Raw genomic sequence first — 576,716 nt, forward strand, 5'->3', positions numbered from 1 at the left:
TTCTCCCAATAAAATTATTACTCCATATACTATGAATCAAATTGATGAGTTAGCTAATGAGTTAAATACTTGGGCAATAATCATGTGTAAATCTAATGTTTCATTTGATAACCACTTACCATCTAATCCTTTATTGTCTTTTTGGTCATTGCATCCTGTAATTTTTCCAAAAATGACAAGAAAAACACCTATCATAAATGCTCCAAATATATTCACTGATGGGTCAAATAATGGTACAGCAGCAGTCGTTACCCCTGATCAAACTTTTACATTTTTAGTACCCAAACAATCAGCTCAAAAGGTAGAGCTTAATGCAGTTTTACAAGCTTTTGTGATGTTTAAAGATTCTGTATTTAATTTATTTTCTGATAGTCAGTATGTAGTTAATGCTATAGTATCTCTTGAAGATGCTGGTAGGATTTCCCCTTCTTCTACTGTTTTCTCTTTGCTTTCCACTATACAAAGTCTAATCTGGGACAGAAAAGATCCATTCTTTATAGGACATATCAGGGCACATACAGGATTGCCTGGAGCCCTTAGTTTGGGCAATGATTTAGCAGATAAAACTACACATGACATACATATTTTCTCTACACTAGAAGAAGCTATAAATTTTCATAAAAAGTTCCATGTCAATGCTAATACTTTACAAAAGCGTTTTAAAATAACTAAGGAACAAGCTAGACAAATAATAAAACAATGTCAAAATTGTGTGACCTTTTTACCACAAGTTAATCTTGGAGTCAATCCTAGAGGATTGATACCTAACCATATTTGGCAGATGGACGTCACACACTTGCCAGAATTTGGAAAATTAAAATATTTGCATGTTACAGTTGATACTTCTTCTGGATTTTTGATGGGCTCCCTTCATGCCGGAGAAAAAACTAAAGATGTTATAGCTCATTGCTTACAAAATTTTGCCACTGTGGGTGTTCCAAAACAGTTAAAAACAGATAATGCCCCTGGTTATACTTCTACCTCTTTTAAACAATTTAGCTCAACATTTGGCATTACTCATATAACAGGAATCCCATACAATCCACAGGGACAAGGCATAGTTGAAAGAGCTCATCAAACTATTAAAATGTACTTATTAAAGCAAAAAGAAGGAATTGGGAAGGGGTATATATTCCCCAAAGATAAACTTAAAATAACCCTTTTTACTCTAAACTTTTTAAATTTGGATTCATCAGGACTTAGTGCTGCGGAAAGGCATATGTGTCCAAAAAATGTACATAAGCCCAAGGTACTTTGGAAGGATATTCTAACAGGACAATGGAAAGGTCCTGACCCAGTAATTGTCTGGAGTCGGGGGTCTGTTTGTGTGTTTCCACAGGGAGAACAGCAGCCGATTTGGATTCCAGAGAGATTAACCAAGGTCCTGACCCAGTGATTGTCTGGAGTCGGGGGTCTGTTTGTGTGTTTCCACAGGGAGAACAGCAGCCGATTTGGATTCCAGAGAGATTAACCAAGGTCCTGACCCAGTGATTGTCTGGAGTCGGGGGTCTGTTTATGTCTTTCCACAGGGAGAACAGCAGCCGATTCGGATTCCAGAAAGATTAACTAAAGCGATTTCTACAGACCAAAAAGAAGATGATTTGGCTCAAATCCATAACAACTGATATCCAAAACTCCAGTTTGGCTATTCTTACATCTGCAACAGAACCAGGATGCTTTTTTCAATATCTATTTTATTATTGCCCTTTGCCATATCATGAAGTTCTATTTTGTTTTTTGAGCTCATACAGACCTAGGTTAATGTTTTGCTGATCAGTTCTATTTTTTGACTATAGAGTTTTTAAACATTGCAATGGAGATTTCACCTGTAAAAAGTTATAAGGCCTTTACTATAATGTTATGTGTTGTATGTATTATATTATGTGTGCACACTTGTGTTTTGTGTTATATGTTTGAATGTACGTATGTCCATATATCATATATGATGAGCGCTCATGATAAAATGGATCCAAATATTTTTTTTTTCACGTGATTTATATGGTTTAATTTAAATTGGGTAAACAACTGTTGAGGATTGTTTTAATATGTAAACAAAAAAGAAGGTTAACAGATCTGTTTGTTTACTTTTACCTTTCCTTTTCATTATATTTAATAATTCTCTTAAAGACAATGTAAATTGTTAAGAAAATTGTTTTCTTTTAGTCTCTTCTGGAATGTTACATAATTTTTTCTTTAGCCATTATTGCCAGAATTCCTATCTTCATCCCAGTGCTGGTGAAGTCAAAGATAAAACCAATCTACAGCTTCTACAATAGCCATCACTGAACTGCTTGCAGAACTTGCCTGGACACATTGTGAGCTCACCTGTATGCATTGTGAACTATCTGTTGGTGCAGCGACTTATGGTTGTGTTGGGGTATTTTTGCTGATGATGTCACCGGTGGTACAATTTTTCAAAGGAGCCCTCAATTGGCTTAATGTCATGGCATTTTGCATCCTCCTCTACTAGTGATGGTCTAAAATTTGGGGGCCAACAGAGGTGAGGCAAAGAACCTCACCCCCCCACAGGTGCAAAGGCCTATCCACAAGTATGGCTGTATGCTGGACCGGTAGTCAGTGACGGGTATGATCCAATTGCAGTGGTACCAACCTAAGACAGGAGGCTGACGCCTAGAGGTCAGTTCATCCGATGACGGGTAAGGACCATATGTTGAATTGGACTGCCTAACAGGCACGGTCCCTAAGCCACATGCTTGTTGTTTAAACAGAGAGGGGGAGATGTTGAGAGCCACAGCCTGAGGGGCCCCAGCAAACTTCCAGCTGCCAGCAAACTTCCAGCTGCCGGCTGATGATTGGCTCACAGCGGCCCCAGCAACATCTAGCTGATTGGCTCCTCGGCCCCAGCAACATCTAGCTGATTGGCTCCTCTGCGGTGATGCTCATTGGACTGTTTCCCTGCCCTTTCAGACCACGGAGCTGCTCATTGGGGGACTTTTTTGGCTCCGCCCACGTGACCCAGCCAATCGGCCTCAAGAGCAGGAGGATTGTGGGAGGTGGAGAGAAGCTTGTGTGGGAGAGAGAGGCTTGGGGAAAGCCGGTGGTGGCAGTTGAGGCTCTGAGGGTTTTTCCTGAGAGACTATTTTGTTTGTCGTGTGTGGTTCTAAAAATAAAGTTAGTTTCTTTTGACAAGTGGCTCCTGATTGTGCCCAGCCAGACTGCGGCAGGTAATTTTCGGAAAAAAAGGAACACTATATTTGGTGCCCTATCACCTCTCATTTTTCTTTTCCACTCTTAGCATTAGTGCCTTTAGAGTTGTTTATATCCCCCTCTGAAATCCTGCTTTGAAGAACTGTGTTACATATCACTCCCAGTAAGGCATAAGTAATTAATAAAAGTTAAAATGTTCATTCCTCCCAGGACTACATTTCACACTTCTTTCCAACTCCCATGCCCCCTCCCTTCTTCTCCCTCCCCTTTTCCCCTTTGCCCTATCTAGAGTTCATCTAATCCTCCCATCTCCCTCCCTTGCAGCATATTATAAATCAGCATCCTTAAATTAGTGAAAACATTCAGCATTTGGTTTTCTGGAATTAGCTAACTTTAGTTAGCATTATCTTCTCCAACTCCATCCATTTACCTGCAAATGCCATGATTTTATTCTCTTTTAATGCTGAGTAATATTCCATTGTGTATATACACCGCTTTATCCATTCATCTATTGAAGGGCATCTAGTTTGGTTCCACAGTTTAGCTATTGTGAACTGTGCTGCTATAAACATTTATGTGGCTGTGTCCCTGTAAAGTATGCTGTTTTTAAGTCCTTTGGGTATAGACTGAGAAGTGGGATAGCTAGGTCAAATGGTGGTTTTATTCCCAATTTTCCAAGGATTCTCCATACTGCTTTCCATATGGGCTGCACCAATTTGCAGTCCCTCCCTCACAGGACCCTATGTTCTGGGGAGAGATCTCAGCCTCCAGCCTCTGATCAGAGGCCTTCAGAGGTTAGCACTGCTGTCCTTCATAGCCCAACATGTAGGAGGTTTAATGAAGGATAGGTGATATGGGTATGGCTCTCAGGATCCAGTGTCTGGAGAGACACTTCTTCTGAGAACCCACCATAAGTAAGGATGTCAATCAGGCCCGATTACTTTTGGTCATTTTCTCCTGGAACCCTTCACTGAGACCCTAAAATAGTCTGTGAGCTTCAGTTGGAAATCTTAGTCCTCCCTGAGCCCTGGGCCCTGCCTGATCTCTTCCAATAAAGACTGAAGTTTTATCCTCTATTCCCACTTCCCACCTTACATGTCTCTCTGATCCAACCCAACTCATTTACTAATGTGAGAATGGAAATGGGAAGCCACAAGAAGAACCCCTGTTGGGGGTCCCTACCTTTGGAATGTTGGGTTTTTTCCAGAGTATCGATAAAAACACTTTGAACACCAGGTAGCACAGGTACAGAAGGAGCAACACTACCCCAGGAATAAAGATGCTGCTGAGGACAGTATCCAGATAATTTAAGGTAGGGTTCAGCCATGGCTGAGTATTGCTTTCCAGAAAAGAGAGAATATTCTCCATCATCTGAATCGCTCGGTTGCCTGAGGCATCTGAGCCCTGAGGGTGCCTGGGCTTGACTATAACCTCAGGCCTGCATCACAGAGCCTGTAGAGTCACAAAGGGTTCTGAGCATCTGAGGAAGGTGTGCCCACAGTCCCTTCCTTCCCCACCCACCAACCAGCAGAGGCTGTGTCCAGGCCTGTGGTTCCAATTCCCATGCTACCCTTTCTTCATAGTATATATTACTCCAGGGGGAATGCTCCTGTTTTTTTCTGTGATCCAGGCTTTACCTGAGTCCCCGTTTACTCTTGGAGCCCCTGACTTGGACCCTGCCTATTCCACTGCCTTGAAATTGGTGCATACTATTTGTAATTCTTGCTTATACCCAGACATTTATATCTCAGGGTTACCTATGTCCTTAAATTCATCTTATCTAGAGAGTGCTTTTGCCTTACATTAACTCACATGTAAAAATTGAAGTTGTTTTATACTCATTTAACTTTTTAATGATTAACGGTAAATTTCCTTTTGTTCCAGTCTTCCTGTACTGTGTGCCCTCAGAATGTTTGACTCAAATATTAAAATGAATAATTCATTATTTAGTATTTATGAAACTAAAATAAGTATAAAATATTGTATATAATTTATACTTTGATCTTGGGGATAAGATCACAGCACCTATATTCCTGAAATAAATGAAGCTTAAACTGTGCAAAGTCTTTTGTGACATGCTTATAAACCACATAGACACACATCCTTTGACAAATCTAGTATTTTTAAATCTAAGAATCATTTTCTTCTTTTACTTCAATCTTTCACTCATTATTTTGACACTGCTTCTTCTTACTCTATCTAAATTATAAACAGTTCCAGGCCACTTCATGAATTTTGTGACAGATATTTGACTTCCCAATTCAGGAATATGTTTAGTGAGCTTTCATTTGCAACTGAAATGATCACCAAAGCCCACTTGTTAAAGGCTTGTTCCTAAAAGTGGTGCTATCAGGCTGAGGTGGGGCCTAGTGGGAAGTCTCCCATTCTTTGGGGGCTTAACCCTGAAGGGGACAGTGAGATCACATTCCTCCTCCTTTATCACTTCACTTCTCACCACCATAAGGTGAGAAGTTTCCTCAACAATGCTCTCACAACTGCCTCCAGCCCAAAAGATAAAGGGCCAACAACCATGAATTAAGCCTTCAAAACTGTGAACCTTTGCTATTTATAAGCTGATTTTCTGGAGTGTTTTGTGATAGTAACAGAAATCTAACTTACACAAAACATGCTAAAAAATTGATCCCCTCAGTCCTTGGTGGCCAGGTTCCACCTAGGTGTTAGACCCTTAGGGTAGAATCTGGTCTTGAGCAGCCTCACCTGATTGCCCTTGTGGGACATAATTGTGATTTTTACCTAAGAGTGGTCTTGCCATTTAAAAAAGAATAAGAATACCTGTGCTACATAATCATCCTGCTAATGTGTATAACTCTTTATCCTCATGCCAGCTGTTTCATGATCTTCTTAAGCCCCAAAGCCATTTATTTGACAACCGTGGACAGCATTCTTCCTTGATCTCCTTTGACTCGGTAAGAAGAGTTCAAGCCATGCAAGGTCTCCTAAGAAGACTTCAAGCCATGCAAGGTCTCCTTTCAGTTAGGTAGGAGCAGGTACCACCTTCAAGACAAAAATCTGCCTGGTGTCACTTCCTCTTGTCTTTGATATGCAGTCTCAGCCAAATTTTGGTTTAACTAATATTCACTGCTGGAAACCACAACACACAAATCTCTAAGCCACAGGCTCTGCTCTGAAGGAACTCATGGGCTGCAGAGGTAAGTCCTACACAGTTTAAAAGCTACAGGAATGTAGAGTAGAGGTCCAACACCTCTCAGTATTTGTTGATTGCCAAAAAAAAATCTGTGGAACAAATCAGATATTGTGGGTTCTATGATGATTTGTATGCATCTTAGTCCCTCCCTGCTTGTCTCCCCAATTTACTGATATGAATTAACAATCCTTTGAGAAGGTGGCCAAAGAACATCTGTTATTTTTCAAAATAGCATCATTGACTGTGTATATATGCCTAGAGTTGAAACCTACACTTATTTCAGCTAAAATGCCAATAACATTCATTTTCAAAACCTAATAGAAGTTCCTTTAAAACTTAAAGGAACATGAGACTCAAGGCACAACATGGTTTTGTACCATCAACAATGAACTCCACTGATAATGAGTGGCAGAGCTTCATAACATCTTTCCTACACTAACATCAATTATACATAATTCATTTGTCCAGTTTATAAAACATTACTCACAAGGATCTCAATGGGCAGCCACCCTGTGAGGAAAGCCAGAGAGGTATTGTTGTACCCATTTTCTCAGTGAAAAATCCATAGTTCAGAGAAGTTAAGTGACTTCTTCTAGATTAGGCAGAAAGGAGCAGGGCCTTGACTAATAAAACCCTTACAGTTTCAATGCTCCTATTTTAAACAAAACTAGTACATTATTTAAATTAAAAATGATGCCTTAGTCCTTAAATTAAAGCAGTTGTGTAACTAAGAGTTGTAAGGGTAAAAGAAATTGAAGTTAAAGTGTAAAAGTTAAAGGGTAAAAGACCGGGCATTGTAAAGTTTCTAAGCTGCAAAGCCTGAGTTAAAATGTAAAGGACCAGGCATTGTAAACCTGCTTCTAAACTGCAAAGCCTGGGCTAAATTCCTGAGGCAGTTAAGACAATGCCCTACTGGCTATTTAGTTGATTTATAGCATTCAAGACCCTGTGCAGCTTGTCACGTAGGCATTGCAGGGCCTGGACCAATCAGTTTGAATGTAACCCCCTCCTTAGGAATGACATATCACTCCAACCTGACCTGTTCCCGCCAATGTATGTACTAATCAAGTCTAAGAATTGTTGTTTGACTTTCCCGCGGTGTATGATGATTTGTTAAAGGAGACTGTGATGTATGTAAAATCCCCGCCCTCCCCAAAAAAAGTGTACTTAAGCAGTGCTCAGCCCCTGCTCGGGGCTCTGGGCTGTTCTCCCTTCTTGAGCGGGCACGGAGCCCTAGCATGCTAGATCAATAAATCCCCTTCTGCCAATTGCATGAGTGGTCACTTGGTCTCTTTCTCCAACGCTTCGCCAGACCCTTACATTTGGTGCGTTGGCCGGGAACTGCGCATGGCCAGACAAAGAGACTCCAACAGACTCCTTTAGGGGGTAAATAAGGCTCTTCTTCTTCTTCTTCTTCTTCTTCTTCTTCTTCTTCTTCTTCTTCCTCCTCCTCCTCCTCCTCCTCCTCCTCCTCCTCCTCCTCCTTCTTCTTGCAACTGCTTAGAGCTTTTTGGTTTTTGGCTGGGTGGAGAGCGTAAGCTCTCAGAGCTTTTTGGTCAGGTTTGGTTTTTGGCTCAGTGGAGAGCGTGAGCTCTCAGAGCTTTTTTGTTCGGGTTTGGTTTTTCGGTTTGGGTTGGCAGAGTGGTTGCCAGCGGAGAGTGTGAGCTCCCCCTGGCGGTGGTGGACAGACGTGTCCTAAAGCCATAGGCCACTCCTCTTAAGGGATGCCTTGGAGGATTCGGGGAGGGGCGAAAGTGCCCCCAGTTGGTAGAGGGACAAAAGTGCCCTCGTTTGTACTATGCTGCCAACCCGTTTGGTTTCGCCGGCAATTCTTTCTCTCAGATTGGATTCACTGTCTGTCTTTAATCTTTGCTTCTAAACTTGTGTTAAACATTTACTGTGTGTCCATGTCACGTTTGTATCATCTCTGTTTGAGTAACTCCCTCTAATCCGCAAAGTCAGAGATATTGTCTTTCAGCCGGGCCGCGTGGCCATCTAGATCAACAGCCATGTGTTTTAACCTGGCAGGACCTCTGCGAATCCCTTCCTGCATGGGCAGGGTCCAAGCAGTCTGCCTGGAGGATTTAACTCTGCGGTAAGGTGGATCTTTCCCGCCCCCGTTCCTCCCAGCCCCTCCACTCATCTGTCCTCTCCGCCCCTTCGCCATCTCCCCTCTCCGGAGGGGGGGGTGTGCTTCGTGGGTGTAGGGGACGGGCAAGCAGGGTGGGGGTAAGGTGGGGGACCACCCCTCCCCCTCCTCTCGGCCTGTGACTGCTGCCACTGGGTGCATTTCCACCACAGCGGGGCGGGCGGGGTCGGAGGTGGAGTCGGCGGGAGACTGCCCCCCCCTTCCCGCCGCAGCTATCACCAAATCCCGGGGCCAAAGAAGCGATCGGGTCTCCCCGGAGCCAAGTTGCTTGGAAATGCAGCCCAAAGTGGGTGATAAACTTTACCCCCCTTTGTTAAGCAAGATTAGGGAAGCAGTGTTTTCTTTTCTTCCCGTAGTTGGCTTCAGCACGCCCACTGCAGAGGGAAATGCCTGGGGTCTAAAAACTTTGATATCTCGCTTAAACTTTTCTCAAACTTGAAACAACTGCAAGCAGAAGATGAACTTTTGGGGAAGCTGATTACTGAAAAGTTAGGAGATGTGAGAAATGTCTGGTGCCTGGGGTCAGACCAAACGAGGAACTAATCCTGGGAGTAAAAGGTGGGGCTGAGAAATTCCCAGCAGCTGCCAAAGCCATTTTGCTTTGGGGAGTTTCCTCATTCCTTACCTGCACTTTAAGGATTACTCCACCTCTGTTTACTTAACTAAAGGGACAATGAATGCAGTAATGTGTTGATATTATAGATTGTTTCTTGGGGATGATCTTGGCTGAATGTGTAGCTAAAAGATGATTTTTTTATTGTAACAATCTGGTATCTGAATGGGTTTCTAAAGCATTGCACTATCTTGCAGTTAAAAGTTGGGTTTAAGCAATTATTTGGCTTGATTTCAGATAGTTCATGCTAGAAAACTTAAATACTCAGGATAAAAAAATTAAAAAGTTTCAATTCTGAACTAGGTAGCCTGAGAAAATTTCACTAGGCATTCCAGTACATTAACTTGGGCAAAGATAATAAATTATGATATGATATATGTTCCCCTCAGTGTGTAAGATTCAAAAAAAAAAAAGGGTGCTAAATTAAAACGTTGGTCTGGCTTATTGAAATGACATTAATTAGCAACAGTATTGAAAATTTTTCAAGCTTAATTTCAGATACACATGGTAGTGTGTGGTTTTTTTTTAAATTTTCAGGTAATTTAATGTAACTTAATACTACTTTAGGAACTTCAGAACAGAGAAAGTGGCTTAATGATCCTAAAGAAATTTCTTTTGTGGTAGCTTTTTTATTATTACGATCCTATTTTCAGTTTTGTGTGAGCAAGTGTTTCTAATGTAAAGAGACTTAAAGATATAAAATTTTGAGAATTGCATCTTAAACCTGGAAATTATGACTTATAGCTAAAATGCCTTAGGCATGAGGTTTCTGCTCAGAATTCCAGTTTTCCCAGTTCCTTCCAGACCTCAGCCAGGACTTAAGTTGATATGCAAATAGAAGAAGGCTGGGGCTCAATAGAGGACAGATCTGAGATCCAAGGGGAAAAAAAAAGAGTTAAAGTGTCTTTTTACCTGAACTCAAACTAGACCCCAACCAAAAAGTAAATTATATGGTATTTATTAATTACTGGCCAGTCATCTTTTTTAGGACTCTTGCTTTTTCTTAGATTCTGTATTTTTTTTTTTTTTTTTTTGAGCTCATGATTTTGGTTCTACAGACCTAGGTTAATGTTTTTCTGATCAGTGGAGTTTTTGAAACGTTGCAATGGAGATTTCACCTGAAAAAGCTACAAGGGTGTTACATTTGTGTTACGTGTTGTATGTTGGTATGTCTGTATGTGTGTATGTCCATATATCCTGCAGTGATATGACAATTGACAGATGAGGAGCGTGATTCAAATGGTTCAATTTAAATTGGGTAAACAGATAAAAATAAAGATGTCTTTAAAATTAAGCTCATAAGTTTTTCTAGGTGTTCAAAAAGACCCTAATAAAATGTTGATGTCTATGAAATAATCTGCCTAAATTCAGAAATTTACAGATGTTGTTTCAAAATGTGAACAGAAGGAGGTTAACAGATGAAAAAAAAAAACTAGAAAGTTCTAGGTATAGATTTAATAGAGGGAAAATGTGTTTCTGGGTAATAGAGTCTATGTGATTAAGTAATTAAAAGGGTTTAAGTAAGTGATAAAGAAGGTCTGTGTAAGTTGGTTATGTGTGTAAGTTTTTGAGCAAGTAATCTTAAAAAATTAAAAATTATACAACTATGGTTAAACAACAGCTGTTATTTTTCAATATTGTAATGTTGTTTCTTTAAAAGCTAACCTCAGTTAATATAAAAACATCAATGTAATTATGGTGCTATTAATATATTTTCATATCTTCCAGGTATACAAGTCTGTAAGGTAAAAGCTTCAAAAGAACATTATATGAAGCTGGTGTTCTAAAGTTGTATGGTAATTTTAGGCTTAAAGAAAAACATGTTGGAAATTTATTTATGTCATTTGTGTTCTATAACTGGACTTGTTATCAATAAGATATGTACAGTTCCATGTTACTTTTTACACTGAGATACAATTTAAATGTATTGTTAAGTTAATGAAAGTCTAATCTATGTAAGGTTTTATTGTAAAACGCAAAAATACCTTGCTACTTTTCTACAAAAGGTTAGAAGTTTTCAACCTTTAATTCATGTTTTAGATGTGATATTATGTTGTGTTAGCTAATGTTCATGTAAACTTGAACAACAATTTATGTAAACTTTGTAAAATGATCAGCTTCAGAACTATAGTACTTGAGATTTATAAAGAGCCCTGCCTTACTTGAGATGAAGCTCTGTCCCATCTCACTACATGTGAAAGTGACTATGGAAGAAGTAAGCCAGATTTCAGTACAGTTAAAGTTGTGTCCAAAAGTAGGTTTTTGCCAAGATTACTAGGATCTCAAACAGGAAATTATGATGTATAACCCTGCCAGATGTTGAGAGCCACAGCCGAAGGGGCCCCAGCAAACTTCCAGCTGCCAGCAAACTTCCAGCTGCCGGCTGATGATTGGCTCACAGCGGCCCCAGCAACATCTAGCTGATTGGCTCCTCGGCCCCAGCAACATCTAGCTGATTGGCTCCTCTGTGGTGATGCTCATTGGACTGTTTCCCTGCCCTTTCAGACCACGGAGCTGCTCATTGGGGGACTTTTTTGGCTCCGTCCACGTGACCCAGCCAATCGGCCTCAAGAGCAGGAGGATTGTGGGAGGTGGAAAGAAGCTTGTGGGGGGAGAGAGAGGCTTGTGGAAAGCCGGTGGTGACAGTTGAGGCTCTGAGGGTTTTTCCTGAGAGGCTGTTTTGTTTGGCGTGTGTGGTTCTAAAAATAAAGTTAGTTTCTTTTGACAAGTGGCTCCTGATTGTGCCCAGCCAGACTGCGGCATTGTCTTTAAGAGAATTATTAAATATAATGAAAAGGAAAGGTGAAAGTAAACAAACAGATCTGTTAACCTTCTTTTTTGTTTACATATTAAAACAATCCTCAACAGTTGTTTACCCAATTTAAATTAAACCATATAAATCACGTGAAAAAAAATATTTGGATCCATTTTATCATGAGCGCTCATCATATATGATATATGGACATACATACATTCAAACATATAACACAAAACACAAGTGTGCACACATAATATAATACATACAACACATAACATTATAGTAAAGGCCTTATAACTTTTTACAGGTGAAATCTCCATTGCAATGTTTAAAAACTCTATAGTCAAAAAATAGAACTGATCAGCAAAACATTAACCTAGGTCTGTATGAGCTCAAAAAACAAAATAGAACTTCATGATATGGCAAAGGGCAATAATAAAATAGATATTGAAAAAAGCATCCTGGTTCTGTTGCAGATGTAAGAATAGCCAAACTGGAGTTTTGGATATCAGTTGTTATGGATTTGAGCCAAATCATCTTCTTTTTGGTCTGTAGAAATCGCTTTAGTTAATCTTTCTGGAATCCAAATCGGCTGCTGTTCTCCCTGTGGAAACACATAAACAGACCCCCGACTCCAGACAATCACTGGGTCAGGACCTTGGTTAATCTCTCTGGAATCCAAATCGGCTGCTGTTCTCCCTGTGGAAACACACAAACAGACCCCCGACTCCAGACAATTACAATTACTCCAGACAATTACTTCCACATATGAGAGAAAACAATCAACCCTTGACTGTCTTGAGTCAGACTTTTTTCATTTAGCATGATGTTCCATCCATTTCCCAGCAAATCCCATAATTTTATTCTTCTTTACAAATAAGTAAAACTCCACTGTGTATATATACCACTTGTCCTCTGAGGGATTGAAATGTTAATTCCTTCAGAGCCCTTCCTCCACCCTTATCAAGAACCCACCCCTACTCCTACTTGTTGTCAAGGTAACCTGTCCCAGGAATTGCCTCTCCCTACAGAGAGCTATAGGTTGTTATTGTGTCCTTGGCTGCTCCATCCTGCCCTTCCCCCTTCAGCCCACCAGTTTCCCACATTTGGGCCATCTCACCAAGCATTCCTGGGCCTAGTCATGTAAGCAGGAAGGAGAAAGATAAAGAGGAAAAGGCAGGAGAACAAAGGAAGCCTAGCACATACAAAAAGGGCAGAAGACCTAGCCTCTTGGGATACCATGATACCAGCTGTGGCCCCCTTCTTCCTTGCTGTATATGCTTGCCTCGGCCTCGGCATGCTTCTCTAATGTTCAAACTTCAATGTGTGGGGAAGCAGGACTCGTCACCAATAACTGGTGGTATCACCATCACCACCTGACACTGTAAAAGTTCCGCCCTCTGCACCCCACTATCCCTCCCCAGCATCACTCCGAGTATGCGGGTGGCACGGTGGGGTCAGGCCAGTGGAGCATGCATGTTGAAGCTGGACATGCAGCACCCATTCAGTTCCTGGAAATCAGGTGGAAGGTACCTGGAGGCCTTGCTGCTCTTTGCGAGTGTCCCACTGGGGGGCAGCAGTCACCCATGGTGGGGAATCTAGTTAATTTCTCCTGCAGCCAGGTTACTGTAAGCAGGTCTAGAAAGCAGAGTTTGCATGCAGAGAGATGGCTCCCTAGGGCAAATGGGGCAGTAGCTGAGCCGGGAAATTTATATGGAAGACGCTCTTCACCACAATTCCTGGTTCACACTTAGGGTTCAAAACAAAAAAATCCAGAAAAATCCAGGCTTATAAACCAAGGAATTTATGTATGTGACCACATGCATTCACCAAGCCTTATTTTGATAACCTGTTTATTGGTCTGACTTCTGTATTAACTGCATGCATGGCATATCAAAAGTCAGAGCAGTGTGTTCTATATCAGCCTATGATGTATTTCCTCTGACTCAAAAACTTCTAAATCATGACCTATTGCTAAAAAAGGGGTGAGGAGGCTGACTTAGTTAAGGCTAAGTGAGCTATCCACAACATGTCTCATGAGCCAATCAAAGTTGTTTGATATAAGAAAGGGACTGGAGTATGTAAAATACTGGATTAAATGTCCTTGTCTATTGTGAGGTTTGTCGTTTGTGTTTCAGAAACTCTAGCAAGTGTTTCTTTTTAATTGATTTTATTTTTTAAAATACCTGACAGCAGAATGCATTACAATTCTTATTACACATACACAGCACAATTTTTCATATCTTTGTATATAAAGTATATTCATGCCACTGCATGTCTTTATACATGTACTTTTTTGCATTGCAATTATTATTACACATATATACCACAATTTTCATATCTATGTTTCTACATAAAGTTTGTTGACACCCAATTCATGTCTTCATACATGAACTTTGGATAATGATGTCTATCACATTCCACCATTCTTGCTAATACTCTTCCCCCTCCCTTTCCCGCTCACTCCTCTGCCCTATCTAGAATTCATCTATTCCTCCCATGCTCCCTTTCCCTTGCCCACTATGAGTCAGCCTCCTTATATCAGAGAAAATATTTGGCATTTATTTTGGGGGGTTTGGCTAACTTCACTTAGCATTATCTTTTCCAGTGCCATCCATTTACCTTCAAATACCATGATTCTATTCTCTTTTAATTCTGAGTAAAATTCCATTGTGTATATATGCCACATTTTTTTTAATCTATTCATCCACTGAAGGGCATCTAGGTTGGCTCCACAGTTTAGCTATTGTGAATTGTGCTGCTATAATATTGATGTGGCGGTGTCCCTATAGTATGCTGGTTTTAAGTCCTGTGGTTATAGTCCAAGGAGAGGGATAGCTGGGTAAAATGGTGGTTCCATTCCCAGATTTCCAAGGAATCTCCATACTGCTTTCCATATCGGCTGCACCAATTTGCAGTCCCACCAGCAGTGTATGAGTGTACCTTTTTCCCCTCATCCAACACTTAATGTTATTTGTCTTCATAATAACTTTCCTTCTGACTGGAGTGAGATGATATCTTAGAGTAGTTTTGATTTGCATTTCTCTAATTGCTAGAGATGATGAGCATTTTTTCATATATTTGTTGGTTGATTATATATCCTCTTCTGAGAAGTGTCTGTTTAGGTCCTTGGCCCATTTGTTGGTTGGGTTATTTGCATTTCTCTAATTGCTAGAGATGATGAGCATTTTTTCATATATTTGTTGATTGATTATATATCCTCTTCTGAGAAGTGTCTGTTTAGGTCCTTGGCCCATTTGTTGGTTGGGTTATTTGGGTTTTTTGTTTGTTTGTTTGTTTTTGTTTTTGGGGTTTTTTGTTGTTGTTGTTTGTTTATTTTGTTTTTTTGTGCTTAGCTTTTTGAGTTCTTTATATACCCTAGAGATTATTGCTCCATCTGATGTGTGAGGGGTAAAAATTTGCTCCAGGATGTAGGCTCTCTGTTCACCTCACAGATTGTTTCTTTTGCTGAGAAGAAACTTTTTAGTGTGACTTCATTCCATTTATTGATTCCTGGTTTTAATTTTTGCACTATAGGAGTCTTATTAAGGAAGTTGGGCCTAATCCCACAGGATGAATTGTGACTCCCGCTGCTAGGGCTGATACACAGCATTTCTCACTTTTATTTCCCATGGAAACTTTTTCTCACATCAACTCGCAGACCAGCTGTTCTGCAGAACATGCTCTGGTGCTGAGAGCCATAGCCAAGTAGAAATGACACATGGTATTTTGGTTTGAAAGGTGACCCTGCTCAGGGATTAGGGCAGCTCCAGGTTTAGGGTGGATCCTGCTGGATTAGGGTGGCTCTGGGTTTAGGGTGGCTCCAGGTTTAGGGTGGATCCTGCTGGGAATAGGGCATATCCTGCTGCCTCAGGCGCCCACTCCATGGAGTTCTCCCGGGTTCTGATAGTATTGGTAAGCAGATCCCTGGGGGAGGGAGAGTATTTTTCCCAGAACGTGCGAGTTCGGGAATAAAGAGTTGCTGTTTAAATCTACAAGGCTTTGGTGGTGGCTCGGTTATTTTGTGCCCAGCCAGACTGCGGCACTCTGGAAAACCCTAACCTGGAGTGACAGGGACTTCCCCAAGCAGTTTCTGTGCGGTAGGATGGTACAGACTGTAGACACTTCTGGTTTTGTCAATGTTGCAAACCAGATTTGAGCTGCCTTCTTTAGGAGAGGGTTGGAAGTGTTCTTTTGAAACAGAGATTGAAGAATTAGCCTGGCAGGGAGGACATATGAAGGTTTTTGTGTCAGGTTTTCGGCATTCTTTTGTTTATTCAATTCTCACCACTACTCTCTGAGATAGATCTTGGTTATCTCCATTTTATAGACAGACTGACACTCACAAATTACTCAAAGTACCACATCCAAGCTCCTTAGCCAGGAAGCTATAGAACTGATATATGGAGCCAGAGGCTTTCTTTTTTCTCCTCCTCCTCCTCCTCCTCCTCCTCCTCCTCCTCCTCCTCCTCCTCCTCCTATTTCCAGGCATAGCACCTTGCAGCCAGCACGGACTGGGAGAATTGATTTCATTTTCTTCATCACCTGAGTAATTGATATTAATGATTAAGATGATAGCACAATCAGGTTTTAAATAGTGAGTGGAAGAAAGCCCCATGTTGGTTTTTTGTTTGGCAGGATGCAATCCTTATTCAAAAGTTAAATGGTCATGAAAAATTTGGAAATTAGTTTTCCTGGAAACTCACTTGCAAATAAAGGGAAACCTCAGTCAAGGAAAGATACTAAAATTAAAGAAAAGCATCCTGGTTGCATAGAAAAAAAATGTTGGAGAGGAGAATAGTGCACCTGACTTCCTCTTGTTCTTTAAGCAGATAATATCATTACTTATGGAATTCTCCTCTGGAAGTAAGCAGACCGTTTTCTTTAAACTAGAAGTAGCATGTCTACCAAAGGACTCAGCCAAGGTTAGTATGACTAAATTGGAGAGTGGCAGGGAAATCCATGTGTAATCCAATGAAGAGAGAAGTTTGCACCCAATTTAAATTTGATCTGTATATTACAGGCCACATATTTGGAAACTTAATACTCTGGAAGGGATCCTCCATGTAGGCTGGAGGCCAGAGATCTGATCATCATGCTGTTTAGAGAAGCCAAAAATCAACAGTTGAAAAGTGGAGCTGACTTTGAATGTGGTTGGACTATGCCCAGAAGCCTCTGGGATAACCAGCAGCTGTTCAGGGGCAAGATTCCAAGACTGTGTGTCAGAATTGGATACTTGCAGCCAACTCAGACTTAAAAGTTGGGAAGGGAGGAATGCCAATGCAGTCAGGTAAAGTAGGTTCATCCCCAAAATGAGAACCCTATACTACATGGGGAAAGTTGGAAGTGGGCAGATGTCAGTCACAAAACCTAGTATAATAACAGATGGGTTATTTTTGTTCTGAGAAATCACATAGCAAAGCACTCTGAGAGACCCTCTGCTCAGTCCCTTTGCTGTATATTAAAGGACTTTGCATTATTTCAATTCTGAAAAAAATTTAAATCCAAAGTTAGCATTATGTATTTCTAGGTAGTATAATCATGAATAATTTTCTTTAGCTCTTTAAAACTTTATTTTTCAAGTTGATCCCCACCGATTTGGATTCTTTTCATAATCAAATGTTTTCATTAGAAAGCAGTATCTCTCTTATAATTAAAGAGCCAAAAGAAGTGAATTTTAGAGAGTAAGTAGGAGAAAAGCTTGACTTTTTTGTTTATAATGACAGAAAACAGGAAGGCAAAAATATCTAGATCTAGGAAGACTTAGGACAACCCAAAGAAATTATCCCAGGAAGATAAAGGAGACATCTGGGTGGATTGGACTCTGCTGTAAGTGCCAATGTGAAAAAAATATTTGAAGATGGTGTTGATTACACCCCCAGTGTCATTTAATAGTACTTCTACAACACATTGGAACCAAGATACAGAATTTTAAATCTTAAATATAAAATATAAAATTTTATCAGCAGTACATCTCTAATGGCATGAAGTGTGTTATTTATTCTTTATCTGTGGACAAATATTGTTTATTGCTAAAACTAAACTGTTTCCAATAACATTAAATAGTCTCAAAACTTTCTGACAAATAGATGGGAAGGGAAAATATTTGGGTATAACAAAGCCACTCAACTGCATGTATTCCTTATAAAATATGTTACAAAAATAACCTAATGAAATATAAGCCAATTATATTTTGTAGTAACTATATTGAGATATAGCTCACATACTATAAAATACATAGCATACAACTTATATTATTCTTTAGCATATTCACAAAGTCATGCAACTATCACCACTATATACTTCTAGGAAATTTTCATCACCTACTAAAGAAATTTTGTATCCATTACCATTATCAGTTATTCTCCATTCCCTTCATCCATGGCCCTGGGAAATCTTAACTTATTTTCTGACTATAGATCTTTTTATTCTAGACATTTTGTATAAATAGATCTGTCTTTTTTAATTACAGCCATTCTGGTGAGTGTGAAGTGGTACCTCATTGTGGATTTGATTGGCATTTCTTTTTTTTTTTTAAGAGATAGACTCTCTCTTTTTAAAAAATATTTATTTTTTAGTTGTAGTTGGACACAATACCTTTATTTTATTTATTTATCTTTATGTGGTGCTGAGAATCAAACCCAGGGCCTCTTACATGCTAGGTGAGTGCTCTACCACTGAGCCACAACCCCAGCCCTGATTGGCATTTCTTCAATGACTTATGAAACTAAGCATCTATGAGTTTACTGCCATTTATATAGTTTCTTTGGAGAAAAGTCTCTGTAATACTTTGCACATTTCAGAATATTAGGTTATTTATGTGTTTTTAAATTTTATTTTAGTCATTAATAGACCTTTATTTTATTTATTTATATGCAGTGCTTAGAATCAAACCTAGTAGTGCCTCACACATGCCAGGCAAATGCACTACTGCTGAGCCCAGCTCCAGGTCCTATTTATGTTTTTATTAGTGAGCTGCAAGCATTCTTCACATATTATGATACAGATCCCCTCGAAGATATATGATTTGCAAATATTATCTCCCCTTCAGTGAGTTGTCTTTTCAGTTTTTAGTGGTGCTCTTTGAAGTGCAAAGTTTTAAAATTTGTCCATTTTTGTCCAATTCGTCTATTTTTTCTTTCATCACTAATACTTTTCTGTTATATCTAAGAACCACTCCCTAACCAAAGGTGACAAGATATTCTCTCATGTATCTCCTATGCATTGTCTAGTTTTAGTACTTACAAGAAGGTCTGTGATTTATTTTGAGTTATTTTTTGTTTGTATGAGGAATGGGTACAACTCCATTATTCTGCATGTGGGCATTCAGTTGTTATAAAGCCTTCCATTTTGAGTTGTCTTGGAACCTGGGTTGAAAATCAATTGTCTGTGTATATGTTCTCATTTACTCTAAGAATTTTTAAATCTCCTCCTTGATGGCCCATTGCTAATTCAGTAGCATATTGTTTAGTATCCAGGTGATGGAGAAATTTTTATTTTTTATTTTCTCATTGATTTCCAATTTCATTCCATTATGATCTGATAAAATGCAAGGTAGTAACTCTACTTTTTTGTATTTGCTAAGAGTTGCTTTGTGGCATATTATGTGGTCTATTTTAGAGAAGGATCCATTTGCTGCTAAGAAGAAAGTGTATCCACTTGACGCAGGTTGAAATATTTTATATATGTCAGTTAAGTCTAAGGTATTGATTGTATTATTGAATTCTATACTTTCTTTATTAAACTTTTGTTTTGAAGATGTATTCAGTGGTGAGAGAGGTGTGTTAAAGTCACCCAAGATTATTGTGTTGTGGTCAATTTGACTCTTGAACTTAAGAAGAATTTATTTGATGAACATAGCTGCACTATTATTTGGGGCATATATATTTATGATTGTTATGTCTTGTTGGTGTATGGTTCCCTTGAGCAGTATGTAATGTCCATCTTTATCCCTTTTCATTAACTTTGGCTTGAAGTCTACTTTATTTGATATAAGGATGGAAACCCCTGCTTGCTTCTGTAGTCCATGTGAGTGCTATGATTTTTCCCAACCTTTCACCTTCAGACTGTGTATGTCTTTTCCTATCAGATGAGTCTCCTGTAGGAAGCATATAGTTGGATCTTTTTTTTAAATCCAGTCTGCTAGCCTGTGTCTTTTGATTGGTGAGTTTAAGCCATTAACATTCAGGGTTATTATTGAGACATGGTTTGTATTTCCAGCCATATTTGTTTATTTTTGTATTTAACTTGACTTGATTTCCTTCTCTGATTAGTTTTTCCTTTAGGCTACTACCTCACTCTGTTGATTTTCATTGTTGTTTTTCATTTCCTTTTCATGGAGTATTTTGCCAAGGATGTTTTGTAGTGCCAGTTTTCTAGCTATAAATCCTTTTAACTTTTGTTTATCCTGGAAGATTTTTATTTCATCTTCAAATCTGAAGCTTAATTTTGCTGGATACAAGATTCTTATTTGGCACCCATTTTCTTTCAGTGCTTGATATATATTGTTCCAAGATCTTCTATCTTTCAGGGTCTGTGTATAAAAATCTGCTGTTATCCTAATTGGTTTTCCCCTATACGTAATCTGATTCCTTTCTCTCATGGCTTTCAAAATTCTCTCCTTATTCCATATGTTGGGCAATTTTATTATAATGTGCCTTGGTATGGATCTGTTGTGATTTTGTACATTTGTGTCCTGTAGGCTTCTTGAATTTGGATTTCCAATTCATTCTTCATGTTTGGGATTTTTTATGATATTATTTCATTGAATAGATTATTCATTCCTTTGGTTTGGACCTCTATGCCTTCCTCTATCCCAATAACTCTTAAATTTGGACTTATTATGCTATCCCATAATTCTTGAATGTTCTGCTCATAGTTTCTTACTATTATTTCTGTGTGGTCTTTATTCTTTTCAAGATTTTATATTTTATCTTCATTGTCTGATGTCCTGTTTTCTAAGTGGTCTACTCTGTTGGTGATGCTTTCATTTGAGCCTTTAATTTGGTTTATTGTTTTTTTTTTTTCCTTTCAAGGATTTCTGTTTGTTTGTTTTTAAGAACCTCTAACTCCCTTTTGAGGTGATCTTTTGCTTCTTGGATCTGTTTATGTAGCTCCTTGTCGAAGTGATCTTTCACTGCTTTTATTTGCTCTCCTATGTTTTCCTTGAGTTCACAGAACATTTTAACCATGTATGTCCTAAACTCTTTTTCTGTCATTTTTTCTTCTGTGACTGCCAATGATTCTAATGATGCGGTGTCTTGATTTGTTGTGGTAATTTCTTTCCTTGTCCTTTCATGTTGCTTGTGTGTCTTCCTTTCTAGCTCTGTGGGTCTGGGATGTTATTGTTTTTACCCTATAGGTTTGTAGTACTCTTGTAGGGTTCCAAGATCCCTCCTGTGTGGAGAAGGACAAAATTAACTGACCCCAATATCCACAATATATCACCTATGAATAATTTGTTGTTATTAAGACATTTACAGTTTAGTCTCAATGTTCAGAAATGTTGGATTTTAGATAATATTGAATCCAATATTATCTAAAATATAATCAGTTTCATTAAAAAGTTTTTAGTTTCTGACAGTGGACAATGAAACTGGGGGTGGGAAGTAGGACAATATGCTGAGGGGGAAAGATTTGAGGGTATAGAGTTAGTATGTCTTAGGAAATGTGAAAGAGAAATCTAATGAAGAGAATAGACAGGAAGTAATTTAGGGTAGACAAGTATGTGGGATGACAGTAGCGTACATAAAACAAACACATATATGTATTTAGAGAAATACAGGATGTTAAAATAGTAAAATTTGGAGGGGGGAAGAAAAATGAAAGAAGAAAAAGAAAAAAGGCATATACAATATCTCTGTATTATATCATTTAGATGACTCAGTCCTCAAAATCCTATTTCATGCAAAGTTCTTGGTTTCACATATGTTGGGTATGTGAGGTCTGGAGGATAGAGGGGTAGAAGAGAGAGAGAGAAAAAAACTCGAAAGAAGGAACCAGGGTTGTTGCTAGTTTTAGAGATCTGTTTCTTTTCTGTTTCTCTTCTCATCCAATAGGTGGGGTTCTGTTTTAAGCTGGCGTCTTTGCCTTCAGGATGTTGTAGGTAACCAGGGTAGGTAGGTAACCAGGGTGGGAAGACCCATCCCCGTGTAGGGCATCTGGAAGCAGGGAGTGCCACCCGCCATTCTCTGCAGGGAGGCTGCACCTCACGGGTCTCTTTTTGGGACTGCTCGTCTAACTTGAGCACCCAATATTGTCTCCCTCTCTTGCCTGGAGATTTCTCAGCTCCTGGTCTCTCTGTTAGGCTCCAAACTTTAGTTCCATCCCTTCCCTCCCACTCAGCTGGTCCCACCTGTAGTCCTCTCACACCCAGGCTCACACCAAGTGAGCAGCGCTGTGGTCGCACTGCACACCTGCCCAACTGGAAGCTGTTTTTGTGTTAAGTGGTCACTTTGCCAAGGTCACCGTTGGGGTGGGGGGGAGTTTGATACCTGGTACCTGGCCAGATAGAGATCTGATCCGAGAGCTGAGAGCTGCCCCCATCCAAATATGGTGAGAAAGGTTATCCAAGATGGAGTCAGTCGGCTTTCAGTGCCGGGGAGTCTAGTGGGGTGGGGGAGCCAAGCATTGTGCAGTGGGTAGGTAGTCACCGAATAACCTGTGAGAGTGGATTGCAGTCAATTGCTAATATATTTATGAGTTTATTTTGGACTCAAAATTCTATTCCATGGGATCTATGTATTTTTACATACTGATTCTATTATTGTAACTTTGCATGAAGTTTTAAAATTGGTAAGTGTGAGTCTTTCAATTATTCTTTTAAAGATTGTTTTGGCTCTTCTGAGACTCTTGCATTTCCATATGAGTTTTGAGGACCAGCTTATTAATTTCTACATCATAGGAAGCTTAAATTTTGAAAGGATTGCATGAATCTATAAATCACTTTGAGGAATATTGACATCCTAAAAAGTATTAATTCTTCTAATTCACAAACATGGGATGTCTTTCCAATCATTTAGATCTCCTTTTCTTAAATAGAGTGTTTACAATGTGTTTTTATACTTTTGCAAAATTTATTGCTGATTATTTTTTGTTTCTGACTGAAAATGTTTTCTTCTTAAACTCATTGTTTCATTTTTCACTGATAGTGTGTAGAAATATAATTGATTTTTGTATAATGATCTTGTACCCTGTGAAGTTATTGAACTCATTTATTATCTTCAATTTGGAAAATTTCAGCCATTATTTCTTAAATATTCTTTCTTCCCCTTTCTCTTTCTTCTGTCCTTCTGGGATTCTCGTTATGTGGATGTTGGTATGCTTGATTGTGTTCCATAGGTCCCTGAAGCTCTGATCATTTTTCTTCAGTTTTCATTTTTTTCTCATGCTGGTTAATCTCAATTGGTTTTTCATCAACTTTGCTGATTATTTTTTACTTCATATATGCTATTGAACTCCACTAGTGAATTTTTCATTCTGATTATTACTTCTTTTCAACTCCAAAATTTGTTTGGTTCTTTTTGTTATAATTTCTGTATCTTTACTGATCTTTTTAATGAGGTATTATTATTCTCATGCTTTTTTTTTTTTTGGCTCTATAGATATAGTTTCCTTTTATTTATTGAAAAAATTTAGCATAGCTGATTGAAAGTCTTTGTCCAATATGTCAAAAGTCTGTGTCAAATCCTAGGTGTTAAATTTTTATTTTCACACATTTGTTTTCATGAATAGACATCTTGTTTAATCCAATTTATTTAGCGATGCTTGAAAAAGATTAGCCATGAATTTAGATAGTTCTCTCACTCCTAATCTTCAAAAAGAAAGAGACAATCTTTCCTGTAAGATAAGATTGTCACTATATATATGGTTTTAAATTCCTCAAAGAAAGAAAAATTTGCTGTAGACATTTGGCTTTCACATTTTAATCTTTTCTGATTCCAGGTGTTTGTTCTGTGCCTTCTACCTTATTTTCCTCTAACCCAACCAAGGACAACTTTGGGAATTTGTGGGACTCAGTGAAAGATGAAAATGTAGAACCCATGTTCAAAAACACAGGGGAAACGTGAAGTTAAAGATATCAAAATATAAAAAATTTTATTTAAAACAAAATTTTATTATTTATAAAATATGGAAAAGTGGTAATACATAGTAACAACAATTATGTTGTATAGTATTACAAATTACACAAATAAGATTTTGAAGTCATAATTTTATACTACAATAAATAATGATACTTTATTACATATACATATATATGTATATAAATATCTTGATTAATCATAAATTTTTTCTTCTTTTTCACTTTTCTGAAGATTCTTTTATTAGGCCATTAAAACTTATTCTTTTAGTAACTTCATTTTCAATTACTATAATTTAAGAGGAACATCAGTGACTCCTGAAAATAATCACAAATAAGATGAAAAATAATTTTTGGTAATTTTTTAATTCTGAGAAGGATCTTTCTTATGATATGATTGTTACTGGAGCTGGTTAGAGACTCTAACAACATTAGGATAAATCTCTGATAATTACTTTGAAATATAAAGTTTCATACACTGAAACCTGATGGTTTTTGAAGAACAATTTCTCTTAAAAGATTTAACTCTTCTTACAAATTTTTATAAGTCAAAGTTTAGTTTGAAATATTCATTTACATAATGTCTGTTATTGTCTGAATATTATGTGTTCCCCAAAAGGAATGGTCAGAGGAAAAATGATTAGATTATGAGATCTGTGACCTAATCAGTGCATCCTAGTTTGAATGGACTGCCTGAGTAGTAACTATAGGCAGATAGGGTGTGGCTTCAGGAGATGGGTCACTGGGGGCATGACCCACCTCCTGCATCTTCCCTAGGGCCCCTCCCCCCACTCCCACCCCTCCCCTCTCTCTGCTTCCAGATCTGGCCATGAGGGGAGCAGCTTCCCTCCATCATCCCCTTACCCCATACTATGTTCTGCCCCACCCTGGGCCCAGAGTAATGGAGTTGGCCATCTCTAGACTGAGACCTCTAAAATTGTGGCCCCAAATAAACTTTTCCCCCTCTGAGTTGTTCTTTTGGGGTATTTTGGTCACAGCAATGAAAAAGCTGACTAAAACAACCACATTTCAGTGTTTTCTTTGACATTTCTTATAACTCATGAATATTTTATGAGAAACTAAAAGTAATTTCATGATTTGTATGTAATTTTAAAAGCCTGTTTATGAATTCTAGTACTGTCTTCAATTAAAAGAAAAATTAATTTTCAATTTATCTGTTTGTTATAATTGGTCCATGAAAGTGTTTATGTAAAAAAAAAAGTATTCTTTTCTATAAAATGTGAGGATCTTTTTATTTTATTTATATTTCCAAGACTGGATATTTGCTTTATGATGTGGTAATGGTTTTCAATTCCAGAGATTCTATACTCTTCAGAGAATTTTAGTAACTCCCTGACAGCACTTATAGCATTGTCCATGTGTGCATCTTTATAACATTGTAATTTACTGACAAAATTTACTGCCTGACCGGTGGCAGTACCTTGTCCAGTGCTCAGGCTAGAGAGTTAATATTTGTGCACATATTTCATGGTTGAGCTCCATAGACTGATGGGCAAACTGGCCTCCTACCATGGGTCTTTCTTCTGTCATGTCCCTATGTGGAATTATTCGTTCTCTCCCAGGGCTAGCTTCTGCTGCAGCTTACATCATTGTCATTAACTTGGGCTTATGTGCTGGTGCAGGCAGCCCTCCAAATCCCTTGTTGCCTCAGACTTCCCATACATGTGTGTGTGTGTGTCTGGCATTTGGACCAACTGCTCAGCATGCCTGATGCTCACAACTGCCCAGCTCATATCCTGCATATAGTTCATCTCATCAACTTTACTTAGAAATCACAAGTTCAAAGCTGAAATTATTAAAAATATCATAATGGTAATATCAGGACAATAAACCAAGCATTTGTGAGCAGGGTGCAAAGGTAACATGCTCTTGAAATCAGTCTTGAACCCCAGTGTTTCTCAACTAAGGGTGATTTGCCCTTCAAGGGTGGACAACCCTGGGTTATCCTGCATTGGATTCCAATTAGGCCTCTCAAAGAAAGAATAACAGGATGGTTTAGCACCAAAAATAAACACTGATCCAGGTTTTGCACAGTCAAGCACAGTAGGCCATCCCCTGCTCTCTGTGTAGAATTGTCCTTTAGAATCTTCTGGAGCACTCCAGCACAGAACAGCTCCTATACCTGCTTTCTGTACTCCCCTTTCTTAGGAGAGGTATTCTTAGGAGAATACTGGAATAAGGAAAGTTGACAGCTGCTAAGAGCCACAGCCAAGTAATATGATGCATGGCATTTTTGGTTGAAAGGTGATGCCAGCAAGCCATTGAGATGATATGATTATGTTAAGATCTGCATTTATATGGATATTGGACTCCTGCTGTCCACCTGGGCCTGCTACGGGAGAGTTCCCATTGGTTGGGGAAGTGCGGTAGGAGGGAATTCCGGAGGAGGAACTTCCTCTTGGGATCCGGGAGAACGGTGGCCTGGGTCGATCGAAAATCTTCCCAGGCGTGAACGGAGCATTGGCGGCAGTTTGTTCCTGCTTGAGTGGCTCGTGATTTTGTGCCCAGCCAGACTGCGGCAGACAGCAACAGAAGTGAAAATTGCCCAGGTAAGTCATTGTTGCTTGAGTAACAGTCCAAAAAGGGTCCATTTTAGATTGGAATTTATGGTGTTCTTCTGCATGAAGTCATTCAAGGATCCAAGTCGCTGGCAGCCCTAACTTCCTCAATTGGTGGCTTAAAGGTCACTGTAGGTGTTGACATCCAATGACAGATGAAGGCTCATACTTCACCCAAGGTTTGGAAGTAATACAGATCATTTCTCCATTAAATTCCATTGGCCAGAACTCAGGGATATGGCCACATCTAACTATTTGGGGGCTGGAAAATGTAGTCTAAGTCTATGCCAAAATTGAGAGGAAATGACACTGGTAATCAGCTGACAGCCTCAAGAAATTTTCAAAACTGGGAAATTTGGAATAAAATGTGTACCCGCTGTCTCCAGCCATTCCAAGAGAGGTATGAAAAGTTATGCCTATGACGAGTTTTGGTCTGTTGGGGCAGACTTCCCTAGACCTAGTTTTCTAACTGTGAGTCTTTGTACTCACTAACAGTGTTTGGTTCACATTACAGCTTATGTTCTGGGAAAAGCATCAAATCAATGCCCACAAAACCAACATTTCTCATTATTATCAAGTTAGCTTTCAGTGAAACAGAATCTCAAATGTATTTGGTGTGAATCTGTTACAATTAAGCTAATCATTAATGTTCTATATGTGTACATCAGAAATGTCAACTTTAAGAGTATGGAGATAAAAGCATCATTTAGATTATTTTAATTCTCTCTCCCCCTACCTCACATTAAGCAAGAAATTAAGTCTTATTTATGGTAAACAAATTGAGTATGTAGCATTAAATATTCAATGCTGGGATGTTTGTTTAAAATTGTCTCCTCAGTAATTTATAATCTCAGGCCAAAACATGATGTAGTTCATTCTGGTGAATTTTAATCTGATTCTTGCTGACAAGTAGGAGAGCTATGACTCTAGAGTAATAATTCTTCCCTGTGTGAATATTATAGAGAAACACACTAGAGGAATTGTTGAAAGGAAGCATCTAACTGATCATTCAGCCTCAGAGGCAGAGTATCTAGAACATTCCTATCTAATGCTTGTTGCTGTGACATAATCATGAAAAAACACCCACTTCACTCTCTTGAGCCTCGGTTTGGATGAACTCTCTTGTAACCTATGGCCAGGGAGTAGCACAGCTGCATGGCCACCACTGTTCACAGTGGTCTGGTTTGCAACTTTGCAGAATCAAAAGCTCAAGAGTGTCAGCAAACGCAGGTTGATTGAGGAGGAGAGGGAACGCAGGTTGATTGAGGAGGAGAGGGAACTGATTTACACCAAGAAATTACAGGAGTCTGATGCTTAAGTCAGAACACTGGGTTTTTAACTTCTGAGGAATATGGTTGCCACACAAAGAAGAAACTAATACTGGCTGGTTAATATATTCTTTCTCTTGAAGAACAGTCTCTGGAAAACCAGTGATCACAATCATGATTCTATAGGCACAAAGAATCAAGATAAGGGTTTTAGCTGAAGAAGTTGCTGGAATTTGAAAGCCCTGTTTCAATCCTTATTTCTACAGAGAGGATGTTGTTATTAATTTTCCTTTGCAACCAGGAAAATGGCTTTGGATATTTCTTTAAAGAGATATGTAGGGAGGGTAAGCATCAACTAAAGGTAAAGAATAGGGATGTACCACTCCAACCAACGTCTATTCTTTACTAATTTTCCTTTTTTGGAGGCTCTGGGATTCAATCCAGGAACAATTTACCATTGAACTACATCCACAGTCCTTTTATTTTTTTAATTTTTTTTTTTGGGGGGGGGGGCGATAGGGTCTTGCTAAATTGCTGAGACTTCCTCAAACTGGGAATTCTCCTGCCTCAGCCTCCTGGGTTACCAAGATTATAGGCATATGCCACTGTGCCCTGTTCTTTACTAATATTCATTTCCAGGTTCTTATTCTATTGGCAAGGCCCATGTTTGTAACAGACATTCCCTGATGTTTGTAGCAGACATTCCCTCAGCAAGGAGCAAACTTCTCCACTCCTTCCTTGTCTGTAATATTGTAGGTTGGAGATTCTAAATATTAACCACCATCCTACCCACCGCTATCTAGTTCCACTAGATAAAAGATACAATGGCCAGAAGAAGGTTAAAGTCAGCTTTATTAATGGATTGGAAATGGATTGGAGATCACAGCTGGGATCTGAGGTTCCTTTCTTCCTCTCCAGAGTGATGACAGCTGAGCCCACTGGGTAGGCCCACCAAACTTACCCACCCAGTCACAGACCGAGGCTGGAACATGGAGAGCCGATCCTGGCTGGGCCCACCACGAACAGGTCCTGCTGGGTCTGTTTATGGCACGGAGACTGGAAGCCCAAAATCAGGTCCAAGATAGAGAGAAAGAGAGAGAAGAAGCAGGAGGACAAGTAAGCAGGGACCTTTAGCACATTATCTCCACCCAGTAGAGAAAGAAGGCCAAAAGAGACCCAAATCCCATCAGTCACAATCATCCCAGAAATCACCCCAAAGATGGAAGCCTCTCCCCAGTACTTTTCTCCATGTTGGGCTTGTTGGTGGGTGATCCTTCCTCTGTTTGACTCAGCAGAAAATGAGGGGATTTAGGAGATTTCACTCAGAGGTGAGGTTGAATAAGTGGCCAAAGGTCATTTTTTTGTTAGTCTTTTGGGTCATCAGAGAATAACCCAAACAAAAGCACTGGCTGGAGCCAGGACCGCAGGTGCATAGGTCACCTCACCCCTGGGCACTAACCACCAAATTCCTTTTCTCCCCTCTACTCCCATCCTTCTGAAGGTTGCTGAGTAAGAACTTGACAGGCTTAAAAGGCCACCATAGCTAGGGGCCAATTCTCCTTGACATCCGAGGGTTTTCTTCCTGTAAGCTCCTCTTTTCATTCAAAGTAACACCTCCTGATTTAATGTTCAAGTATGGAGTTGTAATCATTGGGCCAATCCTCAGTAGAAGACCTGGCAAGGTTAGTTTGTATGGAGGGGAGGATGGACATGGAATAGCTGATTCCTCTATGGCTTTGACAAAAAAAGAGATCTAAAGGCAAGTGTCACAGAGTTGAGAGTCTAAAGCAACTCTCGCTGGCTGCCTTTCCTGGCAAGTAAGGAGGACTTAATTTCTTAATTTTTCCTCCTAATTTTGTTTATTCTTTTCTATTTCTCTAGTGTTTTGAGCTTTTTTAAATTTTCAGTACTTGGTTTGAACCCAGGGCCTGGGGCATGCTAGGCAAGTGCTCTCCTTCTAAACTACATCTTCAACTCTTTTTATTTCTTATTTTGAGATAGGGTCTTACTAGGTTGCTAAGGCTGGTCTTGAACTTGCCATCATTTTGTTTCAGCCTCCAGAGTAGGTAGGATCACAGGTATGCACCACCATGCTGAGCTCTCTAATTAATACTATTACTAATATATTTTGGAGGCACTGGGGATTGAATCCAGGGAGACTTTACCACTGAACTACATTACACCATATTTTTCTTTAATATTTGAGCATATATCCAGGGCTAATATTCCTGTTTTGGGCCTGGGTGACTTCTGCAGAGGGTTAATCTCATCTATTACCTGTGATTCTTTTCATATTATCACCATTGAAAGGTGACTCAATTTATGTTCCTAAAGGGAAACCTTCTATAGTTTCCATTAAGATGACTACACAACTGTACTTTAAATAAAATTGAATGATTGCAAAAAAATTATTTTACCCCAGAGTATTTTTATTAGGGATTCCTGCCACCATATTAACATATAAAACAATCTGGATGTTGACAGAGAAATGCAGATTTCACTATACAAAGGTAAGGCTCCATCACAGTATCATGACCCCCATCTCTCTAGTATTTCAATAAAATCAATTGTGTTTTGAATTTTCCCCAGAGTTATATTTAAAAATATTAGACAAACCACAAGTAATACTCCAAATACATAACATTTTACAATATGGTCCAAGCACAGATAGAAATACATGATACTTTACCTACATTATTTTCATAATCCCACTTGCATTAGCACTAAAGACAAGGTTGTGTGTGTATATGTATTTGCCATATGCATGCATGTGTGTACAAATCCACAAAGGTACACACAGCAGTCTTTATGAAAAATTCAAATCTTTGAAGCTGTGGTTTTTACCCACCATGATATCTGAGAGGGAAAGGAACAACAACATGTCACAAATTCTTCAACTGGGTCAAAATAAGCATAACTATGTGTGAAAGGCATATTGGTTGTGTCTATACAAATACATATATACAGATTTATATATAAACACATATACCGATAATATGGAATATACATATACCCACACACGTGCTTTGAACTCTGTGTCTTACTACTACTTATACCATCTCCCTTTTGAAGCAGTCTCCACATTTGATGCAGGCAAGTGGTGACTAACACAACTTAAGTGGGTATTTTTAAAAGGCTCTGATTCTAAACCAGAATCCAATTTTGCTTTGGATGGCTATCATTTAAATCAAGTAGATCCTATTCTGTCAACTCTGTAACCTGAAAACATCTTCAATAAACAAAGAAGTATCTGCCTAAGAGAAAAGAGATGCTAGCTGGAAATGGCATATGTATCTCATGGTTGGATGACATGTGATAATTATCCTGCGTATTTTTCAAATATTTTATGATGAAAAATATAGCACTTCCATAATTTAAATATATTATTTAATATTATTTTTTAAAATTGAGGGCTAGATAATTTGTCTTGGTTAGAATTTCAAAGAAAATGATAGAAAGGGGACTAGATTTGTATAGACTACACTGGAGTACCCTTATGTCAAAAAAGAATAGAACATATTAAAACTTCAATTTCCAAGCTGACTACATGCAAATGTCCAAAATAAATTATTGCAGGTTCCAACCATAGAAAATATACTTCTATATTAGTATAAATCACTGAAAGTCCACCAGAAGAAAACCCTGCAAATATAATAGCAAGTATATATATTATAATGTGTTCAACAGAGGCCTCATGAACTGACTTTCAACATTTACTTTCAAAATTAAATATCTAATAAAGAACTAACAGCTCCATTGACTGAGTTGCCCATTGACTGGAATGCCCAATTTGGAAATTATGCTAATGGTGGCATTGGAGGGTCATTAGGGAGATATTATAGGTGGGCCCCATCTCTATATAAGAAATCCTGCACTCTGTGCTGTAAACCTCAGACCCTTTCTCACTCATACCAAATGTTGGTAAGTACTCTGCATGGGAAAGCATCAGACCCTTTCTCTCATGGATTTAATGGTGCAGAGGAAGGTACTACAGGATTTGTCTGTTATCTTATTCTCTACCCAGGCTGAACTGATTTGTCATCTGATGAGCACTCTCATTTTCCCAATGGAAGTCCAATGATGAATAAGTTAAGATTTTAAGGAAACCATGCAAGGAAAGGAGAATATTACCCACCATAAAGAATAAATCTTGGTATTTATCAAAAAGCCACTCATCCCCCCCCCCCTCACTCACACACACACACACACATTTTTGAAGTTTCTTCCACAGAATCACAATGAATGGCATGAGGGACCAAAAAATTTACCTTAAAGTTTCTCCACTTTTATTTAGATCCACTTAAACATGTTTATGTCAACTGGACAGCGAGTGCACTTTACATCATTGAATGCCTCTTGTCACCATCCTTTTCATTAAAGACACCCTTTGCCTTCCACCACCTGCCTACAGCCTCACCAGAACTCTTCTTCACTACTTTCCTTTAGTTCAATTTCTATCTGAATCCACTCACTCTTGTTTTAATATACAATAAACAATCAACTGGTATATCTTTTACCATTTTTCCTTTAAAATTTTACTATCTTTTAAAAACATTCTGCTTCCCTAGCCCAAATATATGGACAGAGTGCAGACAAAAGTACCAAGTCATCTTGTCCAAAACTTGGAAAAAGGGACTCCCCTGTGTCAACTCAATGCTCTCAGTTTCTACATCCTCCATTCCCATCATCTGTTTGGGGAGCTTACTTACTAAAGTATCTTTCTACCCATTTTCTATCCCATATGCAAGTAATAACAAATTATAGACTTGTTCAGCCAAAAATATTTTAAAAAACAAACTGGTGCCAAAACATTAAAAAATTCCCGATATACCTTTGTGCATTGTTAGTCTTACAGTCCATATACTTAAATAACTCCAGGAGGCTTTTTTTTTTTTTTTTTGCAAAAAATTTACCAAAATAGTTTGAACACATAAAAATAGTTTTAAAAAAACAAAACAGAAAGCCCAGCATAAATTTAGTTGTATAGGCATTGGTTAGAGGACATCATTTTTCACTAAGGATTATATTCAAAAACTTTCCCTTAGGTTTTTACTAAAATTCTGATTCTGAACCTTATAGCTTGTGATGGTACCAACTATTAAAAACAGGGAAATCTATTCAGTCCAATGTATTATGCATTATAATAGTTGTCTACACTTAAAATAAACATATTTTGGTTATGTAAAGGTCATCTTCCTGACCCGTAAGTAAAATATCTATCTTTGATTTAAGTGCATTTAATTATGAAAAGCTAATGGAGGGTTTGAATGATCAATTATGAGAAAGGAACATCTGTTGGCAACCCCATGTCCATTCAGAACCAGTCATCTACTGAAAAAAAATCACTAGTATTGAATATAGCCCTTAGTTTTATAAGATATTAACCTCATGAGCAACCCAGCATGTAGAGAATGAGGTTGACCTTCCCAGCCACCCACTGTTTGAGGGGACAGTAGTACTCATAGTGAAACTGCTCAAACTCTGGTGTCTGGCGGATTTCACATAAGAAGGAGAGATCAATACCTGACTCCAAAAGGAGGAGGAGCAGGGGAAATACAAAGAGCAGCAGTCCCAGGCCCACCACAAGAAGCCTGGAAAAACTCTTGACCAGTGGGTTCACCCGAATATGGCCGGTCAGAATGTCATAACTCCATGACAAAGCTCGACGAGCCTCCTTCAGCTCCTCTTCTTCAGCAACCAAAAAGGCATTTTCATCTGCTTCCAGTTCCTCAAATGAATCTGTATCTTCTCTTTCCAACTCAAGCCTAGATGGACAGTCAAAAAGCATGTCAATCTCATCATCAACAGGGGTGGGGAGCAGGCTGGCACTTGGGTTGTATGCTAGTTCAGAGATGGTCAAGGGCTCTTCTTTTATTTTATCTTCTTCTTCACTTGGGGGATCTTCATACTCTCGAGCTTCCTTTACTGGCGAGCTGGAGATCAGGGGAGCAGAAATGTCCTCTTTAGGCAATGGAACACCTGCAAAGAGACATTTTTTATTTTAAAGTTCAGATTTTCTTTTCCCACAAAAACCTGTGGGTACATACAAAACAATGGATGGAATTTAAGGGATCCATGAAATTATCCTATGGCATCCTGACTTTAAACAAAGTCCTGTTAGTGACATTCTCTACAGAGTAAATTCTAAGATCAACACACTAAACCAAAATAACCAACACTTTTCAAATGGTTGGAAACATGTACAACATTTAGGTGTATGATTCTGGTCTGCAAACCTCCAACTGTGGTCATGTTTATAAAAATAAAAATAACAATAATTCATTATTATGTTATGAATGATGTCTTTTGGAAGTCAAAACTGTCAACCAATAAGCTATATAAAACTATGGTGTACCACAGCATACTATAGCATAGCATAGCATAGCATACCATACCATACCATACCATAGCAAAACTATAATTTCTTTATCATTCTAATGTATTGTTTTCTAGTCTTCCTTCTAGGTACAATTTTGTGGGTCTAGCTGAGCACCTGTAATCTAAACATCTAAAATCTGATTGAGTGTGTCAATGCTCAAAAAAATTTTGGATTTCAAATTTTTCAAGTTAGAGATACTGAATCAGTAAAGTCTATGAAAATATTCCAAATTCTGGAAAATTCTGAAATATTTCTGCTCCCAAGAATTTTAGGTAAGGAATACTGTAATTGCAATCATACTATGTCCACAAACGAATATCTTGTTTCTTCATTTAACATTTTAACTTAAACATTTTGTATGTTCTCATTGGTATAACTTATAAAGAAGGCCAAATTTCCTGTTTAGTTAATATAATAAGTTAGCCATCCATTGGTGAACTCTTAGATCAATTTACAGTTGTAAAAACAATGTTCTAAGAGACATCTTCACATATAAAGCTTCTTCTCCCTTTTGTTTCAGTTAATTTTCAATAGACAGATGTTTAGAAGGCAGATTACTTGGTCAAAGGGCATGGATTTCTCTGAAAGTTTACTGGGGATATGTATTTTCAATGCCTTCTTTTACAGATGGAAAATTCAACTACCTACTCTTGGGTGTAAAGGCTAGCCTCCCAATTTTGAGTCTTGGCTTCTCAATGGAAAATGAGGACAGCATCAAAGCAGTTTTTCCCAGGATGGATCTACAATACGACACCAAATTGGCAGCCAGCTGCATTAGGTAACTGTAAGCCAGCATATGTTTCACAATTTTTCTCTTCAAAATGTACAAGAGTGCATTACTGCTTTTATGTTTCAAAAGTCAATCCTGAAATGAAAAGTATAAACCATCTACCAGTGACAAAAAGCACACAAAAAGATGTTAACATCACAAATCATTAGGGAATCATTCAGAGAATGCAAATCAAAACCAAAATGAGATACCACTTGATGCTTGTTTTTATGGCAATAATGTTGGTGAGGATGTTGAGAATTTAGAACTCTGTACATTGCTAGGAGAAATATAAAACGATTCAGTCACTGTGGAAAGTTTGGTGGTTCCTCAAAAGGTCAAATATAGAATTATCATACAACTCAACAATTCCACTTTTAAGTATATACATCATCCATAGAATTGAAAACAGGAATTCAAATGCTTGTATGTAATGTTCACAGCAATGCTGTTTCAATAGTCAAAAGATGATAACAATCCAAATGTCCATCAGCAGATAAATACACAAACAACATGTGGCATATCCATATAATAAAATATAATTATTCAGCCATAAAAAACAACAAAGTAGGGCTGGAGTTGTGGCTCAGAGGTAGAGCGCTTGCCTAGCAGGCATGAGGCACTGGGTTCTATCCTTAGAACCACATAAATATAAAATAAAGATATTGTATCCACCTATATCTAAAAAATAAATATTTAAAAAAGTGAAAGAGGCCAGACACAAAAATGTCACCTTATGTATGATTCCATTCCTATGAGATATCCACTACAGGTAAATCCACAGGCATAAAGTGCTTTGTAGGGGTAGTCACCAGGGACTGGGAAAGAGAGAAATGAGCAGTAACTGATAGACACAGGATTTTCCTTAGAGGTGATGAAGATGTTTTGAAGCTAGATGGAGGTGTTAGTTGCCAATACTATGAATGTCTTAAATGCCACCAAATTGTTCACTTCAAAATGGTTATTTTGTGTTGTGTGAACTTCATCTCAATAAAAACAAAAAATAAGTAGGGTGTGGTGGCACACACCTGTAATCCTAGCAACTCAGGAGCCTGAGACAGAGGTTCACAAGTTCAATGGCAGTTTGAGCAATTTATCAACCTTGGGTAATCTCATCTCAGAACAAAATTAAAAAAAAAAATTTAAAGACCTAAGGGTGTAGCTCAGTGATAGAGTGCCTCTGAGTTAATCAGAGTGCCACAAAAAGAAAAAATAAATGTAAGCCTGTAGTGGTATAGATGTGGTATCCCCCAGAATTCACACGTAAGATAATGCAAGAAGATTTGGAGGAGAAATGATTGGGTTATAGCCTTAACCTAATCAGTGAATTCATCCCTAATGGGATTAACTGAGTGGTAACTGGAGGAAGGTGGGGAGTTGCTGGAAGAATTGGTTCATTGAGGGCATGGCTATGGGGTACATATTTTGTATCTGGAGAGTGAAGTATCTCTCTGCTTTCCTCTGCAACAGTCTTCTGCCATGAGCCCTGAGGAATGGAGTTGGCTGTCTATGTAAGACGTTTGATTCTGCAAGCCCTCAAATAAATTTTTCCTCCTAAAATTGTTCTGGTCAGATCTTTTAATCACAGCAGTGAAAAATCTGCCTAAAACAAAGCCGTAAGTTGTCTACCACCATAAAATGTCTAAAAGGAGAAAATACAGGGTAGGGAAGGATGAAAAGAGTATGGCTTTTGGAGTGCTTAATACTTAAAAATGCAGGTGCACCCTATCCCTAACAGGGGGCTCATGTTACTCACCCCCTTAGGAAAGCTGTGAAAGTCATGAATCCTATGTGAAGGTCTCACTGCTCTGCTACCACTTCTAGCTCCATTTGCTACTTTTCTTTGCTTCTTTGGTTACACAGATTGCCCATGCTCCTTTGTTCTTATCTAAAAGCATTATATGTGTAATATATACAAAAAAATAGAATACAAATATATAATACTATAATATATATATATATATCAATGTATAATATAATCATATATATTGTTATATATTACTGTATCTTATATATTATGTATAAATTATATATATTTGTATTTTATATATGTATGTATGTGTGTGTATGTATATATATATATATATATATATATATATATATATATATATATATATATATAATTATTCTCCTCAAGTGCCCTAATTTGCAACCCTTTATCTTCTGCTTCCTATATCCCTCTCCTATAGCCAGAAGACAAGAGAAATCTCACGTTTCCAGGCTGAAATATTTTGCAGATTGCATCTCTATTTTCCCAAGTGCTCAGACCAAAACCCTTGACTGTTCTCTATTCATACCCACATTGAACCTGTCAGTAACTTTTGCTTTTACCTTCAAATTGTGTCCAGAATCTGACTACTTCTTACCACCTCCATGGCTATCACCCTGATCCGAGCTGCTATTCTTTCTCATCTAGATTATTGAAACAGTCTCTTATATCACCTCCCTTATTCAGTCTTCACGCAGGCAAGGGCCACTACCAACGCAGCATCTAGAGTGATTCTTTGAAAACATGAATGAACCATGCCACCCATGTTCTCAATACTCTCTAATGGTTTTCCATCTTCCTCAGAGGGAAAACCAAGTTGTTTAGGGATGTCTAGGACCCTACTCAATGTCCTCTTCCCATTCCTAACCTTTCTAACCCTGTTCCCCTATGACTGTCTCTCTCATTCCACTCCAGCCGCCTAAGCAGCTCTGCTGTCCCTCAAGCATGCCAATCATGTTCTAACCGCAGGGCCTTTGTACTTGTTGCTCCCTCTGCTTGGAGCACTCTTCCCTCAATATGTTCATGCTTTCTTCCTTTGAATGTCTTGAATCAAATGTCACCTTCTTTGTGAGGACTTTTTTTAGCCACACTATAGAGAATTTCAGTCTTTATTCTTAGCATTCTCCATTCCCCTTCTTTCATTTATTTTTCTTGGGAGAAATCTAAAATGTAAGGGGAAAATAGAATAATAGTAAAGAGTGAAACCAGTATTTTCAGGGAAAAACAATCACAGTAACTAATTCAGGTATTATAATGGCCAGGACCTCCACAGGTCAAGCAGGTGCCTAAATGTGAACAGGTATATAGGGAGCGATGGAGGCTGGAAAGAATTGACCATTTTGAGTACCATCTAAAAGCTTTAAAATTCACACTTACATCTGTATGGTCCACACAAAATACACCTGTGGGTCTTTTCAGGCATTCAGGATGCCATTCAGAAAATGCTATAATTTTTTTTAAATCAGCCAAATTTCTAAGATTTTAAGTCACTCACATCTGCTAGGTTATTGATCTCAATAATAGATATTCACTTATTTTCCTGGAAAGGAGGTAGGCAGGGATATAAAAGCTTTCTTCCCTTTCCTAATTTTTCTAAACATGAGTGTAATGTACTAAAGATTCGTATTACTCTCCCTTCATCTCTGTGCTCAAATTGTAAGGCAGCTGGAGTACAATGGAAGAGGACCAATCAAAACCTGGACAGCCTGGGTTTAAATATCAGCTTTGTCTTTACTCATATTATGAGCTTCAGTGGCTAAAGATTACTTGATATTCTTGGATCTCAGTTTGTTTAACTATAAAATAGGAGAAACACCTATTTTACCAGGCTGGGGAGAGGGTAAGTGAAATTGTGGATGTGTAAGTGATGCTGACAATTTAAAAAACCTACAAAAATCAGACATTATGATCTCAACAAAGAACAATAAACAGCACTTGCTCTATTATCAAACATTTTTTAATCAACAAATACATTCATTTTCTAACAAGTCCACTATGGAATACAAGGTGAATTTAATTATAATTGGTTATGCAAATCTTCTTAACTGTCCTTATATGAGATATGCTAAAAGTTTCATACATACCTTTTCTGGTGAGTTCCATAAAGACCAGAACACTAACTTAGTATTATTCAATAATAAATAAATTATAAATTTATTAATAAATAAATTTATTTTGCTTTATCTATATCTGAGAAGCTTTCTGAATATATCCACAAAGCTCAATTAGGCAGATTGAGAACTTTGTTTTAGAAGAAATGGTAATGATCATGGAAAAGTAAAAAGCTTTCCAATTTACATAACTGTGCAGACCTATTAAAATTAGCGAATAGCTATAAAGTTTCTGACAAATAAGAAATATTCGTTGAATGTTATAGCTGGTTATACATACTTTCGTAATTTTCTTTATATGATAGATACTAAAAGTTTCCTACATACCTTTTCTGGTGAATTATGTATTACATTTTAGTATAGTAATAAAATTATATGTTTTATACCATTGTTTTCATTATTTATTTGAAGAAATAACTTAAGAAGTAATAATAACTTATGTAGCAAGAATCAGAAGACAAATACTAATGGAGTAGACTGGCCATGGACAATAGGTAGGATGCCTGCCATGTATAATGAAGCAGACTGACACTGCCCATTTCCATTAGCACCATTTGCACCGATCCTGATATAATGATATGCCCTAAAGATACATCATGCATCATAGCAGCACAACCTACTCAGTAGAATGTTGATGGATGCTACTAGGAAGCTGTTCTTCATCTTATTGCTGAAGGAAAAATATAGGGTATTTATTGACACACAGCAAAATTAGTGGCAGATAAAAACAGAATGAGCATTGCTCACATTTACACAGAAACGAGCTATCAACTGAGCATGCGTGTGACAAAATCCCAATACCATAGCCAGAGTTTCCAGAAACTTGTGATGTACTATATAGCTAAAGAGTCTGGCTAATGACCCTTGTCTAGTTTCCTGTGCATGATGACTTTATCAATTAAACAATGTGGTATTATCAAGCATCACTAAAATGCCTTAAAATGAAAACACTCACACCCCCACCTCTTAAGGTTACAGAAAGGATCAAAAGTGTAAAGAAGAGAACAATGTAAGAAAGTCCTTTGGGGACAATATGGGGATATCAGAACATAATTGATCATCTGCAGTTTGCATTTAACTACACTGACCTCCTTAAGTTGACTTTGGAGCTTGGGTTTGTTGAGATAATGCTAAGCCCACGTGGCAATGTCTTTACCATTTAAAATCTGCCATGTTTATTGCCATCATTTGGATAAAACCATACTGCCTCACTTTGCAGACACTTTTCAGCCTCATTTACTGCTTCCTTTGTTATGGCCACTGATGCTCGCCCTGTGAGGCCTTCATCCATACTGGGAGGCTTTGGCAAATGACATCATTGGCAACCATTATTCTGGTTCCCTTTGAGGAGCTCTGTGCTAGCACCCAATTATAGAATGCCCACTAAACTCCAGAGCAGTAAAGCGGTACCACCATTCATCCAAGAGGAGGATCCTTTAGAAGATCATAGAGGCATTTCAGACATCACAGTGATTGAAGGGGCTGATGTCCATTTAGTGGGTGAGGGTCAAGGATACTAGATATCTTAAAATATTTAGGAGAGTTCCACAAAATGAAGAATTATTTTGCATTCCAAAAAACTTTCAAATGTTAAATATTAGATATTATCCATAATGAACATATTTATAATGATCTGAATCTAGAACCTACCTCTGTTTTACATTTAAACCTAAAGCATTTGAAGTAGCACTTTAACATAGTTTGAATTTTTCAGGATTGCAAGCATTGAGTATGTTGAACTCTTTTGCTAAGAGTTGTTTAGCAGTTCAGAATATTACACCATCAACATCAGAGATGCCAAAGGTATTGGAGTTGCTTGCAAAGTAACACATTTTCACCGTACATCTATTCCATCCACCCACCCCTCCCCATTCCAAGCATCTCACTCCTTTGTTCTGCCTCCTAGTGAGTCCTATTTGAGAAAAGCCTTTGGAGATTCTTATTTAATTAAGAATGACTTTCTAATTTCTCTTTCTATTACAGTTAGAACATTTTGACTTTACATGTAGTTTTTTATTTTAAAGTTACATGTGTTGCATCTCTGTTTGAGCAAGAACATTACAAGATTTTTGTTGTTAAAGGGAGATGCTGGATCTGAGAGGGTGGACAACCACAGAACAAATGGGTGTACAGTTGGTGGGTCTCTGCAGAGGGCATATATTTGTTGCGAACACAAGAACCAACCTTCTCAAGATGGGCTAAACTCTATCAGCTTAGCAAGTGACACTCCAGGAGGTGTGCTATATTCTGAACTGAGGATAAAGAGAAAGTGAGGGAGGAGTAGGAGAAGGAGGCAGAATGGGTCATCACTCTATCTTTGGAAAATATATGGAATGGAAAGAGCAATGGCCTGGAAGGCAGGTCACCTGTCCATTCCCCAGGTGAGCCATAACAATTAGAGCAATCTCAGATAGATCATTCCAGCTGTATAGTCTGAGACTTCTTACCTATAAAATGGACCAGATCCCTCTAGTTCCAGCATTCTGTGACTCCATCTTAGACTATGCCTGTCAATAAGCTCTCTGACTTAAAGTTGGAGACTTTAAGTGGTGGAACAAGAAGGGAGTTAAGATTTTTTAATGAATAGGGCTGGATACTTTGAAGTAAATAATCATGCAGAGGAAACCTAAGGATTAAAGAGAATAAGTAACTTGCACAAGATCACAAAGCTCGGAAACAATGGAGCCTGGCTTTATACCCAATCCTGTCTGGCTCCAAAGCCCATGACATTTTTTTCCCGCAAACCATCATGTTGCTTGAAGAGAAGGGAATCTGAGAAGCCTGAAGGGACCCTCACCTCTTAATTATAGAGGAAGAACCTTCTCTGTTACTGGCCCAATTTTATTTGCTGAAACAATTTCATTATGTATAGGGTTACAATTTGTCCTCATTTACCTTAGACAGTTCCACTGTGTGGGTGTGGTCCTGATAGTATTACTAAAATGCTCCTTTTATTCTCAAAATGTTTGCCTAATCACTCTTAATGACAATTGTATGTCAGCTCTCCTATGATTGTATCATAGCCAACATAGAAGCCATAAAACAAAAGTCATTTGCTGCCATGGGGACTAACAGTTTGTTAGAAATAAAATAAACTTTAAAACTTATTATATTCTACATTTGCTATCAGTCATACGTTAAATGACTTAAAATGTTTTCTAACCATTATAAGCAGCATGTAGACTTCCAAAATTTCTCAAGACAGTATACCATTAACCTCTTACAAATTTCTCTCTCCTTTTTTGAGAATAAAATTTAATCCTTTAACTGTAACTCATGTACCTGATGAACATCTTTGGAAGGCTGCTGGTTCATTCTATTTAAAAACCTATGAAAAGTCATCCCAGTGACTCAGGAAAGTATACACAAATGGAAACTTAGATAAAGACACGTGTGCATGGCAAATCCTAATGTCCTCCCCATCCCTGAACCCCAGCTGGAATCTGGAACACTGCCTTTCATGTAGGTAGGTAGTCCTCTCCCACAGCAGAGTTGGCGGTGTGGCTTATTCTTTTCACTCCCTCCCCATCCTTACAGACTCTGTCCTTGAAGACTGAACTCTCTTTCCCTTATGACCATCGCCTGATGACCTCCTGGTTTTGCATCTACTCTTACTAACTCTTTTGATACCCATATTATAATCATCTTGCATGACTTTGATATCTAGAGCTCATGTGGATGATTCATGCAATCATTGTCTTTGCATTTCCATTTAGCTGCTTTGGCAGCCCACTGAAATGGCTCTCATCAAGGTCTCCAATCACCACCATATTTCTAAGCCTGTGTGTGTGTGTGTGTGTGTGTGTGTGTGTCCTCCTACTCTGAGACTTTATACTATCTTGGTTTTCATTCAATGACTCTATTTCTTCTGTCCTCACAGTCTCCTCTCCTGTCTTTGCAGTGGTCTCAATTCTCTGGTCTTCTCACTCTATACCTTCTTCCTTGAAGTCTCAACCATATGTATGGCTCTGATATGCTACTGCAGAATTGCTCTACCTGATAACTACAGGTTATCAGTGTTCCTTAAAATTCTTGAAAAGAATGTTCTACAGAGAAGTTTGCAAAACTGTGCACATTCTATTATCCTTTGGGACATTACTATCAACTTTAAGAGTGTAAGTTCAGAAATCACTTTTCTGGACTTGAATCCTGACCTTGAACAAATTGTCATGGATCAGGTATTAAATTACTTTATATCATTCCTTTCATCAATAAAATGGGCAAAATTCCAGGACATATTACATGCAATACTGTATGCAGAGGAATTCATGAGCCAATGCATGTAAAGTTCCTGACACAGGTTAAGCATTCAATAATAATTTGGCATATTAAAATGTATGCGAGGTCCCGGAGAGAAGAAATCTGTTTCACTTTATTTAACCCAACATTTCCCAAATTTATTTGCCACAAGAACGTAGAACACAACTTAGCTTGAGAAATACATGTTACTGAATATCTCAACTCAAAACCCTTCAATGAGCTTCAGATGTTCCACACAACTATACATAGGAACATCAGTTTCAATATATCCAAAACCAAACTATATCATCTCCCACTCAACTCTTTCTCTCCTCAATCACTCACTATATAGTAAGTGGCACAACTTTCTACTCAGTCTCCCAAACCAGCAATCTCAGCGTTGACCAATATTTCTTCTACCAATTGCTCACATCTGTCTCCAACTTCTCCAAACTCTGCTCTTATCCGCTTTCAAAGCCACACCTGTCTCTTTACTCACACCACTTCTCAACTGAATAATAGCAATAGCGTCCTAACTGGTTTTCTTGACTTCAGTGTGACTTCTTGGGAATTATTTCCAGAATAATTATTTTTAAATGTCAATTAGTTATATCAGTCCTCTTCTTAGAAGGTTTCTCACACCTTTCAGGCTAAATATTAAACTAAACTCTTTAGCTTAACACAAAAACACTCTGCTACCCCATGTTTCTACCCTATCAGTTTATTTAGAGGTGCCAAATGTGTCATGTCATTGCATGTCTCTGTGCCTTTGTACAGACTATTGCCTCTTCTGAAAATGTTCTGCACTCAAATGGATCTTATTCTTTAAGACCCCAGGGGTCACCTCCTCTAGGAAAGCTCTCCTACTTCCCACTCCCAGTCTGATATAGATGCTTTTTATCCCAGAATACCATGGTTGACTCCTCATTGTACATTTTCCCACAATAATTAGTCTAACCCATCATAGTAATTTAGACTCTTGGTCACCTTTGGTTTAGAAATGGGCATAGAAGCTGACTCTGAAAATAAAAATTGAAGGACAGAGAGAAAATAAGGCATGAGGGGGGGACTGAACTTCTGAGAAACTTTTTTTTTTTTGCTTCTAAGAAGAACATTCTGGAAAGGTTTGACTCTATTTATCTCTTGTCATTGCTGTAACTAAAGGAGACCAGCAGAAACTCTGGCAGCCAACCTATAATGCCAATGGCCACAGCTCTGAGGGAAATCCTGGCCAACAGGGAAGAGAAGTGGAGGGAGATGAAATGAAATTGGTTCTCAACCCTGGAATCCTATCTGCCTCTGGACTTGTTATTTTGGGTAACAAATCACCTTATTATCAAAACAAGTGTTAATTAGAATTCCCCATTTCTGACTGCTGGATGGCATTAAACTGGGGCAGCTGTCATCCCATCTTGTGGATCTGTTTATCATCACAATCAATCATCGCACCGTGCTACAGTTTTATTGTGGATTTTTCATTAAATTTTTATCTCCTAAAAAGTAAGGACTAGAATTACAGATTCTATAATTGGCCTCAATATTTTTAAAATTGAGTTCTCCTTTCATTAATCTAAAATTCAATGCAATGAAGTTTATGTATGATGGCAAACACATGTAATAGCCAAACATTAAAAGAATTTCCACCAAAATCAGGAGCATGACAAAAATCTCTCACTACACAGCAATATAATTCTAGGGGCCCTAGATAATACAATATGATAAAGACAAAAATAAGAAGTATAAATATTAGAAAAGATATTAAGCTCTATTTTTAGATGATAGGATTATCTATATGAAATAAAGATTAAAATAAACTGAGGGAGGACTGGGGTTGTGACTCAGTGGTAGAGCGCTTGCCTTTCATTTGTGAAGCACAGAGTTCCATACTCAGCACCACATATAAATAAATAAAGATCTATTGACAACTAAAAAAATATTTAAAAAATAAATAAATAAACCGGGGGAAATAATTAATGGAAATTCAGTAAACTGTTCAAAAGCAAGATCCACATATAAAAGCAGTAAAGACAATATAAAAATATGATAATGAGAAACTTCATTCAGAACAGCTAAGTGTACAAAGTAAGATAGTCATATAATACTCAGGAATATCCATAATAAGAAATATGCAAAATTTCCACAAAGATAATGTTAAAACATAACAAGATGACATAAAAGAAAATCTCAATAAATGAAGAAGCATAACAATATTCCTGAATAGAAGGCCTCAATGTTTTGAAAATTTTATTCTCTCATTAATCTAAGTTTCAATGCTACTGAATTACAAATACCAACTCATTTTCAAAAAGATAAATGGAGAAAGTGCTCACAAATGACAAAATAATTTTGGGTAAAAAAAGCAGTGAGTGCCTCCAGACAATGGAATATTTTTCAGTGCTAAAAAGTATTGTCATGAAAAGACATGGAGGAATCTTAAATGCTTATCACTAAATGAAAGAAGCACATCTGAAAAGGCAACATACTGTATGATTCTAACTATACGCCATTCTGGAAAAGGCAAAACTACAGAGACAGTAAAAAAGATCAGTGTCAGGGATTAGGGGAAAGGAGATATGGACAGGAATAGTAGAGGATTTTTAGGTCAGTGAGATTATTCTGTATAATACTATGATGATGAATACATGTCATTATACATTTGTCTGACCCACAGGACATCTGATGCAAAAAGTGAAAACTTAATGTAAGCTGTGGACGCTGGGTAATCACAGTGTGTCAATGCAGGTTCATCAACTGTTAACAAATGTGCCACTCTGATAGGGGACGCTATGTGGGCGTAGGAGGCACATGGGAAATCTTTGTATTTTCCTCCTACTTTAACTAGAAACTTAAAAGCCACTCTAAAATAGAAATTCTTTTAAAAAAAATGTGGGAGTAATTTTACCTATCTAATGTCAAGATTATACTATAAACATAATAACAAAAAAGGAATATTAAAATGTGCGATTCAGAAACATTCCCTTAAGCATAACGAAAATTTGTTTAAAATAAATAATTTGGGGAAAAATTGCTAAATAATTGGAGAAAAATTTTTATCCTTATATCATGTCATATACACAAGAAAAGTCCAAAGATGTCAAAAAAATTAAACCAAAATAAATATTAGATACCACAGGAAATTGCCATTTTTATAGAACAAAAGTAGATGGTTATCAGCATTTGTACAGTTCAAGTGAATGCATTAATTATGAAAAAGAAAGCATAATTTTTGCACGAGGAAAACTGACATAAAATCTAAACTTGAAATATACAAAAACTAAGTAGTTTGTACATGTAGAAGTTGTCTGTACATACAAAAAATGCCTGATTCAAAAAGTTAACACTTTCTTTAAAAAGTTGAAAATCAAGAACCAATTAATTAGAAGAAAGTTGACATTTTTATCAGGCAAAGGATTAAAGTTCAGATTATAAAAGATTTCCTACAATCTATAAGGAAAAGACAAAACCACAGTAGAAATCTGCAAACATGAATTCTCCAAAGAAAAAATGCAAATGGTCAATTATCATTTGAGCAGATGTTCATCCTATTAAAAAGGTTTGTACAAATGAAAATAATGGAATCTTATTTTTCTTTCAACATTTAGCAAAATGTTAAGAAACTGGTCACATGAGGATTAGTAATCACATGGGTGAGTAGAGATTCTCATGCATACCTTGTTCTTAAGCATTTGTCTTATAGGATAATTTGATCACTTGCATCAAAAGTAAAAATTTGTATGTTCTTTACCCCAATTTATATTTTTTAAGAATTGATCATAGAAATGCCAATTTCTACATTTATTGTAGCATTGTAATAGACAAATAATAAAAAAAATAAATTTCCCACATAAATTAGTAATTAAATAAGTGGATTGTAGTATCTCTACATTACATAACATTATTGGCCATTTTTGAAAAGATAATTATATTAATTGTTTTGATATGAAAAGTCCTTCAAGCATATAATTAAGGAAAAATGGATTATAAAATAATATACCTATAACAATATCACGAAAAATATATATACCATATCCCATATCTTATCTGCAAATATTCATAGACTCACTTTTGAGAATATTAGAATAAAGGAAAACATTCTATATATTTGTGTTTTTCAAAATTTCATATAAGAACCCATCATGCATTACTTTTGTCCTTGTACAAGTACTATTGGTTTCATTTCAATTCACTTAGAAGTCAGTCCCACACATATGTATGAAATATGGCCAATTTCAGACATTTCCCAGGAGATAGATAGATAGATAGATAGATAGATTTTTTTTTATCAACTCCTGATTGATACCACATATACTTATATAAGCACAGCTTCTTTACTGCTGTAGGGCCTGACTTGAAATTTTTATTTCAATTACAGTTTCTTCCAAGGACCATAACATAAGATATTTACAAGGAAAAGGAAACTGGAAGAATGTCAGTTTGATCCAAGTGCTCTAACTGATATTTTATTTTAGTAGAGCTCTGCTTTGAAGATAAAGGGGAGCTCTGCCTCACCCGCACAAGCAGATCTGAGATCTGAAACCTTTAAACAGTGAGAGGAGGGGGAGTGTGTTTTGATCATCCAGTCTGCCTTCTCCTCGACATCTCTCATTATTGAACAATCTAGAGGAGCACACCACCACTGCCTCCCTCCTAACTCACTGCTGAATAGAAAGCATAATTTGCCTTTTGACAACTTTATGCCATTTCATGGAAAAGGGAACACACCCTCCCATTTACCTTCTGCACTTGCTCATTCACCCTCCTCCCTGCTTGTCTCTGCCTTTCTCCCTCCCTCTCTCTCTTCCATAACTCATTAAACTTCTGACACTACATTCACCCTTGGCTTCTCACTGAGTCGCTATAGTGAGCAGGAAGCTGAAAGCTTGTATGATTCTTCAGGCACAGGATGACAGCCCAGGGCATGGCACGTACCGGCATTTCGAGCTGTGACCTTGGAGCCATGTCTCAGCAGTCGGACAAACACATTACTGCTGCAGTGGTTCACCATGTGCAAGTGGAGGCTTCGTCGAGTCTGGATCTTGACCAAGCATTTTGCCATATTGGATATTCCGATCTCCCCAGGTCTCCTCTGCCTATCACGGCCCAGGACAGCCACCACCAGCCATAGCAGCTTTGACCTTTTGCTAACTGTCCATTCTGTTTTAAAGGACTGAGGCAGGGCACGCTGAGAATGAATCAAATGTCAGGTTCCTAATGCAGCCAACAGAAATAACTCATGAGGGACAGGCATGGGGCAGGGAGGAGGGAGGAGAATACTATTTTTAAACTCTCTATTCACTTCACTAACAAACAATGAAATTTTATGCATACTCCTCATCCAGACCAGAAGATTCCACCAAATGTCTTATGGCATCCTAAAAATCAAATGTCCCCAGATGGTAAGATGACAACTGTGTAACTCCACAATGGAGAAACAACCCACTTTGATTTCTTCTAAAAATTATTTATTGAGTCTTCAATACGTTCTACTGCAGAGCAGCCCAGTAAAAATATAATGCAAGCCACATTTTGAAAAAAGGAAAAACTGTTTGAAAAACAAACATAGTACAATGAACTTTAAATTTAACAATGTGTTTATTTGAAGCCACCATATCCAAAATAGTTTCATTTCAACATGTAACTGTGTAAAAATGATTTATAAAGCAGCTTACATTCCTTTATGAGACTGTCTTTGAGAGTGTGTGGGTTGCACATGTGTAGTACATCTCAGTTCTGACCAGCCAAGTTCCAGGACTTCAGCCCCATGTGGGGCTGCCATATTGGACAGCACAGTCCCAACAAGGTGGTAAGTTCCTCACATGCTTCGCCTTCACCCCCACAACAATGCTACCATTTTCTTCACTTTACAGATAAGGCTTAGGTAGAATGATTGACCTGGTAAATTCATAAAATTAGTAAGTAGCCAAACTATGATTTTAACCACCTTAGCATGGACTTAAAAAAAAAAAGCCTCCCAAACAACAGCTGTTAGTGCTCCTATCTCTAACCAGGTATGTTTTAAATGCAGGAACCAAACATCACATTCAATCTCTTAGCACTTTGAAAACTCTCGACTTGTACATCTGAGACAGAAATGTGCCTGATATGAGCACTAAGAGATCAAACTTTTTTCAGAATTTTTTTCAGGGCATGCTATAGTTGAAAAAAATTCAACTGATTAATAACCATACCTCATAAACTATCTTTCAGTTATATTTCTTTGCTGTTATATTTTTCTCACTCTGATTTTCAGAAGAAAAAATTTTCCTCTCTCAATTTCATCACATATGCATTTTTCTACTTTAAATAGCTGTTGCTGACAAAAGATGATTTTCTAATAATTTTTTTTTTCCTTTTCTGGATTACATTCAGAGCATCCAACTGAAATTCTGTATTGTACTTCACTATGGGAATATAAAATTGATTTAACACTTTTGGAGAGAAGTTTAGTAAAATATATAAAGTTGCCGTGTTCTTTAGCTCAGAAATTCTACTTTAGGAATTTATTCTAAGATAATAATTGGACATGTGAACAAAGATGTTCATCAGAGCATCATTTATTATAACAAAAAAAATGTCCAATGGGAAAGTGATTAAATACATGTGATAATGAAATACTATACCAAAAATTTATATTTAGAATAATTTAATAATGTCAGGAAACGCTTACAATGTATTAGTAAATGAAAAGAGTTTGCTGATAAAAACAGTGTGAGTTGAACTATGTCAAAATGCCACAGAAAGGAATAAAAATAAGGTCAGATGGTAAATTCTGAAGTGGAAAATGGTGTGGCCGACTGTGTACTATGACCTGAGGTGGGGGAGGTCACATGTGGAAACCTCACAATTGGCTTATTCCTCTCACAGGTTAACAGTCTCTGATATGCTACAGAAGTTTCTACCCTCAAGGGGTGAGTCAATTTTAAAACTTGAAACTAAAACTTCAAATTTTCAAACCGGAAACCACTGACCTAACAATCCAGCAATACTTCAACACTTTGTCATCCCCCTTACGATGGAACTCTGAGCAGAATCCCCTGTCATAAAGCAGATCTACTGATACAGTGGTGGGGCCCTGGAATGGTACCTACCTATAAGGCCTCCTCCCTAGTCACCAATAGCAGTTCTTGAAAAACTAACTGAAATTCTTTAGGACATTAAAGAACAAATCTAAAAGTCACTATTCTACCTGAATTGTTGCTTTGTAATAATGCAGAGGAAGAATTTCAAAGATTAATAAAGGGCTCATTTGCATGGCAATAGGCTAGGGCTCAATAATGAGCAGCTCTCCCTTTGGCCTATTTGGAGGGAATATAAATCTGATAAACTGAAAGAAGTTTGGTGTACAGCTGCCTCCATTCATACTTTAAGTTGGGTCTACCAGTTTCTTGGTACTGAAAGCTAACCTGATGTAGAAACAGACTCCAACCTTACTCTTGTAACAAGTAGCCAAGTCTCAGCCAATCACAAATGGCCAGCTGTTCATACCTTGTTCAAATAAGATAGCCATGAACCAATCAAACTGTTTCAACCTCACGCCTTCTCTCTGGCTATAAATATACCGCGTAAGTGGTGGGATGGAACATTCTGAACCATTTTTGGTCTAGACTGCTACCCAATTCTAGAATCCCAAACAAAGCCAGATAAGATCTCTAAACCTAGATTTGTTTTGTAATTTATTCTAATTTATTACACATGATGGCAGAATGCAAATCATTTCATACTACACATATACAGCACAATTTTTCAAGTCACTGATTGTACACAAAGTATTTTCACACCATTCGTGCCTTCATACATGTACTTAGGATAATGTCTAACTCATTCCACCATCATTCCTATCCCCTTCCCTGCTTCTTTCCTCTCCCTCCCCTTTGCCTTATCTAAAGTTCCTCCATTGCTCCCATGTTCCCTTCCCCCCATTGCCATTATGAGTCAGCATCCTCATATCAAAGAAAACATTTGGCCTTTGGGTTTTTTTGGGGGGATTGGCTTGCTTCACTTAGCATTATATTTTCCAACTTCATCCATTTACCTGCAAATGCCATGATTTTATTCTCTTTTAATGCTGAGTAATGTTCCATTGTGTATATATACCAAAGTTTCCCTATCCATTCATCTACTGAAAGGCATGCAGATGATATGATTCTATACCTAGAAGATCCAAAACATTCCATCAGAAATCTCCTAGAACTAATAAATGAATTCAGCAAAGTAGCTGGATATAAAAATTAACACCCATAAATCAAAGGCATTTCTGTACATCAGTGACAAATCTGCTGAAAGTGAAACTAGGAAAACCACCCCATTTACAATAGCCTCAAAAAAATAAAATACTTGGGAATAAATTTAACAAAAGAGGTGAAAGACCTCTACAATGAAAACTACAACACGCTAAAGAAAGAAAGAAGACCTTAGAAGATGGAAAGATCTACCTTGTTCTTGGATAGGCAGAATTAATATTGTCAAAATGACCATACTACCAAAAGCACTATACAGATACAATGCAATCCCAATCAAAATCCCAGTGGCAATCTTATAGAAATAGAAAAGGCAATCATGAAACTCATAAACCTAGATTTGTTATAATTTCATTTTTTAACAAATCTTTGTGCTTAGCATGATGTTAAAACAACATGTGACCCGATAGCTCACTTAAAACCAATGACCTTCTAAAAACAAAACAGAAAGCAAGTAGAAAACCTGAAACAAACCCACCACAATTCTTTATTTCTATTGTTTGCCACCAGGATAGTTACCCTCATCAATTCTCAAGCATTAAATCTCACCATAGTTTCAAATGCCTCCTTTCCTCTTTTTACTATTCTAACATTATTGTTATTATATATAATTGTTTTATTATTATTATTTTAACTATAGCTATATAATTAGTGCTCCTTTTTCTTTCTCCCCCAGTACTGAAGATGGAGCCCAGGGCACTTTGCCACTGAGTTCCATCCCCAATGCTCTTTTTCATTTATTATTTTGAGACAGGGTCTTGCTAAGTTGCTGAGGCTGGCCTTGAACTTGTGATCCTCCTGCATCAGCCTCTGTAGTTGCCGGGATTACAGGTGTGCCTCATGTAACATGCCCAGCTAGCACTTATGTTTTTCACTTTTCTCTTGAAATTGTTCTTAACTCTGTATGCTACTTTTCAGAGATATTAAGTTAATTCCTTTATTCTCTTTCTTTTGTGGATCTTCTGTTTTTATTCAGAGAAAATAAACCTAGCAGGATCTGCACTCTATATTGTCCTAGACACTTCTCTCTACCTTGTCCAACCATACCCAAACATGTGGCTACTTTTCAAGAGAAAGAAGAAAAGGAAGGCAGAAATGTGAAACAAGTTCTAAGATTTACACAATACTGCACTGGGAGTGTTGTCCTCATTTGGGGCCCCATGCTCCGGAGGACAATATCAGTAGCACAACATTCAGATGCCCTTGAATACCTTTTCTTTTTCAATTCATTTGTGTGCTTGAAGAATTGGGAAGTCCTGTCAGTGTTAAAGAAAGCAGAGGATGTGTGAAGAGGAGAATTGATTCTCCATGATGAGATGCTAGAAACACTGATAAATCAGGCAGAAGCCAAAGAAGAGGGACAGAGTTCAATGGTAACAGCTGTACATGGACCTGAATTCCATGTCTACTACTGCAGTGAACTTCCTGACGTAGATTTGAGACAAGGCAATAAACTTGCCTTTACTTAGCAGGGAACTGAAAATTATCAGGCAACTTGGAGTGCTGGTGCCTTAATTAAAAGATGGAGAAAGAACTCTTCTCACACTTGTTGTGACAAGGAAATGGGATGTTATGTATCAACTACCTAGTAATGGTGCTGGTTCCTAGTAGATGGACCAGAGCTCACTAAGTGGTTGTAGAAAGCAAAGTTTACAGCACAAGCTCTGGAGGTACCCTTGGGTTCTACTCTGTACCATTTTTTATCCTGGCCTCAGTTTCCATGGTTGTAAAATGAGCCTTATAAAGACAGAATGTACCTCTGAGGATTGTTGTGAGGACTAATCAAGTTAATACACATGGCATGTTCAGATTAGTGCCTTGCAGCAAATTAATCAGTAAGGGTTGGTGAATTTTTTCCCCAACACATGCTCTTTCCTTTGTCTCTTTTAGCTACGCAAGAGGAAGACAAGTCTCAAATTCTCTTCCTTCTGTCAACCATCTGTCCCTTTAACATGTCATTACTAGTCACTTCTCCCAAATAGTAGGGAAGCAGTTTTACTGATTGTTAAAAGTTTGCTTGGCCAGTATTACCTTGGCATGTTCCTGAAGAATGCATCTTTAGATTTTATTAAAAATTTTTTAAATTATGAAAAGTATATAGGTGAATGATATATCCCACAGCATGAGCATCAAGGATTACATGTAGTTTAAAATTCTGTTTGTGTTTTTCTGTATTTTCCAATTTGTCTAAGATGATTAAGGTATTACTCTTGATTTCCCATTAAAAAACAAAATAAAAAAGAAAAGAAAATGGTTGATTCTGGTAATCCGTAATCCCAGGAGAATATATTCTATTTGTATGCCTTCTTCTTCCATTCAAATAAAAGATGACCTAGCCACATTCAGAATGTATACATTTGTTTGTTTGTTTGTTTATTCACTAATTCAGCAAGTGTTAATTAGCTTCCACTGTATACCAGAATGTCAGAGTGTCTGACAGTACACAGAATGGCATAGGCAGAGTACTTGTCTTCAGGGAGCTGACATTTCGGTTGGAGGAGACAGTCAACAAACAGGAAAACAAGTAAGCAGAGGAGAAAGCATTCAACAAGGCCAAGTGCTCTGGGGAAAATAAAAAAAAGAAGGCACTGGTGTGAGAGAAAACAAATGAGTAGGAATTGGGCATTCAGGGAAGACCTTCCAAGGATCTGCAATTTGAATTAAAAGAAAAGAAATAGCCATACAAAGTCCCAGCCATTTCTTCTGGGTAATGAAACAGCTTGTACAATGACCATGGCATATTCCAGAGAGAATGGGAGAGCCAGGGTGGAGAGAACATAGACTGAAGAGGAGAGAAATAGAAAAGAGTTTAACAGGCACAGAGCAAAGTATACAGGCTGGAGGACAGTGTTCAGATGTTATCATAACTAGATCTGAGTTCCTCTCATAAAAACTCACTCAGGCTGCTGTGTGGAAAATATGGGTGTCAGGAGGGGATAGTAGCTCCCTCGGGAGTTACTATAACATCAGTGGACAGAGTTGAGCAACTACAAGTGAGGTGGTGCCATGGAGGTAAACCTGGGGTAAATTTGAAAAGTTCAAGTGAATAGGATTTTTGCAAATAGATTTGACAGTTCAATATCTTAAAACCACTGGGAAACAGGAGATGTTTGACAAGGAAGGACTGGCATTTAAAAATCTGGCTGCCCTATTCGGGATGAGGCAAATGCTGGGAAAGAGCCTAATCTGAGAAGGAACAGAACATGGCCCCAGGGACAGAGGCCAGGAAAAGAGATCATGTAGACTGTCAGTCAGTAGAGCAAGGATAAGGAACCGGGTCAGGATCACAGCCTGGCCCATGGAGAAATGCTGGCACATTCCTATGGGAGTAGAGTCCTGGGCACCACCAAGGCAGGGACTCAGGAAAAGGAGCCAGGCTGGCATAAGGGTCAGAGGACAAGACAGAGCAATGGATAGAGCAGGACTAAAATCCCAATCCAAAGTGCTGGGCTTGGACTTCTTAGATCCCTTCTAGGTAAGATTGGTCCTAGAGTTGGAATGGGACCCTGGTTGGATTTAGGGACTAAAAGGTCAGCTGTGGCTAAGGGTGCCAGGTAGGGCCTGACAAGACCACAAGGGATATTCTATTTTTTGAAAGCAGATACTCCTTTCTTTAATAGCAACATGTCCAATCTACATTCAGATAATCAAGTGCATCACTCTTAAAATTCTATTTCCCTTTTGACCAAAACATCTGCCCACTGTCACATTTATAATGTTAAAGTGGAAACCCAGGGGTTAAAAGACTTTCCAACTGGAAATGATGGTGTGTTAAAGGGTGCAAGGGCTCTTTCCACAGATAAAATATTAATTTTATATTCCCTTTTAAGCTAGTTGCTACTAATTTTCAATTTTATGCTGGAAAATAAGATTGTGCCACTGACAGTAAGAAAGAATAAGTGATTTGAGAGATCATGGGGCCAAGTGCTTACTGTTTCATTTACCATATTTAAAAATAAGACAGCTATACCTTTGCTTTCAGACACACTGACAAATGGTCCAAAGGACATATTGAAAAATAGCAGTGATTTGAGAGAATAATTATAAAAAGCCACACAGAGTAGGAAGGAAACTTAGAAGTCATCTCACTTTGTTTCATAGAAAAGGAAGTAAAGTCTAGGTGGTGTCAGTGACTCTCATGTGCCAAATCATTGTAAATGTTCATCAAATGAAAGAATGAATCCCAGCCCTCCTACCCTCTATCCCATGCTCTTCCCACCCACCAGAGAATGCCCTCTGATGCGTCCTATGTCCACTCAGGTGAACACATGCTTACCATGAGAGTCTACCTGCCATGTAAACTGGGAACTCAGAGACCTCCACAGAACACTTAAATGACAGTGACACAGCACTACCAAACAGCCTGGCAGAGGCCAAGACTGAGCTTGGGTGACTCATGCTGGTTTACCAAGTGGCATACCAAAAGCATGTAAAATGGCATGTCACCACCGTAACTAGAGCAGAGAGGTCTCACGTCTATTTTAGGAATCCGGAGCCTTGGCACAAACAGGAATCTCAGAGTTTAAGAAATACACTCCACCTTTTCTTCATTTAGATTTATCTCTAAGAGCTAGGGTGATTGTAACCAAGTCTGCTTTGGGAGACAAAAAGTGTGCATACTTAGTAACAGCTGCATATTTATTTTTAAATTAGATACATGTAGAGCTATCTTGGTTTATTACATACATTATAAAACCTACACAATGGAAATTTTATAAGGAGTTAATAAAAACAAAATATCAGTAGAAGTCTGAGTGGTTTCTTCCTCCACCCCAGTGGATCACTGTATGAGCTCAATGCATGTGCACCCTGCTCTGGATTCAGCTGTATGGCCTAATTTGCCATCAACCTCCATCTTTCTACATGTGTATGTGGCATTGGGCATACACGCCAGGAGTGAATCCTAGCAAACAGACCTGTGCCAACTGAAACAGACTCTTTTCTAAGCTCTGCTTAAACTGCCACAGCCCTATCATCATGAGCCAGCCTAAAAAGCATCACTAGCACACATTGCACAAGGCTTTCTTCCAGAAGGGTGACACTGAGCCCTAAGAGAAGAGAGACGGAGAAAGGTAATGAGATCTTGCCTCAACCTCAGCCTCGGTGTCTCAAAGAACATCTACTGAACACTCACTACCAACCCATGAACAAAAATGCAAGAAAACAGAGCCTCATGCTGATGGTGGAATGCATCCAAAACTCAGGAAATCCTACTTCTGCTCTCTAATGACAGTGGCTTTGGCAATCCTTTCCCTTTTCCTCTGCTCCTGTTTCTTAGGGCATGGCGGGAGTGTTTGCTTATTTAGCTGCCAAGCAGGAAGTCTTTCACCATGTTCTTGTGGTCATAGCTGGTCACACTTATGATGCTCTCTTGGCTGGGATCCCAGCCCTCAAGGACTATGACTGGATTACCTCCTAGGACATGTGACTGACATTTTTGCCCCTAGGCAAATTCTTTAAAGCAATCAACTGTTAATACTTAAGTGCAGCAGTAAAATGCCAACCTGAGGGGGAGCAACGATTTGGGAAGCTCCACTACTGAATTGCTTCCACTAACAAGAAAACAAGTCTTAACACAGATGGTGAGCAAATGAGGGATTAGAACTAGCCTCAAAGTGAGCCATTCCTTTATTTAATAAATTCAACTTTAAAATTAGAGCATGAGTCCCAGAAGGGAGCGAGCATCCTGTGGGAAATCTGTTTCCTCCACAGCTTGGCTCTAATAAGAATACTGCTGGCCAAAGAGCTCAGTCACCCCCCCATCCCAACATGATAGCCATCCTGGGGAGGTACAGGTCCTGGCATTCTGAGATAGAAGACCAAAGACTTGAACACCACCCTGGATACACAGGATCTTTTCTCACTGAATCACAGAGCTCCCCCATATTTGTATATATATATATATATAAACTGGCTCTTTTGGTGATTGCTTTAATAGAAAAATAGATGTAGTTCCTGTTTCAGTGAGACAGAGTTGAGACCTTTTGGAAGCATTCTATATCATCGAAGATACCTGGGTCAAGAGTTTGAGGACCAGCTTCAATAATCCCCAAATAATCCCAGCCTCAATATTTACCCAGTATGACTTTGGGCAAACTGCCTCACCTCTCCAAACTTAATTTCTACAAGAATTCTGAGAGGATGTGTTAGATCAGGAGTTCACAAACTTTTTAGCTGAAGACCCAGATTGTGCATATGAAGTTTTGAAGGCTGAGAGATAAAATTAAGGCTATAATGCAGGTGCTTATATAATAATTTAAAGCGTAATTGCTGGCTCCAAGACAAAAAAATGAATGGATGCTGGGTGGCCATGGGTTCTACTTTGCTGAACCCTGTACAGGACCATCTTCAATGTTCCTCTCTAGCCTTCAAAAGCAATGAAAAATATTACTGTTCCCAAGTTCCCATTTTTTCCCCTCAAATGATGGTCCTTTTATTGGATTTTTTTTAAAAAAATTTTTTATTCTAATTTATTATATATGACAGCAGAATGCATTATAATTCATATTTTATATATATATATATATATATATATATATATATAAAATCGAGCACAATTTTTCATCTCTCTATATACAAAGTATATTCAAACCATTTGTGTCTTTTCATACATGTACTTAGGGTAGTGATGTCCATCTCTTTCCACCATCTTTTTTTACTCCCTTGCCTCCTCCTTCCCCTTCCTTCCCCTTTGCTCTATCTACCGTTTGTCTAATCTTCCCCTGCTCCCCCTCCCAACCCCACTACAAATCAGCCTCCCTATAACAGAAAAAACTTTCAGCATTTGTTTTTTGGGGATTGGCTTACTTCCCAAGTTCCTATTTTTATTACAAAAGACCTCACGCGATAGTCTTGGATGTTTGGGGGTTTTTTTGTTTTTGTTTTTGTTTTACCATTTTTACCTTCAGCAAAAGATTCAGAGTCAGAGTTTAGAGCCAGAAAGCATTTTAGTGTTGCTTGTTTTATAGATTAAGCAAATGAATACTGGAAGGCTGGAGGGTCTTGTCTATGGTCACCCTACTTGGTGGAGTAGCCAAGACTAGAGTTTATATTTCCTCTCTTTTCCAAGACATTAATGCGGAAATGGAGCAACTACCTGAATGGTTGCTATGTTTACACAGAGAAGTACTATAATCCATAAAATGAACTATTTGTGGAAAATTGGTCAAGCCTATAGAACCACATTGAACTATAGAACTACACTGTTGGCATCTCAAGATGTTTCCACTGAGGAATTCTATATCCCACAAAAGGAATTATTTGTGGAGAATTAGCCAACTACAGAACCAACATGAAACACATTGTTGTTATTTTAAGATATAAGCTACATAATCACTGCAAGATAAGATGGATCCAACTTATGTGGGAAACAAGGCATCTACCTCCCTCACAATGCTGGAAATATTTAAAATTTCAAAGATCTCTTTCAAGTGATACAACCTTCTTATGAGTACTTAAGTTGTCAGTAAATACCAGAAACCAGAGTTCCAAGGATGGAAACAGCTCCAAAGAAAAGCTCACAAAGGGGAGATGAAAAGCTTTTGAAGTGACTACAAATGTGAGTCTGCAGAGCTGGCTCAGGCCTTTATCTTTTCCTCTGAGATGCACTTGGCATCTCTTACCCTAGAGGAGCTACCGACCGAACCACGGGTGTTTTCTTCTGGGATTCAATAGGTGCGATGATGACTTTGAAGTTTTGATTCTGATACTGCAATTATAAATAAAAGCAGAGGCTGTCCTCAGCTTTGTGGAGGCCTCCTAGCTCCTGCAGAGGTGAGTTCAACTGCCACGAGCCTGTCAGCAGTGGAACACTGCAGCTGCCTTTAAATGGGAAACTTAAGGACAGCCCAAGCACCTGCAGTGTTAAACTGATCTTTAAAACAGTGCTTTATGTGAGTTTCTCCTAATTTGGGATATTAATCCATTTGTCTGTATTTGTATTTAACATGTTCCTAAATTCCTTATTGGACCTGTAGTTCAATTTATGAAACACGCATATGCACTAGTATCTTTAACATTAAGCAAACAGTGGGATATACACAGGATGATCACAGCCACATTAAATACATGGGGAAGGAAATTGCTAAAGTGTTATTGGTTGCCTCTAGGAGAGTGATAATCTAGGAGGTGACTTTCTTCTGCTCATCAATGCTTTTTAGTAATTTTTGGAGTTTTTGGAAGGTGACATATTGGTTACATAATGAGAAAATAAAACAAATAACAATCCCAAAACTCTGCAGCAGGGACAAGTACAATTGAAGCTGGTGCTGATGGTTCTGCCATCCCCAGGTAACAGTAACTATGAGGAGAAAGGAGGTTCCACAGGGTTTATAAGCAATTACTATTGTTCCATGGGACACACAGAAGAGACATTTTTAAAAGACTAGTGCATCACTATTAACATGTGTGTCCTGACAAAGAGAAGAACTGGCTTAACAGGTGAAAATGGTGGAGAGACGGGGACACTGGAAAGGTAAGAACAGGGTAAATCTGTTTGACCACAGCCATGGAACACCAGGAAGAGAAAGCAGAGGGAAGAGAAAGGTCATATTGGATAGGCAGGGAGGACACCAGGGTGGACAAAGAGGAAAGGAACTCACCATGGCAGAACCACAGCAAGGGGCTGTCAGAGACTTCAGTGATGGGATGGGAGCAACTGTGCAGGGTACGAAAGGCTCTGCCTGTTAGGAGGTTGCGAGGCCTGCAGTGGACCCATTGCTGTGTGCTGTGTGTTTCATGTTCCTGCTGTGTGCTAGGGAGGGAGGCAGGTGGGATCAAGAGTACAGCATACTTGAGGGATCAAGGTAGCACCTCACAAGCTCAAATGCCTTCACATGTTCACATTCAGTCTTTCTAGAGTTTTAATGATGCCATATTAAGCCACCTTTGGTTAGGGCTGTACACTGTAAGCAACCTTTAAAGACCTCTGCTCCTCCCTTTCACATGTGCATGCCCTGTTACATCCAGGACACAAGCATACATGCATACTCAATATGCACAAACACAATGTGCACAAACACACACACACAATATATATATATATATATATATATTTACAGAGACAGTGCTAAAGTGTAGCTTGGGGAGTTAGTTTTACTTTAATTCCATCTATGCTTTGACATGAACACTTTCTCAGGCACATGGAAATGCAGCATCAAACCTCCACTTAACCCAACAGCATTGCACTCTCAAGATCCTCCCATCATGGAAATTCTGGGGTCTCTACTGTGCTTTCACTTGCCCAGAAGTAGGGTTTCAAATATTTTCAACTCATTTTGTTTTACCCACCCAGGGGGAAAAGCATGGCTTTTCCACCATATTTAATTATACCAGCCTGCACCACTGCTATGGCAGACAAGATGGATCTTCATTGTGTGTCAGTAATTGCCAGTTACCAAGTCTCATGTGATTAATTTCATCCCTCTTCTCTACTAAAATCCAAATTTCTTCCATAATGAGAGAAACACTCCACCAATAAAACGTGAGCATGTTGCTATATATACTGCTGGAAAACCTGCTCCACTTTGCATGTGAATTTATTCAAATTAATGACTCCTTAAAGTGACATTTTCTACCAGAACAATTCCCATTCTCAATATTTTCTTCATTTGAAACACTGAAAAGCTCTAAAGTGGCACTTTCACTTTTCAAATGTCTTGCCATTCTCATCTAAAATTTTCCACTACAGAAATTCCCTTGGATCCCGTAGCCAAGCAACTTTTGGGTGAGCATGAAAACATTCCTGTTGCAGAGTGGTGCCTAGGAACTGATTTTATTTTTCCTCTACACAGACACAGCCCACTTCAGAGCTAATCCTCCAGCTGTCCTTTGGGTGGATGGGGTCACGTGTGCTTCCAGAACACTGCTGGGTTAATCTGGGCATTAATACTCTGCCCAGCTGTCTTTGAGAAACTTGAAGTTCTGGGATGAATGAAAAGAACTTGTCTGACAAATCGGTGGCCATGACCTCAGAGAGCCATGGCAGCAGCAAGAATTCTGCCACCAAGGGCACCTTCTGAAACAAGGCACCAGAACCTTCCCATGACCTAAGAGAGATGTGGCTTCCAAGGGTCAGGGTTAAGACCATTCTACTTCTACAATTTTGATTTTTTTAAAAATTCCTAATTAGACAACTCTTTTAATAGCACCTGGGCTGCCAATCTTGACCTGTTTATGAATAAAGTTCTAAAATGCATGTGATTTGAAATTCCTCCAAACAAGAATCTGAGCCATCACACAGAGATGGGGAAGGCGACATCAAAAGTAAGCAGGCATATCCAAGGCTCCGACACTCTGTATTTAATGCTCAGAAAAACAATAGCCACTCTCTTGGTCATTCCAACACCTAACCATTTTTTTTGCCATTGATTTCTTGGGTGATGTTGACATGCCATTTAAACCTTCCCATATTTCATTTGTTTCATATTTGAAATAAATAAGTCACAGTTTTTTCAGTCAATATCTTCGAGTCAAAGACAGGATTGGACGGTAGAAGCCCATGGGCCATACTCCTGCTATGTTGTTAGTGGTCTGTCTTGATGATGGTCCTGCCAACAAGTCTTGAATCCATTTCCTCCTCCTAGGCTCACTCTTTCAGCCCTTCAGACTTTGTCTATTTATTTTTTACATTGTTTCAGTTGACCCTGGGTGGTCTCTATGCCCCCAACTCAATGGTTGTTAGCAAGAAAGCCATTTTGCTCCCCAGGGAACATCTGGCTAAATATACGGAGATATTTCAGATTGTTAAGACTTGTGGGGTGCTATAGGCATCTACTAGGTAGAAGCCAGGGATGCTGCTAAATACCCTACAACACACAGTGTGCCAACAAAGAAATGTCAGTTCAAGGGGTCAATAATACTGAAGTTAAAAATTGAGCTCCAGTCATATTCGCCTGAATCTGTTCTCCACATACCACCAAATTCGCCTGAATCCGTTTTTCACATACCACCAGAGAGATACAAAAAACAATTCCAGTGACATCATCTCCATACTTGAAACCCTTCAGTGCTTTCCAGTTGCTGTCAGGTTAAATAAGTCACAGAAGACCCATTCTGATCTGGCCCTTTCCTAGCTTTCTACCTCACCTTCAGTATTTCCCTATGTACCCTTTCCTCCAACCACACATGCATTGCTGTGGCTGGAGCAGACCACTCACATCATTGTCTTTCTATCAGTCTTGTCATTTCATTCCACTGCTCACTGATTTTATGGCAGATGCTTCATAGTGACTAAGGGACAAGACACTCTCCCAACAGCTTGAGGCACTGAGATCCTAGAAGCAGGATCTCAAAAGTGAGCATACAGTTCAGTCAGCAGAGGCCGACTTACTCAGCACCTCTGTGATCCACTGTCTTCTCCCCAACCTGCTGTGAGCCTCCAGGGAAGAAGGAACATCTTCATCTGCATAGTTCATAGCAATGTGCCCAGGTAAATATGGTTGACCAGTTATGTGAGTGGCATTTGTTATAGCTGTATTAAGGAATGAATGAATTTCTACCCTTTTTAAACTTTCTTCTTGCTCACACATAAAAACATCTTGAAATAGCAGAATGGAAGGATGAAACAGAATTCATCACACTGTTCGTGCACAAACAGCCAGAAACAGGACTCATCCACAAAGATGGGAAGCACCATCTCAGTTTAGAGCTGTATTCTCTGCTTCTCTTCTCTTTGCATATCAGGAAGACATAAACCTGTAAAACCAGTATTCATCTTGATGATTGTCTGAATACCATTGCCTGATAAAGACAACAGACATGTATGGAATAGAAATTTGACTGGTAGTCACAACAGAATGGTATTGAGAACACAAATCTTCATGTACTCTAGGAATCATGCTTTGAAATTTGTGGTGACTAGGATGACTCTGCTCTTACTCTAGACTGGGAGGATCATTTCACTGTTTGAATAATTAACAATATTTTTGTTTCTACTTGTCTTCCTTTTAAATTTATTCTACCATTCTAGAAGGTTTTTACCTGAGCTTCAAAAATCCATGAAGATGTACTTTAAGGGGACAGACTTCCTAGAGAAAAAATTTTACTAGATATTGACAGAGCTCTTATGAACTTCTAAGAGAGAGACATCGATTTGGCTTCACAGCTGGTGAAAAAAATTAAGATGAATCTTTCAAACAGGGAAAATTGAAAAGACAGTTAATGGATTCCTACTCCATATGATGAAATTTTTGCATTTGTATTGCACTTACATATAATTGTTTGTCTACCATGCATCCTTTTGTTATGTGAAAGAAAAGGCTAGTATTTGGCATTAAAATATCTCTATAGAAAATGGAGCCAATCAATACCAGCGGCGACAGAAACAGTTGGTCTCCTGGTAGGGGGGGTGAGGCACAGACACCCGAGTCTCCTCAATTTGTCGTCGAGCCAGAGGGGAGGAGCCGGGCCACCGCCAGCACCTGGAGCAGGCCCAGCGGCTCGCCAGCGTGGTGACCACGTGACCCCAATTGGAGAGGGGGTGGAGCGGAGCCGCCACACGCACCCGCAAGGTGGGCAGACCCGCGACCCAGTGGTACATGGGCGTGCTAGGAGGGGCAGGGCAGAGCCGCCGCCCGCGCTTGCAAGGTAAACAGACCTGTCACAGACTGGTGGGTCAGGCCAAGTGGCCTGCCAGTGTGGTACACGCGTCACCCCAACTGGAGTAGGGGCAGAGCAGATCCTTCTCCCACGCCTGGATCAGGCCCTGCCGGTGTGGTGGCCACGTGACCCCAATTGGAGTGGGGGTGGAGCGGAACCGCCACCCGTGCCCGCAGGGTGAGCAGACCTGTGACCAACCTGCAGATCAGGCCCAGGGGTCCGCAGGCGTGGTAGGAGGGGCAGGGCAGATCCACCGCCCGCGCCTCCAAGGTAGGCAGACCTGCGACAGACCAGCGGTTCAGGCCCAGGAGCCTGCCGGCGTGGTACACACACCACCCTAATTGGAGTAGGGGCAGAGTAGAGTCGCCGCCCATGCCAGGAACAGGCCCAGCGACCTGCAGACGGGGTAGTCACGACACCCCAATTGGAGTAGGGGCAGAGCAGAGCCGCCACCCGTGCCCGAAAGGTGGGCAGATCTGCGATCGACCAGCGGGACAGGCCCAGTGGCCTGCCGGTACGACAGACACGTCACCCCATTTGGAGTAGGGGCAGTGTAGAGCCACCACCCACGCCTGCAGGGTAGGCAAACCTGCAACTGACCGGCGGATCAGGCCCGGTGGCCTGCGGGCGTGGTACACTCGTCACCCCAATTGGAGTAGGGGCAGAACAGAGCCGCCGCCAGCGCCCAGAACAGGCCCAGTGACCTGCCGGCGTGGTAGCCACGACACCCCAATTGGAATAAGGAGAGAGCAGAGCTGCCGCCCGCGCCTGCAGGAAAGATACGCAAGCAGTATGAAAAGACAAGGAAAGAAAGGACCACAAGCAATGCAGGTCAACGCAACTTTAGAAGAGGTAACAGCTGCAGCAGATGGAATGTCAGATAAAGAATTCAGGATATACATGCTTCAGATGATCTGGAGTATCAAGGAAGACATTAGACAGCAAAATCAGACAATGAAAGATCACTTCGACAATGAATTACGCAAACAAATCCAGGAAGCAAAGGATCAACTATACAGGGAGATAGAGGTTATAAAAAACAAACAAACAGAAATCCTAGAAATGCAGGAAGCAATAAACCAACTTAAAAACTCAATGGAGAATACTACCAGCAGAGTAGAACACTTAGAAGATAGAACATCAGACAATGAAGACAAAGTATTTCAACTGGAAAAGAACATAGACAGCTCAGCAAGACTGTTAAGAAACCATGAGCAGAACATCCAAGAAATATGGGATAACATCAAGAGACCAAACTTAAGAGTCATTGGGATACAGGAAGGTACAGAGCTCCAAACCAAAGGAATGAGCAGTCTATTCAATGAAATAATACGAGAAAACTTCCCAGACTTGAAGAATGAGACAGAATCCCAAATCCTAGAAGCCTACAGGACGCCGAATGTGCAAAATCATAAGAGATCCACACCTAGACACATTATAATGAAGATGCCCAACATACAGAATAAGGAGAGAATTTTAAAAGCTACAAGAGAAAGGAAGCAGATTACATTTAGGGGTAAGCCAATCAGGATAACAGCTGATCTTTCAACACAGACTCTGAAAGCTAGAAGATCCTGGAATAACATATTTCAAACACTGAAAGAAAATGGGTTCCAACCAAGAATTGTGTATCCAGCGAAATTAAGCTTCAGGATGGAAGATGAAATTAAAACCTTCCACGATAAACAAAAGTTTAAAGAATTCGCAGCTAGAAAACCATCTCTTCAAAACATCCTCGGCAAAACATTACAGGAAGAGGAAATGGAAAATAACAATGAAAACCAACAGTGGGAGGTAGGACAGTAAAGGGGGGGGAAAATAATCAAAGAGGAAAACAAACCATGTTTAGTAACAGAAATAAACAAATATGACTGGAAGAACAACCCATATCTCAATAATAACCCTAAATGTTAATGGCTTAAACTCACCAATTAAAAGACACAGGCTAGTAGAATGGATCACAAAACAAGACCCAACAATATGCTGCCTACAGGAGTCGCATTTGATAGGAAAAGACATACATAGGCTGAAGGTGAAAGGTTGGGAAAAATCATATCACTCATATGGACTTCGGAAACAAGCAGGAGTGTCCATACTCATATCAAATAAAATAGATTTCAAGCCAAAGTTAATCAAAAGGGATAAAGAGGGACACTACATACTGCTTAAGGGAACCATACACCAACAAGACATAACAATCATAAATATTTATGCCCCAAACAATGGTGCAGCTATGTTCGTCAAACAAACTCTTCTCAAGTTCAAGAGTCTAATAGACCACCATACCATAATCATGGGAGACTTCAACACACCTCTATCACCACTGGACAGATCTTCCAAACAAAAGTTGAATAAGGAAACTATAGAACTCAATAACACAATTAATAACCTAGACTTAATTGACATATATAGAGTATACCACCCAACATCAAGCAGTTATACTTTTTTCTCAGCAGCACATGGATCCTTCTCAAAAATAGATCATATATTATGTCACAGGGCAACTCTTAGACAATATAAAGGAGTAGAGATAATACCATGCATCTTATCTGATCATAATGGAATGAAACTGAAAATCAACGATAAAAGGAAGGAAGGAAAAAGCATACATCACTTGGAGAATGAACAATAGGTTACTGAATGATCAATGGGTTATAGAAGACATCAAGGAGGAAATTAAAAAATTCTTAGAGATAAATGAAAACACAGACACAACATATCGGAATCTATGGGACACATTGAAAGCAGTTCTAAGAGGAAAATTCATTGCTTGGAGTTCATTCCTTAAAAAAAGAAAAAACCAACAAATAAATGATCTCATACTTCATCTCAAAATCCTTGAAAAAGAAGAGCAAAACAACAGCAAAAGAAGTAGAAGGCAAGAAATAATTAAAATCAGAGCTGAAATTAATGAAATCGAAACAAAAGAAACAATTGAAAAAATTGACAATACTAAAAGTTGGTTCTTTGAAAAAATAAACAAAATCAACAGACCCTTAGCCATGCTAGCGAAGAGAAGAAGAGAGAGAACTCAAATTACTAGCATACGGGATGAAAAAGGCAATATCACAACAGCCACTTCAGAAATACAGAAGACAATCAAAAACTATTTTGAATCCTTATACTCCAATAAATTAGAAGATAGTGAAGGCATAGATAAATTTCTGAAGTCATATGATCTGCCCAGATTGAGTCACGAGGATATAGACAACCTAAACAGACCAATATCAATTGAGTAAATAGAAGAAACCATAAAAAGACTACCAACTAAGAAAAGCCCAGGACCAGATGGGTATACAGCAGAATTTTACAAAACCTTTAAAGAAGAACTAATACCAATACTTTTCAAGCTACTTCAGGAAATAGAAAAAGAGGGAGAACTTCCAAATTCATTCTATGAGGCCAACATCACCCTGATACCTAAACCAGACAAAGACACTTCAAAGAAAGAAAACTACAGACCAATATCTCTAATGAACCTAGATGCAAAAATCCTCAATAAAATTCTGGCCACTCGGATACAAAAACATATCAAAAAAATTGTGCACCATGATCAAGTAGGATTCATCCCTGGGATGCAAGGCTGGTTCAATATACGGAAATCAATAAATGTTATTCACCACATCAATAGACTTAAAAATAAGAACCATATGATCATCTCGATAGATGCGGAAAAAGCATTCGACAAAGTACAGCATCCCTTTATGTTCAAAACTCAGAAAAACTAGGGATAACAGGAACATACCTCAATATTGTAAAAGCAATCTATGCTAAGCCTCAGGCTAGCATCATTCTGAATGGAGAAAAACTGAAGGCATTCCCTCTAAAATCTGGAACAAGACAGGGATGCCCTCTCTCTCCACTTCTCTTCAACATAGTTCTCGAAACACTGGCCAGAGGAATTAGACAGACGAAAGAAATTAAAGGCATAAAAATAGGAAAAGAAGAACTTAAATTATCACTATTTGCAGATGATATGATTCTATACCTAGCAGACCCAAAAGGCTCTACAAAGAAACTATTAGAGCTAATAAATGAATTCAGCAAAGTGGCAGCATATAAAATCAACACGCATAAATCAAAGGCATTCCTGTATATCAGCGACAAATCCTCTGAAATGGAAATGAGGACAACCACTCCATTCACAATATCTTCAAAAAAAAATAAAATACTTGGGAATCAACCTAACAAAAGAGGTGAAAGACTTATACAATGAAAACTACAGAACCCTAAAGAGAGAAATAGAAGAAGATCTTAGAAGATGGAAAAATATACCCTGTTCATGGATAGGCAGAACTAACATCATCAAAATGGCGATATTACCAAAAGTTCTCTATAGGTTTAATGCAATGCCAATCAAAATCCCAACGGCATTTCTTGTAGAAATAGAGAAAGCAATCATGAAATTCATATGGAAAAACAAAAGACCCAGAATAGCAAAAACAATGCTAAGCAGGAAGTGTGAATCAGGCAGTATAGCGATACCAGACTTCAAACTATACTACAGAGCAATAGTAACAAAAACAGCATGGTACTGGTACCAAAACAGGCGGGTGGACCAATGGTACAGAATAGAGGACACAGAAACCAATCCACAAAACCACAACTATCTTATATTTGATAAAGGGGCTAAAAGCATGCAATGGAGGAAGGATAGCATCTTCAACAAATGGTGCTGGGAAAACTGGAAATCCATATGCAACAAAATGAAACTGAATCCCTTTCTCTCGCCATGCACAAAAGTGAATTCAAAATGGATCAAGGAGCTTGATATCAAATCAGAGACACGCCGTCTGATAGAAGAAAAAGTTGGCTACGATCTACATTCGGTGGGGTCGGGCTCCAAATTCCTCAATAGGACACCCATAGCACAAAAGTTAATAACTAGAATCAACAAATGGGACTTACTCAAACTAAAAAGTTTTTTCTCAGCAAAAGAAACAATAAGAGAGGTAAATAGGGAGCCTACACCCTGGGAACAAATCTTTACTCCTCACACTTCAGATAGAGCCCTAATATCCAGAGTATACAAAGAACTCAAAAAATTAGACAATAAGAGAACAAACAACCCAATCAACAAATGGGCCAAGGACCTGAACAGACACTTCTCAGAGGAGGACATACGGTCAATCAACAAGTACATGAAAAAATGCTCACCATCTCTAGCTGTCAGAGAAATGCAAATCAAAACCACCCTAAGATACCATCTCACTCCAGTAAGATTGGCAGCTATTATGAAGTCAAACAACAAGTGCTGGCGAGGATGTGGGGAAAAGGGTACACTTGTACATTGCTGGTGGGACTGCAAATTGGTGCAGCCAATTTGGAAAGCAGTATGGAGATTTCTTGGAAAGCTGGGAATGGAGCCACCATTTGACCCAGCTATTCCCCTTCTTGGTCTATTCCCTAAAGACCTAAAAAGAGCATGCTACAGGGACACTGCTACATCGATGTTCATAGCAGCACAATTCACAATAGCAAGACTGTGGAACCAACCTAGATGCCCTTCAATAGACGAATGGATAAAAAAAATGTGGCATTTATACACAATGGAGTATTACTCTGCATTAAAAAATGACAAAATCATAGAATTTGCAGGGAAATGGATGGCATTAGAGCAGATTATGCTAAGTGAAGCTAGCCAATCCCTAAAAAACAAATGCCAAATGTCTTCTTTGATATAAGGAGAGTAACTAAGATCAGAGTAGGGACGAAGAGCAGGAGAAGAAGATTAACATTTAACAGGGATGAGAGGTGGGAGGGAAAGGGAGAGAGAAGGGAAATTGCTTGGAAATGGAAGGAGACCCTCAGGGTTATACAGTGGAGGGGGTAGAGAGAGAGGAGGGGAGGGGAGGGGAGAGGTGGGGAGGGGGGAGGGGGGAGGATGGGAAAGGCAGCGGAGCACAACAGACACTAGTATGGCAATATGTAAATCAATGGATGTGTAACTGATGTGATTCTGCAATCTGTGTATGGGGTGAAGGTGGGAGTTCATAACCCACTTGAATCAAAGTGTGGAATATGATATGTCAAGAAATTTGTAATGTTTTGAACAACCAACAATAAAAAAGAAAAAAAAAAGAAAATGGAGCCAAATGGAAGCTTCTAATGGAATGGGGTGACAGGTTCAGAGTAAAGCTTACCCAGCCTCCTCTTCACGTCCTAGGGGAACTTCAGAAATGGCCTAGAGTTTTGTATTCCCCTTGCCAACCATTCAACCTCTTTGGTGTAACAACTTTTATTTCTATTTACTCTCTCTCTCTCTCTCTCTCTCTCTCTCTCTCTCTCTTTGTTACTGGGGATTCAACTCAGGGGTGCTCAACCACTGAGCCACATCCCCAGCCCATTTTTAGATTTTATTTAGAGACAGGGTCTCACTGAGTTGCTCAGGGCCTCACTAAATTGCTAAGGCTGGCTTTGAACTCACAATCCTCCTGCCTCAGCCTCCCCACTTCTGGGATTAGAGGTGTGTGCCACCACACCTGGCTATTCTCCATTTTTGCAGATAACATGGAGTCACAATTTCATGCATATGCTATTCTTTCTCCCATTATTTACTGCATTAGTCATCATGTCCTCTCTCATTCTACCTTGAAATAATCATAAACTGTAAGAAAAAAGTGATTTTTCTCTTAAAGCAATATTTCAGGAATATGGGATGAAGCCCATAAAATCATTAGTAACCAGAAGTGAAAAACACAAAACATTTTCTTTCATTTGCAAAACACACATACACAAAGAGAAAGAGAGAGAGAAAAGAAACATGGATCCAGAGACTCATGGTTAAGAAAATTATTTTACTGTGGAACTTACAGCATTAGTTGGAAGGACAGATTAAAAAGGCCATTATAGCCAACCTGTTCTCATAATCACCATATCTTTGTGGCCCAGCTGGATACAGAAGGCATCTTCTGAGATCCCATTCTCCATATGTTTCATGCTTTCTCTCTACCATGGTATTTTTGGTATCTAGTTCCTCAGTTCCCCTTTCTAACCATCAAAGCATTCTCTCAGGAAAATATTTAGTAAAATTCTTCACATTTCAGTGTGAGTTGAATTGGTTACTTCTGCCTCTCTCAAGTGTATTTGTTTTCCAAGATAAACTCTTACTAAGAACTCAAAAAGCTTTTGTGGAAGGAATTCTTGATTTGAGACTGGGGTAAAGGTGATCTTTCAGGGACAAGGAGTCCTGCCCTCTTACATTTCCAAGTATCTACATTTTTAATGATAAAACAAAAAAAATATTGCATTAAAGCTAAGGAAAAGCGTACTATATTTGTATTCAGAAAATCTTACTTTGTGTGCATTTGTTTTTGGTTTACTTTGAAGTTAGTAAGAGTCTGAGATTTGCCTTACCATGTGTCTGAGATTTGCCTTACCATGTATGGTGAGATTTTTCCCTTTCTCTCATGAAGGAGAAGGAAGAAAAAGAGGGGCAATAGAAGGGACAGGAGGAAAGGGAAGAGAATGAGCCAGCACACATATTATCATCTTAAAAAATATAATGGTTTGGGGGTTAAAGTAGGCACCATGTATTTAGTCTGTATCAAAACTATTAGACAAGGTGCTTGTGGAAAAGAGACTAGGAAAATACTGAGGCAAAAAGAGGATGAGCAGCACAGAGATATTTGTGGAGAATTCTTTATAACCACCAACTTAACTGTGATGGAGTAGAAAACATCCCCTTTCAAGAGGACTTTCTGCAATAATGGAAATGTTTTCAGTTTCAGATTCCAGTATGGCAGCCGTCAACCACATGTGGCCACTAGGAACTCGAAATCTGGCTGTGTAATTGAGGAATTGGAATTTTAACTTTAATGGATTTAAACTTGATTTTAAATAGCCTCCATGGCTAGTGGGTACCACATTGTACAGTTTAGGTCCAACACCATTACTGCTTTCCCATGCAATCTTAGAAATATTTGTACCAGTAAAACTTCCAAGAAAAATGGATCGAACTCCCAATATCACACAGACTTCTGACTGAAAAAGAATGTATTTACTAAAACATAGTGTATGGCTCACTGATGCCCCTTACTCAACCCATTTCCCAGCATACATAAAATTGGTGCTTATTTATTCTTCCAAAGCAGATTTCTAGAATGAAGTGGCTGACTTACCTTCACCCAGGGGAAGTTCCTCTTCTTGCTCAATGGGAGAAGGAAGAAGGGGCTGCAGGGGCTCCATGTTAATGATGAGCTGTTTGTTCAAGGAGTGGGAACTGCGACTCTGAGTAATGCTGACTCTGAGAACAGACAAAAGCCAAATAAAGTTGATGTCCTTTGTGAGTGCTGGCCCCTCTCTCTCAGGGGCTACCCAAGCTAAGAAGTGCCTCTAGACACACACAGCAGATTAAGCTAGAAATAAGGGTGACATAAAACTCAAGACCCACCACCCTTCTTGCCCTTAAGATCCTGACAAACATCTGTGTTCCAATGCGACCCAGTAAAAGAAAATGTAGTTCCCCAGATGCCATCAGACCTGGGCATGTCAGATGAAGATGTGAACATTTTAAGAAGATACAGGAAACATAGGTGTCAGCTATCACTGAACTAGATATGCAGAAAGGTGAATGAAGGGTGTGGCTCAGAGGAATAGAACAAGCACCAAAAGACCCTGCCAGATGGATGGCACAGATGTGCTACAGCTCCAAGTTATCTTTCTGTAGCTGGATGTCCAGTGATTAATATTCCCATTCACCCTTCTCACCAGCCAGCTATGAAATACAGGTCTGTTCCTCCTTTGGGAAGGAACATTCACACCAGTAGCTATGGCAACAGCAGATGGCAAGGAAACTGTTTAGGTGTCCATCAAAACTATTGCCTGACAGCTGGGGAGCCTGTTTGCACTGCCTGCTGCAAGGAGACCAGCTGTCTGTCCTGCCAGACAAGGAGGTGGGGACCTGCAGGTGGATGACTGGCACCCTTCTCCTCCCCTGTTTCCTGTCAAAACCAAAACCAACAATTCCTTCTAAGATGTTGTCAAATGTCTCCTGCCCTTTGAAGCCTTCCTGGATGGCTCCTGACAACAGAGACAAAGACTCACTCTCTCCCTCCCTCCCTCTATCACTTTCCCATGCTGCTCTCTGTTCTTTCACAGCTATCTGCATGTCACCTCTGTCTCTGTGCAGTTATTGGTGTACTGAGCATGCTCTGCCTCCATAAGCACCATAAGGGCAGAGAGTGCTGACCTGGCCATCTCTGTCTGCCCTAAGGTGTCTTGTTTGGCATTGTGTTAAGGATGCTCAGGTTTAAAGCCAAAGTAAACTAAGTGTAATCCTGGTTTGGCATATTGTCATTTCACACTGGCATAGGTGCTCCCAGGCCTGGTGGAGGGACTGCCTTCTAGCCTGAGCTCTTCTGTTAGACCTGGGATGAAAAGGGGAGGAACAGGATGTCTTTTAGCATCTTGAATTAACAGATGGAACTAACTAGAAGAAATTTCTAGGAACTTGCTTAATCACGGAGTCCTTTGCTTCCTTACCTCATTCCTCAGCCACTTACAATATAGCTAACATGTATGAAGGTCTGCCTTGGCCTGGCAGGGGTATAGCTCCCCTGCTGCCTTAAGCAACTCACTGTCCAGAACCAGGATTTTCAAACTTTTTTCTCTGAGAACTGCATTATGAAATGCAGGAAGGCCCACAATGAAAATAAGTGTTTGATGAGTGTTTACCCACAGCTATGTGTGATTTGCTTTTTTTTTTTTTTTAAATCTATTTTATTTTGTTTGAAGTGCTGGCCTTGAGTTTTCATGGGATTTCTTCTGTCCCTGTGGTCATTAATGACTGTGATTCTGTCTATCCTAGTGCAACACATTGCTATGCTTTGCATAGATTTTCTAGCTTTCTGACTTCTGAGATGTCCATTGTTTTAATCAGCTTTTTGGCTACTATGACAAAAAGACCTGACAAGAATAATTTTAAAAAGGAAAACTTATTCTGGGGCTCATGGTTTCAGAGATCTCAGTTCATAGATGGCCAACTCCATACTTCCTGAGATGAGGCAGAACATCATGGGGAAGGGTATAGAGGAGGAAAGTAGCTGGAAACATAGCCTCAGGAAGCAGAGAGAGAAAGAAAACACCCCCCCCCCCCATGGACAAAATAAATCCCCTAAAGGAAAAATCCTCAGAGACATATCTCCTTTAACCACATCCAACCTGCTTTCTGTTTCCATTCAATTAATCCCTATTGGGGATTAATTCATTAATTATGTTAAACCTCTTACAACCCAATCATTTCATCTCTAAACTTTCTTGCATTGTTTCACAAATGAGCTTTTGGGGGACACCTCACATCTAAACCCTAACACCCATAGATTAATTTCTTGCACAAAACAACCCTGATTTTTTTTGCCCCATGACTGACCATGCCAACCACTTAAGCTGGCAACTCTTCTTATCTCCGAAAAATCACTGTTTATGCTACAATGATGGGTCCTTAGCAAGTCTTTGTGAAGAGTCTTTGATTGCCCATCAGTCCTCCTCCCAACATTCTCTGGCTGAAGATTGCAAGCATTCTCCTGCCTCAACCAATATTGCAATGTCCAGCAAATGGCTGGTTTGGGGACAGATTTACCTTCGAGACGTGGGTCATCCTTAACACTGATGGTCAGGAAGATGCTGGCTCAGCCCCTACACTCACAGTCCCCAGGCGCTCCACTATAGTAAGGCCCATAGCTACTACAGGGGCTTAGAGATCTGCCCAGGGTTGACCAGATGGTACCTGTAGGGAATTACAACCCTGAGACTCTCCAGTAACAGAATACAGAGAGGAACATTATTTAGACTCAGACAGACACAAAGGTGGCTATGACTAGGGATTTCCCTGGAGCACAAATAATCCAGGGCTTCAAACCATGATATTATGATAGGTTGGGGGACAAAGCAAGCAAAATGAGGAAACAAATCCAAGTTTCCTACCTTTCCCCACTGCTATGGTCTGAATGCTTATGTCCCCTTAAAATTCATTTGTTGAAATAACCTCCAATGTGATGGTACCAAGAGGTAGGCCTTAAAAGAAGTCTGAGGATGCTTATTTTTGCCTTCTACCATGCAAGGACACAGCAAGAAGATACCATCTGTGAGAAAACAGACCCTCACCAGACATCAAATCTGCCAGTGCCTTGATCATGGGCTTCCCAGCCGATGGTATTTTGTTATAGAGAAATATAGAGAGAAATAAATTATAAAAAATAGAGAAATATTTTTTCTTCTTTATAAACCACCCAGCCTATTATATTTTGTTATAACAGCTCAAATGCACTAGTATACCTACCCACCTCCTTTAGTCTAAAATTTCCTTTTTTTCCGCCTCATTTTCCCTTTGCAGATTTGTGTGTGTGTGTGTGTGTGTGTGTGTGTGTGTGTCTTAAAACATTAGGTTTATTTGCTCAAAATTCTGGAGTTTGGAAATAGAAAATCCAAGAATTTCCAGGACCCTATTCCCTCTAAAGCCTACAAGAGAGGATCATTCCTTGCCTCTTCCAACTTCTGGGAGCCTTAGATATTCCTTGGCTTGTGGCAGCATAACTCTAATCTTCTTTGCAGACTTTTAAAGGTGCCAAGGCTTCTTTTATTGTGAGAGCTCAAGAGCACAGTTGTTCTATGATAATATAATACCAGAATCTGAATGGCCCTTTTTTTAAGCTAAGAAAGTGATTTGTATACACTTGATCTCATCATTTTTTTTCTCTGTATACTTGTAAAATAGGTAAGGTAAATACCATATTTACAGATGACGATGAGGTTATATAACTTAACTAAAGACACAGGGCCTCCATGATCCAAACAAGGCCCCACTGCTTAAAGTCCCACCTCTCAACACCAGTGCACCAGAACCATGGCTCTATAACATGAATCCTTGGAGACACACCCAGTGTTACATTTAGAGAAGAGATATCCCCCAAAATCTCATGTGTGGGACAATGAAAGAATGTTCAGAGGTGAGATGATGAGATTATGAGAGCTGTAACCTGATCAGTGGATTAATCTACTTGAATGGATTGACTGGGTGGTAACTGTAGGCAGATGGAGTGGACTGGAGGAAGTGGGTCACTGGGAGCATGCCTTTGGGGTTTATATTTTGTCCCTGGTGAACAGAGCTGTCCCTCTTCCTGCTTTCCTCCATGGCACCCTTCGCCTCACCTCCGGCCCAGAGCTGTGGAGTCATTAGACCAGGGTCAGAACCTAAGAAACCATGAGCCAAAGTGAACTTTTCCTCCTCTAAGCTGTTCTTGCCGGGTCACTTGGTCATAGTGGTGGAAAGCTGACTAAAACACCAAGCCTTGTCATGAGGTAAACTTGTTCTATGACTGGGTCTCCCCAGGCCAGGCCAAGACACAGGTCAGGGAACTCCATTCTCAGAATCCACCCGTCTGTCAGCTGACTATGAAAAAGGCCTGACCCACTTTGTAGCCCACTCAAGTGTAAAAAAGTCTCCTAGAAGACTGCCACAAAGAACGCTATTAAAGTTGAAAGGTTTCCTTTGGGAACTGCAAAAGTTGATTCTAATGCTGGAAAACATGGTTTGTATTAAACTATTTCCTGGTTTTTCTCAAATATGCTTTTAAGATAGGCATGAAAAATACCATGTTTACAGATAAGGAAACCAGGGTTATATAATACTTACATGGACCCAAAAATGGTGGCATAAAATAGAGAGGTAGAATGAAGCTGCAGAAGTTCTTTCACCACTTCTTGGAATGCTGGCCTTGCTAGCAAGCCTCCAAAAACTTCATCCACAGGAATACTAATGCAAATGTATCTTTCAGATCCTACCTTCCCATTTTTGGATAAGAGATGATAACACTATCAAAACATACAATTGTGTGGCATTTTATAACTTCAAAATACTTGATTTTTAATCCTCCCAACAAAATCTAGGAAAAGCAATATATAAATCTCATTTTATACCTGGGCAAACTGATGATTTGGGAAGCTGAGTGACTTACCCAAGGCTGTAAGCTGGGAAGCAATACAGCCAAGACTAATGTGCTTGATTCAGATATAAATGCTGCCTGTGAGAAGCCTGGTGGTGGCTGTCATGTCCAGGTGACTGGCACAGTCAGCCCTGTGCTCAGTGAGCTTTGGCCTGTGTCAGATCGGGAGAGTGATTCTACCCAGTAACCAACCCAGGAGAGTTTTGCTTGTGGATCTTCTCATCAATAAATGATCAATGACCTAACATCAGAGTTAACTTCGCTCCTTTTTTTTGAAGAAACAAGAAAAATTCCAAGACATTATTCTCAGTCTGTTTCTGTCTTTCTGTACACACACCTCAGAAGTAGGAGTCCATGAACCTGTCATTGTTTGATGAGTAGAATCTCAGGTGTGAGGAAAGATGCTTAATTAAAGCCTTATCATCACCATTCTATACTAACAGTCATCTCTGGATGCCCACCATCAGAGGAGAGCTCATTATTTGACAGCCATAACAAAGAAGCTGAAATAATTTGAAAATAAAATAATTGTCTAAGACAAACAATTTTCTACCATGCAGCTGGCTACTTGCTGGGAAAGAGGATTTGCCAGCAGGAAAGTATCACATATCATTACTGCTCCAACCACAATGCTGCCTCTGGGGAGGTGAAGTTTGACAGTGCAGCATCTTGGACAGACTTCAGATCTAAAAAAATAATGGGGCTGAGAACACAGTTCATCCACAAAAGAAAATAACAGAGGTGCTACTGTTACCTTCACAGTTCATGAATTCATTCAACAAACAAGTATTGCATTCTACTATACACCAAGCACTGGGTTAAGAAATGGAGAATATGAAGAGGACAAAGAGGGACAGAGCTTTGGCCTACCAGAGCTTGCTTTGTTTAAAACCATTACATTAAGCAAATTCTTCCCAGTACTATCAGAGATTTAAGGGATGCTGACAAAGAACCAAGGACAAGAGAGGCTTCCTGAGGATGTGAACTTAGTAGTCTTTCACATACAGATGAAAGGGGGTGGTAGAAGACAAAGAAAGAGCATGAAAATCAGGCCTCAAAAGCCTGTGAGTCCTTGTTTGTAGTAATATCTTGGGGGATTTTAAAAGTTTCCAGAAAAGAGAAATGGAATTGATTGATGCCTCAGGCTGTATTCATTTCCAGCACCTTTTTGGTGGTTCAGTGCCCTCCAAGAAAAGCTTTCACTCGGGCCAAGCTGCTCCCTTCACCCTAATACCATCGGAGAGCACAGCTACTCAAAGTGTGGTCCATGGACCAGCCAAAGGGCCATCACCTGGGAGCTTGTTAGTAATGCAGACTATTGAACATCATTTGGCCTTTTGAATCAGAATCTGATTTTAAAAGGATCCCCAGGTGATCCTGTGCAAGTTAAGGCTTCAGAAGCCCTGAGCTAGGAAGTCTTGATTTCCTTAAATTATTAAAACCTCAATTTATAAGAGAAGTATTTCAAAAAATTATTTTTTGATCTCATTAACCACCCATAGAGCAAGACACTGGAACTCTAGACCTGCATCTGCTATACCAAATATGAGTTGGATAAATAATTTCACTTGTCCAAGTCTCGAGTTTCTGTCAATAGAGTGGAAGCAATAAAACTAGGTGAGGTCTGAAGTTATTTCCAAAGCAAAGATTCTGGATAAGAAATGATGTGTTTTATCATTGCTGCTGCTTCTTTTCTACACTGTGCTGAATGATCACAGTTTAGGGCAGGGGAGGAACTCATTGATGGGTGGGCCATCAGATGTTCAGGTATTACAATGAGGTGCCCCCAGCCAAGTTGTTCCACCTTCCCCAGCCCCTCAGTTTTCTCTTGCCTCTTAAAGCCAAGGGACTGGTTTTGCAGATGCATGTGACAGCTCCCCACTGCAAGCAGGGTTCAATTATAATTTGTATACATCTGCATAGGATCTCCTGTAGACTGTGGTTCTGCGCCCCTCTTTGGGAGAGGAGAGAAGTGCCATTTAGATACCCATGCCAGACTGGCCTACCCTCATTTCTGTGGGACTACAGCCTCTTCCTGCCCACAATCCTGAGGGACAAGAAGTGGCACCCAGCTTACATTGCCACCCTGGAAATGGAAGAGACTCAGCAAACCTGGGCATAAAGGAAACACCTCTGGGTTCCAAAGATGGAGAAAGAAGGACAGGTGCCAACCAGCATGTGGGGAATTCACTAAGGAATTTGGCTCACGATGGTCTTGCCTTAAAAGAGGGGAAGCACCATGATATGAAAGTTCAGCTTTAAGATATTTAGCATGTTTGAGGTTGAGCATATTCAATAGGTTGTGTAAATTGTGGTGGTGTGAAGTTCAGTTTGGTCAAAACAATATTTAATTCCTAAAAATTATCCTAGATAGTCACCTTAATGAAGATGTTGCACCCTCAAACTGATAACAACTAGACCCTCCTTCCTGTAGGTGTACCTTGGGAGTAAAGGGCTCAGTGACATGTGAGCCTCTTCCCTCATGTGAAATAGTCTAAAGGAGTCCAGCCAATGGGAACTGACCACATCTGATGAAGGAGACAGAAAATTAGGCAGTTCTAAGAGGACAGAACACCAGAGCTTGGCCAAGAGATATCAGGCATCCTGCTTGCTCACATGACACTCCATATCTAATCAATATCTCTTCCCAGACTAAGTGACTCAAAAGGGAGCCCAGGTGCACCCATGCCACAGTCCAGCCAAATCTGTCTACGGGAGATTTCTAGGGATGTGAAAGAGTTTTTAATTAATTAAGTTAATTTCTTAAATTACACACAGGGGTATTATCAAGAATTTGAAAGAATCAGATTTGCTTTTCCTTTTTTTTTTCCTTTCAGTGTTTGGCAGGTGCTCTACCACTGAGATACCTCTGCAGTTCATGGAAAAACCAGCTTTTCAATCCCTCTGTCCATCTTTGAAACCATCTGAACCAGAAGGGACCAACCCACTCACCTGTGTACCTCTGGAGGCTCCCTCTGGATTTTGGAGCTCGCCTCTACCACCTCTTTGGCAACTTTACCACTGTGAAAGACAAAAATACAGGTATGTGCAGATGCTCAGAGGAAGAGAGAACACATTTTTTTTTAAAATTTCACAGTGGTCTGAGACAGCTCAAAGTATTAACTCTTTCTCTTATTCCACAAAGGGAACTTAGTATGGAGGTCAAGGGTCTTTTGAGAGCATAAGAGCTCAATGAAGTGGAAATGAATGGAAGCACATAAACCTAAGTGGATTTATTTTTGAGCAAAACATGCAAATGTAAATAGCCATCCCCACTCCAACCCCACCAACTGCAATGGGATCAATGGTACCCACCTATATCGAAATCTACTTCCTTTAAAAAATATCTTGCTGCTTGACACTGTCTTGATCTGACTGGATTTCGCATACCTTTAAGAAAAAGCAAGGCAGAATGGGTAATGACATTGAAAAATCCAAGTAGGACATTACTGTAGAACTGTGGTAATCAGATATTTTGACAGCAAGAAACACATTTTATATTGTGACTCAGCATGCACAAATAGAAACTGAAAGAAAAGTTTTACAAAAAAAAAAAAATACTTTTTCTTGTATTAAATCTGATGCCATCACTGGTATCCTCCAATGTCATTTCCCTTCATTCTTTCTGAAGTCTGGTCATGGCCCATATGTTTGATTTTACAATCCCTTAGTAGCTAATGGACTACAAAACGAACTAGGCAATATTGATGATCAATAGGGATTCTGTGTCAATACTGCAACAGAAAACAGCTTTCTGGCAACAAAGACCATTCTGTGCTACAAAGAACTCTCTGCACACTGCCCAAGCAAGAACAAGGGGCCATGTCACCACAAGCATGGTCACTGGCTTCTGTTTCACCATGACCCAGTGCCCTTTCAAAGAATCCACTCCAGCAGATGACTAAGATACACAAGGGACAAGAAGCCCAGACAAGCACTGACTCAGCACCTCTGAGCCACACTCATAAAAAAGAACAGAACAACACTCAAAAACAGCCAAGAACATGGACTGCCCTGAGGCTGAACATAGGGCCCTAAATTACCCTGACAGCTGGGGATACCTCTGCAGAGGTCCTTTAAGCCTTATGTAATTAAGTCCAAAAGGTCTCCCAGAGTTTGAGATGATTTAAAATATCAATAGTCACAAAAAAATCTCTAAAACACACACAAAACAAATATGTTCTATAGGATTCTGAGTAAACACACACACAAAGCCAGGGCTATGGCTAGAAGTTTCTAGGCAGGCAGTAGTCACCACTTGTGAGCCTCCTGAAGCTTCACTCATTGGCTCGTGAGTACTGACCCTGCTTGATCTGTGTACCAAGCTAAGCCCAGGGAAGACACATGCTCTCTGCATTCATGGGGTGCAAGATCTAGAGGAGAAATGAATATAAATCTAGTAGCCATGTAAATAAATGTAAATGACAAGCTGTATGGCTTGCTATGAAGGAAAAGTTACAATGACAACATGCAGGAGAAGGACTGATCTGCTCTGGGGTACCAGAGAAGGTGTCCAAAGGAAAGGACACTAGAGCAGAGATTCAGGGGCTAGAAGGTATTAACTGGGGACTGTGGTGGTTGGTTGTGGGTGCCTGGCAGAAGGGCAGAAAGCTCAAAAGCCCTCAGCCTAAGCATTTGCAGAACTAAAAAAACCTAGTGTATTTCCCCAAGTTATTACTACACACTTTCTTTCTTTCTCCTCTCTCTCTCTTCTCTCCTCCCTCCCCACCCCTCTCTCTTTCTCCCCCCCCCACAATTTTCTAATGAAGAAAGAAAAGTGAATGTACAAGACGAATGAATGGAAAAAGAGGGAGAGAGTCCAATTTTGCAGGACCAGACCTTAAGTCATCCTTGTTAAGGAATTGGGACATTATTCAAAGAACAATAGAAAAGCCATGGTAATAATCTTTTGCAAAAACAAACAACAACAACAAAATCCTTGCCCTTTCCTCTCTCCCCCTCTATCCTGAGATCCATACTTTGGCAGGTCCTGATAGGACACGAGACCACACCCAACTGAGAGGATAAAAAGGCCCAGTAAAACACACTTAGATGGTCCAGGCTGGGTCCTCTGGCTTCTGTGAGGACATACCTGCTCCAAGTCCATCTGCACCATCTCCATCTCCACTCCCACCTTCTCTATTGAAGTCCAAGGGAAGGACAGTTGCTGTCCCCATTTCCTTTGGCATGGCTGTTATTCCCATACCCACAGAGGTGGCAGAAGGAGAAAGCCTTTAAGAAACCACTTTATTATTTTTAAAATTTTAAAATTCTATGTCCCTAAGGATCTTGAGGCAAAGTGGTCTGCTAAAAAGTAAATGAATCAGAGCCTTAAATGGGTTTTGGAAATTTAAACTCAACACTGCCCATTTTACAGAAGTGACCCCTAAAGTTAGCACACTAGTCAATCTCCCAGCTATAGGGGCCTGGTGGGAGAGGTGGCAGCTACCTTGACACCCATTCAGCCTTCGCTCTGTCTTTTCCAGGCCCTGTGAGGAGGCCACAACCTTCCTCTTAGGCCTAGGATGGCCTCTTGTAGGGAGGCTGTGGCTATACACTGCCTCTCCAGAAAACCCTCAGAGCAACCCAGGAAAAGCAAGTTAAAAGATGCATTTCACAGAGAAAGCTAACGGCTATCTGCTCAGGATGAGAGGAGAGGAAAAAGCATTGGCTTCTTCCCAGCAGGTGATTCTCCTGGATGACTATTTGTGTCATTCAATTTGCTGGAGAGAGTCACCATCAATTATCTACCCTCTCAAATGTCTGGGTAGGCTCCTGGGATGCCTCAGTTGATATCTTCAATGGAATATAATGGGAGTTTAATCTAAGAGCTCAAACAACATAAACCCACCGTGAATTGGGAAACAAAGACCACAGGAAGGAAGGGAATGAATAGGGGAACAAGAAAGGTGAAATGGTGAGTGGAAAAGCTAAACAAACCCAATATGCCAACTCCTGAACATGACAGGGCAAAAGCCCCACTTGGAGCAGGTCTTAGAAACAGAGGTCTTCCAGCTTGATCGTTCGTGATTGTGATTCAGTAGGTCTGGAGAGGAATTTGTGTTTTAATCAAATATCCCAAGGTGATTCCAAGGCAGCCCACTTGCATTTGAGAACCTCTACCTCCCCAGATTCCCCTCAGTTAACCCAAGAGATGAATTTCACCTGAAAGAACAATAGCCTAGAACCTTGGTCACATCAGGTCGCTTTCCTGAGTCTCGGTTTCTCCAGGTATTTCTAAAGGAAGAGGGTATCGTAATACCTACTTCATAATGCTCTGAGGAGGGGTACATGAGATTCAGTTATTTGAAAGTGCCTAGCAGGTGCCACGTCGTTATGTGATAGTTTTCCTCCCTTCCTCCCCACCTGCCTTCACTCTTTTCCTCCATAATACTACTCTCTAAACCTCTGCAGGGTAAGAAGCTACCAAAGCCAATCCCCCAAATCCCCAGAGGGAACCACCTTGTAAACACTGAAAATAAAGAGCCCTAACTCCAGCCTACATGTTCCAGGCCCTCTGTTTATCAGGCTTTACCATCACCAGCAAGCCCAGGGGAAGAGCCTCTTCCCACCCAGTGCAGTGGAATGAATCTGCAACCTACTTAGAACAGCAGCTCACTTTCCTCCAGTTTTCTGCCTTCTTCTCTGCCCTTTCTCACTTCCACCCCCAACTCCCCATCAAAATCTCAAGCCAGAAGCATAACTAAGCTCAAGCATCTGACCTTACAGGGAAACCCAGGTAGTCTCTGCAGGACTGACCTCCCTGGGCCCTGGTCTCCAATTTCTCCCCTGGTACCTGCTATTCCAGGGGCTGGGGATGGAAGTCAGTGTTGGGTGCTAGGACACTGGGTAGTATTCCAAGAGGCCACCTCTAAAATTAATAATACATTTCCCATTTTTCAATGTTTCCCCATGGGTAATAATAACATTTGTTACTATTGAGCCCTTACTGTGGGCCATGCTCCATCCAAAGCACCTTAAACATATTAATTTGTTTTATCCTCACAGCTCTCCCCCAGGAGGAAGCAGACCACATTAAGGAGACTGAGGCACAGAAGGGTTACCTATTGTCACATGATAAAAGCTGAGGAACCAGGCTGCAAATTCAAATCTGTCTGATTTTAGTATTTTAAAAATCAGGCTGAGCCAGACAGGCTCTGAAATTCTAATGAGCATCAGAATCACTCTTTTCCAAGCACAAGTTTCTGATTGAATAAGTCTGAGGCAGAGCCCGGAAGTCTGCATTTCAAACAAGTTCCTGGAAGTGATAGTGCTGATCCAGGGATCCTATTTGGAAAACCACCAGATTACCGCAGAGTTTTCAACCTACAGATACACATTAGCACCACCTGGGATGCCATTATCACCACCAAAGCCAGAGCCCTCATGCAGATTCACACTGTTCAAAATAACACCTGTATTGAGGTACAATCCATACACCAAAAAGCTCACCCTTTTAGATTGTACACTTTGGTGGGTTTTAGTATAATTCACACACCTGAAAATAGGATCAAAAATTAATCATCACCATTGAATACTAAAACATTTTGATCAAAATGAACCCCTCTGTGACCACTGGCAGTCATTCTTGTTTCCTCTCCTTACATCTTCCACCTTTAGCCCTAGGCAACCAGTCTTCTACTTTCTGTTTCCATGTATCTGCCTATTCTTGGCATTTCATACCAATAGAATCATATAATATTTGTAAAATGGCTTCCTTCACTTTGAATAAGGTTTCCAAGGTTCATTCATGTTATACCATGTATCTGTATTTCATTTCTTTTATGGCCGAATAATATTCTATTGTGTGGATATGCCACATTTTGTTCTTGCTTTCTCCACTCCTCTGACCCCTTCCTTAGTAAATATCCTGACCCTGCCTCCAGCTCTGACCACCTGGCACTATGTGTTTTAATGGTTTCATCTGGCACAGCAAAGCCCTGTTCTTATTTCCTGGGGAGGGGGGTTTGTTCCTTTTGTTTGGTCATTTGAACATTTGGGTTGTTTCCACTTTGTTCACCTATTATGAATAATGTTACTATGAACATTGATATACAAGTTTTGGTGAAAACTTAGACTATGATTCTAGTAGGGTCGGATCCAAGGATCCAGCCATTGGTGTCTTTTAAAAGTTCCCCCTGGTAGTTCTAATGAGTAGTCATGGGTGAGAACCGCCAGTTAGAACTTTATTACTTAAAGTGTAGTCTGTGGACCTGCATTTATAGTATTATAGCATCACCTGGAAACTGTATTCTCCATTTTAACAAGATCTCCTGGTGATTCAGGTGCTTGATAAAGTGAGCGAGGTACCAATGGAGGAAGCTATTCTGGGATCAATTTATCCTTTCTTATATTATTGTTCCTCTAGCACCCCAAATTCCCAATGAGAAATTAAGGACTGCCTTTATCCCCTGCACGTAATTCCATATTAAATGGGGACAGGGAGTATCATTTGTGCTTCCACTGGGCCTCGGTGCCTAGCACTGAAGACACCAGAGAGCTACTGACTCCTTTAAAGCATCAGATGTCCTTTCAATGAACCAGTAACCGGTAACACTGAGCTCCAGCCCCCTGGAGCTGGTGGCACCTAGACAACACATGGTATAAAAGAAGCTCTTAAATGGTGATTAAGTCTGTGCTAGGGATCCCTGGGATCTGGAGTAAACAGGAAAGTCAGAGTTTCTGCTTCTGGGCGCTGTTCCCAGGCAGCAGATCTCAGAGCCAGAATTTTCAAACTGGATCGGTGGCCCTGAGCCAGCTGACAACCAGCAGCACATTCATGTCTTTAAAGTACCCTGGGGAATTCCTAGGCAGCAGCCATCAGGACTCCCTGTTCCCATGGCAAGTGGAGTAAAAATGGAAGGAGAAAACCAGCCCCAACCCAGGAAACAAGATTAGGGCCTTGCTCTGCCAGCTGTGCCAGTCACACAGACTTGGAGGCGCGGCCAGGACCTCTGTCTTCCTGGACAAGGGCTGGAGTTGCATTGGAAGCAGGCACCACCCCTGAGGTGGTTCACAGAACCAGAGCCCTGTGGAGTCAAGGGGACTGGGCTGTGTATCCAACTGGTGCTCAGATACTTTCATCATTTCAGAGGGGAAATAATAATGGTCATATCAGCACCTGCCATTTATCCACGGTTTTTGTGCCTAGCAGCACCAAACAGTGCAAGGCAGGTTATTACCACTGAATTTGATAGATGAAAAGTAAAGACAAGGCTCAACAGTTTTAGGGATTTGTTCCAGGTCACACTGCTGGTAAGTGACAAGATCAAGCTTCAAACCCAAGCCTGTTTACTTTCAAAGCATACACTTATTATGCTTTGCCACAGGAAAGCATGCAAATGCACACCTGAGTTCCAGTCCCCTACAGATTAAGACTGAAGGCAGCAAGCACTTCAGAGCCTTGCCCAAGGTCACACAGCTGGAGAACAAGCAATATCTTCCCTTCTTCCTAAGAACAAGGAAGATTATGTGATTATGGAGGAAAAGCAAAAAGTTATAGAAAATCTCAGATCAGCACAAATGCTCAGGTTTTAGAAGTCCTAATGAGAAAGGCGGGGTAGCATGGCCTAAAAAAGACACAAGGACTCGGTCAGTGGCACACAGTCTGTCATGTGTGCTGACAGGTAAACTCTCTGGGTCTTCTGAAGCATCAACAAATGTCTGGAAGGGATTTCTTGGACTGTCTGGTTGGTCCTGTTAGTGACAGAATGGTCAGACTGGCCTCTGTGCTGCCTGGCCGCTACTTCACCTACCCCAAAGTGTGCAAAACAGATTCCCTGGACTGTACTTTTTTCCTCCCTCTATCCTCTCTTTTCAGCACCACTTTGCCTTTACTTCATTCCATCTGTCAGCTGGTTTTTCCACACATGATGAAACAACATGTGTGAAAAATAATGAATTAATGTCTCTAAATTATTCTTTGATAGGGAGTTCTTTGATAGGACCCTATGATTTCACTATGATTCCAAGATGGTGCCAAAGTCCCTCCCAGTAAGACTCACTGAGAAGGCTCTGAAAGAAAGCTTCTACTCCTTCCTCACACAGAATGCCTGTGAATCATCAAGAGTGACATCATACCTACACCACATCCCTTTTTCAAGATGGTGGAGCCTCCATATCTGGCCCAAGTTCTCCTTGCTCTTCATTTCCCTACATGCTATGTCATCTACCCTCTGCTCAGTCTTGTATAGCCACTCATCTTGCTAAAATGTGTCTTCTACTTTCCTGCCTTGGTCCCTTACCCGGGCCAGGATGTCCTTCCTCCACCTGAGGGGATCTTCAACCCCTTAGAAGCCCCAGCAGCAAAACTCATGCTCTCCTCGGAAGTCCCCCTGTCATTTTATTTTCAGTCCCCTTTTGGTCTCTACCATGAAATTAAAATCTCCTAAAGATAGGAACCATGCCTTATCAATTTGACCCAGTAAATACATTTTCTTTCTTTTTTTTTAAATGGTTAATTCTTTTTTTTTAATATTTATTTTTTAGTTATCGGTGGACACAACATCTTTGTATGTGGTGCTGAGGATCGAACCCGGGCCGCACGCATTCCAGGCAAGCGCGCTACCGCTTGAGCCACATCCCAGCCCCTACATTTTCAATGCCTATAATCTTCAGGAAATACTCAGAAAAGAAGACTCAGAGAGATTAGAGCTATAAATGCATATATAAATATAATAAAAGAGTGCTATATCTATCTTGTCTTTGCCTTATTTCTTGACTCCATTTATCAACTCCTTCATTTACAAGAAAACATTAACTCAAATAGCTAACTCAATGTTTTTAAACAGGAAGCAGCCATTCCATCAAAGGAAGAACCGAGGAGTTCCAAAATCTTAAGGCTCCAAAAACTGTCAGTTCCTCAAATGGGTAAATATGGGATTACCCTCTGGCCCAGCAATTCCACTCCAGGTATAAAACCACATAAAAATGTATGTGTGGATATTCATTGTAGCATTCTTCATAACAGCTCAAAAGAGAGAGCAACCCAAATGCCCATCAACTGATGAATGGTTAAATAAAATGTGGTATACTCATGTAGTACAATATTACTCAGCTATAAAAAGAAATAAAGTACTAACAAATGCTACAACATAAATGAAGCTTGAACATATGCCAAGTGAAAGAAGCCCAGCACAAAAGGTCACATTGTTTATAATTCCATTTTACAAGAATGTCCAGAATAGGTAAATCCATGAAAACAGAAAGTAGATCAGTGGTTGTCAAGGGCTGTGGAGTGAATGCTATTGGATACAAGGGTTTTGGAGGGGTTGATAAAATTGTTCAGGAATTAGATAATGGTGATGATTGATTAACAGTGTGTCTTATACTAAAAAACACTTAATTGTATCCTTTAAAAGGGTGAATTTTATGGCATGCAAATTATATTCTAACTTTCAAGATATTTTTTTAAAAACAAAACCAAAAAAGACACAACCTCCAATTAAAGACTAAGAGCATCAAACCCTCTGCATTTCCCTTTGTAAACTCTCACAAAGGCAGAAATTTCAAGACATATTGATCTTTTTCTTTAATATTTATTTAGTTGTAAATGAACACACAATATCTTTATTTATTTTTATGTGGTGCTGAGGATTGAACCCAATGCCTCACATATGCGAGGCAAGCACTTTACCAATGAGCTACAGGCCCAGCCCTGACACATTGATCTTTCAGAGGCCAAAAGAACCCCATTTCTACCAGTCTCCAAAGACTGCAGGGGGCACAGGAATACCTTGAGGTATTGATGGTGTGGGAAGATCTACTGATTCTCATCACCTTTTCCTGTCATTCCTAGAAGCCCAGCATTTTGTGGATTGTCTCATCTAGGGGTTTTTTTTTTTTTTAATTTTTTATTGTTGGCTTCATCTAGGGGTTTTCAAATTATTCTTCTTTTAGGGTTTGCCCAGTGTGAGGGATGTGAAACGTGGGACTCTCAGTGCTAACTGTGGGGAGATTCCAAGATATCATCCAACTGGCCATCCAAGTTCAAGGAACCATGAACAACAGGTGAAGGATCTTCAATCTCCTATCCAACTCTGGCCCCATCTACAATCCCAGCTTCTCTACTTTTATCCCTCTACACACTGGGCTTTGGCTACATTTCACTTAAGGAAAAGTAGTCTAGGGCTGAAAACAGGTTTACAAATCATTATCCAAGCCATCATTCTCCTGATGGTCCTGTCAGCCACAGCCCAGGAGGTTCAGAGACAGCATTTAAATATAATAAAAAGAGCTGTATTAAAAGAAATGAATATGCAACCATTTGCAAAACTTCAAGGGCATTTTCAGTGAGATGAGTCTAATGAGGAAGGCAGAATCTAAGTGTGGGGAAAACTGAGCAAAATTCACCTGGATGAGCAGCAGGGTGGGATGACCTGGTCAGGGAAGATTAGGTCCTTGACTGTGTCCATTACCACTGCTATTCCAGTCAGCAAGTGGGTCTCCTCCATGTGAACCTTTCGAAGTCTGAGTCTTATGGGTGGTTTTTGAAGTCCTCCTGTCCAGCCCAACTTTCCATATTCTGAGATTATGAAGGAATTCTACCAGTCAACCTTTGCCTCTCATTTCTATATACTGAGACAAGACTCTCTTCCCAAAGTATCCTGTGAGGGCACATTCATCCCACACTCAGAATAAGCCAGAAGTTCCAGAAAGAATTAATTCTGCCCTCCAGAGAAGCCCTTAACCAAAATGAATGGGGAATTGGTAGATAAACAGCACTGCATATTTGCCCGTTTGCAGAAGCACATTGGGGCCTGTTATATAGTCTCCAATAGTTCCCTAGCAGAGCTGAGCCTGGCTACCCACAGTAGGCATATGCTCAGTAATTCACCCTATATTATTTACTTCTCTGTCTCAATTCCATGCTGCACCTGTTGGCTTCATCTCAAATAAACTTCTTGCACTGAACTCTATCTCAAGGGCTGTGCTTCTAGGGGAACAGCAAACCAGAAATAGATTCTGTGCACAGTTTTCTATGGGAAACATAGGGTTCAGAACTCAGTCAGGCCAACAATGGCTAGGAGTCACCCTGAACAATGCAAGAAATTTATAATTCACCTAAATATAACAAAAAGAGCTTCATTAAAAGAAATGAATACACAACCACTTGCAAAACATCAAGGGCTCCATGAGTGCTTTTAGAACATATGATTAAGTGACTAAAAGCTACTTACTTATAAAAGGCCTGGTTCTCCACCCCGCACTTCCAAAGATGTTTGCAGGCAGCTGGTGTTGAAGTATGGAATGCCAACATGGCTTTTTTCTAATAAAATATAACAAAACAAGAAAGGGCAAGTTAAACACAGTTTATGTTTTTTACTTCAGGTATTTACCTACTTGTGTCCTGCCTCCTACCACACATATTTGAAATAACTAAATACATTACTATATTCTATAAAGTGTGGTTGGAGTGACATTCCCCCTCCCTAACCCACCATGGACCTCAATCATCTATCTAAGGCCTGATTCAGATACAAAGCAGCTTCACAAACCTTCTCGACACTCCAGACATCACCTACCTCCCTATCAGATTGGGATTATTTTAAAATTTATTTGCCATCCTTGAATAACTAATACTTAAATTGATAAATAGGGTCAAGAAAATATGCAAACTTCGGAACTAGCCCTAAGGTTCAATGTTTGGTGATGGCCTTCTCCCAAATCCATTCTCAAGCAAGCTCACAACCTATATTTGGTAGCTCCTTTATTTTAACAATATTGGGACTTACAGACTGCTTACAACACCCAGCCCTGTTGATATTTAGCTCTATAAGTATCTTCATGTGTTTCACACCGCTGCATCTTGGCATGAAGAGGGAGGGAGAGGGTCCATCTTTTATTCCTATCTTTATCCTCATCTGTTTTTCACACAGGGCTACATAGTCAGCATTGCTCACTGATGTTATTCTTAAACATGCAAACCCAATGTTTATTTGTTCACCTCTAAAATGTTTTCAGCTATAGCTGCCATCATCATTACACTTCAAAGTCACGGTCTTTGGGGGCTACAATGCTCTAGCCATGTTTTATTCTCAAAGCTCTCTCATACACATACATGTGCACACATACAGCAACAGGAAGTTAGAAAAACAATATCTGACCTCCTTCTGGGTGCCAATTACATAAAATGTCTTCCCTTCAAACTTCAATTTGCAGACATCTGGCCTAAGAGAAGAAAGACTCTGAGTGAGAAGGAAAAAAAAATGGCAGCTAACCAAAGTACCTGGCCTTCCCATAGGAATCTGGCTGACTCATAAATGCCAAGCAGACTGCAATAAAACAAGATATTATCTTATCATTGGTGAAGGTCTAATGAGCAGTGCAAAGCCCCAAGTGAATTATACAGCAATTTTTTTCTCCAAGAGAGGACCCGTGGGCAGCTCAGGATTGTTTTTTCCATTTTTTACAGTGAGGCTACATCTTCCTTCCAAGGAGCTCTAGAGTATTAGTGAACATTAATGACCAAAACAACATTAATTGGCCTGCTCACTTTGCAAGGTAGGAAGAATGTGGTTATTTCAGAATCTGTTAGTGAGATAATATGGATTCAAGATATCTGACTTTCTAATCCTTCCACATCAATCTTTAAGGAGCACCTAGACCACACTGCAAATTTTCACTCCTACTCTCCCTGATTATAAAAGAGTTGCTTTATTACACATTGAAATGATCAAAATTGTGAGAACAACTTGATGAATGACAACATGTGGCCAGGGTGACTTTAGATTTTATCTTAAGGAGCTTTTCGATTAACACCTGCCTAGAATGTCGGACCCAAGTCAGCTCCTCAATGAGAAGATAGGTGTAAAGACAGGATTCTAATTTAACTCCTTTGATTTAATTCCTAGGTTAGTGATACATGTGTCTTGTGCTTTTTCTGGGGAAAAAAAGAACAGGTAATACTCTCTCTCTCACTTACCTGAACCTCTGTGGCATGATTCTATTAGCCTCAGGACTTATTCCCAAACTGCTGTCAAATTCTTCCCTCTTGTAGCATCTTCCCTTTTTAGCACCTGGTTTTCTTTCTAACACTCTGTACTAGATTAGCATCAGTTACCCAATGTATACTGCATTCCCTACACTGTCTGCTCTTTTCTAAGACCCCAATTTCTCTAAATAGCTTCCTTGTCCTCTCATTGGCTTCTACTCAATTGACACTTTCAGCCCCCCTCTGTGCCCACTTATTCTCTTCTTCCACAATTAGCACTCTCAAAACTCAAAACTCTTATTTGCACTTAATATATCACTTAAATGAATTAATCTGTTTTAACTTAGGTGGAGGATTTTTGAGAGTGACACAGTTTACTGGATTATTTAAAAAAACACAACTAGGATTAACATAAGAAAATTTTCTTTAGTAACATGTGTGTACAAAGTAGGTACAAATACATATGCCTAAGAATAAGCCAGGAAGAATGAGATCCACATCAGTACCATAACCAGGAACACCAGAAAGATGCAGACAAGATAGAGAAGTCAGAAATGAACCATCTGGAGATTATTTATCTCCAGCCCTCAATATGCTCAGAAATAAAACAAGATCAAAAGAAATTACTCTACATTTGAGATGCACCATGTTTTAACCTAACTACTCCAGGGCTCAAGCAATTCAGAAAGCTGAGGATCTGACCCTTCTTCCTTCAGTCCTCCTAATCTGCATGCCATTCTGAGTGGACATGCCTACTATTTCCAATAGCAACTTCACTGATAATGCTGGATGACAAATAGTGAGTTCGCACAAAGGATTGGACAGGAGTGTGAGGAAGAGTGGGAGAAAGTGGGCCCCGAGTTGCTCCAAGGAACTGATATGGTATGAGTATGGCTTGTCTCTTAAAGTTCCATCTTCTGGAAGTTTGGTCCCCAATGTAGTTGTATTAAAAGGTGGTGAGATCTTTCGGGGATGGAATCTAGTGGGAGGTAACTATGTCATCACCACCCTTGTGAAAGAAGGGATTAATGCTGAACTCACAGAATAGTTTAGGTCTTACAGGAGTGTATTATTTCCCAAGAAAGCTGGTTGTTATAAAAGAGTACCTCCCCAGTCTCTTGCTTTCACTCGTGCACACAGGCTCTTTGCACTTGCCTACTTATCCTTCTCCTCTACTTCTTTGCCATGTTGTGGCTCATCCAAGAGGTCCTCCACAGATGCTGACACCATGATACCTGGACTTTCGAGTCACCAGAATCATGAGCTAAACAAACCTCTTTTCTTTATGCACTGTCCAGCTTCTGATATTTTGTTATAGCAATACAAATAGACTTAGGAGTTCATACCTTTATTTCACTCTGATCCAGCCTGAGTTCCCTCATATAGTCAGATCATTAGGAGTTTCTGGTGAATATAATGTCTCTTTGAAGGCAAAGCCCCCAAGTCTAGGTACCCTAAGGTGACTATTTAGTTTTACAAATCTAGTTTCCCACTTAGGGCAATCTAGATTGGGATTCGTTTATGATGAAGTTCCAAGGCAAAGAAATGAATTCTAGACATTCTACCTGAGATGGAAATAAAAATCCAAAGGGAGGAAGTGGGAAAGAAGAAGAAGAAAAGTGGTAGGCCAGTTTTCCAAAGAAATACTCACCATTTTATCAAGTGGATTCTCTTATTTCCCTGGAATACCACAAAGCCTGCAGCAGTGAATCCTAAAAACGTCGTTGTGCCTGTTGAATCCTAAAAACAGAAATAAAAACCTGCTGGATTGAGGAAGACAGAGAAAATGACAAATGGCATGCTTACTCATTTTCACCCTGAATTAATTTTCAGTCAAGTCCAATGATTGTAGCAATAAACTAAGTTTCTGAGATGAAATTTCTAAGAACAGGACTTTCAAAACCTGGGCAAGGTCCAGGAAGCTGTAGCTTTTTCCTTTTTTGTAACGGATGTTCTGCCTCACCAGGAACCTTCTGGAAGTATACATATTACTCCCAAACATCACATCTTTTTCCAAGTACCTTCTGGGGCTGCCTGAGTTCTAAATCAGCTCTATAATGTAAGTAAACTGTTCTTGGTACCATTAGCCCTCTAATACAATGAAACAAAATGCCTGAGTATCTTCTCTGATTCAAACCAACTAGGACTTCTGATCTTTGCAATATAAAAATGTCCAGAAAAGCCTAATTGGCCTACAGCCTAGACAAGGAACACTCAGTCAACTAAGACCAAGGATTAACAATAACAAAATCAACTCAGTCTCCAAGTAATCCATAAGAAAAAAAGAGGCTCAATTTCTGGTTAAAATATAAATTACTAAGTGGAATAGACTGATTTAAAACATTACTAAAAGGGGCAGCTGGAATATATCCTAAAACAATTGTGTAGGATGCAAATGCCAAATGTGGACAAGTACACTGCCTTGGCTACAAATGGAATCATCTGGGAGCCTGGTTCTCCTCCCCAGCAGACTCTGATATAATGGAGGCAGGGTGTGCTCTGGGCAGCAGATGTTTATGAAGCTCCCAAGGTGCTTCTAATGAGCAGCCTGAGCTGAACACTCAAAACTGGTACTTAGCTAAATAAGTTGGTCCAATTTGGCACATAAATATTCTAGGATTTATGTGGAAGGGGCACTAGTGGGTTGTGGTCACTACTTCCAATATAGCCCAACAAATTATATTTAAGAACCTGACTGATATATTTAGTTTAGTTTTAGTGCTAGTGTCTGGTTGATATACAGTTAAAATGTGGAAAGGCAATGTATATTGCCTGTGTATGTCATTTTTAGAAAATATGTACACAGCATCCCTAGGAGCTTGATGAAAAGGGAGATTTCCCAGCTGCACCCCCAGAATTCTGACTCAGTAGATCTGGGGTGGAGCACAAGTGATTCTGCTAAAGATGGTCTGTGTTTCACCCTTATGAGAAATACTGCCAAATACTATGAGTAAAGGAAAAAATAAAAAGAAGTACTACTAATGTCATGGTGTAATTTGAAATATTTCTTTATTTCCTTCCACTTTCCCATTTTTAATGACTATATTCTTGCTGGGTAATTGCTTTGAAAGCAAATCTCTTGGGATCCTCTATCTTTTAAAAAAAAGAAAGACAGAAAAGAAACATCTACTTGATGAATAAACCCATGTATGGTAACTTAGAAAAAGTGGCTCCTACATTACAATTAGCAAGTTACTGGAAGACTCTTAGAGGCTTAGAGAAAATCAACTGCCAAAACTCCTTGATGAAGAGGGAGATTTCCCAGCTGCACCCCTGGAATTCTGACTCAGTAGTGACCACAACCCACTAGTGCCCCTTCCAATTAGGAGTTGTGGGTCAGGCTGTGGAAATCTCCTAAGAGGGTTCTACCAGACCCGAACACCAACTAACTTTATTTTGGGCAAATCAATCATTATGTGGTGATCTGCTGTAGGGGGTAGTTACCTTGCATGGATGTGGATCCACCCCATAGGTTTCCAAAGTGTGAGCTTTCAGGAGTAAGTTAAATTCAGACACTGGTGGGCTCTGGCCTCTAAAATCACACAAGAAAAGTTTAGGGAGTTAAAACAGGAAATATAAGAAACATGGAGTCCCTTCAATCCATCAAATATACTACTCTAAACTAAAGAGAAAAATCCCTAAATGAATAGTAATCGGTAAAGCTGGTAATTATTTCTCACCATGAGGAGCCCTTTGTTAAGAAATCTGAGCTCACATTCTCTAGCGAATTGTTCCAAAATATGCTCACATGTCTTCTGAGAACTCCAGTGACCCATACAGTTAATCAAGGTTATCAAGTTACCAATAAACAGGTCCTTGTAAATTCAATCTTAATACAAAATAAAACTCAGCATCTGTTTCTTTCCTTCTCATTTTAAAAAGATTATCCAGGGTAAATGGCATTTCTTTTTGCTTGGGGTAGAAACTGGTCAATCCTGTTACTCCATCAACAGGCCTAAACAGAGCCATCTAGCCAACAAAGAATTGTCAGCCGTTCCACAGAAAGCCCTGGATTTGGAAAGGAAATCTCCACCACTAGACCCAGACTGTCCTCTAGGGTGGTAAACAAGGTCTTGGACTCAAAGGGGAGGAAAAGGAGACTACAAATATAGATGACCTCGAAGTTCTCTCAGGGCCAACTTAAACACCAAGAATTGAACAGCATTTCAAAGACCCCACTTTGGCTAACATTAAAATGTCACATTTATAATTAATATATTATAATACCATATAAAATCAGAATCATTCCCCAAAGATAATTACATAACTAACAACCAAGAAGAATTTGCTTTGGAAAACAACAGAAATTCACTTTTATTTTTGAAAATGAATTTTGTTCCTATTTGTCCAAGGAGCATCTTAATCCAACAAACAACACTTTGGTTATTTCTTTTATCTTTTTCTTCCCTTCCCCACTCCCCCTTTGACCTCTAGACACTCTCTCTCTCTCTCTCTCTCTCTCTCTCTCTCTCTCTCTGTGTGTGTGTGTGTGTAACTCCTTTGAAAGGCCCTAGTAAATGTATTTTGAAGCTTCTAGGTCTCCATGCCTTTTAAACCTTCGTTTCATTCTCTTTATCTCTGTCTTCTGACACGACATCTTGAATTATTTCATAATTCAAACTTCCAGCTTACCAATTCATTCTTCCGCTCTGTGCATTCTGATTTTCATCTTATTTATGTCTTTTAAAATATCAATTAAGCATTGCTTTTCCAATGTAATGTCTTTTTGTGTTGTGAAGTAGCAGCCTGTTTTTATTTCATGAACATGAATGCCTCTTCGCCTTCTCAGGATTTCTGTCCATTTCTTGGAAGGTCCAATCCTATTTGCTCCATGAAGGCTACTTTCTTGGTGAGGATCCTTTTGGGGCTGAGTCGGTCTCTCAGGGAGTTGTTTTCTTAAGTGCTTGGCAATCCTTGTTTGGATGCTCACCTTGTATACATCCCTTTGGCAAAGTGGCCTCCAGATGTTGTAGGCAAGGGTGAGATGTGCCGTGTGGGAAGAATATATCTCTTGATCTGGGGTAAAGTTTTTTGTTCCTTCTGGAAATTTCTTTGCTCATGCACAGGACACCTCAGCTCAAGCCCACTGCTGCCCCTGACTCAGCACAGGCCAACCAGAGGAAGGGGTCAAAGTTGCCCAACTTCTCCCAGTGCAGTTGCCTGCCCTCTGTGATGGCTGCTTGGCCCATCCATAGTCCAAATCACCCAGAACCATTGCTATCTTGTGAATGTTTGGCCTGGATCCTTAAAGATGGAATCCTTTCTTGTATATCCTTTGACTAATGTTTTTCCTATTATCCACAGGAACTTGGGGAAGAAAAGGAAGGTTGCCAAATAGGATACCTGTTTCTTTTAAATAAAGTGTTGATTTTGAAATCCATCTATTTCAGAATGTTCCTAAGGAATTACCTCAAAGTCTTCTTTAGGAAAATAAAGTCTTCCTGAAGCTCTTCAAGATTTCTTCTTCAGTTTTAGTGTCTGAAACTTCACTGTGATACAGTATACTTGGGGAGAATGCTTATTTATTCATACGGATGGGGCCCTTTCAATCCAGGAAATCCTAACTTTAACTCCTTCTATGAATTGTTTTCTTCTCAAAACACAGTCAGTTTAACTGTTTTCTCCTCTTGATAAAATAACAACACACTCAAGAAAGTCACCAACTATATTGACAGGAATGGGAAAAGGAGAGTTTGAAAGATTCTTCGCAAAACCCTAGGTATTCCTCCAAGCCTATTTTATAAGTTCTTGCAGTATTTTAACTTTTATTAGAAAACAAATGATTACTGAATCCAAATATTGGATTTGCTCTCTCTCTTTCTCTCTCTCTCTCTCTCTCTCACACACACACACACACACACACACACACACACACAAACTCGTCTCACCCACATACACACTAGAATAAAACAGCTGAAGCTGTGCAACCCACTCTGATGGCCTTCAGTACAAACCTTCAGCCTAATCACCCAGACAGAGCCAAAGTGAGCCAGGACCAGGTCAGGGCATCCCTGTCCTCCCTCAGTCCCAGGCCATTGCCCTGCTCCAGGATGAACCACCACTCCACTTGAAAGGTCCTCACTAGTCAGAATTCCTCTGCTCTGGACAGTTAGCCATTCTTGTGATTGGTTAGGCTGCCATTGCCTTTTTTGTAAATCATACATCTATTGTTGTTATTATTTTGGTATCAGGGATTGAACTCAGGGGCACTCAACCACTGAGCCACATCCCCAGCCCTACTTAGTATTTTATTTAGAGACAGGGTCTCACTGAGTTGCTTAGCGCCTAGCTTTTGCTAAGGCTGGCTTTGAACTTGTGATCCTCCTGACTCAGCCTCCCCAGCCTCTGGAATTGCATGCATGCACCATTGCTCCTGGCACATTATTTATTCTTAAAATTCAAGTTTCACTTTAAAGTCCACTTTTAAAAAAAATTGTTCTGGGAACAAGTTGATTGTGAAAGATTATTATTCAGAAGTTCATGTTAGAAAGTGGTATGGTTTAGATATGGTTTGAGTATGTCCCCCAGAGACTTCTGTGTTGGAAGCTTGGCCCCCACTGTGATGAGAGAGGTGGTAGGACCTTTAAGAGGTGGGGCCTAGTGGAAGGTGGTTAGGTCACTGGGAGTGCTGCCTTCCAAGGGATTCATGTAGTCCTCATTCTATTTCAGTTAGTTCACATGAGAGTAGATTGTTACTAAAAAACCAAGGATAGCTCATGAAGCCTCCTGCCATGTGATCTGTCCCTCTCACATATTCTCCCACCATGTGTGCTTTCTGTCGTGTTGTGATGTAGCAAGAAAGATCTTACCAGAGGTGAGGGGTTTCAGGTGCCATGCTCTTGAATCCCAAAACTCTGAGCTGAATACGCCCATTTTCTTTATAAGGTACTCAGTCTCTAGTATATTGTTATAGCAACAGAAAACCTACTAAGATAGACAGTGAATAATTTTTCTTTGGTAAGTGGTCTTTTTTCTGAGCACTACTCTAGACGTCCTAAGTCCAATATGGTATCTAATTTCTAACTGAAAACACATAACCACTGCATGCCCAGCTCCAGAGGATGTACCCTTAAACTCAAGCTTCTATAAATTAATAAACAAATTTTTAAAAAGCCAGATAACCAGAAAGTCAGAAAGAAATGGGCAAAATACTTAATAGGCATTTAACAAATAGGAAGGATACAACAACTGCATGAAAATCTTCTCAACTTCTTTATGATCAAGAAATTGTAAATTAAAGCCATTAGAAAGTATTAACATATTCATACAATAGCTAAATTAAAAAGACTAACAAAAACAAGCACTACTAGGAATGTGTAACAAAACAACCCCCATATACTACTATGGAAAGGCAATTTAGTAGAACAAATCTGGAAAGCACTCTGGCATTATCTACATTCAATAAAAATGTTTGGCCTAAAATATAGCAATTTCACTCACAGATAGGCAACAGTAACTAATGTATGCTGTACCAACACATATGTAAAAGTTTCATAGTAGTGCTATATTTGTAACAACAACAAAAAACTCAAATATCTATAAAGAGATAAAAATAGAATAATACAGCCATGAAATAAATGAACTGAAGCTACATACAACAAGATAGATAAATATCACACAAAAAAATACAGTTGAACAAAAGAAGTCAGACAAATTAATAAGCATTGTATGGTTCTAGTTCTATGGTTTTCAAACATTGAGAAACTTTAAACCGAAATTTTAGAGGTCAGAAATGTTTGGGTCTTAAATTTAAGTCTAATTCATCTTGAGTTGGCTTTTGTATATGGTGAAAGACAAGGGTCTGATTTCACTCTTATGCATGTAGATATCATTTTCCCAGCACCACTTATTGAAGAGACTGTCCTTTCTCCATTGTGTTACTAGCATCTTTGTTGAAAACAAAATGACTGTAAATGTGTAGATTTACTTCTGGGCTCTTATTCTATTCCACCAGTCTATGGGTCTGTTTTATGTCAATGACATGCTGTTTTGATTACCATAGCTTTATAGTACAGTTTGAAGTCGGGTAGTGTGATGTCTCCAGTTTTGTTCCTTTTGCTCAAGACTGCTTTGATTATTTGAGGTCTTTTGCAGTTCCATATGAATTTTAGGGTTGTTTTATCTAGTTCCTCATCCTCAAAAATCTCATTTTTTTCCTTTACTAGGCCCACATATGACTGAAGTCAGAAATCCTTCACTGAGGGGAAATGTCAGGTAGGAGGCTGAGATAGAGCAAAGCAAAAGCTCATCTTTAAATAAAGAGAAGAGTCAGTACCACTGCTTTGAATTTAACTACAAGTCTCCACTGGCTAAGCATTTAAGAGATCTAAATTTAAAAATCATACACAGAGAAGGGCTTACTACAAATGTTCAGAGAAGGCAAAGAGATCAAAACCAAAGGAGAAAAGGCAGGGACCCCAGTAGCGTGAGGCCCCCAGCTTACTGAGGAAGAAACATTTAAAAATTGGTTTTCCAAGAAGATACAAAAGCAATTAAATGGATTTTTTTTCCATTTCCTCAAATCTCCCATTAGATATTTGTTTCTGCCAAAAACTCTGTTCAGTAATGGAAAATAAAGATTTTCCATCCTTTAAATGTTGCACCAGAATATGTTCTGCTAAGATTAATAGTGTCTCTAATGAGACATTTAGAGGGAAAGACCAGTGATTAGTAGAATTCTCTTTTTAAGAGCTAGCAATTCTCCAAAGAGATGTTTTTCTAATAAATTAGGTGAGGTCAAGTAATTACGTATATATCTCTCTCCTGCCTGTTCTGAATTCTTTTAGCCAAAGAGGAACAACCTTTCTCCTATTGATCCTCCTTTAGCACACTATCACATAGAGTGCAAAAACACAGCCCCAAAGAATGAATGAAAGTTATTAATTGCCACTAATAATGGGATGAGGTAGGGGCTTTTCCAGGAATGACTTGGGCTACTCAGAGTGCAGCTGGCAGGCAAGGGAATGGATTTGGGTCCACCTGACCTATTTGGTACCTTCAAGGTCCAGAATTAACTTCAGAGGGAGAAAAACAATATACTGTTCTCTTTTTGAAAAGCAAAATTCTCAATTTGAGTTAAATTAATTTTTATTACAACTTGGTTGCAACTTAAGATTTAGCTTTGTTGTAACTTTAAATTTTCTGCAACACTGGATTCAAATGTTTATGAGCACCCTCAGGACTTGCCCTTCAACAGGTTAGGATTTTACCACCCATGAGACTCCACAGAGCACTCTGAATTACAGCTTGGCCGCAGAATTGGGGGGCTGCAAGGAAACCCGTTTCTTCAATCCCATCCCTGACTCTCTGTATGAAAGAAGATCTTTCTTCTTCTTGATGTCCTGTCCCCTGCCATTGGCATAGGCTACCCTGCCATGGTTGGTATCTGGAGTGCCTCAGAGGGACATCTTCACTAAGTTCTCTAGTAGGTTAAAGATTTGGCTAGTGGGCCTCACTGTCCCCTAACCCCTGACCTTGGTAATTTCCTTCTCTCTCCATCATTCCACCAAAAGCCAAAATAATTGTGAGTCTCTTATTGGAAGGCCATTTGGGATTTTAGTATATTTGAGTTTCTTTGCAACTTCAGTTCTCAAATGAGCTCAAAAATGTTAATTTATAGTTTACCTTTTGCATTGGTGTTAGTTTGAAGTTAGGGGAGATCAATATTGCATGCTTTTCTATATCTTAACTGGAAGTGAAATGCTCCACTTCCAAGTTTTTACTTAGAGAAGGATATTATCTCTCATAAACCCCTAAGGGGCTATTAAGGACCATCTCTATGCAGAGCATTCAATAAAACATTGCAAATTTGGATAACTGCCATGCTCCAAGGGAGACAGTACAGTGGTGATACCCCGAGGTCATGCAGGACTACAACTTATAGGAAAGCAGCAACTGAGAAAGATTAGAGAGCACACTACACAGAAACTCAGGTTTCTATTGCTTCATAATTGTGTAGCCTTGGAGAATTTAATTTCTCAGAACCTGATATGGGGAGGCAGAAGGTGAACTGACAGTTGGTGGGCACAAACTCAATATGTGGAGGCAGAAGGTGAACTGACAGAGCAGGTAGGATGGCAACTCAGAGTGCAAATGATTCTTCCAAAGGGTACTATTGCTGAATGCTGCCCTATGAGTGTCAGGAATCCCGGTCACTAAATCCCCCAGTTGTAAGCCAAGCTAAACCTTTATGGCAACAACTTTAAAAACTACTATTTGGCCCAAGGTACATACATTTAGGTCAGAATGTGGCCCAAGGACGTTCATTTTATATCCCCTGATTTGGACTCTAAGGGTCCTTCAAGTGTAGTAACTAGGTATCAATCTGCTTTTTTGGGAGCTGGTAAAATTTCATGAGAACCAAAGGCTCTGAATGGTAGTTGTAGCTCCCTTCCATTAATAAAAAGTAGGAGGCAAATTAATTATTGCTCTATAGATATTCCTTTTTAGATAAAATCTTTGAATGCTTGAGATCACGGGGGAGTGTGGGTGACCATGAGGACCCCAGCTTGATGGTGAGGCAGTTGAAGATTTGCAGTAAGCAATTCAACACTACAGCAGTTCTCCATGCAGAGCTGCCCTAGGTGTGTTGTATGAATGGACAGGTGCAAAGATGAATGGAGGCATGGAGGAATCATGGATGGCAGGGTGCCTTAGTGAATGATAGGCACTGCTATTAGTCCCATCAAAAGTTCAGTCTTTAGCTCTAACCTGTAAGTTAGAATTACATATCAGGAATAACCACAGGATATATTAACCCATTATGTTCCATCATCCCATTTATGAAGCACCTAAAAAATTGAGCAACAAATATACCATTTACGGTAACTTTGAAATAAATATTTATGTTTTTAGAGCTTTATTATTTTGATAAAATGTAATAGGTAAATGATTTGTGGTAATATTCATTATTATTATTAATGAAGTAATAATATTAGTGAATGATATTTGTGAATGATTATTAATAACATTAAAAAGAAGTTTAAGGTTATGATTTTCAGCCTATTTTAATTCACCTGTGTCAATTTCATTGAAATATTCACAGAATGGGTTAAGTAATGGCTGACTCCTACTTTTAACACAATCTCACTACTTCCTTCATAGCCACGTTGCACCGTGATGTCAAGGCTCATTCTCTTTTCAAGTCACTTTGGCCAGATTTCACCTGTATATAAAACATTTACAACTTCAATGCATACAGCATTTGCCCCTGGTCCATTTCTCTCTAAAGATGTCCCTAACTCTAGGCCACAAAATGCAAGGATCTAGTTCTCATAGGAGGAGCATGTGATGCCAAATCATTCTGTCTTCCTATTTGTAACAAAGGTTTTATGTTAAATAGGAACAGAGAATGAAAATGGATTTGATAACCTATCAGGAAGAGAGATTTGAGGGTTTGGGAAGGAACTGGAGAAGGGAAAGAGGGAGGAGAAAGGACAGAAAGAAAGTGCATCTGAAGAAATGGGCTATAAAATAATTGAAATTCCCCCACTTCCTTTTACTCAATGAACACTCTTCTCAAAGCTGACAAAAACATTTCCTAAGGGGCTCTTGTGATCCACTCATCAGAAGAACAGCTAAAGATTATTTTTCATAACAGGGCACTTATTTCTAGAAAGCTAAATATTACTATCACTCCTTGCTAGGAAGCCAGGGCACATGATTTACAGAGAATGTGAGACTTGAGAAATAGAGATAACTGCTCTCTATAAAACACACTCAGTGTCACGACTGCTTACAGCACAAACCTCATGCACTAGACCACTGCAGTGGTAGCTAACTGGATGACTTTGCTGCACTTCAGGAGCAAGGAATGTGCTTCATCAAACCAGCTTCACTGCAAGTTGAGCTTTTGAATATTTAAAATCTTATGGCCTTGGACTTAAGTTAATGTAATGTTTTTTTTCCTAATGACAACCTGATAAACTGGTGATGAGAAGATGAAAGACAGAGTAGAAACTCTAGAATAAATGCCTCCAGAGAAGTTTATCCAAGCTCCTTACAGTGAAATGTATCTTATTTTTTATATTGAACCTCCTCTAAGAACCCTCAGAACTAATGGAGTGAGTATTTCCTCTGAACCCAGATGGTTATGATTAAAGCTGTGGAAAACAAAAATCAAGAGGGCCAAAAATGGAAATTAGTAATCATGTCCCCAGAGACTGTGGTGATGACTCCTTCCAGCCACTAGAGGGCTCTAGAAGGAGGAATAACTTGTTCTTAAATCAGTCCCAGTTCTAGGACCTCATCTCTACACCCGAAACTCAATGAAGTCTGAAGTTAAAGGAGATTCTTTTTCATGCACATTTTGTTTAAATACAGCTCTTGTTGTCTTAAAATCATCAGGAGGCAGGAGAGTGAAGCAGAAATTGAATCTAGACCTACTCTGCCATGTTCAGACCAGGAGACAGAAAACTAGGAACAGTGGGGTAAATCTGGCCCACTGCCTGTTTTACCAATAAAGTTTTATTCAATCATGGCCCATTTGTTTAAAATCATCTATGTCTGCTTTTTCTCTACAAAAGCTGAGGTAAGTAGCGGTAACAGAGACCACGTGGCTCATGAAGTAAAAAATATTTAACTACAACTTATCTCGAAGAATTATTCAGAGTCAATCCATTTTAGCATTGACATCTGCTCAATAATGTGAATGGCACATCTCCATATCCTCTCATTCACAAGAGGCCCAAAGATGCCTCTGGGAAGTCTTTTTAAATAAGGCTCTATTAGCTATTTAGTGATTCCAATGGCCAAAATCAGAACAAAAACAGCACCAAAAACTGGCAGGGATATAGAGCAACAGGAACTCACATTCATAAATAGTGAGAATACAAAATGGTACAGAGACCTTGGAAAATAGTTTGATAGTTCTTGAAAAGCTAAACCTATAGAATTTAGCAATCAGGCTCTTTGGCATTTACCCAAATAAGTTGAAAATTTATGTCCACATGAAAATCCACACACAGTAACATTGCTCAAACTTGGAAGCAACCAAGTTTTCCTTCAGTAGGTGAATGGATAAATGAACTGTGGTACATCAGACAATTGATTACTACTTAATGCCAAAAAGAAATGAGCTATTGAGTCAGGAAAATACATGGAAGAAGTATAAATACATATTACTAAGTGAAAGAAGCTAATCTGAAAAAACTACATGCTGTATAATTCCAACTATGATATTCTGGAAAGATCAAAACTACAAAAACACAAAATGATCCATGGTTTCTAAGGATTAGGTGATAGTGATAAATGATTTTTATGACAGTTAAACAATTCTGTATGATACTTTAATAGTGAATACATGTTACTATACATTTGCCCCAACTCACAGAATATACACCAAGAGTGAGCTCCAATGTAAACTATAGACCGTGGATAATTAAAATGTATCCATGTGCACATCATTTATAATAAATATAGCACTCCAAAGAGAAATGTTAATAACTGCGAGGCCATACATGTCAGAGGGAAGAAGGCAGATGGGAAATCCTTGTACATCCCCCTCAATTTTGCTGTGAACCTAAACTTCTCCAAAAAGTAAAGCCTATTTAAAAAAAAAAAAAAGAAAGAAAGAAAACAAAGGGGGGTGGGGACAAAAAACAAAAAACCAACTCTATCAGTCAGTGACATTGTGAAGGTCATTAAGGGTTGTTTAGCAGCTGTTCTAGCTCATTTCACCTTCTAGACACTGGGTAGAATTGCATTTCCTTGCTATTAGGCAGGACCTTGGGACAGCTTCTGACCAGTGAATTTTAAGCAGAAGTGACATGCATCACTTCCAAGTTAAGCAAGACTTTCCAAGGCTCTCTTTCCCTTGGCTCAACAGCTGGCAAAATAAAGCTGATGGCTGCCCTGAGTGACAATGACAAGCAGAGTCCCCCAGCTGACCTCAGGTGGACAAAACAGAGCAAGGAAGTCTTTCTTACAGTAAGCCACTGAGCTTTGGAGGTTGTCCTCAGCAAAATCTAGCTGACCTTGACAGATTCAGAGGTGACCAACAACTACAAAGTACTATCACATTTTCAAAACCATGGATTCTCTCTATCCTGCCTTCCGATGCAATCATAGATAAAGCATAAGCCATATGGCATTTAAGGAAGGATAGTGGATCCAGGCATGAATCTTAATCTTCACACACCAATCTCTTAAATATCCAAGCAGTCTAAGCACTTCATCCAAGGAAACCATTACCCAAATCTCAGTTTTCCATTCTGTTTTGCAGTACCTCAAAACTGCAGAATCTCTCACTTTCTTCCCCCAAAGAACTCTCTTATTCCTGCCTGTCTGCCAGGCCATTTAGGGTTCACCTTCAAGTAGTGTGTAGCCTCCCTGGGGGAGAAAAGTCCTTTTCCCTCCATGAGAAATGTACCCCCCCCCAGTAGAGACGCTTTTGTCCCTTCCTCAGTGAGCATAGAATCTGAATGATTCCACTCAATTAAATATCTGGGAAAGGATTTTGAAACTGCCTCCCTAAGGTGAAAATTTTTCTCTCTCTGTAAATCATCATCATCATTTCTGCTAATATTTAAGCAACTCTATACTATCTATCTTGTTTTCTTTCTCAACTGGTTCAGAAGCCAAGTTATGTATTGGGGCCCTGCTACCCCAACAAAGGCCAGCTGGTGTCTTCTCAGGAAGTCTTTGTAACAACAGGTCAATGGCTGTGCATCATCCCTTTGCTGTGAGGAGGGTCACGTGTACAGTGGTCAACTTGGAGAGTAGGATACATGCCCGGGTGCAGCCTAGCACGGGTCTCCTTCTTCTGTGACCCCCTCCTCACAGTGGAAGTGTGCGGAGTAACCCAACTGAAGACCCTGTTCCTCACACAACATCAACACATTCTCCACCTATGTCCACCAACGCTCCAGAGCAGCCTCGACCTCCACAGCAGGCTTTCCATCCAACTGCAGAAAATTCCTCTTCCTCTGCACTACCACCTTCTTCTACTCTTCTTGTCCTCCTCTCACAACCTAAAATCTCTCTCTGCAGTACTGAGGCAGAACCAAGTGTGTGTCTACTTGGGAAAGATAAAATATATATATACAGGAAAATATGCCCTGGAATTGCCCTTACAATGTCACATGATGCCTGGCAGTTGCATCCCTTGGACTTGTGATTCTGACCCCTTTCCGGGGCTTCCTGGTTGATACACAGAGCTGCAGTTCTGATCAAGCCATGGAAATTACTTCTGAGATTTATAAGCAGTGGCTGACTGATCCCTAGATCCCAATGACCACTTTCAGAGATCTCAACAAATCTGGGAGCTGGTACAGGTCCAATGCACAGCTTTCTGATTGTTAAAAATAATCTGGAATCTTTCAGTTTACCTACTTCCTCATAAAATCAGTTTGGTCACCAAATCTTACTGCCATGTCTCTCAAGATTTTTTTTTTTCAATTTTCGTTCCTTCTATTCTTTTTCAGGTCCTTGGCTCTCTGAATGGTAGACATTACTTACCCCTCCTCCTCTCCCACCTGGTGTCCATCCTTACAGGCCATTGCTATGGTGACACCGTGAAACATCTGCCCAGCTACCTGCCTCTCAGGACTGATCAGCAAAGGGGTAAAAGTGTGGATGTTGGCGTCAAGATGCAAGTCCTGAGTCTGCTAATAACTATCAAGGGAAGTCCTTCGACCACTCCAGGCTGTACTTTCCTCATCCCTCACTGAGAACACTAATGGTGCCCACCTCATGGTGTTTGGGAGTACTAATGGAATAAGGCATATAAAGCTCTTTGCATGGTGTTCTGGCATTCAGTAAGCACTCAAGTAATGTTTATTATAATGTGTTCTAAACATTTAAGACCCTGAAAATTCTGGTTATAGAAGACCTTTCCTACCAATCCACACAATGGATGCAATTTCTTCATCCAAGAGCCCTTACTCTATGGTCTCTAGGAAGGATGCTCCTATGACATAGACCCCTCACCCAAAATATTGGAACTTTATTGTTATCTCTAGCACCCTAGTCTCTAAAATGTAAAAAGAAGAGTAAGGATTTCATATATTTTCTCACAAAACTTTTCATTAGGAAGCAATACTCTAACCCATGGAAATGGTAGGCTACTTTCTAAAACAAGTATGTTTTGAGGTCTAATTATTTTTACTTCTAGGAATGAAGGATACCCTTTCCAAGATAAAATATGCAGCCACTTTGAATGCCCACACTTCACCAGAAGGGGGGAGTGTCTGCATAAAATAGGAAGCTCTAGCACTCATTCATAATGGGACAGTTTTGTTCCAGAATTCATCAACCAGTGACACTATTTTCTTCATAATTACCAGAAACCCAGAAGATGAAAGCACCTCAGATCTTGCAATTCTTCATCAATATTTGTCATATCATTGCCTGTGCTTACTATTATTATCAAAAGGATTTCTTCTGTGATTTGCACAGGATCTAAACCCTAATGCAGACTAGAATATCTGAATTATCTGAATTCCAAGTGGGTGATGATTCCTAAGCATGCTTCATTTTATTCCACATAGCCTTAAGAGCACAGACTCTGCACCCAGGATGCTTGAATTTAAATCCCAGCTCTGACACTAGTCATGTGTAAGATGCTCAGTCACTCAATCTCTGTGCCTCAGCTCCCTCATCTATAATATGGGAACAACCATAGAACCTATCTCCTAGGTTACTGTGAAAAGTAAATGAAGTCAATATATACATGATGCCTAGAACACTGCTTGGTACATAGTGAGTACTATGCAATTTGGTTCTCCTACCACGATGACTCTGTACTTACCATCCTGAAACATCTCAGACAAGGAAAAGAGGAGCAGGCACTAAATGCTATCATCTTGGAAGCAGCGTGAAAAACAGAACTTTGCCAATGGATTCTGCTCTACTTGAAGTCAATGCTTCCATCCACAGGAGGAAAAGAAGCAACACCAAATTCAAAATTGGCAAGGATGATTTATTTAAGAGTGGTTAAAAACCCTTAAGTAGGAGAAAACGTGTAGCTCTGTAACTGTTGACCATTCCTAGACCATTCCCCACACTATTGAGATTGTTATTGACAGAGGATATCTGGGTGTCCTTGACAGTGCTCAGATAAATTGCTCTGCTACCTGAAACAGTCTACCTATGTGTTACAAATATTCTTGCTTCACGTGAGTTCCTCAGTTCCTGCAGTAAGAATACCTTCTCATCTCTCTTTCATAAATGTCTACCCACATTACCTGAGTTCGTTTTTATGAATTTCCATGATTTTTCTTTCGAGCTTCTGTGCCTGCTTGGGGAAGATCTCAAACTCACTGATGTAATTCTCAGGATGCTCATCAGGATCATAATCACCAAGCTCAGCTGTAACCAGTAAAGGTGAAGAAAAAGAGAAAGATTAGAAACAACAGCATGGGGGCTGGGGTTGTCGCTCAGTGGTTATAGCTCAGAGCACTTGCCTAGCACGTGTGAGGCACTGGGTTCGATTTCAGAACCTCATATAAATAAATAAAATAAAGGTCCATTGACACCAAAACAAACAAACAAACAAACAAACAAAACCCAGCATGGTTGGGGTGCATGTGGAATGTCTCATTCATCCAAAAGAAGATCCTGGAATAAACTCATGCAATCCTTATTTGTACCCATGGAAAGCCCACAGCCTGGGTATCTAGAGACTTGTGTTCAGGTTTCAGTCTAGCTCTATGAGCTTTGGCACTTATCACACTACTCTGGGTCTTGTTTTCTTCATCTGTAAACTGAAGCAATTTAAAGGATTATTTCTTAATGGGGGCACTGCTGGCATTTGGAGGACTGAACAGTTTTATTGTTTCAGATTTCCCAAGGAATTGTAGGACATTTGACAACTCAACTCTTCAGACACTGAATGTTGGTAACACACTCACTGTGACCATCAAGAACACCACTCCCCAGAAGGTAGCCAGAGGGTACAAGACTGCAGTTAGGAGGAATACGTTCAAGAAGTCTACTCTACAACAAGGTGACAGCAGTTAATAACAATGTCCAGTACACTTGAAAACTTCTAAAGGAGCAGACTTTAAGTGTTCTTATCCTCACCACAAAAATTATAAATATGTGAGATAATGCATATAGTAGCTCAATTTAACCATTCTATAATATATGCATATTTCAAAACAGAATTTTGTACACTGTAAATATGCAAAATTTTGTCCATTAAAAATTTAATTTTTTTAAACTAAATGCCTCTCTGATATATCTAGGAAGTAGCTATCCTTGGAAACTTCCTCAAGATTCTCTTCACAGTTAATAGTCTCCAAGACCAAGAATCCCCTGGCTGGGGCTGCCAGCTCTGAGGTTTGTGAAGTGTGTGACTCATTCAATGACAAAAAAACACACACACAACATGAAGAAATCGAAGGAGAGTGCATTTAAACACAAACGGATTGCTCTTCAAACAACAGCATCCACCTGAGTAGTGAAAGAGCATTTGGGATTAAGGCTGTTGCAGCATTCTAATGCAGGCATCTCTGGAGAATCTTTAAGGGGAAAAAGAAATGCCTGCCCATCTCCAAGTGTCCTGAGGATCTAATAGAAGTGGGTGTATAGCCTATGGCCCAGAGAAATCGAGGCTATGTCTGGCTATAGAAATACTTTCTACTGATTCCACAAGCTTGCTAAGGAAAATAAATAAGTATCTCAGACAGAAATAAAGAATATAGTCCAGGAAAGTAAACTAAAGATAGTATGTTTGTCAACGTGATCACAGCAGGACTTTGAAGTGGAAAAAAAATCTGTATGCTTTCAGCACATTTGAAAAATCACACCAACTCCATAATATCTATCTACTGTTCTATCAATGTCAAATCAGCTAATGACAGTAAAAGGACAAAACCAGAGGAAAACAAAGCTCTTTAAAAGCTTCTTAATATAATTCAACTTGTACACTTCTTAAAACAATCTAGGATGCATATATACAACCTGAGGAAGAATTTTAAAAATAAGATCCAAAATACTATTGATCATGGGGGGGTGGTGGAATTGATCAATTTGATCAAATCAAAATTGATTTATTTCTGGTCACTAAAAGACATCATACTGATGAATCAAGAGGTGTCGATTTGAAAAAATATGTTTGCAAAATCTGAAGTCGACAAGGGCTAGTCTCTAGAAGAAAGAACAAATCTGGGCAAATCAATGAGAAAATAGACTGGAAGACCAACAGAGAAACAGTCAAAGGATATGAACAGGCAATTCACAGACAGGGACATGCAAAGGGCTAGTGTATGGAGAAATGCCCAAATTCATTAGTAATAAGAGCTATGCAAACCAAAACAAGATGTCACACAAATACCACTGCCAAGAAATTAGGAAGTTGGCAGAAACATGAGAAAACAGAAACATTCATGCACTTCTGGGGCTTCTCATCAATACATGCAATTCTTCTAGAGAGCAAGGTGGGAGTATTTAGCCAAATATTATGACTCAGAAATCCCTCTTCTGGGCATATATCCTAGAACAGCTCTGGGTGCAAGAAAGGATATGTTCAAGGGTTTTTATCACAACATCAATCATGATCATCATAAGTGGGAAGCAACTTGGGTGTTCATTGTTTGTGGGACTGATAAGTAAAACACCGGAGATGCACCCTACAGGACACACTGGTGATTAGAAGCCACAAGACATGTTCCTAGCAACACAGAGAGATCTCCAAAATAGTATTCTAATCATAAAGGAAAGAAATCAAATGAGTTCTAGAGCCCCATTTAACTAATGAAATTTAAAAGTATAGACACACAGAGCAATATTAATCATTTTACAAAGTTATATGCAAAGACATATGTGAACCCAGTTGTCACCTTTAGAAAAGGAAATGGAGAATAGTGGAAAAAGGTTAAGTGGATCAATCAATAAATAACCCAAAGGGACCAATGATGAGAGTGGACCAAGAACTCATGATTAACTCAACATAAGTTCCAAAAGAAGTACACCTAAGCTGTGGAGTTGGCTGTGGACCTAAAAATTTAGGAAATGGTACACCAAATGCTCCCATTTCCCATAGGTAATGAGGTAATGGACCCAATGTGAAACTAAGTTGTTTTCAATGCTTGCAGAGTGCTTGGTGAGAAGGGGCCTTGTTGATGGGGTGCATTTCTATTTCCAGGAAAATTTTTGAGATACAATAGACTTGTAGAACTACATTCTGCAAATAAGTAGCCTGGAAAATGCCATAAAACTTAGAGAATAAATGCCATGGAGAGCATAGGGTTGCCTCCCTATCACAGATGCTGTTCCCTCTTCCCCTAAAGCTTGTCTTTAAGTTTGACTTCAGCACAGTCTTTTAGTGAATAAGGACTTGTCACTACTCATATCAAGAAGAGGGAGCCACTTGTAGTTCTCTCTTCTCCACATGACATTAAGGGTGAAGTTGTATCAGAAGACACAGCACACTGGATGGCCAGAGGTTTAAAACAGGCCCTAGCACTTTGCAAATTTAACTGCCAGAAGAACCCAAAGAATCTGAAGGAAAAGGATGAGTAAGAGGCCTGGGGTTGTGGTTCAGCAGTACAGCGCTCGTCTAGCACATGCGAGGCGCTGAGTTCGGTCCTCAACACCACATAAAAAATTAAAAAAAAAAAGGGGGGGTGAGTCAGATCTGGTGATGGTAAGGATAATGTGGGATGGCATTTTCCCCAGTTGGGAAAAGACTCATTCCAAAAGAACTCCAGATACAGGACAATAAAGTTTCAGAGTCAGCTCCTTCTGGAATCTTCCCTGACCCCCTTGCTGAGCCAGAACCCTCCTGAGGGCACTATAGCAGGAACCAACCCACGTGTCCCTCCATGTAGTCATCAGAACATCGGCACAATGGTCTGCTTACTTGCCTGCCTGCCTATAAGTACTCTGTACTGCAGTGCCTGACACCCAGCAGCTATTCAATAATTGTTTGGAGGACACATGAATGAGGTAGTAAATACCTTCCCAACAGGCAGTTGCTCAATCTTTCCCAAGTGTAGAGGGAAAGCACATGTCAGAGCAATTGAGCGTAGTATCCTGGCTCATTCGACAGATTTCATGGAGAATCTCCAGTGTGCAAGACACAGGAAAGCTGCAATAAAGAGGCATCCCAAGTCTTGCTCCTATGGAATTAGATTCTACATAGAGAATCTAGAATGCCCCCTGCCCCAATAGGCCCACAGGTTCAGTACATGATCATCTGCTTGGTGGTACTGGGAGGTAATGGAGATGTTAAGAGATAGGACCTAGTAGGAGTTCTTTAGATCATTGGGGTGTATTCTCAAAGGGGACTGTAGGACATCAGTTTCTATCACTTTCTTTTGCTCCTGGGTTTCCTCAGCCGCATGCTTCCACCATGATGTGCTGTGACAAGCCCAAAGCAATGAGGCCAAATGACCTTGAATTGTAGCCTCTAAAACTATGAGCCAAGGTAAACCTCTTCTCTTTATAAGCTGATTACCTCAAGCATTCTTTAATAGTATCAGAAAACTGACTAACATAGGAAGAAACACAATAAGCCCCAAAACAACTCAGCAAGAAAACTTCAGGTATGTGTGCTTACCAAACAGGGGTATGGGACAACCAAATAGAGGTATGGGAAAGAACCATGGACAGAAGGGAGGCTGCTTTATGTTAAGTGGACCAAAAAAGACTTAGAGGAAGGAGTAGCTGCACTGAGTCCTGAGTAACTAGCAGGAGCCGAAACATCCACTGGGACTCACACAGCAAGAAGAAGAGATAAGATCAATATTTACTTGGTGCTCTTTTGTAGAATGAATAGGAAAACAAAAAATGTTCCCAAGAAAGAATAAAAATAGATTCCAAGGATTATGTATGTTTGTTTTGCAAATTGTATTATGAAAAGACATCCATTTTGCATGCATTGGCTATGTTCCTTGGATTCAGGTAACAAAACTACAGGTAACAAAACTCTAGAAGACTGACTGTTTTCTATACACTCAGAATACCCTGAAGCTTAACACACACTCCTTAAACAGGCATTAGAATATCACATAACCTCCCACTTTCTAGTCAGTGACTCTACCTTCCTTATTACTCTGCATGAATAAGTGGTTCTGACAAAGCCCATCTTTATCTGCATTTGTTAGTGACCTCCGGAGCTACTTAAATATTCAGTCTAAGCACCAGAGAACTCAGCTTTTACTGAACTTGCTACAAATGACCCAGGGGCTGTACTGCATTTTAGAGACAAAAGGTTCTTTCAAGGTCTGTCAGTCCATTTCCAACTCTACTTTCCTAGCCACGTTTGTGTGTGTGGTCAATGATAATAGCAATAGAAGATGAAATAGGGCCGTGCTCATCTGGATGGAACTTTTGTGGCTTCATTTGAAATATAAAACAGGATGGAGAGCTTCCCATTATAGATCTACATTGAGCATGCCCTTGGAGAATTGACAGTAATTCACTAATGCCTAAATACATTCTGAAATCCTCCGATGCTAGTCTATTGCTTGGATTAGTATCGATTCCCTTTTCCTTCCCCGAGACAGTGCACCTGAACCAGAAGTGCACCATCTTCACAACGAAGGAATACAAATGTGAGGTTTTAACAGACCTTCACTCTGGGGTAAAAGAAGTGGCTTTCTCAAGCACATTCTCCACCTCACAGCCCATGGGACTACTTCCCACCACAGAATCACTCTAGTTATGAGCACTTTAAACTGGAAAATATCCAAGGGATCTAACACTTCTTCCAATGTTTGCTACACAGCACTAGGATGCTCCAAGGGAAGGGAAAAAGCAACACACAGCACACTCCCCAAAGTATATGTTTGGAAAGCATAACCCCCAATACAGCGAGGTTCAGAGATGGAGCTTTTAAGCAGTGACTAGATCATGGAGGCTGTAACCTTATTAGTGGATTAATAAAGAATGTACTACTGAATGGTAGCTATAAGCAGGCATGGCATGGCTGAAAGAAGTAGGTTGCTGGAGGCATGTGCTTGGGGACTACACCTTGTATCTTGTCCCTGACTTCTCTCTGCCCCTGTCACCGCTCTGGCTGCCATGAGCTGACAGCCTTCCTCTGCCACACCCTTCCAGCATGATGTTCTCCCTCACCTCAGGCCCAGAGCAATGGAGTCTGCTGACCATGGACTGAGACCTCTGAAACAAAAAAGAACTTGGAGGAGCCCAAAATAAACTTCTCCTCCTCTAAATTGTTCTTTCAGGTTTTGCAGACTAACACCCAACACTCATTTCAGAATACTTAGAGAACAGATACACCTGGGAATAGGGTCAAAGGAAGAATTTCACAGCACAGGACATCCCATGAGCACAGAGGTGGGCCACAATGAGATCCCCAGGAGAAGGACAGAGTCTCTCTTAAGCACTGAATGAAATCTGGCCTTGTGACAGGTAGATGATTGTCACCTATGTTATTCTTTCTAGATCCATCATAAACTGACACACTCAGGCACTAATCTCTCTCTCTCTCTCTCTCTCTCTCTCCCTCCCTCCCCCCTCTCTCTCCCCCCCTTCTATGTTTCCCTCCCTTCCTTCCCCCCTCATAGTCATGCCAAAAGCATTCTGCTACAAATGGCTGGATCATCAGGGTCTCTCCAAATAGCCCCTGTGGCCAGCTGCCTTCCAACAAACCCCAGGGAACAGCACACCCAACCCATACTTCATTCAAGTGTGGGCACATCCCTAGCAATGTGCTGCCTCAGGAACTAGAGGGCCTTCTCTCAAACACTGTCCTTACAAGGTAGAAGCATCTAGAAGCCAACCCAGGTCTCTGCATTCACTGTTTCCCACTGATCTCTCTCCCTGCAGCTGGTTTAACCCTAAAAAGAACAGCAGCCACCACTGAGGTTCCTGCACTTCCCTCCACCTGGTGCAGAATGGTCTCATGAAATCACACAGCCAGGGAGAAGGTTGACCATTCATTTAATAGATGAAGACACTGGAGCATGAAGCACTTAAGCAATTTGTCTATGGTGAAATAACCAGGAAATGGGAAAAAAGGTTCAAACTGAGGTATAAGAGATAGTGATACTAGTTTTCTCTTCATTTTGTTACATGGCTAGAAAAACTGAGGAATTAGACACAATATACATGCACATGCATATACATTGGAAAATATACATGTACATGACACATCACATGAAATACACATGCACATACATATACATACATGAAATATACATGAACACATATACACATGTTAAAATGTACATATACACAATATGCACAAGAAAATATACATGTATACAATACATACATGCACGCATAGGAATATTTATGTACACACAGTCAGGTACACATGAAAATATATGTGTACATATACACACATGAACATATACTTACACACATATATACAAACACACACAGGGAAATATATATATACATATATGATGAGAATATATATATTTGTATTTATAAATCCTTTGGGGATGACTTCCTTATTTGAAAATTACCTTCCTAGACACAGTTTCTCCCTCTCAAAATGCCCTTAGACCTCATGTTTGGTAGTTGGAACTCAAAACACAGAATATCCATACCTCTAGAGAATTTCTTAAATAACTACACAGTTCAGCAACTTTGAAAAAGACACTCTGAACCCTATTTAGGGACTTTGTAGGACACTTTGTCTTTGCAGAGGTTACTGTGAACATCTCAGACCAGCCTTCCACCAAGATTCCACTGGCTTCGGACAGAAGTTGAGCAAGGGACTGTGCTACATTTGCAGTCCCACCACACCTCCAAACACAGACATAAGAGGATGGGCACAATTTGGGGAGAGGGGAGGCATGGGACAAAGCTCTGCAGCTTTATGCAATGATGGGAGAGAGCACAGTGGGGCCAGACTCACCTTGAACAATACAGGCACCCAGGTAGGCAGCATCAGAAAAGGAGCACAGCAGTCGACCATGAAAAATATCTCTTTTAATTTGCAGATACAAAAGGTACCTGCAACACAAAAGCAGAAATAGTCGCTCTAAGTTTTGGCTGAAGCCTGGAAGAAGTAGGAGGATTATTCATGCTCTGCCTACCCAGGTCACCAGAGCCCCACCCAGCCCCAGGCCGCAGTCCAGACATTCCAAGCAGAGAAAAACCTTTAGAAAATCCAGAGTATCTGTAGCTAAACAGATCTTATCAGATTTCAAAGCTGTATGGGCTCAGCCTTTTCCAAAAGGCATGAGAAGAACTAACGGAAGTCACAGGGCCCAGCAGCCACTGCCCCCATACAGTGACAACCATCATCATCACCACACCTCAGATATTGGGCACCCAAGTTCCGTTTGAAATGAAGAATCAGGAAACGGATTCAGTTAGTAAAAAGACTAGCACGTCATTTCTCATTGGTAGACAGAAACATTAATGAATTAAAAAAAAAAACAAAAAGGCTTAGTCACAAGGCCAGAAAGCCAGCAGATCACGATTAGAGTTGTCATCTGTATCCTGTCCTCCTCTTCAGGGATGTAGATGCCTGCAGAGGCCAGGCAAACCTGTGGCCAGGGAAATGGGCTGGTGCAAGGAGGCCAAGAAAAGAAAAGCAGAAGGTGGGGCTCCCTACAATGAGGGCAGCCACCTCTTTGCTCCAGCCCTATGGAAAGTATGTGCCCAGTTTCTCAGAAAATTGAGCTTGGGACAAGGATGTGAGGCTCCCCAGAGCTTTGGTCTCTCCTCATTATGAAAAAGCAGTTGGCCGACCATTGTGTTTTGAGACAAAGCCCATGAACTTGGGTCCTTGCATTGTGCAGGTTTTTGGCTTGGTTGGAAAATAGATATGAATGATAAAGTGTTGGATTTCACAAAGAAACTTGGAAGATCTACTTCAGCAAAATAAGGAAATAGCAGAGATGATGGAACATTGGGAAAAAATTAACAATGGGTAGATGAAAAACCAAACAAATGATTACATGAGGCTACTACTAACTTCGGAGAAAATTTGGAGAAAAATGAAAGTATGTAGAGGAAAAGAGTTTACAATGTATTATTTGGCTCAGTGAGTAATATTGATATATAGTTAAAGTAACATTGACCCCTGGTTTAACAAAAACTTATATATAACCAGGTCATGGGGGAAGAAAAGAGAAGTTGGGATAGGAAAGAAAGAATGAGTAGTTTTTCGCCATGGCAGGAAGTCAAGAGACAAGGATTAAAGTTGGCAAATCAAGAAATAATGGTATAAGGGGCTGGGATGTAGCTCAGTGGTAGAGCACTGGTCTAGCATATCCACTATCTAGAAAAGTTGAGGGTGCTAACCTTTAGGGAAAGGCTGGGTGTTGGGAAGGTGGGGACAGGGGGATTGTTTTAATTATAAACCTTCTAGTACTATTTAACTTCTAAAATGATACACATAGAAGTGCTTATTTGTGTGTGTGTGTGTGTTCCTTTGATTAAAAAATAGTTTATTTTTAAACTTAAAAGTACATCGAAATTAGATTCACAAGTGAAACCTTTGAATTTTAAGTGTTACAACAAATTATTTTCAAAACCCAGAGGACTTAAAAGCAGCATACTACAGGGATACGGCCACATCAATGTTTATAGAAGCACAATTCACAATAGCCAAACTGTGGAACCAGCTTAGATGCCCTTCAATAGATGAATGGATAAAAAAAAATGTGGTATATATGCACAATGGAATATTACTCAGCAATAAAAGAGAATAAAATCATGGTTTGCAGGTAAATGTATGGAGTTAGAGAAGATAATGTTAAGTGAAGTTAGCCAATCCCCAAAAAACAAATGCAGAATGTTTTCTTTGATATAAGGAGGCTGATTCATAATGGGATGGGGAGCGGGAGCCTGGGAGGAATAGACAAACTCTAGATAGGGCAAAAGGGTGGGAGGGGAGGGAAGGGGCATGGGGTAATTAATGATGGTTGAATGTGATGATCATTACTATTCAAAGTACACGTATGAAGACACGAATTGCAGTGAATATACTTTGTATACAACCAGAGATATGAAAAATTGTGTGCTATGTATGTGATAAGAATACATTCTGCTGTCATATATAAATTAAAAAAATATATATAAGAAAAAATAAAAATTAGACTATAAGATAAATTTTTTTTAAAAAAAAGCACTATAGTGCCAAACAAAACCCAGCCAGGATGCACCAGTTTGCAACCTCTTAACCATGACTACACATTAGAATCATCAGGGAGAGTTCTGAAAAACGCCAATACCGTGAGTCCTTGAATTCTACCTCAGACCCAATTAAATCAGAATCTGGCCCTCACCAAAACTCATATGTGAATATTCATGGGAGCATTATTCATTATAGCTAAAAAGTGAAAACAACTTAAATATCCACCAACTGATGAGTAGATAAAATAAATGTGGTCTATTTATACAACGGCATATTATTCAACCATAAAAATGAATAAAGTACTGTTAGACGCTACAACAAGGATAAATCTTGAAAATGTTATGTCAAGTGAAAGAATCCAGACATAAAGGGTCACATAATGTATAATTCCATTTATACAAAATGTCCAACATAGACAGATCTATACAGATAGAAAACAAGATTAGTGGTTTCCAAGGACTGAGAGGAGGGATACCAAGCTTCCTACTAGGGAGATAAAAATATTCTGGAATTACATCATGATGGTGGTAGCACAACCTTGTGACCATACTAAACCCCACTGTATTATACAGTTTAATGTCTGCCAAAAGAAACCAGTGCTTTTGAAAATACAAATTATCTTAGAGTAATGGTTCTTAAATTTTAACATGATCAGAATTACCTGGAGGCCATATGAAAATATAGATTGCTGTCCCCTCCTAGAGTTTCAGATTCAGTATGTCAGGGGCAGGGACCAATAATCTGTATTTATAATAAGTTCCCAGATAATATTAATGGATGGATCTTTATCTCACCCTGCTTTATGTTATGCACTGTGCTCAGCATTGAGTTAGTCCAGGGACCTCACTTCTAAGACCATGGCCCTGATTTGTCCAGAATACCAAAGTCAGGATCTAAGTACTTGAAATGATCAAATCTTTCCTTCTCTAAAGACTGTAAACTTCCAGGCCAAATGTCATGAGGTTTCTTTTCTAATTGTTGAATGTGTGTTTTGAATACAAACGCATTAGTTTCTACTTTTTGATGAGTTCAGTAGTGGAAAAAATTTAAACAACTATTTACTAATGAATGAGAGGTTTGGGTTCTAATCCTATAACTCAGAAATCAGGTTTGATGAAAGCTTCCTAAGAAAAGAAAATCAGCTTTCACAGCATCACATCTTGGGTCTTTGCTTATATCAGTGATCTCTGGAGATAATCAAGGATTTATTGCAGACTCAACATAATCCATGGGGGCTTTTGATGGCTTCAGGTTCAGAATGCTCATTTTTTAATACAACCACCATCAAAAAATAATCCATCTTCCTTAGTATCATTCCTGCATGAAAGGATTAAGCAACCAAAACACAAGAGGATTGGGGGCATGAATTATTGTGCTGCCATAAATGATATTGCTTCCATGAATTTAAAGATGGTTCTCACTAAAAATATGTTTTAAACCAACATACTTTTGGCTACATTTGATTGCATATGGCATTTATAAAAGCTCAGAAATCTAAATGATTGTAAGATGACTGCTCAAATGGTGGAGAGATGAGGAGAGGATGAAAACTGATTTCAAATGTGCTTTTTCATGGGTATTTTTGTTGCTTTGCCCTTTTAAACCTGTTCCTTAACATTTCTTTATTCATAAGCATGGTCATGAATGGGACTTCAACTGCTCATATATTAAATCCTCTTCAAATTTTAGGTCAAATCTTACAACAAAATAATAACTTACCATACTAGAAAAAGCTAAATGCTTTCAAGACAAGGGTTTAAACTATAAGTACTTGGGCACAATTTGTAAATTAGTCTGGAATGCTAAGGACCATGCTAAGAAAAAATGTATTTTTTTCTATTTTGTCAGATTTATTTAAAAGTAGGCCACATTTAATTTTTTTCCTTTTCAATTAAGTCTTAATTGGTACATTTTAATTATACATAATAGTGTGACACATTTGACATATAGGAAAAAAATCTATCTATGCAGAGGCAGAGGACTTCTTAACTTCCTTTGGAAATGTTGAAATATTCACAATATTCCCTGCTTGTGCCTGAGTTATTTAGTCAAAGTCAGGAAAATATTAGCAAATTCAACTGACAGGGGCTTAAGTAGGGTTATTAACGAAAACTTTGTATTCTTTTGCTCTCAAATAGTACCTTTCTCATCAACAACAAAAGATCCATCCTTAATTTATACTGTGACACATTCGATTTTTATCCTCCAGACAAGATTGTGGAGAAAACAAATGACAAAAGTAAAGCAGTTTTTTTTTTTTAAATCTCATCTTCCTAACTACAACATTAACACCCTCAGTGCAGAACAAATATCTTCTTTTGTCTGTTATTATTGTTGGTTTTGTTTGTTTGTTTTTGATAACTCACCCAGCTTCTCGCCCTGGCTAGATAGCCAGAACTGAGGAAGAAATTATCAAATAAATTTTCAAACCAAAATCAGGTTAAAGACACATATTCTATGAATTCACTGATATAAAACATTCAGAATAGACAAACTCATTAAGACAGAAAATAGACATGGGGCTGGGAAAGGGGACTATAAGAAGTGACTGGTTTGGGGTATATGGTTTCTTTTGGGGGGATGATAAAAAATGTTCTAGAACTGGATAGTGTTGATGGTTGTTGTGAGTGTACTCAAGGCCACTGAGCTGTACGCTATTTGATCATGGAATTAATTTGTTATATGAATTTTACCTACCTAAATAAAAAGAAAAAAGAGACAGATTGTAAAATAATGACCTATTAATTCCTCCTTTCCACACACATACATAGCCTCTCTCCCTACTCCTCTACCCCCAGCACAAACCTCTCTAAATGGCTGTTAGCAAATTAATCATAGAGAACAGAACCATCTGCTCTCTTCCAAAGTCACCTCAGTGCCACTGGGGTCAAGCTTTAACAGAGACTCTGGGTAACAAGAAAGCAAAATACCTAAAAACCCTATCTTTCCCCCTGCCAATGATCAGAGCAATTTGCATTTGCTTTTCTATTGCATCTGCACATAAGCCGATTATTTTGAGAGATGATTATACACAGTGATTTGGGGGGTCACCAAATCAGAGCCCCATCAAGAATGAAGTGCACAATTTCTCTCTCTCTCTTCCATCCACCATGAAGTTGGCCTCCCTGGGGAGAGGCCTGCTTAGCAACATTTGCCAAAAAGCAAAACCTCCAGAAGGTGAACTGAATGTAACCCCAGCAGAGGGAGATGTGAAGGGAGGAGATCTGAGAACTGGAAACTTCAAACTTAGAAAAGTCTATAAGGGAAGGGAAACCTGCCCCAGTGGGGTCATCATTTAGCAAGCTGAATGACCAACTGTCCACTCTGTTGGACTGTGATCTTTCTCCTCCCAGAACAGCTAAGATCCCCAAAGTAGGCTGCACTAGCTATGAATTTGCCCACATCCTAAAGACAGTCCTCTTCTACTTATTTTTAGCATCCCACTGTCAGATGTTTTCAGAGTACCTCCCCCTCAAAACCACTGCTTTTTTGTGCAGCTAATTACACTCCCAGTGACAATTGTTTGGGGGGAAAAAAATCCCAAGACAATTAAATGTACGAGAAGCATTTCTGGCCAAATGGCTGAGTTTAGCGCCTGCTTGGTTGAGAGGTTATGATCTAGACCAGAGGCGCCTCCAAGCCTGTAAGATGGCAGAGGCCACGGCTGGTTAAAGGTGTAAGTTAAACATACAAACAAACGGAAAATACCTTGTGAGCTCTTCTTTAATCTTCAAGGGTTCATGTGGGTAGAATTTCACTCTAAAGCACATGGTGTATGGTGGATGAGCTGAAACATCATAAAGAAAAGGCATGAGATAAGCAGCAGAAGACCACGGACTCCAATACACAGGAACGTCAGCCATGAAGCCTCACGGACTAGCCAGGAGGGGCAGGGGAAAGGGTGCCTCTCCAGGAGAAGCAGATAGAATGCCCAAGAAAACAAAGCAACAGTGACAACAAAACTCAAAGAAAATGCTTGACAGGACGCCGAGAGCAAATGCAGAATACAAGCAACCTAGTCAGTGAGGACATCTTTCCACATCACAGCTGACCTTCATTCCTTTATTCTCTTCAGGTCACAGCTCCACAGACATTTTCTCTTCTGATTCTTCCCACCCACTTGTGACAGATAAATTGCCCATTAGCACCATTCAGGTTTGGGGGATCATGAAAGATATTTCAGCCTGTGAAGTGGAAAAATGTCACTATACATGACTAGTTTTCCCAAAATGATGGTGCCTTTGAATTAAAACTGAGACTTTAAAAAATGTAAATAGCCATGCAGAGCCTACTTTATAGTTTTTTTAAGTATTGTTTACATATAAGGCCATTGACTGTATGAAAATAAACACTGTTATAATTTTCTAGCTTGTCTGAATCAAGATAGTACTATATAGGCAGCAATTCTAGTTGAGGTTCATGATTCTGGAATGTTCTAATTGCATCAAAAATCAGCTAATGAGATTCCTCAGGATTTCTAACATGTCAAATTTTTTTGTTCTTATTAGTTAACATCTTCATTTATAAGCCCATTGCTTATTTGCATAATTACCCTAATAAATGCATATATGTGAAGTAAGATACATTAAGATTTGAGTTAGTATATTAATTGAACACCTTAAAATCAAGGAACTATGCCCCTATCACTGTTCCTATAGATCTGACATACTTGCTCACTTGCCTCTTTATAAATCAGTATAGCTGCCTGGTATCAGCTCTGGGTCCACATCAGATGGAATATGAAACAGCATCCTATTCTCCCCAAATTCCAATTTCAAGATAAGCAAGGGCTAAATAACCAGCCAATTCTACAATGTATAGCTATTCTTTATGTAGAAAGAAACGTCTGCTTCAAATATGAAGGTATAATGGATATAATTTAATGTGGAAAATAATTATTAAAATAATCTAATAGAAAGCATCCAAATCCCAAGAAAACAGTGGTATTTTTATGTCTATCTTAGCAAAGAAAAACTGATCTCTCCCTCTCCCTCTCCCTCTCTTTCACACACACACCTTAGTACTCTTCTCTATAGTAAATTAGGAGCTTTGGGTCAGTGCTCTTAGCTTGATCCTGTGTTCTCTAGTTTTAGGAAAGTATACATATTTCTGAAGTACTAGGAGAAAACGGACACATTCTACATAGCAAAAAACAACTTAGAAACATACAACTAAGTCTCCGTCATTCATTGTTCATGATATCAAGATATTCAGTCTTAACTTAAAATATTTTACCTTTGAAAATTCTTTAGATTTCCTTTTGTTTAAAACACCATCTCTAAATTATTAAAACTTGAAAGATGATTTTTCATTATAAAACCTCCAGATTGTCTTTAACAGAAAGTTTGAGAGCATTTTTATAAAAGAGGAGTAAAACCAAAGATGGGATTAACATGTGAGAGGAAAGGAATTGTCCCTCTTTCTTTATTTCTTCCTTTCTTTCCTTTGTCTTTTTTCCTGTCCTCTAAATTAATATACTTAAACACAAGCAATAAAGATAGACACAAACACACATATGTATGAACATGCAGCCATTCCCCTCCCCTTTGATTTCCTTCATCTCTATTCCTGCATCTTCTGTCTCTCAGATTCCTACCAGACCTCATCCACCCCCAAGCTCTCCAACCATTGTTAACTTCATCTACATTCTTACACTCCTTTTGCCATCCTCACAAAAACATATACTAAGCCCAATTTTACATAGAGGAATTTTTTAAAATTTATTTTCTCAAAATGAAATCATACTATATGTTTTTCTTATTTATCTCACTTAACTCTATATCCTGCCTAGTCTTCCTAGATAGCAGGTATAGATCCAACCCACTGTAATAATTCTTTGTCATTCAGGTTGTTTCCACATGTTTGCAATTCAAACAATTCTATAATAGGTATATTATATATTATATATATTATATACACCCACATGCGCTTGTGCATACATCATGAACTACTCTAATTTTTATTTATAAAGTACAGTCTCCAAAAGTTGAATTGTCAAGTCAATAGGTATTGTAAAGTGTTTCAAAAGAAGCAGAAAAAAAAAATAAAGTCAGCTGACTAGAAAAGAAGAAGATCACAGAAGATGTTGTCCTTTCTCTACCTCCTGGGTAGCATACCTACTTGCCATGACTTAGCATTGGCTTCAGTAGGTATTTGAGTTGATTACATGTAAGTCAGGAATAGTACTTTTCCTAAAGGACCAGGCAGTGGGGCCTAGGGGCACCTCTCTGGTACATTTCTGAGCCCAGGAAATCCTTACATCCAGTCAACCTCACTTCAAACTTGAAGAACCAAAAACATCTAATGCTTCTCCCACATGGAGAGCCCACCTCCTTTGAAGACAGCACTCATGGTCCTACATTCCCAGTTCTCTTTTCTCCTCCTCATGTCAGAGTTCAGAACGTCCTTGCCCTGAGTACTTTCTCATCTGCTCTGTGCTTCCTCAACCATGGCGCTCCAGGGGCTGCTGGGCATAATTATTGCTTCCTCGCAACAGCAGCTTCAATGTTGACTCACTTGGAGTTTATAACACTCTTAATCTATTCTCTTAATTCTTTTCACATATGCTGTTGCTAAGTTACACCTAAAAACCCACTATGCTCTAATATCCCCCTCCATTTTCTGGAATGTGATCTAGGAAGAGATTTATACATCGTACTAATGATATGTTCATCAGTAGACCATTATCAGACAAGGAGTGGTAGCTGGCAGCAGAACAAAAACAGAAGGAGACACTTTTCAAGACCAAAATGTTCTGTTCTCTTCTACCTTCATATACCCACTACTGTGTCATTCGTATCCATTTAGCCTCATGTATTGTGGACAACCAACGAAAGAGTTTTCTGTATTAAATGGAGCACTTGGTTCCAGCACAGTGAACCAGTAAGTCCAGGGTTCCATACTGAACTTCAAGAACTTCAACCTCTTCACCTAGGCTTGGAAAAACTCACTTAAGGATCTGGATGCAAAATCATATCATTTAAAAAGTAGTAAAGTCAAAGAATGCTTCTTTACAAAGCTGGAAAAGCTCAAAAGGATAATTACCCCCAAAATACTATTCTAGTTATGGATGACAAAATTTATGATGGTATGACCTATATGTCTGTTCAACATGTTATCCCCAGAGCAATTATCAGTAAGATTGACCCTAAACAGAAAAAAAATAATTGACCTTCCATCTGTCTAAGTTAATGAAGTAACAAACAATGAATCTGAAGCATCAAGCAGATGTCAAAAGTAACAGCTAGACTCTGCCATCACATCAGTTCCTTGATTCCTGTGATAGAATTAAAATACTAATCCAGAAGGTCCAGAGTCTGAATCGCTACAGCAATTCTTGGTATTCACATTTTGAAAACCTCAAATTCTTTTATCTCAACTTCTTGATCCCACCAGGCAGCCCCCTCAACATCTGGAACAAATTCAGATACTCTGGTTTTGGTTACAGTAGCTACTTCTAGATTGAAGATTAACTAAATTCAATCAGCAGTTATTTATTGAACACCTAATAGTTGCCAGGCACAGTTTTAGGTGTTATACAAATAACAGCAAATTTGAACAGGCAAAAAATCCTATCTTCACAGTGAACACATTCTAGTGGGGTAAACAGGTATAAAAATCAAAATAAATGATATATGCATGATATTAGAAGGTCATATTATTACAGAAAAGAAAAAGAGAGGATTTAAGGAGTCAGAGTAGACTCCCACTTCTGTGGCTCTTCACACCACCCTCCAACCAAATCCATGAAGGTAATTGCAATTTTCTTCACACTTTCTAGAACACCAAACAGGAAAAGAGACATGAGCATTTAAAATTTTTAGTCAATAACAAACACCAGCTGTGTAACTGCTGAAGGGGACACTTCAGGGTTCCACTGGAAGCCAGCATTTTTACTCCTTGGGACATGTCCAAGGTCCTGAAAATCCCTGTAGAGAGCTGCCTTTTGCCTTCTGCGGCTGCTAAGCAACTCCATCAAACCCAGCTTCCATATCTTCTTATTCTTCAGTCATAGGGAAGGGGGTGAAGTAAAGGATGAGTCTCATCTGAGCCAAACATTTGGTGCAGAATCAGTAAATAGACACATCTGATAAAGGAGCTACTGTGAACCAATAAAACCCATACCCTGCACAGGGGCCGTATCTCATCAGTGTCACTATGAGCAGCCACTGTGTTTTGTTACTAGTTTGGCCAGAAAGGTCACTGGCATGGTGGTCTTTCTCTGCTCTGATACTCAGACTCCAACATCTATGAGGGGTCACACAGGAAGGTGGGGATGAGACTCCAAGTTTTGAAGTGTTCTTCCAGCAGTGATCTTAACAAAGCCACCTAATCCCTGTTTCCTGTATGGAAGTGGGGACAGTACCAGCCTCCACTCCCAGACATATTCGATGAGCTTTTGGCACAGAAACACAGGCCATTATGTAAATGTAAGACTTTGTTTTGTTGGGATAAACACTCCTACCAGCAGAAAAGCAGGAAACAGGAGGTGGAAATGGGAGGGAGGAGATGGGGAAGACTGAATTGAGCTCAGCTCAAGAGCTGAAAAACATTTACTCAGCCATGTTAAGTGCTAAAAACGGAGAATACCACTGAGTAGCAGAGAAAAGGAAAAATGCAAACCCCACTCTTAAATGCCAGGAGCATGTAATTGCTCTGAAAACAGCAGGGCTTCTCTCTCCCAGCCAACCCATGCCTGCCAGACAGGAGGCCAAGCATATCCTCAGGGCAGCTCAGTGGCCCCTTTTTGTATCAGCATATCCCAGGGATCATTATTTTGGTGGCTGGTTAACACTGAGAACATGGGGAGAGGTCTAGCCATTTATAAAGCAGAGACAGACTTTCTCATCTCTGTTGAGATCTTGCCCAGAAATGAAGTTGGGGAGAGGAAATGATTAGTTGAGCAGGCTCCTTGGTGGAAATGAAAAAAAAAAAGAAGTTTTTATTTTTAACCAACAACCCTACTCAAATCTTTTTAGAAACAAATAGGGTTTCTGAGAGAGAAACATCACTTAGCAGCTTTCCTTAACATACAAAAATCTTTCTCGAATCATCATAAAGAATCATAGGGAAATAAAAAGCATAACTTCAGGAAATATATACACACTCATGATCTTTCTCATATAATTCTGGCTCACAGCCAGGAAAAATCTCCCCAAGTCTCCTGTAAACAGAGTTCAAGGATAGCGTCCACAGCTCTGGCAGGTCCTAGGGAAATTCCTGTACCTGGAACATATTTTGTGCCTTCCTCTTCTGAGACTCTTGGGAAGAACAACAAGTGGGATCAATTTTTCTGACTTTCAGAACCTGCAAAGGGTTTGATGTTGCAGATAGAAATTCTCATACCCCACAAATTTGAGGCTTTCTTTATGGGAGAACCAAGGAGGCATTGGGGGCTCCTGGCCTCTTCATACAACTGATATCTTTTTATTCCTGAGCAAATGAATCCTCCATCCCATGTTTTTCTGGGGAGGCTTTAGAGTAAGGACAAAAGATGGCACCCCCATATCCCTGTTGTCCACATGGCATGCACAATAACACTAATGAAGGCATCTGTGCTGCATTCAATAACTAAACAGTTTGAAAGCACTGTGAACACACAGGCAAAACGACACTTGAGCACTGATAGCAAGAGCACTGCTCACTCACTCAATGAAGGAGGACTCTTGGGATATGTTTAAGGTGGGGGGAAAGCCACAGAGAATGTAGACTGCATGAATGCCTATTCTCTTCACTTGGAAAGGATTATTATCATTTAACAATATCTGCTGCCATCAGCATCAACAATAGTGATGCTCCCCCATCACTTCTACTGCAATGATAGCTATTGTGTCACCTCTGCTTTCAATGCAGAGATAGTGTTTTTAATTGTGTTTAAGTCATCCTCCTCCTCTTATGGCTCCCACTTGTGCTTTCTTCACACACACAGGCATGCCCACACACATATACATATACTCTAAGAACTCTCAGGGGATGCTGGGATGCTCAGCAGTTATCTTACGAATCCTTGGTCCCTGAGTTCTCTGACTGCCTATGCCTGTTCAGAAGATGCTCTGAAAGAGACATTGGATCCATCACTTCTAGTCCCAAGTTCATCATCTGAACAAATTGATAAAGCCAATCTTAAAATTCTTGGCCTCTATTTCCTCATCTGTAAAATGGGGAAATGATGGAAGCAACCACAGACAGTACGAGTCAGTAAACTTTCTCTGTAGAGACCAGAAAGTAAATATCGTTGCTTTTTTTACCCCCAACCATTTCAAATGTGAAACTTATGTTTTGGCCTGCAGGCCACTCAGCTAACAGTCAGGTTTGTCCACAGAGACCATGGTAAAGATGATGTGATTTAATGGCTACTCAACACTCAGCACAGCCAAGTTGTGATTACTCTCATGTGCAAGGAGGGAGCAACGTGGTTGAGGTGATGCCCTTCAACTTCATTTGGCACTTTACCTTATTAAAAGAATACAGGGGGACTATCATCTGTCAGGGAGGAGTGACAATGAAATGGTTATAAGATAAGTGACAGATGAAGAGATTTTTGGCAGTCCTTACAACTACAGGAAGATTTTGATGCCCTCACTAGAATGCACTGACTTGGGAACTTTAGCCAAAAAGTTATCAAGAGCACCTTTCTGAAGGCAAGAGACCCAAGCACCTGCTTGTTGTTGATGTTGTGTAACCAACTGGACCCATGTTGGTAGGTGTAAATCAACCTATAATGCTAACAATAACATCCATAACCAACTTACATAACTTGGTACTGAGATTTTATTTTTTAAAATTGCAACCCAAATCACTCATTATAAAGGATCTCCAACCAAAGGAAAACGCAAAGTTTTCCTACCCACCTGGCCCATGTTTGAATTACCTCAAGTACTCCTACAGCAAGCATGGAATCTCTTGGCCCATCACGGCTCTCATTCAGACATCAGTGTTACCAACACAAATGGAATTTTGATTCATGTGGACCATTAGGAAAAAGCATGGGAAACCCTGAAGGAAGAAGGAAGCTTCTGGAATTATCATCCTAGTGAACTAAGGCTTCCGCCAGGAAAAGTTCCTGTCCCTCTGCTTTCTCTCCATGAGGAGGAGCACTGGGTCTTCCCTAGAGCCCAAGGACTCTTCATGGCACTCAACCAAATTGTTATCAATGTCACCACCACTATTCCATAAGAATTATGATAAAATTATAAATCTGTGTCTTTTCAAATGTGCATTTAGAATTGCACATTATGAAAACAAAGGGATTTGTCATCATGATTGTTCCCATTGACCTCTTTCCACACTGGAAAATAAAGAGCACAACATGGAAACCATTTATAGGCCCAAATTGCATTAACATTCTAAGAGATAGATCAAACGGAAAAATTTGATGAAACAGTTCAATCTGACAGAAAGAGGTACCTGGCCTTACCTACTGAACTATCACCAGAATGAGAGAAACTGACTTTCAGAACTGGAAGTTCTGGGACTCCCCGTACCCCCTCCCCATGGCCTGAACAAAAATCACAGTTGCTTTTCCTGAAAAGAAGCTTTGGGAAGAAGAAAAAAACTGGGAAGACGCAAAACCACCAAAACTAAACCATAGCAGCTAGGGACTTGGATTTTGGCAATGGGTTTCATTCTATTGAACTTCTTCCACTTGCTCCCCATAGAGAGCATGACAATCTAGCCCACAAGCATTTATTATGAACTAATCACATGAACAGTCCATTAGGCCATGGACCAGGTGAGGAAATCTCCCAAACTCAATACTGGGGTATGATTAGATATGTCTGTGAGTATGAATGAGGGCAGTAGGATAGGCTGGCCCAGAAGGTCTGGAGACAGAGTCACTGTCAGTCACTACAGGCATTTGGAGAAACAAAATATACAAAGCTTTACTTTCAGAAATATATGATCAACTTCAGGGGAAAAAAAACATGCACAAAGTGGAAGAAAAAAATGAGCCACAAAACAAAGGCATAAAGGCCAACCAAAAAGTAGACAAATCCTGAGGGTCTGGGAAGTCGGACAGTGGTTGTTCAGTGTAGTGAGCTGGGCAGTCTCACCCCCACCCCCCAAAAAACTCATGTCCACCTTGAACCTCAGATTGTGACCCTATTTGAAAATATGGTCTTTGCAGATGTAAATGATTAAATTAAGGTGTGTCCTACTAAGGTACAGGGGTCCTAAATCCAATGGCTGATTCTTTAAAGGAGAAAGACCACAAAGGCACAGTGAAATGCAGGGAGAGGCCATGTGAAGATGAAGGTAGAGACTGGAGGGATGCATTACAAGCCAAGGAATGCCAGAGACTGCAGGCAACCACCAGAAGCTAGAATAGGCAAGGGAGCATTCCTCCCTAGAGCCTTCCTCCCTAGAGTCTTCAGAGGGAGCCTGGCCCTGCAGACATCTTGATTTCAGAGTTCTGGCCTCCAGAACCGTGAGAGAATACATTTCTATTGTTTTAAATCACCCAGTATGTGATAACTTGTTATGGCAGCCCTAGAAAACTAATACATTCATCATGGGGAGCAACTGGAAGAACAAATCCAGGTGAGAGTCAAGCATCCAAGCTAGGTCTGAATGTGGCAGGATCTACAGCTTTTCTCCTTCTGTTGCTTACACTGAAGCAAAATCAATGTCAACTCTCTCCCTCCCTCTCCCTTCTCCCTCTCCTCTCCTTCTCTCTCTCTGTCAAAATCATTCACCAGTGAGGGAGCTTCATAGAATAGCCCCAAGGGGGATGCCAGAAAGTTAAGGAGGGTATAAGGAATAAGATAACATCTCAGATTTCCAGGGAATGGCATGGGAATTCAAGGAAGGAGCACCATAGACATAGACATCATCCCGCAGCTTGGCTCAGGATTGCTACTATAACTGAGTCTGGACCCATGTATCATGCAGAGGTGGGGTCCTCCCACCCTGATTGGCATGTAGAGGCCATTTCCAAGCACACCTAACCCTCCAGGGTGCTTGGGAGCAATACAATGTCTGGTAAATCAGGCAAGAATATGATCTTAACTACCCTGCTGAGCTAATCAGGTCTCAGACAGGCACCAGCCAGGATTAAGCAGAGAGCCTGTTTATTAGAAGAGTAAGTGGGCTTGCTTTCATCTAAGTCCCTATTTTTATATGCTTAATACATAATGCACCTTGATTCTTAATACATAATACGCCTTGAGTCTTCCTTTCTCTTTCTATCTTGATTTTTGCATAAAGCTGTCTCTTCTTTTATCTATTTTACCTTTTTTATAACCAAGAGATATATGCATATATTCTCATCATAAGAGACCTGAGTAAAATATAACTATAATGCATAATAAAATGTAAAAGCCTCATGTCCCTCTATACCATTTACTTACCCAGAGGTAACGACAGTATCCACCTTTCCAGTCCTGTTTCTATGTACTTACATCCTTATGTACAAATAGTATTTTACTTTAATGTAAATGAGTTATTCTATACGTGGCATTTTTATCTGCTTTTTTGGCTTGAAAATATATCTAATAAATCTTTCTATGTTAACATATATGTCTGCCTCATTCTTCTAATAACTATGCATATTCTACATCATTTATTTAGCCTTGACAAAATTGCTAGGCCTTCCATTGCTTCAATTCTCAATGTTACAAGCAATATAGCAATGAGCATCTATCTATCTATCTGTCTATCTATACACACACACACACACACGTGTGTGTGTGTGTGTGTGTGTGAATGATTTTTTTTGAGAGATTTTTTTTCTTTTGAGAGATTCACAGAAATTGACTTGCTGGATCAAGAGACACAGGAGCATTGATTCATGAAAGATACATCCAAATTTCCCTCCAAAATGACTTTACCAGTGCAAAGTAACATCAAAAGTGTTACTCTCATCCTCATTTACTGGATATCATCAATATTTGTAATTTTTCAAACATAATGAACAAAACGATCTCATTTTGATTTTCATTTCCTTTGTTACTAATGATACTGGGGATCTGTTTGTGAGCTATTGGCCATTTATTTGTGCTTCTTCTATGAGCCTTTTGCACAATTTTTCTGTTTTTATGTTTTGGTTTGTAGTGTCCTACTTTATACATTCTGCATACTATTGCATGTTGTATGTTTAGAAAATGTTCTTTTCACTATTTTTTCTTGGGTTTTAATGTGCAGTGAACAAACCAGATGTTCTAGTTCAAAAGTTTAATTTTTGCACAAATTTCATTGTGTTACTTCTGAGTTTCACCCTTTTGGTTGAAAGCCCTGATCTGCCCCATGAGATTTTTACCAGAAGCTTCTATAGATTATAAAATATATTGAATTTTTTATTATTTTATAGTTATATTTTTAGTGTCTTGTGGGTACACATGATGGTGAGATTCACTGTATTTTATATATGTACATAGGAAAGTTAGGTCAGATTCATTCTACTGCCTTCCCTTGTCCTGTCCCTCCTCCCTCCCCCTCAATCCTCTTCATCTAGTCCACCAATCTTCTATTTTGATTGGATTTTTAATATATCTGGAATTAATTATATGGCATGTATGGTATGAGGTATGTCTTCAATTTTTTTTCCCAAATGTAAAATTACCCCCCAATCATGCCTTGAATAATCTTTCTGTGTTTGACATGAAATACTATCTTTATCATAACCCATATTGCCATAAATATTCGATCAATGTGAAGATTGTCTTTTTCTTTTCCACTGCTTATTTTGCCATTCCAGGGTATATCTTAATTGCTATGTATACGGCTGGTAGAGTGTTTGCCTGGCATGCATGAGACCCTGAGTTCAAACCCTAGCAACACACACACACACACACACACATACATACACACACATACACATGAAAGAGAAAATGAAAAATAGGCAAAAAAGGAAAAAAAATATTTTCAAAATATTTCTACATGTGTCCATTTCTAGGTGACTTTAAATTACTATTGCTCCTATTGTTTATAGGCTCTTATTTGCAATCTAACAGAACAATGCCTCCATCATTGTTCTTTTTATATATTGTTAAACATTTCCTTTTGCAAATAAGGCTTAGAATCACTATTAAGTGCCATCACAAATTTCACTAAAATTTTTATTTGCAAATTAATTTGTGAGGAACTGATTTTATAAGCAGTATTAATCAAAAACATGAGAAGACTCCATTTATTGAGCTTTTTTTAAAAAATATACTCTATAGTAACTCCACAGTAGCACTCCACATGGTTTTGTTTATCTAGATCTTAAACATTTCTTATTACATTTATTTGTGGGCTGGTGGTATAACTCAATGGTAGGGCATTTGCCTAGCATGCATAAGGACTTGAGTTCAACCACCAGTACTATAAAAGAAAAAGAAAAGAAAAAATGTACATTTATTTGTAAGAAATTTATGTTTTTACTTGTTATGGTTATTGTAAGTAATAGCACTTTTATTACATTTGAGAAACAGTTATAGATGTTGTTGGATAAGAAAGCTATGGTTTTAGAATCTTAATCTTGTATGTGAGGTGAAGATCCATTACTAGTTGGAGGTAAGGAGTGGGGAGGGAAGACATGTAGAGAGCTTAGGATAAGCCAAGTTTGAGATGCTATCTAGATCTTTAAAAAGGAATCCATCACCCCTCAACATTCTGCACATGACTGAATAGGGTGAAGTATAGGGACCAGATAAAAGAAATCCCAGAGCAACTGAGGGGAAATGTTTCTTTGTGGAACCCCCGGAGAGCACTGGAGAACTAGCAGCATGGTGTGTTTACACACAAAGGAGGCCATAGCCAGTATCCACAGGTTTCCTGAGGCTCAGTAGTGGTAAATTCAGATAGATGTGCTAAAAGCCAACAAGCAAGAGACCTGGAGTAGGAATAAGAAGGGCAACATCTAGAGACTTGCTTACTAAGGTCACAGCCAGAACCACAGCCTCAGCGGCCCCAGACAGACACAGAAAAAGACCAGGTGGGGCTAGTGACATCCAGAGATGATTGAGTGGAGAAAGAAGCTAACATCCAAGGAACATGCCAGATAAGGACACAGAGGACTGAACACATGACAGAGGTCCCTTGCTATCAAAAGGGTACCTAAATCCCTCCTGCCTCATGATGCCATTGCAGGGAGGAGAGAAGGAGAAAGCTCTTGAAATGGGAAATATACCCCAATATGAAATATGCACTGCTAAGTGACTATTTTTAAATTGTGAATTGACTGAAAGAGATCAATTTTAAACAAGCATATCCTGAGCTACCCTGAAGTGACAAAATTAAACTTTTGGCCCTCAATGGATGCTCACAAGCAAGTTGAATTTGATCCTATGGAAACAACATACATATGTTAACATCCAAATTGTAGCATGTAATTTTTAAGACTTTTCATGCTATGATAATTTGTGCAGCAACATAGATCCTATAGAGAGTACATTGTCTTCCTAGTGAGTGCCACCACATGTTTGCATACAGGCTACATTTACACTGTTACAGAATCAAGGCTGAAAGCCACATGTAAAAATGAAAATAATCACTGTTAATGTTGCATAGCAATATTCCTTCATGAAAAGCAAGAACTCTGAAAACAAGACATTCAAAATGTGCTGCTGCTGTTGATACTTTATTTGCAAAGTACCTGTTATCTGAATACTCATGAAAAACAAGAAAAGAATCAACCTGGTTCGTATTTGTACCTATAGACATGCTGTGGCATAGAAAAATGAAGACGATATTTTTCTCAACACTGCCCAGACAAATTATGCAGGCTATCTGCATGTTGACCTGATAGACAAGGGATAATAAAAAGTTTGACTTTAAGGTTCCAACTCCAGGTAGGATGAACGAATCTACTCTGGATATAATGGAATACTACTCTAAAATCTGGGCAGAATACATGCAGCAACTACTTAAGAACTGAAAAACAAACAATAGCAGGCAGACATGAGAATTCAGAAGGCCACTGAACCGCAATGAGTCCATATTTTTTCCCCTGGCATCCTCTGGTCAGGACCTGAGAAGTTAGCATCAGCTCTAACAGAGAAAATTCCAGGAAAAATTTCTGGTTACAACTTAAGGAGCAGGACAGGGAATTCTGGCAGCAACACTAGCAACAGTGAGGGAATTCAAAGTTTTTAAACCTAACTTCCTTAATAGCTATGAAACTATTCAAGTTACATATTTCATATTGGATGAGTTTTAGTAATTCTTGCTTTTTGAAGAATTAATGTATTTCATCTAAGCTCTCAGGTTTACATGCCTAGAATTATTCTGTGGGGTCTGTAGTGATATCTCCTTTTCATTCCTGACATTGGAAATTTGTACCTTCTCTTTTCTTCTTTCCCTCAGTCTTCCTAGAGGCTGAATAATTTTTCCTGATCTCTTCAAGGACTAACTTTTATTTTCATTAATTTTCTGTATTGCATATTAAGAGACACAACAACTTGAGTGAATATTATTATGCCCAGTTTAAAAAATCATTCTCAAAACTTACAAGCTGTATGATTCTCAGAAGACAAGCCTACTGTCATGGAACAGATCAGTGATTATCAGTCTCTCGGGGATTAACTACAGAGAAGTTTTGGGGTGACGAAACTATTCTTTTCCAGCTATAGTACTGGTCATAAAATTGTACTGATGTGTTAAAGTTCATAGGACTCTGCACCAAAATAAAGTCAATTTTACCAAATGTTAATTTAAAAAATAAAATTTAGTGTCTCTCCTAAATTCAAAGGAGAAATAAGACTTTGATTTAACAAGTATCCCAATTTAAAAATTTATACCCATTACGCAGCACTAAAAAATGACAAAATCATGGAATTTGCAGGGAAATGGATGGCACTAGAGCAGATTATGCTTAGTGAAGCTAGCCAATCCCTAAAAAACAAATACCAAATGTCTTCTTTGATATAATGAGAGCAACTAAGAACAGAGCAGGGAGGAAGAGCAGGAAGAAAAGATTAACATTAAACAGATACATGAGGTGGGAGGGAAAGGGAGAGAAAAGGGAAATTGCATGGTAATGGAGGGAGACCCTCATTGTTATACAAAATTACATATAAGAGGTTGTGAGGGGAATGGGAAATAAACAAGGAGAGAAATGAATTACAGTGGATGGGGTAGAGAGAGAAGATGGGAGGGGAGGGAGGGGGGATAGTAGAGGATAGGAAAGGTAGCAGAATACAACAGTTACTAATAGGGCATTATGTAAAAATGTGGATGTGTAACCGATGTGATTCTGCAATCTGTATTTGGGGTAAAATTGGGAGTTCATAACCAACTCGAATCTAATGTATGAAATATGATATGTCAAGAGCTTTATAATGTTTTGAACAACCAATAAAAAAAATTTATACCTGATTAACTAACCATCTAATTAATTAGATTTTAATTAAATAAATATTTCTCTTCCTTTATAAATTTTATATCATCATAAAAGTAAACTTAATTATATCCATTTCAATAAGATTTAGAGGAAACAAGCATTCTCATACAACATTAGTGAAAATAAACTGCTACAAGTTCCTTGAATGGAATTTTAACACTAAAAATGTAAAGTGTGTATGTCTCTTGAACTTCTAGGAATCTGTAGTACAGATGTACTTTTACAAGAAGCAAGAATGTATACAAGCATGTTTACTGCAGTATGATTTGTAATAGCAAGATCCTAGAAACAATCTCTATTTCCAAAATAAGTAAATTATATACATGCATACAATTAATCAGAAAATCAGTTTTAAAGTAATATCAGTCCTCAACCACAGATATTGCAAAATCTCCAAAACTAATTATTAAAAAATAAAAAAGGGAAAAACAATATAAAGAGGTCAATCGCATTGCTATCTACAACAGGCCTTATATATGATGGGAGAATGTATACATACCAAGACATTCCTGGAAGGACATGCAAAATATTGTTAATTACCCTGATCTGATCATATTGCAATTGTATCACACTGTAGCCCATAAATATGTACAATTAGTATATGCTCATTTAAAATTTTTAAATATAGTGTTAATAGTTATCTTTCTGGGTGGGCTTGGGTATATAAGGAAGAGAAGAAAGGAAATAGATTTGGTCTTCTTTTTAAACCTTTCTGAACTGTTTGAAAAACCACCAACATGATATTGTTTTTAAAACTACTAAGAAACAATAAAGCCTTTGTAAAAGGGTTTGTTAATCAGGACAGCTGACCTTCAGCCAACCCTGGGAAACATCATTTCTAGGAAAACCCATAATGGGAAGCTCTTAAAAGGATCAGAGCAGAGATGGGGATATCATTTAGTGGTAGAATGTGTGCTTTGCATGTGTAATGAGCTGGGTTTGATGCCCCCACCTCAAAAAAAAAAAAAAAAAAAAGAAAGGATCAGAACAAAGAACCTGAATGTCCACTTCCCTGTGTGAGTCAGATGGGAATGTGAAAAAAATTTCTTCAAGGAATAACATAAGCATAGCCTAATAAAAAGCAACAGGAACATAACAGGCATGTCCCTACCTTAGTAAGACACTTCCTGGGGCTCTGCAACTCATGGATGAGTTGGACTCAGCTTTTCTAGGTTCACAATGTATAAGCTCCAGTTTTAAATTTTTCCCAATTTACATTAAAGTTAATAGCTCCAGAACACAGATTCTTAATGCTAAAAGATATCATCATCAACCACAACAAAACTAGGTTTGTGATCTTGAAAAAAATCATATTTTTTTTTTGGTTCATTAGTGTACTTTGCAACACAACAGGGCACTGGGTGATGGGTAAGACCCTTGTTAGTTCCTGGAATCTGTGAGTCACCTGATCTGGTTTGGAAATTGACTTTTACACTATTCTTATTTCCAGACTCAGATCCCATTTGTCATCAGATTGAAATTGGCCAGTGGTCAAATGCCAAACTTTAAACCTTTTCTATAAAACATCACATACTTTCAGTCAGCTGTTGCTTAACTGTGGAGACAAAGCTCTTAAAGCAGCAAAATCCTCACAAGTTTAAATATTTTACAATTTTTAATTTTTCCTTCTATTACATGTTGAACTACATTAAAAAATAAATTATATTTCAAAAATTTCTATGGTCCATGGGAAAAAAGAATCCATGACATTTAAGAACCAAAGTCAAAGAAACATTTAATATTAATTAAGACTACTTAATTAATAAAGTAATCTTAACTAATAATCTGGAAACTTAGCTGAAATGTTTTTAAATATATAAATAAAAATATAAACTTTTGGAAGCTAAGGAACAAAAGCTAGGTATCAACTACTTTTTTCTCAAGCATCAGTTCTCATTTTCCTGCATAGCATACTGTATGAGGTCTCCTGGGCTCTTTCTATCTTTATGGGGATGCATGCCCCAACTCTGTTTCAGCCTTGTCCCAACACTGTTCCAGCCTCACCCAACAGCCTAGCCTCCCTGGACTTCCTACACCTGCATCTGCATCTGTTCTCATCTCAATAAACCCTTCTTTGCACTGGCCAGACAGAATTTGTTCTCAAAGAATCGGGGGAGGCAGGTGAGGGACAAGAAGGAAGGATAAAAGAAGAAGGTTAAGGAATACATATGTTGGTTGCTAGTTTTAAGCCCTTGCATGTTCAGTCTCTTCCTTCTCCCACCTGAAAACCCTTCCCAGAATAATATCATATTTGAGAAAGAAAAGAACCCCTTGAATGATGATGGACGATATGATATATACTAATCTGATCTCCGGTGAAAAACTGATTTATCACCTACATTGCAGAGTCCTGGGAAAATTGACATAGAGAGGGATAAATGGATTTGGGGGAAGGCAATGAATTTCTGAGGTGCATTTCAGAACTTTTCCTCCAAACCATAAATAAAAGCAGGTTGGCTATAGTCTGGTGCATATGACTACAACAACAAAAAAAAACCCACATCTCCCAGGACTACCTGTCAATGCCTTCTTCACAACATTCCTGGTGGATGACCAAGGACTCTAGAGAGAGGGTGTGTTCAGAACACCAGAACTTTAAGACAATTACCAAGAAAAACATATTTTACTTCATTTGGGGAGCTGGAGGAGTAAAATCTAATAATAAAATTTAGTAAAGTTATTGGTAAGATTTTAGTTTCCTAACACACCCACTTCTTCCATCCCCCTCCAGACTGCACCCCCACACCCTGAACCATTTACTAGCCACACCCACAATGAAAAGGAACCAGGGTTCCTGGTGATTATGTTTAAGGGATAGTTATCCATCCAGTTCCAAAGCTCCTGTGTGAATATGAAATGTGAGGGCAAGATGGCAGGGAGAAGAGGCACAGAGGACAACAGGGCTAGAGACTGCAGGGGGTGCCAAGGTCCAGAAAATGGGGAAGAGGATACCCAGCCTTCACTGGGAGAGAGAAGCCCCTGCTCACCCAATATCTTCAATTCTACCCATTTTTCTCCTGGCAGGAGAAACTTTGTCAAGAAACAGAATCTATCTTTGGATATTTCATAGCAAAAGTAAAACCCCAGATTGACACTTACATTTCATTTGCTTGGAGATAGACTTGTTAGGTTCAAGCCAGTGCTAGGGAGAGAAAAAATAAAACAGATTGTGGGTCAATTTGTTTACTTAACAACTAAAAAGAATTCCAAGGTACCACCTTGATTCCATAGATATTCTTCAATGTTCCACCCTCTAAAGACCAACACAAACAACTCAACAATAATAATAACACAGACAATGGTATAAATTAGAAGGTCAACAGTTTCTGAGTAATATCTGAATCATACAGTTGCTAGAAGGATAAAGGAGAGATATGCACTTAAGTGGGATGTTCTAGCAACTCTAGTTGACTCCTGAGCAATTCTGGGAAAACCACAGATGGCTAAAGATTTGGAGCATTTGACATCCATGACCTCAGAGTCACAGTTTGGATAGCATCAGCACCCAGCTCCTCTTCCAGAACAGCCTCGTCTAAGATGGATATTGAGCCAAGTCAGGATGAGCCCCATCTCACACGGAGACGATATTTTTCTTTACAGTAGCGGAGAACAAATGACTTTTAAAATCTTATTTTCAGAGGCCTGAGGTCATATTAAGGAAAAAATCAGTTTTACCACAAAACAAAGAAGCCAAGACCTGAATAGTTCAGAATCATGTCACGGCTGGGCATTTTATTTGAAGAAGACACCAAACGGTCCCAGTGGCCAGCTCACCCCATGCCATATACAAAGGTCATTTCAACATGCTGAGAGCCAGGCAGCTTTTGAGATCACTAAACATGATGTTCCTGAACCTGTTCAGGGAATGTCAGGAAGAGTCATCTATGCATACAGTTTATAAAGATGATAAAAAGGATACCCTGGGGAATCCATCATGAGGTCAGGGAGTCCTCCCTCATGGGGCACCCTGCCTGCTTGATGTTAGAGAGGAAAGAAGAGAAAAAAAAAACTTACCATCTGTTACACCTCACTCTATCTCCTTTGTGTCACCTAGTAACTGCAGGGTTCCATATTATCCTTACTGTGGGATGTCAATGCATACCCATAAAGTTCAATAAAAAGCTTGCCTTTGTTGAGCGCATACTAAGTGCCTGGTGCTCATCAAGACTTCCCATGTGCTGTCCTATTTAGTCCTCACAGCCACTTCATTTGTCAATGAGAAATCTGGGGCTCATGATGTTAAACAACTTGCCTGAGGTCACCTGATAATAAGTGGTGGAGCAGCCAGCTGTGCAGTGGGATTGCAGAGAGTAGCTCCTAACCTCTCAGTCTGTGCCCTCCCACCTGATCAGTTTGCACCACAACGCATTTATTCTCTTTGATGAACTTTCCCTGTTTTCTCTGAAACTGAAAAATTAATTAACCAAATCAGTAGTTTCTAATTTACGGTGTCAGATCTCTTTAGTCTTCAAAACAATAATGAGATTCCTCACTGTTTCAACGTACTGGAAAGTCTAACAACAACAATAACAAAAAAGTACATTTACCCCAACCATGTCGCACAGACAAACTTACACAGCAAGTTTCCTTACTTCTGGTCAAAATTATATTGACTCATTTTGAGAATCCTCATTATCTCCTTCTAAGCAGAAATCACATAGTTATAATTGAACAGTAGACAACTAATTCATTACATCACTTACCAGCTCTGTAACCTTGTGCAAAATGTTTAAACTCTCTGTGTCTCAAATACCACAACTACTATAAAATGGAAAAAGTGATAGTACCAAACTCATGGGGCTACTGTGAGGATTTAAAAAGCTAATAAGTGTAAGATACAATGCTTGGGATGTAAAAATAATAAGTGCTTGTTTGGTGCTGACACTGTTTTTACTGAATAAGTACAATTTAATGGGTAGACCATATCTTTCAATATATAAACTTCATGGAAGAGAATAATAAAAGAGTTCCCTTGATTAAATTACTTTGCTAGAAATAAATAGGATATTTTATACTAAGGCAAGAAACAATTAACAGCAACCAGAAAGCAATACACTGCTGTTTTCTCACAGAGACCAATCATCAGTCACTTAACCAATAATATCTGAAATATAAATGTTTTCTGAATGCTCCTAGTTTGACATCTTTTGAACTCTGTAGGCCTTCTCTGCCTGACTTCAGCCTGTCTCTCCAACTCCTCTCTGGCTCAAGGAATGACAAGTCAGTTCCATTTTGTGTGCCCACACCAGGACTGTTAAGATGGTTCCAATACAGTAGAAGGCTCAGAGATGAGAGCCATGATGGATTGGCTGTGTCTGCCAAGCCACCATAGACTTACTATATCCATCATACGTATTTCAAAGGACTATAGGAAAGTCATTCTTTCAAAGAGGACCAAGCTTAATTTAAAACAAACAAAAACAAAAACGTGTCTGGCATATGGCCCAGCAATCATTTATTCTCCAAGTCACCCAGGTGAACAAAGAGGCATATAGCAAGGTTTTTCACTAAAAAATTACAAAAGACTAAAAGTAACATTAATGGCCAACAGGAACATGTATAAACAAACTGATCTACTCGTATTCTGGATGATTCTGCAGTGTTTTAGGTGAGGTAAATCTTCAAGTGTAACAAAGATCTCTAAGGCACACTGTGGGGGAAAAAAAAGTGAACTGCAAAATTTATAACCATGGCCGCAGTTGGCACCCCAGGGGAACATAGTCATACCAGGCGTCTGTTAGCACCCTGGGAACTATGAACTCGAAGAAGTTCACAGTTCCAACATTCGATTGTGCTAGATTCCTTTTGGTATCTTTTTTTTCCCATGCTGTGATAAAAATCAAGCACCAAGCTAAAATAGGAATGGAACAGGCAATGAACATGGCAACATCCAATAGGGATCCCAGGGCTGCCCAACAGGGACACACACACCACACCTCCCATTATTAATTGATTGTGGTTATTTTAGAATGAACTGAAAAATAATATTTTCTTGCAATTTATATATATTTAATGGATATTAAGTTGTTAACACATAAATACTTATTAAGCTATTTGGACCTAAATATTATTATAGAACTTTTATGTATTTTCTTAACCTATGAATACTGCAAAATAATTACTGAGATCCTAAGAGAGTCATAAATCAGGCGAGTTTAGGAAAATAAGAACTACTGTATCAATAATTAATGTGTTTTCTTTTTTAAATAAAAGGCACAAAACACTACCAACATATTCAAAGAGCACATACACAAACATCTAAATATATTTTTAAAGATTGGGAGAAATACACTGAAGTGATACCAGTGAAAGTGGATAATAGGGAACACAGATGTAGTAGTGTTTGTAAAAGAAAATCATGATGTCAATATTCATCTTTTTACATGTTTTGGTGCCTTACATGAAAACTAAAAGTCAATTTTTGAATTAAATTATTTATTTATTCTACTTTGTTATATATGAGAACAGAATGCAATTCAATTCATATTACACCTATAGAGCACTATTTTTCAAGTCTCTGATTGTACACAAAGTAGATTCACACCATTCATGTCTACATATATATGTCCATTTTATCCCACCATCCTCTCCTACCCCCTTGCCCCTTCTCTTCCCCTCCCTCCCCTTTGCCCTATCTAAAGTTCCTCCATTTCTCCCATGCTCCCCGCCCCCATCCCCTCTAGAGTCAGCATCCTCATAGCAAAGAAAACATTCCACCTTTGGTTTTGGGGAATTGGCTTACCTCACTTAGCATAATATCCTCCAACTCTGTCCGTTTACCTGTAAATGCCATGATTTTGTTCTCTTTTAATGCTGAATAATATTCCATTGTGTGTGTGTGTGTATGTGTGTGTGTATGTGTGTGTATGTATGTATATACAAACACCACAGTTTCCCTACCCATTCATCTACTGAAGGGTATCTGGGTTGGTTCCAAAATTTAGCTATTGTAAATTGTGCTGCTATAAACATTGATGTGCCTATATCCATGTAGTGTGCTGTTTTTAAGTTCTTTAGATATACACCGAGGAGTGGGATAGCTGGGTCAAATGATGGTTCCTTTCCAAGTTTTCCTAGGAATCTCCATACTGCTTTCCAGTTTGGCTGCACCAATTTGCAGTCCCACCAGCAATGTATGAGTATGCCTTTTTCCCCACATCCTCGCCAACACTTATTGTTGTTTGAATTCTTTTTTTTAATATTTATTTTTTAGTTCTAGTTGGACACAATTCATTTATTTATTTATATGTGGTGCTGAGGATCAAACCCAGGGCCTTGCATGTGATAGGTGAACATTCTACCGCTGAGCCACAACCCCAGCCTTTGTTTGTATTCTTAATAGCTGCCATTCTGACTGGAATGAGATGAAATCTTAGAGGAGTTTTGATTTGCATTTCTCTAATTGCTAGAGATGTTGAATTTTTTTCATATATTTGTTGATTGGTTGTATATCCTCTTCTGAGAAGTGTCTGTTCAGTTCCTTGGCTAATTTATTGATTGGGTTATTTGTATATTTGGTGTTAAGATTTTTGAATGCTTTATATTCTAGAGATTAGTGCTCTATCTGATGTGCATGTGGTAAAAATTTGCTCCGATTCTGTAGGCTCTCTATTCACGTGTTTCTTTTGCTGAGAAGAAGCTTTTCAGTTTGAATCCATCCCATTTATTAATTCTTGGTTTTAATTCTTGCACTATAGGAGTCTTATTAAGAAAGTCAAGGCCTAATCTGACATGATGGAGATTTGGGCCTAATTTTTCTTCTATTAGGCGCAGGGTCTCTGGTTTAATTCCTAGGTCTTGATCCATTTTGAGTTGAACTTCGAGCACAATGAGAGAAAGAGGTTCAATTTCATCTAAAAGTCAATTTTTTTTTAATTTTTTATTGTTGGTTGTTCAAAACATTACAAATTTCTTGACATATCATATTCCACACTTTGATTCAAGTGTGTTATGAACTCCCACCTTCACCCCATACACGATTGCAGAATCACATCAGTTACACATCCATTGATTTACATATTGCCATACTAGTGTCTGTTGTGCTCCGCTGCCTTTCCCATCCTCCACCATCCCCCCTAAAAGTCAATTTAAAAAAAATTTTTTTAGTTGTAAATGGAGATAATACCTTTATTTTATTTATTTATTTATTTATTTATTTTTATGTGGTGCTGAGGATTGAACCCAGTGCCTCATACATGCTAGGATAGTGCTCTACTACTGAGTTACAGCCCCAGCCCTAAAAGCCAATTTTTTTAAAAAATAGACAATTAAGCTCTGAATTAAGAATAAAATAAATTATTCTTAAAATTAAGAATAAAGGTGGATTTCCTGTAATTCAGATTCCTTAGGAAGAATATCACACATTATAGGCAGATAACAAACCCAGCTAAGCACCTAGAGTTGACATTTTGGCCAGGCCCAGGAGCTAACAGGCCTGGATTTAAATCCCAACCTTGACACTAGGTAATTGTGTGACTGTGAGGAAATCCCTGGGCTTCCTCACTCACAGCATCCTTAATAAGGATAAAATGGGTTAATTTGAGAAGAAGCCCTTAGAACACAGCACCGTGTGTAGAGGAGTTTCTGTAATTCCCAGCTCCATCTTCACACTGGCTGATAGAGACACTCTAGCTTGTGCAGTGGCAGCCCTCACTGAGGCCCTTTCTGTCATCTTCTTCCCATCTCCCCCACCTCACTTTCCCTTCTGTTCCTCATTAGGAGGTTATTCTTCTATCTAAACACAATACCAACTTATTAGGCCTTTTTCTCTCTCTTCATCCCCTTCTTCTTTCTTCTCTCTTTTCTCAACTCTTCCAATTAGAGTTGTGAATTGGCCATTGAAGTTGAGTCTGGGCTACATCAACAAATCCTGCCATTACTGGAGGTAGAGATGGATTACATCTGTGTGAATAAACAACCATGATATGGTAGTATGCTTGGTGATTAGATATAAGGCTTAGAATACTTACTGCATTTCTGTTTTCTTTTCAATTGCTACTTTTAATACATGCTATTTTAGTCTTAAAAAGAAAAAAAAAGGCCTGTCTCTTTATTGGAGATTGATTTTCCCTAAGAGGGGCAGAAAGAAAATCTGACAAGCAAATATCTGAATTTATGGCTGTTTTATTATAGCTGAAAACTTCATTTCCTCAACTCTCATTTACAATAAAAATTCTAAAGTCTAAGGCCACTAAGACAACATCATTGATTCTATAAAATCAACTTAGGAAGGAAGATGAACCACAGGACGCATCCCTTAGTATTATTTGAAGATTCTGGGAAGGCATCTGCAGCAGATATTGTTAGGACTCAGCAGTCTTCTCCTTTTAGAAAGGCTGCCCCTTAGGTTACTGGAATCCATCATAGGGCGGAAAATTCAGCCACCTTGCCTTCTGCAAATCAGAGTAGCTCTTAGCTAATGATTGACAGGTAGGAGTATAAATGCCTCTGCCACCTCACCACTTAACAGGACCAACTCTAAGTCCAGAGCTCTTCTGGGAGTTGGAGGTAGTTCCCCTCTGCAGGACTTTGCCCAAGCTCACATACTTGCTTGGCCTCCTTTCCTTCTCTGTCCTAATCTCCCACTCCCTTATAAGTCTTTTCCTGGAAACAGTTCCTAATAATTCACTATACTAGGATTTTTATCCCAAGATCTTCTTCTGGGAAGCTGACCTAATGCAGCATTCCTAACTCTCCACCAGTAACTGCACTTTCTGTATTTAAAATCCTTTCCTTAGCAGTTTATCCCTAGTGCCTTAAGCTTAAACCTTGGAAACCTGCAAAGCCCCTGTGAGAGGTCCCAATTTAAGAGGACTTTTAATATTGATAATCTACCTTGACCACATTTCAGGGCCTTTCTTGGTAAATTTTGATTGGGAGCAAATGAAATTTTTTTAAAAAGATGTCTAGGAGGAAGTTTACAAAGGAAGTTGAAAGCAAGGGGATTCTGAAACCTTCTATATCCTGATTTGCTTATCTGCAATTTTGGTGGGGGAAGGTAGAGGGCAGATTTGAGAAATGCTGGGATTTCTTCAGCTTTAACAGTACACGTTCTATGAACCTGAAGGATAAGGACATTGCCAAGTGTTCCCTCTTTTTAATTTATCCAGGCCCAGCTGCACTGAGCCCTAAGAGATCATTTTTCTCTAACCCATCAAATAAATGGTGCATATCTTTTGCACATTCTAATTTTGGCTTCTTTGGGAGAAGAAGAAGGTGTGTGTGAAGTGGTGATTTGTGACTAAGTAAATTGATTTTTAATTTGGTAGCTGCTAAGACCAAAAAAAAAAAAAAACTTCTAAAAGTAAACAATTTATTATAAAATTTAGTTATCTTCAAATGTTCAGTTTCTGTTAAAATTGATTCAGCCTGTGATTACAGAATAGATTACTCGCTTCTCTGTTATCTTTCTAAAACCTTTGGTGCCCAAAACAGAGTAATTTACAGCCTAGAAAAATGTGTTAACTAATCTATGGAGCTTTTAAAAAGAGTGAATGCACCTTCTCGAGCAGGAGATTGTTTTTCTTTTCTATAGTAATCAGATCCGAAATCTGACCATTCCCATCATGGCCCTAAAATGATGGCCTGGTTCTCACACACTCCCAGACAAAGTCCAGAGTAACCCAGTCCCTGCCTTATGTAGACAATTTATGTCATTTACAGGTCCTTTGGCCTCTGCTGAGGAAGAAAGAATGTTCTGGATGGTAGGTTAGAGCTTGACCCTTATTATTTAGGTACCAATAACAATAAATTCCACTCCAGCTTCAATAAAATCTGACACAAGAGCAACAACAAACAATAATAAATCTGTAAAACAAGAATGCTCAGGTTGTTGTTCATTTGGAAGTCTATCTATATAAAAAAATTTTATTGCCTTGGCGATATCTTGTCTATCTCCCAGGTTTCCCAAATGACACAAAAGTGTTTTTTACTCCTTTATTCATAACTTCTTTTGTATTCTAGAGTCTTAGGATAGGCAAAATATATGTGACAGTCAGGAGAAGAAACGTAAAAAAAGAGAGAGAGAGAGAGAGAGAGAGAGAGAGAGAGAGAGAGAGAGAGAAATAGATAGACAGTCCAAGAAAACTTAAGCATCCTTGCAAACATTAGGCAGCCTCCACCCCCCTCACTAATTTCAATGCTCTCTATCAGAAAAGGGAAAGGGGGAGGGAGGGAGAAAAAGAGGGAGAGGGACTGGGGGGTATATGGAGAGAGAGAAGAGGAGAGAGGAAAGAGAGAACCAAAGAGTAAATACTTTAGGCTTTGTGGTCCAAATAGTCTCTTCACTACTCAGCTCTGCTTCTGGAGCATGAAACCAGTCCCAGAAAATACATACATAAATAGGAGTCACTGTGTTCCAATAAAACTTTATTCATAAAAGTAGATGAAAGGGGACTGGGACTGTGGCTCAGTGGTAGAATGCTTGCCTAGCACTTGTGAGGCACTGGGTTCGATCCTTAGCACCAATACATATATACATACATACATACATACATAAAATAAAGGTGCTGTGTTCATCTACAATAAAAAAAAGAAGAAGAAGAAGAAAAGCAGATTAAGGGCCTGACCCCTTACATGCCAGCCCCTAATCCACATCCAAGAAATTTTAGAAAAAAGAAAAAAAGTTATAGTTTGAAAATGGAACACATTTTCAAATAATTTGTAAAAATAATTACTCCTGATTATCTTAAAGCACATTGGGATGAGAGAAATTATGGGATTCCTTCAAGCTTATTATTATGAAATTCATTACTGTGTAATATTTGCTGTCATGCCACATAAATTTATTAACATTATCACTAAAATGTTCTAAGGTCAAATGTCACCAAGTTGCCAGACCATTCAAACTTTTTAAAGCAAGGAATACAGGATCAGATACATAGCTAATAATATGGATTAATACAATTAAACAGAAACCTTATGGGATAGGCCCTATTTGTATTCCCATTTTACATATGAAGACATTGAGGCATTGAAAGGTAAGGAATCTGCTAACATCATATAATCAGCAAGGGGCAGGGATAGAATTTCTACTTTATCTCCCAGGTTTCCCAAATGACAAGTTCAAAATTTATCACCTCTCCCTCAAAACCTGCTCTTTCCTATAGAGTTTGTTTGGTGGTTGGCTTCATATATAATCTAAATCCTGAAGAGTTCAGACACCTTGTTGGTGTGGCCATCTGGAGAGGCCTTGAAACTACATGCTGTAAGAGGAGGTCCCCAAGCCCCATCTTCCAACCACCTGTACCAACCAGGCATGAGTGAAGACATCTCAAACCCTCCAGACCAGAGTAGCCAACAACTGAACACCACTGGGTGACGCCCGCATATGGCATGAAGAACAGAAGAACCACAGCTAAATCCTGCCCAAATCCCTGACCCACAAAATTATTTGCTATAATAAATGTGGGTTTTTCTAAGCCACTGAAGTATGGGAGGCTTGTTACACAGTAAAATAACTAGAACACAAGCTACTCATCATTACCCTCCATGCATGAAACACACAATTACAACCGAACTTTGAAAGAAATATGGTGAAGCTCAAAAGAAACAAAAGTCTACGTCAAACCATCATTTCTTAACCTGTACTGTTTTTATTTATCCAAGCTATACCCCACACTTTCACTCTGATATTTTTCCCAGCATGTCTTGAAAGCTATCTTGAAACTCCCAAATCCACTGGCTTCCAGTCACCTCTGATGATCTTTGGCTATGGGACCCTCCATCGATTTTTTTTTTTTTTCCTAAGAGAAAAACCTTATCTCCCTAATTGATTTCCTGCCCAGGTTCTTCCCACCACCAAGAGAGCAAAGCCTCTCTACCTTGGATATTCCTATTTATTCCTGACACAAGGATAAAATGGTATTTTCCTGGTCCACTTATCGTTATAATTGCCTTCTGGTCCAAACAAGATAGCCAGTTTATGCATTTCCCCTCCATAAAAATTATGACTTCCTGGTGTGCTAAGTGGCTTCAAGATCATGACCTTTTATCAGGTATCCCTCTCCCCTCCCAGAAGGACATCAGATATAAACAGCACCAATTATGAGCAATTATTTTAGCTAAACACTAAGTCCTGCTATCTGCTGAAGGATTCTGACAATTTCCTCAAGTTTGTCAACGTTAATATTTTGGGCCACAACTGAACCACTAAATGATATATCCAGTTTTAAAGATGTTATGACTACTTGTGACTTGAATGTTCAAAGTCCTCACCCACAAGGCCAGTTACCTGTGCTTTTCCATATGGGCACTCAGAAAGTCTTGATTTTTAATGCCTCTTGATCCTTAAAAGCAAAAGGAAACTCATTACACGGGGAAACCCATGTCGGGGACCGGGGGGACTTGAGGCAGCAGAACAACCCTACTCTTCAGCTCATGGCTGCCCTAAATCTTAGGTACCACTCCTGTTCCTAGTTATAAGCATCTGTGAAGCAATTATCCGAGGAGCAGGAAGCAGCCTTTCAATGGCAGGAGCAGCTGGTGGGACATAATGCTGTCTGGCTTCTTGGCACCATCCCCAGAGTAAAACCTCCAATCATTGCGATGATTTTTATTCCACTCCATGTCCTCCCCAAGGTGTCTCTAGAAAAAGCAAATTGCTCTAACAGACAATGTCTTTTTCCATTATTAATAAAACTCACTAATAGGCTCACTAGGTCTTTCTGGCTTCCAACATAAAAACCTCAGGGCTGTAATTATATTAGGGGGGCATCAAGGACCAATATGCCCTTGCATCCATGATTTTGCAGCTCACTCTCCCATTAGAAAGCATGTAAACCCTGTGGTGTCTGGAGGACATCTGAAACACAATGCCCTGTCACAGGGCATTTGAGGAGCATGCCCCCAATGGTGTGGACTTCCCTTGTCTTTGGTATGAGGCATAACCACCCTGTCAGGGAAGACAGTGACACTAATGTTAATGGGTTTGGCAGATGCTTAGAACTAAGGGAAGTTTAAAAATCCAAAGTACTGAGTACAGTCTCCTTCTAGGCTATAAACCAGACACAACCAAGTCCTAGAATAACACCTCCTCTGGCGGGCATGGAAGAGGATACTCCCTCAGCTCTAAGGCACTGGGAATGGCTTCCTTAGTTACATTTGGAAAAGTGAAGGTGTGAAAGAAAAAGAAGGGAAATCCAGCAAATGAATATCTCAAACCATAACCATAGAAACTAAAATTATGATATCCAGCTAATTATTTCAAAATTTCATCTTTCCAGCAAGAAGTTACCCAAATACCTGAGCAAAAACGGTGAAAAGAATATGCTAGATTTAAGAAATACCTGGACTTAGACCAAATACTACCTTTTCCTTTTTGAAATTATTTCTACTAATACTTCTAGAAATATTACCCAGATTTCTCTTTTAGTAAAGCCAGGATAATTCTATTTACCTGTTTTGTAATCTTAGGCAACTATAATTATAGGAATTCCTCAGAAGATGAATGTGGTGCAAATTGAAGGAGGTTCTTATGAGCTGGTATTTAACCTATCCCTCCATCAGACAAAATAATAATAATGGAAACTCTGGGCCCTTGCCATTAAAATAGCAAAAAAAAAAAAAAAAAAAAAAAAAAAAGTCATTATTTACTGATTCAGTCCTCATCACTTTCAGAGCATGTGGGGCAGGAGACATCTCGTCAAACATATGGTGTTCCAAACGTAATAATGCTAAATATTTAATATTCCACAATAGTTTTCTGTCAATTGAGAAAGAGTCACAGGCAAACCACCAGCCCCACAACAGAGGTAAGTTCCACTTCAGTTTCTCTAACTTGGTTTTCTTTCTTGGTTAGCTTCTATCCAAATAATTTATCAGTTTTATTTGTAATTATTTAAAAAGTACAAGAGCTGATTAAAAATAAAACAAAAAACAACAAAAACAATGTTGGTAAACTAGTCTTTGCTTAAGACTCCCATACAGGCATGTCTTCATGCCTTTGAGTCCATTGCTTTCCTAATTTTTCAATGCTCACTTTCTGTTTTCTCTCTCTCCAAAGATCATGATAGTGCTCCCTGCCTTTAAAAGAAATTGTTACAAACACTGATAGGTCTAGGATGCTAATCATGGCTATAATTCCTCACCTAGACCTAATGTATCATAACTGTAAGAATAATAATAGCAATAATTAATAATAAAATTAAAATATATAATGTAGTTAATATATACCATGTGTTAAGTATTTATATATTTCATATCTAATTCTCATATCAGCTCCAAACAAAAATATTTTATCTTTATTTATTTGGACAGAGACTCAGAGAAGTTTAAATACTTGGCCAAGATCACATTACTTCTTTACCAGCAGAGATAGGATTTCTAAATCATATCTCTCTGAATCCAAAGTCTAGACAGGTTTGAACAGCAACTACCCTGCAATCCATGCAGAAGCTATAATAAAAGTTCTCAGGTATGGGTTTGGCAGATGCTTAGAACTCCAAGAAATTTAGTACCTACAATAGATAAGACAGTTTTGTTTTGGGGTGTTCCCCATATTTTTCCTCTAATTTTCTACCCTTAAAAATTAAGCTAAGCTAAGTCAAAACACAAAGAACAATGAAGCACATATGCCTAAAGACATTTTTTATTCTAACCCTAAAAAATAATTTTAGGCATATAAAAATTCACAAAAACAGTAGAGTGTAACTTTCACTCATTCTTCCTGAATATTAGCATCTTGTATAACTACAGTACAATTAAAAAAATAAGAAACCAGTAATTAGCACAATAGTATTAACTGAACAACAGACTTATTTTGGAGTTTGCACAGTTTCCCACTGCAATACTTTTCTCTGTTCCAGAATCTACTCCATGATCCCATGTTGCTTTTATTTGAAGTGTCTCTCCAGTCTAAAACAGTTCCCCATATTTCCTTGTCTTTTACCACCTTAGTGCTTTTAAATGAAAAGCTTTAAGTTATTTTGGAGAATGTGCCTCACTTTGGACTTATCTGATGTTTTCTCCAGACTTGATGGAGATTGTGCCTTATTGGGAAGAATACCAGAAACAGTGTGCCCTTCCCAGTGCCTCAGGCTGGGAGTCCATGGTGTTCTACCTTTTTACTGGTGATGTTTACTTTAATCTCAGTTCAAGTGGTGCCTGACAGCCTTCTCCATTGCAAAGTTATTATTTTCCCCTTTGTACTGAAAAAATATTTGGGAAAGATAAAAAAAAGATTTGGGACGTACTCTGAGATTCGAAATATCCTATTTCTCCTCAAAATTTGCCCACTGATTTTAGGATTCTTTGATGACTCTTAGCTGCTACAGTTATCATTGGATTGTTCTAATGGCGGTTTTCTCTGTCCCTAGTTCTAATGGCGGTTTTCTCTGTCCCTAATTCCTTCTACATTTATCAATCAGAATTCTTCTGTAAGAAAAAAAAGTCCCATCTTACTCTTCAATGTATTTGTTCAATTATTCACATTAGTATGGCCTCATGATATTTATTTCATTTTATGGGTTCTAATAACAATGCTATTGTTATTTAGTTTTGCTACTCCAATTGTTCCAGTTTGAGCCATTGGCACTTGTTTGGGGTAAGCTCAGTGCTTTATCTAGCACCCTGCCCTTTATGCGTGTGCATGTGAGTGCACATATGTGTGCACGTGTGCAGCTACAGTACTTCCTCACTTTCTGGTACCACAAGATACTCCAGGTTCATCTTGTTATTCTCCTACTTCAGTCCTGGAATCAACACTTTCTGCAAAGAGACCTTGTTGCTATGGTTGGAGAATGGTATTTAGACCCCAAAATCTGTATGTACTCATTGCTCCTCTGGTATCATTGCTTCTAGGCCTTTTTAGTGCACAAAACTTCTTAGAACAGAAATCTATGTGTGCATGTACTAGCCCAGCCTATACACACATCTATATTTGTTTACATATCTATGGTATATATCTTAAAAATAATGATTTCATATTGATATCTCTGATTCCAATTCCTTAATTCTGAAGACCTTTCTTAATTATATCCAATATCTCCCCAATGCAAAGGTTAAGAGCTATGAATAAAAAAGGCTCGTGCATTTCAGTGGCTTCTAGCTATTGCCTAGGCCAAAGGTCAGCAAACTATGGCTAACTGCCTGCTTCTAGTGCACAGTAAAGAAAAATGAAGTTTTATTGGCATAGAGCCACATCCACTAATTCAGGTATTGTCTACAGCCACTTTCCATGAAAACAGCAGGGTGAGTGATTGCAACAGAGACTATTTGAGCAACAAAGCTGAAAATATTTTCTATGTGGGCCTTTACAAAAAAAGGCTAGGGCTGTGTTTCAAATTTTATGTGGGAAATAGAAAGGAAAGGATGTGAGTTCAAACCCCATCCTGTTTCTCTCTTCGTTGCAGGGTTTTTGGAAGACTAGACACTGTATGTGTAAACTTCCTAGAGCATGATGATTGCTTAACTAATGGTATCTAGAATTTCTCCTATAAATTGGATGTCTATAATTTAGAATGGAATTTTACACAAAAATAATCTATTTTCAGTTTCAGGGTTTTTTGTGTGTTTTGGGGGGGGGGGATTGTTTGTTTGGTACCAGGGATTGAACCCAGGGGGCGCTTAACCACTGAGCCACATCTCCAGCCCTTTCTAATATTTTATTTAGAGACAGAGTCTCACTAAGTTACTTAGAGCCTCCCTAAGTTGCTAAGGCTGGCTTTGAACTTGTGATTCTCCTGCCTCAGCCTCCTGAGCCACTGGGATTACAGGTGTGTGCCACCAACCCAGCTTATTTTCAGTTTTAATTAGATGATGAATACAGTCCAGAGTCTGTTAGGCTTACAGGGATTTGAATCATGATCCTAAATTCAAATATTCATTCTATTGCTTACTAACTGTGGGACCTTTCAGCCTGTTTTACTCTCCATATAATATCCTCTCAAACCACAAGAAGCTATGTCTATGAGTGCCTTTATGCCATGGTTCCCAACACTGGCCAGAAGACAAAAGTGAACCCAGCTGCATCAAAATTAGAATAGGAATGTGTTAAAATACATGTTCCTGAGACTGGCCCAGGAATTCTGATTGAGGAGGTCTGGAATAAGATCCACAATGAGTATTTTTAGCAAACACTCAAGGTGATTCTGTTGCAGGACCAAGTCTGGGGACCACTGTTACTTAGTAGTAAATGTCACACCACAGACCCCCTCCCTGACACCATGTGAGCCCTGCATCCTCACCACTGTCCTTCACCTTCCTCACTCTATAAATACTTGGCTCATTCAAGGGTGACCGCAGGTTCCATAGGAAACCAAAACCTCTTCCTCTGAGCCACTTCATTGTATCCCCCACAGGGTCCTGTAGGACTCCAGGAGCTAAGTAACTTCCTCTGTGTTCCAGGACAAAACCTCCTTAAACACCTTTCTCCTTTACAAAAGTACACTCTGCAAACCTTCCCTCTTCATCCTGAGTCAGTAAATACTAAACTAACAGCCTGGTGGGATTGTAGAGAGGGAAGAGGAAACAGGGAGAAAACCAGAAACCCTGGAGAAGAAGGGGAAAATTAAAAAGGAGTCCTATCCCCCAGCTCTGCCCCCACAAACCTTGGCACCCCAGGAAGCCAATTCACACTAAGTACAGAGCCTCTAGCCCACAGCTCAAATGCACAGCAGGGTTGCAAGAAGAGGAAGCCCTAGTGGCTGGGACAGAGATTCCAGGAGTCTTTTGGATGTGAGGGGCACATGCCCCAGGAAGTCTAGCACATGCCATGCCTGCAGACACCAAAGCACACACCTGCTTGAAAAGTGAGACTCCTTGCTCACTCTTGTGAGCTAGAAAGGGTAAATATGTCCAGGAGCAAGAAGACAAGGAGCAACTAACTTCCAAAGTAATTTAATCTTTCATCTGTCAAAAGCTTTTTTTTTTAATTGAGGTAAAATCTACAACATAAAATTGACCATTTTAAAATGCACATTCCAGTGGCATTTAGTACATTCACCATGTGTTGCAACCACCACCTGTATCAGGTTCCAAACATTTTCATGATCCCCAAAGAAAACCCTAAACCCATTAAGCATTCACCCTCTCATCTACCAGTAGTGTTTTATTGTCAGAGATTGGGGGATTTTTCTCTAATCAGATTTTATGTGGCCACTGTTGATGCCATTGTGCAAATCAAATGTCACAGGAATATTCTCTCTTCTGTCCAGGTGGGTCCAGCTTTCTGGAAAGACCTATAACGTAACTTTCTCCTGTTCTACCCAGTCCAGTGGGACAGGGCCTAAGCCTTTGACTCACATACCCACTGAATGAGTAGTTTCCTGTGGCCAATAGTCCATGAGAACAAGGACCCCACAGGGGCTCTGGGAGGAATACCCACAGAGCCCCACAGCCTGGGCTCCTCCCTCAGAATGGGTTGAGATAGGGGTTGGCTCTTACCCGCTGCTTCTCTGGATCCACATAGCGAATGCCAAAGTAGTCCTTCTCCAGCAAGCTGTAGTAGTTGCAGATGTGGTCGATAAGAAACTGCCCTTTGGTTTCCCTCTGCAAGGGAAGCACATGTAAGTTTCAGTCACAGCTCACCTACACATTTGTGTCCATAGAAGGAAGGCCTCACTCACCCCAATGGGTCTGTGTTTAGAAAAATGGATTCACTTGTTTCTGGAAGAGGGGCTTCCATACTCTGTTAATCACAACTTCATTGAAAACATGCACATGCGCACACACAATCAAAAGAACACCAAAAAGAGGAGCCAAGGGGATATTCAACAATACCTTGCATAGATGCAAGGCACTCTAAAATGCTCTATTTCATTCTAATATTTGCAAAATATGTTTTATTTATTTTTCAAATGCTGTTTGCAACTCAGAACACTGACTTCACTTCTCAATACTTGTAGAGAACCACAGTCTGCAAACCCTCAGATAGCACATACGAGGCCCTGGATGATTATTCTAATCACTTGTTCCATCCTCACCAGGAACCTGAGGAAGGTCCTCATCTTACATCTGAAGAAACTGAACCACAAAGGGATTCTATGACTTGCCCAAGTCACACAACTTTACAAAACAAGGCAGGATCTCAGCTAGACCAACTGGCTGCAGATTCGAAGCTCCTACCCAGACACTGTCTCCTCAGATTATGCTGAGTCCACTGCCAGTCTAGGCAGTAGTGCAGTGAGAAGTACTGGATACTTCAACCCCACCAGGAATGTTAGGAAACCGGCTTCCTCAAGCCCTAAATCCACCATTTCCATCCATACATCAACACAGAAAGGTACTGTGGAGATCAAGCATCCCAGGACTAGGATCTAAAGACAGGCCCTTGTCATTGGGGTAAACCCTGGTTATTTCTATTTTGGTTTAGATGTTTGTGCTATATGATTTCTAAATTGGTTAGATTATCTTTCCTTCCAAAATTCCTAAAGACATACCAGCAAAATCTGATTAAGATTACATTACAACAAAACCCTCTGAATAGCAAAGACCCATCTAAGCCTCCATCAGGATTCTGATAAGATTAATTCATGCTTCAATCAAAGTTGCTGACAGACCTACAGAATGTTTTAGGGATGGAATGTGGCCTATTGAAAGGAAATTACGAAACTAGAAAGATTAAGTGAGCCATTCTTCTAATCCATTAAAAATAATTTAGAAGATTAGTTTGGCATATGCTACATGGTGATGTCGTCATTAAAAAGTACAATCACCAGCTCAGGGATGGGGTGGAAAAGCCACTCCCTGGCCAAGGATGCACAGCGCTGGGTGAAGCACAAGTTGTGATATGAATGAAGCCTCTGTTTTCCTGCATCACTTTCTTTCTTTTTTTGACAGGGGGTGGGTACTGGGGATTGAACCCAGGGGCACTTAATCACTGAGCCACCTCTCCTCAGCCCTTTTTCTTTGTATTTTATTTAGAGACAGGGTCTCTCAGAGTTGCTTAGGCCCCCACTAAGTTGCTGAGGCTGGGTTTGAATTTGCAATCCTCCTGCCTCAGCCTCCCAAATTGGTGGGATTCCAGGCATGTGCCACTGTGCCCAGCCTGACATCAGTTTCAATTTTAATTTTGCCTGAGTTGAAAGGCCTTTATAAGAAAAACCATCTGATGTGAGTCAAAAGAGACAAATCATCAAAATTGAATTTGGTTTTAAATTTCTGTGATTATTTTGTTACACCAGGAGACTCAAATGACAACCTTTATCCAACAATAGCTGATCACAATGCCCAGAATATAATCAATAGATTTAGTTTCTCTTACACATATACTCTGTAGTCCACTCATCTTAAAGAGACTGAGTATTATCAACTCACTGAACATAACACATTGAGTTCCTCATTTTATGATTGGATTGCAAAGCTCACTGCATTCAGGTGTACCATGAGGAACTCTCCCTACCATATGCAGGATACACAAGATCCATGAGTCAAAGCAATGTGTTGTAATAAAATGAATGGAACAAATCTTAACTGGGCATACAGATACTGCTGTCATTTTGTCCTAAGAAATATGTGGTCCAAAGCATAATAAAGATTTTTTGCTAATGATTAAGCACAATGATCAATATATATACCCCTCAGCAATATGTTCTTAGACTACTCAAGAGCCTTGAGATAAGAAAGATACCACTGCAATGTAGTAACTGGAGTATTTAAGTGTAGCTGAAATAGGGGTCAGTACCTTCCACAAAAGCAGGTCAGGCCAATTCTCATGTGCTATGGTTTGGATATTGTTTGTCCAATACTGTGGTTCATATACTGGGAATCTGGTTCCCAATACAGCTGTATTGAAGTGGTAGGGACTTCAAGAGATGATTAGATCACAGGGTACCTCACCCTGGAATGGATTAGTGTAGTTCTTACAGAACCTGGCTAATTCTTATAGGAGTAGATGGTTGTAAGTGACCTTGGCTCCTCCCCAATCTCTTGCTCCTTTGTTCACATGCGTAGCCCTTTTGCCTGGGGCCAGTACCCTTTCCATTTCTCAGCTCATGTTGTAGCAACCAGATGTGTAACACCTTGCTGTTTATACTTTCCAGCCACCAGAATCATAAGCCATATAAACCTCTTTACTTTATCCATAACCCAATGTTGGGTATTCTGTTATAACAACACAAAATGGATTGACAACCCACAACATGGGATGTAGTCTCTGCTACTCAAAATATGACTGAAATACCAACAAAATTGAAGAGCAGCAGCCTCAGCATTGCCTAGGAGGGAGGTTGTTGGAAACAGACTCTCAGGCACAGCCCAGACCTACTAAACCTGATCTGACTCTTAACAATATCCCTAGGCTATTTATATCCACATTAAAGTTTGAGAAGCATTGGTCAGGAATTTCCTAACATGGGAAAAGTACAAAATTTTACCTGTCCATAGAGATGACTTAGAAAAATAAAAACCCATTTATTTTCCAAAATGATCTGTATCATACAGTTTCATGCCAAGGAAGATGGCAAATAGCCCCCACATTCTACTCTGTTCCACTCATGCCTGGCAAATCTGGATAAGGTTTGTGAGCTACTAAAGTTTCTGTTATTATCATTTCCATGCACTAAGTGCAATTCTTGCACTCAACAAGAGACCACACAAGCGCAATCTCAAGTGTTAGAAAGGCTTGTTCACTGGTCAGGTGTGAAGAGGCACAGCCCAACTATCTGTCCATACATCTCACATCAGGAGAAGAACTGAAGGACAAACTGGAATTCTGACCCAAGAATTTTTCCTGAGCCTCCTAAGGGTAGAGGCATCTTCCCTGCTGTCTAAGCCAGTAGTTAGCACCCTAGATGTTACTGAATTAATAAATGAGGCATTGCTTTTCAGACCTGGATTACCTGGGGTCTGGGAAGAAAAGTGTTTCACAGAAACCCTTCAGTCTGCACAGCACTAATAGTCTCAGGCAAGACAGCAGAGTTCTCTGATTGACTATTCTTTCTATGTAACAGAATTAGCTAACTTTCATGCATTCCTTCGAGGTCTGTGTGGAGAAGTAGTTATCAAAGATTTCAAGTAAAAAGACTTTTTTTAATATCAAAATTTTGTCAGTTTTCCCACAGGATAGCAGCTGCACTTTCAAAACTGAATAAGAGGGGGAAAAATCAAACAGCTTATATAAATTCTTTAGAGCTGTTTCATAAATTGTGTTTTATTCATCTCAACAGCATTTCATACATGTGAAAAATTATAGGATACAAATGTCTAAGTAATAGGGGCTCCTCATACAGGGGTCACTATAATTTGATCATCTGTGACTAAAATCCTTAAGTGCTTAAGTATACATTTTTAATGTTGTCTATAACAGTGACTATACGGTCTCAGAAATGCATGCGCTGGGTTGACTGGGTATGGTGGCACACATCTGTAATCCCAGTGGCTTGGGAGGCTAAGGCAGCAGAATCCAGGTTCAAAGGCAGCTTCAGCAATTTAGGGAAGCCCTAAGCAACTTAGCAAGACCCTGTCTCTAAGCAAAATATAAAAAGGGGCTGGGGAGGTTGCTCAGTGGTTAAGTGCCCCTGGGTTCGATCCCTGGTATCAACAAAAAAGAAAGAAAAGAAATGTGTGAACTGGGTTGAAAGAATTTGTTTACCTAGACATTAAAATGTGCCAATGTCCTTACTGTGTATTGTATACAATGAATTAATATTTTATAAACACTCTACTAAAATAATGTAAACACAATCATAATATTTTAATGTTTTAAAAACCTATCAAGCAAGGTGTGGTCAATGTGTGGTCCATAGACTGTGCTGGAACATGAAGAGTTGTTACTAGTCCTCCATAAGATAAAGTGCAGAAACTAAGAGTAATTTAGTTTTACTATGTTTTCTACAAGTATTGGCCTAAAACAAATGGGAAAACAAAATCTAGAACTGGTTTCTTACACAGAAAGTTTGAGACTGTCTTATCTAAACTCTGACACCATTTTTGGTTTCTTTGGGAGATTTTTATACTCCAGGAACATGAAGGTATGAACAGGGTTGGGAGATTTCTCTACCTTCTCTGCCCATTTTTTTTTTTTTTGCACAATTTTTAGTGTGCATGAATATTCCTGAACTGCCTGTAATAATCCCCCATTCTATCAAGACCCTCTCTCCTAGGCTGGAAAGTGCTAGTCTACTGGATATGGCAGGAAACTTGGCATATTCTATCAGTGTACTACAGGCTCATGGCAAACTAGGCTCCATTTAAAATAAAACAAGCACATGTCTGCACAGAGAAGAACAGGAAGGTTGGTTAATGAAAGGATTCAGCTTTTCTGGCATCACGACACCCAGCAGGGCCTTTCAGCCAGTCTGAGGGTTGGATCCAAGGGGCCAGCATGTCGGTTCAGAGAAAGGCCTCTCTGTAGTCAAAGGTACATGGGGACATCTTCACTCACCTTAGAATTCTGCCAGTTAATCAATTAGCCTTTCCAAATTATTCTGGTAATGGGGCAATTCTTAAGACAAATTCACTTTCAGAGAGTGAAAAGAGCATTTAGTTGTTCTGAATTTCTATCTCCTGGTCCATAAATTAAATCATACCTTACTTAATGGTCTTCTTTGACAAATAGTAGCTGCTCAGTCATTGAAACCATTTTGCTGTTGCCTGTAACATGGTGATGTTTTCTTCAAATGCTGTGGCCCCTGTTCCCTGAAGGCTGAGGGAGCCCAAGTCCCACCAAACACAGATGATGCTCAGCTGTTCTCTCAGAGGGTAGGTTTTTTACTCACGTATAGCCCAAGAAACCTAATTTTTGTAATCACAAACTAGCTGTCTTGTCAGAACATTCCACCTGTCCTCCCCACCAGAGAATGAACTAGAAAAACAAAACAAGCCACTGTGTTTAAGTCTTGTTTCCACCACTCACTAGCTGGGTGGACTTAAGCAAGTCATGAGATGTCTCCGAGACTTAGTTTCCTCTTCTGTAAGTGGGTAGTAATGATAAAAGCCCCCAAATCTCTCTCCAGAGGGTTATTTTAAGGTATTTTGTGCATATTTATTAAATGCCTCTTGTATACCAGGCATTGTGATAGCAATTAGAGACAAATAGTGAGTGAAATGGCAATTTATAAATTCACAGACCTGAAAATCTTGTGATTTGTAAAAAGTGAAAACATGTTGTAAATGGCAAAGTACAATACCACTGTAAGGTGTCTTTATTACTATTAAGAATAATCCTAATTCCAGTGACATTCCTCATAGAAATAGATAAAGCAATCATAAAATTCATCTAGAAAAATAAGAAAAAAATTCCTGCTAAGAATTCCGCTGTCATAAATAAAAAATTAAGAATTTAAAAGTTTTAAAAAAGAATAATCCTAATTTTCCCCCTCACATTCTCACCAACATTTATTGTTACTTGTATTCTTTTCTTTTTTATTGATTTTTAAAAAACAATAAATGATAGCGGAATGCATTACAATTCTTATTACACATATACAGCACAATTTTTCATATCTTTGTTTGTATATAAAGTATGTTGACACCAATTTGTGTCTTCATACATGTACCTAGGATAATTATGTCTATCACATTCCACCATCCTTGCTAATCCCTGCCCCCTCCCTTTCCCTCCCACCCCTCTGCCCTATCTCGAATTCACCTATTCCTCCCATGCTCCCCCTCCCTACCCCACTATGAGTCAACCTTCTTATATCAGAGAAGACATTCGGCATTTGGTTTTTTGAGATTGGCTAACTTCACTTAGCATTATCTTCTCTAACTCCATCCATTTACCTGCAAATGCCATGATTTTATTCTCTTTTATTGCTGAGTAAAATTCCATTGTGTATATTTGCCACATTTTTTTTTATCCATTCATCCACTGATGGGCATCTAGGTTGGTTCCACAGTTTAGCTATTGTAAATTGTTCTGCTGTAAACAGTATGTTGTATGTTGTAGTATGTTGTTTTTAAGTCTTTTGGGTATAGACCGAGGAGAGGGATAGCTGGGTCAAATGGTGGTTCCATTCCCAGATTTCCAAGGAATCTCCATACTGCTTTCCATATGGGCTGCACCAATTTGCAATCCTAATTTTAAATGTTTGTCTCCCATTTTATAAATCCTTTTTGATATAAAGAAGTTGAACAGAGTGGAATTCAGCTTCCAGAATTGGCCTCTATGTGGGATAAAGTGAGCAAGGAACTCAGTTCTTTGCTTGACTCCTCTTGCAACCAATTTCTGATGATGCATTTACTTCACTCCCTGGTTCAAATTTAAAACAACAATAAATTTGTGCTTAAAGAAAAAGTGCAAAGAAATCAATTGCCTACATCATAAATGGCCTGTCTTCAATGAAAAGTATGGGAGATTTCTGTGCCTTATTCCAAAAACTAGAAGCCAAGACATTTTGCTGCCTTTTATCTACAAGGTTAATTGGGGGAGGAGGGAGTTTACCAACTTAAAAATACCTGAAGTATTGCTATAAACCAAAGTTTGGAAGTTGAATAGCTATCTTCAGAATTGATGACATAAACATAATAATAATAATAATTACTTAACACTTGCTGTATACCAGAACTGTGCTACATTCTTTTTATTTAATCCTCTGACTACCCACTGAGGTAATTAATATTCTTCCTATGTCATAGACAAATAAAATGGGCTCAGAAATATCAGGTTTGTTTATAGGATGTCAAACCCACATCCAATACTTATGCCAAAGCTGTTCTAGGAACTCAGCTTGCCTATATGTCTCCATTCTCTATGTGAAGAGAGAAGAAGGAAACAATATGAAGTTTAAGAGCAATGCCAAATTCTCCAGTTACTAGAATTTGAACACTGGCAGGAAGGAACACTGGGTTATCTACCACAAGATGGGACCTTGGAAAGGCGGTTTCATAAAATACAAAGCACAGTATAAAGATATCACTGGTTGACTGCCCAGTATCCACATGCCCCTTTGTCTTTCCTAATGGAACCCCAATTTTGTTCAAGTATGTACATGCACATATGTGTGTGCACATGTATACCCAAGAGTCTCAAGAAACTATGACCCACCCCTGTCTCCATGACTCAAGCTTTATTGGTATAAGGATAATCCTACTACACTTATCTGATTGGTTCATGAACGGACACATGACCCAGTTGAGGCCAGTGAGACTTGAAAAACAATTTACTGAGGTTTCTGGAAAGATTCCTACTTATCTTCAGAAAGAGCTTCAAGAAGAGACTTTCTCTTCCCTCTGCATAACAGACAGAAGCATGAGACCCAGAAGTGCTTCAATCTTCTTGGAACCACATTGAGGATGGGATCTAAATATCCACAAAGAAATGGAACTTGTGTCTTCTGAATTGTCAAGCAAACCTGGGAAGTTTCTAGAATTTCTAGAGATAAATTTCTAGAGATGTTCATGAAATTTCATATCATTCCAACTAGTACAAATTGACTTTTCTACTTGCTGCACCCAAAGTTTTCATTCAGAAGAGAAGGCAATGCCTCAGACCAAGTAGGAGAATTTGGAGAGCAATAGAGCTGGTGTGAATTAGTTACTGAGGTCACCAATTGATGAGTGAGCCAAATTGCTGAGTCCGTCTACATGGTCTATTCAATCAGCACAGTGTTTTGGTGACTGAATGTAAAATCTGGATGTTGGCTGCTGTTGAAAAGTTGGAGGGTCTAGAAGCTGAACCATAATGGTCTGCAGGAGCTGAGCTTTAGCATCTCCTTTCCTGGGAACTGAACATTACTATCTGCTGTTTCCATCCCTCCTGTTGTCTTCCATTTGTTCCATTTCCCTAATTTCCCTGGTCCCTGGAGTATTCAAGTTTACAGCCCCTAAGCTGAGGCAACATAGAAGTCTCAGAAAGGTTTCCATTGAAAGGATTTTCCTTGCAAGCACTCACATCATCCCTGAAGCCAGGCAAAGTCCTCATTAGACAGTTTTGAGACTTCTGAGGCTTCTCACAACATGTTAGAATAAGAGAGGCCTGACATAGATCAGGTACTTGGGAGAGGCTTCCTGGGATGAAGGGAGCAAGCAATGTCTAAAGGAGTCACAAGGACAGAGACAGGATACTGGGTCATTCTAAGATTGATGCTGTACTCCCAGGAGCTCTCTGTGACAAACAGAAGTGGGAGCTGAGAGACCTGGTCCTGGTAATAAAAGTTATGAGGTTCTTGTCCAAAGGGCTCCATTGCTTGGCACCTCATGCCTACAGGAGTTGCTCTGGAGAGGGAGCAGCTTCTATGGGTGCACATCTAGGAAGGACAGATTTGTCTCTGCTAATTTTTCTACCTAGCAAGGAAGAATCCATCGTCATCCAATGCCTAGAAACTCCATGAGGATCCTCTAGCTAATTTCAGGCCCTAAAATGTAACTTCAGTGCTGGTAGGATTATGTCTTCTAGAAACAAATAACTATATTTCTTTGATGAATTAAGTGCATTGATCCATTTGCCTTTATAGACAGATGAACAAAAAATAGTAGTGAGAAACTGATAAAATTAATAGTTTTGCTTCTATTGTGAAGGACAAGCATTTGTTAATTGAAAAAAGATTATGGCTTGATTGAACTACATAAAAATACTCTGTTGATATACTGCTAAAATACTTCAAGTTTGTTTTGCAGATTCACACATTTTATTAAGGTAAGGATCATAGCTTTAACTAAAAATAATCTCTTTAGAAAAAATAGACTTTATATTTAGATTCTAAGCAGTAAGTAGTATAGTGCTTTGTTAATTGTTCTTATAGATAGTGATTGGCATTTGATATTTGGCTGTGCCATATATTTAGAAAATTGCACCATTCCAAGATAGTGAAGAAGTAATGCTTAAGCTGTTTAAATGAGCATAAATATAAATAAAGACAAAAATAGACTTTTCTTGGTTGAATCTATGGTTCTCACACAGAAATTAAGTGGCTTTGATTTGTATTATTCAAATATCATCAGATATATAGAAAGTAAAACAAAGATCTGGGGAAACTAAAGTATGTAATTCTAAATGTACATCTGTTTTAGACTAGTAAACAATAGGTTATGACTAATGTAATTGAAAATAAAGGTAAATTTGATTAAAATCATTTTTGTGCACAATAAATATTCATCCATTATGGAAAAGGTAAGTTAGGGTTATTACTGAAGGACTGACCTGAAAAACAGAAATTAATAACAGAAACAACTATCAAAGTCAACCAATTATGAGAAAAAAATGAACAGGTGCCTGAAACTAAGCACCTAGCCACAGAAATAAAGGCAAAACACAAGCAGCTACCTGTCTGGTAGAGTGGGAACCAAAATGCTTGAAATGAAATCCTTGATAGTCCCTACACACTCTAAGACAGAACGGTATTATGATCTTCACTGCAAGCCTTTTAATAGCATCAAGGCTATGGAAGGTAAAAGGGCCTAAAGGGGTTTGGGGTTAAAGCTCAGTGGTAGAGAGTTTGCCTAGCACATGTGAGGCACTGGGTTCGATCCTCAGCATGGCAAATAAATAAATAAAATAAAGGTATTAAAAACAGAAAAGGGCCCTAAAGGAAAAAAATAAATAAATGGAGCCAGAAGTGAAGCTCTGTGGTAGAGTACTTACCTTACCTAGTGTGCATGAGGCCCTGTGTTTGATTCCGATCAAACATTCCCATGTGTTTGATTAATTAACTTAGTTAATTAAAGAATAAATAAATGATGAAGAAATAAAGCATCTCTGAGAAGGTGGAGCAGCCAGAATAAGTGGGTTACTCATTCTTTGGAGCTTAGATGGTGTCATCTAAAGGAATATAATGGTTGAATAAGACCTGAGGCTTATCGGGGTGGCTTGAGGTGACTTGAGGCCATTAATGTTTGCCTTTTGCTTTGTTTTGTTCTGGATGTTTTCCAGCTCCATTTTCTTTCCTGAGTTCTATCATTTTCTTTTTCTTTCTTTCTTTCTTTCTTTTTTTTTGGTCACCACCTCAAATATTTCCCTTTTTTTGTGGGAAGAACATTTAATACTTACTCTCTTAACAATTTTGATATGTATAATATGCTATTATTAGCTTTATTTACCATGCTGAACAATAGCACTTAAAAGGAAAAACCTTTTCCTCCTGAGAGGTCCTCTTCTCCCCACTCTTCCTAGGTTTTTTTTATTTTGCATTACAATTCTTAATACACCATTATAAAATAATTTATCATATCTCTGATTAGTTCTATCATTTTCACTTTAAAAGATACATTCTGTATCTGCACCAAATCATCGGGTTATTTTTGTTCCAATGGGCAAATTCATATCAATGCTTACAGAATCATATTTGATTTTTCAGCTCTTCCTGGAAATTTTTGCCACAGCTTAGTGCTCAGAGAGTTCTTACTTCTCCATCTTTTCTTCTTACTGTTTCTGGGTTTCATGCCACATCCAATTCTTGAAATCATTCACCTCTGAACAATTTAAAAGTTTTCTAATGTTAATCCTTTCTACAATTTCAACATATTTTTTAAATCTCATACTGAGGAAACTAAGGCTAATAATAAAATAAGCTAGTTAATTTACCCAAGGTCACTGTAGCTAGAAAGTGACAAAGTCAATATCTAAGCCCAGGTCTGCTTGATTTGGTTGTTGCAGCCACATTTTTAAATGGTTAAAAAGAAATTCATCAACTTGAGAAAGAACAGCTATAAAAAAAGAATAAAAAACAAATAAAAACCTACAGCTAACCTTATATTTAATAGTGAAACAAGATGCTTTCCCCTTAAAATTGGGAACAAGGCAAGGATGCACCCCTTACAACTTCTTTTCAATATCATACCAAAAGTTCTAGCTAATGCAATAAGACAAAAAAAAAGACATAAAATATGGACAGATGGAAAGAAAGAAAGAAAATTATCTTTTCTTGCAGATGACATGATTGTCTATACAGAAAATCCCAATCTACCAAAAACAAAAACAAAACAAAACACTCCTTGAACTAATAAGTGATGGTAGCAAGGTTGCAAGAAATAAGTCTAATACACAAATAGGAATTGATTTCCTAAATACCAGCAGTGAACAACTTCAAATTAAAATAAAAAACTCTGATGAGACAAATAAAAGTAATTCTAAATAAATGAAGAAACATTCCTTTATTCATGAATAGGATAGGAAGACTCAATATTGTTAAAATATCAGTTCTTCCCAATAATCTATAAATTCCATGAAAACTCAATCAAATTCCAATTGATAACTCAATGTTTTTGTGGAAAAGCAAAAGATTCAAGAGTACCAATACAATATTGATGAAAAACAAAGCAAGGGGACTGACATTACTTGATTTCAACAATTACTATAATGTTACAGCAACCAAGATAGTAAGGAAAGAATTCATAACAAGATCAGTGGTACAGAACAGAGAGTCTAGAATAGACCTACTTAAATATAGTCAACTGATTTTTGACAAAGAAGTAAAGACAATTTAATGGAAAAAGGATAATATTTTTTTCAATGTTGCTGGAAAAATTGGACAACCACATGCAAAAAAGAATCAAGTCTAGACACAGTCCTTACACCTTTAACAAAAATCAACTCAAGCCTGGATCACAGACATATGTAAAATATAAAATTATAAAATTTCAAGAAGATAACAGGACAAAAACGTGCATAACCTGGAGTTTTGTTTGTTTATTTTAGTACTGGGGATTGAACTCAGGGGCACTCAAACACTGAACCATATCCCAGCCATATTTTGTATTTTATTTAAAGACAGGGTGTCACAGAGTTGCTTAGCACCTCGCTTTTCCTGAGGCTGGTTTTGAACTCTCAATCCTTGTGCCTCAGCCTACTGAGCCACTAGGATTACAGGCGTGCACCACCACACCCAGCTTGTGGTTACTTTTTTGATATAATACAAAAACCACTACTCATAAGTTGAACTTCTTAAATATTTCAATCATTTTCATAGCCAGGTGCAATGGTACATGCCTGTAATTTGAGCTACTCAGGAGACTGAAGTAGGAGGATTACAAGTTTGAGATCAGCCTTGGCAACTATATGAGATCCTGTCTCAAAATTTAAAATTCCATTAAAGGCTGGCAATGTAGTTTACAGGTAAAGCACCAGTGGGTTCAATCCCCAGTATCTAAATAAATAAATAAAACTTTTGCTACATAAAATAAACTGCTAAGAGAATGAAAATGATCAGCCACAGACTATTATATATTATGTGTTAGATGTTTGTAAATTACATATCAGACAAAGGACTTATGTTCAAAATATACAAAGAATTCTTGCTGGGTGTCATGGTACACAACTGTAATAGCACCAAGCTAAGGCAGGAGGATCACAAATTTGAAGCCAGCCTCAGCAACTTAGCAAGGCTATGTGTCAAAATAAAAAATAAAAAGGACTGGGTTAAGCACACCTGGGTTCAATCCCTAGTACCAAAAAAAAAATGTGTATGTGTGTGTATAAATAAAATACATACATACATACATTCACATACGTACAAATACATATCTTAAAAGAACTCTTAAAATTCACCAATCAGAAAGCAAACACCCTAATTTCAAAAAGTGGGCAAAAGATTTGATCAGGCATCTAACCAACAAAGATATACAAATGGCAAATAAGCATATGAAACAATGCTCAACGTCATATGGTATTACAGAATTACAAATCAGACAATAAGATCATATACACATCTATTAGATGACTAATTTCTAAAACAGTATCAATACCAAATGCTGGCGAGGTTGTGAAGCAATTAGAATTCTCGTTCTTTGCTGACAGAAATGTAAACTGGAACAGTCACTTTGGAAGAAGTTCAAAAGTTTCTTACAAAACAGTAAGCATTTGCTAACTATTCTATTCAGCAACTGTACTCCTAAAACAGTAAGCATTTGCTAACTATTCTATTTAGCAATTGTACTCCTTGATATTTACCCAAATGAGTTTTAAAACCTATGTCCCCACCAAAACCTGCAAAAAATGTTTATAGCAGTTTTATTCATAATTGCCGAAACATGGAAGCAGTTAAGATGTCCTTCAATAGGTAAATGGATTAACAACTGATGTATCCATACAAAGGGATAAAAAAGTAAATAGCAATAAAAAGAAATTAGGTGTGACACTAAAAAGAAATGGATTAATCTTAAATGCATATTACTAAGTGAAAGAAGTTAGCCTGAAAAAGTCACATACTGTATAAATATCATTAGCACTTTGGAAAAGGCAAAATTATAGAGGCAATAAAAAGATCAGTTGTTTGTAGGGGAGGGGAATGACTGGATGGAGAACCAGAGATTTTTAGGGCAGTGAAACTATTTTGCATGAAACTCTAACTGTGGAAACATGGCATTTTGTATTTGTCCAAACCTATGGATCTCTACAACACCAAGGGGCACCCTAATATTATGGACTTTAGCTAATCATAATGTATTAATATTGATTCATCAACTGTAATAAATGTACCCCACCAGTGCCAGATCTTAATAATAGGGGAAACAAGATAAAGGGTGTTATGTAGGAACTTTGTGCTTTCTGCTCAATTTTCCTATACACCAACAATTACTCTGAAACATAAAAGCTAACTACTAATAATTAAGTAAGGGATGGAGGGAGAGGAAAATTGAAGAGGGAGGGAAGCAGGGAATGAAGGAAGGATGGATGGACAAAAGGAAGGAAGAAGGGAAGGGAAAGAGTGAAAAAATAATACCAGCAGAGCCTCTTAGAGGACATAAAAATAAACTTTCAACTTAAGAGACTAACCAAAAAAAGTTTTATGAAAATAACATCATTATTCAAAATGAGTGTGCACACAAAGGTGTTTGATTTCATTATCTAAAATTCCAAGGAAGAGTTGGGCAATGTGACACATGCCTGTAATGCCATCGATTCAAGAGGCTAAGATAAGAGGATCACAAGGTCAAGGCCATCTTCAGGAACTTAGTGAGGTCCTAAGTAAGTTAGGGAGACCCTGTCTCAAAATAAAAAAATAAAAAGGGCTCAGATGGAGCTCAGTGGTAAAATGCCCCTGAGTTCAATCCCCAGTACCAAAACTAACCAACTAAATAAATAAAATTCCAAGGGAGGCAAAACATTTTTTAAGTAATTCCTTGGCCATAACTGAGACAATATTTTAGACAAAGCGCTTTCAGAAGCAAGCTGTCTTTATTAATCACGCTTCCCAAATTTAAACACACTTTTTTTTCTTTTGTGGTGCTGGGGATTGCACCCAAGGCCTTGTGCAAGCAAGGCAAGCAGTCTACCAATTGAGCTATATCCAAACACATCTTTATTCAATAATTGCCCCTGAGTGTTAGTCAAGCCTACAATCTACAACAATTGTTTCTCTAACAAGTCCTGTGAAACAGGCCCAACCCCCTGAGCCCGATGACCTCCCTGAGCCACATCAAAGTCACCACCATCAACACCTCTTGTGCTCAGATTCTCAATTGGGAGGCGATGCTCAGGACCTCTTTAATGCCTGGCCATGTGTGTCTTGCCCTGTATTCACATTGCCTCAACTATTCATCTGATTTAATCCACATGAGCTCTGTGAGCTAGCTACTCCCCAATTTTCTAGAACAGGAAGACAAAACCTGAGGTAGCTGAGTAACTTGCCCAAGGCCACATGACAAAAATAGGCAAAACTCAGGTTTGAACTCAGCCCTCTCAGAGTCCAAAGAGAAAAGACAAGGATTAACAGGCATTCTACCCAGAAGTGATGCACGCCACTGTAGCTCACTGCCAAAGGAAGTTATATATCTTGCCTAGTTCAAAGACAGTAAAGGAGCAAAAATCCACTACATGTCCATGAGAATGAGAATGAAATGCTTGTGAACTATCCCAATACCTATCATACAAAGGCTGAGTCTGATACTTGGTTTAATTAGCATAACTAACTTGCTGGATTTGCCTTCTGAAATAATAATTTTCAAATACCCATATAAAATAACAGCATTTTATAATCCTCCTAATTTATCTCTAGAATTTCCATATAACTCTTAGATATTATTTGTATTTTAAGGAATAATTCAGTGAGCTTACAGACCATGATCTAGTTGGAATCACTTGTTGATCATATTTTTAAATGAATTATGAACACAGGGCTCTAAGAAAAATATAGCAACCATCAATTAGAAGCCACCACTCACACACAGAGAGCGAAGAGATGGTTTCTGCTTATGGAATTCTTAACACACCCAGAAGCTTAATAAGGAAGACAGAATTTCTCCTGAAATTGCATACAGGATGGCTTCATTGAGCAAATCAGTGAAAAAAAGAAGTAAACTCTTTGGTCCAGTTAAACATTGAATACCTTCATACGCCTATCTATGTGTGGAGAACCCTCAGTTGTGGAGGGATCACCCAGTTTCTAAGAATAATCTCACAAGGCAGCATTTGGCTCCTCTATGATAGTGAGGCAAAGTACACAGAACAAAAGTGTTTTGTAGAGAAATTCAGAAATTCATTATCACTTACACAGTTAGCTAAGCTCAGGTGAGGTCAGGGGAGTCCCCTCAAGGTAAGCCCATAAGAAAGGAAAACTGAGCAAGGCCAGAGAGATGAATTGAAGAGTTCGTATACACGGAGCCCTAATATAGCCAAAGTCCACATGGTTGAGTCTCTATAAGGCTCAGACACATTTAAAGAGGATCAGGTCAATGGCAAAAAGTATTTGAAAATTACTTCCTTTGCTTCATCATTCGTTATTCAAGATAGCCACATGAATATCCCCTCCTCAGCTCCTCCCAGAAACAATAATAACAACAACAACAACAACAACAAAAACACCTTCAGGCTGTACAAATTTTCGCCAAGCCCACAAGGCCACTGTACCCCAACCTCTATCCTAATATGATGTAGGTTGGTAGCTTCTTTTGCAATAAGAAATCATTTTTCTTCTCCAGAGAAGATGAGGAACAGACTGAGAGTACATGACAAGGGATAACTGGGATACTCACATGAACTTAAAACTACAGGGTAATGCCAAATCAAAGGGAGCTCTGCAAGGGCCCAAAGCATATCATTGCCATATTTGGTGGAACTTGTCTAGGAAGCATGATGAGAAGGTTGAGAAGGGAAGGAGCATAGTGGGCCAATCAGGAAAAGAAGTGATGCCACTAGACGGCTAGGTTAGCCCGGGAATGTCTTCCACTACTTCAGTATATACGTGGTTAAACATGGTCACCAACAGAAATTTGCAATCCAGTATAATTCAGGTTAGTACAACAGGTCATAACCACAATAGAAATAGCAGCCGCAAATTACTGAGTGCTCACCATCAATGAGGGCCTGTGCTTAGGACTGCACAGAGAGTATGTCATTTGCTCTTCCTACGCTCTAGCACCAGCCTGATTTGAATGGATGACCTTCTAGAAATGCACAATTTCCACCCACCTCCATTCCTAATTCTTCCAAGCTATTTGTTTTTCCTCTATCTCAAACTGTACTCCTTTTCCTGGCACACCCCCCCCAAAAAAAAAACATGGCCCACAATTCCACTCTTGAAGCCCTGATATCTCAGTTCAATAGTGTCATTTCAGAAAGTTCCTGCATCTATGGGCAGGCAGTAAGCAGGTCTATAGCCCACATGGTCCTGGAATTCTGAAATAACTCCTCTGTGTGCTGGGGAATTCCCATACACACACCCACACACATAAACACACACACACACACACGTGTATGCACACACACACAGGCACACGTGCACACCAAAATGATTCATCACAAATATTTAAAGACTGGAAGATGTAGGCTGGACTCTCTAACTATCACACCTCCCTCTTTCCTCAAGCGATTAGTCACAAAGGAGGAGAGACATCTTGGTTATATTTACATCTCTTCTGACTACACAGCACCCTAAGCCTAGGGTGTTTTGTTTGTAAGAAACTAAAAATATAGAGAACAATTTATGGGAATTTTAATTGTCATTATCAGCTATTACAAACTCACTTTCTTCTTTGAGCTTCCTCTCCCCTCTTTCACTCTTTGTGGCAAACAGCAGGTTCCTAAAGGAAGGAAAATATCACATCCACTCTACCAGCTCTTCATTCCTGAAGAACATTCTTGACCATCAGTTAGCAATGCATCAACATAGCACCTGATTACACTTTTATAAACACATACAAATGCACAGAGACGCATGCTAAAAACTGTTATAAAAGTAAGGACCCCCTTTATAGATTTACTCCTAAGTATGTGTATTCAAGACACATGTAAAGTGGGGGAGGAGGGTAGAATGAATTATTTTTTACAAAATTTATATTGTTCATATCTGTATATATTTATACACACATATAAACACACACACACATATATATAGACATAGAGAATAAATATTTGAAGGCTAAATGTTGATGGTATGTCTATGGGGAATGAATATTAGGTTACTTTTAGTTTTTTCTTTGCACCCATTTGCATTTTTTAGCTTTTCTATAGACAACAAACATTAGGTTGATTATTAGTATAACATATTTCTTTTTAACTTCACAGGACAATGGCTTACTCTCTGAAGGTAGCATGCAGGCTACATTCTCACAGGCCAATAAAGAAGTCTCTTGAAGACTCACAAACCAGAGTATCAATTGATAGATATGATATGATAATTATCATATTCAGAAGCATCACCTCCTTTGCAACCAGGAGGAAGAGAAGCTGAGTGAAGTGAGAATATCTTTGCTCTTAAAGTCCCATTACTGGTTAAGAGTTCCCAGTTGCTGACAACCTATGGCACCAGGCAAGTTATCAACCATTCTAGGCATCCAAGGGCCCAAGTGTGCAGCAGTGGGCTGGTCTACATGCTGATGAAGGTGCATCCCAGACCCAAGTTCAGGCAATTCTGGGTTTTCACACTGCCTCATTAGCAGAGCCTAATTACCTAATTACTGCCTCATTAGCAGAGCACTGTCCCAGCACTGTTTACTTGCATCTGAGCCCAGATATCTGGGTCCCCTGTAAATTCATAAAGGAACTTTGAAGGGGTAATTTGAGGGTAAAGAGAAATAGTGTTGAAAGTGTCCACCATCCCTCCTCCACATTCATGAATTTGATGAGGGTAGGCCCAGAGCTGGCAGAGGTCTTCAGCTTGACAAGTTTGTTGGCAGCAGGGCAGGGTTGCAGCTTCATTCTTACTTTCTGTCCTGATGAAAATCCTGCAAGATTACTCCATGACAGATTAAATCAAACAGCCACTTGGGTTTCATTTCACAAAGTCAATTTCTTATCTTTTCCAGCAATTTTGTCACATTCCATCACTCTCTCCCCCATCACAAAACACTCAGGAAATGGCTGCAAGAAGCTAATGAAAGACATTGGGGTTAAGAATCATAAAGTGGGTGAAGAGCATTGCTGAAGAACTGCATGCATCATTAGATTTCCTAGAATGTGGAAAATGGTCCTCTGCTTCCTCTGGCTCCAGTTACAGAGCAACTCTCCCTGCTTTTCTCTCTTCCCCACACCTTGTAGTTCTTGTCCTTTAGGTGAAGGGCCTCATGATCTTTCCTCTCCATCTGCATGGCCAACAGTTGGAAGATGAGAAGACGAGAGGGCAGAAGACCTCTCCACGTCGTGGAAGACCAGTCTAGAAGCATGGGTCCAGTGCTCTGGGTGCAGTGCTCTCTCTGCAGCAGTTTACATACACAGGATTTGTACAAACAAGAAGAAATAGCACCTAAAGATTCCCCATGGGCCTCCTGAAAGGAGGAAGGAAAGCTCCCATAGGTAACAAGCTCTGGTGGATTTTAAAGAGCTCAAGAAGAAAGGGAGATGGCTTTTTCTCCTGTGTATGGAGAAGAGATCCTGGTGATAACCCTCCAGATCAGAACCCAACTTTCAACCCATGGTGCTGCTCCCAAATTATATTCTGCCAGCCCCTCAGAAAGTTGGTTCCTCGGACATTGGACAATGAATAGGATGTCAAAGGGGCTCCATTTCATGGTCAGGAAATGTTAACCAGTATTAATGAGGACACACCCCACTGAAGAGTGCAACCAAATTCAGAAATGTTAATTGTATGTATCTGTTGTTCAGGTTGCTGAGTTGTATTTTTTGTTGTTGTTGTTGTTCATTGGTACGTGGTTTGGGTTTTGCTTTATTACCACATTTTCCTCCATTTCATTTTGTCACAGAATACTCCATAAAATGCCCCCTACCACCACAGTTTCACACACACAGTTCCCCTATATAAACAAAGCTTTCCTCTTCACCCATCAAAATTCTGCTATTGATGTGTTAACCTGAGAATAGAGAACTTGCTGCAGGGCCTGCTCCTATATTAAACTAATCATATCCTCAATGACCTCACCCTCTGACTTCACACTGGAAATTGATGAGATACTGTCTTGGTCATCTTCCATATTGGTGTCTTGTTGTCTCTCATATCATTACACACCTCTAGTTTTATCCCTTCTCTCAAGCTTTCCTTTCTCAAGAAAAAACATTGTATCACCAAATTCTTCATTGTGCTTCACAGAATAATAAATTATTCAAAATATTTGTTATGATTTGTATCTGGAATGTCCCCCAAAGTCTCATGTGTTCAGAGGTAAGGCTTTTGGGAAGTGACTGGATTATGAGGACTCTGACCTCATCATTGGATTAATCCATAGGTGGTTAAATGGACTACTGAGAAGTGAGCCTAGTTAGAGGAAGTCGGTCACTCATGAGGAACATGCCCTGGAAGATTTTTATCTGACACACCTCTTCCCCTTTCTCTCTCCCCCTATCTACCATGACCTGAGCAGCTTTCCTTCTCCATGCCCTTCTCCACCATGATGTTCTTCTGCCTCACCTCGTGCCCAAGGAAATAGAGATAGTCAACTATGGCTTCAAATCTCTGAAACCATGAGCCAAAATAAATCTTTCCTCCTCTAAGCTGTTCTGGTCAAGTATTTTGATCACAATGACAAAAAGCTGACTAACACAATCTATTAAGTCATAATGAAGTGTTATTTTTAACCTATCAATTTCCCAAAGCCCAAAACATTCGAAAAATGGCCAACCCAACACAGGTGCAATCATGGAATCACATACTAAGAGAAGTTAAAATTGGATATGGGTGAAAATCTTTTAGATATAATTTATGGAGGAAAGACACAGTAGATCTAGAGAAACAAAACCTCAAGCTCTAAGTTTTCTGGCCTCACTAGTTTTCCAAGTCACAGGAATCCCCACTGGGCCCAAGGACTGGCTAGTGTGACCATATAGTAAATGATGATGAACATGACTCCCTCCAATATCTTGGCACCCAACATACCCCAGAACTTCAGCACAACCCTGCAGGGAAGAAAGTTCAGGAGAAACGGATGACAAATTTTCCAACTATTTTAGTAGGAGACATCAAAATTAGATTGAACTACAGAAGACAGTTGCAAACTCTCTTTCAGCCTGAATTAGTAAACTGATCTACCTTTTTTGTCATGACATTTGGTGTCAGACCCTAAATTTTATTTCTTCCAATCTAACCCCTCAGTGAAAATAGTCCTTTTGCCTCTCAAAGCTAAAACCTCTGTTTTACTTCCTTTCATCACCAGTTACTACAGCAGAATTAAACTATTATCACAGGCAGTCTGAGTCATGGTCCACACAGCAGTACATCAAAGACCTGCCATTAAGGTGCAAGGAAGGTGGTGGGGAGACTAACAGGGAGTCGGCTTGGAAATGGATTTCCCTTGCTAAGCTGGGAAAGAAGAGAGAAGGAAGAGGGTAGGCAGCAGCTCACCCAATCCCTGGTCCTAGAAGTCCACCCAGGAAGCTCACAGAATACTCACAGAGAATTATACACACCTCTATGCTGTCCCTCACATCATTGGTTCTGTGCAGGTCAGAGCACCCTTGGGAGTGCAAAGACTGTCAATCTGCAGACATGGTTCCTCTCCCCCAGACTCCCAGACAGTAGCCCAACTGAGGTGGGCTGCTGAATGAAAAAGTCACAAAGATACTAAAAGCACACAATAAAAACCCCACACAAGAAGGAATCAAATGCTTGCTCCTGATATTACAAGTTATTGGTTACAGAATGGGATTAGCTGCCTTGCACTAGTTCTCTTGTCCTGCATTCTCCTTTCTAGCATTTATTAAACTGGCCTCCCTCCCCATTTAATTAAGCTCTGAATTGCTCTCTGATGATGGTTTTCTACCTTATAATCCAACTTCTACCCTCCCTCAAGGGGAAAAATAAAGAACTCCACTCCATCAACTTTGCCCCATGTTCCTTCAGAAGATGGACCAAACTTTTGTTAAAAAAAAAAATGTGATGCTCTTCATTGCAAACTGTGCACAACACACTATTGTAAACAATCACAACTATCATGTTTTTAAATAAAAGCAGACAGTCGGGGCATATGTTATGATTCAGGCACTGTGATAAGCTATTTACATGTGTTATTTCATTAATACTCACAGTCACTTTGGTAGACAGTGATATTAATATTCCTACCTTACAGGTAGGGAAGCAGAATCTCATACAACATGTAGGAGGGAGACCCGGGATTTGAACTCACTTCTGTGACTCCCCAACACTTCTCTTTTCCACAAAATCACTGGTACTCAAATATTGGTGTACATCTCTGAGAACATTTCTTTTTCAATAAGCTCTTCTCTTTCCCAGCCAACCAGCCTCTCACAGTGTTCCTGAGCACTTGCTGGGCTAAGTGTGAAGCTGGTGAACAGACACTTGCATGCCCACCTCTCAACAGCATCTTCTACTGACAGCTTTCCTACCAGTTGGTAATTACTCCTAATTCTGTTCTCAAGGGACAAAAATCTCCCTAATTTTTAACTAGCTTTTCAGACAGAAACTTACTTTCATGCATGAAAGGACCAAGAAAACCCCAAATGATCTTGCTAAAAGCCACATATGTTCACAGTACACACACCCCCACTGCCAAACACACACACCTCAAAACAGGGCAGAGTAATGAGGCCAGGTCAGGCCAGAGGGATGAATTGCTTAGCAACTGGAAAGGAATATCCCTATACCACAGAGATAATGGTACCTTTTGTTGCCCCTCGGGGTGTTTTGGAATTGACTCTTAGTGACACAGTTCCTCTCTGGAAACCCTCTGAATATTTGGCGCAAGAGCAGAGATCCTCATTATCTCACCTTCCTCTAGGGATAGAATATCACCTGCCCCTTAGAGACTGGGCTTATGAAACCATCAGTTCTTGCCTGTACTTGAGGCTTCAAGCCACTTCCTCTCTTGGGGTTTTAAAAAAGTCATTTTGGGGTATATAAGATGAAGGCTAAATATTGTTATGGATTCAACTTCTTTGTTCTCCCTGTGAAAATATACTCATTTCCATCTTGAACATCCTAATGTGCATCCTAATGTGCAAGTCATCTTCCCTATGTAGGGAGATATTAGCTAGAGAGAAAGGGAGATGAGATCCCATTTATTGAGGCTTGCTGAGTCTATCCATTGCCAGGTGCCTTACCTATAGTATCCTTCCTAGCTATGACAATAGTCCTGTGAGGTAAGATCATTTTACATTTGAGGACACTGAGGCCCAGAGAAAGATTAAGGAATTCCACCAAGATGCAACAGCTGAATTTCAAACTCTGGGGTGATTTCATTACAAAGCCCACCCATGTTTATTCCATCACAGTATGCTATTCCCTACGTGTACCCAGAAATTTCTCAACAGGACAGTAAAATGGTGGGGAAGGCAGTTTGTAATTGTAAATGGGATGATCAGAGCAGCCCTTGTTGGGAGGATGACAGGCAAGCAAAGACTTGAAGGACAGGAAGACTCTGGGCATGGTGATAAAACAGGGAAGAGCATCCAGGGAGAAGAGAAGGTGCTGATGCTGGAGCCAAGTGAGATCGGGGGCAGGTAGATGAGGTCAGAGAGGTGATGGTGGTCAGTCCTGTAGGACCAATGAGAAAGGAGGCCCTGACCTTGCACAAGTCACTTCCTCTGGAGAAGTTCTCTCCCAACTCCTCATCTGTCCTATGATTTAAAGTATTATCTACCAGTTCCTGAGGGAGACCAGAAGTAAAAAAGGGTCCCTAAAATTACCAACTAAATACTCTGCTGGATATCGTCTCATAAACTAGGTTGTCTACTTTTCTAGGGGAGCAGAAAGGTGTTAGCAGGGCCAGGACTACAGACCTCTCTTCATTTAAGATCTTATATGGAAGTAAAAAGTTTGAGACACATTATTTCATGACAGCTGACTATTATATATTATTTTGTCTCATCAAAGAGGGGTAAACATTTTTAAAGTATTTAGGTTTTCACCTCAGTCATTAATCTGTGTCAATTTTTGAGTCTATGCCCAGAAACCCCCAGTGAGCTAAGCTATCCATTCACATTTTATCTCATGTAATTCATTATTCTTCAAAACCTGCACCATTTCTGGAATCAGTATGCACAGAAATGGACTTTTATCAGATAATTCTCAGTATCTAAGGCAGGACTACTCTAGACACTCTTTTTGTTTTTATGTAAAGATTCATATTGATACAACATACATAAGTATAAAAACCATAAACACAGCTCAATGAACTTTTACAAGATGAACAAATCATATATCTACCATTCAGATCAAGCAATAAAACATTACTAACTACTCAAAAACCCATTCCAAACCTTTCAGTTATTACCTACCCAAAAAAGTACACACTACTCTGACTCCTATCATAGGTTTTTGCTTATTTCTATAATTTAAGTGAAAGAAATCCTACAGTGTTCTCTTTATGTCTTCCTTATTCAGTTCAAAATAATTTCTGATATCTGTGTGTGTTTCTGTGTGAGCATTCATTCACTTTATTGCTCTACTGTGTGACCATTGTGTGAGTGCACAGTTTATTTATCCATTCTAGCATTGCATGATTTATAGTTCTTGGCAATTTCAAAGAAAGTTGCTATGAACACAGCCAGAGAACAAACACAAGTATCTCTACAAGGGGTACACCTAGGAGTAGAACTGCTAAGACACCCAGTATGTGTTTGTCTACCTGTGGTAGATACTTCCAGAAAGCTCTTCAAAGTGGTTATACCCATTTACACTCCCACTGACAATGCATAAGAGTCTTCTTGAGTCATTTATTTATTCAATCATTCAACTTTTATTTATTGAACCATGGGGACTAGAGATATTATGATGTTACATACTGTTTTCCTGGGAACTCACGGTCTAAAGGGGGAAGATGGGTATATAAATAACAATAACAAAAAAAAAACTGCAATACAATGTTAGAGTTCTGCTTGAAGCAGGTACAAGGCAATTTGAGATGATGATCACGGAATGATTGCAGCTTACATTTTTAAGCTAAGCAATGCTTCAGGGGAGTCTGAGGCATTGACATCTTAACTAGACCCCAGGTTTTTTTGCTGGATGAAAAAAAATGGGTAGCCACTCTGAGTAAAACTGTGGAGGCGCAAAATGTCTAATGGGTTGAATATTGTGACAAGTATCTTTCTCTTTGACATATTTAATCAAAACAGCTATTGGATAAAGTGAATACCTATCCCACTGCTGTTAAAATAAACAGGCAATCTTCCCTGTGCCAATGTAATGAGGCTACATCAATAAGTTGAGCAATCTTTGTGAGAGACTGAATATGCTAGCTAAGTGATGCTTTCAAAATATTCAGTATCAAAATATGGTAAAAATAAATGGTTGCATTTAGTAGATAGTCTTTAATATTTAGTAGGCTACAAGTAACTAAACCCAATAAGTTGGCATCCCCCTTATATTTCAAAATTAACAGAACATGTTGAATACATCAAAATATAAGTCTATCTTCTGAGGTGTCCAGATAGTAATAACTCTTCCTAAATTATGTAGGCCCCAAATTATTTTCTCTCGTTCTTTATGGCATGGAACTCTAGGGAACCAGCTATCTATTTCTCTTGGTGCCCAAGAAAAATGGAAGATCCTATCAGTGGGGCATGTTGGTGTCCTTACACTCTCCCATCACCTGGTATCCATACACAAAGGAGAAATGTGCAGAAATATAGGACACACCAGGCCTTTAAATGTTCACAATAATATGTTAGCTCTGTCACCTTCGTATCTGGTAGCATATGGATCCACTCGAATACAACAAAAACATCTCCACACTTCAGGCACTTGCCCATCAGAGAATTCAACTGAAAATTACTGTGATCTGCCCTCACTAAAAGCCTACTGAGGCTTGTGGAATTTAACAGGACCATACTGCCTGCCCATTCCTTCCTTCCTTAAATTCTTCCAGTGTGTTGATTTAGATCATCAGAAATACATGAACATAAGTCTCAATATTGTGGCTTCTCACAAAAATGCCTTCACTAATTCCATCTGGGTGACAGGTAATCTCTTAACTCTCAGCAAGGAGCAACCAAAGAAATAACTATTGGAGACTTCTATCTCTCTTGCCAGAATGTGGCCAGACATTGTCCATTATGTTACCCAATGCCTGTATAAAGACTTAGTACTGTAATTTTTCCCAGAAATGATAGCATTATGGTCCTAGCAAGAATAAGCCAGGCACTTCATGCAAAGAACTAGACTCCTTTTTTTCTGGGAGAAAAGATTGCGCTCAAACAAAATAACTACATTCCACACACACACAGAGAAAAAATTGAAAGATAAATCTGTAGAGACAGAAAAGTAGATTCGTGGCTGCCTGGGGCTGGGCGTGGGAAGGGGGAATGACTGCAAATGGTACGAGGTTTCTTTTCTGGGTTATGGAAATGTTCTAAAATTAGATTATAGAGATGGCTGCACAACTCTGCAAATTTACTAAAAAATCATTGAATCATACTCTTAAAATGAATAAATTTAATCATATGTAAATTAGACCTCATAAAGCTGTTTTAAAAGAGTCATTCTGAGATGGATCATAGACATAAATGTGAAAGGCAAAACAATAAGACTTCTGGAAGAAAATATAGGAGAATATTGTCATGCTCTTGGCACAGACAGAATTCTTAAACCAAACACAAAAAGCATTAACCAAATAAATGAAACAATGATAAAGAGGACTTCATTGAAATTAGAATGTCTGTTAGACAAAGGATATAATTAAGATAGTAAAAAGGCAAACTACTGGCTAAGGAGAGAGAGATTTACAATACTTATATCTGACAAAAGACTCATATCCAAAATATATTTTTAAAAATAGTCCTGTAATGCTGGTCACAGTGGTGAGTGCCTGTAATTTTAACCACTAGGGAGGCTGAAGCAGGAAGATTGCAAGATCAAGTTCAACATGGCCAATTTACCAAGATCCTGTTTCAAAATAAGAAGGGCTGGGGATGTAGCTCAACAGTAGAGTGCCCCTGGGTTAAATCCCTAGTACTGTAAGAAAAATTAATTAAATAAAATTTTCCTATGAATAAACAAAAAGACAAAACAATTTAAGAACAGGCAAGAGACCCGAACAGGTGGTTCACGGAAGATAGGTATCCAATTAGCCAATAAATACGTTGGCCAATAGCCAGTATCTCAATTTCTAGTTCTGTCTCTAAGATGTCATTTTGTTTAAAGGTTTTTATTCCATTGTTATATGTACTGATATGTGTATCTACTTGAGTCTCAACAGGAGACAGATGGTCAATTTAGAGTAATTCAAGAAGAGTTTCTTTCAAAGGGACTGTTTATAAGGTATGAGTTAGATGGAGAAGAGCCATCAGAGGAGGTACAGGAACAAAATGAGAAGCATCAGAAGTGTCACCCCACTCACCCAATAGGTGCAAAGGGATGAGGTGAGGTCCTGGAACTTGCTGGAGAGAGCATCTGGAGAAGATGTTTCAGGAAGAATAGTGATCACAGTCCAGGAAGGAAATTGGCCTGAGGCAACCTCACAGGGAGGGAGCCAGAGAGAAAATATTCAGATCTTACACTCTTGTGGCATCCTGCCAGGGCCCAAGTTGTCAAACCTAGCTGGAAACCAAAGGCCCAGGTTATCCTTATATTGATGTCAAATATCTGACATTGGAGCAGAGAAGGCAGAGTGCAGCTCTGGAGGGGTAATCAGAAGAGATCTGGCACGCCACTATAAGCTGCCCGGAATCCTTTTTAAAATACACCAGGAATAAGAAATGAATAATAAATATCATGACCAATAAAACTATGCTCCTGAGACAAAGAAAGGAGATTCTTTGGAGACATTCTATTAGCTTTTCATAAGCAATTTGTGAAGTAGAAAGAAGTGGGGGGAGGTGGTGATTCATTATTATATACCCAACCAAGATAATGTCCTGCATAAGTTGTTTCTATTGATCGGAAATAGAGCTGACTCCTGTCCAAAAGTGAATTAGACATCCTCAGGAAAAAAAATGATATGACTTCTGAGACAGGCTTGTTCCTGCTCAAACTTACTTCAGAGCCAGCATCTGGGCTCTTGGGGAAGGTTATTCTCACAGAAATACAAAGTGAACCTTCCCTTTGAACAGCCTGTAAGGACCTCCCAGCCTCTCATCATGACATCCTTCCTCAGCCGCCCCTCCTACCCCCATGAGCCCACTCTTGTTCTCCCTCACTCACCCTTACTCTGCACTCACAGTTTCCATTAGTGCAGGATCCAAGATGTTGTCTAAATTGATTTTCTTAAAAGGCTTTCAAAGTGTCGATGCCGATGCATTCGTCCCTTTCACAAGCCTCAGTTCCTTTATGGCACAAAGCAAGACCAAGCTGTTCTATGCAAGGGGCTTCTCTGAACCAGAAATAATCTGGTATATTTATGATGTGTTTTTTCTCCTCCTCTAGAATTGAAGGCCCATGTGCTTAAGAACCACAAGGAGGTAAAAATGTAAAGCACTGGGTCTCAAACTTAACAAACATCGGAGTTGTCAGGACTTACTAAAACACAGATTACTGGGCCCCACCCCTGGACTTTTTAATACAGTAGGTCTGGGGTGGAGGAGGGGGTCCTAGAATTTTCATACCTAAAAGTTCCCAGGTAATTAGTTTCCTATTGCTGCTGTAAGAAAAAAATTGCAATTTAGTGGCTTAAAACAACACAAAGTTATTGTCTTATAGTTTTGGAATTCAGAATAAGTCCAAAATGGATCGCACTTGGCTAAAATCAAGGTGCCAACAGGACGGTGTTCCTTCCCCCAGCCTCTAGGGAAGATCTATTTTCTTGATTTTAAGAGCCTGCCTTCCTTGCTTGGCTTGTGACCCACTTCCACCTTCAAAGTCAGCAGAGGTGGCCAACTCTGTCTCCTATCTCATCTCTCAGAAACTGGCTCTTCTGCCTCCTTCCTGCACACTAAAGATCCTGTGATTAACTGGACACAGCCATATAATCCAGGATGATCTCCTGTCTTGCAGTCCATTTATAAGCAACCTTAATTACATGTACTATCTTAGATCCCCAATGCCATGGGTTGACATAATAAAATATAAATAATTTGTATGGGACACAGTCACTAAACATATCTGGGTGTACCATGAGGTTTATAATAGCAGCCAAGACACATAAATCAATGCTAATTCTGAATTTTGTGTTTTTCATTCCTAAAGAATATGACTTTCTTTTTTTTTTTTGGAACCAGGGATTGAACCCAGAGGCACTGAGCCACTGAGCCACAGTCCCAGCCCTTTTTTTTATTTTTTATGTTAAGACAGAATCTCACTAAGTTGCTTAGGGCCTTGCTAAATTGCTAAGACTGGCCTCAAACTTGCAATCCTACTGCCTTGGCCTCGTAGATCATTGGGATTACAGGTCTACTAGAGAATATATGACTTTTTAAATGTGTTGCTTTTAAATAAAGTCTAAAGCTGTGTTTGATTTTGGCTCTTATTTTTTTTTAATTTGGTAAGGAAAGAACATTAAAAGAAAATATTTGTCAGGGGCAATTTTATCAGGCATTAAGATGGGTTCCCAGACTCACAAGTGGGTTATGTGGGAGAGAAGTCCTCCTAGGTTTCATGATCATGAAGGACTGTGAGGTACAGTGGGGATGGCAGAGAAGAAAGATTTAGGAGGCACGCTTCATATTCTTTGTTCACCTTATTTTAACAAGCATCTGTGTCAGCCACCTTAACTCTTTGAGTTTATTGCATTACTGTTGTTATTATTTTTTAAAAACAAATTTTCACCTCTACCAGCTCTTGGAGGCAGTTTTCTTTCCAGGATGAGGAAAAGTAAGATGAACTATGCCACAAAACCCAAGGTAGAGCATGGATTAGAAACCTTGCCTGTTGCCTTCAAGTAAAGATTCATCTGCAGCCTAAGATAGAAATCTATATCCATCCCCTACTTCTCTTTACACAACAGATCGATGTTTGCCAAAAGCAGTTTTCTTGTGGCTCTGTTCCCAAAATCATATGTCCAGCTGGCACTTAGCTTCCTGCAAGATCATGTGCTCTTGTTATCCTATAAACTCTATTGCAGGAAACAGAATTCTAGCAAGCAGATGGGAAAGCCTCATGGAGGATGACAGAAAGAAACTGGGAAAGCTAGTGAAGACGAAAATAAATCTCTACATCATCCTCGACTCCCTCAAAAGGCTGAACAGCCCAAAGCAGACCAGTGGGCTTCATGGATGTGGGCATTTCAAGAAATCAGACACTATAAACAAACACAATTATACTTTTGCCTCCTACTACATTATTCAAATTAATAATATACATATTCCACGGTCATTCCCAAATCCACTCGATGGCAGGCTTTCCCAGTAAATATGGTTCCTCGGCAGCTCACCCTGCTGCATCTGCTGACAGCAAAACTCAAAGGCACCTTTTGGTCTGCAAAGATATGGGTCCTCAGCAGTGCTGAAATGGTCAGCAGAGAATAGTCAAAACAGTTGTCATTTATGGAGGGTGCGCCATGTGCCCTACACTTGACATGTTCTTACTTCGAATCTTCATTATGGTGTTGCAAACCGTCATTACCATCCTTATGTTTCTCAGATGAGGAAACTAAGGTACAGAAAAAAATAAATCATTTGCTCAAGGTGGCACAGCCAGGAGGTAGAAGACAGACTCCTAGTACAGGTTGTCAATCTCCAAAACCTGTACAAACCATGTAACGGGCTAGATTTCAAGAAAGAAAATGGCCCTGCCATTCCCTGATCAGTAAGGTGGCAGCTAGAGTTATTTTTCCTTATCACTGTGAGCTGAGCATTCTTGTCCTCTTCTTTCTAGAGCCAGTGGTTGCCAATGGCAGAATGATTCTTTTTTTCTCCTCTAGTAAAACTAATGTTTCTAAGTATTACAATCCCCTAGAAAATGTTTGATAAGCCTTATCCTAAATCTGAGCAGCTGAAGGATCAACCAACACTAAAATCAGGGGAATTCAAAAGAACAGATTGCATGATGCAAGTCACAAATGCCATACTCTCTGCCCCAACACTGAACATACCTGTAAAACTGTCACAGTTGTACAGGTCCCAGGACCCTCTGAACTCACTTGTACAGTTATAAGTCCCTAATCTGCCTCTTCTGTGACCGCCCCCCAGGAGGCCCAACAGAAGCTTCTCACTCCTCTGTACACTGAGATGATCACTCCAGCCCCTTCCCACTCTTAGGGCCTAAGTGTGCCTCCTGATTGCAATCAGGCAATATTTTCAGACAAAAATAAATACAAGGAGATGACAAGTTCCCCTATATCTGATTATATAACATTTCTTAAGTGTAATCAAAGGTATAACTTTGGTCAATAAATATTTCAAGTTTAGAGTAAAAATTCATTCCTATTACATCAAGCTTCATTTCCCTTCTCCAAATGGCTCTTCAGTTTCCCTCACCCCAATAGGACCCTGGGGTCACGTGGAGGGAAAGAGGGACAGATGGTCACAGAACTCCACTTGGAAAAATTAGGGAGCAACTACAGCCAGAACAGATGTTTGTATCATCACTTAGGCGAGTATCACCAGTGAACAGCTGGGAAGTGTTTTGTGTTGCCAAATCTGATAAAAAGAATTTAAGTTTGGAACAGTGATTAGAGATGATCAGCATGGAGACATAGAAAAACAGCCCTCTTAAAGTTACAGAATCTGCTAAAATCATCACAGTAACAAAGGTGATATTTATGTAATAAATACTCCCAGGTAAGGGAGGCCCCGAGAGGCCAGGGGACTAGTGCTTCAGCAAAGATATAAACAAAAGTTTCCCAAAGCCTCTTCAGGGGACTGTAATTTAAATTATCTGAACTAAAGCATCTATGGGTGAAGAATAAAATCAAAGAAGAAATAAAGCCAATGAAAAAGCATTAATTTATATATTTTGTAAGCCAGATACACTGTAGGTAGAAATAGAGAAATATATCTTCTAACCTCCGAGATTTGTAAAATAACAGAAATCCAACAGTCCCCCTCTTATCAGCAGGGAATGTGTTCCAAGTCCCCCAGTGAAGGCCTGAAACCACAGATAGTACTGAATCTACATATAGATACAGATATAGATCTTGTTTTTTCTATACATTCCTATTTATGCTAAAATTTAAAGTTGAATCTATAAATTAGACACAGTATGAGATTAACAACAATAACAATAAAATAGAACAATTTTGACAATGTACTATAAGATTATGTAAATGTGTTCTCTCCCTGTCCCCCCACTCTCTGTTTCTCTTTCATGTCTTATTGTACTACAAATCTTAGCAATCTAGCAACTTCTCTTTATCTAAATTTCCAGCATCACTTTTCTTGCACCTCAGGGCCCTGATTAAGTAAAATAAAGTCCACTTGAACACAACTACTGCAATACCACAACATATAACCAAGACAACTAATGAGTGGGTAGCACATACAGAGTGGATACATGGGACTGATGATTCATATTTAAGGCATGATGGAACAGGATGGTACAAGATTGCTATTGAACAGTGTTGGGCAAGAGCAATTTCTTGAACCTTAATGGGCATTCAAATCTCTTGAAGAGTTTGTTAAACTGTAGCTTCTGATTGAATAGTCTAAGGAGGGACCAGAGAATGCATTTCTAACAAGTTTTTGGTGATGCTGATGTCCCACACACCAAAAAATTTGAGAAGACTCACAGAAACCCTATTAACTGCTGGCCTAGAGCAGTGAACCTCATACAATATAGAACTTATTAAATCCTCTTCTCTTTCCTACATTTCTACTTCTATGCCATGTGGTTTTCAAAAATTCCAGGTCTCACAGCAAAATGTTCAGCTGAATCTCTTTGCTATGTTACACTATCTCCAATGGAGTTTTCCTTAACAGAAAGCCTGGCCCCACATAGTTCAAGCAGCTGTGTTTCCAGAAAAGAAGAGTAGTTCTTTTATATCCCTCACACAGTAGTATCTCAAAAAGAAGTAGGCCAATTCAGGAATTCAACATGGCTGCATTAATAAAATATATTTAGAGTAATGAAAGGAGGAAGAAAGAAGCCCTCCCACCCTAAAAACAGAACGTTGCATCATGACAGAAAAACAATACCAAAAGTAAATACCAAACAACGTATTTGTTGTACTGCTGCTGTTTCCAAGTAAATAAATAAATGTCTCAATTGGTTTAGTTTTAAAACAAGGAGAGTTATGTACCTGTGGGGTATACAACTCAACAGTTCTACAATATTAATTGTCATAACTATCCACACAAAGAAGTTCTTGTTATTTTCCCTTTTATAGATGTGAATACTAACTCTCAGAAAAATGAAGAAACTGTGTGCAGTTCGCCCAAGTCTATTTTTCTTTGCAACTAATATTCTTTTATTGTCCTCGGCTATTGCTCCAACCAGCACTGATAAACAAGTTTACAGTAGATGAAAGGATGAAGACTACACTCTGTCAGCAGAATAAGTTCTGAAGACTGGAAACCTCTTTTCCCATCTAGCTACTGCTTACTCACCTACGAGAATGTCTCAAACCCATTTGTCTGTGAAAAGATTAACCCAATCATTAAGAGATTTCTGAGGGAAAACATAAACCAATGTGTTCATTATTTAATCTTGCTGGTTTTCACAGGATGTACATGCAGCAATGCCAGGTTAAAACAGAATAATCATCCAGATCAAATCCAAGAGTGATCTGCTAACAAGCTACCTCTCGTCAGAATGAGTGGCCAGAGCTGGAAGCCTACAGCAGATCAGATAACCAAGACAACTAATGAGTGGGTAGCACATACAGAGTGGATACATGGGACTGATGATTCATATTTAAGGCATGATGGAGCAGTATGGTACAAGATTGCTATTGAACAGTGTTGGGCAAGAGCAGTTTCTTGAACCTTAATGGGCATTCAAATCTCTTGAAGAGTTTGTTAAACTGTAGCTTGAAAACTGAAAACTGGTGTCAACATGTTTTCACAACTAAGCAACTTGGCTGAAAAGTAAGGTGTGAGGCTGTGGGGAGAGATCAGGACCAGCAGCTTAAGAGTCTCAGGAGCAAGGTCATCTGTTGAAAGTGAAAGGAGAACTAACTCACAGACAACAGGAAGAATAAGGGAACAGTCAAACCTGTCTGTCAGGTACCCTATTCATAAGCTTTGGGAGAGAGTTGGATTTTCCTTGAAAAGAGAAGGAAACACCAATGAGTGGCATAATCAAAATTTGCATTTTAGAAAGACTATTCTGGAACCTGTGTGCAGGATTGGGTAAGAAGAGGAAGAGTTTGATTCAGCAGTTTACACCATAAAAGATGCATGCATGTGTATTTGAAAGTGTGAGCAAATGATCCAAAGAAAATTCAGAATTTGGAGCTAATTTTAAACCATCTAATCTTGACCTAAATTAGACACAAAGAAGTTAAATTCTTCCAAAGCCAAAGCTAACCACCCACTCATATGCTCCTCCTCTGGCAAGGTCTGCTGCATTGTAGAAAGTGGAGCCAAGTCTTCAGGCCAGAGGGCACCATCTGGAAATGCAACGAGTCATTGGCCTCAATAGGGAAACAGTCACAAACAGCTAAGAATCACCAGACAAATATCTGCCTGAATTGCTTGAAACATTTGCCTGTTCAACAAATATTTGTTGAGTATCCTATATACTGTCACTGAAAATGTAAATAAAGATATTGCAGGCAACATTCCTGCCCTCAAGAAACTCAAAGATAGGCAAAGAACTCATCACACAGTGTGAGAAGGGTGGCAGTAATTGGCCCAGGTACTAAGAGCACAGAAGAGGAGCAGATGATGCACAGGCTGCATCTTATAATCTTCTGACTCAGAATGTGGTCTTTTAACTGAATAACATCCTGTATTATCTGGGAGCTTGCTAAGAAATGCAGAATCTCAGGCTCACCCCAGACCACCCCAATTCTGATTCAGAACCCCTGTTTTAGCAAAGTCTGCAGGTTATTTGTGTGCACATGAAAGCTTGAGGAAACCGGAGTAGAAGATAAGACATAAGAAACAGCAGAAACAAAATGATCATTGTGGGAGAAATGATTGCACAGTCCCAGACTGCAAAGACCTACAGGCTTGAAGCACAGGACAGGCAAGAGATGGTAAAAGGAAAAGTTCTGGAAGTGGGTGAAAGAAGACCAGGTAGAGCCTTTTGAGCCACAATACTGAAACACATCATTGTGGCTGGTGGTGGGAACACCAAGACAACCAGGTGGCTCAGGCCAGCTGCAGGTTGAGGAAGACAAGAGTTATCTGGCATGGACTTGAACACTTGAAAGGAGCTTAGCTGGTTTTATGTAACCAAGAAAACTTCTTTCTAGAGCCACTTTTTTCCCCTGAATGATACTGCTTCCCAACTAAATCTATACCAAAGAGTAAAAAGGAAAGCACTCAGTCCTTTCCCACTGGATCTCAGTCACTGGCATAGACAGGCACACACAGGGTTTCCTAAAGTCACGTCACAACAGGAATTACCAGAAGCATTTGCTCTAAATTCAGATTCGCACTGCAACTTGTGGAGTCAGAATCCCATGGGACTGGTCTGAGGATCAGAGGCTTGGAAAGCAGCCAGAGTGATTCCACACATCAGAATACTTGATGGGGACATGCGGCTCCTATCACTATAAGTGGTTGGCATGTCAGAGTTCCCTTACCTCCCATCACAATAATCCAAGAAGTCACAAGGCAGTGACTTCATTGAATGAAGTCTTTAGAGAGATTGTCCAGGTTGCATATCCCTTAGGGGCAGAAGATAAAAATAGACTTGCTTTGTACCTGATCTAGAAGTGTAGTACATGATATGCTAATTTGATACTCATTATTCGACACCTATTATGTTCAAGTAACTAGTAGATACAGTCCATAAATTTGTACTGTGTGTATGTGTGTATATTGATGACCTTTATACTTTTTATAAAAATGAGTCCAGGAAAAAAAGGTCAAAAAGCATGCTAGACACATCATAGAAGATAAAACTCAAAAGGCCAGTAAGAGTGAAAAGATGATCAACTGATCAATAATCAAGAAACTACTTATTTTAAAACAAGAAAACATTCCCTACCAGCAAGATTGGCAAACATTCTAAAGTTTAAAGTTTGACATTTCCAAGGGTGATGGGAACCAGAGAAACTAGAAACTCTCATAGACTGCTGGTAGAGTGTAAGGAGAACTGCCCCTTTATAAAAATGTGTTACTTTTTGTCACTGTGACAAAATACCTAAGAAAATCAACTTAAAGGAGAAAATATTTATTTTTGGTTCATGGTTTCAGAGGTTTCAGTCCATGATAGACTGATGCCATTAATTGTTTCTGGGCCTATAGTGAGATAGTACCTCATGGTGAAAGGGCCCAGTGGAGAAAAGCTGCTCACCTCACAGTGGCTGGGAAGCAGAGAGAGAGTGAGGAAGGTGTCAGAGACAAGACAGACCCTTCAAGGGCATGCTCCCAGTGACATCCTTCCTCCAACTAGACCTCACCTCCTATAGTTCTATTATCCCCAACAGTACATTCAATTATTAACTCATCAATGGATCCTCATGACCCAATTACTGCCCCCAAAGTCCCACCTCCAGACATTTCTGCTTTGGGGAACAAACATTCAATACATGAGTTCTGGGAGAACATCCCAGATCTAAACCATAACAAAAGTGATGAGGCATTCATTGAGACTAGCAGAGGTAAAGATGGGTTTAATGAGTACTTCCATTCTCAATAGGAAGTCAGAGGAAAAACCAACACACGGGGAGATAGTATAAAAATGTTTATAGTAATATGTCTTAATTATGGAATAAAACCAAACAATGCAAACATCCATCAACAAGAGAATGAAAAAATACATTCATACGTGCATATCACACTCTCACATATTATACATATACTATACTCATGCTGACCTAATTTCTTTTATAAATAAAATACTTAGTCTTTGGTTCATTTAATGATTAACAATAACTTTTATTATTATTTCCACCACTTTACTAAGACATAGAATTGTTGTTTTTACATATCTCTGATTACTATGAAAACCTTGTAAGGTATCATTATTGTCTTACAGTTGGAGAATATAAAGCTAAGCAATGCTCTTAACCTAGACCATACCACTTGAAAATACTGGAGCTCACATTTCTACCCATTAATCAACTCTAAAGCCCAAGTTCTTCCTACCATATTGCAGGGAGTTTCCCCCCAGAAAAATTTCCATCATAAAAGTATGTGTTAAATCCATTACTTCAATACTAATGTAAGTGAAATGACAAATTAATCCCTCTTAACGTGTTGTCCTTGGTGTGAAGCTCTGCTCTTTGCGGAAGCTAAACACACCCACATACATACAACTCCTGTGATAGCAACTAATAATGGCATGACCTCTTTGGGGAAAAAAAAAAGACAGACAATCAAAGCCATTTCTACTTCATCTAGGTGAATTTATTTGTGTTAATCTATAATTGATGAGAATTAACATGAATGAACCATAGCAAATGTTCAGATGAAAAGGAAATCAATGGCTAATACTTCCCTTCATAGTCATGCCACAGAAACAGGCCATCACTACCAGAGCAGGTGGCTCCTTTCAGATCTGTAGCTTCCCACTGAGATGCTTCACCATTGTGTGGGGCTCAGGTATTCTGTGCATTAAAGCTTCCTTTCAGGCTCCTGTCACCAGGAGCTCCTTCTTGATCCCATCTCTTGCTCCTGCTTGGCAACTCAGCCTCATTAATTATTTACTCCATCTTGAGCTTTGATCTTTAATGTCTCCCTCATCCTTTGATCCTTCCTCTCTGCTAACAAACATGTTCCCCATGACATACTTAAAAATGCCCTTTGCTTTCATTCTGAGGTACCTGCAAGCACTGAACTCTTTTTCTTTGCTGTTGCCTTCACCACCCACCTTCTGGGAAAAGCCCCACCACCTGCCTCACTGTCCTACATCCTTGCCAGCCAGCCCCTCATGGTTAAGCCCTGTTTTCTCATTCATAAATTTGGAACAAGCATGCATCTTCCTGGGCCTCCATGAGGCTTCTGCCAAGAAGATGCCAGGTATACAGTGAGAGAGAGCCCATGCTCCTCCACTTCTTAAAATGCTTTTCTTTATCAGACTCCATTCAGCCAAGTATTTTTTTCCTGGTCCAGGACTTTTGTCTCCCATCTGTCATTTATTCAAGACTCTGACTCAGTCCCCTGTTCCAATCCTGACTTCATGCATCTTTCTACCCCGGGGCATCTTCCTTATATCTCTATGATATCCAAATCCCTCTCCTTCTTTCCCTTATTTTACTCTAACTTCCACATGTGAGAGAAAACAGATATGGCCAAGCCATATCCAGGCTTTACCTCTCATCTGCAAGCCCACAAACCCCATCCAAATTCAACTCCCTTCACCATGTCCAACCCTTCTCACCACAGTTTTCCAGGTTCTTAGATGTGAGACTTTGTAACCATCATGAACTTCTCTTCCTCATCACTAAGCCCTGACCAAATCCTGTTTATTATACAACACCAAAGACATCAATCAAGCCCCTTCATCTGATATTAAAACTACCTTTTCCCTAGTCTTGGCCTCAACACCTCTCACTGAGACAACTTCAAAAGATTCCGGCCTACTCTTTTCTTTATTAGAACATTTATAGTTGTACATAGTAGTTGGATTCATTTTGACAAAATCATACATGCCGAGAATTTTATTTCATACCCCTTTCCCCAATTTTCCATCCCCTATTCTCTTTCCTCTACTCTCCTGAGCTTCCTTTCACTCATTCTTTATTTTTTATTGGTTATTTCTATTTTTACATAAAGGTGAAATTCCCTGTGGCATATTTATATATGCACATAATCTGCTTTTGTTAAATTCATTCCACATTTCCACCCCTCTCTCATGCCTCCTCTCTGCCTTATGATCTCTTTCTACTCCAGGCATCTTCCTTATATCTCTATGTTATCCAAACCCCTCTCCTTCTTTCCCTTATTTTACTCTAACTTCCACATGTGAGAGAAAATATTTGACCTCTGATTTTCTGAGACTCTACCTACTCTCTTTCTGCTTCTCTATCTTATTGCTCGTATTTTCCTACAAGCCAATTCAGAGATCTCCCTAAAGTACAGCCCTATTCCAGCCATTGTCCTCTCCTTCCACAGCCCTGGTGTCTGCCAGATTAAACACCAGGATCAATTCCATTTGTTGGAAATTAAGTATTCAGTACCAGCAGCCATAATGAAGGATTTTTATCTGTACATGTAAGTACATAAATATATGTCATATTGTTTAGCTACACAGAGATTACAAAAACAACTCTGCCTAATATTCAGGGTAGCAAATTTTAAGTTCTCATCTGAAATGCTTAGGGCCAGGAATGTTTCAGATTTTTTTAATATTTGCATATATATAAACTTGGGGATGAAACCCAAGTCTAAATAAGGATTCATTTATGTTTCATATACACCTGATACAGAGTCTGAAGGTGATTTTATGCGATTTTCTGTGTGCCTATATTTTGGATTTCAAATTTTCAGATTAGAGATGCTCAATCTATAATACACTGACAGACTGTCTTTACACATACCTTTTTCCCTAAGTTGCTAAAATTATAGCCATGGTAAAAGAAAAAGACTTTTATTTCCACAAACTTGGTTGATTTTTCTTAAAACTTCTTTTATTTCACACAAAGAGCCATTAAACATTCACAAATAATCTCCTTTACCCCAAAGTTTAAAGCTAGAGTTAGCCCACTGGTGGCCCCCATATCCATACCTTTGATGCTTAAAGCCAGTGTTTAAAATGAGATTTTACCTAAAGTCTAAAAAGCTGCCTGTCTTGAAAACTCACCTGGCTAGGTAACACTGGCTCAGGGTACCTATGGCAGGCAGCTGGCTGGGGGAGAATGGCAAATGGCTGCTGCTGTAGCCAGTTACCCTCCCTACTCTGTGGCCACATTCAATCTGTAGCACCTGGTCCTTTTAGATCCCCTATCTGACCCCAATAAGAATTGATGTTTTGACCCCTAGTGCAAACAATGAGGTCTTACGATAATTATATAAAATGACAATGGAACACTTTAACAAGCAAAGCATGTCCTGTAAGCTTACTCTGAGCAACTTCTCAACTGGCGGAGGTGGGGGGATTCCATTGTCCCTTTATGAACTCACAGAAGGAGCATATTTGTTTCAGATTGTGCATTTGTGTAGCCTCTTGAGAGCATCCAACAGCAGGGATGCTTGAGAACATCAGCCACTTTAGACACATGATTTCCTTCACCCAACAAGACTCCCAGCCATAAATGAATATGACAGTGGTGTAATATATTTTCTGTTTTGCAAAATACAAGCAACACCACATGTGCTTCCAAATGTTTGTTATTCCCTTGTGAATAATTTATTTGAGTACATTTCCAGGAATATGAGTTAGGATGACTTGTTCTGTCCTCTAAAATCATCTTTGTTTTCTTAAAAATCTCTAGGACAAAATTTGAATTAATCTCCATTTGTGTTCAATAATTTTCTTCCCTATTTCATTCTGATTTTTTTCCGATATTCTATTTTAAGTTTTTACTTTGTATTTCACATGTGATCATCTCAAACAGCTCTGTGGTTTAACTTTTGTTTTTGTTTTCTTTTTCCTTTATCACTGAGATAAAACATTTGCTGCTTCACTTCCCGGGAGTATCATTTTTTGCTGAACCTATTAAGGTGTCAAAGGTGTCACTTGCCTTGGCCTTCCCTTTTCGCTGATTTGTTGACTCTAATGCCCTTTTGAACTTCCATGATCTTGCAGCTCCCTTATAATTTTGGCTTTCCCAGTTTGGTGCCTGCATCTCATGTTAATTTTTCCATACTCTCATCTCCTGCCCCCATCTGACTTCTAGTCAGAAATTTCCATTTACCTTTCAGGAATGAGCTCTTATCAGAAAAATCACCAACTCATAAAAACGCTTGCCTGCTAGAAGCTAGCATAGCATTCTGTGGAGAAAGAATTCCTAGTTTTCCTAGTTCAATGTGGGGCTTCGCCTTATTCTGGGAGATGTGGGATCTTTCAGAAGGAACTTGTAGCAGCTCCAGGCACAGATGATCTTCAGTAGGCACCTGGCATCCTACTTATTAACTGAACTCTTCACCCGATTCCTTTCCCTAGCTGCATTCCCAAATCTGGTGGTTGAAGAAGACTGGCAGGGTTGGAATTAAAATTCTTCATTTGAGTTCTTTCTATGCTCCTCCCCTCTTGATGTTGAGCCTCTTCCCAGGAGGCTGGTTACCTTATCCAGTGGCTGTAGAGGAGGAGCTGGAGTTGCATTTCAAAGCAGTCTCCTCCTGCATCAACTGCTGCTGCAGCTCTGGTTGTGCCACTAGGCCAAGACCAGCATCTGCCCAGGTCACTGAGTCACCCCTGCACCAAGGAATCCAGGAATCCCTCCAGGGAAGAAATCAAAGAGTGCTGCCAGATGGCAAGCGGCCACCAGGCTAGCCTGATGACCTGGGAGGAATGTGACTGTGTGCCCTTTGTGTGGTTGCCTCCCCACAGTCTGGTTGCCCATGCTTCCAAACTGCCCACTCACATTCCAAGATGTTATGTGTGAACCACAGTTAAGACCGCCACCACACCACAGAAAATGCCACCCACTGCCCCAAGCCCTCTGTAATTTTCAGAACCCAGCAGGTTAAACTCTCAAAACAAAGGTCAGAGATTACTCATCCAAAGCCTGAAGAAATATGTTTGCAAGTTCAGTATAAAATAAATATAAGTTCAATATGAAAGGATTCCTTTTCATTCTTAAAACATTTATTTTAAAATTCACAAAAGCAGAAGAATAAGAAAGCCAACGAGTGCTATCTTAGTGCACTATGTTAATAAAGGACGTAAGTGGAAGTGACCCTTAACTACAACATCAAGATCTGTGTGCTCAGCAATAATAGGGGAAGCAAGAGGTTAGAAGACCTTAAGATCAGAGAAGGAGGAATTGGTCCTTTCCCCAGAACTGTGCTTTGTCCCTCTCATGTCTTCCTCCTGGGAAAAACTTATTAAGGACATATATTAGAAGCCACCCCCTTACTGTTCTGCAAATTCTCCCTGTATCACCTCCTCTCTAAGATAGCAGGGAGTGCCCCATCTGGGACTTCCAGGCTGAAAGATATCCACAGGGAGGCAGAAGACTTCTTCATAAACTTCTTTCCTCAAAGCATGAGGCTTAGCAATTTGCTTTAGCAAATATCGAATTCTTCCAAAACTAGACAGTGAACATTCATTGCTTCTGGCTGGGATTTCCCCATGCCCTGACCACTGGAGTCTCCACCACTGGAGCCTCAGGTGGAGTTTGAGGTCACTTCCAGGATGTTGTGCCATTGGTCTTCATGGGTCTGGCCTGTTCTTGCAGTCAGTGGTGTTAGACTGATCATTTTGTATCCTGGCTCTGTGCCTTCTTGACTGTATAACCTCTGAGCCTTGGTTTCCTCAACTGTGACTGGGGGTAAATGTCCAACATAAAACAAAAGGGTGCATGTGAAGCACTCAGCATCCACCTGGCCCATGGTATGCATGAGCTCAATAGACCTCCACTTAACTGTCCCTTCCTGCTTATCCGGCGTTAGGGCGGTGGGGTTTCTGGATCATGAAGTCATTTAATAAACTTTTAAAAGTAAACTTGTTCATACCTAAGAAGACACCAGCTATGCTAATCAACAGTTCATTCCCAATGTCTACTCTTAAAGACTAGGGATTCTTGTGGTTTCCAGTGGAGAGCATGGGTGGGGATATGTTGTAACAAGATTAGGAATCCAGAGCTTCTCCTTATCCAGAGGGAACTGTTAAGTAACACAGGATGCTAATATCTGAATCCTTATTTAATGCTTCTCATAAAGTGCTTCCTAGTTCTGCAGCCACCTGTGTGGATGTACCCCACAGGGACATTGTTCTATTTCCTCCTAGTCAATATGCAGCATTCATTGTACTTCTGAGTGCAAATTCCCAAGGCCACCCAGGAAAGCCTCTTGTCTTACCTGGTTTGGAAAATGGAGATTCTCATGCAGTCAAGTAACCTGCTTACAAGTTGGTGCTTTTTCAAACTGAGGTCTAAAGCCACTGCAAACAAGGAAGCCAATGGTGCAGAGAGGCTCAGGGGTCCAGACCAAAAAGCTCCCTCTGTCTCACTGGGGAGATCACACCATCCTCCCACATATCTCCAACCCCCAGGAACACTGTCTTTAAGTCATATAATCCTTGGTATAGATTATTTTAGTCTACATAGCTTAACAAGAAGCCATGATGATTTCAATGAAAGAATGTGTTGTGTTGTATTGTTTAGGGACATCAAGCAGTGCAGAATTTTCATAAACATCCATTTCGGTTATTGACAAATTTTTTAAAATGACCTGAATGACCTGAAAGGCTTTAAAATTGAGATTCCTTCATCCATTCTCAGATTCTGATTCAGCAAATCTGGGGAGGAAACTATCTATCTACATTTTTTTAACAACCCTCTGCCCCAGTGACTCTGACGTGGTCCTCAGACCATAATATAAAGAAACTGAATCAGACTATAACACCCGAAAATCTCCAGAACCTTAGAACTTGGCTTCAGACAAAAGTTAAATCCCTTGAAACTAATTATCAGGAAAAGAGAGCCTGCAATACAGACACGTTCAGGAGTCAGATGCAAGGAATTCCTAGTACATCAGTGCCTCTCTGGCAGACAGGCACACACTGACTCCCCTCCCCAAGGTCCTCATCTCACTGATTCCAGCTCATTCTGTCCCACTCCTGCAATCCCTCTCCTAAAATTCTGATCTCAGACACTGAATCTGCACCATCTCTTTGAGATTAAGTAGTTCCAAAAGTAAGAAATGACCATGGAAATCCATGAAAACTGTTTGTCATTCTGTCATACTAGGGGTCAGATCAGAGCTCCTGAAACATAATCAAATAAAGTAATTGACATGCGAAACTATCTGCACAGCAGGAGTTACAAAGGACTCCAGGGGCTTCCCTATATTTAGCTTTTTGTTAAATAAGAACCAAGTGTGTCTGAATTAATCACATAGTTTCCTTTAGTAAAATCTAAGTTAATAAGATTTATTGGGGGAGGGGGTACCTGTGCACTTACAAGGGGTCAGTCTATTAGCAGAGAGGATCTTGCTTCAAGAGGCAATGGAAAGATAAAGTGAATTTTTAAATTCAAAAATAAAAAAATGTTACTGCTCATAAACTTAAACATAAAATGTTCATTTCCTATATGGAAACCAGTTACTTCACAAGATTCATTTAAAGCTCTATTCTGAACCAGACAAAAACACAGTTTTGTTTTTCAATTATGCCCTTCCCAAAATAGCCATGCCATTTAAAGAGATACATTTTTATTCTGTGGCTGAAGTTTTCCAACCTGAACCAAGAGGGAGAAAAATAAAACTAGAGAGCCAGACAGAAAAAGAATAACAATACAGATGGTTTACCTAGGCGCCAGCATCCCTGAAAATAGTCACAACATACCACACTTGAAAAAAAGAAGGATGAGGCAAACAGACAACCCAGAATCTATAGGTGCCCAGGAAATCGCTAACCATTCAGAATACATAGCAACCAAGAAATTGGAAACCTATTTGGATGTTGACCACAGGATACCCTTCTGCAATGGTTCTGTCATGAATTATCAAGAACAAATATCAAAAACTTGGAAATAAGGCAAAAAATATGACTAGATGCCCTTTCGAGGTCACATACAACATTGTCTAACAAAGCTACATAAGGTACACCTGATGTTTTAAGGATGATAACTTCACTAAAGTGAATATTTATTACTCTTTAGGGTCCATACTATAACATTAGATATTAACTTATATAAGAGTGATAAGGTGCAAATAATTTCTGTTCCCCAGAAGAAGTAACCCAAAGTTTACAGTGTTATCATCTCACCATTTTCTCTCCCTGTTGGATCACAGTAAATCTTGTGCTGGCATTACTTTATTTCACTGAATATTATATACTTACCATACTCACCTTTGAACCAGCTTTATCATCTTGTTAGTTCCCTCATTAATGAGCTAGATAAATCTTGGACACATGCACACTATATATTTCTATGACAGTCATACTTTTAGCTTATTGAAAATTTTACATTGAGACTTTCTTTAGCTTCTGACCCATCTAACTCCCTGTCCTATAAACAAGTGCCTATTCAGTTTTCTGCCACTGAAATCTAAACTTGACAATTATTTCCAAAATACTGTGGTTGTCATTACCTCTGACCACAATCACAGTGGTTCCTCTTCCACCCAACACCAAATAGCTCCTCCTATGGGCCCAGCCATCCTCTGACCAGTCTAAGACTCATGGTGTAAAGAGACACACAGACCTGGGTCTGCCAACAGAGGTAGAATACAATGCATAGAAAAGAGACAGGCCTCACTTGCATCTTCCTAGGTCGGGTATACTATTTCATTTTTGCCATGGGGCAAGAAGTTTGTATCAGATTTGCCGTTCTAAAAGAATGATGCCTGGGTAAAGCTAAGTGAATGAAGCAGTGGGTATCCTCAAGAGCACAAAAGGCAGTGTGGGCTAAAACAAAGAGCTGAGGGCATGCGAGGGCATGTGTGGGAAACACACTTAGTTTTGCAGAATTAGCCTCCACACTCAGCCTCACCTCCCACACACTGGCTGTTCTGGTGCTATAAGCAGACTCCCAGTGAGGCTGGAAGTGCCAGTAAAAGGCTAAAATTTTCTGCTAAATTACTATTAAACAGACCAAGAAAAGATATGACTCAAAGAATGCCTTTTGGAGTTTTCCAAAAAAAGAAAGAAGAAAGGGGAGGGGAAAGGGAAGGGGAAGGGGAAAGAAGGGGAGAGAAAGGAAGAGAAGGGAAGATGCATTTTCTAAAGCAAGCCTCCAAGTATGGGGTAGCTTAGTGCATATAGCATTACTTCAAAGAAACTAAATCTGTGAATTCCATATTTTAAATTGTTGAAACACTCACCAACTATTTGGGAAAAATCATTCTTGCCACTCAGAGATGACATCCTGAATGAATCTTGAACATAGCTACTTACGGAGAGACATGGGTTGTTTCCATCTGCCCTTGTGTGTGTCTTAGAAAATAGTGAGTGCTTTCGACACACACGTGGACTTATATGCTCAGGGATGACCAAGGGCACAGCTCCTGAGGTAGGGTGAACAACCTCACCAGGGGCAACCCTTTCTTGTTCTCAGTGTCCTGTGTCCCACAGTGGAAAAGGCCATCAGAAGTTGTTCCTGCCTGAGCTGAGCTGAGCCTCAGTTTAGCCTTCTCCCACCCAATGAATAGCTGCAACAGGTCTCTCTCTGGAGAAAGAAACTCATTGGAGATAGACTTATGCAAATTCTAACCTTTTGTGTAAGTGCTGTACCTCCAGACATATATAAATTATACATAATAATTTATCTTGACTTAAAACTTGAAGAGCATGGAGAAATATGGCTTAGGCCATGAATATCATAAAACATTTAATGTCCATAAACTGACCATATCCATAAGGCTCCAAAGAGGCTTATGATATTAGTTTTCAATTCCTCTTCTTAAGGACATGGTATTAACCCACAACCAGAAGCAAGGGAAGGGCCCTATCATAACTAGATCTAGAACCTCTCCTCTTGGTAAACACATGGAACATTTCTTTCTCAGGTCTGCCCTGTCCTGAGAAGCCAACTTTCGGCTTATGATGGACCAGAGCAGGCATTTCAATATTTGTTGGTTACAGCAACCAGATTATTACAAAACACCAAAGCACCTTCTTCACTAAGGTGACCATTCCACATCCACTGTCTCTTATAGTTAGCTTCTTTCTGAGGAACCAGCACATTGTTAATTTGGAAAGACAGACAAAACCCCTCTTGGAAGAAATTCTTACTTTTTGTTTAATGGGCAGTTGAAAATGGCTCCTCTGTTATGCAGAAACTTCCTTAATATATCTTGACATATATATTATGTTTGACATATATATTATGTTTATTTTATTAGTAGATACAGACAACACATGAAGAGTTATATATGTCTCCATAAGGGCTTCAATTTCCCCTGTGAGCATGAGAAACCATCATAAGGTGATCAGCCAGCAAGTGACAATAGATGTCGGCAAGTAAACAGTACATACAAAACTAGCAGCAGTACATATAAAATATGGAGAAATCAGTAGGAAGACCAGATAGGAGACACTAATCTACAATTTCTGATTTATTTCATTATAATTCAGAACATTGTATTTTTTTTCTCAAACAGGGAATTGCTTTTCAAGATCCATCTCAAGGTCCCAAAACATATACCTCCACCTTAGTGGCAGTATCTCCCTGACACCTGCCATTACAAAAATCAGATAAGGTGGTCTTGGGCATCAGGAAGTTTGTTGTCATAGACTGGCTGCCCAAAAGAGTGCTCTTATCTCTACGAGCAGAAGAGACCAAACCCAACTTCCTTATAGCCACTGGCCACAAACCTGGGTCATTTCTATGGTGAGGCTAGCACTTCACCTGTACTTAATCATTATTCCACCAAACTATCATTTAAATTAATAAAATGCAAAGCTCCTTCTGGAAATGTAAACATAATCCGTCTGTCAGCACTGCATATAACAAGCATGTGGCAGTCCCTAGAGTCAATGACCAAGGAGGGTATTTGCCAGTTCTGGACTTCCCCCAAAGGACCCACAGTTGCTCTTTAGTCTCCTCTGACCTCTGCACTCTCCATATCTGCAGACTTGATTCAATGCATGAACTCTCCACTGGACCATCCCCACGGGGCCATCAACAACTGTCACCTCCCACGCAGTTTTCAACTAACATAGGGCACAGGAAGAATATTAACTAGCAACATCACTATCCAAGAGAAGTGTCCAGTTGAGGAAGAAGATAAAATCCTAGGCTGTCAAAGGCAGCAGAACAGAAAGGAAAATTTGTACACTTTAATATTGACCAGATTTCAATTACAAACTCATTTGTCCATAGGCAATTCATCTTAACTCTCCGAGTCTGTTTTTTGTTTGTTTGTTTGTTTGTTTGTTTGTTTGTTTCTCATATGTAATATGGGACTAGGAACCTGTGCATAACAGAGGAAGGATGAAGATTCCAGATGATATGTGAGGTACCTAATACAGAGTCTGGTACCCAGGGGCCATGATGGTCATTAGGGCTGCTCCCATGTATTCTGATCCTCCTTTCCTTTCTCGTACATGACTTAACTGTGCTTTTTGGCTCCATTTAATGTACATCTTGACCATGTGACTTTTTTAGCCAATCAAGCTTAAAGATTTAGTGAGGGATTTACCGCATTCCATTTCTACTACTATGATGGTTGAAGGATCATGAAAGATGAAACCTCCATCATCTTGGGTCATTATGTAACCATGATGAGAACCTTGCCCCCACAGCCCTTCATGGAATATGAACAAGAAAAGAAATGTATCAAGCCACTGACATTTGGGTGGGTAAAAGTTACTGCAGCATGACTTCTTCCATCATGACTGAAAAAATAAATCCATTGAGTTCTAGACAATGTCAACTCTGCTTTTTTTGTTTCAAAATGCCATCTTTGAAAAGAAGGTGGGAATGCCTGAGAATTCAGAGATTCCAACTGAACCAATCCCAAGATTTATGCCAGGCTAGTTCACCAGGCAAAGATGCTGATACCTTAGTTATTTAGAACAAAAGGAGAAAAAAAATAATAATCCCAGTTCTGGATCTAAACTACACCTCCATAAATTAAGGATTTAGAAGGTCACATTGAGTCTAGTAAGATAAATACACAAAAGAGTTTCTACAGATTAAAAGCTCTAGAGCTCTGGATCCCAGCCAGAGTGATCATAATCCAAGAATTGAGGTCAACAGCCCTAGAAAATAACTCTTAAGTATTCCCAGCCTTTAAAACTCCTCAATGAACCAGAAAACATCTGTTTCCTAATCTAGTGGAAAAAAGCCTCATTACTAAATAGTAGTCAGCACCCCTAAGCATGAAATTCATTGCCATTTTCCTGGGCAAAAACAAACACACACATTAACCCTTCCTCAGTTGTTAAGAGCAAATGCCACCAGTTGTAGATACTACCACAGAAAGAGAGGCATGTTTTATATACAAACAGAGCAGAATGTCTTTCTGTTCTTGACAGTCCCCCCAAATAGCTAGTATGAATTCCAAAGCATTAGCATCTACTTCTTTATAGACATCTGACATAAAAGAAATGAAATATATTGAACTACTGGAAACATAATCCTTTTTCTTAGCCATGAACCTAACGCAATATTGAGGCACAAGTTCCAAAGCCCAACACATGGACATTGAAATCCTGACTTTACCACATGCTAGCTGTGAGATCTTCGGTGCATTGCCCTTTCTGAAACTCAGTTTACTTATATTCAGAATAAGAGTTCCCAGATGCCAGGTATAAGAGCAGCCCACACATTAAACCTTTAAGTCCTTATAATAACCATATGAAAGAAGATTTATATGGCACTTATAGGGAGAAAAGAGGCCCTATACTAGTAAAAAGTAAGGCCAAGCTGGGTATAGTGGCACACACGTGTTAACCCCGGGGCTAGGGAGGCTGAGGCAGGAGGATTTCGAGTTCAAAGCCAGTCTCAGCAACTTAGCAAGGCCCTTAGCAACTCAGTAAAACTCTGTCTCTAAATGAAATATTTTAACAAATGGTCTGGGAATGTGGCTCAGTGGTCAAGCACCTCTTAGTTCAATCCCCAGTATTAAAAAAAAAACAAAAACAATAAAGCCAAGATATAAATTCAGGCTTGTCTGACTCTTCAACCTGAACTCCTATTTGTCAGAGTGTTGAACTCCACTGCCTACCTTTCAGGGTTCTAGAAGTCACAGTATTTAGGGTAAAACTCCCTGTGCTGTCCCTGTCCCAAAGTTGACAAATAACCAGTATTAGCTTCTTCTCCCTCACTTTCCCCTCTTCCGCCCATCTCATTTTATTACCTTTCTCTCTCACCTTTTTCCCAATGGTGTATCTGGTATATTTCTTCTAAATCCAAATTATTCAAGTCTTTTTAAGACTTCAGGGATAAATCTTAATGTTCATATTAATCTTACCACTTAATCTACACCAGGAAAATATGTATAACTTTAGAAGTATATACACAAATACATAAAAATGGGGAAAAAAGTCAATAGTGATTATTATTGGATGGTGGAATCACAGATAATTGTAATTCTTTTTTTTTTTTTTCAGTGTTGGGGACTGAACCCAGGGCCTCAGGCACACTAAGCAAGCTCTCTACCACTGAGCTACATCTTCAACCTAATTGTTGTAATCTTTAAGATTTCTTTTGTACTGTGTCTAATTAAGACTGTATTTCCTTGACAAATAGAAAAAATAAATAAATATTTTTAAAGCCAAGGAAGAATACTACTGGAGTTTTCATTTTTCAACACTTACATTTGTTGGTTCCAAAATAAACAAGGGTAGTTTGGTCACTAAGAATATATATTCCTTTTATTTTTGCTTACTTATAAAATGTTTAAATGCTGCAATTAATGTTCAAAAATCTAGTCTGTACTTAGAGCTGTTGCTCAAAGTTCTTCAACACTGTGCACAGGCAACTGAAACAAGGTGCACCTGAGATGACATGCATTCACTCCACAGCAGGTTGGGACAACCACATACATGGCCACTGGACCTGCTTGCCCAGGAGAGGGGAGTGATCCTCCATCAGAAAGTCAAGTTTTTCTAAGCTCTTTCCATCACCAACAACCTCCTCCCTCAACCTTTCAAAGTGACCAAGTTTGCACAGAAAATCAAACTTAGGTCTGGCCAAGCTTCCATATCACTAGTGGCTGATGATTATCCCAGTTAGTCTCAGAAAATTCAAACCATTCAAACGAGTCTCCTTCTCAAATCTTCCCAAGCACAATAGAAAGCACTGTGCACTCTTTGGAATTTCCTTCAAAACTCATGTCCTTTGGCTCTGCGTTAAGCGAAGTTAGTTCTCATTGTCCCCAAGCAAAGTCAACTCAGTCCAAAAGCTGTGTATACACTACTTTGACCCAAAGTGACCACTTACCAGGTTGCCACTAAATATCAGGTTCTAGAAGCCCTCAGTTTTAACCAAGAAACAGGCTAAAATCCGGCTTTTGCTGTGAGATATTGTTGGGACTAGGATGGCTATACTGCTTATTTTCTAGTGAAGATCCAAGTTGGAGTGAAGAACTGAGAGATCTCCATCTTTCGTAGAAACTGATATGTGTATGTTTGTTTGTTTGTTTGTTTGTTTCTCTCTCATGACTAGATTGCATTTCCTTTTTTGAGTTGCCTTCCAGGAAGCTCACAACCTGAACACATGGTCCACCTGTAGCAATTATGCCACATCCTATAGCCTCCTACTTGCATTCAGCTTTTCCCTGGTCTTGACATTTCATTTAGTTTATATTTACCCTTATTCTTAATTTGCATTATTTCTTAATATTTTAGTATTTTATTCTAGTAGCTACTTGCTACTAAACTCAAGTTCCATATAAAATGTGTTGGATATAAATACATCTAGGAATATAGCTCAGAGATAGAGCACTTGCTTAGCATGTACAGGACCCTGGGTTAAATCTCAGGCACCAAAAAATTTATTAACAAGGCACAGGTGACCTCAGCTGTATCACTGAAGTGTCATCCAGATGATATGGTCCATAAGGGCACCAGAAGAGGCCTCTCCTTTCCCCACCACAGTCTCAGTTGCATAATACTTCACCATTTGAAATACATTCATTTGTCAAAACTAGTTCTCTTTTATGTTCATAAAATAAAGCAAATATACTTAAGAAGGATGCCCAATATTCACCAATGCAAAGATATGTCTACTCATCCATGGCTAAGAATGAGTATGGATTTAGGAAAAGAGACAATAAGAGAAAGGACAATTGAGTTTGATGAAAGATTTAAGGAATATTTGAGGATTAGGAATATTTGCACATTGGAATTGCTTTTCAAAGGCAAGCAAGGTCATAAGATGAAAAGGTTACTTGGCAAAAGGAGTGGGAATGGGCTAAGACTCATTCTACATACGTCACAATCAGATGCAAGCAGCCAGACCAAGCCTACAAGTTTGTGGTGAGGGGCTTGACATGTGTACTAACCTGCATTTCATAGCATTCAAGCCTTCACAAGGAACTCTTTACATATATTGTCTCAATCTTCAAACTAACTCAGCATGCTTCCACTATAATCCTTAATCTATACATATGAAAACTGTTATTCAGAGAGGTCAATAACTTGTCCAAGGATACCCAGTCATTCAGAGCAGAGGGGAGATGAAAAATACAAGTCCTTTCCACCAGGAAATGGCCTAGAAAGTCTAACCATGTGGGGCATGTGGAACAGCCCAGCAAGGACACATGGCCTCAGGCTCAGCTGACAATCGAGTGTGTGACTTTTGATCCCACCATCAGGAGCCAGCAGCTTTCACAGAACACAATCTGCCTCTTGGTACCCCTACCAGATCTATGAGTAAAACTATAACCCACACTTGAAAATAAAATTCTGTCTACTGCAGCAACATCCAGACCCAAGAAAACACCTGCCTACTAGAAAAATCCTTTTCTTGTACTTTACACCAATTGTTCTTCCTTTTCACTGCATATGTGAAAGCATTCCTGGAGCACTTGAGTATGGGGTGCTAAATTTACTGGATTCCAAATGTTCTAATTTATTTATAATCGAGTATATGTGAAATGGGAAGAAAACACAACCAACCCTGAACAGGGATTTATACCTGCCTCCCCCAACACACACTGTCAGCTCCCAAATCCTGCTCACAACAGAAGGGCTTGTTTCTAATTCACCGTGTCCAAGGAGCCCCAGAAGAGAAAGCAGAGCAGCCTCCCTCCCTCCACTGGGGGGCCCTGGGGGTGGACTATGGGCAAAAGCCAGGCTGGATGAATGTCAGCTCAGGGTGAGACCCACTGAGGGAGCAACAAGGGGCCCACAGTCAGCACTGCAGGGATCCAGGCTGTTAAAAAGGCCAGGATTTCAGCAAGTCAGAGGGTGGCCCCAGAATAGGCAGAGAGTTCTAGGGAGGACACGTGTTAACACTGGCACTGGAGACCAGTGGGTAGGTAAGGGCCATAAAATACAGTGTTACCATGGGCCAGGTCAAGACCAAAAGATAGAGTCTCACCATGTCCTGACTGAGTAACCCCAAGCAAATTATTTGTCCTCTCTGTGCCAATCCAAAATAGGGGAGTGAGAGACCTACTTCACAGAATTGCTGATACCAAATTAAGCTATGTCCATGTACAAATATACTTCAGTGAATCCCACTTTTACATATAATTATAATGCACTAATAACAGTAATAGAAGGGGGAGAAGCTGCTCTTCTCTCAGAGAAGAAAGGAGGGGAGAGAAAGGAAAGGCACTGGGGACTGAGAGTGATTAAATTATGTCATGTGCATGTATGAATGTGGCACAATGCATCACACTATTATATATAATTATAATGCACCAAAAAATTAAATTAAGTCTAAAAATAAGTAAATAACATGTATTTAAAAATTATTGCATTATCTGGTATAAATGTGTACTGTTCATTTACAATTCTACCAGAAGTGGCAAATTCTTAGCAATTCAAAGTAAGCACAACCTGGAGATGTGAGGTTTTTCTCTTTTAATTTGAAAACCTAAAAGGCAGTTCTTGAATATGTAGAGGAGTCCAGTTTTAACATTATTTCCCCTGTGACCTTCATACCTTTCTAGTCTTCCCATGGGCATTCCTAAACACACCGTATGAGAGACATTATATCACATAGCTGAAAAACCTCTCTGATGAGGGGCATGCCCACCTCTGCTTCAGTCCCCATTGCTCCCTCTTGTCTTGCCCCTGACCTTCTATTCACCTTTATGCTACCCACCCATCCCTGCCTTTGCAAGTGGGAAGCGAGAAGGATGTGCATCAGCAGACTTCTGGGGTGGCCAGAGCAGCTTTCCAAAGCTTCTCTATCTCTCAGAATAGGAACAATTGCCCAAGGAAATTAAGGAAGGCCTGTGAGACAATCTTCATTCCCCTCACAGAGGGAAACACTGGTTGAAAACAGATTTGATATTCAAGTTTTCACTTTTCTTTGGCTAAAATGCCATTCAAACCTCGAAAGCATCTAGTCTCTGTGAGTTCTCAATTATCTTGGCAGCAGTGGGTGGGCAGTGTGACCAAGAGTTGCTTCTTTGAATTTCTTTCAGCTTTACTGGTCCAGTTGGAAGAACTGAAGGCAGCGCAGAGCCCAGACAGCAACCTTCCTTGCCAATTCCCAGATCTCCTGTAATTTGGGGTCTTGCTCAGCTCACTGCAATGTGGCAGAATAGGTCTTGGGTCTTAATCATATGCAGTATGCTGTTTGAGAGTAGGAGGCTTGCTAAGCCATCATAGGCAGCAAGGAGTTCAGGCAGGGAAACAGCAACCATGAGGGGTTGCACCAGGGGTCTCACTAGATGCTCTCTGTAGCTTGGGGTGATATTCAAAATATTTAACAGGGGAAGGTGGTAAGGCAGTCCTGCCAAATCAGATTGATTGCCCTCCATGAGGACCCTGGTATGCCACACCAACAGCCCCATGGAGAATGTAGTGCTATTATTCACATTTGCAGTTTTGAAAACCTAACACAGAACAAGTGAATGGCCTTCTAAGGTCCCATCCAGCCTTCTGGAAGTTCTGGCCACTGCCTCCAGGAAGACAGAATGAGGCCAGTGAACAGCTGGAAAGTATCTTTTAGAAGAAGGACATCTGGTCTTGTTCCTGGATCACAGAAGTTTCCTGGATGAACTCTGAGGTCATGGAGTTTATTTACAGAAAGGGCCATCTTTCCACTGGGATGATAAGGCTATCACACGAGAGGACAGAACTCCAGAAGTCACAGTAAGGTTCCCTACAGGCTAATGACAGAGCTGGGTCCAGAACCCAGGCCTCTGGTTCACACTCTGGGAATCAACAGCCCACAAATCTGCCCTGCACAGGCCTCTGACTTCTGTGGCATCAGGCACCATTTACTCTCAGCTCAGCTTTGTCTGAAATCAGGAGTTGATATCTCAGTTCCAGGCTCATCTTCATTGATTGAAATTGATAACCAAGTCTAAACTTGATCCAGAAGCTTTCTAGAAAGATCTAAGAATCAGAAGCTGGGCTGGCAGATAAGGCAGGCAGTGGTGATAGGCTAACTCTGGAAACCCGACATATTCCCTAAATGACCAAACCAAGGCCCTCTGCCCCTGGAGAGTATGGAAATATTCTCATTTGAATCTGGGTTGTTCACTTCAGAGAATGCACTAGAGGCACTTTACTGTGTGCATTTCACATCTCAATTTTTTTTTTAAAAAAAGAATAAACTCATAATATGTTTATTCTTCACCTTGAATGTCCCAAAAAGCCTAAGCTGAAATTTAAAGATATTTCCAGAAACACATATAAAGAAAAATAACCAAGCTGGTTACAATCCAACTGACAATTTTTTTAAAGCTTAAGCAAGTAAATTATATGGCAAAGTCTGAAATGTCTGCCCCACCTCCAGGAACACAGGCATGCGCACATGCATGCACCACAGAGAGAGCAGCTTCTCAGACAGCCAGCCACATGCCCACAGCCTCTTTCCTAGATATATTGTGACAGCCACTAAGCTAATGAGATCCCAGCTGTCACCCTCAGTTTTAACATTCGTGTTTCATGTTTTCATTCCAAGACCATTGTCCAAAAGGCAGTTAAGGGCAAAATGCATGCGATCAGCCTTCCTCCTCCTTCTTGGAAAAGCAGAGTCCCACGTGGCAGCCTGAAACAAAGACCCTCGGCTCCCCTGGAAGGGAGGGCTCTAATTCCTAGGAGATGGCAGAGCTGGAGTCTGGATGGCCACCCGAACTGGATATTGATCAGCTGCTGTAGGGGCTGCCTGGCTGCCTGGCTGCCTGCCTGTCCTGGTCAGGAGAAAGAAAATTGTTAAGAAACTCCCTCCCTAGAAAAACACCATGCTGCAATGCCAAAGCAGCAACAGGGACCTCTGAATGCTGGCAATGGTGACATCATTCAAAGCCTGAGCAGTGAGAAAAAGATAGGAGTTTGAATTGGAGGAGGAGATGATCTTTCCAAATGGATAAAATAAAGATGAGGCTTTAATGAACATATTTAATAAGTGCCCCAACATGGAAAATATTATGTATAGTAGCTTTGAACTTAAGCAATCTATGCAAAATTATCTTTAACCCAAGAGTGCTGAGGATGAATCCCCTAAACTATGAGCAATTGTTTACTGCTCATAGCGCTTTATTCTTTTAATATACTTTATCCTTTTAAACAAAGTCAATGGGATTTTTCATAAAGGGGTTTTAAACACTAGAAGAAAATATACTACTTCAGTGATATGTTCAGTTGGGGGACAAGGAGAGAGTAGACGGTATTTTCCATAATACAAGTATTAATTAGAAAACAGTTTTTGAGGCCAAGTGTGGTGGTGTAAGCCTGCAATCCCAGCCACTTAGGAGGCTGAGGCAGGAGGAATGCAAGTTCAAGGCCAGCCTTAGAGATTAATGAGACATTGTCTCAAAATAAAAAAATAAAAGAACTGGGGATATAGCTCAGTGGTAAAATGCCCCTGGGTTCGATCCCCAGTGCGCAAAGAAAGAAAGAAAACAGTTTTTGAACTTTTGAAAGACCAACAAGGAAATGTTAAGCTGCCCCTCTATAACATACACAAGCATACAAATATACATGTCTCTCTCTTTCTTTCTCTCTCTCTTTCTCTCACACACAAACACACACAACACACTCTTACCACTCCTGTTCTTCCTGTTCTTGTACTATTTGAATGAGGAATAATGAAGACCTAAGTTATTGTCTGCAAAACAGTGCAGGGTGACAGCCATAGGATAGTTTAGGCTGTTGCCAAATAGCCCGAGCCAGGGCCTAACTGGAATGCAGGCAAGAACTTTTCAGGAAATGCCCATTGCCAGTTTCTTACAGGGACATCAGGTGGAAGGTATAACCAGGCAAGAAAGTGAAGTCTGAGCTGCCATGGACAGGAGCAGGGAGTCATGTCCACAAACAATTCCACCAAATAGCACTCTAATCAGATTAGGTGCCTTCCTTGCCCCTAATTATGATAAGACTACTTATAAATTATTAATAAATATTAATAATCTAATGATGTAATAATAACTACTAAAGTAATAAGTATCATGAATAATTGATTGTTTAATAATTAATAACTATTATAACTAATGTTTGATAGTTATTAATTATGAGCATTTCTAAATTAGTAATAGCTATCAAGGATCCTCAATGAATTCTTGGTGGTTGGTAATTCCATTTCCTATAAAAACCCCAAGTCCAGGACTCAAATCCCCTTAACAAGCTATCAGTAGGCACTATTGACACTTGCCCCTTTTTCCAGGCCTCTGTGACTTTCCAGAAGCCATGCTCAAGGGGGCAAAATTAACTGTGGCTAATCCTTCAACACTTCTCATCTAGCTATCTTGAACTTTGATGTGATAGACTCTGCATATCAACACACACCATCAATCTCCTCCTTGTTAATATCCAGTAACTAAATTACCTCTCTCCTTGTTAGCTAATTCTTGAGTCATTGAAACCATAAGTTTCTATTTTCCATCTTTTTTGAAGTTCAATTTGATTATTTGTGGGTGGACTCAATTTTTCCAAATTTATTATATTTTTCTCTAAAAAGAAACAGAAAAGTTCTATATCACTTCTTAGAGTAAGAGCTACTTGGATCTTTTGACCTGAGCTTAAGAACACTTGTGAAAAAATTATCATTCCAATTTTACTCACTCTAAATCTTGGATCTTAAGTCTGAATTATCAAAATCTCCAAAACAGCTGCAATATATATTCAAGAAACTAATTTAACACAGAGCAATATAGACATCTGTTTTATTAGTTTATAAGCTACTATGCATAAGAATATTTCTAATCTTTTTTCTAATGGTCCCTCAAAAACATACTGACAAATTCCTGGAATCGTGGGGGAAAGTCTAATGCAGAAATTTACAATACCCAACAGAGGAGCCATTACCCATATATGGCTACTGATCATGTGAAATGTGGCTAGTGGAACTGGGGAGTTAAATATCTTATTTTTATTTACACTTAAAAACAAATGCCTGGCTCAGTTATTAGAAGAAAATGTAAGTATGTATAGAATAACTTAAATATGTGGATCTACTTTATAAAATCTGAATATAGATCAAGTATTCCTGTAAAAACCTAGTGAACTACTGAAGATATAAAATACACATAGGATTTCAAATATATAACATGAAGAAAAAGAATACAAAATCTCCTTAATAATGTTTTAAATTTGATTATGTATTGAAATAATTTTTTATATTTGGTTGAATCAAATATTTTATTAAAATTAATTTCCATCTTTTTATTTTTTAATGGAACTAAAGAAAGTTTTATGTTATATATGTGGCTTATGTTATATTTTTGTTGGGTAGGTCTGCTCTAGCTAGCAATGCAGAGTACACAATTCATAGTAGCAAGCAACAATACATATTATTCATTTATTTTTCCCTTTTTCTTCTTTCCACATTTTTTATTAATACATCATTGTAGTATATAATGATGGGATTATTTGTTACATATTCATACATGCACATAATAATGATTCATTTATTGTCACTATACATTAACACAATCTTCTGTGGCTAAAGTAGTATGATCATGTTTATTATTTTCCCACACTCCTTTAATGCTATCTCTACATATTAAACAAACATATGAACCAAATTGCTGATAGCCATTAACTTAACAAAAGTTAATTTGCCCCCACCAGTAGGCTGAGGTAAATGCCAGTCATTCCCAGCACACCCATACACCCTGGCACCCAAGCTGGAGACAGACATGAGGGACAGCAACAGTACTGCTAAGGGGAACTCAAGAGTACACCCACATTAGTCACCTCCACCAAATACACTGAATTCACAAAGGGAACCATTGAGTGTGATGTATAAAGAAAACACCCCAGTCCCACTGAGGACCTGAAAAGGTCTTTCTCAAGCCTTAATCTTTAATAAGTTAAAGTACAGATAGCAACTAAACTCTATCATAGACCTGATCACCTCTTTATATTTCATCTTGATTTCTACTTACTGAGAAAATTCCCCAGGCTCTTTTTTTCTACCCATCTTATGGGTTGTGGACATCAACTGTATGTTCACTTCTTTCTCTGTAATCCCATTACACAAGATGATGCACCAGAACATCAGACAACCCACCAGCCATCGTTTCAATAGTTTAATGGACTTTTATGCCTGTTTACTCACTTTTACAAACATTTTTAGGGTCCAGATTCTGTTCTAGATTCTAGTTTAATACAATAGAGAACAAGGGAAACAAAGGTCATCAGTACCCATATTGTTTCTGCATCATTTTATGATTTCACAGAACTCTATTATTTTCTGACAGTAACACTGATTAACTTTTTAATTATTCAATGTCTGAAATTTGCAAAAAAATATAAAGGAAAATCCAATGAACAACCATGTACCTCCACATTCCTCCTGAATTCCACATCCTATATATCCCCATCCTTACCCCACTGAACTTGTGTTTATTATTATGTCTGTACATTTCTTTACATTTTACTATATATTCTCATATTCCTAAGCAATATGTAGTTTGGTGTGTTTTAAAAATTGTATATACACAATGTTTTAAATAGGTGTTTTTAAAAATCTAAAAAAGTCAAGATAAGAAAATATCCTTGAATATACTAGACACTTCAACAATTTACCAAGTTTATAGATGGAAAAAATATGCTTTTCTTTTTATTCACTATCCAGGAAACATAAAAAGACCATAAATTTAAATATGACTATACATATGACTATATATGTATAGATACAAAGCATATAGAATTCACAGCAATAATAATAGAGTTCAGTGTATTCCATAATCATTAAAAACTTTGGGTATACTGGAAATCACTTGCATATTTGTTTAAAAAAAACTTTAAATTAGAATTGTAAATGCTATGAAATATATTAAAAAGTTTACAGTGGAAAGTTAGCCTCCTCTGCCATTGCCCCCAAGCCACCCAGTGACCCTCCCCATAGGTGATCAATGTAACTTCTCACATATATATCCAGAAATACTCGACACATAAACAAGCAATCATGTATATACACTTCCCCCTTTTTCTAATACAAATGGCAGCATCTTGCTGTTTTCATTTGATAATACATCACAGATCTGTTCATATTGATGCATATGGAGCTGCCTCATTCTTTCCAATGGCTACATTTGTTGTATAGATGTGCCATGCTTGATTTAGCCTATTGCCATCAATTGAGAGGTAACATCAAATCTCTTAGGAAAAAGACAGTGTTGCTGGTAATAATCCCTGTATACATTTCACAATGTTCAAGAATATTCACAACACATTGCTTGACATGAAACTGAGTCAAAGAGTGAGATAGATGATAGGTAGGTAAGTAAATGAATAAGAAGATAGAGCGAAACAGATAAATACAAAATATTTTGGTGGATGTTACAGAAGTATCCACTACAGAGGTCATACAATTTAACTCCCACCAGCCATGTATGAAAGCATATTTTCCCTACCCTCTTGTCAACATAATGGTGTTCTAAGTGTTCTATTTAGCAAGCTAAGTGATAAATGATATCTTATTGAGGTTTTAATTTATGGTACGTTTTAAATGCTTAACTTCAATTTTAAAAGAACTAAACACAGCTTAAAACAATAAAAACTAGGGATATAAGAAGCCTAATGAAAAAACACCCTGGGTTTGTTAAGAGGAAGGTGCATGGGACTGGGGCAGTAGCTCAGAGGTAGAGTGGTTACCTAACATGTACTAAATCCTGAGTCCAGTCCCCATCACTGCAAAAAAGGAGGGGCGAGGTGCTATAAAATTCAAGGCATAGCACTATCCTATAAAACGGTTTATTAGATTCACATGAGCAGCAAAGACAAACATCTAATTACAATATTGCCCAACATCTTATAATAAACTAATTCAGAATATTGACATAAGGACAAGCACATAATAACTTAGGGTGGGTTCTCCTATAGAGAGAGAACACCTAGCAGCTGTCTGAAATACTACTCAAAATATCAGTACTATAAATGAGAGTCTAATTTATGACATATGGCTTTCCTGTATTTAACTGGCTAAAAAAAAAGTAATAAAGAAAGACAAAGGACAAATTGAGAATAAAAGAAAGTAGTTACTCCCAGCGTATAAGTGTCATGCACCCTTATTGACCCCAAGATTGCCTGTGTACCAGCTCAACAGTGAACTTAGAGCTGAGTCACCTGGATTCTGAACCAGGATGTGGCCACTCACTTGCTGAGTGAACAAAGCCATTTCACTTGATCCCTGTGGCCTCTGGATTCTCTTCTATTAAAATGGAAAGGTTGAAGTGGGTTTTTATTTAAAGTCCCTCCCGGATTAGGGAAGTAGGTCAGTGGAAGAGTACTCACTAGCACATGTGAGACCCTGGGTTCCATCCCGAGCACCGAAAAAAAAAAAAAAAAGTCCTTCCCAATGGACAAATACTACTGATGCTTCTAATAGAAAGGTGGCTTTTCCAAGACTGAATATTTACAGAGGCCTCTACTCACCTTCTTCTAACATGTATTTATGGGATATATGACTATAGTTTGGGGGTGACCAGTAATCACGGAAGCCAAAAACAAACCAGAAATTTTTGTATTTTAAGAAAAAGTGGGCTGAGGTCATAGCTCAGTAGTAGAGCACTTGCCCTGAATGTCTGAGACAATGGTTCAATCCTCAGCACCAGATAAAAATAAATTAAATAAATAAATAAATAAAGGTATTGTGTCCTTCAACAACTATCTATCTCTATCTATAGATAGATATAGATATAGATATATATTTGAAAGAGTATTATAACCTCAGGATCTGTCCAAGGAGTCAACTGATAGGATAGTGTGTTCTATCACATGCTGTGACTCAGAGATGAGGAAATACATTCTGAAATTTGGAATTGATGATTAACTCAATGGGACAAAAAAATTTGCCCAGCTTAAGACCCCCGCAGTAGTATTGGTTATTCACACCTGTTCCCACACTTGTTACAAAGCTGAAGAGGTGGACTCATTAAATGATCTTCTAAGTGTCATCTACAAAGCCTGAGATGGGGTGACTGGTCTGAGGATTTCCAGCAAGAGTGCTATCCATGGGAATGAAAGCAAAGGGATTAAGAAAACAAAATGACACATCTAATGAACTTAAAATCCAGCAAAAGGGAAAAGCTAACAGAAAATATCCAAAGTCAAGATACACTCGTAATGGTAATCTTTACCAAATAGAGAAATCCACAGGCCAAAAGTAAATGAAACATGGGACTTGGAGGGGGGAAAAAACCCAAAGAAACAAAACTGAATACTGAAAACAGGAAGAAAGATGGTCAGTTGGCCAAGCACCACTTTCAATTTATGAATTAACTATCCATTCTTTTAACAAATATTGATTATTCTGAACATTTTGTTATACTCATCTACCTTTCTGCTTCAGGCCATCCTTTCTTCCAGGCCTGTTTATTAGCTGATCCTCACTGAACAGAGAGAAAAGTTAAAACACCTGCCAGGTGATCTTACTCGGTAAGAAACAAAAGATTGTGTGGCATAATGCAAGGGATAGAGAAAATGTTGGAACTGAGTCTTGGGAAGAATCATCATATTCCATTTATTCATTATTTAAGAGCCTGCATGGCTGTGAACCCCATCCAATACTCCTCAGAGCTCTGGCCTTGGACATGGGTTCAGCCTGCCTGCTTGCTTGATCCTGATTTCTCCACCCCATATCCTGAACCCTGCTCCCCCATAACCACCACCACCAACATTCATATGCCTGAAACAGAGTCCATAAGCAGACACCTCTGCTGCTCCAATTCATATGCTCTTGACCTCACCCCTAATTTTGGCCATGTCTGAGTGGACCACAGCATGCAAGCTTCGTGCACTGACTACACCCTCACTTCACCTGGGGCTTCCCCAAGACCACAGAGGCTCTGAGAGATGCCTGGACCTATGTACAAGCACAGCCTATAAGTGCAGGAAAGTTAACATCCCAGGGCCCACCGTCCAACAGGGGAGAGAAGCTGGTGGCAAATGCTGCCCCTGCCTCCTGTCCTTTGGGCTGACAGTTCTGACCTCTCCTCAGATCTCAGCAGAACTGGTTGCTATAGCCCACAGCATGGACCTCAACAAAGTCTCTGTATTGGTCTGCTCAGGCTGCCTTCACAAAATACCATAGACTAGGTGGCTTAAACATCAGAAATTTATTTTCTCATAGTTCTAAATAATGGAATTCCAAGATCAAAGTACTGGCACATTTGGCATCTGGTGAAGGCTCTGCACTGGGCTTGTAAAAGGCCACCTTCTCTCTGTGTCCTCACATACCCTTTCTTCTGTGCATGCACACAGGAGGAAGAGGACAGAGCAAGCTCTCAGTGTCTCTTCTTATAAGGACACCGATGCCATCAGAGCAGGCCCTACTCTTATGGCCTCACTTAATCATACTTACTTAGAGTCTCTATCTCCACATATAGCTGCATTGAAGGCTTCATCATATGAATGGGAGGGGGACATTCAGTTCATGACAACATTCTTATCTTAGTTCTGCTTCCCTCCCTTGGTCTCCTCACTCTTTTATTCCAGCACCTTGGGATCATCTCCCAAATAAATCACCTGTGTATAAGTCTTCTTCTCAAGCTCTGCTTCCAAGACCCCAGCTAAGATGGCATGTTACACACACACATCGCACTTTGATCCCATCTGGCCACAGACTTCTGAGCTCTGCCAGTCCTAGTGCCAATCCCCCTCCCCAGGCTGGTCTTCTGTTCTCAGCCCCCTCCCAATTTAATCTACCCCACTGTCTAGGTTTTAAGTCAGCCATCAAGTTAGTCAACAAATAGACTTTCTAGGTTCCTATTACAGGCCAGGATTCTAAAGCAAAATGCCCACAGCTCTCAGTTCATGGATGTGGGTGACAGGGGCCAAATAGTAGCAAGGTCCCTTGGGTCACGTGACCAATGCCATAAAGATTCATGTTTTCCATTAAAAATTGGGAATCCTTTATTTTCTAAAAATGGGATTTATCTCCTTTTGATTTAATTTTATTTTGTAATTATGTAAAATACTTATATGGTTCTAAAGTCAAGTATATAAAACAAGATACATCAGAAAAGACAAATTTCTATCCCTTCTACCTGGTTTTCCTTTCCCCCATGAGTAACTATTTATTGAGTTGATATATTTCACTTTAAAAATTATATAAACAAAGTGTGTGAAGGCCCAATTCTTAAAGATTAGTGGCTAATTTAAATCTATTCATGGTTTAGTACATGGTTTAGGGCTTCTGTTTGAAATGCCCATACAAATTGCTGGGGATGCAGCAGGAAACAAACACAGACCCTGAGCTCTGGGAGTCAAAGAAGGAGATGACCAGTGACAGAAAACTACCAACCTATGTGGTGGGAACAATAATGGCTCTCCAAAGACATCAACATCTTTATCCCTAGGTCTGAAGAATGGCAAAGGGAAATGAAGGTCACAGATAAAATTAAGGTCTCTTATTAGCTGACCTAGAAATAAGATTATCACTGATCATCCAGGTGGGCCCACAGATCCTTAGATGTGGAATGAGGAGACAGAGGAGTTCAGGGTCAACAAGATATTTGAAGATCTGACTTTGATGATGGAGGAGTAGCACAAACCAAGGAAGGCAACCTTTAGAAGCTGAAAAGGACAAGGAATCTCCCCTACAGCCTTTGAAAGGAGCATAACCCTACTGATACCGAGACTTCCAACCCCCTGAGACCCATTTCAGACTTCTGAGCTCTGAAACTATAAAAGAAATGTGTTACAAGCCACTAAATTTGTAGTAATTTGTTATGTCATTAATAGAGAACTAATACATGGGGTGAAGCCAGGATGCCAGTCTTTGGGGACAAAGAGTATCAGGGAAGGATTCCCAGAGAAAATGACATTTGGCTGAGTCCTAAGAATGAACAAGATTTGTGGTATGGGAGTTCCAAGGCCATGATGTAGTACATGCAAGGAATTTCACCCAAGATGGCTATAGTTAGGCTCCCTCACCAAGACTTCTGGCCAGCTCAAGGTCATAAATACCCTGATTCACTATGTGTACTCAAGGTCATAAATATCTGCTTGTGAGCATGCACCCACTTATGTAACTTGTTGGTACTGTGTCTTCTTTGTTTGGCCTGCACATAATAAAGGCCTATGGAAGTTCAGCAGGGAGTTCCCACCTTTGAATAAAGCATGTCTAGTATCCTAACTGCACCTTGCATCTCCTTTTACCTGCTGGTATCCCAAATCTGTTTCCCAGGGTCTGAGCCCCTACAGGACACAAGGTGTTTACAATGTTAAGATCATCAATTTGTTAGGAAAACTCCCTTTTTCCCCAGCAATTTATCAAGCAATTCTCTTAGGAATTCTATTAGTCAATTACATTTGTTTTACAGATTATAAGTAAGAGAACTGTAAAGATGGAGCAACCTCAAAAATCACGAAGTTCTAAGTTTCATATGAGAACAAGAAATTTATATTGTTTAAACATAAATCTATCTCTGTCTACTTAGCAAATGAGTTCAGGTATGCAAGATATATGTTATATAATATAACATTTCTCAATTTTTGTCTTATAAATCTGGATTTTTGCCTCCCATTCCATTGGGTTGTAAGGAAATTCAAGCACAGTGAATTTTTTATTCAGCTATTCTCGATACATATTGTCCCCTACTTTAGCCATCATTGTACCAAGGTCTTGAGGTCTCTGAAACACCTAAGCATTAGGAAGCCCCTGGGTTCTCAGTCAGGTCACTGGTATTCACTAGCTATAGCTAAGATGCCCATTGTCCCAGGTGGCATCTCAGGTCCAGTGGTTCCAATGTTTCTAAGGCCCCAGTGCTCTGTGACAAGACAGAGGGTCCATGTTCCTAAGTCCATCCTCGATGGGATCACCATGATGCTACTTCAACTTCATGGTCCCACCTCCCTAAAGTATTATTCTCACTGCAACGGCTTCCCAGATTCAGAGAACCTCCCTCCTCTCTCTCCTTTCGGGGTTTCAAAGGCCCTCACCTCTACCCACCTAGAGACATCCCTATCTAGAGTTTCACATTTTACAGAATAGAAGAAATGCAGTCTTGTTGTGGTCTCAGCTGCTTCCCTAGTCAGATCAGAGAAGACAGTAGGTAATATAAGGAAACCATGTGTGTATTAATTAATATGTCAACTGTGTTTCAAAACAAGAGGTAATGATGTTTATTAGTACATAGCTCAAAAGGGAAAAAAACTACCTGAGTATTTATGGCCATAAAGTGACTTTATAAAGTAAGCATTATACCCAAAATAACTATATGATAGTCTCTCAGTATGATCATGTTTGTTTGGGGGTTGGTATGGTCACATAAATATTCTAAACTCGTTAGACTGAGAAAGATGTAAAAATGGCACTGTGATGTTCTGGGGATTCTCTGACAGCAAAGGAAATGAAAGCAATTAAGATCAGAAGGAGCCTAAGAAGCTAATCAACAAGCATCTGGCTCAGATTTTCCTATCCTGCTCAAGAAATTGCTAACCTTAAACACAGAAATATTCAGGATTCCTCACTGGTGATAAACAACAAAGTGGCTTCTCCTGGCTTGAAAAATAAAAATAATAACCTGCTTGCCACTTTGCTTTTGCCAAGGAAAGTCACTCATTTAGAATCAGTGCAATAATGTTTACAAAACATCTCACATCTGGTGGGAGGTTTACCTGCCAACCACCCCATAGAGAAATAAAGTTCTTGTCTGTTGATGGCTAAGGTACCATCAGAATTTGCTCACTTTGATCAGGCAGGACAAGTGGAGGACATGTCATCTGATGCATAGACACCTCTGCCTGGTGTGCTTCTACTCCTCCCAGCCAAGGTGCCATCCCTCTTTATTTCAGGATTCCTGAGCATCTTCTTTGACCCCCAGCATGTCTATTCCAGTGCCCAACTCTAACAAGCACACACCTAACACTGATCATTGTTCACTGGCAACAAAAGCCATCAGACTTTCTCCCATCATGACACTTGCCAAAACTCTTTAAACTTCAGATTGGACCATTCCTATTGTTACTGCTGACAGCAATCTCATAAATTACTCAAGAATTTCTTTATCTGGGCTGGCAAAAAATGGTGCGTTCTGCTCAGAGTCTGCAGTGTCCTGCTCCAAGACCCATCTGCCCACCACCTTCTCTCATGAGCCCAAATCCTCAGTCCTGGCTGCTGGTTAAGGAACTAATGATCTCTCCCAAGTGAGACCAGCTGGATTCTTGCTCTTGCTCTGTCACATTAGAAGGTAAAGGATAAGGAAGATCATCATCACCCCTCTTTGCCCCAAGACCAGATCTTCTCACTCTCCAGAATGCCTGGGTCAGCAATGGTCAGCATTTCTGAGAGAGGAGAGACTCTCACCGAAAACCCCCTGGGACCAATTTGTGTCAGAGAGACAATCTTTTGTCCCTAGAACTTTTTCAGTAGACACCCTGTACCCAGGTCACTTTGAAAACACTTATCCCAATTGCATATTTTTTTAAACTGATCAAAAATTAATGAGGCTCCTTAAAGATAAAACCAATGGCTCCTGCAAAATCTTTTAAGCTGAACTGAGTCTTCTTTGTTGAGTTTATATCCATTACCCATTTGATCTCAACAACAACTTGCAAGGTTGATAGAGCCAGGAAGAGATTAACCACAGGGTACAGATGAGGAAACTGTCCTGTGCCAAGACAACGCAGGAGTCAGAAAGTCCAGGGCAGCTGTGCCCTGACTCCTGTTCCAGTGGTCTGCCCCAAACAGCCTCCCATTCCTGCTGTCCTTCTTCTTCTCTAGTGCAAACATTACATAAATCCTTCTCCAAAGTATGTATTTTTTTAAAGGTTTTGCTTGATTTTTCTGGTTTTCATTTTTTCAAGGTTCTGTGCTTTCTACATTCTCTGTATGCCTGAATTTCTTGAAAAGGGGAAATATGTATACAGATCCAAGCAATAAAAATTATATAAAGCCAGGCTCAGTGGCACACACTTGTAATCCCAGTGGCTTGGGAGGCTGAGGCAGGAGGAAAGCCAGCTCAGAAGCCAGTCTCAGCAAAAGCAAGGCAGTAAGCAACTGAGTGACACTCTGTCTCTAAATAAAATACAAAATAGGGCTGGGAATGTGGCTCAGTGGCCAAGTGCCCCTGAGTTCAATCCTCGGTACCCCCCCCCAAAAAAAAGTTATATATAGTATAGGACCTAACAATGGACCTGCACACAAGTTATGTACCCTGGTAACCAGCTACCTTGGCTGAACTCAAATTGTGTCTTTCAGTTTAAAGTCAATAGACAGAGAGGAAGACAGTTTTAGAAACTATTGTCTTTCTCATCTAATCAACTGAAACTGTATTCAAATTGTTTCTAAGTTTTTGGGTTTTTTTTAATTTGGAAAATCTTAATCATGGACTTCAAACTGAATGACAACAAAACACCCAATTAGGTTCTCTAGACAAATTATAAAGTGCCTGGAAGGACCCATCTACTTTGATTCTTCTAGAACCTTCTATTAGAAGCAGTTATCACTTGGAATTCTGTCATCTCCTTTCATGTCCACCAAAAGCCCTTATTCCTGTAGCAACTGACTTCATCAAAACTCCAAAATGAGGACTGAGAGCATCCAGTCTAAAGGGCAAATGAAAAGGCACATAGTAAGAATTGCTATTGAGACCCTGTTATTCAATCTGGCTGCTGGTGGCCTTCACTATAATTATGGAGGGATCCCTGAGGGAAGCAGAGTTCCTGCTTAGGAAATTACTATGATCAGCAGAGGTGTGGTTGCTTTTTCTGCATTTTATTTCTCTTTGAAATTGCATATGGAAAAGTTTGCATGTGTGTGCATGTACATGTGTGTGCACATGTGTGTGTGTGTATGTGAGTTTCTAATCATGTTCACTCACAGGTAAATCTATATTATTCTTTTGAAATAGCTATAAACTATTCCAGGATGTCAGCATATCATTTTTTCAGTCTAGCCAAACTAGCCATCAGAAAAAATTACATATATATTATACACACACACGTACACTGTATATTTATTAGTCTTTTTTACCAAAAAATGTACAAATTAAATTCTAAAACAAGGAAAAAAATTGCATTTTGGTGGGGGAAAATACTTCAAAAAATATATTATGTTGTTCCTCTGGCAACAAAGACTGCCTATCAATTGGGAAAACTCTTTCACACTTCTCCAAACAGAAAGGCTAGTAAGCTGAGTCCTGTGATCCTGCTGGGCTCCAAGTCCTGGGCCTTGAGTGCATCTTTGTTGGCTACACATTTCTGAGAAAGGAATGCTGAGCATTTACCTAAACAGACTATATTCTACAAAGCCACTCTCTGACAGCCAGGTACCTTAGAGGGACTGTGAAAGAAATGCATAACCCCCTGGGACAGGCAAACAATGAGAGTTTGGAACAATACCAGCAGGTTTGTCATCAAAACAGATCTCTGCCATGTGGAGAGTCAACTGTGATTCTCTGGGAACATTTGAGAATACATCCAACATCTCTACGTACATGAGTATGTGGGTACAAGAAATAAGTAAGGCAGAGATGGTGACTATTTGGGAGAATATTTAAAATGGAAGAATCTGATTACCCCCCAAAATGCTAGTGTTGCTGAAATAAATAAGGAGGGCTGGGAAATTCAAGTTCTGATTGTTGACAAGCTTGACTCCACCTGCCTTTTCCTTCATTATGTATTAATAACTGGTACCCAGACCTGAGTCTGACAGAGGAACAGTAGGACTTAATCTTAACCAGAAAGCTCTTAGTCAACCAAAAGAATTTTGAATTTGTGAATCCTTTGAGAAACCACCAAACAATCTATCATGTCCATATCAGAAAATAAAGCAATAGTGGTACAAAGATTTCTCTCACAAACTGTACAGAAAACAGCAGGTGTTAACCCAAACCAAAATATGTTGCCTGGCCAACTTTAAAGAAGTACATCTCAATCTTGACCTCAGCAGGAAGCCCAGGAGTTCAGACCCTCTTGTCTGGTGGAAACAAACCACCTCCAAAACCATTATTACCACCAGAATTTGTAGAAATTTTACTCTGAGGGCAAAAATTAACAAAACCAGAGCTCTGACTTGATTTCTTAAAAGACCATTAAGTGGATATAAAAGGTTCCTCCAATATACCCATCAGAAGTGCTCCAAAAGAGATCCTCCTGCATTTCATACCTCTAATTTGTTTCAGGAAAAAGAATGCAGGACACCACCTAGCAGCCCATGACATGTACCCTGTTAAATACATGTGTGCCTGAATCGATTACATTTTAACTGACTGACACACAGCTTTGGAAGTGCACAAGCAAGCCTCACATTGCCTTGTTGAGACAGGATGGATTTATTATCCTGCTAGGACCATAGAGTACTGCCATCTTGTCTCTGTCTCTGGAAGCAACTGGGGCTCGTTCCACCCTTTCTTTAGCTTCAGGTGAGCAAATCTCAGAACCAAATGATTCTAGAAGCACCTAGCCACCCAGAGCAGTGGAGAGAGGTGAATAAGTTGGACCAAACCTCAGATTCTGAAAAGTTTCATTCCTTCTCTTTATTAACAATGAAGAATTACTTAGACTTAGGGCCCAGACAAATCAAATCTTGCTGAATTTAGTTCCCAACTCTATAACTGGCTCCACAAATCCCTACTGTCCCAGATTCCTCAGAAAACTTGAAGCTTGGTAAATTGCTCCCATGCTTCAATAGCAGGATTAATAAATTTGTCTGTAGGAACTTTGGGGCAATTAACAGAAAAGAACACCATAGCAATTAATCACACTAAATTTTGCGCCAGCTATGGGGCCAGGGAAGGACAATATGCCACTCACAACAATGGAATCTGGGAGGAGAGAGAAAAGAGGGACAAGGAAGTCTTATTGAGGCTAAAGCCATGACAACAGCAAAGCAGCCACATAGTGGTTGTGACTTTGACTTCCAGATCCACCCAGGCATCCCTGTCAGCATATTGACCAAATTTAATACCTAAACACTCCAACCTGATAAAAGACATCAGCACCAGAAATGCCCAGAGCCAAAAGGCAATAGACACTAAAGCTCACTCAGGCATGGTTCCCGATATGCTCTACAAATGTCCAACAACTAGCAAAGAACTCAAAGGCAGTTAAACTAAAATGTGACAAGATACAGATGCCAACAAGGATGAGCAGTATCACTGGTTGGAGACAATCCATCACCAAGCAAATAAAGCTAACCTAAGTCAGGGAGAGACAAAAGTTAAAACCCCAGTTTCCTCAAAGCAATAGCAGAATCTCATCCCCAAGAGTGGAAGTAGCCATTCACTGCTGACGGTTTACTTCTATTTGAGCAGCTCTAAGAAAACTCAACTGTGCCAAAATCAATCCAACAGGCATTCACTCAGAATCTCCCCATGGTAAAGACACTGCTAAGAAAGTCAGCAGGCTTCTTAGACAATCATTACATGATATATCTATAGGTCAAGGGACCTAAAGATTTCACACCAGATAGGGAGAATTTGAACTTTCACAGGTCAAATTATCAAAGGCAAACCAGAGAGTACAAGGGCCTCAGGGAAGAGCCTGGTGAGAAAAAGGAGTCATATCTTATTCATGAAGCTATCACTGTGGAGGACAAGCTTAAAACCAAATGATGGCACCTTTTCAAAGTCATCCATAAAGATAAAAAATGCCCTCATGGAAAACATGGAATTAAATAATTAATTAAATAAAAGAAACACCATCCTTCTTTACAAAGAGAGATGGGCGGGGGCGGTGTTAAATTGGAGAAGATAAGACTGAATTCAAAACCACGATGGGAATTAGAAACCAGCTATTGTCAGGCGAAGGCTCCATGGTCATACATAATTAAAGCTCATGCAGCCAGTGGCTCCTCATCAATAGGATGTTTCAGAGAACTACAGGGGGAATGAGGAGAGCAGTACCAAGTTAGTTAGAAGGGCCAGAATGATTAATTCTTGGTCCACTAGTTCTCAAATTCATATGCACATTTGAATCCCTGAGAGCTTTGTGAAAGTAGAGATTCCCAACCTGGGGACCTCTGAGGATGGGTCTCTTTAAAGTACAGTTGGTCCCAGATCTTGAAACCACTGAATCTAGCTACAAGGAACTATGAACTATTTTCCCAGGAGAGACTGGCATATATAAAAGACAGAAAAGGAAAATAAGGAGAAGAGGAAGAGAGAGGAAGAAGTAGGGAGGAGAACAGGGAGGAGACATTCTACCACTAAGGACTCAACCCCAGATTCCAGCTGCTCCAAAACTCCAGTCATATTCTCTCTCCATCATACACATCTAGAAAAAAACCAGAGAATATTCCAGATCCCACCCTTACTAAACCCAAACTTCTCATGAGAGAAGAAGCAATGGAACCCCACTCACACTGGACTTAGAGTTGATATGAATTCCAACCCTGACCCTGCCATTTCCTGTATAACTTTAGACAACTCCTCTCAGCCTCAGTTTCCTCAGATCTATCCCAGGAAGTTATTTAAAGATTTAAGTTAAAATATATGTAAATTACCTTCCATAGCGACTTATACAGGGAAGGAGACTAATAAACAATCTTTAGTTCTCATTTAAGGGACTAAGCTGCAACCAGAGAGTAGATTGGGATTTTCAGCCTCAAAAATCCCTTGGCTTGTGGGCTGGGTTTTGTGGCTCAGAGGTAGAGCTCTCGCCTAGCATGTGTGAGGCAGTGGATTCAATCCTCAGCACCACATAAAGTAAAAAAAAAAAAAAAAAAAGACACTGTGTCCACCTATAACTAAAAACCCTTGTCTTGTGACAACTCAGCTCTCCAAGTCTGCTGCATAGCAGTATGTGCCTAGCCTGAGGGAGGTGCAGACCTTTGCCATCCCAGGAAGATCCTCATTGGAAGGTCTGGACTCATGAACAGAAAGCACAGGCTCACCTGGTAGGCTGTAATGTAATGATTTCTGATGTTCAAGATCATGCCTAATGCCTTGCACAGTGCACAAGAATAATGAATTAATGTTTGAGGAACAAATTACCCAAAGAAGTCTTGAAGATAACCTGTTGAGTTGCATTTTAGAGTGATTTTCCTTTCCCTTCACATTCAGAAAAAGTGACGAATAGACAATCTTAAACAAGCTGGAGCATTTCCCCCCATCTGTTTAGTTTCTGACTCTTTAAAACGAATTAAATGCTACTAACAAAACACAGAAGCAAAGAGAAACTAAGAGCAATTCAATGGTCCTGCCTAAATCTAGAGAACAACTGCACACATTGAAGTCTATTCTATAAAGTTCTGATTTGTCTTGGGGACGGGGAGCAGGATACCATCTTCTGCCCCTTAACAGATTAAGAGGTAACTGAGAAGAACAAGCTCAGAGAACTGATCTGGACTTCTGACCAAACAGACACATGTACGGAGAAGGTGAAGCAGGAAAAAAAGAACCATCTGGACTATCGGGAAATTCCTAGTCCCATGAGAAAAACTCAGAACCTGACACACAACTGTACCCAGGTAATATCTGCATAGCCTTGCTCCATTCTCTCATGTCAGTATTCAGCCTCATGCCATGACGCTCATGAGATCACTAGGGAAGGACATGAAATTTCTTGAAATCTGTCACAGTCAAGAGTATGATGGTTTCTAAAGATTAACAAATGTGAGATCAATGGAGTGGGTGGGACACCAGCTCAGGGAAAGTGAAGGCAGGGCAACAAGAGCTGAATGAATGGGACCAAGAGAGCCCAAACCACTCAATGCAAAGGAAGAGAAAGCATCAGTGGGCACTCACACTCATCCTCTGCCTTGCAAAGGGATGAAGGCCAATCATTACAAATTCACTGTGCTCAACATTTTCTTTCTGACCACAACTCTGAAGAAGCCTGGGATATTTATTTTACCAACAAAGATACTTGCATTTTTTTAAGTGGTGACGCATGAAACCCTTGGGATGAAACAGCTGCTGTTTTAATGACTGAATCCAAAACTCTCACCAGGGAGCAAGCAATGGGGTCCTGCACTGAACTTGAAGTTGATCTGGAAGCCAGGTCTGGGCCTGTCATTTTCTAACCATGTAACCTTGGGCAAGTGTCCTAACTCATCTGAGTCCTGGTTTCCTTTAGATCCATCTCAGAGGGTTGTTTTGAAATTAAAAGATGACAATACACTTAAGTTACCTTGTCTAGTGACAACACAGCACACAGGGTCTCATTCATTTTCTCATTCATTTAAAGAATTAGGCTGCCATCAGAAAAGCCGCAGGTAATCATTGTGTTTTGCCTCCTGATTTTTTCCCTAGTACTCTATATCTGAAATGTTAGTAAGTACAATGCAAAAAGTGTTCCATGGTCAAATAAATACAGGAAAAGCTAGGTTCAATAATGTTAAACCAGCTCCCTCACTTATCCAACTTCTCAGACCCATCTATATGCCAATGTGCACTCTGATCTTCAGAGAAAACTCCAGGTAGAGAAATAAAATATGCAGCATTTATCAAACTTCATTCTGAAAGAACTCCTGTTAGGACACACACATTAACATGCCCTGGAAGAATGTTCCCTGGCCCACAGTTTTGGAAATGCTTATCAGAATCAAAGGTCAGTAATGCATGGGAGAGAGTGGCACACCCAGTCACTCAGGTGGGTATGAAATTCCCTGCATGGTGTCTATCCAGATACCACCATGACAGAGGAGACATTTTGGAGTCAGAATTATGATAATGTCACCAGGAAAGGTGGACACCAGTCAAAGGAACGCCACACCTACCAAGCACCAGCTCCTCCTCATTAAGGGCCCACATAGTATTCATCAGGTGCTTTTTATTTCATGAGAACACACTTCTAAATTTACAATCAGGTTGTCAACAGAAAAATCAGATTATCCTTACTGAAAAAAATCACTTTTTGTTTGAATGGATCCATTTGGTAAAATGTGGAAAGCTATGCCATGAGAGGTGACTCCTGTCACAGTAAGAAGGATGGGCTTGGGTTGTTTCAACCTTTTTCGTATAAAATATTTTTTATATTTTGCAATTCACTACCTCAAATGCACATAATTTTCCTATGCATAAAATTTCAAGAGCCTTTACTTAGAGACCATCAGTCATCAGTATTCTTGAAAGCATTCTGCAGTCTTCTTCTTCATGTGCCTTCTGCCACCCACCCTTACCACACTCCCTGGGATCAGGGTGAAACCTCTTATCCACTTTGTTTACAATATTTTCCCTTCTACCTCACTCTGCATTCTGCAAATTTAACCTTCCCAAAACAACCGTCATTCTACTCACCCACCCAAAGACCTGTGATGTTCCCCCACTGATCCCCAAGTCTACAGAATCCTTCTACACCACACCAGTTCAGTCTACCCCCATTTAACTTCTACAGCAGGTTGTGTATCTATTTAGTACATTGTCTTTTAGTAACTTTTGTTACTATTCAATTTTTTTTCTGACTGATACTTAAATGTTTTTATGTCTTTAACTTTCCCCACAACTAGAGCCCAGGTTTCTTCAGGACAGAAAATGCATCCTATGCTTTCTTTGCAATTCACTATCAAGAATAATAATGAAAGGAGGAAAAGGGAGGGAACAGGCTAGTTAGTGACTTGATTGGGAAAGCAATCAAATCCTTCACTCCTTTGAAGGAAAACAGTCATGCTAACTTTAAGGTTCCGAAGACCAGGGGAGCCTCCCTCATAATTATGAGGGAATGCAGGTTGGCCTCCTTCAAGTTCCAGGTTCAATGCTAGCAGAGAAGAAAGCAGAAAAATAAACAGGCAGATGTAACTGTATCAGAGAGCAAGCTGATGAAATCTTACAACCATAAACTCCTACTGAGATTAACAATCTCTGGGCTGAAGTTTTCTTTCCCCCTCAAGGTTGAGAGATTAAGGAGAACTTGTGTTTTTGTGTTTAATCCTTTTATGACAAAAGACAATACCAAAAAAAAAGAAGAAGAAAACTGTGTGCTGTATATGCTTCTACTCAAATACATTATTGTATGAGTACAAATATAAAGAAAAAAAAATCACTGAAAACATTTCCGAAAAATCACTACCACATCCTTCAGAATTGCAAACCTTCAAAAAATAGAAAATACAGCAGAAATCTCTCTTAACTTCCTTTATAGAAGGATGACTATTTTTTGTTACTACCAAGAAGACCAAGTAGAGATCTGAATCTCCCTGAGATACTGTCTCTAACATTTAAACCTGTTCCCCGCTGAATAAATCTACATTCTTTATCTTTTAAAGTGCATACTATTCAATTCCCTCATTTTCAAGTTACCTCAGAATGCAAAGTAAAAAGTTAAGACAAGGAAAAGTCAGAGGTTCTTATGAGATGAGCAAGTAGCAGACTACACTGCAACCCCAACAGAAATCTCTTACCTGCACACCTGTACGACACCTGTTTCTTGGGAACTCTGATGAATCAAACCCCAGGCCCCATTTACTTAAATTTCAAAACTTAAAAAAAAAAAAAGAAAAAGAAAAAGAAGACGTGTCACTTTCAACAATGGTAGAAAGCATAGACGGAAATTGAATTAAATTTTAAAACAAAACATCTCTTTAAAGTCATCCAAGAGTTACCAAGACAACCAGAACCTGAAAGCCAAGTGGGGAAGCATAGAAATCACTCAACACTCTCTCCTCACCACCACCACCACTTAGGCATTTGCTGATTTGTAAATTTCACGGGCAGAGAGGAGAGAAGCAGAGAGAAAACATCTGCTACAGGGCTGATAAAGTAAAGCAGAGCTGTCACCACTGATAAGGAGATAATACTTGGATTTCAGAGTTCACCAAAGAGGAGGAATCCTGGTATACACTCTGATTTTCTAAATGGGACTCTGAAAGGCTATACCTTTTGGGTAAGAGAGGCTGAATTAAGATGATTAAAATCCTGTCTATCAGAAACTAAAGAAAAAAATACCATCTGTGAAAAAGTATATGATTAGTGCCTCCAAATTTTTCACTTACCATGTTCAAATTTCCATTAAAAATTGACAAGCATACTAAGAGACAGGACTAGGAGGGAAAGAAAAATAGACCCTAAAAATAGTTTCACATGTGATCCACATATTAGGGTTATTAAACATAGACTTTAATTGATTAAGGCTAGAGGTGGCAGAGTGCTTACCTAGCATGTGTCAAGCCCTGGGTTCAATCCCCAACACTACAAAACAAAATAATTGATTAACATCTTTAAGAAAATAGATGACAAAGTAAGAATTTCTAGAACTGAAAAATACAATGTAATTTATGCTATAGGTGGATTTATAGCAAAATAGATTCAGTTGAAGAGAGAATTGTTGATATGGAAGATGGTGGTTCAGTAGAAAATTCTCAAAGTGGAATATGGAAATAAAAAGAAAAATTCAAAGAAAACCAAAACAGACTATTTCAATATATGAGAAGGAACTAATATCATATGCTGTAAGCAAGACAGTTACTTTAAAGTAACTAAGCTTCATTTCATAAGACACACTTTAAAGTATTTTACAGATTTGAAAAAAAATTCATAATTGATATTTAAAGGAACTTGCATTTTAATATATTCACAATAATAAGTTTAGCAAGCACTTTGCAGTATACAAATGAGGCCTACTGAAAGAATATAATAGTGTCTGAAATTGGAAAAAGGTAGGTTTACATGCTGATATTATATTACTTGCTGGACATTCTATAGGTCTTACATTTCTTACTGACAAAAAGAAACAATAAAGTCCTAGAAAGCTATTGGGAGGAATAAATGAATTAAGGTACATAAAATACCTAGCAAAAATATATGGACTGAATGTATGTCAGTTCTCCTTCCTCCCCCAAATCTCACTTACCATTCAATGAGTAGCTACAAGTCACCTTAAGTCACCTGTGAATCACACACATGTAATACATCCCTACACTTCACATCTATGTCAAAAATAGATACTGCATTCTTGGACCAACAATAGTGGTATCCTTATCAGTTAAAAGAATATGTTGGATTTCCCCTGACTGGCAAAAAAAAAAAAAAAACACTATCAGAAATATTGAAGAAGTGCTGGTTTGATGAAGAGGGTGAGGATTTTGTTCCAGAATATGGATTTCAGGTGCTAACTGGTCTTCTAGCTAGAGATGTGCAGATGTGCATCAATAATTAGAAATCTAAACCAGGATCCCAGAAGAGATCAAGTGGATAAGAAAAGTCAAAGGAATGGCCAAGGCCATCATGGGAAAATGTAAGGCAGGAATAGAGAGAGGGTCAATATACTAAATATAGCTGGTGCCTTTAGAGGTCAAGGGAAGAAGTCAGTTCCCACAGCTAGTGTGAACATCAGTGCACAACATGGGTCTCTTGGGGCTCACTACCTCGAAAGTACAATCACATCTTACTAACCAGATTCCTATCACATGATTTCATCACAGCCTGAACTTTTCCTTTGTGCCCTTCTCATAACTGTATTTAAGTAATTGTTGATGAAATGATGGGTTCATTGCCTTTCCTCCTTGATTTTATGATCCTTGAGTGTAGAGGCTGTCTCCTTCATGTTCACAACCCCACCCTCAGGACCTAACTAGCAAAGTGTCCTGCAGGTAGTAAGCAATATTTTGATGAATAAAAGAATGAGTAAAAGTCATCTCGATGGTTATAAGCATAGACTCTTGCTACTTATAGTTCAGCAGCAGCAACATCACCCAAGCACATGTAAGAAATGCAGATTCTCAGACTTGGAGCTACTCCCTCACAAGCCACAGGTGATTTGCATGCACATAAAAGCTTGAAAGGTAATGACTTGGTAAGGTACTTTAGAACTAGGCCAAGAGATCCTTCTACTGGGCTGGGGCTGTAGCTAAGTGGCAGAGCACTTGCCTCAAAGGTGTGAGACCCTGGGTTCCATCCTCAGCACCACATAAAAATAAAAAAGTAAATAAATAAAGATACTTTTTTAAAAGAGAGATCCCTCTCCTGAGTGAGTAGAGAGACAGAGGAAAGAAATAATTTTGACTCGGCAGCCTGGGTTCAACCAAAATTAATTGAGAACTAATTTTTTTTCAAAGACAACTAGGAATGTATAATGATTGCTTACCCCTAAGTCAGAAGCTCTCACTGTGACTATGTTTAGAGTTTTAGAAACTTCTGATGCCAAGTTTCCACCTCCCCTCCCCAGAGATTCCAATTTAAAGAGTCTGGATCCCTGCTGGGCCACAGGGATTTGTAAAGCTTCCCAGGTGACTCTAATGTGTAATCAAGGCTGAGAACCACTATCCTAGATAATTCCAGTGCCTGCAGCTGTAGTCTCCTAACTGGGCATGCCTCAGATATAACCAATTTTCTCTCCAGTGTGGGTTAGGCCAATCCCTTGGGCAATAGGTGCCCCACTCAATACAGAACCAGCTCACTGCTGGTCTCACTCAGAACCTGATCATGTTCTGATTCCACTTCTAGAATATGAAGGCTTTGTTTCCAAGCTCCTCAATGAATGCACTTTTCCCAGGCAATTATCAACACCTTCCCACCTCAAGGTTCTATTGCTGATGAAGAAAAGCCTTTTGTCTCATACACTGACTCCACTTGATGAACCTAGAGAGCAAAAGCATTCTGCCCTGCCCTGTACTTCCAGATTCCATCCATGACTCAGTTATTAACTTCTTGGCCCTAAATCTGCAATTCCTTTGCCCTGGGCTTCCCATCTCCGCCTCTGGCTCTCTCAACACCACCCACTTGGGCCTCCTGCTCTATTCAGATGTTGTAAGCCTTGAGCCTTGTTTAGACCTTTCCTTGGAATCATTCACATAATATTTGTTCCACCCCCACCACGGCTCTCAGTTTGACAAAATCCACCAGACTTAACCTCCCCCAAGAGTTCATCCTAAAATACCTAAATGTTTGGACCAAACTTCTTCACCCTGTTCATTTTTTCCATGGACTAAAATCCCTTCTTTCTCCTCTCTTCAGCACAAAAACTACATCCTAAAAAACAAAAACTCTTTGTGAAAAGACTTACATATTTCAGTTTAGAACTATGGATTTGTCACACTTCTTAAGAAAAGTTAAAACCATGCAGCCCATTTTCTTTACCACAATGGCTTAGAGATACCTGACGATAGTGTCCAACCCATAAAACGTTTTCCCAAGCCTGGGCCTATTTCGTGTGTGTGTGTGTGTGTGTGTGTGTGTGTGCGTGCGTGTTTTCTATACCTGAAGTCCGTAATTTTCTTATGGTTTTCCAAGGAGTCTTGAGGCATGATGCTCAATATCACTAGCCATTTGGAAAATTCCATCAAAACTATAAAGAGATAACACTTCATGCCCATTATGATGGTTATAATCAAGAAAAAGGAAAAGAAAGAAAAAGAAGAAATCTATAAGTGTGGGTGAGGATGTGGAACAATTATGCATATTGCCAGTGGGAATGTACAATGGTGCAGCGTTATGGAAAAGAGTATGGTGGTTCCTCAAAAAACTAAACATAGAATTACCATATGACCAGAAATCCCATTTATGGGTATATAGCCCAAGGAATTGATAACAGGTACTTGTAAAGATAATTGTACACTAATAAAATGGCAGCATTATTCATAATAACCAAAAGGTGGAAACAACAAAAATGTACACTGAAGATAGGTAAACAAAATGTGACATATAAGTACAATAGCATATTATTCATTCTCTGAAATTCTGATACAATATGAATGAACATTAAAGGCATTACACCAAATTTTTTTTTTAAAGCCAGAAACAAAAGCACAAATATCATATGATTCCACTTACACAAAGTACCTAAAGTAACAAATTCACAGAGACAAAAAGCAGAATGGAGGGAGGGAGAAATGGAAAATTCTTGTTTAAGAATTAGAGTTTCAGGGGCTGAGGTTGTGGCTCAGCGGTAGACCGCTCGCCTAGCACGTGAGAGGCCCTGGGTTCGATCCTCAGCACCACATAAAAATAAATAAAATAAAGGTATCGTGTCCAACTACAACTGAAAAAAAATTTTTTTAAAAAGAATTAGAGTTTCAGTTTAAGATGATGAAAAATTCTAGCAATGGATGATGATGGTTTTACAAAAATGTGAATGTACTGTCACTGAACACCTACTAAAATATAATGAAAATGGTAAATTCTTTATTATGTAATTTTAAAAAGTGATTGAGTCTGGGGGTATAGCTCAGTGGTAGAGTACTTGCCTAGCATGTGCAAGGCCCAGGCTCAATCTCCAGGACTGCATGAAAGTGGTGAATTTTAGTTTATCTATAATTTAAATAGTCCTATAACCTCAAAATATTATGAGCCTCCACCCTAATAAAAGAAGAAGCTAGGAATGAGGTTGTGGCTCAGTGGTAGGGTGCTCATCTAGCATGTGTGAGACACTGGGTTTGATCCTCAGCACCACATAAAAATAAACAAAAAACAATAAAGGTATTGTGTCCACCTACAACTAAAAATTATTTTTAAAAAGAGAAATCTAAGCCTCAGGTCCATTAATTCTCATTCAGTGAGCTGTCAGGAATATCTGAGAGGCCTCCAGGATTCCCCCACCACCACCCCTCTGCCTCACATGTTTGGTGAACTGATCTTCAAAGTTTGGCTCAAGAGCCAGACCCGGTGGTGCAACACTGTAATCCCAGCAACTCAGGAGGCTAAGGCAGGAGAATTGCAAGTTCAAAGCCAGTCTCAGCAACTTAGCTAGGCCCTACACAATTTAGTGAGACATACTGGGTTGGGGATATGGCTCAGTGGTAAATCACCCTGCGTTCAATCCCTGGTATCAAAAAAGTAAAAAATAAAAAGACTCGGCTCAAACATCACAACCTGGATGAAGCCTCCCCAACTGCTTGAAGCAGACTTAGGCACCTTCTCTTCTGAGCTTCCCAAGGTCCCTGGTGGGCACAGTTCCTACACATTATGTGAATAATTTATTTGCCTGCACTAGAAAGTGATCTCTGGAATGCAGAAACTGTGTGGACAAACTGTGGGTCCGCTGCACATGGTCTCATAATTCACTGAATGGATGACTGAGTAAAATAATAAGCAATTTATTTATTGAAATTATGTGAATGTTACACATCATAAGAAAAACAACACAATGGGAAAATGGGCTGGGCCCCTAATACGAACACATACTTCACAGGAGAGAAATCAAATATGGCCAGTAAACTAAGGAAAACTCTCCAAATAAGTAGTAACTAGGAAAATGCAAGTCAAGTCCACAATGAGACATCATTATAAATGATTCAACTGGCAAAAAAATTAAAGGCTGACAATAATTGTCAGACTGATATGAATTCACAGGATCTTTTACTTGCTGCTAGGAAGCATTTAAATCAATGCATACTGCACCTGTGTTTTTAGCAGCACAATTCGCAGTAGCCAAATTAAGAAACCAGCCTAGGAGTCCATCAATGGATACCATAAAGAAAAATGAAATTATAGCATTTGCAGAAAAATAGATGGAGCAAGAGACCATTGTGTTAAGTGAAATAAGGAAAACTCAGAAGATCAAGGGTTGTATGTTTTCTCTCATATTCAGAAACCAGAGAGGAAAAAGGAAAATAAAAGTGGGGATGGATCTCATTAAAATCAAAATGAGGTCAGTAGAGGAAAGGAACCAAGGGGTGAGAGGCGGGGAGGGAGGAGGAGGTACTAGGGAGTAACACTGGCCAAAAAATATTGTTATGTTATGTGCATGTATGAATATGTAACAATATATCCCATCAGAGTGTACAACTATAATGGACCAATAAAAAAGTGGGAATAAATAAATAAAGGAAAGAACTAATTAATTAATGCAAACTCTCATTATAAAGGACAAGTCTCAGGCTGGGGATGTGGCTCAGTGGTAGGGCCTTGCTTGTGCACATGAGGTAACCCAGCACCACAGGGTATAGATAAAAAGGACAATTCTTTTCCTAAGAGAAATGCTACTTCCAGCAGATTTTTATAAAGCTATCCACACATAGACAAGCCAAACACTACAATAACACCATTAGAAGATCACATAATTAATCACATAACAAGTCCAATACTAAATTTTAAAAATGATAACCGAAGCTTAAATGTCATGTGTAAAACTTCCACTTGTCAAAAATTTCCAGGTTATTTGATCTCAGAATTATTCTCTGTAATGTTCCATAGTAATCCAGCAAAGAAGAGTCTCCAGTCTAATAAGGAAGGCTACGTAAAATCATGTGGGTTTCTTCTTCCTAGCAGAGCATCCCTGAGCTCTTTATGTAACGTACACTGTGGTCACCAAGAGGAGAAGTGTAGTGCTTCCCAAAGGTATTTGACCACAAGAACCCTTTTTTGCACAGAGCACCTTGAGAACCAAAATCCTACCAACAGAGCACACACATAGGAAAGGCTGTTTCAATTTTTAAAAAAGAAGAGTTCATAGAACAATGAAAGGGAAAACCTAACAAATCAAACATAAAGAATACAAACGTGAAGACAGAAAATCACTTGCACTTTGCCGTGCAATCCTCTTTTATGGCTCTTCCCTGTCTCTGTGATTACTGCTGGGTCTCAGCCACCCCCGACAAGGCTTATGCAAGAAGCAGGCATTCATTTGCGGGGAGTTCCTACCGGGTACATTTTTGGAAGTAGCATCCCATCTGTTTGAAAACTTCCAAGAATATTTATTTGCTGGATTCGCTACCAGCTGATTTCAACAAAAACTGGGAAGCATTTTACAACTGTGTGTAACTTACGAAATAATAAAGGACAAAGATTTGTCTCTTTTTAAAGACCTCAACTGGCACTATAATCTATAGGATGGTCAATAGCTTCTATTAAGCATTATTTAGAACACCTGAGAAATAACCAGTAGGACACTCCAAAAAAATCAGATGCCATGCTTTCAGCAATTACATTTCTTTATCACTGACAACAAATACACACAGACAGCCCTCCATATCTTCTGCTTCCGCAACCAGGTATTCAACCAACCTCAGATTGAAAATATTCCCCCCCAAAATTGCATCTGCTTAATTATAGACTTTTTCTAGCTGTCATTCCCTAAATAACATAACTATAACATAGCATTTACATTGTATTAAGTGATATAAGTAATCTAGATATGATTTAAAGTATGTGGGAGGATATGCAGAGTTTATATTCAAATAGGAGAACATTCTATATAAGAAACAATCATCCTTGGATTTTGGCATCCATGGGGGCTCCTGAAATCAAGGGACAACTGTATAGGTCATTAATAGTAGGTGCTACCCTGTTAGGGGATAGGGACAAGTATAATATATGCAGTAATAAGCTAGTCAACAAGAGTTGTAAACATTTTAAAAATTATTATGATAACAATTGTTATATAAAATAAATACATGATATATGGAATAGGAAAGTTTTAAAGCCAAAGCTGCTGAGTATGGACTGTTGCAAGAATAAGACATCTTGAGACAAGTCAATCAGAAGAGAAGAAATGGAGACACTCCAGTTAGGAAGGAGCATAGATGGCCACCAGCAGACCAATCTGAATCAAATAATTCAGGCATGAACACTGAGTCAACATGCTCCCTTGAAAGCCATGGCTGAGAAGATGGCAGAGAAGGTATGGTTCTGGTACATGAGCTGTCCTGGGAGCATCCTCCTGTGACAGACAGCTCCCTGATGATAGCAGAGTCAGAAGCCCTCTGATAGTCTGGTTCTGCAGTGTGGTTTTGAAGTCATTCCCAGGAGCTTAACCCAGAATCTATGTTTTCAATGCTGCCAATGAGACTGTGAGCTACCAACATCATCAAATAAACTCTTGTGTTTAGATGAGCAATTGTGGATTCTAATGTCTGCAACTAAAATCTTGTCTAATACAAATGCAACCTGTGGCATCATGGAAAGTGAAAGAATATGGGTTTTAAAATATGCTAGACATAAAGAACACAAGTGCATGTACTGAGCCTGCATATACCACTATAGGCCTTGGAAAGCATTTCAGAAAAAAACATTGAAGGGATGTGTACATAGTACATCAACTCACTGAAGAATTTATTCAATCCTTCTCACTGAAAGAGAACATTTTTAATGAAGATTTCAGAATTTAACAATAAGTGCTTATTCCTTAAGCGTATATGTTTAAAGCCCACCTTAATAATCAGTATACTCTCCCCTGCCATTGTTTATCAATCTCTTTCTTTGGGGGGAGGGGCAGGGATTGAAATCAGGTGCATTCTACCACTGAGCCATATCCCCAGCCTTATTTTGTATTTTATTCAGAGACAGGGTCTCACTGAGTAGCTTAGGGCCTCACCTTTTGCTGATGCTGGCTTTGAACTCGCAATCCTCTTGCCTCAGCCTCCTGAGGCGCTGGAGTTACCAGCATGGGCCACCATGTGAAGCTTATCAACTCTTTTAAAGCACTTACTTAGATCAAGTGTTCATTATCTGCTTCCATACTAGTTATGGGAAGGATCTTACAGGAGGCATAAACCTATTTCTAAATGCTATCCCTTGACAATGTATAGAATGCAATAAATGGACTGAAGTTTTTCCAAGTCATGAAATTCCCCCAATCAGTTATGGGGAGAGGGGGAAAGCACAGAGGAAAACTCTCTGAGTCTTGTGTAGATATGGGCACTTCACAAATATGTTGCCACTTCTACAAAGGATATGAAATATCAATGATTTAAAAAGTTAAAGTCGCACAGTTACTGAAAGGGAAATGATGCACACTTGGAAAATATTATTTGCACCCTAGTAAAATCAAGCAGTTGTAAAAAGAAACAATCCAAAGAAATGTTCTACCTTGAAGACATATCCGTCTAGACACATGAATAGTGTGGCAATTGTTTTAAATACATAAAATAAAGTCCACTGTTTCAAATACTAACTAAATACATGTCAATGACTTTGCTGCCATGTGTGCTGGAGGACAGCTGTGATTAATTCTGTCCCTAGAGCCTCAGCCAGGGAAAAAAATATCGATGACCAGCTTCGTCTGGGCCTTTCACTAATAAATCCTCTTAGAAAGGACAGCAGACAGACAAACCCAAATCAAAATCCTACAACAGTGAGAGGCTGGGAAATCTGGCACACAGAGAATAAACCTGCAGGATGCTTAGGCTATTTCCTTCCTGGTGTGTAGCATTACATGTACATAGAGTTTATAATTTTGATGTTAAAATAACCTTCATCAGTAATCTGATGTGGAAAATCGGCTGGTTTGCCTTCAACACTAACATCCATCTCATTAGACCTCAGGGTAATTTGTAAATAATTTAACAAGCACATGACTAATTTTCCAGTTCCTCTTTGATCTTTACTCCATGGGAGATCTGTAAACAGTGCATTGCTATTTGCTGCTGCCTAGCATTTAATTACATTAAGCAATTTCATTAAAACTGAGAAAAAAAATAGTTTGGAAGTATTCTAGTTCTTCGGGTCATTAAATTCTGGACAAGAGATGTCGTGTCTCACATCTAAAGCTGGCTTTTCCATCGACCCCCTGGGTTCCCAGTAACAGCCTACACTGATCCCTTGCTCCAGGCACAAACATGCAATACCATCTGGAATCACTGTGAGTTTGCTTTTGGGATCCCCACTACCGAGATGTGACTCTGGTCAAGGAGAGAAGGGCAGAGAAAGAACCAGTGAGCATGAAGTCGTAGAAAAATCATTAGGCAGTGCATTATAAGACCCAAATTCCATCTCCCATTCAGGCATGAATGTGCCTTGTCCTTCACACACATGCCATAGATTGCCTATCTGTAAAAATTAGGAGATTTTAACCAAGGGAATTCAAAATTCCGGTCCAGGTCAATAATTCTTAACACTTCCAAAAAAAAAATTTTAAAAAGAGTTCTTTGCCATATTCTAATATATTAATGTACCTATTGTATGACATATAGGATATACAACATATAATGATATATAATATGTATTAATATATTTAGGTATAATCCTACAGCAAAGAATATCACCTTATATAGCACATTTCTCTGTTGATCAACAATGAATGTTAGTCTATGAATACACTTGGTAAATTCCACCCAGAGGCACAATTTTGAAATTTGAAACCAATGGAACTATAAAAACCTACTGTGCCTACTCCTGATGCCAATGGTCCACCAAGGTTGCCCATTACCAAGCATTTCTCCCAGGCTATACACTAAATAATCACCTAGGACTTAGCCACTAGGGCCTCCACAGCCCCCTCTACATGTGGTGGCCAGCGAGCAATCGAGAAAGATGTACTTTACCAAAGATGACACTCCAAGTTGCCTGGCATTCAGGTGGCCAAACCCTCAGCTTATCTCATTAGCTTACATATTCTTGCAGGTGAACCCACCAGTTTATGACTTTATTTCTAAGCCATGAAAACTCTGCCTTTGCTTAAAGGAACATTAAGTTAGTGTTTCAATTTACACAGACATACACCACTAAGTCCTTTGAGAACAATAATTTAATAACTCTATGCCTGAGTTTAAGCACACAGAGAAGGAAAGTAAATTCTTACATTAACAACGACATCTTGAATCAACATGAAGCCATAGACTATTAATGAATATTCTCCCAAAAGCCACTGTCAGCATGTTTTATCTCAGCTTTTGGTTAGCAGGGATCCTTGTAACACTGCTGGCACAGCAAATAGCATTATTTCCCACCTCACCCCTGCCATTCATCTCCCTTGACATGCTGCTTGTTTTCAGAAGAACAAGGAGGTGAATATTAATGATGTCACCCAAGTTATCATCACTGGGAAGTAAAATATATGCCTACAGTCGCAATCCTGGGGCGGAGGCCTGAGAGCCATTAGCAATGGGTTTTAAGAGGCCACTGAAAAGCCACCTTCCAAAGTGAATCAGTCAGATTTTATTCAGAGCACTTCTCATTTTTCTCTTGTTCCTAAAAACAAAAATTTCACCACCTCCCTCCCTCCCCCCAAATATTATATCCATGGAATAAGAGAGAGCTAACTAACGACTATCTGTATTTTATCTCTACTTGTAAGAAATTGAATTTAATGCAAACCATCTTTTCCTCATCTCAGAAATGTGCTAAAAGGATTCTGAAGACACAGGTGAGATGTAATAAAGATCTCAAGGATGCTGCTGGAGCTGGTGAATTTCAAACACCTCCACAGTGGTTAGACTCTCCACAAACAGATTTAATGCAACCAATTCATACTGAGCACTGACGTTGTGCCAGCCCTAGTCAGTCCTTCAGAATGTAGACATGCTAAAAGAACTCTGTATCAGCCTAGTGGGGGAGAAAGAGAGATTTAACCACATATTACTCTGCTGAATGTGGAGCAATAAAGATGAAAATTAGCACAAGAGAGAGAATAAGTGAGTGCCTTGGGAAAATCTATGATTTCCCTAGACTGTCTACACATCAAAAGGACTTAGGGAGATAAATAAGATTGGGGTTTTGGCAGACAGTGTAGATTCAAAGAGCAGCACCCCCAAAATGATAAAAATTCTACTAAAATGTCTTTAGCCAGCATCTTACCATGGATGAACCATCCATTACAGAAATGTAAGGCTAGCTCAAAATAAATTTTCATTCATTTTTCAATAAACAACAGAGACTAAAATTTTTACCAATTTCTGGCATAATTTCAACCATAATAAAAATAAGTCCTAAGCTATACAATTTTCTATTTGCATTCCTAGTATATATCATATCTGGAGTCACCAAAATGTATACTCTTTGGACTCCTTTTTAAGGAAGCATGATTAATCAGTGAGGCATTTCTACAATTCTATTACAGTTACATAATTTACATACAACTGGATAATTGAGGATACACAAGCATCTCAGGGATATGCTCCCCTCCAACCTAGCTGCAGAGAGAATCCACCATTGCACAGAAAGGGAAGGGTGTAAGTGAAAGTGGTTTGTTTGCACAGCCCCTTCAAAATACCTCGCTCTACACTTCATCCGAAGCTTTCACATGGATCACAGATCCCCATCAAATCAGCCGTCTTTAAGTGCAAACATAACCATCGAGCTACTGAAACTGAGTGAAAACTGATCATCAGTGGAAGGAAACATTCAACCACTTCAAACTATGGATTAGGACACAAGAGATTAAATAAGACAGAAGACAAAAGAAGTCAATGAATCCATAAACAGAATCTCTACGCTTTAAAAAGAGGGATCCCTACTGTTAAAAAAACACCAGATGCAATACTTGCACTTTCCTGATATTTGCATCATGCTTCTCACTTCATTGCACACTCAAAACTCCCTTTCTCCATGAAGATCTCCCTGGCTAATCACAGAAGGCTGCCCACTTGGTGGTGAGGTTCCGAAAGCCAGGTACCTTGTCTCATTCATTGACACACCTCCCTCCCACTCTCCAAACCCAAAGCTGTACCATCAGTACCATCCTCATTAAATATTCAACTAAGTAATTAAAGAATATGCATAGGAATTACTTTAGACATTGTTCATCTTGCACAATGAAGAAAACACTACAAGGAAAAGAGGAAAGACATAAAGTAAGCTTCTAGAGGCTGAGTAAATTAAGTCAGCAAGTCAGCTCCCATTTCTCCCTCAGCTGGAGCTAGGCCTCATAAATAGGGGTGTGTGTGTGTGTGTGTGTGTGTGAGAGAGAGAGAGAGAGAGAGAGAGAGAGAGAGAGAGAGAGAGAGAAAGGTTGGGGGAGAATATGATGGCAGGGGGAAAGGAAGAAATTCTGCCCAGCTGTCTGGCCATCTCTACAATCCTCTCTATAGTCCTGCCATGACCCTTGGCAGAAGCCTGCAGAATTCCATACCAGGGAAGCAGAGGCAGAAGGAAAGAAAAGTATTCCAATTGCTGTATGATAGGACCTTGGTGCCAGGTTTGGGGGCCACTTGAGAGATGGGCATTTAGAAAAATAAGCTATATAAACTCATCACCAACTCACCAAAACCACCTGGATTGTCTTGCTGCCCACACTGATCGAAGGTGCCCTCTCCCTGTGTCTCAGACATTATTTCATTGATCTTAAAATATTATCAAGCTAAACTCGCCATTTTTAAAATAATTACTTTTGGCTCAACCTCGAGTAGCTGTAGAAAATGAGTTTTAATAGCTGCTATTGCCTACAGTTATCTTTAGGGTAGATAATTCACTAATAAACATCTCAATAAAGGTAGCAACCAAGTACAATAAACACTCGGTTGTCATGACTGACATCCAGCCTCCCTAGGTCAAACACTCCCAGTTGGCCGGGTCACTGAGAGGTCAAAGACTGGAGGGCAACCAGACTTCATTCCAATCCTAATAAATGTGATTTACATTGCCTGCCCTAGAAAAAAAAAAAAACAAAACAATTCCCCCAACTCTAAAATACACTAACACCAGCCTACTTTTTCATGTTCTATCATCTTGCTTATATGCTAATTGTGCCTTTTCCCACAGTCATTACGGGAACTTGCCTCTGGTTTGCTCATTCTAGAGCAAAACAGAATTGCAGATCTGTCAAAAGCACCAGACCATTAGCAACAGAGTCCATTTGAAGATAGACAGCCTGGGAGTATTGCAATGGAAAAACAAACAGGCATTTTTCTAACTTCCTCTTGCTGTCCCACATTCTTTAATGGAATAAAACTTGCAATCTATTTGGCACAAGGAAGCCTTAGAGAATGTAGGAAAATTAAATACTAGAAAACAGAATCTTTTTTAGGAAAAAAAATGCCTTTAATGAGCTTCCTATAATTTGCAGACTAGTTGACAGACTGATTAAACAGTTTGTGAATGATCCAGTTTGTTAGCCTTTCTCTCTCTCTCTCTCTCTCTCTCTCTCTCTCTCTCTCTCTCTCTCTCTCTGTCTCTCACCACACTATTCCTTGTTGCCAGTAGCAACCATTTAAAAAGCAAGCATAACAAAGTGAAAAATGTATAAGCCAAATGTGTTGTGCCAGCAGACCCCAAAGTATGTCCTGAGCCCATTGTTTCTTGAGATGCTTCATTTTAAAAATATTCCACAGTCATGACTTTGGTAACCATCATATTTATATTTCATTTTTATAGAATCACAATAAATATTAGCCTATTGGAGGCTCTGTGAAGTAATGCAGGTTCTCTCCCCCACCCCTCCTCCCTCCCTCTCTCTCTCTCTCTCTCTCTCTCTCTCTCTCTCTCTTAAGGAGAGTAGTTTATTTAACCCTGAATCGCCCATGAAATTCTCTTTTTTCATCTAATACCTAGAATGATTCAGGAAATGCTGTTGCACTGAATCTGAACACTGTTAGGATTTAAAGCGCAGGAATTTGAAATTAAAGAAAAAGTTATTAGTTCACTGTTCCACTAAGGGGAGAAGGGGAGGATTGCAATAACACATTGAGCTCTGATCAAGAAAAGATCATAAATGTGATTTGAGATCATATAAAAATGGTGCCTGCTGGGTGTCCTTACTTCCTGGATGCTAACTCCCTGCCGGGGAAGCATGCTGAAGAGCCTCCTCCAGCAAACTAGGACCCTGCAAAGTAATGAATTTTCAGGGGTCATTATATGTGGCCATCAGCCAGCCAGTCAGTCCTCCCTTTGTCTGGCAGAGAGTTGCCACATGCATCACTGAGGCCACAAAGGGGCACTTCAAGTCTGTGATGAGCTGTCAGAGTCACTTGTCTGGAAGGTTCTGTCTCCTCAGTGGCTCCACAAGCTTTACTCAATCCTTGTCCTTCCACACAAACCCTCAAGGGCCAGCAAATGGAAAAGGGGAAGGTTAGCCAGGAAAGGCACCTCCATGGCCTCCTGACCAGGCCCTTGGTAGAAAAGGGATTACATTACACACAGTCAGGAAGTGGTATTTTGAGCTCTTGTCTATTTAGCTGAATATAGTTGCCTGGAAAAGTCACCCTACTTGGACTGAATTAACATGCATTGGTAGCACCAAATTCAGGAGAGTAGGTAACTCTGGGGAGATGAAAAAAGAAAGAACTGGGGAGGGACAGGAATTCACAGAGGGATGCAGAGCTTGTGACTATACACCCATGGGCCCCATAAAGACAGTTTGGTTTATGATCAACAGCATCAGAGGACAATGCTCCATAAGCCTGTGGTGTAGAGGGATGATGTAGCTGGATTAGTCTGTGTAAGTTCACTCTGATGTTCACATAATGACAAAAATCTCCCTTCTAATGACTCATTTTTCAGGACATGTCCCCACCTCGAAGTGACAACTGTATTTGTTAATGGGCTCCTTCCCAAGCTGGATAGCAATCCATGGTGTTTGGTGTTTGTTATTATCTATTTGTATGTGTATTTGTAAAACACATGATCTAAGTTATGATTTAAAAATGTATATGCCACACATCTTGGATCCCCAAGGAAATAAGTCCCATAAACACCAAGAGTAAATCATTGCTCCCATAAGTCACCCCAGGACCATTCAGTCTTAAATTATTTAATGCTATAAACAGAGGTTGATTTGATTAAAGTATCTTCCCAATAGAACCTAAAACTGACAGAAACCAGAGCATTTTACACAAAGGTTAAAACTATACCATGAGGACTGCTTGATACAGATGATGAAGCACATACAACTCAATCATTAAAAAATTTCATTCATAAAAAAATGTTATTAGTCAGAAAAAAATGTTTCATCTCATTGGGCTATAAACATGGCATAGGTTTAGGTTTTTTTCCCAAAATGTGGGCCCACATATATCACATCACCCCCTTCCCCATGATTATAGTAGTGCAGGAAGAAGGGCCCTTCCACACCCAACCCTCCTTTCTGCCCATTTTCCTTCAGGGTAAGGGCAGAGCAGTCACAGGAATGTAAAATTGTAGCTCCCCCCCCCCGCCTTTTTTTTCCCTTGGTTGCTGCTGCTTATCTTCCTAGACCTATCTGGCCACTGAGGCCTCTGGGGAACAGGTGGCCGAGCTCTCAACATTAATCCATTCCTTGGAGGGTCCACCAGGGTCTCCTCTTCACTCAGTTCCAAGATCCAGCTATGTCCACCTCACCATCCCTACCTCCTTAGCCTCTAATGCCCAATTCTCAGGGATGCCCTGGACCCATGAGCAGCTCTTCTGATGGGGTGCTGCAGTTCAGTTCAAGTTCAGCCACCTTTCAGGTCACAGCCTCCTCTTTATCCTCCCTCATTCCCTTCTCTAGCCAGGGAGCACTGAGGTGGGACAGTAAGTCCAGTAATCAAGAAATATCCTACAGTAAAATGGAACATTGGACTCCATTCTTGCAGACATCCTCCCAGATTTATAAGGGATCCTTCTAGAGCACCTCCCTTGACTTTGGGGAAGAGTACCAGCCATCTTTTCCTGTCTCCTTGACTCGTAGACACCTTCTCATCCCGGCCATCTTCTTAACCAGCTAGTTGATGGTTAAATAGGCTGTTTTGTTTGTTTGTTATAACTTCAGGATTTCTCAGAATCTTGAAGATAAAAATGTGACTTGTGAATTTAGGAGACAGGGATAAGGCAAAGATTCTCAAACTTATTATTCACAGAACACTTATGAACATCTCAAGGAACAGACTTTGGGAAATGTAGATCTTACTCAATGCTGTCAATTTTTTCATGGCCAGCTTGAGCTCTTCCCCTCCAAAATTTTCTAGAATCCCTATAGCCCAACCTTCCCATCACATCCCACCCAGGCCACTCCTCCTACTGCCTGTCAGCATTAACTATCCCAAAGGTATTTCAGTATAACTCTTCTTGGATGTTAACCTTATCTCTTAGGGACTCCAAAAAACAATCTCTACTCCCTTTTCCCTTGTTCCAATAGGAACCTGGAAAAACTAAACCATTTTCCTAGCCTCCTTAGGGGAAGAGTCCATGTGATAACTATGCCAACAATAAAATGGTCATGACAGTCAATTAGGGGTGTTGGCAAAGTCTGCAGCTGCCCCCTTCTTCTTGCCTTCCATTAACATGTAAGAGTGGGAAAATGGACAAAATAGATGTGTTCAATCAATCTCATTTCTCAATAGAATGTGTTCAAGAGGTATTGTTCTTTTCAATTATTTGCATTAATGAAATGGAGCAAAATATTCTGAAATAGTAGATATTCAGAAAAATCACATGAAGTTTTTCCATATGTATTTTTCTTCTAACATTAGAATGAGAATGTGCATGATATCCCTGGAATTTATGTCAATTTTAATTTTTTAATTTTTTTGCTAATTACTCAGATTTGATCATTAAACACTGCATAAATGTATCAAATTATCACACTATACCACATAAATGTTCAGATGTTATATCAATTAAAAATGTTAAAACTTGAACAGAAGTTTTTAAAAATCAAAAGATGTAGTTCAGGAGAGAATCTGAAGTGTTTCCCCAACTAACCCCCAATGCCATATTCTGGACCGCACCATCTGAGATCTTTCTCAGAACTTTGCAAGTTTTGCTTTCTTTCTTAAAAATTATTTTCTTTATACTATATGTTTCTTTTGGAATATTTTTAAACTAGTTACCATCTCTTTAAATTGTGATATGTTATATCTGTCTTTTGTTTATGAATTTATGTGATAATTGTATGTGCAGATATATACATACATGATCTTTACAAAACTATATATATATCACTCTATATACACAGTTCCATATCCTACTGCCGCAGTCTGGCTGGGCACAAAATAACTGAGCCACCACAAAACCTTGTAGATTCAAACAGCAACTCTTTATTCCCAACTCTCACCGACACTCTACACACACTACCTGGGAATACACTCCCTCCACCGGGCTCTGCGTACCAATACTCTCAGAACCCCGCGAGAACTCAACTGGGAACTCCAAAGAGTGGGTGCCTGAGGCAGCAGGATACGCCCTAATCCTGGAGCTGCCCTATTCCCAGCAGGGTCACCTTTCAAACCAAAATGCCATGTGTCATTCCTACTTGGCTATGGCTCTCAGCATCTCCCCCCTTCTGATTAATTAAACAACAAGCAATGTGGCTTAGGGACTATGCCTGTTAGGTTGTCCAATTCAACATATGGTCCTTACCCGTCATCGGATGAGCTGACCTCTAGGCGTCAGCCTCCTGTCTTAGGTTGGTACCACTGCAATTGGATCATACCTGTCACTGACTACCGGTCCAGCATACAGCCATACTTGTGGATAGGCCTATGCACCAGTGGGGGAGTGAGGTTCTTTGCCTCACCTCTGTTGGCCCCAAAATTTGGCCTTTGCACCAGTGGGGGGGGGTGATGTTCTTTGCCTCACCTCTGTTGGCCCCCAAATTTGGCCTTGGTCCGGTAGAGGCAGTGTGTTCCCGGGAAGTGTGGGTAGATGTGTACGGCAAGCATCTTTTCTGAAACAAAAGTCATGGTGGTGAACTTAGTATTTACTGTGGGGGAAAAGTTATTTGAAAACTTTTGTATGTGGCCACCATAAATAAACATAGATATATCCAACTAAAAACTAAAGGCAAGGTCACACAAATGATTTCACAAAGGACATTTGTGATAATCATTTATTATTAAGTCTGAGTATTTATTACTATTACTTAAAATGTCCTGCTTCAATTAAGGGAAAAAATTAAAATGCTTGAATTTCAGCAAGCATGTCTGCTTTTTTCAAGCCATGAATCGTGATTGAATAAACTGGTGTCTTATAAGCATGAGACCTCCCTATACTGGCATAATGAATTATTTTATGCCATGTTCCCATGTATGGTATATATTGTACAATGAGTAATCTGAAACTATAAATAGAAGTTCATTAGATTAGACAAGGGGAATAAAAGGAAGGGAGAATGAGAATAGGAAACCAATAGAATGAATTGGACATAACTTTCCTATGTTCATATATGAATATGACCAGTGTAACTCCAAATCACATACAATTGCAGGAATGGGATGCTAATTACAATAAGTCATACTCCATGTATGTGTAATACATCAAAATACACTCTACTGTCATGGATATCTAAAAAGACAAATTTTTAAATTTCTAAATTTAAATAAAATTTTAAAATAAATAAATGAAATTATAATTGATACATGAACTTTTTAAATGGTAAAGCCATGATTTCACAGCATAAATTCCCATTTAAATAAGTTGGTTTATATCACTGAAAGAACAATATTAAATAAGTATTTGCATAGATAATATGAGACTACTGCATAATTTGTGAAAATAACAGAGCAATGACTGTAGTTTGGGAAGCTGATGAAATACAAGTCAAACTCATCAACTGTTCTTTATCAAGAACTCTGGTCTTGACTGTCTCAGTCTCACTTGTGGGATAAGAATCCTATTTCCAAACCAATTTGGTTACCTCAAACAAGATAAAATGTGCAAAATGCTCCAATATTAAGAATCATCAAAGAGTGTTTGTTAAAATACACATTCCTAGACACCATCTCAGATCCACTGAAAACAGAGAATCTGCATTTGAGGCAGATGCCCTGGCTACTCCTGTGATTAGAGGAATTTGGGACAGAATGACAGACAGCACATCTCTGTAACTTCCCTGTGAGATCAGAAAAGCTGATAGTTGAGGAGAGAGGATATTTAGGGAAAATTGGGTGTTTCCTTGATGTTTACTACTTTAAAGCTGACTATTATGAATGAAGACTGTCTCCCCAGGGTCTCTAGTACACAGGGTTTTGTAAGACTAAAAATAAACAAATCACCACACGCTTATAAAATGCCTTAGTAATGCCCAAGTTCAGTACAAGCTTGAGGGAATCATGCATGTTACTCTATTTGTATTTCAATTCACATCCCAAAAGATGTGAACTAAAAATTGTTCAGCTGGATAATGAAATTATAACCATAACATTTTTTTTTATTTATGAGCACCTGAGCCCATAGGATCTCAGGCAAATTAGCATTGTAAAAGCAAATGTACAAAATGAAATAGAAGTGAATTTCCTGAGAAGTGAGATATTTGATTAAATTCCAAAATGTGACTGAAATCTAGGAATCAAAACATTTTGCACAACCTCCCAAATTTTAGTTAAATTTTTCAAAGTCATTCTGAAGTATTTGAACTTTTTTGTGCTAAGGGCTTGGTATAGAAAAGACATTTGCTACTTACCAAATATCCATGGGCTCCTCCACCTTCTCCAGCCCCCTTGCAGTTGGTGGAGCCATGTGGTCAAGTGGTAGCAGTGGTGTCTGAGCAGGAGGACTAGGTCATAACTGCATCTAGACATTTATGAGCTTCCAGTCCTCTCTGCTACTCTTCTGAAGGACTCTTGGTGGCTTTGATGATGAAGGCACAAGATTGAAATAGCCAGTGCAGTTTAATGACTTCATAAAGGACAACCACCCTCAAGAGTTGCCCAGCTGCATCAGATTTTAAAGGACCAAGAATGGAGCATTTGGGGTACTGAGACTTGTCAGAGCATAAACTAGCCAATCCTGACTAATACTATTGGAAGTACTTGATTTCTCTGATTACTAAATCTGAATTCACAAGAGCAAAAGGAATTCATTCAATGCCTGCTGAAATGGTACCTACTACTGAAAACAGATATCTTGATGGTACTCTCCATGGGATTCACTATACCTGGGAAAATGAAGCTCAGAATTGTCCCATCCCACCTCACCCCCAGTGATAGAGCTCACCAATGGAAAGACTACAATTTCATGTCCCTAAAACCTCCTGGGTATTACCTACAAATTTCTTGACAACCATATAGGACCAAACTTAACACACACAAATCCAACTGAGAAGCATTTTTAGGCAATGATCTCAAGTTCCATGATGGAAGATATTAGACCAAAGTTTTTCAGGTTTAATGTACTTCTGCTTCCCATCATATCGCTTACCATTCTGACAAAGGAAACAGGGAGCAGTCAACGAATAGTTCATGTGTTCCCCTGCCTTTCTCAGTCACAAGCCATGTGGGGCTATTTAAATTTACATTTAAATTAATTAAAGTTAAATAAAATTAAAATACGGTTTCTCTACTGTCATGTATATCTAAAAAGAACAAATAAAGAAAAAAATTAAATAATTTCTCAGCTGGACTCAGTGGTACACGCCTCTAATCCCAGCGGCTTGGGAGGCTGAGGCAGGAAGATGTCAAGTTCAAAGCCAGCCTCAGCAATGGCAAAGTGCTAAACAACTCAGTGAAACCCTGTCTGTATATAAAATAGAAAATTGGACTGGGGATGTGGCTTAGTGGTTGAGTGCCCCTTAATTCAATCCCCCATACCCCCCCCCAAAAAATATAATTTCTCAGTTGCACTAGTCACATTTCAAACATTCTATAGGCGTGTGTCTAGTGACTACCATGTTGGACAATGCAAAATATTTCCTTTATCGTGCAAAGTTTACTCTTCAGTGCTGGCCTGGAATATCCCCTCAATATCTTTCCTCCAAGACACCCTCCAAAAACATAATAGAAGCAAAAGCTGTGTTATTTGTCAAGTGAACAACTCCTAGACACGACTCCCATATCTCTCTCCCAGTTGATATTATCATTAATATTAATGCCATAAAACTGAGAAAAGCAACACTTGAGGGAAATACCCATGAGAACAAGAATGGCTTTACCATAGGATCTACCATATTAGCTCTTCAGACTATTATAGGATTTTATGTATTGCTGGATAATTTTATATGCACAATGTGCATGCTCCCTCTAACTTAGCAATATCCTTGCAGATTGACTAAGTCTTTGGCTTTGTCACTAAAAGGCAAAAAAAAAAAAAAAAAAAAAAAATCTTCCAGCAACTTGAAAAGTTGGTAAAGCTGATGATTGATCATGACTGCCCCTGACACTAACCCCATAAGGACACCAAAGCAAACTCGGCTTAGAAAGTGCCATGGGATCGTCTATGTAAACAAAAGTTCTGAGTGAGAACACTGTTCCAGATGACACTAGAATACACCTGACAGCAGATGCTTTTCCCTTGAGGGTAGACCAGCTGCAAACTCACCGTGCTGACAGTAAGAGGAAAATTCCCAGAAGATTGGTTCTTTTAAACTGAGGAACAGTGAAGGATGTAGTGTAGGGGAAAAAAAAAAAAACTTCATCCGAACAAGAGAACTGATGTGAGGGCCTCAAAGAGCTTTCAGCATTTTTGACTCTCAACTGAAAATAACTAATGTGTAAAAATACTGATAAAGAAAAGTCTCTTCGGAAACAAGCAGGACCCCAAAATAGAATGTATTAATAGGTTGCAGCTTTCCACACCTGCCTACCTGTGTGGTACATTTACGATACTGAAGTGTCTAGTAAAATTATCCAGCAATACATAAAATCCTATAATGAGATATCACCAAAATCCGAAATGCTTGTAACACCAAATGCTGGTTACAATGTGGAGTAACAGGAACTCTCATCCATGATTGGTAGGAATATAAAATGGTTTGGCAGTTTCTTACAAAGTTAAATATAGCTTTACCATATATTTGAGCAATAATGCTCATAAAAAATTAGTGTTCATTAGTATTTACCCAAATAAATTGAAAACTTATGTCCCCACAGCTCTAAAACCCACACAGGAATGTCTACAGAAATTTGATTCATAATCGCCAAAACTTGGTTGCAGAAAAGATGTCCACAGTAGGCTGCACACTGTGGTAGAACCAGGCAATGGAATGTTATTCATCAGTAAAAAGAAATATGCTATGGAGCCATGAAAAAAAACATAAAGGAACCTTAAATTTAGATTGCTAAGTGAAAAAAGCTCATCTGAAAGGCAGCATTCTGTATGGTCTAACTATCATATCTGCAAAAGGCAAAACTATGGAAATAGTAAAAAGATCAGTGTTCATAGGGGTTAAAAAGGAAGGATGAGTAGGTACAGCCCCCAAAAAAATTTAGGACAGTGAAACTATTCTGTGTGATACTACAATTGAGGATATATGACCTTATGCATTTGTCAACACCATAGATGTGTAAGACATCAAGAGTGAATCCCAACGTAAAATGTGACCTTGAGTTAATAACGTATCAACAGTGGTTCATAGATGCAAACAAATGTGCCAATGAAAGCTGTTAATAATTTGGGAGGGGGGGATACCAAAGAGGGGAAAAATGGGAACTTTTTGTACTTTCTGCATAATTTTTCTTTAATCCTAAAACTGCCTTAGAAAGCAGTAAATTTTTATGGGAATCTAAAATATATTTTTTATTTTATAAACATTACATTAAAACATTTATCAAATAAATATTTCCTATGGCTTTAAATATTCTTCAAGAACTATACATTTAATGGTTTTATAAAAATCAATCACTAGCTACATCACATTTTTAAATAAAAGACCTATTGTTGAGTATTTAGATAATTTCCCAAAACCTTAATTTTGTTACAAATTCTTTAACAAACTTATTATAAACATGGCATTCATCCTTCCAGAATAAAATGAATAAGTATTAAATTATATTGCCAATGTGATGTTTTAAAGGCTCTTAATAAGTTTTATCAGATTGCTTGGCAAAAAGGCTGTACCCATTGGACCTTCATCTCACTGACAATGAATGTCATCACTGATAATTTTTCCAACTGGCTTATGGCAACAGAGGCCTTCATTAGAAAACATGTGTACATTCTTCCAGGTTTGTTTATCCTTCAAGTTGTTATATTTTTAATGAAAATAACTTCAATTTTCATACAATCAAAAAAAGTCATCAATTTTTAAAAATAATCCTGAAAGTCCACTTCCTACTCTAGCATAGTGCAGGGCCATCAGCCAGAGTACAGAGCATAGGCTGGTGCAAACACACACACACACACACACACACACACACACACACTCAGACATGCTCACACACACAAGACAGTATTGGAGTGTGGTCATATGAGAACCATTGGCCTATTGAAGGTAAAGCTCTTCAATCTCTTACAGAGCTTTTTCTTCTCTCCATCTCTAGTATTATAAACTAAACCCTTGGCAGGGTGGGGGCAGCCAGTGCGTGTTTACTGAGTGACTGAGTCTATTAATTAGTCAAAGCAGTTGCTAAAAAGGTTGTAGAATTGATAGATTCTTTGGACTCCAACAAAATGCAAATATCTAGAGAACACAATTTTAGTTTGGAGGAGAGAATGGTGGTGAATAGAGGTTAGCTTCTCTTCTAGTGTTTTATGGCTTTCAGTTCAATGCTTTATAATCACCTCTCAATTAATTATCATCTATCAGTTAATTATTAGGCATGCTATTGGGAGAGATCACTAAAGAAAGAACTAAAATTCCTCACCTAAAATGACCAGTGCTATTTTTTAAGTATTTTTAAAATTTGCTTAATATAAGTGAAACATACCCAAATTAAAGTTATCAAAAACAAGCTAGTTTATTTGGATGTTTATCAAACAATGTTAAGAGACAATAAAGAATTATTTTCTATAATTGTTTTTCTAGATATTATGATACAACAGAGATTTTTTTTTGAAAATCCTATTTTAAAACCACACTTCTTTACATATCACAGGAATTGATAAATATTTGTTGAAATGAGGAAAGATAAATATCTTGAGGACAAGGTAAGCCCCTTTGTTATACACATAGGATACCCCATTAATTTTTTAGAGAGCATAGCTGCATACTGAAATTTTTATAAATATGAAATGCTCTTTCATGGGAGTATTATAATACATTCAGGTTATAGAGCCTATCTGCCAAGTCAGCATATATAACTTACAATTTCTTACAGATATTAAGCACACACATTTTTCTTCAGAAAAAAAAATGATGCAAATGTGTTGAAAATTACATTATTCAAAATAATGCATTTTAAACTGATCACTAATATTAAAATATTACAGCAAATACCCACCACAAAAACTCATATCTGTTCTTTCTGAGTAATAATGTGATTGCCTGTCACAAGCAGCAAGGCAACCACATCTCCTGTATGTTCTTGGGAGGAATTTCTTCATATTGTTAGTGAGGTTTCATTTTTCATGTCTGCAGCCAGAGCCGACATCCAGAGATGCATCTGATTAAGTGACTCCATGCACTTGAGTAGGGAGGGGAAAGGAAATGCAATTCTATATTTAATAATCCTTTTTCTCTATAATGTATTTACCTCCTCTTTCCCACCGCAACTCTAAATGAGGCACAATTTAAATCAAGCACCAAAATTTTTACTTATGGAAGCAATGTCTCTCAAGTGCCTAAATCATTAACTTATTTTATTTACCTATTTATGTACCTTGTTCTGAAAAGTATTTAAAAACCAAAGATATTAACTGTTTCTAGGTAAAGACTTGGGATGGATCAAAAGACTGGGCAATGTCAAACAGGGCCACTTGGACTTCAGTTTCAAAAGGAAATTGTATCCTTGGCAATAAATACTTATCAGTCTCCACTCTGCACTGGGTATTGTGCCAGGAGCTGGGGATACAATGATGAATACAACAGAGAAGTTTCCTGGCCTGGGTGGAGCCTACATTCTAAAACTGAATTCCAAACCTGGCGTGAATGCACTCACCTATAGTTTCATTTCTCAAGAGACTGAGACAGGAGGATCATTTTAGCTCAGGGATTTAAGATCAGCATGGCAAAGTAGCAAGATAAATAAATAAATAAAGATGGATTACATTTTCACAGTGAAGGTAATGAGGCAGGCTGCCTAGCAAAGCCAGAGTCTAGTTTGGAAAAAAAAGATTTTTCTGAGACTTGATATCTGCCTCTGAATATATGAATATCCATTATGTTATAAAAGAAAAGAGGTATGTGTTGCAAATGTCAGAAAGACACTGAGAGGGGCCCAATAGAAGAAAGAGTTTTTTTATAAAAAGACCTGTCAAAGAATGCAATAGGTAGATCACAGGAAGTGTTCCAGAAAAGACAGGAAGTACATCCAGGACAAAACCAGGAAGCCGGCTGTGGTGGGCTAACAGATGCACAGGGACAGGAAAGGTTGTCTGCAATTTTATGATTCAGAAGAGTTCAAATCAAACCATACAAATGCCTGGAACATCTCAGCCCTCATAATTTTTGCCTTAATGAGAACTTTTAATGATCATATAATGATATAATAGAACATCATTTCCTTGGCCCCCTGCCATTTAGAGTCAGAGAGAAACAGTAAACACTGGTTTCTGAATACAGTGCTGGATGCTGGGGAACTGCATGGCTTCAAAATGTCAACTGTCTCTCTGAAAAGGGACAAACTCTGGTCTTGGAAATAAAGGCACACTGTAGAAATCACCAAAGTAAACTCATCATGAGGGCAAAGTTAGGTCAATATGACCAGTGTTGGCAGCAAAAGACCACCAGACTAACAGAGTCCTCTCCTAAACCCCAAAACCTATTAATATGTTGAGACAGCACTCCCATGATAGTGTATTTTATATGGTACAGTTACTATACTACATTATATGGCACAATTGACCTTCAAGTTAGCCAAAGGCATCAAATGTAATATAGCCCTTAAAAACAGAGAGCTTTCTCCAGCGGTCAGCAAAAGGGAATTCAGAGAGATTCAAAGCATAAGTGATACCTGCCAGCTTGAAATTGAAAGGGACCAGGTATGACAAGGTGTGCGGTGATCTCCATAATTAAAGTGACTTCTGGCTAACAGCTAGTAAGAATATGGGAACTTTTATTCTATGAACACAAAAAACTGGATTCTACCGCCAATCTCAGTGACCTTGGAAACAAACTCTCCCCTCCCCCACCAAAAAGGCCCAGCCTGGTCATCACCTTAAGTGCAGCCTCTTGATACCTGAGCAGAGGACCTAGCCAAAGCGGCTCAGACTTCCCGTCTACAAGGCTAATAGATAAGTGTGGATTTGAGACACTAATGTATGGCCATTCATTATGCAATAGCCAAAAAAGTACAGAAACCAAGTAGTGATGATGAAGCACTGTAAATCAGACCTAAGGGTCAGGATGGCCAACACTCTAGGGCCAGACCTCCACCAGCTAAGTGGACCAGATGAGACTAATCCGGAAAAAGCAGAGGAGAACAATGCCCCCATTGGCTTAGTGGAAATCATGGACAGAAAAGGCTCAACTAATTCAAGCAAGAAGGAAAAGGAGGAACCATGGCTCACTGAGACCCTGTGTAATAACACTAGCTGGAACTTGTATCTCAGGAGAGGGACTGCCCTGCAACTGGTGATAATCACAGCAGTATGGTCAGGGGAGGAAAGAAAAAGATATTCTCTCAAGATCCTGCTGAAATTTGGGGTACACATTGGGCACTGATGATACCCACATCTACCCAGCCCCTTTAGGGTTTGGGCTGCCCCATGGTGATGGCCCTTAGAGAGGAAGAGGAGCTGCCCTTGCCAGCTCCCTCTCTAAGGCCAGGCCAATGTTTATCTCCTAAGCTTGAAGTGCACACAAAAGCAGAGCACCATCAGGGATTAATGGACATTCTGTTGGCCTTGGCATTCTAAAACCTCTCATCACCCAATGGCACATCTTACACCTCTTAATGGGTCTTCCTACATTTGCTCCTGTTTCCTTAAAGTCTACTCTCAACACATAAAGTGAGTGATCTTCCTAAAACACACATAACCTGACCATGTCATTCTCTACCAAAACCTTCCAAGGCTTCCAAAGTTCTTCAAGTGACCTATAAGACCCTCAGGGCTCTCCTACCACCATCTTTCTGAGCTTCCCTCCTAACCTTCTGCTCCTACTCCAAGTTCCTCAAACACCCAACCTTCCTTCTGCCTCAAGACCTTTACACTTGTTCTCTTTCTGGAATGTTCTTTTCCCAGATATCCACTTTGTCTCTCCCCATCACTTCCTTCAGGCCTCTGTTGAAATAGCACCTTATCAGAGAAGGCTTCCTTCTTGATAGAGGAAAACCTCTATCAAGTGTTTGCTTATGTCGGCCTCTCTCCACTAGAATATAAGCTCCATGGGTTTTCTTGTTCACTTCTAGACCCCAAGATCTTTTCACAGAAGATAAATGGTAAATGAATGAATGAGTGACTAGAAATCTTCAGGGAGATGTTGAGAAGTCAGATTGGGTCAGCTAGTTTCAAACAATAAGCAATACTAGGTTCAGCATGACCAAAATAGTAGGAGTCCAGAGTTTCTGCAAGAAGCTCAAAGATAAATTTTATTCATTCTTTTCATATATCTACTCTGTGCCAGGTGTTCTAGTAGGTGAACTATCAGGAGTTCTTCCACGACTGGGGTGTAGCTCAGTGATAGAGTCTTTGTCTGGTATGCATAAGGCCCTGAATTCAATCCCCAATAACACAAAAAAATAAACAATAAAAATTTAAAAAGAAGTTCTTCCACATGAGAGAAGAGCTCTCCTTTTATAATATAATAATGCACCACTGAAGGAATAGGCTATGATGATTCACATAGAAGCAATGGAATGATCTAAAATATCCATTCCACTGGGAAATCCTGTAAAATATAGCATAAAATCATAAACGGGAGAAAGCTCAGAGCTGCCAAGGCTGCCTTCTCTCTTGCTTTTTCCAACCTACTAATTTTCTTACTTGTTTATCTTCTTTGAGCTCCTCAACTTAGAGTTGAGTCCACAAGGAGGAACTTCCCCTTCCAGTCAAATCATAAAGTGCTGAAAAAGGACACTGAAGACTGCATGTGCCCCGGTTGGTGACTCAGGAGTGCTCTAAGGTTAGCCAAGTGCTGAGGCCACCAGATCAGCAGCTGGGGCCCTTCTGTCTACTAAGGGGAGGACTTACAGATGGACGGGGGCAAGGGTACTAGCTGAGCAGAGGGGCAATAGGACAGGTGGCTGAGGGAGCTAGAGAAACAGGAGTGCCACCAAGGTCCTCCTAACAAAGTGATCAGATTTCTACCTCATGACTCTACAGCTGCCAAGCACACCTGGTCTCCCTTTCAGCACATGAACTGTGTTTTCAAAAAGGTCAGCTTCCAAATCATCAAAAAGTCATCTCATCCATTCCTGGTGCTGTCTGAGCCCTTCATGAAGAATGTTTACAAACACTATCCTCCTTTCTATATAGAAATTCCATCGAGAGCTAGCTAAATGTTTAAATTCCTTCTTATGATGTAAGAAGAAAGTGTTGCGGGCTGGGGATGTGGCTCAAGCGGTAGCGCGCTCCCCTGGCATGCGTGCGGCCCAGGTTCGATCCTCAACACCACATACAAACAAAGATATTGTGTCCGCCAAAAACTAAAAAATAAATATTAAAATTTTTTAAAAAAAAAAGAAGAAAGTGTTGCAACCTAAAAGTTTAGTTCTCCTGCATCATGGTTATATAGATTTAGTCGAAGATTCTCCATCGACCACAGATGAAGGCCACAGAAGACCTCATGGAGAGCCACAAGGACCTCTACCCAGAAACCTCATTTTGGAACAGACAGACATCTGCTATAGGATTGCAAAGGGGAAGATGGAGTCCAACAACAACAACTTGGGCAAACTACTCCAACTGGTAGTGAATGCCCACTGCACAGCTCAGCCTATGGACAGCTGAGTGCTAGTCAGATATGAACTCTTGAGAGGCAGCAAGAAGAACCCTTATTCCCAGACAAATCAGTGAATGGTCCAGGCTTACTGTATTCTCAAACACCAAAAGTCTCAAAAACCCAAAGTCCAAAAGCTTCTAAACATGGTAGACATTGCATGGAAGAGTTTACCATTTGTTTTAGTTTGGATATGAGGTGTCCTCCAAAAGCTCCTGTGTTAATGCAGAAGATGAAATGATTAAAATACAAGAGCCATAACCTAATCAGTCCATCCTGATTTGAATGGAGCAGTAACTACAGGAAAGTGGGGCGTGGCTGGTGAAGGTAGGTCACTGAGGGCTCACCCTTGAGGATTACATCTTGACCCCTGGACTTCTCTTTCTTGCTCTCTGCTCCCAGGCTCCCATGAACTGAGTGGTTTCCTCTGTTATGCCCTCTGGCTGTGATGCTCCACCTCACTTCTGACCCAGAGCAATAGAACTGACTGACCACGTGAACCTCTGAAACAGTGATTCCAAATAAACCTTTCTTCCTCTAAGTTAGTTTTGTCAGGTATTTTCATCACAGCAACAAAAAAATCCAACTAACACACTAGTTACCAAAAACAAAAAACTATAGCAAGCAAAGCAATTGGCAATGACCAGAACTAGAAATGACAAAATGTCCATCGACAGTTTTTTAAAAATTGAATAATAATATATTCATGAAATTGACTCTCATGAAACAGTGAGAATTTTTTAAATGGCAGCTACAAGCACCAAAATGGACGAATCTCAGTAACATAATGTTGAGCATAAGAAGCTAAAACAGAAGACAAAAGAGTATATCCCTCCTGATGCCTTTTATGTAAAAATTTTGTTGTCCAAAATACATTGGAGCAGCTAACCTACAGCATTAGAAGGCAGGACAGTGGTCACCCTCAGGGAGCAGTGATGCTAGAATGCTCATGGGGACTTCTGGGGTGCCAGGCATGTTGTGCCCCCAGGGTGCTCACTTTATAAAAGTATATTTTGCTGCACACTTATGAATATATGCCTTTATGTATGCTTACTATACTTTATAAATCAGTTCACAGATTGTTCTTCTGTTTTTAACAAACATGTTGAGTTTATTTACACTGGTTTACAAATCCCCATAGGATTGACCCCACCATATTTCTGACCTCATCTCCCACTACTCTTCTGCTTGGTGACTTGAATCCTCCTATTCTTCACTCATGCTGGTCACCAATCCCCCTCAGGGCCTTTACACTGGCTATTCCTTCTGCTTAGAATGATCTCCCCTTAGACCACAGGACCTGAATTCTTCCACTTTCACATTTTTATTCTAATGCGGGGATTGACAAACTACAGCCCCTGCACAAGCCCAGAATATCCTCTATTTCTGCAAATAAAGTTTTATAGAAACACAGCTACACTCATTCCTTTAATGTCTACAGCTGCCTCTGAGGTTTTTTTTTTAATGATTTTTTTTAAGAGAGAGTGAGAGAGGGAGAGAGACAGAGAGAATTTTAATATTTATTTTTTAGTTATCGGCGTTACAACATCTTTGTTTTGTATATGGTGCTGAGGATCGAACCCGGGCCACACGCATGCCAGGCGAGCACGCTACCGCTTGAGCCACATCCCCAGCCCTGAGGTTTTTTATTTGTTTATCTGTTTGTGGTACTAGGGATGGACCCAGAGCTTTGCACATGTTTGGCAAGTGCTTTCCCACTGACCTACACACCCCAACAACTACTTTTGAACTATAAGAGTTGAGCAATGGGCCAGCCAAGTTTAAAACGTGTACTACCTGGCCTTTTACAGAAAAAGGTTGCCACCCCTGCTCTAGAGTCACCTTCCCAGGGAGCTCTTTCTTGATCACCTCATTTAAAGCTGGAATCAATCCCATGCCCTTCCTCCTCTACCTCTCCACCTGATCCCCTCTCCTACTTTTTATCCAAATCACCTGCCAGCAACTGGCATACTCTATATTTTATTTATTTTTTATTTTTTGTCTCCCCTCAGCAGAACATAAGCTCCATGAGGCCAGGGATTTCTGTGTGTTTCATTGTCTAATTATAGCCCCAGAACCTCAAGCAATCCCTAACTCAGGGCAGATATGTGATATATACGTACTGAATCAAAGATAGCACCAGATTTAAAACAATGTTCCAGGTAATGCACTGACCAGGTTTACAATCTTGAGCTCATTTACCTTCTTTGCTTCATTTAAGAGATTATTTTTCCAGAATGGGCTAGATCTAAGTTAAAATGAAATCCTTGGCAGGCTTGATTTATCTTAAATGTTCAGCAGATTAGGGTCAGCAGCTATAGCCATGGACAAGAAGATTCAATTCGAGCTGATGACTCTTAAGAGCAAGAATGGGAGGAAAGAGAAAGGGTGCTGTCATTAAGCTTATCTACTTTAAGCCAAAATAATTCTCAAAGCTGAATAACTGTTGTCAAAAAACAATCACTCCCCAGGAGCAGCTCATGTGACTGTTTAGTCATGTGGTCCTCATACTGGGAAAAGCAGGGAGAAGAGGACACAGAAATCATTTGGGTTTCTTGGCACACTTCCAGAGTTATTTTCCAATCCCTCAGTAAATTTTCATTTTTCCTATCACAGCAAAACAGTCCAAGGATGAAATCTCTCAGTATTGCTTCTTACCACTATATGTGAATCCATCTCAAAACAAAGAGTTTAATTAACACACATATTTCCAGGATCTGGGCTCTGCCTATCTGTTCATTCTTTGAGGACATAAAGAAACTGGAAAACACACTCATTCTCCATGCTGTAGGCTTGGGATACAGTGTCTTCATAAAAACACTATGACCTAAGAAACATTCACAACCTAGGTTGTGAATAACAGGATGATATCTGTTACTGACTTTTAAAAGCAAATTTCTTTAAATCTTCATATTTCTTATGGATTTTACGATAAGTAAAGATGGTAGCAGGTGGCTACCACATGAAGTCCTGAGCAGTGGTTTGGTCATGGTCCCCCAGCCCTACAGATGGAAACGTGCAAGCATGAAAGATGCCCCATAGACATGAGGCTGCCTGTGGAAACGAGGTCTCCAGAGATAGCCTCATTCTCTTCTCCTGTTCAAACATTAACCCTCAAAAACACCATTCAGCCACTAAGGGGAAAACAACTAAAGTCTAGATGTAAGTGAAAGCCATCAGGGAAACGCAAATCCAAACTGCAGTGTCAATCCACTTCCCCGTCCAAACCCACTAGGATGGCTACAATCAAAAGGGCAGATAATAACAAGAGTCACTGATAGGGACATGGAGACATCTCAATGCCCACATGTATCCCATGGGAATGGTGCAGTCACTTTGGGAAACGGTCTGGAATTTCCTCATAAAGTTAAACACAGGACTACCACAGGACCCAGCAATTCTATTCCTAGGTAAATGAAAACCTATGTCCACACAAAAACTTTTACACAGAGTAGCATTATTCTTATTAGTGAAAAAGGGAAACACTTTGACTATCCATCAACCAAAGAATTGATAAACAGTGGTATGGCCATACGATGGAATATTATTAGACAATAAAAAGAAATGAAGTACAGATAATTGCTGCCAGGGAAAAATTTGAAACATTTCTTCCATTATGCTAAATGGAAGAAACCAGTCACAAATACCAATTGCTACATGATTCCATTTACATGAAATGTCCAGAAAAGGCAAATCTATTGGGACATAAAGTACAATAGTGGTTGCCTAGGGCTGGAGGAAATTCTAGGGGTTGGAGGGAGTGACAACAGGTATGGTCTTCTTTTGGGGGTGATGAAATGCTCTAAAATTGACTATGGTGGCCGATGCACAAATCTGTGAATACAGTAAAAACCATGAAATTATACATTTTAAAAGGTGAATTGTGGGGTATGTATATTATATCCCAATAGAAACTGTAATAAGATCACACTCAGAGCCTGGACAGCACTAATCCTCTTTAGGAAGATGCACTTGGCCCCTCAAAAGTTTTTGCCCTGGGCTGGGCTAACTCACCAAGCTAAGCTAAGTGTTGGGCCCAGATTCTATCACATTTTCCTCTTTTCCTGCTTAGTGACTTGCTTGGAGATGACCAATAAACAGAATCTGAGGCATTTTACAAAATATAACATGCTGTGTAAATTCACACTTGGAGGCTTAACTGATACCCCCATAGCTGAGGAGGAGGGAAAGCACCAAGGCTCAGGGAGGACTCACAGAAGCAGGGGTTTCCTGAGACCATGGTGCCCATTAGGCCTCATTTTTCTCCACTTCAGCTCTCCTGGTAGGAAAATGGAACAAAGTAAGTGCTCTCTGGGCACCCAGAATGGTGAAAATGGCTTCCAGGTATTTTGCAAAATATGATCTCATAAAAATAAAAATACTCACAAGCACCAAGGAGCCATTTGGAAAGCCAGGAAAGAGCACCAAAAAGGCAAAACATGTGGCTGATTTCAGGGTTGTTTTTCTCCCCTGCTCCTTAACAAAAATAATAATAATAATAATAATTATAACCAAACAGCTGCTGATCCTCTTGGCTTTAATTTCAGCAATTTTCAGTTAGAATTCAGTGCAAAGAAGCATTTCTGCCTCAGCACCTAAATTATTCACAACTGCTCAAAATATCCACCAGGAACTTGGGTCAGGGATAATCCTACTCCACAGCGCTGTGTTAATGGGGCCATGTTCGTGTCTCCATCTAAATCCCCGAGGAGCAAGGGCCTTGCCTGCTCCCAACTGCCCAACACTCACCTGCTTCCTTTGTAGGGCTCCTCTCTGAAGTTACTGCTCAAAGCTGATATCTCTAGGGATTGCACCTTGATTTGTTTGTTAAATGTTAAAGTCTCAGACAGACCCAAGTTAAAAGCTCAGCCAGCCACTAACTAGCCACGTAACTCCACACAGGATCTTCAACATCTCTGTGGTTCATTTTCTTCACCTACAAAGTAAGGATGTTAATTTCCACTTCCAAGGACTGCTTTTGAGGATTAAATGAGATGAAAGGTATTTAGCACAGGAACTGACACATCCTAAGCACACAACAATGGTATTTATCACTATTATGGTGATGGTTACTACTAGGTGAAGTGTAGGAATTTATTTATTCTTTCAGCTAACCAATATTTTTACTGAGCTCAATGTTCCAGGCACTGGGGACGTTCCAGACACTAGGATACAGCAGCATCCCTGTCTTCAGAGAGTGGCCAGTCTATGGGGAAGAGAGACTATACACAGGCCCACAAAGAAATGAGCAACTTAATAACATCCATAAATGCTCTGAAAAAGTAGCAAGAAAGAATGTAATGGGAGTGGCTGGGACAGTCACTTTCAAGGAAAGATTCACACAGCATTTGTGGTGGACATTAAAATTTTGCTTACTGAATGATCAACTCATTCATTACAAACCTTCTTAAAGCCCTTCTGCAAAAATGGCCAAGGGCCTGCTGTGGCCATATATAAAGCCATACCACCAGAGCAGATCTCCAGGTCTCCCTTTCTACTCTCTTCCTCGTGGAGGCCAGGCCTCCTTTCCTCTTGCCCCTGTCTTTGGGAGTCCTCCGAGAAAGTCACTATTCCTTGGGAGGAATCTCTGTCTTTCAACATCTCTGACTGTTCTTCACACTTCACTGAGAACAGAATTTTAAACAGGACCCTTGGGAGGAAAGGTCCTCTTTGAAGACATCCAAAGTCTGCAAGACAGAGGCAGGCAGAGAAAGGAAAGGGCCTGGGAGTTTCTTCATTTATTCCAGTCATGCTGCAAAGGAGAGAAATAAAATGACAGGATAGAGGAAGCAGTAAAGACATTCCCCAAAGCTAGGATGTGATTATTAACCATCCAGCACAAATAGAGCTCACCAAAGAGAATGTAGGAGCTCAGGAAAAGGAAAACATGTGGGCACCATCATTTCTGGAGGTATTCAGTCCTGAGTTTTTAAAGCCAATACATTTTACCTCTAACTCTACAAGTGTTAATGGAGCTAGTCTACAAAACATTTCTCCAGATCATTTTGGCCTATACAAACTACACCTCAATGGGGCTATTATTACTCCACAATAAACAGTGGTCAAGATTGTTTTCTGAAAGGAAAAAGAATATTCTGGGAAACTTTACCCCCAAAACATCATAGGGGCCTCTATACCTGAGAACAGATATATGAGGATGACTTATTTTTCGTTGGGTAATCTTTTTTATTATTCCATTTTTTTTACTAAGTGTTTTTATAATTATTATGAAAAACAAAAGATATAATCTCCAGAATAAATGACAGAGAGAAAAACTGATTTGAGAGGTGATGTCTATCTATCAAGAATTAGAAGTTTTAGGAGTGATTTTCCTCTCTCTAAATCATTATGCTACTTATTTTCAGATCCAAAGTGAACACATAGCAACCTTGACTACGTTCCCGTGGACACACCTTATCGGGAAGTAGAAAGGACTGTGAAAATAGAATGCCAGATACTGGCATCCCAGAGCTGTCACTTTCCAGGTTAGGTGGATCCCCTCCCTTCTCTGGATTTCAAGTGCTCTCTGAGAAAGATGTGGTTGTTCAATGAATCACCTAAAATCCTCCCCAACTTTCTAAGTCTTCTCTGAGAATAAAGGCACTTGTATGTACTTCAAACTCTCTTATGGTTTTACAACTCCAAAAGTAACACATTCACCAAAGGTTCAAATGACAAATGACACTGTTAAAAGGCTGACATTTGGTGCCCAATATGGTAGCCACCAACATATGGAGTTACTTAAATTTTAATGAATTAAAATTAAATAACATTAAAAACTCAGTTCCTGAGTCACACTGGTATAGTGCTCATCTGCCACATGAGACCAGCGTTTACCAAACTAGATGGTACAGGTATTGAACATTTTATGGTCACAAAAGTTCTATTGGAAAAACTGGTCTAACATGCATAAAGAGCCCTTTTTTACTCCTCACCACTCTGTCTGACACACTTCCTGGAGTCTTTACAATTATTTATATTAGGCCCTCTCTGACTATGCTCAAGATCACCCTAATAGGTTAATGGGGTGAGTTGTCATGATAAGGTCTTCCAATTTCCCAATCTGTAATTAAGAAAGATTTGCTTCCATGAGTGCACTGAAGGCCACAGGTCATGGGATCATCACCACTTCCAAAAGCACATAGAAGTTTAAAACCTTTGCTGAGATCTCACTAACTCCAGTGTCCCTTAGGTGGTGCTTTTACAAAAAGCACTAAGGCATTCAAAGCCTGAGAAGGAACACTTAACAAATCTTACTGTAGCTCTAGAAGTGTGAGTCAAGCTCCTGCAAAACAATTCGTCAGATCATTTTGACCCACACAAACCATGCCTCAATGAGGTTTTCTTAATCATTCCCTAATAAACAGTGGTCAATATTATTCTCTAAACTCCAGCTTTCCATTTCACTACCTGCCTAAGCAGGTAATTACCAACACCCTACTGCATGGGACTCTGCCAATTTATAAAATTATAGTGCATTCCTCTCAGTTCCCCTCAAATGCCATGTCTTTACCATGCTTAACCTTTTAGTAGAATGTCCTTCCCTCCCTAACTGCACCCCTTCTCAACATATTCTTCAATTTACTGGCCAATTTATTTCTTTAAAATTCATCTCAGATGTTATTTCCTCCAGAAAGTCATCCTGGCCATTCCCAAGCTACATTAGGGGCCCCCCTCACTGATCCAGTATTTCAGTTTTTCTACACTGTAGATACTTTAAGAGTGAAATCTGGCAGAGATGGGATATGTGTGACTTGTCTTGAAATAACACTTTGGAGCAAGGTAAAATTTTTGCTGAGATATTTGCAAGAAAAAAAAAGAGCAAAGTTCTTAAAGATGCTCTCACTCATATTTTAAATGTGAGAAAATGTCAGTGATCCATTTCAAGGAATTCCCTTTTAAGAAGTGATAACTTTGGAGGAAAGTGACTAGAGATTAAAGGAGGGATATGCCTTTCCCCACGCTACATTTGACTTCACTATCGGCCCCTCAGTGAGCTCCAATAGCATTCTGGTGTTCTTCTTTCACAATAGTACCACCTCAAATCTATTTACATGTCTCTACCAGACTAGTATTCTACTAGTATTCTCTATAAGGCTAGCAAGGATTATATTCTTATTTATCTTCTGTACCTCTGGTACCCAGAACAGTCCCCAACAGAGGCCTTTTCAACTCCTGGCAACCACTGTTCAACACTTATTTCTTGGAGTCTCTACAATCATTTACATCAGGCCCTCTCTGGCTATGCTCAGAATCATCCTTACAGGCTAATGGCTTTCCGCGGTTAGGCCTCCCAATTTCCTGATCTGTAATTTAAAAAGACTTGCTTCATTGGTGCATTCACTGAAAGTCACAGGTCACTAGACTATCATCAGTCTCAACAGCATATAGAAATTTAAAAACTTAATTAAGAACTCACAAACCTCAATGTCCCTTAGAGATAATGTTTGTTTATGGGATGGATGGAAAATGGATGGTTGATGGATGGATGGATGGGCGGGCAGGTGGGTGAATGGATGAATTAGTAGGTGAGTAGACAGATGGGTGGAGAAGTGAATGAGTGAAAAGTGAATGGATGGATGGATGGTAAAAAAAAAAAAAAAAAAACACTCTTTTAGAGTTCAATTCTGCCTTCAGTCTGGAATCTCCTAAAGGGTAAAGACCTTAAATCTCAAAATCAATTCCTCTTTCCCTCTCTCTCTCCCGACTCCCGAACCCACCACCCCAATTTCCAGTAACTCCAAGAAAGTGTTTTATATATGGTTCTGAGCATAGCCAGAGAGGGCCTGATGTAAAATTTAACAACTGCTCAATACCACAAGGAAGAGAAAGGCTGGCTGGCATTTCCTACTCAGTGAATGTACTAAAGAAAGCCTGGAGAAAGGAAGAAAGAAATCTTTAATAACATATATTGGCTAAGAGCATTAAAAGCCTCCCTTTCTCTAATGGAAGTACAATTTGGAGATAAACCTGAACCACCTTCCTTTCTGTGGCATATGATTAGAATCTGCTTTGTTCTTCTAATTTGCTATTCTCAAATTACCACACTGCTGCTGGCTCTGCAAACCCAGGCTTCATGGCTGCCCTTGAATTTCTGCATAACTCTTCCTTTCTCCCCCCCTCCCCGCCCCCGCCTGGCCCCGTTTTAATCAGCACTGAACCAAAAAAGGGCCAACTACACCTGGTGGAGAACCTATGTCTCCAAACCTGAAAGTTAAGGGTGTCATTCAAGGTGCCCCCCACCCCAGGTGTCAGGATGACCTTCAGCAGATATACATTTCCCTTGAGATTTGGGAACACAGGAGGTGAAGTTATTCTTGACAAGGCTCCAGGTGGTATGAGAGAACCTGAATGTTTCTTCCACCCCTGACTCCAGAGATTTCATTACTCTTCTGCCTAAGCCTTCAAAACAAAGAGAGTCTAATAAGGCTTTAGCTAGAGCCAATAAATATTTTGTTCTCATGTTTTTCTAAAGGCTCTTGAAATATCATGGTCTGAGATTGCTAAGAGCTCAACTTGCAATCTTCACACTACAAGAGAAATTTCCTTAGAGGGTAAATAGGAAATGCTATTGACATTATCCTTAATTTATTTCTCTTTGCAGTATCTTGGGAGTTAATTCTAAATTTTGAACTATAAGCAATATTTATACCATGCCAAATGATCAAAGGAAACTAATTATCTAGTTAAGTTAGATGACAAACTATTCATATGTATGTGTGGTTGTGTGTGTGTGTGTGCGTGCGTGTGTGTGTGTGTGTGTGCGTGCGTGTGTGTGTGTGGTGTGTGGTAGGTTGACTACAATTTTCATTTGACTATACCTTCAGCCACAGAAGAAGTACTTTCTTTACTAAAGAAAGCAGATAAGGAAAGAATTTAAACTGTGTCCTTGGATGACCGTCCTAAAACATCAATTTGCTTTCTTTACCCAGAAATGTGAACAATGTATGGTTTCCCTCTTGTGCTATTAAAAAAAAGTTGTTAGCAAGAAAGAATTACATTACTTTGACTATGGAGGAAGATTCAAAAACAAAATAATGGTAGTATTCAGTATAGTTGGAGCAAACCTAAAACTCAAGACATAATACCCTATCCTAACCTTGCCAAGTAGGAGATCTCATACCTTTCTGTATTTCGATTTAGTCGACCAGCTAATACACATTATTACTGTACTACTTGAGGATATAAATATAAGTTGAAGTAAAGACAAAGATTGATACTAAACAAAGAACCAATAAATACCCAACATCACCATAACATTGTAATACGCCTATATAAGACACAAATCACAATGACTAGCATGAATTTCAAAACAATGGGCAATAATAGGTGCATATAACAGCCAAAAATAAAAACATTAGTTAGAATACATCAAGGAAGAATTATTAGATAACTTGTTAATTAGGGTTTTCTCCCCTCTTCTATTAATAAAGCTAATTAGTTACTGGGTTTTTTTAAGACTGCTTAATTTTATTAAGCAACATCCATGAGTAAATGATATTGTGTTTGAATTTTCTGTTTGAATGTGAAGATTCAGGTTCTGTCAATCTTGACCTCCTAGGACCTTTCAACAACAAATTATACTTCAGAGGTAAAACAAACCAAATACTGATATATTAATATGTTAATTGCTTTCTCCTGCTACAGAATACTCATATTTCACACCTTCCCAAAACTATAGATGCCGCAGTCTGGCTGCAGCAAAATAGCAGGGGGGTGACGAGCAACTTGTGTACATTGATACAGCAGGAGTGGGAGCCCCTGATGAATCCAAATTTAAAAAGTTTAGAGTAAAAAGGGTTATTTTAAGTTTATCTTTGGGGGATATCCCTCCTACCGCACTTCCCCAACCAATGGGAACTCTCCATGAGTCCCGTAGCAGGCCAAGGTGGACAGCATATAGATACATTTAGATAAACTATATTGTACATCTAAGATTCAGGTCATTATATTACTAATAATAGATTATTTCTGTGAGCAATTTTACAGAACTTGAATTATTTTAATCATTTTTTTAATAAACCCCCTGGAAACCAAGTAGAAAACAACTTTTGCCATAGGAGATAACTGAGACATAAATAAATATTAAATAAGTAATAAATTATTGCAGTATAATTTGCAAAGCTATTCTTCATAGTTTTGTTGACAGAATTTTAAAATGTATTATCTACTTAATGTTCATGACACCATCTCAGGAAGCAACTTGCCTACAGTAGAAATCCTATGCTTTGAGACTCGGAATTTGAAATCTGAGAGAGATATTTTCCATTTGCTAGTTCAAGATAGGACATGAGGATTAAGGACAGAAAAACACATTTTACTGAAAACTATGGTTTGGCTCCCCTATTTGCAGAAGAAAATGGGGACCACCTCTTGATCTTATTCAGATCTGAGCTGACTAATGAAGAGAAAGCAATCAAGTGCTCTTAGAAAGAATTCCATAGCTCACAATCCATTGATTTAATCTACCAGAATGCTCCAAGAAAAAATGTAGACAAAACAGGAAGACCAGTCATGGCGGTTTCATCATTAGTGATTTCTGCCAACACTTTAAAGAGACCCTAAGAACTCCCTGACTGTGCCTCCAGATCTTTGTGTCCAGCAACTTTTATTCCTTAGACCCAACTGTCTACTGGGAGTTCTCCATTCACATACCCCACAGCCACTTCAAAGTCAACATATAAAAATGGACCTCATTATCCTCTCTCCTAACCTGCTTCTATGTTAGTCTTATGTCCTCAGGGCCAGCTTCATGGGATGTGACATGTACCTTTGCCCAGGGACCCATATTTAGAAGGCCATTACTTGGCTTAATGGTTTTCTGTTACCATCTTAAAATATTTAATAATTTTTGAACAAGAAACCCTACATTTTCATTTTGTACTGGCCCATAAAAATGATGTGACTGATCTTAACTCTCCTGGAACAGCATCAACATTACCTCTGTCATTGAAACCCACTATCTGGTATTCATCCTAGCTGCTCCCCTTCTCCATTCCCACATCCAGTCATACTGGTTTATACCCAGGGTAAGCAAGATATAAAAGGACAAGTGGAAGTCAAAATTCATCTATCTCAGAGATACTGATGGCCCAGCCTGATACAGATGCTTCCTCTTGATTTTCCACCTGCATACACCTGTCTACACCTGTCATTTTGTACTTGAATTACTATCTTGTCTATCTTTCCCCAAATGACTGTGAGCCTCTCAATGTCTGATTTTATTTTCTTTTGTATCTTTAGTTGCTAGTTCCATGCTGGCATATAGAAGATATTTAACAAATGTTTATTTAATGAGATTGATGTGGTTTCAAAAACCTTTAATTCACTTTTGAAAAATGTAATGGTTTAATATATACAAATGCCCTTCCTTTTAGAATAAACACCTTTTTTCTTTTCTAAAGTGACCCTCTCCTTTCCATCCCATTTTCAGGGAAAGTTACCAGTACAAACAGCTCCAAAGATCATGTTACAACATGAACTCATTTTATATTGTCTTCCTGGGTTGCTGTCCCTCAGGGTCACATCTGAAAGTAAAAACAGCTGGGTCCCATATGCCTCTGGGGACCACCAGTCACTGCTGGCTTATACACGATATTTATGCCAAGATATTTTCAGAGTTCCTTGGCAATGCCACCAAGAGTCCAGGATACAGGAGAACAAGAGTAGAAAGTGTGGCCCAGAGGAACAGGAAAGCTGTCACTAACTCAAGGCCCCTATTGGCTCTCACCAACATTCAATACTCATCAGATTTTCCATCACAGGAAATCCTGTTTGAAAAGCCATCTCTTGATTTGACTTAGGCAGGGTATCATAAGGAATCATTCCATGCCCAGCAACTAATCAGCACTTTGGTCCAAATCAACATGGATTTCTTTATGCATTCATTCAAACACTCTCTGAACATCTAACTCAGAGAAACGTGCCAGGTGAGGCACCATAGAGAGAAATAAAATGGAACAGTCCCCACACTCAAGGAAACAGTTTTATCATGAGACTGATAATTCCACCAATGCCCTACTGTTCCAAGTGTGGTCCACAGACCAGAGGCACAAGCATTACCTGGAAGCATGTTAGAAATGGCTTTCCAAGAACCCCTGCATCAGAATCTACATTTGAACAAGAGCACAGAAGATTCTCAGAAACATCAGAGACTGAGAAGCCCTCCCAGGGCTCAACACTGAATCTCATTAGCCTGAATCAAGTTCAAATCAAACCCCAGCTGCAAAATCTATCCTGGTGGCTCCTGACCATAATCCTGTTGTTTTTTCCCATCTCAAATTCCACATCTGGTTCTCCACTACTTCATGGGAGGAGAAATTTGAAATTCCTCATCACACAAAGTGGCACTAAAAAAATCCTGTTATCTACCCAATGTCTATCACTTTTGCCTTATAAATCTCATATTAGATTCTCCACAAGATAAATTCTTATATTTTCATTCCTGCAATATTTTTCAGTTTTCCCGAATATGTCTAGTCAGAAAAAGAAGTAACAATTTAGAAATCAAGTCACTGAAGAATCTAATTCAAGCAGTTTACATTTTAAACACAAGCATAGTTTTCCATAATCAAAAGAAGGGTCTCAAAATAAAATGTGGCTTCATCTAATTATTAGGGCTGAAAAAAGTCAAAATGCAGCTGGAGAGCATCTTGGGAAATGTTCTACACAAAGGATTCTGGTCTTATTCTTCAATTCCTAACATTGCAATATGCATACATGCACACATATGCACACACAAATTCATGTGAACACTCTTACAAGCAATACATGCACCCACAGAGAATTACAGAGAATTATTACAGAGAATTCCAAATATACATGTATACATACCCAATGTACATATTTCAGAAACCTCTAATTTGTGACCATGAGGGCCCAAAATGAACAGGAATTCTATTTTGTTTTATTTAGGACTTTTTAATTTTTTTTTCAGGAAGCTCAGGAAATCACCAGTCACCTATAGCAGCAATTGTTAAACTCCTTTACACAATTGAAGGTCTATAAATTTTTTGTGTATATGGGTTGTATATGTCAATATTTCCTAAGACTTTTTAAAATATTCAATTAGTAATTTAAAAATAACAGTAATCTACACATCAATATAAATAGCATAAGTTATAAAACACAAAACAAATTAAAAAATAATTTAGTGAGAAAAGTAGCATTGTTCTACATTTTTGCAAACATCTTAAGGTCTAACTCAACAGAGAGATGGATTCTCATCATGCTTCTCCTGTCACTCTGCTGTGATATCACACCTCACGTAGCCTCGAAACATGTACACTTGGACAAAAGGTACACTGTACACAGGTGAGAGAATGGAAATGGGGAACGACAATCATCTTAAGAGTGACAAGACAATTTAATAGGGAAAGAATCATTTTTTTCAACAAATAATGCTAGCACAACTTGATATCCACATTAAAAAGAATAAAGTTGAACCCCTATATTATACAATATGCAAAAATTAACTCAAAATGGATCAAAGATAAGGAGTGACAGTTAACATGTGCAGGTTTATTCTGGGGTGATAAAAATGTCTGGAATTAGATGGTAGTGATGGTTGTATAACCTTGTGAATATAACAAAATCCACTGAATTGTACACATTCAAATGGTAAGTTTTAAACTACATGTCAAATCAAAAATGGGTCAAAGTCCTAAATGTAAGAGAGAAACCATGAAACTGAAGGAAACATACATAAATATTCATGACCTTGGCTTAGACAATAGTTTCCTAGCTATGTCATCAAAATCATAAGAAATAAAAGTATATATGTGTTATATATACATATGTCTGTGTATATAGATATATGATTTCATCAAAATCAAAAACTTTTTTGTATCACCAAAAAAGGAAGCACACAGCCCAAATAATGGGAAAGAAAATTTGCAAATCAATGAATAGAGAAAGGGATTTATATCCAGAATACATAAAGAACTCAATAATGAAGAATAACCCAATTTAAAAATGAGCAGAGGATCTGAATACACAGTTGTTCAAAGATATATACATGGCTAATAATCACATGAAAAGCTACTCAACATCATTAGCTATCAGGAAAATGCAAATGGCATCAGAGAAATCAAAATCACAATGAGATACCACTCAGAAACCACTTAGGATGTTTATAGTCCAACAGACAGATAATAACAAATTCTGGAAAGAATATGCAAAAATTTCAACTCTCACACACTGCTGGTGGAAACGTAAAGTGGTTCAGCTCTTTTGGAAAGCAGTTCAGTAGTTATTCAAACATTAAACGTAGAGTTACTACATGCCCCAATAATTTCACTTCTAGGTACATACCCAGGAGAAATGAAACATGTCTACAGGAATATTCATAACAACATTACTCATGATAGCCAGAAAGTGGAAACAACCCAAATGTTCATCACTGATGAATGAATAAACAAATTATGATATATCCACACTATGAACTAATACTGGACAAGAAAAAAGAACAAAATATTGATCCAGGCTACAACATATATGAACCTGGAAAACATTGTACTGCAAAAGTCCAGACACAAAAGACCACATATTGCATGATTCCATTTTTATCAAATGTCCTGAATAGACAAATATATAGAGGCAAGAAATAGATTAGTGGTTGCCTAGGGCAGGGAGGTTTAAAGGGAAATTGAGAATGTCTGATAAAGGGCATGAATTTTGCATGCTCTAAAATTGATTGTGGTGATGGTTGCACAACTTAGTTAATATATTAAATTGCATACTTTAAGTGGGTTATTAAATGGAAATGTGAATTATATCTCAATAAAACTTATTGGGAAAAGGCATACAATACCTTAGTAACATTTGAAAATAGTTTGAACCCCATAGACCCCCACAGAAAGATCTCAGGGCCTTCCAGAGGTCTCCAAGCCACACTTTGACAACTAACCAAACAAAGTATCTAGAGTAGGTATTATGGGTTATCTTCCTAGGAAGAATTTCCCCCTTTCTCCTACCAAAGACAGTCCTGACTTTTAGGTATTCATTCTCCCTGATGCAGAACAACACCTGGAGGGAAAGGTGATCCTACCCTGAATCCCAGGGTGAGCTGAGGCCACTTTGAACTAAGAGCACATTCCTTTCCCCTGGTCACAGTCACTGGTTCAGGCGAGAGCATATGACCTGAGAAGTCTGATCATACTGACTGCAGAATTTCTGCCTGGAATAGTGAGTTGGACACGGCTTCTCTCTTCTCCTGAAAGTGGGTGTTCTATGAAAAACTGAGAACTGGCACTACTATAACCATTTCAATATCAGTCCAAGAATGAAGCCATTGCAAAAGGTAGAAATAGGCAAGGGAGCCCCAGGGAAACCGTCTCAATCCTTGAATTAAGTCCTTAAATCAGGTCTCCTGAATATATGAGGCAGTAAATGTTGTTAATATTATGTCAGTTAATTAGAATTTGTTGCCTGTAGTTAAAGCATCCGGCTGATATGCCATCCAAATGATGTGGAGGTAGCAATATCACATTCTCCCTGTAGTCAATGCACTCTGCCTTTGCCTTGAGGGTATCAAGGGATTGAGATCCTAGCAGATCTTTGGAATTAAGTATATACTTAATTAAGTATATACTGCATTTTTCAGTATATACTTAATATAAAGAAATGCCGTATGTTATCTAGGCCTAAAACCATTAGTGCTGGACCACAGTATTCAAAAAACTATTTCTCCTTTCTGTTCCTTTTCTGTCTGGTTCTCAGTAGATTCTGCATGGAATTCTAGATAAGCTTGGTAGAGAAAAGTGTTGGGTTATCCTTACTAGCAGAAATGATGTGGTCGTCAACTGAACCTAGCTTGGATTTCACCACAGGATAATCATGGGCCTTGGTTTGAAGCAAGTCACTGGGCCTCCTATTCTCCATCTATAAAACGAGCATAATAATTCCTCACTTATTCTCCACTGTATTGTTGAAAAATGTATGTACAAACATGTTGTAAATGTTAAAACATTGACTAAATGCAGAGTACTATTATAATCAGTTTGGTTGGTGGGGGTAAGGGTAGCTTCTTATCTGTTGGAATGGTAATTGGATGATCACATGCCAACATATAATTTGGTGGGCCAACTGCATTGCTCTGGGCTTAGATGAGACAGAACATCGTGGTGAAGGGCATAGCAGAGTGCAGCTGTTCTGTTCATGGTGGCAGGGTAGGGATGGGGGTGCTTCGTGCAAGATGAACCCTTCCAGGGCACACTCCCAGTTATTCACCTTCCCGAGTCATGTCCCACCTGCCTACAGTCCACTCAAACTAGGTGGATTGATGAGGTTACAGCTCTCAAGACCTAATCATTTCACCTCAGAATATTCCTGCATTAAACAGGAGCTTTCGGAGAACACCTAATGTCCAAATCATAACATGTATCTTTACATAGTTAAGATAGCACTCACAATTTTTTCAGTTTTTACTAAAAAAAAAGTACTAACTAAACACTGGACACATATTCTTCCATTCAATCCCGTCATAAATCCATGAGATCTGTGCCATTGTCATCATCACTCTATAAATGAGGAAACTGAGGCCCAAACAGTTAAAGTGACTTGCCCAGAGTCACCTGGCTACACAACAGCACAGCCACAGCTCAAAACCAAGCAAGCAGTGCTCTAAAATATAAGCCTTCCACCACCCTGCCACCTGCCACCTCAACAAGCATAAAGCTTGCTCTCTGTAGAGAGCTGCACCTGCTCTAGACAAGCCACCTTTCAGTGGCCCAGAACATACAGCTCAGTAAGGACTGAGCTGATATTTAACAGCACAAACCCACAAAGGATTATCTAATGATTTTTATTGTTTTGGAACTGGATCATACAAATATTTTCTAAAATAAGCCAGAGCTTAGAAAACATTTTATTAAACTCTCCTGAAGGATTTCTTGAAATAATAATTACAATCCAATTTCATGGGTTCTGAAAGACACCAAAACTTGATCAGCCAACAGCTAGCTGTTCCTCCCCAACACACACACACACTCCTCTGTTCCTTCCATAATGGCAAAGCTCATCTCCCATTATAAAGATGGACATATTCCTAGATGCTTTTGTAGCTAGGGCATGAGAATGTGATCCAGTCCTGGCCAGCGGAATCTGATGGTAGGACTGAAGGGTTCTCCAGGAGAGGTATGCCTCTGTGATAAAAAGAAACGCATGAGGGAGTGCCTCCTCCGGGTGTTGGGTGTAGTAGTGTCCAACATCCAGAATTGCAGCCACCTTATAATCAGGGAGGCTATAATGACATAGCAGTCATGCTGAAGATGGCAAAGTGGAAAGATGGAAAGCACCTGGGCCTATGCAGCATGGAGAACAGCCCTGAAGCTGTCTCATCTCTGGACTTCTCGCTAGGTAAGATAATAAGTGTCCTTAATATTTAAGCCACTTTAACTTAGCTACTCTCTTACTTGCAACTAAAAGCATCCTAACTCTCAAGTCCCAAGAGGCATTGCCACGGAGAAAAAAGAGTTCTGGAATTTGCATCAAATGACCTGGGTTTCTACCTGGAATAGTGAGTTGAACATGGCTCACTATTAATTGGCCCAGGTGACCCAAATTGCTTAATCACTCTGAATCTCATTTTCCATATCTGCAAGATGGAGATAACATGCAATAACACAGTAACATCAATAAAATGAAGATAATGTGGGATAATTATGAAAATCACCTGAGATAATGTGAATGTAACCACTCGGTTGATAGCCCTGTTTTGCTCAAATGCAATTTTCCTATGTAATAATTAAACCAGAGACTTTTAAAACTGTTGTCATTCTTCTAACCCAACTCCTTTAATTTACAAATAAGAAATGACTCACTCAATGTCACACAACTGGTTGCTAACATAATTAAATCACACATTTGATTCCAAGCCAATGCTATCATGCTATCCTTGTGTTGAAAGCTAAATTAAATATTGTGTAGGTTAGCTCTTATTCATTTAATGAACACATAAAATAATACAGACACTACTCCAGGTATTAGGGACTCCATGGTGAACAACATCAACAACAAAAATGTCCCTACCCTTGTGAATTTAATAGACTAGAAAGGAAATTATTCAATCTGTACCTTTATTTACTGAGTTCTTATTATGTGAAAAGCACTATGCTGGGACTGCTGTTCAAATGCAAACACAAATTCAAAACATGTCATCCATGTTCACCAGGTTTTGCTAAAGATGAATAATGTAAAAAAGTCTAAATTTTACTCAATTGATATTAGTATTAAAAATGGCAAGTTTATTAGAAAGAGTTGTGAATATCTGTGCCAGTTTCTGAAAAATGGATAAAGGATGGCTAGGACTCTGCTGTAATTAAAGCAGCAAGATTGAATGAAAAAAGAGGGGTAGGGCTAAACCTACATCCTCCTACAATATCTGAACCTCAAGGTTTGGCTCAAATGGAAAAAGCCAATAGGGAGCATTCAGCGACTCCTTCCCTTCCTTGAGCCTCTATCCAGTGCTCCCCTTTTACTCCAAATTTATTTGGAATTCCTTTTCCATTTTACTTAAATATTTACATGTAAATGAGATGATGGGACAGCATCCTATACAACTGATGAGACAGAGATAGTGACTTCCAAATTTCCTACTGGAACTAGCCACGAGGGTGCTGAGACTAAGCTGTTAGTTTGTGTATTTGAAAGTTTTCTTTTCAAATACAATAAAATTATCACTTGGGAAAGAAATATTTAAAATCTGTTGTTTTGCAACATCTTTTCATTTAAAAAAAACTAGTAAATGCAAATATCCTGCGGTAGAGGGAAGTAGCAAGTAGAATACTCGCCTTCTGCCTTTTGTGGAAAGTACACTGAGAGGACAAAACCTTTTCATGTGTTCCTCTTTATATCACACCCTGTAATCAAAGCACAGCCAGGCAAGTCCCCCTTAGCTTCTAGCTTCATCTTTTAATGCACAGGGATAATTTGAGGTGCCACAATCTTAAATATAAAAATATAGTGTGGCATAGATTTCTTGAAGGCAAACACCAAATCTCCTGAGAGCAGAAATGACCCCCAGAGGCCTTTGGATTGTGGTGTTCAATCAGCTCTGGGCTACCAGCTTTCCTATCAGACTCTGGGTACGTTAAATTTGCAAACTGGCAGGGAGGATCACTTCGACCTCACTAATCATGAGTCTCGACTGGCCTTTCACTGGTGCAAACCCCATACCTTGGGTGTATTGACTTCAGTGTCTGGAAGTGTCACTGAAAGTTGGGCAATTTAACTATGGGGTAATATGTCAAAAATATACATGAGCTTTGGATCCAAACAATTTTGGGGTTTGAATGCCAGAAACTCAAGCCTCTTTTTAGAGATGTAGTCTTGGACAAGTCACTTAAAATCTCAGTGTCTCTGTTTTTTTTATCCATAAGATGGAAACCATACCTATCTAAAGGTTGTAGTAAAGACTAGATCTAATAAGTGCAAAGGGCTGTCACGTGCAAGATACTCAAAACTGGTACCTAGAGTTTTTACGTGGTCCCAAACAACAATCTGGAAGATTTCTACCATGTCCTGAATTCATCTCCAGAGCAGCCACCTTCCAGCACCTTGCCAAGGGAACCTATTTGAGTAGATGTCTTTCTTTCAACCTGGGGTACTCACTTACAAGGAAGGCAGACTGATCCTTGGAAGGATCTTTCCAAGGATTCCTGACCTGAGTTTCTCCACTTGTTCTGGGCTCCACAGATAGCACCTGAACCTTGGAGAGAACAGGGGTCAGATAGGCACCAGGTGTGAGAGCTCCTAACTCAGGCAGACAGGTATGGGCTATGGTGGGAGGGTGTGCCTCTCTGTGATAGTCCATACAGTCCTTTAACTTTTTGTTCCCTGGAAGGGAGAGGGAAGGAAGGGAAAGGAAGGAGAAAAGAATGGAAGGAAGAAACACAAGTGGATTTTCCCAAAATAAGTGCTGATGCCTCTAAGTATTTTTGATTTGTTTTTTAAATACTATTGTTCTCTAAACAAACTGGGATAAACCTAGATGATACCTGGAAGCAAAATTTTAATTCTTGTTTGGAATACTCTAAGAAGTATTATGTCCAAAATCATCAAAATAAAAAGGTTTAATTCATTTTGATTGGTTAAATAATATCACCATCTGGGGACAGGAGAGGCAGAAAAAAATGTGTCATGATTTTTTTAATCAATGTCAAAATCAACATTTTGGAATACAAAATTTAACCTGTTTGACATCAGTTGGGCTATAAAAATTAAAACTTTCCAAATTGTTATTAGGCTAAGAAACTTGATTGCTTCCTAGAACTATAGAAAACAAATGCTTGTCCTTTGGGGGCTACTTATCTATTCTAAGGAAGGAAGAGTTGGTCTTAAAGGAGAGAAAGAAAAAACAAATGTCAATTCCATCTTATTCAGAGAAAGTAGAGGGCTGAGAGACTGGGAGAGACCACAACAGCCTCACAGTCTACTGTTGGCCCCTTTATTATCTGCACATTCATTATGACTTAAGTCACCCATACATCCACTTTAGCACTTCAAGCAAAACATGCAAACCTCTCTCTGGATCACAAGACAGTACATGCCAAACATTTCTGCACAACCATGGTGGCAGCAGAAAAACTGCCTAGCCTGCTAATCCTTTTATTATTAAGTTTAGCAGTGGTGCTTAGCTCAGAATGAAATTTCAAGATTCTTCAGAAAATTCAACCAGAGCCTACTTTCCTGCGAGATCATAGGGCATCACATCTCTGTCTTGAAACCTGTCTGGCTATGAGCTTACAGATGAATTGCACTGTCCTAGTGCCATAAACTCCATATATATATAAAGGTTTAATTCGTTTTGATTGGTTAAATGATGACACCATCTGGGGACGTTAGATTTTTTTTCTAATAGGTAGGGAAAGACCTTTCATTCATATATGGTTAACACACAGTCTAGAGAGGATTCCTGCCACTGGGAGACGCTGCCCCATTCACCTCTCACAGGCATGGTCCTGGAACCTAAAGACTCAAGACTGGTAGGTGAGAAGAGGAAATCCCAGAAATAATTAAAAATTTTTGAAGTCAGAAGCTAATAGTACCGAGCCCCTGACACGACCTTTCCAGATTGTGTGCTCCTAGTGGGGCATCTTTGGGATCAGGGAAAGAGGCACAGACTTGCCTATATATATACACGCATCGCAAATGCACACACACGTGTGCATGCACACACACACACTCGCAGTTCACACTAGATCTGCAAGCCCAAAGGCACTTACTACCCAAGGAAAGGGATGCCAGCAAAGATGTATTTGCCAAAGCAACAGCGCATTCTCTACATTGGGCAATAGTGAATGTCCGTCAAGATTCCAAAGGACTCTTTTTTCCAGGACCCGGTTCTCTGCAGGATTCCCCATTGCTGGCATCACAAATCCTTATCCTTTCTCCGAAAAGCTCGGATTTCACGTGTTCCTCTCGAGGTAGCTCCAGTTCAACCCTGTGCGCATCGCACTTCTCAAAGCTGGAGCCCAAGGCTACCCAATCTTTCTCACTCTGGGGAAACTTCGACATTGCCCCACACAGAGAAGTAAAGACCACTGGCAGAGGGGCAGGAGGGAGCCGGAAGAGGGTCCCTAGACTGAGGGCACCTTTGGAGCCTGGGCGCGGGAGAGAGAAATGAGTGAACCCGGACTGGTGCATGCCTTATCCACGTGGAGAAAGGGAGGAAACAAGAGTGGGCGACAGGCAAGTGTCCCTCTCAGCTCGCGGGGCTCCCACTTCCTGGTGAAGCAGGGTCAGAAGGGGCCAGGGGCCCCCGGAGGTAATTTTACCCAGCTCCCCCAACCTGGGGACAGCGAGACAGGAGTGCAAGGTGCATGTCAGGTAAGGGGCCCGGGCGCAGATAAGGTGCGCCTGGAGCCTGCGGAGGACCATGCCCTCATGGCTGGCATTTAAAGACCCCAGCCTCGGAGGGCAAACGAGGAGAAATCTGGCTTTCTAGCCGGACTCCTGAGCTCGGGTGGGTTTCCTACCCGCGCACGCCCACCCTCAGAGCACCCCTTCAGCCCTGCTCCCGGGAGGAGTACCCCGCGCCCTGCACCCTCTCCGGGTGCTTCCCTCACCTGGATGTGGCAGGAGATCTCCGAGTCGTCCAGCAGCCGGATGGTGCATTTCATCTCCTGGTTGAGCGATTTGATGCTGGAGCTCCGAAAGTGGATCATTTTCATGGTCCTCCTGCCTCTCCGCACACAGTGGCAGGAAGCGAACATGCACCGCAGCAACCGGGAGCGAGCGAGAGGCTAGGGCCGGCGCGGCGCGGCGCTCACCGGCGCGGACACACACACTGGCTCACGCAGCGTCCGGGACACCAGGGCGCGGCTCAGCCGGGGGACAGCGGCAGCGTCGGATGCCTGCGGCCACACATGCTGGGCAGCCTGGGCTTGGCGGGCGGGTCCCTCTCTCCTCCCTCCTCCCTCCTCCTCCCTCCCCCTCCCTCTCCTCGGCCTCGCCCGCTTCTTTCCCCGCCTCCTCCTGTCGCGCGCGCTAGTGCGCCTCCCTTCGCCAGGGCTGGATCGCAAAGGATGCACAGAGCCCGCGACCCCCAGCGGGCGCGCTACGCACTCACTCCCACGCGCACCGAGCCGCTGGAGGCGAAGGCGGAGGGACAGCTGTTTTGGGTGGCCCAGGAGCCCTAGCAGTGGCCTGCTCCGCCGCCGCTGCGTCAGGCTGGGCCCCAAGCATTCCTCGGCCTCTCCGCCGCCTCCTTTGCTGGCAGCTATTGATCTGGCTCCTGGTAGTGGTTTGTCCCAGTCCGGAGGGCCACCCTAGGCGCCCGACAGCACCCCGCACTGCTCCGCCCTAGAAACCTGGCCGCGAGCAAAAGGCGAAGAAGGATCCTGACCCACTCCCGCAAGGGGGATTCCACTGCGGGAAAGGATTGTTGAGTAGATGGAGAGCCCCCAAAGAGTGACAGGAGGCAAGCTACTCCAGAAATACCGCTAATAGTAACAATGTCTGTTCCTCATGGGGATTTTTTTAAACCGTTGGTTTACTTTATATTAACTGGGAGTCAATCCCCTTCTTTAAGAAATTTAGAGATTTCCTCAAGCAATTTCTTGTTTATACCTCCCAACGTCTCAGTATAATGTGTGGTTGTACATTAAACCCTGACAAGAAGGATCCCTATCCTGCTCTTCTCCCTTTAGAGAATCTCCTTCACCTCCAGTTGCCCAGGAATGTAATGGCAAAGGAGATGTGTCTCATCCCGTTTTACACCAATCTCTGCGTGCGGGGAACCCTATGATCTCTTGGGAAATTGCTATCATTCCCAGAGGAACACAAGCCCCTGTGTGATGTTCCCTAGGCCCAATTGGGTGACCAACTGTAGCCTTTAAGGCAGCTATATGGAGCTTAGAGGTGGAGACTTGGATAATAGAATAGAAACTGATGGGAACCCTCTTGCCCTGCTGCCCTTTCTTGAACATAAAGGAATGTTTGTTAGAGGAAGGACTTGCCCAGCTCTTTCAAGGTTTGCCACACCTGCCAGGAGCCCCCTCATCCAAAGGTGTGTCAGGTCCTGTGGAGAAGGCAAGGTCCAGGAATTTTACCTACCACGGTACTGTGTAATAGGCCACAAATGCTGTAGGACACCTGGTGGGGTTGACTGTGGCTAGGTGCTTGCATTGCCTATGGACTTCTCCCTCTACCTGCTCCTGTTTCCTCCCCTCCTTCATCATAATAAACATCCCACAGGCTAGTGTCTGCTTCTGGATTCACCAAACTGCAACAATTTGTCCAGATAGGAAGATAGAGTATGTTTATTATAACATTTGATAGCTGGATTTTGACTTTTAAATACTTGGAAATAGTACATGAGCCATCTTATATACTCTTCTCCTGGGGCTTCGAAAATTAGGGCAGAACCTAAAGGAGAAGTCAGGGTCTAGCAAGATATTGATTTGATTCTTGGCCCAGCTACTGCCCACTCTGTGGATCTTGGAAAGTCTCATCATTTCTTTTCTCAATGCCAAAGGGGAATACAGCTGCCTCCCCTCTCACAGGTGAGAAGCTGGGATGAGACAAGGCCAGTGGAGCACAGGTTACTATTTGTAACCTGCAAAGCCACATATGTATATATGAAGTGTCAGTGATGATAGCCACTCTAGTTTGAAAACTGCAACTATGTTTGAATCATCTCTCCCAACCCAAAAAGTAGGTAGCCAAGAAATCAAAGAAAAGTCACCACCCAACATAATCCATGATTTTCCTCCAAGTCCACACACTTATTCATCTTATTATAGTGATCATTAGGCTCCAAATTACTATCTCATATTTCAAAGAAGAAAAAAAGGCCCAAAAAGGACAGTATGTAGAAAGACAAAACAAAGATCATCCAATGTGGTTCTGCAAGAAACAGAGTTTGAGGATATGAGAAGAATCTGAGATTGGGTATCTGCCCTATTTAGGAATAAAGGCTCAGATTTCAAGTAGTATAAAAATATGGGCTCTGGAACCCCTTAGCATGTGTCAGGGGGAAAACAGCTAAGTACATTACCTTTTACCTGAATTGAAGTACCCACTGAAGACAAGTCTTTGGGAAATCAAGTGTCCAAAATCTTGTCCTATGGGAAATCATTGTCCAAAATAATAATAATAATAATAATAATAATAATATAATTAAGAAGAAGAAAAAGAAGAAAGAGGAACTAAAAATGAACTCACAAGAATGAGTTTAAACCTGAACTACTTAAAGAAAATCAAGGATACTCTCAGAGTCCTAAATATTCAGCTCAAGACTAAAAGAAGCTGTATTCTTTCTTGTGTTAGCTTTGCACTGCCATGGCCAACTGCCTTAGTCTGGCTGGGCACAAATAACCGGGAGGTCACGAGCCACTTGTAGATTCAAGCAGGAATGAACTTTATTCCAGAACCCAATGGGAACTCCAAGAGAACTCAACAGGAACTCAATGGGAACTCCGCGAGAACTCAAAAGTAGCAGGCACCTGAGGCAGCAAGAACCTCCCCATTGCCAGACAGCAGAGGTCTACATATACAACTGAACACACAGCTCGTCCCAACCCAGAATCATCCAGTTACAGCAATCAGTCATCATCCCAAAAATTATGCACAGCTTAACCCAATTATCACCATCCCAATAGCTCGCCGGGGTTACCTCCCAACCACTCCTTCTGGCAAAATGCCAGGCACCATCCTGACTTGCTTGTGGCTCTCAACAGCCAACATCCCTACATACCTGACAAGAAACAGGGGAAGAAACGTTTATTTTGGACTACAGTTTTAGAGGTTCGGTTCATGGTTTACCAACTCCATTGCTCTGGGTCCTGAGGTGAAACAGAACATCATGGTAGAAGAGGTGGCAGAGGAAAGTATCTCAAACATGGCAACCAGAAAGGAGTGGAGAGGGGGGAGGTCAAGGGATAATATAATCCCCAAGGGTACACCCTCATTGACATACTTCCTCCAGCCTCCTCCTCCCTGCCTACAGTTACCCACATTAATCCATTCAAATTATCAATCCATCAAATGGATTCATCCACTAATTACATTATAGCTCTCATAATCTAATCATTTCACCTCCGAAATGCTTTGTCTCACACATGGGTTTTATGGGGGCATCTCATATCCTAAGCATTTCTATAACAGAGCTGAAAGAAATTTTTATTAATTGAAATACAAGACTAAAACAACAAAAAAAACAAACTTAAAACTTCATCTACAAGTTGCCAAATTATAAAGTCAATTTAATCATCAGCCTCATCAGATTTCATAAGTGAAAGACTTAGCATCAGAAAAGAGTGGGACTCTGGAAATAAGAATAGAACTATAAAAGAGAATTTGGATGATTCTTAGTAACTCAAGCCCAAGCACTTCTTGAGAGCAATAGCAGACCTTCTTACCTTATGTAATGAGGTGTTCCTGCCTTGTTTGAAGACCCTATCACACTAGAAGCAGTTACCTTGATAAGAGAAGCCAACCTTCTTCTCCCTCTCCTATCACCGATGTCTACTTCACTCTTAATACTTGAATCATATCCAGGAACTCCCTGGGAGGCTAATTACAAAGTCAACCCTAGGAAGAAAAATAACTACAAGATTCTCCTAATTTAAATTGAGGACTGTGTGTTTGTATGAACCTGTTAATTCAGTGTACTCTTCAGTGACTTTGGTTTCAATGTACCATCTAAACTGATTGACTTTTGAACTCAGTTAAATAAAAATATGAAAGGAAGAATCTCTTGGTATGTGTGCAGGAAATTATCCAAATAATCACAGAGAAGGAAGCATTGAAATGGATTTTCTCGAGTAGCCCACTTGTATCTCTTTAATCATGTCCCCCACACCAAGGCTTTTAGAGAATCATTCTAAGAAAAGAGGTGAAAGACCTCTACAATGAAGACTACAGAATATTAAAGAAAGAAATTGAAGAAGACCTTAGAAAAATGGAAATATCTCCCATATTCTTGGGTAGGCAGAATTAATATTATCAAAATGGCCATACTACCAAAAGCATTGTATGGATTTAATGCAATTATTATTAAAATTCCAATGACATTCTTCATAAAAATAGAAAAAACAATCATGAAATAAATTTGGAAAAATAAGATGCCCATAAGAACTAAAGAAATCCTTAGCAAGAAAAGTAATGCAGGAAGCATCACATTACTAGGCCTTAAATTATACTACAGAGCTATAGTAGTGAAACTGGCATGGTATTAGAACCAAAACAGACATGAAGACCAATGGAACAGAAGGAGAGACAGAGACATACCCACATAAATACAGTTATTTCATACTAGATAAGGCTCCTTAAACATACATTGGAGAAAGGACAGTCTTTTCAACAAATGGTGCTGGGAAAATTGGAAATCCATATGTAGCAGATTAAAATTGAACTCCTGTCCCTCAACCTGCACAAAACTCAACTCAAAGTGGATCAAGGACAAAGGCATTAGACCAGAAACCCTGGGCCTAACAGAAGAAAAAGTAGGTCCAACTCTCCATTATGTAGGCTCAGGAACTGACTTCCTCAATAAGACTCCTAAAGTGTAAGAAGGAAAATCAAGAATCAATAAATGGGATGGTATCAAACTAAAAAGCTTCATCATAACAGAGGAAACAATCAAGAATGTGAAGAGAAAGCCTACAGAATGGGAGAAAATCTTTGCCACCTGCACCTCAGATAGAGCACTAATCTCCAGGATATACATAGAACTCAAAAAGCTTAACACAAAAAAAATAAATAAATAATAACCCATTCAATAAATGTGCAAAGGAACTGAACAGACACTTCACAGAAGAAATACAAATTGTCAACAAATACATGAAAAAAATGTTCAATATTTCTAGCAATAGAGAAGTGCAAATTAAAACTACACTGAGATTCTATCTTACTCCAGCCAGAATGGCAAATATCAAGAATATAAGTAACAGTAAATGATGGCAAGGATGTGAGGGAAAAGGTCCACTCATACATTGCTGGTAGGATGGCAAATTGGTGCAAACACTATGGAAAGCACTATGGAGACTCCTTAGAAAACTTGGAATGGATAATCATTCACCCCAACTAGCCCATTCCTCAGCTTATACCCAAAGAACTTTAAATCACCATACTACAATGTTTATGGCAGCTCAATTCACAATAGCTAAACTATGGAACCAATCTAGGTGCCCTTCAACAGATGAATGGATAAAGAAAATGTAGCATATATACACAATGGAATATTACTCCACCTTAAAGAAGAATGAAATTATGGCATTTGCTGATAAATGGATGGAACTTGAGACTATTATTCTAAATGAAATAAGCCAGTCTCAAAAAACCAAAAGCCAAATGTTCTCTCTGATATGCCAATGCTAACATATAATAAGGGGGGCGGGGAAGGTAGAGAAGTTCACTGGATTAGACAAAGGGGAATGAAGGGAAGGGAGGGGAAATGGGAATAGGAAAGACAATAGAATGAATTGGACTTAACTTTCCTTTGCTCATACATGAATACACAACCAGTGTAACTTCACATTATGTACAGCCACAAAAATGGGATCCTAATTGGAATGGGTTGTACTCCATGTATGTATATGTCACATACACTCTACTGTCATGTATATCTAAAAACAACAAGTGAAAAATTTTTAAACAAAAAAGAGAATCATTGAAGGAAGCACTGCCATCCCGCCATCGTTGAAAGGCATCACCATGGCAATGCTGTGAAAGACACTGCAGTTGATTTAAATGGGGATGATCGGAGCCTGGGTCTTCAGGGGCCAAAGAGTGCTGCTTAAACTTCTTGTGCCAAGGAGGACAAGGGTAGAGTCAGGAACAGTGAAACCCAAGTGGACTTTGGAGTGATGTGACCTCCAGGAATGTTGTTGGTGGCTGATCTGTAGGACAGAACAGTTATAGCTCTAGTGAACAAACGCCTGACTAAATCCACCCCTCTATTCTCAGATCTAGGCTTGTTCACACAGATGATCAGAGACATCTGAATAATGAAAACGTGGGTTCATTTGAGACATGAGAACATCAACCATGCCAGTGACTGCAATGTCCAGTTCTTAACAAAAGTAGTGGCTCATGTTCAGTGATTATTACTGCCATTCCTTATCAAAAATGTTCCCAACTCATGCGTAACAATACTTTGGTGAGCCACAGATGTATAAAAAGTGGCCTGGCCACAAAAGATTGATGGTTGTAAATGTCATAGATTGATCTTTAAAAATAAACATTTTTACAGCCATTAAAAATTGCTAATTGAGGGACTGGGGCTGTAGCTCAATGGTAGAGCATTTGCCTGGCACGTGTGAGGCACTGGATTTGATCCTTAGCACCACATAAAATTAAATTGATAAACAAAGGTCTTATGTACATCTACAACTAAAAAAAATATTTTTTTTAAATTGCTAATTGAAAAATATCAGGCTACGGACATGGCTCAGTGTTAGAACATTCACCTGGAATGCATGAAGCCCTGGGTTAGATTCCCAGCACCACAAAAAAAGAGAGATCACCTTAAGACCAAGCTTGGTGGCACTTGTCTAAAATCCCAGCAACTCAGGAGGTTGAGACAGGAGAATCACAAGTTTGAGGCCAGCCTCAGCAATTTAGTGAGGCCCTAAACAACTCAGTGAGGCCCTGTCTCAAAATTAAAAATAAAAAGGGCTGGGGATGTAGCTCAGTGGTAAAGCACCCCTGGGTTTTATCCTCAGTAAAAAAATAAATAAAAATAAATTAGGTGTAAATCTAAAAAATATTTACAAGATCTATATAAGGAACACTTCAAAACTTTGATGAAAGACATCCAAGAACTAATGGAGATACATTCTACGTTAATGGATAGGAAGACTCAACATTGTTAAGATGTCAGTTCTTTCTAAATTTATCTGTAGATTTAATGCAATTCAAATCAGTTCCAGCAAATTATCTTGTGAATATCAACAATTGTTTCTAAAGTTTATGTGGAAAGGAAAAAGACTTAGAGTAGCTGACACAATACTGAAGAAAAACAAACTTTGAGGACTGGCACTACCTGGCCAGTAACCAAGACAGTGTGATACTGGCAAAAGAATAGACAACTAAACCAATGGAACAGGAGAGAATCAGAAATAGACACAAATATAACTACCTGATCTTTGACAAAGAAACAGGGCACCAGTGAGGAAAGCATAGTCTTTTTAACAAATGGTGCTGAGAAACTGGACAGACACATGCCAAATAATAATGAAAGGAATCTAGATAGTGACCTTATTCTGTTCACAAAAATTAAATCAAAATGGATCATAGACCTACATGCCAAATAGAAAACTAAAACTTCTAGAAAATAATGGTAGAAAATGTAGGTAACCTTGAGTTTAGTGTTGAATTTTTATAAAAACCAGAATCATGGAAAAGTTGGACTTCATTAAAATTTAAAACATTTTCTCTTGGAAGGACACTGTTGAGACTAAGACAAGCCATAGAATAGAAGAAAGTACTTCAAAACATATCAGACCAAGGATTGATATTCAAAATATACAGATAACTCTTAAAACTCAACAATATGAAAACAAATAATATAATTGTAAAATGGGCAAAAGAAGAGCAGGGGTGTAGCTCAGAGGTTAAGTACTTACCTAGCATGTGTGAGGCTCTGTGTTCAATCCTCAGAACCACCAAAAAATAAAATAAAATAAAATGGTCATCAAAAGATCTGAGCAGACACTTCACCAAAGAAGATATGCAAATGAAAGTAAGCATCTATAAGCACGTGCTTAACATCACATCACTAAGGAAGGTCATACACATCTATTAGCTAGATAAAATCTAGACCACTGACAACACCAAATGCTGGTCAGGACGTGGAGTGACAGGAACTCTTTATCACTGATGGGAATTAAAAATGGTACAGCCACTTTGGAAGATAGTTTGGTAGTATTCCATTTCTAGGTACTCATACAAATGAGCTAAAAACTTATGTCCATACAAAACCTTGCACATGGATGTTTATAGCAGCCATATTCAGAATTGTCAAAAATTGGAAGTGACCAAGATGTCCTTAATAGGTAAATCAGTGAACAAACTGTGGCTCATCGATACAATGGGATATTACTGGGCAAAGAGGAAAAAATAGCTTTCTAGTCATGAGAAAAACATGGAAGAACTTGAAACGTGAAATAAGCCAATCAGAAAAGCTTATAGAATGTATCATTCCAACCATATGACATTCTAGAAAACTATAGAGACAGGAGTAAAAAGATTAGTAGTTCAGGAAGCAGGTAGGATGAATAGGTGAAGCACAGAGAATTTTTAAGGGTGTAAAAATATTCTGTACCATTGTATAAGGGTGGATACATGACACCATGCACAACCCATAGAACAGTTAAACACAAAGTTTAAACCTTAATGTAAACTATGAACTAGCCTGATGCAAGATGTTAAAAATGAGTGAAACACCTGCTTCTCATGGTTTAATATCCAGAATATATAAAGAACTCAAGAAATTAACACCCAAAACACAATCCAACCAACAAATGGACAAAAGAACTAAAAAGCCACTTTAGTGGAACAAATGGCCCACAAATACATGAAAAAGTGTTCAACAACTTTAGCAGTTGGGGAAATGTGAATCAAAACCACATTGAAATTTCATCTCATTACAGTCAGATTGGCAATCATCAAGAATATGAGTAATAATGTGTTGGCAAATATGTGGGAGAAAAGTTACACTTATATATTGTTGATAGGGCTGCAAATTAATGCAATCTCTCTGGAAAGAAGTATAGAAATTTCTCAAAAAAAAACTAGGAATGGAACTACCACATGACCCAGGTATCCCACTCATCAGTATATATCCAAAAGACTTAAAATTAGCATGCTACAGTATTACGGTCACATCAATATTTATAGCAGGATAATTCACAACAACCAAGCTATGAAACCAACCTCCCATTGCCCTTCAACCTATGAATGGATAAAAAAAATGTATACACACACACACACACACACACAATGGAGTATTACTCAGCCATAAAGGAGAATGAAATTATGGCATTTGCTGATAAATGGATGGAACTAGAGACTATCATGCTAAGTGAAATAAACAAGACCCAGAAAACCAGAGGTCAAATATTTTCTCTGATATGTGAAAGCTAATCCAAAAGAAGGAAGGGGGAAAAAAAGGTCAGATTCCACCAAAATATAAGAAAGACCAGTGTAAAGGAAGGGACTGAGGTGAAAGAGAGAAGGATCAGGATAAGGAAAGAATAGTGGAATGAGTCTGACCTAAACTTCCTATGTACGTGTATGAATATACCACAGTCATTATGTATATCCACAGACACTAATTCAAAAAAAAAAAACTATAAGTAAATAGCAGAAAGATCAGTAGAATAAAGGGAAGGGAATGGGGGGAGGAGGGAAGGAGAGGGAAAGGGGGAAATACTGGGAACTGAATTAGAGCAAACTAATCCCATTCTTTTGTAGTTATGTCAAAATGAATCTTAATATTATGTATAACTAAAGGAAACAATAAAGAAAAAAAGAAAGAAAAATGGGTGAAACAGTGTATATGGAAATTCTGTACTTTCTGTATAATTTTTCTATGAAGCTAAAATGTTCTAGAAATGAGGTCTTGCTTTTTAAAATAATCATTGAAAATATTTTTAATGCATTTATTTATTTATTCGCCATGCTGAGAGTCAAACCCAGTGCCCCACACATGCTAGACAAGCACTCTACCACTGAGCTACACTCCCAGCCCCATTGAAAATACTCTGAACACTATGTTGTCCCTTTTAAGAAATTTCTGAAATCAGCATGTGACTCCGTGGGAGTATTAGCAATAACCAGTGACTCTGGCTTGCCTATGTGAATATCCCAATTTGTCTGATGGTTCATTTCACTGTAGTTTGGTTATTTCAGCAAAATTCTTTTTTAAATCAATTTTTTTCAGTGAAATTTTTTGTCTTTTAGGTGAGCAAAAAATATTTAGTTCTCTTTTTCAGCTAATATGCTCTTTACCCAACGTTTATACCACTATAAAATATATTTTGTTTTCTTATTAGTTGCTGTTAGATGATTAGTTTTTCATTAAGTCTCTCCATTGTTCTTTCTTGCTTTTTAGTTTTATTTGCTTTTGAATTTTTTAATTAGCCCAAATGGTTCATACTGGAATTTCTTTGTCTACTTTTTAAATAAACATAATTAATTCTATTCATTAAAAGTGACTTGGGGGGCTGGGGCTGTAGCTCAGTTGTAGAGCACTTGTCTTGCACATGGGAGATACTGGGTTCAATCCTCAGCACCACATAAAAATAAAGATATTGTACCAACTACAACTAAAAAAATATTTTTAAAAAAGTGACTTAGGGGCTTTACAACCTCACAAGATTGGTTTTTCTTAATATTTTATGATATTAAGGTCTGTGATATTTTGTGTACTTTTTGGAATTTTGTTATTAAATTAAGTGAAAATTAAAGTTTAATATTTGGAGGGTTATTCCACACATTTCATTCTTTTAACTTTTGACAAAATTTATTATAAAACATTCTCAAAATGAAGATGCCCTAAAAATGTATCAATTCAAATTTTTTCTGAAGTATATTTTTTCAATAATGTATGAGTGTACCTTTCTCCCACATCCTTGCCAACACATTATTATTCATATTCTTGATAATTGCCAATCTGACTGTAATGAGATGAAATTTCAATGTGGTTTTGATTCACATTTCCCCAACTGCTAGAGTTGTTGAACACTTTTTCATGTATTTGTGGGCCATTTGTGTTTCTTCTATTGAAAAGTGGCTTTTTAGTTCTTTTGTCCATTTGTTGGTTGGACTGTGTTTGGGTGTTAATTTCTTGAGATCTTTATATATTCTGGATATTAAACCATGAAAAGCAGGTGTTTCACCCATTTTTGTCATCTTGCATCAGGCTAGTTCATAGTTTACATTAAGGTTTAAACTTAAACTCTATTGAGTATCTTTTTGTATTGAAATTTTTTACACATACTTATTTATGAAGTTTTTCTTAATAAAATTTAAAAGTTATCAGATTCACAAAATAGACACAGCAGTAAAAAAAAGAGTTTTAATCAGGTAATTTTTAAACATTGTCCTAAATTTGAATTTATCTGCACCGATGTCTTCTCTTCCTCATCTTAGATGTCCTGTTTACAAATCAAATTGAGCAATGGCCCCATTCAAACTGTGCTGCCACCTCAGCCCTACTCCCACACACTAAGCAAACAAACAAACAAAAAAAGACTTATTGTTTTAAGCATCTGTGTATAAATAAGAAGAAATAAAGTCCTTGTATGATAACGATACCATCAGAAAGCTGGTTACAAAGTCATGAAACTAATTGCTAAAGCTAAAATGCCTCACCCAAATACAGAGATGAAGTGCTCATTTTATCTGCCACATGGAAATTGTCAACAGCCTAATTGGAACCACTGACAGCAAAGGAAACAAAAAAGCATCCCTCATCAGATGATGCTATTAGCAAGCACACGGATGACATTTCATATAATGGAGAAAGCATGGTAAGCCGAAGACTTATCAGTCAATTAATGCAACTGAAGTATGAGTGACTATGTCAGTTCATAGCGCTAACTAGAAGCCAGGGAGAGAAATGCTTGGAGGAACATTATTTGTTATACAAGCAAACTGAGCTGTTTGAGGTAATAAGTGAAGATTTTGGGTGGTGAGGGATATGGAAACACTAAAAGTGTGTGGTCATGATTTGGCTGCAATGTCAGGAAGATGTAAAGGCCCTATACAGCATGAATTTTATATGAAACCCGGAGATTCAAGTAACACATGGTGTTTATTCATAGAGAAGCTCTCGTATGTAAATGTTTGCCTATGGCTCTGAATTGCACATGGAACTATGAAACTAAAATAGAATCTTACAAGAGCTCCTGGAGTCCATCTGGTTTATGCTTTTCAGCAAAGTATAGGATCAGTGTACCACTCTGCTTTTCATACCTAGATGTACTGTCATTCAAGGAAAGAGAGTCATCAAGAATCGATGAGCTAAAATTAATATATCTGGCAAATGAATCTCACCTTGCAGATTTGTTGAATGATATTTTTAGCTTAAGTACAATAGTGTAACTAACAATTTTGTGCACCTGAAGTTAAATTGAAATTAGAAACTTTTTATAATTTTTTAAAATTATAAAAATGAAAAAAATGTGTTTGTGTATTAGCAAGTATTATGGATTCAAAGCAAAATGCCAACTTTGGGGAAATAAAGTTCACATTTAATGATTAGTTGATTTTTTTAGTGAGTTCTTAAGATTAGTATGCTGACATCTATATGTGCTAAAAGAAAAAGCTTCAATTTAGGGCACACCCTTTAATCCCAGCAACAGGGGAGACTGAGGCAGGAAGATCACAAGTTTGAGTCCAGCCTGGGCAATTTAGCAAGACCCTGTCTCTTAAAAAGGGCCAAGGATGTACCAATTCCTGTTACCTAAAAAAATAAAAAAATCTTCAACTTTTTAAAAAATACTTAGACAAAATTTAATTGTATTATATTAAACCATAAAAAATTACCATTTTTGCAGGTCAAAGATGGTTGGCATTAGCAAGTCCAAATTGTTCAATTGATTATTCAAAATCTATCACTATTACCACAATAAATTTCCAAAGAACTTGAAAATAACCATTTCAAATATAAAATTTGATACCCAAAAGAAGTTGTGTACAAATTTGTCACAAGTCATCAAATTATGCAATTTAAGTGACTATATTTTGTATACAAATTACACACCAATAAAATAATTAAGGTCACAAGAAGCAAACTTAGTTTTTTCATAAAAGATAGAAACTTTTACTTAAGTTTAATGTTAATTCATTTTTTATAACTAATATTTTATATTTTGTTTATAATTTTTATATAATTTTTATATTTTTTTAACCAAGTCCTGCTTACATAGGACTAAATACATAGTCCTAAATTCCTTCTAATTCATTCCAATATGCTATAGAAATTCTATGAATGCCAACAACTGAAAAAGTTTTATGTGGCAGAGATTTCTAGCTGTCCATCAAAATACATTCTCCTCTTAGTTCACAGAGTATAAATTGAATCATTGTTCTTGATTATTTATGCTCTCCCCATATTAGAATTACACGTTCATGCCTTTGTTATGTAAAATCAGAGTATCTCTCAGTAGAGTAGGCAGAGTATTTTTTCTTGCCCTACTGATGTTGGGCTTAGTCACAGTCACTTGTCTTGGCCCATGAAATGTGGAGGAAAGTGACAGTGTTCCATTTCTAGGCTGAGTCTTCAGAAGAATCAAGCCTCTCTGCTCACTCTTGTGCACATCTCTCCTAAAAAGAAAAAAAAAAAGAAAAGAAAAGATATCGTCCCTTCAGGCTGGGCCCCAGAACAAACATACAAAGAGCTGACCTAAACCCCCACCCTGGCAACATGTCCGGTCAACCTGAATCCTTAATCAGAGCCTTTCAAAGGTCTAGCTTAGGCCAGCTAAACAGTAGTCAATGTGAAAATCTGTGAGAATGCAAATAAATGCTTGTTTAAAAGTCACCAGGTTTAGTGTAGCCTGTCACACAGCACGATTGCAATGACAGCTGACTGACTAGTACAGTACTAATGGAGCCATTATTGGATTCGTGGCCGGAACATGCTCCTAAAAGTTAGATGAACATGTGGCTAACTTCTTATCAATGAAGTAGAAGCACTGTGCTATATGCCATGTTCAGATTTAAGCAAAACCATGGATGTGCCTCCTCTTCTGTCTTCCCACTAACTAGGATCAAGGTACAAGGTATAAGGATCAAGGCACTCAGCTTTGATAATCCAGATTGTTGACAACACTCAGGGAAGAGGGAACAATGAATGACTTGAAAGTCTGCTGGGTCCCAGGATGACCACTGACCTATCCTGCTCACCTTAAAATCATGAGATGAAGAAGAAACTCATATCCTTGAAGCCACTGTATTTTGAGTGTCTTTGCTATAACCATTTATTTTTGCCCTTCCTGGTGGGGCTGGGAAATACTGCTTTCTCTGAGAAATTCTGTGGTGTTATTTCTGGAAATGCCTCCCCAAGTCTGCTTCTCTAGCAATGATTCCTTCCTGCCCGGTGATTTTGTGAAATGTTCAATATTTTTTGTGTGTCACTTCTTTTCTGGCTAATCAGTATAATCATATCCAAAGCTTGCTTGCTGGTGACATAGCAAGCAAACTGGAGACTTTAGGGGAGACCAAAATCACTGTGAACCTTCCCAGCTGAGTTCATCTGGAAAACTTGACCATACCCATCACTGCTAGGCTCTTGCTGACCTTCCTTATATATAAGGCCTTCTAGACCCCTCTTAAGTCTCCCCTCCTCCTCCTCACACTGAGGCCAATTTTACCCCTTCAGCTCTTTTTGAAGCAAACACTTATGGAGTTGCTACTATGTACCCATAATATAACTGTGGTTGACAGCAATTGATTGAATATTTCAAAACAGCCTGGAGAGGGGATTTGGAAAGTTCAAAACACAAAGAAATAATAAATGTCTAAGGTAGTAGATATGCCAAACTGACCACTATATGTAGTATATATGTATTGAAATGTCACACTGTAGCCCATCTCTAGGCTACGCTGAAGTAGCAGATGGCCCTAAAATCTCAATAACTAAACAATTTATTTCTTGTTTATTCTACATGATCATCATATGTCAGTTCTACTCCAGGACCCAGGCTTACAGAACAACCCAGAATGTGTGCTGGTCATCATGACAAAGGACAAAATAAGAAATGTAACAGAACATATTCTAGCTTTTAAAGTTTTTGACCAAAATGATCGCATAATTTTTTGGGGGGACGGGGGCATTGTGGTACCAGGGATTGAACTCAGGGACACTAGACCACTGAGCCACATCCCTAGCCCAATTTTGTATTTTATTAGACAGGGTCTCACTGAGTTGCTTAGCGCCTTGCTATATTATTGAGGCTGGCTTTGAACTCGTGATCCTCCTGCCTTGGCTTCCCGAGACACTGGGATTACAGGCATGTGCCACTGTGCCTTGCAAAAAAAAAAAATCATATAATTTAATCAACCAAATCAATTTCTGTGGCCAAATCTAACATTAAATTATGTTCCAACATCCTATCTATGGGATAAATATAAAAATGAAATTTTATAGGTATTTATAAGTGTTCTATGTGTAGGACAATGGGACATAATGGTTAATGGAAGTATAATCCTTGTCCCCAGAGAATGGAAGTTATTTTTTGCAAACAAGAATGCAAACTACCACAAAGAGCCCAGCATGCCTGCTTCTCGTCTCTGTCATTGCTGCAACCCCTGTATACTTCTCTACCTGCACCTCCTTCTCTACCTTCATCACAATCAATTTTATCTGTGTCCACCCCTTCTCTAGTATTGTGAGCTCTGTGAGGCAGATGTCTTATGCTTCATTCTAGACATTACCTGGTGCAGGGCAACTGTCATTTATTTGGAGCATAAAGAAGTAGATGATTTGATGGAATCAAGTTGCTCCTGTCCAGAAGGGTGCAAAATATGAAAGCAAACATTCATAGAGAAATCTGGCTAGCTGTTTAGGAAGTACTCATGGAATGACAACTTCAACAGAAGGTAGAAGACTGTCCATTAACTGGGATGACAGGGGACGTAGAATTGGCATTTCTGACAAGTAGGTTATTAGATGCATTATTTCACTACTTAAAATCTGAAAGAAGGTGAGAGGGAGGGAAGATGGCATAGCACTAACTGTGACAAAGGAACAGATGATCAAGCCCTGATGCCTCAGAAGGCCCTCACAGCTGGGAGGCCCTCACTTGGGCACAGAGTCTGAAAGCAGTGATAAATACATGAATAAAGTTAACAAAAATGGAATTCCTGAGCAGACCACACAGCGTTTTATTCAAAAGCTAACCTTAAGGTGACTTCACCCAGAAATAAATACAAGAACATAAGACTCTACTGCGGGACCACCTGGGACTTGGTTCTGTTCTGCACCCAGCCTTAGCTGCCTTTCCCAGTACACAGGAACTCAGAATGACCATCAGCCAATTCCAGATACTGAAACCAATTTCTCAGGGCAAGAATTTACTGTCATTGAGCCACGGGTTTTATCTATTTTTTGACATAATTAAACTTAAAATAACAGTATTACAGAATGTCAGAATTAACAACTGCTCATGCCCCCTCATTTTGGAGCTCTGGAATTTATTCTTTGATCTCTGCATAGAGGTCATATCACCTTGTATATCCAGAGACCAGCATAGGGTTTCACCTGTAAGTGGCACTTAGTAAATACTTATTGATTAATAAAAGAGGTGAAGAATGAGTTGTTGTTAAATTTAAAAAAAAAATTGAGGGCTGGGGTTGTAGCTCAGTTGGTAGAGCGTTTGCCTAGCATGTGTGAGGTACTGAGTTCGTTCCTCAGGACCTCGTAAAAACAAATAAATACAATAAAGGTATTGTGTCTGCCTACAACTAAAAAAAAATATTTTTAAAAAATATGAATGAATAGCTGTAATATGGAAACTGAGTCAGAGAAATGCATTATTGTGCCCAAGATTATGGGGTGACTTAGAGACAGAGTTATAATTAAAAGCCACGTGCTCTGGCATGCAGGATGGGGTCTTTTAAGGTGTAACAAGGCTGTTTAACCACTTTTTCAGCTCAGGGGCTTACTAGGCTGTTTTCTTTGAGCCTCCCCACCTAGTTTAGCTTAACTCTGGAGCTCAGACCCTAAATGATGCTCTCTGGAGAGAGTGAGCATTGGCTGAGTTCCCAACTGGCTCCTGCTACCCATACCAGGCCCACAATGCCCCACATCCTACACCCCCATTCCCCCCACACCTCCATCCCCCCCACCCCCATGGTCCTCACTGGCAAACTTCCTCTTTCTGGCCCAATTAACCTTGCCTGCTTTGGGCAGCCCCCTCCCCCACTGTGGCTAACTTAGGAGCAGGAACCCCTCCTTGCCCTTTCCAACATTTTAGCTATGTCCTGAGTCCTCTCCAGCTCACATAGGATGTGGGCTTTTGAAATCTAAACTAGGAAAAAGCTTCTTATCTCTACTTTCTGCCAAAAAGGAAAAAATTAACAATGGAGCATGGAGGACAGGGTGCCAAAGAAGTAAGTATCTCAAAACATTACCCTCTTACAAGGTGCTTGAGGGTTTTCAGAGCACTTTCATCTGCACTATTTTACAAAAATAAGAATATGTCTTTATGTGGTGACTACTTCAGATGATGATATGTTTGCTTGTATCACTTGGACACATGAACTTTATGTCCAGATGGTATTCCTACCCTGCAGGGCTAGCCCAGTGCCTGCATCATTGCAAGGACCCTTCCTTAATCTTTACCAGTGTAAAGTTGATTGTCATAATATCATAATAGGAAAGGAATATTCATTATTAATCCCATCCTCACCTTCCAGGTGTGTCAGAGGCTAAGCTTCTGCCCCAGTCAGTCCTTAGGCATCTGGTAAGTACAGTGACCATGGAAAAAGTGGAGATTAGAGCACAGAATGGGGAAAGGACAATCCATAAACAAATGGTGCTGGAAAACTAGTTCTCCAACAGGGAAGAATAAAATCAGACCCCTAGCTTACATCACAAGCAACTACCAAATCAAAATGGGTAAAGACTTAAGTCTAAGAATCTGTATTCTTCTAAACTACTTGAAGAAAACATAGGAGGAAAGCTCCATGACATTGCTCTGGGAAAGGAATCCTTTGCTTCTGAGCCTGAAAGTTCAAGCCACAAAAGCAAAAGCAGACTAAAAGGCTCTGCACAGCATAAGAAACAAAGTGAAGAGTCAACCAAAATAAACAAAAGAAAATATTTATATACCATACACCTGAAAAAGGTTAATAAAAACCTTTTATATTTAATATATATAAGAAACTCAAACAACTCAATAACAAGAAACAACCCAATTTAAAAATGGGCAAAGGACCTGAACAGACATTTCTCAAAAGAAGACATACAGATGGCCAATGGGTTCATAAAAAAATGCACAGTAGAAATTAAAAATGTAATATTGTCTCATGCCTGTCAGAATGGTTTTTTAACAAAAGAATGAAAGTACATGTTTATGAGGAGGAGGAGAAAAGGGAATCCTTGAACACTATGTGTTACTGAGCCAATGTGGAAAATGGTATAGAGTTTCCCACAAAAAAATTAAAAATAGAATTACCATATGATCTAGCAATCCCATATCTGGGAATATTCCAAAAGGGATTGAAATCAATATATTGAAAACATATCTGTATTCCCATCTTTATGGCAGTATTATTCACAATTGCCAAGATAGGCAGTCAACATTAAGTACCTGTAAATGGATGAATATATAAAGAATATGTATATTCTTTATATAAATATGTATATTCTTTATATAAATACAATTATTTACCACTCAGCCTCAAAATAATCTGTCATTTGGGACAGCATGAAATGAATCTAGAGGGCATTGTGCCAAGTGAAATAAATCACATACATAAAGACAAATGCCACATGATTTCATTTATATGTGGAATCTTAAAGACATTAACTCAGAAGTAGAAAGTAGAGTGATGGCTACTGAGAGGCTGAGCAGGGTAGAGAAGGGAGGGAACGGACAGCTAATGATCAAAGGATACCGCATCTCAACTAGAGAGGGGAATAAGTTTTGGGATCTATTGCATAACTGGGTGACTTTAGTCAATAATAAATGATATATCCCAAAATAATTAAAAAAGTAAATTTCAAATGTAACATCATTAAAAAATATTAAGTAAAGTGATTAGTATGTTAGTTAGATTTTAATTATTCCACATTGTATACATATATCTAAAATATCAACTATATTTCATAAACATAATAATCTATCAATTAAAAAATAATATCAACAAAATTTTTTTAAAGTGAATGCCATAAGGAAAGTTTTGTTAACTAATTTTCTGAGAACACTGGCAATGCACCCCATTTTTAAAAAATAAGATGATGATAATGTCCACAGGTGTCTAGTCCCAACATCTCCTTAATATTCCTCTCCAATTTCATTCCACTTAAGTAAAAAGAGAAAGGCAGAAGAAGGAGTCTTCCAAATCACTAAGTCACACCCAGCTCTGAGCTGTCTTAGACAAATCACTAACATGAGGGCAGGAAGATTCAATCTCACCTTGTTTACACATTTACCTGAATATTAAATCTCTCATTGCAACCAGGATATCTCAAACCTAACAACTTAATAAGGCAAGTCCATCTGACAGCAATATATGAATGCTTTCTTAGATAAAACAAAGCCAAAAACTGAGTCCATTCCCCTGACATTTCAGGGAAAGAGCATCTCTGGTCTGCTTCAATTACCCAAAATTTCATGTGAGGTGGTCCATGTTGAATGGGCAGACATTGGTTTGTAGAGGGAGAAATATGCCTGTTGTCTATGCTCAAGAGCCATCACTTCAGTCACCATTTAGCTCTGATTGCTGGCACAAAATACACGTGTTTCTTGAAGAACCTCTGCTTAGTTTGCTGAGATAGGAAGTATGAGACCTGTACAAGGTGTATCTCAGGAAACACGCAGAGTAGATCATTTGCCTTTTAATCCCAAATGGCCCTAAGGCAGAGCTGGCCAATTTGGTGTCACTGAGTAAGCCAAAGTTCAAAAAGAATCACCTCCAAAGGCAGAAGCAACATATGTTAGAAATACATTCTATTTAATACTGTTTGGCTGCCCGGATGGAGCTGGCTGGCAGTTAGGTTGTCAACACCAGTGATATGTAATTTAATTTTTTCCCATATAAATACTGTGTAGACTCATTAGCCCAGAGAGCCCATTTCCTGGGAAGAATAATAATGAGATTTTGCAGGGTGCACAGTTGCTGCAGTTGCCTTCCTTACTCCATTATTCTGCTGAAGTATTCCAGAGGTCACTGGTGCTATTTCCAATTGGAAGTAAGGGGGCAGAGTCAATTGAGCTGGCTGCTGCTCTCCCTTCAGGAATTCACTGGGCCACACCATTCCAGTTCATCTCAAGTAGATACAAAAGTGCCTAAGGTCAGAGATCTCTCTTGATGTAATTGTTGCTTTGGTTTACTGAAAACACATGCTATTGTTTCTGGTTATGATTGTGAGAAACAGCAGGAGGTGGAGGAAGTTGTTTATCTAGACATGAAGTATAGGGCAGCTGATTTCAGGTATGAGGCTCATCCACTCTCAGAACAAGATTCCTCTTCTTCTCAGAGCCTCACTATTAATCAGGCATCTTGAACCCCTAAAGGCCCCAGTTAGCCAGGGCTTCCCAGCCTGAGATACATTTGTCCCTTCCAGGAATATTGCCCCTAGTCCTATGTCAAAACCCAACTGTCCCAGTTCTGTTCCTTTAACATCTGCAGGGTGAATGACAATTCAAACTAAGACATTAATTAGTAATGAGGAAGTAGTGGGTGATAATGACTTAGGTTTTAAAAAAGGTAACATACTTTTAACTAATTTTTAAGCCTTAGCCTAAATTTGCCAATTGTGGGGATTTTAGGAAATACATTAGGCTAATGGAGAAATGTTGAGAAAGAAGTTAGAAAATGGTCTCTTTTATCAACAAATAAGCCACCAATTATTCTGCTGTGCCATAGAACCATATCTGCATGCCCCCATCTGTGAGAAAATCAAGGCTATTAAATGAGCTGCTTCAATATTATTTATAGTCCACCTATCTAAAAGTATGGAAATAGCCATGTATTAATCCTGTGAAATCTTATTCAGCTACTGATATTAGAATTATGAGGAATATAATGTATCCAAATACATCTTAACTTATGTTAAGGAAAAAAAAAACTATCTGTGTCAGCCTTTCTTTGATGTGACCAAAATACCTGGTTTGAACAACTTAGAGGAGGAAATTTTGTTTCGGCTCATGGTTTCAGAGGTTCTGTCTGCGGTTGGCCAACTCCATTGCTTTGGCACTGAGGTAAAGGAAAACATCATGGAGGAATGGCATGGTGGAGGGAAACTGCTCCATTCATGACATCCAGGAAGAAGGGAGAGAGAGGGGGCAGGGCTGGAGGCAAGATGAACCCTTTTGAAGCATGTCCCCAGTGACCCACCTCTTCCAGCCACCCACCACCTGCCTAGAGTTACCATCTAGTGAGTCCATTCAAAATAGGATCGGCTAATTAGGTTACAGTTCTCACAAGCTAATCATCTCACCTCTGAATATTTGACATTAATACAGGAGTTTTGGAGAACATCTCATATCCAAACCATAACAATATCTATATTAAAATTTAGCTATTTTTAAACACATACAAGTATGGATATTTTTTGAACATAATATAGCAAAATGTGAATAGGTGATATGAGCAAGGGATAGAATCATCCCTCCAATTTCTTGAAGTTGTCCAGAATATTTTTTATTTTTGCAAAGAAAAGGGAAGATGTGATTAAAAGAGATATTAAACCATAGCCTGAATGTTCCAGAGACTCTCTGAGGGTGGAATAAGTTATCTCTGTTCAGGTACTGCACTGTGCTGAATAAAATACATAAATATTTAATGCCGTTTTTCAAAGCCTCACACCATCTTCTTAATGAAGCACATGTATTTTAGATGGATGGGAAGCTTCAGCAGCATTGGAAAAGAAGTTGGATCTCTTTTTTGAGACACAAATTCTTTCTCAATCTGATATAAAGCACCTCCACCTGTCCACAGAGCACTCGTCTGAACTGGGGCAGAGGTGTGTGCTGCCCAGTGTCCAGCCCATACCCAGGAGCTGCAACGTTTCCTCCTCCATTATGACACTTAAGAGTGAGGAAAGTAACTGTCTGATTGCTGTTCTTTCCATTGCCACATTTCTAAATTTGGCTGCCAGACTCTCCAACCTGGCCGTCTGAGAATGATATCATTTGAGAACTTTCCATGGAAGTTTTCATTTTAGTTGTTTTGTGTGGAATCAAAAGCACTTCAGCACAGAAACCAACACTCTCCAGAATGCTGGGTTCTGGACAGTTTAAGACTGGGCCCAGAATTTCTGGGGTTTTTTTGCTTATTTATTTGTTTGTTCAAGTACCCACTATATTTTCAGCTTGAGCTTTCGTTCAACAAAGTGGTTCGTGTTGGTCCAATTCCCACCCACCTCCTCCACCTAACTGCATTCATTTACATGACATCAGACAAACATTTACTAAATATCTACTATTTTCTAGACACTCCTCCCAGCACAAGAAATACTAGATGGAAAAAAGCAGCTCAAAGAGCCTGCTTACCTTACAGCGAAAGAAAGAGCTTATAATCAAAATGAATAAGAAAATAGTATATTAGACAGTGATCTAATTTATACAGGGAATGGAGGTATTGGGAGTAGGAGTAAGCATTACAATTTACTAGATAAAAGCATAAGAAATTACCTGGTTGGCAGTCAATCATTACTTTTGAATTACTGGTACCTTTATAATTCAATTTCATTGGTTTTCTATTGTTTCTTAACAAGTTACTACAAACTGTTTTCCCAACAGAAAATGCAATGGGCGTAAAGATCTGCACAAGTTGTGTGCTTGCATTGTTTAAGGAACAGCCATGATGTCTCTGCAGGTGGGCTAGAGATAGAAAGCAGTGAGATTTGAAATCAGAAGACACTGCAGAATGAATAGATCAGACAAAGGCAGAGAGGTAATTGAAGGGTTTTGACCATTGCTCTAAAAATTGGGACCTCCATAAAGGATTTTGAGCTGATTTTGACACAATCTAATAAGATCACTTGCTAACATGTTGAGAACACATTGGGAGAATCAAGGGCAGAAGCCCTTGACCAATTATGAATCTGTTTCTGTAATCCAAGCAAGAAATAATGGTGGTTTGGAGCTGAGGGGGAGCAATGGACATTCTGGGGAGTGGTTGGATTCTGAGTATATTTTGGAAAGCACATCTGAAAAGTTTTCCAATGGATTGAAACTGAAGTAAGAGAAAGAAAAAAAATGCTGATTATGACTCCTATGTTTTGACTTTAGCAACCAAAAGATAAAACTGCCATTTGTCACAATAGGGAAGACTGAAGGAAGAGCAAGTTTGTGGGGAGATATCACGAGCTCAGTTTAGGTCAAGTTGAAGTTGAGATGCCTGTGGATATTTGAATTATTTCCAAGTGTAAGTGCAGAGTCGAGGCAGAGGTCTAGTAGACTAGAAAGTTAGAAGTCTATAGATAGTATTTAAAGCCACAAAAAAAAAAGAATGAGATCACCAGGGAGTGACTTGTAGAATAGAAAAAGCCCGAGCTCTAAGCCGCAGAACACGATAATGTTTAGACTTCAGAAAAGTGAGAAAGAATCAACAAAGGAGACCAAAACCAACCAGTGAGATAGAAGGAAATCCATAGTCTATGGTATACTGGGAGAAGAACCAATACTGATACATCACTATCAACTGAATTCCGCTTTATTTGGTTTTAGCAGTCTCTCCATTAATATCTTTTTGTTGTTGTTGTTCCAGAATCCAATCCAGAGTGCCACTCTGCATTCAGCTGTCTTACTTCCACAGCCTCCTTTGGTCTGCAATGGTTTCTTAGTCCTTCCTTTTTTTCATGACCTCGATCATGACACCTTGACACTGGCCAGCTATCCTGTAGAAAGTTCCCCAATCTTTTTTTTTTTTTTTGATATTTTAATCATGAATAGATTCAGGTTACTTTTGTTGTTGTTGTTGTTGTTGTTTTAAGAGATCCCAGAAGTTACATGCCCTGAAATGATTACCTCATTGATTATCCCCCATTTCTTCCTCCCTCCCTACCTCCCTTCAGGAAGTACATGATATCCCCATGACATCATGGAAGATGTTCATCTTCATTCCTTGATGAAGGTAGTGCTTACCAGTTTTCTTTAAAGTTACTATTTTTTTTCTTTTTCTACACTATTTTTTAGAAGAGAGTCACTAAGCCTAGTACATGCCCAGGAAAAGAGAAATTAAGCTGCATTTTTTAGAGGAAAGGGTGTCTACATACATATATTACTCAAAATTGTTTCATCTCCCACAATTGTTTATTATTTAATCATTTTTGTACATCAGCATGGACCCATGTATACTTATTTTGTACTTTATAAACCAATACTACATGGTTTATTATGTAGCTCAGATTTTTCCAGCTTTGACCATCAGGGCTTTTTTTAAAAAAATATTTATTTATTTATTTTTTTATTGGTTGTTCAAAACATTACAAAGCTCATGACATATCATCTTTCATACATTTGACTCAAGTGGGTTATGAACTCCCATTTTTACCCCAAATACAGATTGCAGAATCACATCGGTTACACATCCACATTTTTCCATAATGCCATATTAGTGACTGTTGTATTCTGCTACCTTTCCTATCCCCTACTATCCCCCCTCCCCTCCCCTCCCATCTTCCCTCTCTACCTCATCTGCTGTTGTTCAATTCTCTCCCTTGTTCCCCCCCCTTTCCCCTCACAACCTCTTATAAGTAATTTTGTGTAACATTGAGGGTCTCCTACCATTTCCATATGATTTCCCTTCTCATCAGGGCTTTTCAGTATGGCTTCTAAAACATGTCCTCATATTTTCTTTCTTTTTTTTTTTCCTTAGGATTCTGCTGATTTAAGGTACTATAAGATGTTTCCGTTTATCTTGTATTTTCCCTGTCCCAGTCATTTCTCCAATGGGCCTTTGTTTCTTTTGTTAAAGTGTAGTATTAGAAACCAAAATCTGGAGATTAGGTGTTCCCATTGCTACTGGGATGTCATTGCTCCCCAGCCCTCTCAGCAGATAGAGATAAATAATATATGCATATATATTCACCCATGTATGCACACATATCTACAATTTTTTCTGTAGCTATATACCTTTACCATTATTCAGCTAATCGTAAGTTCATAACAATGTCTCTGACTAAACCAGCACCATAGATTTATTCCTTCCTGTCTTGCTTTTCCGTAACTTTTCTCTCTCACATTGAGAAAACTTGTCCCCACCATGCTCAACCTTGATAAAGCAGCTTCTATGGAATGAAGGTATCTAAGCTTGGCTGGAATGTATTTAAGAGAGTGGGGAATGATAAAAGGAAGTTGGATTTGATCAGTGCACATCATATGCATGTGTGAAGTATCATAGTGAGCCCCATTAATATGTACAATTAACACATGTAATTAAAAAATAAAAGAGAATTGAGAAAAGAGAGATTGGAGTCAGCAGTTATATCCAAACAGTGGTTTTCTACATTTGGCATTCATCACAAGCACCCAGAGGGCTTGTTAAGGCTCAGATTGCTGGTGTCCTTCCCTAGAATTTTGATTCAATAGAATTGGAGCAAGACAACAATTTGTATTTATAACAAACTCCCAGGTGATGCTGATGCTGCTGGTCCTTGTACTGCGCTTTAAAAACCACTGAATTCAAGGAATTTTGCTTGAATAGGAATTAAGAAATGAAGAAGCAGACAGAGTATGAACAGGGTAGAGGGATATGACTAAGGAAGAAGCACATTAGTAGTCTAATGAGAAGAACTCAGTAGAAAGGAAAAGAATAGTGGTGAAAAGATGGGAGTGGCAGAATGGCAGTGAATTGCTGGAGCAAAATCCTTGAGCCAGTGAGAGGAGAGGATCAGTAACAAGAATGGACGGGAGTTAAGGAGAAGTATGCTCGTCAGACTCAGTGGTGCATGCCTGTAATCCCAGCAACTAGGGAGGCTGAGGCAGGAGGATCACAAGTTCAAAGCCAACCTTGCCAACTTCATGAGGCCCAAAGCGACTTAGCGAGACCCTGTCTCAAAATAAAAAATAAGGGCTGGGGTTATGGCTCAGTGGTTGAGCATCCCTGGGTTCAATACTCAATATTAAAAAAAAAGCATATTCTGTTGATTTATAGGATTAGTAAGAAAGGCAGAGAATACCAGAACAAAGAGAGGTAGATTAGGTGGTAGTAGGGTCTTGCAAAGTCTCCTATTGCTTCTCATTTCTCAATGAAAGAAAATGCAAGGTCATCAACTAAGATAGAGGCTAGAGGAGGAAATATCAGAGTGTAGGGTGAATGAATAATATAATCACCTAGGATAATGGGAGAGTAAATAGATTAGGAGAACATGGAATGATTGCTGTGCAGCATTAAGGGCCTTTTGGGATTGATGATCAGGAACTGAAAGTTAGACCTGTCCTTGGGACGGTGATTTTCCTTCAGACATGCTCAGCAGCAGTGGCGCAGGCGTGGAGTAAAAGCAGAGCTGGATTTGAGCAGAATATGGTTTTGCAAGGGAAGACAATGTAGCAATAAGGAGCAGGAGATTTGGCTCGATGACTACAACCAAAGCACTTTCCGTTTCTGTTTTGCCTTATGAAATATTCAGTATAAATATAGTTTCTAAATTTATCTTTTCCTATTAATAAAGCAACAATAATAATTGCAATTTGGAAGGCTGTGAAAATCATAGAAATATGTTTGAAATACATTGTCGAAAAAAGATAGAATACAGAACTGGGTCTGTCCTGGGATTGCCATTAAATAAAAACTGATGACAGTGTATGGACAAATATGGGTCCAGGGAAAGATGAAAATGGTTTGATTCCCCTAATGATGGAATTTTTTTCTTACTGTTCTTTTTATTTATGTTCAGTTCAGGTCATTAAACATTAATTGAATATCTACTGATGTCTGACATTGTGCTAGGCTCCAAGAGCAAAAATAAATAAATAAATAATAAAGAGGAGGATGCAGAGAAGGAGGAAGGGGAAGAAGGTAAAGAAGAAATGACTTTATTTTTCAAAATAAAATTATAAAGAAATTATTTTTCTTTCTAAGGTTATAGCCTAAGAAAGATATTGCCATGTTTTGTTTGCATAACAAATCATCATATTACAAATATTACCATCAATGTGGCAAATCTTTGACTGCATTAGTTAATATTCTTTTAACTGTAAGTAGCAAAAAAAAACCTACTAAAATTAACTAAAGCAGAGTCTGATTGCAAGAACTGGATCACAGAACCCAAGGGCAACAAACAGTGGGCTCCCAGAGAAAGCAGTCTCTCTCATCTCTACTCTGGTGTAAGTGTTGCCTTCATTCCTCTTTCTTTCTATATACCAGCTCCCTCTCCTTCTCGAGCCATGTGGTGGAAAATTATGATTTCAAATAACTTTACTTATTACTTATCCAGTCATTTGGAAAAGAATGACCTCATCCCCCATTTCTTCCTCCCTCCCTACCTCCCTTTCTCTTCCCTTCTCCCAGCACAGAATTCCCAGTTTGGTCAGACTTCCATCACTGAACTTTAGAAATAGTAAAGGGATGTGTTAGTTGGCTTTCTGTAACTGTGACAAAATGCCTGAGATAAACAATTTAAAAGAGGAAAGATATATTCTGGTTCACAGTGTCAGAGGTTTCAGTCTATGACTAGCTGGCTGCATTGCTTTTAAGCCTGTGATGCAGGGCATTATGGCATAGGGCATGGTAGAGGAAAGCTGCTCACTTCATGGTACCATGAAAAAGAAGGAGAGAGACAGAGAAAAGGAATGGAGACAAAATAAACCCTTCAAAATTGTGCTTCCAGTGACCCACTTCCTCCAACTGGGCCCCACTTCCATAGCCCATCAGCTATGAAATCATAAATGGGTCAGAGTCTTTGTGATCCAATCACTTTCCAAAAGCCCCATCTCTGAACACTGCTGCATCAGAAACTGTCTTCAAGACAAGAGCCGTTGAGGGACATTCCAGATCCTCAGGGTGTAAGAAAGGAATTTTGGCCAAGTGTCTATCAGATGTCCACCTTTTAACAATAAAAGTAGCCAAAGAGCTATGTTAGATTTTCAAAACATGGCTACTAAGAGACACACCACTGTATGCATGTGAACAAGAGGTGTGGCGATTTTCACAAAGGGCAGGACCATCATCCTAGAATTTTTTCTCTTTTCTACCTAGCACATACACACCTTCTTCTGATGCACATAAAATTCCAATAATGGCCTCATCTAATAATACACTATCTTCTCCCCACCAGCAGACAAAGTCACACCCAATTACTACACAGAGAGGTATCATAAAGCCATGGTCCTTCATTCAGGATCTTTAGGCAATGTCCATTATTTATTTAGGAAATCTCAATTTGGTCCAGATAGAGCCCTTTATGATTTTGCAACTAATAGACTACATGGTAAATATAACAAAACCCCACCTAATAAGTAATGGTGGGAAAAAAGAGATAATTTTCAAAACAATCTCCAACTGGACACTGGCCCCAAATACATATTTTACCCTTTTGTAATTGTTGTTAGAGATAATAGGGTATGTGAAATGACGGTTGTATTTAATTGCTCATGGATAAGTTCCATTTGGGGGAGTCCAACTTAATGATACTCCCTAACACAAATCTCTCCATCCAGATCCAAAATGCTACACCATTTAGTCCAATAAAGGACCTCTTAGAATGGGCTTTGGGAATCATCGGGTCTTCCAAGATTTCTCTCTCCCAATTGCCAGATTCTCCATCTTCCCAGTAAGAACCTTAGTCTGTTGTTATTTATTCATACATGTGATTTTCTGGCCCTAAGCACCCTCCATTTACTAGCTACTAACAGAAAAAAAAATCATCCCTTGCTAAATCCTTGTTCTGTCATTCTTTACCTACTTCAATTCAGGTCCTTAGACCTGAAGCTCATCACTAATTGCAACACCACTCTGAGAACATAGCACAGCCTTGCTACCTCCAGCTGAAATTGTTCCTTGAGTTCTGTCACTTAAAAAACACAGTTCCCGGGCTGGGATGTGGCTCAAGCGGTAGCGTGCTTGCCTGGCATGCGTGCGGCCCGGGTTCCACCCTCAGCAGCACATACAAAGATGTTGTGTCCGCCGATAACTAAAAAATAAATATTAAAATTCTTTTTCTCTCTCTCACTCTCTCTTTAAAAAAAAAAAAAAACACAGTTCCCGGGACCCGGTTATTTACTATTCAAGATTCTATTAGTTCATACTTGAAAGGTGTCCTCTCCAAGGACATAAGAAAAATATGACTATGAGAGTGAGGAATTATTGGCAGGGATACAACTCAATTTCAATAATGAACTGAAATCAGGGGTTAATCCTAATCAAACCTCTGCTTCCCATATCTACTCCTCCAGTCTTATTGCAGAATGGTTTTTTCAGTTTTTCAGGAAATGTAATAGCAAATGTGGCTGCAAAGATATTCTCAGTCGACAGTCCATATGAATGAAGGTAAAACAGCTCTTTCTCAATGTCCAGGTGGTCAGATAGATGAATCAAATATAGTTAGGAAGCCCAGTTCATGCCTTGTAAATGTGAGTAGGGAACTCTGCCACTGTAACCACAGAGTAGAAGTGAGACGGTTTCAGAAAAGGGGGGTCTACATATGGTCAATAGACACATAAAGCTGCATGCCAAAAAATTTAGATAACTTAAATAAATTCCTGGAAAGATGCAAACTACCCAAATCAAATTAAAAGAAATAGAAAATCTAAATAAAACTGTAACAAATAAAAAGATTGAATTTGTTATTTTTAAAACTTCCCACAAAGAGAGGTACAGGCCCAGATGGCCTCACTGATTAATTCTTCCAAGTATCTAAGGAAGCATTCCATTAATACCAATTTTTCACAAATTTATTCCAAAAAATAGAAAAAGAGGAAACACTTTTCTACTCTATCTATGAAGCCAGTAGTTTCCTGATATCAAAGCAAAGACATCATAAATAAAGAAAATTATAGACCAATATCAGCTCCATTATCATCTCATGGAACTACTGTTGTATATGCATTCCACACTGACTGAAACATTGTTATGTGCCCCGTAACTCTGTAGAAAAATCCTAAATATCAATTCACTAAAATGCTATTGGAACTAATGATCAATTTCAGAAAAGTTGCCTGACATAAACTCAATATTAAAAAAAATCAACTGGGGTCTGTGGTTGTGGCTCAGTGGTAAAGCACTTGCCTAGCATGTATGAGGAACTGGGTTCAATTCTCAACACCACATATAAATAAATAAAATAAAGGTCCATCAACAACAACAAAAAAATTTAAAAAGAATTAAAAAAATCAGTATCTCTACACTAGCAATGAACTATCTAAAAAAAATTTTAAATAATTCCATTTACAATAGTAACAAAAATAAAATACTTGAGAATAATTTTTAAAAGTAGTACAAGTTTTGAAATGTGTAAAACATTGTTGAAAGAAATTAAAAACCTAAATAAATAAGCCCAATACTCCATTCCATATTAGTTGGATGAGAATATTACTGAGTATGACAATAATATTATTGAGTATGACAAGACTCCCCAAATTTACCTGCAGAGTTAGAGCAATCCCTATCAAAATCCCAGTTGACTTTTGTTTTTCATAAATGGACAAGCTGATCCTAAAATTCATACAGAAATATAAAGAACCCAGAACAACAAAAATCATCTTACAGAAAAGCAAACTTGGAGAACTCATGCTTTCCAATTTCAAAAGTTAACACAAAGCGTCAGTCAACAAGATAGTATGGTATTGGCATAAGAGTAGACATACAGATTAGTGGAATGGAATCAGGCATTTATGGGCAGTTGATTTTCAAAGTAGGTCAAGACAATGCAATAAGGGAATAGTCATCAAAAATGGCTCCAGGACAATTGGATATATACATACAAAAGAATGAAATTGGACTCTTTCTTCACACCATACACAAAAAGTCCAAATGGACACCTGTAATCCCAGGTGCTCGGGAAGCTGAGGCAGGAAGATTGTATGTTCAAAGTCAGCCTCAGCAACTTAGCAAGGCATCTAGCAACTCAGCAAGACCTTGTCTCTAAATAAAATATTAAAAAGGGCTAGGGATGTGCTCAGTGGTTAAACACCCTGGGTTCAATCCTTAGTACAAAAGGAAAAAAAAAAGTCCAAATGGATCCTAAAAGCCTAAATGCAAAGGCTAAAACTCTTAATACACTTAGAAGAAAAAAAAATGAGTGCAAATCTTGTTATCATAGGTTAAGACAAAGCCTTCATGGACCAAAAGCACATGCTAAAAGGAGAGGTATTCTTAGTGATAAATAAAACAAGAAGGTCAAAGACTTGCATATTGAAAAATATAAAACACTGATGAAAGAATAGAAGAAAACACAAATAAAATGATAGGACATCCCATGTTCATAGAGTAAAGCAATTAATGTTGTTAAAATGTCTCTACTACTCAAAATGATCTACAGGTTCAATGCAACCTCTATCAAAATTCCAATGTCATTTTCCACAGAAAAAGAAAATTCACTCCTTTTATTGATATGGAAACACAAAAGACCCAATTAGCTAAAACAATCCTGAGCGTAAAAAGGAAACCTGGAGGCATCACATTTCCTGATTTCAAAACATTATAAAGCTGCTGTAATCAAAACAGTATGGTAGTGGCATAAAAACAGACACATTGACCAATGAAACAGATAGCCCAGAAATAAACTGACATACATATGGTCAATTGATTCATGACAAAAATGCTGAGAATACACATTAGAGAAAGGACAGCCTCTTAAGCAAGTGGTGCTAGAAAATTGGTTGTCCACATGCAGAAGAATGAAATTTGAATCCTTAGCTTACATCATGAGCAAAAATCAACTCAAAATGAATTAAACAGAAACTTAAGACCTGAAACTGTAAAAACTACTATAAGAAAAAATTTCTACCACATCAGTGTAGGTGGGAATGTTTTGGACATGACCCTAAACGCTCAGACAACAAAATCAAAAGTAAACAAATAGTATCACATCAGACTAAAAAGCTTCTGAAAAGACAAGTACTCTGTTTTCTTTCTTATATGTGGAAGCTGAAAAATGTCAACCTGAAAATAGAAGAATGATTATTAGAGCTTGGGAAGGGGATGGGGAGTGGAGGGTACAAAAAGGGAGGCTGGATTTGATCAGTGCACGCTGTACGCATGTATGGAAATAACAAAATGGACCCCGTGAATATGCACAATTAATTTGTATTATTAAAAATTAAAATCAAAGAATACAAGGTTTCTACACAACAAAAGAAATTATCAACAAAGTGAAGAAACAACTCATAGAGTGGGAGAAAATATGTGAAAATTATACTTCTAATAAGGGAATAGTCTAATAAGGGATTAATGACCCAAAATATATAATGCATTCAACCAACTCAATAGCAAGAAAACAAATAACTCAATTTAAAAATAATCAAGTACCTCAGCAGACACTTCTCAAAAAATGACATGTAAATAGTCAATAGGTTTATGAAAAAAAATGCTTGGTATCACTAATCATTAGGGTAAAAGTATAATGAGATATCACCTCACATCTGTTAGAATGATTTTTATCAAAAAGATGAAAGGTAACAAGTGTCAGTGAGGATGCTGATAAAGAGCAACCCTTGTAGTCTATTGGTGGGAATGTAAATTAGTACACCTGTTAAGGAAAATGGTACAGAAATTTCTCAAAAAAACTAAGAATATAACTGCCATACAATTAAACAGTCTCATTTCTAGTAAGACATCCAAAGGAATTAAAGTCAATGAGTTGAAGCACTAACTGCACCCCCAGGTTCATGGCAGCATAATTTGCAACAGCCAAAACATGGAATCAGCCTAAGTGTCCATCAGTGGATGAATGGGGAAAGGCAGCCTCTTCAATAAAGGGTGCTAGAGAATATTTACAATGCTTGCAAATAACAAATATACACAGTGGAATACTACTCGGCTTTAAATAGAAGGAAATTTTGTCATTTGTGGCAACACAGATAAAACCATTCATAGAAAACAAATATCACATGATCTCACCTATATGAGGATTCTTTAAAAAGTCAAATTCCTAGAAGTAAAGAGTAGAATAATGGTTACCAAAAATCTGTGGCAGGGGTTTGGGGTAGGAGAGAGAGAGAATTTTTTTTAATATTTATTTTTCGGTTTTCGGTGGACACAACATCTTTATTTAATTTTATGTGGTGCTGAGGATCGTACCCAGTGCCCCGCGCATGCCAGGCGAGCGCGCTACCACTTGAGCCACACCCCTAGCCCTAGATAAATTCTTTTTGAGATCTATTTGCACAGAGTGACTGTAGTTAACAACTGTGTAATGTGTATCTCAAAGTACTTTAAGAGTATATTGCAAATGTTGCACCACAAAAAAAAAAACTAAGTGCAGTGTTTTGGATTTGGATTTCAAATGTCCTCCAAAAGCTCCTGTGTTGAAGGCTTGAACCTTAATACAACAGGATTCAGAGGTGGGAAATGATCTGTGAGGGCTCTAACTTCATGGATGGATTAGTTACTGAAAGATTCATAGCTTAATGTGTTTGACCCATAAGGTAACCAGGTTTGCTCTGCCACACGCTCCTCACCTCGACATTCAGCCTCACCACGAGCCCAAATCCATGGAGCCAAGTGACCACAGACTGCAGCTGGGAGCCAGAATACATCTCTCCTCCTTTTAAGTTGTTTATCTGAGGTATTTTGTCACAGTGACAGGAAGCTGACTAACATAAGAAGTGAGGTGACAATTATGTTAATGAGCCTCATTTAAATCTTTTCACATTGTATGTGTATATCAAAATATCATAATGTGGTGCTGGGGTTGTGGCTCAGTGGTAGAGCACTCGCCTAGCACATGAGAGGCCCTGGGTTCAATCCTTAGGACCACATATAAGTAAATAAAAATAAATAATTTACTCATATTTAACTACAAAGATAAAAAAAAAAATTAAAAAAAACATCATAATGTACCACTTAAGTATATTCAATGATGATTTGTCAATTAAAATAATATTAATTTTAAATGAAAAAAAGAACTCTGGGAAAAAATAAAGCAAACTAAAAAAGTGTTGTGGAGAAAGAAGAGAGATAAAATGAGAACAGCAAATTGTTGAAGTGGTTGCTACAAATAAGGCGGGTCATTGTATTGTCTCTTGGTTTTGTTTGAAATTTTCCACATTAAGGAATTTTAATATTAAAATGTAAAATTATAAAAGTAAATTTTTGACTATTTTTAAAACTTTTGTATTGTCATGGACACCATAAAAATAGAAAGATAACCCATATAGTGGGAGAAAATATTTGCAATTTATGTTTGATGAGAGAACTATATATGGAATATATAAAGTACTCTTAGCACTCAATAATAAAAGAAGAAATGACTATTTTAAAATGGGCAAAGAATCTGAATAGACAGTTCTCCAAAGATATGCAAATGACAATGAGCACATGTAAAGATGTCCAACTTCACTAATCATGAAGGAAATGCAATGCAAAACAACTAAAAGATCCACTTCAGATCCACCATGATGACTATAATCAGACAGACAGATAATAACAAGTGTTGGCAAGGATAAAGAGTAATTGGAAACTCCTACACTGCTGATGGGGATGTAAAATGGTGTAGCTGCTTTGGGACATAGTTTGGCAGTTTTTCAAAAGATTAAACAGAGTTACTATAGATTCAGCTATTCTATTCCTGGTGTATATCCCACAAAAATGAAAATATAAGTTCGCACAAAAACTTGTAAACAAACATTCATATAAGCATTCAAAATAGTAAAAAAAAAAAAAAAAACAATTGAAACAAGCCAGGCACAATGGTACACCCCTGTAATTCCAGTGTCTGAGGAGGCTGAAGTAGGAGGATCACAGATTCAAAGCCAGCCTCACCAATTTAGCAAGCCCCCAAGTAACTTAGTGAGATCCTGTTTCAAAATAAAAAATAAAAAGGGATGGGGATGTGGCTCAGTGGTTAAGTGCCCCTGGATTCAATTTCCAGTACCAAAGTGGGGGGAAAAAAAGCATTGAAACAACACAAATGTGTATCCACTAATGAATGGATTAAAAATGCAATGGTACCTTAGTTGGCAATGAAAAAGAATGAAGTGCTGATGTATGCTATAGTATGAATGATCCTTGAAACTATATGCTAAGTGAAAAAAATCTCAAAAGGCCACAAAATGTATATACAAATATAATTTATATATAATAAATAGCAATGTTTCTGTATATTAATATTTCTACAACAAATATACATTTATATATAATATAGTTAATATTGATATTATTTCTATGTGCTAAATATTACATATAATTTATACATAAATATGTATCATGTATGTCTTATATGTACATAGGTGTGTGTTTATATATGCATATCTTCCCCATTTATAAGAAATGTCCAGAATCATTGACAGAGTATTTGGGGAAGAATGAGGAGTGACTGCTAGTGGGTATGAGGTTTCAACAGGGATTCACTTGAGGGTAATTAAAATGCTCTAAACTTTATTGCAGTGATGTCTATATAACTCTGTGAACATACTAAAACAATTGAATTATATACTTTTGATTGTATGAAATATGAATTATATTCATTAAAACTGTTATTAAAAATAAAAATGAGTATCTTAATTAAATCTCAAGACTCAGATCAGAAAATATTGAAACTGAGAGGATTCCAGATTATCCAGATCAGTGGATTTCCAAGAGAACTTTCAACTCTTAAATATAATTAATTAAAGTAATATCAGTTGATTAAAATGACTTAGAGTTTATTTGTTCTTAAACTTGCTTTATTAGGAAATTCAGCATTTGTTTCATCTTGGATATTTTAATGAAAGATGCCCTCTTTATTTTAAAATGTCAGGGTGGGTAAAAGTCCCCCATACTGGAATACCACCAAATTACCAACCTCATATAAAACAGTGTGATCTAATTGCACTCTTGAATAAGGTACAAAACTCTCCCAAGTGGAATCTGTTAACCTTAACAAACAAAAGCTACTCACATTTTATGTCCTTAATAATAAATTTAATGTGAATTGAGCAACAGAATGAAATATTGGCAAGATGCTGCATTATTTACTTCAAGACTCTGCAATTAGTAGCATTTGGAGAGGTTCTAAACATTATTCCGTAGTGCTTTAGTTTGGATCTTTAGTGTCCCCCAAAGACCTATAAGTTAAAAGCTTAGACAATAGGGTAGTGCTGTTGGGAGGTAGTGAAATCTTTAAGGGGTGGAACCTAGTGGGACATCACCGGGAGTGTGCTCTCAAAGGGGATCATGGGACCTCAGCTTTTTTCTTCCTCTCTTTTGCTTCCTGGCCGTCAGGTGAGAGGATTTACTCCACCACACACTTCCTCCATGATAAGCTACCTTACCATAGAGCTGAAAGCAATGGGCCAATCATGGACTAGAACCTCTGAAATTGTGAGCCAAAATTAATCTTTTCTCTATATATGTTGTTTATCACAGGTATTTTTTACAATGACAGAAAACTGACACACATGGGTTCTCTAAGTCAGTTTCCAAGGTGAAGTTCTACTTTTGACTTAGATTTGAGATCAGTAAATCACATGAAGAAATTTCTCAAACAGATACAGAAAATCAAAGATGGCAACTGGGGTAGATAAGCCTGTAGCCTCTTGAATGTTGAATGCATCTCATAAAGAAGCAATGCATTTTAAAAACTGAAATTATTCCATTAAGTCCTTTTCAGGTGATACTTAGAGTACTCAGTGGGCCGTAATTTGGGACTTGTTTACAAAGCCAAGAGTATTTTCTATCCCAAATAATTATGTGACTTACAAATCTCTTTTCCCCCTTCAAGAATTCATTTCAGTAAAACTATTCTTTCCTGATTTTACTGCCTTTGCTGCACACAAACTTGTTCTTATAAAAATCCTGTTTTCTCCAACTGTTGTCTAAAAAAAAAAATGAAGACTAAATTTCATTTTGGAAAACTTCATTAAGCTATATTAATATATATGATGGTGGGCCAGAGGGAGGCAGCATTCTGTGTCACTCCATGACCTGGGTCTCAAGTAGTGAGAATATTGCTTCTCTGTGAGCAATATTCCTGCTCCCTGACAGGAATCATGGCCACCGAGCTGGTCCAGGGCTCCAGGCCTCAGCATCAGAGTAGGTCTCCCAACTACTCACCCATTCTGGACTAGCGGGTAGTGGAGCGGGACCATCAACACCTGTGCAGACCTTTCGGCCACCCACCAGAGCAGAAATCACTGATGCCACTCCCATGCAGGACACCAGGCAGCTTCCCACACACAGGAACTATGGCAGCCACTCCCATGTGGACCCCCATCAACCAACATGGGACTCCCCCAGTAGCCGCCATCTTGGGATTCAGCAGCAGCAGAGATAGTCCTCTACGCCAGTAGCCTGCCTGCACCCGTGAACTTCTCACAGGCTCTGAAGTCAGCCAACAGTCACACAGTACATGCCAGAGAGCTCCTCTCTGAACTCATTGTCTAACACCATCGCTGGGCTCCCCCAACCTGACCCAACACCCCATCGCTGAAAGCAGGTGCCTCCAACTTGGGTCACTATCATCACCAACTTCGGTGGGGGCAACTCCCAGGTTGGAACTCAGGCTGGCCAGGTACCCAGTTTCTAACTCCCCCTTCTCCTCAGCAACTGCTAACCTGGCACAGTGACATGCTGGTTACCTTCACCATCCTAAGGGCAGAGATACCAGCTAACAACAGATGAACCCACCTTTTGGAGGAGAAGGGAAGCCAGAAAGATATGGATTTCCAACCAAAACATTACTGTTTATCCCTTCAAGATTTTTTTCCCTCTCCCTCTCTATTCTCCCGCCTCAACATCCCCAACATATGTGAAGCCAAGTACTTTGCATGAATTAGAATTTTGAGGACTAGGATGTCTGAATAGTATATTACAGCTATGTTGTATATTCTTTTTTTTTTTATTTTTCCCACCAATTTCTACTATTTTAACATTTTTATTTTTCTTAATATATATGTGTGTTTGTTTTATGTATTCTACTATCTTCCCACTTACTTATCTACCCAAAATTACTTCCTCTCCCTTCTCCCGCTACTAATCTTCCTCTTTAGAGTTCTCTTTCACACTTCCTAAGATGTAACAACTCTATATCCCCAACTTCTATCTCCTCAGCCCATCATCCTACTCCTCACCCCTGGTTCTTTGTCCACCATCAGAAACTATAAACCCTTTTGCAAACCTATTGAATATATTGTGGATAATAATTGAGTTTACCATTTCTGTACATTGTACCAAACTGTAAATGTCTTAATAGCAAACATTTTTTAGGGTGTATGCTGCTTATATTGAGATCTGATAACATTGTCCTTCACCTCAAACGAGAGGTATTGGATCCCTACAGGGGCACTATAAGCCTATAGGGTAAAAACAGTAATGCTTCAGATCCACAGTGCTAGAAGGGAAGACACACAAGCAGTATGAAAATACAGGGAAGAAAGTGCCCCAAATATATCAAGATACTACATTATTAGAATCCATGGCCAGCACATAAGAAGAGATGACAGAGAAGGAGTTCAGGATGTATATGATTAAAATGTTCTACAAATTAAAGGATGATATAAGAGAGCAAATACAGGCAGCAAAAGATCATTTTGACAAAGAGCTACATAAACAAATACAGGAAGCAAAAGATTACTTCAATAGGGAGATAAAGGTTCTAAAAAAAACTAAACAGAAATCCTTGAAATGAAAGAAACAATAAACCAAATTAAAAGTTCAATTGAAAGCATCACCAACAGATTAAACCACTTAAAAGGCAGGACCTCAAACAATGAAGACAAAATATATAATCTTGAAAAGAATATAGATCACACAGTGAAAATGGTAAGAAACCATGAGCAGAACATTCAAGAAATATGAGATAGCATAAAAAGACCAAATTTAAGAGTTATTGGGATAGAGGAAGGAATAGAATTTCAAACCAAAGGAATGAGCAATCTATTCAATGAAATAATATCAGAAAATCTTCCAAACATGAAAAACGAATTGGAAAACCAAATTTAAGAGGCTTACATGACACCAAACATATGAAATCACAGCAAATCAACACCAAGGACATTATAATAAAAATGCCTAACATATAGAATAAGAAGAGAATATTAAAAGTCATGAGAGAAAGGAATCAGATTACATATAGGGGGAAACCAGTTAGATTATGTGCAGATTTTTCAACCCAGACTCTGAAAGCTAGAAGATCCTAGAACAACATATACCAAGCTCTGAAAGAAAATGGATGCCAACCAAGAATCATATCCAGAAAAATTAAGCTTTAGATTTGATGATGAAATAAAAACCTTCCATGATAAACAAAAGTTAAAAAAATTTACAACTCGAAAGCCTGCACTTCTGAAAACCTGTGGCAAAATATTCCATGAAGAGGAATTGAAAAACAACAATGAAAATCAGCAAAGGGAGGTATTACACTAAAGGAAAAACCAATCAAAGGAGAAACCAAGTCAAGTTAAATACCAAAAATAAACAAAAATGGCTGGGAATATAAATCGTGTCTTAATAATATCCCTGAATATTAATAGGAAAAGACATACACAGACTGAAGGTGAAAGGTTGGGAAAAATCATACCACTCACATGAACTGTGGAAGCAAGCAAGTGTTTCCATTCTCATATCAAATAAAGTAGTCTTCAAGCCAAAGTTAATCAAAAGGGATAAAGAAAGACATTTCATACTGCTTAGAGAACCATTCATCAACAAGACATAACAATAATAAATTTATATGCTCCAAACAGTGGAGCTTCTATGTTCATCAAACAAACTCTTCTCAAGTTCAAGAGTCAAATAGACCACAACACAATTATTTTGGGTGACGTTAACACACCTCTTTCACCACTGGATACATCTTCCAAACAAAAGCTGAAACCATAGAACTCAATAATACAATCAATAACTTAGACTTAACTGACATATATAGAATATTTCTTCCTTCAATGAACAAATACACTTTCTTCTCAGCAGCACATGGATTCTTCTCTAAAATAGAACATCTATTATACCACAAAGCAACTCTTAGCAAATATAAAAAAGTAGAGATACTACCCTGCATTCTATCAGATCATAATGGAATGAGTTAGAAATCAATGATAAAATAAAAAATAAAGTTACTCCAACACCTGGAGACTAAATAATCTGCTACTGAATGAACAATGGATTGCAAAAGACCTCAAGGAGGAAATTAAAAAATTCTTAGAGGTGAATAAGAACACAGAAACAATGTATCAAAAATCTCTGGACAGTACTATGAAGGCAGTACTAAGAGGAAAGTTCATTGCATGGAGTTCATTCCTTTAAAAAAGGAAAAGTCAACACATAAATGACTTAACATTACATCTCAAAGCCATAGAAAAAGAAGAACAAATCAACACCAAAAGTAGCAGAAGACAGGAAATAATTAAAATCAGACCTGAAATCAATGAAATTGAAACAAAAGAAACAATTGGAAAAAATTGACAAAATGAAAAGTTGGTTCTTTGAAAAAATAAGTAAAATTGACAAACCCTTAGCCATGCTAATGAAGAGGAGAAAGACAACTCAAATTATTAACATATGTGATGAAAAAGGAAATATCGCGACAGACACTACAGAAATTCAGAAGATAATTAGAAATTATTTTGAAGCTTGTACTCCAATAAAATAGAAAATATCAAAGGCATTCACAAATTTCTAGAGTCATATGATTTGCCCAAATTGAATCAGGATGATATACACAAAATAAACAGGTCAATTTCAAGTGATGAAATAGATGATGTCATCAGAAGCCTACCAACCAAGAAAAGTCCAGGACCAGATGGATACACAACTGAGATCTACAAGATATTTAAAGAAGAACTAATACCAATACTCTCCAATTTATTTCAGGAAATAGGAAGAGAGGGAGCACTTCCAAACTCATTCTATGAAGCCAATATCATCCTGATTCCAAAACCAGGCAAAGACACGCCAAAGAAAGAAAACTTCAAACCAAAATCTGTAATGAGCACAGATGCAAAAATTCTCTAGAAAAGCTAGAAAAATGAATACAAAAACATATCAAAAAGATAGTGTACCACAATCAAGTGGGGTTCATCCCAGGGATGCAAGTTTGGTTCAACATATGGAAATCAATAAATGTAATTCATCACATCAATAGACTTAAAGATAAGAACCATATGATCATCTCAATAGATGCAGAAAAAGCATTCAACAAAATACAGCACCCCATCATGTTCAAAACACCAGAAAAACTAGGGATAACATAAACATATCTCAACATTGTAAAAGCTATCTATGCTAAGTCCCAGGCCAACATCATTCTAAATGGAGAAAAATTGAAAGCTTTCCTTCTAAAAACTGGAATGAGACAGGGATGCCCTCTTTTACCACTTCTGTTTAACATAGTTCTTGAAACTCTAGCCATAGCAATTAGACAGATGAAAGAAATTAAAGGGATAAACATAGGAAAAGAAGAACTCAAATTATCACTATTTGCCAATGACATGATTCTATACCTAGAAGACCCAAAAAGCTCCACCAGAAAAAACTCAAGGACTAGTAAATGAATTCAGCAAAGTAGCAGGATACAAAATCAACACCCATAAATCAAAGGTATTTTTGTATATCAGTGACAAATCCTCTGACAGGGAAATTAGGAAAACTACTCCATTTATAATAGCATCAAACAAAATAAAATACTTGGGAATCAAACTAACAAAAGTGGTCAAAGACTTCTACAATGAAAACTACAGAACATTAAAGAAAGAAATTAAAGAAGACCTTAGAAGATGGAAAGATCTCCCTTGTTCTTGAATAGGCAGAATGAATCTTGTCAAAATGATCATACTACCAAAAATATTATACAGATTTAATGCAATTCCAATCAGAATCCCAATGACATTCTTCATAGAAGTAGAAAAAGCAGTCATGAAATTCATCTGGAAAAATAAGAGACCAGAATAGCTAAAGCAATCCTTAGCAGGAAGAGTGAAGCAGGTGGCATCACTATACCAGACCTCAAACTATACTACAGAACAATAGTAACAAAAATAGTATGGTATTGGCACCACAACAGACTGGTAGACCAATGGTACAGAATAGAGGACACAGAGACTAACCCACAAAACTACAATTGTCTTATATTAGACAAAGGCGCCAAGAACATGCATTGGAGAAAAGATAGCCTCTTCAACAAATGGTTCTGGGAAAACTGAAAATCCATATGCAACAAAATGAAATTAAACCCCAATCTCTTACCATGCACAAAACTCAACTCAAATTGGATCAAGGACCTAGGAATTAAACCAGAGATCCTGCAACTAATAGAAGAAAATGTAGGCCCAAATCTCCAACATGTCAGATTAGGCCCTGACTTTCTTAATAAGACTCCTACAGTACAAGAATTAAAATCAAGAATTAATAAATGGGATGGATTCAAACTTAAAAGCTTCTTCTCAGCAAAAGAAATAATCAGTGACGTGAATAGAGAGCCCACAGCATGGGAGCAAATTTTTACCACTTGCACATCAAATAGAGCACTAATCTCTAGAGTATATAAAGAACTCAAAAAGCTAAAAAACAAAATGACCCAATCAATAAATGAGCAAAAGAATGGAACAGATACTTCTCATTAAGGTGATATACAATCAATCAACAAAAATATGAAAAAATGTTCATCATCTCTAGCAATTAGAGAAATGCAAATCAAAACTACTCTAAGATTTCATCTCACTCCAGTCAGAATGGCAGCTATTAAGAATACAAACAACAATAAGTGTTGGTGAGGATGTGGGGGAAAAAGACACACTCATACATTGCTGGTGGTACTGCAAAATGGTGCAGCCAATATGGAAAGCAGTATGGAGATTCCTTGGAAAACTAGAAATGGAACCACCATTTGACCCAGCTATTCCTCTCCTGGTCTATACCCAAAGGAGTTAAAAACAGCATACTACAGGGACACAGCCACATCAATGTCTATTGCAGCACAATTCACAACAGTTAAACTGTGGAACCAACCTCGATGAATGGATAAAGAAATTGTGGTATATATACACAATGGAATACTATTAAGCAATAAAAGAGAATAAAATCGTGGCATTTGCAAGTAAATAGATGGAGTTGGAGAATATAATGCTCAGTGAAGTTAGCCACTTCCAAAAAAAATAAAGTCCGAATGTTTTCTCTAATATAAGGAGGCTGATTCATGGTGGGGTTGGGAAGGGGAGCATCGGAGGAATAGAGGAACTCTAGAAGGGCAAAGGCGGGGAGGGGAAAGGAGGGAGCAAGGGGGGAAAAAAGATGGTGGAATGAGATGGACATCATTACCCTAAGTACATGTATGAAGACACCAGTGGTGTGAATATACTTTGTATACAACCAGAGATATGAAAAATTGTGCTGTGTATGTTTAATATGAATTGTAATGCATTCTGCTGTCCTATATAACAAATTAGAATATTTTTTTAAAAGAACACATTCTACTATAATATTAATTAATTGATTAAAAATAAATAATAATTTTTTAAAAAAATTAATATTAATATTGCTCCTTATTTACACTGGCTTCCCTAAATCAGCCATATCCAAGTCCTGCCACCAGAGGGCAGAGAAGGGGTCCGTAGCAAAAGCTTTTCTAATTACAATTTTTTTCGCAAAACAATGTATGTTTTTCTCAAAGTGCAGTTTAAATTGTGTTATAAAATCCATCGGACACATTTCAATTACTTCTTGCTGTCAGTAGCTTTTGACAGTTGACAGCTCCCTCTTTCACCTTTCCTAAACCTACAGGATCCTGATTTTTCTCCTGCTTCTCTGGTGATAGACACTCAGTCCCCTTTGACAGGATTCCTCTTCTACCTGACTTCTAACCACAGGAACCCACACTGCTTCTCCCCCTTCTTCACTCTTCCATGTCTCACCAGACAGCTTCTCCACTTAACCTGGCATCTGGAACCAGAAACCTGGGGGTCTTTTACTTGGCTTTCCACCACTAAAACAAACACCTGAGGTAATCAACAGAGAGAAAAGGAATCAGACTGTCAGGTCGGAGGCAGTGACTTAGAACAAAGCAGCCTGCAAGGGAAAGAAACATCATTCAGGCGCCCACAGAAATGTCTGTCAATCAGAGGGATCTCCCGATTAATGCCTGTCAGTTCAGCCAACTCCCCTGACCAAATCCTGGAGTTTAGCCAACTCCCCTGACCAACTCCAATGGGACAAGGGACTCTAAAAACACCTTTCCCTGTCCCAAGCCCTTCCCTTCCTTCCATGAGGCCCATAAAATCCCAGTCTGATGGTGGTTTCTCTTCAGACCCTTCTCCTGTCCACTCTGTGGGTCTGATGGAGTTCCACCCGGGAGTGATTTCTCAAATAAAGCATTGATCGTTGGCCTTTTTAAATCTGCCTCCTTTGGTCGCTGCCCGCCGTGCCTGATCTTACACAGACCTTTGCTGATTCTAGCCTTGAGTAGAGGGATAAGAAAACTGACATTGGTAGGGTTCATCTCCTTTGCTGCCCTAATTGTCCAGTGGGTCCTGTCCCCACTTGCCTTGAGCGTCCATGTTCCTATTTCTAAGTCTATTCTTCAGCAGCCTGTGGAGCCATGAGCTCCAGTCATCCTTCCACTTTTCCTTTTACTTGAATTCAGAAAGAACTCCAGCTTCACCATGTGCCCTGCAGTGCCTAAAACCTGGAGACAGGCCCTCCAGAGGCACCACATAGAGTCCCCTTAGTTTCCTTGTAAAGCCTGATGGCTAGGGACAGCAGGGAAAGCTGGCCCAGTGCTTACTGGAGTGTTCCAATATTTTAGCAACTGGTACAGCACTGCAGTTGGGAATCAGCTCACATGGGGCCTGAATATGTATGCAGACAAGTCCAAAATGAAACAGCTCGGACCTTTAGCAGAGGATGCTGAAGACGACATTAATTTTATAATGTAAATTTTTATATCAAGCCCATACAACTCAAATGTTTTATAAGTAAGTATGTTCTACTTTGGGTAATTTTTTTAAACTAGCAAGAATGGCAAAGGCTTGCTGCTCTCCACAAGTTGGACACCATCCTGGGATCCTAATAAATTACTAACCTGACAATGTTGTATAAAATATGAAGTCCAACACATTTATTACTCCAGGTCATGACACCAATAACGAATAAGTAGGAGGAAGGCAAGTTTTGGACCAGCTAATGTGTTAGTATGCTTTTCAGTGCTGTGACCCAAACACCTGACAAGAACAACTTTGAGGGGGAAATTTTTATTTTGGCTCATGGTTTCAGAGTTTCAGTCCATGGCTGGCCAACTCTAATGGCTCAAGATGAAGCAGAACATCATGGTGGAAAGGCATGATGGAGGAAAACTTCACTGCTTATGGGTGCCAGGAAGTGAGCCAGAAGGTGGAAGGGACCACAGGCAAGTTGAACCTTCCCATGCACACCTCCAGTGACCTACTTCCACACCCCGCCTGTGTTCAGTTACCACCAAGTCCATTCAAACTAGGATGGCCTGATTAGGTTACAGCCCTGTAATCCAATCATTTCACCTCTGAGTAGTCCTGCATTAACACAGGAGCTTTGGGGGGACACCTCATATCGAAACCATAACAGCTAGTAAGCCTCCAATTGTAGTAACTTAAGCCAGTCTGCAAGAATCATGGGAAAAGGCACTTGGAAATTCTCATCTTGGTGCCTTTTCTTCCCTTTTCCTCTGACAAAGGAAGGAACAAAGGTACAGATGAACACATGCTCAGAGTCTCCTTAGTTTCCTTGTAAAGCCTGATGGCTAGGGACAGCAGGGAAAGCTGGCCCAAGAGATAGGGATGGCCCCAGCCACATTTGGAAGCTCCATGGCAGGTGAAGCTGGCACTCCAGTATGGAGAAATCCACTGGTAGATCAGTGGTTCCCAAAATGGGGCCTCTGAACCAACAGCAGCATCACCTGGGAACTTAATAGAGTGCAAATTCTCAACCCAACAATAGCTCAATCAAAACTGTGGGGGGCCCAGGCTTTGCTAATTTAACAAGCCCTCCAGGGGGTTCTGGTGCATAGGAAGTTTGAGAACCTCTGCCTTCGGAAATCTGAGGCCATGTGAATTTTTGAGGCACCCAGCTGCAGGATGAACAGAGATCTTTACTCGCCAGGAAGGACTGAGCTTCCTGCTTCAAACCCCTGGGAGAAGGGATGTACTCAGGCTGCTATTTGTTTGTGTGTTCCATAACTCATTACACAAGGGACTTTGAAGCTTCTAACATTATATAATGAGGAAAATACAGGTTGTTTTTTTTTTTTTTAATCAGAGAAAACCAGAAAAGTTCAAGTTGAAAGGTCAAGTGGTGAAGAAGGTCAAGCTGCCAGATCCAACTGGACCCAGTAAACTGGGGATATAGCTCAGTGGTATAGCACTTGCCCAGCATGCATGAGACCCTGGAATGAATCCCCTGCACAGCAAAAGAGAGGAGAGAGAAAGAAAGTAAAGAAAGGGGAGGTGAGAAATTAGATGATTACCAAAGCACCCCCTCTTCTGTTCTTCTCAAGTCTAAATTTAGTGGATGAATACTAGAAAGGAGGAAGAGAGTTAAATTTTTTGAAACCAATGTCTTAGAAGATTTTGAGCAAGATCCACTTTGCTTTTAAAATTGTCCTATACCTCTTCCAGTTTCCCTTAAGAAGCAATATGAGGGGGCTGGGGTCATGGCTCAGTGGTAGAGTGTTCACCTAGCACGTGCAATACCCTGGGTTCAATCCTCAGCACCACATAAAAATAAATAGATAAAATAAAGGTATTGTACCTAACTGCAACTAAAAAAAAAAATTAAAGAAAGAAAGAAAGAAAAATAAAAAAGCAAGATGAGAAAAGGTCAGTCCTCCTCTTAAGGGATAAGGGAAGGGCATTGCTCAGGGACCAGAATGCCTGGGTTCTAATATGGGTTCTGACACTTACTGACTGTTTGACCCCAGGAAGCTACTGAACCTCTCTGTTCAACATTTTCTGATCTGTGAAATGGGCAGCAATAGTACAAGTAAAGTGCATGGTGTGTGGAGTGAGCTCTTATCATTATATCAAGATTTCTATCACTGAATTAAATGTATGACGATTCATAGTAAGACACTGTCTTGAATTTCAGTTTGTTTATGTCTTGAGGTTTCTTAAACTAGAACTTCATTAAAAGCTTGAGAATAGCAGAGTGCTGTGGTGCACACCAGAAAACCCAGAGACTTAGGAGACTGAGGCAGAAGGATTGCAAGTTTGAGGACAACCCCAGCAACTTAGCAAGAGCCTGTCTCAAAATAAAAAATGAAAAATGTTGAGGATGTACTCAGTGGTAGAGCACCCCTGGGTCTAATACCCAGTACAACAAAAACAAAAAGAAACTGATGAACCCAGCCTAATTCCATCTTAAGATTGAGAGCCATCACATCACAAAGTCATGAAAAGTTAATTTCTGTTTTACTATAAATTACTGCAATGTCTAAACTTGCTTGGGATGCCTGCTCATGCCTTGAATTCACCCATGCCTGGCTTTTCCTAACCAGATAACAACCCTCTCTGAAACCTTAGTGGTGCCTCATAAATTCTGGTGTTGGGATCTAAATTTACTCCCTAACTTGAAATGTTGAACCATTTAGATCATTAACCTACTATCTGCCTTTGTATTATGCTTGTCAAAATCCTATTATCTGTAAGTTCTCAAGACACCCTCCTTTGCAACATTTTGTGCTATAAAACTTTGCTCCTAGAGAGCTGAGGGATTGTTCTCTAATCCAAGGATTTTGGGAGAGACAGTCCTGGCTGGAATTACAAGCTTCCTTTAATTTGATTTAAAATTGGAGTCAGTAGTCTTTTCTTTGTGTCATGGTTTAACAAAACAAAATCCTGAAAATATCTACCCTTCTCATTTGGAGCCTCTCAGGGTATTGACAACACTCCACTTCCCCTGTGTTTGGTTTGTAACTCCTGCAGGAAGACATGTGGCTATTGAGCCCCCCACAGCAGCACTTCCATGGGCAGAAGGCTCACAAATCAGGGAGCTGCAGGGCAGCCTCAGAGACAGCCTCAGTCATAGGCCAGCCTCCTCCATACAAAGTGGAGACCTCTCTCAGCCAGGAGAAATAAAGCAGTTCTTCTGATACAGCAAAGCAAGCAGTCCAGGACCCTTTAAAGTCCTGAGAGCCAAAAGAACCCAACAAGAAAAAGGACAGACTTGGAAGAAATACTGAATAAAACATAGTAATAGAAACTGCCTTTTGCCGATCCTGATGTTATTGTCACTTCCTCTTAGCTCACAGAATCCCAATTTACCTAAGTACATTACCACTCATAAAGATAAGTTTTCCCAGCTTCTCCTGAGGTTGGATGTGACCATGTATCTTAATTTTGACTAGTTGCATGTAAGCAGAAGTAATCTTTCAATCCCTTTCTTCTTCCTCCTACTGCCTCGGAATGCAGACATCATGCCTGGAGCCCCCAGGATCCATCTTGGGCCATGAGGTGACTTTGAACCTAGAAGTCTGTGCTATGTAAAGAGGCAAAGAGAAAGGAATCTGACAATTTTATGACATTGCTTTCCAACCTTGAACTGCCTCTACTTCCAGATTATTTTTCTATAACTGAGAAATAAACTTCCAACGTATTTAAGCTAGTGTTATTTTTTATTTTTCTGACACAGGCAGACAAATGTAGTCCCAAATGATATAGAAATTTGACAAAAGTAGGGGCTGGGGATGTGGCTCAAGCGGTAGCATGCTCTCCTGGCATGCACTGGGCACTGGGTTCGATCCTCAGCACCACATAAAATAAAATAAAGATGCTGTGTCCACCGAAAACTAAAAAATAAATATTAAAAAATTCACTCTCTCTCAAAAAAAGAGAAAGAAATTTGTCAAAAAGTAAATTGTCTAATAAAAATTTTTTTTAAGTCTGTGACTGCACAACAGAATTAGGAAAATTAGATATTTGATGCTGGTTATTGTAGAAGAGAGTGAAATATCCCAAATGGCAAGTGTGAGATAAAGAGAGAATTTTGTAATGATAAGAGAACAGTCTCAAAAGGAACTGTTTTTTTAATCTTAAATTTGTATGCGCTTAATACTACAGCTTCAAATTATGTAAAGCAAAACCTGATCAAAATGAAATGAGAGAAAAATCCACAAAGTTGGAGATTTTAACAACATCTCTTGGTAATTGTTATGGGTTGAATAATAATTCATCCCTTGTGCCAGCCCCGCCCCCACCAAAACAAGTTCATATATTGAAGTCCCAAGCTCAACCCAGTACTGCGGAGTGTAACTGTATTTAGAGACAGGGACTTTAAAGAGGTGATTAAGTTCACTGGGGTCCGTAGAATGGCGAATCCAACACACAAGCTTCATGTCCTCTGCCTACACCTAGAACCTGGCATCTCTGTAGGCACCAGTTCTGTGCAAACTCAGAGCCTCTCATTCTATCTCTCTGCTAATGCTGAAGAATGGGCACCCATGGGTATCCACTGGACACTTGCACATGCAGCCTGAAGTGCAGAGGACTGGAAACCTGGGAAGAGCCATTTGGCCAAAGCCAAAGCCCAGCGTGCTTCCCCAGGTTCAGTTCCATTGTTCTCAGTGAGTGATAATGTTATGATTTGAATATGAGATGTCAATATAGGAATGCTCAGAGGTGAAGTGATTGGATTATGAGAGCTGTAACTTAATCAGTCCACCCCAGTTTGAATGGACTAATGGGTGCTAACTGTAGGCAGGTGGTGCATGGCTGCAGGAGGTGGGTCATTGGGGGTGTGCCCTGGAAGGATTTGTCTTGCCTGCACCCTCTATTTCTTCCTCTCTCTCTCTCTGCTTCCTGGCCACCATAAACAGAGTAGCTGTTTTTGCCTTCTAACATGTCCTTCCACCATGATGTTCCTTTATCTATTCCTTCATCTCAGACAATACCACAGCAATTTTCATATGGCCTCCTGCTCAGCCACTCAGCATTTTGGCTTAATTGTTTAATAGGTAGAGAGTTCCCATTTTGCAAGATGAAAAGTTCTGGAGAGGTGTCGAACAACAATTTGAGTGAAATCAACACTACTAACCTATACACTGAAAATGTTTAACATGGTAAGTTCTATGTTATATGTAATTTTTCACTTTTTTTTTCCAAAAGTAAAGGTAGGAAAGACAAGCTTATCTTTTCACTGTTTGCCCAGCGTACATTTTAATCTCAAGTTGAGAAGAACAGATGGTTTCATATGGAATCTGCCCCATCCCATCCTGGTCAATCTAGAGACACAGTGAATATTCTACCTCCAATCAGTCAGAGTAAAAAGAAATTCAGTCACCCAGCTCGAGGGTCAATAACTTTTCAAGACTCGAACCAAGAGTTCTTTCACTGGTATCAGCTTTTTCAAAACTGTGATTGAAAGACGTGTCAAGAACAATTTTAGAGAAGGAAAAGTTTATTTAGTGCCCACAGTATCAGATGGTTGATGATGAACCCAGCCTAATTACATTTTAAGATTGGGGTCCATCTTGTCAAAAAGTCATGAAAAGTTAATTTCTGTTTTACTATAAATTACTGCAATTTCTAAATTTGCTTGGAATGCCTACCCATGCCTTGAAGTCACCCATGCCTGGCTTTCCCTGACCAGATAACAACCCTCGCTAAAACTTTAGTGGCGCCTCATAAATTCTGATGTTGGGATCTGAATTTATTCCCTATCTTGAAATACCATGCCATGAAGATCATTAACCTGCGATCTGCCTTTGTATTATGCTTGTCAAAATCCTGTTATCTGTAAGTTCTCAAGACACCCCCCTTTGCAACTTTTTGTACTATAAAACCTTGTTCCTGGAAAGCTTGGGTATTGATCTCTAGCCCAGGATTTTCAGGAGAGGCAGTCCTGGCCAGCTCCGGTGTACACAAATACAAGCTTGCTTTAATTTGATTTAAAATTGGAGTCTGTGGTCTTTTCTTTGCTTCGGGGTTTAACATCTGACTCTATTGCTCTGGGCCCATGATAAGGCAGAACATCATGGCAGAAAAATGTGATGGAGAAAAGTAGCTCAGAACTTGACAATCAGGAAGCAGAGAAAGCATACCTCACCAGCAACAAAATACATACACTAAAGTCAGGCCCCCAGTAACCCACCTCCTTCAGTCACACCCTACCTACCTACAGTTACCACCCAGTTAATCCATTCAAGTGTATTAACAGTGATTAGGTTAAGGCTCTCAAAACCCAATCATCTTATTGCTTTCTGGCATTGTCTCACATGTGAACTTTTGGGGGACACTTCATATCTAAACCATAATAACCAGGATGACAATTCTTCCTAGGTTTCCTTTTTCCTAAATAGGATGCCAAAATCTTTTAACTGTTCTCCTTGAATACATAATCCAAACCACATGCGTAAGACAGAATCTTTTTCTTTTGATTTTTTTTTCAACATCTACCTACTTCTTCTCATCTGCTTTTGACGATGTGCTTCCCACACACCAAGAAAGAAGCAAAAAATGTTAAATGAAATGTTATATTAAGGCTCCAGGTTATTTAGCCTACTGTACCATGAAAGCAGGTTGGTAGTCAGCAGAGGAGAATATGGGTTAGTGAGTCAACACTTTTCTAGTTCATCCAAGGCCAAGCCAGCTCTTCTGATGATTCATGTTTTGTTCACTTCCATTCAACTGTGACTGCTTCCTTCTTTCTCTCCCAACATAAAGGTCATGCTGATGGGAGGTTCCCATATCTTATGCAGATTTTTTTTTTGAAAACTTCATATTAAGTTAAAACACAGTAAGTCTGTTTCAGATGTTGGGTGTTAATGTCAGACAATAAAAACTGTAGTTAAATTCAGAAACAAAATCAAGTATAAAATTAAGCAAATTTTCTGTGAAATTAAAATATGAAAAATGGTTGCTCTATCTGACACATGTTACCCCACACCCACGCTAAGGACTGAGTCACATTTAGATGGCAATCATGCTGGTTTTTGTGAACTTGGGAAAGCCTTTAAACTTTGTTGTATTTTTCCCACTCATAAAATTATCATTATTAAGATATGTTTCTGATTCAAGACACCCAAGGCTGTTGAAGAGAGAAGATGAGCCAGGTGCTACCAGAAGCACCAAGTCTGCTGTGTGACTGACTGACAGGCTGGGAGGAGACTTCTTACCTAGCTCCGCCATCATGGCAGCCAGGTCCTTCTCCACTTATACCCAAGGTGGGAGGAAATCCCATTCCATCCGTGTAGGCTGTATTCCTGCAAATAATGTCCCCAGACACAGGTGGTCTCAAATTTCTTTTTAGCAGACATTTGATAGTTTGGCCATCTTAGAGGAAAATATTACCAAGAAATTTTGTTTACATAGATTTCAGAAATTTGAAATGGAATAGTAAATGCCACTGATTTTTTAGATGTCATATTATATCAATAGCCTTTACAATTTTTAAAAATGTCATACACTTCAAAGATTTCATGTAACTCATCTAAAAATATTTTCCCCTTACTATCATGTTGTTACTAATGGAATATAGTAATATCTAACTTGGTAGCCAGGATAGGAATAGATTTAAAAATTAACTACCTTTTAAATTGCTATCAACTGAAATATGCCAACAGCAATTCCATAGTATTTTGCAGTTTACAAATGCTTTCAGCTTCATTTTAACCACACAGTGAAATAGATAAGGCAAGTATTCTATTATTTATAAGAAGCTAAGCTCCAAAAATTTAAGTGCTACATGCCCAAGGAAGAGAGAGCTTCTGACACATTAATAATAACTCTATTGAAATTTGGGGTATAATACAAAAAAGCCAAGAAGCTCTAATGCTTTTTATCAAAATTCTTTTAGAGAATTTGTTTTTCATTGGTTTTGTTTTTCAGATTACTTTGTAAAGGATGAGGTACTAATTGCTTTTAAACATACATCAAAAATTATCTTTATGGCACCATAAACATATATTGGAGAAAAGATAACCTCTTCAACAAATGGTGCTGGGAAAACTGAAAATCCATATATAGCAGAATGAAATTTAACTCCTATCTCTCAACCTGAACAAAATTCAACTCAAAGTGGATCGAGGACCTAAGCATTAGACCAGAGATCCTGTACCTATTAAAAGAAAATGTAGGCCCAATCCTCCATCATGTCAGCTTAGAAACCAACTTCCTCAACAAGAGTCCTAAAGTGCAAGAAGTAAAATCAAGAATCAATAAGTGGGTTGGCATCAAACTAAAAAGCTTCTTCACAGAAAAGTAAACAATCAAAAACTTGAAAAGAGAGCTTACAGAATAAGGAAAATGTTTGCTAAATGCATCTCAGATACAGCATTAATCTCCAGGATATACAAAAAAATAAAAATAAAAACAACCTTAGAAAATTTAACACCAAAGAACCAAATAACCCAATCAATAAATGGACAAAGGAACTGAACAGGCACTTCACAGAAGAAGAAATACAAATGTTCAGCAAATATATTTAAAAAAGAAAAGATTCAAGATCTCTAACAATTAGAGAAATGCAAATTAAAACTACACTGAGATTTCATCTCACTCCAGTCAGAATGGCAATTATCAAGAATACAACTAACAATAAATGTTGGCAAGGATGTGGAGAAAAAGATACATTGCTGGTGGGACTGCAAATTGGTACAACCACTATGGAAAGCCGTATGGAGACTTCTTGGAAAACTTGGAATGGAACCGCCATTTGACCAACTCCTCAGCATATACTTAAAGGATTTAAAAGCAGCATACTACCATGATACAACCACATCGATGTTTATAGCAGCTCAATTCACAATAGCTAAGCTATGAAACCAACCTAGGTGCCCCTCAGTAGATGAATGGATAAAGAAAATGTGGTCTGTATACACAATGGAATATTATTCCACCTTAAAGAAAAATGAAATCATGGCCTTTATCAGTAAATCAATGGGCCAGAAAATATCATGCTAAGTGAAATAATCCAGTCCCCAAACCAAAGGCCAAATGTTTTGATAAGCAGATTCGAACACACAATAAGGGATGGAGGAAAACAGAAATTCATTGGATTAAACAAAGGGAAATAAAGGAAAGGGAGGGAAGATGGGAATAGGAAAGGCAGAATGCATTGGACATAACTTTCCTATGTTCATATATGAATACATGACCAGCATAATTCCACATCATGTTAAACAACAAGAATGGGATTCTATAAATGGATGATAATTCACAATGTGGGGTGGGGAGCTGGGAGTAGGGAAGAATAGAGTTACTTTGGATTACATAGAAGAGAATGAAGGGAGGGATTAGGATATGGGAGTAGAAAGCATAATAGAATAAAATGGACATTATTACCTTATGTACATATATGACTGCATGAGTGATGTGGTTCTACAACATGTAGCATCAGAAAAAGGAGAAATTATACTCCACTTATGTATGATATATTATCGCATAAATGTATGCTACTGTCATGTACAACTAATTAGAACAGATTTAAGAATTTTTTTTAAAAAATAATGGGATCCTAATTAGAATGAGTTATACTCTGTGTATGCATAATATGTTGAAATACACTCTACTGTCTTGTGTAACAAATGATCAAATAAATATGATAAAAATGATCTTTGCTTTATTGTTCATGAATTAATTCAGGCATAAAGATTGATATTTCTTTTGTGGGGGTTGTTTTGATTTATTTTGGTTTAGTGATTGATACTAGGGACTAAATCCAGGGGTGTTATAACACTGAGCTATATCTCCAGTCCTTTTCACTTTTTATTTTAAGAGAGGATCTTACTAAATCGCAAAAGCTGACTTCAAACTTGTGATCCTTCTGCCTCAGCCTCCAGAGTAGCTTGGATTATAGACCTGAACCACTACACTGCCAGCTGATTATATATATATATATATATATGTGTGTGTGTGTGTGTGTGTGTGTGTGTGTGTGTGTGTGTGCGCGCGCGCGCGCGTGGTGTGTGTGTGTGTGTGTGTGTGTGTGTTTTGCTGAGGCTATGTATATATTTTTTCTGGTACTGGGGATTGAGCCCAGGGGCACTCTACCACTGAGCTACATCCCATCCATTTTGGCGGGAGGGAGGAGGGACAGGATCTCACTAAGCTGCTGAATGATATTTCTTTTGGAAAAAATAAATGTCATTCTATGACACCAATAATGAAAAGTCAAGATGAGTTTTTATATTACTTCAGTCAGCCCTGCTGATTGGTTCTCTAATTAATCGTCCTTCAGAGTTAAAATTCTCAAGTTTTAATGTGAAAAAGGACATCAGGATATCTTAAGAATCAATCATTGTCAATTGGGGAGCCAGCTCTTTACTACCATTCATTAATGGTTTTCTTCATTTATTTAACAATAAAATCAATGGCATGTTGCTGGGCATATTGTTACATCACATGCAAATGCTTGAAACAAAGCTTAAAGAATGACTTTTCAGGGATGAATGAAGCCAGACTGAAGAGTAGGATCTTTCTCCATCACAACATCTGTGTGCCGTGCTGGTTGGTTTAGCATCTGATGGAGCACTGAACCCACTCACAATGAGATGTGTCTATTGTTTCTGTAAAACTCAGCACATCTGAAAGTATTCTCCACTCTCTGCAACTCCTAATGACATACACTGTGAACTTGTATTCTCTAAATTACCAGAAGTAGAGTCTAAGGAATTAAAACCATGAGGTGTTAGGCTTCACCTGTAATTTAAGCTCTTCATCAAGTTGTGTGTAAACACCTGTGGAAGAGTTTGAACATCATCCCTCCCACCTCGATGAAACCATTATTATTTTTATGGTCAATTTTTAAAGATTCTGCTTTATTTTTATTACTTTAAAGTCTGTGACAAATAAACTTTTTAAGTAACTGAAAGATTTTAATTCACGTATTTCTGTGAACTTGAATATGAGCCTACAGAGGGAAAACAATTGAGAACTATGATATAGAGGTCTGAAAGCTATTCTTTCAAAAAACACTCATTTTTTCCATGAGTTGGATCAACATATTTACACTAAAATCATACAAGGACAACCCATACTTTGCCAATTCACAGAATGAAAATAAGTTTATAGACAGGATTTTCTCAAGATTATGTTTTCCTAACATACGCTTCCTTAAATTTGTTGACAGCTGCCAAACTTGTCTGCAAATAAGCATTATCAGAAAATAGTTAAAACAATAAACTAAAAACAAATGAATATTTACTTAATTTTTAGTAATGTATTTTTCATATATATATACATATATATATGGATAAAACAATTTTTCTCTGTTAAAGGTTTTCTAATTGCCATGACATAAATAAACATCAACATATTTTTAGCATGTTTCTATAGAAAGTGCCATGATATCTAGTTTTGCTTGAAAATCTTTGTTTTTGAAATGATGGTAGGTAAATATCTTAAACTTCTCCTGGGCAAAAAGAAATGCCATAAATAAAGCAATAAAAGATAAATTGGGTAAAATTATACACAAGAATACAATGAGGTTTTTATAATTGAATGAGGAAAGAAGAGACTACCAATAGGAAAAATGGAAAAGGTCTAGAATAGGCCTGCTCCAGCTGCAACCCCACATCTCCAGTGGTTCCCGTGATGGGAAAGTGAGCCGTACAGAGTAATGGTGACGTTCATTTAACTCCTCCACAGCATAGTATAAGTATCTGCTGAGTTCATTGAATTCTTTTTCACTCTAAATCCATGTTATTTTATTTAATTTTTTTTGGTTGTTCAAAACATTACAAAGCTCTTGACATATCATATTTCATACATTTGATTCAAGTGGGTTATGAACTCCCATTTTTACCCCGTATACAGATTGCAGAATCACATCAGTTACACATCCACGTTTTTACATATTGCCATACTAGTGACTGTTGTATTCTGCTATCTTTCCTATCCTCTACTATCCCCCCTCTCCTCCCCTCCCATCTTCTCTCTCTACCCCATCTACTGTAATTCATCTAAATCCATGTTAACAATGGAATTTTTTTCTTTTTTTGGTCTGGGGGGGATATCAGGGATTAAACTCAGGGGCACTCACATCCCGAGTCCTATTTTGTATTTTATTTAGAGACAGGGTCTCAGTTGCTTAGTGTCTTGTTTTTTGTTTGTTTGTTTGTTTTGCTGAGGCTGGCTTTGAATTCATGATCCTCCTGACTCACCCTCCCAAGCCCCTGGGATTATAGGCATGCACCACCATGCCCAGCAAGAATTTTTTCTTTTTTGAGTCAGGGTCTCACTAAGTTGCCAGGCTGGTTTCAAACTCCTGGAGCCAAGGGATCCTCTTCCCTCAGCCTCCTGAGTAGCTGAGACTATAGTAATGCACCAATGTACCCAGCCACCAAGCAATGTTCTCAAGAATAATTCGTTTTCTTAAGTTTTTGGAAACTTTCACAGGATTAGTTGGATTGTAAATCATGAATACACAAGTTAGCTCGGCAAGGAAGAAAGGGTGTGGCTCAGTGGTAGAGCACTTGCCTAGCATGTGCAAGGCCCAGAGTTCCCTTCCCAGCACCACCACCACTTCCCCCCCAAAATAGCTCTGGGACTTCTCCTATATCATCTCATATTAAGAGAAACTAACATTTTGCAACAAAATGCTTTCACATATCTTACCTATTGTCAATTTGGTTCTGAATTATTTCTTCAGGCTTGACTAATCCTAGATGGGCCCATAGAAATAAATTTTAGAATTTGCAAAAACCTTGGAATCAGACCCTTTGTTATATTGATTCCACAAAGACATAAAAATGCCAACCATAAAATAAGTATTTGATAATGCAGTAAACTACTTCATTGCAAGACATAGGCAAGAATGTTTATAGCAACATTGTTTTCATGAAAACACCAAACTGAAAGCATCTGAAATGTCTATAAAGAGAAAAATGGAAAAATAAATTGTGGTATAGTCATTCAGTGGGTTACTAGGCAGCAATGAAAAAGAAACCATTGCAATGAACAACTAACCGAATAACTTTGACAGACACAATGTTGATTAAGAGAAGAAAATCACTAAAAAGTTCATTTATGCATTCCACTGAAAAGTTCAAAAATTCATCTGATGTAGACCAGACTAATGGCTATCTTTAAGGATGTATCAACTTGGAGAGGGAGCATAAGAAAGCAAACTATAATTCTAGAAATGCACTACATTTTGATCTGAGTGGCAATTATAGGAGTACATGTGTATATAGATATTTATTGAGCTTTACCCTTTAAATGTATGTTTAATTGAATATAATATAAAAGTATATCTTAACTTTAAAAGTTTGCAGCGCCTGGAATACAAAGTTCTATACGTCCGTGATCATTTGCCTAGTAACTAGTTACTAATGCTACATTCACCTGACACCTATGTATAACATGCCTACTATGTTCTAGGCACCATTCCAAGACGCTGGGGAGCAAAACAGGAAAACAAAACAAAACAAAGCAGCTCTAGAAGAGTATACTGAAAATGTCATTATCTTAATGGATAACAACACAACCAAATAAAAAAATGTCTTTTTTATGGCTGGACACAGTTGTGCATATCTGTATTCTCAGGGACTCAGGAGGCTAAAGTAGGAGGATTACAAATTTGAAGCCAGCCTGGACAATTTAGCAAAACCCTGTCTCAAGTAAAATGGCCTGGGGATGTAGCTCAGTGGTACAACCCCTGGGTTCAATCCCTAGTACTGAAAAAAAAAAAAATGAAATGAAATGAAAGAAAAAGAAAAAGAATATAATATATTAGGAGCCAAAACAAACAAACATATTTTTTTTTCCTGCATGGAAAAGAAACTGGAATTTTGAGCCACATCAGAGATCTAAGCTTTTGAAATGACAGATGTGTAGAATACCATGTAGGATGAGGCAATCAGCAAAATATTCCCCAGCCAAAGGCTGGTAAGGCCAAGGGCTTTTAGTAAAAAGGATGCTTAATATTTGATTTTGTGTTGTTTACATGGACCTTTCTGCAAGGGTCTTAGTGAACAGTCCAGGGCCTGCACTGATGGAAAAAAAGGAGGAGCCAGATATCAGAAGACCTTAAGATGATAATCCCTGAGCAATCTACGTCAGGACTGAGCCATCTCATAGAGCAGGAAGCCTCTGACTTCTGCATTATACAATTTATCAAGAAATTTCACAAACAAGGTGCACGCAATACTGACATAACTTCCATGCTTTCTTCTTTACTTCTCCACATATTAAAGTGCGTCAGTCACCCAGAGAATTGTGGCTGTTATTTTTCTATGCTTAATAAAATCAATGGTCTTGGTGAGCATACTTCAAAATGTTCTTTATTGGAGCACTGCACTTCCTCAGGCCTAAAGGGGAAAGGAAATTTCTCCACTGCAGTGATCAGCCATAGAATGCCTCTATGAAACGATAGATGAGCCTTCCTCCCCAATTTCAGCATTGCAAAGACCCACCTCTGTGGTGTCCTTTCCCCCACCACCTCCCCTGCTCCATGGAGGGAAGAGGGGGTTATATTTCCTTCTCACCTTAACTAAGAAAGAGAGGCTTGAAGGAAAGCACACAGAGAGTTTGGCATACATCTCTGGGAAGGAGGGGGCACAGAATCAAGCACCGAGAGGGAAAATCTGAAGATAAGAGACTTCAGCAGAGTTCAGAGACCAGGATGCCCTGTTGGAATTGTGTCTGCTTCCTGCTTTAAATATAAACCTTGCTGCTCAACCACTAGTGGCTTATTTTCACAGACACGTTTTTTTCTTCCTCTTCTCCCTCACCCCCTACCTGACCACTGGAAGGCAATAAGACTAACATCCTTCCCATCCTAGGCTGAGTTATCTGTCCTTCAGCTCATTGACCACAGGAATAAAGAAATCTAGACTTGGGAGCTGGTACCAGCAGGTTTAAGAAATGGCTCACTCTCAGGGATCCCATCTGGATATGAGTCATGAATTCTGATGGGCACAGCTGAAGCTTAACCATTGTATCTCACTTTTTCAAAGTCTTCTGTTCTTCCTAGAAGCCTCTGAGACTTGAGTCTGCTGTGTTATTATATTCTAGCAAATCAATAAAACTTAACTTTTACTTTTCCTTAAAACCTTCTCCTCATTAATGGATCAGTAACAGGGACAAGAACTGAGCTTTCAGTTCCCCTGTGAATAGCATCTCTCAGAGCCAGGCAGAATGAGGATTCCCTGGGGCTGTCCATGGGCCACACTTGGACCCCACAGAAGACTGTCATCTTAGAATGTATTGGACCAATGCTTCTCCCCTCTGAGAAAGTAATGCTAGAAACTGAAAAATGAGTCACTGGAGTGATTAAAACCCACAAGCAGAGATAAAAGTGAAACCTCTATTGAGAAAAGGGAATCCTGAAACTCCCTGCCTCATACAGTCCCTGCAGATAACTTCCAACATGCTCAGAGGCCTCTGTACCAGACGAAAGTCATAAACAGCTGTTAAGACTTGGACCTTTGTCTCACAAATCTCATTTCCCTCAGAGAAAAGGTGAAGAGGGATAAAAGAAAGGAGCCCTGTCCTCCTTGCCCACTACAGACCCACAGGGACAAACCAAGCAAGAGCAGAGGGAGGTAAGAGGTTTTCAACGTGAAAAGAGACTGGCATTTTGCTCTTAGAAAAGATTAGATTTTTATTTCCTGAAGGTGAAGGGAATGCTCTAAGATACACTTACTATTTCATTCAGAGGCAGGGAAACAAGTTGACAGAATCGTCTTGAGGGGGTCAAGGTGAGAAATGAAAATGCTTTCCTGCTTGTAACCACCCCCAGTCCAGCTCATCCAATGAACTGCTTCCACTGGGGCAAGTTTTACTTGAAGTCAAGGCCAGTGCCTGCCACTGAGACACCAAAGGGGGGAGTCCTTTTATTTTTCTCCCTTTCCCCCTCTTCCTATTTCATTTCCTCCTGTTTTTGTCTGTTTGGGGTTTTTTGAAACAAGGTCTTACAATGTTCCCCAAGTTGGCTTCAAACTCTTGATCCTCCTGCCTCAACCTCCCGGATAGCCAGGATTACAGGCATGCACCACCATGCCCAGCTTCCTTCCTTCCTCTTCTTTCAGTCATTCATTCAGCAGACACATTTTATTGGGATCACCAAGCATGGAACTAGATGGCTTCTACAGTCATAGGGACAACTGCAATGTAGAAAAAGACTTTCAACCAACTGGGGAAACAGAAAATTACAAACCCCATATTCTTTAATCCAACCTTGGTGTGAAAAATGTGTGATAGTTAATTTTCCTGACTGGATTAGGGGATGTTGGGTAGCTGTTAAGGTATTATCTATGAGTGTCTCTGAGGGTGTTTCTGGAAGAAATTGCATTTGGATCAGGGCCCTGATAAGATCTCTCCTACTCAATGTGGGTAAGCACCTTCTAATAGGCTGAAGGCTGGTAGAACAAATAAGTATTGGAAAGGTGAATTTGTGTGCACGCTCTGTCCTCTCTCTCTCTCTCTTCCCCTCTTTCACTTTCTCTCCTAGAGCTTTGGCACCCATCTTCTCCTACCCTTGGATATCAGAACTCCAGGTTCTCTGGTTTTCAGACACCAGGACTTGCACTATGAGCCCTGCCCCCACAATCTTATGCCTTCATTCTTGAATGTAGAGCTACACCATTGTCTCCTCTGGTTCCCAATTCTTCACTAGCATTGCTACTAGCTTCCCTGGTTTTCCAACTTGCGGATGGTATATTCAGTCTCCAAGATCACCTGAGTCAATTACCCTAATAAGTTCCCTCTTATGTGTATGTGTGTGTATGTGTGTGTGAGTGTGTGTGTGTCTCTTTGTGTGTGTGTGTGTGTGTGTGTAAAACCTAAAGATGCCCTCACACCCTCTTTCAACCTTCTGACCCAATGCAGCCAGCCCCATTCATCCTCAAACACATCAGGACTCACAGGGTGAGAATAGCCTGGCTCTCTCCAGTCTCTCCAACCTGTGCTCCCCCCACCCCCGGGGCAAAATGCCCCCAGTCTACAACCTTTAATGGGATTGCCAGGCCCAGACCAACCCACACAGACCCAGTCACTATCTGACCGGTCTGGGCTTCAGATACACCCGGTTTGACCATGTTGCAGTCCCAAGATCTCAATGCCATTTCAACTGCAGAGAGACCAGCAGGGATACACTCACACAGAGGAGCAGCCCCACAAGCAGCAAGATGGTGGCCACTAGCACTCCCAGCAGGAAGACCCCAGGTGCGGCCAAACCTGTGGGCACCCCAACACTGGACATCCAGGCCCTGGCTTGTGTCCCCTGCTGCACTCCAAGATAGCAGTGGCAGCAACCCACAGGCACCCTGAACCCTTCAGGCTTGGCCAGTGTCCCAAGATGGAGATGGCCTTGTGCGATCAAACCTGCAGTCACCCTGGCAATGGATCTCCAAGCAGTGGCAGCAGGGGCAGCAGGAGTGGTGGCAGGGTGGTGGCAGTGGTACCCAGAGACTGACCCTCTGAGCGGTGGTGGCAGCAGTGGCAGCAGCAGTGGGGGCCATAAAACCCTTTTTTAAGAAGAGATGATTTCAGCCACATCCCATGGTGTTGATTCTGTTTGAAGCCATTGTTTTGATGTAAAAAATCAACATAAATGAAAGAAGTATCATAAAGACATAGTTTCTGAAGTACAGAACCTAATTAGAGGCCTATTTCCTTGTTGCAAATGAAATAGAGTTATTAACAGGTTTATTTTCAAATATGCTATGGGATCTTAATTTGTCATAACAGAAAAAAAGATGAGTTTTAACAGTAAACAGAATACAGAAGGCAATAAGAAGGCCCTTATCAGATGCAGGCCCTCAGCTCTGGACCTCCTAGACTCCAGAACTGAAAGAAATTAATCTCTCCTCCTTATAATTACTCAGTCTCAGGTATTCTGTTACAGCAACACAAATGGACCAAAACACAACCTGATTTTTTTGCCTGCCTGAGTCTCCAATGGGTCCACTCATATATATATATATATATGTATATATGTGTGTGTGTGTGTGTGTGTATTAAATTTTGTTCTAATTAGTTATATATGACAGTAGAATGCATTTTGACACATAGTGAAGAACCCAGTCTAATTCCATCTTAAGACTGGGAGCCATCTCGTCACAAAGTCATGAAAAGTTAATTTCTCTTTTACTATAAATTATAGTGATTTCTAAACTTGCTTGGAATGCCTGCCCATGCCTCAAACTCACCCAAGCCTGGATTTCCCTGACCTAGATAACAACCCTCTCTGAAACCTTAGTGGTGCCTCATAAATTCTGATGTTGGGATCTAAATTTACTCCCCAGGTGCTGAACAATTTAGACAATTTACTATCTGCCTTTGTATTATGTCTGTCAATATCCTGTTATCTGTAAGTTCTCAAGACATCCCCCTTTTTGCAACTTTTTGTGCTATAAAACTGTGCTCCTGGAGAGATGGGATACTGTCTTCTAACCCAAGGATTTCAGGAGAGACAGTCCTGGCTGTTCGGAGTTACAAGCTTGCTTTAATTTGATTTAAAATTGGAGATAGTGGTCTTTTCTTTTCATCATGGTTTAATAGTAGTTCGAAAATAGAGCACAACTTCTCTTTCCTCTGGCTGATCAAGGTGTAGAGTCACACTGGTAATATAATCATATGTGTATATTGGGTAATAATCTCTGTACCATTCCACCATCCTTCTCATCCCCACATTCCCTTCCCCCTCACTCCCCTCTGCACAATCCAAAGTTCCTTCATTCTTCCCCACCCCTGCACCTCCATTATGTATTAGCATCTGCTTATCAGAGAAAACATTTGGCTTTTTAGGTTTGGCTTATTTCACTTAGCATGATATTTTCCAGCTCCATCTATTTACCTGCAAATGCCATAATTTCATTTTATATATATATATATATATATATATATATATATATATATATATATATATATCTTTATTTTATTTATTTTTTTATGTGGTGCTGAAGATCAAACCCACGACCTTGCACGTGCTAGGCAAGCACTCTACCACTAAGCAATAACCCCAGCCCCCATAATTTCATTCTTCTTTAAAGCTGAGTAATATTCCATTGTGTATATATACCACAGTTTCTTTATCCATTCATCTATTGAAGGGCATCTAGGTTGCTTCCACAGTTTAGCTATCATGAATTGAGCTGCTATAAACATCAATGTGACTGCATCATTGTAGCATGCTGATTTTAAGACCTTTGGGTATAGATGGAGGAGTGAGATAGCTAGGCCAAATGGTGGTTCCATTCCAAGTTTTCTGAGGAATCTCCATACTGCTTTCCGTAGTGGTTGCACCAATTTGCAGTCCCACCAGCAATGTATGAGTGTACATTTTTCCCAAATCCTCGGTGATGGACTCATTCTGACTCTACTGGATGCCTTAAATTTCTGTCAGGGAAGAGCCTGGTGCAGTGGGAAAAGCTCCAGACATAGCATCAGGAGACCTTACCTCCAGTCACTTCACCCATCAGAGACTCAGTTTCCTTATTCAAACACGAAGTTTGAGGGTGAAATGTTTTACAAAGCTCTTCTAAGCATTAATGTTTGTGATTCTACTTTTCTATAACAATTTGGTAACCTGGCCATGGAGTGAAAGGAATATATGATACAAAATTCAGAATTGGCTAGCTGTCAACCATCATACATTGTGATCAAAATACAGATGAATGGGAACTGCCCAGAAAAGGAAAAATAAAGATCATTCTAGTAACACAAATGAATGGCCTGAATCCTGGGGTCCCAGGGTACACAGTGTTAACCTGCATCCTTTGGTAGAGGGATAAAAAGAAAAGGCATGTTCCCCACCCTCACCTGTTAGCTCAGCCCACATTGAGTCAAACCTCTGTTGACCATAGTACTGATTTTTTTTTCTAGTGCTGAGGATCAAACTAAGGACCTTGCACAGGATGCCAAGTGCTCCACCACAAGCTAAAATCCCAACCTCTAACTTCTTACCTAAATTTCAGATCCTGGCCAATAGCCAGATAAGTTATTGCTGAGACCCTTCTCCCCAGGAAACTGACAGCAGGAGCAAGATTTTGTGGTCATTCTATGCGCATGACATGTTGGAGTGCAGTGAAAACAAACAGCTGAAGTGGCTCATAGTGGGAGCAAGCCTTGTCGTTGCTCAGCCTACTCACCACCTCTATAACTTTGGCTCTTTGTGTTAAATGTAAAATCTTTATTAATGTTATAATTTTGAATTTATAAAAATTTTTCCTTCCATTGCTTTCAGTCATAAAAAAAAACTAGTAAGGTGATATTGTGACAACAAATTAGCTTAGAATTTTCCATCTCAAATTTGTAATTGGACACTAATAGTAGGACCTTGGTTTTAATAGTGTTGGATCATGTGATGTTATGGTTAAAACTGAAAGAATTTGGGGTTTTAGAGTCAGGCGAACATTTTTTATAAGTCCCTACTAATCATTTATTAATAAATCTTTAATCTCCCTATGTCTCATTTCTCACATGGTAAATCCCAAACTCACAAAGTCACTGCAAAAAATACACAGTGTATTTTTCAGACTGAAGTGCTGTATCCTGCACAGGACCTTCTGAAGACTCCCCTTCTCCCACTCCCACTCCCCAGGGAGGATTTCAGGGGTCAGGCCAATGACTAGAGTCAAAGCCAGGTCTACCAGGCATCCAACTACCATGTCACATAGGCCCAAACCAAGGAGGGGTCCTATGAGTCGCCTACTTTATCAACAACTCTCCATCTCAGCTTAACAGATTAAAAAATTGATACCAAGAGAACCAATTTCATATTTTATTTTATTTTATCATTAAATTGATTTATTCAAATACCTACTGATTGTCTCCAGTGAAAGACACTGTATTAGGTCATTACCATTGGACTATCCATTTTGAACTCAGCAGTTGTCAGGTGCTCTGAACATAAGCCCCATAATGGGTAAAATACCCTTACAGATTCACCAACCTTCTCAAGATCCCCCTGCTCCATGAGCAGTGGGAACAGGTGCAGTGCTCAGGTGAAGGCTGTGGAAAGGTTATTAGTGATCCTTCAAAGAAGAAGAAATAAACTGTTAAAACAGTGTGTTGAAGAACCCATTTGTGTGGAATCCATCATAATCTATCGTGATCTATCCATAGTTCATCAATAAACACCATCTTTCACAGAGCATCACCAAAGCAAAGACTACCCCAGGGCAATTGGCAGATGAACCAGCAGAATTTTCAAGAGGAAAAAAGGCATCAGATTCCAACAAAGGTCTGGGTTTCATAGGGTTTAGCAGGGCCAGGTCATAGGAAAAGTTTTGGTGGTGGGCTCATTTAGGGCAGGGAAGGAGGGTGGGTAGAAGTTCCCTGGGGCCTATTGTCCACATCCTTCATTTCAGACTTTGTGGTGTAATGAGTTGGGATGTTATATCTGGCTACATCCTACTGAGAAGGGGCAGAATAGAGGATCCCCTGTCAGAGATCTGGAAGAAGATAAAGAGGTGGAAGGTATTTTAGGCTCCTACATGGTCCTGGTGGTTGTGGCTTGAGGAGGGGTGTAAAAGGAAGAAACTGCAACATCATCGTGGGTGATTCCTTCCTATGGGCCTCAGGAGAGTCACAATGTAAGGGAAGGAGGAGAATGGCTTTTGCATATTCTTGGGAGGTGGTCTGGGCTAGATGGGTCACTTAGTCAAGAAGTTGCTTCTATATAAAGTTAATAAAGCAATGAGGGGGAAAGGGTTATTACAATAAAAATGAGTATTAGAAGGGTTAAAAGAGGGAGAAGCCAGAAAGTCCACCATTTTAGGAATTGGATAGTTCTTGTCTCTGCTTTTCAATTAGTCCTGTAGTTGCTTAACCTTATTCCTTACCAGTCCTGATTGATGACATAGAAGCATTTTTTCACCAAGGAAGAGGTAGAGGCCACCTCATTTGGCAGTAAGGAGATCTAGGCCCCAGTGATTCTGCAGAACAACAGTCATGAGGGAATCCAATCGACTTTGTAAAGTCAGTACTGAATCAGCAACCTGCTGGAGATCTTCAATTTTTTATAGTAGTGAATAGAGGTTCCTAATCCTGCTGCTCCTGTGTGAATCCCAGCAGATATCTCTAGCCCTATGAATCTGACCAATATGGTCAAATTCACCTTGTTCCTATCTATTATTAAGAGTCAACTGAGTTCCCTCAGGGGGTCACTCTTGGAAACTTGTGAGCAGCTTCTTAGCTCTTTTGGTGCCATCTGCCAGGATGGGCCAGGGACTCCTTGACCATGTGGCTTCCCTTGGAAGCCTCAGGGACATTGCCCTTCTCCAGTGACCCTCCTCTTTTGTAGTGTGTGCATTGGTCAGCTTTCTGTTCTCCAGGGTCTGAAATATCCCCCTGATTGGGAGATCATGCAGCCAGAGTTGCAAAGCCCTTCAAGAGTCCCCTTTTTCCCTGGGTTTAAGCTAACTTAGAGGACAAGAGCTAGATACTGTCTTTTTCCCCCCCTGGCCTTTTTACTTCTTTAGTCTGTAAAGTTTGGTCTTAAATATCTAGCAAGCCAGTTTCACCAGTCTTAAAATAAGAGTTCTGAGTTTTAACTTTAATACCTATAACTTCTATTTAATTGGATTTAGTATTAGTACTGGAAGTTAGCCTTACATCCTGTCTGTCCTCTGTAGATGATAGCCTATTATCTCAAATTAACTTAGGTTATTATATTAGAAGTTGTACTTATGTAAGGCACTAACAGATAACAGTTTAAGTTTACAAGGAAAATACAAAATGAAATTAACAAGAGTAAAACATATTGAGTTTGTATAATAGGTATGAACTTAGAAACATAATTTTAAAATCCCAAATCTTTATTTTAAACTTTGATTTGAAGAACACCAACTTGACAAATTGTTCTTCTAAATCTAATACTTTAAATATTTGTATACTTGGAAGATATGAATACATTTAGTATACAGAGAGGCCAGTAATAGCACCACAATTACAATTATGTTGACCAAGTTTAGCTTTCAAATAAAAATTCAGAATCCCTAATATAATGTAATACTCTAAAATGACAGTTGTTTGTAACCAGAGTTGTACAAACTCTAATTCCTTTAAGAACAGTTGCTATAAAGAATAAAACTGGGGGCTGGGGTTATAGCTCAGCAATGGAGCACTTGACTCACCCATATGAGGCACTGAGTTTGATTCTCAGTATCACATAAAAATAAGTAAAGATATTGTGTCCATCTTTTTAAAAAAGGAATAAAACTTAACAAATACAAGAAATTTTCTTGACAGTTAAGAGCAGATTAATGTTTTAGGAAATCTTTGTTACTTTAACCTATAGATGATCACACTTTTGTTTATATCAGTACAGTAATATTTGACCTTAGGAAAAAGCCTTGATTAACTTTAACTGATTTTGTTACTTATATACTACCAACTTAGTTACCCACAAACTTTCTGACATTTTCCCTCCACAAACCTTCTGCAACTTACTTAGACATTTTATAACACTTTACCACACAAAATACTTTTTTATTCCAGAAATGTTTCCTTTTCCTTCTACTTCTAATATTAAAATATATTTCCATATTTAGAACCTTCTTGTATCTCTTTCCTAGCTATTGAGCCCTTTTAAAAATTTACTTGCTGAAATAGCCTTATAAAATTTCCGAATTTAGACAAATTATTCCACTTTAATAAGATGAAATACTTTATGTTTTTATAGTACTTTAACTGAAACTGAACAGAAACCTTTTATACTGTGTAAATATAAATTATACCTGATAGAACCTTAACTCTTAGTAACCTTGTTTTAGTGAACATACAGACACAAACCAACCTTAAACCTTTTTCCATTTACCAATTTATAAAAACACACATGATGTTTAAATATATTATCTTGTGGAATTTAAGAAATTAAGAGTACTTGATTTTATATTTAGAAGTTGATGTTTTATCGCTGTAACTTTGTATGTTAATCAGAAGTCTCTAACAAACACATTTGTGACTAATCCCATTTATGTTAAAACTAATTTACTCAATTTTAATTGTAAAAACCAAAATATCAGACAAGGGTAGTTAACAGCACTAGCCATCTCTTTCTTATTGAAGAAAAAATCCTAGAAACAATGGATATTACATTCTAGATATTTTATAGGAACCAACACTCTATTAGTTGTCTGATCACCTAGAAAAACTTGTGAGTTAGTAATGTTAAAGACATCTTTATTCTCATCTGTTTTTAAATTGAACCATCCCTTTTTTAAATCATGTGAACTAAAGATATTTGGATCTGTTCTTATTTAAATTTTAATTTAAGAATACTTATTTATCTATATGCCAATTTTGATACCACGTACATGATATATGGACACAAATACATATGTAGACACAGCAATACAGAACACAGGTGTGCACACTTACACAAAACAGACAGGAGACATGAATCTTATAGCTGCTTGTTGTAAAAGGAAATTTTCCCAATATATTTGAGAGTTAACTCCTGAAAATTGGCCTCTGAATAAAGACAATATAAAACCCTTTATAGTTAGAATAAAATTAGACTGATTAGGAAAATATATTAATTTAGGCATGTAGGATCATATGTCAATTCACCATAAAGCCATGAGCTCAAAAATGTAGAATTGAAGATATAAAGAGCTATAGGGAAAAAAATGGCATGGCTGTAATTAGCAAAGGAGCATGCAGAACATCTTTATCAGATCTGAGTTTACTTTTGGCTAGGATTAGAATGAGTTCAGATATTGAAAGAATGAGAGACAGCCCTGAAATCCTTAGGTAAAGATTCTCGAGCTAGGCTAACTTCTTTAAAGAAGACTTGTATATATGAGATCATTAGATTGTTAGAGGGAAATAAGCCAGCCATTTAGGTCTCACAAGTGGCCTAGATTTAAAAGTGACATATTTTTTTTTCCCCCTTCGGTCTTATATTAGTTCTCTGCAAGCCCTTGCAAACCCTGTAGGCCTCTGAAATTTACTGTTCAATGCAAGCCTCCATGAGATAAAGATCTGGCAGAAGCTATGGGAAGCTACTGTTTTGAACCTAGAGAATTTTAACCATTTTTTTTTTAATTTCCACAGTTGGTAATCAGTCCAGGCTGGATGCAGAAAATTATTAGGCATCTCCTTCATCTCAAATGTGATTAGGTCATACCCTATTACTTTTGAGGATGAGGTTTCCTTCTGAACAAAAATTTTAAAAATAAATAAAGAGCGACATGGGCACCTGTGCCAATAAAACTGTCCTTTTGGCTAGGGGACAACTCCCTGATTCCAGAGACTATAGGGGTCAGCAATTTCTCCCTTTCTTTCTACAACCTCTGGATGGGGCCTCACTCAGACCAGAGGATATTTACTAATTTCTTGAGAACTATTTTAATTTAAAGGAGAACATTTGCCAGATAGTCATGCTCTTAAAATTTCTTACACGTTCCCTTTGTCCTTTTGAGTCCTCATACTCACAAGACCCTGATTTTATATGATGCTCATCAATTTGAAGTGGGAGGTATAAGGTCTTTGCTTAGCATCTGGATGGCCATCTTAAGTGACAACCACCATTTTAAGGGAAAAGTTTCACTTTCCCACCCAAGGGCCTTTCTGAGAAAGGCTCACCATTCCCTCATACCAACCCCACCCTTAACCACCTGCATTAGGACCTACCCAGCTCTGATTCCTAAGCCTCCCCCATAAAAAGTCCCAGAGCTCAAGCCAGTTTCGCCTTTCTCTTCTCTTGAGAGATGGCCTTTATCTGTCAGCTCTGACAAATAAACTCTTGTATGTATCTCTGCCTGGTCTCCATCTTTAATTTCTCACTTACCTCTCTCTCACTCCTCACTTTCCTTTCAGGTCCATTGGTGCTCTGGGTGACATCTCCACTAGAGAAAATAAATAATTTGGAATCCTGAACTAGGACAGATGAGGGGTAGTTTTACTCTAAATAACTGAGACAGATTTTCTGGTCTTTTTCCTGCCATATGGGGGATTATAGGAAAAAATATGTCTAATGACAGTCTAGAGAAGGTAGTCTAATTTTATAGCTAGGGGAGCTCTAGCTTGAGAATTTTCCAGAGTTTTAGGATCTGGTCACAAAAGTCTCTTCCTTCAGGGCAACTTGGTTCCTCTTATCAACATTATTTTGGGCCTGCAATTCTCCTGCAGTGAACAGATAGTTTGCTGAGGAATATGACATATCCTCTCCTCAGAGGCCAGGAAGGGCTACAGGTAAGTTACTTCTTGGAAAAGAAAGCATGTGGGGGGTCAGCACAGTGTGCCCCTTTGATAGAATCATTATACACAACATTTAGCATGCCCTTTCCTTCCCCCATCCTGCCTCTCTCTTCCCCCTATCCTGCCTATGTGGTTAGTGACAAAAGGTAGGCCAGAGGTGGAGTGATAGAAGGGCAGGAACAAGCCACCCAGGGGTATAGGCAGGAAGAGGGCATTCATTAATTAATTACAGGTACAGGCAGGAAGGGGGCATTCATTAACTCATTCATTAACAGCTCTTTCTAGGGAGGAACAATCCCCTGGAAGCAGGTCACCTTGGCAACAGATAGAGGAAGGGAAAATGTCTGAAGGTGTTAACATTTTATTTCCTCCTGACCCAGTAGGTCCTCAGCCCCCATATTTCTGACCCAATCATTTATTACTTACACTAACTTTGTCCCCCAGTCTCAACCCCTCTTCTGAAAATGGAAATCTTACTGCTTTAATGGAAAATGGATGATGATTGCTCTGGCTGCTTGAAGCTGAGGGGGTGACATGGGGCAAGCAGTTGGGTTTCCCTTTTAGGAATGTTTTGAGTCAGTCAAGGGGTCCATGGCAAAAGTTTGGTTTGGAAAGAACAGGTAATAAAGTCATCTGGTGGGTAGGGGGTGCTTCTATGAGAGAAACAAAAAGACATGAGTACTGGAATGAGATTAATACAAGATAAATGTGGCAGCATCTGGAACACTCAATTTATATGATGATGATGATGATAGAAAACAGTAATCTCTCACCAGAATGTGCAAGAGCTAAGAAGTTGTTCCCATAACTAGGCCAGTCAGGACAAGGCCTTTATTTGGGAATGTAAATCTTTAACACTGCCAGTGTTGACACAACACTTAGTTTTATAATGTCACAGATGCTCCCAAAAGATGTAGTTATCGAATATTATCAGATTTTTACAAAATACCTTTTTTTGGAATAACCTCTGTTCTTAGTAGAAGAACATTTCTGTTACTTCAGGCTTTCTTAGTAATGTTAAGACTTTCATGTGCCACATTGCATCTTTTACTAGTAGACACAGAAACAGATCAAGCTTGCCTATGTAGGAGATTAGGAAGATTTGTCAGTCTCAAACTCACTCAGCAAACAAACCTGAGTCTCCTTTGATAGTTATCAGGTATTACAGTCTGTAATACTTTCCTTTATAAGTCTCCAGCTTTATTTACTTTCAGTGGGGGTTCATCTACTGTTTCAGGGGCAGTAAATGAAGAAGAGGACTGGGTATCAGGACCTGTTCTAAGGGGCTTATGGAGCAGGGAATTAGTACAAATTAATAGTAGAGCAGAGCAAGGTTGGCATAATGAAGGCCTTGAGTGAAAGTAAAAGAAAGGTTGGAGATAAGACACCTTGGACCATTTGCCATTTTGTTGGAGGAAATTGTCTAAGACTTGTAGAATATAGGAGTCAAAGTTCTCAAATTCTGAATTTGGGCCATTGACTTAGGTTGAGGCTAGACTGGTGGAGGACCCCCAGGATCTGGATGAGCAATAAGACAACCTAAGGGGGAGTCCTGTGGGAGCCCCCATGTTGGAGAGGTTTGACTGGGGTAGCAGTCAAGATCAAGGCATCCTTTTATGTCTCCCAACCGGAGAGAGTTCCACTGGAGAATGAGAGGACATCCCTTCCTGCAATCCCATTGGTGGAGGACCCCCAGGATCCAAATGAGCCAAAAGGTCTCAGCAGGGCACCTCTGCAAGATACCCGAAGGGACCTTACCTCTTCAAAGAATGAGAAGACCAATGTGGCATGTGGGAACAAAATGGCAGAAAGCAGCCCCTGATCCTGAGGTCTGAATATAAAACTAAAGGAAGGAAGGAATTGGAGCAGATGGGATTAGCAGGATACCTCTGATATCAATAAAAGATATGATACAGGTCCTTGCTCCATCTATGTGGCCATAAGGTGAGAAACTGATGTGACTCCATTTTTTGAGAAACCAGCCTCTACCTCAGAGAAAAACCTGTCCAAGGAAGAGGGTGTGACCCTTTTCCTTGGAAAAACCCACAGAGCACTCCTAGGCACATACCCACCCTGCTGAGTTGTTTGTCTGTAAATAACAGGAGAGATCTGTGGCACCAGGTGTCCCTGACTCAGTTAGGCTAGGTAAGGAACCATTGCAACCCCCTAGCAACCACCAATCAGCATGAGACAGGGAAAATACCTGGGATGCCAGATGACCCCCCAGTAGTTTATGGTGGTTGATAACATGTTGGGAAACCATATAGTTTAGCACGTACACCCCTCGTGGCCTAAACCAATCAGTTCAAATGAATCCCCCTCTAGAACTAACCAATCACCCCTACCCAACTTGTTCCCACCAGTGAATGTGCTAATCAAGGTTAAGAGTTGTTGTTTGACTTTCCCTCGGTATGGAATGATTTGCTGTGTGATGTTGTGACGCATAGAGTATCCCCCCAAAACCTATAAAATCTCACTGAACAAAGGACCGGGACTCACTCCCTGGGACCACTGCATCCAGAATGGTTGTGAATCCAGGCTCGAGCTTGCAATAAAGACTCTTGTGTGATTGCATCGGATTCGGCTCCTGGAGGTCTATTGAGGTCCCACAAATCTGGCATTACAGAGGCAGAAAAACTCTAGAAGAGCCTCCTTCTTTGAGTATAAAGCAGAAAGAGAGGAAGAGGGAGAGGGAGAGGGAGAGACAGAGAGAGAGAGAGAGAGAGAGAGAGAGAGAAGTCAGTATGGGAATTTAGCCATGCTAGTCATGGCTGGGGTCTTCCCTGCCCTCAGAGAATCACAAAAGAGCCACACAATCAACAGTCACTTTCCAGGTCTCATCGGCTGTTTAACATGGCTGTTTAACCTTTGAATATAAGGCAGAAAGAGATGGGGGGAGAGAGAGAAATGGGAGGGAAATATGAAAAAGCAGTAGAGGTTAGTTAGGATGGGGGAGAGGTAAAGAGCCCCAAATCTCTGTCCTGGGTTTTGGCACCAAATGAAAGGGAATACAAAAAGAAAAAGAAATGGAGACAGGTCCTCAACAGATCAGTGATGCTTTATTAAGCAACAGAGGGGCATATTTTTGAGAGGGAAAATGGCAGCAGGCTCCAACAAGGGCCTGGGTTTTAAAGTTTAGCAAGGCCAGGTCATGGGAGGAGTTTTGGTGGTGGGCTCATCTAGGGCAGGGCGGGAGTCAGGATAGAAGTTCCCCGGGGTCTATTGTCCATATACTTAAAGAAGCACAAAAGGACTAACAGAAAACTGTGATGCTAGGCAGAGGCTAAAAAATGGTACTCTGTCACTTCCACCCCACTCCATCATCCAGAGTAAATCAGATGGCGAAGGCCAAAGTCATAGAGCAGAAAGCTACATACAGAGAGCTGCAGAGTCACATGGCAAGGGCCACGGTGTGGGTATAGTACTATATGCAAAATGGGGCCAATAGGCAATACACTTCAGATAGGTAGAAAGAATAAGTATCTAAACCAAAAGAGAGCACAAAAATACTGTAATATCATCCACTAGCATGTAATAAATATGAAATGCAGCTATAAGAAATTATTTTGCAAAATAAAAAAAAAAATTCTGAAAAATATGTTTTATAAAATTTGCATGTATTTAACACTGAACTGTGTGGTTTTAAAATTGGATAAGATGGCAGTTTTGTTATATGGGTTTTTTCCACCACAATTAAATTATTATTTTTTTTAAAAAAAGAGAAGTTTCTCCATTATAGATTCTATGTGTGGTAACCAGCCTCCAAAATGGTTCCCAACATTTCCTACCCTGTGATATTCACACCCCTGTGTAGGGTCCTCTCATATTGTTCCTCAAATAATGATGAGTCTTTTCTAAGATTAGGCTATAAAAATCCTCCCCCATTCCTGTCTTTCTCAAATCTCTCTCTGAAGGAAGCCAGCTACTATTTGTGAAGCCACTCAGGCAGCCTGTGGAGAGACAGGTGTAGTGAGAAATGGAAGTCTTCAGCCAAGTGCAGGCAAGGAACTGAGGCTGCCAACAACCATACGAGTGAGATTGGAAACGTATCTTCCCCAAGTTGAGCTTCCAGATGAGACTGCAGCCCTGCTGTCATCTTGGCTGCTAGTCCCATTTTCCTGGCCCTCAGAAACTGTAAGATAATAAATGTTTGTTGTTGTTCCCTGCCATTTTGTTGTAATTTATAATGCAGCAATAGGTAACCTAGTACCCCGTGCAAGGATCACTGATATTCATAATGATCCAGGTACTGACATACCCTGACATGTTTTTTCTAAGACTTCTACAAGAAGATGCAACTGCAGACAGCCTCCTGATACACCATGAGGACTTAGGGTACTCAAATTCCTTAGTTGTGACTGTCAGTCAACAAAGGAGAGAATAAAAGTAGAAAAGAAAGAAGCCAAATAACCAGCATCTCAGCCATTTTCTTTTATTTAGGAGAATTATCAGAGAAAATTTTTTAAAAATGCATACCACATGAACAAAAGCTGTGAACGGCTAGCCAGATAACTTTTCTTTAAGAAAATAAAGAATGGAAAAAGCTATTTTTAATTTAAAATAATTATTTAATGTTGGATTTCTCAGAGTTTTTATTATTGATTCTTTTTTACTTATACATAACAATAGAATTCATTGTGACATAATTATAAAAGCATGAAATATTATTTGTTCTAATTCGGTCCCCACAACTTCTGCTTCCACTCCTCTCCTCCCTTCCCCTGTTCCTTTCCCTCTACTCTAGTGATCTCTCTGCTATTTACATACAGTTTTCTAAAATTAGTGTCTGTGGATACACACAGCAGAGAAATTCACTGTGGTATATTCATGTATGTACATAGGAAGGTTAGGTCAGATTCATCCCCTGTCTTACCCTATCCCATCATTTCTCCCTTCCCTTCATTTCCCTATGTTTATTCCACTGATCTTTCTTTTATTATTTTATCTTTCTTTTATTATCTCTCCCCTTGTTTTGGAATAGCTGGAAGAAGCAATTTTGATGAGAGTATTGAAGTGTAACTGGGTCTTCCACTAAAAAAAAAAAAATTTTTTTTTGAAGAAGCAGCTTTGTTACTTGGAAAATTTGAACTTGTAAAAACTATCAATGGTAGAACACTTGGCTGGCATGTGAAAGGCCCTGAGCTCAATCCCCAGCATTGGGTGGGGAGAGTGGGGGGGAAATCTATCATTTGTGTATCAATCGAAAGATAAGGGAAAATGTACCTGGAGTGCATTTGTTGGGGGAGGGTGGGGTATGTGTGTGGTGCATTGAACCCAGGGCCTTGTGCATGTGAGGCAAGCACTGTACCAAGTGAGCTATATACCCAGCCCCTGGAATGCATTTTTTTTAAAGATAATAACTAATCATGTAAGTGTGACCTGAATTAACTGGCTGCTAATAGAGGAAATAAAGACATACCTTGTTTAAGACAGTCAAAGGAATATTTTCATTTTATTTTGTTTTAGCTTTTTTTTTTTTAATAAAATATAATTCTTATTTAGTGGCAAGTAAAAACAAACCGGTGAAGAAGGATTGTGCAGTGTCACAGGCATTTTCCAGAGACAATTGTCTTCAAGCACGATGTCAGCAGAAATACTAGCAGCAGTGAAGGAGTAAATCAAGCTAGAAGAGGTGAAGGTCAAGATGAATTTAGTTTCCTAGCAAATCATTCCTGCTTTGCCCACAGGAAGGAATTCTCCAAGTCCCTCTTCACTGCTGGGATTTATAAATTTGGTAGAAAAGCACCCAACTGTTTGTGTGTGCATGATATAATGATGTATTATACACTTTGAATCATAAAATATACAGTTTAAAGTAAAAGAATAAAATAAACACCAATATCTCAGCTAAGAAATAGAAAAGTAACACTTCATTAGAAGATGATTTGTGCCTCTTCAAACATTCCTTATTTTGAATTTTAGGTTAATTGTTCTCTTGTTTTACTGTAATATATATATATATATATATATATATATATATATATATATATATATATCCTTGGACTAACGATATATTGCTTAACTATCTTGTTTTTAAATTTTCTGTAAATGGGGATCATATAGTTATCATTCTTTCAATTGGCATCATGAATTTGTTTGTTGAGGCAGGATCTCACTAAGTTGCTGAGACTGGCCTAGGTCATGAGATCCTGTTACCTCCGCCTCCCAAGTCAGGCGTGCACCACTGCACCTGGTTAACATCATGGTTTTGATAAGATTTTGTAGCTGTAGTTAGTTCACTTTATTTTCAGTACAGTATTTCATTGTTTGAATATGCCATGATTTATCAAATCACTTTGCTACTGATGGACTTTCAGGTTGGGACTATTATGAAAAAGACTGCTTGTAGACTCCTAAAGTGCAAGAAATAAAATCAAGAATCAATAAATGGGATGGATCCAAACTAAAAAGCTTCTTCTCAGCAAAAGAAACAATCAATGAGGTGAAGAGAAAGCCTACATTTTGGGAGCAAATTTTTGCCACACGCACGTCAGATAAAGCACTAATCTCCAGGACATATAAAGAACTTGAAATAACTTAACACTAAAAAAAAACAAACAACCCAATCAATAAATGGGCTAAGGAGCTGAACAGACACTCCTCAGAACAAGAAATACAATCAATCAATAAATATGTAAAAAAATGGTCAACATCTCTAGTAATTAGAGAAATGCAAGTCAAAACTACTCTAAGCAGAGCACTTGCCTAGCATGTGTGAAACACTGGGTATGATCCTTTGCACCACATAAAAATAAACATATAAAATAAAGGCACTCTGTCCATCTAAAACTACAAAAAAAAATTTAACAACTAAGATTTCATCACATTCCAGTCAGAATGGCAGATATCAAGAATACAAGCAATAATAAGTGTTGGCGAGGATGCGGGGGAAAAGGCACACTCATACATTGCTGATGAGACTGCAAATTGGTGCAACCAATCTGGAAAGCAGTATGGAGATTCCTCAGAAAATATGGAATGGAGCCACCATTTGACCAGCTATCCCACTCCTCGGTCTATACCCTAAAGATTTAAAAACAGCATACTACAGTAACTCAGCCACTTCAATGTTTATCGCAGCACAATTCACAATTGCTAAACTATGGAAGCAAACTAAATGCCCTTCAATAGACAAATGGATAAAGAAACACAATGGAATATTACTTACCATTAAAAGAAAAGAAAATCATAGCATTTGCAGCTAAATGGATGGAGTTGGAGAATATCATGCTAAGCAAAGTAAGCCAATCTCAAAAAACCAGGGACCAAATGTTTTCTCTGATAAATGGATGTTAATCCATATGGGGGAGGCATGGGATAAGTGGAGAAACTTTAGATAGGGTAAAGGGGATAGGAGAGGGGACAAAAGGGTAGGAAAGATGATGGAATAAGAAGGACATCATTACCCTAGGTACATGTATGATTGCACGAATGGTGTAACTCCATGTACGCTAGAAAAGTGAAAAATTTTGCTCCATTTATGTTCAATGAATCAAAAACCATTCTACTGTCATGTATAACTGATTAGAACTAATAAATAAATAAATAAAAAGACTACTTGTACATTTGTGTACATGTGTCCTGGTATATAAACCTGGTAATGGAATCACAGGATTCCATGATTTGGTTCCCAGAGAAGTGCCTATGTACATTAAGAGAGGATATTCTCATTGGACCCCATTTAACCCCTGTGGAATGGGCAGCTGCATACAGGAGCATTGCCATAGTCATCATTACTGGGCAAGACTTACAGTGTAGGTTGTTGACCTGAGTCTGAAGGTGACTGAGATTTGAGTCACTGTGGTAACACATGTAAAAAGCTGAGACTCACAGAGACTCTTGTGGTTTCCAGGGCATCTTGTGCCTCAGTTCAGCAGTTTTTGCAGTCAACAGACACAACCTAATATCAGACCAAAGTTCAGCCTCAGGGCTGCCCATTAGTTTATAGCTAGGAGGCCCTGAGACAACCAGGGCCAGCAGATGGCACTCTTTGGAACTAACAGCTCTGGAATTCAGCTCCTAGGGACACCCTGAGTTCTGCTGGACTAGAAGTAAGCACAGAAGGCTTTCACAACTCTAATTAGCACAAGTGTGGGATAGTTTTCATTTGTCCCTCCAGGTACACTCTCTACCTTCTCTTCTCTGTTCTGAGCATATGAGATGACAGCAAGGACCCTTTCAATAGCTCCCTAGCTCTCTGCTCCACTTGGGGTCTGTTATGGTTTAGATATGGTGTCCCCCAAAAGCTCACATGTGAGACAATGCAAGAAGGTTCAGAGGCAAAATGATTGGGTTGTGTCACGATGGGCAAAGGTGCCACATATGCAGTTGAGGGGAGAAATAAAGAATGTCCACGTGCTATGCCCTTTTCAATGTTTTATTCACTGAAATCACTCAATACAATTTACTCAATAGGTTCTTAATCAAGAAATGACAATCCTTAATGCTGGGCACTGCAATAGACATAATCAATTCAAAGCAAACAATTCTAAGTTAATTCTAAGCACTGCAAACACACTTAATCATGAGAGACCTATTACAGACATTACCTCTGCATGCTAAGTACAAATGCCAGATGTAAAATCTTAAGCCTTAGGCCTTAAATCCAGCAAATGCACACTCACTCAGAGCACAGCGATCAGGTCAGCAACCAGTGGAGGCTTCTTCTGGAGGGGAGTTGACAGCTGGTTAAGGAGATGGTCATAAGGAGAAGTCACCATTCTCACCAGAGTTAAGAGGCTGCTATAGAGTTTGAGAGAGGTGAGGATGATGCAGAGGATCAGGCAGATGATGAGAAGAGTTGGGATGTCAGTTCAGATCCTCATCAGGCTCTCTGGCAAGTGTATATCAGTATCAGCTGGCTGAATGTCTGCCCTTTTGCTCTATTATTTATACTAGTTTTTGGAGCTTCTACTCATCCTTTGGGTCCCTATCAATTGTTACCAGATTTCTTAGTGACATTTTACATTTCAGAGCAAAGACATATGGTTTGGTGGCTTCTGCCCTGATTTTACACTTTGACTCTCATCAGGGTTAAGGCAAATGACATATTTATACCAGTGGCTTCACTCTGACTTTGAGTTGTGGAAAGAGATTTGTTTATGGCTTGTTTGTGACTTGTTTGCCGGGCTATGCCTGATGACATATTGGAGGGTTCTGTAGGCTTGTGCCTGGGGAGACTGCAGGTCTTATAATAGAGTTGCTTAGGCCTAAGGTCATCCTTACAGGTTGTGAGAGTCTTAATCCAATCAGTGAGTCAATCCCCTGATAGGGGTTAACTGAGTGGTAATTGAAGTTGTAGGATATGACTAAAGGAGGTGGGAAGGGAGGGGACGGGCGCACGTGGCTTTGGGGTATATATTTGTATCTGGCAAGTGGAAATTTCTCTCTGTTTCCTGATCAACATGTGGGCAGCTTCCCTCTGCCAATTCTTCTGTCATGAGCCCAAAAGAATGGAGTCTGAGGTCTATGGATTGAGACCTCTGAAACAGTCCTCACATCTTTCCTCCTCTACAGTTGTTCTTTAGTCACAGCAGCAAAAAAAGCTAAAACAGAGTCTATCAATGGAGTTTGGCCACTACCACAAGAGAAGTCAAGGAGAGGGGTTGGGAGGTCATTTATTTCCCTGATCCCCATTCTTCTGGGTCAAGAGGATGGTCTGCTTCCCTTCTAGAGATGGAGTCCTATTAGACACCTCTATCCATAAAGCATCTGGACAGCTTGAGTACACTCTCCTCTCTCTCCTTCTCTCTCTCTTTTTCCCCCTTGGAAACTACATCTCTCCTCAGTTACTAAGACCAAGAGGCTGCTCCTTGTTGCTTTTTCTGACCCTACCCATATCTCTTTATATAGTCCCTTTGTTAAACCCTCTTCAAATTATTCAACCTGAGTAGGCTATTTCCTGCCACCATCTGAACTACTTGCAATTGTCATTAGATGGTTGCTTTTGTGTCTCCTTAATTTTTTTTTTTAGGACACAGAGGAATGTGAACTTGGTAAACAAAGGAGGTGCAACAAAATGTCTTCGCTGTAGTCTTTAAACATACCTTGGGAGTGAAAAACAGAGTGAATAACCAGACTTTCTGCTAATCATTTATGATTTGAACATTGAGAGAAATATGAAATTATTTTTATTTTTATTTGCACTGAGCTGGTAAAACAACACATGACTGTATTTATTTTATACATCTATTTCTCTTACCAGCCTAGGAGTGCCTGGGGGGTAATATTCAGCTCTTAATGAATATTAATATTATATCAACCTGCAGATTGTAGATGTTTAAAAAAAAAGTTAATTGACCATAACTGAACTGTAAGGATCTGTCTCTTTGTCTTTGTAACTCCCTATCAGAAATCTCATCCACTCAGGCTAAGTATAAAAAATAAAGTCAGGCAGGGATAATTGAAATAGTCATAAGTAACTGTTTTTATGTCTTCTTGTTTTCTAAGACATAGAGTAACAGCTATTTGATAAACAAAGGAGGTCGTGCAAAATGTCTTTAGAAGGGCTTTTAATCAAATATTGTAAATGATGCATAATTAAGACATCGTTTTAAAGCAAACGGGCACTTAAAAGGGGGTGTTCCTTCCTCTTAAGTAATTTCCCTGACAAGAGCTAGATTAAATAGCAGGGCCATACAGCCATTACATACGCTAATATGGCCAACTCTATATTTGACACCGAAAATCATCTCCGAAATATTTACGGAAACAAAAGTCCAGGTCACAAAACAATGTACAGCACGATCCCAATTTCATAAAATATTGATTTCCATCTACACTGGAGATGGAGAGTGTTTGGCAGAGTTGTTTTATTGCCTCTTGGTATGTGAAAGCGTGGATTTGTTTATTCTTTTTACAAGTATATTTTTTATAAATGAATGGGTGGTTGCCGTTTCCACCGGTGGAGGAAGAGCAGGAGCGGCCGCTGCAGGAGGCGGTGGTCCAGCCGCTCCCTGCTGCCGGAGGCGCTTCACCGTTCGGCGGTGGGGCGCGGGGAGCGCGGGGAGCGCAGAGGGGCCCGCGGGACGCACCCAGGATGCGGCGAGCCCCACGCACTGAGAGGGAGGAGGAGGAGGCCGCGCGGCCGGGCGGGGGCGGGTCCACGCTCTGGCGCCGGCCGGCGGAGCCCGGAAGGCGACTGGAAGGAGCCCTGTTGGAGCCATGGCGGCGCCCGGCGCGCTGCTCGTGATGGGCGTAAGCGGCTCCGGAAAGTAGGTCCAGGAGGCCGGGTGCAGGGGCACCTGGTGGGGAGGCGGGCGCCGTGGTCGGCCGGGCGGGGACCCGAAGGCCCTGGGAGCCCGTGGCACCTGCTTGTCCACCTTCCAACCCGCCCGCCTAAGCCCCGGCCCGGGACCACGGGAGACCTTGGGTCTCTGCGTATAAAACCCAGGCTCTAGCCACGCCGGCCGGGGTCAGGAGCCCCTTGTAAAGAGGCCGCTTGGGCAGAGTGATTGACAGGTTACCAACGTGAGGGACGGCGGTTCCACTCCACATCTCAGGAGGCTCTGAATGCCCGGGGTTGGGACGTTTTGTCAGTCAGGGCCGGAGCCTGCAGAGCCCACGTCCCAGCCTCTTTCAGACGTTTGTCGAACTGGGCGGACTGCTGCCCCCTTGTGTGAGTTTGTGGACTTTTCTGATTTGGTTTTGTTCAGTGAACGTGAAGATCTGGTGTTTCCCCCTTTCTTTGATCAGTATTTATCAAGTTAAAATGAAAAGAGACCCTGTTAATATGGAGGGTGGCTCCTGGGAGTTTGGAGAGAACTCTGGAAAATATGCAGATTCTACCCAGCCAAGCTGCTGGCCCGTTTGGGGATTAGCTTTTGGCTTCCTGATAAAACCAAAATCTGTGTCTTTTATTAAAAAAAACAACCCCCCCCCAAAAAAAAAAAAAAATCCTACCTACTGCAATATCCAACGACAAGCAGCAAAGACAGAACTTAAGAAAATAGCTTTCTAAGGCCTAACAGTATCCTTCTAGAATTTTCTGAATCACAAACTACCTATTTGGTCAGAAGTGTGTTAAAGGCTTTTGTTCCAGGAAGTAAATTATAGCTTTCCAAAATTATCTTGATGTTTTGAACCTCAAAGACAGGAAATCTTATATTGAAATTGAAATAAAACATAGAGCCCAGGACCCTCAGTAATAAAGTACATGCCTGGCCTTTGAGCCCCAGCCTTTCCCTCCACCGCCCCCCCCCCAAAGTAAAACAATTTGAAAATCCCTAGCTGTCCTATGATTTGAAGAAACTAGAATGTATAAAATTATTGTCATACTGTGATGTAGTGAGATCTGAGTCCTAGGTCTTAGATCTCATGCTGCCTGACTTTATGAACTTGAGCAAAGTGTGAGCCTTGAGTCAGATGAGAGGTGTCTGAATCATGTTATTTACAGCTTATAATGTACTCAGTAACTATTTATTGAGCTCAGTCTTTATGTCAGTGTCACATAGTAGACAAGACAGATGAAATTCCTGTCCTCAAAAAGTTTAGATTCTAGTATGGCAAAGGATAAATTAAGGACACCTATACAGTGTGTGGGCTGGGGGTGTGGTTCAGTGGTAGAGCATTTGCTTAGCATATGTAAAACCACCGTGGGTTCAGTCCTGGTAAAACACACAAATCTCAGTGTAGGATATGGTGCATTGGATGGGCCTTTTAATTCAGTGGATATATCAAGGGATCATTGCATATCCAAGTCTGGAGTTAAGAAGAAAGGACTTTTGATGTAAAATGTGGGAATCACTGACACGTGGATGTATTTAAAGACATGAGATACTGAGATCACCATGATAGTATTGAAGTAGAAACTAGCAAAGGACTGAGCCCAGAACACTCTGATGGCTAAAGATCAGAGAGATGTGTCAGATGTTGCTGACTGAGTAATAAAATGACTGAGAATTGTTATTTTTTATCGTTAGGATGTAGCAGCAGTGAATTCTTTGATGATTTCTATGAATTCCTCTTAGGGCCCTGCAGGATTTTTAATTATACTTCATAACATTTGGAAAAATAATTGCCATGGCCTAATGGCTTAAGAGAACAATAGTCTCAAAACAGGAAGATTCCATTTAAAATGGTGTCAAGAAGTTTACCTAGTTAATGTTTTTACTGTGTCCACCCCCCACCACCACCAATGTATGAAATCTTTTTCATTTACTGATATGTGTCCCAAGCAGTGCCTAGCAGATAGTAAGTGCTCAGTAAATATTTGCTGACTTGAAGAATAAATGAATGAACTATTTTAATAGTAGTACTGTTAGTTTTTTATTTTTTCTTTGGTTCTGGGGATTGAACCCAGGACATTATACAAGCTAGGCAAGCACTCTACCAACTGAGTTACATCCCCAGCCCAGCTTTCTTTATATTTTGACAGTCTTAGTGAAGCCACCCTCATCTTTGGTGGATCAAGTGGTCCTTTCAAATATGTTTATTCTGCATCCCTTCCTTTTCCTGCTAGTCTGATGTCTTTTAAGTTCCTTATTCCTGATTTAGACCCACTGGGAGACATTTGGGCCATGACATTTTGTTTGTAATGCTTAGATCTGACCAGTCTCCACCAAAGCGGGCACTCACTTTGTCTGATTTCTACTAGGTCCCTGGTGTGTGTCCAAGAGTCCCCATTTTCTGGTTGAGGAGGTTTGGATGGAGCAGCAGACAGTGGCTTTTCTTTTCCCTTCTATCTTCTTCCTGCCAATCTATACCTGAATCTGCATGGCTTTCCTTTTAGAATATGAGTGACAGCTGACATGTTCATTCATGGTTAATCTAAGTTGGTCTTAAATGTGATTTCTGTTGTGTACAGCTCTGGCTTCATTAGGCATGGAGTTCACCTGGGTTGGTGATTCACCACCTGTCTGCAGCATTCCACCTCTGTGGAATTCAGTAGAGCAAACATAATGGGAAAGGGGTTGTTTCTCCTTCAGTCCTTTGTTTACATCAAGGAGCCAGTCTTGGTTTGATACCAATGTACCTTTGACACTCTGTGATACTTCTTTAACAAAAGAATGACAAGAGGGCTGGGCATGTGGCTCAAGCGGTAGCACGCTCACCTGGCATGCGTGGGGCGCTGGGTTCGATCCTCAGCACCACATAAAAATAAAATAAAGAGGTTGTGTCCACCAAAAACTAAAAAATATATATTAAAAAATTCTCTTTCTCTCTCTTTCTCTTTAAAAAAAAAAAAGAATGACAAGACCCTTGTTAGGCAGAAGTGTCCAACTAGAACTTAGTCACATTGTTTTGTTTTGGTTGTATACATCTTTTTTATTACCTTCTATTTAAAGTGAGCAATGCCTATAAAAGGGAAGGAAAAGGTGTTTCTTTAAAGACTTAATTTTTAAAAGTGAAGTAATTAAATAAAAATAATCAAGTAAGTAATTGTAGGGGTTGGCAAAACTTGAGAGATCGCAGAATAAAATGGTGTAAGAATACAGTAAAAAGAGTCTTTGGGCAACACTTCAGAAACTGAGAGCCAGAAATGACTGGATGCATCACTGTCTGCCAGGCTCCATCCCTCCCCATGGCGCTAGACTGTGAGCCTCAAGAGGGCTGAGACCATGTCTCAGAGATCTCACCATTGGATTGTGGAAACTAGTAGGTGCTCAATATTCACTGATTAAAATACAGGTGAAAGGATAATTATGTACCTCAGGTCCCTTGAGAACACTGAGGATTAGAGGAACAGGCAACTTTCCCAGGATCTCAGACATTTTGTGGCTGAATTGTGGTTATGGACCACACCTCCTTTTTTGAGTTCCTCTGCATTCCCAGCCCTGAGCCCTTTTCTCTAGCTCCCACTGCTTTTTAGGGTACAACAGTTGTTATCAGATGTTGTGCACAGAGAGCATTTAACTCCATTTTTTTTGAAGTTGTAGATGGACATGATACCTTTATTTTATTTATTTTTGTGTGGTGCTGGGGATCAAACCCAGTGCCTCACACTTGCTAGGCATATGATCTACTACTGAGCTACAACCTCAGCCCTTAACTCCCAATCTTCACAAGTGGTGGTTGTTCTTGAGTCATTGACCCATGACCTCTATTTTAAGAGTGTCTTTTTTTGAGGGAAGGGGGTTGGGTAAACAGTGATTGAACTCGGGGGCTCAACTACTGAGCCACATCACCAGCCCTATTTTGTATTTTATTTAGAGACAGGGTCTCACTGAGTTGCTTAGCATCTCACTTTTGCTGAGGCTGGCTTTGAACCCACCGTCTTCCTGCCTCAGCCTCCTGCACCACTAAGATTACAGGTGTGTGCCACCATGCCTGGCCCTTAAGATTGTCTCTTTTAAGCCCCAGTGCTTCTGTATGCCCACTGAACTTTGCATGGATGCAGTTAGAGCTTAAATCCCTCATCAGACTCCTCCCTCCAATTTCCTCAGCAGAATTTTTATCATTTTATTAATTCAGTATTTTCTTTTACAATACAGACCAGAGCACTGATTATTGAAGGGGGGAAAAAAAACTTCAGAGGTTTAATGAAATCTGATATATTGCCTTTTGAAAAACAAACAATAGCAACTGGTTAACTATTTCTTCAAAGGCATTCCTAGAAAACAGGAAGGACATCACTTTAGCATCACACAGGGATTGGCACTTTAGCACGGCTGCCCAGACACCTGTTTCCGAGGCATCCTTGTGAGGAAGGAAGTGCTGCATACTTTGAGGGAGGGCAGTAACTGGAACATCTGTGTCCTCTCCACAGATCAACAGTGGGCGCCCTGCTGGCATCCGAGGTAACCTGTTCTAACAACTGTGTGTCCCATTATGTTCTTGTCCCTTTGCTTTCCCCCCTTTCTTCTGGCCTATGGTGATTTTGAACCAGACACCTCTGCATGGCTTAGGAACCATTGTAGCAAGACAGTTTTTCTCCTTGGTAATTATGAATAGTGGTGAATGAACGGGGGGGGGGGGGGGGGCTTTTCCCTGGTGTGTCTATGGGGGATGTCCTGGCACCTACAATGGGGAGGAAGGTAACAGTGTTGTTTCCACACTGCCCGTTAGTAACATAGCCCTACTGCCTGCCACATACTCTCTTTTCCTTTGTTCTTTAAGCTGGGATGGAAATTCTATGATGCAGATGACTATCATCCAAAGGAAAATCGAATGAAGATGGAGAAAGGGATACCATTGAATGACCAGGTAACTTTGGCTCTCTGTGTCCAACACGCATACTCCACCTGGTGTTGAGATCTCTATCGTGCTTGGTGTAGTGGAGTTCCTCAGTCATGAGATAACCAGAGGATGGGCGCTCCAAAGAGCCAGCTGCATGGTGGGTCCTGCACCTGTTAGCTCTGGCCCTGACCCTCCCTGTAAGCTTAGCACTAGGAGCAGTGTCACCCTCTGCCCCGGCTTGGGAAGGGTCTGCCACAACACCTTGCTGCCAGGTATTAGTCTGCAGAATGTAGAGCCTCCCTGAGAAGGCAGAGGTCCCCTGTGTCACAAACAAGGGGAAGTTCCTCATTTTCTCCCAGGCCCGATCAGCCAACCACCATCACTAGACTCTGACAACCACCCCAAGGCCAGAGTGATCTTGAAAATTCAGCTGTAGCCATGTCATCCCTGCCTGAGATCCTTTAACGGCTTCCTACTGCTCTCAAAGTCCAGGTCAAACACCTAAATTCCTAAACATGTGCAGGCTGGCCTCCATGCCCACCCGCCTCCAACTTATTTTAGATGCTGTGAGCCATCCTCTCAGTCCCTCCTGCTACGATGCCCCTCCCTGAAGGACCTGTGTATCCACTTCTGCCAGGAATGCACTTCCTTTCCTCTTCCCAGAGTGAACCTGCTCATCCTTCAGATCTCAGCTCCCATACCACTGCCTCTGCAAAGCCCTCCCTGACCAACCTCTGAAGCCTCCATGACGAACTCTCAGAACACCATATACCTGTTGTCCTTGTCCCAGTCGCACCTCAGCAAATATTAGTGTGAGAATGTGATTAATCATCTCTACAACTAGACTTTACCCCCAAAAGGGCAGGGACTGTGGATTTATCTGTTAACCATTGTAACCCTAGCCCTGACACAGAGTAAATGTCAGAAAATATTTATGGCATGTTTTGGAGTGCATGAATGTGTGAATGAATGGCACAGTCCTTTATGCACAGTCATGAGGTTACATCCCAAAGAGTCTTTCTCAAACTGGAATTACAAACTCTTGAATTCACCAGCTGAAGGAACAGTAATTCAAGAGAGAGTGAGAGGGCCAGGTCAAGAGCTGGGTCCATCCACACAGCAGCAAGGCACATCTTACTCCCTGGGCTAAATGTGTCCAAAGGGCAGGAACAAATGGAACTGGCCAAAGACCAACGCTTGTTTTACTTTTCATTGGCCTCAGCTCACCCTCCAATTTCATCATCTCCCTTTGCTCTGCCTTGAAAGGTGAGAGTCACAACCATTATTCAGCTGTTCTAGAGAACTCTTTGGCACTTCTCCCTGTTTTAGGAAGTGTCACTTGAGTTTGCAATGGTTCAAGCCTTGAGCCAGCAAAATGACGTTTGCAACATCTGATTTTAGAAGATATGGGACATGGGGCAAGGAAACTATGAAAGAGACACAGGGTAATAATTTAAATAATATTGATATCATACTAGAAATAATAAACAATATAGACAACCTGGACCCAACACCACGCTCTGTGACTTTCAGAAAATGGATCAGCATCTTGGTGCCTTATTTTCTTCCTGTAGATTTAGAATGGTAACAGGACCTATATCAGTGGGTTCTAGGAAGAATTAAATGAAATAATAAGAAAAATATGTGCAGAATAGTGCCCAAAGCATCCAATAAATATCACTTTTTTATTACTATTTCTAGTGTTACACACAGATCCACACACATAAAGTAAATCATTATTTCAGAGTGTAATTGTGCTGGTATTATTTTGTGTTTCTCTTTGGTGAGTGACATAAAAGGTAACAAAGCAAAGCAACCCAATGGATGGGTTTTTTAAAAATATTTATTTTTTAATTATAGGTGGACACAATACCTTTTATTTTATTTTTATGTGGTGCTGAGGATCGAACCCAATGCCTCATGCATGCTAGGTGAGCACTCTGCCTCTGAGCTACAATGGATGGGTTTTTTGTTGTTGTTGTGTTTTTGTTTTTGTTTTTGTAACAGGGATTAAACCCAGAGGCACTCAACCACTGAGCCACATCCTCAGTCTTGTTTATTTATTTATTTAGATACAGGGTCTCACTAAATTGCTTAGAGCCTTGCTAAGTTTCTGAGGTTGGCTTTGCACTTGTGATCCTCCTGCCTCAGCCTCCTGAGCCTATGAGATTACAGGCGTGCACCACCACTCCTGGCCTAAACAGATGGGTTTTAAAAATCATTGAACAGGCATCACTGTTGTTTACCAATGATGCTTGTTCAGTAGGCTCTCTGAATGGGGTAGGTAGAATCCAGAAAAGGAATTTGTATACAGGAGAAAAGCTGTCCCTGCCCTTTTCTTCCAGTGGCCACTGGAAGAAACACAGGTTACAGTGGTGCCCCCTTACCCATGGGGAGTACATTCCAAGACCTCAGTAGATGCCTGAAACCATGGGTAGTACCACACTCTGTGTGATGATGTTTTCCTGTGCATATCTAAGTTAAAGTTTAGTTTATAAATTGGGCAAGATAGGAGATTAACAGTAACTAATAACAAAATAGAACAGTTATAACAATATGCTATAATAAAAGTTATTTAAAACTTGTGAATTTTTGTTTATGAGTTACATTTAAAATTTTTAGACCATGGTAAACTGGGTAACTGAACACTTATAAAGTGAAGCCATGGATAAGGAGGAGCTCTGCACTTTCTGAATGTATCCAAGAGCAACTGCAAGTCAGCCATCCTTAGAGAGAAGCACACCAACCTCAGATACAAGGAGGAAGAACAGCGGGTGTTTTTCATACTTGACAAGAGCTGAGGGAGTCTAGGAGTGAAAGTGTGGGTCACAGCTGTGCTGGCCCTGTGCCCTCTGGTTGCCCTGGTAACTAGTCCTGTGATGCTGTGCTGAGGAGCTGTACCATGTGGATCAAACTACAGTGTCAGAAGCTGAGGCACAGGTTTGACTTGATGAATTCTAGGGGAATTTGGGGATGTTTTATGCTCAGAGAGCTCAGGGCTAAGATCTAAGTTGAACTATCAAGGGCTCCTTGAGGCCATTTAATTGTTAAGTAATTAAAATGAAATAAAATGTAAAATCCAGTTCTGGGTTGAACTGGTCACATTTTATGACCTCAAGAGCCACATGTGGCTACCCTATTGAACAATACAGATCTAGAACATTTTCATCATTGCACAAAGCTCCATGGACAGTGACAGCCTGGAAGGATATTCCCCCCAGGCTGGGAAAACTGATTAGAATGATGATGATGGTATCAATAAAGAATTTCAAAGCTCTCAATCAGCGCATCTCCTCCATGCGTCACCGTGCTGTCCCACGGTGATACCCAAGTAGACTTTAAGGTCTGTTTGAAAAAGAGAGCTTTTACAGTGGCTCAGGAGGCTGAGGCAGGAGGATCACATGTTTAAAGCCAGATGCAGCAACTTAGTGAGGCCTTAAGGAACTCAACGGGACCCTGCCTCAAAATGAAATATAAAAAAGGGCTAGGGATGTGGCTCAGTGGTTAAGGTTCAATCCCTGGTACCAAAAAAAAAAAGGAAAAGAGAGCTTTTAAAAATAATAATTCTCCTTACTGTAAATGTAATATTTGTCCCAGTATTAAAAGAAATCTGCAAAGTACCAATTTTTTTTCCACAGATATATCACCCTTGGTTTCCTCAAAAATATTTACTAATTGAATTTTGTAGTTTTCCCTTTGTGTGTGTGTGGGGGGGGGTGTTCTTTATACATGCATCCTTTCCTTTGTGTACTTAATTTCTGTACCAGGTAAAAACCAACCCTTCTCCCCTCCTCCCCTCATACGCTTTCCACCCTTCCTTCCCCTTTCCCCCAACAGAGCTGATACCCTCTACCATCTCTTCCTCTTCTCCAAAGACCCATCACTTCCAGAAGGCACTTTCTCTATTTGTGTCCATCAGAGCACTGAAACTATAGACCAAGGAAACCTGTGGCCTCCTGATGTTCTGACTTAACTCTTGGAAGAAGGTTTACTGTGCTCCCTCTGAGCCCTGGGCTGGGGGTAGGGGTGCCCCGTACCTTTCCCATCATTGCATGTGGGGACTATGGAGAGTGACATGACCTTGAACATCAGAACCAGCAGACAGGAATGCAAACCTGAGTTGTTTCCTCCTCTCTTTCCTCTAAGACATTTTTTGTGGGTTTGACACTTGTTATTTATTATGCTGTCCAAGGTATCTGTTCAGAGGGTAGGTACATTGCTCTGGGTATTTGCTTCTCCTTCTGGTCCCAGTTTCTTCATCTGTAAATAGATCTTTCCCTTTATTCACAGACATCAGGAACATAAATGTGGAGCTCACACATCCAAGTTCTTCCTCCTGCCCCTATAATAAGGTCTGAATTCCTTAGCAGGTCACTTAGATCTTGGCTAGTGAATCAGCATCTCCTGACATTCCTACACTCAGCTCTCCAGACTCTGCTCCCAGAGCTAAGTAGCTGCTTTTCTTTTCTCCAGTTCTCAGGATACATCTTTATGCTCCTAGTCTCAGATCACCCCTCCCCTCTGCTTGTCAGGTCCTTCTCCAGTTGAAATCTTCCTTATCCTTCAAGATTTGTTCTTCTGGAGGCCTTATCAAAATCCACCACTCTCCATACTGTGTAGCTGTGGCCCTTAGCATCTCTTTCACACCCTCATCACTGCCCTTGCCCTACAGCTCATCTGTTCATCTGTCTCTTCCATCAAGCTGTGATTCCTATGAGAACAGGAACCATGTCACTCATGTTTGTATCCCCAATGCTCAATTTGGTGCTTTGCTCATTATTAATAGTCAGCATTTGTGAAATTAAATTCCAGTGTCTATAAATTCACAAATTAAAACTCTTGAAGATTCAAAGTTAATTTCAACCCTTAAATCATGTTTAAAGTGAAATTGTATTTGTTTTCTTATTTAAATCCCAAAGCAGCTCACTAAATTATATGATACCCATTTTTCAGGTGAAAAAAAGAGAGGCACCGAGAAGTTTAATAACTGGAGCAAAGCCACCCAGCGAAGGGAGTCTCTCTAACCTTAAAGGTCATACTTTTCCTGTTAGGTTAATGACCTTTGATAATTCACAAAATATGTGATTCTCAAGAAGTGAATCTGGGTTGGTTAAATGGAAAGAAAAAGGTTAAGAGTGGTGGGGGATGGGGAGCAGGAAAGAGGTTGAATCCTCATCCTCATGCATGAGGCTTCAAGGCCCTATCTCCCTACTTTGTTACAGCTTTCTGTTAAAGGAGCTGCTTTAGAAAATATGTATGTTTAAAAAAAAAACAGCTTATAAAAATAATGTTATCTTTTTCATCTCCACTAGTCCATAAATGTGGTAGGAAAACTTTGCTAATCACAAGGGGAATGCAAGAAAGACAGGAATTTAGAACTGTGGAGTCGAATGGTGCCTTAGAAGTTAACTCAAGGGCTGGAATGTACCTCAGAAATGTGGCACTTGCTTAGCAACACAGCCCTGGACTAGATCCCTAGCACCAAAAACAAAACAAAGTAACTCAAATTCAGAGTGATCATGTCTAGAGTATGGACCCAGAACAGTGTCTAGGGCCCATTAAACACATAATCCCCACTTGTAAATAAATGAAGGAAGATGGAAATCCAAATTGGTGCTTCAACTGGCAGCCTCTGCCCAGGAGCAATTTTTCATCACAAAATACTGCACATTTCAGTCAGCCCAGCTCATTCTCCCTGTTTCCTAAAATCTTTGACACCTTCCCTCCTGCTTCCCACCAAGCCCAAGAAAATTCTGTTTTGCAACTATAGTTTTAAATTGCATTTCTGGGCTACATTTATGTAGCCCTTCCAACTTTTTTTCCTAGCAGATTCTCTAGAACATCTAGCTTCTGAGAATGATGTCCTGTAGAATCTTGATAATAAAAAACATTAAATATATATGCTCTTCTCCAAGAGTCTCCAAGAATCTCTCCATATTTCTAATTTCATTAACAGAGTTCTTGTGGTCTGCAAATTGGGAGCTGGTAGTCCTCATCATCTTGTTATTGCATCTACAAATGACCACACTTGTTCACTAAAGGCACTTAGACAAGTGTTGGCATAAACTGATGTTTCATTTGTTGAATCCATTTAAGCTACAATGTGTATACATAGGAATAGCTATTGTAATTTAAATAATGTTTTTTATGAATTTTGTAGCTGTTGTCCCTTAGGATATAATTGGTATAAATGACAGAGCTGTTTTCCTTTGATTTCTACCTTGTATGAATTTTGTAGCTATTGCATTTGAACTCCCAAGATCACTGGGTGAAGTGTGTTCATGAAAGTAAAGTCTTAGAGGTCTATGATTAGCAAATCTTCCAGGATCCTCAACCCAACTTTAGCACACAATGCTTTGAAAAATTAATTTGTTTGATGAAGAAAAAACATTTATACTGCACAGTTTTCTAAGGAGGGTTTATGGTTTGCTGAGCACAAAGTGATGGCCTTGGTAGAATAAACTTTCAGTCACTGAACACTGAATTACTCTGAATAAGAAGTAGGAAAAGCCTGACCTCGGGGCAGAATCTGGGAGCCAAAGGTACTGGCTCAGAGCTGGGGAGCTGAAAAGGCTCCTCGTGGAAAAGATCAAGAGAAAATTAAAATGACCTAAGGCTTGACCAAAGTCTAAAGCAAAATGAGAAAATCTCAGGTGTTAGAATCAAAGTAGCAAGATTGAACTAAACTGGAATAACTCCTTCCCCAGGTTTTGAAGCTGCCCAAGGCCAGGAAGGCAGGGCTGTTATCTGGTGTCCCTGAAGAGATGGGGGAGGAGGCTATAAGCCTTATATAAAACACATAGCCCAGGTATCTTACTTTATGTTATCTTTACATACTTTGTTATCTTTACATAAAGTAAGATACCCTTAGTTTTTTTTGATGGCTGCCTTTGTAATTATTACAAATATTTGCCACCAGTAACAAAATATGGAAAAGAAAACATATTTGTACCCTCTGGACTCAAAAGCAGCAAAGAATCTGGTGACTCCTCTGGGCCAAGGTGGGAAAAGGCATCCTGGAGAAACCAGAGCCCCACCTAACTCCCAAATGCATACTGTAGTGGCATAGAAATACCCAGCTGAATAAATGATTTAAAAAAACTTTTTCATCTTTATTTTTCATTGGCACTATGGCCAATAATCAGGATGTACTCTGGGAAGGAGGAGAGAACCATGTCTAAAAGGATTTCTTTGTGAGACACTACAGTTTGCTGTGTAAACTTCCTCCATTTTCTCTTTAGCAAACATACAAATTTCTCACAATTTATTTATCTGAACAGAGTTTTGTTTTGGAAAGTTCAAAGATTGGCATAGGGTATGTGTGAATACCCCTTTGCATTTGAGATATGTAAGGAAAGCAGCAAGAGATGTGTCAGCATACCAGAACAAGGGAAAACATACACCATGGGGATTTTCAGGGGTAGATAATTAATGGTGCCTTAAGGCAATTTTTATTGTTATAAAAGAGTCACTGACACCCAAACCAAGAAAATGTTTCTGTGGTTAATGGCCCACTGACTTGGCCCCTCTCCCTGGTATATGACCTACTTCTCGAAACAACTGGGTCTTAACATCTGTGAATATGACATAGTTGTTTCTGTACAAACTATACCTGGAAGTCAATTTGTGTCTGTTTTAATTTCAGGACAGGATTCCATGGCTTTGCAATTTGCATGACATTTTACTAAGGTAAGAGACCATAGGGCTTTGGCATCAGCCAGAAAGTAAAAACTCGCATGAGAAAAGACAGTGGTCACAAGTCACAACCAGGTAATGATAAAGGATCCCAGAAATAGAGTCCACTCCTTTCAAGTAACGAACACGGATATCAACGAGCCATGGACAGCACATACGTTATTTGGGCTCTGGGGACAGATCTCCCACCAGCTCCACAATTTCTAGCTGGCAGTCTTGACAGCCATTCAGTTTCCACGCCTGTTTCTTAATCTGTAGAATGGGGATAAATATAGTTCCTACTCACAGATTATTGTGAGAAATAAAATGATGTATGGATTATGTTCTAAAATGACTAATATACAGTAAGTCCTTACAAAATTTTAACTGATGCCACCCTTCTTCTATGTGAATGTGTAATTACATACACTTCCAAGAGTAGGCTAAATCACACATTAAGTTATGTAATAATTCAAGGACTTGGAAGAGAGAAGAAGATGCTATAGCCTATCTTAGCCATTACTTTTTCTCCCTTTTAAGTTGTGACAATCAGGAAAGACTGGGGTCATTTGTAAGTCAACACATAATTGTCCACCAGGATTGGAGAGACCTGCATTATCCAGCTCTCTATCATGCCTCTAACAAGATCCTTCCACCTGGGGCCTGACCCCACTGGAAATTCTGGTTGGGACTGGTAAAGGATAAAAGGCAGGAAATGGGTTTGACTTTCTAAGATGAAGTCATATTTTATCAAATTAATACCATCTGGACCATATGAAGTTAGAGTATACTTATGATTAGAAATTCAACTTGCTCTTTTCACACCCTATTGACATGGCTGGGCTTAGGGTTTTACTGTAGAGAACTCCTGCCCATCTATTGATGTCAGAGTTTCTTTACTGTAATACTGACCAGTAATCAAAGCAGAAGTGACAATCCTCAGGAGGGCCTAGACCAGACCTCTAGATTGAGAATAAACAAGCTCACACCATGGCTGTGGGGCAGACCCTATGGCTGAGCCTGTAGGTTGGGTTCTCAGCACATTCCATCCAGTGGGTCCCAGTTCGACTTGGCCATAATATCAAAGGAAGGCCCCTTAACTTTCTATCAGATTTTTACCAGCATTTTTACAGATTTTTACACCAGCATTTACCCTCACCTCTTAACTCTAGTCACAGCCTAGCCCCAAGATGAATGCCAGCCACACACTGTAGCCCAGTGGAACCATGGTTCACTCTCTTGTGTGGTCTCTGGCCACACAGGTCTCCCCTTACTGGTGCTCAGTTATACTGCCTCTACTTCTGGCTCCAGTTTTCTCCTTGGTACATCCCTGGAAACTTCTCCCATCCTGTTCACCTTGCCCACTACAGGGACTGATGCTCTCTTCTGCCCTTTTCTCTAGCTCTGCACTGGCAACTACTCCCACACTTCACACCATGCTGCAGAATGTGGATGGGGAGAAGCCAGTTGTGGAGTGCAAATCACTAAATGTCCTGCAGAGGACCTGATCCAACCATTTGCATTGCACAGGTACATGCCAGCGGCTCATGTCCATACACTGAGGCTGAGCATGTCCTGCATCCATAGGAGCAGTCAGCAACACTGAGCTCTTCTGTATACCAGGCATATCAAGCAAAATTATTTTCCCTTAGGACAGCTCTATAGCAGTTAATGTGGGTAGTCCCAATTAACAGATGATGAACTGACCCCCCAGGAAGTAAATACTTTTGTCTGAGATTCTTCTGTTGACTAGTGGAAGATCTTTAACCCAAAGCCAGGTACGCTTGATTCTTAACTTGCATTTTCTGACATTTTTCACTGACAGAGAAGTAAAACTGGAGCCCTCCACCTAGAATTAAGACTGATTATTTTAGCTAGGCATGGTGGTACACACCTGTAATCCCAGAAGCTCAGGAAGAAGGAGGATCACAAGTTCAAAGTCAGCCTCAGCAACTTAACAAGACGCTGTCTCTAACATATTAAAAAGGGCTGGTGGGGGCCGGGGTTATGGCTCAGTAGTAGAGTGCTTGCCTACCATGCATGAGGCACTGGGTTTGATCCTCGGCACCACATAAAAATAATAAAAACAATTTTAAAAACAATCTAAAAAAAAGAAAAACGGCTGGGGATGTGGCTCAGTGGTTAAGCAACCCTAGGTTTAAAAAAAAAAAAAAAAAGACTGATTATTTTAAATGTCTTAATTATTTAGCCCCCTACCTCCCTCCTTTCTTTCCTTCCTTTCTTAAACAGAGATGTAACCTCAGGACAGCATGTGGTTCTAGCCTGTTCAGCCTTAAAGAAAACATACAGAGACATCTTAATTCGAGGAAAAAATGGTGCACCTCTGAAGTCTGGGAAGTCGAGAGAGGAAGAAAAGCCAGCTGAGGTGCAGCTCTTGGTGGTCCATCTGAGCGGGTCATTTGAGGTCATCTCTGGACGCTTACACCAAAGAAAAGAACATTTTATGCCGCCTGCATTATTACAGTCCCAGTTTGATACTCTGGAGCCCCCATCACCTCCAGAAAACTTCATCCAAATCAGTGTAGACAAAAGTCTTTCAGAGATCATTGCTGTAATTATGGAAACTCTGAAAATGAAATGACACACATCAGTGGTCCAGAACAGAATCAGTCATAGATGTGTCCTATTCCAGACCTTGTTCCAGTCTCCTCATCCATGCTGTATTCTAAATGCTTCTTAAGGTTGAACCAACCTTGGTGTGTCAAGATGTACGTGTTTGTAGGAATTTGTGATGTGCTTGGCGTCATGGGCTGTCACGTAGGGAGAAAAGGAAGGGAACTTTAAAAATCAAGCTTAAATTGAAGTTTAAATTCATCAGTGATGCCATCAAATGACCAGAGGAAATTCTGTAATTGATGATAGAAATCACTAGTTTGCTTAGAACATTTTCCACTAATGCCTATATTTTATAATAAATGAAACTTGATTCTATCCTTGAAATCCCCTGGTAATTGGTCTCTGGAACAGAAATGTGTGCAAAATCGGCCATCTAGTAGAAAGTAATCTCACTCCACACACTGCCTAATCTGTTCACTATCCTTGAGCTGCAGTTCTAGCAGCAGCTCCTACGTTGAGATCTCAAAAGCCAATATGGGTAGAACAAGCAAGCCTTGCCCAGCTCTTCAAACAACCTCTGCAAATATATCAGCAATACCATGTTTCTTGCCTTTTAGCTAAAATTGTCATTTAATATGATATTGTCAGTAATCAGCCCAAAGTGTGCAGCAGTATAGGAATATATAAGGTATGCGATTCCAGGTTTTAGTGTTTGGGAGCACAGCATTAAATGATTGCATGCATGTGATTCTCCCTTACATTTCTATTACTCCATCTCTCTGAGACATTGGGGATGCCCGTTTTGTGCAAGTGTCTTTTGTGCAAATGTCCCTCCCAGCCCAGGCTGATCCTGTGATCCAAAATGAAGCCCTGCTTGCCAGAACTTACTCTCGGATTCCCAGCCCTGGGTGCTCATGAGTCAGCTGTGGAACACTCAGATCAGGATCCTGGGCTCCCTCGTATATTCACCGTCCAACAAAGAGCCACAGGCTTCAGACTTCTATGAGCTCATGGTCTCCCCACAATTTCATCACTTTACGTTGTTCTTGTATTTATTGTTATTTTGCTTGTATTTAAGGAAATTGACTATTTTTCATTCAAAGTAATGACTTTAAGTTTCTTTTAAAATGAAAAACATCCATATCTGCATCCCTTCATATGTGCAAGGGTTTCATTTCAAGACCAACTGGCCATACTCAAATCTTATATAATATGACCTAGTATTTGCTTAGAACCTCTAGGCATCTTCTTGCAATATTTCAATCCATCTCTAGACTACTTAATACCTAATACAGAGTAAATGCTAAGTAAATAATTGTCATACTGTATTGTTCAGGGAATAATGAGGAAAGCCTGTGCACGTGCAGTACAGAGGCATTTTTTTTCCTCAATGTTTCTATCCAAGGTTGGTTGAATCTGTGATGAATGTGGAACCTGTGCATGTGGAGTGCTGACTGCATATTTAAAGAAAGTAGGACATTTCAAGATAAAAAGCCAGGCGTGGTGGAGCATGCCTGCAATCCCAGCAGCTTGGAAGGCTGAGGAAGGAGGATGGTGAGTTCAAAGCCAGCCTCAGCAACTGAGGGAGGCACTTAGCAACTCAGCGAGATCCTATCTCTAAGTAAAATATTTATAAAGGGGTGAGGCTGTGGCACAGTGGTTAAGTGCCCCTGGGTTCAATCCCTGGTACTTAAAAAAAAAAAAAATGAATTCAAGATAAATAAAAAGTACACATGGTTCATGGATATACCAAAACTCCAAAGGTGAATTTGAGTGAATGAAACATGGGACTTTTTGATCCAGGCCTTCCTTAGTTTTAGAGGAGGCATTGGGGGTCCAGAGAAAGCTCTAAGACCAGTGGTATCTGCCTGTCCACCCGCCTGTGTAAAACCCATCAGTGATGGAGACTAGGTAGGCAGAGAAGTAGCACAAGAGCTGTTGTGGCTGTCATGAAACAACCTTGCCATGGGCAGCAAGGTCCTGCTGGCATGTAGCAGCTGGGCTGAGCAGCTTACTAGGTGGGAGGTAAGAGGTGCAGGTGTGCCCCTGGCACACAGCTTACAAAGGACCCATATATGGAGGCTGCAATCTGAGCAGCCTGGGCCTGATTACAGCCCTTCTTCCACCTACACTCCCAAGATGCATTATTCTTCTGTCCCATTCACTATCACAGAACCCAGCCACTGCCTCAGGCCCCTGGTTAGCTCTGGCCAGAGTAAGTTTTAGAATGAATTACTTCTTTCACAAGGGCATGCAGTCTCATACACATGAGCCTGAGACTCAACAGCTTACTGGAGAACTTTTAAAAGGGCACTTTTGAGTGGATGGGTTTTTTTTTTTTTTTTTAATTTGATTTGTTTTGTTTTTTAGTGGATGGCTTTTGCCTAAAAAAAAAAAAATGTGAAGTCTTGGATTTTTCTCCCTGCCAAGCTATTTGGGGCACCTCTTATCTGGCTTTAATTTAGATTGACCCTCATATTCAGAATCCAAACACTTAAAGTTATCCAATTAACATATTCCAGATAGATGAAACTCTGCTCCTGCACAAGATGGCATCAATGAACCCATTGTACTTAGTCCCCTGTGTGCTGTGATGGGCATTCTGGAGGATTTGAGGAACACAAAGCCTTACCTCTCAGGTGGCTTAAGTTTGGTTGGAGAGATAAGGCATCTAATACTCTCAGGCTATAGTCCTCATGAGAAAGGATGAATGTGGCAGGGCCCTTGAGAATACGGATTTAGACCTGCAGAAAGATATGTTCTGGGTAGACTGTGCCTTACTCCCAGTTCCCTTCCCAAAACAGAAGCCAAATCACATTCCTTGACAAAAGATTTGGACCAGACCTCCACAGCTGCTCCACAGTTGGACTACCATTCTGGGCACTGGGCCCTCTGTCATGGTGACAAGAAAAGGACAAATAGAGGAAGACAGTGGTTCTCAAAGCTGCATGTTAGAACCAATCACTTGAAGAAGTAAAACATGGATGCTTTCCCACCTGTTACAAGCCTACTGCACCAGCATCTCTCAGGAGGGAGCCTGGGTCCCTGATCTGAGATCGGTAGCCGGCTCTGATAAGCAGCCAAGGCTGGGAACTTAGGGTAAGTTCAGGTCATCAGGACCCTGTTTTTGATAGTTTGTGCTGAGCACCACCAGAGAGCAGCTCAGGAAGACTTATGACAAAAGTAAAATTCAGGGCTGGCTTGGTTCTGACCAATAATCCCTACAACTTGCTACGGACAATATGCAACCTCTGAAGTGAAGTTTTGGGCTGACAGGGTAGGAAGGAGGTGCTGCACAGAGTGGCTGTTGTTTGGGATCACAGATAGAAGGGACCAAACAAAGGGGTGGGGTGAATTTCCTTTCTGGCCAAGGACACTGATTTACATGGCCTTGGGTATAGCAGACCACAGGGTAAGCTGGACTTGCTAAGACAGTCTTCCCAGAGGAAAAGGACAGCCTCTCCCCTCTTAAATGTTTCTCTTGGTTTTGTGGTTGGTTTTGAGGTTGAGGAGACCTTTGAGTGAAGTGAATACACAAAGACAAGGAAGATGGAGCAAGCCATTTCAAGATTCATTTTCAAGATTCAAGTCAATCAGATGATGAATGAATATTCTTACAATTACTCAATCATCAACAGAAGTGAAGTACTGATAGGCACAACCACACAGATGAACCTTGAACATATTGCACTAAGTGAAAGAAACCAAAAAAATGCTACATATTATTTGCCATTTATTTTAATTATTTTTTAAATATTTTTTTAGTTGTAGTTGACACAATACCTTTATTTTATTCATTTATTTTTATGTGGTGCTGAGGATCAAACCCAGGACCTTGCACATGCTAGACAAGTGCTCTACCGCTGAGCCACAATCCCAGCCCATTTAATTATTTTTTAAAACATAAAAACCCTTTACTTTTTCTGGATTTTCAAGAAATGGTGTGTTATGACCATACATAATAGTGGAATTCCTTGTTATATATTCATACACGTATGTAAGAATTTTACATGAAGCTATTTAGCCGAAAGATCCAGAGCAGGTGAATCTATAGAAATAGGAAGCATATTAGTGGGTTGCTATGGGATGAATAAAATGGGAATTGGGACTAACTGCTAATAGGTTCAAGGTTTCTTGTTGAGGTGATAAAATGTTCTGGAAGTGGATAGCAGTAATGTTTGCACAATGTAGTAGAATATACTAAAAACTACTAAAGTATATTTTACAGTGCTGAATTTGATGGTATGAAAATTACCTCAATTAAAAAAAAAAATCAGTCCAGCAAATACACCACAATGTGTGAAGAGAGGCACAACTTCAGATCAAGTGCCAGCTCCCTCCCACTTGGAGAGAATCAGAGAGAGGGAAGCAACAGGCCTGAATACAGTTTCCAACCACTCACATTGAGGATAAATATTTTTTAATACAATCCCTAAGAGCAAGCCAGCTACTTCATCTTCACCGGAGATGAAGCACTAATCTATTCCCATGCTGGAGGGCAGAAGTTCATGTGGGACTTACTGAGAAGTAGACTGTGTTCTTCAGCCGTTCTGGATTTGAGGATACCTTTGACTGTAATTTGTGCTTTGTGAGCTGCCTTTCTATGTTCTAGATAGCCTCTTAGAGGCTGTAATGGTGAACTGGAGGCAGAACCTCAAGAAGTGGCTGGCAGAAATGAAGCTTCTTGTCTTGGTTTATCCAGCAGCCCCCACTTTCAGGAAGGGTACTGGGGAAAAAGAAATGAAGGTGGGACCTATCCTCAAGAAGCAGGGGTCTGAACAAGCAAACACATGGCTCTAAGACAGTGTGACACAAGTAGGCACAGATAATAGGCTCCTATTCCAGTCTGGGGACATCTGGAAAACTGTGGCATCTCCCAGTGCAGTTCAGTTGTTCCAGCCCTCTAGAACCCATAAAGCCATTGGTTTTGTGTCAAAATGCTGTAGGGACATCTTTAGTGGTCACAATGATGGTAATGAATGGGAAACAACAGGGACTGCCATTCAGCAGACAAGGAACAAGACTTCGTGCAGTACATGCCAGTTCTCAACAAAAAAGAACTGATTTCCAAATATTCTGTTGGACGTCGTGTACAACTAAATGAAAGCCTCCCCTCCCCCCATACTGGGGATTGGGTGCTCAACCACTGAGCTCCATTCCCAGTCCTTTCTATGTTTTATTTTGAAACAGGGTCTAAGTTGCCCAGGCTGCCCTCAAACAACCCACCTTCCTAAGCCTCCTGAGTCACTGAAATTACAGGAGTGTGTGACCATGTCCAGCAAACCTGCTTATTGTAACAATGCAGATCTATTTTATACATGAAAATACTTTTGAAGTTTTAATATACTCTGAAATCTCCAAGAATGCAATAACTTTGCATATAAAGGGAAGATAGTATTCTACCGTACTTTTAACCTCACCAACATTTGTTGACCATTTCAAAAAATCATGGTGTATTTGCCACCAACAAAATATACCTATATCCGTTTGCATTTATTTTTATGGATTGGTATATTAATTCTCCTTTCACAGAGATCCACCAATTGGCACAAGCATTTATCCCACTGTGTTCATCTAGGGTAGTTGTGTCCAAACAGTACATTCCTTTTATGTCTCCTTTATATTAGAGTTAAGACCTCATTATTATTGGATCAGTTAAGTTTCATTAGCAATTAACTGCATCTTGAGATTGTAAAATGAGCATCAGGAAATAGTTGTTTTAAAAAAGAAAGGAGCCATGAATCAACAAGTTGAAAACCACTGCTCTGTCCTTCCCAAAAGTGACCACAAGGTGGCCACCATGTGGGCAGTACTGCCCTCTTGTGGCCGGGGAGGACACACATGCACAAACAGCCCTGAGAATCCCTCCAGCCACCAATGCTTGGAGCATGTCCTTGAACTAGGGACAGGGTAATGTTGTTCCCAAATCAGCCCCTCTGACTTGGGAAGAAGACCAAGGTGGGAACAGTTTGCAGTGGCTCAAAACAATATGAAATATTTCTCCATCACTGCAACCACCACTTGCCATCCCTCGGCAGGGCTCTCTATACTAGCTAGGCCCCCTTCTCAGTACTGAAGAATTCTGAATTCGTCTCATTTGTTGATTCTTGGTTTAATTCTTGTGCTATAGGTGTCTTATTAAGGAACTTGGGGCCTAACCCCACGTGATGGAAATTAGGGCCAACTTTTTCTTCTATTAGACTCAGAGACTCTGGTTTGATTCCTAGATCCTTGATCCATTTTGAGTTAACTTTTGTGCATGGTGAGAGAAAGGGATTCAATTTCATTTTGTTGCATATGGATTTCCAGTTCTCCCAGCACCATTTGTTGAAGATGCTATCCTTTCTCCATTGCATGCTTTTAGCACCTTTGTCTAATATAAGGTAGTTGTAATTTTGTGGGTTAGTCTCTGTGTCCTCTATCCTGTACCCCTGGTCTACCAGCCTATTTTGAGGTGAAGAGGGAGCCTACTACATCCTGGGAACAAATTTTTACCCCTCACACATCAGACAGAGCTCTAATCTCTAAGGTATTCAAAGAACTCAAAAAGTTAAACAACAAAAAAACAAATGAGCCAAGGACCTGAACAGACACTTCTCAGAAGAGGACATACAGTCAACCAACAAATACACGAAAAAATGCTCACCATCTCTAGCAATCAGAGAAATGCAAATCAAAACTACTCTAAGATACCATCTCACTGCAGTAAGAATGGCAGCCATTATGAAGTCAAACAACAAGTGCTGGCGAGGATGGGGGGGCGGGGGGATGGTACACTCATGCACTGCTGGTGGGACTGCAAATTAGTGCAGCCAATATAGAAAGCAGTATGGAGATTTCTTGGAAAGCTGGGAATGGAACCACCATTTGATCCATCTATTCCTCTTTTCGAACTATACCTAAAAGACCTAAAAATGGCATACATACAGGGACACAGCCACATCAATGTTTATAGCAGCACAATTCACAATAGCTAGACTGTGGAGCCAACCTAAATGCCCTTCAATGGATGAATGGATTAAAAAAATGTGGCATTTATACACAATGGAATATTACTCAGCACTAAAAAATAACAAGATCATGGCATTTGCAGGGAAATGGATGGCATTAGAGCAGATTATGCTAAGTGAAGTTAGCCAAGCCCAAAAAAACAAATGCCGAATGTCTTTTCTGATATAAAGGGGTGACTCAAAATGGGGTAGGGAGGAAGAGCATGAGAAGATTGAGAAGATTACCTCTGGATAGGGAAGAGAGGTGAGAGGGAGAAGGGGAATTGCACGGAAGAAGATCCTCATCGTTATACAGAATACATGTATGACGATGTGAGGGGAAAAAAAAGTAGTGTGACACATTAGATTGGGTAGAGACAAGTGATGGGAGGGGAGGGGAGGGGAGGGGATGGGTGAAAGGAAGGATAGAATAAAATAGACATTATTACTGTTGTGTGTATATATGTGACTGCATGACCAATGTGATTCTGCAACCTGTACACTCAGAAAAATGAGAACTTATATCCCATCTGATTCAAATGTATGATATGTCAAGATCATTGTACTGTCATATGTAACTAATTAAAACAATTTTTTTGAAAAAAGAATTCTGGATTAATTTTCCTCTCCTATTTAACAGGGATAACATCTGCCTCATAAGTTGTGACAACTGAGCTAAAATACGCCGAGTGCTAAGACCAAAACCTGACACAAATTCTAGATCTTGTTATACTTGCCATCTCCAGGAATCTAAAGAAGTGAGGCCATAAGCTCCCACCGTGCTCTTCAGATTGCAGAGTGGAGGGGGGGTTGTAAACCCCCTGTAAGAATGTGAATCTTGTACTTTGGCTTTGATAGCTTTTCCTTCTTAATTCCTGATGGTATCTCCCACTGCACCTTGGCCAAGTTAAATTAAACAAGGTCTGGGATGAGGAACAGGGAGCATGGGATGACCCAGCAACCTGCTAAACTCACTGGGGAACTATGGACAAGACAACCATAGTGGGTGTCACAAGGCACTCCAGGGTTCAGTGCTCATTTGCTCTAATGATCACTTTTTTCTTTTCAATGATGGGAGAGGAAATTGAAAATTGAGAAATTTGGACACAAATCTTTTGGAAAACCAAGGAGGAAATTGAAATAAACTGGCTTAAAGAACTGATTGACCAGGGATTTTAATTTTCTGAAATGTTGATATTCAAATATATTCTCCCTTCACTGAACAGCAAGTCTATATATTCAAAATAATTGAAGGCAGGGTATTAACTGTATTATGGGCAGTATGAATGCCCAGCAATTACCAAAGAAGTAGAATTAGATTGGACATCCAGCATATAAGCATTGTCAAAGCACTGAAGGGAGTTGTTTGGACGAGCTTCATAGAAAGTCAGATGTGGAATGTTGACTGGTGCAGATTTCCTAATAATCTTCAATTCTTCCAGCAGTTTTCCACCAGCAACTATCCAACCAAGATAGGATTCTGTGAAAACTGAACTCCACCTTTGTGAGATTTTAGAGTTAGTGTTAACACATACTTAAACTAAGGACCCAATCAGATGGTGATGGTGTTGAGGGAAATGTCTCCAAACATGTCCACAGAAGGACAAGCAAAAACTTGAATGCCCAAAAGATATGGGGGGTGGAGGGGAGTGCAGGGAACCAAACCATAACATTGGTGGTTTGTGGGAGACTGTAAAGGCTGACAAAATGAGAAGTGCAATCCTAATCCAAATAGGGAAGCCACTACTCAGCTCCACATAATGCAGAAACTCACCTGCATTCAACAAGCTAGGTTTATTACTTGTTATAAAGAACATATACTTCAAGAACTGTGGGGGGATCTTGGTAAGATGTTAGAACTAAAGAAGATGTGAATATATGATAGGTGATTTGGGGGAGAGTTCAAAAGAAGCAGGACTCACTAAAAGGAGGCCATCAGGAACTGGGACTAGGTGTCAGTATGAGAGGAATGAAGTGAGGTTAAGGGTACAATTGGTCACTTTTGTGATGGGGGCAGTGTTCACAGTTTTTCTCTTGTGTTCAGACATGACTACAGAATGATCTTTGTCTTGATTCATCTTAGCTGCAGAGAAGTCTAGTGATGTAGGTGTCCTGTATATGTTTTATGTTCAGGAGGACGCAGAGGCTTAGATTTAAAACCAGGTTAGCTCCTGGATGAAAGGATTGCTTCTCTTTTTCTCGTTGGAGAGATCATTGTCACTAAGGTATTTTAGGCCTTTATTTGAATTTGCTGAGGACACAATCTTTAGAAGGAGAAGCAAAGAGTTCAGATGGGAGCGTTTAACTTGAACATCCCTTCACAAGAGGTAAGAATTGGTAGTTTTTGTAGAACCATGTTCTTGTAGGGTTTCCAGAGTGATATTGCAGTACACATTATGGCAAGACTGGGTTCTAAAGTCCATTGAAGCAAAAAATAAAAAATTGAAAAAATCCCACAAAGTGAAATCTGAACCAAAATTTTTTTGTAGGATTACAAAGAATTGTTTCATTAGATTCATATTCTCCACTAGATAGGCTCACACTTACTTAAGAAGAAAGCTGGGGCTGGGGATGTGGCTCAAGCGGTAGCGCGCTTGCCTGGCATGCGTGCGGCCCGGGTTCGATCCTCAGCACCACATACAAACAAAGATGTTGTGTCTGCCGAAAACTAAAAAAAAATAAATAAATATTTAAAAAAAAAAAGAAGAAGAAGAAAGCTGGGCATGATGACGAAATCTTGTAACCCCAACTACTCAGGAAGGGGGGAGGGGATTCCAAGTTCAAGGCCAACCTAAGCAACTCAGTGAAAGCCTGTCTCAAAATAAAATCAAAAGGGCTAGGGACATAGTTCAGTGGTAGTGTGCTTACCTTGCATATTTCAGGTTCAATTCCCAGTATGGAAGGCAGACTTTGCACCTGGGGAGGATAACACATGCAAGGCTACTGCCCCATTTTCACTATATTGGTTATACTCTGAGATCACAGACTTCAGTGACATGGAGTCAACTTCTGAGGACACACACCACTTTCTCTTCTATAGCTAGAATTCTTATGGATAAGCTATGTGGAAATGAAAAGACCTTGAGAAGTTGTGTAAGTTGTTTATCAGATCCAACACCAACCAACACATGTTCAGGGAGCACCCAGGGCCTGAGTTAAAAAAAAAAAAAAAAAAAAAAAAAGGAAAGAAAGAAGTCTGGCCCTGTACCAGTATTTCATTCCTTTCTGTTGCTGGATAACATTTCTTTGTATGGATACACGACATTTAAAAAACAAAAAAAAATCTATGCATGGCTCACAGATATTTGGATTGTTTCTCCTTTTGGCTGTTAAGAATAATGCTGCCATGAATATTCACTCATATACAAGTTTTTGTAGAACCATGTTCTTGTTTTTCTTAAATACATAAAAACCAAACAGTGGAACTACTGGATCAAACACTAACTCCACAGTTAAGTCTTTTGAGAAATTGTTCAACTATTTTCCAAGTGGCCACAGCACTTTACATTCTCACTAGCATGGACAGAGGATTCCAGTATCTTCACATCCTCACACTTACTGGTTGGTTCTTGAGATTAAAGCCATCCTAGTAAGTGCAAAGTGTTACCACCTTCAGGTTTCAATTTGCATTTTCCTAATGATGTGGAGCATCTTCTCATATGCTTATTGCCCACTTGTTTATATTTGAAGAAACACTTTTTTTTTTCAGCTCTATTTTAAGGAATTCTTTTGTTGTTGTTGACTTGTCTATTAATTCAATCAGTTTTTTATCATATATATGACTTGCAAATATCTCTCATTCCCTTAATTTCTTAGCTTTCACAATTATCTCCTCTGAAGCACAAAAGTACAATGAAGTACTATTTACCTATTTTTTCACTGGTTGCTTGAGTTTTGGTATCATATTTAATAAACTAAAAAAACAAAAACAAAACAAGGACACAAAGATGTACATCTGTTTTCTTCTAAGAGTCTTATGGTTTCAGTTTCTTACATTTATGTCTTGAATACTTTTTTGGTTAGTTTCTGAATCAGAACATGCATTTTAACAAGATCCCAGGTGATTCATGCACAGTTTATTTGAGAAGCACTGCTTTAAAGTACTAATAAATTCCCATTTCCTTTAAATCAATGGTTTTCAATGCTGCCAGGATATTATAATCATTCTGGGAGCTTTTTTCTTTCTCTTTTTTAAATTCTGCAGTACCATGAACAATGTACAAGTGTACCTTTCCCCCCACATCCTCCCCAGTATTTATTATTGATTGTATTCTTGATCCATTCTGGGAGCTTTTTAAAAATTCATGCCTGAGCTTCACCCAGAGAATAAATGTTTTAATCTCTAGTTGATTCAAATGTGAAGCAAGTCTTAAGAACTACTACACCTTTGCCGATAAAACTCTGTAACTCTCAATTAATGTGTCAATTTCTTAAGGATGTCACCATCTACTTGCCTTACTGTCTAATAAATGTTTCGTGTCTTTCTCATGTGAATAGAAATCATCAACATCACTCACATATCTTCTCCATGAACATTTCACCCACATGCCTTTACTAAGCTTGTTTGCACCCATCGCCTATGCCTATGTGATCTTGGGACTTCCAACAGTGTCACTTCAAAATTGGGATAAGTGTTCACAGGGCACACAGTATATGCATGCAAAGTAGGCCTAGCATATGAGGATATGGCACAAATCATACCTTCAAGAGGAGATTAAAGTCATGCTGGGTGGTCATGTACGGGAGTTAGATGGAGAAAGCAATGAGAAAAGAATATAGAACTTCTAAGATTGTTCTGTAAAAACCAGAGTTCAGGTTGGTCAACAGTATTGCCTACAACCAGCAACACTTTTTTATTGATTTTTAAACTGACATAAGTACTTGTACTTATATGTGTGGTATACAGCATTACAATTTGATACAGAGTATAATGTTGAAATCAGAGTAATTAACATTTCCATTTCCTTAAATACTATTTTTGTGCTGGGAAAATTCACTCTTCTCTAGTTATTTGGAAATGTACAACTATTGCAGACTATAATTACTCTCCTGTGCTACAGAACATTAGAACTAGTTTCCCTAATTTTAGCACCCATGATCTACCCTTTTTGCTGTCACTTGTTGCCCTTCCCCTCTCCATTCCTTTAGTGACCCCTGTCTATTCTCTACTACTTCTACGTGATCGATTTCTATATGATCAATGTTTTTAATTTCCACAAATGAGAACATGGAATCTTTGTCATACCTGGTTCCACTTAACACTATGACCTCTCATTCTATCCATGTTGTTGCAAATTAGAGGATTTCATCCTTTTTTATGTCTGAATAGTATTCGTGCAAATATGCCACATTTTCTTTATCCACTGGACCACCAATGGACATCTCAGTTGATTTTATATTTTGGTTGGGTAGGTATCTCCTTGATATAATATTTAATTTCCTTTGGATATATACCAGTAGTAGGATTGTTGGTTCATAGGGTAGTTCTATTTTTTAGTTTTTTGAAGAACTCCTATACCATCTTGAATAATGCCTATACTAATTCACATTCCCACCAATAGTGCATTGGGTTCTCTTCTCTATATCTTCACCAGCACTGTTTTTTAGATAAAGTGAGATGGTATCTCATTGTAGTTTTGATGATTAGTGATATTGAGCATTTTTCACATACCTTTAGGCCATTTGAGTATTTTCCTTCTTAAGTTTTTGTTGTTGTTGTTGTAGATAGACAGTGTACCTTTATTTTATTTATTTTTATGTGGTATTGAGGATAGAACCCAGTGCCTCACACATGCTAGGCAAGCGCTCTGCCACTGAGCTAGTCCCAGCCCCAATTTGTATATTTTCTTTAAAGAAATATCTATTCAGGGAAATACAGTAGAATGAATTGGACATTATTTTCCTATGTTCATGTATAAACATATGACCAATGTAACTCCACATCACCTATGACCAGAAGAATGGGAAGTTGTACTCCATGTACACTTAATGTCAAAATACATTCACCATGTATAACTAAAAAAAAAATTTTTAAATGAAAATTAATAAAAAAATGTAGTCAAATCCTTTGCCCATTTTTATTTATTATTATTATTTTTTGCTATTTAATTCCTTACATATTCTAGGTATTAACCTTTTGTCAAATGAAAAGCTTGCAAATATTTGTCTCCCATTCTCTAGGTCACTTTTTTTGGGGGTGGGGAGGTGCCAGGGCCCTGTGCATGCAAGCACTCTACCAACTGAGCTATAATATTCCCAGCCCTCTATGTCACTTCTTAACTGTTTTATCTACTGTGTAAAAGCTTCTTAGTTTAATATAATCTCATTTATCCAGGTTTGCTTTTATTGCTTATGCTTTTAAAGTCTTATCAAAAAAAAAAAATCTTTGCCTAGCCCAACATCTTGAAGTGTTTTCCTTTAGCAGTTTAATAGTTTGGGATCTTACATTTAGATCCTTAATCCATTTTGAATTGACTTTTGTACATGCTGAGAAGTGGCAAGTTTCATTCACCCATATATATATATATATATATATATATATATATATATATATATATATATATATATATATAAAATTTATATATCCCCTCCATTTTCCCACCTCCATGTTTTGAAGAGACTGTCATCTCTCCTATGGATACTCTTGGCAACTTTCTTGAAAAACCAGTTGGCTGAAAAGACGGATTAATTTTTTAATTTCTATTCTGTTCTATGTCTCATATATGTTTTTATATGCCAGCAACATACAGTTTTGATCACTGTAGTTTTATAGTATATTTTGAAGTCAGTAGTTTGTAGTATATTTTGACTGGGATGGAGGTGCTCAGGACTGCTTTGGCTATTCTGGATCTTTCGTGGTTCCACATGCATTTTGGTTTTTTCCCTAGTTCTGTGAAAAACACTGGTATACTGATGGTGAGTACATTGAATCTACACATTGCTTTGGGTAGTATGGATGTTTTAATAATGTCAGTTCCTCCAATCTAAAGCATGAGATGTTGTTCCATTGTTTTGTGTGTCCTCTTTCATTTCTTTCTCCACTATAATTTTCATTGTAGAGATCTTTCACTTTCTTGGTCAAATTTGTCATAGTGTTTGTTAGTTTTAAAGTTACCATGAACAGCATTACATTTTTTATTTCGCTTTCAACCAATTTGTTATTAGTATATAAAATGCTACTGTTGCTTCCTTTTCTGGTTCCAGGTACTCAGGGAGTCATAGGTTACAATTAAGATGTGGCCAAGTCCAAGAACAATACCACATAAAATCAGTCCTAAAAATGGCATGAATAAGCCCCAATCACAAAGATATGAATCTCTTAAGGGTCTCTCACGTCCCACATAAGCGAGGGAAATTATATATATAAAAATTTATATATCTCCTCCATTTTCCCACCACCATATTTTGAAGAGATTGTCATTTCTCCCATGGACACTCTTGGCATCTTTCTTGAAAAACCAGTTGGCTGTAAAGATGGATTAATTTTTGAATTTCTATTCTGTTCTAGGGATGGGCTGGGTACGAAATAAAAGCTATGAAAACAGTACCACAAAATACATGAGACCAGAAATATGTTTTTTTTTTTTTTTTTGGGGGGGGGGTGAAGGGTTAAGACAACCAGAGGGGTACAAAGATGCAGCCCATGCTTGCTTTATTTATAGTGGTACAGATCAATGGGGATTGGTAGGTATAAAGTGTCGGAGGAGTGTTGTCTTGGTGCTTGATTCTTCTCAGAAAAACAGGAGGGGATAGGCAGGCTGTTTGGCTCTTATTGAGTCCCACCCATCTGCAGTGCTGTGCTTAACTTGAGATGGAGCGATGCCACATGAACCAGGCATTCTCAAACCAATGGGATTGCTACTGAGTTTCTGATAACAAACTTTCCTGCCTAATGGCTGCAACATTGCTTTTAGTTCACAAATGGCTCCCCACAAGAGCACCTGAGAACATGCATTTTGCCAAGAAGGACAACTGAAGACTCTGAAGAAGATGCAAGCAAATAATACCAAGGCCCTGAGTGCACATCCTGAGACTGAAGATCCAAGGAGGTTAAGCTCAAGATCCCAAGGAATATCAGCTGCAAGCTCAATAGCCTACAATTTTCCATGCCCTATAAGGTTTCCATCTCTTCCTTTGCTGAGTTCCAATGTTCTTCCTCAGCCACTCTCCTTGAAATGCAACTATTCATTCATTGTTTTGATTCTTTTTTGTGAATGAGGCAAGAACCAGACATCTCTATTTGGTCATTCCAAGATCATCTTGGAATGTCACCAGCACCATTTCAACATCCAATAATTCTGTTTTCTTTGATGCATTATTTGTCCTTGTTCTCCCCCCCCCCCAAGAGCAGGGGTGGGAATGGGTGAAATATTCTAGTCTTCCCCTTGTAAATTACAGACCAATTGCAAATTAAACAAAAATTACTCATTACCGAAATGCAAATCAAAATCACAAGGACATACCTAACAGAATGAATATTTAAAAAGCAAAACAAAACACACCTTGGGAAATATAGAAACTGATGGCAAAAATAAAAATGATATACCCACTGGGTACAGTGGTGCACAACTGTCATCCCAGCCACTCAGGACACTGAGGTAAGATTTTAAATTCAAGGCCAGCCTGTGCAACTAAGCAAGACCTTATCTCCAAAATTTAGGGAAAAAAAAAAAAAAGGTTGGGGATATAGCCCAGTGGTAGAACACCCCTGGTTTTAATGTTCAGAGCTCCTTAAAAAAGAAAGAAGGAAAAATAAATAAATAAATAAAGGGACAGCCCCTGTGGAAAATAATTTAGCAACTGTCAAAACTAAAAATGGAATTACCATATGACTCAGCAATTTCACTCCTAGGTATATATCCTAAAGAACTGAAAACAAATTCAAACTTGTATAGCAATGTTCACTGAACCATTATTCACAACAGGCAAATTACCGAAGTGCTCTTCAACAGACAAATAAGTAAAATGTGGTAAATACAAATGAAGAAATATAATTCAGCCACGGAATGAAATACACTGTACAATATGGATGGTTCTTGGGAACACACTAAGTGAAAGAAGCCAGACATGAAGATACATATTATATATGAACTTTGCAGAGTACATAAATGCAGAGACAAAGCAAACTAGCAGTTGCCAGGGACTGGAGTTAGGGGAGAATAGAAGAGTGTGACTGTTTAATGGTTACAGGGTTTCATTTTGGGTGATGAAAAAGTTCTAGATGATAGTGATGATAGAATACTATAAATATACTTAATACCACTTTAAATAGTACCTTTTAAAATAACTATATCGGTAAATTTTATATCATAGGTATTTTACCACAGTTTTTTTTTTTAAAAAAAATAAAGCCAAAGGCCCACAGGGGTCATGCCCATCTTCCTAACCTCACTGCCACAAGGAAGAAGTAGACTACAATGTATGCCTCTTTTGCACAGACTGTTTCCCAGAGAACAGGACTCAAAGTCAAGAATAACCTAGTTCCTTCTATAATATTCAACAAGCAGCTGAGTCACAACTTTTCTTAGACAGGAACAGTTAAGTAGAAAAATGCACTCATCATTTTTCTCCTACTGGGATTAGAGTGTGTGGTAGATTAAGATGTTCACAAATTCTTTTATATTCTTCCCATCAGCAATGGGGTCTCTGACCTCTCCTCTTAAATCTGGACAAGCTAAGACTGCTTGACCATCAGACTATGGGAGAAATGATACTGGGCCCAGGATTTAAAAAGCAGGCAGCTTTCATTTTTCTTAATATCTGCTCTTGAAGCCCAGTCACCATGTTGTACACAAGTACAAGCAGCCCCGTAGAAAGGCCTAAAATTGGAGAGAACTTAGATCCTGAGTACACTCCCGGATGAAAGCATGCTTGTAAAGCCATGTGAATAACCCCTCTTCCATGTAAATTCTCCATATCCGGGAAAATCACTATATCTATATTCATCAAATCCTACTAAAAATGCTCATTCACAAACAAAATAAGAGATGGGGATGTAGCTCAGTGGATAGAGCACTTGTCTAGTATGTGTATGGTCCTGGGTTCACTCCACAGTATTGGCGGATGGGGAAGCTGACTTGCTCCTAAGCCACAACTTATGGAGTATTTGGTTTTAAAGCATTAGATAATACTCAACAGCAGAAATTCCCTCCCGTCTCTGGCAAGTGTAAAGGAGTGAAGAATATGTCTGAATGACTTTTCTTTTAAAAAAAAAAAATCTAGTCTGTGAAAGAATCTGACCTTGACTTTCCTATGTACATATATGAATACACCACAATGAATCTCAACATCGTGTACATCCAGAAGACTGGGATCCTAATTAGTATAAAATATATTCCATGTTTATATAAACATATCAAAATAGATTCTACTATGATGAATAATTAAAAAGAACAAATTTAAAAATCTAGACCGAATGCACAATTGATGATTATATGCCCATTAAAGAATCTGGCTCCACACTGACCTTTGGATTTCTGAAGGAAAATTAGTGGCCCTATCCATGCCTATCACTACTCTAAGGACAGAGTAAAGCAAGACAAGAGTGGGCTGTGAGTCTCGACCAGTCATGTTATAATTAGAAGTTAGAAAAACAAACATTAACATGTATAGAGTAGGATAACAAACTGAGGATGTGCTACACCACTGTCCTAGTTCTATAGGAAATCTCAATTTCATTCTACTCAATTTCACTAAAACAGAAATGTTAGAAAGGGGGTGTTTCTCCTCTACTGCAAAAGATGTTACTCACAAAGAACAGTTCAAATGGGATACACAAAAACCACTTTTTCCTGACAATGAAAGGTAGCCCCAGCTGAGAAAATGACTACTGGAAAGAACCAGAAACTCACTCTCACACACCTTAGCCTATGTACTCAGGTGATTTTTATTCAAAAACTTAAAATTAAAAAAAAAAAAAAACTATTCTGTGAATCAAAAATGAACAACTCCTCCTGTCTCTCTGTGATTTTTGGTAGAAAACAGTCACATTAAGACTGCTTCCCTCAACCCTTTCTGTGAATGATCATACACTGATAACTCCCAACAGAATACAAACATGATGGATTTCCCCACCGGAAAGAAGGCAAACTTGCACACTACCAACATATGCCTCTCCCTACAACTACTGCAATTTCTATGACCTTCACTATCTCCTCAGTCCACTCTAACTTTTCCCCACCACTTTAAACCCCTTGTCATAGCACATGAAACTGTATTTTATTTAGAGACAGGGTCTCACTGAGTTGCTTAGTGCCTTGCTTTTGCTGAGGCTGGCTTTGAACCTGCAATCCTCTTGCCTCAGCCTCCTGAGCCTCTGGATTATAGGCATTTACTACCATGCCTGGCTAAATATCACCTTCTTAATGTAGCTTTCTCTATTTTGTAAGAATAACCACCAACCCCCTTCCTGACCTAGCTTCCTTACTATGCTGAATTTTTCACTAAATTATCTATTATTAGCCCTGGCAGGCAATATATGTGTTGTTTATTGTCAAACTCTCCACTTCCTATTATGTGAGGCCCATGTGGAACAGAACTTTGTTATAGTTACTGAAACTGGAAAGAATGTAATAGATGTTCAATAAAAATGACAAGTTTCTGAGGTAATGGATGCTTATGAGAAAAGATAATAGAGAAGTTGAGAAGGACATTTGATGTTACTTAACTGACAATTTCAGAGCAGAAAAGTGAAAACCAAAATAGAACAAAGCACTGTGAGGTGAGAATGAGAAAACACATCCATTTAAAGTGGTTCAGAATAAATAAATCACTGGATTAGCACAGTTTAAAAAGACTGCAGAACTGAGCCCAGAAAGAATGGCAAGCCATATATAAGCCCAGGAAAATAGCTGAATATCATGTGCAATACCAGAGAAGGGATGATTTCTAAGTGTAGTTTCCCCCACAGAGTGTCATTGAATATGGCATTCCCTTGAAAAGTGGTCAAATAAAGATTTGAAAAGGCTGGAGTAACCACTTTCAAACAGACTTCTTTACTGCAGGATTTCTGGTTTTTAACAAGTATAATATTAACCTCTGAGAGAAAGTACAACATACAGGATTTCCTTGCCTTAACCACATCATTTTTTGGTTAAATATGTCTAGTTTCACTTTTGTCACTAATTGTTATCTATTCTGTTATATTTTGTCACTGATTTACCTATTTGCATAGTAATAATGTCTTTCCAAATCCAAAAACCCCTTTTACCACTATAGTTAAACCAAGTTTGAAATCTAAGAATCTGAATACACACAGGCCAACAGTGATTTATGATTGTTCAATATTTGCTAACTTTAAGATATATCATAAAGGTTCCACTTGGGAAATAAAATCCTGAAATGTTACTTTTACCAGACCATTCTTTATTCAATTTGTACTAAATAACTCAATGAGAACAATTTAAGCCTACTGTATTTTAAATGTCTGTTTTGTGTTTTTAAGAATTTCAAACATGCTCAACTTAGAATATGTTCACTTCCTGATAAACCTATCATAAGTGGAAAATACCATTAAGCTGAAAATGCATTTAAAATACCTTACCTACCAAACATCACAGCTTAGCAACATGGTATACTTGGAGAATCAGTCTTTTACCCTCATGTTTAAGTGGCTGACTTGGAGGTATGGCTTGCTGCTGCTGCTGCCTCCCCAACATCCCAAATGAGTATCATATCACATATTGCTAACCTGGGGAAATATCAAAATTCAAAATGTGAAGTACAGTTTCTACTTAATATGGATGGCTTTCACACCATCATTAAGTGGGATTTTGACCATTTAACAGATATTTAGATCTAAGGTAAACATATCAGAAACAAATAAAAACTCATGCCTCTGCAACAGCTTAAAGGTACTTTAAGATCTTAAAGAATTATAAAAGAAATCATGAAAGACTTATAAAAGAAATCATGAAATCTTACTCAAAGTCAAATTAACTAGCCAGAACCAAAAAAGAGCAGAGCCCAAGTCACATCCCTTCCCAGTAAGCTGCAAATTTTAACACACCATAACATAGTGTATACAACATTGGAAAGCTTGAAAAATTACTAAAATGAGTAAAGTGTGACAAAATTTGGGGTGAACCTACTTCAAAAGCTTTTAAAAGACAGAGAGAAGACATCTTTATCTTTCTACAAAAGAGGCAAGACAAACCAAAGTGTAAAAGCTAGAGATTTATTGTTATTTTGTGATTAATAAATCATCAAATTAGTTATGACACTGTCCCACACTGTATACTGCCATTCACCAATACAAAAGTCTTTAAACCAGACTGAGGCATAAGGCAGAAAGAGTAAAGACACATGAACATTCTTAATCTCCTGTGGTTATGCCTCCACCCTGACCTCTGTACATGTTTTCCTCCTGGGGAAAGTGTCAGAACAGTGCATGGACTGGTGGGCAACCTGGCCTCTTGGCTTTTTAATAGCAAGCAACTTACAGAAATAATGGAATTCATCTTGTATTTCCCTTGATTTTATTGGTCTGAACTCATTTTAGGTTATTTTAACATTTTAATTTCCTGAAACTGTACATGAGAGAAATAACGACCTAAGAGAATACTGAACCAGAGTCAGCCAAATATATTACTGACCCTCTAAAAGTTATGTTTTAATTGGTCCTAAAGGAATGTACCACCCCAACAATTTGAGAGTTAGGCAAAGAGAACTTCTTTGGGGAGGGAAGAAAAAGGCTGTAGAACAGCCAAATGTACTCAACATTGTTAAAACGGCTCTTTTTCACCCCAAATAAGACTTCGTGACTACACTATATGCACAGAAATCCTAACAGAATCTTGATTGCCAGTATTATTTAGTTTAGGCTGGCCCAATTCAGGATAGATTCCGTCTCGCCCCCCTCCCCCATTCCCTTCTCTGAGTCTCTGAAAAGCACAATATTTAACTATTTCTTAATAGAACTATCCAAACACTTCAGAAACAAGTGGCTAACAAATCATTTTAAATTCATGTATTGCCTGTGCACGAAAAAAAAAACAAACTGATAAACCCAGAAGATTGTTCTATTTTTATATGGCAATTAAAAGTAACTGAAACATCAACACTTTCAGTGAAAGCAACATTTCAATTACAAATTGTAATGCCTGTTAAACTACTATGGGAGAAGCTGTAAAGACCTAGGCAAATGCATCTTGGGGTATACTAAGGTGTTCCTTCAGTTTGCACAAAGATTAAGGTAATTTACAGTCAATCTGTGAATGTTGAGACAATGTTACATTACGCTGTCTGTACAATTAAATGTCCCTAAACAGATAACCAGAATCAGCTTTTCTACCATATTTTTAACAAACCTGACTAACTGGCACTTTTGCTGAGATGTTCATCAAAGATGCTGTAAGATTCTATACAACTAGGAAACACTAAGCTTTAAAAGTATTTCCTTATTTTTACTTTTTTGGTTATAGGTATTCTGCTTAGATAACCTAACACAGTATGTTTCTAGAAATGCAGTCCCAAATGTGCATACAGTATTCAAATAAAGCAAAAATTGTCAGTAGTATAAATCTTACAGCATTTTGTTTGCAAAAATACATGCCAAAGTCACAATAAGCAATACTATACCACAAATTATAGAGCGCAAATGATTTGCTTCTTTTTAATGCTTTTATTCTACATAAATTACTACCATAGGCTAATGTTTAAAAAGCAAATAAAATGGACAGATGCAGGACAAAATCTGTTCACCCAACTATAAAAGGTGATGTTTTTAAAAAATTACAATAAATGCAGAAGTGTTTGATGCATGCAGTAGCCTTAAATGAAAAAGCATTGATTCCCACTGTTCCAAAAAAGAAAAACACAGAAATACCCACACATCTTACCGCACTCCACCTTAAAATGCATCATATTGGGTTTGTTTATAACAACACAGAATTCCAAGAGTCAAAATGAAATAAAGCAGGTATTTTAAAGATTTAAGAGCCGTTATCAAAAATAAATTACATTTTTTCAAGATACAGAAATGCTGCTATGATGGCTGAGAACCCAGTAACCTTTCAATAGCTGCATTGATATCACCTCCTGTTGCTATAAGTGCTTGCAAGTTTGCTTCACGGTTCAAAAATCCCATTGCACTGAGTTGTTCCAGTTGTTGCTGAAATCTGACTTCTGGATTCTGTAGCTGTTAATAAATAAATAAATAAATAAGCAAGCTTACTCAAAGGGAAACCAATCCATGTCACACCTAAATAACTTTAATACTTTAACTGCTTTTTTAAAACATATGCTGATCTACTGCACTTTATAAGCACCTGCCTAGCCAATCATCAAGAACGCAAATAACAATAAGTGCTAGAAGGAACAGGAGGGAAAAGAAAACACTTATACCACTGTTGGTGGGAATTTGTTATATAAATAATACAACCACTATGATAATGAGTGTGGAGGCTCCTCAAAAAAACTAAAAAAAAAAGAACTAACCATATGAGATCCAGCTATAAAAGGAACTAAAGTCAGCATACTTTAGGGATACCTGCATACCCATGGTTAAAGCAACACAATTCATAATAGCCAAATTATAGAATCAGCCCAGGTGTCTGTTAACAGACGAATGGATAGGTAAAGAAAATATGGTATATGTGAAGTTTTCTGCAGGAAAATGGATCAACTGGAGACCAAAGTCAAAGAGAAAAGTATCGTATGTTCTCCCTCATGTGTGGAAGTTAGGGAAAAAAAGAGATGCCATGAAAGTATGCGACCATTAGAGTAAAGGGAAAGAAAGGAGTAGGAGGGGGTAAAATTGATCAAATTGTGTTTTTTATGTACATGCAAATATGCACAATGAAACCCACCATTCTGTATAACTGGGATGCACCAATTTAAAAGAACTCATTATCCAACATTCAACATATTTAAAATTCGCACTTTATTTTACTCTAGTTTACACTTAATCTTTTCAAATAGATCGTGCAATTTTCCCTTTAAAAAATTGAAGTCCTACAGGCTAAGAATGTAGTTCAGCGCATAGGTGTATGCCTAGCAGGCAAAAGGCCCTGGGCTCAATCCCCAGCACCACCCCAAAACAACAACAAAACAATAAAAAGCAGCAGCATTATAATAAACTTCAACCATTATTTTACAGGCTCATGGGGGATGGAAAAAACATAAAAGCAAATAGTTTAGAACTAGATTATGTGGCTACTTACTACCTGAGTAACTTTATAAACCAGTATTCTCATGTATAAAAACCTGAAGTTCCAATAAGGCTGAGATTCAATAACTTTACTAGCCAATTCCGAAACTTTTAAGTTCATAAACTATATTCCTAATGCTGACAATTCAGCCACATCAAATCTTTTAGAAATGAACTAAAACAAAAAACATAAATATCCAAACAATCCTAGTCTACCTGGTAATGGAGAGACTGCCCAACTGATATAAAGATTAATTCTGTCCAATAACCAAATCTTTTGTTTGTATTAATTCAATGTACACTTATGAGTAACCACCATAAGCTAGAAACTATGCAAGGTATCAAGAATACAAACATGAGCTGGGTGCAGCGATACATGCCTATAATCTCAGCAGCTCGGAAGGCTGAGGCAAGACAAAGGTTAAATTCAAAGCCAGTCTCAGCAACTTAGCGAGGTCCTAAGGAACTTAACAAGACCCTGTCTCAAAATAAAAAAATTAATAAAAGGCTGCGGATGTTTCTAAGTGGTTAAGCACCGCTGGTTTCAATCACTAGTACCAAAACACACACACACACACACACAAACACACAAGATAACAACATCCTCCTTTGTTTATCAAGGCTTGAAATTAGCATCTAACAGAACTTTTTTTAAAAAAAAATTTATTTTTTTAGTTTTAGGTGGATATATTTTATTTTTTATGGGGTGCTGAGGATCGAACTCAGTGCCTCACATGTACTAGTTGAGCACTCTACCACTTGAGCTACAACCCCAGCTCCTGCATCTAACAGATCTTGAGACACTTTTTTCCATGCTGAAGTATGGAGGCAACCTATCAAAATAGATTTGAACTGGCAATTATCTTTGTCTAATGGCGCATTCTTGGTAAAGCCAATGTTTACAGATATAACAACATTTCTGAGAGGTAGGGTATTCATGTTCATGTGTAACTCAAGTTCATAAGTTACACAGGAGGTGATGTTATGGTATAGGATTGAGACAGGCTTTTTCCAAGTAAAAATAAAGACTACACTACAACTATCCAGGGGGTTCTGAGGATAATTAAGCTTCTATTCCTCCTGACAAAATTTTGTAAAACAAATAAGGCACTGGATTAAAACATTCTTCCCAAGAATTAACAATGCTTCCTTTAGCAAATGATACAGCACTAAATTTGACAATTTCTATAATGCTTAATTTTAGATTCAAGATTCTTAAAATTGTGTTCTTCATTAGTCAAAATACTAAAGAGCTACTTTTTCCTTTTTATTTTTAGAAATTCCTAAATTTCTAATATTAAAGAAGGCAAAACTTGAAGAAAAAGAAACTGTTACCTGAGGATTTACTCCAGCAAGAGCCTGCAGCATTTGTTGAATAAATTGCTGATGTCCAGGTTCAGTGGTTCCTGATGTGGGGCTTGTGTTTTCACTAGGTGTAGTACTAGACCCATTAGTTCCTGAAGAGCCTCCAGTGTTTCCTAAAGCCCCCAGGCTAGGAGTAAACCTAGAGAAAGCACAAATTCATTACAAATCTAAGGACTTGTAAAACTAGACTCTAGAACAGGTAGTGACTCACACACTTTTTAACATATTATTAGTTGCCTTCTTAAAAATAAGCATTTATAACTTGAAAGTTCTCACTAAAAATAATCTCACTCAAAAATATCAGAAATGACATTAAATGTGAAATTTTGAGAGAAAACAACCATTATGCACTTTCATAACGTTCCCCAAATAAGCTTACCCTGGGATGAGGCCGGGGGCTTCCGTTGCTAATGTTTGTAAACCCTGCTGAATCTGTAACAAGGCCTGCATTGCTCTGGGGTTTGACATTGCTGATAGAGTATCAGGATTCTGCATCTAAGGAACAATGAAAGAAAATCAGTGGTTACAAGGGAATTAATATCAGTGTCGGTAATTTTCACATCTTTCCTCTCCTGTGTTTCTTGAGAAAAATCTAAAACCTTACTCCCAGAATATGATAATACATAATTTCTTTCCCCCAAACAAAACACAAGTCCTCCTCTTTGACAGCAAATCTAGTATGCAAATCATTATTTGACTTCCTCCCAAGTTCATCATGAAAGACATTTGCATAATGGAAGACAATCAGGAGTGACTCTGGAAGCCACAACTATTCCCCTTCTCCAACAGAAGAAAAATTTATTATTTCTAAGAGAGCCTCCAAATGCACAACAAGGTAATATGGTGAAAGCCACTTATTCCACCTGATCAAGTGGTATCTGTTGCTAATGTAACAATTTACCAATAATGTACACTCTAAAACAATAATTCCAAAACTCAAGTTAATACTTGTGTCCTGAATTCAGCTTTTCCACCTTCAGATATTCACCACCTGACCAAAAAATAGGCTTACATCATTACAATAGATCAAGAACACTAACTAACCTCGGCTAAGGAATGACAGGCCTGAGAATCATTTTCATAATAAATAAAGCCCTAGAACTAACTACCAGTATCAAAACACCAAAACTGACTTTTCAATTATCTTTTTAAATAATAAAATACCATGGCAATCTCAGTACTTTTTTAATAATAAAATCTTCCTTATATGACAACACTTACAATTTTAATTTTACAAAATTCCAGGTTTGAGGAAATGAGATTTAGCCCTTAGAAAACAGGCTTTCTACTAATTTACAAGAAATTAAACATTACAAAGAATCCAATTTATACAACAGAATAGGGTAGCTTTTCCTGTGACTTGAGATTAAAACCAAAAAGTATATCATATGACACAGAGCAGCACTTCAAAGTTAGTAAAGTGAAAGGAAATGATTTATGGTATTAACAAAGCATTCAAAATCCTAAATCCTCGAAAGCAAAGGGGAAAAAAAAGTAGCTCTTTCCTCAGAATTAACATTAAAGAAACATAAGCAAAAGGTCAGCAGTAAAATGGGGCTCAGGTAGGATCAAGCTGAATTCTCTACGAATTGGCAGGATTATCATATTCTATTCTATATTTTGCTATCAGCCAAAGAAGAGCAAGGAAAATGTTCATCAACAAACTTTTTCAAGCAAATCATTACCGAAGATAGCTAGCATCTTTTCTTACTCACTTGTTGGAGGAAAGTTGGGAGTTGTTGTCTCATTTGCTCTTGAAGCTGAGGATTTCCAGCAAATAGGGGATTATTCAGCATCATCTATGGGGCAAGTGTTCAAACAATTTTAACTGGAAATATCTGAAACAAGTAATGTACCTTGTTTAATATTCTATCTTCCCCTAAGTGCCTAAGCTGGCATTTAAAAGAGAGGAAGATAGAACATAAATAAAAAGAAGGGAAAATACTGTCCACAACAAGGACCTGGGGAGAAGGGGACACAGCATCATCTCTCTCAATAAGAATGGTGGTTATTATAATGACATGCAGTGTTCTAAAAACTATAAGCAATCATTTTCTTAGGCTTTTCCTTAAGAAAAGGTGAATTTTTGCTTCAGAAAGAAAAATGGGAGTAACTGGCTGTCATGAGGATACATTTTCTGCTACACTGACAGAATAAACATAAACATCAATACTATACATGGCTTGCTTAGAAACCGCGATGCACAAGTGGTTAAGCACAGAGAAAAATCCAGATCTGGAATCGCTATTTCTACCTGTCTACTACAAAACAGTTAATATTATGTCTGGAAAAATAACACCACAAAACAGCAACCAACTTGCCAGAGAAATGGAGCTGCTAGGTGAAAATCAGCCAAAACTAGCACCAACAGTCCTCTGGGAAAACTGTTAAAATGCTTTAAGACCTGAAAGATGTAAATCCATTAGAGAACACCAAGATTAGTATCTGGATTTTACCTCACTACCACCAGAGAAAATAAAAGTGGCATTATCTCCTAACCTTCAACAGGGGTTAAGAATTTTAAGTCAGGGCGAATATTAACATGATGTGGGATACTTGAAACTTAATATTACAATTCACTAACAGCAAAAGCAGGAACTAATAAATTAGTACAGTTTTGAAAAAGACAAATTTTACATCATTTTGTATAAAGTGTGACGTCAACTAACAATGATTTACTGATAGTCTATTTACCTGTCCAAAATCTAGGGAGGAAATGATCCTTTTTCTCTAGTATAGCTAACCATATCGAAGAGCAATTACATGTAAATGATAGAAGTAAAGAGAATTCCCCTCCCTCTTCTAATTCTTCCATTGTTGCAAAATGGATCATTTAATTTCAACACAATCAATGAAGGAATCTGACAATGATTTATGGACATAAAGTATTCATTTCAAGGTGATCAATAAGTTCACAGAAAATAAAATAATACCTACTTGAGGTCAACAAACCTGCTTCTTTATTGCTTCAGTCAGATACTTCTTTATTATGAACATATTAATGAGATTACCACATTTACTTTTTGAGATTTAAATCATTCCCACAGGGGTGAAAGGACCTCTTCCCAAAGGAACAGTAGGCTTATTATTGGGACGCAGCTCTTCTACTCTAAAAGGACTTATGATAAGTCCTGGGGTAATTGATCCCGATTATGAAGGTGAAATAAAAATTATAGCCAGTTCTCCAAAGGGTATATCAGTAATTTCACCAGGAGATAGAATAGCACAGTTACTAATAATACCCAGCCTACATGATAAATTTACCAGTCGTACTGTAGAAAAAGGTTCCAAGGGATTAGGCTCCACAGGTGTAGATTGGGCTATGCTGTCTTTAAATTTAGATTCTCGCCCCATGCTAAAACTAAATATTCAAGGACATGAATTTAATGGGCTACTGGATACAGGTGCAGACCTTAGCATCATCTCTCGTCAAGAATGGCCAAAACATTGGCCATTACAACAAGCCACTCAAACGCTTCGAGGCCTAGGAGTGGCAACTAATCCCCATAGAAGTGCAATGGTATTAGATTGGAAGGATCCTGAAGGATGTGAAGGAACTATACAGCCATATGTATTGGATCATCTTCCTATAAATTTATGGGGACGAAATGTCCTAGATCAATTAGGTTTGACATTAACAAATAACATCAACCAAAATGCACCCACTATTATGACTAGACAAGGTTTTAGGAAAGGAAAAAGATTAGAAAAACAAGAACAAGGTATAGCAGCACCAATACAAATAGATCAAGGAACAGACAGACATGGGTTGGATTTTCAGAAAGGGCCACTGAGACAATAAAAATTACTTGGAAATCAGAAAGACCAATATGGGTTCCTCAGTGGCCCCTGACTAAAGAAAAGATACAAGCAGCCCATGACCTGGTCAAACAACAATTAGCAGAATGACATATACAACCTTCTGTATCTCCCCATAATACTCCCATTTTTGTCATCAAAAAGAAATCTGGTAAATGGAGATTATTGCAAGATTTAAGAGCCATTAATAATGAGATGGTTATTATGGGACCTGCTCAATCAGGGATTCCTCAGTTGTCTGCTTTGCCAAAAACCTGGTATGTTTTAGTTATAGATATTAAAGATTGTTTTTTTTCAATTCCAATTCATCCTGAGGATAGTCCACGTTTTGCATTTACTATCCCTGCACTGAATCATGAAGGTCCTGATCAGAGATATGAATGGAAAGTACTCCCTCAAGGGATGGCTAACAGCCCAACTATGTGTCAAATTTATGTTAACAAAGTAATCCAGCCACTTAGAAATCAAAATCCTGAACTACAAATATTTCACTATATGGATGATGTATTATTAGCACACAAAGATAAAAACACATTGCTAGAATGTTATGCCACACTTACAAACTTATTAAAAAATTATAATCTAGAGATAGCAATAGATAAAGTACAATTAAATTTTCCAATTAATTATTTAGGAGTTCTATTATCCTCAACCATGGTCCGTCCACCAAAAATTCAAATACGAGTAGATCAACTCAAATCACTTAATGACTTTCAAAAGTTATTAGGAGACATAAATTGGATAAGGCCTTATTTAGGTATACCAACAGGAGAGTTGGGACCTTTATTTGATATCCTAAAAGGTCCATCAGATCCAAATTCACCCCGAATGTTAACGCCTGAAGCAAGAAAGGCATTAAAAATCATTGAAACATATATGGAAAATATGCATTTGGATAGAATTGATATAAGTTTGCCTTTATTATTTATTGTACTACCAACAAAAAATATTCCTACAGGAGTATTTTGGCAAGAAGGTCCATTATTATGGATACATTTATCTTATTCTCCTAACACTATTCTTACTAGGTATCCTGAGGCTGTAGGACAATTAATACTCAAAGGAATAAAAGCAGCAAAGGGAGTGTTTGGAATTTCTCCCAATAAAATTATTACTCCATATACTATGAATCAAATTGATGAGTTAGCTAATGAGTTAAATACTTGGGCAATAATCATGTGCAAATCTAATGTTTCATTTGATAACCACTTACCATCTAATCCTTTATTGTCTTTTTGGTCATTGCATCCTGTAATTTTTCCAAAAATGACAAGAAAAACACCTATCATGAATGCTCCAAATATATTCACTGATGGGTCAAATAATGGTACAGCAGCAGTCGTTACCCCTGATCAAACTTTTACATTTTTAGTACCCAAACAATCAGCTCAAAAGGTAGAGCTTAATGCAGTTTTACAAGCTTTTGTGATGTTTAAAGATTCTGTATTTAATTTATTTTCTGATAGTCAGTATGTAGTTAATGCTATAGTATCTCTTGAAGATGCTGGTAGGATTTCCCCTTCTTCTACTGTTTTCTCTTTGCTTTCCACTATACAAAGTCTAATCTGGGACAGAAAAGATCCATTCTTTATAGGACATATCAGGGCACATACAGGATTGCCTGGAGCCCTTAGTTTGGGCAATGATTTAGCAGATAAAACTACACATGACATACATATTTTCTCTACACTAGAAGAAGCTATAAATTTTCATAAAAAGTTCCATGTCAATGCTAATACTTTACAAAAAACGTTTTAAAATAACTAAGGAACAAGCTAGACAAATAATAAAACAATGTCAAAATTGTGTGACCTTTTTACCACAAGTTAATCTTGGAATCAATCCTAGAGGATTGATACCTAACCATATTTGGCAGATGGATGTCACACACTTGCCAAAATTTGGAAAATTAAAATATTTGCATGTTACAGTTGATACTTCTTCTGGATTTTTGATGGGCTCCCTTCATGCCGGAGAAAAAACTAAAGATGTTATAGCTCATTGCTTACAAAATTTTGCCACTGTGGGTGTTCCAAAACAATTAAAAACAGATAATGCCCCTGGTTATACTTCTACCTCTTTTAAACAATTTTGCTCAACATTTGGCTTTACTCATATAACAGGAATCCCATACAATCCACAGAGACAAGGCATAGTTGAAAGAGCTCATCAAACTATTAAAATGTACTTATTAAAGCAAAAAGAAGGAATTAGGAAGGGGTATATATTCCCCAAAGATAAACTTAAAATAACCCTTTTTACTCTAAACTTTTTAAATTTAGATTCATCAGGACTTAGTGCTGCGGAAAGGCATATGTGTCCAAAAAATGTACATAAGCCCAAGGTACTTTAGAAGGATATTCTAACAGGACAATGGAAAGGTCCTAACCCAGTAATTGTCTGGAGTCGGGGGTCTATTTGTGTGTTTCCACAGGGAGAACAACAACCAATTTGGATTCCAGAGAGATTAACCAAGGTCCTGACCCAGTGATTGTCTGGAGTCGGGGGTCTATTTATGTATTTCCACAGGGAGAACAGCAACCGATTTGGATTCCAGAAAGATTAACTAAAGCGATTTCTACAGACCAAAAAGAAGATAATTTGGCTCAAATCCATAACAACTGATATCCAAAACTCCAGTTTGGCTATTCTTACATCTGCAACAGAACCAGGATGCTTTTTTCAATATCTATTTTATTATTGCCCTTTGCCATATCATGAAGTTCTATTTTGTTTTTTAAGCTCATACAGACCTAGGTTAATGTTTTGCTGATCAGTTCTATTTTTTGACTATAGAGTTTTTAAACATTGCAATGGAGATTTCACCTGTAAAAAGTTATAAGGCCTTTACTATAATGTTATGTGTTGTATGTATTATATTATGTGTGCACACTTGTGTTTTGTGTTATATGTTTGAATGTATATATGTCCATATATCATATAAGATGAGCGCTCATGATAAAATGGATCCAAATATTTTTTTTTTCACGTGATTTATATGATTTAATTTAAATTGGGTAAACAACTGTTGAAGATTGTTTTAATATGTAAACAAAAAAGAAGGTTAACAGATCTGTTTGTTTACTTTCACCTTTCCTTTTCATTATATTTAATAATTCTCTTCAAGATAATGTAAATTGTTAAGAAAATTGTTTTCTTTTAGTGCCTTCTGTAATGTTACATAATTTTTTCTTTAGCCATTATTGCCAGAATTCCTATCTTCATCCCAGTGCCAATGAAGACAATGTAAATTGTTAAGAAAATTGTTTTCTTTTAGTGCCTTCTGGAATGTTACATAATTTTTTCTTTAGCCATTATTGCCAGAATTCCTATCTTCATCCCAGTGCTGGTGAAGTCAAAGATAAAACCAATCTACAGCTTCTACAATAGCCATCACTGAACTGCTTGCAGAACTTGCCTGAACACATTGTGAGCTCACCTGTATGCATTGTGAACTATCTGTTGATGCAGCGACTTGTGGTAGTGTTGGGGTATTTTTGCTGATGATGTCACCGGTGGTACAATTTTTCAAAGGAGCCCTCAATTGGCTTAATGTCATGGCATTTTGCATCCTCCTCTACTAATGATGGTCTAAAATTTGGGGGCCAACAAAGGTGAAGCAAAGAACCTCACCCCCCCACTGGTGCAAAGGCCTATCCACAAGTATAGCTGTATGCTGGACCAGTAGTCAGTGACGGGTATAATCCAATTGCAATGGTACCAACCTAAGACAGGAAGCTGACACCTAGAGGTCAGTTCATCCGATGACGGGTAAAGACCATATGTTGAATTGGACTGCCTAACAGACACGGTCCCTAAGCCACATGCTTGTTGTTTAAACAGAGAGGGGGAGATGTTAAGAGCCACAGCAGAAGGGGCCCCAGCAAACTTCCAGCTGCCAGCAAACTTCCAACTGCCGGCTGATGATTGGCTCACAGCGGCCCCAGCAACATCTAGCTGATTGGCTCCTCTGCGGTGATGCTCATTGGGCTGTTTCCCTGCCCTTTCAGACCACGGAGCTGCTCATTGGGGGACTTTTTTGGCTCCACCCACGTGACCCAGCCAATCGGCCTCAACAGCAGGAGGATTGTGGGAGGTGGAAAGAAGCTTATGGGGGAGAGAGAGGCTTATGGGAAAGCCGGTGGTAACAGTTGAGGCTCTGAGGGTTTTTCCTGAGAGGCTATTTTATTTGGCGTGTGTGGTTCTAAAAATAAAGTTAGTTTCTTTTGACAAGTGGCTCCTGATTGTGCCCAGCCAGACTGCGGCAGCATGCCATTTTAATTCTTTCTCAGAAAATCGTTTCATTTTATTAGGAAATTTCTCCTAATTTACCTGACTTTATATCACAGTTAGTACTTTTTGAATATTTAAAAAAATCAAAAGTGAATATAGAAACTACAAATGTTAATCTTCTGATAAACCAGAGTGCATTGTAAACATTTCTCAATTGTCTATAGTAAAGGCATCCATTCCTAGCTATTCTTTGTCAACATTTACTTTAGAGTAAAACAGTATATCAAAGTACTCAAGTCCTTTATAAATACAAAATTATGGTTATAACAGCTAGGAATGTGCTTTTTAAGGTCAAATTCCAAAATCAAGATGCACATCCAGTGTTGTTCATTAGCCATTTGTATGCAAATTTTTTTAAATAAAAATTCTTTAAAAATTGGTCTATATTTCCAATTACACAAAATTTTTAATGGCAGAATGTATTATACTGCCAAGACATATACTATATACTCCTATTAATAAAGATCTAGAGTTTAAAATTAAGAGATAAAAAAGTTTTTTAAAATTAAAATAAAGAAAAGTGTTTAAAATTCCTAGCATTCTATAAAAGTGTCCCCCCCACCCCGCCTGCCCTCACCTTTCTTTTTTGTTACTGGGGATTGAACCCTGAGGTGCTCTATAACTGAGTTACAGCCTTTTTCATTTTTTATTTTGAGGCAGGATTTCACTATGTTGCCCAGGCCAGGCATAAACTTGTGATCCTCCTGCCTCAGTCTCCCAAGTTCTGGGATTACAGGCATGCACCACCATATCTGGTTACAAAAGCCTTTTTTTTTTTTTTTTTTAATTTGTCCTTTTTAGATATACATGATAGTAAGAATGTAAAAAAAAATGGGCATTTTTAATAAACAGCAAACATAAATTACAGATAAGCAAGGCTCATTTCACATTCTTCATGGTTCAGTGTTGCCAAATCTGGCAGTATATCACAAACAGAGGACTCAAGAAGGTTAAAAAAAGGAGGAGGAAAGATGCAATCTAATTCTTGTCAAAATTTCTAAGGATGGGAATTGAAGCATCAGCATTTTTTAAAAAGAAGAACTGATCCTGTTCTTCTTTAAGACCTGAAAGATGTAAATCCATTAGAGAATACCAAGATTAGCATCAGAATTTTTTTTTTTAAAGAAGAACTGATGATCCAAATGATCCTGAATAGTTTAGCCAGTGTTGAGATCCACTATTTTTCTTAATTTTGGTCTCTTCAGAAAAACAAACTGGAAAACAAATAATTCAATAGAAGACCTGTGTACCAATTTAGGAGATGTGGGGGACAGCGTTCTCATTAATTCCTTTCTGCTTTTAATAAAAGATTTTAGTTGTTCCACAAGTGCAATGTTTAGCATGGCTATTTCAATCTGGGCAGTCTAATACATAAAAGTCTTTCAACCGTATTGATACTATTCTTGATAGCTTTTAAAAGGTTCACATTTCACAGAAGAGTATACCTTTGAGAGGGTAAATCCAAAACATTTTATACTCATTTCCTAACTCAACATACATAAAGTAAGCCTGCACATCTTTCTGGTGAATGAATGGCAGACTTTCTAGTCAATGAGGCAGAGATGAAATTGTTTCAATTATATGAAATATTAATTTAGCACACACACAAAAAAACTATCCAAAAAGTTGGAGTTTACCTACATTTCTAATGTGTTAATAAGCTAGCACACACAACACAAATATGCCAAAATCAAAAGTACTGGATTAAGTTACTTTAGTTTACCCTGAAGTTATTTTTAATACAATTTAAAAACTCACCTGAGCAGCAAGATCTGGATTCTGGCTTAGTGACTGCATCATACTTCTCATATAGGGAGCAGACAACATGTTTTGCATAAGCTGTGGGTTTTCAGTTATTTGTTGCAATAAGCTCTGCATTCCTGGTGTGTTGAACATACTAGCTGAAGGTTTTTAAAAAAAAAAAAAAAAAAAAAGACATTTTATTAAGAAAAATACGTAAACAAAATTAAAGCATTAAAATATACTATAACCTGTGCTTAAATTTTAGCGACTGCAGCTGTACACAGGAGTTCTCCCTTAACAACAGATTCACTTTACACAGATCCAAAACATTAAGTGGAAAATTTCAGAAATAAACAACACATAAGTTTTAAGCTGCAAACTGTTTTAAGTTATCATGATGAAATCTCATGCTGTCCTGCTCCACCCCTTTTTGTCAAGTACATCCATATTGTATCTGTTACCCATCCACTTTGTCACTTAGTAGCTAAACATCAAAGTACTGCAATGCTTGTGTGTTCAAAGTAACCTTTTCTCAATAATGATTTCAAAGCACAAGAGTTGTGTTGCTGGAAATTCAGAGATGCCATTAAGTATGTTTCCTTTAAATGAAAAGGTGAAAGCTTATTAAAAGGAGAAAAAAAATATGATGAGGCTACTAAGATTTACAGTAAGAAACAAATCCTGTAAAATTGTAAAGGAAAAAGTAATTCAGGCCAGTTTTGCTGTTGCCCCTCAGAATACAGAAGTTTTGACTGCAAAAATTATGGTCACAGTTCATGTTAAGTGCTTAGTAGATGGGAAAGGCATTAAATTTGTGTACATATGTTTTAGGGGGAAAAAACAGCACATAGGAACTGGTACTCTGCAGTTTTAGGTATCTACTGGGAGTCTTGCAATGTATGCCTCTCAGGTAAGTGGGGACTACTATGTACCTACTAAACTAAGAAAGAATTTTAAAACTAAGATTTCCAAAAATACATGACCAACATATACCAGTAAAAGAGGACTTGTGATTTTAAGATTCTGGTTGCATTTATAATAAATTCCTTATCTAATTCCTTATCTAAGACTTTAGCTTCTAAAGTCAATTTCAGGCAAAAATTAGATATGGTCAAATTACTGTTGAAAACTACCATAAGTTAAAAAGTCTGGATTAAGTTTCCCTCCAGGATTGCAGAAGATCACTTAATTAAGAATCCTATTAGGCACTCAATGTGCTCATACATTGAAAAAAGAAGCCTCAATCCCATTTTCTTTGGGAAGTGGCACATTTCACTGAGTGAAACAGCAGGCATATTTAACATTTAAGAGATGTTATTTGAGCCAGTAACTAAAGAGCAGTTATTTCAAGCCAGATTATCTAGATTCAAATCCAACCTAACTACTATGCAATCTTGGACAGTAACTTCTTCATATTTCTGTTTCCCCATCTGTAAAATAGAGAAAATATTGTTTACTTTATAGGGTGGTTGTGACAAATTAGTTAATGTATAAAATGCTTGTTATAATTATTCTTACTTTTCTTCTCTTTTTGACTGAGAGCTACAGTTGAATTTCTGTGAATTCAATGTGATAACTCTACTATTTAGGCAATTTTTCTTTGAAAACTAATTAATTTGTTTAACTTGTACCCCGCCCCTGACTTTCAATTGCTGACTATATACACTCAAACTCAAAGATATTTGTGGGAGACCAACCTTACCCCAACTGAGTTAACTCCCCCTGCTGGGTGATGAGGCATCAGGCAGCAGCCATGCTGCTAGACTGCCTAGGGTTCCAGTAACAGTGTCTTCCTGTAGAGGAGTGCCTCTCCACAACCCCAGGGACCTCACCTGTCTTTGCAACCCCGCCCCCCTTGACCTTCATTGGACAGGATTTTCCCCAGAATTTAGAGTTCCCCAATAAAAGCCCACTCCAAAGCGTGCTCTCTAGCTCTTGCTAGCCTCTATTGTAGATCCTCGCTTCCTAGCTTAGGGAGCCTGAGATAGAGGGCAGAGGAGCCATCCCGGAGCTTGGTTTAAAGGTACACTGTGTGTCTGTGTTTTATTTCTAACTCCCTGAGAATTTCCCCCGAGTGATTTAACAGTTTATCACCCAATATTCTAAAACTTATTATGTTAACTCATTAGCTTTGTCATTTTCCGTTATTCCACCTAATGTACTTTTATCAGGCATAATACACTTGACTCTTCCATTTGACATTCTAGTTTATATAATACTGTTTATAATAATTTGTTTTTCCTATTTTCTCAAGTTGGAAGCATCAATTTAGTTTTTCCATATCCTAGAATCCAAGAAGTATTCTAAGGTTGGCAAACTACAGCCTGCACAGCAAATTTGGCACACAACCTATTTTTGTATAGCCCATAAGGTAAAAATTGTTTTTACATTTTCAAATGATTGGGGAGGGGGGAAATCTAATGAAGATAAATATTTTGTGACATGTAAAAAGTATCTGAAATTCAAATTTTAGTGTCTGTAAATCCTATTTTATTGGAACAGTCATGCTGACTTGTTTATTATCTATGGGCACACTTTTGTACTACAAAAGCAGAGTTGGAATACTTGCAACAGAGTATAGCACTATCACTGCTTCATATTGCTGCTCAGTGTGCCACAAACAAGAGTCAGTCAGTTATAATTCATGTCACATGAAATTGCTGTAGCATTTTTTTTTTTTTAACTACCAGGGCATACCAATCATATCAAAAGAAAATAAGCGGGGTGCGGGGGGTGGACTACAAATGAGACGGCAAAACACTGTGTTTATTATGAAATGACACTGAAGACTACAACATACACAGAGATTGCCACACTAAGCACTAATCACAATATTCCCTACTCACAAGAAAGCAATGGTGAGGAAAAACATCAAAATTTAAATATCTTATCACAGCTTAATTTCCTCATGAAAATAAGGCTGGAACCAGAGATAAGTTTCCAAGTGGCTTATTTATTGGCCTATTAAGGAAAGTCATCTACCAACAGTGATTAATTAGCAAACTTAATTAAATTTTAATTGTAGGAGCCAAATAAATCTTAAGTCTACTAACCTTCTGGGAGAACAGTCTTTTCTCAAAGAGTTAAAGACATTGAGCACAACAACAATATGCAATTTAAAACAACATAAATGATTCCGAGTGATATTCCATGGTTACTGATGAGTCAACAGATGTTACTGATACTACTTAGATCTATTGTACTTGAGAAGTCAATGCCAAGTTTGAAGTGACTGAAAACTTGGTTTCATATAAAAAAATCTGCATGGAACAATTGAAGTGAGACTATTTTCAAAGCTGAGAAAATATTAGCACTTTGGAACAACCTAAAGTAGATGTATTATATAAGATGGTGATAAAAATACATGTAAGGTTTGAGTTGGATCAATCTACAAAGCTTATAAAAATAACAAGGTAGTTAAAACTATGGTTATGCATTATTTTATTCATCAGCAGACAATCTGCAAAATATTTTAGTCTGTGATGTTATTGAACTAGATGGAGTATCCATGATGAACATTATTTACTCCTATAAACTTAATAGTCAATCCCATAAATTTTTATTAGAAATAGTTCAATATCCTGACATGCCCAAATACAGTGGCTTCACAGAGATAAAGTTTCATGACTCAGATTAAAATTTTTCTAAATGAGAACCACAACAAAACCAACATCATTAAACATTTAGAAACTTTAAAAATTAGTTTTTTTCTAGATAATTGGCAATTTATCATTTACATGTGAAACTCACACTGCAGTCAAGTCATTCTGACACCTAAAACTGTTTGAATCACAAGGAAAGTCAAACTGGTGTTTTTGTTTTGTTTTTTGTGCTATCAAAATCTGCAACAAGGAGGTGGGGTTGTGGCTCAGAGGTAAAGCGCTTGCCTAGCATGCGTGAGGCGCTGGGTTTGATTCTCAGCACCACATTAAAAAATAAATTAATTAAAAGTATATTAAAAAAACTGCAACAAGATCTCCCTTCCCACAAATTTGCAAATTTATTTTTGAGTTCATATTACCAGTAGCACTTTCAGCTCCAACCCAAGTGTAAAGGAACTTTCACATTTTAAAATTCACTGAACTGTGTGATTGAGGAAATACTACTTTAAATTTGAAGTGATTAATCTACAATGCAATGGCATGCTAAAGCCAAAGAATCTAGCAAAATTCTATACATGCCTTTTCCAACTGATAAATATGCTGTTAAAACTATAATTTTGAAATAAATACATATTTTAAATGAAATAAAAGTCTCATTACCTGTCAGTATTAACTGGTGAACATTTACAATTTTGGGTTAAAAAAAAAAAATATTAATTGTGAACCCCAATTAAACAAAATGGTATCCTCTAAAAGTTCATTCCTCTCATTAGGAGATATGTATGAGAAAAACACTGTACTTAATTATTTCTATATTTTTATTTGCACCAATGAAAAAAAATCTGTGGAATTTTGTTCTTCCATGATGTAATAGTCTTAATTTTTGCCTCTTGGCATGCAAAACCTCAAGTATTATCTGAGCCTTTACATGAAAAGTTTGCTAGTTCTTCACTTTCTACATTATTAAATTTTTATAGGAAAAAGAGTCAAGAATTTTGACTGTTACATGCATAATATGTATTCATACATATAATACACATGTCAAAATTTAAAGAGTTGAGTTAGAATCATAATAGTGATCTACATGCTGACAACTGGACAGGCTGGCAGAATAAACTCATTTTTCTTATTTATTTTAATTTGATGGGAGCACCAACATAAAATGTTAGAGCACTAAGTCATTAAATTAAAAACCTCAGTAAAAGTTGCAAAACTGATTTTTTGTATGTCAAAACCCTGCTATTAAAAACTCCGACAGCCTACTGGTTAGGATATTTGATTAAATCTTTGTTCTGTCTGTTCTATATAGCATTTAAAGTAGGAACAAAGCATCTCTCTCAAAAGAACTGTTAATAAGAATTAAATAAGTAAGCAGAATACAGGATTCTTTCTTTTTCTTGATTTAAAAAAGGTTACTGGGCTAGAGTTGCGGCTCAGTGATACAGCATTTGTCTGGCATGTGTGAGGCACTGGGTTCAATTCTCAACACCACATATAAATAAATAAATAGGTAGATAGGTAGATAAGTAAATACATAAGGTCTATCAATAACTAAAAAGAAATTTTAAAAAATAAAAATGGTATTACTTAAAGCCAGACACAGTGGCTCATGCCTGTAATCCCAGGTATTTGGGAGGCTGAGGCAGGAGGATAGCTAATTTGAGGCCTGGCAACTTAGTGAGACCAGACTCAAAATAAGGGATGAGGATGTACCTCAGCATCCCTGGTTCAATCCCATGATCAACACACACACACACACACACACACACACAAAGTTGTACTTCAATTTTTATAAAACCTATACTATTATCCAGAAACCTCAGGATATCCACTGGGTTTTATAAAAGAACATATACCACTGTGATCATCAATTACTCTCCTCATTCTGATTCTTCCCTCAGCAATGAGTTTTTAAAATGTTCCTCACCTAGAATATCATTTTTCCACTTCCTCTGCCAAAACAAAAGTATTTTTTAAAATATATCTAGGTCTGCTCATATAAGGGAAGTGTTACTATACTTCCATTTCTTCTATTTATATGCCAAGTATACAGTTAAGAGAAGTACCCCCAAAAGCCTATGTCTTAGAGGATTAGTTCCCAGCCTATGGTGCTAGGAGAGGTGGCAAAAACTTTAAAAGGTGAGGCCAGAGGAAAGATCACTGAGGGTGTGCACTTGAAGGGGACATTAGACCCTAGTCCCTACTCTTTCTTTCTTCTTTTGCTCTCCAGCTACCATAGAGTGATCAGCTTCCTTTGTCACTCCTTCCTGCCATAATGTACTACCTCTCCACAGGACCAAAAGCAATGGGCCAAGTGACCATGGAGAGAAACCTCTGAAACCATAAACCAAAATAAATCTTCCTTCTTTTAAAGTTGATCTATCTCAGGTACACAATACAGTAACACAAAGCTACTAAAGGACCAATCCTGTCACTGTGACTAATGATCACAGACCAAATTCACGGAAAACACTAACATCTGAATTTTAACTATATGGATGGTTTTGTTTTTATTTTCTTGTAGTTGTAGATGGACAGAATGCCTTTATTCTATTTTTTATTTATTTATTTTTTTTAGTTGCAGATGGACACAATATCTTTTTTTTAGTTGCAATTGGACACAATACATTTTATTTATTTAATTTTATGTGATACTGAGGATGGAACCCAGCACCTCTCACATGCTAGGTGAGCATTTTACCACTGAGCCACAACCCTAGCCCCTATTTATTTATTTTTCTGTGGTGCTGAGGATTGAACCCAGTGCCTCATGCATACTAAGCAAGTTCTCTGTCACTGAGCTACAGTCCCAGCCCATATGAATAGTTTTTAAAAGGCATCCATTTATTGAGTCTAACCTATAGAAAAGTGGACAAAAGTAAATCCCTTATCCACTCATACATCATAATCTCTAGGACCTTTACAAAAACACAGATCCTAAAACCTTCCCACCCCTGAAAAATTATATGCCCCACAAGGTCTGGGGTTAAGACCTGAAAATCTAATTTTTACCAAATATGGGTACAGTACCTGTCAAGACTGCTAAAGATTGATCTAGAAAACAAAACCAGATTAAATCGAAGAAATGTGCTCTAGGAATAACAACACAGATAATTATGTGTTCCCTCTGCACTTCAGTTTATCTACTATTGAAATGATACTACCATCCACTTTTCTCAGCACTCTTATGAGCATGTGAAGACACAAAACTGCCTCTGGAAATCTTCAATAGCCCTTTCTACCACAATGCACACAAATAATTGACCATAACATATTTAAAGCTTCCTTTAGAAAAAAAAGTTTGCTGTCATCAATGGGCTTGAACATAGAAATGTATACGGCTTATCAGATGTCAGACTCCAAGGACCTTCCTATAGGTACCAGAAGCACTCACAAAAGAACCAAATTGTGTTCACTGAGAAACAATTGTAAGATTTGAACCATTGTTTTACATAAACCAACACCTAAACCCAAGCCTTCAGAAAGAAATGGCCTAAAAAATGGACATACATCTAATAGTTCTGCAGTTTGGTTTGAGAACAGAGCAAAACTCAAGAAAGCATAATGCAAAACATTCACCAAGAACAAGAAGCCCAACAATAGCAATTACCGAAGGATGGAGTCAAGACTAGTTCCTCCCAGACAAAGATGGACATACTACCCAGATCCTCTAATTGTGCCTATCCTGGAGCCCTAGTTTATATGAATCATGTGACACCCTCTCCGATTCAACATATGCCCCAATTTTAAAGTATCCACAGACCACTCTGTTGGCCACAAAATAGTTCCATTTGGCTGCTGCCAAGATCCTACCATATACTGCTTTTATCCCATCCAGGTTTTTCCAAGTTTCAATCCTAATTCTTTTTGCTCTTCATCTTTTATAAAGTTGAGAGAAGCTAGGCAAAAATGGTCATACATACTGTAATATTCCCATGCAAGGGAATACTTTTTGACAAAAAGGAACAAACTAGAGAAACAACATGGATGAATTTCAAAACAAGTATATGAAAGTAAATAAGACACAAGCAGGGGAACCTAATCCACAGTGGCTGTCGATGTGGTGAAAAGAACTAAATAGAAAAAAAGGTATAAAAAAAATTTACTGGAGTGATGGAAATGTTTCATGTCCTAATCACAGTGGCAGGCACCTGGTTATACAAATTCACTGAAATATGAAGAAGCAGACACCTAAAATACACATTTTGCTTGGTACAGTGCACAAGCCTATAATCCCAATGATTCAAGAGCTAGGAGGCTCTTGAAACAGGAGACTGCAAGTTCAAGACCAGCTTCAGAAATTAAACGAGGCCAAGCAACTTAAGAGTAGTTTATCTTTTATTCCCCCTACTTCTCTGACAATAAACAAAGAGCTGCTTGTTTTTCTACCTTTTATTTTTGGGTCACCTTCTCAGTAATAATCTTATTTGCTCTGCATTACTTGAATGACCTCATAATCAAGTCCCCTTCATTAATTTTTGGTTTCTCCAATACATAATTCAAATAGTAACAAGAGTACTTCCTTCATCATTCCTCTGTTTAAATCTTTCCCTGTGTAAGTTCTGGAGATCTACAGTATAGCATAATGACTATAATTAATAACAATGTACTATACACTTGGAAACTGCTAATAACTTTATTCTCACCACAGGAAAAAATATAAGTGTTATGAAGTGACAGATGCTAATCAGCTTGATTTAATCACTCCACAATATATACATATATCAAAACATACTGTCCTCCGCAAATGTATACAACTTAAAAATCCTTTCTCTGCCCCCCTAAAACACCCCACAAAACCTGCAACACTGAAAGATACTTCATAGAAGGTATACATCATCCACATACAAATAATACAGCAATACTTATAATCCCATTTTAGGTGAAGACAACAATGAAAAAAGCATGAATTATTACACACATACCTCCTACTCCAGGCACCAAATTTGGCCCAGTAGTACTTTGTCCAGCAGTGCCACTGGTAGTACTACCAGCAGTGCCACTCACAGTGTTTGTAGTGCCACTAGAAGCTGATGAGCTCTGGGAAGCCTGTGGAGCCCATGGATTGGGTAAGGGATCTCTATTTTCTGTACGAGAAGGTTGACTACCTTCACCTGAGGATGTACTGCTCACTAAGGAAGCAAATGGATTACCGCCAAACTGTAATTTAAAAAAAAGACATGAAAATCGGAAATAAGCTTTTAAATAATAGATATAGAAACTATTTTTTAATGAAATCACATTCCCCACATTCCTCAATCACACACATATTTGCTTTAGAAGCTACTTTGGGGCTTAAGCCTTGGAACCAGCGGATCACCTGCTCTTGTGCAGCACTCAGCATAGGTTCCTGAATGTCCGTGTACATGCGCCGCAAAGCATTATATCCCCCAGGAATACTTTCAAGGTTGCTCAAGGCTCGGTCCTGGTTTCTCATCATTTCCTGCATCATTGCTGGATTCCTGGCAAGTTCCAATGTCTAAGGAAAAAAAATGTTTTAAAAAAAGACTGAAATACATAAGAATTACCTTAGTCATTAACTACTGTTAAAGTTTATGGAAAGCCATTGTTTCAGACTAGCCTCTTCCACTATGCCCCAGTACACCAAACCAAACCAGAATGGAGTCACCTGTACTACATGTGCCTTGTAATCAAACTGAACCTGGAAGGTTCGTTTAAAAACAAAATGATAGATTCCAGTTAACCTTAACCAGCATAATAGGAAAGCAACTCTTTACAATGATCAATCTTCAATTTGCTTTTTGTTCCTTGTTTTTACTTTCTTTTTTCTGTTTTTGTTTTTTAGTAAAAGGGTCTGAACCCAGGGGTTATTAACTGCTAAGCCACATCTCCAACCCTTTTTTGAGACAGGGCCTCAATAAATTGGTGAGATTGGCTTTGAACTTGTGATCCTCCTGCCTTGGCCTCTTCTCAAGCCATTATGATTATAGGTGTGCACGACCACACCTGGCTCCCTATTTCTACTTTTTTCAGCTTTTTTTTTTTTTTTAATCTCCCAGAAGCAAAATTCATTTGCTCTACTTATGAGAAGACACACTTTATTTTACAGAATGAGGTATAAATTCAGAATCACAAAAGCCAATTTGAGCTTTACACCAAATTTATTATAATTTTTAAGTCAGAAAACTATTTTAAATAATTCAAGGTAGATTTTACCTCAAAAAGTAAGCTACAATTCAAATAACATCAAAAAGGAAGCATTTTGTTATGAATAAATTGCCCATATCCAGAACTGAACCTTTTGTTTCTTAAATCCTCAAAATAAGTGATTTTTAAATGTAGCATAAAAATCCTGGGTTCATATAGTCATCAGGAGCGGAGCTGTGGCTCAGTGGTGGAGTACATGCCTAGCATGTGTGAGGCACTGGATTCAAATCTCAGCACTATATAGTTACTAATTAATTAACTAAAGGTCCATCAAAAACAAAAAAAAAATTTTAAATAGTCCAAATTAGTGCTTTGATGAGTTTTCCTAAACAGTGATCAGAATTCTCTTTAGCTTAGTAGTAAATGCAGGGCAATCTGTGTCACCATAGAAAATTTAAAAAGAAACATAATTTTTTGGGTAAATAAACTGAAATTATTTTTCTACATACTTGTCTCATTATATCTGGATTATTCAGCATATGACTAATTTCTGGATTTCTCTGTATCAACTGCTGCATTTGTGGATTGGCCATAATTAACTGCCTCATTAGATCAGGATTTGAGAGCATGCTCTGGACGAAGGGATTTTCCATGATCTGGACCATCATTTCAGGGTTAGACAAAAGTTGTCGCTGCATTTGGCTCTGTAGTTCAGAGAAGTTGGTAGTATTCAAACCTAAGCTACTCAGACCTGCAAGTCCTCCAAGGCCACCTAACAGGGAAAAAAACACATAAGAAATTTTAACATTACCATGCCTGTGCTAAAATATGAAGATTCAAAAATATTATCTGACTCAATAGTACAAGAAACAGTTTTAAAACAAAAACAGAGTTCCTATTACTCACAGACATTTTATTTCTATACCTGAAATTAGCCAAAACTAATACTGATGGCACTAGGTTCAATTCTCAGCATCACATATAAATAAATAAAGGTCTATCAACAACTAAAAAAATATTTTTTTTAAAAAATGTATTTGGTCCTTCTCCTTGGTTCCTGACAGAGTTCCTAAAACCCTTAGAATTTTCAGAGTGGTAGGTGTGATGTCTTTTGTAATTCATAATAGACTTTTTTGATTTTTTAAAGCTAATTAGGGCTAAAAGTATAGGGTCCCTTCACGCCTCAGGACAGAGCTGGTCATCTGAAAGACCAAAGGATGAAATGGAACTTTGAGCCCCACCTACTGACCTCCAAAAAGGGAAGGGGATAGAGTTGAGAGGTCTACACAAACTTTCTAAAAACATCTTTCAGGGTTGGTGAGAACACCTAGATAAGAGGAGAACAGTGTATTAATTAGGGTATGGAAGCTTTTTGCTCATCCTCTACCCCTCTCCATACCCACACACCTTGCCCTATTTACCTGTTCAAAGCATTGTTCTGTTCCAGTTATATTTACTTGTTTATCATAAAGGATACAAGTAAAGTGTTTCCTGAGTTCTGGGAGACCTTCTAGCAAATTCTATACTGAGGGCCACTGGGCAAAGGAACTCCCAGTTTTATAGCTGATTCATCAAAAGTATAGGGTGGCCAGAAACTTCCAATTCATGTTTGAAGTGGGGATAGTCTAACATGTGAGTCCTGACAACTAACTTGTAATAAACAGTGTCAAAACTAAGCTGAATGTACAACTATAATGCAGCAATAAAAAATATGAGAAAAAAGACTGAATTGAACATTGAACATCCACAGCTGGTTTCCGAGAATTGGTTGGTATCAAAGCATCCCGGAAGATGCCAGCTAAAGAAAGTGGCGGGACCCCACACAGGACTACATTATGAATAAAAAAATTAAGGATCTACATCCAGAGAGTACAATGAGAAACATCTACATAATGAAGGATACAAAAAGGTTTCAGACCAAGAGCTTCCATGGGGAAAAGAGGCAATATTTTTTTAATATTTATTTTTTAGTTGTAGTTGGACACAATACATTTATTTTATTTACTTGTTTTTATGTGGTGCTGAGGATTGAAACCAAGGCCTCGCACCTGCTAGGCGAGTGCTCTACTGCTGAGACACAACCCCAGCTCTGGGAAAAGAGGCATTTGAAGAGCAAGATGCTATGTTTGTTTTGTTTTTCTTTTTCTTCCCCACATTTCTTTGTTTTCTAAAACATTAGGTGACTAAAAACAGATGAATATAAGGCATGAGTTCAGAAGTGAGGTAAATTGAGGTAGAAATGTGGAGGATCACCAGAATATAATAATAATGAAAAGATAATGTCACTCAGGGAGACTAAAAGAAGAATGAATAAAAGAATTTCCCAGAATTCTGGGAAAATAATAATCACACCATGAACGGGGGTTGGGGGGGTGGGAATCCTACAAGTGAGATAGAAAAGGACTGGTTAGAAAGTTAACTATAGAAAAAACAATATCTAGGAGTTACAGGAAGGAAATTTCAAGGAGAGATTTTTAAGCATTAGGAGTTGTAGCTCAGCAGCAGAGTGCTCGCCTGTCACATGCAAGGTGCTGGGTTCAATCCTCAGCACCACATAAAAATAAATAAATAAAATGAAAGTATTGTGTCCAACTACAACAAAAAATATATTTAGAAAAAAAAAGAGAGAGACTGGTTTTAAAATGGTGTTTACTATATTTGAGAGGTCAGTAGCAATCTTATCAAGGAATTTTCTGTGACATGATGGGACAAAAAAATAAAAGTCAACTTAGTGAAGGGAAAATATACTCAAAAAAACAGAAAATGCCTTTTCTAAAGACAGCTGAGAAGGGAACCTACAGAGAGGATGGTAAGATTCAACAGCTTTACAGATAACAACCAGCAAAAAGAAAAGTTGAATATAGAAAAGAAAAAAAGAGTAATTGACCAAAAAAAAAGACAATGAGGTAAGAAGCCGGGGTAGGATTAAGACTAGAATTAATGGGATTAGGGAGCTTTGTAGCTTCAAACAAATTAATTAAAAGCCTCTCTAGCCTTCAATATTCTTGTCTATGAAGTAAGGAAAGATGACATAAATTTACCTTAACAACATCCTTCATACGTATGAACACTAATTATATCCTAATCTCTCTAGCGTTCATGTTAATAATTTTGCCATCTACTCCATGTTCGTACAAATATGTCAAAATACACTGTCATGTATAACTAAAAAGAACAAATAACAATAAATAATTTTGCCACCTAAAATTTACCTGCCTTAATCAAAAGAGACATTTAGCATAATACCTTTTTAAAATAAAAGCAACAATTTTTTTTAAAAAGTAAATATGAATATTCAAATTCATGCCATTCTCTAAAATCCTTCCATAGTATAACTGAATTGGCATAGTATAACTGAATTAATAAACTACTTACAGAAAGGATACAAAGTATGTTATGATCTTGATATGTGAAAATTGTGCATATAAAAAACAATGACATTTCAAGGTACTATACTAGACATACAATTTAAAGACTGAAAGAGGCTTTAAGTCATTCATCTATCTATTTCAACTTTTGTTAGCTTCAGAATATTTTTTACTTTTCACAGAACTCCAATTAAAAAAAAAAAAAAACGGATACAAGAAAAGTAGTTTTAGCTAATATAAAAGATCCTTAACTGCTGGGCTTGCTCTCAGGCTACAGTCCTTTTATGCATTCAGGACAGTTAGAAAGTAATTAATATAGTCTAATTCTTTCATTTTACAAATGAAAAAAATTATTGATCAACAACTGGCTAAACTTCCTAAGATGTAATTATGTAATGGTCAGATCAGGTATACAAACACTACATCTTTCATTATGAAAAAGAACTGTGTCATTTATTGACGACTTATCAAATGCAAATGTAAGCTAATCAAATACACTTGTATTCCCAACTTTTTCTTAACACCATCAATTATAGAAGAAAACTGCAGAAGGTTTTTAAAATTTGTTGTTAAAATTACTTAACATTTTATTCTGTCATTTATCTAAAGCTACCCTGGGAGGAAAAGGAGTTATTTGATTTCTACAAAAAATGACTAACACCACTTACCTAAACCAAAAGGGTTGCTAGTAGTAGAACCAGATGTTGAATTACTATTAGGAGCTGAAGAGGTGGTAACATTGTTTCCAGTGGTATTTGTTTGCTGAGCTGAATGGTCTTGAGGCCTAGAGAAAATAATTTAATCAAAATAAGCAGTAGAGCTAATTATTTTTAAAAGAACCTCTGATATCCCAATATCCAGAAACAAAGGGTAAATTCCAGATTCAAATTATCATAAAAATAACTAAGGACTAGGGGAAAAAAAAAAAAGCAGAAACATAGTAAAACCTTATAAAATACAAAATATACGCAATTGGCCCTCCTCTTTGAGTATGATATACACATAAATATTTGTGTGTGTGTGTGTATATAATATATATAATAAATATTTCATTACTTTCAAATATACTGATTACATCTTAAGAAAGGGAGAGAGGTTACACCTTACAGAAGATAATTGATGATTGGTCACATCTACAAAGCTTAACTATATAAGGAACTTTTTATCTATCCCCTTCCTAATTCTACAGGGCTGGGGGCCAGTTTTACTTTGATCCTTGAAATTTTTAAAACAAAAAAATAAGAAGAAAGAATTCATCAAAGCCGGGCACGGTGGCACACGCCTATAATCCTAGTGGCTTGGGAGACTGAGGTAGGAGGATGAGTTTGAAGCCAAGTCTCAGCAACTTGGCGAGACTTAGTAAGACCTTATCTCTAAATAAAATATAGAAAAGGGTTAAGAGTGTGGCTCAGTGGCTTTAAAACCTTTAAAAAAAAAAAAATTCGCCAAAAAAGTTGAAAAGGTTGAGATAGAATTAACTAAATCTATGGCTTCTTTTTGATTCCAAGATGTACAGTTTTTCATTCTAACTGTGAAAACAGTATCTTGACTTGCAACTACTTGTACAGTCAGGCATTAACTCTAATGCCTGCACACATGTCCCTCTGTAGTACTGAGTGACTGAGTAGACATAGCATACACATTGAGTTAGATTACCACATGGAGTGTCCTCAGAAATTTACACCATTAATTGTCACTGAAAGATATTATTATGTGTATATAGAGGAGCACAGAACAGGAACAGGAGAAATAAATTTTTTCATTAGTAAAGGAAATAATTGTTATTGGTGGAACACCAGAATAAAAACTTGAATAGATATCAACAGCTGGAAGAAAATCCTGGAGAACACACCATAGTTCTCAAGAAACGTTGTACCATTGATGATCTTGACAGAACAGAATTTGATATCATAGGGAAAATATGGACAATGATGACTTGGTCAAAAGAGGATTCAGAAGACTTACAACCAATGTGAAGTAATTTTAGAAAGACTTTAACCAATTTATGTCATTTATATCCTTTTGTATGTACACAAGTGATATGATAAAATCCCATACCCAAATAAGTCAAAAGTCACTCTATTATGGTTTGGATGAGATGTCCCCCATGTGTCCTCTCACTTGTGAGACAATGCAAGAAGGTTTATACCAGTGTAACTCCACATCAAGTTCAACCAGAATAGCATCCGAATTAGAATAAGTTATATTTCATGTATGTATAATATGTCAAAATACACTCTACTGTCATAATATATATCTAAAAAAGACCAAATTTTTTAAAAGAGCTCAGTAAAATATAAACTTAAAACCTTAAAATCAGTGAATTAATCCCTTGATAGACATTAACTCGATGATGGTTCTGTAAGCAGACAGGGTGTGTGGCTAGAGGAGGTAGGTCATTAGAAGGTATGCCTATGGGATTAATACTTTGTCCCTGGTAAGCATTGTCTGTCTATCTGTCCCTCTCTCTGCTTCCTGATGGCCATGTCCTGAGCCACTTTCCTCTTCTGCCATGATGTTCTGCCATACCTTGGGCTCTGAGCAATGGAGTCAGCTATCTACAGACTGAGACCTCTACAAACGTGAGCCCCAAATACACTTTTCTTCCTCTAAAATTGTTCTTGTAGGATCTTTTGATCATAGCAGTAAAAATTCAGATTAAAACACACTCCATCAGTAAAAGATAAAAAAATAAAATTGTGACAAGAAAATTCCAGCTTAATTAGGAGTATTCTGAGTGACACACAAAATAAAGGTCTCTCTTAAAAGCTGATGGTGCTCAATTTAATGAAATATGCTTACTAATTTGTATTTGCTAAGATACCCAAGATCTTTGTCTAAAAATTTCCCTAAAACAAAAATAACTAAAAATGTATTAACTTGCTTATTCTCCAATTCAAATAACTTAGATATGATGACTCAATACTGCTGAATCCTCTAAAGTATTAAATGATTATCTGACAATGTTTAAGTGCTACTGTTTTCTAAAACATTTTATCAACAGTAACAGAGAAAGGAATTTTAATATTTAAATATTAATGACAAGGAAAGCCCTTTAAAGTCAAGACTTTTTTTTAAAAGAGAAATATAAATATTTATTACAGTTTAAAGATATGTGTCTTCTAAAATCATACCTGTTTTGTGTTTTGATGACAAGGTGAACGGTAAGTCCATCATGAATTCCATGCTGACTCAAAGTATCTTGATCTTTTAAAATTTTTCCAGCAAATATCAACACAAGTTGGTCAGTATGTGATTTAAAACGTTTAGAGATTTCTTCCTTGAACTAAATAAGATAAAAATAAATATGTATTACAGGTGTTTATGAAACACCATCCAATTTACTTTCTAAAAGTACCTCAAATTCAAACAATACAATAACACATCTTTTCTGTGTTAAATTACCACTTATCTCTAACAAAAATCTTATTTTGATGTACATATTTTATATTCTAACTTCTGCTAAAGTCTAACAGTTCATTGCTTCCAATATCCTTTTCTTTAAAGTCAATGGGACCAAATTTAGTTCAAGCCACAAATTACAAGTTTACAATAAGCTATTCCTCAGATTTCCACCTCCAGTTCTGCTCCTCTACTTCTAATTGCATACATGTACAGCCAACCTCATGGTCTATTATACCGACTATCCATAGTAATTTTTGCATTCAACAATTAACAAGTACTACTATGAAGAAACAAAATAAAAAGTAAAAATCTTTCCCTGAAAGTTAGTAGTCCATTGAGAATCAGTCAAGTACATTACAAAGTACAGAGGAACACAGAAGGCAATTAGACAAGGCTTTCCAGAAGTGAAAACCAAAAAGAGATTAGGAAGTATCCACGAAAACCTGGAGAGGATTATCTAAAAACATGCAAAAACAGGAGAGAAAAGAACCTGATAATAGAACGATAAGCTAATATAATAGATCACCATTTCTCAGATTTTTACTAAAATCACTAGAACACTTAGGCTTACCCAACTGTTCAAATCAGGAAAACCTCACAATGGACCTAGGAATCTACATTAATAGACTGCCTCAAGGAATCAGTCCAAATTTTTAAAAAAGAATAACCCTCTTCAAATCACTCTATGTGACTGCCTTATAGCAGTGGAACTAAGACAGCACTACTGCTAAGGAGATTTTTTTGGAAATAAATGGGTCATAAAACAAACCTTGGAAATTTCAAGTAATTAAATCAAAAGTATAAGAATGCTATTATATTACAAATCGGTAACAGAAAATGGGTGACACACTGGGGAGTGATAATGACCAAATTATACTGTTATATCATGTGTATCTATAAATATAGAACAACGAAGCCCACAATTAAGTACTCCAATAAAAATAATGCATCAAAAATATATTAGTTGGGGTTGGGGATATGGCTCAAGCGGTATCGCGCTCGCCTGCATGCCTGTGGCGCGGGTTCGATCCTCAGCACCACATACAAACAAAGATGTTGTGTCTGCTGAAAACTAAAAACTAAATATTAAAAAATTCTCTTTCTCTAAAAATATATATATATATATAAATGAAAAATAACCCAGGAATGAAAAAGAGGAAGAGAGGAAGAAGAGAGAAAGGAGAAGGGGAAGAGGAGGAAGATGACTAAGAAGAAGAAATTCGTAATAAAAATTATTTTTAAAGTTCCCAAACAAATAAACCAAACATTTCTAAAAATGGGTCAAAAAGGAAACTTGAGAAGAAGTTAGGAAAATATTTTCAACTGAGCAAAAAAGAGGTAAAACTGTTGAAATTTGTGATATGCAGCTAAATCAACGATTTAGGAAATATATAATATTAAAGGCTGATATTTAAGAAGAAAGGTCACATTACACAGTAAATTGAGTTTCCATCTTTAGAAATCAAACAGCAAACTAACCCAAAGGATAAGAACAGAAATCAATAAAACAGATGTACAAGACAAAAACCTTTTTAAAATCTCAGTAAAACTGATGAAACCTCTAGCTAGCTGGATCAAGAAAAAATCAGAAGACATAAATTAACAAAATCAAAAACAACAGAAAGGAAGCAAGCCTCATAGACTTTAAAAGATAAGGAATACTACAGAAAAATATCAACAACTTGAATAAAATATACCAATTTTTTTTGAAAGATGCAAACCAATCTACCAAAACACATTCAATCTTACAAAAACCAAAGAGAGAATCTTAAAATATTTCATGACACCAGTATTACCCTGATACCAAAACCAGTGAAAAGAGCATATAAGAAAATTACCAACCAATCTCTTTCTCTCAAACATAAATGCAGAAATCCTCCAGAGAATACTACTAAACCCAATCCAGTTATACAGAAACAAGAAAAAGTTTTAATGACCAAGTAGGATTAGCCTGAATATGTGAGGCTAAGTCAACATTTGGGGGGAAAATAAAATCAATGTTAATTCACTACATTAACAGACAAAACAAGAAGAAAAACCACACAATCATATTAATCAATGCTGAAAATCATTTGACAGAGTTCATTCAAGACAAAATTCTCCACAAATTAGGAATAAAAAAGAGGCCTACTGACCTGGAATAAAGTGCATCTACCAAAAAAAAAATCTGTGGTTAACATCTCAAGGGTGAACCAATACCTTTAAAATCTGGAACAAGGCATGATGTCCACTCTCCCAAGAAGAAACACAAGTTCAAAGCCAGCCTTAGCAACTTAGCAAGGCCCTAAGCAAATTAGTGAAACGCTGTCTCGAAAACCAAAAGAATTGGGGATGTATCTCAGAGGTAAAGCGCCCTGGGTTCAATTCCCAGTACAAAAAAAAAAAAGTGTACTTGATTCCTGAGAAAGGAAAAACTATGGAGATAGAAAAAGCATCAGGGATTGCTAGGGGTTAAAGAGAATAGGAAGAGTATATGTGTCATTTACACAGTTGTCAAATTTCACAGCATCTACATATACCAATACTGAACCTATGTAAGCCATGGAGTTTGGGTAATGGTATCTATGAAGACTCACCAATTATAATGAATGTACTACTCTGAAGCATGATGCTGATGGTGGAGAAAGTTGGAGGAAAGGGGAAAGGATATGGTAACTATCTGTACTCTAAATTTTCCCATGAACCTAAAACTGCTTTAAGAAATAAAAAGTCCAGAGCTTCCAATCACTCCTGCAAGGTAGGCGGGCCTGCGACCCACCGGCAGAAGAGGATCAGCGACCTGCTGAGAGGCAGAGCCGCCCCCTCCCCCTGCACCTGCAAGGTAGAGGGAACTGTGACCACACACAGAGCAGGCCCAGCGGCCTGCTGAGGGGCAGAGCCGCCCCCAACCCCCCACGCCTGCCAGGTGACCACCGACAGAAAAGGCCCAGTGGCCCGGTGGGACAGAGCTTCCAATCACTCCTGCAAGGTAGGCGGGCCTGCGACCCACCGGCAGAAGAGGAGCAGCATCCTGCTGAGAGGCTGAGCCGCCCCCTCCCCCTGCGCCAGCAAAGTAGAGGGAACTGTGACCAGGCACAGAGCAGGCCCAGCGGCCTGCTGAGGGGCAGAGCCGCCCCCCACCCCCCACGCCTGCCAGGTAGGTGGAACTGTGACCACGGACAGAAAAGGCCCAGTGGCCCGCGGCAGGACAGAGCTTCCAATCACTCCTGCAAGGCAGGCAGGCCTGCGACCCACCTGCAGAAGAGGAGCAGCGACCTGCTGAGAGGCAGAGCCGCCCCCTCCCCCTGCACCTGCAAGGTAGAGGGAACTGTGACCAGGCACAGAGCAGGCCCTGCGGCCTGCTGGGGGGCAGAGCCGCCCCCCACCCCCCGCGCCTGCCAGGTAGGTGGAACTGTGACCACGGACAGAAAAGGCCCAGTGGCCCGCGGCGGGACAGAGCTTCCAATCACTCCTGCAAAGTAGGTAGCATACGGGATGAAAAAGGCAATATCACAACAGACACTTCAGAAATACAGAAGATAATCAAAAATTATTTTGAATCCTTATACTCCTATAAATTAGAAGATAGTGAAGGCATAGATAAATTTCTTAAGTCATATGATCTGCCCAGATTGAGTCAGGAGGATATAGACAACCTAAACAGACCAATATCAATTGAGGAAATAGAAGAAACCATCAAAAGACTACCAACTAAGAAAAGCCCAGGACCGGATGGGTATACAGCAGAGTTTTACAAAACCTTTAAAGAGGAACTAATACCAATACTTTTCAAGCTACTTCAGGAAACAGAAAAAGAGGGAGAACTTCCAAATTCATTCTATGAGGCCAACATCACCCTGATACCTAAACCAGACAAAGACACTTCAAAGAAAGAAAACTACAGACCAATATCTCTAATGAACCTAGATGCAAAAATCCTCAATAAAATTCTGGCCACTCGGATACAAAAACTTATCAAAAAAATTGTGCACCATGATCAACTAGGATTCATCCCTGGGATGCAAGGCTGGTTCAATATACGGAAATCAATAAATGTTATTCACCACATCAATAGACTTAAAAATAAGAATCATATGATCATCTCGATAGATGCGGAAAAAGCATTCGACAAAGTACAGCATCCCTTTATGTTCAAAACTCTAGAAAAACTAGGGATAACAGGAACATACCTCAATATTGTAAAAGCAATCTATGCTAAGCCTCAGGCTAGCATCATTCTGAATGGAGAAAAATTGAAGGCATTCCCTCTAAAATCTGGAACAAGACACTTCTGTTCAACATAGTTCTCGAAACACTGGCCAGAGCAATTAGACAGACGAAAGAAATTAAAGGCATCAAAATAGGAAAAGAAGAACTTAAATTATCACTATTTGCAGATGACATGATTCTATACCTAGCAGACCCAAAGGGTCTACAAAGAAACTATTAGAGCTAATAAATGAATTCAGCAAAGTGGCAGGATATAAAATCAACACGGATAAATCAAAGGCATTCCTGTATATCAGCGACAAATCCTCTGAAATGGAAATGAGGACAACCACTCCATTCACAATATCTTCAAAAAAAATAAAATACTTGGGAATCAACCTAACAAAAGAGGTGAAAGACTTATACAATGAAAACTACAGAACCCTAAAGAGAGAAATAGAAGAAGATCTTAGAAGATGGAAAAATATACCCTGTTCATGGATAGGCAGAACTAACATCATCAAAATGGCAATATTACCAAAAGTTCTCTATAGGTTTAATGCAATGCCAATCAAAATCCCAACGGCATTTCTTGTAGAAATAGAGAAAGCAATCATGAAATTCATATGGAAAAACAAAAGACCCAGAATAGCAAAAACAATGCTAAGCAGGAAGTGTGAATCAGGCGGTATAGCGATACCAGACTTCAAACTATACTACAGAGCAATAGTAACAAAAACAGCATGGTACTGGTACCAAAACAGGCGGGTGGACCAATGGTACAGAATAGAGGACACAGAAACCAATCCACAAAACTACAACTACCTTATATTTGATAAAGGGGCTAAAAGCATGCAATGGAGGAAGGATAGCATCTTCAACAAATGGTGCTGGGAAAACTGGAAATCCATATGCAACAAAATGAAACTGAATCCCTTTCTCTCGCCATGCACAAAAGTGAATTCAAAATGGATCAAGGAGCTTGATATCAAATCAGAGACACGCCGTCTGATAGAAGAAAAAGTTGGCTACGATCTACATACTGTGGGGTCGGGCTCCAAATTCCTCAATAGGACACCCATAGCACAAAAGTTAATAACTAGAATCAACAAATGGGACTTACTCAAACTAAAAAGTTTTTTCTCAGCAAAAGATACAATAAGAGAGGTAAATAGAGAGCCTACATCCTGGGAACAAATCTTTACTCCTCACACTTCAGATAGAGCCCTAATATCCAGAGTATACAAAGAACTCAAAAAATTAGACAATAAGAAAACAAACAACCCAATCAACAAATGGGCCAAGGACCTGAACAGACACTTCTCAGAGGAGGACATACAATCAATCAACAAGTACATGAAAAAATGCTCACCATCTCTAGCAGTCAGAGAAATGCAAATCAAAACCACCCTAAGATACCATCTCACTCCAGTTAGATTGGCAGCCATTATGAAGTCAAACAACAACAAGTGCTGGCGAGGATGTGGGGAAAAGGGTACACTTGTACATTGCTGGTGGGACTGCAAATTGGTGCAGCCAATTTGGAAAGCAGTATGGAGATTTCTTGGAAAGCTGGGAATGGAGCCACCATTTGACCCAGCTATTCCCCTTCTCGGTCTATTCCCTAAAGACCTAAAAAGAGCATGCTACAGGGACACTGCTACATCGATGTTCATAGCAGCACAATTCACAATAGCTAGACTGTGGAACCAACCTAGATGCCCTTCAATGGATGAATGGATAAAAAAAATGTGGCATTTATACACAATGGAGTATTACTCTGCATTAAAAAATGACAAAATCATAGAATTTACAGGGAAATGGATGGCATTAGAGCAGATTATGCTAAGTGAAGCTAGCCAATCCCTAAAAAACAAATGCCAAATGTCTTCTTTGATATAAGGAGAGTAACTAAGAACAGAGTAGGGTCGAAGAGCATGAGAAGAAGATTAACATTAAACAGGGATGAGAGGTGGGAGGGAAAGGGAGAGAGAAGGGAAAATGCATGGAAATGGAAGGAGACCCTCAGAGTTATACAAAAGTACATACAAGAGGAAGTGAGGGGAAGGGGAAAAATAATATAAGGGGGACAAACGAATGTCAGTAGAGGGAGCAGAGAGAGAAGAGGGGAGGGGAGGGGAGGGGAGGGGGGATAGTAGAGGATAGGAAAGGCAGCAGAATACAACAGACACTAGTATGGCAATATGTAAATCAATGGATGTGTAACTGATGTGATTCTGCAATCTGTATATGGGGTAAAAATGGGAGCTCATAACCCACTTGAATCAAATTGTGAAATATGATATATCAAGAACTATGTAATGTTTTGAACAGCCAACAATAAAAAATTAAAAAAAAAAAAGAAATAAAAAGTCTTCTTTTACCCCTAATTCATGCTAAAAAATAAATATTTTTGAGACAATTGGGAACTTTAAGGAGAGTACATAGTGATGAAATTAAGGCAAATGGTAACGCAGGAAAATATACTGAGGATCTTTTTTTTAAGAGTTCTTATCTTTCAGATAACATGCAATATATTAAGTGATAAGCTGATAAGAGTATTACAAAATAATAGGGAAAAGGGAAAAAGCCTTAAGGATAAGTAAGTAATCCTGAAACAACGACAGCTATGAGACTACCAAAGCTGGATGAAATAACTTACTATTATTATCTCTACTTTCTGAGTTTTTATTTTCTTTTTTTATGGTGCTGGGGATTAAACCCAAGGTCTCACGCTTAGTAAGTGTGAGACCCTACCACTGAGCTATATCTCAAGCCCAATTTCTGTATGTTTAAAATTATCCATAATAAAAAAGGAAAAAAAAACTTAAAGACAGAGGAATAACAAGTAACCTGGAATTTTATATCCAACAAAATATCCCTCAGAATGAACTTGAAATATACCAAAAAAATGGAGAGAATCTGTTAGACACATTGAAAAGAGAGAAATTTGTCACCTACATCACAGGAGATATTAGAGTATTCAGGGATAAGAAAATGATTCTAGATAAATGAATAAGAAGACAATTAAAAGCGTGTGTGTAAATGTGTATGTGTATGTATGTATATATATAAAAATCTAAGTTAAAATTAATTTTATAAAGCCCTAGAAAGTCTTCTGTCCTGTGACAGGGAGGGAGAGACAGAAGAAAGGAAAATCTAAGAGGGTGTAAATGGAATTCTACTGCTCTACAGTCTGCATTATCTGAAAAGAGTAAGTATTTACTAATTTAGACATTTCATAAGTTAAGATTCATATGGTAATCTCCAGGATATAAAAACAGTATACATCTACCAACCTAAAAAGGAAGAAAGTGAAATAATACAAAATACTCAATTCAAAGAAGAGAAAAAAGCATAGAATAAGTAGGAAAAATAAAAATCAAATGGTAAATGTAAACCAGAAGTATCAGTGACTACATAAGACTGTATGTGGAAAGATGGAACTGCCAGACTGGATTTTAGAACCAAACTTCATGATGCTTTTAAAAAGACAAATTTATAAAAGGTTGAAGTAAAAACAATGGATAGAGTCCATGCAAAAACTAACCAAAGAAAGCCAGCAAGGCTTATTCTAACAGACAAAGCAGACTTAACACAAAAGCAACCACTGCATGGCAACATTATAAACAAACAAGATGATTAAAAACTTTAATCACACTTCATATTATAGCCTCAAAATATATAAAACAAAAGTAAATGGAACTACAAAGAAAAACAGACAAATCCACTCAGGAGATTTTAACACATTTATCTCAGTAACTGACAGACTACAATGAGAAAAACTTACTAAGGATATAAAAGACATAAACATTAACAAATGATCTAACTGGCATAACTAGAATACTACACCCAACAACTACAGAATAAGCATTCTTTTGAAGTACTCTTACAAAATTAGATCATATGGTAAACCATAAAACAAATCAACATATTTCAAAGCATTAAAATCTTACCAAGTATGTATTCTGATCACATTAAAAACAGAACCAAAAAATGACTATAAATCAACAGTGTGATCCTACTGGAAAAGATTCTCTAAGTGAGACAATGGAAAGATCTAGCCATTAAAAAACAAAAAAGCACAATAAATTGCACTATTATTAACAGAGTAAAAGGTAATTCAGAGAAAAAAATATCTGGAATACAAATAAGCAACAGCTGAAATCCACATTTTATAAAGAACGTCTTTAAATCACCAAAAAGTGATCCAACTGAAAAAAAATCAGAGACTGCAAAAGAAACATTATCAAAAAAGGGAAAATATAAAATACAGGAAAAGACGTTCTTTCTCTTTAATAGTCAGGTAAACTTAAAATTAAAACCAGCAACCCATCCACTAAGTGGTTCAAATTAAGAATATGACAGTGTTGCAGAGTATGTGAAGCAACTGGACTCTGCAGATTGAATTAGTGTATTTTAGAAAATATCATATAATAGAAGCTGAAGATATGCTTACATTGTGACTCAACATTACATGTCCTCAGGTACACCAAAACCCACAAAGTTCAAACCAGGATTACTTATATTAGCCAAAAACTGAAAACAACTCAACTATCCCTCAATTGCAGAATAAATTATAGTATACTCATTTAATAGAAAAATGACAACAAATAAATTATAGCCATATGTCATCATGGATACCCAAATGCAGAATAAAAGAGGCTAATCAACAAATGAAAACCAATTGTGTGATCTCATAAAGCGGGAGGAGGGAGCAAAATTCATAGTGTCAAAAGTGAGAAGAGTGGTTACCTTTAGGAGGCGATTTTATATAAGAGATCACAAGGTGACGTTTTGGGAGTTGATAATATTCTACATTCTTGACCTCTGTGCTAATACATGGAGCTGTGCATTTATGATGTATGCATTCTTCTGTGCTACACTGTAATAAAAAGTTTTAAACGTTGACTCTGAAGCAGGAAGTCAAAATACAAGTACTCACTTGACCTGAGCAATTTCAAGTGATAAGGAAGAAATTAAAACATGCCTTGTCTTTGGCAAGTCATCTGAAAGGAACTGGAATGAAGAGGTCCTAGTTTTAGGCAGCAGACCACACTGGATAAGACATGAATAAAAGAAAATCACCCAAGAATCAAGAGATGACCATTCATGAGTACCACAGCACAGATGAGACCGGATATCCAAAACAGCAGCAACCACAGAAAATTGTGGAACATCAGTGAATAGTTCAGTTGAACCCTTTGACATAGTTCAAAAATCATTTTATTATGCAGCAAATCTGTTTTCTGACATAATGCACACATTATCTTCTTAAAAAAAAAAAAAAAAAAAACTCAAGAAATCAAAGTCCTAAAAGACTAGAACTGAGAAATCACCCTTTCACAAAATTAGAGCTGCTGACAATTAAGGTCACTGAATACTAGGAGGATCCTCCAAACTCATAGGACTCTTGGATCTTAGAAACACCTTAGGCTTGAAATATGGACTAATGGCACTGTTGAAAGTCAGAAAATGTTAAAAATGGTGACAGGATACAGCTATACTTATAGCACTATACAAAGGGCAACTATATAATCTGACTACTGTTCTTATACTGTTCTATACTTCTATACTTCAGTTCTTATAAAAAAATTTTCCAACAATCAATGTCAACTAATTTAGGTATTATAACCACTCCCAAAATAGAAGACTAATGCAATTTTGATGTGTTCTTAGAACATTATCCAAAATTTGGAACAAGCAAAAACCAAGAGATTAAGAATTTTATAAATTCTGCCATTATTCCATCTGAAACCTTAATATTATACAATACCAGACACTTTCCCAAATAAAATGTATTTTAAAAATTTTAATATGACTGAGTAAAAAATGTTTTATTATCTAAATGGTGTTTGCAGAAAGGTCAAAAATTCAGCACATACTTAAAAAGATTCTTATATTTCTATTCTGCTCCCTAAAAAGGGAAAAGTAGATGGAAATAGCCAGTTTACACTGGCTTCAAAATTTCTAGAAATTTTCTCTCTAGCATTTGAACCTAACTTCCTGTTGTTTTATGTACTACATGCTTATCAGACAATAACAAAATAAAAACTGGAAGCTAACTAATTAATTTTAGAAAATCTCAAAGCTGCTTTAGACACTCCTCCTACCGAAATAAAAAAACTTATTTCAACAACCTATGCAAAATATTTTCACCTATTTAAAGAATAACTAAAACCATAAAGAATTTTTATCATTTCCATTAAACTGACTAGCTATTTAAGTTAAAGACTACAATGACCATCATTAACTCAAGATGAAAGATACATGATAGAATGGGCCTCTAAAGATCCGTATTTCCTACAAATATGCATGTCCTACTCTGGGCTTGCAATGACAACTTATAATAACCAACAGAAAACTACTAGAATTTTCCTCAAAACAGCCACAAGAATCAAAATCCTAATGCACCTTAATAGGCAATTTAATGATTTGAAAACCAACCCAGCATGGCCAAAAACAATGTTCAATAGCTCCTCATTTTCCCAACATCATCCAAAAGTCAAGAGTTTCACATCGGTGGATTCTCTAGTTAACTGATGTTTACCCATATGAGCACCAAAATTGCTTTCCACCCTGAGGAATATAACTTTTTGATAATGATGAATGACTGGAATGAATATAAACTGCTGTTCTGTAATACAATAACTGTTCAAACTCTCAATGTCCTATATCTGCTTTTTGTGCCAGACTATCAGCTCATCTTTAACAGCATACCTCCTCTCCATATTTGCTATTTTTAACTTGGGGAAAAACAAACAAATAATCAAGGAAACCATACAATATACAATGCTGAAAGAATATGAGGTGCTACCATGAAACAAATTGCATTAAGATTATGATGCCAGCTTGCAGCTGTTCAAGGCCCACTTTTTTTTACTCTCTGTTCTTGATCATTTTGGGGAAGAAAATATGACACAAACTTAGTTCATGTGAAAGACAGAACACTCAAAGTGTTAGCATATCAGGAAAATGTTTTTGAGACATACAGACTTAAATTCCCAAATCCTGGTTTTGCCACCTTCTAGCTGTGTAATGAGGGAGATGTTATCTGTTTCTGAGCCTTGGTTTCCTCATCAGGAAAATAGAGATAGTATTTTTTCTGCAGGGCTAATGGCAAAATCAAGAGATGTATGTAACCTACCTGAGCAGAGTACTCATATTCTGGCAGACAAATATTACTGACCTAATTATGTGAGAATAAACTCTGAATTATAATCACTTTAAAAACCGGGTTGGGGCTAGGGGTACTGTTCAGCAGTAGACATCATGCTTACCATGTACCAGACCCTGGGTTCAATCCCCAGGACCAAAAAAGGACAGGGGAAGGTGTTAATGTGACTTTAAGTTAGCTAAAAGACTGTTATCCTTTACAAATACCCCACAATCCAAATTTGTCAAACAGTTTATCTGTGTTCCTCCCTATTAGTATCCTCAGGAAAAGAGAGCGAGAGAGAGAGAAATATCTTGCAATCTATCAAAAAAAGTAAACTAGCTGGGCAGGATGGCCCTATAATCCTGGTGAAGTAAGAGGATTTCAAGTTCAATGCTAACGCCAGCAACTTGACAAGAACCTAAGCAACCTAGCAAGACCCTGTCTCAGAATAAAAAATAAAAAAGGCTGAGGATATGGCTCAGTAGTTAAGCCCTAGGTTTAATCCCAAGTACCAAAAAGTAAAATTTATTTAAACTTTGAAGATAAAACATACACATTAATTTCATTTCCTATAGAATCACAGAGTAATAGCATTTAACAAGAATTTTCCAAATAGTATGAATAATATACATCTCATATTCAAACATTTGCTAATTCAGTATTTTAACTGATAGGTCCTTGAGGAGTCTCTATTTTTAACCAGTTCCTTACTCAATATTGCTAGTATTACTTGGAAAAACCTCCAAGTTCAATAAACTTTCCATAAACAACAGTTATGTCAGTTTTCACTCTCCAAATATTTGATGTTTACCTTAAAGTTAGCAGCCTTATTAAAAACACTGCATAAAACCTTATACAAAATGTCAAGTATGAGAAACTATACTAAATACAGATATATAAGATACCATCTTATAAAACTCAACATAGCCACGAATATTACAGTGCAATCTATAAAATGTTTTAAGTCTCTAATCCAAATCTGACAGAGAATAACAAAACTAAATGTCTCACTACTCACATGATGAAATACTCTAAAGCTTCCTTCTATTGCATAGTGTACATCAATTACTGATGAGCGAAAGGGTACTGAGGGAAAGACCAGTAGAGATAAAGTATATAAACTCTGAGCCAGGTACTTTATGCATATTATCTCTTGAAATCATTTAGTGAATCAAGAATTACACCACATTAAAACCACAGCCAATGAAGTTCAGAGGAGTTAAACTCAAAGTCAAATTTCTCAAATTCCAAGGTTCATGCTTCCTCCAAAATGCCAACCATCTTACAATCTACTTAAAATAAGTAATAAACATGGCAAAGCTCTTTTTCCCTTTCTCAAAATATCAATATGCAAATAAAACATGTAAACAAGCACTAAGTTAATTGCAAGGTAACACAAATAAAAAGTTAAAGAGAGTGTGGGTCCTGTTCCCACTTGCTTAACAGGAAGAAATAAAAATTATGTGTGAATATAAAAAAAAAAACACCACCATTCCAGACAGAATTGCTTAAAAAAAAAAAAAAAAAAGTTCTCTCTCTCTTTTTTTTAATGGTTATCTCTTTTTTCTGAATGGGCCTTTTAATTACACACTTTTCTACATCACTTGAATTTTTAAATATACCTTTATTTATTTATTTATTTATTTATTTATTTATTTATTATGTGGTGCCCAGGATCAAACACAGTACATGTATTAGGCAAGTGCTCTACCACTGAGCCACAACCCCAGCCCCACTTGAATTTATTCTAATATTATAATAGCATGTATAGTGTATTTATTTTTTCTTTGCACTCCAAATTTTTAAACATATAAGCTACAACCTTTGACAAAGTTGAAGAGAGCTTTAAAGGTTAAAAAAAAAAAAATTAACAAAACCATTATACCCAAGTCTAGACCTCTGTATAGCAGCTACTTAGCCAGTAAACCAAGCAGTCTGTCAAAATGGATATTGGATTTTCAGATCAAGCATGTTCAACTGGTAAAAACTATAAACATATTCCAATTTTTTTTTAAAAATGCAAAATCTGTAACACTTCTAGTCCCAAGCATTCCAGTAAGAAATAATCAACTTGTATCTTTACTTTTAAAATGGGTTAATTAATAATACTCTAACCTAAGTTATTGTGAAATTAAAATTTTAAAAGAATACATTATGCCTTAGCAACATTCACAATAGCCCAGAATGGGAAGAAAAGAGTGACATTTGAGAGAAAACACCAAAAAAGGCTAAAATGAATAAAAGGGAAAAGGTAAGAAGGGAGCAGAAAGTAGAACGGTGGTTTTCAGGGGTTGACAAGGAATGAAGAATGAGAAGTTATTGTTTAGTGAGTACAGAGTTTTAATTCTGAAAGATGAGAAGAGTTCAGTGGCGAGATAGTGGTTACAGTTGCAAAATAATATAGATTTCTTAATGCCACTGAACTGTACACTTGAAAATGATTAAGATGGTAAACTTGGAATGGAACCACCATTTGACCCAGTAATGCCACTCCTTGATATATACCAGAGGACTTAACATCAGCATAAACCAGGCATGGTGGCACACGCCTATAATCCCAGGAGCTTGGGAGGCTGAGGCAGGAAGAATCTGAGTTCAAAGCCAGTCTCAGCAATGTCAAGGCACTAAGCAACTCAGTTGAGACCTTGCCTTTAAATAAAATACAAAATAGGGCTGGGGATGTGGCTTAGTGGTTGAGTGTCCGAGTTCAATCAACAGACGAATGGATAATGAAAATGTGATATATATATATATATACACACACATACATGATGGAATATTACTCAGCCATGAAAAAGAATGGCTTTATGACATTTGCTGGTAAATGGATAGATATGGAGACTATTATCTGAAGTAAGCCAATTCCAAAAAACCAAAGGTCAAAAGTTCTGATGTGTGGATACTAACACACAACAAGGGAGTGGGAGGAATAGAAGTTCACTGGATTAGACAAAGGGGAAGGGAAGGAGGGGTAGGAATAAGAAAGACAATGGAATGAATCTGACCTAACTTTCCTATGTACATATATAAATATACCAGCAAATCTCCACACCATGTACAACTACAAGACCGGGATCTAATTAGAATAAGATGTACTCCACATTTGTATAATGTCAAAATATATGCTGTCAATGTATAAATAAAAAGAATTTACCAATGATTTGTACTTTAGTATTTAAGATTATATACATGAGAGATCAGGTATATATGGGTATATATACAAAAGTATGTATAAACTTCCTGTGTGTTGGTATACTATTTAGAACATAACCACCAGGAATAAATAAAAAGAATGGAATCTGTATATGGCAAAAAAAAAAGATGATAAATTATATTTTGTGTATTTTGCCACAATGAAAAATACTTGCAATTCTACTAAGTGGCAACTAAAAAAATTACATATGTATGCACTGCTTTTCTATGGGCTGGATTATACATAAGTCACAGTAAAAATTTCCAGTGAGAAGAGTTTTGATGAACAGTGTGAGATCTAGAATAGTAAATTATAATGCCATGGCCAGTAAATTTTCCTATGTGGAGCTAGAGAGTAAATATTTTTCCACTCTCTGGGCCACATGATCTATTCTGAAAGGAATCATACTTAATACGTAGGCAAATAGCATGAAAGACATGGTCCACCACAGTTTGCTGACCTCTACCCTAAGGCAACCATGGAAGCAAATGCTCCTTAATTTGGGGAAATTTTGTGAGCCAGGTTAATACCAGTAGCTTTAAATCTACCAGGATGAGAATATTTACATCCTAAAAATTGGCAAACACTACAAATCAATGTTGCTTTCTCTGAAGAACTGGTTGGTAAACATTTACCAGCATACTGCTATGAGAAGAATTAAATTTTTATATCCCCTATATATCTAAAATTTTATTAGTTATAATTCCATCTTTAAGGAAAATGAATATTACTCAAATCATTTTCTGTATCTATGATTTAGATCAGGATCTCTAAAGCCAAGAAAGGCTGTTCTAGAATAAAGCTCCAGACAAAGAGGAACAAGAAAGAACATCCTGAGGCAGTCAAGAATTGTGCTTGGAGGGTTCTGAGCTAAAGGACAGCAGTTTAAGATGAAACTTACAGAGAATTAAAGCCATGAGATTATGTACATGCTGCATACACTCAGTAAAGTTTCAATAACTCACAGTTATTATTAAAAACATACTGAGCCTAATGTTCTAGATTCATTCATAAATATTTGCTAAGTTCATACTATGTTCTAGGCTCTGGAAACACAATGTTAACAATCATAGTCCCCTTCTAGTAGAGAAGAAGCATTAATCACATAAATATATGTTTTTGAATTGTGATAAATTATGACAAAGAACGAGGTACTGTGAGAAAATATAACAAGGGATCCTAATGTAATCTGGCAATCAGGGATACTTCCTTAAGAAACTGACCTCTGTGCTGATATTTAAAGGATAAGTGGGATGTGGCAGAGTCAGAGGCATGCCATACAGCAAAAACAAATTGTACCCAAGTCCTGAAGCAGGGAAAAACCACAGTAACAGGTCAAAAAACCATGAAGTCAGTATGGTGAACCAGATGAGGAAGAAGAAGGGATCAGTAAAGAATGGAAAAGAGGCAAGAACCATCCCACAGGGCCTCATCACCACTTGATACATTCTATAATCAATGGAAACTCACTAGTTTTATGCAGAATGTCACATGATCTAATGAACAATTTTCAGAGATTACTTGGGAATGAATGAGGGAGAGTTACAGAAAAATTGGGAAACTGACAGTAGGCTACTATAGTTTCTAAGCAAGACAATGGCAGCTTAGTGGAGTCAGTCTTCAACTTATTAAATATAGCAATTTTTGTTCTTAGCACACCATTTAAAAAATTCAGAGCCCTATGTTTTTTGTATCTACTGATACTGACTATACTAGAAATCTTCTAAAAGTGAAAAATCCTCTGACATAGTAATTTAAAAATAATAAGCCTATCACATATTAATATAAATAAACTTCTGAAAAGTAGCTTATTTTCCTATTAAAGAGTGTGGGAGGCCAACCTTACGGGTGATTGAGTTACACTCCCCAGCTGGGTGCTGAGGTGCTCAGTCACAGAAATGGGTGTGTCTTGCTACAGCCCCATGGGTGAAGCTATGCTCACCTGTTCCTTTGTATTATAACCCCTTGCCCTGTTTAGGATAGAATCTTCCATGGAAGTGCCTTGTGTGTGTCCCCTCCTCTTACTGTGCCCTTGGGTGTGGCCTACCCAGGTGTCAGTCAACCTGCTGACAGTGGACATCATAAAGATAGACTCAGCCCCCTGAAACCTGACCCCTTGCCTCATTTGAATAGCTTCTCCTCAATAAAAGGGGTCAGCGCATGCTCTCGCTCTCGATCTCTCTCTCTTTCTGCGGACCCTTAAGGTCAGAGAAGCCGTCACAGCAACCCCAAAGAAAAAGGTATTTGTGTCTCTTGTGTGGTTATTTCGTGCAGCCCAGTTAGCCCAGTTTAACTAGAGTGACCCCTGAGCCTTTTAGTCGCGAGAACAGAAACCCGGCAAAAGAGAGTAGCACCGTCTTAAATTTTTGCAAATCACTTTAGTCTCATAAAAGATAACAGCTAAGTTTTCCTATCTGTTGCAATATCCGATATCTTAAAGCTTTAGGCAAAGCACATTGCTAATTGTTGTTTCTGTTTTGGCAGTACTGGGGATTGAACCCAAGAGCACTCTACCATTGAGCTATACCTCAGCTCTTTCTTTCACTAAGTTGCCAGAGCTGGTCTCAATCTTTCAACATTTCTGCCTCAGCTTCCTGAGCTACTGAGATTACAGATGTGCACCAGAACAACCAGATCACTGCTCATTTTTGTGAGAATTAGACTAAAAAACACAAGTAACATCTTAGCACTATTAGGAAAATAGTTTTAGCTTCACAGTTTTCCTAAGAGTATTAAGGACTCCCAGACCACAATAACTACTGCTCAAGTAATAATAAAAGGCAAAGTAATTACAATGAGATGTCACCCCACAGCCACTAGGATGGCTATAATCAGAAAGACAGACAATAACAAGTATTACCAAGCATGTAGTAATTGGAATCCTCTTGCATTGCTGGTGGGAATGTAAAATGACACAGCCACTTGGGAAAAACAGTCTGGCAATTCCTCAAAAAGTGAAACAGAGATGGGCTAGGGCTGAGGCTGTAGCTCAGTGGTAGAGCACCTGCCTTACACGTATGAGGCACCGAGTTCAATCCTCAGCACCACATTAAAAAAAATAAAAAAGATATTGTGTCCATCTACATCTAAAAAAAATATTAAATAAGAAAAAGTTAAACAGAGAGCAGCAATTCCACTCCTAGTATATACACAAGAAAAATGGAAACACATGCCCACACAAAAATTTATGTATGAATTCATAGAGGCAATATTTATAATAGCCAAAAAGTAGGGAAAAATGTCCATCAAGTGATGAAAAAATAAAATATGGTAAGAATTCATACGCTGAAACCCACTGGGCAATAAAAAGGAAACACTGACAGAATTTACAATGTGGATGAATCTTGAAAGTTTGTGTTAAAGAAACAAAGAAACCAATCACAAAAGGCTGCATGATTCAGTTTATAACAAATGTTCAAAACAGACAAATGTATAGACAAAAAATATATCAGCAGTCCCCTAGGGCTGGGAGGAAAAGGGTTGTGGAACTAGAGTTGCTAAAGAGTTCAAGGTTTCTTTTGGACATAATAAAATGTTCTCAAATTGACTATGGTGATGATTGTTGTACAATCCTGTCAATGTCCTAAAAAATAATAAAAAAGTCAAATATTAACTTTAAAAGGGTGAACTGAATGGTATGTGAATCCTTCAATTATACTGTTGGGGGGGCAGTAAGTGATCTCCAAAAAAGAGTTTTTTAGCAACTCATTAGAAAAAAGCAAATAAGAAAACACTGATCTCTCAGAGCATGGTGGCACATGTTCAATCCCAGCTACTCAGGAGGCTAAGGCAGGAAGATGCTTAACAAGGCCCTATCTCAAAATTTTAAAAAAATTTAAAGGGTTGAGGATTGTAGCTCAGTGGTAGAGCACCCACCTGGTATGTGCAATGCCCTGAGTTCAATCCCTACGCATCCCCAAAAGAGAAAACTTATCTCAGGAACCAACTTTCTTTAGATAAAACAACCTTCTGGGTAAGACACTGTCCAGTCAAAATAAAACATAAGCCAAACAAGAATTTTAAACTTTTAAGCATCCATATTGAAAAAGTAAGGAGAGGGACTGAAGATACACTGATAAGAGTGCTTGCCTAGAATGTGGAATGTTCTGTGTTCAATTCTCAATACCACAAAAAAAAGGAAAAAGAGGTCAAGTTAATATCAATAATTTTAATATTTTGACATTTTATTTTACCCATCTAATGGATGAAGAAATTGTGGTATATATACATAATGGAATACACTCAGTCATAAAGAATGACTTGAGGCCATTTGCCCGGAAGTGGATGGATCTGATGACTATCGTGCTAAGTGAAATAAGCCAATACCAAAAAAATCAAAGGTTGAATGTTTTCACTAATATGTGGACGTTAACCTACAATAAGTGGGGAAGGGATAGAAATTCAATAGAGTAGACAAAGGGGAAGAAAGAGCAGACAGTAGAATGAATCTGATATAACCCTCCTATGACATATATAAATATACCACAGTGTACATCCAAAGATTGAGATCCTAATTAGAATTAGATATATCCCATGCTTGTATAAATATATCAGAATAGTTCTACTGTCATGTGTAACTAGAAAGAATAAAAAAATAAAAATTTTAAAAAAGAAATCTAGGGAAAAATACAAATATAAACTGCCAAGTACATCTTATTTGACAAATTGCCCAGGTGTTTTTTAACAAAGAATTTTTTTTTTTTTTTTAGTTGTAGATGACCACAATACCTTTATTTATTTATTTTTATGCATTGCTGAGGATAAATCCCAGTGCCTCACACATACTAGGCAAGCGCTCTACCACTTAGCTAAAACCACAGCTTCTACCCAGGTTTAATGTGATTTCATTCAATCAATTATTAGAACATTTGTGTATATATATACACATATATACATACATATGTATGTGGGTGTGTATATATATATATGTGTGTGTGTGTGTATATATATACTGTGTGTTAGAGTCTACATTATATAGAAATATTTACTGAAAGAGATCTTCAATGATAGAAAATAGGATTTTCCTGAAATAAAGTATAGGTTTTCAATATTATCATTTGGTGATCTTTTACTTATCCTCTTGCCCTCCCAGATAAGAATTTTCAAGATCAAATATTTGCCAATTTCTTTGTTTGTTTGTTGCTGGGGACTGAACCCAAGACCTTCAGCATGCTAAGCACCTGCTCCATCATTGTATTTTTAAAGGAATCAATGTCAGACATCTTTTTCAATGACAACTTTTTTCTCCAGTGCTGAAGATTAACCCCAGGAAGAGCCACACACATTGTTAGGCTAGCACACTACCACTGTGCTACACCCTCAGCTCCCTCAATGACAAACTTTAATCTATAACAAGCATGGTAAATCTACTCAACATTTTTAAGAAAAATTTAAATTACAAAATGGTAGATCTTTTCTTGTGCTCCAAGTAGAACTGTACAGATAGATCAACTGAAAACTAATTTTCTTATTTCTTGCACTTTTCCTGTATGTGCTTCCCTTAACAAAGCCCACAGTTTAATTTTTCTTCAGGTTCTTGGTACAGTGGTAAGCTTCAATTTTTATCATGTTTTCTGCTTCAACAGAAACAAATGATTAAAACTATTAACTGACATCAGAAAAAGTTACTTCAAAAAGGCTTTAATTTTACTGAAAATTCACTTGTTATACCTGTAGAATTTATAATTAAGTTCCACAGAATTTAGGATTTTAATTTCACCATCACAAAAAGCAAAAAATGTCCTCACAGATATTCACCTAAATAAATTTTTTATTTACAAAATATTGACTATTTCTAATATTTTGCAGTAAAATTCCAAAAGCAATCAGGATGGTGGAGGCCTAAAATGGAAACTCTAGAAAGACTCAAATGCTTCAAAATTTAATATTTAACACCCACTAAAATAGCTAAATCAAAAGACTGATTATATCAAATGTTAGCTGGGATCTGAACCAACAGTAATACCTACATATCACTGATAGGATTGTAAAATAGTACAAAAGCCTTTAAAAAAAAAAAAAAAAAAAAAAAGTCATTTCTTATAAAACTAAACAGGCCTGCCCTATCACCTAGTCATTCCACTTCTACACATTTAACCAAAAGAACTCATACAAGATTGTTAATAGTAACTAAACAGAAATAACTGGAAACAGGTGGCCCTAAACAGTAGATAAATCATGATACGTTCATATAGTGGAATACTATAGAGATAAAAGTACTAATATACACAAGAATGAATCTTAAAAATATGCTGAGTGAAAAAAAGCCTTACTCAAAGAGTACATACTATGCGTAAATACTGCTTATGTGAAGTTCTAGAACTGGCAAATCAAATCTCTGGTGAAAATGAAATAAAAAATGTGACTGATGAAAGGGAAAGTTTGACTGAACTGATTGGAAAAAGGCAAGAGAAAAAACCTTTCTAGTCAATTATTAATTCTACATTTTGTTGAGAACTTGAGTGACCCAGCTGTAAACATTTGTGAAAAACTTATGTAATGGCAACCACATGCATCCCATTGCATGTCAAATTTACCTTTAAAAAAAAAAAAAAACTGTATAAGTTGAAATGAATAACACACACAATGTTGGAGTGCCTGTTAAGGTTGCTGCTGATAATTTGCAACTTATTTCTAAATGTATTCAAAAACATAAAATGGAATTTAATAAATTATGTTATAAAACAAACAGGAAATGTTAATTGACAGTGAGAGACACACTGATATTAGCTGTATAATCTTTCAACTTTTCTGTATATTGAAAAATATAAAAATATTAAGGAAAATTTTTGAGAGAGAGTTAGGAAACAAAGAATGATGACTCAGTTGATGACAAAAGTTTCTCTCAATTGATGCTACACACCCTCCTGCTTCACAAAACACACCTTTAGAGTTAGATAAACCCTGGAGAAAACTTAAAAGTGCATTTCAATAATTGTTAACTGCTTCCCCAAATTAACTATTCACATTATTTGATACTGTCAGGGATCTATTCAATAATTATTAAAAATACTCCAGGAAACAATAAACTAGAAACAACGTGTTGAATTCCACCAAGATTTTTAATTAACTTCAAAATTTGTATTCCTGAACAAAGTTCAAGCAGAAAATTATTTGGTAAGATTCCCCATGAACTCCAGTTTTGTTTTCTTTTACTGGGTTGCACCCCCAGTATCCAAATAACGTCGCTATCGTCCCTCTAAGATCAAAAAACCTACCCAATGACTGCCATCTAAGTGATGACAGATATACTAAAAATGAAATAGCAAGTCATCATGAATGAAAAGTCGTTCACTTTTTCTCCTTAAGCCTAGTACTTTTTTTTAAGATGCGGCTGGAAAACGTCATGGCTTTCTCACAAAAGGTGGGAAGATGAGAAAGATTTCAGCATTCAAAACGCAGAATAAACGTACACGTGCACCTCACCCTAAAACCTGCCTTAACCCGCCAACAGGTAAAACAATGAGCAGACCCCCGCCCCTTTTTTATTGATGAAACAAAACCGCAGCTAGGGTAAAGTCGACCCTCACCCCCGCCCAGCCTCCACCCCGCCCGAAGCCAGGCGGTGGGTCCCTTTCCTTTGTGAGGAGCTGGAGAGGAGGTGGCTGAGGGCGGGGAGCTGGGGGAGGAGGTTGGGGGGTCGGTGGACGCCAGAGGAGGAAGACCCAGAGCCAAGCGGCGGCGACGGCGGCGCGTCCCACAAGCAGGCCGCACAGCCCCGCCACAAACCTCTGCGGAGTCCAAAGGAGCAAACCCGCGAACTTGAGCAATTTCTAATGTGAGATGAGATCCAGAATGGCCGAGGGCACATCCGCGGACGACCCTCTCCCAGGCCCTTCCAAAACCGTCTCCTCCGATCGCGGGCGGAGATCTTGCGGCCACCCCCACCCCGGCCCGGGCCCCAGGCGGCCTCACCTGCTGGACCGAGCTGTTCTCGGGCACAGCGAACTCCTCCTTCTCTTTCGGGGTCTTTACGGTGACTTTCATGATCTTGGGCTCCGTAGAGGCAGCGGCCGCGGGGGCGCCGGCACCCTCAGCCGCGGCAGCGCTGTCCTGGGAGCCCGGAGGACCGCCGCTTTCACTACTCTCGGCCATGGCGGCGGCGGCGTCGGTGACTCAGGCGAGCAGGAGGGAGCGGGAGAGCAAGGGGGAGCCAGGAGACGCCAGAGCCGACTGGCCCGGGCAGCGAAGAACGCAGGGCACGCCGCCTAGGTGGCAACGGCGCCGGGCCGCCAAGGGGCCGCGGAGCTCGGTGTGGGCTCCAGGTGCAGGCCCGGATTCGGCGCTCCGTAGCAGCGCAGTGTTCAGACGCCGCTGGTTCGCAGCGACAGCCGCAGCCGCAGCCGCTTCCTCCCCCCGCCCCTCCCCCCACGTCCCTCCGCCGGCGCCGCGCGGGGCACGCCGGGTAACGCAGATGGCCGCGTCGCCGAGTCATCCTCGCCTGGCGCCGCTTCGAGCTCCAGTTGCGTCCCTTTTCCTCCCTCGTCCCAGTGTGCAAAGTGTAGGCGCGGCCAGCTTGGAGAACTAAAAGCAAACTGGGGCAGGACAGATCAGTTCATTTTTTCTTTTTCACTCCTGTCACCAAAAAACAAAATGCGTCTTCTAAGAGGCACTGTGCGGCGCACCGGGATGACATCACGGCCAGAGAAATTACTAGAAAGGAACTTGGACCACTGGGCGCTGCGAGCGCGGATGCGCCTGCGCGCTCATGGTCCAGGTTGTCTCCTCTCCCCACCTCCTCACCTCATACCACCACTAGGCTCTGCTCAGTCGCCCTTCCTGCGTGCTAGTCTTGCCTGCTTGCCGGGCGTACAGCACCGAGGAGAGTCTGATGATGAAATAGCAGCGAGGAATTTTTGTTGTTAATATGGTTAGTATTTGCCTAGTTGGAGGCTTTAAAATGTTTTGTTCTAACTGCTCTGTGCGTGGAACCTGGAGGATAAGTCAGTGAAGGAGAAAGGACTAATTATAAAGGAAAATGGAGTGAACGCCTATGAACCAATCATTGCTTCATGGCCCTAGCGTTCAGTTCTCAGGTCAAACCGGTTTGGTCAGAAGATCAAGGCAACTCCTATTGACAGTCTCAGCTGACAGTCATGTGTGAACATCTCCAAATCTCAGATCACTGTATCCAAGAAGCGGGGTGCCCAAAGAGTGCTCACCCAACTGGAACAATTTAGTACAGCTGAAGTGTTCCTTTTGTATTCTATCAAATTAAAGGTACTGCATCATTTCAGATTTTAGGTGATATCAAAGATGGTTGTTCAAAAATTATCTTCATTGTATATAGGAAGTTACTTCTGAGTCGTACATTTGAAAGGATGCCATCATTTGGGGGAAAAAAATAAGTGTGTGTGTGTGTGTGTGTGTGTATGCGTGTATGTACACACATGCATACATATTAACCATTTCTGAGTGTTTTGTTAGCGTATTTTGTGGTTCTGGGGATTGAACCCAGGACCTCGGGCATGCGAGGCAGGCAGGCAAGCAGGCAAGCGTGCAAGCACTCTATCACTAAACCACACCCTCCAACCCCATTGTTTGTTAAAGATAGAGAACACAGTATATTATTGTAATCAGTATTGCACAAATGTAAATCCTGACCCAAATATGCAAGGATATTCAGCCCTGTTGTAGAATTAAATACTGTCCCATAAACACTACCTTTTAGCAGAACCCTTTGGAATCTGGGTCAGAGAGAAGTTCTGACGTATAAATTGCAATAAAGACATAACTTTGACATCACCAAAATTTTGTGCCAGCATTGTTCAATAATATGAAGAGTTAACCCAAGGTCCTTTGCTGAACGGTTATGTCTAAATGTAACGTAATCATTACTTCTCGGGGTAGAAAGTACCACCATATAACCAATCATTTGGAATTTGTTTTATATATTTAAATAAAATCTCTTCCCAACTTCATTAGGTCAATATTTGTGACTTCCTGTCCTGCTGTTTTCTGTCTGCAAGCTTTGCCTGGACTGCCTCTCCTGCCTGGAGTGACTTCTTCCTTGCCTTCACCTGCCTAATCCCAATATCACATTCCCCAGAAAGATTTCACTGGCTACAGACCCAATGTCTGTCTGCACTCCTGTAAATACACTGTATATATCTCTAACCCTACACTTATAGAATTACATTGTAACTAAGTGTCTACATTAACCTCTAAAAATTTCTCATGTATATTATATAACTTAAGTAATGTATCTGTAAGAAGATACAGCATAGTTAATCATTTTGGTGGTACTTTTCATAAACATAACCTATAAGGGACCTTTGGAGGTGGGGGGATCATGGACTAGATCAGGGATTTGTAAACTTTTGGGAGGGCTAAGTAGTAAATACTTTAGGCAGACCATAAACTATAAAATTATGCCCTGGTATCACAAAACAACCACAGACAATCCATAACTAAATAAGCAAAGCTGTATTTACTGAAGATTTTACTTTAAAAAAAAAAAATCAACCATAGAATCTGATGTGGGCCACAGGGATAGTTTGCCAATCGCTGATCTTGATGTTTGTTTTTTCCCTGAATGATTTTTGTTTATTAAATGGCTGGTATGGAGAAAATCAGAAGATTTTTCACCTACTCTTTAACCATTAATGGAGTACTGAAGTGAAGATACAACAAAACTCACTCTCTGACATAAAAAAAAAAAATCGTTAAATGTGGGAGGAGAGAGGTGGGTGAAGATAGCCAGTGATGTGCTGTTAAATGTTTAATAATCAGCTCTCCAAAAAACAAGAAATTTGCCAATTTATGTGACGTAAATACTTGCAAATGATCAATTTGAGCTACCAAGTTGAGGTTACCTAGTCCTCAAAACACCTGAAGTTTTACCAGTCAGCTCTCATAAGCCAGTAAGAGCCATCTGCAAATATACAGGTCGAGAAAATCTATTGTTAAAACTTAACTACATTATTATTTGCATGACAAAAGAATCTTTCCTCCACAGAATGATTTAATCAATAAGAATTAACATTGAGTATCCTTTGACAAATTTTAATCCTGTGTCCAGGAATTATAACTTCAATACAATTAATATATGTGTCAAATAAGTAATATAAGTAACATGAATTCCTCATGTTGCTCCTACATTCAAAATCCATCATGAGCTCCCTACTACCTGGAAAATAAAGCCCAAGCTTCTTATTGTGAACTCATAGTCTCCTTCTACTAACTCCTAAGCCATCTTTCAAGCTCACTCTCTTTAGATACACTACATTCCAAAGATGTTTACTGCCATCTCTAGAAACACTTTTATGTTATACTTTTCTTACCTTTTCATATTATACCCCTCATCTAGCACAGGTTATTGTTATCTCTTCTTTAAGACTTTCCTTGAGTGCCCATGTCTATAGAATCTTTTTTTTCCTCTGAATTCCCACTATAATTGTTTGCACAATTCACTTGTAGCATAACTTCTCTTAGACCATTTTTCTTGTGACCACACAGGTCTAGTTCATACTCTTGTTAACTCCAGCAATAACCAACAGATTCCTCTGCCTGTCTAACGTCTTCATCCTCAAATTTATTTTCTAGTACTGCCATATGTTATCCTTCTAGAACTGAGCTTTGATTCATGACACTCAAAACTTTTCAGTCACTTTCACCAAAGTTTTACACAATGTCTAAACACTGCAAATTGTTCCTGGGCCCTCTGACCAGAAGATTTTGTCCCTGAACCATATCCTCAACCAAACCAAACCAGTGAACTTAATTCTCCAAGCATGCCTCAAGTCTTCAACACATTCACAGCAAGTAGAAATTCTTCCTCTTCATTTTAGAACCATTAATTTACCCTCCTTCAAGACTCAATTAAAATTGAGTCTTAACAATTTTTAATAATTTTTCCCCAGTAACTTCTTTTTTATCAAATACTCTCTAAATCTTTTGTATTCCCATATAGCTTTATTACCTTCTTGATGTCATTTAGTAGATTCTATCTTGTATTATACTTACTTGTGTGCATATTTCCTCTGTTAAACAAGGTCCTCTAAAAAAAAAGGATCAAGCTTAATCTCATTAGTGCTTAATCTAAATTCTAGGCATGAGTGTAGTTACAGTTGAACTGAATTATTGGACTATCATTTTTTTCCACTAGAATGGCAACTCATTTAGAGCAGTAGATCATATTTTATACCCCTTTCTTTTTCTCAACGATTATATTATAGCGAGATACATACATACTTACATAGATGAATACATACATACATACTTACTTTAAACTTACTTTATAGTGAAAGTTCAGAGGAAAGAAGCATTATTCACTCCTTGCTTGGGCAGGAAAAGGTGGGAAAGTCAAAGAAGGTTTTGAAGGAAATTATTTGATCCAGGCCTTAAGAAATGAATGCAGTTTTATTAACCAAGTCGAGAAGGGTAAAGGTTATGAGAAAGACACAGTGTTGGAAAATAAAGGTTCTCCTAGGGCACTAATCTCAAAGTTGTCCCACAGTCTAGGAACTGTTCACAAATATCTCAAAAGTTACTTTCAAAGTCAAAGGGAAGCCTGGCGTGATGGCACATACCTGTAATCCCAGTGGCTCAGGAGGCTGAGACAGGAGGATCTTGAGTTCAAAACCAACTTCAGCAATGTGGAGGCACTAAGCAACTCAGTGAGACCCTATCTCTAAATAAAATACAAAATAGTGTTGGGGATGTGGCTCAGTGGTTGAGTGCCCCTGAGTTCAATCCCCAGGACCAAAAAAAAAAAAAAAAATGTCAAAGAGAAAGCCCTCACAGAATTCAATAAGATCCTGGTGCACTACTTTTGGACTTTCCAGTCTCTAGAATCATGGACTAAATAAATGTTTTTTTTTTTCCTTTATAAATTACTCAGTTCAGATATTCTGTTTTAGCAAAAGAAAACAGACTAAGTCTATTCTCCTTTGACTTCTCTTATAATGAGGATACTACTGAAACCCTGAAACACAATCCCTAAGGCAACCATTGAATATCTTGCAGAAGTGGTAAGACTGGTCCTTCTGGAAATATATAAAAATGTGTACAACTATTTGATAAATAGACACAGGCTTAGTCTTATTTTTTGTAAAACTCCAAGACTTATGATTTCTTTTTAGTTGACAAATATATCCCAAATGGTTGTATTTGGAATATGTTTCCTAACCTTAGGAAGTTATCTACATGAAGAGGCTGTCATTATATTGTGTAAACTAAGCAAATGGACCATGCGGAAAATTAGGTGCTGAAGGCAGAGAGAAATAGTTCACAAATTTTCATAATCTATGGTATAAAGCAAATTACCTAGGAATTCCAAAGGATAATAATGCTTCTGGAAAAAAATAATGTTTATAGATATTGGATAGTTTTGTAACATTCAAGAAAGCAACCTGTTGAGGAATTTTACATGGGAAACTGAGAGATGTTTTTCAAAAAGCATTTTATTCCCACCAACCAATTTTATCAAATAATTCTTTTGACCTTTGTTCCCAAATGAGTTGAAAAGAGAAGGCAGAACAATACTGTGGCTTCTCTTAGTTGTTCTATAATCTACCAAGAATTAGGAAGGATCTGAGGTTTTTGCCTACTTACAGATTAATGGTTTCATGAAAGCTAGTAGAAGACATCAGACTCCTAAGAAACAAAGGACTTTGTTACTCACAGCAATATCAGTAGCCAATGTAGCATCTTCTTGTGCCAGTTCCCATGTCCTAATTTCCACGGGGTGATGGAAAGAGGGGTAGGTGACACTTGCACCTTCAGTGGGTTGCATCATAAAGGAGAAAACTCAAGCATGTTGAACTCAAATTTTTAATAAGTAAAATACCTTCCCTTTGCTCCTTTCAAGGGCTTATGCTTGCTAGGCAAACACTCTACCACTGAGCTATCCCCCATGCCCTTCCCTTTGCTCTGTAAGGATACACTATATCTTCTGTTCAGTATACAAATATCCTTCAAAAAATAATCTACAACAAAGGCATTATACTAAATATCTTGCCTTTATTGCTGCTCTAGGAAATTAGCACAAATTTAGTGGCTTAAAATAGCATAGCACAGTTTTATTATCTTGTGATTCTGAAAGTCAGAAGTCCAAAATGAGTCATAAAGGACTAAAATCAAAGGCTGTTCCTTCTGGAAAGTCAAAGGGCAACTCTATCCCTTGCTTTTTCCATCTTTTAGAGACTACCTAAATTCCTTGGCTTGTGACCACATCACTCCAACCCTTACCTCCACTTTCACATTTTCTCTGACCCTTTACCTCACTCTTTTCTTCATAAAGAATTTTTGTGATGGACTGGAGTTGTAGCTCAGTGATAGAGCTTGCCTAGCATGTGTGAGGCACTGTGTTCAATCCTTGGCACCACATATATAAATAAAGGTCCATTGACAACTAAAAAATATATATATTAAAAAAAGAATTTTTATGATGATAGTGGTCTACCCTGATAATACAAGATAATCTCTCCATCTCAAGATTCTTTTTTTCTCTTTTTCTTTTTGTAATTATAAATGGACAGAATGCCTTTATCTTATTTTTTTATTTTTATGTGGTGCTAAGGATCGAACCCAATGCTTCACACATGCTAGGCAAGCACTCTGCCACTAAGCTACAGCCCCAGCCCCATATCTCAAGATTCTTAATCACATCTGCAGAGTCCCTTTTGCATGTAACATACATATTCAAAGATTCTGTGGATTACAGAATGTGAACATCTTTGGGGAGCTTTTTTTCTGCCTACCACAGTTGATGCCTGTATTCATAAGGTGCAGAATCATGAGAAATCCATAAAGTATTGTCTTCCAGGGCCTGGGGATGTTGCTCAAGTGGTAGTGTGCTCGCCTAGCATGCGTGAGGCACTGGGTTTGATTCTCAGCACCACATAAAAATAAAATAAAGATTCTGTCCACCTAAAACTAAAAAATAAATATTTTTTTAAAAAAGAAATTTCTTCCAGTAATATTCACCCCCTTTATTTCTAAACTCTCTTGATTTCTGGAAAATTTTCCCATGAGGATGGCATGCTGCTGGTTACTCTGACAACCAGAAGCTGGAACCAAATCCATTCAGTTTGTTTCATACAGCATTAATAAGGTTACTGTCCACAAAACTCCATTAGCAGGATAAGGCCAAACTACATTATTAATCACCATGCTTCCCAGGGTTCCAGATCCAATCAACTAAACAAATCCCATAAACCACCAGGGTTTACTTTGGCTGCTTCACAGATATTGTTTCTGTATTGACTTTTCCACTTGATTCAAAACATTAATCCAAATATAGCAGTATGGATTAGTATCTGCACCCAATTTGTCATGGCCTGTAAAGAGAAAATCTAGGGCAATTATATCAATCCTGACAACTCTAAAAAGTGAGTTGACTTTGATTTGAATTCCCTTCAGGGCCAACATGATGTCACTGATCATTTTGGTTAAAGTAGGGACAAGTTTTATTCTACCTCTTCAAATTGGATGGTTCACATTGTAGGAATAATTGGCATAAGATGCACACAAATAGCAAGTCAGTTATCCCTCTGAGGCAAATAATTCAGAGTTGCCTCACTTTGCAGAGTTCTCTCAGTTGTCAAAGGGCTATATGATCTATTGGTGGTGTTTCTTTAAATACTGAAACTCTCTTATGACTACAAGAGTTGGGCCAATCCCTGTTGTTTTCAATGGGCCTCTTATTAAGGTTAAGGAGAATGGCAGTCTACTTTCATCATAGCTCTATGACAGGATATGGAAGACCAGAAATTAAATTTGAGAGTATTCTACTTCATGAGGAAAGACACAGAGATATCTCTGGAAGACAAGATTGTTAATGCTTCTCTCTTTCCTGTGTTTTCCATGGTCTAAGATGTTCCTTTATCTAGTGCAGGGTTATTTCATCTATCTCCACCACCAACAAAAAAATTAACTGTCTTCCCATTCCAGTAGCTTCAACTTCCCTTTTTCCTCTCCTTTCCCTTAATTTTCTTCTATGTACATCCAGACTTTTGTCCAGAAAACTAAGGTACAAAACATATGAGAATATTTTTCTAATACTTTTGGAGATCCATGCCACTCAGAGGGTGTACCAACCAAGCTTACCTACCAGCGGCGGTCAACATTGGGAGTTCTTCCTGCCCAGAAGAGTATAAGCCACCTTAAAACTTAAAATCTCAAATAACTAGTGAATAACAAAACAGAAATACTCAGAAATATATTTACAAAATATGAAGCCCCTGATAGATCTAGTCCATATGGATTCTGGAACTAGACAAAAAAAAAATGGCTCCAGTGGTTTATTTAAGGGGGTACATCAAAGGCAGGGATAAGGTTTCAAGGGCAGAGTCTAACTATGTGATGTCTTGGAATCAGCAGGTTGATTAACATCTTGGCAGGTCACACCCAGCTCAGGTACTGTGTGGGATTTTTGGTAGAGCTCGAGGGGGAAGTTCACTTGTATCAGGTGGTTAATCCCTGTGGGGGGGGAGAGGTGCCACGGGAAATTCCCAATGCCAGATTTATCCCTTCACAAGGCTATTATGCACAACAGTCCACACGCAGCCCACGGATAGCTCGTGACACTAACCTGCAATTGCCATAAGGGAAAAGAAAGAAGCATAATGCCCAGGAATTTCAAAGTAGGCTTATAAGTTCCCACCCCACATCTTTTATCCTTATCATTACCTAGGAGTTATCCAAGAGATGATCCCTTTCTAGAGATGGCCACTTTCGTTGACCAAAATACCTAGTACTAAAGTATGTGGGCTAGGAAGAGGTGAGGGAGGTAGCATGAGAGAGCTTTTTAAGTTGATTTTTTGAGATAACTTCCAGTGCTCAACAATACCAGATGCCCTTGGATAGGAGGGAGCATGGAAGCTTCATTAAATACCTTATTAGTCCATTGTTGAGTGAGTTTTGCAATAAAAGGTACACTATTGTCAGATTGCAAATGACTCAGAAAGTTAAAAAAAAAACAGATTAGTTTCAAAGGCCACAAGGGTGTGGCTAGATTAGCTGATTGAACTGGACCAGTAATATCATAAGCTTAAAAATTGTCAACAACTCAAGGTACAACTAATATCCCTGAGAGGAGGTCAGATGTCTAATGTTATATCAAGAGCACAGTGTCATTCACTGGAATGTGTCAACTTTCATCAGGAGTCATAAGTTTAGCATGCAAGTGTCTGCCTTTACACCAGTTACCTAGATTACTCTGTGCCTAGTCTATGATGATGGATATGTATGGCGTCTAGTCCAGTGATACATACAGGCAGTAAGGTGTCCATCAGGTCAGTGCAGACTTTATCAATAGCTTGACACCAATCAGTCTCATCAGAAGAATGGGCTCTTACCCATCAGAGGAATGAACATCTACATGAGAGACTTGGGTGGTTGGTACGGCTATCATAATTTGTTTTCCCAATTCATATACCCAAAAGGAGTATTTTCTTTTTAATATTTATTTTTTAGTTGTAGTTGGACACAATATCTTTATTTATTTTTATGGGGTGCTCAGGATTGAACCCAGGGCCTAGCGCGTGCTAGGCAAGCACTCTACAGCTGAGCCCCAGGCCCAGCCCAGGAGTATTTTCAATCTGTCAGTTTTCCAAGTGTAGACCTCCATATGTAGGCTTATAAGCCCCTATCATACTCCTTTGTCTTTATCATTATCTTGGAGTTTGTCAAGAGGATATGATCCTTTTAAGGGGAAAGTCACACTCAGTGACCAATGTACCTAGCACCAAAGTGTGTGCAGAGGAAGTTAGGAAGGTAGGCCACTGGCAACAGCCCAAAAGTCAGAACAAATATAATAAGGTTCATCAAGAGGACTTGCTCAGAAAAAATCAGACTACTGAATATTTTGGGTTCTATATAGTGTACACTGAGATTAAATAGCCATAACAGCTCAGAGAACTTCTATCAGGTTCCAGCTTAGCCAGACTGTCAGTGAATGAGGCCCAGGGATTTAGGGAAATTGTGGATTGAGGGATCCCATTGAGCCAGCAACTTTGCACCAGGGAGAAAAGCTAGTAGGAGGCCCCTAGAAGGATAAATGCCACTTTTTAGTGTAAAGCTGAGATGCCTCTAGGTCAGAATAGTGGCATTCTCAAACATACCATTTCCATTTGACATGTAAAACTTATTGAGCCCTTCTCACCTTATTAGTCATTCAGTCCATGTTGATATACCCCAAAATGGGAATATCAGGTGGAGAATCAGCATCTTCTATCAGTCAAATACTGAGTTTCTACAGGAGCCCAATAACAAATTAATAGTTGCTTTTCAAAGTGTGTGTGTGTATGGTAGCTGTGGTAACCTCCAGGGGCACCTCCAAATGGAGGCTGCCTTACCTTATCAGAGATTTCAATCAGCAAAATCATTAGTCATGTAAATTTATAGCTCGGTGGTGGTGTCATTAGAATTGTGGAGGCTCACAGACATTAGACCTTCTATATGCAGCATTTTCCCAGTCAGGAGAATCTCTTCTAATACTTATAGAATGGGGGAACACAAGCATGTAACAAACACCAATTTCTACTCTACATACAGATATAAAACCAATAATATCCTGAAGTGGCCCAGATGGGGGGCTCCCCCTGAGGTCATAATAGCACTCTTTCCCCAGATGAACTCTGCCCAAAGCCATTACTTGAAGCAGGTGCCTATGGTTCCCATGGGGGAAATAGTGACTTGGGTACCTATACCCAACAGAGCCACAGAAGTTTGATTTCCTCTTCTCCTCCAAGTTCCCCTGCATACCTGACAAAGATAGCATTTGGCATCCCTTGATGACAGGGATACATTGTTCCCTCCCCCAGTCATCTATTCCTTTAATCAGTTTGAGGTAGAGGGAGAGACAGGGATTAAGGGATACAGGATAGAATGAAGTAAGCAAAGTGCATTTCCTGAGTTTTAAACTGTGCTGTCGGTAACTGCAGCCCAATCCAATAAATGTCCAATGTTTTCAGTCGGCACAACACCCTATATAAGGTAGCAAAATCTTTATTTGCCTACACTATATCAGCTTTAGGAACTGACATCCACAGCCACATTTTGCAACTGTGTTTGGGTTTTGTGACCTTTGGCTGACTTGAGGTTGGCTCATGTGATGGTGTTCTTTTTGAGGAATCCACCTGAATCTGGAATATTTGCTGCTTTGTTATTAAAATATTCTTACACTCAACATTAATAGTAGGGGAAGTATTCTGAGATGGCAGGGCTGATTGCAAGAATTTTTAGATTTCTTTAGGTTTCTTTCTCATTCATGGAGTAACCTCATTAGCATCATAAACCCAACCTAGACTAAGAGCCTTAATGCTAATCTAAATGCTTCCTTGGGTTTCCCAGGGAATAAGTCTATCTCAGGAAAATCTTACATTAGTCAAAGCTCTTAATAGCAGTTCAGACAAACTGGAAAACAAAAACAAGATATTTTACTATGGTCCCCAAATGGATCTAAGATTAGTAAAATAGACAAAGAAAGGGCTGAGCTGTACTGCAGCCTAGCTGTTGCAATTATTAACAAGCTTTGTACACCCTTCCTCTCTTCTCCCAAGCAAACAAGCCAGTTATAAAAATTTGCCTAGTTTTTGCCCATGACTCTTTCAAATTTTCTTTTCATATTCAATGTAGATGCATGTTTTTTTTGAGGCAAAAACTCAGTCCTCATTTACAATGAAGTGAACCTAAAACTGACAAGTTGACAAAGAAGTTCTCCTACCAAGAGGATAGTCAACAATGAGGACACATTTGTATAACTGTCATTGTACCTATTTCCCAACATTAGTTGTCTAGCAATCAGCTTTTCATTGAACAGGCAATATAATGGAGAATTGTAAATAGCCTCATTGATCATACAGGTTAATCATTAGGCTCCTATAGATTTCCCAATGATTGCCATAGATTTCCCCAAAATACTATTAACCAGGTCACAAGACCCTTATCTTTCCTTTGCCAAAAATCCTATCTCTTCCAGGATACCATCTCGGACACCCAAACTGTCAAGAACTGTAAAGGATCTGAGATTTTATCCTCTTATAAGCTAACATGTTACTCTGCCATAGAGTTGTGGATGTGGACAGAAGACAAGACTACTAAGTCAGAGACAAAGGGCTTTATTACTTACTGCGATAGTATGCTGCAGTCTGGCTGGGCACAATTCAGGAGCCACTTGTCAAAAGAAACGAACTTTATTTTTAGAACCACACACGCCAAACAAAACAGCTCCTCAGGAAAAACCTTCAGAGCCCAACTGCCACCACCGGCTTTCCCCAAGCCTCTCAACCTCCCCCACTCCTCCTGCTCTTGAGGCCAATTGGCTGAGTCGCGTGGGTGGAGCCAAAAAAGTCTCCCAATGGGCAGCTCTGTAGTCTGAAAGGGCGGGGAAACAGCCCAATGAGCATCACCGCAGAGGAGCCAATCAGCTAGAAGTTGCTGGGGCTGCTGTGAGCCAATCATCAGCTGGTAGTCTGAAAGTTTGCTGGGGCCCCTTCGGCTGTGGCTCTCAACATCTCCCCCTCTCTGTTTAAACAACAAGCATGTGGCTTAGGGACCGTGCCTGCCTTAGATTGTCCAATAGTACATATGGTCCTTACCCGTTATCGGATGAGCTGACCTCAAGGCGTCAGCCTCCTGTCTTAGGTTGGTACCATTGCAATTGGATCTTACCCGTCACTGACTACCAGTCCAGTATACAGCCACACCTGTGGATAGGTCTTTGTACCAGTGGAGGGGTGAGGTTCTTTGCCTCACCTCTGTTGGCCCCCAAATTTTAGCTGAACGATCATGACAAGCAGAAGGGAGGAAGATACACCAAGCCAATTGACGGCTCCTTTTGGAAAAATTGTACCACCGATGACATCATCAGCAAAAATACCCCAACACTATCACAAGTCGCTGCACCAACAGATAGTTCACAATGCATACAGGTGAGTTCACAATGCATACAAGTGATACATAGTCCAGGCAAGTTCTGCAAGCAGTTCAGTGATGGCTATTGCAGAAGCTGTAGATTGGTTTTATCTTTGTCTTCACCGGCACTGGGATGAAGATAGGAATTCTGGCAATAATGGCTAAAGAAAAAATTATGTAACATTACAGAAGGCACTAAAAGAAAACAATTTTCTTAACAATTTACATTATCTTGAAGAGAATTATTAAATATAATGAAAAGGAAAGGTGAAAGTAAACAAACGGATCTGTTAACCTTCTTTTTTGTTCACATATTAAAACAATCCTCAACAGTTGTTTACCCAATTTAAATTAAACCATTTAAAGCACATGAATAAAAAAAATATTTGGATCCATTTTTTCATGAGCGCTCATCATATATGATATATGGATATACGTACATACAAACATACAACATAAAACACAAGTGTGCACACAACACATAACATAATAGTAAAGGCCTTATAACTTTTTACAGGTGAAATCTCCATTGCAATGTTTAAAAACTCTATAGTCAAAAAATAGAACTGATCAGCAAAACATTAACCTAGGTCTGTATGAGCTCAAAAAACAAAATAGAACTTCATGATGTGGGAAAGGGCAATAATAAAATAGATATTGAAAAAAGCATCCTGGTTCTGTCGCAGATGTAAGGGTAGCCAAACTGGAGTTCTGGATATCAGCTGTTATGGATTTGAGCCAAATCATCTTCTTTTTGGTCTGTAGAAATCGCTTTAGTTAATCTTTCTGGAATCCAAATCGGCTGTGTTCTCCCTGTGGAAACACACAAACAGACCCCCAACTCCAGACAATTACTGGGTCAGGACCTTTCTGAAAATCCAACCCATGTCTGTCCGTTCCTTGATCTATTTGTATTGGTGCTGCTATACCTTGTTCTTGTTTTTCTAATCTTTTTCCTTTCCTAAAAGCTTGTCTAGTCATAATAGTGGGTGCATTTTGGTTGATGTTATTTGTTAATGTCAAACCTAATTGATCTAGGACATCTCGTCCCCATAAATTTACGGGAAGATGATCCAATACATATGGCTGTATAGTTCCTTCACATCCTTCAGGATCCTTCCAATCTAATACCATTGCACTTCTATGGGGATTAGTTGCCATTCCTAGGCCTCAAAGCGTTTGAGTGGCTTGTTGTAATGGCCAATGTTTTGGCCATTCTTGATGAGAGATGATGCTAAGGTCTGCACCTGTATCCAGTAGCCCATTAAATTCATGTCCTTGAATATTTAGTTTTAGCATGGGGCGATAATATAAATTTAAAGAAAGCATAGCCCAATCTACACCTGTGGAGCCTAATCCCTTGGAACCTCTTTCTACAGTACGACTGGAAAATTTATCATGTAGGCTGGGTATTATTAGTAACTGTGCTATTCTATCTCCTGGTGAAATTACTGATATACCCTTTGGAGAACTGGCTATAATTTTTATTTCACCTTCATAATCAGGATCAATTACCCCAGGACTTATCATAAGTCCTTTTAGAGTAGAAGAGCTGCGTCCCAATAATAAGCCTACTGTTCCTTTGGGAAGAGGTCCTTTTACCCCTGTGGGAATGATTTGAACTCCCATCTCTGGAGTTAGTTCTGCTCTGGCGGAGGCGCAGATGTCCAACCCTGCGCTCCCTCTGGTTTGTCTGATGAAGGATCTGATGGACAATGTGTCCTGGGCACTACCCTGATGGGGTTGCTGGGTTCCTCCAGTGCTCCGTATATTTGTGGTTTTGGGCCCCGGAGCATTGGGCCCCCCTGTCCATTTTTTGGCAATGGAGCCCGATGCCTTTCTCCATGATATCGTGGATAAACACCTGGTCCTTGTTCGTTTTTTGATAATGGAGTACCCTCTATGGTGGTTTGAGAATGGCATTCATTAGCCCAATGTCTCCCTCTACGGCATGGTGGGCAAATACCTGGTATTCTACTCCTTTGATACCTAGTTTTGTTAAACCCTCCTCCTATGGGGCAATTCCTTTTAAAATGTCCTGTTTGTTCACAATTGTAGCATGTTCTTGGCCTGGCATCTAAAGCCTGTTTTACTGCAGCTGCCATGACTTGCTCTTGTTCATTAAGGTCTCTACATAATTTAATGTATGTGTTTAAATCTTCATGTTTACATGGTCTAATGACTTCTCTGCACCAACGATTTGCTTGCTCATAAGCCAGTTGTTTTATTAATGGCATTGCTTGTTCTATATTCCCCAAAACTCTGGTAGCTGTTTGAATAAGCCTATCTACAAATTCAGCATAAGATTCATTAGCTCCTTGTATTACCTTAGATAATTGACCTTGTAAACCTCCATGTCCTTGTAAAGTCTTCCATGTCCTAACTGCCTCTGCAGCAATTTGTGCATATACACCAGGATCATATGCAATTTGTTGGTGCTTATCCTCATAAGGCCCCTTTCCTAACAACATATCTAGATTTCTCTGAGGATAACCAGCTGCTGCATTTCGACTAGCCATCTCCTTGCAAAGTTCCTCATTGGCAACCTTCCATAACAGGTATTGTCCTCCATTTAGCACAGCTTTACACATATTAGCCCAATCTGCTGGCGTCATGTTCAAGTCGTTAATGGATTCGACCAAGCTTACAGTGAAGGGTGCTTGAGGACCATAGGTTGTTACAGCCTCTTTTAGCTGCTTCACTGTTTTGAAATTTTAAGCATGGTGAATTCGCTGCCCTCCTACCTCAAATACAGGGCATGTTAATATTTGAGATCCTGTCTCAGGATCCCAACTATCAACTGTGGGGGTTGGGAGCCTCCCAGCATATGGAGGTGGTGCTGTTGGTTGGACACTTACGCCCTCTGGTGATAGAAAGGTGTTAGTAGCAGTCTCCTGTTGTAATTTTTCCCCTGATGGGTTTTTCTGCTCTAAGCTTTCTTCCTCTATCTGACTAGCTTGAAAGACCTTCTCTTTTACTTGAATCTTTTCCTTTTTCTGACTAACTTGAGAGACCTTCTCTTTTACTCGAATCAATATGTCTTCTCCTTCCTCTACCTTTGTCTGAATTGAAGGCTTTGGACTAAGCAAACAAGATACGAATGTCCACAATGGCAATGTGCCAGCTGGCAGAGTCCCTGGGCTGTTCTTTTCTATTCTTTTTAAATCTTCACCATGATGGTTCCATTGTGATATATTCAACAACTCCTCCTCAAAAAGCCATGGGCTACATTTTTGTATTGTATCAACGTATGCCCTGACTGCTCTTGATTTTACTGGGATGCCTCCTTCCTCTAACAATTTACTTAACACTCTTTCGGTTTGTTTTTTACTAATTTCTGATCCCATATTTCTATTATAATACAACCCAACAAGATGACGCCAAACAAAACAGAGACAGAATGAAATAAAAATGGAACAACAAAAATTATTATAGCCTTTCTATCCTCCTGAAATGTGCATCCGTCCTTTCTCCCTATCTGTTCCTCAGACGTAAATAGTTTTTCCTCAGTTGTGAGCGGTTTTTCTTCCGTCTCACTCATCTCCAGGGACAGGCAACTTAAAACAAAAGTGAAGCAAAACAAAAGAGGAATCTTAAAATGGCTACCCATCCTCTCGCCCTGCCCTCAGAGGCGAGCAGTTTACCTTATCACTTACCCTCATTCGCTCCCCGTATGGGCCACCAAATGCTGCAGTCTGGCTGGGCACAATTCAGGAGCCACTTGTCAAAAGAAACGAACTTTATTTTTAGAACCACACACGCCAAACAAAACAGCTCCTCAGGAAAAACCTTCAGAGCCCAACTGCCACCACCAGCTTCCCCCAAGCCTCTCAACCTCTCCCACTCCTCCTGCTCTTGAGGCTGATTGGCTGGGTCGTGTGGGCGGAGCCAAAAAAAGTCCCCCAATGAGCAGCTCTGTAGTCTGAAAGGGCGGGGAAACAGCCCAATGAGCATCACTGCAGAGGAGCCAATCAGCTAGAAGTTGCTGGGGCTGCTGTGAGCCAATCATCAGCTGGCAGTCTGAAAGGGCAGGGAAACAGCTCAATGAGCATCACTGCAGAGGAGCCAATCAGCTAGAAGTTGCTGGGGCCACTGTGAGCCAATCATCAGCTGGCAGTCTGAAAGTTTGCTGGGGCCCCTTCGGCTGTGGCTCTCAACATCATAGTAGGCTGAGTATCAGCATTTTTGTGTGCCAGTTCCTCAAGGCCCATTTACCAGAAGACAGCTCAAGAAAGATCAGGTATAATCTGGACAAGTACAGGCTTGAGTTACAAAAAAGGAACTGTGATCTCAGGGAACCCAATTCTTTTATAATAGGTAACAAACCTGCCTGCCCTAAAACACACTGTTTTAGGACTATTTTAAACTTTGCCTGGCATGCAATCTCAGTTGCAACATACTTAGATTCATATGTAAATTAATCTGTGATAATCTGTTTATTACTGTTGCAATTAAACTTCAATTATGATAGAGCACTGTGTGTGTGTGTGTGTGTGTGTGTACATGTATGCATGCTGGGGATTGAAACCAGGACACTATACATGCTAGGCACACATTCTACCACTGAGCTACAGTCCCAGTACCTGTATATGGAAATTTGAATTTCATATACTTTTTATGTGTCATTAAATAGTCTTCTTTTGATTCTTTTTTCAACCATTAAAAAATGTAAAAACCATTGTTAACTTGCAAACTGTAGAAAAATAGGCAATAGGTCAGATTTTGTCCATGGTGCTCTAACATTAGCTCAAAAATTAGCTAATACTGTTTAGAGATGGCAATGTTTTTAAAATCTTTTTATTCATTCTTAATTATTTATTTAATTATTTATTCTTTCATTATTTACTTGTACCTGTTCCCTAAATTGAGAGAATTTATAGTTATAGGAAAAAGAAAACCACTTAAGTTCTAAAGTTTATGAAAATGCTAATTATAGGACCTTCCTAATAGACTGCAGCTAAGTTTAGAAGAAAATTCTCAATTGTTTTCAAGACAAACTCCTAGTTTTCTTAGAAGATTAAATACACTGTTTTAATTGGGTAGATAACCAAACATCCTATTTTAATCCAGGATAATCCCTGAAGAGTCTGACTATATTTGTTATAGTTAAAGCTTCGTCCCAGGGTGTCACAAACTGACTTCCAGACCACTCACATATAATCGAATCAAGCCTTTATTGAAGCACACCGGTGGTGGATGACCAGGACATAAAGCTGTTCCCCTGATCAGCCCCAAACAATTGAAAGGGTGCTCCTTATAAGCCTGAAAACCACAAAAGGGATGTTCTTGGGTCTAGCCAATGCAAGCAAGCCAGGTTACAGAAGCGGGGGAATGCAGTCAAGCTGAGGGAAGCCTAACCAATGACAGCCCAGTCACCCCAGTTATAGAAACAGAGCCCTGTTACCCTAGTTACAGAAACAATACCCCATTAGGTAGTTCCAGGTTCTTACAGATTTCTATGGCAAAAGGAAAAGAACATCTTGCCCCAGTCATGACCCTTCTACTTGGCATGGTTGTTTTACAGGATGAAGTCATAAAACAAAATGGAGTAACATTTGCTTCTACTACCATATATTAACATACATGTAGGCAGATGGTGTCATAGCTTGAGTGGTATAAGGAAGGAGTTTATATGTGGAATTGGTAATCTAAACATGGAAATCAAACTCAATAGATTTTAGAAGCTAAGAAAGGATTTCTTACACAAAAGCACACATTATAAAGAAAATACTGACACAGTTACATTAAAATTAAAAACTTCTCATACTTCAAAAATTCTACAAGCATAATGAAAAGACAAGCCATATACTGAAAAATAAATGTGACATACAACCAACAAAGAATTAGTATCCAGAATATACCAAGAATTCCTACATATAAGTTTTAAAAATACCTAAAAGAAAAAAAATGGTCATTTTGTTCAAATGGGACCCCTTAAGAAATGTTCAATCTTATTAGTTGATATGGAAAAACAAATTTTAAACAAGGTACTATTTCACACTCATTAATATAAGTGAAGTTACCACAAAGAGATGTTCAGAGATGAGTCATAGTGCTGTTGGCTATGAGTTCAATGTTAATAAACAGACATTTACTAATCAGATGTTCTTAAACAGAAAAACATTAAAAAAGGTTATGTGTTGATTGGTTGATTAAAATTTTGTTACCAGAGGTTGCAGGCACCTAACCCTATGTATCGTCTATGAGCAATGGTTCAGTATCCACTAATTCAGTATTTTCAGAGACCTTATAGAGTATGCATAGTATAGTATATATAGAAAAATATAACTTCTATGAATAACACAATTCAACTTTAAGTATATTAAGGATAATGGTAACTGAGTTTCTCCCAAAGAAGTAAATTACAAATAGAGTTAGGAAGAAAACTAGAATGTACTTTATAATGTATTGAAATCTCACCGCTTCAATATAGATAGACATAAGTATAGGTGGAAATGTGTGTTTGTGTGTATGTGGATATACCTAATTCTATGCACTGCAAGTCCTAAGAGCAGCAGTATCATAATACCAATAAGTATACCAAGCAAGTAGAACTTGGCTTTTAAATAGCTCTCATAAAAGGAACCAGGGCTACTTGGAGAAGGCCCAATTCTTAGGGCTGCAATAGAAAAAGTATATCTTTTTGTGATAGAAAGCCAAGAAGTCTTAAAAGAATGATGGGTCATGTCAAAAGGACACTAAAGTCAATTTGAGAAGTTCCCAATAACCAAACTTGGGACAAAAACCAATAAATTATAAATCACTGAATAAGATGGTTGAAATGATGGATCCATAAAGATATAAATGAATTAATAAATTGAAATTTTGGTTTAAAAAGTATATTTATATAGTTTTAAATCATCTCCCATAAAAATTATTCATCACAAAGGGGAAAAAAAAGTATTTTGGAGAAGCCTGGCAGATACCACCTTAATCAAGCCATCAAAGTGAACAACACCAGGAGTGGTATAGCATCAGACACTAGCTGATTGACCCCTGATCCAATTAAGTTCTAAGGCTATCTACCTGGAGATGGCATCAGAGCCCATGGGTTGAGGGCTTGATCTCCAGAACTGCTTCCATTCACCCAGTCAAAATCTGGGCCTCCAGAACCTCTGACCAACAGGCTACAAATAGAGGTTCCCAAAGTCCCCCCCTCAGGTTGGATGAATTTCCTAGAACGGCTCACAGAACTCAGTAACACTATACTTAACACTTACTTGTTTATTATAAAGAATATTTCAAAGGACACAAATGAGAGGTTTGGAAGGATCCAGAGCATGGAGTTGGTGTCCACTACACTCCTGGCACATGGGTTCTCCTTCACCTTCCTGCAAGCCTCCACTTATGACTGTCCAGAAACTCTCTGACCTTCTGTCTTTGTTCTTTTGAGTTTCCTTTGGTTTTGTTTGGGAAGTGCTCTTGCTTTGTTACCCAAACTGGCCTTAGACTCCTGGACTCCAGTGTTCTTCCCTCAGTCTCCAGTGTTGCTGGGACTACAGATCTACATAATCATGCCTGGCTTTCCTTTTGGGCTTTTATGGAAACTTTATTCCAATAGGCATATCCAGGCATGGACAAATCATGTCAAAATGTGATTGGACAAAAAGGATCTGACCCAGTGCTAATGGATGGAGTGGAGAGACCTAGTGAAGCCTGTCTGTGCAGATTCTTCTTGGCCTTGGTGCAGCATTCTTTCCTTGTGACGAGAGGCAGGACTCCTTCTGAAATGAGGGTCTTATCAGATAATTTCTTTGTGGCCAGCTCCAAGATAGAAAGGTAGGAACAAATTGGAGTTTATTTTTAGTTTCTATGACACACCTTGGGGAAGAGAAATCTAATTTTTATGGCCTGCCTTGGGGAGGAAAAAGGGAGCAGATGAAGGGTACTCAAGAGAATGTAACAGAGAGACTTTATTTTCTAGGGCCTGCTTCTGAGACCTGAAGAACCCCCAATATTATTCTAGATACTTAGGAAATAGCAAAGGCTATGGAAGTAATGAGCCAGGAATTATGGCTAAAAAATCAAAAAATGTATATCATAATATCACATTGGGTCAATCTGAGAAAACCTTCAGGGGACCAAGACTTAGATAGTAGTAATATAACAATGTAATTTCCTGATTTTGATGGTCATATGTGGGTAAGAGAATGTTCTTTGTATGAAATACACATAAAGTATGGAGTATCAGGATGACAACTTAAAACTCATATGATCCAGGGAGAAAGGAAAATATATATATATATATATATATATATATATATATATATATATATTTTATGTAAGTTTGTGATTGCTTCATCTTTTGAAAAATCAATAACAGTTAACAAAATAGCACTAGAAGACAAATGAGCTTGGTAATGATAATGTACTAGCATAACAATTTTTATAGGTTTTTATAAATTATTGGGCTGATAATGGGGCCCATTAAAATAAACATAGTAACCCTGATTTCAGCAAGATATCTGACAAAAATGCCACATAAATAAAGTGAGAAAATGTACTTTGGAAGATAGAAAAGTTAGATTCAAAGCTGTTGAATATGAATAATGCTGATGTTTTAAATGTCAGCTTAAAAGGAAGTCTTCAGCAACATGTCACTGGACTTTGTACTTGTACTTTGTACCCTGTCCAATATTTCTGTGAACATTGGGAGCTATGAGTCATCTTGATCAACTGAACAGAAGATAATACTTAGAAGACCAGTAAATATAGTGGATGACAAGAACATGCAAAAATTCTGTAGAGATAAACCAAAGTGAATTAAAGAATATATACCATCTTTCATTTAGGTACTATAAATCTAAACAAATAAAATCTAAAGAAGATTTGGCTTAACAGTAGCTCACGTGAAAAAAGACTACTAGGTTTTAGTTGACTACAAATTTAAGTAGCCTATCAAAAAATAATTTAAGCTTGGTTTGCATTAAAATAATTGTATGGTCTATAACAAGAGAGCTTTTTGTACTATGAATTATTCAGACACATTAAAAGGATCAAGTTCTGAGAGGCATTTATTAAGACAGTTAATGACAAACCAGAGTCAATCTAGAGTAATGTAATTTCACTGAGACACACATAAACTACAAGAAGTTCACCTTAATACAAATTGCTTTTTTTTTTCAGTGCTTCCTACTTACTAGGTTCCATCCTTAAAGCTTTACATTTGATTCATCTCCTCACACCCATGAGGTTTAATTTACAGATAAGCACGTTGAGGCTTAGAGAAGTTAGATGTCTTTTGTCAAATCACAAACTAGTAAATAGTGTATTTAGGCCATAGACCAGGTCTGTTCTAATATTAAAGCTTGTGTCCTTAACCAATCTAGTATTCTGCCTTGAAAAGTTGGGAAAATTCAACTTAGACAAGAAAAACATCTCAGTGTGAATATGATAGTTGTTTTCAAATAGTGGACAAACAAATATATAGTTCCTGGCTATAGAATTAAGACTAAAGGAAGCAGATTCAGTACATCCTAAAGGAAGAATCTTTAATAATTAGAAGTGTTGAACAATTTATTAAATTGACTTATTAATGTTCATGTAAGACCAAATAAATTCTGGTATTACAGATGTTGCAGGATTCTTGAATTGGCTGGGCCTGGTTGTAACTTCCAATAAAAGTTAGATGTAGAGAATAGTTTAAAATGTACAGCACAGTGTTTCTGAACTTTGAAAGAGGCTGAGTTGTAGCCTATGGAACTGTGAATAAATTTTTTAAAGTATTAAAAATGCATCTATCCCAAAATTACAGCAGACCCACACCAAGGCACATTATAATGAGAATGACTAGCATACAGAATAAGGATAGAATTTTAAAGGCCACCAGGGAAAATTTTAAATTATGTATAGGGGGAAATCAGTTGGGATCTCAGCTGATTTCTCAATACAGACCCTCAAAGCTCAGAGGTGCTGCAATAATATATATCAAGCTCTGAAAGAAAATGGATACCAATCAATAATTTTATATCCAGCAAAATTAAGCTTCAGATTTGAAGATCAAATAAAAATCTTCCATGATAAACAAAAGTTTAAAGAATTCACAACTTGAAAGCCTGCACTACAGAACATTCTCAACAAAATATTTCATGAAGATGAAACAAACAAACAAAAAAAAAGTGAAAACAAGCAAAGGGAGAAACTACACTAAAGGAATAGTCAATGAAAGGAGAAACTAATTCAAATTAAAAACCAGAAATAAACCAAACTGGGAATGCAAATCACATCTCAATAATAACTTGAATGGTAATGGCCTAAACTCACCAATCAAACGATATTGACTAGCAGATTGGATTAAAAAACAAGACCTGAACAACATGGCGGCGGGTGCAGAGAGATCAAGTCTCTGACCTCTTCAGCTGCGCGGGCATAGGGAGTCTTAAACCATCTCAATGCTGTTTGCTCAGGATTACTAGGCAATGCTGAGCTAACGTGGATCTGGGGCGAACAGTCTGCGCCTCTCAGAACACACACTGAGCCCGGATCGGCTGAATTCAGGCTACCGTTTGCCTGCGTCTCGCAGACAAACCGCTGTGACTCAGCACTAAACAATCCCGCTGAAACAACTGGTTGGCCCTTCTGAACCTGCGGAGGTTAATACCAACCGAGCCTTCATAGGCAGTGGCCACAGGATTGAGACAGGGCTTGGGAGAGCCGGTCAGGACCCACCCATTGCATCTGGCACCCAGCAAAGGGAATGAACTGTTGCCATTCGCTTGGGATACCACCATGGCAGAGAACTGACATCACCAGAATGCGGCAGAGGAGATAACTTCATTGAAACCGGCGGCGGCAGGTGTGTAACCCCCTAGCCTTCCCTCTCCACACAGCGGGGAAACCTCAAGGGCCCCTCCCAGCTCTCCTGTGAGTGCGATAGTCAGACCGAGGGAATCAAGAGTGGTGGGCGTGGGATCCGCAGCACGGGACCCCCAGCTACCGCTTCCACCAGCGCTGAAAACTGAGGTCTCTTGCACCAGCTCCCGGGGGCGTGGCTACCCGAGGGCAGGCAAAATACGCTGAGGGTTCTCAGCCCCAAGCTCCACAACCTTAGGGTCTGAGGGAATGGCAAGCAGGGAGAGTGTGCCCAGTCATTCAAGAAAATAGGGCTCCTGGGAGCAGCAGACCTGGCGTGTATCCAGTATTGTGGTGAGCGTCACCAGTGAACGGGGCCTGGCTGGAGGAAAAGTGGGGAAGTGACTAGACACAAGAGAAGGCCCTAGGCACTCAGGATTGGAGACCCGCCCAGTCGGGGAGGAGGAGCTGCTGCACAGTGATTGGTTCCGGCGTATTGAGAGGAGAAGCTTGGCCCCTGGTGGGCACAGCTCCACCTACTGGAAGAGAAGTTAATCGAACTCTAAGACTGCATTTCAAAATTTTTTTTTAATTTGGGTTTTTTTTTCATTTTTAAAAAAATTTTTAAATTATTTTTTAATTTTTAATTTTTATTTTTTTGATTATTTTTTTAAATTTTTTTCTTTTCTATTTTTTCTATTTTCTTTTCATTTCTTTTCAATTTCCTTATTCCCCTTTCCTTGAATTCTACCTGTTTACTCTCATTCTCTTTAGTGACTTCTTCCCTTCCCTTCTAATACATTTCCTCCCAAGCATCATGACGTTGTTTATGTGTAATTTACTAAATATGTATAGGTCAATGTTCCGAGGCGTTATATAGTGCTACCAAGTCCCTAGCTACCCGCAAATACTCCAGACCATCCTCCTGTTAATATCCCTCATCAGTAGAGCAACCCTCCAAGGTAGCCAAGAGATACCAACCTCAATACCATCATATCATTCGACCTAAATATAAGTCCCAAGACCAAACCGCAGACCGCTATATGCCATCAGAATCTGTACACAGTTTAGGAAATGAATGAATCTGCATTAAAGTGCAACAAAACTCATCATCTCTAGTCATAGTCTCCCATCACAAAAGAGAGACCCCAGAGACACATAAAACCAAATAAATTTATAGGAGTAAACAGTAACTCAGCAGTCAAACAGAACAAGAAGTAACATGAGCAGCATGAAAAAGCAAGGAAGAAAAGGAGTACAAACAATGCAGGACAGCCTAAATATTCAGGAGGACCTAGAGGCATCAGAAAAATGATCAAATAAAGAACTCAAGGAATACCTTAGACAGATGGAGTGGAATCTTAAAGAGGATATGAGACAGCAAATTCAAACAATGAAAGAACACATTGAAAATGAATTACATAAACAGTTAAAAGAAGCAAATAAGCATCTTTGTCAGAAGATAGAGATTATAAAAAAATCAAACAATAATTCTAGAAATGAAGGAAACTATAAATCAAATTAAAAACTCAAATGAGAGTATCACTGACAGAGTGGAGCAAGTAGAAGCCAGAACGTCAGATAATGAAGATAAAATATATCAAATTGAAAAGAGTCTAGCCAACACAGAAAGGCTGGTAAAAAATCATGAGAAAAACATCCAAGAGATGTGGGATAACATAAAAAAAAACAAACTTAAGAGTCATCAGGATAGAGGAAGGTATAGAGGTTCAAACCAAGGGAATGAGCAACCTGCTGAATGAAATAATTATAGAAAACTTTCCAGGAGCCCGCGGGGGCTGCTTCTTGGAGCTTACACTTATAGGAGCTTACACCGAGCACGGAGCGGCCGAGTTCCGGCTCCCGGAACTTCCCTGGACCGGGGCTAGGAGCCCGCGGAAACTGTGTCTCGGTCCGGGTCCTGCTGAGGGCAGGTCAGGACTCACCCATTGCTTGGGTTGCCTGGCAAGGGGAACGAAATGCTGCCATTCGCATAGGATACCAACATGGCAGAGATCTGATGTCAGCAGAAAGCGGTGGAGGAGAGATCTTCATCAATACCAGCGGTGACATAAGCAGTTGGTCTCCTGGTAAGGGGGGTGAGGCTCAGTCACCCGAGTCTCCTCAATTTGTCCTCGAGCCAGAGGGAAGGAGCCGGGCCGCCGCCAGCCCCCGGAGCAGGCCCAGCGGCTCGCCAGCGTGGTGACCGCGTGACCCCAATTGGAGAGGGGGCGGAGCGGAGCCGCCACCCACACCCGCCAGGTGGGCAGACCCACGACCCAGTAGTACATGGGCGTGGTAGGAGGGGCAGGGCAGAGCCGCCCTTCGCGCTTGCAAGGTAAACAGACCTGTGACAGCCTGGCGGGTCAGACCCAGTGGCCTGCCAGTGTGGTACACACGTCACCCCAACTCGAGTAGGGGCAGAGCAGATCCTTATCCCACGCCCGGATCAGGCCCTGCCGGTGTGGTGGTCACGTGACCCCAATTGGAGTGGGGGTGGAGCGGAACCGCCACCCGTGCCCGCAGGGTGAGCAGACCAGTGATCAACCTGCAGATCAGGCCCAGGGGTCCGCAGGCGTGGTAGGAGGGGCAGGGCAGATCCGCCGCCCGCGCCTTCAAGGTAGGCAGACCTACAACAGACCGGGGGATCAGGCCCAGGAGCCTGCCGGCGGGGTACAAACACCACCCTAATTGGAGTAGTGACAGAGCAGAGTCGCCTCCCTTGCCAGGAACAGACCCAGCATCCTGCAGGCGGGGTAGTCACGACACCCCAATTGGAGTAGGGGCAAAGCAGAGCCTCCACCCATGCAAAGTGGCAGGATATAAAATCAACACGCATAAATCAAAGGCATTCCTGTATATCAGCGACAAATCCTCTGAAATGGAAATGAGGACAACCACTCCATTCAAAATATCTTCAAAAAAAATGAAATACTTGGGAATCAACCTAACAAAAGAGGTGAAAGACTTATACAATGAAAACTACAGAACCCTAAAGAGAGAAATAGAAGAAGATCTTAGAAGATGGAAAAATATACCCTGTTCATGGATAGGCAGAACTAACATCATCAAAATGGCGATATTACCAAAAGTTCTCTATAGGTTTAATGCAATGCCAATCAAAATCCCAATGGCATTTCTTGTAGAAATAGAGAAAGCAATCATGAAATTCATATGGAAAAATAAAAGACCCAGAATAGCAAAAACAATGCTAAGCAAGAAGTGTGAATCAGGCGGTATAGCGATACCAGACTTCAAACTATACTACAGAGCAATAGTAACAAAAACAGCATGGTACTGGTACCAAAACAGGCGGGTGGACCAATGGTACAGAATAGAGGACACAGAAACCAATCCACAAAACTACAACTATCTTATATTTGATAAAGGGGCTAAAAGCATGCAATGGAGGAAGGATAGCATCTTCAACAAATGGTGCTGGGAAAACTGGAAATCCATATGCAACAAAATGAAACTGAATCCCTTTCTCTCGCCATGCACAAAAGTGAATTCAAAATGGATCAAGGAACTTGATATCAAATCAGAGACGCGCCGTCTGATAGAAGAAAAAGTTGGCTACGATCTACAGTCGGTGGGGTCGGGCTCCAAATTCCTCAATAGGACACCCATAGCACAAAAGTTAATAACTAGAATCAACAAATGGGACTTACTCAAACTAAGAAGTTTTTTCTCAGCAAAAGAAACAATAAGAGAGGTAAATAGGGAGCCTACATCCTGGGAACAAATCTTTACTCCTCACACTTCAGATAGAGCCCTAATATCCAGAGTATACAAAGAACTCAAAAAATTAGACAATAAGAGAACAAACAACCCAATCAACAAATGGGCCAAGGACCTGAACAGACACTTCACAGAGGAGGACATACAGTCAATCAACAAGTACATGAAAAAATGCTCAACATCTCTAGCTGTCAGAGAAATGCAAATCAAAACCACCCTAAGATACCATCTCACTCCAGTAAGATTGGCAGCCATTAGGAAGTCAAACAACAACAAGTGCTGGCGAGGATGTGGGGAAAAGGGTACACTTGTACATTGCTGGTGGGACTGCAGATTGGTGCAGCCAATTTGGAAAGCAGTATGGAGATTTCTTGGAAAGCTGGGAATGGAGCCACCATTTGACCCAGCTATTCCCCTTCTTGGTCTATTCCCTAAAGACCTAAAAAGAGCATGCTACAGGGACACTGCTACATCGATGTTCATAGCAGCACAGTTCACAATAGCAAGACTGTGGAACCAACCTAGATGCCCTTCAATAGACGAATGGATAAAAAAAATGTGGCATTTATACACAATGGAGTATTACTCTGCATTAAAAAATGACAAAATCATAGAATTTACAGGGAAATGGATGGCATTAGAGCAGATTATGCTAAGTGAAGCTAACCAATCCCTAAAAAACAAATGCCAAATGTCTTCTTTGATATAAGGAAAGTAACTAAGAACAGAGTAGGGACGAAGAACAGGAGAAGAAGATTAACATTTAACAGGGATGAGAGGTGGGAGGGAAAGGGAGAGAGAAGGTAAATTGCACGGTAATGGAAGGAGACCCTCAGGGTTATACAGTGGAGGGGGTAGAGAGAGAGGAGGGGAGGGGAGGGGAGAGGTGGGGAGGGGGGAGGGTGGATGATGGGAAAGGCAGCGGAGCACAACAGACACTAGTATGGCAATTTGTAAATCAATGGATGTGTAACTGATGTGAATCTGCAATCTGTGTATGGGGTGAAGGTGGGAGTTCATAACCCACTAGAATCAAAGTGTGGAATATGATATGTCAAGAAATTTGTAATGTTTTGAACAACCCACAATAAAAAATTAAAAAAAAAAAAAAAAAAAAAAAAAAAAGAAAACTTTCCAGAAATAAAAAAGGAAACGGATGTACAAATTGTAGATGCATACAGGACACCGAGCATACAAAATCACAGTAGACCAACGCAAAGACACATTGTTATGAAGATATCCAATATACAGAACAAAGAGAAAATATTAAAAGGTACAAGAGAAATGAGGCAGATTACATTCAGGGGTAAACCAATAAGGTTAACAACGGATTTTTCATTACAGACACTGAAAGCGAGAAGATCCTGGAACACCGTATTTCAAACACTGAAAGACAATGGATGCCAACCAAGAATTTTGTATCCAGCAAAATTAAGCTTCAGGTATGACAACGAAATAAAAATCTTTCATGATAAACAAAAGTTAAAAGAATTTGCAGCCAGAAAACGAGCATTGCAAAGCATCTTGAGCAAAACACTACACAAGGAAGAAATGAAAAACAATAACCAAAACCAACAGTGGGAAGTACCTCAGTAAAGCCAGAGGGCGGGGGGAAAGCTAATCATGGATAAACAAACCAAATTAAAAAAAAAAAGATAAATAATCAAACATGGCTGGAAGTAAAAACCATATATCAATAGTAACTCTAAAGGTTAATGGCTTAAACTCACCAATAAAGCGACATAGGCTGGTAACATGGATTAAAAAAACAAATCCAACAATATGCTGCCTCCAGGAGACACATCTGATTGGAAAAGACATACACAGGCTGAAGGTGAAAGGTTGGGAAAAAATATACCACGCACACGGTCCTTGTAAGCAAGCAGAGGTGGCCATCCTCATATTGAATAAAATCAACTTCAAGACTAAGCTAATCAAAAGAGATAAGGAAGGACATTATATACTGTTAAAAGGAACCATTCATCAACAAGACATAACAATTATCAATATTTATGCACCAAATAAGGGTGCTGTGACGTTCATAAAACAATTTCTCCTCAAGTTCAAGAATCAAATAGACCACAACACAATAATTATGGGTGACTTCAACACACCTCTCTCACCATTGGACAGATCCTCCAAACAAAAGTTGAATAAAGAAACTATAGAACTCGGGGCTGGGGATGTGGCTCAAGTGGTAGCGCGCTCGCCTGGCATGCGTGCAGCCCCAGTTCGATCCTCAGCACCACGTACAAACAAAGATGTTGTGTCCACCGAAAAACTAAAAATAAATAAAGAAACTATAGAACTCAATAACACAATCAATAACCTAGACTTAACTGACATATATAGAATATATCAACCATCATCAAGTGGATATACTTTTTTCTCAGTAGCACATGGATCCTTCTCAAAAATAGACCATATATTATGCCATAGGGCAACCCTCAGTAAATATAAAGGGGTGGAGATAATACCATGCATTTTATCTGATCATAATGGAATGAAACTGGAAATCAATGATAAAAGAAGGAAGGAAAAATCCTACATCACATGGAAAATGAACAATATGTTACTGAATGATCAATGGGTTACAGAAGACATAAAGGAGGAAATCAAAAAATTCTTAGAGATAAATAAAAATACAGACACAACATATTGAAATCTCTGGGACCCTATGAAAGCAGTTTTAAGAGGGAAATTCATCGCCTGGAGGTCATTCCTCAAAAAAAGAAAAAACCAACAAATAAATGAGCTCACACTTCATCTCAAAGCCCTAGAAAAGGAAGAGCAAAACAGCAGCAATATAGCAGAAGGCAAGAAATAATTAAAATCAGAGCAGAAATCAATGAAATTGAAACAAAAAAAACTATTGAAAAAAATGACAAAACTAAAATTGGTTCTTCAAAAAAATAAATAAGATCGACAGACCCTTACCCATGCTAATGAAGAGAAGAAGAGAGAGAACTCAAATTACTAATATACGGGATGAAAAAGGCAATATCACAACAGATGCTACAAAAATACAGAAGACAATTAGAAATTATTTTGAAACCCTATATTCCAATCAAAATCCCAATGGCATTTCTTGTAGAAATAGATAAAGCAATCATGAAATTCATATGGAAAAATTAAAGACCCAGAATAGCAAAAGCAACTCTAAGCAGGAAGTGTGAATCAGGCGGTATAGCGATACCAGATTTCAAACTATACTACAGAGCAATAGTAACAAAAACAGCATGGTACTGGTACCAAAACAGGTGGGTGGACCAATGGTACAGAATAGAGGACACAGAGACTAATCCACAAAGTTACAACTATCTTACATTTGATAAAGGGGCTAAAAGCATGCAATGGAGGAAGGATAGCATCTTCAACAAATGGTGCTGGGAAAACTGGAAATACATATGCAACAAAATAAAACTGAATTCCCTTCTCTCACCATGCACAAAAGTTAACTCAAAATGGATCAAGGAGCTTGATATCAAATCAGAGACTCTGCGTCTGACAGAAGAAAAAGTTGGCTCCAATCTACATATTGTGGGGTCAGGCTCCAAATTCCTTAATAGGACACCCATAGCACAAGAGTTAATAACAAGAATCAAAGAATCAACAAATGGGACTTACTTAAAGTAAAAAAGTTTTTTCTCAGCAAGAGAAATAATAAGAGAGGTAAATAGGGAGCCTACATCCTGGGAACATATTTTTACTCCTCACACTTCAGATAGAGCCCTAATATCCACAGTATACAAAGAACTCAAAAAATTAAACAATAAGATAACAAATAACCCAATCAACACATGGGCCAAGGACCTGAACAGACACTTCTCAGAGGAGGACATACAATCAATCAACAAGTACATGAAAAAATGCTCACCATCTCTAGCAGTCAGAGAAATGCAAATCAAAACCACCCTAAGATACCATCTCACTCCAGTAAGATTGGCAGCCATTAGGAAGTCAAACAACAATAAGTGCTGGCGAGGATGTGGGGAAAAGGGTACACTTGTACATTGCTGGTGGGACTGCAAATTGGTGCAGCCAATTTGGAAAGCAGTATGGAGATTCCTGGGAAAGCTGGGAATGGAACCACCATTTGACCCAGCTATTCCCCTTCTTGGACTATTCCCTAAAGACCTTAAAAGAGCGTACTATAGGGATACTGCCACAACGATGTTCATAGCAGCACAATTCACAATAGCTAGAGTGTGGAACCAACCTAGATGCCCTTCAATAGATGAATGGATAAAAAAAATGTGGCATTTGTACACAATGGAGTATTACTCTGCACTAAAAAATGACAAAATCATGGAATTTGCAGGGAAATGGATGGCACTAGAGCAGATTATGCTAAGTGAAGCTAGCCAATCCCTTAAAAACAAATGCCAAATGTCATCTTTGATATAAGGAGAGCAACTAAGAACAGACTAGGGGGGAAGAGCATGAGAAGAAGATCACCATTAAACAGGGACGAGAGAGGGGAGGGAAAGAGAGAGAGAAGGGAGATTGCATGGTAAAGGAAGGAGACCCTCATTGTTATACAAAATTACATATAAGAGGAAGTGAGGGGAAAGGGGAAAAAAAAACAAGAGAGAGAACTGAATTACAGTAGATGGGGTAGAGAGAGAAGCTGGGAGGGGAGGGGAGGGGAGGGGGGATAGTAGAGGATAGGAAAGGCAGCAGAATACAACATACACTAGTATGGCAGTATGTAAAAAAGTGGATGTTTAACTGATGTGAATCTGCAATATGTTTATGGGGTAAAAATGGGAGTTCATAATCTGCTTGAATCAAATGTATGAAATATGATATGTCAAGAGCTTTGTAATGTTTTGAACAACTAATAATAAAAAAAATTAAAAAAATAAAAAATAAAAAACAAGACCCAACAATATGTTATCTCCAGGAGACTCACCTCATAGGCAAAGACATCCACAGAATGAAGGTGAAAGGATGGGATAAAACATATCACTCATATGGATCATATAAACAAGAAGGGTTTTCCATCCTAACATCAGATAAAGTGGACATCAAGCCAAAGTTAATCAGAAAAGACAAAGAAGGACATTGCATACTGCTTAAGGGAATTATACATTAGCAAGACATAACAATCATAAATATTTATGCCCCAAACAATGGAGCATCTGAGTATATCAAACTCTTCTCCATTTGAAGAATCAAAGAGACCACAATACAATAATATAGGGTGACTTTAACATACCTCTCTCACTACTGGATAGATATTCCAAACAAAAACTAAACAAAGAAACTGTAGAACTAAATAATAATTCAATCAATAATTTAGATTTAATTGCCATATATAAAATATTTCATCCATTGAAAAATGAATATCCTTTCTTCTCAGCAGCACACAGATCCTTCTCTAAAATAGACTATATACTATGCCACAAAGCAACTCTTAGCAAATACAAAAAAAGAACTAATACCCTGCATTCTATCAGATCATAATGGAATGAAACTAGGAATCAACAATAAAATAAAAGATTGAAGCTACTTTAATATCTGGAGACTAAATAATATACTATTGAATGATGAATGGATAGTAGAAGAAATCAGGGATGAAATAAAAAATGCTAAGACATAAATAAGAACACTGATATAACGTATCAAAATCTATAGAACACTATGAAAGCAATGCTAAAGGAAACTTCATTGCATTGAGCTTATTCATTAAAATAATAGAAAATCAATGAATAAATGACCTAACATTACATCTCAAAGTCATAGGAAAAAGAGGAACAAATCAACACCAAAAGCAGTAGAAGAAAAGAAATGATTAAAATCAGAGCTGAAATCAATGAAATTAAAACAAAAGAAACAATTCAAAAAATTGATGAAACAAAAACAAAATAAATAAAATTGAGAAACTCTTAGGCATACTAACAAAGAGAAGAGAAAGAAAACTCAAATTACTAAAATTCATGATGGAAAAGGAAATACCATGACAGACACTACTGAAATACAGAACATAATTAGAAACTATTTTGAAAATTTATACTCCAATAAAATAGAAAATTTTGAAAACATCAACAAATTTCTAGAGACAAATTATCTATCCAAATTCAATCATGAGGACATATGCAATTTAAACAAATCAATTTCAAGCAATGAAATAGAAGACACCATGAAAAGCCTACCAATCCAAAAAGCCTAGGACCAGATGGATTCTCAGCTGAGTTCTAAAAGACCTTCATAGAAGAATTAACACAAATACTCCTCAAATTATTTCATAAGTAGAAAAGGAGGGACCCCTCCCAAACTCATTCTATGAGGCAAGTATCATCTTGATACCAAAACCAGACAAACACATCAGGAAAGAAAACTTCAGGCCAATATCCCTGATGAACATAGATGCAAAAATTCTTAATAAAATTCTGGCAAATCACATCACTTCAATGGACTTAAAAACAAGTATTATATGATAAAAAAGAACCATATGATTATCTCAATAGATGCAGAAAAAGCATTTGACAAAATACAGCAATGCTTCATGTTCAAAACACTAGAAAAACTAGGGGATAGTAGGAACTAACCTCAACATTGTAAAAGCTATCTTTGCTAAACCCAAAGCCAACTTTATTCTAAATGAAAAAAAAAATTAAAAGCATTCAACTCTAAAAACTGGGACAAGACAAGGATTGCCTCTCTCACTACTTCTATTCAATATCATCCTTGAAACTCTGGAAAGGGAAATTAGACAGGAGAAAGAAATTAAATGGATATGAATAGAAAAAGAAGAACTCAAACCATCACTATTTGCTGATGTCATGATTGTATATCTGGAATACCTAAAACATTCCAGCAGAAATCTTCTAGAATTAATAAATAAAACAAACACCCATTGATTCAAATGCATTCCTATACACCAGTGATGAATCTACTGAAAGAGAATTCTATTAGGAAAACTACCCCATTCACAATAGCTTCAAAAAAATGAAAGGAAAAAACCTTGGGAATCAATCTAACAGAAGAGTAAAAGACCTCTATGATGAGGACTACAGAACACTAAAGCAAGAAATTGAAGAAAACCTTAGAAGATGAAAAGATCTGCCTTGCTCTTGGATAGGCAGAATTAATGTTGTCAAATGGCCATATTACCAAAAGCACTATACAGATTCATGTGATACCAATTAAAATCCTAACATCATGTCTCATAGATACAGAAAAAAGCAATCATGAAGTCATTTGGACAAATAAGAGATCCAGAATAGCCAAAGTAATCCTTAGCAAGAAGGGTGAAACAGAAGGCATCACAATACCAGACCTTAAACTATACTACAAAGCTATAGTAACAAAAACAGCATGGCATTGGCACCAAAATAGACATGTAGACCAATGGTACAGATTAGACGACACAGAGACAAACCCCCCAAATATACAGTTATCTCAGACAAAGGCACCAAAACCATTAATTGGAGAAAAGATAGCCTATTCAACAAATGGTGCTATAAAATGAAAATCCATATGCAATAAAATGAAATTAAACCCCATCTTTCACCCTGCATGGAACTCAACTCAAAGTATATCAAAGACTTAGGCACTAGAACAATGTACCTGTGCCTAATAAAGGAAAAAGTGGGCCCAAATCTTTACCAGGAAAGCCTAGGATCTGTCTTCCTTAACAACACTACTAAAGCACAAGAAGTAAAATCAATAAATGGATCCAGGCACGATGGTGCACACCTGTAATCCCAGTAGCTGGGGAGGCTGAGGCAGGAGGATTGAGAATTCAAAGCCAGCCCCAGCAAAAGTGAAGCACTAAGCAATTCAGTGAGACCCTGTCTCTAAATAAAATACAAAATAGGGATGGAGATGTGGCTCAGTGGTTGAGTGGCCCTGAGTTCAATCCCCGGTACTCAAGGAAAAAAAAAAAAGAATCAATAAATGGGATGGATTCAAATTAAAAAGCCTCTTCACAGCAAAGGAAACAACTAATAGCATGAAGAGAGACCTACAGAATGGGAGAAAATTTTTACCACACACACCTCAGATAGAACAATAATCTCCAGGATATATAAAGAACTCAAAGAACTTAACACACACACACACACAAAAAAAAAACCAATAATGCAATCAATGAATGGGCTCAGGAACTGAACAGACACTTCACAGAATGAGAAATACAATTGATCAACAAACATGAAAAAATGTTCAAGATCTCTAGCAATTAGAGAAATCCAAATCAAAACTACTCTAAGATTTCATCTTACTTCAGTCAGAATGGCAATTATCAAGAATACAAGTGACAATAAATGTTGGTGAGGATATGGGGAAAAGGTACAATTAAAAACTGCGGGTGGGACTGCGAATTGGTGCAACCATTATGAAAAGCAATATGAAGATTCCTCAGAAAACCTGGAATGGAACCACCGTTTGACCCAGTTATCCCACTCCTCAGTTTATACCCAAAGGACTTAAAATCAGCAGCATACTAAAGCATACTACCATGATGCAGCCACATCAGTGTTTGTAGCAGCTCAATTCACAATACCTAAACTATGGAACCAAACTTGGGGCCCTTCAACAGATGGATGAATAAAGAAAATGTGGTATACATACACAATGGAGTATTACTCAACCTTAAAGGATAATGAAATTATGGCATTTGCTGATATAGATGGAGCTGGAGAATATCATGCTAAGTGAAATAAGCCAATCCCCCCCAAAAGTCAAAGGCTCAATGTTTTCTCTGATATGTGGATGCTAATCCACAAAAGGAGGGCTAGGGAAGAATAGAAGTACTCTGGACTAGGCAGAGGGGAGTGGGGGGAGGGAAAGGGGTATGGGGTAGGAAGGACAGTAGAATGAATTGGACATTATTACCCTATGTATACATATGACTATATGATCGGTGTGATCCTACATCATGTACAACCAGAAGAATGGGAAGTTACATTCCATTTATGTAGGATGTGTCCCCAAAATGCATTCTAGTGTCCTGTATAACTAATTAGAACAAATTTAAAAAAGAAAAGCAGGGAAAAAAATGCATCTAAGCCCAGCATGGTGGTGCCTGTCTGTAATCCCAGCAGTTCGGGAGGCTGAGGCAAGAGGATTGAAGGTTCAAAGCCAGCCTTAACAATTTATCGAGGCCCTAAGCAACTCATCAAGACCCTGCCTCTAAGTAAAATATAAAAAGGGATGAGGATGTTGCTCATTGATTAGTATCCCTGTGTTCATTCCCCGGTATTAAAAAAAAAAGCATCTAAGGGAACAATGTAATTAGATAATGTTAAACTTCATAGGATAGGTAGATTGGAAATAAATCTATTTTTATAGGAGCTTAGTCTATAAAATATCTTATGCAACTGGGCTTTTTTTTCTTTTTTGAGAATGTTGTATCTTTAAATTCACTGCTAAGCAAGTCATCCCCAGAGGAGGAAGAGAGAAAGGAGAGAAGGAGGGGAAGAGGAAAGGAGAGGAATAAGTTGGTTTCAAAAGGAGTAAATTCTCTACCAAGTAGAAACTAAGTCTTAGGTTTAGTACTAATCACAAATAAGAAATATATTGCACTGCCCAAGAGTAAAAGGGAAGAAAGCAGTGTTAACTAAAATGTAATAGGTGTTTTGTCTTGTTTTGAGTTGTATTTCACTAATTTATGCCTCGGCGCTGCCTTCATCCTAAAGTGTTCTAAGGGATAAGTGGAAATCCTATGAATTATATGATTAGTATTTTAAATTTAATTCTTAGAATGGAAAGACTAAGGAAAAGGACAATTAAATGACTCATCTGGTAAATGGTTATATACAAAATATACAACCTGGGTTTTCTGAATTTTTTTTGCCTTCTTATTAGACATTCACTCTCTAAAGACTGCTGCATCTCACCTCAGAAAAGTTATGAGAATTTTCCATCAAATGAAATAGTAGATAAATAATATTTCCCAATATATCCCTGATTAATATGAAAGCAATAAAACCCCCAGAGAAGCTGGGCATAGTAGCGCACCCCTGTAATCCCAGTGGCTCAGGAGACTGAGGCAAGAGGATTGCAAGCTCAAAACCACCCTCAGCAACTTAGTGAGCCCTAACCAACTCAATGAGACCCTGTCTCTAAATAGAAAAAGTGTTGGGGATGTGGCTCAGTGGTTAAGCGCCCCTGGGTTCAATCCCTGATACCAATAAAATAAAATAGCTCCAGGGAGCCAGAACAAAAAGAAAAGGCTATATATTAAATACTGACAAAATCATGATATTCCAAATATGGAAAGTGCCTTCATGTTTTCACCTCCAAAGAACAATGGACAGTTTTATTTTCTTCTTTTGGAGCAATTGGAAGTAAAAATAAATTGTCAAACTATTAGAAAAGGAGATTATTTTAATAATTTTTATTTTTACCACCAACAACACTATCACAAAAAACAAGGAGCTTGGTCTAGAGTATGGTCCTGGTCTAGGACATGCCAAGCTAGGTTTATTTTTCCTTTCATTTTTACTCTTCAATTTATTATTTTTTGAGATTTACATCAATTAAGTTCTCTTATTTGAGCTTCATATTTTGCTTAAGAAGTATCTATCTTGACAGAGTTGTTTGTTAAACAGCTTAAGCTTCTCCAAAGATAAGAAAACTAATAAAAGTTCATACTTACATTCAGAACTCTTATTCCAAGGAATGTTTAATGACTGGCTAAGATGCTTCTGATTGGTAGCATTTATCATTTGCCAGTTTCCGTGGTATAAATATTTCCACCAGGACCAATTTCTAGCAATCAATGTGGCATGACATTACAGAATAGCAGTTGGGAAAGCAGTGCTCAATCAATCCTCAGGAGCAAGTCAAGAGCCACTTCAAATACATCACTGTAATCTTAAATCACAGATTACTACCCAACATTTAGAATTTCCATTTTTAGTCCTTTATATTTTAAGTGCATTTTAAAAAATATTTTTAGTTGTCTATGGACCTTTATTTTATTTATCTATTTATATGTTGTGACGAGAATTGAACCCAGTGCCTCACACATGCTAGGTAAGTACTCTGCCATTGAGCCACAATCCCAGCCCTTAAGTGCATTTGAAAAATATATATTTTGGGTTGGGGTTGTGGCTCAGTGACAGAGTGCTTGCCTCACACATGTGAGACATTGGGTTTTATCCTCAACAACACATGAAAATAAATAAACAAAATAAAGATATTGAATCCATGTATAACTAAAAAAATTAATATATGATGCTCAAAAATTTCCTCTTCTGCTTGGCAGTGGCAAACTCCTATAATCCTAACGGCTCCAGAGGTTGAGGCAGGAGGAACACAAGTTCAAAACCAACCTTAGCAAAAGCAAGGCACTAAGCAATTCAGTGAGACTCTGTCTCTAAATAAAATATAAAATAGGGCTGAGAATGAGGCTCAGTGGTCGAGTGCCCCTGAGTTTAATCCCCAGTACCAAAAAAAAAAAAAAATTCTTCTCTTCTTCAGTAACTTATCAAAAAAGAAGAAAAGTTGAGGTTAGTGTCAGTTGGGTAAGGGTTAGAGTTAGGTAGTGGAACAATTGTGTAGCCTGTACAAGGTCATGGGTTTGATTCTCACCAACAAACACACACAGACACACACACACACACACACACTGTTAAAAATAGAAAATGTGGTGGTCTATTTTCAAAATACAGTATTTAGCCTTATATAAGATTGGGATGCAAGAAAGGCAGCCAGAGGGGAATTAGAGCAGAATGGAAAGTTACAAGCAGTTACCTCATACAGTAGCACCATAGCCTATGGATGTGGCAGATCCAAAGTCCATGCCCCTTGACAAACAGGAGGTGGGGGTAAAGGGTTGGTCTTACCAAAAGAGGTAGAAATCTCTCTGTTAAGAAATAATAACTGAGGTAAAGAAGTAAAAACTGCATATGTGCCAAAACTCACTCAATCCCAGAAAGAATGTCCCTCCATAAGAAAACAAAAGGAGATGGGAACAACAAAAGGTATATATTTTTAAATAACCCAATAGAAGATGGTAAATCCTGGGTGACATGTAGGAAGATTGTATACCCCAGAGTACTCAGCCAGTGAAGAACCAGGGGAAGCACTTTGCACATTAGGGAATAAAATGCTGATTGTAACTACTCTGGGTGTGCTTGCTCACCCAGACTTATGAGTATATTTGGAGAAACATCTTTTCAAATCCTTTCAAATCAGTAAAAAGACTTGGTTTTGCTATACCTTGTACCTGTCCTTTCTTTGGGGTAGGACAGGTTAGCACACCTCTCTCCTCTCTCAAACACACACAGAGAATAAAGAAAAAGTTGATAATATTTTTAAAAATATAAATGCATCAGGTGCAGTGGCTCATGCCTGTAATCCCAGTGGCTAGGGAGGCTGAGGCAGAAAGCTCGGAAGCTCAAAGCCAGCCTCAGCAAAAGCGAGGCATTGTCGCTAAATAAAATGCAAGATAGGTCTGGGGATGTGGCTCAGTGGTCAAGTGCCTCAGAGTACAATCCCTTGTACCCCAAAAAGAAAATAAAATTAACCAAAAAAATGCAAAATGGACATTTAGAATCTTTCAGAGCTTTATACTAACCCGTAAATTGTTGGGGGGAGAAGGAAGGGTATCTAATTGTTTCTTTCTAGAAATGTTTAGTTGATTTTGTTTAAGGGCTATAATCTAGGATTCTTTTTGTTATCTAACAGCATGGAACTGCCTTGTGGAGAATACTAAAATGAAAGGTACTTGCAAACATCCCCCCATTTTCATTAATTCATTTTGTGATATGGTACATATAGAAATACGCATTATATATAATCTAGATATGGTTATGTCCAAGGTCAAAAAATAAAATATTATCAGCACCCCAAAAGACCCCCATATGTCTCTTCCTAATGTAATCCTCTCCCATCCTATTTTAGTCAGCTTTTTTGTCACTGTGACCAAAATACCTGACAAGACAAAGTAGAGAAGGAAACATTTATTTGGGCTCATGGTTTCAGAGGTTCAGTCCATGGTAGAATGGCTTCATAGCTCTGGGCCTGAGATGAGGCATAGCATCATGGAAGAATAACTTGGCAGAGGAAAATAGCTCAAGACATGGCAACATGTTTCAGAGAGAGCTCTGCTCACTAAGGACAAAACATAAATCCCAAAGGCCCACCCCCAGTGACTTTACCTCCTCCTGCAACAACACCCTACCTTCCTACAGTTACTACCCAGTTAATCCATATCAGTGGTTTAACCCACTGATTGGGTTAAAGCTCTCATAACCTAATCATTTTCTCTTCTGAAATTCTTGCATTGTCTCACACATGAGGCTTTGGGGGACACTTCATATCTAAATCATAACACATCCCCTAGAGATAAACAATAAAAGGACTTTAATAATACATATTTTGTTTTTATCACCTATAAAATACCAATATGCAATTTAGTTAATTGTGCTCATTTTCAAATTTCATATGTATAATATCCTACAATTTGTACTCTTTTCTTTCTTCTTTTTTTCCCTTTCTTCTTTCAATATTATTTGTGAAATCCATCCATATTACTCTGTGTATTTTAGATGGACTTTTTTTCCCTAGTTTTTTTCCCCTATTAAAAACAATTCTTCTGTGAAAATCCTTGTACATATAAACATAGGGTTCTCCATACATATACTAATGTGAAATTGCTGGGTTATTGGGGGGTTCATAAAATCTTCATCTTTACAGGATAGTGCTAATGTATTCCAGAATGACTGTAACAAATTATATTCCCATGTATGGGAACTTCAATTAACCCAAATTTCACCAACTCTTTGTAATATCAGACTTTAAATTTTTGTCATTTTGGTAGCGGTATAAAAAATTTCTCTTTGTGCCTTGACTTTAAATCAGACAATTTTACATAGTTTTTTTGGGGGGGGGTCGGAGTACCGGGGATTGAAGTAAAAGATACTCGACCACTGAGCCACATCCCCAGCCCTATTTTGTATTTTATTTAGAGACAGGGTCTCACTGAGTTGCTTAGTGCCTCACCATTGCTGAGGCTATACCTAGAAGTGGAATGTCTAGGTCATATGGTTAATTCTATTCCTAATTTTTTGAGGAACTATTATATTGCTCCCATTACAGTTTTACCATTTTACACTTCTACCAATAGTGCATAAGAATTCCAGTTTCTCCGTATTCTCACTAATACTTGATTTGCATCTCCCTAATATTAGTGATGTTGAACATACATGTGGTTATTGGCCATCATATATTTGGAGAAACATCTTTTCAAATCCTTTGCCCAATTTTTAAATTTTTTTTAATTGTAGATGGACACAATATCTATCTATCTATCTATCTATCTATCTATTTATTTATGTGGTGCTGAGGATCGAACCCAGAGCCTCATTCGTGCAAAGCAAGCGCTCTACCATTGAGCCACAACCCCAGCCCTCCTTTGCCCATTTTTGAACCAGGTTTTTCCCACAGTTTGTGGGGGCGGGGGTACTGGAGATTGAACTGAGGGATACTCCATCTCTGAGCCACATCCCTAGCCCTATTTTGTATTTTATTTAGAGACAGATTCTCAACCGAGTTGCTTCACTTTTGCTGAAGCTGGCTTTGAACTCTGGATCCTATTGCCTCAGCCTCCCGAATCTCTGGGATTATAGGCATGAGCCATCTGCCTGGCTTTTTCCACATTTTTTATTGGTGCATTATAGTTGTACACAATGATGGAATTTGTTGTTACTTGCACACAATATAACAGTATAATTTGTCAAATATCATTCAACAGCATCTCCCTCCTCCTCCCTCCTTTACCCTCTGGTCTCTGGTCTCTTTCCTCTACTGATCTCCCTTGGATTTTCATGAGAGTCCCCCCAACTCTTTCCCTCTTTCATTTCCTTTTTCCTCTCTAGTTTCCACATATGAGAGAAAACATGCAACCCTTGACATTCTGAGTTTAGCTTATTTCACTTAACATAATGGTCTCTAGTTCCATCTATTTTCCTCAAATGGCATAATTTCACTTTTCTTTATGGCTGAATAAAATTCCACTATGTATATATTACCACACTTTCTTAATCCATTCATCCATTGCTGGACATCTAGGCTGGTCCCACAGTTGTGAATTGTGCTGCTATGAACATGGGATATCCAGTTTTTAAAAAGAATGCCTTTCCTCTTTTTAAAAAAAATATTTATTTTTTAGGTGTAGTTGGACACAATGTCTTTATTTTATTTACTTGTTTTTATGTGGTGCTGAGGATTGAACCCAGAGCCTTGTACGTGTTAGGCAAGCACTCCACTGCTGAGCTACAACCCCAGCCCCACCTTTCCTCTTTTGAAAGGTTTTGGCACCCCTGTCAAAAATCATTTGACCAGATATGCAAGTGTTTATATCTGGGATCTCTATTCTATTCCACTGGTCTATATGTCTATTTTTTATGCCACTACCAAGATTTTGATTATAGTAACTTTGTATTAGTTTTAAAATCAGAAAATGTGACCCCCTCCCCCAGCTTTGTTATTTTTATTTTTGTAGCTATTTGGGGTCCCTTGAGATTTCATATGAATTTTAGGATGAATTTTTCAATTTCTACAAAAATTGTCATTAGAATTTTGATAGGGATTCATGAACATGAGACGTATTGCATATGCTAGGCAAACACTCTACCACTGAATTATATCTCTAGCCCCTCCATTTATTTTTGTCTTCTTTAATTCAGAAATGCTTTATAACTATCATTACACAATGTTTCAACTCCCTGGTTAATTTCTAATTTTTTTTTGTGTGTGGTGGTGATGGAAATTAAATCCAGGGCCTCTCATATGCTGAGCAAGTGCTCTATCACTGAGCAAACCAGACCCCAAAATTTTATTTATTATGTATTTTTTTTTATGGTACCAGGGATTGGACCCAGGAGCACTTAACTACCAAGCTACATCCCCAGCCCCATTTATTTATTTATTAGATGTTGATAGACCTTTATCTTATTCATTTATTTATATGTGGTGCTGAGAATCGAACCCAGTGCTCACACATGCTAGTCAAGCACTCTACCACTGAGCCACAACCCCAGCCACCCCAGCCCCTTTTTATATTTTATTTAGAGACAGGGTCTTGTTGAAGTTCTTAGGGTGTTGCTAAGTTGCTGAGAATATGCAATGCTCCTGCCTCAGCTTCCCCAGCTCCTGGAATTACCGGTGTATGCCACCACACCCAGTTTATATTTAAGTGGAATTTGTTTTTTGATTTTGATTTTTAATTTTTCATATCTAGCATACAGAAGAAATATAATGGAGCTTTTCTATAATGACTTTTTTTTTTTTAGTTGTCGATGGACCTTCATTCCATCTGCTTATTTATATGTGGTGCTAGGAATTGAACCCAGTGGCTCACATGTATGAGTCAAGCATTCCACCGATGAGCTACAACTCCAGCCCCTCTATAATGACTTTTATAGAAGCAACCTGTTAAACTACTTCTCAATTCTGATAGCTTTTTTGGTAGATTTAGGATTTTTAAAATATACAGTCATGTTGTCTGCAAATAAAAATCCTTTCTAGGGTTGGGGTTGTGGCTCAGTGATGGAGTGCTTGCCTAGCATGTGTGAGGCACCGGTTTGATACACATAAAATAAATAAAATAAAGGTATTTATTTTTTAAATCCTTTCCATTCCTTCAGAATGTTTTTATTTTATCAAAACATAGCTAGTAATTTTTAATTAATGTTGAATATTGTTAATGTTGATTAGTTCAGATTAGTTTTGCATTCCAACTATTGTTAGAAGGAGGAAAAATTTTCATATTATCTTGGTCTAATATATATTTCTTATTAGACATACCAACGGATTATAGAAGTGGTGATCTCCAGTTTTGTTCTCCTTGCTGTAGTATGTTAATATTACCTGCTTTCTCCTCTATTCGTGTGTTCAAGTCTTCCTCTTCTTTCTCTTATGAAAAGAATATTCATTCATTGGTCTTCAAGCCCACCTTCATCTAGCATGATGTTTGCCTAACTTGATTACATCTTCAAAGATCTTTACTCCAAAGTAGGTCACATTCACAAGTACTGGGAGTTAGGACTTGGACTTATCTTTTTTCAGGCTGGGCATACAATTCACCCCTTTATAGTTGAACATTGTTAATTTGTGATCAACATCTATTCTCACTTCCTTTCATGCTTAAATCTGTGACTCAGAGAATGGAAGTTAGGAATCATTTCCCCCAGATCCCCCTTCCCTTTACAAATGTTCTGGATAATTTAGATTTTTCCAATGAGTGACTGGGATTTACATGAAGACTTGGAAGGTAGAGGCTATATTTCCCACAATGGTGATGGTTAATGTATGAGAGTTTTATAACAGGTGTGAAATGAAGTGACCTGGCACTACTTTCCATTGTCTGGTCGTGGGGTTATGAAATAGCTTCAGTTGGGATTTCCTTTGCTTTAAGAGATTTGGGGATAATAGCTTCCTGAACAGAAGGCATAGCAGTAATTCCTTGGAATCTACTCTTCAATCATTCCAGTGATAAATAAGCACCTAATTCCTAGAATATATCTGTCTGAAATAAAAGATACATATCCAGATTGAAGGAGAATGAGGAAACATAACTACTAAATGCTGTTGTGGCACCTTGGATTGAATCCTGACCAGAAAATTAGCAAAATAATTTTTGCACAATTGGTACAATTTGAATACAGTCTATTGATTAATTTGTACTATTGTATCTATGTTAATTTCTTATTTTGATAATTATGATAATCATTTGGTTTTATGGCCATGTAAGAGCTTAAGAGCAGAGAAGCTGGATGAAGGACATAATGAAACAATGTTATACTAGTATTGCAATTTATGTGTGAATCTAAAATTATTTCAAAATAAAAAAATTAACAAAAAGCCACAAGATTAGTGGATTTAGAGATCAGAGTGAAATGAAAGAAACACTAAGAATAGGAAAAATAATCTGAGCAGCAGCGAAGCAAAAAAATCACTTCTTATCCCTGAGATCCATGGATGTGTGAGAAAATATTTGCCATCTGAGAGGACTTCAAGGGAACCTGTGTTCTTAAGATAACCAGATAATAATTACAAAGAGCTTATGGTAGAATGAAGATCTTATAATTGGAGTACTAGCAAAAGGCCTGAAAAGATAGGTATTATTTATTTATTTATTTATTTATTTTTTAATTTTAATATTTATTTTTTAGTTTTCGGCGGACACAACATCTTTGTTGGTATGTGGTGCTGAGGATCAAACCCAGGCCGCACGCATGCCAGACGAGCGCGCTACCGCTTGAGCCACATCCCCAGCCCAGATAGGTATTATTTAGAGTGTGATATGTTTGATGTTAAAACTTTGGGGATGCCAGACTGTTGAATACAAAGTGATAGGGTATAACTAGAAGAGTGTTTGAAGTAGGATGGAGGAAAAGATAATTGAAGGCAAACAAATCAGGAAAAAAAGGCCACCAATTCAATAATAAAAGACAAATATCCCAATTAAAAATGAACAAAAAATTTGAATAGATTTTTTCTCCATGTAAGATACTTGATTGGCTATTAAGCATATATTGAAAGATGCTACACATTATTAACCATTAGAGAAATGCAAATTAAAACCCCATGATAGGGGCTGAGTTTGTGGGTCAGTGGTAAAGCGCTTGCCTAGCACTTGTGAGGTACTGGGTTTGATCCTCAGCACAACATAAAAAATAAATAAATAAAGTTATGTCCATCTACAACTAAAAAAATATTTTTAAAAAACCATGATATGGGGGCTGGGGATGTGGCTCAAGTGGCACTCGCCTGGCATGCGCGGGGCGCTGGGTTCGATCCTCCGCACCACATAAAAATAAAGATGTTGTGTCCACTGAAAACTGAAATATAAATATTAAAAAATTCTCTCTCTAAAAAAAACATGATATGGGGCTGGGATTGTGGCTCAGCGGTAGAGCACTCACCTAGCACAGGCAGGACCCAGGTTTGATCCTCAGCACCACGTAAAAATAATAAAGGCATTGTGTTGTGTACATTAAAAAAAACCCATGATATGGGCTGAGGCTATAGCTCAGTGGCACAGCACTTGCCTCATATGTGTGAGTCAATCCTTAGTACCACATAAAAACTAATAAAATAAAGACATTCTGTCCATCTACAACTACAAACATTTAAAAAAAAAACATGATATCACTTCATTCCCACTAGGGTGGCTACAATAAAAGGGACAGATCATAACAGTATTGGTTTGTAAATATGTGGATAAGCTGAAACCCTCATAGATTGTTAAAGGGAATTAAAAATGGTGAAGCTATTTGGAAAATTAATTTGGAAATTCCTCAAAAGGTTAAACATAGGCTAGGGATGTAGCACAGTGCTACAGAACATGCTTAACCATGCATTAGACCCTGAGTTCAATTCCTAGGAACTTCCCCCACCACCAAAAAAGGTTCAACATATGTTACCATATGACCCAAAAATTCCATTCTTGAGAACTGAAAATACAAGTTCACACAAAAATTTCTATGTGAAATATTCCTAGCAGGCCCAAAGTAGAAACCAAACTTTCTATTAACTGATAAGTAGAGAAAAAGGAATAAAGAACTTATATAAATATTAACAAATATGAACCTTGAAAAGTTTATGCTAAAACAAAGAGAGCCAGTAATATCATTCAGAAGGCCATATATTATAAATTATGGTTTGAAATGTCCCCCCAAAAGCTCATGTATTAGGCAATGCAGCAATATTCAAAGGCAATGACTGGATCATAAGGGCTGTATCCTTATTAGTGGATTAATCTATTTGAAAGATTAACAACTCTAATGGATTTGTGGGTGTAGGCATGTAGGCTGTGCTGGAGGAAGTAGGTCACTAGGGGGTGTCACCTTGTTTCTGGCTCCTCTCTCTGTTTTCTGACTGCTTTGAGCCCAGAAGCTTTCCTCTGCCATGCTCTTCTGCCATGATGCTCTGCCTTATTTGGGACCCAGAGCAATGGAGTTGGCTGACCATGGGCTGAGATCTCTGAAACCCTGATACCAAAATAAACTTTTCCTCTTCTAAGTTGTTCTTGTCAGGTATTTTGATCACGTGACAAAAAGTTGACTAAATATTATATGAATTCATTTACATGAAATATCCAGAAATGGTAAATTCTCAGAGACAGCAGATTAGCAGTTGCCAGGACTGAGAGGAATAAAGAATGTAGAGTGACCAATAGTGGGCACGATTTCTTTTTGAGATGATAAAAATATTCTCATGTTAATGGTCATGGATACAAACTCCATGAATACACAAAGACCATTGAATACCCTTTAAAAGGGTAAATTATAAAGTATGTAAATTATACCTCAAACTGGTAATAGATTTCAGCTATGACAAAAGCTTCCAAAAAACTGGGCTTATGAAGGATAAGAAAAATTGCTTAGGTAGAAATGAAGGAGCAAGAAAGTCACTTCCTGGCCCTGAGATCCATGGGATACATGAGAGAAGATCTTCCATTTGAAAGGACTTCAAGGGCATTGGTGTTTTATGATAACTAGGTTACAATTAAGTAAAGTGAAGATCGAATAAAGCTTATATTACAGTGAATATTATAGAAGAAAAAAATTTATTTATACATATTTGAAAAAATGATACATGCTTAAAAAAACCCAATATAATCTTCTTGTCCTATATAGATATAGGACTCTTCTCAATGTATTCTGCTAGAATTTTAGATTCAAGGACTCTGCTAATATATTCATTTACAAAACTGTCATGAATGCCATGTGGAAATAAAGTAGAAATTCAACAGATCCAAAGAATCCAGAATTCAAAACTCTCAAACTTAAAACAACAAAAATGTTGTTATTAACTACATGAATTCATGAACCTTGTAACACATTAACATCCTAAACTGGGCAACATGAAGTTCTTCAATATGGTAGAGTGCTATAGCTTCAATATTGTTGAAATTTCCAAATAGACAGATGATGCCAAGAAGAAAAACCCAAAGGGATTTTAAATATTGGAATATGCTGTCTCTTTCAGTTGCATAATATAAGTTATACTATAACTTAATAGATTTTTAAAAATAAACCTTTTCATTATCTTTCCCTGTGCTATGAATTGGCTGAGCTCAGTTGGTCAGTTATCTCTCTAGGTTCCTCTTGTGAGTTTGTAACAAATGGCTGTTAAAGTCATCTGAAGGTCACACCAGGTTGAATATCCAGGACATTCAAATCATATCCAGCTCATTCACATGGCTGGTGCATGAAACTGAATATTGATTTGAAGTTCCCTTCAGGCCTGGTCAACTATAGACCTAAAAGTAACCTCTTTAAGGTAGTTTGAATTTCTTAGAGCATGGAGGTCTTAGACTATTTAGATTTCTTACATGGCAGCTAATTTCCCTTAGCTTCATTGAAAATGTTCTGACTGGAAGTTCTTAGTCTCTTAAGGTCTTAAGAATAGCTTTGGATCATTCTTCTCTACTCTATTGATCAAAGAATACGCTGAACAAGGGACAGGGCCACACATATCACCTCTTTTGAGAAAAAATGTCCAAGAATTGTTGGCCATTTTAGTCTACCACAGAATGTCCTTTAGCCATAAATAATTTACATTTCTCCCACAAGTAAAATATACTCATTTAGGGCTAGAGTTGTAGCTCACTGAAGGAGTGCATGCTTAACATGTGTGAAGTCCTAGAGCAAATCCTCAACACTGTAAAAAATGTGGATATATGCATACAGATACCCACTCATGTAGTCTTGTGACCCCTAACGTCCTGTTAGCATCTCGTCATCTATATTAGATCTTTAAGAGCACAGTTTCACTTTCAATCTCAATCTGAAGATCCCCAAACTGAGAGACAAGTCAGCCACTTCCTGATGACAAATAAGGTAACTACAACTAACACTTCTACACAAAAAAGAAGAAAATATGAGGCACTGAACTTGGGCTAGGTAGATGTTGCCAATTCCTTGATTAGGGTCTAATTCAGCTATGTTCTGGATTCCCAAGACATCTTTTCAATTTTTTAAAATATTTATTTTTTAGTTGTATTTGGACACAATACCTTTATTTTAATGTGGTGCTCAGAATCGAACCCAGGGCCGCTTATGCGCTAGGCAAGCACTCTACTGCTGAGCCACAACCCCAGACCAAAACATCTTTACTTTTTTATAAGCAATAGCTCTTATTTGTATCTGGGTAGCTTTCTCAGACTGCTTCCTGCCAGTAAAAGATTGATAATACAAAGCCCTCTTTTTATTTTATATTATTTCTATCCCTTTCAGTTCAAGTTGATACAGTTTCTTTTAAAATTTTTGTAGATTCATTAGATAAAAGCCATACCCACATTTGTTCCTGAGACAGGCCCTTCTCTACTGTGGGATGCCCATGAAGTTGTGACACAATGCCCTTCAGATTCTTAAAAGTCCTTATTTAACTGAGAAGAGGATATGAGACTTACTTTATTTAACTGAAGAGGGGGCATATGAGACACAACAAATGGGAATGGCCACTCCCTTAAATCTCTTAGGTCTTGACGAATATAGCCATACCCTTGAGAATTTCATCCTGATATTTTGCTTTATTGGTAACCCTTTGGATTTCATCTTTGCCCTGAAGCAACTAATAATTTTGTGACTCTTTCCAGGCAAGACTGGGATAGAAAGTTTTACTTCTGAACCCAGCAATTCCTGCCTCCTTTATGTTTTCTTTAAATGCTGCTTTAAATTTTTTTTCTAATTTCATCTCTTTCTTCCTTTATTTTATCATAGGCAGTTAAAAAAACCAACTATAAATTCCTATATTCCACCTGAAAAACTTTTCCTGTCAGATCTATATCCACTAGGTTAATCTTCCATCTTCCATGCTACTGTAAGCAATAATGTTGCCAAACTTTCTGTCATAACAAGAATCCCCTTTTCTTCAGCTTCCACTGATATTTTTCTCCCTCTCCTTCAATTTCTCACTAAAGATTCAAGTGCCTTCTGCATTCAATAACAAGATCTTTAGGGCCTATAATAGTTAATTTGAATCTGTCAACTTGATTGGATTAAGAGATGCTGAGGATTAAGAGGCTTATGGGTGTGTAAATGTATAGAAATCATTGGCATGTGGGATAGCCAACTGAAAGGAAGACCTTCCCTAAGCATGAGCAGCACTGTCCAATAGGATGATGGCTTCGATAGAATAAAAATTGGAAGAACAAGTTAGCAGAAGCAGATGCAAGTTCAATTCTTGAATGAGTTCTTGATTGCTGCTGTGACGTCTGAAAATATTGGACTCTGACTTCTTCACTTTTCCAAAGTGGACTCTGCCAGGTGATTGATTCCCCAGAAGCCTTCAGTCTCCAATTAGGATAGCACCGTTGATTTCTCTTATTCTGGGGCTTCAGCCTCTTGGACTGTGCAGCTACTGTTTCTTCCAGCTATCCAGTCTGCAGATGGCCACTGTGGACTATCCAGCTTCTGGTCACATAAGCCATCCTAATAAGTCCCCTTTTTATATAATTATGCTTCCTGTTGATTCTGTTCCTCTAGTGAACCCTATTACAGAGCCTTTACACTTTTACCTGCCCCTGAGAACCAAAACGAATGATATCTCATGCTTCCAAGTAACAGATTTTGCTATCATTATTTATTTATTATTTCTTTTATTAGAGTTTTATAGTTATCCATAGTGGTTGGGTTCATCCTGACAAACTCATACATGCATGAAATTCTATTTCATTTTTTGATCCCTCCCTTTATCCCTCTTCCTTTTTCTTCCTGCCCTCCCTTCCCTCTCCCATATTTCTTCCTCTACTAGACTTCCTATTTATTTATATTTGATTGATTCTACCTACCTATATATAAAAGTGAAGTTTCCTGTGTTATATTTATATATGCACATTACATGATTTTTAAAAGAATTCATGTGGTGCTAAGGATTTTTTATGTGGTGCTAAGGATTGAACCCAGTGCTTCATATGTTAGGTAAACACTCTGCCATTGAGCTATAGCCCAGCCCTCCACACTACTTCTTGATCTCCTTCTACATTACTGATCTTCTCTTTATCTTTATGTTATCCAAATCCTTCCTTCCCCTTTCCTTTATTTTAATCTAGCTTCCACATATGAGAGAAAATATTCAACCTTTGAGTTTCTGAGTTTGGTTTATTTCACTTAGCATGATATTCTTCATTTTCATCATTTATTGGTAAATGCCATAATTTCATTATTTTTCATTACTAAATAGAACTCCTGTGTGTGTGTGTGTGTGTATAATGACAATTTTTAACCCCATTCATTAAATGATGGGCACCTGGGTTTATTCCATAATTTAGTTATTGTGAATTGTACTGCTATAAACATTGAGGTGGCTGTACCATTATACTATTCCAGTTTTAAATCTTTTGCAAAAATAGCTGTGGTCATATGGTATTTCCATCCCTAGGTTTTTGAGAACTATCCATACTGCTTTCCAGAGTGGTTGTACTAATCTGCAGTCCCACCAATGTACAAGTGTACCCTTTTCCTCACAATCTTACCAGCATTCATTACTATTTGTATTCTTGATCATTGCCATTCTGACTGGAGTAAGATGAAATTTTGGCATAGTTTTGATTTGCATTTCCATGATTGCTAGAAATGTTAAACATTTTCTCTTATATTTGTTGGCCATTTGTTTCTTCTGAGAAATTTCTGCGAAGTTTTTTTGCCAATTTGTTAATTTTTTTGGTACGGTTTTCTCAGTTCTTTATATATTCTGGATATTAATCCCGTCATAGGAGATATTCTACTGTCTTTTCACATTCTTTGTTTCCTTTGCTGTGCAGAGCTTTTTAGTTTGTGGCATTCCATTTATTGATTCTTGTCTTTATTTCTTATGCTTTGGGGGGGGGTCTTGTTTAGGAAGTTGGTGCCAGCATCAATATGATGGGTTGTTGACCTATGTTTTCTTCTAGCAGTTGTAAGTTTTCTGGTCTAATTCCTAAGTCTTTGATCTATTTCAATTTGAGTTTTGTGCATGGTGAGAGATATGGGGTCTAGTTTCATTTTTCTACATGTAGCTATCCAGTTTTTCTAAAACCATTTGTTAAAAAGGCTCTTTTCTTCAAAATATACTTTTGGCAACTTTGTCAAATTTAAGATGGATATAAAGATTTGTCTGTCTTCTAGTCTGCTCCATTGGTCTTCATGTATATTTTGATGCCAATATCATGCTGTTTTTGTGACTACAGCTCTGTAGTATAATTTCACATCAAGTGTTGTGATACCTACTGCTTCACTTATCTTTAGTATTGCTTTGACTATTCTTCCAAATGAATTTAAGAATGATTTTTTCTAATTTTGTGAAGAATGTCATTGGTATTTTGATGGAGATTTCATTGAATCTATATAGTGCTTTTGGTAGTATGGCCATTTTGACAATATTTATTCTGCCTATTCAAGAACGTGGAACTTATTTCTATCTTCCAATTTCTTTCTTCACTGTTCCATAATTTTCATTTTAGAGTTCTTTTACCTCCTTGGTTAGATTAATTCCCAAGTATTTTATTTCGAGGTTATTGTGAATGGAATGGTTTTCTTCTTTGGCTCAATTACTACCGGAGTAGGGGAAAGCTATTGACTTATGGATATTGATCTTTATATCCTTCTATTTTGATTAACTCATTTATAAGCTCTAGAAGTCTTCTTGTGGAGTATTTTTGGGTCTCCTAGATACAGGATCATGTCATCAGCAAGCAAAGATGTTTGACTTCTTTTCCTATTTTTATCCCTTTGATTTCCTATTCTTGCCTGATCACTCTAGCTAATGTTTCGAGAACTATATTGAATAGGGATTGTGAGAGTGGACAGCTTCGTCTTACTTTTGATTTTATAGTGTGATATTGGCTTTGGGTTTGTCATAAATGGTCTTTATGATGTTGAGGTAAATTCCTTTGATACTTAGTTTCTCCATTGTTTTTAACATGAATAGATGCTGGATTTTATTAAAGGTCTTTTCTGCATCTATTAAGATGATCATGTGATTCTTGTCCTTGATTCTGTTTAAGTGGTGTATTACATTTACTCACTTACATACGTTGAACCAACACTGCATCCTTGGAATAAAACTCACTTGATCTTTTTTTAAAATATGTTTTGAATGCAGTTTACTAATAATTTATCAAGGATTTTTGAATATATGTTCATCAGGAATACTGATCTATAGTTTTCTCTCCTTGATGTGTCTTTTTCTGTTTTGCTATCAGGGTTACATTGGCTCATAGAATATATTTGAGAGTGTTCCATCCCTTTCGATTTTGTGGAATAATTTGAGAAAGATTGGTTCTTCTCTAAATATCTGGTAGAATTCAACTGAGAATCCACCTGGACTTGGACTTTTCTTTTTTGAAAGGTCTTGAATTGCCATTTCATTACTTGTTATTGGTCTGTATAGGTTTTTTGTGTCTTCATGATTCAATATGGGCAGGTTCATATGTGTCTAGAAATGTGTCAATGTCTTCCATATTTTCCAGTATATTAGAGTATAATTTTTCAAAGTTGATTCTCATAATTTTATGAATTTCAGAAGGGTCTGTGGTGATATCTCTTTTTCATCTCTAACATTGTTTTGGGTCTTCTCATTCATTCATTTGGTTAATTTGGCTAAGGGTTTGTCAATCTTATTTATCTTTTCAAAGAACCAACTCTTCATTGCATTGATCCTGTGTATTGCTTTCTTATTCTCAATTTCATTGATTTTGTCTCTAATCTTAATTATTTCCTCTCTTCTACTGGTTTTGGAGTTAGTTTGTTCTTTTTTTAAGGCTTGAGATGGAGCATAGCTTGTTAATTTTTAATGTGACACTCAGTGAAATTTTCTTTTAGAACTGCTTTCATACTGTCCCAGAGATTTTGATGTTTTATCTCTGTTGTTTCTAAAACCTTAACTTCTATGCTCATTTCTTCTTTGATTCAGTCTTCATTTAAGAGAATATTATTCAATCTATGTGGGTTTATGTGGTTTCTATTATTTTTCTTGCAGCCTCAGGATGTCTTTGCTTGGGAGTCTTTTGTAAACAGCATGTAATTGGATCCCCTTTTTGTGATCCAACTTATTTCTGGTAATCTGTGTCTTTTAATTGGGGAGTTTAGACCATTAACATTCAGCATTATCATGGATGTATGTTTGTGTTTCCTGCCATTGTGGTTTTCTGCTAAATTTTATCTGGTCTTGATTCTCATTTATTGTGTTATTCTTCTATTGAACTTTCTGTGTTTGGGAACTTTGGGAATTGTTTTTTAGTTACTCTGCATGCAGATTATTTTTGAGTATTTTTTGTAGTTCTGGTTTGGTGCTCATGAATTCTTTTTGTTTATTCTTGTCATGGAAAGTTTTTATCTCCCTCTCAAATTTGAAATTAGTTTGGTTGGGTATAGAAACCATGGCTGGCAGTTGTTTACTTTTAGGGCTTAGAATCTCTCACTCCAGGGGTTGGGGTTGTGGCTCAGCAGTAGAGCACTCATCTAGCATGTGCAAGGCGCTGGGTTTGATCCTCAGCACCACATAAAAATAAATAAAGGTATTGTGTCCAACTACAACTAACAACAACAACAAAAAAAGAATATCTCATTCCAGACCCTCCTTGATTGTAGAGTCTGCACTAAGAAATCAGAAGTGAGCCTTATTGGTTTGCCTCTGTGACCTGATGTTTCTCTTTTGCAGCTTTTAATATTCTTTATTTTCTAAGTTAGGCATTTTGATTACTGTATGTCTTGGAGAGCATAACATTTGAATAGGTCTATTTGGGGTCCTGTAAGCTTCATGTGTGTGAATGTCTCACTTCTGATATAGTAAAACTTTTCTGTAACTATATCATTGAAAATATTCTTTACATCTTTAGTTTGTATCTCCATTTTCTATATTATCCCAATGATTCTCAGGTTTGGTCTTTTAATGTTGTTTCAGAGTTCTTACATATTCTGGTCATGTTCTACAATTTTTTCCCCTTATTGAAGTCTGTGTACTTAAGTTCTATCTTCAAGGGCTGAGGTTCTTTTTTCTATGCATTTTAATCTGTTAATGATGCCTGCAAGTATTTCTTGGTTTCATTCCAGTTGTGCTTGGTTTATTTTCACTATTTCTATTTCTTAATTGCAGTGATCTTTCATCTCCTGCATTTGTTCTTTTAATTATTCCCTTAGATCTTCTTTTAGTTCATTGAACATTTTAATAATCAGTTTTTAAAAAATCTTTCATACAAACTCTCAGTGGGATCCTCTGTTAGGGGATTGTGGATTGGGGTTGGGGGTTGTCTTGCTTGTTTCTTTATTTCCTCATGTTTTCAGGGGTCTTGGATGTGTCCATCAATTGAGGTGGATCCCCCCCCCCCTTTTTTTTTTTGCATGTGTCCTTTTGTGTCTAATTATCTTATTTGTTCTGGGACTTCTGTTTTTGATACATGAGTAGATGCCAAGGGGTAGGATGTGAGCACCCTGATTGTTCCTCTTTGAATCCTTGGTATAGTTTGAGGCTTTTGTCTCAAAATAATGTCAGGGCTCAGATGGAGTGTGTGGAGTGAAACTCACTATTGCTTGGTAGAGATGTATTTCTCAGCTGCAGGATCTCTACTCTGTGATTTTATAGTGTCCCAATCGCTTTCTGACCCTCTTAGAGGGAAGGAGGAGCCAGGAGTAGCATTAATTTCAGCAACAGATGTACAGCTTTTTGCTAAATGTCTGGTGTCTACTTTGATGTCTATACTATTTGCCACTTATATAGAAATGGTGGGGTCAGCATTTAACAACAGTACTACAAATAAAAAAAACATGAAGTAGGTAAGGAATTTGACAGAAGGTGTTTACTATGTTGTCTAGTATATTAATGATTATCCCAACTTGAATGGCATGGTCTAATCATCAGTTTTGGGTTTTGTCTCTTCTATTATTTGCATTAAAGTATAACTTAAGATTGAGTGTCATTAATTTATGTGTGGAGTAAGATATGCGGTCTTTCGGTTGGGTTTAGTTCAGCAGCAGAGTTTCTAACCTGTGAATTTTTATTGTCCCTGTAGGTTCCCGGCACCTCACAGAATAGGGTAAAATAAACAATTTTAATAACTGTTGCAAAAAATACACAGCATTAAAGTAAATGCCCAGTTCCTACTACAACATCTTCAACATAATTACCACCAAAACCCAGGTACAGTGGATTCAGCAATTTTAAACAGTAAAAACAGTAACCATGAACTAGATTTGGCTTTAAAGCAAACAGCAAGTATCAGTTTTATCCTCCAAAGCAGTAATGACTGTATCAGCATTAATGGTGGGGGCAAGAGTTATATAAGCCAATTAGTTCTCACAGGTGTAAAAATTGTTCATTAGGGGAAAATGTGTTAGGAAGGTAGAAAAGAGTTTACAATTTCAAAAAATAAACAAAGAGAATGCAGAAGAGATGTAGCAGGTGATTTTTACACGAAAGGAGGGGAAAAATAGAAGTATTGGGACAGAGGGAGAGAGAACAGAATTAGGCCACTAGCAAAAGAGAGAAAGACAAGAGAAATAAATAAATGAAAATTATACAAAACCAAACAAAGGCTGGGTGTGGTGGCACACTCCTATAATCCCAGCAGCTCAGGAGGTAGAGGCAGGATTGCAAGTTCAAAGCCAGCCTCAGCAACTTAGCGAGGCACTAGGCAACTCAGTGAGACTTTGTGTCTAATAAAATACAAAATAGGGCTATGAATGTGGGGATGTGGCTCAGTGGTTGAGTGCCCTTGAGTTCAATCCCTGGTACCCACCCCCCCCAAACAAACAAATAAACAAAAATATACAATCCCTAAACCCCAAACCCTCAAAAGACAAAGACAAGAAAAATAAACTACATTAAAAATGCTAAAAATGAGAGAAAAGTAAAAAGTGTATGTGTATATGTCCCTGAACCAATTAACACAGCAAGAATTCACACACACACACACACACAAATTCTTAATGAAGAACGAAGGAACCATCTTCACAGAGATGGTAAAAATAGTCGACCAGATTGGGTGGTCACTGTCTACGTTCAATAGTCCTTTTTTCCAGTTCTCCTTGAGTTTTGTACTGAGAGAGCAAGGGGTGAGGGTTTAATCCTTTCTTGTTTTTGTGTTGCTGTCTGATGTGCCAGTTGGAGCGGCCTAAGACTGAAGTTGTTTAAAATTCAGCTTCCCTTCTCACTAGTATAAGGTGTGACGTATTAGGAAGTTGGAGTTCTGTCTGTTCAGACCACTTTAGTGTACTCCCAGGGTAAAGCTTATGCACAGTTCTGAGGGGAGTTCCAGAAGGTGGGGCTTAGGCCTAATCAGACCTCAAGGGCTTTGTTGGTGATACCTGCTTCTGAGAGATTAGGTCAGCCCACCCCTAGGGCTTAACAATAGTTGATTCCGGTTTGGATCACAGGAGCCTCCCAAGAATTTCAGTGGAGGGGCAAGGGGTGCCAATCTTCCACTAACTGCTCCCAAGAGCACAATCTTCCTGAGCTTAGTCCCCGAGGTATTCACTCCTGCCTGCTCAGACTCCAGAACCACTTCAGCTGGAAGAAGATACACACTGACCATAGCATAGCCAATTCATGCCCTTGGTTACACACTAAAAACATAACATAGGCCACTGGAAGCCTCAGGAAGGCGTCTAACTAGACATTTTGGGCCTGCCCCAACATGGGTGTGAATCATCCTTTGTGGTGAATCAGTGCCAATCACCTTCACTTTCCGTGATGGTGTGGCAGCTGGGTAACCTCCAATATATTCTTTCTTCTTTGTTTATTGTACCCAAATTTGAGTCCCTAAGCCACTTTGAATGTCCAATTTTGAATTTTAGTGAAATCCCTCTTTTACACTTCTTGCTGAGAAGCTGTACAACTGTTGCTTTGGTCTCAGGCCATGGCATGACTTGGAATGCAGCTTTCCTCTACTCTGCCATCTTCCCATCCATCCCTCATTATTTACTGCTGTGAAACAAACAACTCCTAAATTTAATAGCTTAAAATGCTATGGTCTATTTGTCTTGCCTCGAAATTCATATGATGAAACTCAATCACCACTGATGATAACAGGAGATGGGGCTGCTGGAATGTGAGGTCATGAGACAGAGCCTTCATGAAAGGTATTAGGGCCTTATAAAAGAGGTCCCAGAGAGCTGCCTTGATCCTTCCCCCAAGGTGAGGACATGGCTAGAAGTTGCTATCCATGCATCAGAAAGCAAGTCCTCACCAAACATTGAAATTTGCTGGTGCCTTAATCTTGGACTTCTCAGAGCTGTGAGAAATAAGCTTCTGTTGTTTATAAGCTACCCATTTTATGGTATTTTTGGTATTAGAGCAGCCTGAAGGACTAAGATGTCTGGAGAGATCTTACTTGCAATCTCACATGTAGTTGGATGTGAACTGAGGTGGGGGTCATAATGAGTCAGACATCTACAATAGCTCCCTTACATGGCCTATAGTTGCTATTGACTATTGGCTAGGCTGTGGTTATCAACTAAAGTCCTATAGGTGACCTTGTCATCTGACTTGAATTTCTTATAGCACAGAGCTCTCTAGGTACTTATTATACATGATGGCTAGCTTCCCCCAGAGGAAGCATTTTAAGATGGTGGAGGTGGAAGAGACCACCCAAATTTAAGAGAAAGAATAACAGACCCTATTCTAGAGGAAGGGGCAGTTAAGACTATTTGTGTGTGATGGATTTTACTTGTCTCATTTTAAGGCCTAAGTTTTTTGTTCTGTTTTTTTTCTGAGTCTATCTACTTTTTTTCTGTGTTTTGTCTTTTAGCCCAATGGGTTTCAACCTGGCTGGCTATTGGTTTAAAATCATCCAGATAACTGGTTTATATAATATTCCATGATAATTGTTTACTATCTTATAAACACGAAAGGCTGAAATTATAACATTTAGAAATAAGAGGAAAAGAAGAATTTGTTATTTTGGCCAAAATATATTAGCAAAAACACTTTGCTATTAAATAAACATAGATATTGGTGCTATGATTTGAGTGTCCCCCAAAGGTTGATCTGCTGGAAGGCTGGTTCCTCACTCTGGCAATGTTGAGAGATTACAGAACCTTTATCAGGTGAATTCAAGTGGGAGATGATTAATGTTTTTCCATTCCTGTGAAAACTGGCTGCTGTTTGAAGTGCACCTGGCGCAACTCCTGAATCTCTCACTTCCTGTTTCACCATCCAGGGAGACCCTCACACCAAGACACTGGTGCCATGTTCTTGGATCTCCAGAATTGTGAGCAAAGACAAACTTCTTTTCTTTATAAAATAACCTAAATGAGAAATTATACCCCATCTGATTCAAATGTATGATATGTCAAGATCATTGTACTGTCATGTGTAACTAATTAAAACAAATTTAAAAAGTAAAAAAAATAAAATAAAATAACCTAGGCTCTGATATTTTGTTACAGCAACACAAAACAGACAGCAGTATGACAAGTACTATTCTAAGAAGCCAAAAAAGAAGCTTTATTATATATATATATATCCTAGTGTGTATATATATATATATTACTTCTAATTATTTAATTTTAAAAAGTTACATTTGACAGAATTAAAATTGGTGGCTCAAAATGAACTACAATGTCAAAAAGTAACGGTCAGTTATTTTCTTCCAACAGCAGCTGCTTTAATAATAGATTCTTGAAACAGTTATTTGAAAATGTTGATTGTCTCTGAAATCAAACTTTAGTACTAAAAATTGGTGGGTAGAGCCCCACTAATAATAAAATAAAACTTTTCTTCTTTTTGGGGGACCAACTTGTTTTATTTGAAAAGCCTAAGTGTTGGAGGACTTAACAGTTCTAAAGACCAGACAAGAAAGGGGATCACCAACAAAAATGAGAAAAAGATATAAACAGAAACAGAAAGTTGTCAGGTTGGGATTAAAAACAGGAAAGTATAATATGCAGTTTATTAGAATCCTGTTAAGTGTTGGGTGTGGTGATGCACATTTGTAATCCCAGCAACTTATGAGGCTGAGGCACAAGGATGACAAATTCAAGAATAGCCTAGGCAACTTAGCAAAACTGTCTCAAAACTAAAAATAAACAAGATATATAAGGTCACAGAAAGACTGACTGACGGGAGGTGGTGCCAAATATAACATGGAAATACTAAGTTTAAGGAAGCTAACAGTTATTAGATGAAATAAAGCTTTCAAAGCAAAAAAAATACTAATAACAGTCATTCATAAAAATAAAATTTATCTTTAACCACAGGATAAAACAGCTTTAAATTTATACACACCTACAAAGCAGACAGACAAAAGTAGACAAATCCACAATCATTGTCAGATTTTAACACACCTCTCTTCAATAGTTGATCAAATAGAAGACAGAAAATCAATAGATATATTAGACTTGAAGGAACTTGATATAATTGGACATATATAGAATACTGCACTCCAAAACTGCAGAATACATATTTTCCAAGCTTACACAAAACATTTACTAATTGATTACAAATTGGTCCATAAAGCAAATTCCAACAAACTTTGAAGGTTTGAAATCACAAAGCATGTTCACTCATCCCAATATATTATATGCAGTTGTATGTCATTATATCACAATTAAAGTTGTATTTTAAAAACTAATTCTACATAAGACAATACAATCCATATTCATTCTCTATATATTGAAGTATCAAGAAGAAAATTACCTTTTCTCTAACAAATTCACAATGCGAAGCACATTGCATTTAATGATAAAATCTATAAAATTACACCTTAGTTTGTAATATGATTATCAAAAGTTAATTTTAAATAGATATCATCAGAACTATATGACATGGTTAATGGTAGTAAAACTTCTACAGTTCTAAAAGTTAAACAATAGAAAGTAAAACAAGTGAGACTTTAAGCTGGTTGATTAAACTGCAAGTTTTCTTGCAGTTATATAGTTATTTTGATTCACAATGCTATCTTCCCTAGTTCAATTCTATTATAGTGAAGGGTTCTGGATTTAAAACAACAACAACAACAACAACAACAAACAAAAACAAAAAATCCTTGTCCAGGAAACATCCCTTATTAACACTTAATAAAACAAGTTGATACAACCTACTTCCACAACAGCAAATTACTTAACACAAATTTAAGCAAAAGAAGTTTTCCTATTCTTTTATTGCAAAAAATGTTGTTAGATGAAATTTTAAGGAAAAAAACCCCACAACTAAGCCATAATGCTCCCATTCCATGCAGTTTGATTTTGGAATTAACCATTTCCAGTTTGTCCATATGCATACATCATTTTCATATAATTGTAGTCAGTGTGTACAAGCTGTATTTTGTTTTTATATTTAAACTTTGTTCAGTATACTCTGTTTTCAGTCATCCTAGTTATACATTTAAGTTCCATGTAATTCTTCTCACTGAAGTATTAAATCAATTAATCATTTGAGTTGGATATTTATGTTACTTCCATGGTTCTCTATTATGTTACTATTTTTACCTATATAGATCTTTCTTTCAAATTATTTTCACAGGATAAATTTACCCAATCAAATTTAAAATGTCGAACTCAATTCTGAGTGAGGTGCAGTAACACATGCCTATAATCTCAGCAAGTTGAGACACTGAGGCAGGAGGATCAGCAACATAGACCCTGTCTCAAAAAATAAAAAGGTCTGGGGATGAAGCTCAGTGGCCAAATGCCTCTCACAGTACCACCTCCCAAAAGTCAATTCTGTCATCTCCTCATTCATTCTTCTTTCGGTTTACCTATTAACAGCACTATCACTTTCATTTAGGCTTGGAACCTTTTTTTCCCCCCTGCCCTCATTCTTTTCTCACCTTCACACATTTAAGACAACAGAAACATTTATTTCATTTTCTGAATCCTATAGTCACTTTTCTACTTCAGGAAAAAAAACCTTCCTTTCCTAGTTGTCTATTTCTACTATTATAATGCCTCCTTGATATCCTCTTCCAAATGACTTTCTTCTAGTTTTCTATTACATTACTGCCATTTCAATCTTCTTAAAGGAAAACTAATTACATGACTCCTTTCTCTGTAAAATTTTAATGGTTTTTTAATGTGCCTACCAAATTATTTTTAAATATATTTTTATAACTTATTTATTTTTTTAGGTGGTGCTGAGGATTAAACCCAGTGCCTCAACACGTGCTAGGCAGGTGTTCTGCCACTGAGCCACAACCTCAGCCCATTACCAATTTCTTAATCTGGAATTCAAGATGGATGATAACTATTTCCAGCCTACCTCTTCTGTTTTCTCATTACTGTCCTATATAAATACATGCTCCAGTCTGGGCTGGGGATGTAACTCAGTGGTAGATCACTCCCCTAGCATGTACAAGGTACTAGGTTCATCCTCAGCACATGGATTAGGAAGGTAGCGGGTGGGGAAGAAGGCATTCTATTCCCTTAACACAGTCTTTGCTTATCTTTCTGTTCCCTTATCAGTTCCACTCTTTTTGCCTTTTTGTCTTTTTCCCTTGAATGTCTTCTTTTATTTTTTTAATTTAATTTAATTTTTTTTGGTAGTTATAGATGGACAAAATGCCTTTATTTTATTTGTTTATTGTTTGTGGTGCTAAAGATTGAACCCAGTGCCTCAGGCATACCAGGCAAACACTCTGCCCCTGAGCTATAGCCCCAGCCCTGAAGGTCTTCTTTTATTAATTAAATCTTTCCTTAGCATCTACTCTGTGCCTCATAAGAGATTAAGCAATTGGACTATAGAGAATAATATATCACAATTCTTTGCAAGGCTAATATAACCTCATGGAAGAAGACAGAAATATGCAATGATGACAATTTCATGAACTTTCTGCTGAAGTATTTTTTTCTTCAAAGATTATTAAGATGTAGAATCTTTCATATAATGCTGGTTTTAAGAGTCAAGACCATTATTTATGTATTCTCTTTGTTATCACACAAAGAAAAATTTTATTTTAATGAATAATAATTGTATTTCACTGATTGTACTAAAATAAAGCTCTTTTAGTAATTGGTTACACCAATGAAAAATCTCTGATTCCTTCCTCCCCACACATCAATAGTCCTCCAGTTCTCAGTATATCATGTTACTGTCCTCAGGCCAGATTATTCTTTAAATAAATCTTTCAGCCCAGAAAGGGATCAATTTTGCTTGGAATGCCTCTCAAATTTACAGAAAAAAAAAATACTCTCTAAAAATTATCTCATGCAAGTTTTCGCAATTCCCAAATAATATGATAGCATACTCACATGATAATTATTTTTTTGCTTTTATTTTACCCCTGTTCACTTTCTATTTCCCCTAGACATAACCTAACTGAGGATGTCAACCATATTTCACTCATTGTGTATGTCTTGAATAAATATTTGCTAAGCTGAAAGAATCCAATTAACTGGTTGAGCTATAAGCAAAAACAATGTTTTTACATTGTTTATGAAACTTTAAAAATCAAACATACTAGTGGAAGAGTAAATTAACTTTATTGACTGATGAAAAACTAAAGTGATAAGAAGTATGAATAGTAAACGATAAACACTGAGTTTGGCTGGAATTCTATATTTCTTCTTTCCACTTTAAGTCAAAAGAACATAAAATGTCTTATAGACTGTTAGTGAACTAGTACTTTTAGTTTCTTCAACAAAACTGCATAGTTTAGCAGTTGCACAGCATTAAATATATACATCTTTGAAAAACCCTGAAAGTTTTAATTTTCATGTTGACTTCAAAAGCTAATAATATAATCACCTACACTGGTCAGATTCAGAGTTTCTTTTCCCTTTTCTGCCACCCTGTAAAGAAAAATACAACAAATTATTTAGAATATAGCACTTGGGGGTCATTTTCATTTTAAGAATATATACAACCAAAGATATTTGGGGATAAGAAAGCATTTTTTTTCTTGAATTTGTTATAAATTTGAATATGTATACCACTGAATTATTCTTATGTGGTTATTTTTATAAATGATTAAAGTAGGTTGTAGAAAATAGTTACAGCACTTCTATATGAATTTGTCTGGGCTTACTTAGCTAGATGATAAACATATTACTTTTTAGAGCTCACTTTGCCCCAGAGATTTAAAAATATTAAATTTTTGATCAATACCAAAATAAAACACAAAATCTGTTATATGTGTTCAGCACATTTAATAATTCTGTTCATGATCTTTTGAGTAATACAATTAATAATACAAGTTCTGTCTAGTTTTGTTGATATAAACAGAATAAGAAATTTGATTGTTTATCCATAGATTTCTCAGTTTATCCATATAAATCTATATTTAACTTGTTGCATATGAAACACCATTTATGGTATCTGACTTGAGCCAAGAGAAAAAGCAGCTTTTAAAGACAAAGAATTTTATATGCATTACTTTTAACATAATATTTCCTGCTTTATTCTGATTTAAAAAGCAAATATGAATTGTAGAAATATGGCAAGTACAATGTATAAAAAGAAAATTAAAATTTTCCATAACTATACACTCTATCCCTCAATTTAAATATAAATACCTTAAAATAGTTCCCACCCACCCATTTTTCTGAGGTACTGAGGATAGAATCCAGGGCCTTGTACATGCTAGACAAGCACTCAACTGCTAAACTATACCCACAGACCTTTTTATATTTTGAGACAGGTCTCACGAAGTTGCTGAGGCTGGCCTCAAAATTGTGATCCTCTTGCCCTAGACTCCTGAGTAGCTGGGTTTACAAGTATGAGCCACCACACCCAGCTACTTTCCACATTTCCCCCCCCTGGTACTGGGGAATGAATCCAGGGCTTCACATATGTTGGGCAAGTGCTCTACCACAGAGCTACAGCTGCAGCCCATTTTTCACTATTCTTATAAACTATGGCAATGATACCCAAACTTAGTTGATCATCAGAATTACCTAAGTAGCTGGGCATGGTGGCAGATACCTGTAATCCCAGCAGCTCAGGAGGCTGAGGTAGGAGGATCACAAATTCAAAGCCAGCCTCAGCAACTTAGTGAGGCCCTAAGCAGCTTAACAAGAACCTGTCTAAAAATAAAAAATGAAAAGGGATAGGGATGTGACTCAGTGGTTGAGTACCCCTTGGTTCAATCCCCAGTACCAAAACACAAAAGTATCAAAAATTACCTAAGTAGTACTATTTATAAATTTATTAGTGCATTATGGTTACACACATTATTGGGGGTTCATTCTGACATGGTCATAAATGCATAACAGTTTTCTTCATTTCAATCCCCTAATTTCCCTTCCTCCTCCCTCCCCCTGATCCTTTTCCCCTTCACTAATGATCTTCCTTCTACTTATTTATTAATTGGTAAATTATAGTTATATATAAAATTGGAATGAATTGTGAGATATTCATACATGCATAAAGCTTACTTTGGTAAGCAGTAGTGTTTTTAAAATTCTGATGTCTAGGCTTTGTCCCATATCTATTTAACTGGATTATAATCTGTAATTCAAAATGTTTCCAAGTAATGCTGCTGATCAACCAAATTTGAGAACTGCTTGTCTATGGAAGTACATTTTTGAACTAGTGGTCATAACAGAGTCATAACAAGCCCAGACTCATTTGATAATGAGTTTGAAAATAATTTCTTTTACCCCTATTCTGTTTATACTACTCTCTATATCACCACTCTTGGAAGGGAGGGGAGAGAAGTATAGGGGAGGAAAGAAGTGGAGGGGAGGGGAGCATCCCAAGTATAAAAATGCTGTTCTTAACTCCTGACCACATTAAAGTTCTGCAAAGATTTAATGAACGAACAGGTTTTGTAGAACATGAGGTTGTAATGACATGTATTTTAAAAAGAGATTTATCTAGCAGGAAAATAAAAATAAATTTAAGAATTCTTTAAGATATATAACCACTATACATAGTTATCAATGTTATGTGGCTAAAAACTTACCATGCAACTCAATGAAATAAATCAACAACCAAACCAAACCAAACCCCCAACAACAAATATACAGGGGGATCTTTTTCAAAATCTCCTAGGCAAAGGAAATTTTCCTTTCCAAACTGATTCAATTTCAAAGCTAGGACTAAACAAAATTTAGGTTCTCCACACCACCACAGGTTCTAAGCATTTTTGACCATAATTCCAAATCAATCAATGCATTTTTATGATTCAGAAACATAAATATGTACAAATGTGTATATATATTTAAATATAAATATATATTAAAATGAAGCACTGTTTTGGGGTGTTTTTTTTTGCTTCATCCAGAGAGAAGATGTTGAATGTCATCTTGTAAATGCAGAGTAAATCAAAGAATTAGAAAATCACTATTAGGTAATCACCAAAAATAACTGATGCAAATAACAAATAATAATTGATGCAAATATTATCATGAAAATGATATGCACAAAATTTCTCCAAGTATTACCCCTACATAGTACTTATAAATTATAAAGGAGAAATGGTATCTTTTTAATGGAGCTATAGCCCTGTACCCAAGCAAACTTAGGATACAATGGGACAAATCTCATTTCCCCAAAGATGACTCAACGGCACATATGTCATACCTTCTACTAATTCCAAAGACTTTCCCAAATTACTTATTTGATACTGTACAAATCAATATCTAACATTTTCTAAAACACAAAGTACATGACTATTAAATTATTAATATATATGGTGTGTAAATTCTGGCCTAAGAATAAAATACTACATTTATTCTCACATAGTGTCTACTCAAATTACTGTGTGTAATGAAAACTCTTGAAAATTTTAAAAGCATACCTGGTATTTGGCTAATTCTGCTTGTAATACTTTCACTTTAGATCTTTCTTGTTCTAATGCTGCATGAAGTGACGTCACCTATAAACAAACATTCAATAAGAAAACATTTTAAAATTTATAACACTTAATTTATAATGATAAATTCTGACAAATAAATGAGTATCAAAGCAGAAACCCTCCACATAATTTCCATTAGATGTTGTACATGGTTATATATTAAAGATAGATAGGATAAGCTCACTGTTGTACTAGAAGACAGAATAAGGATAGAAAGAGAAAATCAAGTACAGGAACAGAATAAGTTCTATGTTCACAGTTACCTAAAATGCAACCTTATTTTTCTCCATTGGTGCAAAAAATAGAATCATCATTTATTTGCTAATACACAATAAAAGTATAATTTCTATCACCTCCTTGCTATGTTGATGGGCTGTATTTGTTTATTCAAGTTTAATACTGTAAGATTGAAGAACAGCCTAAAAAGACTACTCGTATGCTCCATAGTTCCTTACCTGTATAGTTAGCTCATTCTTGATACTTTGTGATTCATCAACTTGCAGAAGAATTTCTGCTTTATCTTTCACTGACAAAAAAAAAAAAAAAGGAAAAACCACCGTATAGTCTTTTCAGTCACTCAAATACTTAAACAATACTACAATAAACCAATAGCAAGTTAAGTATAGTGAGAACACTCTGGGAAACCTTTTTATTTTATTGATTTGATAAATCATATATCTTGAAAAATTGTCTTCAGGTATTATTTAAGATAAACCTTAACTCTAAAAACATCACTTACTTTCACCTTCCTGCAGCATTTTCAATAACTGTGCATTTCTTGCCTTTACTTCTTTATACTTTGCCTAAGAGAAAAAAATTGTTTTTAAAAAAGTAAATGATACAATTAGTGTTATATTAACAATTACTGTTTCACTATCAATTTGTTTCACTATCAAGCTGTGAATTCTAGCCTTCTCAAAGATATAAATTACTTTTGAAAGAAAAAGGGTAGAGAAAGCTGTAATCAGAATTGTCTACTACTAAAATAAATCTTTGATACAATAATAGATATTATTATAGGTGATTATAAATTTAAAGGAGAGATAATTATAAATTTAAAGGAGGGATAAAAGTGAAGGAAAGTTAGGTAATAGAATTCAAAATAATTTAGATAAAAACCAAAATGAAAATGACTCACAGTCTATACCAGTACTGTCCAGCAATATATAAGAATTTTCTATATCTGTTCTATATCTGCCACTATCCAATATGTGGTTACTGAATACTAAAAATGAAGTTTTAATCTTATTTAACTATAATTTAAATTTTGGGACACTTGCAGTGGTAACTGAATTTTGTAATGCAGTTCTATCTCTTCTCAGTTAAGGTTTAACTGATCTCTTATTAATTCATTTACTAAAAATTATTGTTATGGTAATTTTTAGCTGATATGACTTATTTATTAAAATCTTTCAACTCTTTTTCCAATTTCTTTTTCCAAATGATTTTGCTCCTTCTCATACTACATAAATGATATAATAATATATTTATAAACAAAGAGGAATTGTGCTCCCACATTAACAATCCATATTCTAGGCAATTTTCTGCCTATGCTACCCTATTCAACATGGGCCCAATACTAGTATATTTTAAAAAATAAAAGCCTAAAGAACGGCTGGGGTTGTAGCTCAGTAATAGAGTGCTTGCCTAGCATGTGTGAGGCCCTGGGTTCGATTCTCAGCACTGCATATAAATAAGTAAAATAGAGGTCCATTGACAACTAAAAAATATTTTTAAAAAAAGCCTAAAGAAAACATGTAAGAAACTTTAAGAAACTTTTCATTTCTTCTCTCAACATGTACAGATATGTGCAGAAGTTATCAGATCCCAAAATTTTGTTTCATTTGGCAGTATTAGGGATGAAACCCAAGGCCTGTATACACAGGGCAAGTGCTCTACCACTGAGCTACACCCCCAACCCTCAAAACTATTTGTAAAACAAATTTAGATGAATTTCACAACCTATAAAAGTGGCTTTTACTAACCAGTACTTTGTCCATTAAATTGTTGATGATAAATCAGTACTATATGCTAAGTAACAGTATAGTCAACACAGTAAACCAAAGCACCACAGTAAATATAAAGGGTAGGACTTGAGTTTAGAAATGAATAAGGAAGACAAGATGGAAACATAGATACAAGGGGGAAAACATATCCACTAAACTATATTCACTATGAATACAGAAAAATACACCATAAATATGGAGCCACACTACTATAAAATTCTCATGTCTTCAATTTCTGCTAACATCTCACCAAACTTTAGCTCAAAACTTTAGCTCCAAGGTTCTGGTCAGTATACACAAAGCCACCTCTTAAGTAAGCCTTGAAGAGTCTAAATTGGTTCTTAAAGCAAACTTGAAAGTGTGCAAACTTACCTGTGAAAATTCCCTAAATTGCTCATAAATAAATAGCATACATAGTTTTGTATATACAATCCTGAATAAGCATGTCTACAAAAACATAAATACGTAAAATACCAGTAATAAGTAGTTTATGATAATGTATGCAATATTTGATGCCCTTACTAGTGTTTTGAAAGTTTATGAAAGAGTATATAAAATTGATAAAGTTAAATGCATATATATTGACCCCCACTGTGTCTTGAGCATATATACTTGCATATAACACAGCCATTTCAAATTCAACAAGTTCAATGGAATCTATTAGTTCCCATTTCTCAAAACAGTTTGAAAAATGTGTCCTTCCTCTTACACTCAATACATGGTCATTTTTATCAGACTGTCTTCACTTTAAGACTAGGCTATATGCATTATCATCCCACAAAACAATTCTCATGTCAAAAGAAAAGACTTTTTACTGCCCTCTTTGTGTAATACCCAACAAACACCTTCAATCTCATTTTCGATAGCTTCTCAATTCTCTAAATGTCAGTTACCATGTACATCCCACCATTCCCATGTTTTTGTACCCACTATTTTCCTCTCTGGAAAAAACATCTTTTCTGTGAAATCTTACCAATTTTAAACAGCAACAACTCTTTGTTCTTTTCTCTGTACTTTTTGAATACTCTGTCAAATATCAATTATAATTCTTATACTGTACTGCAATTGTTTATATGTTTATCTTCCTTGTAACTCATTTTTTGTTCTCCATGCCTATTACAACAAAAGTAATGAAAGCAGAAATGAAAGGCTAAGGAAGATAGGCATATATAGTGATTCTTAAAGGCAGGAGCAGGAAAGAAGTGTAAGTACCATAAGGGTTGGAACTTGACTTTCTTTTTTTTAACTATTACATATGCAGGACCCAGAAGGGTACTTGGCATACTACAAGTACTCAATAAATAATTGTTCTAAGAATTAGTCAAAGAGAGTGATATTCAAATTGAGTAAAGAAATTTTAAGGGCTAAAGGAAGAAGTAAGAGAGTAATTCACATAATTTATGGTTAGAAATACACACTTATTTAACAAATGTTGAAGATGTGGAGAAATTAGAACCCTAAGCACTGGTGAGAATGTAAAATGGTATAACTGGGGCTGGGGTTGTGGCTCAGTGGTAGAGCGCTCACCTAGCGCCTACAGGGCACTGGGTTCGATACTCAGCACCACATTAAAAAAAATAAATAAAATAAAGGTATCGTGGCCAACAACAACAACAAAATATTTTAAAAAATGGTATATACTACTCTTTTTCAACTACTTTGAAAAAGAGTTGGTGGTTTCTCAAAAAATTAATCCAAAGAATTAAAAGCTGGGACACAGATACTTGTATACTAATAAACAAAATGTAGTATATACATACAATGGAACATCATTCAACTATAAAAAGGAATAAAATTCTGATACACGCTACAACATGGATGAACCTTGAAAACATTATACTAAATGAAATAAGCCAGACATAAAAGGAAAAACAACATATGATTCTACCTATGTGAGGTACCCAGAATGGACAAATTCATAGATATTAAAGGTTATAAAGGTCTGGGGAATGAAAATGCAGTTGTTTAATGGGTACAGAATTTCTGTTTGGGATAGGATGATAAAAAAAATTCTGGAAAGAGATAATGGTTATGATTAGACAAGATCATGAAGATACTCAATGCCACTGAATCAGTAGTACACTTGAAATGGTTATAAATATTTTACAACAATAAAAATTATAATATTGTTCAGACATTAAATCATTAATCAGTTTTAAAATTCTCAATAGCAGAATGACTATTTCTATCAGCTGCATATTAAACATTTACATATAAGAAAAGCAGAGGATTGGGGTTGTAGCTCAGTGGTAGAGCGTAGAGCGCTTGCCTAGCATGTGTGAGGCACTGGGTTCAATTTGCAGCACCACATATAACTATTTAAAATAAAGGTCCACTGGCAACTAAAAAAAAAGAAAAATAACATTTGCATTTATAGACTGGTGGATACAAACCTCCCACTGAGTGATCACATTTTTCAGCTTCTGAATTTCAGCATCTTTCTTTTCAAGTTCCAACTTTAGTCTTTCAATTCTTCCATCTTTCAGAACCACTTCCTGAAAAAAGAAAAACACTATTTTAGGACTAAAATTGTTCTATCAAACCTGGCTTGCAACAGTCCTTTGTGACAAGTTTAAAAGGAAAAATCCTAACTTTAATTAATTTTCTTAGGCAACCTTAAATATTGACATTTCCACTTTGACTCAATTATGATCCTAATTCTATAATGTAAGCAAATAAGATTTCTACAGTTAATTTCAAACTGCAAATATACTTTAGAAGAATATCAGGACTCTGGAATGTTATTTCTATCTTGAAATAAACATTAAAAGTCCTCCATGACAAGTTACTATTATTAGTCTATCCTGAAAATTCCTGTCATCTTGTACCATATACTAAAGTAAATAAATTTAAATGTACAAAGTCATCCAAAGTCCATTCTTTTGATGAACATAAATTGGCTCTATTTATATAATGAGTAAGGAGGCAACACCAATTTATTCCACAAATACAGGTTATCTTAGCTGCTAGGTACCAGGTATACAATAGAACACCTGAACTGAAAAGCTTCTTACTCTTATGGGACTTAGATATCTAAGAGAGGAGACAGATCACAGATAAACAAATGCTGCAATTAGAAAGGAAGAAAAAAGACAACAGTGTAGATAGAGTATAATAAGGGGCAAGATAATGACTTCAGAAAAATCAATAAAGCCTGATCTTAGAGGGCCTTGTAAGCTATAAAAACAGTCTGCATATTATTGTGATTAAAACAGAAAGCAGTGAAGGATTCTGAGCAGAACCATTATATTTATATTTATTTTAGATTTAGATTTAGATTTTATATTAGAGATTTACATTTATGTTTGTAAAGAATCCCTTTAGGTATTGTGTGGAAAATGCACTGCAGTGGGGGCAAAGACAGGTAGAAAGACCTTTTAATGCTATTATAAGCCCAGATCAAACAAGATTATGCCTTGGATAAAGGTAAAGCAGAAAAAATGGAGATAAGTGTATCTGAGAAATAATTTGGAGCAGAATCAACAGCATTTGGATGAGAGGTTGAATGTAGCAAATGAGGATGATGGACACTCTAGTCTGAGTTTCTAGTTTAAGGAATAAGATGGGTAGATCAAAATTAGCACTATACTACTATTGGGCCCACGAATCTCACTCCTAGAAATTTATGTTAAGTGGGAAGGTGAAGCATCTATGAAAATGTTCACTGTGGGTTCATCACAACAAAAATATATTATCAATTTAAAAGCCAAAGCATAGGACATAGGCTAAATACACAGTAAATTCACAAAATTGAAAACTATGCAATCACTAAAAATGATGATAAAGAACAATAAAATATATTTGCATGATCCCAAAATTGTAATATGTGTGAAGAAAAAAATTCTAGAAAGACATGTCAATCATAAATTTTATTTATTATTTTAATCATAAATAAGGTTTCACTTTATTGTTTTAAATTTTTCTTTTATCAAAATTATTTTATATTGCGTATCTAACAATGAGAACAATGCAGAATACAACTTTTGAAAAAATGAGACCGTTTTAAGTATGTTTTTAAGAAACTAATGGATCTTTTAAAAATTTTATTCATTTATTTTTATGCGGTGCTAAGAATCAAACCCAGTGCCTGACACGTGCTAGGCAAATGCTCTATCACTGAGCCACAATTCTATCTCCTATTTTAAGTATTTTTAAAAATCTGGATAAATATGACTATCCACTTTGAATAGGAAAGACTTTCTGATATCAAAGGAAGAAAACAAAAAGAAAAAGACTGACAGACTTGACTCAATTAAAAAATCTCAAAAAATAATGTAATAAAAATCAAAAGGTGAATGAAAAGCTAGAAAAAATAGTTGTAACCAATATGATAGACATATGACCAAAAAAACTTGAAAAAAACATGCAATCTCATTAGTTATCAAACTGGTACATTAAGATTTTTCTCAACATAGGATAATTGCAAGCAACTTAATCTATAAACTGAATTATTTATTTAATGTACAAGAACTATTTGATGACCTGAAATGCTCACCATCTATAATTAACTGAAAAAAGTGGTTCATATGACAGTTACACATTGAGGAAAAATGTATATATCCATAGAAAAGTAGAACTATACCAAAATATCACGAGTAGTTTCCTCCAGGTGACTAAGATGAGGGTCTTTCTTTCCCCACTACATCTACAAATTGGGGATGATAATAATTCCCACCAACTCAATGGTTAACTATGAAATAAGAGTCTATTTTAAGTAGTTAATGCAGTATATCTGAAATATATATATCTCCATATATCTATTCCACAAATATTTATTTTTGGTTTTATTGTTGTATTTTACTTAAATTTTTACAATAAATACATAACACTATTTAAAACACAAAGCCATATTGTTTTAACATATACTCACTTTTAATGAAGTACTACATTTTTATAAATATATTTACAAATTATCTTCTAAGTAAAAGTTATCATAATAAAATGAGATTGAAAGGATGTATAAGACAGAGTCTGTGCCCAAAGGAACTTGCAATCTATTAAGAATGGTAAGAATGACTGCTATAATAAAACCAAAATGTTATGAGGAATAAAAAGGAAGTAAAGATCATATCCAGATTTTCTGGTTTTAGTGTTGAAGACTGGGCTGTGGAAGAAGAAATGACATGTGAAATGCACATTTTTTTCATGAGTAAGTGGGGAAGGACTTCACACAGGATTGGTCTGCAGTTGCTATAGAAAAAAGTTTGGAAGAGTATATACATGGGAAGTTAATTGAGCTGAGGCTATCCTGAGAACAATGCTTTCAAATTTACTTAAGAGTAGTTCATGATAGGAATGTTTTATACTATGACACAGAATGCACATACATGTCATGTACATATGTGTATATCTTGTGTGTATACAGATGTGCACACAGGAACAAATTTTATAAAATATAAATAGGTATTACATACTCTGACATTTTCTCATGTACTCTTTTTGTTTGTAAGAAATGATAAAAATCAACTTAATGAAAACAAATGCTTGTTAAAAATGGCAGAATTCCACTAGGTGAAGTGGTGCACGCCTATAATCTAGCAGCTCAGGAGGCTGAGGTAGGAAAATTGTGCGTTCAAAGCCAGCCTCAACAAAAGTGAGGTGTGCTAGGCAACTCAGTGAGACACTGTCTCTAAATGAGATATAAAAAAGTGTTGGGATGTTGCTCAGTGGTTAAGCTCCCCAGGGTTCAATCCTTGGAACTGGGGGAAAAAATGGTAGAATACAGGTTTGTTTTTTCACACTTAATAATTCCTGGTATATAAATGCATATACAGTTTAAAAATGATTTGAATACTGGCAAAAAGAAGAATTTTCTTTCTCTGATAAAGGAGTACAATGGGGCAGAGAAAGAGAATTTAAAAACAGGCCTCAATTCTTTTTTCCCCAGTACACTCAACGACATACTACAACAAAATCCTAATTTTTTTTTAATTATGAAAGACTTCACATATGCACATATATATGTATAACATGTATATGTTAGGTAAAAGTAAAAATAACCCAATATGCAGATTAAGAGTTTTGAACTTCTTTTAAGGATGAGTTTTACCAATACCTTGGCAGCACCCATGTGCCTCTCCTAGTTTATATCCCTTTCTCTTCTCTCCTGATGATCTCCACTGTTATGAACATTAAATTAACATTATGTTTAACATTGCCTTTATGTATATATACATTTATATGTGTTATATGTCTATATAGAATTCATATATGTATACATATAGATATCCCGAGTAATATATCAAATTTCTAATTTTTTAATATATGTATGAATAGCATTGAACTCTATTATCAATAAACACTTTGTTCTTGATATTTGTCCAACGAACTGCAGCTTAAGTTCATTCACTTCTCCTACTGAATTTACTATTTCAAAACAATGAAGTTTTTAACATGCCTACAGGACTTAGTTCAGGGATAGAGTTTCTACAACATAGATCATGCCCATCCATCATGTTCAACTTTAAAAGATAACGCCAAATTGTTTCCCAAAATGGTTATACCAATTTATATTCCTACTAATAGAATACTACTGTTGCACTAAACCCTTCCAATTAAGCATTATCTAGTTCTTATCCATAGCCTTCATCCTCCTTCAATTTTTCCTAGGTACTGCAATGAAATTAATAGTTACCAAATAAAACCTCCCTTCTACTCAAAAGCCCTCAAAGATTCTCTACTTATTTATCCTAAAGAGTTAAAATCATCATACAGTAATACATGCATACCCATGTTTATAGAAGCACAATTCACAATAGCCAAACTATGGAACCAGCCTAGATGTCCATCGATGGATAAAGAAAACACGGGGGGCTGGGGATGTGGCTCAAGCGGTAGCGCGCTCGCCTGGCATGCGTGCGGCCCGGGTTCGATCCTCAGCACCACATACAAACAAAGATGTTGTGTCCGCCAAATACTAAAAAATAAATATTAAAAAATTCTCTCTCTCTCTACCTCTATCTCTCTCACTCTCTCTTTAAAAAAAAAAAAAAAAAAAAAAAAAAAAGAAAACACGGTATATACACACACAACAAACTTTTATTCATCCATAAATAAAAACGAAATATGGCATTGCAGGAAAACGAATGGAACTATTTCAAGAACATTATGTTAAGTGAAATAAGCCAAATTCAGAATGTCAAGGGTCATATGTTTTCTCTCATATGTGGAAGCTAGAGAAGAAAAAAGAAAAAAAAAGGTGGGGGTGGATCTCCTAAAAATCAAAGGGAGATCAATGGAGGAAAGGATTAGGGGATGGGCGATGGGGAAGGAGGGGAAAGTGCTGAGGAGTGATACTGGCCAAATTCTATTGTTGTATTGTGTGTATGTATGCATGTGTAACAATAAATCACATCATTATGTACAACTATAATGCACCAATAAAAAATGTGGAAAAAAAGGACTATCAAGTAGAAATGGGGATATGGCAAAAATTACATAGCACTGATTATCAGATGAGAACATTAGCACTGTATTAAAAATATTTTCTAGCAATACCTGTTGGTTCAGAGTTAAATTAGAATAGAGAAGGGAAACAATACTGAAAGCCAATGGTGCATAATGGCAAACTTTTTTTTTTTTTTGTAAAGAGCTTGGCAGCAAATATTTTAGGCTTTCTGGGTTATTCTCTTTTCTTTCTTAAAAACAGTTATGTGAAAATGTAAATACTATTCTTGGTTCATGGGCCTTAAAAACAATAAGAACAAACAAACAAACAAAACAACCACTGACCAGATTTAACTCAGGCCATCCAGTTTGTCCTGTTATAAAGGATAAAATTCTAACTTCTTAGTTTCATAGGAAAAAAAATCTTTAAAATTTAACTTCAATCTATTTCTCTAATCATGTCATTCCAAGTTTACCTTAAACTTCTTGGTTGTGGAGTTTTTCAATTTCCTGAATACTCAGTTACAGGTCTTTCCTAATTCTGCAGTTGTCTTAGGATGCAGTCTCTCTCCATTTCGCAGTTTAGAGTTATTTATCATTCAAAATCCATGCCAAATGTAATTATTTATATACCATCACAATTCACCCAAGCTATGATTGTTTTCTATTCAAAATATCTTTCTTATTGTTTCATATCTCTCTTAAAGTCTTCATCATGCCGAACAATCTTTTTACAAGTCTACCTCCTCAAATGCCCATTAATCTTTGTGTTCCCTCATCCCTTCACCAGTGCTTAACTGTACATAAAATATAGAACATATTCAATAAATATTCATCAATGAATAAACTACAAACTTAGTATTTTTAAACATAAATACTTTCATGGGATTACTAACTAGTAAGATAATATCAAAAAACTTGCTTTACATAATGAAAACTGGATTCTACAAGCTTACTTTAAAAAAAGATAATTTGCATTTTAATTTCACTGTGATTTTAAGAGAATTTTCTATTTTACATGCCTGGTTGTGTTCATGAGCTGTACAATTATCTGTTCCATTATACTCTGTAAGCTGTTCTCTTCTTTTTTCTCTAATAAGAATTTTATGAACATCATCTTCCAGTCTATTGAAGAATCCTCCATCATGTGATAAAGTCTGAGAAGAACTCAATTCCTGTCAAAAATGAATTATGATTTACTATTATTCAACCCAACAAGTGAATTCATTTAATAAACCTAGTCAGTCACTAGAAGGATAAAGAATGAAAAAAAAAAAAAGACAGCTAGGAGATTATCAACCACTCAATCCTTCTGTATCTCCAGAAAATAAACAGTAGACCCATTTCCAAAAGTCCTTTTCTTACTTCATATTTTTTTAAAGTTGGGAACTGATTGATTTTAAAGCTTTTGTTACTCACATGCAATTCACTCTTCTAAGTGTTATATTTATTGTACCTTTTAACCTAAAAAACATTAATTTTTTTTTTGTAGTATTGGGGATGAAACCTAGAGCCTCATGTGTGCTAGGCAAGTTGCTCTACCACTGAGCCACATCCCAAGACACACCCCCTTCCTATTCTGAGGCAGGGCCTTGCTATGTTGTGTCCAGAATGGTCTCTAACTCCCTGAGTTCAAGTAATCCTCCTGTCTCAGCCTTCCCAGGAACTGGGAGTTCAGGCATGCACCACTGCAAATGGTTTTAGTAATTACATTTACTTCTAACATCTACTTTGAGTTAATTTTTTTGTATGGTATTGAAGGAGTACAAATTCATTCTTTGGCATGTAGATATCCAGCATTATTTGTTAAGAAGACTATTTTCCCCAATGAATTGTCCTGGCACCCCTGTCCAAATCTCTGGACTCGTAATCCCATCAACCTATGTTTATACTTATGCTGATAATGCACTGTATTGATTAATAACCTTGTATTGCTTGATATTTTGCATTGCACTTATAAATAATTTTTAACATAAATTCTATATACCATGAAGAATGTTTTAAAGAGATAATATTTTATCATTATATATACAATTATGTAAAATTACAAAGTTTACACATTCTCCAATAAAGTAGTATTCCTCCTCTGACTTCCTTTGTATGCACAGAGACTAAAGAAAATATTCTTCTCACTCTCAATGATTTCACTTAGGCCCCACATTTTTAAGTTCTAATACAATTTTACCAGTTTCAATTGTATTTGTGATCAAATTCTACATCCTTTTCCCTTCACATTGTCTATGAAAATTAAGTGTTTGAATAAACTATTTTCTTGTATATAAGTGCTTAATACACAAATGACATTTTAAAAGTTTGTAAAATGCTTTATATTTTACAAAGCATTTAAACAAACATTACTATTTGAATCTCATAAATACTATGAGAAGTTGACAGAGCAAGTATTTATCCCTCCCGCCCCAGGTAATTATGGGCTCAGGAATGCCCATAAATTATTGCTAAATGCTACAGATATAACTCTTAAACCTATTGCTTCATGAAATATTTCCAGAATATTCTTTTTTAAATAATTTTTTTACACCTTTATTTTACTTGTTTATTTTTGTATGTGGTGCTGAGGATCGAACGCAGGGTCTCACACATGCAAACTGAGCACTCTACCGCTGAGCCACAACCCCAGCCCCCAGAAAATTCTTTTCTTAAAAAATATTTTTAGTTGGAGATGGGCACATACCTTCACTTTATTTATTTTTATGTGGTGCTGAGGATTGAACCTAGTGCCTCACACATGCTAGGCAAGCACTCTACCACTGAGCCCCTAGCCCCTCTTTCAGTATATTCTGTTAAGACTTCATCTGAAAGCAATAAATACAAAAGTGCTTAAAACACTTCTATAAACAGAATAAATAACATGCTGTTGGCAACAATCTCTGGATTTTCCTGCAACTAAAAAGACTGCAGTTCCATCTAGTGTGTCTACTTTTTGATAGATGCTCCCATTACTACAATCCTATCCCAATCTCTATCCACTATCCCTATTCTCATATCTTTTGAGTAGTTCTTAGTGAGGCACAAAATTTCTTTTCAGCCTATAAGATGAAAAATTTCAAACTACAACTTGATAAACTACGGGGGAGACAAAAATAATTCAACTACCACCCCCCACCGTTCATCACAGAAAAAAAGATTGAAATGTGGTGAATTTAAGAATATAGATTCTTTAAATCAATTACTGTATAGCCAATTCAATTTCAATTTAATCTGAAATATGAGCACAGCATACAATGAGTAAGACAGTATAATGCTTGCATAAATATAGACATACAAATCAATTAAACAGATTGATAGTCTTATCGTAAACTTTTACATTTATGGTCAATTTAATTTTTTAAAAGGTGCCAAAGCACTTCTTTAAGGAGATAATAGTATTTTCAATAAGAAGCACTGGGAAAACTGGATATGCACATGCTGAAAGGTAATTTTGAATTTTTTATTCATACCAAAAGGTAAATTTGAATTTTTTATTCATACCATACAAAAAATTAACTAAAATATGAATCATAAACATTAAGGAAAAATTAAAACTATAATGCTTCTTGAATAAATAATAATGGTCTTCGGTTAGGCAAAGAGTTATTAAATGAACATCAAAAGTATAATCCATCAAAACATAAAATTTTTCTGCTTCAAAAGATACCATTAAGAAAACAAAAAGGCAAAACACAGCCTGAGAGAAAATAACTAGAAATCATACATCTGACAGAGGACTCATATCCTCCAAACATATGAAGAAATCTTATAATCAATAATTAGACAACACAATTAAAATGGGCAACAGAACTGAACAGACACTTCATCAAAGAAGATGCAAAAATTGCTGCTAAGCAAATGAAAAAATGCTTCTTAGTTTAAGAAAGTGCAAACTGAATGAAAATTACAATTACATGCTATAATCAAATGGCTATAATCAAAACCAGAGACAATATCTAGTATTAGTAAGAATGTATAGAAAATGGAACCCTCAGGGGAAATACTAGCAAGAATACTGGCCAAATTATATTGTTATATTATGTGCATGTGTGAATATTTAACAACAAATCCCACCATTATGTATAACTATAATGCACCAATTTTAAAATGTGGAACCTAGAGCCCTCGTGTTGCTGGGAATGATAACTGGTGCAGTCATTTTTTAAAACAATCTGACAGACTCTAAGTCTAAACATAAATTTACCATACAACCCAGCAATTTCACTACTAGATATCCACCTAAGAGAAACGAAACACACAGCCAACAAATGTTCATTCACAGAAAATCCACCAACATTTATACAATGGAATATTATTCACCAATAAATCTGAATGAATTAATGATACATGCTATATATGGGTAAAGCTCAAAAACACTAAGTGAAAGAACTTAAATGTATAAGACTACATATTGTAGGAGTACATTCATAAGAGATTGCCAAAAAAGGCATAGCTGCAGAGATAGAGGTCAGAAGAGTCATTGCCAAGGGCTGAAGGTAGGAGTAGAGACTAATTATAAATGTATATGCCAGGGCTAGGGTTGTGATTCAGTGTTAGAGTGCTTGCCTAGCACATGTGAGGCACTGGGTTTGATCCTCAGCACCACATTTTAAAAAATACATGAAATAAAATAATAAAGTTATCATGTTCATCTATAACTAAAAATATTTTATAAAATAAATGGATATGCAGGAGCCTTGGGAATTATGGAAATTTTTGAAAACTAGACTATGATTATAGCCACAAAACTCTTTAAATATACTACAAATGAGAGTAGGGGTTGTAGTTCTGTAGTAGAAGTTGCCTAACATGCATGACACCCTCAGTTCAATTCCCAGCAACTCAAAACAAATATTAAGTAAATATTATTTTAATACACACATGCTATATACACATGCAATAGACAAATTTTATGGTACATAACTCAATAAAGCCATTTCTAAGAAGGCACTCACAACTCCACCATTGTTCTTCTTTTGTTTTTTTTTAAAGCAGTTTTTTTTGTTGTTGTTGTTTATTTTTATGTGGTGTCGGGGACCAAGCCTAATGCCTCACACATGCTAGGCAAGTGCTCTACCACTGAGCCACAACCCCAGCCCCTCCACCATTCTTCTTAACAATTTAGAACACTGTTTATCCCCTTGTGCCCTGCCCTCATGTAGTTTTCACTTATCTCTATCTTCCTGCAAAGTTAATACTACCCCTCAAATTTAGTTTATCATTCCCATCTTTGGTTTGTGTTTTACAAGCATATCATTAAACAATATAAATGCATTTGCCCATTTTCTCTATTTACTTTTTATTATGAAATTTTTCATCCATTTATTCTACCCCTAAACTTAACAACTGTAAAGTTTTTCCTATATTTATCCTATATTTCCCCTATTGTTGCTTATAATTTTACAGCATAGCCATCATGACATTTTATCTCAAAATTCTTTCACATGCAGTTATAAAATATTTTTCAATGTAACCATATTATCACACCCAACAAAAACATATTTTCTAATATCATATACTTATGCCTATTTCATATTTGAATTTCTTCAGCGGTAACAAAACATCTTATTACTAGTCTAATTAAGGTCTACATATTACATTTGGTCATCTCTTAAATCTCCTTTAATCTAGAACATCCTCCTCCAAACACTCCACCTTTTCTTCTCAGTAACATTTTTGTTTTGTTTTGTTAAAGAGACCAGGTCAGTTGTCCTACAAAGTATCCATCTCGGTTTTGCTGGTTTGCTTTATCTCTTGTAAAATGGAAGTCAGAGCTCAAGGCTTGATTTATATATTAGGTTAAACTTTAAAAAAAATTTTTTTAGTTGTAGATGTACACAATACCTTTATTTTATTTACTTTTATGTGGGGCTTAGGATTGAACCCAGTGCCTCATATGTGCTAGGTGAGCGCTCTACCACTGAGCCACAACCCCTGCCTCAGGTTAAGTATTTATAGCAAGAATACTTAAGTTTTGCCAGGTTCAGTGATGCATGCCTATAATGCCAGCAGCTCAGGAGGCTGAGGCAGGATTGTGAATTCAAAGCCAGTCTCAGCAATTTAGCAAGGCCCTAAGAAATTCAACAAAACCCCATTTTTAAATAAAATATAAAAAAGGGCTGGAAATGTGACTCAGCAGTTAAGCGCCTTTGGGTTCAATCCCCATTTCTTTAAAAAAAAAAAAAAAAAGTTTTGTTTAAGTTTTATAAAATTGATACCACTCTGAGAAAATCTTCTGAGACTTATTTTTCATTTAACACTGTTTTGGATCATACGTGTAGTTACCCAGAAACATAACTTTACTTTCACTACTGTGTAAACCTTTGTGTGATTACACTAAAATTTATCCATTCTGCTGAAAAATAATAGATTTTTTTCCAGTTTTTTTCTTTGGGAAAGATGAAAGTGGGCTAGTCCATTGCACACATAAACATAAAATTCCTATGGTTCCTAGGAAATATAAAAGTTTCTCTAGGACATGTGTACTTAGGAGTAAAACTGCAAAATTGTAACTTATATCAAGGACCTGCATGCAAGCTACAGCCCAAAAGGGGCCTGCTGCCAGTTTTGAAAATAAAGTTTTACTGCAACGCAACCATTCTCAGTCATTTAAGTAAGCTATAGCTGCTTTTATTCTATAAATGGCAGAACTGAGTAGTTGTGACAAAGACCAGATATAAAATATTTGCTACCTGGCCCTTTATAGAAAAAGTCTGCTGACTCCTCAGTTATTATAAATTTTCAAATTTATAAGAACACAAAATTATGCAAAGTATTTGTACTAATATACATTCTCACCAATATAAACTGATCTATAATTCTATAGATCCATGACCTCTGAATCTTGATATTTTTAAACTTCTTAATTTTTGCCTGCCTGGTGGGTGAAGGGGAAAAACAAAACAAAACAAAAAAACAGTATTTTCAGTGTGATCTTAATTTACATTTCTCTGATTAGTTACAAAGTAGGCTGTTTGTCATGTTTTTGTTATACATATTTCCTGGTTTGTGAACTGTCTGATGTTTCTTGCTTATTCTTTCATATTTATATCTTGTGAGACAGTAACCATTTGATTGGAGTTCTTTCTCTACCTAGATACATCTTAGTTCTTTATCAGTTCTATATTTTGAAAACTTCATTTGTGCCTTACTTTTTTACATTCTATTTGGTATTTTGTGGAAAATAAGTTATTTACTTTGAATGACATCCAATTTATAAATCATTTGTTTTAGAGTATTTCTGTGAATTTTTCCCATACTCCTCAGTCAGAAACATGTTCTCCTGTATTTTCCAGTTCTAAAAGTTATAAATATGCCTTTTATATAAATGGCTCATCTGTATGCAGAACTGATTTTATTGTGTGATGAAAAATAAAGATACAATTTATTTTTTTTCTTAATACAGCTGTTACTTGCTTTTCTACATATAAAACATGATAAAGTTAGAATAATTAACAAGTATAGAAATGGCCCAGGATTAAACTGCCCAGTGGGACAAAACAGCTCAAAAACATATTCATACATACATGGACTTTTGGTGAATGACAAATACATTATTTATGGTTCTTCTTTATGAGTTCTTAGCTCTTGGCCTTTGATGTTCTATACTAGTAACTTGTTGAGTTCTAAAAACAAAAACAAAAATTCTAGGATTTTCACTAGACTTACAGAGACTCTACAGATTAATTTGTGGGAAAACTTTCATTATAATACTTTCATATTTCTAAGAGTTCCATGTTAGGTCTTAGAGGACAGCCTTCTAGCTTTACAATTTAAGATACTTTAAAGGCCTGGGATTGTGGCTCAGTGGTAGAGTGCTTGCCTCATGCTTGAGACACTGAGTTTGATCCTCAGCACCACATAAATGTGAAATAAAGATATTATGTCCACTTAAAATTAAAAAAATATTTTTTAAAAAGATACTTTAACATACTATTATACAATTTTCAAAATAGCAAACTATGTGCTTTTTTGTTTTTACTACTCAAGTGTTTTTAACTTACTCCAAGAGGAAATCTAAATAATGATGTTCTCCAAGTGAGCTATTAATGACGACATTATATTTGGGGTAAGTCTACTTTCTCCTCTCCCCCAGGGTAAACTCCAATAGAATCAAGTCTTAACTTGAAATAATTATGCATTTAATAAGCTGTTACTATATAATCAGGACTATACTATGCATGGGCTACTCTCCTGGAACTCATAATACTAAGAAAGATAAAAACTAATACATAAATAACTCTTCTTTAAATCCTCTTTAAATAGGAAGATAACTCTTTTTTAAATAACTCTTCTTTAAATCAGCAATAATAAACTATAAAGCATGTAGCCACTTCTTTTGTAAATGGCAAATATAGTTAATTGTTAGTGGCATTTTTTTTCTTACTGAACAAGAATGTAGTCTCATAATTATTCTTAATACAGAGCTCCATGAAAGCCCTAATAATGTTTTTAAAGTGGCAGAGAAAATGAAACCTACTATGTGTTTGTTATAAACATTATTAAAATACATAAGCAGACTCCAACAAAGACTCTTGAAAGTTTTAGTAAGAAGGTAGAACAATGTCATTCACTCAACTGATTTTCATTTACATTACTATTTACCATGTGTCAGAAATTAGGACTACTAGGGAACAAAATAAACAAAATTTGATTTTGTTAACTTCTAAGAACTCAAATTCTAGTGAAGAAATAAAATGATAAGGAGGAGTTTCAAGATGACAGAATAGAAGCGGTCACTTTCCTGACTCCTCCATAGAGTGAAACAAGAAAGTAGACAGGCAGCTTCTTGGCAAAGTGGGCAAACAAAAAAAAAGTGGGGGGACTTTACTGGAATTTAAAACTGGACATTCAAAAAGCAGACCAGAGACTCAGGAGGTTGGATATAATAAAATAAGGAGGAAATCCCCAGCGGCACAGTCAGGCTGGAAGCAGCAGCCAGAGTAGTCCCTCTATGAGCACAGTGGAGGGATAAAGGAATAAAGGAAGCCAAATTTGGGGGAGGCCCAAGATGTGCCGGGTATGGAGCATTTAGAGATCAAGGACCGGCAAACCCGAAGGATGCGCTGCACAATATCCATGTGCAGGGAAAGAAGACACCACCTCTCCAGTCAGCGTGTAGAAGAAGGAAAGAACCATTTTGCAGCCGCTGCACTGGGCCAGCACCTGAAGGTGCCAATTCCTGGCAAACCCGAGTCTGGGCTGAAATACAGCCCCAGTAAACACATACTGCAGACACAGAGTGTGCTTGTAACCAGGAGAAAATCAAACGGGAAAGAAGTTTACACAGGGAACAACTGGTAATGGATACCCATCCTGCTCTACCCCTCTCCTTCAATCTGACTGCTTGCAGGACCAGCTGGAAAAGACCTATCTTGCCAGGAACTTGGAAGGGAGGAGGCAGGAGAGATCATTTAGAGACTGAACCTTTACAGGAAACGTGAGGTCTGAAGGTGACACAGGGGGCTAAGAATTGGCTATCTCACCAACAGAAACCAGGGGAGATCCCTGGAGTACAGTTTCTCAGTGTGGATCAGCAAGTACTGAGCCCTGGAGGTGTGCTGATTTAAAATCTCCAGACCAACTGGCATTCAGTGAAGAGCCTGGAGCCCATCTAAGCCTAAATGCTGCCTTCACGAATTCCACCTACTGGATTACCTCTCTCACTCCAGCAATCCAGAGGGTGGAGGATCAAGCTCCAGAGGACTCCACCTGAAACTACTGAGAAAAGGAAATTAGAATCTTTTGAACTCCTTAACTTTTCATCAAGATCTTTTTTTTTAAATTCTTTTTCTCTGTTTAATTGTGATCTTAATGGTATATGGACACTTATACATATTCATTTTTTTTCTCATTTCTAACATTTTTAAAGCCAATTATTTTTCATGGATTAGTTTTTTTTTTCTGTGAACTAGAATGTTTGGTATATTTTAGTTTTGCATTTTTTTATTTTTAATTTTTTATAATTTTTACTTTATATATTTTTTCCTGTTTCCATTCTCTTTTCATTTGCTAATAGCTAATCTCTATTTTCTTTAATTCTTCCTTTACTTTTTTACTTCTTCTCTCCTCCTGCCTCATAATCATTACATCCTCTCTGATCTCTCCCTGTTCACCTTTTGAAATTATAAACCCTTTTGCAAACCTGCTGTTTTTATTGTATGATAATATCATTTCTGTATATTTGGATAATTAACATTATGGATATCATCGTAGGTACTATTTGTTTTAATGCTGTGTATTGTTTACATTGGTGGTGGTATTATTTGTCTTCCCCTAAATGGTGTGGTAGTGGAAACCTCAGGACATTATAAGTCCACAGGGTAGAAACTCTACTGCCTCAGATCCATACTGTTAGATGGGTAGACACATAAACAACATGAAAAAGCAAGGAAAAAAACTGCCCCAAACAAACCTAGATACTCCAAAACCGGAATCCATCAACACCACATTGAAAAAAAATGTCAGAGAAGGAATTAAGAATGTACCTAGAACTGTGAAGTTAAAGAACAGTATGAGAAATGAAATCAGAGAGAAAAATACATAATTTTGAAAACAGAGTTGACCATGGAGAGAAGATATTAAGAAACCATGAACAGAATTCCAAGAACTATGGGATAACATGAATAGACCAAATTTAAGATTTATCGCAATAGATGAAGTTGCAGAGGTACAAACCAAAGGAATGCACAATCTTTTCAATAAAATAGTATACTAGAAAATTTTCCAAACCTAAAGAATGGAATATAAAATCAAATACAGGAGGCTTACCAGACCCCAAATGTACAAAATTACAACAGACCCACACCAACGCACATTATAATGAAAATGCCTAAATACAGATAGAATCTTAAAGGCTGTGAGAGAAAACTATCGGATTACCTATACGGGGAAATCAATTCAGATCTATCAAGTGCTGAAAGAAAATGGATACCAACCAAGAATCCTATATCCAGCAAAATTAAACTTCAGATTTGAAGATCAAATAAAAATCTTCCATGATAAACACAAGAATTTGCAACTAGAAAGCCTGCACTACAAAACTATCTCAACAAAATATTCCACGAAAATGAAATGGAAAAAAAAAAGTGAAAACCAGCAAAGAGAGGAACTACACTAAAGGAATAGTCAATCAAAGGAGAAGCTAATTAAAATTAAAAACTAGAAATAAGCCCAAATAACCAGGAATACAAATCATATCTCAATAATAACCTTGAACATTAATGGCCTAAACTCATCAATTAAAAGACACAGACTGGGAGCCTGATTTAAAAAACAAGTCTCAACAAGATGCTGTCTCCAAGAGACATCCACTTACTGAAGGTGAAAGGATAGAAAAAATATATCACTCACATGGATCACATAAACAAGCAGAGGTTTCTATCCTCAAATCAGATAAAGTGGATTTTAACCCAAAGTTAATCAGAAGGGAAAAGAAGGCCATTTCATACTGCTTAGAGGAATTATACATAAACAAGACATTACAATCATAAATATTTATGCCCCAAACAACGGAACATCCACGTACATCAAACAAACCCTTCTCAATTTCAAGAATCAAATAGAGCACAAAATAATAATACTGATAACTTAAAATGCCTCTGTCTCTACTGGATAGATCCTCCAAACAAAAACTAAACAAAAAAGCTATACAAGTAAAAAATACAACTGATAATTTAGATTTAACAGACATATATAGAATATCAATGACTGAATATACTTTCTTCTCAGCAGCACCCGGATCCATCTCTAGTATTGACCATCACATATGTTGGCATACAATTATAATATTATCTTAATATATTTTTAGCACCTGTAGTGTTATTTTTTAAATATTTTTTAGTTGTAGTTGAACACAATATCTTTATTTTATTTATTTATTTTATGTGGTGCTAAAGATTGAATCCAGGGCCTCACACATGCCAGGCAAGAGTTCTACCACTGAGCCACAACCCCAGCCCCTGTAGGGTTATTTTTAATAGCTCCCTTTCCACTGATATTAATTTTTGTTCTTGCTTTTTTCTTGATTAGACTTGTTTATTTTTGTACTATTTCTCTATTTCATCTATTTCTGCTCCTACTCTTATTTTTTCCTTCCTACTGCATAATTTGAAAATAATTTGTTAATCTAGCTTCTTTCTGATATGAGTTACTTTAAGTTATAAATGTTCATCTGAGTACTGTTTCATCCCAGAAATCCTGATACTGAAAATTTTATTATCACTTAGTTCAAAGCACTTTTTATTTACTTTTCTCGGGCTTTTCCCCTTGATCTCTGAGATATTTATAAGGGTGCTACTTAATTTTGAAATAGTTGATGAGTGGGCGTGGGGTTCTCTATATGTTAAGGTGATTGATTTCTAATGTAATAAATCATACAGGAAACAGTCTGCATGATTTCAAATTTTAAAAAGTAATGGAATTGCTGACTGCATTGGTTATATACATGTCAAAGGTGATGAAATTACATACTTCAAATATGTACTTTTTATTGTACTTCCAAAAATTTTTTTTTAGTTGTTGATAGACCTTTATTTTATTTATTTATATGTAGTGCTGTGAATTGAACTCAGTGCCTCATACATGCCAGGCAAGTGCACTACGGCTGAGCCCCAGCCCTTGTTCTTCAATTTTACCTCAATAAAGCTATGGGAAAAAAATGATGACAAGGAGTTGAATGCTATTAAACAGGCTGTTCAGGGCATCTAAATAAGATCATGATTGGGGAAAGCTTGCAGGAAAATGTGACCCTATGGCTAAGTTCTAAAGCAAGATGTTTACTCTGGTGAGTGACTCACTAGACAAGTTAGCCAGATAAAAAAATAGAGAAGAATATAGTATGAAATAGTATGAAAAAATACAGTATGTTCAGAAAAACTCAAGGCTTGGTATACAGAAGAGTCAGTCTTGAAAATATAAAAATTATTTTTAAAAGTAGTTCAGGAGCTTCCAGGTATGTTGGCACATTTCTATAATACCAGCACTTGGGAAGCTGAGGCAGGAAAGATCACAAGTTCCAGGACAGCATTAGCAACTTAGCAAGGTCCTAGGAAACTTAGTGAGAGCCTGTCTCAAAATAAAAAAATAAAAATAAAAAGGGCTGCGATGTAGTTCAGTGGTAAATTACTTCTGGGTTCAAGCCCCAGATTTAAAAAAAAAAAAAATACGTACAGGAAAGGGCAAGGGCTAGGGTGGGAGACTGATTTTTATATAAACCCTCCTCTATCATTCAGTTATTACTACATGTATATGTTCTTGAAGTAAAAATCTGATGGAGAATAAGCTACAAGGAAATAATGAATCAAAAAATAATCACCAATAATTGCTAAAGCATTGACTTATAAGGCTGATGAGAAGCGTTAGAATGGCTGTAACATCTGAACCCCACTGATCACTTAAATATACTTTTATTTTAAAATAGTGTTAGACTTACAAAAAAGTTGCAAAAATAATATAGGGGTTCCCACATATCCCTCACCTGTTTTCCCCTGTTGTTAACACTTTACATTATTATGGTACATTTGTTATAAGTAAGGAACCAATATTGGTAACACTGATCACCTCGTCAAGGAACTGTCTGCCAGAATTCTCCAGTGTAAAGTTATTTTCCCTCCTTCCATAGCAAAGCCACTAAGCAAAGCCCACACTCAAGGAGGTATGGGAGAAATTAAGTTCCATCTACTGGAAGGAGAATATCTACATAAACCATTTGGAATTTTTACGAGTAGAAGATTTATCTCTCTTCTCACATTTATTTACTTATTTGAACCACTTATTACTGATTCATAAGTATACACTTTGTACTTTGGGTACAATATTATGTTTACTTGGTTTCTCAAATTATCTCAGCTCTGACTATTGGAGCTACTTTAGTGGCTCTTACTATCCCTCTGACATGCTCCCAATCTTTTTTTTTTTTTTTTTTTAAAGCACCTTCTTACTTTTCTGCACTACAAGATGCTCCAGGTTCATCTTATATATCTCCTCTTATGGTCCTAGAAGCAGTCATTTCTCCTAGTCCTGGTTCGTTTTGTTGAAAATTTTGGTATGAGAGCCACCAATCAGTTTTAACATCATAAAAATAGCAAAATATTCTACAACCCTTGATTTGATATGATGGGAAATATATTATACACTCTAAGAAACACTCATGCCTCTTTAATCTATTTAAGAAAACAATTTGAATCTAACCGTCTCAAGGGCTGGGGTTACAGCTCAGTGGTAGAGCGCTTGCCTAGTACGTGTGAGGCACTGAGTTTGGTCCTCAGTACCACATTAAAATAAATAAAATAAAGGTATTGTGTCCATCTACAACTAAAAAATATATTTTAAGAAAACCTAATTAACAGTTTATAAGAAACACTGTGAAGACGTAATCCTCAGATCCCCACATAATCATATGATCTGTCTTGAGATGAAGCCGTAGATAGCAACTGAGAGTAGAGAGTTCTAAAACTGTTGAAACATCTGGATCCAGTCAACTATGAGGCCAGTTCTCCCCCTATTCTTTTATGACTTGGTTATATGAACCAAATAAGCATTTTTATGTATTTATTTATGTATTTTTTTTGCTTATGCTGGACTGAGTTGGCCTTCTGTTACTCAAAACCAGAGAAGTAATAAATAAGTATAGGAAAGGGAACAAAAATAAATGCAACACATTAAGACTAGGACATGGCTTGAAATTTAAGTAAAGCCAGCTTTTAGGTGAGATATTTAAAAGTCAGTTTAAATGTATGTGCTTTTAACTTTAATAGTCTATATTAATAACATTTTGGTAGGTATAACTAATAGTTAATAGTTGATTAACTATTTTACTTTTTAACATCTTTCTCTTATTATTTAATTATACAATGATGAATTATCATAACGTTAGAAAACCAACAGATCCAATATTTTTTTCATAATATACTAGATCCTAAAATAAGTTATTTATTCACTCATGTAACCAAGCATAGTACAATCAGAAATAAATAGGTTATGAAGCCACATAGGATTCATTTTGTTCCTTGGCTCTTTCCTTTATCTCTAGTCCTTTTAATTTTTAATAAAAACAATTACAGCACAGACATGATAAAAACTCAAAAACATACTGTAAAAACCCTTTTCTCTTATCCTTGTCCTAGGATCACCCCCTGCCACCTTTGGTAAAAACTGTTATAATTTCTTGGGTATTCAACAACTGTTATAATTTCTTGGGTATTCTTCCACAGACTGCCTATTCAAGCATCCTGAAGACTTGACCTTTGGACTTTAAGACTTGATGATCACTAAAATTTCTAAAGTTATATAACTATACTAGAAGGACTAGCATCAAGAAAGTCAGATAAAAGTGGGTCTCAAGAGAAAGGATAAACTATAAGATACTCTTCCCAGCAGTACCAGCACTTTAAAACATATTAAGGTTTTTTAAAATTAAGATTAAAAAAACTTTTAAAAATAAAATAACATTTCTTAAAAGGTTATTTGAGGTTTTATAAAGAGGTTTGTATAAGCAACTACTCTGTTATTACTTCTGTTTATCTAGAATTCTCTTGGGATATTCCTGTTTATACTCTAGTGAAGGACACTGGTGGATAAATGATAGTCAACATCTCCCAGATATTTAATGAAGAAAAGCTAACTGTATTCCACTCCCTACATGCAGTTCAAGTACCTCTAAATCACCTAACAAAAAAATTTTTAAAATGATTTTAATTTTATCCAATAAATGCCTGATTTACAAGGGGCAGGTAAGAATGTTATTCTGACAAGGGGTTAGGTACTTTAGAGTAATGATGAAAAAAAATTCTCCTGATATTAAGTAACATATAAGGATAGAAATAATTATTCAGAATATAATGTAATAAAGATTAGTACATTTATAGGAACAGAAAACATTTCATTTTGGAGTTCAAACAAATATTTTCAGTCTTCTTTTTTGGATTCTCTGGGGTGGAGGAGATAAAATTCTTCTAAACTCCTAGAGCAAGGGCAAAACCACTGTAACATTTAAGTCCCATAAAGTGAATACAGGTTGAGAATTTCTAATAAAAAAATCTGAAATCCAAAATGCTCCATCCTATTTGGATGTTTAGTGTTTTCAGATTAGGGATGCTCAACCAGAAAAGTCTATGCAAATATTCCAAAATCCAAAACCAGAAACAATTTACTGGTTCCAAGTATTTTGGATAAGGGATACTCAACCTGTAATACTAGTAATAGAAATGGAACATAAAGGTGATATGTTTCTAACAAGCATTAAAAGATGAAGTGAATTATATATTCTTTTGACTAATTTCTTAAATAGTTATGTGGGAAATAAGACTACATTTTAAATATAAAACTTGTAAATCATAAGGATTCTTTACAATGAATTTTATTTCATATGAAATTTAATAATTGAGGATAGGAAAAATATGATTCCCTATACAGATGCTTATTTAAATACAACTCATCTTGAATATATTAAATAGATAAGATCCTCTTGCTCTGCATTTTTTTTTGTTAATCTTTCACATCAGAAAAGAAAAAAAAATCAAAGCATGGAACAGTTGATAGAATTAAAACTATCCCCCAAAACTCAATGGGTAAAAATAAATTGAAATTGGTCCCAAAACAGGTTTCTACTTTTGAACACAGATTTAATATTCAGTCTAAATATGAGGTCATTTAAATTTTAACTGAGAAATAGTGTTAGCAGCTTAAAAATAACCTAAAAAGAATTTCAACTGTTTTAACAATCAATCAATTTTGTGTTTGCAGGTATAATTACAAGCTAAATTATTAATATTAATATGGTGAGAAGATTTTAAATGTGATTTTCTGTTTTTATGGTAGTACGGAGGAGTGAACACAGGACCTTGTGTATGCTAAGCATGATACCACTGAGCTACATCCCTAGCCCCAGATATGGTTTTCTTAAGAGATGGATTAAATTTTCCTAACCTGGACAAGCAAATGCTTCAAACAAAATAAAACAAAAAGGTCAGACAAAAGATATACAGAATATTCTAAGTGAAATCAAGAACTATCTGATCATGAAAAAAAAACACAATGAAATCACTGACAATAAAGCATATATAACAGAAGAATAATGAAACTTGGAAATTATTGCTTTAAGAAACCAAAAGAACTGTAATATTTTATTAGTATCTTCCTCAACAGAAGGGGATATTTTATAACAGTATCATCTCTCAAATCTAAAAGGTTTGTAGAGGCAGCATTAGAATTTTAAAAGAAAGGGACCTATAACACCAGGAAGGTTTGTAGGCTATAGGCTGTATTATTCCTTAATGATGAAAGGAATGGGCATCTATAGAATCAAAGCTTACCTCACTATTTCCATAATTCTCAATACCTGAGATATGGTGTCCCAAGATAAGATTTTTATGAAGATTGAAACATAGACACTTTTCCCTTCACTTTTAAGTTTGGTACACACATGGTAATATTTTGGCCCATGTGCACACACTTTCTCTCACCACACACACACTCCCACACACACAAATTAGGATAATAAACCCAAATGTCATTATACTTCATGCAAATAGTATTTTTATCCTATATTTTCTATCCTTACACTGCCAAAATCTGATGGGTTCAATCAAGACAAACCTATCAACTATCCTTTAAACAGCTACGTCTCAAAAAAACTTACTGCTAAATATTAAACTGTTATTCTTAAAATCAACAGTGTTTTCTAAAACATAAGATGGTTCCAAACTTACCTCAGTCTTTTTACTAATATGATCTGTAAATGAAAAATAAAAAGTGAAACTTCATTGAAATAAAATGTTTTAGCATATAAATAAAACTAAAAATTATAAAGGGTTATCTAGGACTCATATCAGACTTACTTTTCTAGATTTAAGATGTTAAAAGTCAGGATATAATTAGTAATTAGTTCAGCTTAGGGACCAAGATCTTGTATCTTAAGTTAAATATCATCCATGCATTAAATTTTAAAACAAGTGAGTCTCATAATTTAGTTATTTGGTTTCACAAGATTTCAGTGGAGAGAGAAAGCTGAGGGGACACAAATGATCAATATCAATTTAGAGTACTGTTAACTGTAAAAATGTTCAGATTATTTCCTTTGTTGAATGAAACAGAGTATGATAGTAATTTATATCCTTTAAAACTGTAAGCTATTTTAAAAATATATATCATGATGATTTGATAGTACTATGAATAAAACCCTGAAAACTGAGGTAAATTCATAGAATATAAAAATGAACCCATAAAAATATTTCTAGATGAAGTTAGTCACTGACTTAGAAACAACACAACATTTCAGGAAAGGAATTACTGAGAACAGGTAAGAAAAGGAAGACATAAAAGAATCTATATAGATACAAGGTTGCATCTAAAGTACAAGCAAGGAGCAAGTATTCTTATTTAAATTGGAAAGGATCAGGATATCTAATAATAATACTTTTGTATAGCAGAAACCTTACATTCTCCAGGACTAAAAATAATTTAATAGCTTTCTTTTGACCAAGACTATGAAAGATGGTACAATTCTCTAAAACATCTTTTGATCAAAATAAAAGTCTATAGACATAGTAAATGCCAAAATCTTAAGGTTCACATTAAATTACCAAATCCTGGTAGGCCATGTGACCATTATTTTGGCATGTTCTACTTAACATACAACGTGATGCCAGAATCTGAGGAATAATCACAACTGTGATAATCATGACTTATAAAAATACTGTGTACCTTCTCTTTAACATATTGTTACTGATGGTTTTCTCGATGCAGCTAATAAACTTATAACTACTTAAGAAATGAAACATATGTCAAATAAAGTAGGGGTTCTAAAAATAATTCTCTTCATACTTCTACTTTTAGTGAAATATGTTTCTTATATAAAATCTTTCTTATTAGAGATTTTATTTTAACATGCATGTGTGTTCTTTTAACCTCAAAGTAAAGCAAATTACTCAGGAGCAGACTATAGGAAAAACTCTGGAGCCTCAAAAGAAAGCAAAATAATCCTCTAAATTCATTCCTAGTTAGTTCACAAAAACACTTTTGCAACAGTATTTAGATCTTTCATTTTTATTTTTTGAAATTACTGCTATAGAGACATTTATACTCATAGAGTAATGTTAAAAATATTAAGGCTGAATTCTTATGAATAAAATAAACCATTCTTTAGCCGCTCATATGGTCAGCAACTATTTTATTCTGTAACACAAGCACTGTTCAAATTTTCTACAATGATGTTAATTTTCTATAGTTGGGAAAATATGGAAGCTACTAGTCACATTGAGCATTTGAAGTGTGAGTAATGCAATTCAGGAGCTATACTTTTAAACTAATGTATATTTAAAATGCCACTGATAAATAGTGGCTACCATATTGTATAGCACAAGGTAAGGTATTACCCATATTAGAAATGATGTGCTTTGTGGTCTGTCTTCAAAAGTTTAATGGAGGATATAATTCCTTCTGTCTTTGCTGTTTAATAATTAATCCAAATGATGTTATATAAACAGTTTTCTGGAAATAAGTTTCATTCTAAAATTTGTATTTTATTTTCTAAGGGGTAATTCCAGATAATGTGAAGTGGTTGATCAATAATGGTTGAGATGTTTGGTCATTTCAGTTTATGTATATGAACAGAAATATATTTTAAGGTCACTCAAATTGAAAATGCCAATTTTAATTTTTGTTAAGTTTTAGAAAAGTAACAAGTTCAAAAATACAAAAAGATAAGTATTTACTGAGTTTTATGAAGTTTTAACAATTGATTTAAATTATCCTAATCCTCAAATATTTTACTTATAAACAGATCGCTATGGTTTGTCCTCTTCAAAATGCATTTTGAACTTTTATTTTCATTAAAATAGAATTAAGAGGTGATTCAGCCATGAGGTCTCCACCCTCAAAAGTGGGACTAGTGCCATGTTAAAAGAGTGTGTTTGACCCCCTCCTGCTTCCACAAGACAATGTGGAAGTGTGTTTGACCCCCTCTTCCACAAGACAATGCAGCATGAAGGTTCTTGCAAATGCTAGCACCCTGACACTAAACTTCCCTACCTCCAAACTGAATCAATAAATTTGTTTGTTATAAATTATCTAATCTCAGATGTTAAAATATAAAAGCACAAAACAGACTAAGAAGCAGGTTTACATTTTAAATGACACATTAGAAAACAATTTTTATCAATTTTAAAAAATTTGTACTTACAACTTAAGTATAAAAAGACAATATGATTCTAGCATAACAGATACCGTACATACATTACCTTCAGATTGAAAATCTTTTAGTGATACTGTGAGAGGTTTGTCTTTTCCCTGATGGTTCTTTCTTTTATCCTTTTTATTCATAACTTTTGACTGAGTTGAAGAATTTTCAGCATTTTCATACTCCTGAAAAGAATTACCAATAATAATTAAGTTTAGTTTATAAATTATAAAATCAACTGACCAGGAAGAAATACATTTCTTAAAGTTTTATTTTAAAGATAAGAATCAGGAGGCTGGGGTTGTGGCTCAGTGGTACAGTGCTTGCCTGGCATGCGTGAGGCCCTGGGTTCAATCCTCAGCACCACATTCATAAATCAATAAATAAGGGTACTGTGCCCATCTACAACTAAAAAATAAAAATAAATTTTAAAAAGAAGCAGATTTTAAAAGTCACAACTTCGTCAGTCAAATCATATAAATTTTATAAAGTACCCATTTATATGCTCAACCTCTCACAACTTACATTAAAATAGAAACAAAAATATTTTATCTTTATCTATAACCTCTTTCCTTTCAGAACCAAATTTAAGACAGTAAGTGCATTCTCACACCACTGAAATCTGGCTTCTGTTGTTCTCTGACTCTAAAATTAAAGTCAACATCAACTTAATCATTAATTCAGAAGGTATTTTTTCTTTCAACCTTCTCTTGGTTTTCTCAATACATAAGTCATCTTTAGTAGCTTCTTTAGCCAACCTTCTTAAAAATATAACTGCCGTCCACCATTATCTCTTAACTTATTCTTCTTATGCCTTATATTCATTGCTCTTCAAAGTTTTAAGTTCCACTTTTATACTAATGATTTATGTGTGTACATAGAGAAGTCAGCTGGAGTTTTCAATAAGCATTTCCACATTAAATGTGTTTATCTTCCCATTCAACCAACCTGCTTTCCCCACTTCATCCTTTTCTTATTACCTTGTTATGCCACCACCATCTATACAATTGTCTAAGCTAGGAAACTCATGGTATCCTTGTCTATTTTTCTACCCACTTTATATCCCAATTAGTTATTAGTTACTAAGTCTTGTTGAGTTTGTATAATAAAATCTCTTAAATCTATTCTCTTTTCCTTGTAACTTCTGACATTTTCCCCTATTGTCTTTTGCTTGTACACTGCCATAGTCTTTTAATCCTTCGATCATCTTCTACACTGCTACATCATGAATTTCTAAAGTAAAAACTCAAAATCAATCTTAAAAAGTTCAATAACTTTCTGCCAAGAGATGTATAAAATCTGACCTTCTTGGGTAGTACACAAGATTCTTTGCATCCTATCCTTCTGGCCATTGCTGGAGAGCAATTCTAGCCTCCTAAATTATAATTTTCAAATAGGTTATGTTCTTCCACATATAAACTTCTTGTGTATTTGCCACACCTTCCCTGAGAATGCCTACTTTCCTCTTGCCTACCTTGTAAACATGTAAATACATCTAATAAGACTTTTCTTCAAGAATCCTTTCCAAAAATCCATCCTCATGAAAGGCACTAAAAAGTCTTCTATTTTTCTGAATTCCCATCAAACAAAGAACGTATATCTCTCAGTACTATACATTATAATTATATACATGTCTTCTACTAATCTCAAAAGAAGTTGGGATTATGTCTTTCATCTTTTTATCATGTGCTTAGCACATTTTGGCTATTTAATAAGTATTTGGTGAATGAATGAGAAGACATAATAAAGCATCTCAAACCTCAGTTATCTATTATAAAAACTTTCAGGCTAACATAAATTTTTTGGAATAGTGCTACATCAATGTAATCATGTAAAAGTAGCCATTGCATAAAAAGAAATTTCTCCATTCTCTCTTATTGTCTGATAAAAATCAATGCTTTGGGGCACTAAGCCTATGATTATGGCAAGAAAACTGGCTGGGACCATATTTATCAACACCATTTACTCTATTCCTTTTCTAAGAATATAGCTAATTCTTTTACCTTTAAAATCTCAACATTTATCTAAGCAGCAGCAAATCATACGAAAATATCCTATTTGATAAAGTTTAATGTCCTAAGGAGCAATACAGGAAGATCTTTCCAGTGAAACCTGAAAGTACATTTAAATGATTAAATCACAGTAAAAGTGAGCTGTATCCGTTTTTGTAGTTACCTGTTTGTTATGTGTGAACGGGTAACAATAAAGGTTATAGTCATTCTCGATTATTTGAAATAATAGGAGTAGGAATACATAAAATGAAACTAACACCTACATTATATAAAGGGCACTTTTCTTTAATATTTATTTTTTAGTTGTAGTTGGACACAATATATTATTTTTATGTGGTGCTGAAGATCAAACCTAGGGTCTCGCGCATGCTAGGTGAGCGCTCTACCACTGAGCTACACCCCAGCCCCCAAAGGGCACTTTACTAGCAACTTTTAATCTTTTCCACTAAACTATGATTAAGCAGAAAAATCACCTGCTGTGAATTTTAATTCCTCTCTTCCTTTCATCTTGGATAAAGATGTTAATGTATAGTATCATGGCCAAAAAGACCTAAACATGACAGGGCCCATTTATGATCAACCAATGAATAACCGCAAGTTAAATAACTTTAATGAACCATCAAGATCCCAATAAATGTCAAAGACTAGAATGTTAAATGATATGAAGACAATCAATGCTTAATTTAAGTATAGAAACTGAAACCGATACTACTTTTTACTTAAATGTTTCTACAGTCATAAGGTATAAGATGCATTTCAGCGTACAATTTAATAAATAAACCTCAGTGATAAATGCTGAGTTTACAAAGCCAATATGTCAGAATGATGTCCCATTTACTTTAGTTAACAGTAGTGTATCTCTGGCAACGTCTCTTAATGGATGACTAGAGTACTGTAGTTCTTTCATCTACTTAAACTTTTAAAATATTTTTTTTAGGGGATAGTGGAGCTGGGGATTGAATCTCTGTCCCTAAGCTACAACCCCAAGGGGCTCCCTAAATGTACCTATAGTCTATGTTCATTTAAAACTAAAATAAATTATCTGTTGTGAATTTCATTCCCTTTCTTCCCTTCACCTTGGTTGGAAGAACTCTTAAGCATTCTATATCATTAGAGGAAACTTAGTCAACATGTTTACATTCTCTCAAAACCTGAAGAAGAATTCTATTATTAAAATTAATAATATTTTTGCAATGATGAATATTCAGGACAATCTTAATCTATTTTTTTTTTTTTTTGCAATTCTAGGCATTAAACCCAGGGCTTCACATGTGCTAGGGCCTCACATGTGCTAAGCAAGCACTCTATCACTGAGTTATATCCCCAACACAGAACTTTTATGTAAAATTCAGAAGGACAGTCCTAGCCTTCAACTACTTAAAACTTTTTAAATATCTCAATCAATAAGTAAACAAATACCTTTTTGTGCTCTTCATATTCTAATTTACTTAGCAACAATGCCTTCTCAAGATCTGCTTCAAACATTTCAGATGTCAGCTAAAAAAAAAAAAGTTTCACAATAAAGAGATGATAGTATTATATTCTGTTAGTAAAAGAATCATAACATGACAATATGGACAAGAAAACAAGTAGTGGTTCCATCTGCCGCTAAACTTTTAATCCATATTTCTGACATTTAATTATGGAAAGGGTATTTATGATTATATTCCAATATGTCTTACATTCTGACTAATACTACTAACTAAAATAAGTTAGTAGGCAGGAGAACGTATTAAAAGATAGAAGTCTTATAAAATATCATTACTATTTTTCACATTAACTCACAGAATTTCAATATTAATGTAGATGATTCTAAACGAATGATAAAAACTGAATAAAATGGAAATTTTAAATTAAAAAACATGGCTCTCCCCAGCATTTGATTATAATTGAAGCAATTGAGAGCTTAAATTTACTTTGTTTTCCTAGTGCCACAGACAAAACCCACAGCCTGTGTATACTCTACCACTAAACTGTATACTCAGTATAAAAGTAAACAATACTGATTTAAACTTAAGTTTTTTTTTAAAAAAAAAGTCACTGTAATCAGCCATTCTGATAAAAAGTGAATTTTAAATGAGAGAGATGTGGAAAAAATTAAATTATGGGAGATCTCAGAGATGCAAAATTTAAATTCCTACTCTATCCATGCTAGCTATGACTTTGGACAAGTTATAGAACTTCTGTGGATTCCATTTTCCTCACATATAAAGAGGAAATTGAATATTATCCTTACAGTGTATTTCTAAGGATTTAAAGTTGCAATACACATGGAGTACCTAGCATAGTATCTGCCTGGCATAAAAGCAGTACTTAGTATATTAGAAATCCCTTCCTACCTTAGAAGAATAAAAGATCTCCCATATTTTTGGTAAGGCAGAATAAATATTGTCAATGACCATACTACCAAAGGCACTTTACAGATTTAATGCAATTCCTATTAAAAGATCAGTGATGTTCTTCATGGAACTAGAAAAAGCAATCATGAAATTCATTTGGAAAAATAAAGAAGCCCACAATAGTCAAAGCAATCCTTAGTGAGAAAAGTGATGCAGGAAGCATCACAATACCAGACCTGAAATTATACTACAGAGATATTCTAACAAAAATGGCATGGTATTGGCACCAAAACAGACATGAAGACCAGTGGTACAGAATAGAACACACAGAGACAAACCCACATAAACATAGTTATCTCATACTAGACAAAGGCACTATAAACATACATTGGAGAAAAGAACTCTTTAATAAATGACGCTGAAAAAATTGGAAATCCATATGTAGCAAAACACAATTAAACCCCTATCACTCACCCTGCACAAAACTCAACTCAAAGTGGTCAAGGACTTAGGCATTAGACAAGAGACCTGTGCCTACTAGAAGAAAAAGTAGGCCCAACTCTCCATCGTCAGCTTAGGAACCGAATACCTCAACAAGACTCCTAAAGTGAAAGAAGTAAAATGAAGAATCAATAAATGGAATGGTATCAAACTACAATGCTTCTTTACAGCAAAAGAAACAACAATGTGAAGAGAGAGCCTAAAGAATGGGAGAAAAATCTTTGCTACCTGTACCATAGAGCTGCACAAAAAGCTTAACACCAGGGACTGGGGTTGTAGCTCTGTGGTACAGCACTTGTCTAGCATGTGTGAGGCACTGGGTTCAATCCTCAGTACCACATTAAAAAAAAAAATTAATCAAATAAAAATATTGTGTCCATCTACAACTAAAAAAAAAATTTTTTTAAACAAAAACCTTAACACACACAAAAAAAAACCCTATCAATACATGGACAAAGGAACTGAAAATGCACTTCACAGATAAAAAATACAAATGGTCAACAAATATATGAAAAAATGTTCAACATCCCTAGCAATTAGAGAAATGCAAATTAAAACCACACTGAGATTTCATCTAACTCCAGTCAGAATTATCAAGAACACAAGTAACAAGATGGGGATATAGCTCAGTTGGTAGAGTGCTCGACTCACATGCACAAGGTCCTGAGTTCAATCCCCAGCAACACAAACACACACACACACTCTCTCTCTCTCTCTCACACAGAATACAAGTAACAATAAATATTGGCAAGAATGTGGGAAAAAAGGTACACTCATACATTGCTAGTAGAACTGCAAATTTGTGCAACCACTCAACAGTATGGAGATTCCTCAGAAAACCTGGATTGGAACCACCATTTGACCCAGTTATCCTACTCCTCAGTTTTTAATTAAGGACTTAAAATCAGCATACTACAGTGACATAGCCATGTCAATGTTTATAGAAGCTCAATTCACAACAGCTAAGCTATGGAACCAATGTAGGTGCCATTCAGTAGATGAACGGATAAAGAAAATGTGGCATATACACAATGGAATATTACTCAGTCACAAAGAAGAATGGAATTATGGCATTGCTGGTAAGTGGATGGAACTGAAGAATATCATGCTAAGTGATATAAGCCAATCCCCTAAAAACAAAAGCTAAATGTTCTGATATTTGGATGCTAACTCCCAAAAAGTGGGGGAAGGGAAGAATAGAAGTTCACTGGATTAAACAAAGAAGAATGAGGGCTGGGGATATGGCTCAAGTGGTAGCGCGCTCGCCTAGCATGCGTGAGGCACTGGGTTCGATTCTCAGCACCACATAAAAAATGTAAAAATATTGTGTCCACCAAAAAAAAAAAACCCTAAAAATTAAATATTAAAAAAAAAACAAAGGGGAATGAAGGGGATGGAAGGGGGATGGGATTAGGAAAAATAGTACGATGAATTAGATATAACTTTCATATGTTCATGTATGAATACACAACCAGTGTAATTCTACATCATGTACAACCACAAAAATGGGAAGTTATACTTCTTGTATGTACAGTATCAAAATACATTCTACTGTTACATATAACTAAACAGAACAAATTAAAAATAAAATAAGGGGCTGGGGCTGTTGCTCAGCGGTAGAGCATTTGCCTAGCACTGGGTTCAATAAAAATTATTGGTTCAATACTCAGCACCACATAAAAATGGATAAATAAAGGCACTGTGTTCATCTACAGTTAAAAAAAATTTTTAAATAAAATAAAATATTAAGTCTGATTTTTCATTGTAGGCAAACTGTTTTCTTCAGTGCATATTATTTATAGTAGTATTTTCTTATTTTTCATTCTTAAAATTTAAAAAAACTTTAAAAGACTTAAAGTTGGCTTTAGTTTTTTTCAAGCTTAGATTTAAATCAAGCTTAAAGAAATATTTGTTGGGCTGGGGTTGTGGCTCAGTGGTAGTGCGCTTGTCTGGCATGTGTAAGGCACTGGGTTTGATCCTTAGCACCACATAAAAATAAATAAATAAAGGTATCATGTCTATCTACAATTTAAAAAAGAAGAAATTTTTGTCAACATTATCTTTAATGCCTTTCTTCATTCTATTGGTTTTAGGAACACTAACTGTTCCTCTGATTTTATTTCAGTGTATCATGTCAATTTTAATTAGCAAAATTTATCACAAATTTTCTTTCATACTACTCTCAATTTTCTTCTGGGTATATTCTGTTTTTTAGTTCTTCTAATGAAGTTTTTAAAATCTTACATTACTTATTTCTTAAATTTTTAAATTCACCAACCTCCCTTTCAACTCCTGTTTCTCATCAACTCTTTCATTTCAGTCCATTATCTTATCTCACCTTGTTATATAACCATCCCCTTGGTTTTTATAAAATGTGCTAGTCCATTGATTGTTATTAAAATTAATTTCTGTTCCCTACAGAAAATCTTTTCCAGAGTATGTTTTCCCTCTGGATGCTAAGTACAATGTTCTTTTCCTATTTTGTGGAAGAAACTTTTCTTTAGCCAACATGAGATTAACCAAGATCCAATATTGTTATTAAGGTAGAATGGATGCTTCTTTACTGACTAGTACTGGTTGCTCCTTAATTCCTCATTCAGATTTTATGCAGAGGCTTAGTTATTACCAATATAGTGATTTAGGAATAGATTTTGTTTTGGAGTAATTTCCCTTTTGTATTTGAAATAAGCTACCACATAAAAAAAATCAGGCAAAGCTTTTTGTTAGATTCAGCTCTCTATACTTGAAATTTCTTATAGTGCTGTTTTCCTACTGTGTCAGGAAGAACACACCCCACATACTATATACTTTTTGCCTAGTACAGGTACTTCCTGATTCCTCCAAATGTAGCTACTTTTGAAATCTATAACTCCTCACAGTAAAATGGATTCCAAGTGGTATACTGTCTATTGGTTCCAGGCCTGCTCTATCTCTTGTTCACCTGTCAGTGTAATTACCCAAGTTCTATGACCCTGATTATTTTCCTCCAAGTGAGACTTCTAAATAAGGTACCAGGTCTTCCTACATAACCCATAAATAGTATACCCAGAAGAAATTCCTGGGCCTTGCATGCCATCCTTACATAGTGTCAGAGTCAAATCAATTTAATTACTTTTTAGAATTACCAGATCACTGAGATAGAGGAAGGAGAAGAAATGTTTTCAGATATCTGTACTCAAGTTCCCATATTACATGGGATTAATTCTGGAATTTTGAGCTTTCCTTCATGAGTTTTCTAGTAATCTTTAGGCCATTAGGAGAATTTCTCTCTGGTGAAGACACTGATAGATTCTACTACTGTATAAAAAAGTAGCTTATTACAACATTAACACTTTAAATAAGAATTAGTCACAATGAATGTGGTATAAGAGGAAAAAAAAGAAACCAACCCCTAGAAATAATTCCTATTAAAAGTACAATGACTTTTAATATCTGTTGTAAATATAACAGATAACTACAACAGATAATACCAGTGAGTACAAGATGGTTTATCCAGTTTATCAATGTCTGAAGAAGTCAACAGCATTACTGCATGGCTCTAGAGTAATAACTAACTCTTATAATGATGAGCCTAAAGCAATTCAAAATCTTAAATGATATAATTAACATAGCTTATGTTGAAAGCTTACTACAGAACTGTCTACTTCTTTTAGAACTAATATCCAAAGATAGGAACAGCCACTCTAACAGACCAAACATCTGCTAGAACAATATCTATTCCCTATTGATCAAACAACAGATAAGCAAATAAACAAACCTTTCATTTCCTACACATATAGCATCTCCTAGAGTACATTCCAGGCTTAGTCTGTTATTTTCCTGCACATGACAAAAAAATTATTGGTCTTAATAAATTACTTTATGTGGTTGCTATTAGTGATATTTAATAAAAATACAGAAGAACAAAATGTCGTGTAAATAGGTCAAAGAAACAAATGTCATCAACAATTTTATATCAAGGTTAAAAAGGAAGTTCCCCTCAAAATCCTTCTTATCACACAAAGCTGTTACTAGGTATTTTTAGCAATAGATCTCTGGCTCTTCAAATATGACTTTTTAAATTTAAAATAATTAAATCTTGTTCCTCTACCTCCCCTCTCTCCTTCATCAAAAAGCAGATGAGTTAAAAACAACAACAACAACAAAAAAAAAACATATACACAGTGCTAGGGATGTAGCTAGAGGTAGAGTTTTAGCCTGCTCAAGGTCCTGGGTTTGATCCCTAGCACCAAAAATGTCCCAAAACAATTAAAAAACAAAACAAACAAACAAACAAAAAAACACCTGATAGTACTGCTTTGAAGTGCCAAAACTAACATAAGTAACAAATGGATCAATCTGCTTTTCTAGTAGATTTTTAAAAATCTATTAAAAGTAGCGAACACATGTGAATTAATCTAATACAAAGCTGCTTCTTAGAACAATGGTGATAAAGATTCAAAGGCACTGCCATCTTAAAAATTCTCCAAATCACTGAAAAATAGAGCAAAATTATTTACTTAGCTGTACCTGTTCATCTCTTTGTCTCCATTCTTGCCAATTTTCTTCACGTGAATCCTTCTGTACTGGGTTTGACAGTGAAAGCTCATGTTGTGTGTTACAAATGGCATGGGAGGATTTCTGAGGAATTTTCTTAAAAGCAAGATTCCTGAGCTATAAAACAAACACAAAATATCTTATATCCTGATTAATGATTTTTTTTAATTTAAAAAGATATTTTACTTCTCTACTCATTGTGGTAACTCACACAACAAAAATAATTTGTGTGTTTAATTAAAAATTGTTTTAATTTAATTTTTTGAGACAGTCTTGCCCAAGCTGGCCTTGAATTCCTGAGTTCAAGTGATCTTCCTGCCTCAGACTCCTGAGCATCTGGGACCATAATGGGTCAGCACGACTGACTAATTTAAGGTGTTTTACTTTTTAATTTTTCTTACAGTGCTGGGGATTGAACCCAGGGCCTAGCACATGCTAGGCAAGCTCTGTACCACTAAACTACACTCCCATTCATTATCTGTGTTTTTTTAATAATCTTTGTAAAGTATTAAATTTGCCATAATTTCAAATGTTGGTAGTTGCAGATAAAATGACTAAGTGAAAATAGATTTATTCTATATTATCTCAGTTTTAATGATTCCTCTTTACTGAAGAGAAGTATACTGGGTAGAAAACAGTAAAATAATCATGCTTTGAAAATGCAAAACAATACAGTTCAAAATACAAATTTAAAATTTAAATAAATGACCTTTTGAATTGCATATGCAAGATTCTAGGGACAGGAAAAAAAGACATTTAAAAAATGTTCACTACATTTGACTTCAAGTACTCATAAATTTACATCCATCAATTCAAGTAATATTTATTGAGTACCCATGGATCAGGTACTATGAATACCCAGGTAAACGAGACAGTACCTGCCCTTATGATGCTGTCTCTAAGGAAAGCAGAGAATACAAGTACAATTGTTACCTCATTTGCTTCATTCTGTTGCTGTTCTTTCTTTTTCCTTCTTTTCTCTCTCTTTTTCTCATTTGTAGTTGATTTGCTTCCCAAAGTTTGAGACTTTCCAGTATTCCGACCTTTGCCTTTTCCAGGCTCAGAATCAGAACCACTGCCACTATCCACTTGTAACAGTGCAAAACGAGAGGCAGTAGTGGGAACAGAACTAAGTACTGCTGAGGCCATGATATAGATTTTTCTCTTAAAATACTTCTGTCAAGAATAATTCCTGTAGGAAGAGAAAAGCATAAAATATATGTACACACACTTTTCCTGATGTCATATTTAATAATATTTGGATTTAAACCCACAGTCCCACTGGCAATAACATACTTTTTAAAAAATATCTTTATTTTATTTATTTTTTTTATGTGGTGCTGAGGATTGAACCCAGTACCTCATAAGTGCGAGGCAAGTGCTCTGCCACTGAGCTATAACCCCAGTCCACACACTTTTTAACTTAAGTAAATAATATAAAATTATACAAAAGAAAAATGATATATTGATATTTCCCAGATAACCATTGTAATATGTATCCATTTTTCCATCTAGGAATTTTTAAAAAATCATTTTTCATCCCATTTAAATATTGATGTAATATATACACTTTAGTGAAAAACATTCTAAATCAACATGGTTTATAATGGAAAAGGAGAAATATAATTTTTTACCGTACACAAAAAAGACCATTAGTCCAGCTACATGTTTACCCTCAACTTTCAAGTAAATTTAAAAAGGCATAAAAAAGAACAATAATATGTTGAAAATACTTAAATTCAAAACATTTGATTCAAGAGACAATGGCTTAGAATTGAGAGCAAAATAAAGAGCTTCAATTTCCTCTACAACAAAAATTCAAAATTGGCTTTCACATTAGCTTTCAGTTCACCAATCTCTGTGCACCCTACTAATCCAAGCATAGGTAGGTGTAGTTTTATTTAGTGTTGTTAGCATTTCAAGAAACTTTTATTTACACTTGGAAGGAATAAAGGCCCACTAGTAAATTTCTAAGACAAATTACTTAGTTTTGCAAATATAGTAAATGCAATTTACACTGATTAAGTGACTTGCCTAAGATCATTCTAAAACTTAGTGGCAGAGTCAGGAGCAGAACCTTGATTTGCTGAAGCTTACCTTTTCCTTCTTTCTCTCCCCCCCCCACCACCCAGCACCAGCTACCCCACCACTTTTTTGAGGTGCTTGGATTTGAACCCATGCCAAGCATATGCTCTTCCACTGTACAGTCCCAGCACAGACTTTCTTAGATTATGCAACTCAAAAATTTGTTTTTATTTTAAAATAGGTATACAAAAATTTAAGTATTCAGTCTTTTAAAAAATGAATGCTCAAAGTACCAAGCAACTTAATGTTAATCAACCCCTATGCCTCTCCCTAATAGCATTCTACTACTGCCACCATCCAAATATAACTACCATTTTGATTTTTGTGTTTATTTATTTGCTTTCCTTATACTTGTATCATATCTGGCTTGAGTCACAGTGTTCATATCTGAACTAGCTGCTGTCATTCCACTTTGTTACACATATATTTCTTATTACTCACAAGTCACTAGTCTACTGTTCAGTATGGGAGAGGATTATGCTGAGGTGACTATTAGGAGGTAAGAATCACTGACGTCCATTTTGAAAGCTAACCACACACTCTAATTTGTATGTTTTCAGGAGAGAACAAAAGTAAGCATGTATTATTAAATCTTTCATCTTAAGAACCCAGAAAAATATTTGGAAATCTTTAAATTTTCTTCAATATAGTAAAGAAAATCTTGAGAGCTGATATTTGAAGATGTGCTATAGCAGTCATTAAATCAAATATTTTTATTCTAATGCCATGTAAAGACCCACACTGTTCCTGTATCCAGAAATATGTAAGTCAAGAGAAAACACCACAATATACAGAGATGACACCACACTGATATATTATGATATATCTGTAGGAAAGGCTTAAACCTTTCCTACAAGTATGAGATAAGGTCTTCATAAATTATTACAAGGGAGAAAATATTACAAAATTAAAAAGAAATTCGAGACTCAAAAACACTGTGAAAAAAATAATTCTGCTTCAACTTCAACATGTCTTATAAAATTATCCTACATAAAGTTTTAGTTGCTTTTAGCACTCTAGGTACATACAATAAGCCCACCCAACTGTTCAACTACCACTAGATTTAATTTTAACAGGGCTAAAAATTGCAAGAGGCAGCTCTATTAGTGCTTACAAATATTCAGAATTATATAACACTTTCCTGTTAAATGCAGGAATGAACACATGACTTACTTTGGCCAACGAAATATAAGCTTTAAAAAGCTTTAAGTTGGTGGTTCACGGTGTTCCCTTTTCCCTGCTTCTGTGATTGTGAAAGCATATATTGAGATGGAGTCACCAATGGCCAGATTTGTGATAGAGTCAAACTACAATGAATAAAGGCACCCTTACTAAGCAGTGATGGAGCAAGAAAGTAGCTTGAGCAAGAAAGCAAGTTTTCTGCCAAAATGCTCAGATTTTCAGGTTGTCACTGCAGTATAACCTAGTTTTAGTAGGATTTAATTTTTTTTTCATTCTAGAAACTATATCAAAATTGTGAATTTTGTATTTGGGTTGCTCTGCATGAGTTAAATGTTCATAAATGTCTACTCTAAGACATTTATCCAAAGCTCACAGAAATCTTCCTTCTGTGATATAAGGCAGAGTTTCCTTAATCAGTGTATTCTCAGTTTTCTTCAGACCTTCAGGCAGCCAAGGAAAACCCTGGAAAGACATAGCCTCTGCGCTAATCACCTTCTGATGCAAAGAGCCTCACCTGGTAGTTGCCAGTAGGTAGCTCTTGCTCTACAGTTGTGTTAATTGTCACAAGGGAAATGCTCCAAACCCTATCTACTTAATCAGGTAACTGCAGAATGCACTGCTGCTTCATGGTAGCCAGGCCTATTGGAGAGTTTATGTTCCAGGTGCTCAAACATCAAGGACATGGTTACAAGGAATAGAAGGAAGGAACAGGGGAGCCAAAAATCTCCTAGTGAGCAAACTTGGGTCCTAATTCTCTATGTTGATATCTTCCCCATTTAGTAGTCGTATGATCTCTTAGTATAAAATCTAGTTGCAAGGTGACTGCTCAAACAATGCATATACATTCTGACCATTAGTTTGTCATTATTTTAAAATTAGAAAATCCAATTGAACTTGAAATCTTCTCATTTTATCACAAGAAACTTCAAGTTAGGTTTTTATAAAACACCTTTTAGATTCTTTAAAAACAATTTCAACTCTTATAAATCACTGAATTATTAAGGCAACAAAAGTTTGTTTTTATTATCTACTCAAAACTTTAATGGAGACTCAGAAGAAATCATAATTTAAAAGTCTAAAATCATGAACTGTATATTTTATTTCATGAATAAACTAAAATTTAAGATTTTATATTTACAGAAGCAATCAGCATTCTCATTAGAAATCTGGAAAAGATTTTTAAATTTTAAAAATATAACTAAGCATGTATGACTCTATTGCAAAAGAGTCATTGAAACTTAAACAAATATCAATTTACCTGAAATCCAAGAATCACAGGACAATCTTAAACAATGGCACACAGTATATAAATAAAATATTTCCCAAATGAGTGAAAAGAAATAAAAGAAAAACAAAGCAAAAAGAAGGCATTCGAATAAAAACTGTTACCTGAGGAAAAAACAAATGATAAACACTTGAAAGGCATAATTATTTTTCTGGGAAGTATATACCAGGCTCAACAACCCAAGTGTTAAAAACACATTAGCTGGTAAAGGGTAATATGTAAAAGCGGAAATTTGCAGTTAAAGGGATAGGAATGATATAACTAGAAAGACTCAAACTTGTGCTTCATGCTCTAGTTTAAAAGATAGACAACTCATCTTCTCTCTCAAAGCCATGAAAAAAACTACAATGTCAAAAGCCATCCTAATCAGAACTTCAGAAGTTGTAGAGAGGGAAAGGTAAATTTTAGATAAAATAAATATAACTTAATATACAAATAAATTCCCATTTCTAAATGAGTGTATTATCAATACACATACCAAAAAGAACAAAGAAATGCATGAGCTTACTCATTAGGCTTCCTTTCCTTTCTATAGTTTTCACTATTTCTCCAAAAAGTTCAACAATGATCATATTACTTCTGTAAGAAAAAAACAAACAAAACAAAACAAAAAGAAAAAAAGAAAAAGAAAATACTCTCATCTCTGTAAGGGAAAATTATCATGTACATCCAAACTGAAAAAGATAAGCATAGTGTAATAAATGCAATATTGATTTTCCTGCCTTGTGTAAAACTTAGAAAGGGCAACTATAGGTCAGAATTGACAATGAGATGCCTTCAGTTCTTTATGTTAGTAATGCAAAAGTCAAATGATAGAGATCAACTGTCAAAGACAAATTATGCCCAGTGGCTCAGGAGGCTGAGACAGGAGGATTGTGAGTTCAAAGCCAGCCTCAGGAAAAGCAAGTTGCTTAGCAACTCAGTGAGACCTTTTCTTTAAATAAAATACAAAATAGGGCTGGGGATGTGGCTCAGTGCTCAAGTACTCCTGAGTTCAATTCCTGGTACCCTGTACCCCCGCCAAAAAAAAAAAAAAAAAAAAAAAAGATTAATTATGTTACATACTTTAAGAGAATATTATCTTCATTAGCAAATTTTTAAGATTTTAAAAAGAGTTGTCATATAATTTAGGGATTCTTTTGTTATTTTTTTAAATACCTAAGGATCATGAAGATATCAGGCTTTTTAAAGGTACCATATTTCAGGGCTTGACTAGGGCTAACATTCTTCAGTCTATCTTAAACTGCATCTCCACCTCTAGTTATATCTAAAAGATATTAGGATAGACTCAAATACAGCTCTTATCCCTCCTCTATTTTCTTTCTCTTTTCAACACACTAAGTCTTTAAAATTCAGATACTTAGGGGCTGGAGTTGTAGCTCAGTGGTATAGGACTTGCCTAGCATGTGTGAGGCACTGGGTTCGATCATCAGCACCACATAAAATAAAATAAATGTATAGTGTCCATGTACAACTAAAAAAAAAACATTTAAAAAAAATTCAGATACTTACATACTTATTTACATATTCCTACTTAATGGGACATATATTGCAAATTTTTAGCAGATCTCCCCTAAGCCACTATGTTGGTCTACAAATATGATACCTAATATATATTAAACATATATTTACATATTACTAAAAATATTATAAAATAGGGTTTTTGGTCAAGATATCTAATGATTATTTTGTATTTTCCCCTTGTTCCCTTTGAGTCTCATTTTAAAATTAATTTCAGGGCTGGGGATGCAGCTCTAGTTTAAAAGAGTACTTGCAGAGTACTTGCCTAATATACACAAAGACTTGGGTCTGATCCTCAGCACTACAAAAACAAAAACCAAAAAATCAATCTTTCCTCTAAAAATAAAAATTTTTTTCAAGGCTAATGTAAGAAATTGAAGGAAGACAAAAGACATTCACAAATAATTTTAAAAACAGAAATGTTTCAGGTAAAAACTCAAAAGAAATAAATTCATAATTTTAAATATGCATCCATCATATATAAATGTATCTTTTATTATTTTATTATTGCCTATAATTTAATTATTAGTAGTAAAAACTATTAATTTCTACAAATGAGATTTCAATAATGTCAAAAGTATAACTAAGTCTCCATTTTGTACTCAGGATCCTAAAACTATTTGAATTACTAAACTATTTGACTTACTAAATATTGTGGCATATGTTAGGGCTTTCTATAGCAATTCTGCTTCTTTTTTTTTATAGATACTCCAGGAAAACCAACTACTTAGAATTTCCTAAGTTCAAGTTTACTTATTCCCGTTTATACACTATTTTCTTTACCTAAATGCCCCCCATCTCTTCCACTTAAAAAGTTTCTAGGGCTGGGGAAGAAGCTCAGTGTTACAGAATTTTGCCTAACATGTTCATAGCCCTGAGTTCAATCCCTAGTGCCACAAAAACAAACAAAAAATATTTCTATTCATTCCTCAAAATCTGCTCAGTTGCTAACATCTCTATGAAGCACTGTCTAACCTGCCCTTCAAGTTAATAATTCCCTCTTCTATAATATTTCCATACACTACACTTATTTGGACTCCTATAAAATTATCTATTGTGCCTACCTCCTTATGGTCCTGATATCAACATTCCGAACAAGAGTTTCTTCTTCCTATTCCTAACAAATATCACAGAACCTAGCACATAGATGATAAATTTGTTGAACTTAATGGTTTTGCAAGTTTATATTCCCTAAGAACAATTACGTATGCAAAGCATACTACAGATCGTCCTCTATTCACACAATACCAGTGTAAATTAACAATGATTATTAGCAGTTCAAAGTGTTTCATTAGGATAAATGCCTTTCTACCAATTAATCATCACCACAACTAATTTTGTCTAGAAAACATATTTGTATAGGATGCATATTTGGTATTAAAGTATTGCGTTAAAAGAATAAGGACTCATCACATACTTAAGTAAACTGTTTTCTAAAAATGAACACCCTAAACTGCAAGCAGCAGGATTTCTAAATAGCTGGTTTTCTCATGCTTTATAGAAGTTTGGAGGACCAATGCCATTTTGACATCATCCCTGTAGACTATGACCTCACAAAAGATCTCCCAGTCCAGGTTATCACAATTAAGGCATTTCAAAGCTTATCTTATTTTTCAGAAAAATCTTTAGAAGATGAAAGACACTCATCTTCTACTAGCACTATCAACCAGTTAGCCTGATCAAAAAAAGAGATATAATGTAGATGCCAATTAGTATGGCCTTTTTTTAATGCAACTTAAATTTAAAAACAAACAAACTGACAGGCTTGGGGTGCAGTTCAGTGGCAGAGTGCTTGTCTAGCATATTCAGGCCCTAAGTTTGATTCTTAGCAACAATAAATAAGTAAATAAAGCACACAATGAGATGAGGCTCAGTATTATTGATTTAACACCTGGTGAACTATGTTATTACATGTTCTATTCCTCAATTAACACAAACATTAGCTTTCACTTTGGGTTCTTAAAAACTAAGGTTCACATCCAAGTCTCAATTGCATACTAAAACTCTGTTCATAACACACTTACTGCAAACAATGTAAACCCTTGAGAGTATGCCTCAAACTCCACATTTTTCCTCATAGTTAAGTATGGCCTCCACTTTCCAACATGAGCTCCTAATTTCTGAGCACTGAGAAATCTAGCAATAAGTACAAGGGTGTACTGAGTGAAGGCCCAAGGGATTCTCCCATGAATAAAATATATGTACTTTCATTTGCCCACAATGTTCTTTTCATCAATTTCTAGGTTTTTGTTCTTACTCTGTAGAGTTGAAGCCATGGGATGGGAATCTTACAGATAAGTTTATTGTGACCATTTATGAAAATTAAGAATATCTCATTAAATAGAACTTGATACTACCAACTTGGTACAAAATTGTTGAGAAAAAAAGTTAGATTTCTATAAAGATTTTAATATACATACTCATGTATATAAATTAGTTGTAGTTGGACACAATACTTTTATTTATTTATTATGTGGTGCTGAGTATTAAACCCAGGGCCTTGCATGTGCTAGGCCAGTGCTCTATAGCTGAGGCACAACCCCAGCCACCTATATTTTTAATACAGTATTCTAAGTTACTATAAGGTTTCTCAAATATTTTTATGGCTACAAGCCAAATTTTTTAAACTGATGATTCTGGTTGCAATCACCAGCACATTGATAAAATAAACAAGCAATAAATGTTGTAGGAAAAACGTCCCTAGCTTTTTTTGTATAAGAAAGTCATTTTCACTAGTCCTTCTAATGAAGGCATTAGCTCCTCTTCAATTGAAAAATGAGGTTAAAGAATGGGAAAAGGGGATGAAGAATAAAGGCATTCAATGTAATTCACTATTTTTGTCATTACTGTTCAATATTTTCTTAAATATTTTAACTTGTAGGTAAACACAATACCTTTATTTATTTTTTTATGTGGTGCTGAGGATCGAATCTAGTGCCTCGCACGTGCAAAGAAAGCGCTCCATCACTGAGCTACAGCCCGAGCCCATACTGCTCAATTTTCAACACCCTAAATGCTGAAATCCACAAAAATTTTGGAAGGCAATTTCAAAAAAATAACGGAAAAAAATTAAATTCTGCTATTTACTTTTCAATAGCTGGCGGGAAGGAGGAGGAGCACTATGTTCAAAAAGTAATTCACTATACCTCATTCATGAATGAAAGCCAATTTCACCCATAGGCTGTTAACCGATGCTCCAAAACTTACTCGAAAAGTACAGAGAAAGAACTGGGGCTAGGCGAGACCTAACTCGGGCAAAGACGCGGCTCCAAAACCTGAAAGGGAGAAAACAACGAGTCAGGTAGTGGCTCCAGAAATTTCTGAGCGCTTGGCTCTCGATAACGGAGGGTGGCTGCGGGCGACGGGGAGGGGGCGGTGGCACCTGTCACTTGACGGTCCCCAGGGGTTCCTGGAGGCGCAACCACTGTCCCAGCGTTGGGGCCTGGGGGTCGGGCGCAGGTTCCTTCCCGCCGCCCCCGAGCCCTGCGTCAAGCTTCGGGCCGCGGCCCTTCCCGAGGAGCGGCCCTCCCGCGCCCTCTGCCCAGCTCCTCTACGCAGTGGGGCCCATCGCTCCAGGCCAAGTCCCCACCGCGGGTGCGGGAAAGAAAAGCGGTCAGGCCGGCACAACCGCAGCAGGGGCTCCGGAGAGGACCCTCGCGAGACGGGCCCGCCTCCGCGTACTCACCGGGCCTCCCGGCCGCCGGCTCGGCCCTCCTCTCCCTCCTCCTTCCCAGTCGCCGCCACAGCTCCCGGGCAGCAGCACTGGGCGTTGGGACCCGACTGGGTCAAGTGTCGGGAGGGGCGGGGGAGGGCTCGTGCCTGGGAGGGGTCGCGCGTCGACCCGCGGGCGGGCGGGACGCCGGGCACTAACGGGTCCCGGGGCGCCGGGGCCGGCTGGGCGGACCGCGGCGGTGAGCGCGGCTGCAGGCTGCGGTGAGGGGCGGGGAGAGCGCGGCTGTGAGCGAGCGAGCGAGCGAGCAAGCGGAGGGCGGGAGGGGAGCCGGGTGGTGGGGGCGGCGTGAGAGCGCGGGCCGGGGGCGGGGCCTGGCGAGCCTGCCGCCTAGCGCTGGGGTTTGTTTATTTTCTCGGTGGGTCGCGGCGCTAACGCTGGGTAGAGGTTCACCAGTGACGTGAGCGCCCCGAGTTGGGGGAGAGGACCAGAACCACCTGCTGGAGAAGGGGAGCTACGGGGGCCGGGCAGGGTCCAAACGTCTCACGTAGGCGGCGCCGCCGCGGTCTTCGGGGTCACTGGGAAGAGAAGCGCTCCCACAGAGTGGGTGGAAGGAGGAAGGCCTCCCCAGAGGATTGGCTCCAGCCCACTCCCCCGCAGCCCCGCGGGATCACCTGCCTTGTGGAGGGCTTTTAGGGACCCCGGTGGAAAAAGGATGTGGGATCTGGTGGCTTTGGTTACCAGTGCCTCCGGGATGACCTCCTGTTAGTGAAGTAGGAATGGTGCTGCAAGTCCAGATTCAAATAGCAACACTGCATCTCTAAGGCAAATAACGTTGCTCGTTTTTCTGTAGAGTTACACAGCACTTTCATGTTGTTTCCCTAGATATTCTTCAGGTAGTAGTGGTCTAATTTTCAAGCAAACTCAATTACAGACCCAGAGCTTCACAGCTAAATGACAGGGTTGGAACCCAGCTGTACTCACTTCCCATTCTGATTCCACTGCATGACATTATTTAAACACCTCCCCACACACAGGCAAGCCTTAGATGCTGCGGGGGTACAGAGGGGAGCTAAAGATGTTCTTGCCCTCTAAGAGCAAGGACTAAAACAAAGATAATAAAAGTTATAATAAAAGACAAACTATGATTGGGGTCATGTAAAAAAAACAAATAATACTGCATAGGATCAAAGAACTCATACACTATCTGGGGGACCAGGAAGGAAAGGCAGCATGAAGGAGGTATTTTGGATCGACTTTGAAGGAGGTGGAGAAGAGTTTACAGCATGAGCATGAGAACATCTATGGAGGCCAAAGAAAGTTGTGTTCCAAAAAGAGCAAAGACTCGGGGTATGTAAAAAAGTGACAAAAAGAACAGGGCTGCAGATAAGTGGTGGGTAAATTTGTATTTAATTCAGTATTTTGAGTTTTCATGGTTTAAGAGGTTGGGGGGGAAGAAAAGGAAGGCGTTTTCTTTATTGGATTTAAAAGGGCATGGTTGATAGCAGAACACAACAGACACTAGTATGGCAATATGTAAATCAATGGATGTGTAACTGATGTGATTCTGCAATCTGTATATGGGGTAAAAGTGGGAGTTCATAACCCACTTGCATCAAAGTGTGAAATATGATATATCAAGAACTATGTAATGTTTTGAACAACCAACAATAAAAAATTTTAAAAAAAAAGGGCATGGTTGAGAGATGAAGGCAGACTGATTAACTGGAGGTAGCAAGAGAAATCAGAGGTTTGAGTTTGCAGATAATTGTAAGAGACAGAAAAAGGTATAACTGTAAGAAAAGGTACAACTGGAAAAGAAAGGAGCAAGAGCTGCTTTTTGAGAAAAAGACAAATCACTTTAGATTTGGATATTTTAAGGGTTTGAACTGTTTTCAAGGCAGCCACATAGATACAGATACTATGAAGTTAGAAATAAAGGTTTTGCAATATGGGAAAAAAGATTAAACTAGAGAATAGATTAGAAAGTAATAGGCCTAGCAGTGATATCACTGAGAGAAAAGGGCAGACTCTTGGCAAAAATCTTCCTTAGACTATTGCTACTCAAAGTTTGAGTAATAGCCCGTCATCATTGGCATCATTAGGGTGTTCATTAGAAACAGAATCTCAGGCCTCAACTCAGACCTGCTCAATTTGCATCTTCAATTTAACAAGAACCCCAAGAGATTTGTGCCACATCAAAGTTTGAAAAGCTCTGATCTAGAAGAGAGAAGCCAACAGAGAAGGGGAAGGAGGAAGTGGGAGGAGAACCAGGGTAATGCAGAACCATCAAAGCAGGGTAAATTGGAGTTTCACAAAAAGAAGGGCAGGAAAGAGTGTTGATGAACAATATCCAAAACCACTACAGTTAGAAAAGAAGGCATGTGTGCATTTTGTGATTAGGTGGTATGGTCTTCAAATTGTTCTAATTGAAGGCCTGGAAACTTCAACTTTCTGATCAGGGATCTCTAGGGGCACAGTTTCCCCCAGTACCCACATATGTGGATTATATTGAAGTTACTGATTAGATTAGATGATGGGAGAAATTCTTTTTTAATTGCTTCTATTTTCTCAGTGAGATAAGGAGCAAGGTCATTTTGGCAGATGGCTGGTTGTTAATCATAATTTATTTTCCCCTTCTTGGTGAATACAGACTATTTTTCTTAGCCTCTCTTTTAGCTAGTATGGTTAGATATTAAGTAATTGCCAGTAGAATGTGAGCCAGGTCAGAGCCTTTACTTTGAGCCTTTACATTTGCCTCCAGGTGTTTTCCTTTCACCAGCTGGACCCTAGACTTGGTGCCTCTGCTTTGATTGTGCAGATGACTACAAACCCCTGAAGTTGGCAGAACCACAAGAAGGTGCCCAGTGAAAGGAGAGTTGTCTACTGACCCGGAATACTCAATTATGTGAGAAATACATAAATATCTATTGAGTTGGAGCCATAACACTTTGAGGTCCATTTGTTGTAGTTTAGTTCATTCTAGCTAACTTAGTTCAATAGAAAGAAATGTGAGAGGAGAGAAGTAAAATAGGAATCCATGAGTATAGGAGAGTGAACTGATTAGGGAACATACTAAGGTATCCAGGAACTACTAAGGGCTCCCTTCAGTGAGTGGTCATAAATTTATAGTGAGACTAGTGAACTGGTTATGCATTTCTCTTCAGCCATGTTTATTTACACATGTGAGGGTACTACTAGACCATAACCAGGACTGAGATTTGATCAGGGAAATGTAATGGGGAGAGAAGGGCAAATGTAGTGGACAGTAAAAGCAAAAGAGGCATTGTAATTTCAGGTGTGGTAAGAAGATTGATGGAAATGGGTTACAGAGAAAAGATGGTAGGATATCTAGATTGGTGTTTTTGATCAGGTTGAACTTTAGGTCCTAGAGACCAGTTGGAGAGTGGGAGACTTGAAATTTAAATTAGAAGAAGGGCTGTAGTTATCAGTAATATCTGGGTTTAGGTTACGATCAAAAGAATTAGTAACTAAGTGCTATGGTTTGGATCTTCAGTGTCTCCTAAAGGCCCATGTGATAAAGGCTTGGTACCCAGCATGCACTAGTAGGAAGTCTTTAAGTCACTGCAGTGTGCTCATGAAAGGAATAGTGGAACCCCAGCCCCCTGCTCAAATTCTCTTTTACTTCCTAGCTATGAGGTAGAATGATTTGGGGTTTTGTTCCCCAGCATGATGTGCTGCCTGACCACAGGTCCAAAAGCAGTAGTGCCAGTCATGGACTAGAACCTCCAAAACTGTGAGCCAAAACAGTTGATTTCTTTGTACGTTGATTATCTCAGTTGAACATCCTCATAGCTTTATGTATCATTTATATACAGTCACAGGTAACATGTTGGTCAACAATGGACCACACATGGGGCAGTGGTCCCATAAGATTATATTGCCTATAGATATCATAGCTGTCTTAGTTTGTGGAATTATACTTTATGACATTTGCACAATGGCTAAGCCACCTAATGATGCATTTCTCAGAACATACCCCTATCATTAAGCAATACATGGCCACGTACACCCCCCCACACACACACACATACATCTCACAAAGAATTGCCACAAGAGGGCTGGGGATGTGGCTCAAGCGGTAGCGCGCTCGCCTGGCACGCGTGCGGCCCAGGTTCGTTCCTCAGCACCACAAAGATGTTGTGCCCGCCGAAAATTAAAAAAAAAAAAAAAATTAAAAATTCTCTCTCTCTCTCTCTCTCTCTCTCTCTCTCTTTAAAAAAAAAAAAAGAATTGCCACAAGAGTACTTACTAGTCTTGGAGAGAATGATAGTGATCCTGGTACTAAACTCTTCAGTGAGTAGTTGAATTATTTCAATTAGGGTGTTGAAAGTTATCAGTGGTTCAATATGATAAACTCTTGCAGATATTATATTTAATTTAAACAGGTATTCATAAGTTTTAGGTTGCTAATGTAATATTTGTAATTGCTTCTCTCTGACCTCTCAAATTACAGATGGTAAC

General features: G+C 38.2%; 4 protein-coding genes and 1 long non-coding RNA gene across 16 annotated transcripts; 2 read left to right on the top strand and 3 right to left on the bottom strand.

Moving 5' to 3' along the window:
* Positions 1–28,614: 28,614 nt before the first annotated feature.
* On the bottom strand, positions 28,615–285,774 carry Frmd3 (FERM domain containing 3). Of its 3 annotated transcripts, XM_046462436.2 has the most exons (15): positions 285,482–285,774; positions 156,463–156,567; positions 140,182–140,224; positions 122,469–122,547; positions 116,529–116,626; positions 108,937–109,060; positions 95,198–95,285; positions 93,405–93,493; positions 90,927–90,990; positions 90,000–90,088; positions 80,137–80,211; positions 79,774–79,842; positions 72,001–72,125; positions 33,304–33,759; positions 28,615–28,836 (listed from the first exon to the last, which is right to left on the bottom strand). In XM_046462436.2, exons 1-15 carry the CDS (start codon positions 285,626–285,628, stop codon positions 28,823–28,825), a joined length of 1,665 nt encoding a protein of 554 aa, XP_046318392.1. In that variant the 5' UTR covers positions 285,629–285,774; the 3' UTR covers positions 28,615–28,822. The 3 variants fall into 3 exon arrangements, with proteins under 3 accessions (XP_046318392.1, XP_046318391.1, XP_046318393.1); XM_046462435.2 differs by lacking the exon at positions 28,615–28,836 and having other exon boundaries at positions 30,189–33,759; XM_046462437.2 differs by lacking the exons at positions 28,615–28,836; positions 72,001–72,125; positions 79,774–79,842; ... (9 more) ...; positions 156,463–156,567; positions 285,482–285,774 and adding an exon at positions 47,976–48,234 and having other exon boundaries at positions 30,189–33,759.
* LOC131424866 (uncharacterized) lies at positions 34,023–45,003 on the top strand. The gene is made up of 3 exons (XR_009228452.1): positions 34,023–34,431; positions 34,787–34,937; positions 44,211–45,003. It is a non-coding gene; the product is annotated as an uncharacterized LOC131424866 (long non-coding RNA).
* An 82,039-nt stretch (positions 285,775–367,813) lies between the features above and the next one.
* Idnk (IDNK gluconokinase) lies at positions 367,814–383,479 on the top strand. 4 transcript variants are annotated; one of them, XM_046462425.2, is made up of 5 exons: positions 367,817–367,941; positions 372,435–372,465; positions 372,785–372,871; positions 380,490–380,533; positions 382,769–383,479. In XM_046462425.2, the coding sequence occupies exons 1-5, from the start codon at positions 367,892–367,894 to the stop codon at positions 383,118–383,120; spliced, it is 564 nt and encodes a 187-aa protein (XP_046318381.1). In that variant the 5' UTR covers positions 367,817–367,891; the 3' UTR covers positions 383,121–383,479. The 4 variants fall into 4 exon arrangements, with proteins under 4 accessions (XP_046318385.1, XP_046318381.1, XP_046318383.1 ...); XM_046462427.2 differs by having other exon boundaries at positions 367,828–367,941; positions 372,273–372,465; XM_046462428.2 differs by lacking the exon at positions 367,817–367,941 and adding an exon at positions 368,004–368,345.
* Positions 383,480–403,244: 19,765 nt separating this feature from the next.
* On the bottom strand, positions 403,245–456,731 carry Ubqln1 (ubiquilin 1). The gene is made up of 11 exons (XM_046462418.2): positions 456,389–456,731; positions 433,664–433,815; positions 431,198–431,313; positions 427,671–427,933; positions 426,374–426,532; positions 425,979–426,213; positions 417,467–417,609; positions 409,312–409,395; positions 407,976–408,091; positions 407,567–407,735; positions 403,245–405,220 (listed from the first exon to the last, which is right to left on the bottom strand). Exons 1-11 carry the CDS (start codon positions 456,566–456,568, stop codon positions 405,068–405,070), a joined length of 1,770 nt encoding a protein of 589 aa, XP_046318374.1. The 5' UTR covers positions 456,569–456,731; the 3' UTR covers positions 403,245–405,067.
* Positions 456,732–516,973: 60,242 nt separating this feature from the next.
* Gkap1 (G kinase anchoring protein 1) lies at positions 516,974–572,327 on the bottom strand. 7 transcript variants are annotated; one of them, XM_046462422.2, is made up of 14 exons: positions 572,247–572,327; positions 571,708–571,836; positions 567,549–567,619; positions 563,422–563,680; positions 562,462–562,605; positions 556,532–556,609; positions 553,162–553,285; positions 550,633–550,655; positions 533,959–534,111; positions 527,944–528,045; positions 524,284–524,347; positions 524,000–524,070; positions 523,488–523,565; positions 516,974–520,536 (listed from the first exon to the last, which is right to left on the bottom strand). In XM_046462422.2, exons 4-14 carry the CDS (start codon positions 563,635–563,637, stop codon positions 520,489–520,491), a joined length of 1,101 nt encoding a protein of 366 aa, XP_046318378.1. In that variant the 5' UTR covers positions 563,638–563,680; positions 567,549–567,619; positions 571,708–571,836; positions 572,247–572,327; the 3' UTR covers positions 516,974–520,488. The 7 variants fall into 7 exon arrangements, with proteins under 7 accessions (XP_046318378.1, XP_046318377.1, XP_046318379.1 ...); XM_046462421.2 differs by lacking the exon at positions 567,549–567,619; XM_046462423.2 differs by lacking the exon at positions 567,549–567,619 and having other exon boundaries at positions 571,769–571,836; positions 572,247–572,315.
* Positions 572,328–576,716: the final 4,389 nt, after the last annotated feature.

The sequence above is a fragment of the Marmota monax genome, unplaced genomic scaffold (assembly GCF_021218885.2).
Source record: "Marmota monax isolate L192 unplaced genomic scaffold, Marmota_monax_Labrador192_F-V1.1 WCK01_AAM20220418_F8-fsc00336, whole genome shotgun sequence".
Taxonomy (NCBI): domain Eukaryota; kingdom Metazoa; phylum Chordata; class Mammalia; order Rodentia; family Sciuridae; genus Marmota; species Marmota monax.

Coding starts and splice junctions, on each gene's coding strand:
- Gkap1 (XM_046462421.2), bottom strand. CDS start 563,637: ATGGCCTCAGCAGTACTTAGTTCTGTTCCCACTACTGCCTCTCGTTTT. Junction 528,046..533,958: donor CAGCTCATGAACACAACCAG/GCATGTAAAATA, acceptor TTCTTTTTTCAG/GAAGTGGTTCTGAAAGATGG. Junction 524,348..527,943: donor ATGTGATCACTCAGTGGGAG/GTTTGTATCCAC, acceptor TTTTTCTCTTAG/GCAAAGTATAAAGAAGTAAA.
- Frmd3 (XM_046462435.2), bottom strand. CDS start 285,628: ATGTTCGCTTCCTGCCACTGTGTGCGGAGAGGCAGGAGGACCATGAAA. Junction 116,627..122,468: donor ATTAAAGAAGAGCTCACAAG/GTATTTTCCGTT, acceptor TTTGTGTTGCAG/GTACCTTTTGTATCTGCAAA. Junction 90,089..90,926: donor TAATTGGCACCCAGAAGGAG/GTCAGATATTGT, acceptor ATATTTTATTAG/AAAAAAGCCATGTTGGCATT.
- Idnk (XM_046462425.2), top strand. CDS start 367,892: ATGGCGGCGCCCGGCGCGCTGCTCGTGATGGGCGTAAGCGGCTCCGGA. Junction 372,872..380,489: donor GGATACCATTGAATGACCAG/GTAACTTTGGCT, acceptor TTTTAATTTCAG/GACAGGATTCCATGGCTTTG. Junction 380,534..382,768: donor TTGCATGACATTTTACTAAG/GTAAGAGACCAT, acceptor TTTCTTAAACAG/AGATGTAACCTCAGGACAGC.
- Ubqln1 (XM_046462418.2), bottom strand. CDS start 456,568: ATGGCCGAGAGTAGTGAAAGCGGCGGTCCTCCGGGCTCCCAGGACAGC. Junction 433,816..456,388: donor AGAACAGCTCGGTCCAGCAG/GTGAGGCCGCCT, acceptor TATCTTATTTAG/TTCAAGGAAGAAATCTCTAA. Junction 405,221..407,566: donor TTGCTGGAGTAAATCCTCAG/GTAACAGTTTCT, acceptor ATTTATTAACAG/CTACAGAATCCAGAAGTCAG.